Source organism: Hemicordylus capensis, chromosome 1, assembly GCF_027244095.1.
Source record: "Hemicordylus capensis ecotype Gifberg chromosome 1, rHemCap1.1.pri, whole genome shotgun sequence".
NCBI classification, from domain to species: Eukaryota; Metazoa; Chordata; class Lepidosauria; order Squamata; family Cordylidae; genus Hemicordylus; species Hemicordylus capensis.
The window spans coordinates 406,897,818-407,393,727 of NC_069657.1; the positions used below are offsets into that span (position 1 = coordinate 406,897,818).

The 495,910-nt window shown below is 44.8% G+C and overlaps 1 protein-coding gene and 2 long non-coding RNA genes across 3 annotated transcripts; 2 read left to right on the forward strand and 1 right to left on the reverse strand.

The window, feature by feature from the left end:
* The first annotated feature begins 45,146 nt into the window (after positions 1-45,146).
* Positions 45,147-54,485, forward strand: LOC128349819 (uncharacterized). The gene is made up of 3 exons (XR_008319012.1): positions 45,147-45,217; positions 52,758-52,856; positions 54,403-54,485. It is a non-coding gene; the product is annotated as an uncharacterized LOC128349819 (long non-coding RNA).
* A 1,513-nt stretch (positions 54,486-55,998) lies between these two features.
* On the reverse strand, positions 55,999-429,863 carry GALNT14 (polypeptide N-acetylgalactosaminyltransferase 14). Its single transcript, XM_053306849.1, has 15 exons — positions 429,172-429,863; positions 263,766-263,935; positions 196,371-196,469; positions 141,110-141,177; positions 140,688-140,753; positions 126,158-126,279; positions 101,444-101,531; positions 97,827-97,911; positions 90,770-90,873; positions 79,965-80,091; positions 75,472-75,564; positions 72,882-72,965; positions 72,251-72,395; positions 60,967-61,086; positions 55,999-58,260 (listed from the first exon to the last, which is right to left on the reverse strand). Exons 1-15 carry the CDS (start codon positions 429,292-429,294, stop codon positions 58,102-58,104), a joined length of 1,653 nt encoding a protein of 550 aa, XP_053162824.1. The 5' UTR covers positions 429,295-429,863; the 3' UTR covers positions 55,999-58,101.
* On the forward strand, positions 176,292-234,187 carry LOC128349815 (uncharacterized). Its single transcript, XR_008319011.1, has 3 exons — positions 176,292-176,517; positions 221,514-221,564; positions 233,873-234,187. It is a non-coding gene; the product is annotated as an uncharacterized LOC128349815 (long non-coding RNA).
* Positions 429,864-495,910: the final 66,047 nt, after the last annotated feature.

A 495,910-nucleotide genomic window follows, 5' to 3' on the forward strand; every position in this document is an offset into this window, starting at 1 on the left:
TTTCATGTAGATGTTAAACAACATCGGAGACAATATGGAGCCCTGAGGCACACCATACCGAAGTTCAGTTTTTGAAGAACAACAGCCCCTGAGGGACACCATCTGGAAACTGCCCGAGAGGTAGGAGTGGAACCACTACAAAGCAGTGACTCCCACTCTCAACCCTCTCAGATGCTCCAGAAGGCTACTATGGTCGATAGTATCAAAAGCCACCAAGAGGTCCAAAAAGACCAACAGAGTCACACTTCCTCTGTCGATTCCCAATTGGACATCATCCATCAGGCTGACCAAGGCAGTCTTCACCCCATAGCCTACCTGAAAGCCAGTCTGAAATGTGTCTAGATAATCAGTTTCCTCCAAGACTGTCTGGAGCTAGGAGGCCTCCACCCTCTTAATTACCTTGCCGAGCCATGGAAGGTTGGAGACAGGCCTGTAGTTACTCAGCTCTGAGGGATCCAAGGTAGACTTCTTCAGAAGTAGTCTAATAATTGCCTCCTTAAAACAAGGAAGCATCTTGCCTTGAAAATATAACATTTAAATCTCTCTCTCTCTCTCTCGGATAGGTACATGTGTTTAAAAAAAAGCTTGAAACCCCCCATTATAGGATAATTATGTAAAAGGGTGCAGAGAACTGGGTCAGTTCTCTTCACCATTTTTTACACAGATTATATGTACAATCATATACAAAATATATATCTCCCTGAAAAAATTATATATCTCTCTATAGCTAGCTAGCTAGTTATAGCACTTGGTATTATTGAGTCTCCAAAATTGAATGGAAGAGCATATTATTGATTGTACACACTTAGCAGGCATGGAGCAGCTTGCCTCTGCAGCAGCACTGAGCAGCTTTGGAGAGCTGCGTAGCAGTGAGGATGCCTCTCTCACCCGTCAGTATTTGTTCTCCTGTGAAGTCTGTGAGCAACCAGAAATACTTGTGTAAATTAATATTTGTAGCACACATGCAGAGGAGGTTCAGACACGTTACTCCTCCGTGCAATTACGGAGAGGCACACTGTGAGGCGATTCTCACGACAAGGAGAAATTGGGTTAAGGGAGCCTAGCCCGATCTCTCCTGGTCATCTGCTGCCACGGGAGCCATGCGGGCTCACAGCAGCAAACCACGCAAACTCCTCCTCCCCTTAAATGAGGTTAGTGGAGTGAGGGCTCCGCTAACCCCGTTTAGTTGATCGTGTGCTGCCGTGGCAGAGCGTCACACCTCAAAAACTCATGAGGAGACCCCCTCTGGGAGGCTAAAACAAGCCTCCCGGTCTCGGGAGTCTCTCCAGGATGCCCCGCTCAGTCACGCGGGGCATCCTGGGATTTCTGGGGGCTGGGTGGCCCCTGATCCCCACAACCCCCACCAACTCCATGATAGCAATAGCACTTACATTTATATACCGCTCTATAGCCGGAGCTCTCTAAGTGGTTTACAATGATTTAGCATATTGCCCCCAACATTCTGGGTACTCATTTTACCGACCTCGGAAGGATGGAAGGCTGAGTCAACCTTGAGCCCCTGGTCAGGATCGAACTTGTAACCTTCTGGTTACAGGGCAGCAGTTTTACCACTGCGCCACCAGGTGATGGAGCTGGTAGTCATGTGGGCAGCCGATTCAGTTGCCCAGGGCTTGTAGGCTGCTCGTGTGCGGGGAGAGCGGGCTAAGCCAGCTCTCCCCACACACACTCTCCTGGTGCTTCACATGGGTTGTGTGAAGCACCTCTGTGTGTCAGGAGGGGGGAAGAATACACACACACACACACACACACACACACACACACACACACACAGCAACCCAGTCCTTATTCTGTGTGTTGGACGGGATGGACAAAACATTGTTCAAACAGAGTGTTTAAGTTTCATAGTCGTTTTTGCTAGCTGCACTGCAGCAGATATGCATCCAGTTACAAATCTTAATCATGGCCAACAACTAAAACAATGCAATTGTTTGACTCAGCCTTCCATCCTTCCGAGGTCGGTAAAATGAGTACCCAGAATGTTGGGGGCAATATGCTAAATCATTGTAAACCGCTTAGAGAGCTCCGGCTATAAAGCGGTATATAAATGTAAGTGCTATTGCTATTGCTATTGCTATTATACTGACCTGCTCATTATAGTGCCATTAAAATGCATTTTAATCTGAACCACTATTTATGGGTATGGGCATTACCTGTCAAGAGAAATCTGATTAAACCAATTAAATTAATGACAAAAATAATAAACTGGTCATGTGAGGAGGAAAGAATATGCATTTTGAGCTCAGAGTTATTGATGGAACTACTTTCACATGCAGCACAGTCTTGTATTCATGCTTACTTGGAAGTAACTCCTACTGAGTTCAGTGAGACTTACTCCTTAGTAAATGTGTTTTGGATTTCATCCATAAGCTACATATGTGCTGCCCTGGGAGTCTTGTACTGAATGTCTGCCTATACATTTATTAAACAACTAAATAAATAAGCAAGCAAGCAAACAAACCTGGGAGTAAATCCCATTGAAATAACCTGGACGTATCTCCAAGTAAATATGGTTACGTTGTTTCAGTGTTTCCTCATTTAGCACAAAGATTGAATAAATTATATACCTTACATAATTCTGCATAAGTATATCAAAACTAGGGGAAATACAGTTTATGTGACATTCCATTTTTGTACATTGGTTCATGTTATGCAGGAGAACCTCAGTATTCACGTTCCCCATGGCAACCACGGAATCGGATATGGAAACTTCAAATATAAAGTCATTGGGACTACGGGGTCATGGGGGATAGATTCCATAGATTTTCCCGGAGGTTGGGGAAATTATTGGAAGTTGGCCAAATTTCAGGGGGAAATGTGGGGGGAAGCTGCCTACCATGCTTCACTGGTCCGCTTTAGTTGAGCTGTGCCCCCGAATGCCCCTGCTAACTTGGCAAAGAGGCACATTTTTAACATGGTGATTCTCTTTATTTAGCAGGGGGAGAGTAACTGGCCCTATCCACCCCCAGCACAGTACTTCCAGTGACTGTTGCTGGTGTCTATCTTATCTTTCTTTTTAGGGTGTGAGCCCTTTGGGGACAGGGATCCATCTTATTTATTTATTTCTCTGTGTAAACTGCTTTGGACACTTTGTTGAAAAGCGATATATAAATATGTTTTGTTGTTGTTGAATGGCTGAGAATCGACCGAGAATTGCATATATATATATATAGAGAGAGAGAGAGAGAGAGAGAGAGAGAGGGGGGGGGGAGAGAGATTTTGAGGCTCCTGAATACAAAATGGTGACTGGAAATGACCTCCAAGGTCATTCCCGACCTCTGACGTTATTCTCGACCCACAGATACTCAAAATTAATCCCTTATTTGCTGATTTTCCTCTGCATATTACTGAGATTGGGTGTCAATTACCTGAATACTCGACTAGGGATACATGAATCCACAGAAGTGGAGTCCACAGATATTGAGGTTCTCCTTTATAATGTTTTATTGAATTTTTAATTTGCCATTAAGGCTTCATTTTGTTTTTTTAAAGCAGTATTCTCTCATACAGTTATCCATCATTTGGTGAAGGATGTAAATAACCCACTGCTTCTACAATTACCACTTCATTAATACCTCAGGATATCAACAGCAATCTAAAGATGTTGTCTGCAGCTCCAGTGTGTGCTACTTCAAGCAGTTCATGGTCTTTAATCCTATTAGTTTACAAGGGATTTTCTTCTGATTTTATTCATTAGATGTTGATTGCTACATTGTATATGTAAAACAAGATATACACAGCCTCTTTCCCCACAACATTTAACTGGAAAATGCGACAATTAACATATAGCCTCCTTTTTCATTTTGGGTCACTATTACTATTTATTTTATTCATGAACCTTTATGTTACTTTTTGGGGTGTAATCTCAGGCTGAGGGTAGGAATGGAGAAAGAGTTTTCAGTGTGTGAAAGGCTGCAAGATTCAAAGACCTGCTCTTAAGATACATGCAAGATGACATTGGGGAAAAACACAGTGATGCTGTACTCACACGCAGCCAAGACTGGACTAAGAAAGCCAAGCCCAGTCTTGGCTGCTTATAACAACCACCAGTAGCCCTGGGGTTCCCAGGGGTGCCTCAGTGGTAAACCCGCCTCCGGAGCCCACCTCTTCAACAAGATTAAGGGAGCGAGTGTGCCTTTAGCCCCATTTTCCTGATCATCTGCCACAGCCAGCTGCTTGCAGCCGGGGCAGAGACTACAGGGCTCCTGCCCGGTGCCAGGGAGATCCCCACAATGTACCGCACACCCTCATGGTACATTATGTGATTTCCCTGACCCTCCATACTGCCTGGGTCAGTGGAAGATTGTTTGAGTGTGTGATGTGTGCAGCCAGCAACGGAGGGGAGGGCATCTGTGGGGAAGGTAAGTTTCAGCAGCCTTCCTCACCACCCACCCAGTAGCCTTCTCACTGATACGGATCATAAGAAATTGCTCAGTGTGCATTTTAAGAATGTATGCTGTGATTATTTTCATTTGTATACCCCATTTAAAGCAAAGTCATAGCCAGGGAAACAGCCATGTTGTTCAAAGTAGTGGGATTTTGTTTCTTTGGTATGCATACCTGGTAGCCAGGCACCTTATTCACACAGTAGTCCTCTTCAGACATTATAGAGCACAGTGGTGCTCATGATTACAGCTCATAAAGCAGGGAGAAAGTCCCACCCTGGGGCTGTCACTCATTGCTTCCAGCCGGCCACTCATGGTTACAGCCCCGTTTGTCTGAAGGGGGATGCGCCACGTAACTGTGATGGCCAGCTGGGTTGCTACTCCCAGAAGTGCTGGCCATCAATCATGGCACTTCCCCCTTCAGACAAACAGGGCCATGACCGTAAGCAGCCAGTTGCAGGGAGTTAGTGACAGCTCCAGGGTGGTATTTCGTCCCTGCTTTATGAGTGACAGTTCTGGGGTGGGATTTCCTCCACACTTTACAAGCTGTAACTGAGTGCCACAGCAATCTAAAATATCTGAAGAGGGCTATCATGTTCAACACTCTTCCAGTCTGTGTACAGTGTACATAGGTACAGTTCTGTGCAATGGTACAATTATTCACATGTTATGCTGTACCCTGGTACAGCAGTACACTTCATAAGAACATAAGAACAGCCCTGCTGGATCAGGCCCAAGGCCCATCTAGTCCAGCATTCTGTTTCGCACAGTGGCCCACCAGATGCCACTGGAAGCCACAGGCAGGAGTTGAGGGCATGCCCTCTCTCCTGCTGTTACTCCCCTGCAACTGGTACTCAGAGGCATCCTGCCGTTGAGGCTAGAGGTGGTCCACAGCCCTCCAACTAGTAGCCGATGATAGACCTCTCCTCCATGAAGCCTTGTCTTCTCTGTATCTTAAGAGCCCTGTCTCTCCTTCCATGAAGCCTTTCCTATCTGCATCATGCATTTGAGGGACCTGTACCCAGGGTCACTTTTTAAATGGATGCAGGTACAGTCATTCACACAAAATCTGACTGTACAGGCATCTGAATGTGGTACAGCATAATGTCTGAATAGGGGCTAGGGTGGTCACCTAATAGTTCCTAACAATACCCAGTGTATAAAAGCAGTGAATAATCCAGGCATATAAGCAGTCCTGAAGAGTGACCTGAAACAAAAAGTGGGGAGAGACTGATTACTTGTAGGTCAGTTGTTAGCCATGACACTTGGATAAATGCTGTCTCTACAGTCAAAGGCTATATACAATAGGGCAGTGGGCTGTTGTCTGAATGCCCTGCTTCTGAGCATCTCGGAGAGATCTGATTGGCCACTGTTGAAAACAAAATGCTGGAGTAGGTGGATGTTTGGCCTGATTCTTCAGGGCAGCTCATTTTCCCCACTACTCCCAAAATGGTGCCCTTTTCTTTCTCATTCAATGTTCAACGTACTTGATTGAATTGCTTCTGAAAACTTACCTTTTCACTGTGAGGTTCTTTACAGGAAAGTAGCCCCATCTGGATCCTTACAAGCCGCCGCTCTTTTCCGACTCAAAACATCTCCAAGCAACAAAACTCCCAACAGTTTGTCTCAGCAGTTTATATCATCTTTCAAAGCCAAACCCTTGCGATGTTTCTGTGAGGGCGTCTTTCCAATGTCAATGCCTCTATTTCTTCTGCTTTATCTCTTCAGACGCAGAAGGGCAAATTGATATTTTACCCGCAAAACCTCCAGTGAGGGAGTATTTTACCATCTAAATCCAGAAAGGTGTTGAATCAACTGACTTCAGTTTTCTTCGTGTGCTTTTTATGTATGTATGTATATATATCAGCCAATGTACCACTACCTTGAGTAAACACTACTGGAGTGAACAGTAAACTCAGGGGCAAGGCAATGTAAATAAATAAATGAATAAATACAGGAAGTTTTCTGCTTCTTCCACAGTGAGATTAGTCTCTTATGAGGGTTAATGTTTCACCACCAGCATTGTTTTGTGCATTTAATCCACGGACATTACTACCAGCTTGCAGAATGTGTTTTTCTTTCATTATCATACAATCTGTTTTCCTCAAAACTGAACCAGGAAATAGAAAAATGTTTCTGGGAACGTATGCCAAGGGATGGGCTCATTATATCATCAAAGAAAAGAACCCACTGACTTTTTTTCTTTGTAGCTTTTTCTTTGTCATATAGATATCTTTAGAAAACAAAATTACAAATGTCCAGGAGTGATGTGTGGCTCGAGCGTAACTTCTCTAAACTGACCCAACTCAGGTGATCCCAAGAAAAAAGAAGCCAGGTGTTAGGACTTTAATATTTCATAAGGCAATGGTTCCCAACCTTGGGTGCCCAGGTGTTGTTGGATTACAATTCCCATCATCCCTAGACACAATGTCCAACAGCCATTGTGGCCAGTGATGATGGGAGTTGTAGTCTAAGAACAACTAGGGACACAAGGCTTGAAAACTCTGCCATATGGGACAGAGTTTTCCTTCCTTTTAATAGTCCATTGAGGGGGGGAGAAAGAGAGAGAGAGAGAGAGAGAGAGAGAGAGAATGAATTTTGGTTAATGCATCTTCTCCCATCAGTACAGTGATTAGCAAAACTGCTCCTTTTTAAATCATCTCTTGTTATAGAGGTATATGAGCCTTGGCTTATACTAAATCTGCCAGCCCTTCCCTGGGCCCAGATTTATGGCACGTGCAATTACCTTTGGTGAGGTTTCTCCCTCTCAATGGTGCTGTCTGTTAAGTGTTTGCTTGGTTCTAGTGGGGCCCGTATCAGAGAGCAGATTTTGGCCCACAGGGTTCAGCCAGGTGGTTTTTCCTTTAAGAGCTGTTTCATGTGAATGCAACATAAATAAAAGCTGATTGCACCAGGAGCGTGAAGCGAGGCCTCCTTCATTCCAAGCAAGGAGCTCCGAGGTGATAAACACCAGCGCTGCCAGCTCATCTTGACAGCATGTGCGCTCCGTTAATCATTGGCTCTCTGGGGAAATGGCAGGTATATTCCCCTCCAGGTGCTGTGATTCATTGTCTGGAACCGATATCTCTGCTTAAATGGTGGATTAACATGATTTAAGAAATATTCATTGCAAAGTTGATTAGAAAGCCCCATCAGCAGCCTGGCAGGGGATTCACTTAGTGCAGCATGACACCATTTTGTGATTGTCAGCTTTTCTATAGATGGTTGTACTGATGTGTCCATTTACACAGTCGTTGCCACATACTAGGGCTGCAGCGGATATATATGCTTGGTTTGTAGTTTGGGGCAAAAGTAGGGCTTTCAGAGGCCTAAAATATATCTCCCCCACTAATCCCCGATGGTACAATATTTAATCTTTTTTTAGACCTGTTCATTGGCATTCAGCTGGCAAACCACCAAACACCAGCATCACCATCTTATCTGGATTGAGCTCCTGTTTATTGACCTTTATCTAGTCTATTACTGATCTCAGGCACCCAGAAGTTGATGTCTGAAAAAGCACACAAAGGGGGCATTTTTCTCCACTGTCAAAAATCATTATTAAAAGTGCCCTGTTGTATTCTATCCAGTAGTCTTTTGTATTTTGTTGTTTGGACATTTGTCCCCCTGGAGATCCTGTAGAGAGTGTGGGGGAGGAGTCAGAAAGAAAAGAGAGGGGGAAAGGCAGAAGTGGGGAAATAGAGTTGTTTTAAGTAAAATTAGTTAAACAAACATAAGATTGCTTTGCGTTTATGAGGAGAGCAGCTATAAAACATGCCCTCCTTTTTTAGCTCAGCCCTAACGAAAACTAATAGACAGCGAAAGCCAGGAAATATAGCCATGTTCAGACATTATGTTTTACATGCATACAGATGTCTGTGCATGTGTACATGTTTTTGTGTGAATGACTGTACATGTGTTCAGTTTAAGCAGGGCGATCCCTACTCTCTAGTGGGCCGTGAGGCTCAGAACAATGGGGACGGGTACAGGACCCCAGCAGCCTCTGAGCCCATGCCACTTCCTCCTGGCCCTGTGCCTGTGATGGAGGAGTTGGCATTCTGGGCAGAAGTGACCGTGGAGACAGTGATGACACTTGACTCTGGTGTTGAGTGGCAGTGGCAGCATTGGTCAAGTTAAGCAGGTGAAGCCGGTGGTGGCAGCATGCCAACGAGATGCAGGAGGGAAATGCTTGTCCTCAAGGAAGCACTGCAGATCCACAGATTCCCTCCATGGTTCGAGAGCAGCCAGCAAGGATGTGGCTCCACATTTATTTATTTATTAACATTTTCTTATATTCCACCTCCTCCAAAGACTCTAGGCAGTGAGCAACAAAACCAATAACAATTAATTAAAATAATAATTATTATTAAAGGGCAAACACCTGGCGAAACAGGTGGGTCTTAAGAAAGGCCTTAAGAGCAGCCAGGGAGGAGGCTGAATGAATCTGGGGTGGGGTGGGGAGAGAGTGTTCCAAAGAAGAGGGGCGGCCATAGAGAAGGCCCTCCTACTGGGCCCAGGCACCACGCACTACACCAGGGCATGGGACACTAAGGAGGGCCAGCTGAGAAGACCTCACAGGTTGGGATACAACTGGCTGAGAGAGGTGATCCTATATAGGTGCTAAGCCCATAAGGGTTAAACTCTTATATCTGCTCATTGACCCTAGAATTCAAAATTTCCAGGCCTTCTTGGCACTCATGTAAGTGACCTAAAGCCGCCCAGTCCTTCTGTGATATCAGAACTGCCATGCCAAAAGCAATCAGAGTATTAATGACTTCATAGGCCCACAGTGAACATGGAGCAAATTAGCTACTGATGCATTCAGTTCTGGGTGATCCTATCTCGCAGCAGAGTTTGGGCATGATGACCAACTAGTTTGCTTTGAGCTGGTTGAAAAGGTGAGATATAAATCTTTTAAAACAAAACAAAACAAAAGATTTCCCCCCCTTCCAATTATATCTTCTATAGCCACACATATGTGCCACATTTAGGCTATTGAATGCCCTGTTTCAGTACAGTCCTGCAGGGTGCTTCAGGGCCAGGGCTGAAAAGAGAGAACTCTTATGGCAAAAATTCTGGCCACCAATGAAAATTGACTCTCTTTTTGGAGGTTTTTCATGTATAGTATTGAATGTGGGATTAAGTTGTTCACTGATTTAGAATGCAGGCACAGAGGCATAGCTAGGGGAGATGGGGCCTGTGTCTGCCCCTCTTCCCAGCGGCCCCTCAGAATGAGGGATATAGTGAAGAAAATAGGGAAAGATGGAGCTGGGGGGGGGCATCAGGAGCTGGGGGCTCTGGGTTCTTTGAATCCATCCACTCAATTATAGCTACACCCCTGTGCAGGCAGTGTGTTACAGTAACATTGTCCTTGGTGGTCTTCATTGGTTTTGTTTCCACTCAGTGACATAGTGAAGCAGACAAATTTGCTAGGGATGGGCACAAAACCGGTTTGTCCGGTTTGGTTTGGATTCGAACTGGGTTCGAACCAGGAGGGGGTGGTTAGGTTTTGGTTTTGTTCGAACCACCCCCTGGTTCGGTTTGGATTTGAACTGGTTTGGACTGGTTCAGACACCCAAAAATTGGTAGGATGGTAGCTGGCACCCAGGGGTACCTGTCATCCAAACCCCAAAGCAATCGGACACTTGTATGATTTTTTATGAATTTTTGAAAATTATCTTTATTTTTTTCTCATAGCATATAATTGGACTTGAACCATGCCATTATACCTTATTGTGGAGCACCTATGGGTGCCAACAGCCACCCAAACCCTGAAGCAATAGGACAGTCCTATGATTTTTAATGAATATTTGAAATATTTTTAATTATTTTTCTCATAGAGTATAATGGGACCCGAACCAGTCCATATCCCCTATTGTGGAGTACCTAGGGGCACAAAAGCAGGGTGGGCGGTAGACAGACAGGGGTGTCTACCACCCACAAAACCCCAAGGCAATTGGACACTCCTCTGATTATTGGTGAATTGTTAAATATTTTTGGGTGTCCGAACCAGTCCAAACCAGTTCAAATCGAACCACCCCCTGGTTCGGTTCGAATTCGAACCTGAAGCTTGAACCTGATGGCTGGTTCGAGCTGGTTCGGATTCGAACTGGTTCGCACAGCACTAAAATTTGCTCAGTTATATAGCATGTGATGTCATCATATTTATGACATCATCCTTGATTGGCTGGGATTGCTCAAGGAGATGGGAGTAGGGAAAAGCAGTGAAGCAGTATCAGCACACTGAGGCAGCAATGCCTCTTAAAAGAACAGCCACAAAAAGCCATGGGGAAGGTAGGCCTAAGGGTTGTGGAGGGGAGAATCATGTTATCCCCCGAAATAACTACTTTCTCTTCAAAAGGTGAAACAGGCAAACATTTGGCATAGCTTTAATTTTAGCCCTGCTCTTCATTTGCACAGTTGTTGAACAACTAGTATAAATAGTGTGGAACCAGATCAAACTTCCTGTCATCATCAGCATAGGGTGTCCTAGAATGGGGGGAATAATTGGATGTCACAATACATAGGTACCCAAATAAGTACTTGGAGAGTTGTTATGTGAACTACGGGGATCCTCTGCCAGCATGTTGCCAGTTTATTTACATAAGTGCTATGCTGGCCACTGTGTGCCTGAGTCTAACTTTATTGATGGTGCTTCTTGGATGCAGTCCCCATAAGCCATTGGGCTCTTTCAAAGTTTTACAAGGAAGATCTGATAGATGAAGAGTCTGATCCAATGTAGAAATCCCTGGGCTAATCCAGGAACAACCCTAATCCAGGCTTGCCCAACCCGTGACCCACCAAGTTGGTGATTCTGCATTCAGCTAGGTGGGTCACATTGTGGGGGGCTGCCCTAACCACTGTTCTTGCTTACACTGATCACCACATATTACCCAATGTTTGCAAAAGGGGACCTGCTTAGAAAATATGTGTGAGAAAAACAATGTTATGCTGGGACCCGATCACACCTGCTCTTTTCTACAGAATACCTGGCTGAGGCTGCAGTCTTATGCACTCTTATTTGAGTGAGCAGCACTGACCTCAGTAGGATTTTACTTCTGAGTAAACACGCTGCATATTTGCATCCGCTTCTTGCCAATGTGCAAATATCCTTTCGATATGAGCTTCTTTTCCATGCACAAGTCCACTGCTCTTTATTGTAGGCTACAGCAGCAGCCGTCCAGCAGAGGAAGCTGTCATGTCGAAATGCTGTAAAACTATTATTTTTTGCTTCTGTTTCAAAAACAACATGGTTCCAGTCCTTGTGGATGCAGAGCAATGCTTGAAAAAAATCTGCTGAATACTAGAAGGGAGCTTTAGAATACTAGAAGGGAGCTGAATACTAGAACATTCCCTAGTTCCCAACTTTGGGTCCCCAAATGTTGCTGGACTACAACTCCCATGACCGTCAGCAACAATGATCTTTAGCAATTGCAGTTGGAGATGATGGGAGTGGCAGTCCAACATCTGGGGACTGAAGGTTGGGAACTCCTGGACTAATCCATGAACCATTCACCCTACTGCAGGGTAAGCCTACAGTAGGCTTACTTTTGCCCCTACCATGGCTTCTTAACAACCCAGGCCATGCCAACACATTCCAAAAAGTTGCCAGCGTTCAAAAGCCAGCATAGTGTAATGGTTAGAATGTTGAACTAGGACCGGGAAGACCCAAGTTCGACTCCCCATTCAACCATGAAACTCAGGTGGCTCTGGGCCAGTCATGTGTCTCTCAGCCTAACTTACCTCACAGGGTTGTTCTGAGGATAAAAATAACCTTGTATATCACTCTGAGCTCCTCAGAGGAAGAGCAGGATATAAATGCAAAAAATAAATAATAAAATAAAATAAAATAAGAAGTTGGAATCTTGTTCTAACTCATGTATTTTAGTGCCAATGGACTGCTGAGTTGGTGAATGGAACCTAGATTTGAAGTGATCTCTGCCAGAGGTGTCTAACTTACATTTAGATAGTCAACTAAGGGGTGAAGGGAGAGACTAACAATCAAGGGAAGAATTGGCAACCTTTTAGAAGCAGCATTCCAAGACTTCATTTATTCACTCTAATTTAAGGTTTCACACGCCTATAAAACCTGTTAATTTTTAGAAGTTCTATCTTTATATATAATTAAACTATGGTTGCATGTAAAATAAATAATGCTTTGAAATGCTTAATAAGCTTAATTTAAAATAAATTAAAATACAGCTCTTACCAGTGTCTTACCAGGGTAAAGAGCTGGTCTTCCGATAGCACACATGAATTGTCTCCTTTGTTAAACAGGGCCTGCATTTCAGATAGGCATCTACATATGTGCATTGTCTGCTGTAAGATATCCCCCTGAGGAGATGGGGCCATTGCTCAGTGGCAGAGTATCTGCTTGCATGTAGAAAGCCTCAGGTTCTGTTACTGGCATCTCCAGGTGGGACTGGAAATGACTCCTGCCTGAAATCTTGGAGAGCCACTGGTAGTCAGAGTAGACCAGTCTGAGCTAGATGGACCAGTGATCTGTCTAAGGCAGCTACCTATGTTTCTATGTTCCTGTCTTGTTAATTGGACTCAGGGCTGTCCCTAGGGGGTTGCGGGGCCGAGGGCAAATCAGGGTATGTGGGGGGACTCCCCGAGTCCAAAGTTCTGCCTTCCTGCTGCCAACAGAATGCAGGAAAGAAGGATGAGCTGAATCAAACTGAAGCGATGAAAGATGATGTTCTAAACTGTCTTGAAAAAATAAAAATTAAGAAATGGCCAGGGCCAAAGGGCATCTACCTGAGAGTTCTTAAAGAACTCAAATGTGAAATTGCTGATCTCCTAGCAAAGGAATGCAACTTATTTCTACAATCAGGTTCTGTACCAAAGGACTGGAAAATAGCCAATGTAACACTGATTTTTTAAAAAAAAAGGATCCGGGGGTCAGGGTGGGGATCCAGGAAATTACAAGCCAGTTGGCTTCTGTTCTAGGTAAATTGATGGAAAGCATGCTTAAGGATAAAACTGTTAAACATATAAAAATAACAGGGCTTCCTGAAGGAGAATCAGCATAGCTCCTGCAAGGGTAGGTCTTGCCTTACTCATCTCCTGGAATACTTTGAGAGTGTCAACATGTATGTTGATAAAGGTGATTCAGTTGACAGAGTATAACTGGACTTCCAAAAAGCTTTTGACAAAATTCATCATCAAGAGCTCTTGAGCAAACTTAGCAGTCATGGGATAAGGGGACAGGTTCATGTGTGGATTTAAAACTAGTTGAAGGACAGGAAATAAAGGGTGTACAGTTCTGGTCACTGTATTCAAAAAGGGACATTGTAGAACTAGAAAAGGTGCAGAAGAGGGCAACCAAGAAGATGATCAGGGGCCTAGAGCACCTTCCTTATGAGGCAAGACTACAACACCTGGGGCTTTTTAGTTTAGAAAAAAGATGACTGTGGGGAGACATGTAAAGGTCTATAAAATTATGCATGGTGTGGAGAGAGTGGACAGAGATAAATTTTTCTGCTTCTCTCACATCACTAGAACAAGGGGTTATATTCCATGAAATTGAAGGCCAGGAAATTTTTCACACTGTGCATAATTAATCTATGGAATTCTTGGCCATGGAAGTTGGTGATAGCCACCAGATTGGATAGCTTTAAAAGGGGCTTAGACAAATTCATGGAGGACAGGTCTATCAGTTGCTATAGAGTACCTCCAGGCTCAGAGGCAGGATGCCTCTAAGGACCACTTGCAGGGAAACAACAGCAGGAGAGGGGGCATGCCTTCACCTCTTGCCTGTGGGCTTCCCCAATGCATCTGGTGGGCCACTGTGTGAAAGAGGGTGCTGAACTAGATAGGCCTTTGTCCTGATTCAGCAGAACTGTTCTTATGGTGGCTGGAGGAGGGGCTCAATACTGCCTCCACTGTTGCTGCTATTGGAGAGTTAGAGCACATCAGCAGCAAAGGTGAAATGATTTTGAGTGGCACTCATAGTGCTAATCCAGTCTGGACTTGCAGTGTGAATGTCACTCAAAATCATTTTGTGTGCGACTTTTGACACACTTGCCATAGGTTTCTGACCATATGAATAGGAGGTAGGAAAGTGTCTGCTGGAAAGATGTAACATGGTGATCATTCAGAAAAGATGGGTGTTGACAAGAGACTGGGGGGAAAATTGTGGCTTGTCTGTCTTCTGTACAGTGGAAGGGTATTCCAGACAGAGGGAACAGCATGGCAGTAGAGGTCTGGGAGAAGATAGCGGCAGCAAATGAGATACTGTGGAACTGAGACAGCTAGAAGGCAATGCATGTATGTAAGAGAAGAGGATAGAATCAGGGGTGTAGATGCATGCTGCATTATTTATTCTGAGTGCCAATTCAGGATTTCTTGGATATAATTTACTTCCACAATTAGCTTCAGCAACCTCTGGGTTGCAGTCTAACAGCTGCTTAACAGTGCATAAGGAAGGCACACAACACATTTGAGCAGCCAGTAATGGATGTCATTGCAAGTTGCACAGGCAATCTGGTGTGTGAAACAGAGTCCTTTGAGGATGTGTCATATTATCCACTTTTAGATCCCAGTTGATTCTCAACCTCATCAAACTATTCTTAGCAACTAGGTGGTGAAGATGGTGGGCATCTCTCAGAATTTTACTTTGTCGGATGCTAAATTAGTGGCAACACTTTGTGGTGTGGAGGAAGATTATGACAACAGTCTCTTATTTTCACAAATATGTTTTCATTTCTAAAACAAAAATTTCAGGCTACCATTAACACAAAGACCTGTAACCTAGGTCAGTGCCTTTAACTTAAGACAGATGGCACCACTGCTTGTGTTGTGATTAACTGGTGATAGATGATTTATTCTACAAACACTTCTGCATTTGGGCTGCTTAAATACAAACTACAGCATTATCAGATTTCTTGTTCTAAAGTATCCCTGAATCAAAAATTAATTATTCACAGTAATGAAGAATACGACTTATTGGAAACATTGAAAGACATGCTTCTGAATAGATGGTTGTGTTGGCTAGATGATTTAACAACCGTGTTTTCTGTTTTCCAGTGTATAAACACAGAGAGTGACCTTTAAAATCTTATTATCCAAATGATCCTGGGGGAGTGGGGAAGTACCACACTAACAATCAAATATTCAGATAAATGAAAACACAGTTTAAATTGTCTTAAAACTGATGCATAGGCTATGGAGGTGGCACGCCATAAATTGAGACAGCTTGAAATTCCAGCTGACTGATGTTTGGGTAATGGGAGTTGTGCTCTGTGACAAGAGGGAGAGCAAATTTGAATCCCATGTCATCTCTTTGTTTCAGTCCAGTCATTCAAAACCTTCCTTTCTCAAACCAACTCTGGTAATTCTTGCCCTGCATGCCTGTGCATGCTATAATGCTATGTGAGAATTGCTACCATGCCGTGAGATTAATAACAGAAGACTATAAAGTCCTTTATGAGCCTAAATGTTTGTCCAGAAAGTACTCACCCACTGCATTTCTGCATGAATCAGTTGACATGGAGAAACGTACTGGGGCAGGGGCAGGCTTTTCATGAGGCAAGGTGACCTTTTCATGAGGCAAGGTGACCTCAGGCACCTTTTCATGAGGCAAGGTGACCTTTTTATGAGGCAAGGTGGCCTCAGGTGGTCACCTCAGGCAGCAGACTTTTGGGGCACCAGCAGGGTGGCAAGATAACCCCTGCCATTGGGCCAAACGTCTCTTGCAAGCTTTGCAAAGAGCACCTCTCTACACGAGGCTTCAGGTAACCTTCCCCTTCCCAACCCCATGCCAATTTAGGGAGCTGCCCCCCCCCCAGAGGGGTGTGGTGCAAGGCAGCATTTGGCATCTCACCTCAGGCATCTTGATTGATTGATTAATTGATTGATTGATTAAGTGCCGTCAAGTCGGTGTTGACTGTTAGCGACCACATAGGTAGATTCTCTCCAGGATGATCTGTCTTCAACTTGGCCTTTAAAGTCTCTCAGTGGTACATTCATTGCTGTCATGATCGAGTCCATCCACCTTGCTGCATCTTGGGTCACCCTTATTAGGGCCTCCCATTTGGATCGCCGCAGGGGGCAGGGAGGGTTAAAGCTTACACCTCACAATCTCAGCCTGAACGGTCCTCACACAAGTACTACTTACAGGGGAAAAGAGCAGGCATGCCCAGGGCCAATGTCAGGATTAATGTAAAGTCTAGTTTGCCCCTAAAATGATATAATAAAATCAAGTAAACTTAGTTAAGAGGAGCTACCTTAAGAAAAGAGTATGAATCATTCAGGAAACATTTGTAGCAAAACAACTTTGTGGTTCACCTAAGATGAAGTGTCAACTTATTATTAGTTTCGGAGAAGGCTGGCAAATGTTGTACATATTGTAGCAAATTGAACTGGAATGACCTCACAGTAAAGTCACTGTGGGGTTGAATGTCATAGCCATATTACGAAGAGATGAGGATGAAACTATTTTAAATTTCAAAAAGAGCATTGGAAAGAGGTGATTTGGAGCAGCTAATTTGTGGGCAGGAAAGAGGGGTGCTTCACCTTTTCTCTGCCGATCTCTTTTTCATTGAAACTCCACACACCTCTGCCATGTCCACCCTCTTTTTTACCCTCACAAAAAAAGAAAGAAAGAAAGAAAGAGAAAGAGAGAAAGAAAGAATGGGGTGGAGTTTCAGAGGAAAAGTGGTAGGAAGGGAAAGGGTTAAGTACCTTCTCCCACTGCGGCTTATCCACTCAAATTTGCCCCCACCTGAGACTATGACTATCAGGTTTCATTTCATTCATTTGCATGCATAGAGTGCTACCCTTGGCCTCAGCTAAAATGCTTTCATTATCATGTGGAAATCACTCAAGAAAGCCTGAAATTTGAATGCTTCCAAGATGGTCCTCATCCAAATGTCTCCCCATTTTGGTGCTCTAAATCCCCTTGTTTTGTTTCCAAAATGGAACTGATGCAATATGTGTTAGTGATTAGTTAAAATACAGCCCCTCCCAAAAAACCTTCACACCTCTCTTCCCAGACTGGGAAATTGGTTAATTTTTACTGTGTTGGGCATGTGTGAACAGGGATGAACTTAGATTTGGTGGTGATTGTATTATTTTTGTTTTTAATTGTATTTAAATATTTTTGAATTTCAATTGTGTGTAAATTGCCTTTAGAGCATACATTATTTGGTGGTGTACAAATATCCCACTGTTGGTAGGTACCATTATTCATCAGAGGAGTTCAACTTCCAACCCAGAAGATGGTGGTGTGAGGGCAGAAGGCATTGCTCACACAAATGACTGTACTAGGTAACTTGCACAGGGCATAAGACAGGTTCCCAACTTTAGATCTTCTGTTGTTGGACTACAACTCCTGTTATTTTATTATATTTTATTTGTTTGATTTATATACCACCTTTCCTAAAGTGGCTCAGGGAGGCTTACACTGAAATAAAAAATACATACCAATTAAAATTGAAAACCATATACAAACAGATTAAAATTAACCATAAAACTAAATACATGTGGATCTTGTTATCCATGAATTCCATATCCATGGATTCGCGTATCTGCAGTTGGGAAAAAGACAACTGACCTCAGCATACGCCCCACCCAAACCCACAATCATACCAACCTCGTGTATTAATGGGTCGGAGGTGGCCGGAAATGACAGTGGAGGTCATTTCCAGCTACCATTTTCTTCGACGGAGCCACAAAATGGCTTCTGTCTTTTAAAAAGGGTGGGGGTCGATTTTGGGCCGATTTGGGGCCGATTTGGGGCCACAGCACAACTCGGGGAACAGCAGAGCAAGGTAAGAACCCCCCCCCCACACCAAATTCAGCCGATTGGGGGGCATTTCCAGCTGACCGGGAACCTAACCCCTACAATCCCATAGGTTCCCTTAACTCCATATTTGTGGTTTCCATATCCGTGGCTGAAGTCCAGAATGAAAGCCCCACAAATATCGAGTTCCATCTGTATAATTAAAAGCCAAGCTAAAAAGATGGGTATTTAAGGGTTTTTAAATTGTTTTAAAAGTATTTTAATTGGTTTTAAAGGATTTTGAATTGTTTTAAAATTGTTTTTGTTGTTTTGAGCACTGTGTTTGGATGGCTTGTTGTACACTGCCCAGAGCCTTTGGATGGGGTGGTTTATAAATGTAATAAATAAATAAATAAATAAATAAATAAAAATAATAAAGGCTCTCCTGAAGGCCCCTGAGGAAGATAATCCCCTCATATCTGTGGGGAGCATGTTCCACAACCTAGGGGCGGCAAATGAGTAGGTCCTATCCCAGGTAGCCACTAGATGAACTGGTGGCACCCGAAAAAGGACCCCTCTTGATGGTCTCAATGAACAGTGGGGATCTTGTAGAGAAAGGCAATCTCTCAGATAACCCAGACCTAAGCCATTCGGGGATTTAAAGATAATAACCAACACTTTGTACTTTGCCTAGAAACAACGTTGTTGTGATGGGAGCTGAAGTCCAGCAAAATCTGAGGACCCGGGTTTAGGAGTCCCTGGTATAAGATACTTTAGTAGGCACCAGTAGGGTAGCTACCACTGAATTGGGGTGTGCACAAAACCGGAAAACCCGGTTCAGTTCGAGTAGAACCCTACTTGAACCGAACTGGGTCCGGTCTGGTTCTCTGCACACTAGAACCAGGCCCAGTCTGGCTCTAGTCCAAACCAGTACAGGCCCAGCACGGGGGAGGAATTTTTTTTTTAAAGGCAAATCTACCACCATTGCTGGGCTTTGGGTGTTCCTGTCGCAGACACTGGGGGGGAGGTCTCCTGATGCCCCCCTCTCCCCACCACCCCAGCCATTTTTGGCCCTTTATGGGTCATTTTAGGCCCATTTCAGTGTTATGGGCCTATTTGCGGTGGTGACGGCCATTTTGGAGGCCGCCACACATGCCCAATGGACCTCTGCATGGCCGAAAATGGCCCCAAAAGGACCAAGAATTACCAGGGGGCTGGTGCGGGGAGGGGGATATCAGGAAACCCCCCCCCCATGGCTGCAACAACACCCTCTGGAGCCCAGCAATGGTGATAAGTCTGCCTTTTTAAAAAAAAACTTTAAAAAAACAACAACCCTGAACTGGTCAGTGGACCTGTGAGGGAGCCCTCCTCCCACTAGCTAGCTGTGTGACGGCTTGCTCTTCACTTTCCCCCTTGTGCCTCTCTGAAGAAGGTTGTGGGAGGCATCTTCACTTTCTGTCCCTGGGCCCACTCCAACCATGCTTTACTCCTGATAGGCAACTTAATGTGCTTCCCACCTTGTGGAAGCATACCGCTGAATCCACCTTTACATCAAGGAGACAATATTTTCTACCATCCCCTGCTCCCCCTCTCCCGTACAGAGATTACAATGTGGTGTTATTGAAAAGGCACTTAAAACCTTATTTGCTTTCCTTCCTGAATGTAATTTACTACACTTTACATTGTACCGAAGCTGAGCTCCTGTAGCCATTAACCAACGAGCCAAGCTATAATGCGTTTTCCCCAATACATGCTTTAATGAGTGACAGGAAGTGCTATTGAGGAGGAAATACACCAGCCGGAGACAGATCAGGTTTCGGGAACAAAGAATTACCTTCCTCGTCTCCGACAGAGCTTTCTGCTTTCCTTATAGCCTGCTAGCAAAGCACAAAGACTCTTCTTATTAACTCAGGGCTATGAAGACCATGGTGAATTTACGTGAGACAGGCACCAGAATGGCTTTTCTGCAGAACAGCTTCTTCTTGGCTGTTTGGAGCCACAGAAGGGAAAAACAGAATACACACTGGATCAAACTGATAGTCCATCCTTTAAAGCAACCTGTCTCCAGCTGTGTCCAGAAAAAATTATTCAAGATGTTTCAACAGAACAGCACACTGACAGATGATTCTATTCCATGCCATTCTTTATGCAGTTAACACAGGAAGCTGCCTTATACTGAGTCAGACCATTGGTCCACTTAACTCACTACTCTGGCTGGCAGCATCTCCCCAAGGTTTCAGACAGGGGTCTTTCCCAGTCCTACCCCAAGATATCAAGGACTGAACCTGGGGCCTTCTGCATGCAATGTGGTTGCTGTGAGTTATGGTTCCATCCCAATTCTTTCCTGATTTCAGACAATTTGGCATATTCAGTTTGTCCTAAGCATTTAAAAGGATGCACTGTGCAAAAATCTTCCAATAGCAAAAATCTAGTGCAAAAATCTTCCAATAGCTGCAGCACTTCCTATTTACTACTGTATATATTGCTCTGTCCCTTTTAAACTTGGCTGCTCTACTCTTGTTATTTCAGCTGGTGGGAGTGAGTTTTGCATGCTTAGGTGCTATGTGGAAACATTCTTTTGTATGCTTCGAACTGGCTTCTTAATTGCATCAGATGCCTTATAATAGTATACAAACAAGTGCACACCTGTTTTATGCAAACAGGTAAACATCAGTAAGTAATTGTTTTATCTGCTCGACCTCTGATTTCCCCAGGAATAAGTGATGCATCTGCCCAGGCCTCTCCCCTGCCCATTTTAAGCAGATGCTGTTGCTGTATAGAGATCCCCACATAATCCTTTTACTCTGTATCTGTGCATATCTTTAACACATAAAGCAGGGGTGTAGCTATAATTGAGCAAAGGGGTTCAAAGAACCTGGGCTCCCCTGCTCCAGAGGGCCCCCAGCTCCACACCTCCCTATTTTCTTCATTGTCTCCCTCACTCCAAGGGGCCGCCAGAGAGAGAGAGAGAGAGAGAGAGAGAGGTAAACACAGGCCTCCACTCCCCTAGCTATGCCCCTGATATAAAGTGAAGGATGCTTGTGCTCCTGGTGTGAGAAAAGCTCACACGCCTCTCTCAGGGAAGATATGTGAAGATACCCCCCAACTTGAAGAGGTACAAAGCAACAGGGCTGTTCTTAGAGAGCCCTGGTGGAGTGCAGGAGCTGGGGCAAATCAGCCACTTCAGGGCCCCCTTCCAGTTAATTCAAATGGGGGTTAAAATATCGGGGCCCGGGGCAGTTGCCTGGCTTGCCATGCCTTAAGGACAGCCCTGAAAGGCAAAGACAAGGAGCACAATCTATTGCACTTCATTTTCCTCGCACATATAACTAATGTCTGAAACCATTACATGTCTGCCACAGAGCTGAGTGGTTTGATGAGGCAAATGGAAGGATGAGGCTGTTCTCATGAGCAGCCCGAAATGGGCTAGGGAAACTAAGCCCAGACTTGGCTGCCCATGGGAACTGCTGGGAACTGACTGGCTGCCTATGGTGCCTTGGTGGGAATACCGGCTAAGAAGCCGGGCTCTTAAACGAGGTTAAGGAAGCAAGTGCTCCCTTAACCCCACTGACCTGACCATGTGTAAGCGCCGGCTTCTTGTGAATTGTTTTCTCCACAAGAAAAACAACTCAACTGTAGTGAATTGCACTCTGAGAATTGTTTTTTTTAAAAATTGATTTTATTCTGTGAAAGTGTTCTAATTGTTTGGTTTTGTTTTTATATTGTAATTTGGATTGCGTACACCACCTAGAGATGTATATATCAGGCGGTATAGAAATATGATAAGGAAGGAAGGAAGGAAGGAAGGAAGGAAGGAGATAGATAGATAGATAGATAGATAGATAGATAGATAGATAGATAGATAGATAGATCCTGTAATGCAGCCCTACCAAGGGCATTTGTTCCATCCTAAATGAGGTGAAGACCGTTCAGGTTGGCTATGTGTATGTCTTCTTGAATTTCTCCTCTCAGCACTCCCACTGGCTCTCAACTGTGTCCACCACAGAGCCCATTTCATGGCTTGTAATTTTCAAAGAGGTTACAGTGTAATAAAAACAAAAACACCAGTGAAAGCAGATGGGAAAACAAAGCAAATGCACATAAAGTATGATATGCTTGAGCAAGAAGAGGGTCAACATTCTGAATGTGGAATAAAGAATGAAACTTCTCCAATAAGCCTCTTGTTATACATTATTCACCTGGGACTATGACCACAGAAAGAGGAAAAGGTGTTCCATCCCATTATCTCTTGCTCCATCCATGTATGACGCAATCTGGCTTTGTTCTAGAGGTCATTTCAATGAGGCTTCCTGGGGATAAAGAAAGCACATTGCACAGTGCACACCAATGCATGAAGACTACTTTCTTATAATCAAAATCTGTGAGCCCATTCACACATAATGCAAAACTGAAGTTGAAGGGGCCTCAGGTTGAAATTTTTGGACATCCAAATGCGTGTAACTGCGGTTTGGACTCAAAAGCAACCTAAGGTTTCCCTCGCAATACTCCAATTTGATCCTTTGGTTTGTAACGGGTTTCACCTGTGGCTTGATGGTGCCAGTGTTATGTCTGAATGCACCACCACAGTCCCACTCTGCCGCAACTGGAGTTGAGGGGGAAGCTCCTCCCTCGCTCTGGGTGTGATTGGCTGCCAGGGCTGTCCTTCAGTCCAGAAGGAAGCCCACACAGCCAGTTCCCCCGCCTCTCTGACGTCTCCCTGGCTGCAGAGAGCCTCCTGTCTGTTACGTCCAAATGCGGACAGGAGAGCATGGTGGGGGAAGCAGAACCGTGATTACATGGACCCATGGCTGCACATTACATGTGAATGTGGCCTATGTCTGTAAGTGCAATTAGAAATGCACTTGGGGAGTGCTACTTAACCCTTCCCCTGCCGACCATTTCCCCACTCCGGATCTCTCTCTCTCTCTCTCTCTCTCTCTCTCTCTCTCTCTCTCTCTCTCTCTCTCTCTCTCTCTCTCTCTCTCTCACACACACACACACACACACACACACACACACACACAGATTGGGTTGCAGATGTGCATTTGCAAGGACAAATATGCACCTGGAATCTTATGGGTGCAGAAAGGGGCTTGGGAGAAGTGACAAGGGATGATGTTCTAAACTGTCTGGAAAAACTGAAAGCTAACAAATCACCAGGGCCGGATGGCATCCATCCAAGAGTCCTCAAAGAACTCAAATGTGAAATTGCCGACCTCCTTGCTAAAATATTTAACTTATCCCTGAAATCGGGCTCTGTACCAGAGGACTGGAGAGTAGCAAATGTAACACCGATTTTCAAAAAGGGATCCAGGGGCGATCCGGGAAATTACAGGCCGGTTAGCCTAATGTCCGTTCCAGGCAAATTGATGGAAAGATCCTCAAGGATAAAATTGTAGAAGAACAGACCCTGCTGGGAGTGAGCCAGCATGGCTTCCGCAAAGGTAAATCTTGCCTCACCAAACCTTTGGACTTCTTTGAGAGTGTCAACGAGTGTGTGGATCAAGGTGATCCAGTTGACATAGTCTACCTGGACTTCCAAAAAGCTTTTGACAAAGTTCCTCATCAAAGACTCCTGAGGAAACTTAGCGGTCATGGAATAAAGGGACAAGTACATGTGTGGATTGCTAACTGGTTGAAAGACAGGAAACAGAGGATAGGTATAAATGGAGAGTTTTCACAATGGAGATAATTAAGAAGTGGGGTCCCCCAAGGATCTGTACTGGGACCGGTGCTTTTTAATCTATTCATAAATGATCTAGAAGCAGGGGTAAGCAGCGATGTGGCCAAATTTGCAGATGATACCAAACTCTTCCAGGTAGTGAAATCCAAAACAGATTGTGAGCAGCTCCAAAAGGATCTCTCCAAACTGGGGGAGTGGGTGACAAAATGGCAAATGCGGTTCAATGTTAGCAAGTGTAAAGTGATGCACATTGGGACAAAAAACCCCAACTTCAAGTATATGCTGATGGGATCCAAGCTGTCGGTGATGGACCAGGAGAGGGATCTTGGAGTCGTGGTGGACAGCTCGTTGAAAGTGTCGACTCAATGTGCGGCAGCTGTGGAAAAGGCCAATTCCATGCTAGGGATCATTAGGAAGGGGATTGAAAATAAAACGGCTAACATTATAATGCCCTTATACAAAACTATGGTGCGACCACACTTGGAGTACTGCGTACAATTCTGGTCACCACATCTTAAAAAGGACATTGTTGAACTGGAGAAGGTACAGAAGAGGGCAACAAGATGATCAGGGGCCTAGAGCACCTTTCTTACGAGGCAAGACTACAACACCTGGGGCTTTTTAGTTTGGAAAAGAGACGACTGCGGGGAGACATGATAGAGGTCTATAAAATCATGCATGGCGTGGAGAAAGTGGAGAGAGAGATATTCTTTTCCCTCTCACACAACACTAGAACCAGGGGTCACTCCATGAAATTGATTGCCAGGAGGTCTAGGACCAACAAACGGAAGTACTTTTTCACACAACACGTGATCCACTTGTGGAACTCTCTGCCACAGGATGTGGTGACAGCCAACAACCTGGATGGCTTTAAGAGGGGTTTGGATGACTTCATGCAGGAGAGGTCTATCAATGGCTACTAGGCGGAGCGCTGTGGGCCACCTCCAGCCTCAAAGGCAGGATGCCTCTGTGTACCAGTTGCAGGGGAGTAATGGCAGGAGAAAGGGCATGCCCTCAACTCCTGTCTGTGGCTTCCAGCGGCATCTGCTGGGCCACTGTGCGAAACAGGATGCTGGACAAGATGGTCCTTGGGCCTGATCCAGCAGGGCTGTTCTTATGTTCTTATGAGGAATCAGCAACAGAGAAAAACAGCCAGGAGGAAAATAGTTAAGTATCCCCTTCTGCTTCTCTGCTCAGAATTACTCACTTTCAAAGCTGTTTCTCTTTAAATGGAGTAGGGACTTAGTTGCATGCACCTCTGTGTAACATGTAATCTCCCCCTTTGCCTTCCCACCATGCAGGCCTCTGTCCTGGTGAAGTCAACACCTCCTGTCAGTCTGTTTTCACAGCAGAGCTAAGAAATACATAGATCTTTTCTAAAGGATATGTGTCACAGGGAAGTTGGCTAAAGATGGGGAACATTTCTGTGTGCTCACAGTACTCCTTGTCTGATTCTTATCTCCCTGCCTGCCTTAGCTGGAGGCAAACAGCCAAACCACCAACTTGTTTCAACATATCGCACAGAGCAGGGAAGGGAGCGAGATCTGGTGAAGATTTTTACAAAAGCTGTGGCCTTTTCTGTTGCTTAAACATCCGCTTTCAAGAGAAATGGGAGGCAAAAGCACTTTTCTAATGTACTCCTGCTGATTGCCCTTACTTGTGGTCTTTAAGCTCAATTTGTCAGTTGTTTGTGCATTAGGCAAGCAGCTGATATAATGCCTTTTGTTGCCTGATGGGCCTTCCTTAGTCTCTGTTGGGCTATCAGCCATCTCTCAGCATCTGCTCCCTTCCTTCATGAGTGTATGAGCAGGAGTCATCACAACATACCAGATTCTCTACAAATGCAAATGACACAAAGTCATCCTGTTCAGGAAGAAGGTGCCTCACTGTCCAGTGAGCTTTGGTTTTGAGGGTTTTTTAAAATTACCTCATATTATTATTGTTCCATTTTTATTGTACAGTTTTTATATCGCCTTTCGTAAAGCATCCCGAGGCAGTTTACAAAAGTTAAAATGCAATAAAATTCCATAGAAATTATTTTAAACCTGAAGATCAGTTAACAGTAAGAAGCATAAAGCACCCCAAACCAACAACCATATAAAAGACAACAGAAGCAGAAGAGCTGAGAGGCCTGGCAACCCCTAAGGGGTAAAAGCCTGAAAAAAATAAAAAGGCCTTTAGTTGTTTCTTAAAAGTAACCACAGATGTCAAAGAGCAGACATTCACTGGGAGAGCATTCTAGAGCCTGGGGGCAACAACCGAGAAGGCCCTGTCCCATGTGCACAACAATTAAGCCTCTTTTAACATCAGCACATGGAGCAAAGGTCTCCCTGATGTCTTTGCTGGTCATTATTGCGACCTGGTCTTGTTCAATGTAATGGTCTGCAGGTCTTGGTTCTTTTGCCTTCTTCATTGACTTTATCACTGGATCTTTAACCCATGGTGGGAAACAGGGTTGATTGGACCCCGTTCTTCTAAGTCACACTCAGCTGTAATGGGGTTAAGTGCCCTGTGCTATTTCAACCACAATTTCCTCGTAATATTGTCTACAAATGCCCTTTTTATTAATATGCATATTGGGGTATTGACAACCCCTATTGGAATTAAGACATGGAAGGAACTGGTTTTGGTCTAAGTATCTACAGACCTAAAATATGCACTAATGCAGATACAGGATTACGGCAGCATTTTAGAGGTCTTCTTGACCCCTAGCACCATAAATGCACAGTACTTTCATTTCCCTTTGAAATCCATTTGAGGCTGTTGATACCCCAATGCCTGTATTAATAAAAAGGGCACTTTTAGACAATATTAAGATGAAATGGTGGATGAAACACCATAGAGCACTTCACCTCATTGAGGTTAATCTTGACTTGGAAGATGGATCTGTATAACACTGAACACAGCAGTTTAAGAGTCTTCACATGTCTGGGAGGCAGGGAAGGCAGGCAGGGGGAAGGCTGTGCAAACCTTCCCTTCCCCCCCAGACCATCACTCAACGGTGGTGGAAGCAAGGACCTCGCTCCCACACAATCTATGCTTCTCAATGCAGTTCGGATCTCCGAAAATTAGGACAATGTGTGCTGGCCCTCGGGTATTCCACAATGCAGTGCATGATGAGCATGGTGAATTGGGAGATACCCCATGAGATGGGTGCTCTAGGTGTGTGTGCAGCCCGAGGAGACACACGATCCTGGCAGCCAGGTTAAAGGCATGCTCGTGCCCTTAACCGGGCTAAAAGATCAGCTTAAACGTAGAATTAGCCTGGGCTGGAGCACCAGGATCTTCACATGCACAGCCTAACCCAGGCTAGGCTGCCCTAGCCTGCATTAGGCTGCATGTGAGAACAACTTTTTCATGACACCCCCCCTTCTAAAATGGGGTACAATCCACCTCGATGCCTATCAAGAGTCAAAGGGATCGATTCACATCAACACATTATTTTGTCTTTTTATTTAAGAAATCTGTATCTCAATTTAAAAATTCAAAGAAACCACCCATTAGCATATTGAATGGAAGTTGAGTGAATTAATGTAGAGTTCAGCATAGACTGAAGCAGTAATGTAAATATGCATACTACATAATTCAACCTATATTTACTATGTCACTGGGAAACTGCCAAAGGCTATTTGAGAGATAGCACAAGCAGGTGTATTTGGCAAGCTGGATTTACGCTGAATCAAACATGCCCCATTTCAGCACATGAGTCCTTGCACAGATTTGTTGCTGACTGTATCTGTGACACAGGATCCTGCATCCTGCATACTTTCGCCATGAAGTTATAGGCATGAACCAAGCAAAAAGCGAGTCATGGCTGCTTGGGTAAAGCAAGCACCTATTGAACCAGCCAGGGGCTGTCCAAGCCATTTTGTTCCCTGAGGTAAAGGACATTATGATATCCGACCATTAGCAGGTAGGAATCTGCTTGCTTTCAAGCCAGTTTGCACTCGAGCCAACTCCGCTCAAAGGCTTGCCCTTGAGCCAAACGGGGGAAGTGGTCCAAGGGCGAGTCAAGCAAAGCCTTCCGCTCACGAGCCAGCTCAACAAGGGGAATCCAGCAGGGATTCCTTTTTAAAAGTGCCGCTGCTGTGCAGTGCAGAATGAAGAGCGGCTGGTGGCCGCAGTGGTAGCGAGGATGGTGGTGGAGGCAGGGACTCCTTCCCCCATCCCCCCCGCCCTCCCAAATGAGAGTGCAGGCTGGCTGCGGCCCATTGCAGAGGCGGAGGCAGCAGGGATTGGTGGAGATGGTGGCGGAGGTTGCAGCAGAAGCTCCAGTCGGCCACAAACTATTTGGGCCTTTCTCTATGTGTGTGTGTGCACAGAGAGGGCCGAAATGGGCTGCAGCCAGCCAGAACAACCATTTGGGTGGGCAGATGGATGGGAGAAAGGAGCTCCCACTGCCGCCTCCACCATCCCAGGATGGGACGGTCATTTGGGAGGCCAGAGAAATGGGAGAAGGAGCTTCTGCCACCGCCACCACTGTCTCCAGGCGTCCCAACTGCCTCTGCCTCTGAAATGGGCTGCAGCCAACCTGGACTCGGCAGGATGGGTGAAGGAGTCCTTGTAGGCTGCCTCCGCCTCCACAGCCATCCTTGCTTTACAAGTACAGCCGTTGAGCCCCTCAAGCTGACTCCACGGCCGGATTGGATCTGGTCTGGGTTTGAAACTGAACTGAGCTAGCCGGTTTTGTGCACATCCTTATCTGCAGGTGCATCCACCTGTAGTGGCAGGGGTGGCTGCCACTCCCTGCACCTCTCCTCATGTCTGTGTGACCACCCGCCCTGCCTCATGGATGAGCTGCCCTTGGAACCAGCCCTGACATCGTCTCAGGAATACCTATCCGCTCCTTTGTTTCTGGTTGCCATTTTGTCAAAAAGACCAAGAAAGCATACCTATTGGAAGCATACCAGCAGCCAGGTTGGTGTCCAGGACAACTCAAAGAGACCATATCATTCTTTTAAAAGCATTGAATAAGGGTGCTTTTACAGAGGAGCCCTGGTCTTGTGGTAGGAAGCATGAATTGTCTCCTTTACTAAGCAGGGTCTTCTGTAGTTTGCATTTGAATGGGTGACTACATGTGTATGCTGTCTGCTGTAAGATACTCCCCTCAGGGGATGGGGCCGTCGCTCAGTGGTAGAGCATCTGCTTGCGTGCAGGAGGTCACAGGTTCTCTTCCTTGTATGTCCAGGTATTGCTGGGAGAGACCCTGCTGCCAGTAAGTGTAGGCTACAGGTTCTCAACCTGTGCTACTCCAGATGTTGCTGAACTACGACTCCCATCACCCCCCAGTCACAATAAATTGTAGCTGGGGATTATGAGAGTCGTAGTTCAGCAACATCTGGAGATGGGAACCCCACAGGTTGGGAGCTCCTGGTGTGGACAGTATTGCGCTAGATCGACTAATGGTCTGACTTGGTATAAGGCAGCTTCTGATGTTCCTATGATATATTTCCAGGCAAAATTCGAAGTGTTGGTGAAAGCCCTAAACAGCTGAGGCTCTGGCTACCTAAGAAACGGCCGTCTTCTGTACAGGAACATAGGAAGCTGGCTTCTACTGAATCAGACCATTGGTCCATCTAGCTCAGTATTATTTGATTGAGCGATTATATTTCTATACCACCTGATATAGAAGTCTCCAGGTGGTGTACACAGACTGGCTGTGGCTTCTCCAAGGTTGCAGGCATGATCCCCATCGCTTATTAAGGTCAGCTATGGAGGCCCGCCTGCTGTTGCCATTGGCTTGCCTGACAGTGACTTGTGCTCAGGCCTTTTCTGTAGCTGCCTGTGAGCTTTGGAACACACTCCTTGAAGAAATACAAGGTCTAGCATCTCTGGTGGCAAGAAGAAGAAGAAGAAGAAAGGCCGGGGGAGGGGGAGTGTTTAAAAAAACACACCTTTCCCCAGGTTTTTTGGTGGATGTTCTTTATTGTTTTTGTTTGTGAACCATTTTAAGGTTTTATGACTTGTTGGTTTATAAATAGAATAATAAACAATAGACAAATAAATAGATAGACAGATTTAGAGAAGCAAATAAATAATTAAATAATTAAATTTAATTAAATAATTAAAAAAAAACCCTTTCATGTAATTTTCAGAGCACGTTTGACAGACATGCCTCCCTGGCAGACCTTAGTGCTACTCTATCTTTCCCACTCAGGGTTAATTAAGAAGTAAAGAACCCACACCAGTGGGATGAGGAGCCCAGAGAAGCAACAGTCCCTGACCCCAGCAATGCAATTCTGAGGCATCAGCCATCTCATCAGCAGAGCGTCTGTTTTGTTTGTTCCTTTCTTCCCTGTGTTGGCAGAGCGCTGCAGGGCTCCTGGGCATATAACTCATGTTATAGTCAGTGCATGTCACAGATGGAGTGTTTTCACTAGGGTTCAATGTAATTGCTAGCATTTATCACTTTAATAGCCTAATGAAGGTGAGATGTAATTAGAAAGGGTGTCAACCGGAATATGGAGTTTGTTCTGCAATTATCTGTACAGCGGGTAACCACTGTCACAGAACAATGGCAGTTATAAAGCTGGTAATGTGATGCATAAATGTTCAGCACTGGATGACTTAGTGGAATGACTTAAAGTCTGTAATTGCTGCTTTTCTTTAGAACCCCTTTCACCGCAAATGTACAAGAAGGAGCCCTTTCCCAGAATGCATTACAATATTCTGACTTGGTGCCTTCCTCACTTCCATGACATCATCACTCCAAATGGCACACTGATCAGCAGCAATGTTGCATGAAGGCGTGTTTGTGTAAGCAAGCTTCTAATGAATTTGACAATAGCAATAAGAAGAATTCTCAGCGGAACAATTGCTGGCATAAAGTCTTAATGCTTGTAGCTCTGTAATTTGCAAGCTGCAATTAAAATGTTTGCAAATGAAAGGAATATTCCATAGGTGCAGCCCTTTTCTTTAAAACAACTTGACATGTTTCTAAGCATCCTGAGATCCTCTCCAGACAGCTGGATGGTTGACCCTTATTTAAGAGATAATGGTAATGGAATTAAAAAAAAAAGATTGCCACTAGATAATGATCTCCCGCAGTTAGATAAATGCAAAGGCTTGTTGCCTGATGGATGCCGTGCAGGAAAATGGCAATAGTATTCCGAATGCCTTTGAAGAAAGGTTCAAACTGTGCCTTAACCAGTTTGCAAACAATTGATCCATACAAACTCATTTATTGAAAATGGACTATTTATGATAGGGTTGCCAACCTTAAAAAAACAAAAAAAACACAAACTGGCAATAGCTCCTGTTCCTATGCTTTAAACATCCTTTAAAAGTTCACCTGCTGATCTCTGCAGATCAAACAGCAGTTAAAAGCACAGGAGCACACCGGGCAAGTGCTTTTTTAAAAAAATTGAACTGGCACCCCCAGTCTATTGAAATACTTGAGTTACTGGTTGTCTGAATGCAACTCTGAGCTCTTTCAGATAAAACTGATCTTCCTTTGGAATAATACAAATGGAAGGTTAGGGTGAATTCTAGGGCTACGACCTTTTCATAGCTGTTTATAAGCTGCATTATAGCGGTTAGAAACATGATAGACCGAATCAAGCATTTCCTGCACAGAAATACAATGATGGGAAATATTTCATCAGTTAAATTTCTACTTGCAAACACAGTAGAATGGACAAAGTCCTGTCCATTGCTAAGATGGCAACTTCATCACCATCACCATCACCTTTATTTTTTAGCCACCCCATAACAAATTGTTCTCTGGGCAGCTCATATCACAACTCTAGAGATTGCAGTTCAGCTTTCTCTTTGCTATTGTCTTTCACTGCAACTACCAGGGAAATATTAAAGGCTGCCCCTACACTGGTTTCAGAGCACTTTAAACTCCTACTGAATTCTACTTGGCTTTGCCATCAAATTGTACAGTGATCTACATTTATGCTTCAAATGCCAGGACACAATTTTCCTTCCCTGCTCCTCAGGGGTCAGTAGCTTCTCTTTGCAATCCTATATGAATATTCATAGTAGTGCAGGAAATGTTCAGAATACCCCAAAAGACAACACTTCTAGTCACACCTCTAAGTTTCAGACCCAGACATCAAATTCAAGATCTTAGACGTCGCAATTCGCCCTCTATTAATGAAGTGCACTTGTGCACAAAGTTCAGTTGTGTGATTTCTGATGAAGACTGAAGTGCAAACAACTATCATGACATAGATCATGCCCCCTACTAACTGAGCAAAGAGACACCTTTTTAAAGAGGTGATTTAGCAGGAGGAGAGCAACCGGCACTATCCATCCCCAGCTCAGCATCCCTTCAGTGACTGTTGCTGGTGTCTATCTTATGCTTTAAAAAAAATAAAAAAATAAAAAAGATTGTGAGCCCTTTGGGAACAGGGAGCCATTTTATTGATATGAATGCGAATATGACAAATATTTATATACTGCTTTTTAACAAAAGTTCCAAAAGTGATTTACATAGATATAAATAAATGAATAAATAAAATGACTCCCTGTCCCCAAAGCTTTGGGAACTTTTGTTGAAAAACAGTATATAAATATTTGTCATATTTGTATTCAATATGAATTTCATAGGAATTCTGGAATCTGAGGTTTACGGAAATTATGTCTCTGGTCATCATCTTCCACCATCCACTTCCCTTTTCTTACCTGGCCAATGGCATAAGTGGTGGCAGTAGCAGCGGCAGCTCATAGAGGACAATGGCTATCCAAGAGAACTAATCTTCCTCTCCTCTCTTCATCCACTGCTGTTGCTTCTGCCACTGTTTCCATTTGCCAGGAACAGAGAGCTAAGGGGGGGGGGTGTTTAAAGGCCAACAGAGATGACTTTTGGGAAGAGGTGACAAAAAGATGGGGAGGAAAGTTTGAAATTATTTTATTCAAGCCAAAGAAGAATTTGGCAGCTTAAAAAGTTCCCCTCTCCTTTGAGGTGGTCATTTTGAATCCCTAAAGTTCTTCTTGAGCCTGTCTGAAATGTTTTACAAACATATATCGAGCCCACTCCTATGCATGTGAAGATTGTGAGACTGGTGACTATATGAGACAGACTTGATATAAGGAAAGGCAACCAACTTTGTTCAAGGAAAGGCTTTATAGAGATTTTGTGGTCATTCTCAGGCAAGAAGCAGTAGGTGTTGCTTTTAACTCGTTCCACTCAGAATGCATAATACAACCAGATTATACCTAGGGCTGCCCCCCCCCCCTGCACTATTGTTACACTATGTAAAAGTAAAGTGTGCCGTCAAGTCGATGTCAGCTCCTGGTGACCACAGAGCCCTGTGGTTTTCTTTGGTAGAATACAGGAGGGGTTTAGCATTGCCTCCTCCCGCGCAGTATGAGACAATGCCTTTCAGCATCTTCCTATATTGCTACTGTGTTTCCCATAGTCTGGGAAATATACCAGTGGGGATTTGAACTGGCAACCTCTAGCTTACTAAGTTAAGTCATTCCCCTGCTGTACCATGTTCTCAAAACAAAGTCTCACTTTGTTCTATGGGATTTACTCCCAAGTAAGAGTGCATAAGATTGCAGCCTTAGGCCAATACCTACTGCATGGGGCCATAGCTCAGTGGTAGAGCATTTTTGCTTTGCATGCAGAAGGTCCCATGTTTGATCCCTGACATATCCAGTAAGGCTGGGGCAAACCCCCTGCCTGAAACCTTGGAGAACCACTGTCAGCCAATGTAGCCAGTACGGAGCTAGATGGACCAATGGTCTGACTTGGTATAAGGCAGCTTCATATGTTCCTATGAAAATCTTTCTATTAATGTGCCAGATTATTTTCTTGCTATGGTTCCTTGCATTGATCATGTGAGAAAGTTGTGTAGCAGCATGACAATAGATAACGTGACAGACTGTTTGAAGAATAAATGTTTGTTTTGCAGGTGTGGATTTGTATCAGGGGGATAGGGAATACATTGCCATTGCTGGATGGTGAATTGGTGACATGAGTGATAGTGTTTACTTAAACTGGAAGGCCATGTAATGACAGTGATGGTTTCTGAGAAAGTGATGTGAATAGTAATTGCTACAATTAAACTGTAATGATATAATTAATGTAAAGATTATGCATGGCTCAACTCCAAGCTATCAAAGTGCAAGAGGTGTTGATCATGCCTAGACTACCATTATTCCTGTTGAGATAGCATCAGAGCTCCCTTTAGAACCTGATTGTGATGGAGGCTTTACAAGAAGTCTGGGAGTATTATAGAAACAAACACTCACAAGGGGTAATAAACAGACTGCTGGAGAGAGACAAGGAGGAAAGAAATCCAGCCAGCCTCTGAAGAGGAACAGACAATTCTCTCTGATCAGGTGAAAAAGAAGGCTGATGCACATGTTATGCAATTCCTCTACAGAAATCATTGGCATGAAACCTGCATGTAGAAATAACATATGATCACACTTTCCCCACACCCTCTGCCAGGCAATGAGCAGCCCTGGGAACCTGAAACCCCAGAGATGGTTCTCCCTGAGCCAGACTGTCCTGCTCATGGTGGGGATCAGTTAAAGTGCTCAAAAAATTAGTAGATGGCAAAGCGGATCAGGTCTTTTCTGGTTCTGTTGGTCAGGTCAGGTCAGGTCAGGTCAGGTCCAGCAAGGATCAAGACTGAAGGCAGGACTTCTAGCGATCTGAGTGATCTGAGCTCCCAGGCTGAAAGCTATGCATCCATTCAGGAGGATAGGATGCTACTTCAGCAACAGCTCCCTCAGACTGAGGCCTTAAATAGTACAGACCCAGGATTCCTGTCCCAGATTGCTCCCCTGTCTTCTGCAGAGGCTTAAAGGGGCCAGGACCTATTCCACTAGTGCACCTAAAGGGGCCAGGACCTATTCCACTAGCACACATGCTAATGCAGGGAACTTATAGAAACAAACACTCAAGTGACTGAGAGATAAAGGAGTGCTTGGCTCCAGGCCTGGGGGTGCTCCTTATGATCCACAGTTTGTAGAAGGGGATAATCAGGCCCAAGAGACATGGAGGAACTCAGTTGGAGATGGGATTCTGTTGGATCAACTTGCTTTCTTGGAGCTCTCCAAGGTCCTGCAGACCAGCCTTGCTGCTAGAGATGAGGTGGCAAGTACAAAGGACTGTGGCTGACATCTAGACTAAGTTATCTGATGCTGCTGTTTTATAGTCTTAAGTCAAGGACTGAGAATGTGTGTTTTCTTACATTTTAAGTTGTTTTAACTATTTACTGATAATATGGGGTTGTAGGTTACAGATACAGCACATGTGCATGCATATGGTTCCAGATACAATCCTTTGCATCTCCAAGTAAAGTTGGAAAAGATCCTTGTCTTGAACCTTGGAGAGCTCTTGTCAGGTGTGCGGGGGTGGGGGACTGGTCTTGTGGTAGGAAGCATGAATTTTTCTTGTGGTAGCAAGCATGAGAGTGGGTCCACCCTGGTTTGCATTTGAATGGGAAATGTGTGAATACTGTAAGATATTCCTCTTAGGGGATGGGGCCATTCTGGATAGAGGGCTTGCATGCAGAAGGTTCCAAGTTGTCTCCCTGGCATCTTCAAGATAGGGCTGATAGAGACTCCTGCTGGAAACCTTGGAGAAGCTGCTGCCAGTCTATGTAGACAATACTAAGCTTGATGGACCAATGTTCTGACTCAGTATAAGGCAGCTTCCTATGTTCCAGACATTGTAGGCAATACTGATCTGGATGGACCAATGGTCTAAGTTAGGCAGCTCCATATGTACAATGTTTGACAATTGTTTTGGAAGTCACTTTCAACAAACAAACAAAATAGGTTATAAATTGAATGAATGAATAATGTCACAATTTTTCTGGTGTAGTTCTCTTGTTAGCCACCTAATGGCTCAGCGGGGAAGTAACTTGCCTAGGGAGCAAGAGGTTGCTGGTTTGAATCCCCTCTGGTATGTTTCCCAGACTATGTGAAACACCTATATCAGGCAGCAGCAATACAGGAAGATGCTGAAAGGCATCATGTTATATTGCGTGGGAGATGGCAATGGTAAACCCCTCCTGTATTCTACCAAAGAAAACCACATGTCTCTGTGGTCACCAGGAGTCAACACAGACTTGATGGCACAACTTTCTTTTTCTTTCTTTCTTTCTTTCTTTCTTTGATTGTTAAATGTATACCTCGCCTTTCATTAAGAAACTCTCAAGGTGGCTCACAATAAAATTTAAAAACATGATTATTAAAAAGACACATTAAAATCTTGAGCTAAAAAGTATAAAAACAAATCTGATTAAAAATAATAATAATAATCAATTAAAACACAAGCATAAAAACATAAAAACTTTACCTTTTAGTTCTCCTGTATAGTTCTGAAGAAATGCTGGGCACCACCATTCTGTCCTGAATAAATGTGGTCTGGATGTCAGGAATACCTCTGGTTGCAAGAGCTCTCTCTGCCATACAATCATTTATTTGTATTTATTTTTACATTTTATATCCTGCTCTTCCTCCAAGGAGCCCAGAGCGGTGCACTACATACTTAAGTTTGTCCTCACAACAACCCTGCAAAGTAGTTTAGGCTGAGAGAGAAGTGACTGGCCCAGAGTCACCCAGCAAGTATAATGGCTGAATGGGGATTTGAACTCGGGTCTACCCAGTCCTAGGCCAGCACTCTAACCACTACACCACACTGGCACTCATTTTTGAGTGACTTAGGACAAATCATTATTGCATTGCCTTAATTTCACATGTACAATAGAGCAGGGATCCTCAACATTGGGCCCCCAGATGTTATTGGACTTCAACTCCCATAATCCCCAACCAAAGGCTACTGGGGCTTGGGATTATGGGAGTTGAAGTCCACTAACATCTGGGGGCCCAACATTGAGGATCCCTGCAATAGAGAACAACCTTTTGGAGTTGTTGTGAAGACAAAATGAAGTGAGGATGGCTGCTTGTGTTTCAGGAAACTTCCACCCTGGGTGAAAGAAGGCAGCACTGGAGGCCTGCTTAAGAAAGAGATCTGCTGCCCAAGAAATAAAGAATGCCATACCCTTTGCCAATAGGGCAGTGTTCCTCTTCATTTGAGCTGCTGTAGCTTGTCATGGGGCAGAGTGCAAAAAGCTCCATTTGGTGAAATTCCCTTTGGCTTCCAAGAAAGATGTAATAGTGGGCTTAAGAGAGTGGAGCCAAAGAGCAACTATGAGCCAAAGCAGGAGTGACTCTTTGAGCCTTGTCCTTCCTCCACTCTTCCATCGCTTTTGTACTCTGCCTCCCTCATTGGCAGTCGAGAACATGGAGAAACGTCAGGAGACCCATGTTCCTAATCGACAGCTGTGGCTAGGTAGGGACAAAGGAAACTTATACTGAGTCAGATCCAGCTCACTATTGTCTACACCGACTGGCAGCGGGTCTCCAAGGTTTCAGGTAGGAGTCTTTCCCAGCCCTACCTGGAGATGCCAGGGAATGAACCTGGATGCACTGAACTTTCTGCATGCAAGTAGTTGTGCCCAACCACTGAGGCACAGCACCACCACCCTGTTCTCAGGGACTGTGTGTCAGCCACTGGCCCTCCTAAGTTTGGAGAAAGGTTCAGGGGAAATGGAAGCAGGAAAAGGTTTGATGGGGAGAAGGCATGGAATGTAGGTGCAGGCATATGTGACTCTCCCCTCGGACTTTATATGTAAGGCTGCAAATAAAGGAGTGTCCTCCCTGGCTCTTCCAGCTGTGCCAGCCGCACTTAGCTCTCCGATTTTAACTTCAGAATGTTTGAAAACCAGCCAGCCATAATTCAAAACGTCTCCTGGCATCTCGCTCACGAAGACAGGTAGAACTGATGGCTCACAAGGCTTCATAGATCACCCAGGGAAGGGAATTGTCAGTGTCAAAAGCCAGTCCCGGCTGCCCATTTCATCAGAGAGCTCATGCATTTTGTCAGTCAGGGGTTATTCAGGCATCCTAACTAGTGAGATTCTGCCTGCTGTACAGAAGGTCAGCAAGCACGACCTCTGTTTGGCAGAATGAAGATGGATGATGGTTGTGTGTTCTCTTGGCTCCATTCAGATAGGAATCCAGAGGTTTTCTTTCTTTCAAGAGCTACTGCATATAGCAGACTCAGACCTTGTTTCAGATATCACTTGGGCAATGGGTGAACTCTGCCTTTTATGAGGCAGACACCATTGCTGCCATTAGGTATATAAGAAGGTGTTTTCCTACATTGTCAGGCCCTTGGAACATCTAGCTCTATATTGAGGTCATTCACACAACCAAGATCCCTGGGGCTAGAGCGGGCTGTGGGTGAGGCAGGAGCCTTCCTGCCTTCCCCAAAGTGACCATCACTGCTCCTGGTCTTTGCAGCACTGCCCGCCCACACAATTTGTGTGTGAGCAGTCTGGGAGCAGCAAGAGTGAGGGAGAAATGCAGGGTAGGCCATCCTGCATCCCACATGCACCGCACAATAAGTATGGTGCACCAAGGGATTGCCCTGCTGCTTTTACATCCATCGCTTTTAGCCCAGGTAAGAAACCTAGGCTACCCAGTTGAAGAGTGCTGGGATCAGGACCAATCCCAGTGCTCCACACCATCCTGTGCAAGCCCAGGTTGGGCTGACCATGGGAATGACCTTCTTGTCCACTCTAACTGGAAGTGGTTCAGACAGAAGTCTTTCCTAGCCCTAGCTGGAAGTGCCAGGGATTGAACGTGGGACCTTCTGCATGCAAAGTAGATGTTCCACCACAGTGCTACAACCCCATCCCTGGGTGGGAGAACACCATTGGTGTTCTCACCACAGAGATTTAGAGTGTGGGCAACATGTTCGCATCTTTAAGCATTGTGGATCCTTCTTCCGGTGTGAACCTGCTCAGTTGACAGGATCTGTTGATAGTGGTGGGCCCCGCATCATCTGAGGTGCAAGAGACGGCAATGCAAGTCGAGCCTTTTCGTCTGCAGCATCTACACTGTGGGTGCCTTCCCAAAACGGTTAGCTGTCCAGCACATGGTCAAGATCTGACTTTGGGTATCCAGAATGTGGGCTGCTTTTTTTTTTTTTTTCTGTTCTGGCTGTGTCTGGTTTTTTGTAAATTCTATGTTTTTGGTATTGTTTGGTTATATCATATTTAGTTAATGTAAGCCACCTTGAGAATTTTCTCATTGAAGGGCAGGGTATACACATTTGAATAAACACAGTCATCCTTCACCAACCACGAGGGTTCCATTCTGGGAAAATCTCACTGTTGGCGAATTCGTGGTTGGAGAGCCATTGAAATCAATGGCAAATGGCAACCCCTGCTAACTTGGCAAAGAGGCACCTTTTAACATGGTGATTCTCTTTACTTAACAGGGGGAGAGTAACTGGCCCTATCCACCCCCAGCACAGTACCTCCAGTGGCTCTTGCTGGTGTCTACCTTATGTTTCTATTTAGATTGTGAGCCCTTTGGGGACAGGGATCCAGCTTATTTATTTATTATTTCTCTGTGTAAACTGCCCTGAGCCATTTTTGGAAGGGCGGTATAGAAATCGAATGCATGAATGGATACACAAATAAATAAATAATAAATGGGGTTAGGGGAATCACAGTTGTGAAAGGACTGCAAAATACAGTAAAAAAGGGGGGGATCGCTCAAACCCCCCCCAATCACCAGGAGTCAGTAAGAGAAGGGGACCCCTAAAATGACTCCCTGACTCCCCAAAATGACCTCCTGAGCCCCCAATCACCCAACCCCCTCAAATCACAAAAATTGTGTGTGTGTGGGGGGGATTATCGAACTGCAGATACTCAGGTTGTGGTTGGCGAGAGACCAGCCACAATTTCCCAGTCGCAGATACTCAAAACCGTGATTGGGAAACCCACGGTTGGTGAGGGATGAGTGTACAATGAGTACCTGGATATTTGGACAGACATATTGGCCAAACTTTTGCGCTTTGGTATACCTTAGCAAAACCTTTTTGGAAACACCTCCAATTGTGTCTTGAGGTGTCCTGCATTCACCACAGAAAGGAGATGAACCATTTCCCTGGCTTCCATCAGAGTGATGCACACTGGCCTTCTGGTGTAGTCTACCTTCCTGTCTTTTAAGTGATGTATGCACAGGAGAGCCACCTAATGGCGCAGCAGGGAAATGACTAGACTAGCAAGCCAGAGGTTGCCAGTTTGAATCCCTGCTGGTATGTTTCCCAGACTATGGGAAACACCTACATTGGGCAGCAGCGATATAGGAAGATGCTGATAGGCATAATCTCATACTGTGTGCGAGGTGGCAATGATAAACCCCCTCCTGTATTCTACCAAAGACAACCACAGGGTTCTGTGGTTGCTAGGGAATGTGAACTGCACCGGGCTAGTTTGGTTTTGGCCCCCTTCAACACCCCCTCCCCGGTCTGGTCCAGGAGGGTTTGACAAGTCTTTAAAAAAATCTTTAACTTACCCCCTCTAGGGGGCTTCTCTAAAGTGTGCATGTGTGGGGTCCATGGAGGTTCCCCCTCCCACCGCTGGCGTTCCTTCCTTTAAAATTCACCCAGTTTGGTCATCTTTGGCTCTTTCTGGGCTATTCCCTGGTGCAGCAGCCATTTTGGAGGCTGCTGCACCTGGGCAGTGGGACCCTCCATGGACTGGGTCATGCCCCCTCGAGGGGGCAATTTTGATTTTTTTTAAGGCTTGCTGAATGCCCAAATGGGGGTGGGTGGGGGTGGGGTGTCCATTCAGGGTTGAGCCAAACCTTGGGGGGTTCAGCTTTACCCAAAGCCTTCAAACCAAACTGGTTTGACATCAAACTGGTTTGGTTTTGAACCTGTCTGCACATCCCTAGTGGTCACCAGGTGTTGATACCGACGTGATGGCACACTTTACCTTTATGCACAGTAGAAGGGCCAGAGTGACTTCTTGGCTCCATCTTTGTTCTCTTTTTGTGAAATGGGCTTCTTCTGTTGTCTCATGCAGAGCCTGAAGTGGATAACCACTAATTGGTAGCTATCTAGGGGGTGGGGAAAAGATAAAGCATAGGTGTCTGACTATCCATGAGCTCCAGCTTTCTGTATAGCCAAAGTCACTCTGCCTTGGGCTGCCTGCAATCCTTTGTGTACTTGCTTGGGAGTTCTACACAGAACTTTTGGATAGACATAGATAGGATTACACTGTTCAGAATTCACCAAAACTGATTGTAACCCTCCACACAAAGTTCTCGTGTTAGGTCAAAAATGCCCAGACACACTTGACTGTTGAGCTTCATTAGGCTTGTTTTCAAGCAACCATTTGAGCCACCAATGGCCGGCTCTATGTCTAGGGTGGGTTTTCTTTGCTTCTTTGTTTTATTTTCCTCAAGAAAATAATGAGCATCAGCATTTGCAATGCAAGTTGCAAGTATTTATCATATGAATTGGATTCATATATTTTTTCTTGTGTGGCCAAAAAAAAAAAGGAATTAAAAGAAAATTAGAAATTCAGCTCTTTGGATAGGACATTGTAATTTCTGGTGCTTTTTCAGCCTGAAATAATTGGAAACAAACTATGATTTAATTCATGGCTGTGCATATGGTTATGTTTTAAAATAATGTAATGCTGACACTTATTCTACTGTAGGCTCTCTCTGAAGCAAATAAAATAGTCCAATAGTCCAGCAAAGAGAGACCAAGATTTGTGTTCTTGTGACACAGTTTTCACTGCTTGGCTGCATAAACATACATTGTTCAACGTCGGAGGAGAAGTAATGACTTTCTATTTAAACTGTGGAGCATTCTGCTTAATAATAAATACATTCCTGACATTGCTAAATGATAGTTTGGTTCTAATAAACCCCATGTTGATCTCTGTGTTGGTTAGAGTGGGTGATTCATCTTCTGGAACTGCTGAAACTATAGCTTGGATTATAAAGACAACATGAATCTGGCATCCAAAATCAGCTTTCCTCCTGCTGGTTTGCTCATTTTCAAAACTATTAGAAAATATTGGCCACTTTACTTATTTAGCCATCACTTTCCATTATTAGTTAACTCACTGGCTCATATGGAAGGGGATTTTGAGATGTATTATTGGAAGAGTACCATGGCCGAATGGTTTTAGAAGTTCTTTCCTCCTTGTTCTTTCACACATCCAAATGGATCAAATATAAAGTTCTATTGCATTCCCATTTTATATAAGTATATATATAGAAAGGCCTGGCATCTTTCATGTTGCTGTGTAATGGGATGGAACAACCTGTACAGAAGAGTGTGACAGTGCAAATCGGGGTGAGGTGGGCTGAGCCTATGTTTCTGGGTCTGCCCCACTCCTCGCTTGGTGAGGTGGGCTGAGCCTAGGTTTCTGGGTGTGCCCCACTTTTCACGTTCTCTAGATCTATTCCATCCCCATCTTTCTCCCTGCAATGGTGCAACAGGAAAAGCAGGGGAGAAGAGCCTTTCCCTTTCCTTATCTGTATCCTGTTTCAGACTGAACTGGGGCTTCCATTGAGGCAGGGATGTGGGAGGAACAGGGACCTCAGACAGCTCCAAGGAAAAAGAGTGATCAGGACCTGGGATATCTCCAAGCAGGCAATCAAGACAGCTCAGTACAGCGGGCATGAGATGGATGTTGCTTCAGTAGAGGCTTGGAGCTGACGGTTGGTTTTTACAGCCACTACTTAAGGCATCATCTCAAACTGAGCAGGAGATGGCAATGGTAAACTCCTCCTGTATTCTACCAAAGAAAACCACATGGCCCTGTGGTCACCAGGAATCAACACTGACTTGATGGCGCAACTTCACTTTACTTCAGTAAAGTGGAAAGGCCTCATCCCTTCCATGGAAACCTCCCCCAGTTTTCTAAGCGCTGGTTCATGTGGTTCTGAGGGATCTCTGCTTAGACTGACAGATCCTTGAGGTCTTCCTCTGAGTCAGAAGATGAAAGCAGGGCCATGCCTTTGAGTTGTGGTGGGAATACTGGCTCTGGTTCCCCTGGCCCTTCTGCTATTAAGGGTCACCTGAGATTTGGGTCACAGGGTCTTTGCACCCCCCTCTCATCTCCTGAATGATCTGCCTTGTTCCCCAAGTGGGGAGTGTCCCACATCCAGGGTCATTACATTCTGTGCAAGCAATAAGGCACATTGCTTCCTTTCTCCAGTTCCTGACCTCTTGAATCTTTGTATTGGGTGGGAAGAGAGACTTCTCTCCTCACTCCTCCATAGTGAGTCCAACTAAGACATGTACAGCAAGTCATTAGCTCAAGCAACAGTGATTCCAGCAGCTTAAGTGAGAAGAGAGAAAAGGCTGCTTTGGTGTCCAGGCAGGTTGCCTCAGCAGTGGCCCACTCCGCACATTGAACATGTCTTGCTTCCTCACTTGGGTCATGGCAGGTTGCAGTGTATGGATTGGGGCTGATCAATGGAGTCACGTACCCAACTATCAGAGGCAGACTGCCAACCTTTGGTTTCAAAAATCTATTCCTGACTCCTGGGAGGGGCCAGAGGAACAGAGGCTGAGAAAGGTCAGGGAGGGGATTGATGGCAATCTGTATAGCAGTCACTGTCACATCGCCATGATGCTCTGCCCCCACTCAGCCTCCTTTCTTCTACTTAACAAATCCAATGTGAAGAACCACATGTATGCTCCCCGCACCTTCACATGCAGCAGTGGGTGAAATGGTCAACTCCTGGGGCTGGGCTTATTGGCAATACAGTTCAAGCAAGTGTAGTAAGTCAAAATAATGCTGGTGACCTATTCAAAAGAAAAAGGAGTTCAAAATAGAACGAATGGAGCCTACTTTCCGCTTCCTCAACATATGGGATAGGGCACAGCGGTGAGCATCTGTTGTCATGCAGAAGGTCCCAAGTTCAATCCCTGGCATCTCCAGGTAGAGCTGGGAAAGACTCCTGCCTCAACCCTTTGAGAGCTGCTGCCTGTCAGTGTAGACAATACTGACAGGGATGTGCATGAAGTGTTCTGTGCACATCTGGGGCAGCAGAGAGCAGGCACTTTAAAAGGAGGAAGGCAGGTCTTACCTGCCGCTCTGTTACAGCTCCGTTGCCCCCCACTGCCCCAGAGTGGCGCTGAATGCTGAACACTCAAGATGGCATTCGCACATGCTCAGACACAATTTCCTGCTGGGAACAGGGAACTTCCTGTTCCTAAGCAAATGCAACCAGCAAACAGAGAGCCTGGCTGCTTAATACTGATAGTGCCACTCTGGGGCGGTGGGGAGCAACGGAGCTGCAATGGAAGAACAGGGAGGACCTACCTTCCTCCTTTTAAAGTACCCACTTGCCCCCAGCCAAAACAGTTCAGCGGGGGCAGCTTGAAGCTTCAGCACCTGGAAATAGAAGTGCCGAAACTGTTTGAGCACATCCCTAGATACTGAGCTAGGTCGACCAATGGCCTGGCTCAATATAACGCAATTGCCTATGTTCCTACAACCTCTCCTGTTTCTCTTTTTAAGAAGACAAAACACAACCAAAAGAGGACCTCCTAGGACCCCCTCCCATGTACGGTAAGCTTGGTTTGAACTGGACTGTAAACAAATAAGTTCTACAGAGCTGTTGCTTATACGTGAGTTACTGCCATCTTGAAACAAGATGGCAGATAACAATAAAAAATATCCGCATCCAGTTCCCCTAGAACTCCCTCCTATCTACTGCAATTTTGGTTCCATCAGACTGTAAACACTGAAGCTATTAAAGGAACAAACACACACACAGAGATGTGGTTATTTCCTAAGCTTTCTTCTCTCTAGAAAATAGGCAAATAACCTGGCTTTCCTTAAATCGAGCAAATTGGAGCCTGAAAGCGAGATCTCCACTGACCAGTAGCATCCCTGCTGTCTTTTTTTACGCTTCAAAGGAGAGTAGGGAGGACCTATAGGTCCTGTCTTTAGGACCTATTGTGACCCCCCCACCCCACCCCATGGACTGTAGTAAGCAAGACAAATCTCTGTCATTTGTGCATACAGAATGTAGGAACTAGCCTGGAAGTATAAAACACCTATCTGGGCCTTTCCCGCTCCCTGGTCAATTGGCAATCCTAGTAGGAATCAGGGATGGGGTGGGTACAAATTACCCCCAACTTTATCACCTTGTGCTCTTGTGGTACATCCAACCCACTTGGTCATGTAAATGACTGATATCTTACTTATTCTGTATCCTGCCTTTCATTCAGGCGCGTAACAACGATCGGGCAAGGGGAGACGGTTGTCTGGGGGCCCCACTGCCTGGAGGGGCCCCCCAGGGGCACCTCACGTGACTCCCCATTGCCCCCTGCCCAGCCCCAAGGCCCCTCAGCCACTTGCCCTCTTCGCCGTCTCTCCTGCTTGTTCTGCTGGCCCGCAATGGAAGCAGCAGGCAAGCTGCAAAGAGCTCCTTTTCTCCCGCCTCTCAGCTGATCGGCGGGTGGGCGGGGCTTCCACGGAGGTCTGGTGTAGGCCTCTGTGAAGCCTGAACTCGAGTAGGGCCCAAGCCAGCCAGGAAGGAGGAGGCAGCCAGAGTGGTCACCACTGTTCTCTGCAGCAGAAGACCCCCTGCTGCCAGGTAGAGTGTGAACTCCTTTTTGTGGTTACCTTCCCCGCCCCCCCTGGATATATAGGCATCTGCTTGCCATAGGGCTTTGATATGGGGGGGGGGAGGGACTGAGAAGTCTCTGACTATTTATTTTTAAACAGCTTGGAAAATTTGCTGGCTTAAAAAAAACTATCTAAAAAGTCCTGTAAGTGGCTTGTTTCATGGCAGAAAATTACAAAAACTTCTGGAAGAAACAGTATTATATTTATTTTATTCGTTCATTTATAAATGCACTTATGTTCAAGTTGTTTTACAACCCAGAAGGTCTGAGTGAGAACTGTGAAGCATGTCTTGTGCTTTTATTTTATTTTTCTTGTGTGTGAACTGCTCCCCAATAACTTGCAGGGACTTCAGGGTAAATCTGACCAACATGTGAATGCAGCACCTCCATTCCAGAGGAGAGGTGTGTAAAAGGGCTTTAAAAGCCTCCTGTGAAAAACCTCCTGGAATCGAACTTGACTGAATTTGTTCAGAATTCTGAGAAAACAAACATAGGTTCACCCTGCATGGTTGAAAGTCTCCTTTGCTAATCTGCAGCGAGGGGGCCATTTTAATCATTCATCTTTCTAGTGTGTTCTAGGCATTAAAAGTAAAACAAATGTATAGTACTCAATGTATATCACTATATATTGTGACGTGTGCGTGTGTGTATTCAGTGAAATGTATTTCCAGGCAGCATACTTATTTTGGAATATCAGACTTAAATCCTTGGGGGCCTGGGGTGTGCGGAGGCCCTGGACTTTGAGGCGCTGGGGGCCCATTTTAAAATCTTGTCTCTGGGCCCACTCCAACCTTGCTACGCCCCTGCTTTCATTCAAATTCCAAGGCAGCATATACATGAAACAATAGAAACAGACAATAGAAAAAACAAAACAAAATAACAATATAAAACACCAGATTTTTTAAAAAGTTAAAACAATTTTCTGGGGAGCAGCAGTAGCAAGTATGAGACGAGTATGTTTTTAGCACATGCCAAGATGTCAGCAGTAAGGGGGCAAGCAGGATCTGCTGATGGACAGTCCACAGGGAATTTTTGCTAGGAATTATTTGAAAAACACTCTCAGTTAAACTGCTCCTCTGAATGCAATGAGTGCTCTAATCTGCCCTGCTTTGCAATGGAGTGTTGGGAGGGGGAAACCACACTATCTTAAAATCTAATTATAGTTCTTCCTGCTTTCATCAAGTTGATTATAAAAGTCATGCTCTTCACCCAGATCATTAAAACCTTTTGTCCACTGCCCCCACTCTGCCAGTAGTAACATCCTTTTCAGGAGTAGAGGGTGATTTCTCTCTGGCCTTTTCATTGTCAGAGATGAACCGTATGTTTTGGCAGGCCCACAATCATTCAAGGAGCGCTCTGTCAATGTTGCAAGCCAAAATATTAGAATTCAGGGTCATCTAGTGAAATGATTGGCAGCAAGCTTAGTGCAGAAAGAAGGCCGTAATTCATCACAAGACACCTAATTATCTCATGAAATTCATTGCTGCAACATTTTTGTGTGGCCGTTAACGTGAAACCATTATAAGGATTAGATTAATTCATAAAGGTTTATCAGTGGGCATTAGCCAAGACAGCTTAAAATGGGACATCCATGCAATACAGCCCTTAATTCCGGATTTTTGGCACAAACAAGATGGTGTGGTTGCCTCTGTCGTGCACTGTGAAGGGGAACAAGGCAGAAAAAGCTTTGAGCAGTGAGTGGAAAAGCTAGAATTATGACTTTTAAGAGTAACTATTTGGACAGGCCAGAAGAAAAATAAAGAAAAGGCAAAGAACAGGTGGTTACTGAAATCTTAGGAAGATATACATAAGGCAAACTCATCTCACCTTAATGAGAGTTGTGCCAGAGAGCAATTGTGCTGCATTCTCCTACTGTATGAGAAGTCTCATGCTAGCAAGCCAGTGGTCCATCTACCGTAATATAGGCACAGCTGCTCATGTGGAGCACCAGGATTTGTGTGGATCCTGGCACTCCCACCCAGCCTAACCCCTCTCCTAAGCTCCGTTCTTAGCCAAGGTTAAGGGAACAAGTGCTCCCTTAACCTGGCTGCCAGAATTGTGTGAGAGGTGGCCATCTAGAGTGCCTGTTTGATGGGTGATCCCAGCAGTGCATCATGTTCATGGCATAGCATGCTTGTGATGCAGCACGGATTGTCTGGGAGTGCGGTCCATGCTCCCAGCAGCATTTTTGTGCTCATCGGAGGGGAAGGTGATTTTGAGCAGCCGCCCTGCGCTGGTTGTATAAATGGCCCTGATGTGTTGGAATTAGCCCAGACTCAAACCAGGAGATTGCTGAGCCCTATTCAGACATTCTGTTGTACCTGAGGTCAGATGTCTGTACACACATACATACCTTTGTGTGCATGTCTGTACATGTGTTCACTGTAAAAATGAATCGGGGTACAGGGCCCCCCCCCAGATGTAGGGCACATCTAGGAAGTGTACAGCTGTACATGCATTGAACATCATGTGTGAATAACAGTATGTGCATGCGGATCTGTCCATGTGCATACTGCACACAGATTATAGGTGCATAGAACAGAATGGGTGAATAAGGCTAGTGCATTTGGGCATTCTTGTCCATAGCCCTGTTCAGCCATTTATATTGTATTTGTGTATAGATGTCTGTGCACATATACAAGTCATTTTTGTGTAAATGACTGTGCATGCATTCAGTTTATAAGTGAACCTGGGCACAGTCTGCTTTCCCATTACATACAGGAAATGTACTGCTGAATGTGCATTCAACATAATGTGTGAATAACTGTATGATGATGATGATTTTACATTTATATCCCGCTCTTCCTCCAAGTTGCCCAGAGCAGTGTACTACATACTCAAGTTCCTCCTCACAACAACCCTGTGAAGTAGGTTAGGCTGGGAGAGAAGTGACTGGCCCAGAGTCACCCAGCTAGTCTCATGACTGAATGGGGATTTGAACTCGGGTCTCCCTGGTCCTAGTCCAGCACTCTAACCACTACACCACACTGGTTCTCTGTGCATATCGATCTGAATGCATGTACAATGCACACAGATTGTACATGCGTTGGAATGTAACATGTGACTAGGGCTCTGGTCTGGGTACTCTTTGTTACAAACCACTTGAAGCTGCAGAGGCTTCACCCTTTTTCGCCTGGTTTCATGGGCTTCCCTGGGTTGCTTTCCTGTCCAAACAAAGCATTCCTTGATCCGAAGCACAATCTGAGTCTCACTCATCTGACTGCAAACAAGATTCTCTGAACTCCTGCTTGTTTCAGCTTCACCTCCCAGTTCATGCAGCACATCTCTGGGTCACACCACCAAGTATCCTGAGCATTATAACAAGATTATGAAATATGATACCCAAGTTCTGAGCTGGAGCAAATAAGCTCATTGAGTTATCTCATGGATGGGTAGAGATCAGATCGGCTGTAAGAATATCCCTTTATTGTGCCACTTGTTATTCATGGTAGGGCAAAAATGGTTTCAAAGGTGATACCAGGTATATCTCCTTGCATTGAATGTACTTTATACAGACCAAATTGGTTTTTGCTTCAGACAACTCTTGCAGAGGAAAATCAATTTTGGGTTACAATGGCTTTGATCTTTCAAGCTAAAGATCCATTGCAAATGTGCTAAGTGGCTAGGATAGACGGCTTCTGCATAGATGGGATGTGTAAAGCAGGCGTTCAGATCAAGGCTTAGCTTTGAATCCTTTTAATAAACAGCCACAAATCTTGTCAGCTGTTCTTAGTTCAAGCTCCCAAATGGATATTGTCCTGAATAAGCAGCTTGTTTCATGTGGTGACAGTAGCCATGGGGCTGGTTAAAGAAAAATGTAGCTTTCTGTTTACAAACTACTCTTGTTTTGGCATATATGATCTCCCATATATGAGCTTTATGGCTGAATGTTTCCATCCAGAGTGTTTTACAATGAAGCTATTCTCATGACCAGCAAAAACAGGGCTTGAGGTCTGAAGGCGGGGTTAGCACTCCCGTGTGAAACCTCGGCAAGCTCTCAAACAGGGCTCTTTCAAAAGAGGGTCACCCAGTTCCCAGCCCCTCCTCTAAAACCAGGTTTACCAAGCAGGGGAGGTTGCCTACCCCCTCCCAGTACTCGTGTGAAGCCACAGAACTTTCGGAGCTACCATAGAGCCTGCGTATCAGAGTGGGCTGCAAAGTAGCAGAAGTTTGCTTGGGGAAAGCCTGTCCAGCAAAGAACACTGAGCTTCCTTAAAGTGGCAGGCACCTTGCAAATGAGCCCAAGGGAAAATATGAACATAGGAAGCTGCCTTCCACTGAATCAGACCATTGGTCCATCCAGCTTAGCTGACCCTGCACAGAGCATCTGTGCAGTCTTGCACTGAGCCTGTGGCATCTCACCCCCACAACGCTCTCACTCACTCTCGCCGCCCCCACAATGCTCTTGCTTGCTCTCGCTGCCCCCACAATGCTGTCACTCTCTCTCACCACCCCCACAACTCTCTCACTTGCTTTTGCCGCCCCCCACAACTCTCTCGCTCGTTCTCACCACCCCCACAATGCTCTCACTCTCTCTCCCCCCCCCACTGAAACTCTTTTGCCCTCTCTCGCCGCCGCTGCAAGACTCTTGCCCGCTCTCTCCCCCCCGCAAGTCTCTCTCTCGCGCTCTCTGTCCTCCGTCTTTCTATCTCTGTCCCAAAGTCCTTGCTTCCCCCTGCCACTGCCAGGGACTGTCACCTGCTCGCCTGACAGCCTCCAAGCTCCCTGACGCTTCACGCCACAGCTCAGCCAACCGTCTGCCACCCACAGCCCCCAGAGCCAATTGTCCAGCTCCCTAAGCTGCCCCCAGCCTCCGAGCTCCCTGCTGCTTCACAGTGCCCCCGATCCAACTGTCAAACTGCTTTCCAGCCACCCCGCAGGGTGCAGGGCCCGTCTTGAAGAATTAATAATATAGAATATCCCTCTCTTCCTCCAAGGGGCCCAGAGCAGTGTACTACATACTCAAGTTCCTCCTCACAACAACCCTGTGAAGTAGGTCAGGCTGAGAGTGAAGTGACTGGCCCAGAGTCACCCAGCAAGTCTCATGGCTGAATGGGGATTTTTGTGTTCCTTCCTGTCCCCTGCAAGTCACTGGACGAGAGCATGAGTGTCCCTGCCCTTGCCTGCAGCTGCCCTTGCCTGCAGCATGGTGTAGTGGTTAGGGTGCTGGACTAGGGCTGGGGAGACCCGAGTTCCAATCCCCATTCAGCCATGAAACTTGCTGGGTGACTTGCTGGGTAAGAAGAAGCCTGCAGTAGGGCGGCAGCATCAAAGGAGAGAGCAGCTGCCATGTGGAGAATGGCTTCCATTAGCGGGGACCCACCAGTGCTCCCCTCCCAGAGGTAGCAGGGCCAGTGCACACAGCAAAGAGTGTTCCTTGCCTGTGGGTGACATTTTGGCACAAAAAGGCACAGGAGGAGCTCAATGCAGCAGCCGTGCAGGTGTTTGGCTTCAGGCACTGCTGTCTGCACACGCTCTGAAACACTGTAATCCATGTGAATTTCCCCTTCGAGGAAAGATGCTGGGTCCAATTTCTTGGAACATAGCCCCCCTTATTTGTGTTAGCCTGCCCAATGGGCACTCGTGCCTGAGGAGAGAGTTGTATGGACAGTGAAACCTCGGGTCCTTTGGTAGGGGGATAGGCATGACTGCAGGGTGTTGCAGGATGGCATGACAGGGTGAGCTTTGTGGAGAGATAAGGCTGCTTCTTCTCAAGGGAGGTGTAGATGGGTGGAGTGCAGAAGGATGGGTGCCAAGGGGCACCACTGATAGGGTGATGCGAGTGTGGAGGAACTGCTTGCTAACTTGCCTGCTCATTCACTTGCCTGTCTGCTCGTTTGCCCCCTCCCCACCACTTGCATGCTTGTGCGCCCCTCCCCGCCCACTTGTTCACTCTCTTGCCCCCTCTCAGCCCTCTCCCCAAGGCCCCAGCCCCAAACATGTGCCCCTCATTCTGGCAATGAAATGTTGGCAACCCCAATATGTATTTGCTTTCATGTGTAGAGTGCGTGTGCCTGCTCTGGTGTGACATGAGTCCTGCACACCAAGGGGAATGGTGGGGTGGGGTGGGGGGCTGGAGCCAGCTCCCGTGGTGGCAGGGTGGTGGTGGAACAGGAGTGACTGTGACCGCTAGATTGACAAACTCTCCACGCAAGGGTCACGGAGGTGGATGGTCAGCCCAGCAGCCGCTCCCGCTCTGCCCGCCACTGCCCTGGTGGAGGGGGGGGGGAGCAGTGTGCACATGGTGACTGGGATACTTGCAAAGTGTTTCGGCCTCATAGTGGCAATGGCAGCGGTGGCGGGGGGCTTGCAGTGGCTGCAGGTGGCTCAGCGGCGGGCAGAGCAGCTCCTACACCCACTCGCCTGGTAATGTGAGTGGCGTCTGTGCACGTGCAGAGGACCAAAATGGGTTGCAGATTAAATTCCCTGTTATTTGGGAGGCTGCCAGGGAGTGGCAGTGGCAGATTGATGTGGAGGCAGAGTCTCCACTTGGCTACAGTGGCAGTGGGGGAGCAAGGGGGGGTTCTTACCGTCTACACACACTATACAGTGGGATGGGGGGACCATGGAGGCCACAGCTGTGGGGCGGGTGGGGGCGGGGCAGGTTCCCCCTTCTGCCTTCCCAAACCATGCTGTTGTATGGTGGAATGGGGCGATGGGGGCTGCCACAGCAAGAGTGAAGGGGGTGGTGGCACATGTGGCAAGGAGGACAGGTGCACATTCCCCATTGCCTGCTTGTCTACCCATCCACTGTGATGGGGGGGGCAACTGGACAGGGGTGATAGGAGACACATCTCATCGCCCTTGCCCCCAGCTTAGTGCCTGGGCTAGTTGTGGGGCCCCGATTGTTCTCACCGGCATCTGGCAACTGCTCCAGGGGGCATCTGCTATGTTCCTCCTGGATCTGGGGTGTGTGTTGGGGTTTGTGTGTGTTCACGTTGGCTATTCCTTTGCTGGCAGCTGCAGCTGCTCTCTTCTCTCTCCTGCCTTGTTGTGAGCAGGGAGTTTTGGCCATGGGGACGGAGTTCAGTGCCTTTGACAGTGCTGCAGTTGCCAGGGGAGGGTTAACTGAGGCTGCCAATCAGGGAGCAGCAAAGACGGACTGCAGCTTGGAGCCCTCTGAGTGGTCTCCTTGGGTCCTGTGCTTGCCCCGTCCACTCAGGGAACTGCTGTTGCGAGGGGCAGGGTTGGAGGACCAACAATGCTACTTGTGGCTGGCAAACCTTAAAATGTTAATCATCTGTCGCTCACACTCCTTGCCGGGTCTGCAGCACATACCCGCCTGTTTGCTATGAGGTAAAAATAGGGTTCTATCTGCTTTCAGAAGGTAACCCTATTTTCTGCTCGTCTGAATAGCTTTATTGTCTTATTGGATGCTGAATGTTGGATGACATAAAGCTTTTTAGGATGCTTTATTTTGAAAGAAGATTGTTTCCCCCCTGCTTGCACTCAACTCTGAGTTCGTATTTATACATGGAGGGTGATTCACACAAGCATTTCTTTCTGTAGACAAATTCTCTCAGGTTGATCTTCCCAAGTAATTTTGGTGTCAAGATGTCTTCTGAATGTTCCAGTGTAAGTCAAGACTGGCACAGCTAAGATTTAAAAGTAAGTGGTCAAGGAGTCTGAGCAGCTACAAGACTGACTGCAAATGTGCTAAGTAGTTAGGAGAGGAGGCTTCTGCATATGCCTACATCTCCTAAAACAGAAACCTTCTAGTGACTTGTGAGATCATATGTGGTGACTAGAGCTTTTGGTCTTGGGAGAGTGGATTCAAATCCACACTCAGATGTGAAGCTTACTGGGTAATTCTGATCACCCAAATTTGGGCCTTAAACTGTAGGTTAAGAGAGAGAGAGTGCTCTTACCCTAAACCAGGGTTCTCAAACTTGGGTCCCTGGATGTTGTTGAACTACAATTCCCATAATTCCCAGGAAGCTCCAGCATGCCCTGCATGAGCGCGCAGGGCATGCTGGCAAGACCCCCTGGAGCTGGGAAGCGGCTTTTCGCCTCCCCTCTGGGGGTCTCCTTGTGAGTAGCCACGGAGCGGAGCAGCGCAGTGGCTACTCACGATAAAAAAAAACCCGGGTTTGTGGAGCACTTGCTCCGCAAACCCGGTTTTAGGGGAGGGGTACTTGAGCGGGTTACCTGCTCTAGAACCATCGGGCTCACAGCCGAGCCCGGTGGTTCTCACGATTTCAGAAATTGGGCTAGCGGAGGCTAGCCCGATTTTCTGCAATCGTGATAATAACCTCCATGTGTCTTTTAATGAAACATGCATGCAGTTGCTCAAGAGCGCTATTGCAGAAATGCACAAAATGGTGCAAATAAAGGTGGAAATAATGGCCATCCATAATGGACAGCAATTGGAAATAATGGCCACCCATCATGTAACTGTGCACGCACAATTTTTGCATTTGCACAAGAGAGCTCTTGCACAACTGTGCAACATTTCATTAGAAGACACACAGGATGTTGCATAGAATGTCAGCCACTGCCTTTAAATCCTTGGAAAACAGTTACAAAGCAAATATAATACATTGAAAAAACAGATTTAAAAAAAACAAAGTGGTTGCAAGCTACCGAACCTTAGTGATAGAGAAGAAAATAAATATAAATAATTCAAAAAATTAATAGCAGCGCTCATGCAGGACTGCCTTAAATCACAGTGGGGACTGATGGAAAACGAATAGCTTTGTGACAGATAAACAAACCACATTACAATATACAGTACTGTGTGTGCCATTTTCCTCTTTATATCTTTTACTTTTTTTCTCATTAGTGTACACATGATTTGGGTCCAGAATTCCAAGCACACTTCCTTTCAACTAAATTGCATTATGCCTGGGGCCTATATCATTAAAGTAATTTATCTACCGAAGCTCACTTTAAAGGCAGCATTAGCCTTTACCCTTCTATTCACATTTCTGGATGGTTTGCTTCCCAAGTTTGAACAGCACCAAGGATTCCATCTGAAATATATTTCAAACCAGAAGGCCAGAGCTAGCACGAATATTTAGACATGTGTAATTTGCACATCATTTCCATGAACCTGGTGGCCATGTTTAATTAACTCTTCTTATGTTAAACTGTTATGCTCAAATAAGACAAAATAAACAGCCTTTAAAGAATCTCAAAATATATGTTCCTCTAGGCTGATTCACACCACCATTTTTGATAAGGAAAAATACACCAGAAAGCAACTTTCCCTTTCAAACTTCATGTGGAAAAGCCCCGTGAAAGGCAAGTATATGGTAGAAAGGCACATTTTCATATTCTGACAATAAGTATAAAAACCCATTGTGATTTTAATTTCTCAAAAAAGAAAAGAAAGAAAGAAAATAAGTTTTGTTTTCCGTGTCTGTATTCTGTACAGTGGCCAACATCCTAACACTGCACTTGTGTGAGGACATCATTATGCAATCACAAGACAAATAAGCTTGTGAATATCACAAGACCGCCCTGAGACATTTTGGAAGGGCGGTATACAAATCAAATCAAATCAAATCATAAATAAATGCCCTAGCTAGTTGCAGGAAGTCTGGAGCTTCTGTGTTGCATGCCTCATATGCTTTGCTGGGAACTTTGAACAAGAGTGCAATTCTGAAAATCCCCATGACTTTGCACAGCTACATAATCTTCTTGCACTGTCACAACTTTGTGGTGCAAGCATGGCATTAAACTGGATGTCAGCCTGTATTTGCCATCATATATTTAGTTGTGTTGTTATCTTTGCACCATGAGGACTAGATGAATTTTTGAAAAAGAATGAAAGATGGGCTTCTCACAGCTGCGATAGAAGACTGGAAGCTGAGGAATAAATTGAGAATCCCCATTCACAGGAAAATATAGCCTTCAGCACCCACTGAATGGCCAGGAGGCTGAAGGAACAGGGTTAGGGAACCAATAAAGCATGTGTGTGTGTGTGTAGGAGGATGTGTTGCGCAAACTGTTTTGAGAGGGAAGTCTTCATGCTATTGGATGGGAAAGTGTCAATCCTTTGCATTGTGCTTAGCTTGAAGAGATAGCTTCCGTAAGCTGTCACCCCATACTTGGGAAAACCACATTTCCCAGGGTCCCTGGCATCTGAGATACAATTATTTCAGCTCTCCAGATTTTTCTTGTTGCTGTTGCTAAGTTTTTCATGAAAGGGAAGAGGAAGAGGTAGGAAAGGGCTCAGGGCCTCACATGGAAATTTGTGGGGAGATGTGGGGGTGAAGAAGGTGTTTGGTCCGCATTGCACTCCCAATGAATGCAAGAAGATTTCAGAATTTCAGAAAGGGATCGTGGGTGGGGGATATTTTCTGATTGGGCCAAAGTAGTTCATATTAGCTGAGACCATTCTGAACCAGGACAAATGAAGTTTGCTTGTCATTAACACTGAATGCTGCCATTTTAAAGAAAACTGATCTCCATTTTGCAAATGTGAAAGTTCCCTTAGAGATCTTCATATGCTACACCCAGAGCATGGCCCAGCACCTTGCCACTTTCAGGTCTCTGAAAATCAGTCTTGGGTTTCCAGTCATCTCAAGTGTTTAGTCATGTAACTGGAGGATGGGGAGATCAACAGACCTCTACAGCAGCACAACTGGTGTTATAATTAGCAAGGTGGGCCATTTGTCCATTATGAGTGAGGCTGCCAAAGATGTTTTAAATACATGTGCTCCCCTCTTCCACGTACCAGTGCAATATGCTAGCACAAGATTCTATATTATGACTACTGGAAGAAAGAAAACACAAGACAGTGGTCTTCAAATAGCAAAATATTACTTTTATGCTGTATGTCAAAATTCCCCCTATTCCAAGGTTTTTAAATAGTGAGAGTACACATTACAGTTACAGAAGATCACCAGGTGATTTTAGGTTCATCTGAGATCCCTTGAGACAGGGAAAGGAACAGTGTTATCAGCCCTCTCGTATAGTAATCATGACTGTCAATCTCGCACAACACACATGGGCTGGATCTCATTGATCAGTGAGTAGATCATGGTAGGATAAAGCTGGCATTGCCTACAGCAGTGAACCCAAGTCTGATTCATAATTGGGCTATTTCCCCAGACATCTGGTACTAGACGGATTTTAAATTGCGATATGGGTTTGGAATGCTGCTTACATATTTCAGACTGTTCAAGTCCATACTCCGGACCAGGAGACCAGGTAATGCCAGAATCAGATCTCTTCATTGATAGGTACAATACATTCATTTTTCTATGCTGCTATGGTGTCTGGGCAAACATTTGTACCATTTTTTGTGCTTCAAAAAGTTAACCAGAGACTACAATGGTACTGAAAAAATGGCCTAGAACTACAGGCAACACTAGCTCTACCTCGGCCATTTTCAATTATCTGGAAACCTGGTTCAAGTACTGCACAGTCCACCAATGGTCTAAGGGAGAGGGGAATCATGGGAGCTCTGCTTCACCGGCAATGATGAAGCCAGGAGCCTCGGAGGCTGCTGCACATGTGCAAGCAGCGGTGGTGTCTTTTTGACTAGAATGCCACTACAAGGACGCATCTCCCTTAGACTGATGGTGGGCTGCGCAGTAGGTGAGCCACTATATTTGGTACCCTGTCATAGTCACCTCATATCTTCAATCTTAATGGTGTAGTTGTAGGACAGAGAGTTCCAACAGGACAGCAACATAGTCAGTGCTATAAGTTGGCAAGTCAGGCTGCTTGCTAATGGGATCATCAAGTGGAGGGTGCTGCCATTCTTTCTTTGCACAGGGCAGTGGGAAAATCAGTGGCAGTGTAAGTATCCCCCCCCCCGCCAGATCCCCCTGCATCTCAACTCTAGAGGAGTGTGAGGGACAGTGCTCAAAGTGGGTGGGATATGATCCCACCTCTTCTCAGGCGGACTTAAAACCATTCTACTTATTTTCAATGGGCCTGACTGAGTCTGGCCTAGTTTGAAATCAAACCATTCCACTTCAAGCACTGGCAAGGAGGAGGACTGGGCATGGGGCTCTGTGCAAAGTGAGAGTGCCCCCTCTGTCCCTTGCCACCCATTATCAGCTGTGGGGGGACTAATGATCTCTGGCCCAGGGTTGTCCCGAATCCTGGAGGGACCTTGTGTATTAGACAGTGTGGTGTAAACATTTCCCTTTCTTGTACACACCCGTTATCAGAACTTGACCACACTTCTCAGACAGCAACACAGAGTCACTCTCTCTCTCTCTCTCTCTCTCACACACACACACACACACACACACACCACAGTCATTTTCTCACTTTCACCCTACAGTCATATACAGTATCTAGTACACAACTACATGGATCAATACAAATTATCATGTGCAATATAGCTTAGCTCCAGCATCCGTCCAGAGATGTGCTCAGTTACATAAATCAAAAGTGCAAGATTGGTTGGCCTTTGCTGCTCATTCCCAGCACGTCCCATTCTGTGCTCCTGTAAGACTTGGTTTCTCCCTTCCCCACCGTTCTCCTGCCTGAAGTTGCTCTCCCACTTATTTTACGACATTTTCCTCTCACCTTGGCAATGGGGACAATCACTTCCACATTTACCAACTTAAGCAGGCTCCATTCTCAAAAACGAGAAGAGGATCTTCTTCTGCTTCAATTACAGATGAGGGTTGCTGAAAGGTCTTCCCAGACTGAGTTGTGCAGTTCTTAACTATGGATGTATGGCCTTGCTGGGCATGATTACGGCTGTGGCTCTCAGAGCCAGCACTTATGTGCTTTTTTCAACCAAAGCACAGTTGTATGTCCTTATTCTTTGGCTTCTGCCCCACTCTGAGGCAAGCCCCACCCCACCCCAAGCTTGGAGAACAGCCTTGGCTGTTCCTGACAATGCTCCTCCTGGCTGAGTCGGTTAGCGCATTGCCAGATGTGGTCAAGACATCACCATCTCCCACCGCTGGCTCATGGCTGTGCTCTCGCAAGGATTAATAACGACCTCTCTCATGTTCTCGTTGGTGTCTCCCACCATTTCCGTGTCCAGGCAGTAACGGGTGGCCATGTGCTCAATGTGAGAACCAACTTTGTTCCATCGCTTTGGAGAGAGAAAGGAGAAATACAAAGAGATCAAATTCAGCCTGCCCTGAAAAACGTGCTCCACTGAGCTATTGTAATTGTACACTGTAAAAGGTGAGATGTGGAGCAATGGCATGGCCATTACGACATCCCTCTACTTTTGGTTCATGGTCAACAGCATGTTTATAGCTGGGTGAGCTGGAGGCAGCCTTAGAGTAGAATAGGCATTCCAAGCCTTGGGTCCACGGACGTTGTTGGGCTACAACTCCCATCATTCCCAGCCACAATGCCATTCTGGGGACCCACGGTAGGAAGCTCCTTAAGTTCACAACCTTCAGGACTGCAGTGAAGTACTCACACCAATAGAGACCAAGTCAAAATTAGCGTAAGAGTTAGTAATAACAGCAGCAATTCCTTTAGCTTAAAGCAGTCTGTTTTAAGCTAAATGAATGGCTCTTCCACGTTCATGAAGTAGGAAATGTTCAGGATGTTCTACAAAGTTAAACTACAGAAAAAGAGAGACATAAGTCCCATGGTGCTGTGAAATTGTTTATTGCAGCCCGATATGTATTGTCCGAAGCCTTCTACAGGGACAAACTAAAACACATAATAAAATATTTGAATGATTAAAATATGCAAATTCTGAATACTTAAACAATAACAACAATGGAACAACCTATTATAAAAATTATGATCATTATACACTTACATATATTCCAATGAAACCCTGTCATACAAAACCAACTTCTCCACAAACAGGTAAAAGCCTAAGGAGTAATTTGAAATAAAAACTTGGTTTAACAAAAACAAGAAGAATTGTTATTCTTGGAAATGTTGTTTCTGTGTATAATGATCATAATTTTTATAATAGGTTGTTCCATTGTTTTGTTTTTTTAAGTATTCAGAATTTGCATATTTTAATCATTCAAATATTTCATTATGTGTTTTAGTTCGCTCCAGAAGGCTTCGGCTGGTACGCGTTGGGCTATAAACAATTTCGCAGCATCGTGGGACTTTGGTCTCCCTTTTTCTGTATTTTGACTGTGTGCTTTTTGGTTTTTTTCATTTCTTCTTCTACAAAGTTAAGCCCCATCTTGGAAAGTATAAAGACCATGGCAGCAACTTCAGAGCAAAATTCATGCATCTCTGTGTAAAACATTCATCTCACATGAGTGAAAACTCCAAACATTATATAAGGAAAATCCATTTATTGTTATCCTGAGCAATGCCAAGGTTCTGACCGAATCAACTGCCACCCAGTTGCCTGCCTCCAAACTCCTTCTTTCCCTCCTGCTCTCCTCCCCTCCTCCAGCCTGCAGTAGTTCCTCCTTCCCCACGCTCACCCCTGCTTTCCGAGGGAGGAAAGTGTAATTGGCTGCTGCAACAATGGTACTGGCAGAGAAAGGACCGTCAGCAGCCCCTTCTTCATACTGGATCCTCACAGACTTTAGAAGGCGTGTGGGGCAAGGAGGGACAGCCCACTGCCTCCCCTCCTTTGTCTGCACCCCTTGCAAAAGAGACCCTCCTGTGAGAGTCAGATCCTTAGAAACATAAGTGTTTAACCAAACTTTTGCTTGAGGTTTTAATGGTTGTAATTGGTTTTGTCTTGACTGATTTAATTGGGTGGGGTTTTTTTTGGTGGACTGCCATGAGATGGCATAAATTGGTAGTGTAAAAATGCAATAACATAAGTAAACAAGTGTCTTGTCGCAGGTAAAGCCAATGTCTTATGACAGTCTCCTGATCATTATGTGTCAAAAGATGTCTTTCACAGACATCTTTGCCTCATGGCTGCAGTACTGACCAGAAAACAGGACTATGGGGTTGGTTTTGGTGATGACTCTCATATGTGCTTGAGACACTTTGGTGGGATAATACTGAGAAAACGAGGCTATTCCCATGATCAGGCGAAATCGGGCTAGGGGAGCCTAGCCCAATTTCGCTTGACCATGAGAATCACCGGGCTCGCAGGCGATGGTGGCCTCCAAGCCGTTAACACTCTTAAGTAACCCTCCCCTAAGTCCAGGTTAGCAGAGCGAGCGCTCCACTAACCCGGGCTCTACGATCGTGAGTTGCCGTAGACCACCGACCGGGAGGCTTAAAAGCAGCCTCCCGGCGCAGGGGTCTCTCCAGCATGCCCTGTGCGCTCGCGCAGGACATGCTGGAGCTTCTGGGGGCCACACGGCCCCCGATCCCTCCAGCCTCCGCTGGCTCCGTAATGGATCCGGCAGTCATGTGGGCAGCCAGTTCGGCCGCCCGGAGCAGACTGACTGCTCGTTTGCGGGGAGAGCAGGCTTAGCCCGTTCTCCCTGCAAACCCCATCCAGGCTCTTCTCACTGATCATGAGAAGAGCCTCAGTATGTCATCTCACTGACAGAAGAGTATATAGTAAGACAGGGGCTCATATACTGTGCAGGGAAAAGTGGGCAGGTTGAGCCTGTGCCCCTGCGCGCATGTAAGTAAGTGCCACTGATGGGGCTGCGCCACAGGGCAGAAGTGCTCTGCAAAAAGGACTCTGTGTGTGCAGTTACATGATGCCCATTACTTCCAATAGGCACTGAATTTCACAACTTATGGCGGATTGGGGCTGCCCCAGAGTGCAGTCCAATCAGCGGTGCTTACACATGCACAGGGGTGTTGGCTCAACCCGCCCACGTCCCCTTGTGCGGTGTGTGAGCCAGAGAGTTTTCATTCTCCAAATCTGTTAAAGAAAGAACAGCCTCACCTGCTTGCCATCCCCTTCTTTGCAAGGTAAGAGCACTACCTGGGAACCTGGGAAAAGGGTCTGTATGGACAAGCACAGCTTCTGGTGACGGACTTGCTGGTTGTAAGTATATGTCCATTCCTGAAACAAAGGAAAAGGCATCAAACACCAACCTCGTTATTCTGAATGCATCTCTTTCCTCATCCCTCTTATGTTACACAGCTGCCATCTCTCTGCATGCTCAGATCAACCCCCCCCCCAAAAAACACTTCTTCAACCCTTCCTTTCCATCTATTCATAATTTTTCTTCTACTAAATCCCTTTCCCTTTTGACCTCCCCTGATGTGGGCTTTGCTCAACTCATCCCGTTTATCCATGTCCCAGTGACCTTCTCTTTAGGCCAAATAACCTGAGCCACACTTAGGAAAGGTTCAGATAAGGAAAGCAGCCTAAGTCTGCATCCTGCTGTGTCCCCCCCACCCCCGCCTTACTGCTCTGTTCATGTCCATTGCCATTGTGGTGGATTTAAACCACGTCTTTGTGGGCTGTTCAAATCTAGAGATGGCTGGTGAATCACTATTCAACCAGCATTTGAAACCAAGATGCAGCTCTGGTTTCAAATGCTGGTTTCATCATGGGTTGAGTCAAAGCTGCGGCGTAAACAAATCAGGCTATTGACATCATAGCTAAGCAACAGAGCCAAGGAAGTAAAAAGAGGGGGAGGATGAAATGTACGGCTCAGGCAGCTTTATGACCAAATCAGCTATTGAGGCTATTCTCACGATGGGGGAGAACCGGGCGAAGGGAGCACAGCACGGTTCTCCCCCATCGTGAGAACCACTGGGCTTGAGGTTGAGCCTGTTGGTTCTACGGCAGGTAGCCTGCCTAAAAACTCATCCCCTTAAACCAGGTTAATGGAGCAAGCGCTCCGTTAACCTGATTTTTTTAGTTGTGAGACGCTGCGGTGCATTTTTGCACTGTAGCAACTCATGAGGAGACACCTGACCAGGAGGCTAAAACAAGCCTCCTAGCCTTGGGGATCTCCCCAGAATGCCTCGTGCACTTGTGCGGGATGTTCTGGGACTTCCAAGAAGTGGGCAGACCCAAATCACATAGCCCTTACTGGCTCTGTCACGGAGCCGGTAATCATGTGGGCAGCCGATCCGGCCATCTAGGGCTAAGAGCCTGCTTGTGTGCAGGGAGAGAGGGCTAAGCCTGTTCTCCCTGCAGAAGCCCTCATTGCACTTCACACTAATCATGTGAAGCACCTCATTGGTTATTTGGTTGCCTGAAACCACCCAATGGACCGGGTCTCACGATCAGTGAGACCCGGTTCCTAGTGGTGAGCGGGAAGAGTGGGCTAAGCCCGCTCTCCCCGCTCACGAGCGGGCAGGGAGCCCTGGGCAGCCCGATCGGCCACCCACACGATGGCTGCGAGCCCGGTGGTTCCGACGATCACAAAAATCGGGCTAGGATTTTCCTAGCCCGATTTTTGTGATCGTAAGAATAGCCCCACTATGTTTATTGTTAATCAAGGCTCATCGTGAATGTGCATGTGATGAACCAGCCATCTCAGCATATTTGAACTAGTCCCAATTCTTGGCTTGTCTGCCACCTAAGACACTTGGAAGTCATCACTTCGTCATCTATGCCCTTTCCACACTTCCATAATACTGCCTTCTTTTAATTCTCCTCCTGTCAGTTTAACCTCTATCTCTCAAGTACTGGTACTCTTCCTTCTCATTCCCCCTGCTCTAAAAGGGTCCTTGCAAGAGTCAGTCCTTAGTTTCCACATTTTTCTCTCATTCTTGTTACTCTACATGCTCTAATTAGTTTACATAATTCTTTATCTTGACAACTCCCAAATCTGTGACTTAGTTTCTTGCCTCTCCTTCTTGTCCAACCATTTCTCTATACTAGAGTTGACATTACGAATACAAATACAATATTTATATACCGCATTTCAACAGAAGTTCCCAAAGCGGTTTACATAGATATAAACAATCAATCAAACAAATACATAAAATGGCTCTCTGTCCCCAAAGGGCTCAAAATCTTAACCATCTAGTCTAGACATTTACTCCTGGAGTTCTACATTATTTATATTATTATATTGATATCCCACCTTCCATCGTAGAACTCAAGGTGGCTTGAATGAGGTTCCTAGACAATCACTCTTACAGGAACTGACCAGAGCTAGACCTACTTAGCTTTAACAAGCTGGCTGTATCACATGCTGTCTGATGCCCTGCATCTGGGCACTGTTTTGATTCAGTCAAGATGGAGGTACTGTTGGTTGAAGGGGTTACAACTTTTAGGAACATAGGAAGTTGCCATATACTGAGTCAGACCATAGGTCCATCTTGCTCAGTATTGTCCACACAGAGGTGGTTCTCACAATCAGTGGGAACTGCCAGAAGGGGTTAGGCGGGGAGAGCGGGCTTAGCCCACTCTTCCCACAGACAAGTGCCCACAGAGCCCTGGGTGGCCGGATCGGCTGCCCACACGACTGCTGGCTCAATCACGGAGCTGGAGGGGGCTGCGGGGATTGGGGGCCATGCGGCCCCTGGAAGTTCCAGCATGCCCTGCTGGAGAGACCCCCGAGCCGGGAGGCTGCTTTTTAGCCTCTCGGTTGGGGGTCTACGTGTGAGTTGCCGCAGCGTGGAGCTGCACCGCAGCAACACATGATCTGGAAGCCCGGGTTAGTGGAGAGCTCGCTCTGCTAACCTGGGCTTAGGGGAGGGTAACCTTAGCGGGTTTCCCGCTTTGGTGAGACCAGGCTCGGCTGCTAGCCCGGTGGTTCTCATGTGTGGGTGAAATCGGGCTAGGCTCCCTTAGCCCAATTTTGCCCAATCAGGAGAATCGTCTCACAGACTGGCAGTGGATTCTCCGAGGTTGCAAGCAGGAGTCTCTCTCAGACCTGTCTTGGAGATGCCAGGGAAGGAACTTGGAACCTAGATGCTCTTCCTGGAGCGGCTCCATCCCAAGGGGAATACCTTTCAGTGCTCACACTTCTAGTCTCCCTTTCATATGCAACCAGGGCAGACCCTGCTTAGCTTTAAGGGACAAGTCATGCTTGCTACCACAAGACCAGCTCTCTTCTCTGTTCTCATCTGTTGGATGGGGATGTACTCTCTGTAAGAGAACAGCTTTGCAGCATGGGGGTGTTCCTAGATCTGGCAGTTCTTCTGGGTGCTAAGATGGGAGCAGTGTCAAGGAGTGCTTTTCATCAACTCCATTCAGTAAGTCATTTATTATTTATTATTTAATACATTTATATACTACCCAAAACATAAGTTCTCTGGGCGGTTTACAGATTTAGGACTGGGTCTCACGATCAGTGAGACCCGGTTTCTACGGGTGAGTGGGAAGAGCGGGCTAAGCCCGTTCTCCCCGCTCATGAGCAGGCAGGGAGATCGGCCACCCACATGATGGCTGGCCCCGTGACGGAGCCGGCAGGGGGTGGGGGGAGTGGGGGCCGTGCGCCCCCCGCGCGCTCCAGTATGCCCTGAGTGAGCGCGCAGGGCATACGGGGGAGACCCCCGGCCGGGGGTCTACTCATGAGTAGGCACGGCGCAAAGGCCTGCTGCGGCTACTCATGATCGTAAAAAGCAGGTTTGCTGGAGCGCTTGCTCCGCAAACCTGCTTTTTACCAGTGGTTCTCGAGCGGGTTACCCGCTCAAGAACCACCAGGCTCAGCTGCGAGCCTGGTGGTTCTTACGACCAACAAAAACCGGGCTAGGCTCTGCTAGCCCGATTTTTGTTGATCGTGAGAAGCGCCCCTAAATGTTTTAATTGTTCTTTGTGTTTTAAAATTGCAATCCGCCCAGAGATCTATATATAAGGTGGTATAAAAATGCATTAAACAAAATAACTAACTAACTAAAATAAAGATGACAGCAGAGGAAACTGAGCAAGGGTGAAACAAGGTCACAGTGGAGGTGGCTGTCCCCCCCCCCTTTAGCAAACGACATCCATGTACAGTATATTTCCATATTTTTATCTGGGACTGCCATCTGGTTTTCATCTGATTAAATGGCAGGAGAGGGGATGGGTACATCGCCAGCCGAAGACAGCCATACGAAAGCCAGCCAAAGATGAGACTTTAAATTATTTCTTGAATTCATTATGATGCTGAGGAACAGTGACAGGTGTCACCTTGAATGATGTTAAAGCCATGAAAAATAGTCCCAAGCCTCTTTCGGCATTAATGTAGCTGTGTTTTCTATGGAAAACAGTTAGCATATGAAATGAGTCACTATTTGGAGCATGAACTGCTGAAGTGCACCCCCACCTCTATTTTCTCCATGGCCTTTCACACCACATACAGGATTTCAACACTTTTCAGGAGTCTTGTTTTCTGACAAGGTGCAACTGCATTTGCTGCTTCACTACCTGAATCCTTCCACTACACACATGAAAGGATGTCTCAGTGCCCCTTCGTGTGTCTGGTGCATTAAGAAGCCAGTGAAGAATCTTCATCGCCCTGAAGATGCATCAGCAAGAATTTGTGGTGGAGTGGGGGAGTCAGATGGAGAAATGGTTGGTTTGCATTGATATCTATTACTCTGGCTAACTGGGCACAGCAGCACCTTTCAAAGTGGGGCTCTCTTATATTTGGCAAAGGGGGAGCAACTATTCCTATTAATTCCAGGATAGGGCCTCTCCCACTGACTACTGCTGATTTCTCCCTTGTGTTTCCTCTTAGATTGTGTTCCTTTACGACAAGGACACACTGTGCTCCAACTGGAACCAGAAAATTCAGTTGGAACCTCTTGAAAGTGAGCCAGTCCCTATCTGCATAACACTAGCCACATTTGCATGTAACACCAAGCCGGACTTGAATGGGGCAGAGGTTGGAATCCATGCACGTCCGAATGCATGAAACCGCAATTTTGTGGCAAAGGTGACTTGCAGTTTTCCTCACCAGACTCCATCTTGAACTTTCAGTTTGTAGTGTGTTTTGCTGCTCCAACATGAGGTTTGGAGGTGGCAGTGTTATGTCTGAATGCAGACATGGACATAACTGGAGGTTCATTCAGTTTTTTGGAACTTAAATCATAGAGAGGGTGGCCCAGACCCACCCAGGAATGTGCCTGCTCCCTGCCTGCAATGATTCTCGCTGGCTGCTTCTCCGAGCACTTGCCCCACCCTGTCTCCATGCTTCTCAAGCTGTTGCCCAGCAACAGGGATGCCGCCTTGTCCCAGCCCAAGCGTCTAAGCTTGAGAGTGAGATGAGTTTGATCTGCCTGTTCTGGATGGGGTGTCACTCCCTGGAAGGAACAGGTATGCACAACAGAGTTGCCAGAACCTAAGGGGTATACTCGTGGGTCAAATGGGCTGTAAGCCAGAATTTGGCTTTTTAAAAGCCAAATCTGGCCACCTAGATGCACACTGGGGGTGCTTCTGGATCCAAGCCTCTCCCAGGTGTCCCAGGTTGAGGAAGTGGCCAGAAGTGCCTTCTATTAGCTTCAGCTGATATGCCAGCTGCGTCCATTTCTTGAGATAAATGACCTCAGAACAGTGGTACATATAATGGTAACCTCCAGAATGGATTTCTGCAATGCACTCTATGTGGGTCCGCCCTTGTGTGTAGTCCAGACACTACAATTGGTACAGAATGCGGCAGCCAGATTGGTCTCTGGGTCATCTTGGAGAGACCATATTACTCCTGTACTGAAAGATCTACACTGGCTGCCAATAGGTTTCCGGGCAAAATGCAAGGTGCTGGTTCTAACCTATAAAGCCCTAAACAGCTTGGGCCCTGGGTATTTAAGAGGAAAAAATGAGTCCTTTTAAAAGTTGTCAGAGATGGGGAGGCTCTTATCTCAGCAGGGAGTGCATTCCAGTGTCTTCGGACAGCAACAGAGAAGGCCCGTCCCTGTGTAGCCACCAGATGGGCTGATGGCAACTGCAGACAAACTTCTCCAGGTGATCTCAATGGGTGATGGGACTCATGGTGAAGAAGATGTTCTCTTACCCTGGGCCTAAGCTGTTTAGGGTTTTATAGGTTATAACCAGCCCAGAAACTTATTGGTCACCAGTGTAGTTCATATATTGCTGACTTAGGTTAGTCAGGAGTTTTCTTGCGCTGTGATGTACATTCTGATGCCTGAGCACTGCAATATGCATGAATTCTCCTTCATTTGCCTTTATATTCATACACCCTGAGGGCAAATGTCTTTTCCTGTAATTGAGTAGCAATCACCACTCCTTTATGAAAAGTAGTTCGAACTACATACCTATACTATTGGTTGGCAGTTAACTAAAGGTAAAGGTGAAGTGTGCCATCAAGTCAATTTCAACTCCTGGCTCCCATAGAGCCCTGTGGTTTTCTTTGGTAGAATACAGGAGAGGTTTACCATTGCCTCCTCCTGTGCAGTATGAGATGATGGCTTTCAGAATCTTCCTGTATCACTGCTGCCCGATCTAGTACCAGCCGGAATTCGAACTGGCAATCCTCTGCTTGTTAGTCAAGCATTTCCCCGCTGTGCCACTTAAGGTGAAAAACTGCTTCCTGAAACCCTGGAGAGGTGCTACTAGTTTGTGTTGGCTATATTGAGCTAGATAGACCAATGAACCAACTTGGTATAAGCTTAATATATATTATTTATAGCTTCATTTGTTCATATTATTTCAAATATTTATACAATATACTGTACCATTTTTAAGTTTTTTTAAAAATCCCATAGTAGTTTTCATAGCAGAAAGAAAGAAAGAAAGAAAGAAAGAAAGAAAGAAAGAAAGAAAGAAAGAAAGGTGGTTCCCTGTCCCTGTCTGAAAGGGGTTCACAATCTTTAAGAAGGAGAAAGAAGAAGACCTAAGGGAGCACCAGCATATGTTAACAAACAAGTTGGTTGCCCTGAACATCTAGTTTCACTTAAAGTTTGAGAATCCTCTGAGGATAAAGCCGCCACATGGCCCATATCAGAGCATCTGGCTGCATTTTCTCCACAACATCAAGACAAAAATAATGTATTAACTAGCTGGGATACTGGTGATTCACCCAGTGAAAAGATATTTTGAGAGGCAGACAGTGAGGCACAGTGGGGCGGAGTATGTGTGTGAATTCGAGACTGCAACCTTGCTGTCTGGTTCCCTTTTCTCACAGGAGAGTGACAGCTTCTCTCCTAGCAAAGACTCAGTTCAGGGTTGCTGCCGCTGTTGACGACGTGCTCAAGTGTATCCAGGCCTACGAGGCTTCTGATTTCTTTTCTAAAGCTTGTCAGGTTTCTTGGAACTGCTAATGATTAATGGGTTTATTAAATGAATCCCAGAGTCAGAAATCTATTCCAAGAAGGTTACTGCAAAGTTTAATATCAACTGATGCTCTGTTCTAACAGAAAGCCAATGCACCAGGCAAGCGGTGACATCTTCATTAGACAAAACCAGGGCAAAATTACGATCAATTATTTACCCTCAGATGCATTTCTCTGGTGAAGTGCTAAATCAATCAATTCCTTTAGCAAATGAGACATAAACAAGAGCAGATAATGCCAAGCTTCTGACGTGCAGCAGCATTGCAGAGACAGCAAGTTCAGTCCCAGAAGAGGAAGGAGGGGGTTGATTGACCACTCACCATGGCTGCTATAAGGATTGCATTGAATAGGCTTGAAAGGGAGTCACCCTAGCCTCTCTGTTTAGAACAAATTAGCATTATCCCAGCCTAGGGCAGTTCTGAAAGAAATTGGTTCCTCTGCTACTGATTCACGTTGCTGCCATGGGCAAATTGTAATCAAATGAGGTTTTGTGAAAATCCTATTCATCAGGCAACAGTTAATTTTCGTGCTTTTACAAATCTGTGCATTTATAAAATAGTTTTAGGGACTCAGAGGCAATGGATTGATTTGGAGTCCTTGAGGAAGATGTTTACCCACAGTATCTAGGATGCTTTGCAAAAGAGAAGAGACAAAAATATGCAAGCATGAGTTCTTGGCTGCAACTATTCACAGACACATGATCTGCAAGCCATGCAATCCCATTTACAGTTTGACCTGGGTCCCCACTTGTTGATAGGACAGGTATGGGGCGCCACAGGCTGCTCACTGGCTGATCTGTCACAAGTGGGAAGAAGCAACGATGCTTTGACAAACTTCAGACTACCTATCTCATGGAGTCTCCACAGCCATTATTTTTATGTTGAAAATACCAAACTGGTAGTGCAGGAAGCTATTAATACTTAATAAAGGTTTAAAACATCCTGTGACTTTACTGCAGGAGATGGAGAAAAGCAAATACTCAGTAATTCAAGCCATGGCTGTATAATACTCTTAACTGACATCCAGGCTGGTGAGAGCTAAGGGGAGTCAGGGGGTGATTGAAGAGTTGCTACAGCATATGCCGAAGTTTTCCTGTGCTCCTCTTTATCCTTTCCAATAGCTTTAACTATCAAGCCCCAAGTAACAAAAACAAGATGACTGTAATGCCATCAATTTGAGGCAAGAGAGAAACCCTCTCAGCAGTGGAGATGGTGGAATTTCCTTTCCTTGGAGGCTCACCAAAGCCAGAGCCTAGTCATCCTTCATCAGAAAAATTGCAAAGACCTTACAACAGGATGGCTTTTAATGATGGGCATAGGAACATGCAGATGCCTTATACTGAGTCAGACCACTGGTCCAATTAGCTCAGTATTGTCTACACAGACTGGCAGTGGCTTTCCAAGGATTCAGGCAGGAGTCTTTTCCAGTCTTACCTGGATATGCCAGTTTGAACCTGGAACTCTCTGCATGCAGAACAGATGCTTGGACACTGAGCTTCAGCTTTGATATTTAGTATTTTCACTTTTATTTTGTTAATTTGTTTGCTTATGTTTTAAAAATATATCCAGTGGTTCAGTGTCTCTATTGCCAGACTAAAAAAAATAATTCTAAGTATGTAAATTCCTTGATGTGAAATAACTGTTTTGCAGTTAATGCAATAACTCTTGGAATGAGTTATTTGTGGATTGCAACAGGAAAACACTTATAATCCTAGTTTACTGGAACTTCTGTTTACCATTAAACCTATTTTTCTCGAGTAAAATTTGCCATACAGGAAAATCAGTATACTTTCCTCCACACCCATGGATACATAAAAGATTAATTTACACCCACAGATTGAATTATCTGGAAATGAAAGACATCACTCCTTGAAATAATAGACATGAGGAGATAAGCATTGTGGCCCTGAGTATTTGCTGCTGTTATAAAGGTAAAGTTGTGCTATTGAGTTGGTGTCGACTCCTGGTGACCACAGAGCCCTGTGGTTGTCTTTGGTAGAATATAGAAGGGGTTTACCATTGCCTTCTCCCACGCAGTATGAGATGATGCCTTTCAGCATCTTCCTAAATCACTGCTGCCTGATATAGGTGTTTCCCATAGTCTGGGAAACATACCAGCGGGGATTCGAACCAGCAATCTCTTGCTCCCTAGGCAAGTTACTTCCCTGCTGAGCCACGCGGCAACTGAAAATCCAGTGTTGGCATTTTAAAATGATAAATCCAGCCTGTGGAGAGGAGAGAGCACCTTTTTTTAAAATGTTATAAGTGGCACCTAATTGTTAATCTAGTTCAGAGAATAGACTCTGATTGACACTGCATATTTTTCCCTTTAGTGATTGGGTGGGGGGAAATGAGGTCAGCCTCATTAAGCTCCTTCTGCTTTAACAGGCAATTTAATATTGAATGAATGCAGAGTATGAACTTAAATATATCACTGCAATTCAGTACCTTTTTTTTTTTTGAACTAGAGAAAAGAGTAAATAGGTCTGAAAGATGAGAGGAAATTATAGTTCTCATTTTCTTCCTGTGATCCTTGAAGAAGAATTGGGTGTCATCGTAGTTTGCATCCTGAGTACAGATGGAGCCAAGTGCAGCTCAGCTAAGCTAAAGGGGTGCTTTATATGCCCACAGTGTGGGGTTGTTTAGTGGAAGGGCTTGGGCCCTTTACAGCAGTGGTTCTCAACAGAGGGTACTAGCATAAATGCTAGTATAAATGCTTAATACCCATGATTCTGTGTTCTCAAAGCAATGACAGCAGATCTGCTGTTCACAAAAGTATATGGAACAGGGAGCAGGTTTGAGAAGGGTTGCTCACATACAGCATTATGCAACATGGGCAGCTGGCACTGCTGTGTGTGTGTTGTGTGTGTGTGTAAATACCGTTGATGGTATTGTGCCCCAGGGCAGCTCTGCAGGGGCGTAGCAAGGTTGGAGTGGGCCCAGAGACAAGATTTTAAAATGGCCCCCCCCTCACTGAAGCTCAGCTCTTGAAGTAAAGAAATCTTAAATGAGGCTGGATAGTGGTAACAAAAAGCATAGGAAAACCTATGTGCCACAATAGAACATCATCCTAAATTATTTTTAAAAGGTTTTGTAAATTGTAGACAATGCAAGTCATTTAATGGTACTAGAGAAAGACATGCTGTTCTGGTAGCTCCAGGTCTTAACACTCACATCAATTTCAGAGGATGAATACAACTGAAGGAAGCCCGGGCAGGTACGTGGCTGGGGGAGTCAGTCATGTGACTTGCCTCTGGGGGGCCCCCAAGGCAGTGGGCCCCCAGACAACTGTCTCCCCTTGCTCTATTATCCTTACGCCTCTGCGGCTCTGCTCTAGCACCGAGCTGTGCATAGGATGCCCATGATTTCCTATTTGCGCAACTTTATGCTAGAGCGGAGCTGCCCTGGGACACAACACCATCAGCAGTGTTTACACGTGTGCAGCAGTGCCGGTGGTGCTTCACCTGCCCACTTTGCCTTGTGTGGTATGTGAGCAAATATCACTGGCTGACATCCAGACTTGCAAAGCATGAGCCCTGCATGAGAGGCACTGGTGCTGCTGATAGTTTAGCACCAGCAATCACGTGAGGGGGGGCAAACATGCATTTTGACAGCCTTCCCTTCCCTATTGTTTCCATCTGAAAATATGAAAATGGGACATATTTTCGGGTGGCACAGAGTGCTTTGGGGAAAGGGTCACCTCCCTCCCCACGCAAGTGACTCTGGGTGACTCTGGGCCAGTCACTTCTCTCTCAGCCTAACCTACTTCACAGGGTTGTTGTGAGGAGAAATTTAAGTATGTAGTACACCGCTCTGGGCTCCTTGGAAGAAGAGTGGAAAATAAATGTAAAATAATAATAATACATACGTTTTACACACAAACAAACAAACAGCTCACCTTAGTCAGAAACTTACTCAGTGATCCTGGTCTAATCACTCATTTGGTCTCAGCTGGCCATTTGTAAAATGGGCTTACTTAGTGGTGTTGTAAAGACAAACCTTCATAATCACCTTAATGCTCCAGCTGCTTGGCCTTAGAGAAGTTACCTGTGCCACTGCTGCTGTGCCTTTGCTGGTGATGCAGGGATTTAAGATCACAATTGGGAATTCCTGTCTTTCGGACTTCTGGGTCTCTAGACATCTCTGTCTCTGTCGTATCATCCCAGTTTGGTAGAGTGATTCCTCAGGAATTCTAAGAAGCAAGACCCAGGATAAACATTATCAGCTGTTACCTGCCTTAAGCAGCGGTCATATTAATCATGTATAGAGTTGGAGAGCCAGTGTCAGGTAAGAATGTCAGATTGGGGAGATGGAGGTTCAACTTCCTGTTTAATCATGAAACTCATTGGGTGCTTTTGTTTTACTATCACTCAGCCTAACTTGACTTGTTACGATGATAAAGTGCAGAACAGCTAGCGCTCCGTGGAGAAGGAGCCAGACAAAAATGTAATAATGCTAGATATGAGAATGTTTTGGAATATAGTGACTTGTGGTTTGACTACATGAAAGTGCTTTTACTAGACTGTATTCCCATGTGGATATTGCAAGGGAAAGCCACCTCTTGAAGATTTATCTGTCTGGGAAAAGCAGAGACCGTTTCAAACTGATCTCAAAAAGGGAAGTTTTTGAAGTTCCATTCATATGGCAGGTAGCATACACAGCAACAAATTACTCATACCTAAGTTCTGGATAGACATTTTCCAGATACCACTTGAAGTTGTGACATTTCAAGGCCTTTCTCAGTTCCACTCTACTCTTGATGCTGTAGAAAATAAGATGGTTTCAAAATATAACTATGACAGTGCATATTGTTAAAACCTAAGAGTCACAAAGAACAGCTTCTACTCTCTATCTAGCCAGTGGCAATTAGAATCCTTTTCTCTGCCTTTGACTTGGTGTGTGTCTTTTGACAAGCCATTCTGAAGTAGATTGTCAAAGGTCAACAAATAATTGGACAATTTACTCCCACTACAGCTCCACTTGAGGTCTGGGGCCTAAATAGTATGTCTGCTATTAATATGATACGCGTTGATAGCATTCCTGCTGTGCACCTCCTTTTGCTACTCTGAAAATAAGAAAAGTTATATGAATCCACTTTTCTATGGCTGCTTTTTAAAAAGGATCTATATCAAAGCTCAAGAAAGAACAGTAATACTTATTTAAATGAAAATATGTAAACACACAATCATTCATATATATATATATATATATATATATATATATATATATATATATACACACACACACACACACACACGTGCGCGCACACACACACACACACACACACACACATGCATTGTTGGTTAACGACATAAATATGATGGGCAGGATGTTTTGGCTTCCATCTTCTTCAGCTGCTCTGATATTATGGGAAAGGTACAGTTGCTGTCAAACACCTCCCCCCCTCCCAACTCCACACACAAACCTTTCCTATAACATTAGAGCAGCTGAAGAAGCTGGAAGCTGGAACACCATGCCCATTATGTTTCCATTATGTTAATCAACAATAAATTTATACTACAGTAGAACCTCGTTACTCGTGGGGGTTCTGTTCCTTGCCTACTACTGAGAGTAATGGTACTGCCAGTAATGAGGCATTAGGGCAATGGGGAAAGGGGGGTTAGGTTCCAGGGTGGGGAAATCTTTTTAAATGTCCCCAAACACCCCCCAAATGGCCACCAAATGGCCCAGAACTTACTGTGGCATGCTCTGCAGGTCCCTCATATGCCCAGGAATGCCCCCAAAGGAAGAAATGCATCTGGAAATTGCATAAAATTGTGGGGCAAAGACCAATTTTTGACAGAAATGAGCCACAAAATGGCTCCTTGAGACAAAACAGAGGGCAGAAGAGACCTCCACAGTCACTTCCGGCCATCTAGGAACCACAGATACTGAGTTTTAACCATATTATGTCTGTGGATAGTGGAAATGGGAGTCTATTAGACAGGTGCGGAGCCAGCCAAACGGTTTCCTGGGTCCAGCCCCACTCGGCGCCCCCCTCCAAATATGCCCGTGCATGTGACATCATGCGCACGGGGGCATGGCTTGGGCTCCAGAGAAGCCCAGAGCGAACTCCCCCCCCAATTGTCTGGGCTGCCAAGAGCCCAGGCGAACTCTGCTGCCAGTTATTTCAGGCAGTGCGACTGCCCGATAGAATGTTTTTCCCTTCCTCTCCCTCTCTGGTGGGACAACGTTGCCTGAAATGACGAGCTCGTTTGGCCTCTCGGCAGCCCAGGCCACACCCCCTTTGTGAGTGACATTGCGTGATGATTGTGTGCTGTGCAAGAGGCTCCACAGAGCTAGCCCTGATCTGAACTGAGATTAAAAATCCAGGTCTGTGCCAACCACCGAGCCACACAATAGTTTCCGGAGGAGTTAACTGGCATTTTTGCAGACGTGCACATTGGAAGAGTGCCAGGTGATTAATCCTGGATAATTGGTGGGTTAGCACGGTTCTCAGTCGTGTGAACATGGCCTAGACACAGACACAGATGTTCCTAGCCCAATCTGACAAACAGGGCTGCAAGCAGAAAACCAGCGACAAGAGGAACTGGGAGCGGGCCTGAAATTAGTACCCTGGCTCCCTCCAAAGAGGAAATGGGCACTATTTTTTTTTTTAAAGAAAATGATATAAAGGAACTAAGCAAGCAATAAAAGCAAGCAATGATACAAATAAAGAACAACAAAAAGACAGGTGAAAAATGGAATAAATTTCCTCACACTTTCCAGAGCTCAGTTATGGCATAATTCTCTGCTGCCCCAGGACAAAAAATGGAAATGAGGATTTAGATTGCCTGGCTTGTAATCCTTATTTGGTGCTTTGCCCTGGGGCAGAGTCCATTTACGCTGCTAGCTCATCTGAGTAAAGAGAGAAAGAGTCTCCCTCCTTTGACCCAACAGGGCTTTCGTTAAAGGGAGAAACTATCTTGGATGTCGACCCTGGACAGTGGACAGTTTCCAGTATGAGATAAGATGAGGACACTCGTCCCTTGGTTTTCATCCAAGAACGAGCCAGAATTTCCAATGAGATCAGCCAACATGGTTTCATATAAGCTAGCTTTTTATATACCAAGCATCAAGGACTTTATTTCTCTGTACCAGCAGCATCTGTTTACTATTAACATCTAATTAACTGTTCCCAGAGAAAGAAAATGCAAGCTTCCAACAGCTGGACAATGCTCCTATAAAGCCCTAATGAGGTTCCACTGCATCAAACAATTGAGTATCTCTCTTTGTGTTTTCCTTCACCGCCAGAGGGGGACACTTACTCTCCATATGGCCTCCCTTGAGCCGCAGGCCGGGCAGCATAATAGTACTGCTTATATTCATCCATCCACACTTCAGCTGTGCGCTTGGTGTTTCTAAGGAGAGACATTAAAAATGAGGGAGAAAGCAAAGGAGCATGCATGAAAGAGCTTTAATTTGATGCCTCAAATAAAAAAAAGCCTATAGGGCTAAAGGGGGGAGAAAAAAATCCTTCCCCCCTGCTTTTTCTCTGAAGCAACTAGGTAGCAAAAACAATAGAAAAGATGCTAAACAGATGAGCAGATTGCCTCCCCCAATTCTCAAGGTCTGAAGACATCTTATTTCAAGGAGGCAGAAAACATGGAGTCTGAGTTCCTGCTCAGGGTTTAAGAGCTGCTTTACAACTTTTTAAAGCTGTGTAGCTAAGATTCTTAGGTGTGCAATTTAGAATGTAATTTGGGATGTGAATGGAAAAACGTAGAGCATCCATGTGCACTTAGAAGGAAAGAGCCAAGACTAGCTTTCTGGGCAAGTGTACCTTTGGTCACACATCCCATTTGCTGCTAAACAACATATAGAATGGCTCTCTCAACTCAGTGGCTGACATCTGCATAAGGAGGGGCAGTCACTGGGGACATGCTGGGAGCCCTCGTGCAACTCCCCCAGTCCCCCTGTCCACATGCTGTTGTTGCACAAAAGCCTTTAGTGTTTTGGGCAGGAGAGCTCCAGAAGATCAGAAACATGTCACAGAGGGGTAACAATGAGCTTCTGATCCTGCAGAGCCCTCCTGAAGTGTGAAAGGACTCCAGAAGAACGGAAGCATGTTGCTGAGGGTCAGCAGCATGCTTCCAGTCCTGCAGAGCCTTTCTGGAGTGCGGGGAGCATCTGGAATACACAAGAGCCTCTAAGGGCTCTTGTGCAATTTCATGTGTGCAGCGGGACTCGGGGACGTTGCACATCCCTGCAGTCCTTCCTTATGCGTACGGCATAAGGAAGGATATTAGCCAGTGTAACTAGACGTAACGGTGGTGTTTTTGGCCAATCCATTCCTTGATCCAGGTCAGGTTTTGAATGAGGCGTTAGTTACTTTTAGTTCAGTCCTGGAGTAGAGGCTAACAAGCAGCCAGCAGCAATTGCATGGAAGCGCAGTCTATACTTGCCTCTAAATCAGTTCAAAACTGGTTCAAAGTGTCTGGACATTGGTACAATGTGGTGTGCTACTGTAAGTGTTTTTGATTAATCCATTCCTTGATCCAGGCCAGCTTTTGAATGGGGCTTTACTTGTATTCCAGTCCTGGAGTAGAGGCAGGGCTAACAAACAGCCAGCAGCAAGAGCAGGGAAAAACACTCTGTACTTGCCTCTCTGTACGTAATATCTATTTCATTAAACTATTAATATTCTGGATCCCACTCCACTGCCTTGTCCTTGCATACCACAACTCTTTTCCTTGCATTCTACAGTAAGGAAGGAATCTGTTTCCCAGCTTAGATTAGTGATGATGAGCAGGCAGTAGATCACCTTTCTTAGGATCATGTGATATTGCTTACTTGCCTGAGGAACCCATTTGTTTATTGAAGCTATTTCTAATCTTGCAGCAACTATAAAAGACATGCCTACAGTCTATATAGCCCATAGAGGTGGATTCATTGCACACAATGGGCATATTGGTGGGCAGATTTACATGCATCATGTCCCAGGTTTGACCCCGGCATTTCCAGTTACAATATTTTGGGTAGCAGGGCTGAGAGTGAATCCTTCCCCTCCCTGCTTTTAGATGTGGGGTGAAAACCTCCTTGTTCTGCAAGGCTTGTAGTTAAAACCTCTGCACAGATTCTGTCTGCTATGCTGACTTTTTACTGTTGCTGCTCCTGTTTTTTTAAATTGTGGTGCTATTGTTTTCTTGCAATTGCATTCTTATTAAATTATTATTGTATTGTTTTAAAATGTGTTGTTAGCTGCCTTGTGAGGCTTTTTTAGCTTGGAAGGCAAGCTATACAGGCTTTGGATAAACAAATACAATGTCTCTTGGCTGAAGATGTTGGGGAGCTGCTGCTAATAAGAGCAGAGGGCTTGATCTATCCATACTCTGACTGAGTGAAGGCAGCTTTAGAACTTCACGTGTTAACTGTCACCGTTGTGATATTCCCTCCTGCTCTTTGTTTCTGCTGCTCTGTGTTCTATGTAATCATAGACTATATCCTACTATTATAGGGGCTAATCTTACAGGCGGCTTGGCCAAAGAGCTTGCCAAGGCTGATCTTCATGTCCTGTCTAGACCTATGATCATTCAAGACATTTCCTCCTTTCCCAACACTCAAAACAGGGCAAAAGCAGTATTTTTCCCTGGCACACATCATAAAGACAAAGGCATGTATCTGGGTCTCTCTGTCTGCTGTCACTTGTATGCCCCTTTCCCCTCCTTCCCCATGAATGCTCCATTCTTGGCTTGGTTACTTCCCAGGAGCTTTTCCAGACAGCAGGCTTTACCGGTGGGTTTCCCCCCCCCCAAGACTTTTCTGCGAGTTTGAAGTTGCCCCAAAAACCCGATGCAAAAAGTGGATTTTTTAAAACCTTGGATATAAATCAGGCTACACTCTAACACACGATGGAAAACCTGAACTGTGTGTGAAGTGCCCCTTGATGGCTTGCAGGGACTTCGGGGTAAATTTGGCCAATGTGTGAACACACACCTCCATTCTGGAGGAGATGCGAGCCTAAAACTGGGTGTGAATAACTTCCCGGATCCACGGTGCCAGTCTCTTACAAGAGGATCAGTGGGTTATGTGTGCCTTTTGCATTCAGAAACACAGCCATTGCTCCTCAGAAGAGAAGCCCAATTTCTGACATGCTTGAATTTGTGCCTAGCCACTGATGTGCATCTGTCATTCAGCAGTGTGAGCTATAGGTCTTTAAAGAAAAGTCTTCCTAATTCAGTCTCTCCTTCTTCTTTGCTTCTCCCCCTGCCCCTTCTGTTTCTGCAGGCTAATTTTTTAAATGTAATGTTTGAACAAACTCTGTTTATGGGGACTGTAGTTTCTTTCCCTTTCTAAAGTATCCTTTCATTGATTCTGATATTTTATGTCTCACATTCCTGGATGTGCAGCGAATCAGTGGAACGGCTAATTCCTGTACCCCTTATGATGCTCAAGCCAGTGATTTCTTATAGTTCAGATGCACAGATGGACCATCCCCATTCCCTGCAATTTCTGCCCCATTCATTGCAATCAGGACAGTAGTTCTGCCTCTTGCTCCTGCAGTTTGCTCCCTGTGGCATGGAGAAAAGATTAACATTTTCTTACATGAATTCTGCACGATGGCTAATTAATATCAATGTTGCTCAATAAATGTTTCTGGGGTAGCAGCAGGAGCAGCAGCAGATGTTTTGAGCATGCAGTCTTTGATCACAGTCGCACTGCATAATGGCTTTTTAAGTGGACATTAGATTGAAATGTGCATGTGTGAAAGCATCTGAGCTCTCAATGACAGGAAACACAGCAAGGATGGCAGCACAAACAAGAGAAATTGGATATGGTCGAGCCAGGCATATTTTCATGAAAAAGGTGCATACATCTCACAGTGGCATTCCTCCTGAAGGGTTTGCACATGCCTAATTCTATAACGCAAGCCATGCTTTTCTCCTGCCATGGATTTGATTGGCTCATTGGACTGACTTTGTTTCCACAGCACTAAATCGTGCTGGACAGGTGTTTGCTGGGGAATGGCAAACTGTGCGTATGGGAGAAAGGAGTGGGAGGGCACACTTCCCTTCTGATTCTTTTTAAGAAGGTAGGAAAAATCCATTCTGCAGCCGCCCATGATAGTGAGTTTGGAAAGATGGGGGATGTTTCAGAGTAACTGGTTTAGCAGGTGGCCTTTCGCATAATTTTTTGGGGGAGGCAAGGAGGGCGTTCCATTCAGCAATATGTGAAAAAATGCGAGTGAGAAGGACCTATTGTCGGGCCCTCCTGCCAACTCCCGATGGGGTGAGGCACTTACCCAGTCAAGCAACAGAGGAAACAATGGCTGGGTTGAGCCCAACCCTGCACAGAGGTGGTGTCAACCATTCATGGAGGCCAGGGAGGGCAAGGAAGCCTGGAGGCTGGCTGTCCATGGCTGGGCCAAAGTGGCCCAATGGACCGTCACCTGGCTGCAGTGAGGTGAGTGTAGTTCCTGCTCCTCTGCAACGTCCCTGCATGATGATGCGGGGAGGGGGGGGCATGGAGCGCAGCCAGATTACAGGCTGTCAGTGGGAGTGACAGGAGGGCCAAACAGAGACCAGGGGAGGCAGCTAATTGTCCCTACTGCAGGAGCTCTTTAAAGGGCTCTTGGCCAGTGACGAGGAGGCCAGTGGAGATGGAGGGTGGAGGCCCGTCTGGGCTCTTGGTGAGGAACAGGGCATTCCCTCTCCCTGGCAGGTGGAGCAGGACCAGGGTGTTTGAAACCCCCTTCCCACGCTTCTGAGGCCTGTTTGCCCTTGATGGTGAGAGGGCTGCTGCGGAGAGGCATCACACCTACTTTATATAAGTGTTGGCATTTCCCTCTGGGAAGACATAGGGGTGCTTCTTCCGGAAGACATGCCCAACCCGACTGCAGGGGATGATTTCCAAGCTTCCGCCACACATCCACACCCGGAATGAGATTTCTGAAAGAGAGTCTTAGCTTCAGCCCTTTGAAGTCATAGAGTAGGCTAGATTTTGGATTTATCCTTCATTCCCCTTTGCCGTACTGAATCAGGCAAACTCATTACTAGATGGAACATTCCTGGACTCTGCTTTTCTCAACTGCATTTCAAAGCTTCTTAGCATCAGCATGGCATTAGCCCAGCTGAAATCTTGTAGCATTATGGGTAATAATATCAGAATGGAAAGAGCGAGCTTGTAAGCAGGTCCCTTTATATATAGCACAGCTTACATTTCAGGGAGAATCTTATTATTGCTTACTCTTGTAATTATTTTTGCAATGCATTATGCAGCACCATTTCTCTCCACAGCAAAACCAGAGTTTACTATAACAAAGTGGGGGGACAGAATCTGGGCTGGTCACCCGATTTCAATGTTTTTATTTTAAATAAATCTGGAGTATTCTGAGTAAAGATCACCAGTGTCATTTTCACTTAGTGCACATGTCTGAACTGTGTGTAGCCCAAAATCATATGCTAGGGAGCAAAGTTGTCCAGCTCAGCCCCAACTCAACATTTCACATGCTGCTGCAGGAGAGACTGCAGGCTGCATGATGAGTGTACTTCCTCTAGAGCAGGGGTCTCAAACTTCTGCTGCTATTGGACAACTGGTATTGGACCCTCCAGCTGTTACTGGACTACAGGAGGACCTCAGTATTTGCTGGGGTTCCGTTCTGAGCTACTGCCGCGGATACCAAAACCATGAATCCTGAAACTGTGAATACGGAGGCATTCAGTCAATGAGATCATGGGGGTTAGGTTCTGAAGGGCATGGGGAATTGATAAAAACAGGCAAAACCCCCATGAAAAAACCCCATATGAAGTGTCCTACCATTCTCCACAGGTCTCCAGCAGTCCAGTTAAATCTGCCATTTGGGGGAGGAAGATTTGTGGGGTTTGGTTTTTGTTTTTTTTTAAAAGAAATTCTTTATTTCAGAAATTCTGAAATAAAGAGTAACTACAGTGGGTATAGGAAAGAATCACCCCCTTTGATAGACCTTAAATTCTGGTTCCCTTACATCCTGAAATGAAAACACAAAGAAAATTCCCTTCACCAGCTGTACTTATCCAATGCAACCTATAACATCCAACTGAAAAAATCACAATTACAGTCCAGAAAAAGTGTCAGAAATAAAAAACAAGAATTACTGAGATTGAAAAAGGATCACCCCCCCCATGTCAATATTTTGTTGAACCACCTTTTGCTTTAATAACAGCCTTGAGTCTGTTGGGATACTTCTCTATCAACCTTGCACATCTAGACGGAGCAATATTTGCCCATTCCTCCATACAGAACTGTTCAGGTTCGGTCACATTGGATGGTAGGTGTTGGTGGACTGCTATCTTCAAATCTCTCCACAGATTTTCTATGGGATTTAGGTCTGGGCTCTGACTGGGCCACATGAGGACGTTCACTTTTTTCTCCTTCAGCCACTGTGTGATCAATTTTGCTGTGTGCTTCGGATCGTTGTCATGTTGAAAGGTGAATCTTCTGCCCATCCTCAACTGTCTGGCAGAGGGTAGCAGGTTTTCTTCCAGAATCTGACGGTATTTTGCCCCATCCATTTTTCCTTCTACCCTAACGAGAGCCCCAGTCCCTGAGGCAGAGAAACACCCCCACAACAGGATGCTGCCACCTCCATTCTTCACTGTAGGTATGGTGTGTTGTGGATGGTGAGCTGCGTTGGATTTATGCCAGGTGTACTGTTTGGTGTTGAGGCCAAATAGTTCAATCTTGGTCTCATCTGACCATAAGCCCTTTTTCCATTTGGCATCAGAATCTTCAAGGTGCCTTCTGGCAAAGCTCAAACGAGCTTTAATGTGGCCTTTCTTGAGAAGCGGCTTTCTCCTTGCGACCCTCCCGAACAAGCCACATCTGTGGAGCGCTCGTGAAATTGTTGTCACATGCACTGAACAACCACTCTTTGCCATGAAGTCCTTTAACTCCTTCAGAGTGGCTATTGGCCTCTTGGTAACCTCTCTTACCAGTTTCCTCCTTGTTCTTCCATCCAGTTTGGAGGGCCGACCGGATCCAGGGAGGATAGCAGTCCACCAACACCTACCATCCAATGTGACCAAACTTGAACAGTTCTGTATGGAGGAGTGGGCAAATATTGCTCCGTCTAGATGTGCAAGGTTGATAGAGAAGTATCCCAACAGACTCAAGCCTGTTATTAAAGCAAAAGGTGGTTCAACAAAATATTGACATTGGGGGGGGGTGATTCTTTTTCAATCTCAGTAATTCTTGTTTTTTATTTCTGACACTTTTTCTGGACTGTAATTGTGATGTTTTTCAGTTGGATGTTATAGGTTGCATTGGATAAGTACAGCTGGTGAAGGGAATTTTCTTTGTGTTTTCATTTCAGGATGTAAGGGAGCCAGAATTTAAGGTCTATCAAAGGGGGTGATTCTTTCCTATACCCACTGTATTTGGGGGAAAATTTTGCTTTCCCCTGCAATGTGTGCCTCGGCTTGCTAATACAAAAGTCTGAGAACCACCCACAATTCCTTTCATAAGGATTCCCCTATCATGCACAGCCCATTTGCTAGATCTTCCTATGGTAACTAAAATGAATTTTGCACCAAACTACCACCAGGGAAGTGTGAAGCCCACAATTGTACAGGGACTACTGGTTCTTGCTTAACACAGCAAGGTAGTAAAATGCTGTTAGTGCCTGGCAACACAACAGGAGCAAAGTAATTTGTTTCCACCTGAACAATAGGTAAGTCAGAAACTGGCTCTGTTTCAAACAGACAAAAACCCAAGGTGAAAAAAGTGGGATCTGCCGTTCCATTATAGGCGATCAGTTCTGTTCCCCATATGCTTCTTGAATTCTGTCCAGCGCTGCAGGCTTAAACTCTTCCTTGTTCTCAGGCAGGCTCCGGGGCCAGACGAAAACCCCTCCTGGGCAGGAATGAGTGGGTAGCAAGGGGTAGTGAGCACTCCACCCCAAATATTTACCACCACCCCTTTCACCCCACCCCATCCACCAGACTGGAATTTTACAGAAAAAGACAATATCATCATAGTATATTATGGACCTATAGTGTGAGTTACTTATTTTCAAAAGGCCTCTACTAATTAAAAGAGTCTCATTCACTCACTCCTCTTCCCCGAAACCAGTGCAGCTAGACAGGGGACTCTTCCAACTTCCTAGGAGCCAGGCCAACCCCTTAGCTTCCTTTCAGGCCAGAAATGGGGCTGGGTGAGACCATATGCAGTGGGGTGCAGGGTCATCACCCCTGTAGATTTCAGCTGCCCTGAGACTGACCTCTCTCCCCACCTTACATGGTCTTGAACAGGAAGAGAAAATTAGTCTGTAAAGCAGACTGAAAGGTCTGACCGAATCAAAAAAGACAATGGGGCCATTCACAAGACTGGGAAGACAGGTGGGGGGAAGGCTGCACGAGTCTTACCTTCCCCCCAGATGAACAATGGAACATTACTAGGAGTGCAAATCATGCTCCAAGGAGATCTGCTGCTGTGCCAGAGTCCAGGACAACATGTCCCAGTCTCTGGGTATCCCACAATGCACCACACACTGAGCATTGTAGATTGGGGGTTTCCCCCAGGAGATGGATGCTCTAGGTGCCTATTTCTGTGTCTCCTCTGGCTAAACACAGCCCAAAGAGACCCCAAATCCTGGAGCCTGGGTTAATGGATTGCTGGTGCCGTTAACCAAGGCTAAAAAGCCGGGCTAGGTGGCACTACCCTGACGGGATTGTGCCCAATCCCGGCAGTTCTCACACACAGCCTCACCCAGGCTGGGCTTTCGTAGCCTCGGTTATGCTGCACACAAGAACAGTCTTAATATTTTCTAAGAGGAATCTGGCTCTGTAGAGGATTTAACCCAGCCTTTGTCTTCGAGCCAGCCCATGTGAGGGGAAGAAAAATGCGGAATCATCCCATCTCTATGCTTTCACCCCAAAAGGCTGTTCCTTTAAACTTTCCTGTTTCTCCAGTAGCTTATTCACTGCCACCACACTCTATTTTTTTTAACAGAGCTTATGCCCCCAGGGAGTGTCCAGGGAGACCCTCTTTCTCCTCCTATGAGAAGAGTACAAATACCCTGCATGTGCAGCATACCCATGGGGAGAAACCTTTTAAAGGAACAGACTTTGTGGGTGAAAGCATAGAGTGGGGATGATTCAGCATTTTTCTTCCCCTCATGTGGGCTGGCTCTAAGACAAAGGCTGGGTTAAACCCACTACTGGCTCACTTCTGAATAAGTCTGAAAAAGTCAAGCAGGCATCATTAATAAGGTAAATAAATTAACATGTGAATGGTTACCATACCCCTATAAGTATTTCATGTATAACAAACTCATCACTCTCCTGATAATGTTCATTTCCACTTCTTTGCTTCCTCAAGCTAGTTGTTCTAGAGTTGCCCCTGCTCCTGGGCCAGTTCAGCTTTATTTATTATTAATTAGAGTTTTAAAATCTCGCCCTTCCTCCAAAAAGCTCAGGGTGGCATAGAAGCACATATTTTGCACCTTTACACCTTCAATGTTTATGCTTCCTGATCTACTTAATTGCATTTCTTAGTTTCAGGGTGGGAGCAGGTCTCAGGGGGAGAAAGTATGTTCAGCAAGAAGAAACAGGACTAGGCCATTTGAAAAAGAAAAGTCTTGTGTACTAAGAGGCAAAACACACACATGTACAAACGCACAGAGATGAAACTGTGTCATACAATGGGTAGGATTATTGTAAAGCAGGAGCATCTGTTTCTATGGATCACTGACAGAGCAGCTACATCAGCTAAGACGCAGGATTATTTTTCCTTGCTAGCCATACTCCCTAGAGGTGTTGAAGAATTAAACCAGGCTTAAGATCTGTCTCCCTGACACCCCAGTGCCTCCCCTGCTCTTTCAAGGCTGCAGTTGACTTCCTCTGATCTGTAGCATTGTTGCAGCCAGAAATAATTACAAAAGTGGGGAAAAGGAAGAAAGAGAGCCCAGTTTAATCAACCCTTTCAGGCATAACAAAAAGGAATAACATCACTTCTTTCAGCACCTCTGAGGCAGTCCAAGAGCTACACAGAGAACAGAGGCTACATACCGGTACATAAAGCCTCTGTTGCCCCTATCTTCAGTCCGTTTTTAATGCAGAATTCCCAGAACACATCAAGGTCAGCCATTGGAATGAAGGAAGCTGCCTTATACTGAGTCAGACCACTGGTCCATCTAGCTCAGTATTGTCTACCTTGACTGGCAGAGGCTCTCCATGATTTCAGGCAGGAGTCTCTCCCAGCCCTACCTGGAGATGCCAGAAATTGAATTTGGGACGTTCTGCATACAAAGCAGACGCTTTTATTTCTGAGCTATGGCCCCATCTCCTAAGGTGAATTCCTTACATTGCTCACATGTAGTCACCATCCAAATGCCAGCCAAGGTGCATCCTGCTTAGCAAGGGGACAATTCACGTACGATACGGCAAGACCAGCTCTCCACTCCAATATATGAAACGTATATGAAGCCGCCTACCCCCCAAGTCAAACCAATGGTCTACCTAGTTCATTACTGGCTACATCAGCTAGCATCAGCTCTCCAGGGTTTCATGCCAGAGGTCTTTGTCAGCCTAAACTAGAAATGCCATATACACAATCAACAAAATCCTGGTGATAAATGGATGACAGATGACTTTAAGCTGTCCTACTGACCCAGGTATAATGCAGAGCTGAATTGCTCTGCAATGAATTTCTATTTGACATGAAACTGGTCCAGAATCTGCATAGCACAAAGTCTTCCACACAGGGGTTTACCTAGCTGCTGCTGTGGCTACTGCAATTTTTGAAAGTTTAAATCTTATTCACAAGCAATGCTCAGTCAGGGAGGCAAGCTGGTCTGGTGGCAGCAAGCACGAATTCTTCCCCTTCCTAAGCAGGGTCTACCCTAGTTTGCATTTGAGTGGGAGACTACATATGTGAACACTATAAGATATTCCCCTTAGCGGATGGGGCCAGGTCTGTGTAGACAATACTGAGCTAGATGGACCAAGGGTCTGACAGCTTCCTATATGGTCGCCTAGATATACTGTTTCTACAAATTAGTTTACTGATTTAGATTTTAAATACTCCACATGGATAACTAGTGGTTAAACATACACACAAAATATCTGCTTAAAGTCAGCATATAACACCGAGGAAACCACAAGAGATGCTAAAACTCTCCTCATGTAATAGGCTCTCCCATGACCTCCATAAACACCATCCCTAGATGAAGAGCCCATTCTCTCTGTTTGGTAACACGTTCGTAAAGCACATTGCAATAATTAGAGAGGTCCCATAGGAAATCCCTAGCAGACCTTTGGAATTAACTCTGATACGGCCCATTTCTTTCTTTTATAAAGCCTCCAGTGGCTGATGTTATGTCGGATCTATGCATACCAGATTTCCTTCACACAGAGATTGTCTTCTTGCCAAGAGGTTGCCTGCCTGCCCTTCTTGTTCCATTAGATGGTGTGAAGCTGATGATGGCATCAGGAGATGATAGAATATGTCTACTCTATGCATTATGAAGGGAAGGTTGGCACGGGTGGAAAAGACAGGAAAAGCCTTTGGAATGCTAGTGGCACACTGATAAAACAGTTTGGGCCCTGGGTATTTAAGAGAACGCCTTCTTCGGCATGAACCCCACAGCCCACTGAGATCTGCTGGAAAGGTCCGTCTGCAGCTGCCTCTGGCTCGTCTGGTGGCCATTCAGGGACGGGCCTTCTCTGCTGCTGCCCCGAGGCTTTGGAATGTGCTCCCTAGTGAAATAAGAGCCTCCCCATCTCTGACAGCGTGGTGTAGTGGTTAGAGTGCTGGACTAGGACCTGGGAGACCCGAGTTCAAATCCCCATTCAGCCATGATACTAGCTGGGTGACTCTGTGTCAGTCACTTCTCTCTCAGCCTAACCTACTTCACAGGGTTGTTGTGAGGAGAAACTTAAGTATGTAGTACACCGCTCTGGGCTCCTTGGAGGAAGAGCGGGATATAAATGTAAATAAATAAATAAATAAATAAATAAATAAAATAACACATCTCTTCACCCAGGCTTTTAATTAATGTTGTTTTAATGGTTTTAATGCTGTTTTAAAATATTATTTAATAATAATAATAATAATAATAATAATAATAATAATCTTTATTACGGTCGTTGACCAGCACAAAAATATTATTTAAAAAATTTAAAATTGTTGTAATGTGTCCCCACCCCCCATTTTTGTCTTAACGAATGTTTTACTTTGTTTTTATTCTGTTGTAAACCGCCCAGAGACGTACGTTTTGGGTGGTATTAAAATGTTTTAATAAATAAATAATAATAAATAAAAGCATTGAAAGAGTCATTTTTTTTTGCTAGGATTTCTAGCAAATGGGACTTTTGAAGTGATAGCTACCTAGAAATATCCAGACACCCTGCCTCTAAAAAAACAAATGTTCAAAGCAAAGATGTGGCTGCAGAGTGACAGAGGCCGCAATTGGATGTAACGTGAAACCGGAGTTAATTGGGGCAGAGGTTGGAACTCCGTTACATCTGAATGCATGCAAACATGGTTTCAGGGCAAAGGCAACCTGCGGTTTGCCTCACTAAACTCCAATTTGAACCTTTGGTTTGCACAAAGGAAACCAGAGGTCTGGCTGCTGCAGCATTAGCAAACATAGACAGCGCCATAACTGTGGTTCCATGCTGTTTCTGGAATGACAATCATAGAGACGATGGCACAGACATGCCCGGGATCGTGCCCACTCCATGCCTGCAGCTCTTCTTGCTGGCCATCTCTCCGAGCATTCGCCCCACCCCTCCTGTCTTCGATCCAACAAAGCAGTTGCCTTGCAACAGGGCTGCTGCTGCATTCCAGCCCATGCTTGTCAGCCTGTCAAATGGCAAGGTCACACAGGGGTATGCCCTCTTCTCACTCTGTCCCTTGCTCCGCCCTCCTGGCAAGCAGGAGGGAAAGGGACGGGATGACAGGATGGAAACCAACTGATTTGTTCCCCCCAAATGAAGTGACAAAGATGTACGTCCCAAGCACATGCACTCCAGGTGGCAACATAAGTAGGACACTCCATTAGAGCACTGCGATGGAACCAAACGGCTGGGTGGGGATACCCGAGGTTGGGTTTAATGGGCAGCCCCAACCAGGGGTTCTTGAATGGCTAAGGTCTACTTTTTCTACAATTATGTTGGGGAAGGGTGGCCCAGCCCCTTCCCCTTGGGAGTACCTGTGTGGTCCCTAGGTTTACTCATGAGACGGGCTGGGCAGCAGGAATAGCACTGCCAGCACTGAGAGAGGAGATTCCTCCTCTGTGATAATGATGGATGCTGATCCTGAAGGGACCGCAAACTCATGAGAATGTATGGCCATGGAGACACCCCTCACAACTCATGACAAGAACCACCTGAGGGGGGAGTGTGGAGCCAAATCGCTAATAATGTGTTATGACATCCCCTTCTCCCTTGAACCGTTTTCTCATGAGAGTGTCAGGCCATGTGGGCCAGACAGCAGATGATGCCCAGCCTGGTTTCTCTATATAGGAAAGTTGTGGGGATGGTTACCCCACCAACTACTCTCCCTGTCTTGGTGCCTGCCGCTAAGAATCTGTCAAAGCGTGCCCGCTGCCTCTCATCCACCCATTTGGACAGGTCCACCCCTGCTTATGCCCTGAAATGGCAACCCCACCCTCCTGGGATTGCTGGAAATTGGGGCACCCCTCTCCTGTAATTCTCCAGAGCAGCAGATCTGCATCCAGCACAACACCAGTCTGAACCCGGGAATTCTGAATGAGAGCAAAGATCCATCCCTGCACCCGATGTTTTTCCCTGTCCGCACATGCAGTGAGGCTCTCACACATGGATTGTCACTTCAATTCAATATTTCGCCACAACCACAAGGACACCTCCGAGCCTCTAAGGGAAGGTGTTGAAATTTCCCAGAGAATAGGGCAGAAGGAAGAGCATTCACTCTACCTCTCGTGAATGCCCAACAAAATTTATGAAAAGCTCTCTTGTGCTGCACCTTTGCAGTGTGTTTTCTTTCTAAATATGAGGCAGGGGAAAGGCCCACCCTAATCTTTATTACTTTATAAAACTCAGGTAAACATGCCCAATCATTTTGAGTCTCAGTATCTTCTAACCACTGGCGTGTTACTTTTTTTTGCATTCACTAGACCCATTTCCAATAATAGTCCAGGAGATAAACCTATAGAGCAAAGCTTATTGATCACTGTTAAGCTCCATGCCAGCTGTGGGTCTACCATGAGAAGCATGGGGATAAGTCTAACTGGACACAGATGTATTTTTAACCAATAATAAATAATTAAAAGCCATGCCCATGTCTCTGTCTTTAAAAGGCCTGCCTCCATGCATAAGACCACATTGGGTGTACATCTCGGCGTACCAATCAAAGCTCTCAAAAAACCGGACTGAATCCTCTCTAGCATTACAGAATTGATATATGGGCCTAATTGGACACCGTACAAGAGCTGAGGAATTATTTTAGCTGAATACGGTTACAAAGCTGCAGGGATGAAGCCACCACCTTGGGCATTATGAAATCTCTGTATTGCTGCTGCGCTGTGTCTCGCCGTTTCAGAAACCATTTTTGTATGTGCAGATTTCCCACCATTTTGCTGAGAGATCCACACCAAGATATTTAATTTGCTTCACTCACTTGCTCTATTAGTTGTCCATTCAGAGACCAAGTGGATTTTCTTGCTCTACTACTAAAACACAGGATTTTCGATTTGGAATAATTAATCACTAGCTGTTCCTCCTTGCAATGCAGAGCAAAGATTGTCACTATCTCTTTCGGGTCCATGCAAGGCTTCCCAGGGGAGGAGGGGGACGCATTGCAAAAGTTCTGTCTTTAACCAGAGAGAGTAGGGGCCCACACAAGTGGGGGCTCCTTTGTTGGCTTTGCTCACCTCAAGAGCACAGAGTCCAATAGGTGTTTTATCCTAAGGTTCTCCCCAGTAGACTGATCCTCTCATGGGAGTGCAAGTCCACTGGAAGCAATCTGCCAAGGGAACATGAGTGTGGTTTGGTCTGCATGGACTGCTTTGCTGGGTAAGCCCTCAAACGAGCATCTTAGATCATAACAGGCCAGAGCCCAGGGTCATTTCCCCCCCACATATACATATGCCCTCCTAGGAAGTCATCATGTTCCCTTCCCTTCTCTTCCCTTTCCTGAGTAACAGGAAAAATAGTGCCCCTCAACATCACCACCACCCCCTGCCAGAAACTGTGCTTGTGTGAGATAGTTTTGTTTCAGGGCTCTTAGGATGGCGGTGGTGCTATGACTGTCAGAAGAAGCACGGGCATGGCATGGCATGGCATGGCATTTAAAGGGATTTAAATGCCCTTTCCATGCTGAAGGAGTGTGGACTGTTCCAAAAAGGAATGATCACACTTGGCACACACTCTTTAAGATCATGGCAAATGGCAGCTGTTCCTGTGATGTGCTGATGCCTTGTCCACGGACTGGCAATGCCAACGCTATGGAGCTTTCTGGGATGTGGCCTCAGTGGACCAGGAAGAGGGAGGGGCTCCTGAAACTGGAAGTTGATGTTGGATGAACGTCTGCGATGTGATTCACAGATTGAAAAATTAACCACTGGTCCGCTGTCCACATTACGTGCAAATGCGGCCAGTGACTCACCAAAGTTCTCTCCACCCCAGATGTCCATAGCAGGGTCATATTTCCCAAGATGATTGAACCAGGTCTTGTCAATCACAAAAAGACCCCCTGCAATTATAGGAGTTCTGCATGATTGGGAAAGAAAGAAAGGAAGAAAGAAAGGAAGGAGAATCTCTTACTTGGGCACATGTGCATGAGATACACAAACAAGCATGTACATTTGCGTTACATTTCCTGGCACACACATATTGCTGACAGATTTGTTTCTATTTAATTCCCAGACATAAGGCTGACAACACTCTTGTAAGCTTAGCCTGTGGTTTATTGTAATTTTCTGTAGCAGCTATAGTAGCAGTAGCTATAGTAGCAGTAGTATGATTCTCCCACAAGAAGCATATCAAGACAATACAGTATTCTGTTCTCCCAGGACTTTTCTAATTTGCTGAGATTTTAATGTAGCATCTCCCCCCCCCCCACCACATCCACTGTCTTTCCCTATGCCCCTCTTCTTTTCTTTTCCTTATGTGTCTGTCTGCTTGTAAGCTTCTGGGCAGGATCTTCCTATCATTGTTAATTTGGTATACTGCCTTGATTTTTAGGTGCTGAAGAAATCATGAAAATGGCTCACATGTCCACAGTGTAACACGGGCATTGCAGAACTGCCTATGCCACTGTTGGGGTTCTAACCCCAGCACAGCATCCCTCCAGTGGCTGTTGCTGGTGTCTTTTTAGATTTTGAGCCCTTTGGGGACAGGGGACCATCTTATTTATGTATTATTTATTTCTGAATGTAAACTGCTTTGAGAACTTTGGTTGAAGGGCGGTATATAAATATCCATATTAGCAGTAGTAGTAGTAGTAAAACACACAGCAAAGGTGCAGCACAAGAGAGCTTATTGCCCATGTCATGTGCTACTTCCATTGGGAATAACAGAAAGAGTCCACAATGTGTGACTGCACAAGAAGTTCTGGTACTGCTTTCTTGCGCAACAGTGCCACTAGGGTGTGTTAGAGTCCTGAAGTGGTGTGTGGAGTTCTGCAATGCCTGCATTAAGCTGAGGGACATGTAAGCCACCCACCACCACCACCACCACCACCACCACCACCACCACCACCACCACCATAATCTCAGCATAATCTTGAGGGAGGCTAAAGGAGGGCCAAAGTGTTAGCTATGGTTCCTCAATGAGAATGTGAGCTAGAGCAGGGATTCCCAACATTGGGTCCCCAGATGTTCTTGGACTTCAACTCCCATAATCCCCAGACTCAGTAGCCTTGGGTTGGGGATTATGGGAGTTGAAGTCCAATAACATCTGGGGACCCAATGTTGAGAACCCCTGAGCTAGAGAGCAGTCCACCTGGATGGGCGATAAAGAAAGTGATGTGAAATGATGGTTCTCTGGCTTCTGAGGAGTGGGAAGAGGTGGCACCAGGGGCTGCCAAGGTTAGGCACGAGCCTGAAGACCCCACCCAGCCAACCCATACCCCAGTGCCCATCTTTGTGTGAGCAGCTGCACCAGACTTGTCTTCATTTTAAATTGCCATGTCCCATCCCTTCATGCTGCATGGCACGATGGGAAATCTAAAATGGCAGAGCAGAAGAAGAAGAAGCACCCACTGCTGTTCACTATTGCCCAGAAAGCTTGCCAGGGGCAATGAGGAGCTTACCAGGTAGTAGTGGGCAGCAATGAGAGCAGGGACACATCTTCTTCAGTGCCACCACCCATAGCTAGGGTGCCACTGCTCTAGCTATAAGTAGTGGCGCAGATGGAGGAACACCCACTGTCTTTGCCAGGCACTGGAGGAATCCAGCCCACTTCTGCCACTGGACAGGGGTCCAGCATGTGTGCCCATGTGCACTATTGGAGTTAGGGGCTCAGTTCACCATCAGGGGGCAAGTGAAGGGATTTGCCCAAGTGCCCCCTGCAAGATGGTGCAAGGAGGAAAAATGGGCAACTTTAAACAAGGATTTTTGCAGTTATATTTTTGCAGTTTTTAGCTCAAATAGTTTAGACTTTGATATGGCATTATGTATGTCAATGCTGCTTTGGAAATCTGCTTTTATGCTGCAAGCTGTCCAAAGTGTTAAGAACAGAGAGGGAAATGATAACAAATAACCTCATAAATAATCAATAATTTCTTTTTATGCATGCTAAGAAGGTGCACAAACTTTAAACCACTGCCTAAAGCATGTGTCACAAGAATGATTTAGGAGGAGCTTCCTGAAAGGCAGGGCTGCTGCTTCAAGTATTATGGCGCGGCAGACCTCTTTGCAATGTTTATGTACATATGATGGTGAAGTGCAGTCTGTCTTCATCTCTCTACAAAAGTCAGAGTTGCAAACATATCTTGGTCACATGGAAGCACCGCATTTTAAACTATAGATTCAAAATTTGTACATATAGAGGTGACAAGAGGCCAATAATATGTTTAACGCAGTTTATGCACAATCTGTGTACAGTGCACACATATACAGATTTGAACACATGTACAATTATTCTCACATTATGTTGCATGTATGTACAGTAGTACACTTCCTATCTGAACCTCTCTGCATTTGAAGGAGCCTATACCCATGTTAACTTTTAAAAGGAACACATCTACAGTTATTCATCCATACATGCATATGAGTACAGACACATGTATGCATGTACAACATAATGAGCCTTTTCTCACAATCTGTGAGAAAGGCTCGTGGGCAGGCTGCGGGGAAGGCGGGTTTAACCTACCTTCCCTGCAGACGATCTCCTCTTCTTCCCTGAGCGGGTCGATCGCCCACCCAGACAAGCAAAAGCTCCCTCTGCAGCTCTGGGGGTCAGGGTGCCAGGGAACGCTGCCCCCGGAGTTCCAATAATGCACTGCGTAAGTGCATTAAGTCCACAAGTGTGCGGTGCATTATGGGAATCTCCCCTCCCCAAGCGTGCCAGCCGCGGCTGCAAGCAGCCACGGCTGACATAAGCACAAAAATGAGGCTAAGGGAGCACTCTCTCCCTTATCCTCATTTAGATCGTGGCTAAATAGGCGGGTTTGCTGCCGTGTAGCCTCCAGGATCGGCCCTATTCCAGCAGCTCACACATATGGCAAAAACAGACTGGGCTCCCTTAGACCAGTTTTGCACGCGTGTGTGAACAGCCTCAATGTCTGAACAAGGCTCTGCTATCCAAGTAATCTAATATTCAGAACTCCCCTATAAGACACATACCAAAAGGGGAGACAAAGACAAAGATTGCTGAGAATATTGTTATGCATTCCAACTTCCCTGAATAATGAGAGATCCAGGGGAAATACTATAAGACCATAAGACTGTTCTCACAAGCAGCTTAACACAGGCTAGGGCAGCCCAGCCTAGGCTATGCTGCTCATGTGGAGTGCCAAGATCCAAGCTGATCCAAGCACTGGGATCCAAGCAGCGTGGATTATGTGGGCAGGCAGCAGCGTTCCCGAAGAGGAGGCACACCATCGTTGGGGGGGGGGAGGTGAGTTGGACCCTGTCTTTCCGTCCACCCACCTGCAAGTCGTGTGAATACCCTTTTAGTTTTCTTTGGAGAGAGAGATTTAGGGAGGTCATTCACACAATCAAAAACTGTCTTCTACCTGGGTTTGGGAGCTGTGTGTGCTGCCAATTTTCGGTTGTGTGGAAGCAAGGTAGGAGGAAAAGCTACCCAGGTTTTCCTCTTACCTTGCTTCCACACAATCATTTTTTTGCTCCTACCTTACTTCTACACAACTGAAAATTGGGGGCACACATAGCTCCCAAACCTGGATAGAACACAGTTTTTGATTGTTTGAATGACCTCATGGTCTCTTTTTTGCAAATATACAAGCAGAACACAGCGGAAGACAAAGGATTCCAGCTGCAGATAGCACAACTGCAACTCCTGTGCCAGATTCCAAAAGAGCAATTGCTGCAACACCCTACCCTAAAACATGCTAGTATGCACCCCATTAGTTGATTTCTGCTAAAAAATATCCTGAGCCGGGTCTCACAATCAGTGAGACCTGGTTTAGAACCGTGACCGGGGAGAGTGGGCTAAGCCCGCTGTCCCCGCACACGAGTGGGGAGGGAGCCCTGGGCAGCTGGATCGGCCGCCCACACAATTGCCGGCTCTGTGATGGAGCTGGCGGGGGCTGGGGAGCTCGGGGGCCAGGCGGCCCCCGGAAGCTCCAGTATGCCCTGTGTGAGTGCGCAAGGCATACTGGGGAGACCCCCGGAACCGAGAGGCGGCTTTTCACCTCCCTTCCAGGGGTCTACTTGTGAGTAACTGCGCCGCGGCTACTTACAATCAGATAGCCCGGGTTTGCGGAGCACTCGCTCCGCAAACCCGAGCTGAGGGGAGGGCTACAGAAGCGGGTGACCCGCTTGTAAACCACCAGGCTTGCCTGCGAGCCCGGTGGTTTACACGATCGGCAAAAATCGGGCTAGGCGCTCCTAGCCCGATTTTTCCCGTTTGTGAGAATAGCCCCCCTGTGCGCGCTCTCTCTCTTTCTCCCTCTCTCTCCCTCTCCACACTGCAAAACCTCCTTCTGGCTTAATAACATACAGAGGCTATTCCCACGATCAATGGAAAGTGGGCTCAAGGAGCTTAACCCACTTTCTGTGGAGCGTGGGAACCACCGGGCTCATGGGGTGGCATCCTGGAACTTCTGGGGTCTGCGCAGCCCCCTATCCCCGCAGCCCCCACTGGCTCCGTGACGGAGCTGGCAGTCGTGTGGGCGGCCGATCCAGCTGCCCAGCTATGAGCGGCTGCTCATCTGCGGGGAGAGCGGGCTAAGGCTGCTCTCCCCGCAGAACCCCATCAGGCGCTTTGCACGTGTCGTGCGAAGTGCCTCACAATTCTGCAGGATCAGACCCGAGGCCTATCTAGTGTAGCACCTTATTTCCCACAGTGGCCCACAGATGCCTCTGGGAAGCCCACAACCGGGAGATGCAGGCATGCCCACACCCTGCCTCTGAATCTGGAGGTAGCCTATAGCCATCAAGGCACAAGAGTCTAACAGTTTCATCTCTGTCTCTCTCCCAAACTCTGATGGGTATTACCTTGCAAAGGCTAGAGCCATCAATGAATATTTAGCTCATCTGCCAGGTTCCTGATCACCTCTCAATTTTGTCAGACAAAAGCAAAGCAATCGGCACTTTCATGCTAATCAAGTCAGCTAAACTCGTGACACTATTTTTCAGAGAAAGAAAAGGTGATTAAGAGGATTCCTTCTATTCTGTCTAATACTTGCATACAGAAAAGGTCTCTCTGTCTCTGGGCAAGCAACGCTTCAAAGTACCCTTAGTATTTTTCTGCCAGTCATCGCTCCCCCTCCCCCACCGCAGCAGCATGTAACGAGTGGCTAATGCACTCATCAGCACAACTCCTACAAGCCCTAAGTTCACAGCCCTGATTGCAGGCTTCCCAACCAAAAATGCATTTAGCGCTTAAGGGGGTATTTCCATTTCATTATTTAGCCAGGGCTCTGTATTTAGCTTTATCCTGCTAGGAGCACTATCTCAAGAGGAAGGGGGAAGTCATACCTATTTAGGAGGACAAAGAAAGAGCTTTTAAGAAGCCTTTTGAAACCAGCTGGATCTTGATTTCAAATCAGAAGTATTGTTGTTGGGTGCCCCCCCCATCCTCTTCATTTCCCTCCAGATTAGCTGAGAACAAATGTAAAGAAGTGGCACTGAGTGGGATGAGATGCATAGCAGATGGTGTTGCAAATCCCACCATTCATGGGGCATGGGTCCATTCTCAGCAGCTCTGTTCATGCCTTGCAGAAGATTTTGCCTTAGGTCATTCTGATGATGTGCTATGGTGTGGCTGAAAAGGGGTGTGTGTGTGTGGTGGTGGTGGTGGTGGTGGGGTTCTGCCTTGGAGCAATTCCAGAAATGGAAAGAAAATACCCTTGGTTAGCAAAAGCAACTGATATGCACAAGGTGGGCTGGGTTCACAACACAGGGCGGCAAGTAAGTATGGGAGAACTGCCGGCTCTCTCTAGCCATGCTATCCCACTGCTGCAGCTGCTTCTATTGGGGAAATGTGAGCTGGTTCGAGGTTGAGTTGGCCATTTGTGTGACCTGGTGTCTGGTGGAGAATATCTAGTGCCCACCTCAGCTTGACTTTGTCAAGCCAACTTCAAATGTTGGGGCCAGATGGGTGAATGTCAGGCTGAGGTAGGTACTGGAGCTTGCTCAACCTCGAACCGGCTCAGCATGAAGGCTCACCCACGAGATGAACCAGGCCCGGTTTGGGTCGAAGTTGAGCTGAATCAGCCAGACGGGTCTGAGCTTGGCTTGAGGGGTTCAGCCTTGGGGGTGCTGCGGCGGCCATGTGGGGTGTCCAGTGGCTCTCCTCCCCCTGCTGGTCTCCCCAGGGTGTTTTGGGCCACTGTCTGTGTGCAGTGGCCATTTGGGGGCCTGCCACACATGCACACTGGCCATTTGTGTGACCTGGTGTCTGGTGGAGAATATCTAGTGCCCACCTCAGCCTGACTTTGTCAAGCCAACTTCAAATGTTGGGGCTAGATGGGTGAATGTCAGGCTGAGGTAGGTACTGGATATTCTCCACCAGACATTTCTGGGTTCCAGTGATGCAGAAGCAGCAGCAGCAGCAGCAGGAGCACATGCCTGTCAGGAACTGACAGTTCTCCTGTACTTGAGTACCACTATGTTGTGTGAACCTGGGCCTGGGTCTGAGTTCTGAGAATGGACTAGTTGTGGGGATAGATTTCTGTCCTGGGGTTGGAGGGGCTGAACTTTTGAAGTGATTCTCAACATATAACAACTGTTGCCCTATACACACATATCTTCATCATCATCATGACCACCACCACCATTGCCGCGTGGAAGCGAAGGCAACCTAGTCCTTATTATAAAAACTTTAGAACAACGGTTTGATGTGTGCATTTAGAATGCAATCAAGTTAAGTCTTTGAAAAAATTTCCAGTGGCTTAGCAGGCTTTGGGTCAAAGTGTCATTGAGTACTTTTCCCTCTGTGTATTAAAGTGACAAACCTATTTGGCTCTCTTTCACAGTTCTTTCAAGAAACCTCCCTATCACCTCTGTTTTCCTTTCCTCAGTCCTGTCACTTACTTGATGGGCTCTGTGGGGTTTGTTCGCTTTGCCTTGTGCTCTGCAGAAAGTTGTTCCCATTTAAAATGGAGGCTCCAGTCAAACCCTAAATACAAAATAATTAGCAGGTGTAGAAGGATTAGAGACAGCTCTTATGATCATATTTCCATAACTGCAGAAGATGCTTCACATCATATAATCTTGGTTTCAAACAACCCAATCCATATGACTCTTAGTCTGTTAGGAGGAGTCCAAATCTCATTATTATCTAAGATTAAGAATTAGTAGCTGACATGATCTGCAGCCCTCCAGTGATGTCTGCAGCCCTCCAGTGATGGAAGCAGGGCTTTGGAGGACCGTAGAGAGCCAAGGGCCTGCCAGGAATCCTCAGCATCCCTGTACTGAAGGCTGTACTGAAGGCTCCAAGTGCAAAGGAGGACTGTGGATCATGTCAACCACCATCTTAAAATCTAGTTTTTTGCATCCTCGCAGTCATTCATGTTTATATAATATGGAATACATGTGACTTCTGTGTCACCTCACAAACAGTAATTGACTTAATCCATGTTATAGTTTTGTTTTCTCCTCAACTCCTCACAGCCTCACTAGCATTATGCAACAGGGGGTGGGGTACAATTTTTGCTAATCTCCCTTTCCCTCTCCACCCCATTGTGTGAGGGTCACAGGAACCCCATGGACATATTATCCGGTGGTTGAGTGGGCTGCAGAAGGAAGGAACAAAAATCACCCCTCCCCTGCGCATATGCAGAATATATCTTTGCACATACAACTTTAGTCTGAATGCTAGCCATTATTGTTTTTATTGGCCTACATGATGAGAAAGATTACTCAAAGTAGCCCCAGGACAGCCACATCAATGGGACTACTTTGAGTAATCTTCCTCATCCTGACAGTCTATATTATTATTAATACATATTTATATAGCAATTTTCAACAAAAAGTTCTCAAGGTGGTTTATATCACAAAGGGCATGAGAAAATGGTTCCCTATCCCAAAAGGGCCCACAGTCTAAAACAGAAATCCTTAACAGCAGTCCCAACACAATGATGGAGTCCAAGAGGAGCTTAATAAATTAGCAATGGAATTGATTTTTCAGTGTTCTGAAAAAGGATGTTCTAAGCACCGTTCCCTCTAAGGTGTGTGGCTGCGTGTGCACACACACTCCCCAAGCCTCCCGCGCAGCGATCTATAACTGCTGCTCACTTCCTCTGCAGCTGCTGCTCCCCCCGCCAACTTTCCCCATCGCCTCTCCCCACCCACTGCTCGATCCCATGTGGGATCAGCAGCAGCCAATGGGACTCAGAGGGAGATGATTCCCTCCTTCCCTAGAGTCTGAGTGGTGGATGGGGAGGTAGAGGCTCTCCGCCCACCACTCGGGCTCTTGTTAAGGAGGGAATCGTCTCCCTCAGAGTTCCGTTCACTGCTGCCGATCCCACGTGGTGGAGGCAGTAAACGGACTCGGAGGGAAACTATTCCCTCCTTCACAACAGCCTGAGCAGTGGGCGGAGATTGGTGGAGGCGTGGGCTCTGGGCAAGATCCCTCGCCTCCCGCCTCCCGGGCTCTAATGAAGGAGGGAGTCGTCTTCCTCTGAGTCCATTCACTGCTGCCACTATGTGGGATCGAGCGGTGGTGCGGAGAGGTGCAGGGGTGGTGGGTGGGAAAAGAAGCATCTGGGAGCCAGCCTTAGAGGGAATGGTGCATGTAAGTCCATATTTCAGTTATTCAGGTTTCTCACTTTTTATTATCCGTTGCTAATCCATTTGAAGTATTTTCCAGGAAGCCTGAAATTTACTTTATGGGTAGGACTCAAAATCATGTTAACCAAAAATATGAGGTGCATTTTTAATATAAAGAAAGGGTAACAGGGAGTTTCACACGTTGAGCACTATTCAACCCACATTGGTCATGAAAGCAATGGAATGGGATTATAGACACAACTAAATTCTGCTGGGTTGTGCCCGCTCTCTTTCTTTTCCTCCCCCACTCTCCCTCTGTTATCCTGTTATTTTAAAAGATTAAACAAAAAATAGAAACCTCAACTGGAAGTTGAAAGCCTGTACACCAAAGCAGGCTGTGAATTGAAGACCTGGTGTAATTAGATTACTGTAACTACAATAAGATGGTCACCCCGGTGGTCTGTGGGTGGCATAGGGCACTAAGGTATTGTGCTGCAGGATTTGGGACATTTTGACTGAAAGCAAAGGGGGGAAAAACCAAAAACCCTTAAATCCGTCTAATCTTTTTGGTGTGGTTTTTTGGGGGGGAGGCAGTTCTTTGGAGATTTATTTGCCATCAAATAACACTTCAAAAGATGAAAAGCATATAAAATAGTGTTCAGACACACAAGTCTTCTTATACATTAATTTACTGCTGGAAAAAGCTCAAATTGGGATGAAATTTTAAACTGTGGTGTAATTTTAAAGAAAGAAAGAAAGAAAGCAAGAAAGCAAGAAAGAAAAAGAAAAGACACTCATGGGCTTCCCAATGATTTTCTCTCTCTTCAAATCAGCAATTCCAATATATTATATTATATTATATTATATTATATTATATTATATTATATTATATTATATTATATTATATTATATTATATATTCCAATAATAATAATATTGTATTATTATTATTATTATTATTATTAACATTTTATATCCCGCTCCTCCTCCAAGGAGCCCAGAGCAGTGTACTACATACTTAAGTTTCTCCTCGCAACAACCTTGTGAAGTTGGTTAGGCTGAGAGAGAAGTGACTAGTCTAGAGTCACCCAGCAAGTCTCGTGGCTGAATGGGGATTTGAACTTGGGTCTCCGCAGTCCTAATCCAGCACTCTAACGACTACACCATGCGGGCTTCCTTCCCAAATTGCTGTGGACTGTTGCTATGTGTCTGGACTCAACATGTTTAAACTTTGCTTGGCCCATGCTAAACTAATTTGAGTCAATTTGTCTACATCACCTCAACGTTCGCCCTACGCATTATGAATTGTGCCAAGACAAGAGGCCTGAAAGTAGGGTTGTGTTAACACAACCCTACTTTCTGGTCTCTCCATAGCCCTGTTGCACTATAGTGCTATCTGCCCCCAATCCAGCTCAAGCAGAGAAGAGCAATTTTTTATTTTAAAAAAATACCAAGTGTGCTTCATCAAACATGGCAGCACTGGTAAAACTACCAAGAAAATCCACAGGAATGCAATGGGCTAGCAGCAAAGTCATCTGCACAGAAAATGAGTGGACAGATTGTGGGAGCACACTTTGCTTGGCACATTAATTCTTTCCGTGTGTGTGTGTGTGTGTGTGAGAGAGAGAGAGAGAGAGAGAGAGAGAGAGAGAGAGAGAGAGAGAGAGTTAGAGAGAGAGTTATGTGCATACAGTGCCTTGAGACTGCTGCCCAGAACAAAACTCTTTCCACTCACTGATGATAAAAATTAGAGGGAACAATGGTTCTACGAAATCCATACACATATTAGGTAAACCAAACTGTTGTACATTATTGTAAATAGTCCTCATAGTAACATGCTTCAACTCTGTACTTCCCTCTGAGTTTCCCATTCCCCTTGGCTGACTTTGCTGATATCTTGTCTGAACATGCGAGTTGTACGCGAGTTGTATTCATACTTACCTCCTCTCAGGTCTGAAGAAGCTGCCACATAAGCAAACGTGTCCAAGTTGATGATATCAATAACTGGACTCACCACATGGGTTGGATCCTGGTAACAATGCAGAAAAATATTTAGGTTTTTGGGGATCCTTCTGTTATCAGCACAATAAATGTGTTTTACTCATTCCTTGGGGCGATTCTCAGGAGAGCCTAGCCCGATTTTTGTTGGCCGTAAGAACCCCCAGGCTCGCAGCCAAGCCCGGTGGTTCTTGAGTGGGTAACCCACTCGAGAACCCCTGCGAAAAAGCAGGTTTGCGGAGCGAGCGCTCCAGCAAACCTGCTTTTTAGGCTTGTGAGTAGCCACGGTGTGGCTTCGCGCCGCGCCTACTGACGAGCAGATCCCCGGCTGGGAGGCAAAAAGCCGCCTCCTGGCTTGGGGGTCTCCCCAGTATGCCCTGTGTGCTCGCACAGGGCATACTGGGGCTTGTGGGGGCCGCGTGGCTCCGTCACGGAGTCGGCCATCGTGTGGGCGGCCGACTTGGCTGCCCAGGGCTCCCTGCCCACTTGTCTGTGGGGAGAGCGGGCTTAGCCCACTCTCCCCGCAGTTTTAACAAAAGCGGGTCTCACGGGTCGTGAGACCCAGCTCCTTGTGGGAGGCCCCCATGTCTTTCCTTCATCTGGTTACATTGCAGGAGAAGGATATTTTACTAGTACTGGAAGTGATGTGTTTTGTACCTGGGAAAATGTGCTACTCCTCTCAAATGTGCATCCAGAAAGTATCTAATATTATTTCCCACCTCCATTTACAGTGGAAAGGTAACATATACATTGAGGCTCTTCTCACGATCAGTGAGAAGAGCCTGGATGGGGATTGTGAGGAGAGTGGGCTAAGCCCACTCTCCCCACAGACGAGTAGTCAGTCTGCTTCGGGCGGCTGAACCGGGCACCCACACAACTGCTGACTCTGTTACAGAGCCGGCGGGGGCTCGGGGGCTGCATGGGGGGGATTGCGGGCTGCGTGTCCCCCAGAAGCTCCAGCATGCCCTGCGCAAGCACACAGGGCATGCTGGAGAGACCCCCGAGCCAAGAGGCTGCTTTTAAGCCTCCGGTTGGGGGCCTACTCGTGAGTTGCAGTGGTGCGGAGCCATGCCGCAGGAACTCACGATCATAGAGCCCAGGTTAGAGGAGTGCTTGCTCCACTAACCTGGGCTTAGGGGAGGGTTATTTAAGCGGGTGACCCGCTTTCGTGAGACCAGGCTCAGCTGCGAGCCCGGTGGTTTTCACAGGCATACGAAATTGGGCTAGGCTCCCAGTGTGAGCCTAGGAGCCAGCGTGGTGTAGTGGTTAGAGTGCTGGACTAGGACCGGGGAAACCCGAGTTCAAATCCCCATTCAGCCAAGACACTAGCTGGGTGACTCTGGGCCAGTCACTTCTTTCTCAGCCTCACCTACTGCACAGGGTTGTTGTGAGGAGAAACACAAGTATGTAGTACACCGCTCTGGACTCCTATCATCATCATCATCATCATCATCGTATGACCATGAGAATAGTCTCATTGATTACAGCAAGTGACAGGATTATTGGGGCTAATGCTTTCTGCTGACTTTTGTGCTAAACACTTTTCACTGGAATTGCCACGATTTGTTCACTCACTGAGCACAAGAAATCCAAATTACATCACTGTCAAATTGTTGCAGTCCTGTCTTGTCTTCCCATGGTTTTTTTAAGATCTTACTCCCCACCGCCTTGCAATAAAGCAGAATTTCAACACCAGCATGTTCAGTGTAGAGAAGCAAGGTTTGACTGAAGCCTCTTTCCCCGCCCCACCTGCCGTGCCCAATTAAAAAATGCTGGGTGACTCTGAGCCAGTCACTTCTCTCTCAGCCTAACCTACTTCACAGGGTTGTTGTGAGGTGAATCTTAACTATGTACACCACTCTGGGCTCCTTGGAGAAAGAGCGGAACATAAAGGTAGAAAACAAATTAAATAAACAAATAAATAAAAATCTCCAGGTACGGCTGGAGAAGACCCTTGTCTGAAACCTTGCAGAACTGCTGCCAGTCAGTATAGACTAGGGTTTCCCCAAAAGGGGTACTTTAAGTACCCTAGGGGTCCTTGAAGGGCCTCCAGTCAGTACTCAGAGCCCACCCACCTCTCCACACTGCAGCCCCACTATCTGTTCCCCAATCGAGGATCATCAGCTTGAAGCAAAGGCATCCTCCATAGAAGGGGAGAGAAGAGGGTGAAGACTCCCTTCCTCTGTACCTAATTGGCTAGATACATGCTGAAGCTCAGCGTATCCCTCCTGTCTCTCTGCCTGATTGTCTTCAGAAAATCAGCACCCAGTACTCCCACTGAAATTAATAGGATGAATTACTTTCCCCATTAATTTCAATAAGACTGTTTATGAGTAACTTAGTGTGGATGTCTTTACTGGTCAATGACCGAAATAAACTTATCTATCTTTAATACTTAAGTTTGCTTTTTTAAAAAGTGTGTGTGTGCACACGCGTCCATACGCATGAGCATGCGCATGCACATGTGCAAACACACTTAAATGTTACAATTATGAGATGGGCTACTCCAGTCACCTGCTTACATACAGATTAAGTTACTTGTAAGCAGACTTACTGAACATTAATTTCAGTGGGAGTACCGTAAGTGGCGCAGTGGGGAAATGCTTGACTAACAAGCAGAAGGTTGCCGGTTCAAATCCCCGCTGGGCAGCAGTGATATAGGAAGATGCTGAAAGGCATCATTTCATACTGCGCGGGAGGAGGCAATGGTAAACCCCACCTGTATGCCACCAAAAGAAAACCACAGGGCTTTGTGGGCGCCAGGAGTCGAAATCGACTCGATGGCACACTTTACTTGTCTCATAAGTAACTTGGTCTGGATAATATTTAAGCATGTGTGTTTAATTTTGTTTGTGTGTGTGTACAGACAGAGACAGAATTTCTTTACCTGACCTGAAGGTTTGTGATGGAAGAGGTACCCTTGTTTAAAAAGGAAAAAAAAGGTTGGGAAACCCCCCTTCCCCCCCAGTGTAGACCCTACTGCGTTAGATGGAACAATGACTGAACTCACTATAAGGCAACCTCCTATGTTCCTAGATCAGTGATGAATAACTGCTTAATCTACTTAATACTACCCTTGCATAGTCTTTCTTAATTGCCCTAATGTCAGTTTCTGTTCCAATGGCAGTGGAAGTCTTTAATTACTCATTTCTTTTCATTTCCCTCCACTTTTCATTTCTAAAATGGTAAATTAGTGCTATAAACATGAAAAGAAAATGTGAATGGAAACTAGCAATGCTTTCAATTTTAGTAAACCAACGTTCCAAAAATATTCAACTATAAGTTGTATCAGAATGAGAAAGAGCGTAAAATATGTAAAATATCACAGACCATGGGCACAATAACCTATTGTAGCTCTTCATAACCAGTGTTTCTGCTTAAATCAACAATTAATATTAGGCCACGCTAAATAAACAATATTGTTTAATGTCAATATTATGCTGTTCTTTCATAGATGTTATGAAGGGAGACAAAGACTCTTAAAAGGTCTCAATATGCTTCCTTAGCTGCATACGCTCTGTCATTTTAGCCGTTTCTGCTGCTTTCCACACCAAGCTTTCCACACCAACATGAGTGTCAAAGGCACTTCCTGGATATTGTTTGTGACACCATTAATAAAAAGCAATACTTCCTTCATCTTTGTACTGGGAGGGTTCTCCAGCAAGGGCGATCCATCATTAATAAAAAGCAATATCTCCTTCAGTTTTGCACTTGGAGGGTTATGCAGCAAGAAGGTAATCCTCCTCCATCAACCACCTTGGGATTATTTTAATGAAAGGTGGTATATAAATTTAACAATAGATAAACAAATAAAAAATAAATAAAATCAGGGGCAGTAGGGAATTCCATGATATGGGATCAGGACTTTTTAGAGCACCATGTTAGGTCCTGATGAAATTAGATCTGTACATGGCCGAAGATGCTGGATTACAAGACCCAACAGTAGTACAGTCAGGAAGGGCCATGTCAGTGGGGTGCTTCTCACGATAAACAAAAATTGGGCTAGCAGAGGCTAGCCTGATTTTTGTTGACCATCAGAACCACTGGGCTTGCAGCCGAGCCCTGTGGTTCTGGAGCGGCAAACCCGCTCGAGAACCCCTCGTAAAAAGCAGGTTTGTGGAGCAAGCATTCCTGCAAGCCTGCTTTTTACGATCGTGAGTAGCTGCAGTGTGCCTTCACGCCGCGCCTACTCAGGAGTAGAACCCCAGCCGGGAGGCTTAAAAGCAGCCTCCCGGCTCAGGGGTCTCTCCCAGTATGCCCTGCGCGCTTGCACAGGGCATACTGGGGCTTCTGGGGGCCACGCGGGCCACGCTCCCCCCACGGGCTCCGTCTCGGAGCTGGCCATCGTGTGGGTGGCCGATCCGGCCGCCCAGGGCTCCCTGCGCACTCGTCTGCGGGGAGAGGGGACTTAGCCCGCTCTCCCTGCAGTTCTGTCAAAACCAGGTCTCACAGATCGTGAGACCCGGCTCAACATGTTGTTATCACAGCAGGGATTTCTATCAGGAAGTCAAACAAAGGTTTGGCTCGCATTCACCAGTATTTCTTGACTCTCTGGCTCCATTCCAGTTCAGACACTGAGGCTATTCACACGATGGGGTGAAATCGGGCTAGCGGAGGCTAGCCCGATTTCGCCCCATCATGTGAACCACCGGGCTCGGCTGCGAGCCTGGTGGTTCCCAGGCGGGTAACCTGCCTAACTACCCCTGCCCTAAAACCAGGTTTGCAGAGCAAGCGCTCCGCAAACCTGGTTTTAAAGATTGCGAGTAGCCGCGGCACGGCTCCACGCTGCAGTTACTCACTAGTAGACCCCCGGAGGGGAGGCAAAAAGTCGCCTCTCGGTTCCGGGGGTCTCCCCAGTATGCCCTGCGCACTCACACAGGGCATACTGGAGCTTCCGGGGGCTGCATGGCCCCCGAGCTCCCCAGCCTCTGACAGCTCCGTCAGGGAGCCGGCAATTGTGAGGGCTCCTGATTCGACCGCCCAGGGCTCCCACTCTGATCGTGAGCGGGGAGAGCAGGCTTAGCCCACTCTCCCCGCTCACTCTTACGGACCGGGTCTCACTGATCGTAAGACCCAGCTCACTAATTCTAAGAAGTGGTTTGGTAAGTGGTTTGTAGTATCCCAGGGAAAGAGTTGTGGTATGCAAGGACAAGGCAGTGGAGTAGAATCAGGAGTATTAATAGCTTAATGAAATAGGGATGTACAGAGAGTGAGGCAAGTGCAGACTTCTTGTCTTGAGCTCTTGCTGCTGGCTGTTTGTTAGCCCCGCCGGACTGGGTAGGAAGGCTAGTGCTGTGTGGGTACTTTGGTTAGAAATGTGTGCATTGTTATAGTAAGGATGTGGGTCACTGGTAACTATTTGACTTGAGAAAAATATTAGTTTCAAAAACTTGATTTTGAATGTTTAAAAGCTTTTACAAACAAAACAAATGCAACAGGACCAAAATGGTTGTAATCCATGGCAAGATGACATGAAGAAAAGAAGCAGCAGGTGTAAGCAGAAGGTATAATATATGAATAAGTTTTTAATCACTTTTCGTAGGAAAGGGACACAATATTTTGAGTTAATCAACTTTTCAACAACTCTACATTCATTCCTGAGCAACAACTCAGTGTAGAAAGTGTCTGCTATTTTTATTGCTGGGTGAGTTACAAATATTTTGTTGAATAATTTAAGGTCACATCTCTAAGCAAATGCATCAGTCTGCTCCCCTTATAGTTGTTGCAGAACGTCAGTGGTAATGCAACAATAAAGCAGCCAAAGACAGAACAAAATGCAATTCACAAAGATCAGCCATAAGCAAAGGAAGATTAAATCAAATAGCATAACATCGCACATTCAAAAACGCTGGCTGTGATGTTTTTCAGCAGGAAGAAAAAGGTTAAAAAGAGCTACCGGTATATAGCATTCACTATTTGGTTATTCTGGCTCAATTAATTTCTTGTCATGGGTTGAAAGACTATACAAACAGTGAGAGCCCAAAGTATCTACTGGGGAAGGGGAAAGCTTTTGACAGTTCTGAATGGTCTTTTATCTTTCTTTCCCTTTTTTGCTTAAAAACAACAACAACCACCCCAAACCCTTAACTCCAATTATAGCTCCAACCTCAAACTTTCCCCCTCACCAGATAAAATTGCTTTTCACAAGCATGTGGAGAGAAGCAACTCTGTGCATTTAGTCCTACTCTTGCAAGTCAGCTCTGACAAAGACAACCTGTGTCCTTATGCAGAGGCAGCATAAAATCTTGGAATGTACCAATAGGGCTGTACTGGACATTCTCTAAATTTCCCAGGAGTGAACAAAGCCATGTACACTAATGGTGTGGGCTGCTGCACTGCTACTACTATGAATATTTATATACTGCTTTTCAACAAAAGTTCCCAAAGCAGTTTACAAAGAGCGAGCGAGACCCCTTTCCCCAAAGGGCTCACAATCTAATGAGAAACTTGAAGGAAGCTGAGCTGGGGTTGGTTAGGGCCAGTTGCTCTCCCCATGCGCGATACAGAAAAAACACCTCTTTTAAAAGGTGCCTCTTTCCTGCAGATGGCAGGAATCTGATTAAAGTTAGGCAATGCCAGCTGAAAGGAAAGCTGGAAGGAAGTGGAGAAAAAGACCACAGGGCTCTGTGGTCGGCAGGAGTCAACACTGACTTGAAGGCACACTTTACCTTTATCTTTAGAATTACTGGACTGAAATACATCTAAGGATCATCTGGTTCACAAAACATAGGTGTAATGCTGATCTTCCAACAGGTATAGCATCCTTGCTAACTGGGCAAAAACAATAAGTACGTGCACAACCTCGAAAAGTCAATTCCAACATGACACAATACTTGACAGTGGCACTGTAAGCTCTTCCCAACTATTGTGTCAGGATGGTGATCTGACCGCTCTGTTAACTGCTTGCTGTCCATCTCTCGTCTTCCTCCTTTTGTATCTGTGACCAGACGAGGGGCAGGGAACATGCTGTATAGATTTGGCTTCACTCTGGAGGGAGCACACATATGACACACAGGGAGCTGCCTCCTGTGGATTGGTTTAAGAGGCACTCCGTCTCCCCCCCCCAACCTGAGTATAATTGGTGTAGCTGGGACTGGTAGTTTTTTCTAAGGCTGCAGCCTTGGCTATCAATCTCAGAAGCACCTGTGTCACTCACAGGACATAGAAACAAAGCTAAAGTAAAGAAGTAAACGTTGCTTTTAAAGCAAACCTATGGAAGGAAGTTCTCTGTGGGCCATGTGCATGCTCCCTCCAGAGTGAAGAGGAGGCAACACGGCCTGCCCCCTGTCCCCATCTAGTCATAGGTAAGGGAGGAGGAGGAGGAGAGGCCAGCAGGGGAGGCAGTGTTGTCAGGTCTCCACTGGAGTTCCTCTACAAGAGCAGGAAGGCTCCCAACAATTCCAACCGTGCTGCAACTCCCTCCGACAATTTCTGACAGAGGACATGTCAGGCCCAATGTGTCTGTTGGACCTGAGATGATACACAGTCCTAGCAAACAGGGATTATTTAAATTGGTAGCTCTCAACTATCCCTTTTCAACCCAGCATAGGAGTCCCTCCCTATGGCTGTTGGTGGTATCTCCTTTGTGCTCCTTATTAGATTGTTCCTCTTTAGGACAAGGAACCATCTTCTAATTTCTTTTGAAAAACAGTGTATTCAGAGGTGGTCTTACCCCTGGACTTCCAGACCGAAGTCCAGGGCCTCCACACAAATCCTCTTTAGTCTGTCCCGGGTGGTGTGGTCACCACGCCACCAGTGTGACTGTGACCTGTGCCGGGCAGCTGAGTGTGACCAATGCTTTAGAGACAGAGTGGGGAAAGAAATATATGGGATGGGAATATGTTAAGTTGCACACTGAAATGTTTCTGCTAAAGCATGCTTGCATAAATATACCTCTTACATTTTTGTGAATTCAGTTGCTGTTTGTGCCCTCAAGAACCCAAGGGTTAAAAATATTGTGTGTGTCACGGTGTGTGTGTGTGTGTGTGTGTGTGTGTGTGTGTAGGGGGATGATGCTTAACTTGCAGTGGGTGGGTGGGTGGGTGAGGGGCTCCAAAGGCTTTTAGGTCCAGGCTCCAAAATCACCTAGGTTCACCTCTGAGTATGCTGTTGTTGTTGTTATCATCAGAATGGGTTGGATTCAAAATGGAGATTAAAATATAGGGCTCAGTTCCTGAGTCAAAAGCGATTGCACTGGAATAGTCTTAAAAGAGGCTAAAGTCCCCCCACCTACAATTAATTCAAATAATGCAAACATACATGCGACAAAATATACCCACATCATTGAATCTATAAAGCAGGTCCATATATCAGAAAGAAAAGGTAATTAAAAATGCTGTCCAATGAATATAAAATAAACAGGATGAAAATGATAAAGTTTCCACAATCCTCACCATGGTTGTATAATCCACAAAGGAGTGTGTGTATGTATGCGTGTGTATATATATGTGTGTGTGTATATATAAATTCCAAGTCTTGACCTGAGCTGATAATAATGTTTACAGCCAATTGTTATTGTGGGATAGATTCAGGCCAGCAGCAGGTTTATACCTAAACAGCGAAAAGCTTTTAAGTTGATCTTCATCTCGACCCTGAGAATGTATAGAGTTGCTTATTCAAAAAACAAACAAGAAAAAATCCCCTTGCTGGCCACACTGGATAAGCTGAGGGTATTCCTCAGACTTCAGAGGCATTCATATTTTACTCAGGTAAACCTCCATCACACACAGCCTGCAACTTGATTGGCCCTCAAGCTATGGAATTGAATCTCACGAATCATTTTCACAGAAAAACCTTTTGCAGATGCTATTCTTGCATTCAACATGAACATGGGGAGAGAAGGACAGGAACACACTGGCTAGATACATAGAGAAAGAATAAAGTACATCCTCTGAGCCCCTCCCCTTTGATAGTTTGCTTGCAAGCTGTTTACAGAGTCTTATGTGGGTATCATTTCAATGGCAGTAAGCTGAGCCATGGGTGATATTTTCCTGGTTGGCAGGCAAAGGCTGCAACCCTATACCATTTACCTGGAAGTAAGACCCATTGGATTTAATGCGACTGTCTCAATCTGGTGGAGGTGTGTGTGACTGCTCTCTGGCCCAGAGTCACCCAGTGAGCTCAGAGAGGTGTACATGGTTATTTTTATCCTCACAACAACCCTGTGAAGTAGGGTTGCTTCACAGCCCTACTGTGAAGTAGGGCTGAGAGGCACATGACTGACCCAGAGTCACCCAGTGAGTTTCATGGTTGAATGGGGATTCAAACTTGGGTCTTCCCAGTCCTAGTCCAACACTCTAACCACTATGCTTGATTTACAGTTGCAATGTGACCAGGGCCCAGTCTACAATAAACAGTTTCAAGTAGACATTTATCATCCAGCTTTATTTGTTGAGTGTTTCCCCGGGATTCAAGTAAGCTACAATGGAACACTGCGGGTTAGCGGGAAGGAAAAGCAATGAAGACAGGGAAGAGAGGGCTTACATCTTTCAACGTGCCCTTGTAGTGGAGTGATGTTTGAGTTTTACATCCAAGAGCATTATGGATTGAGTAGTTACACTGTTAACAGTTCTACTCTACAGTTTGCCTTCTACGCTTTTACATTGACTACTCTAAATGTGCTACTAATTTTGAGGGGTGGAGTGCTGCAGGGACTTGTGGTTGCAGTCCAGATACATTTTTTTCCTCCAGGGTCTCAGCAGGACCACTGTTCTCTAAAGCTCAGGTTGGTCCACTTTTGAGCTGTTGTACTTAAAGCTACACCTGTAATTTGTTTAACCTATTAATGAATATAAAGCAGCAGCTACTTACTTTCCCATTCACTGATCTGAATGTTTAGAGTAGGCCCATTGAAGCGATAGTCTTTAAATTACAGTGCACACCTATGCATGTCTACTCAGAAGTATATCCCACTGAATCTCATGGGGCTTACTCCCAGGTAAGTGGATATAGGATTGCATATCCTTGACTTCTTGTAACTGGAACCCTCCCCCAAATTTAAGTGGCGTGTGTGGCCATGGGTGGGTATAGCTATGGGGTGTGGCTGTCGGTGGGGATACGACTATGAGGGCAGTCATAGAGAGCACCTGCACTTCTGAATTTGTGATGACACCACTGCTAATAGTTAACTCTTACCCTGAAGGTCATTGTCTATTCCTTCCCACTTTTGTACTGGGACCATCTTTTGTCCTCCCCTCTCCTCTGTCATTTCTGTTCTGCAGGTCTTTTCCTCCTCCAGATGTCCTTCTCTCAGCTCCTTCTTTTGAAGTCCTCTCCTAACCTTGTTCTATTTAAATGTTCACCCCCAAGGGACTCTGCTTTCCCTCAAGTGGTTCCCCATCCAATTGTCCTCAGATTTCTGTTTGGAATCACCTCAGAACCTCTCTTACTCCATTCAGCTACTCTTCCTCTGGATTCTGCATCTTTTACTTCCCTACCTTCTGGGCCCTGTTTCCTCTCAGCTTTCCGGACAATACTGTATAACATTAAGATTGCTAACAGGTTTATTTAATCCTCAAATGATTTGAATTAAAATTACTTTTAAGAAATTCTATTAACCCCTTTATAAGATCTAGGTCATATATCTAACTGTTTCTAAAACCAACGCTTGAGTGCACCCTTGAAATTAAATTATGTTTCAAAATGAACATCCACATTTATTCCACATTATAAACTGTAATGGTCAGGGAAAGGAAATGGAGACTTTCTCCTTCAGGCTGGATTCCCACAAAACTAACTTAATATTTTACCTCCATCTCTCCTCAAACAGGAAGAGAGCAAAAATCTGTCGGATGGAAGTGGAACATCACATCCGTTGGCTCATTACCATGGCATTAACAAACGCCTGTTTTCAGGTGATGAAGATTGATTCTTTCTGTGAAATGCCTTGGGCTTGATAATTACATTTTAAGGAAAGTTATTTGGTTGAAACAAATTGGTAGATGCATCAACTCTCTATGTAAAAACAAGACAGCATGCGGACGCACTCACCCGTTCATGCATTGAGCAAACTGGTATTTCTTTGTGAGTGACACACTGTTGCTTTCTGATTTTTTAAAAAAATGTATTGATACTGCATGCTCCCTCATCTTCAGTAAGACAGTTCAGGGAGATATTTTCAGTAAAATCTACTCCTTTCCACACACGAATGTGCTCTACAAGATACACATGCCTCCTCAGATATGGACATGGCCCTGCCTCTCCTATGGTAGACATATTTAATTATGATGAGACATCCATACAAAATATTGCCTACCCCTGCTAAGGGAGGGGGGGGGAGTCTCTTGTCTTGAGAGGGAAGGAGATTGCATGTTTTTTTTGGGCATTCCCAGAATTCCTTCTAACTTTAGTGATGAAAGTCTAAAATTCCAAAGTATCTCAAACTCCCTCCATCACCACCAAACGTTGCCTCTGGGCTCTACAAATGGGGTGTATGGAGGGGACAGTGGTTTATCATGTGCAAATGCATCAGGACGAGTGAGATCCTGGACTTGTATTTGCTCTGGATATCTCCCAACAATTGTTGGGGAAGATATCTTTGCCTGATCATTTTCCTTGACATATTAACAGTAGCAATAGAGCAGAAAAATGCACAGCTTTTCAGTTAAGGCTGCAATTCTGTTTCTGTATATGCTTACTTGAGAGAAGATCTGGCTGAAACCAACAGTGCTTACTTCTAAGTAGGCATGCATAGAAAGTAAAGTCTAAGTCCTTAAACATTACAATGCACAGCCTGGGAGGCAGCAGTGATTTACATTAAAAGCAAGCTATCCTCTCAACTGCCCGATAGAGATCCCCTGCTGATAAAAAAACAAAGGCAATATTCCTCAGGGGGTTACTGTACTTGTGAACCCCTCCCAGCTAGCCTCCTGTTCTCTACCTGCCTTAATCCAAGTCCAGCGGTTGATCAGAATAATGACCGCACGTTTTGCTCCATAACTCCACTTCTACATGGGCTAGAGCTTAGCTTAAAAAAAAAGAGAAAGAAATCTGAAATCTGGGGGAATCCAGGTGGGCCAAGCAATCTAGGTGACATGCTTATAATCTGGGTACTACCCAGAAAATCAGGGGAGATGGCAACCATACCCATAGTGCTTAGATGCTGCTAGTATGGTGTGCAGGGAAGCAGACCGATGCATGTATTCCTATCTGGATGAGGAATCATGTGCACAAACAGATGCTGGGGGTGCAATCCCGGCCTGCTCTGGTAGTCATGGCTACACATGTTTAGCAGAGTTGGAATCCTGTCGGATCTTGAATCAGCTCCTAAATCTTTTTTAAATCTGAGCTCTCTCCCCCACCACCCCGTCCCACACTCTGTTGGATGGTGGCTGGAGTTTTTAACTTGGGCCGGGGAGGGAAAGGTTTAAACTTCTACTCAATCATGAAGTTCATTGACTAGCCTTGAGCAAGTCTCTATGTCTCAGCGTAACCTGCTTCAGAGGGTTATTATGAGGATAAAACGCACTGCTCTGAGCTCCTGGGAGAAAGAATGGATAGAAATGCAATAAATATTTAATCCTCTTTTATCAAGTCCTTTCTCCAAGGAGCTAAATGTGCCATACACAGTTCCCCACTTTTATCCTCACAACAATCCCGTGGGGTAGGTTAAGCTGCAAGTTGGTAACTGGCTCAAACTTACTACCCAGAGAGTTTCATGGCTGAGTAGGAAATTGAACCCAGGTCTCTCAGCAACTCCAACGCTATACCACATCACACTTGTACAGAAATACCTGTATGAACTTGCATAAGAACATAAGAACAGCCCTGCTGGATCAGGCCCAAGGCCCATCTAGTCCAGCATCCTGTTTCGCACAGTGGCCCACCAGATACCGCTGGAAGCCACAGGGAGGAGTTGAGGGCATGCCCTCTCTCCTGCTGTTACTCCCCTGCAACTGGTACTCAGAGGCATCCTGCCTTTGAGGCTGGAGGTGGCCCACAGCCCTCCGACTAGTAGCCGTTGATAGACCTCACAACTTTCACAATTGCTTGGAACTCTTACAGTCTTCAAAATAATCTTTAAAATGAAGCCACCCTTTAAATAGTGTGATGCAGCCATGATTTCAGGTGGCAAAAGTCCTTAGGAGAACCATCATCTATCAGGGGGCTTGGAACACTCTTCATTTATTCATTCATTCATTTTTGTTTAAAGCATGTGTATATACCTCTTTTCTAAACATATTTCACACAAAGCAATTTCTATTAAAAAGCAGAACATAAAGACAAGGGCTGACATACAGATGCATTGGTGCAGCAAGATCACAGGTTAACCGCACTTCTCAATGAACTGCACCGGTGTACTGGGGAAAGGTCAGTTTTTTAAAACTTTCTCCTCTTCCTTAGGAAGCCCTCTGTGTCACCCAAAAATATGCCCTGAGGATTGTGCAGCCCTTGGGGACATATTTTCAGGTAGCACTTAGGGCTTCCTGGAGAAGGGGAGGGCCTAAAAAAATTGCTGCTTCCCTGCTGCAACCCTCCTGTTAGATGAGAAGTTCTGTTTGGCTGCTCTTTCATTGCACTCTTGCATCCTTGCTCAGCCAACAACTACTATGTTAAGCAAAGAAAACCAACCAAACACAAAAGGCATAAGCAGCAGGCTATAACACCATGAAACCAGCATGGATATTTTCCAAATGTCAGCCTAAATAGGTGGGTTGTAAGGGTTTATTTAAAAGTCGTAACTGTGGGAGTCTGTTGGATCCCCTTGGGGAAGGGATGGAGGCACCACAAATGAAAAGGCTCTAACGCTGGACCCTACAAGTTGGATCTTCATTGACAATAGACCAGAGCTGAGATGAAGATAAACTCCATAAACCTCACTCTATTCATACATTGTTAATTTCACTCACAGGGATGCATAAGAGGTATAATATTTTACAGTGAATAAATTATCAGAGGAAGCTCACACATCTTGGTTTGGCTGCTACAGGGACCAGCTGGAGCTCCAACACCTCTCTTTTAAGACGCCAACGACTGCTTTTCTCCTGAGCATTGCAAAACTATCCCTCGCTCTGCTCTCTCACACATGTACAAAACTACATTAACACACACACTTCATGACTGCTTTGTTCAGAGGCTTGCGGTGATAGGCACACACACAAAAAGTAACACCATCACAAAGAGATGGCTGAGCTGAATAACAATAACACATTTTTGTCAAGGTGGACCAAATGAATTGTTTTCGATGGAGGATTATCCACAGTGGGGTTCCAGTGCTGAAGCTTCTAATGGGGCTCTGGGGATGTGTAGAAACTGCCTTACACAATTCACTGGTTTTATAGAAACGAGTTGGGACATAGGAAGCAGCCTTATACTGAGTCAGACCATTGGTTCATCTAGCTCAGTACTGTCTACACTGACTGGCAGCAGCTTTCCAAGGTTTCAGGCAGGAGTCTCTCCCAGCCCTACCTGGAAATGCCAGGGAGTGAAACTGGGACCTTGTGCATGCAAACAGCTGCCCTTCCACTGAGCCATGGCCCCATTAATATCTCACAGAGCTCACATGTAGTCTCCCATCCAAGTGCAAACCAAATGCTGACCCTGCTTAGCAAAGGGGACAATTCATGCTTGCTGCTTTACGGCCAGCTTGTGCTGCCACAAGACCCTAAAAAGATTCTTAGACATTTCTCATTCAGAGGTATCCATATTTTCCTTTTTTTTGAAATTGAGGTGCCAGCCCTAAAATTAATGTCAAGGATTTAGACTATAAACAGTCCTCATTCGAGATACTGTTTTAATAATCAGTCATTAGATACTGGTTTAATAGTTTGACTATTTTTAATAGTTTGGGTGTTTTACATTTTAAATTGTTGTAATGTTTTAACCTTTTTATTTGTGGTTTTTATTGTTTTGTTGGAAACTGCCCAGAGACTTGCGTTTTGGGCAGTATACAAATATGTTAAATAAATAAAGTAAATAAATAGAAATAAATAATAAAGTTCCATCTCTACAAGAGAAGAAGCTGAATGCAAAGGCAGCAAGATACTCAGTACAGTATTATCAAAGCATAAAGGAGACTGTCACTTCATGTATCCATCAGAGAAATATGCATCTATCACGTGCACTCTGCCTGGGAGAAAGCTTTCATTTAGACTGTCTTTGGGGTTTGATGCCCCGTGTTAATTTACCATTCCATTACACCCTCCCTTGCTTACACACACAAAGACACCAATAAATACACTTTGTTTCTTGGAAGCTTGCCATGCTTTAGAAATCTAGCTAAACAGCTGTTTTGCTGAGTGAAAAATGGAAAGTGACATGTAGGGTGTGGTGGTGGGATTTTGCTGATTCAGATGCATCTTGGTTTCTGAATCTCTTTGAAATGTATATGTTTATTAAAGTAAAGTGCACATTTCCAGGGAGCAACAAATTAAGAGAAGACAATTAATCTTTGGATGGGGAAGTAAAAGAACATGGCAGAATAAAACAGGTGCCCTTCCAACACCAGCCTGAAGGTGGCAGCATTAACATTTCATACAGTTCAGTGAACACTATTTGACAGTTGACACTGGTAGGAATGATGGGTGATATGAACGTGAATGGCTCTAGGTGAGAGACTTTCAATATGTGAAATGTGGGTGTCGGAAAGAAAAGAAGCCTTAAAAGGAAGGTTTTTAAAAACTTTTTCAAAAAAGAAGGTAAAATAAATTTTACTCATTTAAAAAAAGACCCTGTGTCCTTTCAATTAAGTTTGGTTCCATGACATTCCTGCCACCCACACCCCCAAAGTGTATATGGCAAAGTGTAAGGATACAACAACATCACAATTCAGGGTGTGTGTGTGTGTGCATCTGATATATGTGGGAGCCCCACAATCTGTATGTCTCCTTGACGATTCTATTCTCTCCAGACCACACCACAGGTAGAGGCAATTGCCGAAAACATGGAGAGGGAAAACAAGAATTCTGAAATGACCCACAAAGCAATACTATCACAGTCACCTGCCATCAACAGAGGGAGGGGATGACAAAAAAGAGATAACTTCAAAAGGGTTTTAAGCAGACATTTTGGCTTCCACTTCAAGGAACACAGTTGCGCACTGAGTGCCGTGTGTGTGTGTGTGTGTTTAATTCTCTTGCATATGCCATTATGGGCTGTTTTGGACAAGATGCCCACACTGGCACACAATGATGGAGCCATGCTAAAGAGCGTATACATTGTGACGTCGGTGAAGGACATTCCAACATGTTCTAGGAGCATCCCTTTATCATATGAGAGGACTGTTCATCTGAATTGTCCCTCTACACATGCTCCCAAGATAGGGGCGTAGCAAGATTGGAGTGGACCCAGAGACAAGATTTTAAAATGGGCCCCGCCCTCACTGGAGCTCAGCTCATGAAGTAAAGAAATCTTAAATGAGGCTGAATAGTGGTAACAAAAAGCATAGTAAAGTGTGTGTGTGTGTGTGTGTGTGTGTGTGTGTGTGTGTGGACGATGCAAGTCATTTAATGGTACTAGAGAAAGACATGCTGTTCTGGTAGCTCAAGGTCTTAATACTTACATCAATTTCGGAGGATGACTACAACTGAAGGAAGCCCAGGCAGGTGCACGGCTGGAGGAGTCAGTCATGTGACTTGCCTCTGGAGGCCCGCATCCCCAAGGCAGTGGGCCCCCAGACAACTGTCTCCCCTTGCCCTATTATAGTTACGCCCCTGTCCCAAGACCTGTTTAAACCAGTTTGGGGAGCAAATGAACAGTCCCCTCCTGTGATAAAGGAGTGGGCCGAGAATGCATCAGGGTGTATTTTGCCAACATCATGCCAGTGTGCGCATGGCGCAACCCCATCCTTATTGCGTGTGCCAGTGGGCAGCTCCTTTGCTGAGAATTCCACCACTCTTAACACTCTTTCAACCATCGCCTTAGCCCTCTTCAGGCGTTATGTAATGCATGGATGCTGTACCCACATATCAGTGCTCTACAGCCTCGCCTCCTGCTGGCACCTTTTTATAGTGGTGACTCTCTTCTATTTAGCAGCAGGAGAGCGACTAGCCCTATCTCTCCCCAGCAGAGCCTATCTATCTATCTATCTATCTATCTATCTATCTATCTATCTATCTATCTATCTACATCTATGTAAACTGCTTTGGGCACTTTTGTTGAAAAGTGGTATATAAATACTTGTCACATTCATATTCGTCAAGGGGTACACTGCTTATCTGTAGAGACAAACACTGTCTCCAGGAAAGATCCTGCCCTCCTCTGTATTCCCAACTACAAGGAAGATCTCTCCCAGGTATAGCATGTCTCTTTAGGCAGCTGTAGTTGTGGTCAGTGAGGGGAAAGGCTAAGGAGTGTGTCAGCACGAGTGGCAGAGATTGCCTGCACACTTTCACGAGTGTTGTACCTGGAACAGCTTCTACGCTTTTCATCATATCCGAAGGGGCTGAAGGTGATGGTTTTAAGAATGCTGTGGGTGGGGGAATTATCAGCAGAGTGGCACACGGAAGAACATTAAACACACACACACACACACACACACACACACACACACACACTCACTCACTCACTCACTCACTCTCTATTATATTCAGGATTTAAGCCATGGCGTGCGAGGGTCATGTCTAAAAATCTAGGTGTTCTCTTTCTTCTAGAATCCTTGGATTAGATGGTTTCTTTGTAACAGAGGTGCACAACTCAAATGCCCAGGTGGGCCAGAAGCAACCATGACTTGGTGTGTGCGGGGGCTGAGGTTAGGTATCAGCACGTTAATTATTAAATTGGGCTACACTCTTAACATGCAATGAAAAGCCCAAATCATGTGTGAAGTACTCCCTGATAGCTCGCAGGGATTTCAGGGTAAATCTGGCCGATATGTGAATACACACCCTCCATTCCGGAGCAGATGTGAGTTAAAAGCCCTGTGTAAAAAACTCCCAGGAAGTTTTTCACACAGGGCTTTAAAGCAATTTAACTCGCATCTCCTCTGGAATGGAAGGGGTGCATTCACATATCTGCCAGGTTTACCCCAAAGTCCCTGCGAGCTACTGGGGAGACGTTCACACACATTTTGGGTTTTTCATTGCATGTTAGGGTGTAGCCCGATTTATATCCGGGGTAAAAAAAGCAACTATTTGTGTCGGTTTTGGGGGACAACGTCAAGTTCGCAGTGAAGCCTCCCAGTAAACTCACAGTAAAGCCTGCAGTGTGTAAAAGTCTAAGGAGAGGCCGAGAGCTCTTCATAGCTCCTGCTGTTACTACAGTTATTCTGTCCTGAGAGTGAGGAAAAAGTTCCACACGGACTGGATCCAGCCCCTGGTAGGGATGTGCACAGAACCGCAGCGGGGAGGCTCGAAGGCGGTGGGGGGTGTCTAGCTTTAAGAGTGGGGGAGGATGCACTAACCCCTCCCGCCGCTTTTCCCACGGCAGCGTCTGTTTTTTTAAAAGCCCATCGGGACGGCAGCATACTTCCCTGCTGCCCCGTTCCCTGGATATGACCGGAAGTCCCCGACATGCCTGCATGCGCTGGCACATGCGCGGGCAGGCGCGTTGGGGACTTCTGGTCATATCTGGACAACGGGAGCAATGAGGCCGCAGAGAGGTATGCTACCGCCCTGATGGGCTTTTTAAAGAACGGACGCCAGCAGAGGGAAAGCACCCGGAGGGGTAAGTACACCCTCCTCCGCTCTTAAAGCTAGACACCGCCCGCCGTCAAACACATCCCCAGCCCCCGAGCCTTATGTTGTGCAGGCCCACTCTTTAAGAAATATTCCAAGCCAGAAGAACTGTGGTCATCAGAAGTAAACATTTCCCACCGGTTTTTCAAGCTTCTTTGTTGTGAATGCTAACTTGTGCTTCTAAATTCTGCACGAAATGTTCAGGGTATACTTGAATAATCTGATGGTAGGTTTCTTTGAAGTGCAGCAGCTCCGCTGTTCCAGCCCAACAGAGATACAAAGAAAAGTGCAGTCATATAATTGGGCAGTCACCTGCTCACTTGAGTGAGTACTAACAGTCCCTGGGTGAACAGCAAACTGGACCACTTAATTCTTTCCTTGTTCTCCTCCCACAATTGCTGCAGTAGCAGTGCTGGCTTCTGCAGTGGGTGGGGGCCATGTTCTGGCCATCAGTGGTGGGAATGGGGAGATCCCAGGCAGGGCCCCACGCTGGAGCTTCCCGCTGGGGCCCCGTACCCCCTCCCATTGTCCTGAGCTCTGCATCCCCCTAAGGCTGGCCCTGGGGGCAGCCATGGCAAGGCAGGCAGCTTTGTTGCTGTAGTGCAGGCAGCGAGAAGCACAGAAACAGAGCCAGCTCCTACTCCAAGCAGCCGTGCATGCTTCATCTGGATTGTTTTTCTTAAAGAACAGGAAAAGAGAAATTACGACGGCGATAAGCTAGCAGAAGTGACATTCTGCTTCATTCAGAGCATGCTACTGAGGCTGCCGCCGCCACTGCAACCATGTAATGAAATTCCTACGGCGCTGCTGCATATGGCATCCACATTCATCCATCATATCAGCTCTGAGCATGAGCTTCATTCCCCAGCGCTGCAAGGGAAATACAGCCTGAGCTGCCATCCTGCTGGCTGCAGCTCATCAAACATCTCATGCGGGGAAGGCACTGTCACCACCGAGAGAGAGATCGAGATCTGGAAGAGGGCGAGGGAGCAGGTGAGGGGGCAGAAATGGAGTCAAGGAGGCGGAAAGGCCATCCCAAAGAGGATCTACTCCACTCACACTCCGCTCTCCTAAGCACAAGTAAGTTTGGCTGACCTTAACAGAAGTTGCTTCCAAGCAAATATGCTTCGCATCTGGGAGTAAGAATCAATGCATCAATGCAAAAAGCAGATAGTGAGGCTGGTCGCACGGACAAGCTAAGCTGGGCTAGGCCGTGTGTGAGAACCATGCCCAGTCCCACCTAGCCCTGCTGTTTACTCGGGCTGTTAGCCGAGGTTAAGGGAGCAAGTTTTCCCTGACCCTCCAGGCTAATTGCTTGTGTGCTCGCTGGCACTACCTTTAGCCCCAGCAGACACAGAGATGGGTGCCTAGTGCACCCGTCTCTTGGGGGAATCCCCTAAGGCAACATGCAGGTCACGCATTGCATTCTGGGATTCATGGAGGGCCGGAACTTGTTCCCTCTGCCCTGCTCCATGTTTCACAGAGCAGGGCTGCTCGTGTGGGAGTGGGGAGCATGCTGCCACCACCGACCCCTCAATCGTCTGTGGGGAAGGCGAGCTTTTTGGAGAAGCTCACTCCGCCCCCGCCCACCTGCTCTCGGCAACTGAGAGGCTCGCCCCAGTGACTACATAATTTATGCCATGTAATGTGATGTGAAAAAGCAGCCATACAATAAACATTTCCCTGGTTGGAAGGAGGACTGAGACCCCTAATGCATGTAATGCAGGAGAAACATGACTGGATTTCCTAACATCTTTTTATTTTCCTAAAAGAAACAATGAGAAAGTCTAATTGGGATTGAGGCTGTGGTGCGGGGTGTGTGGGGTGTGTGTGTGTGCGTGTGTGTGTGTGTGTGATTTCCTGATGCAAATTCCAGCCTGAAACTGCCACCATCCATGAAGTGAAAAATATACATGCATTGCAAGAAGCTATGTATTTCCCCGCTTTGTAACTAATAGCAGCTTCAGGGCCAATTCACTTTGAGAAGTCAGTAGAACAATGGGGCTATAGTTCAGTGGCAAAGCATCTGCTTCACATGCAGAAGATCCCAGGTTCAATCCCTGGCATCTCCAGATAGGGCTGAGCAAGACTCCTGCCTGAAACCTTGGAGAGCTGCTACCAGTCAGTGTAGACAATATTGAGCTAGATGGACCAATGATGTGACTGAGCTGAAGGCAGCTTCATATGGAGAAAAACATGTTGCAATCACATGTAGCATGGCCCTCAGTGCTCGGTTTGGACAAAATAAGACCCTAGCTTCATATGCCTGGTCAATAAAACTACTTGGATGGTTTTGGATAAGTCACTGTCTCACTAGTGGAATACGGAAAAGAACTAATCCTGTGATACAGTGTTTGGTACACTGTGGGTTGCCTTCAGACCTTGCCCCTGAAAAGTTGAGAGTTAGGAGACCTGATGGAAGAGGGTGGGATGTGGTGTGGAGGGCTGCAGAAGAAAGAATAATTGCCAAAATAAAAAAATGGATGGAGGCAACTTCCATGAGCAGAAGGCGCCTCCATCCAATTTGAAAGGTACCTCCATCTGATTTTTCCGACAATCCCTTCCTTCCTCTACAGCTTCCGAAACACCATCCCACCATGCTCCCCTGACACACAGAGGCACAGGGAGGAGGTATTGTAGGGAGCAGAGACAGGGAGGTTCCCTTGTGTGAGCTTCTTTCTGTTCACACAGATCTGAGTGCAAACCTGAGATGGGCTATGGAAATTCAAATAATAATAACTCTCTTGCACTCCCAGGTTGTACTACTAAGGTTTCAGTCTCATATGAGCCCCTGGTGGCGCAGTGGTAAAACTGCTGCCCTGTAACCAGAAGGTTACAAGTTCAATCCTGACCAGGGGCTCATGGTTGACTCAGCCTTCCATCTTTCCGAGGTCGGTAAAATGAGTACCCAGAATGTTGGGGGCAATATGCTAAATCATTGTAAACCGCTTAGAGAGCTCCGGCTATAGAGCGGTATATAAATGTAAGTGCTATTGCTATTGCTATATGCACTAGTGGAAGAAAACATTCACGGGAAATGTAGCGCACAATAAGAAAACCTCTGGTTATATTGACATGATTTAATTTTTGAGTCCCTTGTTTGTTTTGACTGTACAGTTGTGCCTTGTCAACCATGCGGGTTCCGTTCCTGGAATCCCTCGCAGTTGGTGAATTCGCGGTAGATGAGCCATTGGTTTCAATGGCAAACAGGCGGTTAGGGGAATCATGGTCGCAAAGCGAACGGAAAAAAAGTAAAACATTGAAAGAATCATCTTCTGACCCCCGAAAATGACCCCTGACCCCAGAAATGTCCCCCTGATCTCCACAAATGACCTCTGAACTGCCAAAAATCACATTGACCCCTGAAAATCACCCCCAAATCCCCGAAAACCCCTGACCCTCAGAAATGACCCTCTGACCTCAGAAATGACCCCTGACCCCCCAATTTTTTTAAAAAAAACACCCCCAATTTTTTTTTTGGTTTAATTGCCAAACTGTGGATACTCAGGTTGTGGTTGGTGAGAGCAGTCACATTTCTCAGTTGCAGATACTCAAATCAGTGATTGGGAAAACTGTGATAGGCGAGTGATGACTGTATTGGGGTGAATCAATCATATTTCATTTCACAATATTTGTTATTGCTACAATCAGTGGCTGATGCAATTGATAAACTAAACTGAGTGTTTAATGCACTTATTTCTGAGCTCTGTCTTCTTTCCTTGCACATACCTAACTAGAACAAGTCATTATAGTAGGAACAGGAAGCTGCCTTATGCTGAATCAGGCCATTGGTCCATCAAGCTCAGTGCTTGATGGACTGAGCAGACAGTGCTCACATCTAGTTATTCATTCAAATGCAAGCCAGGAAAAAACCCTGCTTAGCAAAGGGGACAATTCATGCTCACTACAGCAAGACCAGTGTAGGATAACATTTATGCTCCCATTTCTCAGAATGCAAAATTCAATCAAGAGAGACAAAGTGAGTCTCATGACTCCTTGAAGTCACGAGATTCATAGTCACCAACAAGTTTTCAAATGTTCTCTGTCTTCTGGAGAGGCAACGAGGACACGATACTAGGGGGGTTATCTCACTGTGAAGGACAATATTGGAGTTTTGATCTCATGTTTCCGTCTGTGCTAGAAAGAGAACGCCATTGTCTGCTCTGAAAAAACCAGCAGGATTTAATTCCCATTAAATCAATTTATTAAAGCTTAATTTGCATGAAATTAAATTCAGCCCCTATTCAAAGAGCCATCACTCCCCTAAATCATTCAGCACTGGGAAATGAACAGAGGCCTAATTAAAAACTTGGCTGGAGTCATGCCCGCCTATTCCCCTTGCACCACTCAGCAATTCTTGACAGGAGCCTTGGGGCTCTGCTAACTTAATTTGCATACACAAGGGAACCATCCCTTGCTCTCTCTCTGCAGTATTGGTCGTTCACTTCGGGAGCTGATCGTCCATTTTGCTCCTAGCATAACTGGGATGAGGGATCCATTTGTTCAGTCACCATTTTGAGATGGGTCTATGCGGATCTGTTCCCAGGACTTCAGACACATGCTTCTTTGAAATATATGACACCATTTGTTCAGAGCAGCAGCAGTAGTGGCAAAGGAGACACCTGGTGGGTTAGGTAAAGGATGCTGAAGGACATCTTCCTCCTGCCTCAGGACCTCCCCGCTTTGCCACCATCATCTTTCAGGGGAGCAGACCCAGGAGTCATACAAAAACCACTGTCTGGACCATTGAGAGCACCTAGTATTCTGGATCTGCCATCGTGAGGGCGATACTGTATTTCCATGCCTAGTACCCACGCGTAATCCTGTTTTTTGCAAATGGAAGGTGCGGTGCGGTGTGGTGCGGTGACATAATGAGACGTGGGCTTTCCAGCAAGTCATCAACACAGACTGTTTCTATCTCTTCCTGCCACCCTGTTTCTCTCCCTGTCTCCCCCACCGCCCTGTTTTTCTCCCCACTGCCCCCGCCACAGCATTCCTTCTGCTTGCTGATGCTTTGTTCTGCCAGGCACACCGGTCTGCCTCTGCAGCAGAAGAAGATGCAGAGTGCAGCTGTGTGGGGACTTTCCCATTGATTTACGACAAGGACGTCGTCACAAATGAACTGAGGGCTCTAGGCAGGTGTGTGCAACTGCCCTGGGCTATGCATGAAAATGCAGTATATATCATCGGCATATCAATCTGATTTTATTATTGTGGTAGCTGGTCTTGTGGCAGCGAGCATGAATTGTCCCCGTTGCTAAGAAGGGTCTGCTTTGGTTTGTATCTAGATGGGTGACTACATGTGAGACGTTCCCCTTAGGGAATGGGGCCATCGCTCAGAGGCAGAGGTTCCAGGTTCATCTCCAGGTAGGGCTGAGAAGGACTCCTGCCTGAAACCTTGGGGAGCCATTGTCAGTTAGTGTGGCCAGTAGCTAGCTAGATGGACCAATAGTCTGACTTGGTATAAGGCAGCTTCCTGTGTTCCATATTGTGGACCATTCTGAGAACCATTCTGCTTGAAAAGTGGTAGAGAAATGTTGTAAAATAAATAAATACACTGAAGGCCTATAGAAGGTAGTTTTCTGACCATCACTGTCAAGAAAGTGAGCAGAATGAATTGCTTTATTTTATTGTAACCAACACATCCCTTGTAAGAAAGTACACCTCAAAGTGTGCTAGCAATAAACACCACCGTTCCCCTCCGCTGCCCCACTCCACAACAGTGTTTTCTGCCTTTGCTGGTTTTTCCTTACAACGGTTTGATTTATTTTGTTGTTTCTGACTCTGAATCCACAAACCTGTTCAGGAATTCAGACAGAAGGTTCAGTTTGGGCCACTGTACATCTTAGGCTCGGTGGAGAGTGTTCTTCCAAGGTGAAGCTATTTCTATTGTGGTGTTCATCCTCTAAGGACTAGCTTCAGCATGACTTTCTGGGGCTTCTAATACATAGCTCCCATACTGAAAAGCTCCATATGAGCCAGGCTGACGCACATTACTGCCTCTGAGAAAAATGGGATCGTGCTGAGCTCCTTACAGAACACTTACCTCTTTGATCCTTTGTAGGAGCGGCAGCAACCAATCCTTGTTCACCTCACAGTGACTGTCTAGGAAGGTCAGGACTCCTGCCTGAGCCACATCTGCTCCACGAATGCGAGACCGGATCAAACCTGTTAAGATGTACAGACTCAAATGCTCCCTTCTTGGATTTCTAAGCAAGAAATTAGTTGCTAACCAGGCATGCATACATCACCACTCTACTTCCTGAGCACATATGCTCCTTCCATTACATTCCCTGTAGTAGTCCCCTGCTAAATGAATGCAACACTACATTCCTCAGTAAGTTAGTCCCCTGCTAACTGAGCTGAGGCATCTTTTTAATGGTGATTCTCTTATATTTAGCAGGGAGAGAGCGACTGGCCCTATCCATCCCCAGCACAGCATCTTTCCAGTGGCTGTTGCTGGTGTCTATCTTATGTTTCTTTTTTAGATTGTGAGCCCTTTGAGGACAGGGAGCCATTTAATTAATTAATATCTATGTAAACTGCTTTGGGGACTTTTGTTGAAAAGCGGTATATAAATATTTGTTGTATTTGTATTGTTGCATTTATATCAACATGCCATGCCATGTTACATTTGAAAGTGAATGAGCAAGAAGCACTTCTGCCTTCTAGGTGAATAACAGCATCTCTTTTGTTTTGCATAGTCACAAATGCAGATTTAAAAGAGCTTCTTTAAAGGGAAGATTTGAAGTTATGAAGCCCATTTGCAATTCATGAAATCTTTTGGGGTGTCACTGGGAAAGGAAAAGAGGACAGTTTGGGAAGGTTTAGGCAACTTTTGGAGAGCAAAATAATCTAATGCAGAGGTTCTCAACCTTGGATTCCCCCATTGTTGTAGTACTATAACTCCATCATCCCCAGCCACAATGGCCAAAGGAATTATGGGAGTTGTAGTCCAACAACATCTGAGACCCAAGGCTGAGAGCCCCTGATCTAACACAATGAGGTTTGTTACTAAAAAATTCACTGGAAGCAACAGCAGAAACAAATGGAGGGGATTCCCTGTTAAGGGAAACATCTGAGGAATGTTGAGGGAAGGCAGAAGGGTTTTGATACAATTGTGACATTCCTTAACCATAACTTCTTCAAGACACTGAGGCATTTTCTTGAGGAAGGAGAAACCAAATCAAACTCGTGTTACTGTGCCCAGCTCACAACAGCTTCTGCAAACAGTGGGACATTTTCACAATGCATAAAATCCTTGTCCTGCTATGGCTTGTGGCTGTATTTCTCCTTGGAGTCAACTGAAGCTGCATGGCAGCAGCAAAGGGAGTAGGGCAATAGAGATGCAAATATTAATTGGTTGAATACTCTGCTAAAGGCAAAGCCGATTAATCAGTGAGGAATAATTTTAATCGGTGAAAGCAAATTATAATCAGGGGAGATGAGAGTAAAGGCCATACTTGTTTATTTTTAGAAACTATGTTGGTTCCAATGTTTTACTGTAATAGGGAATGGGGGAGATATTAAAGAGCCCTCTCCTTCTAACAATAGGTAGCAATTTTGGTTAATGAAATATAGAGGTCATTCACACAATCAAAAACTGTGTTCTACCCAGGTTTGGGAGCTGTGTGTGCTCCTAATTTTTGGCTGTGTGGAAGCAAGTTTGGAGGAAAACCTGGGTAGAAGTGATTGTATGGAAGCAAGGTAGGAGGAAAACCTGGATAGCTTTTCCTCCTGCCTTGCTTCCACACAATCACTTCTACCCAGGTTTTCCTCTTAGCTTGTCCCCACACAACCATAAATTGGAAGCACACACAGCTCGCAAACCCAGGTAGAACACAGTTTTTGATAGTGTGAATGACCTCTTTGAGTGTGTGAATGACCTCAGTGTTTGCTGTTGACTCAGCCACTTTGGAATTGTGTTGATGCTGCAGATATGTAAACATGAATTGGCCTTTATACTTGCCACGTATGAAGTACTATGTCCCTATGTAATTGGCTTTTATACTTGCCATGTGTTAAGAGTGACAAAAGGTAAAAACAATTAGGGATGTGCATGAACCTGTCTAGAGGCCTTTTTACGGGCCTCTGAACCAGTTCAAACGACTGGCGGTTCGGCTGGTTTGAAGGCGGGGGGACAGCTTTAAGGGCAAGGGAGAGTGCTCTTACCCCTCCCACCACGTTTTCCCCGCTGGTGCTACTCTTTAAAAGGGTCTGCCGGGGCGGCAGCATACCTACCTGCCACCCCGTTGCCTCACTGGACCGGAAGTGACAGGAAGTACCCGATGCATGTGCGCACTTTAGGCGCACGTATGCCAAATGTGCACACGTGCGTCGGGTACTTCTGGTCACTTCCTGCCACTTTCCCTGCCCTTAAAGGTATCCCCCTAGCCTTCGAACCACCCCACGCCGGTTCCATGCACATCCCTAACATAGGGGCATTGAGGACAGCAATCCATGTTAGCATTGTGAGAATAGGAACACAGGAAGCTCCCTTATATTGAGTCAGACCATTTGTCCATCTAGCTCAGTACTGTCTACACAGACTGGCAGCGGCTTCTTTAAGGTTGCAGGCCGGAGTCTCTCTCAGCTCTTTCTGGAGATGCCAGTGAGGGAACTTGGGATGTTCGACATGCAAACATCCAGATACTTTATTGTGTTTTACAATAAAGCTAACTGAGCAAAGAGACACCTGTTAAAGTGGTGGTTCTCTTATATTTAGCATGGGGAGAGCAACTGGCTCCATCCAACCCCAGCACACCATCCCTCCAGTGGCTGTCGCTGGTGTTTATCTTATGTTTCTGTTTAGATTGTGAGACCTTTGAGGTCAGGGGACCATCTTATTTATGTGTTTGTTTTTTCTATGCAAACCGCTTGGAGAACTTTGGTTGAAGAGCGATCTATAATATCAGTAGTAGTAGTAGTAGTAGTAGTAGTAGTAGTAGTAGTAGTAGTAGTTTTAAATTGTAAACTGCCCAGAGATTTGTATATGGGGCAGTAAAGGAATGTGCTTACATACATACATACACACAAATAGTTGATCTGTACCCATTCAAACATTATGTTGAGTGCATGTAGAGCAGTACACACAATTTGTACTCTACATTTAAGGGAGTCAGTCTCCATGTACATTTTAAAAATGAAAACATGTATAGAGAACTGTATGCAAGTACAATGTAATGTGTGAATAGTTCCTAAGTTAGAATCTTGACCAGAGGAGGTGGAGGGAGAAGCCAAGCCACTTCTACCATTACCTTAGGATGCACACTCACAAATGTCTACGTACTGTACTTCCGATGCACTTAGTAAACACTTTCCCTTTATTTATTATTCCTGCAAACCAGGTTAGAAAATATTAATTTAAACGGTGGTTTGGGGAGGGAAGATGTGCAGAGAGGTTGCCAGTAATAGCCCCTAGAGCCTGCTGTGGTGATATTCATTCTCTGTATGTATCTACTTAATCTTTAAAATACAATTTAATTAAATGTATTTAAAAAAAATCCCAGAGAAGCAGCAGGAGCTGATCTCGTCTGTTTCGTTAGAACAAACAGCTTTAAAAAGAAGACCCCAGGCTTTGTTTTTCCTGTTCTAATTTTCTGGCTAATAAGCTGCAGCTGAGACTCACTGGATATACTAATAGAGCAATCTTTTAAGGGGGGGTCTACTTTAGTTCAGAGCCCTTTTGAACATCTTTACTAAGATCCACTCCCCTAGAGCCAGTTTGAACTCACAGTCATGGGCCTTGGGTGAATTAGAACCTATTCATACAGAAATCTGTATGCATGTTGAGTAGGTCTTGTGAATCCCCACCCCACATAGCAAAGCAGTCACCTTATCCAGTTCATCTATAAGTGTTTGAGCTCAGGAATGATGGTAGGCATGCTGTCACCTGGTATGCATGCTATTTTCTCACATTTGTATCCCGTTCTTTGTCCAAGGAGCTCATGTAAAGTACAGGGGTTTCTCTCCATTTTATCTTCACAACTTGGTGAGGTAGGTAAGGCTGGCATCCTTATGACATCCTTATGTCAGTGGGTGACATCCTAACAAAGCACTGATGCAACAGGAGAAGTACCTCTGCTTCTGGGAAGTTCAGCTAACTCAGATCCACTGCTGGATCAGTGGTGGGGACAAACTTCCAAATTCAATTTTTATTAATTTTAGCAATAATATCCATAACAAACATAATAGACAAGTTGTGGGGACAAACTTCAATGACCTTCCCTTCCGCAGGAAGCACTCTGTCCCACCTGAAAATACGTCCTTGAGAGTCACAGAGCCTTCAGGGGCATAATTTTTGGGTGACAAAGAAGGCTTCTGGGGGAAGGGGAAGTCATGAAATTCCACCCTCCTCTCCCACTCCAAACACACACAAGAACTGGTGGTTTGTCTAGAACTCTTCAGAGACACTGGTGCTAGACTAGTGTTTCTTCCACTGCACCAGTGCTTCATTAGTCAGGATGGCAGCTAATGATTGGTCCAAGGCCACTAAACAGGATTTGTGGCTGAGAAGGACTCTGAACGCCTGGTCTCCTCAACCCTACCTCTTATTAGGCCTGTGAGTGTTCAGAAAATTCGGATTTGGATTTAACCTGATCTGACTTCAACAATTTTGGATTTGGATTCTATGGGCTCTGGTGATGTTGGATATCCACCTAAATTCAGATTTTCCCCCATAGTGGTGATTGAGGAAATTGAAATAAAATCACCAGTTGGTCCTAGAGTACTGAAAATGGCCAACATGTGGGGAAGGAGGCCAGGGCCCTCTATAGAGAATTTGAAGAAAATTGGTCAATTCCTTTATTTTTGGTGAATTTTTGAAATCTTTGTTAAAATAAAATTTAATAAAAATTAATAAAATTTGAAGTACTTTCACTTTTACTGACTGTGCTTCTGCAATGGGGAAGACAAAAATTAATATAAAATCAAAGAAATGTCCTTTTTCTTCCACATGAGGATGGGATGATGGTCCTAGGGCCCTCTGGATCTTCAGATCCAGAAAGTTTTGTAAATGTCTGGCTTGGAAAAAGCCAGATTTTACCATTTTAGCACCACCCCCCCCAATTCTCCAAAAATCAGAGGAGTAGCCCATAGCTTTGTGGAGGAGAACAGTCTTGCCAATGTGGAATCCATTTGTGCCTCATTTCATAACTGTATGTCAATCTATTCTAGAAATATAAAAGGGAGCAAAAGGGGCATGCTGTTACCCCTTTTCATGAAGGCAAAGGGCAGATTCCTTCACATGCTGGTGGAATGATGGTCTAAGGAAGGTGTTCAGTTTCAGAAGTTCTAAAATTCTGGCTTGAAACAAGCCAGATTTCTCATTTTTAGCCATTGTAAAACAAAAATTCCAAAAATCCCCCCCAAATCCTGGAATTAACCAAGTATCTTCATATTTATGACAGGAGGCTCTGACATCCTTCCCCACATGTGTGGTAAATTTCAAGGCTTTAGAAACAAATGACAAGTTGTGTGTGTGTGTGTGTGTTTTAAATTGCTTATTCACCACTGGGGGGAAATGGCACCATTTTGCAAACTGAATTTGATATTTCAGAATTAATTCCAACTTTATCAATCTGATTGTGGGGGAGGTTGGATTTGGATTTTATCCATTTTTACTGATTTGTGGCAATTTTGGAATAGAATCAGAATTTTCAAATCTGAATTTGCATAGACCTAACCTCTACTACAACCCACTGGCCCCAGAATTAACTATAGAATGATCAAACAATTGTTTAGTTTACACAACTAGCTGGAGGAATTGTCTACTCTAGCCAGTTCTGAGTAAATCTAGAGTATCATGGGAATTGCTCTCTGTCCATGGTCCTAACCATATTTTCATTTATTTCTGTTCTACTAAAATAAATGGGGATTTAGGGCCAAACTAGATATGAGGCAGGAGATCTGAATATGAATAAATCTCCCAAAGTCCTCTTATATTGCTAACTCAGCCCTATGGATCAGTCCATAGCTCTGGAGAGCAGATGGTCTAACCCTGGGCTGCTCAACTTAGGCTCTCCTGCAGATATTGGCCTACAATTCCCATAATCCCTGGCTACTGGCCACTGTGGCTGGTGATTATGGGAGTTGTAGACCAAAACAGCTGGGGGGGGGCAGTTGAGCAGGCCTGGCCTAACCCTTTCCCTCCACACTTTCCCCCCTTACTTAAATAGACCCATTTAAGCTGTTAATAGCAGAGGGAGAAAAATACAGGCACAATACTTTAAATTGACTCCCATTCCCCTGCTTTATAGAAAATTTCAAATCAGCATTACCCACATTCTGACATACAGGATATGCATCTAGTTTGTCCCTTAGGATCAATAAATTTTTTTTTTCCAATATCAGGTACAAAAAAAAGTGTGTTTGATGATAAAATATATACAGGTCACAGTCAATTGTGAATTATTCAAGCAGATTTAGATGCCCATTTTCCATACAAACGGGGCCCCCAATCCTTTTCTGATTGCTGCTGCTGTATTTTCTGTGGGCAAAGCCATTAAAATGCACAGGCTCTGTTCACAACTGACAGTGCCTCTTGTGTACTTTGCTTACGAAACTTGAGCACATTTTGTAGCCAAGTTCAAAAGGTAAAAGCATGAATTGGCTTTTACTGCCAAGTCATTGCATTAAGGATATGGGGAATGTCTGGACACCATGGTCCACCAAGCAGTCTGTAAGGGGCAGTGTTGGGTAAGTTTTAATAATGCTCCATTTCAGTTTCCCTGATATGAGGTAGACCAGACTGGCAGAATTTGGTTACTGGTGAATGTTGATTTCACAGTACACTAACCTACGGAAATGAATTTCCAGCTGCCGTAATAGAAATTTCAGGTAGGCAAATTAATAAATGCAGCATGAAAACTAGGAATGTCAACAGATTAAAAGTTTTCCTTTAAAAGAAAACTCATTTAACTGTCTAATGTTTAACTAATTAACAACTAAAATCAATATTACAGTTTCTGCTAAAGCTAAACAAGATAATTTTCCCTTAACTAATGTCACAAGCAATATATATTTTAAAAAACCACCTCAAACAAATTCTATGCTGAGAGATTTCTGTTTAAACAGCAATTATGGTTAGCAGCAGAACAAAATGAAGGGAGACTGAGGAATGGAGGACCAAGTGCCCTCCCAATGCTCTCCTAGGAAGCTCAGCTCAAGCTCAGTTGTGAGCCACCCAGAGAACAATTTGTTATGGAGCGGCTAACAAATAAAGTTCATTTATCATCACCACCACCACCACCACCATCACCACCCATATCTATGACTTCCCCTTTTGTGCTGCCTGAATTGGGGTATATCAGTTAGGAGATATTGCCTCATGTCATTATCATGCCTCTCTCAGTTTCCCTTGTCACCTGGCTTCCACGAAAGCATGGTGGGAAAAGACAGGCTGGAGAGCATTATTGAGGGGAGGAAGCCCCATGTTCTGCCCAGGCCTGAAAGGGCTACTGAGCTGATAAACCAACCATGATACCGCTGGGTAAACTAACTGGGAGTGGGAATGGGGCAGAAGCGGGGAGGGAGAGAACTGAAGACTCCTCTCCTACGATGCTATTTATCATAGGGCCAGCCGGGCCAGCAGCAGAGAAACCATTGTAGCACAATTATTTTCACTCCCACATGAGAGGAATCCATAATGTAGTTCATACCCATGGAAGAATCAACTTTTTGGGAAACTGGAGTAATGCTAGGATGAGGGGGAGTTGCAGTATGGCTCCTCCCATATGCAACATTGCCCCAGCAACAGACTAAAAAGCAGCACTGCCTCAGCTCATGTGATTGATATCAGAAGAAGGTGATGACCACGCCTTGGTCCCTTCTTTAGTCTGGTTACCCAGAAGGAGGATGGTAGGAGAGGAAAGGTCAAAAGACAGCAAAGAGGGAATCCTTGCTTTCTCTGGTGCAGCCTGGTTTGAATATCCATTCCTGCCTCGCATCTCCAGAAGAAAGGAGAGCCTAAAGCGGAAGCAGTTACTGGGCCAGCATTCCTCTGTTCTCTGGTGCCCTCAAGTCTCTGTCTCTCTGAGCAATTTTAAGAAGCTTAGAAGATTAAAAAAAGAAAGAAACAAGAGGTGGGGACTTGTAAACTGTTTTGAGGGGCAGGCAATGCCTTGGTTGCCAGCAGTTATTGACCATGAGCTTACAGGAATATAATACACACATTCCATTTCATAAGAAATGTCTCCAATTAAAACCAGATTAAAATCTGCAATCAATATGTTCCCCCAATAAATGGGGATTTCAGCGGAAACAGAATGACCACACTGAAGAGTCAAGTTATACAAGAATATAGTTCTAACCTCAAATTAGTAGAGAACAATTATTTAAAAACCTTTCATTAATGCAAATCAGAACGGAACTAGGAAAAAAGCTCATTTAGGTTACGGTTTCAGAGCAAGAGGTTAGCTTAGGGGTTCTCGAATTTTGATCCCCAAATGTTGTGGGACTGCAAGTCTCATCATCCTCAGCCACAGAGGTCAAACTGGCTGAGAGCCCCTATGGCTGGGGATAATGAGAGTTGTAGTCCAGCAATTCTGATAAGGCACTGACCTTTGATCATACTTCCAATTTAGCCACTTCTACCAGACTCACTTTCACCCAGAAAGCCCACTTACACCTAGACCTACATTAGAAACCTTGGCTTCTACCCAAAGAACTACGAGCACAAGGAAACACAGGCAGTGACTTCCCTCATCCTCCTCTCTACAGTAACCCCCTTGACTGACTGACTGATTGAGTGCCGTCAAGTTGGTGTCGACTCTTAGCGACCACATAGATAGATTCTTTCCAGGATGATCTGTCTTCAAATTGGCCTTTAAGGTCTCAGTGGTGCATCCATCGCTGTCGTAATTGAGTCCATCCACCTTGCTGCTGGGCATCCTCTTCTTTCCTTTCCTTCATCTTTTCCTAGCATTATGGACTTCTCAAGGGAGCTGGGTCTTCACATAATGTGCCCAAAGTGTGATAGTTTGAGCCTGGTCATTTGTGCCTCTAGTGAACATTCTGGATTGATTTGTTTGTTTTCCTGGCTGTCCATGGTATTGTCAAAAGTCTTCTCCAGCACCAAAGTTCAAAAGCGTCAATACTTTTTCTATCTTGCTTCTTCAAAGTCCAGCTTTCACATCCATAGAGTGTCATTGGAAAAAGAACCCCCTGTTCCCCCATAAAACTTCTCCTGAGGGTAAAGGGATCCTCAGAACTGAGTGGGATGGAAGATGGGGGCTGCAAAGGGAGGAGACATTTCTGAACATTGAGTGAAGGCACCAGTCATGGCATATCTACCTTCTGGAGGGCACACAGTGCTTTCAGGGGGACACAAAAGGGACTGCAGTGGGGAGGTGCAAGGTGCCTTCCATAAGTGTCCTTATGCATGTGAGATTTTCTGGATCAAAGCCACTGCAACCATGTTAAGATATCAGGGAGGGATTTTTAAATACATGCTACATTTGTCTAGACTTGTCCATCTCATTCAAGCGCTGGTAAAGTGTACAAAGGGAGCCCTGTTGCTTTAAGCTTGCTACCTACCATAGAGGTCCACTATTGAAAACAAAAGTAAGTGGCTTGTAAAATGAAGTCCTGTTAAACTTGATGCTACATTCAGGCTCAGGTTTTGTTTCGAGAACTACACTAATGTATTGGCAAAGTGATATGCAGCTCCCTGGTAGGGCTCCTAACCCAGGTGTGCAGCAGGATTGAAGAGAAGAGAGGAAGTGGGGGAGTCTGGAGGCTGGGTTGTTGTAATGGAGCAGTGCATCATTAATGTCCCTGGATACAGCAAAGAAGAGGTCTGGTTTGGAATGAACCCTGAAAGAGCCTCTAGGAAGGATATGATTAGGGCTGAGCCAAAAGCAGGGAGTGTTTGCAAAAAGCTTGCCCTGGCAAAACACAAACTCTGTTTCAGAGATTCTTCAAGGAAAGTGCCTACAGCAGGGTTTCTCTTAGTTCAAAGAAAGAACCTGCAAAAGGAGCCAAAATTTTTACTAGTACGGTAGCGCCAATATAGTTAAGATAAGAAGTTGTTTCATGTTGGAGCTAGGACCCTGGCAGCATCAGCTCTCAGCTGCAATGTCTCATAATGACCTCTGGCCGGGGTGGGGGTGGGTGGGTGTGGGTGTTAGGGTCATGGATAAAAGTGCTGGACTCCTCCCCTCTTTGTTCTCCCAGTGTTAGTCTCCATTTTTGTCTCTCCAGAGATGGCTGTTTGTTTAGTCTCTCTCCCCTTTCAGTCTTAAGATCAGCTTTCTGATCCTGTCACAGACTTCTTGGTTGGCTGAATTCTCCCCAAACTGGCTTTGCTCATCTAATGGGAGTTGAATTGCCATTCTTCCGCTACAGTTTCAACATTCTGCCATTATAAGCCCTGAACATTCTATTGGTCATAGATATTCATTTGCAGTGAGGGCAGCAAGCAATCACTCTGATTTGACTTTGTGATGTCACTATACAGCCAAATCTAATTGTCTATGTGGTACCATGATGTCATCATGGTAGCCATGTGGTCTCCAATTGGCTGGAACAAGAAGCCAGCAAGAAGAAGAGTCCTGTTCAAAATATAACTGGTGTGGAAGTCGTTGCCAAAAGGGGTTGCAAGCAGGAGAATCAGCATGGGAAAGTTAGCTTTGGAGGATCTCCTGAAAGCCCCTTTTCATGCTACAAATGTTCACCTATTATAATTCACTGGAGTCTCACATATGACACCTACAAACTGGCGTCTTCTGAAGGGTCATAGGTTTCACATAGTAGACCAGTAGGTCATTCACACAATCAAAAACTGTGTTCTACCCAGGTTTGGGAGTTGTGTGTGTTCCTAATTTTCGATTGTGTGGAAGCAAGATAGGACAAAAAGCTACCCAGGTTTCCCTCCTACCTTACTTCCACACAATCACTTCTACCCTGGTTTTCCTCTTACCTTGCTTCCACACAACCGAAAACTGGGAGCACATACAGCTCCCAAACCTGGGTAGAACACAGTTTTTGATAGTGAGGCTATTCCCACAACCAGAAGACACTGGGCTAAGGGAGCCTAGCCCAGTTTTTCCTGGTCATGTGCTGCAACAGGAGGTGCACAGCTCCCGGCAGCAAACCTCCCTAAGTGCCCTTCCCCTTAAACGAGGTTAGCGGAGCATGCATTTTTTCCGATCATGAGTTGCCACAGTGCGGCTCCGCACTGTGGCGACTCACGAGGAGACCCTGGACCGGGAGGCTGCAACAAGCCTCCCAGCACGGGGGTCTCTCCAGGATGCTCCGCTCACTCACATGGGGCATGCTGGAACTTCCAGGGGCCGTGCAGCCCCTGATCCGCGCCACCCCTACTGGCTCCGTGATGGAGCTGGTAATCATGTGAGCGACCGATCTGGCCACCCAGGGTGGGCTAGCCGCTTGTGTGCAGGCAGAGCATGCTTGACCCACTCCTAGTGCCAAACCCTCCTTGGTTCTCCACACTGCTCATGTGGAGAGCCTCTATGTGAATGACCTCCAGGCTTCCAGCAATGCTTCTGGTACTGAGGGTTGTACATATGGCTGTCATGACTCTCCTCATTGTGGCTCACCTATGATCAGCCACATAAATTTTACTCCTCCAAATATTGCCCTGACTCACAGTGAGATCAACAGTGGCTAGCGGTACGCTGTGCCTCAATTTACCTTTGCCTAAACTAGGAGAGGGGAATTCTCTCTGCCACAGAGAGTCTGCTAGACTCGATAATTAGTCATATCTGAGGCTGGTTCATTTTGAATGGGGCCCTCTTTATTGGTTATTTTATAATTTTAAACTGCCTCCATAAAAATAAACAAGCATTACACATCTACAATTGGGTGTTTATTGATTATTTAATTCAAGGCGAGCTTTACAGTGACATTTATATCCTTCAATGGGCTCCTCTTGCTATTAGCAAATTAGGATTGTGATAGAGTGTTACTTTACTACTGGTTCCAACTGGCTCAGAGGCTATCCAACAGGCAAGTAAGATGGACTGCCCTCAACCAAAAATATTGCAATTGACCTGAAAAACTTGCTTACTCAGCTCTCTGCATTTAGTTAATTTCTGCTATGAGAAGCATTGAGTTCCTCCTCACAACAGCATTGCGACATTATTCTTAGCCTCATGCATTGATGTGGGGATCAGGCTGAGGGAGGGAGAAATCTGACCATGAATAAGCTACTAATCTTTGACAATGGTGTTATTCCAACCCAGGCTCCTTAGATATACATGCACATCTGTTGATTGCATTTCCCTGTCCACAAAGAGAAGCATAGACAGCAGCCTGAGAGAGAGCTGGGAGAGTCAGTAAGTGTAGTTACCAGGCAGTTGGGGGGAGTCAAAAAGGGGGAGTCAAGAGAGTGGGAGGCTATGATTATGGTGGTGGGGGAGAAGGACAGAGGCAGAAAGAAGCTTGGCTAGCATTATTGACAAGGTTGTTAAGGACATTCACTTTGTGTTGTTTCACTTGTGGCATTAACCACTGAAATTGCCCATCAGCTCAGCCTTTCTCCTTGGAAATGAAACAGTCTACTTTGTAGTCCACTATGAAGAAGAAAATGGTGAGGAGATCAAACTGCTATGGAACTGGGCAAAATGCATGTATTAAGACAGGGCTGCACAACTTTGGCCCTCCAGCTATTGCTGGGCTACAGTTCCCATCATCCCCAGCTATAGTGGCCAATAGTCAAGGATGGGGGATTATGGAAGTTGTAGTCCAACATCTGCAGGAGAGCTGGTGTTGTGAAGCCCCAAATTAAGACATAATAATTTTACATCAACTCCAACACAAAATGAAACTGCATTTTAGTTTGCATCCTTTGTGCCAGCGCCAGCCCTTCTATGTGGCCTGGTGGGGTGGTTGCTTTAGGGGAAAGGTGCAGGGGGCCGGTGGACTTCCCTCCCCCACTGGGAAGCACCAGCTGTCAGCCAGTCATCGCTACTGCAATGGCTCCCCTTTCTCCACTCTCTCTTCTCCTTACAGAAGGAGAAGAAGAGTAAAGATGGTCGCTGCAGCAGTGGTAGCCTCCTCACCATGCCCCTTGTCTCTTTCAAAGGCTGCAGACTTTCAAAGGGGTGAAGAATATGAAGATATAAATATGACAAATATTTATATTCCACTTTTCAACAAAAGTTCCCAAAGCAGTTTATGTGCCATCAAGTTGATGTGGTCTTAGTGACCACATAGATAGTATCTCTTGAGCATGATCCATCTTCAACTTGGCCTTTAACGTCTCTTAGTGGTGCATTCGTTGCTGTCATAATCGAGTCCATCCACCTTGCTGCTGGCCGTCCTCTTCTTCTCTTTCCTTCAACTTTCCCCAGCATTATGGACTTCTGAAGGGAGCTGGATCTTTGCAGAATGTGTCCAAAGTATGATAATTTGAGCCTGGTCATTTGTGTCTCGAGTCAAAATTCTGGATTGATTTGATCAATGATCCATTTGTTTGTTTATGTAAAGCAGTTTACATAGATATAAATTAATAAATTAAATAAAATGGCTCCCCGTCCCCAAAGGGCTCGCAATCTAAAAAAGAAACGTAGGATAGACACCAGCAACAGTCACTGGCGGGGAGCTGTGCTGGGGATGGATAGTGCCAGTTGCTCTCCCCCTGCTCAATAAAGAGAATCACCACTTTAAAAAGGTGCCTCTTTTGTTCAGTTAGCAGGGGCTAGCAGGGAATGAGAGGAAGGGGCTGCCGTGCCAACAGTCTCCTCTCGTTGCCTGTACATTTCCCAGTCCTGCAAGGGTCAGATCCAACCCTTACAGTTTTTAAGCATGGGGCAAGGAGAAGAGGTGCTGGCAAAATCCCCTCCTCGCCCTGCACTCATTCCAAAGCTCAAAGAAATGGAGGGCTGTTCGGTCCCCATCAGGCTTTCAAGGATAAACTGGGTGAGAAGAGAAGAGGTGCTGTCAGACTCCACCTCCCTTTTAAAGTGTGTAAGCGTCAGTGAGACGGAATACTCACCCTGGAGTGGAGCTCACAATCTGGCCCGTGTAGGCTTTGAAAGGAGTGCAGAGCAAGAAGTGGTGTAGATGTTAGCAGAAGGGAATACCAGTAGCCACCCCTACTTGCCCACTCCCTTAAAGACTAAAAGGAGGAGGGGGCGCCCTGGTGGGGCAGGGCAAGGTGGCATATGACGCATTTCCTCAGGCACCCCAAAATCTTGGGCAGTCCCTGCTTCATGCTGACAAGTAAGGGATGTCAAGAAGGGGCTGTGAGGCAGCCTGGAAATTTCTGTCACATGACTCTTCACTTTTATCATTTGATGCTATAGTGTTTGTTTTGTTTATCTGTGAAGAAGCTGAGAGAATGAGTTTTTTTACTAAGATAACTTTCAAACTTTTTAAAATAAAAGGATAGCAGGGGCTCAGCATTCACTGTTTTGCAATGTTGTCCTGGACACACTGGGCCTGAATTGCCTATTATCGGAGAAATGCTTCCTTCTGAAGGCACAGACCACCAAGCAACCCAGAACTCTACCTCAGGAAGGAGTACAAAGGAGCATGTGAGCTAAGCATGCTACAAGCACAAGACCCAAACACAGGCACATTCCCCCCCCCTATTATTTTGCTTGTTCTCTTACCTTCTCTTTGTCTGTTGCGTAAGCATTTCACCTTGGGCAGCTTGATCAGCAAACGGCAATCATCCGCTTTGGAAACACAAACAGAGAGACATGTAATTGTTTTAAATATTCACAGGCTTTCAGGATAGTTAAGCAACAGGAGGGCAGTGAGTAAGCACTAAGGATCTAACATGCACACTTAACTCCAGGTAACATATCTGAAAATAAGTATGTGGTGGCCCATCACTTTATGGAAGCCACTTTATCACTTTATGGAAGCCGAGGAAGCCGGGTAATAAGAGACAGAGGAGAACATCTATGAGGCATCAGCAATCTCAGCTTTTCATTCTTGCAAAACTATCCCCCAGCGCACAGCCCTTTCCACTCCTTCCCGTTTTCAAGCTGAAGGGAGCCACATTTTCAAGCTCAAGGGAGCCACTTACGATCATCACTGAAGTCGTCCACCAATATGATTTCATGGACAAGATGCACAGGAGTACGATTCAGAACACTGAGGAATCACAAGAGAAAACACATGACAGAGTTTCAGAAAAACAAATCCATGCAATGTACACATTTTGCCTAAAGAAGAGACAATCTGTGGGTGGCAACAGGAGAAGGAGACTGATACAATAATTCATGTACATCAAAAAGATGTGGGAGAATAATTCTCACAATAAGCACATTTGACAAGTGTTGGTCTTAAATCATGATAGGGGTGTACACAGACTTATTTTAGTTGTTTACTTTGAATTCAAAGCAAATTTGAACTGAACCGCTGGTCTGCGAACTGGTTTGTTCGAACCGACCGGCTGGTATGGTCTGCTTGATCGAACCAGTTCGGGCTGATTCGAACTAGTTCGACGGTTCAAGGGGTATGCTTGTAAAAGGAAATCTGATGAGGATTCCCTTTACAAGCAATGGGGGATCCTGGCTTTAATAAGGCTTCTAAAGGGCAGCCGAGGCGGCGGCAAGGGGGCACCTTTAAAAGTAGATGGAAGATGCTTACTGGGCTGGTGCTCCCCCTAGCAGCCTGCCTGCATGGTGCGGATCTGAAATTGATCTGGTCTCCACGCATGCCTTATTTAAGCCAAGATTCCCCTTTGTTTGTAAAGGATTCCCCTTTACAAGCATAGCCTCTTGAACCACCAAACTGGTTTGCTCTGGTCTGCCGCAGATCAGGCTCGGTTCAATCATGGCCAGCCGACTCTCCTGGAAGCTGTCTGGTTTGCGATCGAACCATCGATGTTCATGGCAGACTGGTCCGTGATCGAACAGTTTGTGCACACTCTTAAATCCTGAGAGTATAGATTAATGTTAAAGTAGCAAATGTCTGTCATTATGGGGTGTGTTTGTGGGTATATGTGGAGGGAAGACCTGTCGAGGGATTCTAGGGATGGGGTTGGGAGGATTCAATATTTCCTTGCATGCTCAATGCAAGAGACATCTTGCATCCCCCACAGGGTTTTTGGCAGTGCTGGCTGAACCTTCTACACTGCAATTTATAGTGTGTACTTGGCATGTTGAATCATGCTGTGAAGCAAACGGGCAGCCAGTGCAGCTGAACTAGCACAATATCTGCTTCCTAACCCCAGCACTACCCAAAAGTAGTTCAGCACCAGGTGCATCTCCAAGCAGTCTCCAAGGGCAGCTGCACATTGAGAGCATTGCAGTAATCAATCTGCATGGTAACCAAGGCATGGACTGAAGCAGCAGGCTCCCCATCTCCTAGAAGGGCACACAGTGGGTAAATCAGATGAAAGTAATAACAAGATGGCTCCTAGCTATAGCTGCCACCTGAGCATCCAGGAGGAAATCTGGATGCAGCAGCATCAACTTACTATTGGAACAGAGCAATAGCAATAGTCACAGTCTGAAGCTCCCTCATAAACCAAAGGGGAATCAAAGACTGTCTTGATCTAAGACAGGCCTTGACACATTTTTGTTAGATTTAGGATTGGATTTAGCCCAAATATTTAGGAGCAAAACTAAGAGGCTATTCACACACACATGCAAAACCAGGCTGGGGGAGCCCAGTCCAGTTTTGCACTTGCAGTGTATCATTGTAATTCTGGGGGCTGGGACAACACATCCCAGCTCTTGACCCTCCCCGCTGCTCACCATGTGGGGAATTGTCTAGGCGCGCAGGGATTGTGGCCAGCAATGCCGGCTGGATTGTCTGCGGGGAAGGGAACCTTAACCTGCCTTCCCCATAGACTGCCCTCTAGCCCTTCTCACTGATCGCGAGAAGAGGCTCAATGGATCCTTGACAAAATAGTGGGACTTCATGAAGGACACTGTGGAGGGAAAGAATAAATGGGCTTCCCTTTGCCCTCTTCACAAGTAACGTACTCAGAACAGGAACAAGGGTGCCCGGGTCAAATAAAGATTTTATTAAGTAACTCCAAATATCTTAATCTAAGTCACACAGTTAAATTTTTAGGTACCATGACTCCCTGGTGCCTGAGATTTGTCAAGCCCTGATCTAGGAGTATTATTTATTTATTTACTATTCCACGTCTCCAAGGCATTCAGGGTAGCATACGTGGTTCTTTCTTCCCCTGTTTTATCCTCACAACAAATCTGAAGGGTATGTTAAGCTGAATGGCTGACTGAAGGTCACTCAGTTGGCAATGTGACTGAGTAGGGATAAGGGATATGAGAACCGGTTCAATCATGAACTGGTCTGCTGTGAACCAGGCTGGTTTGAGTGGTTCAATCGCAAACTGGATTGCCCTTCAGAAAAGGGGGCTGGTCTGAGATCAAACAGAATCAAACCTGGTTTGAAGTGAACCAGTTTGATGGTGCGAGCTGGGTGGCCAGTGAGGGCACCATTGGGGGTGTGGGCGGTGAGAGGCACCTTTAAAAGTAAATGAGAAGGTGCTTACCGGTGGTACTGAAGCTGTCTAGAAGCTGTTGGAGGAGCAGCACTCCCCCGGCAGCCTGCACAGCTCCAGCACTCACATGGCCTCTACGTATGCCAGTCGGTTTGACCAAAATGGTTTGGGACCCGCAGTTGAGTTCAAATTCAGACCAAACCACAGTAAACGGTCTGTGCACACCACAAGTAGGGATTTGGATCTGGGATTCCTAGTATTATATCCTAAACACTGCACTATGCTGTCTGTCTGCAGGGTACTGTGCATGTCATTAGCATTTTACAAAAGAACTAGCTGACCCTGCACAGAGCATCTGTGCGGTCGTGCACTGAGCCTGTGGCATCCCCCCCAACTCTCTCGCTTGCTCTCACCACCCCCACAACTCTCTCGCCACACCCCACAACTCCCCCCCAACTCTCTCGCTTGCTCTCGCCACCCCCACAACGCTCTCACAGCACCCCACAACTCTCGCCACCTCCACAACGCTCTGGCCCTCAAAAACTCTCTCTTGTGCTCTCACCACCCCCAACAACTCTCTCGCTTGCTCTCGCCACCCCCGCAATTCTCTCGCTCGCTCTCGCCACCCCCGCAAATCTCTCGCTTGCTCTCGCCACCCCCGAAACTCTCTCGCTCACTCTCGCTGCCCCTGCAACTCTCTCGCTCGGTCTCCCCACAGCTCCCGTAACTCTCTCGTTTGCTCTCCCCACAGCTCCCTCTCTCTCTCTCTCTCTCTCTGTGTCCTCTCTCTTTCTATCTCTGAATTGCAGTCCTTGTTTCCACCTGCCACTGCCAGGGACTGTCACCTGACAGCCTCCGAGCTCCCGGCACAGCTCAGCCAACCATTTGCTGCCCGCAGCCCCCAGAGCCAACTGTCCAGCCCCCGAAGCTGCCCCCAGCCTCCGAGCTCCCTGCCGCTTCATGGCACCCCCAAGCCAACTGCCAAACTGCTTTTCAGCCGCCCCACAAAACTTCCTGCTACTCCTGAACTATCTCCCCCTCTGTCAGCCAATCGCCTCCTTTCTGCCACGTCCGCACGCATGGCCCGTCTTGGAGAATTAATAATATAGATAGAAGTGCCTATGGTAAAACAGTGTAAATAGTTTCAAAGAAGTATAGAGAATGCAGACAAAACCATAATAAAACTATACAAGCATCACATTCATGTTCTTGAGGCTAATCAACACCAAGAGTTAGAAATGTTATTGAAAAGTTTTTTTAAAAGTGTAACTCTGAGTTTATGTAGCCCTATGTTGGATGTGGTGTGCATTGAATTACTTTTGGCCCTTGTGTGTTGTCCTAGGGAAGAATCTATGAGGAAAAGAATTCTGACTTCATGAGGAAAAAAGGAGATCTTTAGCAGGAGTGAGATTAAGAAGGAGGAGAGTTTGCTACAAGAAGAGGAAAGACAGACTGAACTGTCAAATCAGAGAATTGAGAAATAGCTTTCTGCTCTCCAGCATCAATCAGTCAGAAAGTCAGCACCAGGAGCCAGAGAGACTGGGGGCCCCTAATTACAGAGAAGCTTGAGGTGGCTGCTTCATTGATCCTGTGTGGATTACAAAATTATTTGAGATTCCAGTGGTCTGTTTTACTACTACTACTACTACTACTACTACTACTACTACTACTACTACTACCACTACTTACATATCGCTTTTCAGTCCTTAAAGTGGTTTACATAGAAAACAAAACAAACAAAGAAACAAAGATGCTTTCCTGTTCCAAAAGAAAATCATAATCTAATAAGGAACACAAGGCAGACGCCATCAACTGGAAGGATGCTGTGCTGGGTTTGAATAGGGACAGTTAATGCTCTCCCACTGCTTCGTATAAGAGATCCACCACTTTAAAAGGTGCCTCTTTGCTCAGTTAGCAGGGGTTTTGTTTGTTTCCTCTTCCCTTCTGAGCAAGGGATTGAGTTTTTTGTTTTTGCTATGTATATGTGTAAAATGTGTATTTGTTTAAGTTGATTACTTTAAATCTTGTTAGTAATTTAATTTGCCTCTAAATTTTTTTCAGTATTGGAGTGTGGACTCTGGGAGAAATAGGAGAAGATTACGTAAGCACAAACATATTGTTACTTAGGATAAAGATCTTTTTGCAACTTTATCCTAAAGTTGGTGGGAATATCAGCACTGGGAACTGGCAGACTGTGGAGAGCAAAGTTTTGTGCATGTCTTTAATTATAGGTTATAATTTGTGTATGTCTTTAATTATGACAACCATTCTCAACATGATTACATGATAACTGAAATGAGGACTGGTTTGTTTTTACTACTATAAATATTTATATATTGCTTTCAACAAATTCTTAAAATAATTTACGTCAAAAAAACAACAACCAGTGAGTCGCTCAACAATGGCTGCGTTCTCATGATCATGTTGAGCATGCTTAAAGACTTAACCAGGACTGCTGAGTGCTCCGACAGAGCGGTCATTCACACAATCAAAAACTGAGGCTTTTCTCACGATTACAGAGAAGAGCCTCTATGGGGTTTGCGGGGAGAGCGGACTGCCGGCTCCGTCACGGAGCTGTTGGGGGCTGGGGAGTTCAGGGGCCTGCTTTTCAGCCTCCCGGTTGGGGGTCTACTCATGAGTAGCCATGGTGTGGAGCTGCGCCGTGGCAACACACGAGTAAGGGCAGGGGTTCCTTGGCGGGTTACCTGCTTAGGAACCACCGGGCTCACATCCGGGCTCACATCGCCTCCGCTAGCCCGATTTCCTCCCATAGAGTGAATAGTCTCACTGTGTTCTACCTGGGTTTGGGAGTTTTGTGCTCCCAGTTTTCAGTTGTGTGGAAGCAAGGTAAGAGGAAACCCTGGGTAGAAGTGATTGTGTGGAAGCAAGGTAGGACAAGAAGCTACCCAGGTTTTCCTCCTACCTTGCTTCCACACAACCAAAAACCGGGAGCATACACAGCTCCCAAATCTGGGTAGAACAGTTTTGGATTGTGTGAATGAGCTCAGAGTTTGATGTGAGAATCTGGAATTTCCGGGCAATCCTGGTCAAACTGCTGTAGTTAAACTGCATTTAACCAGGATAGATAACTAGGGTCAGATCCTAGATATCTATACCAGCCAATGCAGTTTAACTGCAGATATCTGACTGGGATTGCGTGGAAAAACTGTGTCCTCATGTCACATTCCACAGCAATGCTTGGTGATCACGGTGAATGCAGCCCATGTAAAAGAAAATGTGGCGGTATGGGTGCTTTTTTGAAGATATTTATGATTATCTTTTTTCTTTAAACAGCATAGCTCAGCTGTTTCCAATCTTGGGTCCCCAGAGATTGTCGGACTACAAATTCCATACTCTCCAACCATAATGGTGGTCATTATGCCCAGGGATTATGGGTGTTGCAATTCAACAACTTCTAGGGAGCCAAGGCTGGGGATTCCTGACATAGACAAATCGTTCATTTTCTGGAAAGAAAATCATCTTCAGTTTATTGTTCAAAAATGAGAAAGATAAAGAGGCAATTCTCACTATCAGTGGAAAGCGGGCTAAGGAAGCTTAGCCCGCTTTCCACAGACCATGGGAACAACCAGGCTTGCAGGTGAGCCCAGTTTCCCCAAAGTGGATAACCCACTTAACGGGTTTTCTGATCGTTTATTGTCGTGATGCAGTTCCACGCCACAGCAACACACAAGGAAACCCCCGTTGGGAGGTTGCAAGCAGCCTCCTGGGCTTGTGGATCTCTTCAGCATGCTCTGTGCACTCACCTGGGGCATCCTGGAACTTCCGGAGGCCACGCAGCCCCCGATCCCTGCAGCCCCCGCCAGCTCCGTGACGGAGCCAGCAGTTGTGTGGGCGGCCGATCTGGCCCCCCAGGGCTGTAGTCTTGAGTGTCTGCAGGCAACGTTTAAGACCGCTCTCACCGCAGAACCCTTTCCAGCGGGTCTCACTGATCGTGAGACTCACCTCACAGATTATCATAAACTCTGATCAAGGGACAGATACAATTAAAAGAATAATAAAATGTTCATTTCTATTGGTCTTTAATGAATGTATTGATAAATAATGTTAGTTAATTAATGTTTTCAGACCAAATTAAGTATTTGAACTTATTCATTGTTGAAATCCTTCCTTAAATTTGCTTCACTGCAAGATAATTGAGGCATTAGAGATCTTCTTATGATCAGTGAGAAGAGCTCGCAGGCTGTCTGTGGGGAAGGAGGGTTAAGCTTCCCTTCCCTTCAGACGATCTACTGTCAGTCCCTGGGAATGCAGATTGCCCACCCAGACAAGCAGCGGCTTGCCTGTGGCTTGCCTGCAGCTTGCCCGATAGCTCCAGGGGTTGGGGTGCTGGGACGTGCCACACCGTGCCGCCCCGCTCTGCCACCAGGAGTCTTAATAATGCACTGTGTGAGTGTGCGCTGCATACTTGGGATTCCTCCCCCCCACACACACACATACTAGTGTGCGGCTAACACACAATCAACAAAATGCAGTTAAGGCAGCACTTGCTCCCTTAACCTCATTTTAGAAGGTGGCTACGTAGGCGCGTTTGCCATTGTGTAGCCAACAGGATCAGACACGATCCCAGTGGTTCGCAAGAGCATGCAAAACCAGGCTGGGCTCCCTTAGCCTAGTTTTGCATGCTTGTTTGAATAGCCTCACAATCTATCCAACCAAATTCAGATGTCATCTAAGAAATGTTATCTCAGAGTTCTTATCCACAGACGGCATCCCTTTTATCCAGAAGCAAGGCACTTCATAGTGTTTCAGACACACATACATCGCTTAAATTGGTTCACATATCCAAGATGGTCGCTTCTGTTCTTTGGTGATTCCTCCAGTCCCATGTGCGGGAATACATGGCAAAACCACATGTGAAGCAGGCTATACAGACAGATCTTGTGGAACCAAAGTGTTGGTGCTGACCTTGAAAGTCTTACATGGCTTAGGTCCAATCTACCTGTCCAAGTTCCTTCTCAAATATGTCCCTGCCCATTCTTTAAGGTAATCTTTGCAGGCTCTCCTCTAAGAGCCTTTTCAGTAATGGCCCCCTCTCTGGGGAATGCCCTCCCTGTGGAGTTCCACCTGGCAAATTCTTTGCATACATTTAGGCACCAGGCTAAAGTTGTCTTCTTCTGACAAGCATTTAACATGTAATTTCTGGTTTCTTAATCTTTGCTGGCTCTGTATAAGCTTTACTGGTTGTTTTTTATTGTTTTAGAGTTGTATGTATTTGTTTTTATTCCTCTACAGTTTGGTTATTTATTGTTTATTGTATTTGTAAATTGATTTGAGGGCTTTGGTCAGTTGAGTGGTATATAAATTTATAAACAAATGCAACCAACAAACAGGCACCTGAGGGAAATTTGCCAGGCAACCTTCCTTATCCATTACAATTGATGAGTAAATATATGAAGAACTATAAGTAAATATGCAAGGAATTGAAGGCCTTTTCTATGAGTTGAGAGTGAGTCTACTGGGGAACTGGAATTTATTTATTTATTGTTCAATTTTTATATTGCCTTTCATAAAACACCCCAAGGCGGCTTTACAAAAGTTAAAATAAAATAAAATGCCATAAAAATCACATGTAAAACCTTAAAATCAGTTAAACAACCATAAAAAGACAAACAGAAGCAGGAAAACTGAGAAACTGAAAACTGCTGCTGTTTATACATATTTCTAATGGCTGGAATCCAAACTAAGTTACTCAATAGTACTACTCAGGAGTAGTGAGTGGGAAGGGAGCCCTGGGTGGCCAGATTGGCCGCCCACACGATGTCCGGCTCCGAGATGGAGCCGGCGGGGGCTGGGGAGCTTGGGGGCCGCATGCCCCCCGGAAGCCGCCGTATACCCTGCGCGAGCGCGCAGTGCATACTGGGGAGACCGCCGAGCGGGGAGGCAGATTTTAAGCCTCCCAGCCGGGGGACTACTCGCGAGTAGCCGCGGCTACTCACGAGCAGATAGCCTGCATTTGCGGAGCACTCACTCCACAAACCCGGGCTACGGGGCGGGCTACAGGAGCAGGTTAGCCGCTCCAGAACCACCGGGCTCGGCTGTGAGCCCGGTGGTTCTTACGATCACAAAAATCGGGCTAGGATTTTCCTAGCCCGATTTTTGTGATCATAAGAATAGCCCCAGGATGTCAGACTAGGAGCCGGGTCTCATGACTGATGAGACCCGGTTTGGGAAACACAGTTGGAAGAGTGGGCTAAGCCTGCTCTCCCTGTAGACGATCCGGGCAGGAGGCCTGGGTGGCCAGATTGGCCACCCACACGATTGCTGGCTCCGTAACGGAGCCAGCGGGGGCTGGAGGGAGCAGGGGCAAATTGGCCCCAGGAAGCTCCAGCATGCCCTGCGCAAGTGCGCAGGGCATGCTGGTGAGACCCCCGGAGCTGGGAAGTGGCTTTTTGCCTCCCCTCCAGGGGTCTACTCGTGAGTAGCCATGGAATGGAGCTGCGCCACAGCTACTCAAAATAAAAAAACCCCGGGTTTGTCGAGCACTCGCCCTGCAAACACGGTTTTAGGGGAGGGGTATTTAGGTGGGTTAACCACCGGGAGGCAACAGGGCTCGCTTGTGAGCCCGGTGGCTCCCACAATCTGCCAAAATCGGGCTAAGCTCCCCTAGCCCAATTTTGGCTGATCGTGGGAATAGCCTCAGTGATTTTGTGCTTTCCAGGTAGTTTCTATTTTGGGGTATTTCATTGTCATTTAAGACTAAAATGCTTTTCTTGAATATTTTTGTTTTTTGAAAGTATTGTAAACTGCTCTCACCATTTTTAGTAGAAAAGCAACAAGGAACAAACCAAAGGTTCATGAAGAGCATGGGTTACAAAGGGATATAGGAAGCTGCCGTATCCTGAGGCTATTCACACGATGGGACGAAGATTTTGTCCACTGCGGGAACCACTGGGCTTGGCTACGAGCCCGGTAGTTCCTGAGCGGGTAACCCGCTCAAGTAGCTCACCCCTTAAACCAGGTTTGCGGAGTGAGCACTCCACAAACTCGGTTTTGGGGATCGTGAGTAGTTGCGGTGTGGCTCCGCGGCTACTCATGAGTAACCCCCCGGCGGGAGGCTGAAAAGCAGCCTCCCAGCTTGGGGGTCTCTCCAGTATGCCCTGCACGCTCGCGCAGGGCATACTGGAGCTTCCAGGGGCCGCAGGGCCCTCAAACTCCCCAGGCCCTGCCGGCTCTTTCATGGAGCCAGCAGTTATGTGGGCGGCCGATCCGGCCGCCCAGGCAGGTCTGCCTTATCATGTACCGGGAGAGTGGGCTTAGTCTGCTCTCACTGCAAACCCGGCAAAAGCGGGTCTCACTGATCATGAGACCTGCTTCACTGATTAAGATCATAGGTCCATCTAGCCCAGTATTGTCTACAGAGACTGGTAGTGGCGTCTCCAGGGTTGCAGGCAGGAATCTCTCTCAGCCCTATCTTGGAGATGCCAGGAAGGGAACTTGGAACCTTCTGCTCTTCCCAGCATGGCTCCATCCCCTGAGGGGAATATCTTGCAGTGCTCAAACATCTAGAGGCGAGTCTTACGATCAGTGAGACTCGACTGAATGGAGCTAGCAGGGAGAGCGGGCTGATCCCAGCAATTCATGTACACGTGCAAAACCGTGCAGAACATGCCCGGTTCTGCACATGAGTGTGAATAGCCTTGTAGTATGCACCCCAGGGCAGACAGTGAGGCTTTTCTCATGATCAGCCTAACCTTGCCTGGGCTACCCCAAGCAGGATTATGCTGGTCGTGAGAAGTGGTGGGATCCTTGTGGATCCCATCTAACCCACTTAACAGATCTGGCTTTTATCAGAGGTTAAGGGTGCTCTTGCACCCTTAACCCAGCTACCACGTGTGATTACTCAGGCTGAGTGCAGCCTGAGGAATCACGGAGACAGGCGCATAGAGTGTCCATCTGAAGGGAAAAATGCCCTATGCAATGTCTGTGCCGCGCACTGCATTGAGGTATGCCTGGAGGCCGGAACAACAAGTTCTGGCCCCAGATCTCCCCACCCTGCTCCATGCTTCATGGAGCTGCACAGAGCAGGCTGTCCATTTGGGTGCATGGGAGGAGCACTGAAGCCGACCCGCTTGGATGTCTGGGGGAAGGAAAGTGGAAAGCAGCCTTCCCCCAGTGCCCTCCCCACCTGCCCCAGATGATTGTGAGAATTGCCCCAGTACTTATGGCAAAACAACTTCAAATCTTGGTTACACATCTGTTTGACAATCTTTGTGACCTTGTTCTGATCTTGGCATGGATTCAGATGGTCATGGACAAGTTGGTCACTGACTTTGCAAGTAGGTTCTACATTATGTGTGAACCCAGCTTCTGTATTGGATTGCAGTCTAGGTTTGACATCTAGAAATTCAATGAAGCTCTTCTCACGATCCATGAGAAGAGCTTCTTCTGGGTCCACAGGGAGAGTGGGCTTAGCCCATCTCTCCCCACAGATGAGCAGCTGCTCGTAGCTGGGCGGGCAGCTCTGACATGGAACCGGCAGGGGCTGTGGGAATCGAGGGCCACGCCACCCACAGAAGTTCCAGGATGCCCCGCGCAAGCACGCGGGGTATCCTGGAGAGACCCCCGAGCCCAGGAGGCTGCTTGTAGCCTACCAGTTGGGGGTCTACTCATGTGTCACCACGTGCTGCAGCGGCACACAAGCAAAAAAATGAGTGAGGTTAAAAAAAAAAGAGGTTAATGAAGCAAGCGCTCCATTAACCTCATTTAAGAGGAGGGGGAATTAGGTGGGCTAGCCGCCTTGAGAGCGGAGGTTCCCACGATCCCTGGAAAGTGGGCTAAGCTCCCCTAAGCTCCAGGGATCGTTGGAATAGCCTCAATGTGTTATGCAGCCTTAACATACTCAACCCATCTTCATACAGCTGGACAGTTTTTAAAAGAATGGCCCAATCTAAAGGTGAGATAATACTGATTTCTAGACCATTTTAGCCTTCTTCTTTAAACAAAAAAGTTTACGATGAAGGTTGGCTTATTGTTGCTCCAAATACCAGCAGTTTATTAACAAATAACAGCTAAGATTGCTTGCTTCCTCTTTGTTCATACAAGGTTTACATTCTCCCTCCCTCCTTCACACACACACACACACACACACACACACACACACACACACCACACACACACACACACACACACTCTTAGATGTGCTGTTCCCACTTGTCAAGTTCTCTTTTAATTATTATTATTAATAGGTTTGTTGGTTCTGAGGGCTTTTTTTAAAAAAGGAAGCCAAGCACAGGAGCTGAGTTCAGCAAATTACTGCAAGTGAGTATGTCAGTATAGGGAGACAGGAGAGCAATATCATGCTTGGTGGAATATTTAACAGGCGCCGATTGCCTGGAAACCAAAATGGGTAAAAATGGAAGGAAAGCAAAATTTTAAAAGGAACTTTAATGAACCAGTAGAATTAATTTAGGAACAAAAACCTTGTGATTGTGTGATTCTTTATTGGGCCTGCATCTTTGGGTGTGTATATAAATAAATAAATAAATAAATAAATAAATAAATAAATAAATAAATAAATGTTGTGCACATGCACATTGTAGACTGGAGCAGGGTTGTGCGTTTTTTCCCCCTGTTTTGCTTTTGACCCAAATCTGAAAAAACCCCATTTTGTTCTTTGTTCGAAATCAGCCAATCCAAAACACCCCAATTTTGTTCTTTGTTCAAAATTGCAAAATTCAAATCTGAAATGTTTTTGGATTTTAAAAAATGGCCCCAGGGAAAAACTAATGGGTGGGGTGGTAGTTCCCAATGGGTGGAAACTACCACCCAAATTTCAGAGGAATTGGGCAACGGGCTGATTTTTGGTGAATTTTTGAAGTATACGGTTTTTCCCATAGGGAAGAATGGAGGTTTCAGCAAAAGTATAGCTTCATGTTGGGGGGAAAGGGGTGGCCCAGAGCAGAGTAGGGTGGGTGGTAGTGCTCAGTGGGGGCAAGGAAGCTGCCAGAATTATTTCAAAGGAATTGGGCAGAGGGCTGATTTTTAAAGATGTAATGGAGTTTGCGTGTCCGTAAAGTTCTTCCCCATAGGGAATGATAGACCTCCATAATTCCTGCCCCATAACTGCACTTGAGGGTCACCAGGGTGGCCCAGAGCGAGTGTTGGTGTAGAGCACATAGGGTGCCAACCACCCCCATGGGTTGCTAGCCCATGGGGTACTGGGTTCTGTTGTTTCTGAGATGTTTTGAGTGTAGATTCAGATTCTCTGGTAGCATATGAGAGTGGATTCATGGTTTGTCGTTGAAAATCTCATATGCTATCAGAGAATCTACACTCAGAACACCTCAGAAACAACAGAACCCACACCCCATGGGTTAGCAACCCATGGGGGTGGTTGGCACCCTATATGCACTACACCACCACTCGCTCCCACCCCCCCAGGTGGAGTTATGGGTCTGCTGAAACTTCCATTATTCCCTGGGGCGGGGGGAACCTTAAAGAAGCGTAAACTTCAACAATTCCTAAGAAATCAGCCCTTTGCCCTATTCCTTTGGAATAAGGGTTGTAACAGGCACCCCTTGGGGCACTACCACCTGAACCACTCTTCTGCCCCCAAAGCCCCCTTTCTGCCCTGAATCCACCCCAATAACATCAATATCACACATCAACAACAGCAGAGCTTTGGGAAAAATCTGGCAGATTTCCAAAGGTCATGCACATGCACATCCCCCCCCCATCTGAAATGCAATTGATCTACACTCAACAGTGTGAAACAACAACAATGAAATGCATACTGCCCCACTGGCCAATTAGGGTAAACGCACACTGCCCCACTAGCGAATGAGGGTAAAATTTACCCTTAAATTTGCTTAAAAGGAATAAGGAGGCAATTGCCAGCAGATCAGCCCGTGCTTTTGCTGGCCAATCTGCGGGCTGGAAGGGCTGGAAACTCAAACAGATGTCAAAACTCAAAATGGAGACTGAAGGAGAAACACTTTTTGTGATTGCAAAATGGAGTTCCAAAACAGCTGAAACAACAAAACATTTTGTATCTGAAACTGGGACATTTTGTTTTGGCTACAAAATTTTCTGTTTTGAGCATTGGGTGTTTTGTTTTGGCTACAAAACAGCCGAAATGGCCTGTTTTGCACACAAAACGTTTTGTATCCGAAACAAAACGCACATCCCTAGACTGGAGTGATCTGGTAGCTAACTAGGGGCCAAACTGGATGAGATGGGGCTAAGAGACAAGATCTCCTCCTGTCTCTTTAAATTTTCTTGAAAAGTAGCCATGAGTGGGCATAAACTGGACTGGGGCAAGGCATGGAGGGAAGAGCAGTATTTAACCCTTTTCTCACACACCACTAGTGTAAATCTTATATATCCTTAGTTGCTGCTATTTGTCTGAAAAGGAAAAGCATATGTGTAATGATGCAAACAACAGCCTGTAGGGCTGATTCACATCAAGGAAATGGAAACAGAAGAAAAGCATTAAGCCCTCCCTCCACTGTGTTCCCAATCACATTTGAACCCATTCCCAGAGATGGACAAAATACTTCTAAAAAGTATTTTAGATATAAAATATAAAACATCCGAACAAACGTATTTTAGACACAAAATACAAAATACTTCCCTGAAAAGTATTTTGAAGACAAAATACAAAAGTATTGAAAATACGTATTTTAAAAACTCGTATTTTAGATACTGCCCGTCTCTGCTTATCCCATGGCTGCTTTTGAAAGAAATGTAAAGATGCAGGAGATCCAGTCATGGATTGCCAGTGCCTCATCTAGTTTAACCTTAAGTATCAGCAGTATCCTTACTTGGCGGTACTGGAGAGGTGTCAAAACCCTGACACAGAGAGCATGCTTGCTGAGGCCCAACTTCATGGGTTGGTTGGATAGCTCTATTATCCAGATGGTGTATTACTTACTGTACACAAACAACTGTGCTCTACTGTCAACTGAGCATGGGAGCTTATTCTAGACCAGCCCTTCCTTGGATATAAAGCAAGCATGATAATATCAAAGCTTGGTAGTTTATTGCATTGGACAGACTTCAGCAGAGTGGTCTCTGCCATGAGGCCTTAACTGCATTTGAAGAGCAACATTTGCAGTCTGTACAGGATAACAGAGCATGCGATGAAGCCACTATGAACTCCATTCCTCGCACTAACACCACCACATGTGGTGGTACCCAAATATTCTGCCAGTTGGACTTATCGCTCATGTAAAACACCATAAAAACAAAATATTCCAGGTGACAATAGCTGCACACCCATCCATCAATATGACAGAGGAGAGGGCAACATCAGTAGATTCTCCCTGTGCCTTGGGAACAGGTGTTGGGATCCAAAGCTCCTCAGGGCATATGCACATGGTACTGAAGAGCAGCTGCTATCCTGTTCTTGTCACCATCTCCTTCTGTATTGTGAAGGAAAGCACCAACGAGAATGGTGAACAACCTCTAATTGCAGGGACTCTGAATACATTCTGCAACCATTAGACTGGGCTGAATGGGGCAAAACTGCATCATTCTCCCATAATAATATATTGAAATTATTTTTAAATTGGATCCTAACCTCAGTGTAACTTTTATACTAGGGATGTGCAAAACGATTCGGGTACAAAATGATTTGTACCCAAATCCGGCCAATTTGGGTGATATGTGTACAAAACAAATCACCCCTGTTCTCAGTTGCCCAGGTTTAGGTACAAAACAAATCACCCCAGATTCAGACCTGAAAAATTAGGAGAGTCAGACCACCATTTTGTGGCCAAAGTGGGTTGAGTGGTAGTGCCCAATGGGTGGAAGCTACAACCCAAATTTCAAAGAAATTAGGCAAAGGGGTGATTTTAAAAGAATTTTTGAAGTTGGTGCATCTTCAAGCCTTTCCCCATAGGGAATAATAGGGATTTCAGCAGCCTTATAGCTCCACATGGGGGGCACCAGGATGGCCCAGAGCGGGTTGTGATGGTTGGTAGTGCCCAATGGGTGCAAGGAAGCTACCATCCAGATTTCAAAGAAACTGGGCAAAGGAGTGATTTTAAAAGAATTTTTGAAGTTTGCGCGTCTTTAAGCTTTTCCCCATAGGGAATAATGGGTATTTCAGCTGCCTTAGTTATAACTCCCCCTGGGGGTGGGCACCAGGGTGGCCCAGAGTGGGTTGTGGTAGGTGGTAGTGCCCAATAGGTGCAAGGAAGCTACCACCCAGATTTCAAAGGAATTGGGCAAAGGAGTGATTTTAAAAGAATTTTTGAGGTTTATTATTTATTTATTTAATACATTTCTATACCGCCCCAAACCAAAGCATGTCTTTGGGGCAGATTTGGGGCAGAAAAGGGGTTTCGGGGGCAGAAGAGTGGGTCAGCTGGTACTGCCCTAATGCGTGCCTGCTAGCACCCAGATTTCAAAGAAATTGGCGAAAGGGGTGATTTTAAAAGAATTGTTTGTGTGTCTTTAAGCTTTCCCCCCATAGGGAATAATGGGGAATTTCAGCAGCTCCACTTGGGGGGCACCAGGGTGGCCCAGAGTGGGGTGTGGTGTAGTGCATATAGGGTGCCAACCACCCCCAAAATGACAAGCCCATGTGGCACTGGGTTTTGTTATTTCTGAGGTGTTCTTCTGTGAGTAGATACTCTGGTAGGAAATGAGAGTGGATTCAATGACAAACATTGAATCCACTCTCATTTCCTACCAAGAATCTACTCTCAGAACACCTCAGAAAAAACAAAATCCAGTGCCCCATGGGCTTGTAAGTTTGGGGGTGGTTGGCACCCTATATGCACTACACCACACCCCACTCTGGGCCACCCTGGTGCCCCCCAAGTGGAGTTATGGGGCTGCTGAAATCCCCATTTCTTTGATATTGTGGTGGTAGCGGGCACCCATTAAGGCATTACCACCTGACCCACTCTTCTGCCCCTGAAATCCCTTTTCTGCCCCAAATCTGCCCCAAAGACATGCTTTGGTTTGGGGCGGTATATAAATGCTTGGGATTGGCACAATCCTGGCGGTTCACATGCATGTGCAAAACCAGGCTGGGCTCCCTTAGCCTGATTTTGCATGTGTGTGTGTGAATAGCCTCACTGTATTCAATTGACTGACTGACTGACTGATTGACTGACTGAGGCTCTTCACACGATCAGTGTGAAGAGCCATAAGGGGGTTTGTGGGGAGGGCGGGCTTAGCTGCAGACAATCAAACTTTGAGCCCTGGGCGGCCAGATTGGCCACCTACATGATTGCCAGCTCTGTCATGGAGCTGGAAGGGCCTGTGGGGATTGGGGACCGCATGGCCCCGGAAGTTCCAGGATGCCCCGCGCAAGTTGCAGCCTTCTGGTTGGGGGTCTACTCATGTGTCGCCACATGCTGCGGTGACACACAATAAAAAAGATGAGGTTAATGGAGCACTCGCTCCGTTAAACTCATCTAAGGGGAAGGGTACTTTGGGAGGTTTGCTTCCCTTTGCAGCACACGAATGCCCAAAAGCGGGCTAGGCTCCCTTAGTGCACTTTTGGCTGATTGTGAGAATAGCCTCATAGACTGAATTGTGAGAATAGCCTCATTGTGATTGTGAGAATAGCCTGATTGTGAGAATAGCCTGATTGTGAGAATAGCCTCATAGACTGAAGAGACGATATAAATATATCTAAAATGAATGTATGGAACATCAGAAAGCAATGAAAATATTTGCCAAACTGCTGATAATTCCACTCATCCCCAATACTGCAACTTATACAAGTTCTAGATTTTGAGTAAACTCCCCAGTGTGGAGAGGGAGGATAGATGAGGATATGGGAGTTGTGAACAACTCCCCCATTCTTGGGCCTGCACTGAACAGCGACGGAGGGAAACAGGATTTATGGAGATCCCTCTGTGTATGCTTGCTATGCCCTAACATGAGAAAGAATTAAACCCCTCATATTTACCTGACCATGAGTCGCAGGTTTTGGGTGGTACAGAAATATTTTAAATAAAAAAATAAATATTCTAATATTGTGGTGTTATGGTTCTCTCAGATAGTCTATAAAACCTTCTTTAAAATAATCTGTTCCAACTTTCCAATTATGCAGATTTTTTTATCTGCTTTGATTTTGTTTGTGTGTGGGTAGGCTCCTTCATTTGGGCTTTGATACACCTAAAATTCTTGATGTTGCAGCTCTTTGAAGTGCCTCAACTTTAAAAAATAAATTACAAGTGCCTCTATCAGAAGGAATATTAAAGAGCTGAGAATAAAGATCTGTCAGAAGAACCCTTATGGGCAGCTGCTTCCGTTTGGATCAACTCTCCATCAGTATGCTCTATAATAGCTTGAGGTCTCCAAATCTGTGGAGCATGTGGACACTTAGATTTCTGAGAAGGGGTGGTGGGCAACACTACAAAATGGTCACTGAAGGAGGTAGGCCAATCACAGAATGCTACATAATGGGGCCTTTCTCATGATTAAGCATAAGGGTAGGCGGGTGAGTGGGGAGGAAGCATTGGAAAGATTACATCCCCCACAGATGATCATCCTGTTGGTGCTGGGAGCTCGGGTAGTGTGCCCAGACGCTCTGCCTGGCAGCACGGAGGCATGGGGGCCGGGATGCATCATCCTGGCCCTCAGAAATCCCACAATGCACTGTGCCAGTGCATGGTGCATTCTTGGGATCCCCCCAGTGACAAGCAAGTGCCCATCAGTGTTACAGCAACAGCTGAAAGCAGCTAGCATTGACACATAGTCAGGTAAACAAGGTTAAGGGAGTGCTCACTCCCTTGACCTCATTTAAGAGGCCGGCTCTCTAGGTGGGTTAGCTGCCGAGGTTGTGCCAGGAGCTGGTCAGTTCCTAGCAGTTTCCATGGGCAGCCAAGCCCGGAATTAGCTGCCCTAGCCCAGTCTTAGCTGTTCATGAGAACAGTCTCAATATATATCTATAGAAGTGGTTATAACTTACTGCAGTCAATGTTTTTGTGACATGTTCAACATAACCTACGTATCACTCAATGCAGTTTCACCTGAACTGGCTCCCAGTCCACTTCTGGAATTATATTGGCACTCAGTGTAGGTATGCAGGGTGACAAACCTCATTCACTTATTCCTTGAGCTTTAATTTCTCTGCCAAGTATTATTTATTTATTTAAAATATGTATATCCCGCTCCTCCAGTACACTACTGCTCGGGACAGCTCACAAGAATAAAATAGATACAATACACAATAAATGCAATAAAATTAACCAAATTAAGTAAACAAGTTAAAAGTCAGGTTAAAAACCACAATCAGTATCAAGTTGCAAATTAAAAGTTATTTTAAAAACTAAACATTGAGAATTATAAAAACTAAAAGCTAAAGTAACTTTTTCATTCTCTCAGATATCTATCCTTAGTAATGGTACGCGTACCACTGGAGGAACTAAACAGATTGTATGTGTTGCCAGCACTAATAAATCCATAGCATACTTCCAAGGTTTGATTTTTGAGCAAAAAGCCCAGTGATAGGCGCTCACCACAAACAGAAAAGTCAGTTTAGGACAAATCTTGCCAAACTTCGCTGCAGTCTTTTGCACGCAAATGCCACTGAACACAGTGAGACTGACTTGTAAGTAAACCTGTACAGGATTGCACTTTTGAGAAAAACAGTCAAATGTGACTGCAGTTACACATGGAGGCTCTTCTCATGACCACTAAAAAGCAGAGCCCAGCCCACTTTTGAGTGGTTATGAGAACCACCAGGCTTGCAGGCGAGCCCAGTGGTTCAGCAGTGGCTAGCCTGCCTAAATACCTCTCGGCTAAAATGAGGTTAGTGGAGTGAGTACTCCATTAACCCCATTTCTGTGATCGTGAGTTGCCATGGTGTGGCTCCATGCATGGTGCAGCTTCACAAGGAGACCCCCGATCAGGAGGCTAAAACAAGCGTCCTGGCATTGGGGGTCTCCCCGGAATTCCCCACGCACTTGTGCGGGGCATTCTGGGATTCCAGGGGTTGGGTGGCCCCCGATCTCTGCAGCCCCAACCGGCTCCATGATGGAGCCAGTAATCGTGTGGGAGACCGATACGGCCACACAGGTCCAGCCCCTTGACCATCTGCGGGGAGAGTGGGCTTGACCAGTTCTCCCCACAGTACCCCATTAGGCTCTACACACTGATCGTGTATAGAGCCTCATGGCCTTCAATGAAAAATTAATCTAGGAGTCAGGGAAAGTTTGGTAAAGAAAGGCTTCACTTGGTTATCTGCAGAGTTAATAGCTGTAAACAAGAATGTACTGGGTGAAGGAGGAGGACAAATGAAAACAAACCTCAAAAAGCCACCTTGCCTCCATTTAAATATAAGATGTTGCAGGCAGGGCTGCAAAGGAGCAGGTGGGTTGAGGCATCCCCCTAGGAGTTAACTTCAGAAATAAAGTCAGCCCACCTCCCTAAGCTGGGCTATGTGCAGCCAGAAATAATATCAAGGCAAGCCTGGGCTATATTGTTCTGATATAACCATAGTGAGGCTCTTCTCACGCGCACCCTAACCCAGGCTAGGGAAGCCCAGCCTGGGTTAGGCTCCACGTGAGAACCGTCAGGATCTGGCTGCCTAGCCCAGCTTTGAAACCTGGCTCTTAGCTGGGGTTTAAGGGCTCAAACGAGCCATCACCCGGGCTCCAGGATTGTATGTTGCTGGGCCCCAGTGGACATAGAGACATGTGCATGTCACATGGTGCATTGTGGGATATCTGGAGACAGGGACATTTCATCCTGGCCTCCGGAGCTCCATTCTGTGCCATGCTGTGCAGATCGTCTGGGAACCCAGTCCGCGCTCCCAGCAACAATAAGCACTTGTCTGGGGGAAAGGTGAGTTCAATCAGCCTCCCCTATCCCCCACCCCACCTGCCCGGTCATGTGAATGACCTCAGTTTCTTCTATATCTTCCTTGGAGGCCTTCAGAAGAGCCTTAAAAACCTATCTCTTTAGCCTGACTTTCAATATTTCATTTTCATCTGGTTTAAATGCTTTTTAAAAATTTATTTTAATTGATTTTAATGTAAACCACCCTGATTTAAAAAAAAAAATTCATTGTAAACCACCCTGAGCCACTTTAGGAAGGATGGTATATACATTGAATGAACCAACGGACAAATGAATAAATGATTAAAATATTTCCTAATTTTGCCTCTTCACACATGGATCTCCCTTCACTAGGCTTGTTCACATGAAGATAAGCTCCCAGAATGGATAGGAGAGTGAGGCACCATCCTGATTTTTGGTCATGTGCTTGCAAACATTAAGGTAGAGGAGAATGATGGTGTGTGAGGCAGCAGCTGGGTAGGACAAGAATCTATCCAGATTCTATCCAGATTCCTATCCCCAGATTCCTATCCAGAGTCTGTCAACAGCTTTTTACTAAGTTAGAAGGAAAAGCCATGCTACCTAGCTGCCGTCTTGCACATGGTCATTCTCCCCGCCTCTTACTTTAATGTTTGCAAGCAAACAACTGAAAATCTGTAGTGTGCCGGACTCTCCTACACAGGCTGAGAACTTCTCCTACCTGGTCATGTGAACAAGCCTACTGTCTAAGAAGGGATGGTATTCGTCTCCAGAAATCCACACTATGCCTGCCTCAGTTCATGGGTAATCTCTCTCTCTCCCTCTCCTTCCTAAGTTCTGTGGGGGAAGGAGGGCAGGTGTTCGTCACCCCTGTGGAAGCAGCTGCCATAGTCAGCTCATTTCCCTCCACCAACTCGCAGCAACAGCTGGGCCGCTCCACGCATCCTACTACGGTCACAAAAGCTATGTCTACCTCCTCATATGACTCCATAGGGTGGCCCATGGGTCTGTCACCATGACAGAAAAGTCAAAGAAGCTAACAAAGTGGTGGGTGCAGACAGCAGGGCTTTTGAAAAGGTGTGGAAAGAGGGGGAGGCTATTCACATGTGCATGCAAAACCAGGCTAAGGGAGCCCAGCCCAGTTTTGCACGAACGTGTGAACCTCCAGGACTAGGCCAATCCTGGCGACACCACAGTGGCAAACCCATCAATAACTTTAACCGCCCTCCTAACCCCATTTTTGATTCATCTGTCAGCCATAGCTGCTTGCAGCCACAGCTGCCAGACTGAGGGGAGACAGGGAGGGGGGATCCCCATAATGCACTGCACAGTCACGCAGTGCATTATTGTATTTCTGGGGGACTGTCATGGCTCAGACTTCTGATTCAGAAGAGTCAGAGCAGGAACAGGAGGATTCGCCTGCTAGTGAGGGCTCAGAGGCACAGCAACAGGATTTGGCAGGGAGACCCGACTCTGGAGCTGAGGATTCGCAACAGCTGCCAGACATGATTTCTGATGAGGAGGAGCCTGGGATTTCACCTGTCTTGAGAAGATGTCTCAAGAGGCAAGCTCAGATGGAGTCACGCAGGCACAGGTGATAACAAGAGAGGAAGCAGAAGTGCTGACACAGGGAAGCCTGACTGGCTGCTGGTTCTCTTGAGCCATATATATTTAGCAGTCTGTCAATTGTTCAGATGCTGTTAGCAACGTCGTTGACCGCAGTCCGTGTGCTATTCTGAATTTCTAACTTTTCCGAATTCCATTTTGCCCTTGTTTATGCTTTCCTGCTTTGTTCCATTAATTCCTTGTTTCTGGTGTCCTTCGCTCTTTCATTTTTCGCTCTGTGTTTTCTTTTCAGTTATTACTCAGTTATTGTTAGAGGGGGGTACCTAGTTCAGTTCAGGGGGACTTAATTCATTTACTATTTTCTTTGTGAGCCTTTTATTTCCTTCCTGTAGTTTCGCTGCTGCTTTCTGTTAACTCACAGGGGGATTGCTGAAGGGGGCTGTAAATCCTGTTGGGTGAGTCAAGCTAACAGATTTACGACAGGGACAGGGTGACACGACCCAGTACCCTGACTCCCAAAGCCACTGGTAGTAGCCGGTGCTTGTCTGGGTGGGCAATCTGCCCGCCCTGGGAAGCCTGGTGGATCATCTGCGGGGAGGTGAGTTTTCTGGGCTGCCTCCCTGCAGACAGGGTAGCCCTTTCTCACTAGCCATGAGAAAGGGCTCAGGGAAATGCAGCCAAAGGAAATCCAGGTGCTTCTCGGGTCCCCATTCACTTAGTACAGCCCTGACTGGCATTGTTATTGTTGTCGTGTGACTGCTTTCCTTCCTCCATGGCTCAAAATATTGTTGGGGGACAGGGAACACCTCTGTGGGAGCCCTGTTGCCCACAATTTTTATTTATTTAACATATTTTGTACCACCCAAAAGTTGTATCTCTGGGCAGTTTACAACAAAATAAAAACAGAAAGTAAAACATTAGTTTAAACGAAAACAAAAAGTTTAACACAACAAAAAATTTCTTAAACAATATTTTAAAACAGCATTAAAACCATTAAAATTTACATTAATTAAAAGCCTAAGTGAACAGATGCGTCTTTAAAGACTTTAAAAAATTTGTCAGAGATGGGGAGGCTCTTATTTCACTAGGAACGCATTCCAAAGCCTTGGGCAACAGCAGAGAAGGCCTGTCCCTGAGTGGCCACCAGATGAGCCGGTGGCAAGTACAGATGGACCTCTCGATTATCTCAGTGGGCGGTGGAGTTCATGATGAAGAAGATGTTCTCTTAAATACCCAGGGCCCAAGCTGTTTAGGGCCTTATAGGTTAAAACCAACCTGTATTACAGGAGTTGCACTGGCTGCCAATAAGTTTCCGGGCAAAATACAAAGTGCTGGTTATAACCTATAAAGCCCTAAACAGCTTAGGTCTATGGTACTTAAGAGAGTGTCTTCTTCTGCATGATCCCCATCATCCACTGCATACATCAGGGGAGGCTTGTCTGTGGCTACCTTCATCTCGCCTGGGGCCACCCAGGGACGGGGCTTCTCTGTTGTTGCCCCAAGACTTTGGAACATGCTTCCTGTGGGAATAAGAATCTTCCCCGTCTCTAGTGGCTTTTAAAAAGTGTCTGAAGACTCATCTTTTTACCCAGGCTTTTTAACTTTAAATTTTAGACTATTTATTGATTTGTTTTAAACTGTTTTTAGAATTTTAATTGATTTTAATGTTTTGTTTATTGCTTTGTTGTGAACCACCCTAAGACTTTGGTTTGGGGTGGTATATAGGGATGTGTGTGTGTGTGTGTGTGTGTGTGTATGGGAGAATCTAGAAACACCACTAGAATTAAGGGAGAATCTAGAAACACCACTATGCTACAAAAGAAATGGGGACACAGGGAACTGTCTTATGCTGTCTTACACACACACACACACACACACCTCTTATAGGTTATGACGAACACAATCACTTGTTGGGGAAAACTGCTCCAAAAACAACAACAACAAACCACCATGAAAGTTTGATTCACAGGATTTAATTAAACTTTGGCAGAGGCATCGCTGAAAGTCTCTTGGAGAACTATATATTCTATCTCTACCCTGATGGGTTTACTGTGGACCTCTGTCTTTCAACAGTCAAAAGCTAGTAAACATTTGCCATGTACAATCACTGGCAGCTGAGCAGAGGAGGCTGGTGCTGCAGCTGCAGCATGAGCCTAGTAGGTCATCCAGCTCAGATCCATTTGCCAGTGAACATTTTTACTTTTCTCCTGATTAAGGGGGAATCTAGAAACGCCACTATGCTACAAAAGAAATGGGGACACAGGGAACTGTCTTATACTGTCTTATAGCAATAGCAATAGCACTTACATTTATATACCGCTCTATAGCTGGAAGCTCTCTAAGCGGTTTACAATGATTTAGCATATTGTCCCCCAACATTCTGGGTATTATACTGAGGCTCTTCTCACAATCCGTGAGAAGAGCCTCTAGGAGGTTAGTGGGGAGAGCGGGCTTAGCCCACTCTCCCCGCACACGAGCAGGGTGGCAGCCCTGGGCAGCCGGATCGGCCACCTACATGACTGCTGGCTCAGTTACGGATCCGGTGGGGGCTTGGAGGATTGGGGGCCGTGTGGCCCCCAGAAGCTCCAGCATGCCCTGGAGAGACCTCTTTTCAGCCTCCCGGTCGGGGGGGTCTACTCATGAGTTGCCGTGGTGCATAGCCGCACCGCTGCAACTCACAATTACAAACATTGGTTTTGTGGAGCACTTGCTCCGCACACTCAGTTTAAGGGGAGGTGTAGTTTGGCAGGTGACCCGCTTACGAACCACCAGGCTCACAGCCGAGCCCGGTGGTTCACACGATGGGAGAAAACTGGGCTAGCCTGTGCTAGCCTGGTTTTCTCCCATTGTGTGAATCACCTCACTGAGTCATACCATTGACTCATTTAGCTCAGTATTGTCTACACTGACTGGCAGTGGCTCTCAAAGGATTTAAGCAAGAGCCTTCCCCAGCCCTACCTAGAGATGCCAGAGGGTGAACCTGGGACCTTTTTCATGCAAGTTTGTAGATGCATTTCCATTGAACTATGGCCCAGTCCCCTAAAGGGAATATCTTACAGCGCTCACATGTAGTCACCCATCCAACTGAAAACCAAGGTAGATCCTGCTTAGCAAAGGGGACAATTCATGTTCACTACCATAAAAGCAGCTCTGCTCCTTATGTTCAACCAATGGCTTCTTGAAGCCTAAAAAAGGGTTGAGTATCAGCCCTGCCCAGGGAGAGCATTATATGGAGGAAAGGAATGCAGCACACTAAGCTCCCTTCAAACCATTCATCCTTTGCACCCAGGATGTTTATTCTGACTGGCAGTGGCTCTCCACGGTTTTCCTAGACCTACTACCTGAGATACTTTCAACCAGTGATGCCAAGGATGGCACCCTGTGCATACTAAATATTGCTCTACATAGGCGGAACTGGGGGGCAGGCAGGGCACGTGCCCTAGGCGCCACTGAGGTGGGGGTGCCACACCAGTTCCTGCCACCCCCACCCCACTGCCCACCTGCCCAGCCCCAGGGCCCCTCAGCCACTTGCCTCCAGCTCCGGCTGATCAGCGAGGCCTAGGATCGGCAAGGCCTGCAAACTGCAGAGCTCTTCTCTCCCCACCTCTCAGCTGATCGGCGGGTGGGTGGGGCTTCCAGAGAGGCCTCAGAGTAGGCCTCCCTGAAGCCTGTACTTGGCAGGCCAAGCAAGCCAGGAAGGAGGAAGCAGGCAGAGTTCTCGGCAGCAGCAGCAGACCCTCTGCCCAGACCATCCAGCACAGCTTCTGCCAGGTAGGCTGTGAACTCCTTTTTGTGGTCCCCCCCCATAGGAATCTGCTTGCCATAGGGCTTTGATGGGGTGGGGTGGGGCGAGACTGAGAAGTCTCTGAATATTTAATTTAAAACAGACTTAAAAATGTGCTGGCTTTAAAAACAAAAACTATCTAAAAGGCCTATAAGTGGCTTGTTTCAGGGCAGAAAATTACAAAAACTTCTGGAACAAGTATATTTTATTTATTTTTATTCATTCATTCATAAATGCACTTATGTTCAAGTTGTTTTGCAACCCAGAAGGTCTGAGTGAGAACTGTGAAGAATGTGTTGTGCTTTTATTTTATTTTATTTTTCTTGTGTGTGAACTGCTCCCCAATACCTTGCAGGGACTTCAGGGTAAATCTGGCCAACATATGAATGCAGCACCTCCATTCCAGAGGAGATGTGTGTTAAAGGGCTTTAAAAGCTTCGTGTGAAAAACCTCCTGGAATCAAACTTTACTGAATTTGTTCAGAATTCTGAGAAAACAAACATAGGCTCACCCTGCATGGTTGAAAGTCTCCTTTGCTAATCTGCAGCGAGGGGGCCATTTTAATAATTAGCGTTGCTAGTGTGTTCTAGGCATTAAAAGTAGCACAAATATCACTATATACTGTGAAGTGTGCATGTGTGTATTCAGTGAAATGTATTTCCAGGCAGCATACTTATTTTGAAATATCAGACTTAAATCCTTGGGGGCCTGGGGTGTGTGGAGGCCCTGGACTTTGAGGGGCTGGGGGCCCATTTTAAAATCTCATCTTGGCCCATTCCAACCTTGCTATGCCCCTGGCGGGCATAGCATGGGTTTCTACACAACTACACATGGGTTTCTGCACAACACCTGCACAGAAGAAACTTCCATGTAGAAAATGTGTCTCTTGTAAATTGACCCTGAATTTTCCATCCATGACTGGGATATTTGAGAGTTAGAGTCAATAATAAAAGAACAGCACACTGCTTGTGACAGGAAGGGGCAAATTACAATGATTTCTTAGTCTGGCAGGGGCTGGTTTTGGCCCTGGCAGAACTTGGCTGTCTGCTCCTGTTGCAGATTCCTCTGTCTAGTGTGGCAAACGAATGTATCCTCCTCCCTCTTGGTGTCAAAGTAAGCACTAGTGGGGGGAATGCACATAACCCCCATCATGAGCCAACAGTCATCATAAGACAAAGGCTGGCAGGAATCATTCACTGGTTTATAGACACACACACACACACGCACACACACACACACACACACCACCACCACCACCACCCCCACCCCCCACCACCACCTTCTTCTTCCCCTATTTTGCTAGTGGCTATTTGGGCAGGTGATCCTCTAGGACAAAGTCATATTTTTTAAAGAATGAGATGAGACAATGACACTTGGAATCCTCGCATAACTGCTGACTGTTGTTCTAAGTCTTTTGCAGAGATGGCTCATGTTTTCAGGTTTTGATCAACAACCATGTCGCTATTTTCCCTAGTTACGCCTCTGTTGCTCCACTATTGAGTGATTAGCTCTCCTCATAGATTCTAAGGGGGGCACATTTTCTCACCTGCAGTGTCCCTCACTGGCTCCCAGTCCACTTCTGGTTTTATCTTTAAAAGCTATAACTGACTTGGAATCAGGTTACTTGAGAGAGAGCCTTGCCCCATATGTCCCTACCTGGACCTTGAGATCTTCTTTGGAGACCCTGCTTTCAGCACCCCGTCAAATGAGGCAAGGTGGGTGGCTATTAGAGAGAGGGCCTTTTCGGTGGTGGCATCCCATTTATGGAACAGCCTCTCCAGTGTGGCTTGCCTGGCACCATCACTTTGCTCTTTTAGGCATCAGGTGAGGACCTTTCTGTTCACCTGCTTTTAAAGAAAAGTTTTAGAAATCTTTTAAATGTCTTTAAAATGCATTTTGTAATTATTTGTTATCGCAATGTATCATAATTATGTATTGTAATTTTAGTTTGGCTTTGTTTTAATGTGCTCTTAATTGTATATTTTATTCAATTGCTGTTTTAGTGTTTCACTCTGTGAGCTGCCAAGAGAACTGTGGTTGTGGTTGCTGCTGCTGCTGTTATTATTATTAATTAACAAAATGAGTAGAGAGGGTATGACTCTGATTTTTCATTCCACATGTGGGAAAATGTCTAAGGCTGGAACTGCCACTCTTTCTGCCTTTGTCCTTCACCCTCCTTGCCCTGGAAAATCTCTTTAAGCAACTCAGTGAAGCTCTGCAAAAGCTGGGCTGGGTTAGGTATTTACCTAGGTTTATAGACCACAGTATTCCAAGAGCTCAGGAAAGGTTATAGAGGTATATGTCCCCAAAAGAGCTCCTATTTACTTCTCAGAGCTGTTTCAAATATCCAGATGAAGCATGCAATACAGACTTCCTGGAATAGTATCACTTCAAAATACAGGTAGAGGATTGCATGTCTGAAGGCTGCCCCATATCAAGAACCCTGAATATGGGAAACGGATGAGCAGGTAAGAGAGTCAGGGGTTTAGCCCAGCCTTCTCCTTGCTCTGCTATGCTGAAATCCCTTGAGAAATGACATGTATCTTATAAAAACTCTTTTGGCTTCCCTCAAAAAGTACATGGTGCAGTTGCTGAGCTCTGTTCCTGATAATGCAGGCAGGGTGGTTGTATGTTTAGGTGGGATGAGGAAGACACCTTGGTATTACTGGTGTATTAATAGACACTGTATTACTGGTATTAATAGACACTGCTATTACTATTAGTGTTTAAATGAACTTTCCCATGTCAAAGGTTCTGAGCATCAGGGGTGGAGCCACCATTGAGCGGTTGGGTTCAAAGAACATGGGCCACCAATGAAAAGGGCCTCTGGAGCTCTCCTTGCATGTGATGTCACACACAAAGGGGGTGTGGCCCAACTGCTGGAGGGCCGCCCCAGCCCTTCGATTGCATTTCCAATTTACCAGCCAGCCAGCATTTGCTGGCTGGGTGCATTTGTTTCCCTTTCTCTCCCTCACCAGAGAGGGAAATAAACGCAGCCAGTCAACAAGTGCTGGCTGGAAATGAGGTCTGAAGAACACGCTTGGGCTCTCTGGAGGCCAGGTCACTCCCCCTTTACAGATGATGTCACGCACAAAGGGGGTGTGGCCTGGGTTCAGAGAGCCCGAGCCCATTCTCCAGAGCTCATTTCCAGCCAACGCTTGCTGGCTGGCTGAGTTTATTTCCCTCTCCAGTGAGGGAGAAAAGGGGAAATAAATGCACCCAGCCAGCAAATGCTGGCTGGCTGGCAAATTGGAAATGTGACCGAAGGGTTAGGATGGGCCCTGCGGCAACTGGGCCACACACCCATTGCGTATGACATCACACACACAGGCTACTGTTCTATGCCACTGCTGTGTATATGGAAATCTAGGACTGGCGATGCTGACATTTCTTTAAAAAGTGAAATTCAGAACAGCTGAAATGTTTCAAAATGTTTCAGTCCAGTTCAAAGTGGTGCCAGGAAATTTAGGACAGAAAAATGGAAGTACTTTTTCACATAGTGCATAATTAATCTATGGAATTTTCTGCCATGGGATATGGTGATGGCCACCAACTCGAATGGTTTTAAAAGAGGCTTAGACAAATTCATGGAGGGAAGCTCTAACAAGGCTTACTGATCTTTATGGCTTTTGGCTACCTCCAAGTTCAGAGGCAATATGCCTCTGAATGCCATTTGCAGGGGAGCAACAGCAGGAGAAGGGGAATGCCCTCAGCTCTTTCCTGTGGGCTTCTCAGAGTCATCTGGTGGGCCAGTGGGGGAAACAGAATGCTAGACTAAGTGACCTTGGGCCTGATCCAGCAAAGTTATGTTCTTATGTTTAAATCCACAAATGGCCAGGGTCCTTTGTACCTTAGGCATCCTATCCATCCATAGGAACATAGGAAGCTGCCTTATAAAGAGTCAGACTATTGGACCATCTAGCTCAGTATTGTCTACACAAACTGGCAGTGGCTTCTCCAAGGCTGCAAGCAGGAGTCTCTCTCAGCCATGTCATGGAGATGCCAAGGAGGGAACTTGGAACCTTCTTCATGCAAACATGCAGGTGCTCTTCCCAGAACAGCCCCATCCCCTGAGGGGAATATTTTAAAGGGCTCCTGCTAAGCAAAGTGGACAATTCATGCTTGCCACCACAAGACCAGAGGCCTATCTAGGGAAAATAGCAACTAGGGCAAGCACTGAAATTGCGCCCCCTGTCCAAACATCTGACACCCATCTTTCAGATAACTTTACCATAATATCAGCTGAAAAATACAAGTCAAGCTCATTAATCTTTTAATATTTCAAAAACTATTTAGCAGTTGATGTAGCCAGACCAAAAAATGCTGGAAAACGACAAATTTCAGTATGCTGGGGCTCATGAAATACCCAAGTACTATGTGAAGGTGTACTTGGAAAACTAAACAGAAGTGCTTGTCTAATTCTCTACTATGCATTGTAGCATCACTATTACATAAGTTTTAAAAATAAGTGGAGAATTTGACTTTTCCCAGATACTCTGAAAATAATTAAATGATATGCAGAGTAAACTATGTCACTGCTTGGAATATATTCTAGTATTTTAGAAAAACAGTTAAAATGAGAGAAAGAGAGCAAGAAACTCCCAGTGGGCCTTAATACTAAGGATTTCACACTGATTCAAAGACAAACTCACCATTAATATTATTAAGACATCACATTTAACTTACTTATTACAAGAAGTAAAGTAAGAGCAAATGAATACAATCCTAGCTCATAAGCTGCAGCTCAGTATTCACAAGCCCTGATTCTCTGTACATAGTGCCAATCTGAATGTGTACAGTGACTTATATTAAATTTAAAAAAATACCTGTAGCCCCTTCGGGGGGCTTCCTAAAGGCCATGGGAGGGGGTCTGCAAAGGTTCCCCCTCCCCCAGCTGGCCTCACAGGGACCATATGAGCATGTGTGGTGGCCATTTTTAAAAATATATTTTTAAAAACAAATGGCGGCTGAAAACAAAATGGCCACTGTGCATGCTCAAATGGCCTCACAGAGACCATTTGAGCATGTGTGGTGGCCATTTTGTTTTCAGTGGCCATTTTAAAATTGTTTAATTTTAAAAAATGGCGTCCCCCTTCAAGTGGCGCCCAGGGCATGTGCCCTGCCTGCCCCACCATAGATATGCCCTTGCACAAGACCAGCTCTCTACCACAAGACCACCACTGAGTCAAATCCTCCTTCTAGGAGAGGGAGGAGTGGAGTTTTTGAGAAGGCTCTTAACTTATGGAATTTGATCCTGTGGAAGTCGCATCCAAGGATGTGAAGAAACTCCCTTTGAAAGTCCACTTGTATGATAAAAACTTGTTCAGCTTTTCTAGAAAATTCTCAGACGTTTTACCTTAGGAGGAACCCTGAAATTCACTCAAATTTAACCTTGTTGAAATTCTTGCACCATTCCTAGTCTCACCTGGTTACTTCCTTTATTAAGAAGGTTGGTTTTTTAAAAAACGAAATGTGAAAACCTTCCTCAACAAGAAAGCATTCCTTGCATGGTGTGAGAATACTTCTGGAGGCTTACTGCTGCTTTTACGGAGATTGTAATGATATTTTGAGTGGTTTTGATTGAACTGGTTATTTTATTCTATTGCTTTAATTTTAATTGTTGCTATTTCTGTTTTATACTATGCATTGCTTTGGGTAAGTTTTAGCAGAACGTGGTTACTAAGTGCAAGGAATAATTATAATAAAAGTAAGCTCAATTGTCATGGGAGGAGGCCTTGAGAGTGGAAAGCAGGCAAAGACATCATCTGTGTGTCTGCTGGTGGATCCTTTGAAAATGGCTCCTTGTGATTTCCTCCCCATTCCTCCCTCCCCCAGAGTGGAATATACATTGTTCTTGTATTCTAAGCATTTTGTTCTTTTTATTCTTGAATGAGAGGGTGCATGTCTGGGTCCCTGTCCAGCAGATCAATTCAATCTTACCTTGGGGAAGGGGACACTAGGGATGTGCTCGAAATGTTATCTGGCATTCGAAACACAGCGTAATCCCTTTAAAACTGAGGGCTTACACATCCATAAGAACATAAACACATAAGAACAGCCCTGCTGGATCAGGCACAAGGCCCATCTAGTCCAGCATCCTGTTTCACACAGTGGCCTACCAGATGCCACTAGAAGCCTACAAGCAGGAGTTGAGGGCATGCCCTTGCTCCTGCTGTTACTCCCCTGCAACTGGTACTAAGAGACATCATGACTTTGAGGCTTGAAGTGGCCTATAGCCCTCCGATTAGTAGCCATTGATAGACCTCTCCTCCATGGAGTTATCCAAACCCCACTTAAAGCCATCCAGGTTGTTGGCTGTCACCACATTTTGTGGCAGAGAATTCCTCAAGTGGATTATGCAAAGTACTTCCGTTTGCTGGTCCTAAATTTCCTGGCAATCAATATCATGGGATGACCCCTGGTTCTAGTGTAATGTGAGAGGGAGAAGAATTTCTCTCTATCCACTTTTTCCACACCATGCATGATCTATCATATAGATGCCTCAGTCGTCTTTTTTCTAAACTAAAATGCCCCAGGTGTTGCAGTTTTGCCTCATAAGAAAGGTGCTCTAGCCCCCTGATCATCTTGGTTGCCCTCTTCTGCACCTTTTTCAGTTCTACACTGTCCTTTTTTAGATGTGGTGACCAGAATTGTACACAGTAGTCCAGGTGTGGCCACACCATAGTTTTGTATAAGGGCATTATAATATTAGCAGTTTTATTTTCAATTCCCTTCCTATTGATCCCTAGCATGGAATTGGCCTTTTTTCACAGCTGATGCACATTGACTTGTAGGGGTGTGCACAAAACCGGAAAACCCGGTTCAGTTCTAGTCGAACTGGACTCGAACCAAACCAGGTCCAGTCCAGTTTTGTGCACACTGGAGCCAGGCACAGTGTGGCTCAAGTCCAAACCAGTTCAGGTTTGGCTCGGGGAGTGGGCATTTTTTCTTAACAAACATGACAGGCTTACTGCCATTGCAAGGCCTGCTGCTGCTGCTGCTACTGCTGCTATGGGGGGTGGTTCCTAGTCTCCCTGCTGGCCTCCTTCGGTCTCAAATGGGCAGTTTTGGCCCATTTCTGCCATTATGGAGGGTGCTGCCATTTGTATGGATGGGGCCTGGCCCTGGTTCCTTTAACATGGAGGAGAAGAGGTTCATACCTGCTCCTCCTCCACTTGCCACCACTCCCATAATTCCGGTGCTCTCCCCAGCAATGATTGCACGTCAGCAGAGCATGTCCCAGCTGCCCCTGCGCGACACAGGCACACATATGGCCACTGCACATGTAAGCCCTCGGTTTTGAAGGGATTGTGCTGTGTGATTCGGATGACAAATCGCATTTTGTGCACATCCCTAGGGGACAGCATAGAGGGCTCCAATGAACAGTAGAGGCATGGCAGACATTTCCTCTTATGTCAAATGACACCCTTTGCGTCTTTTGCCATGGTGGTTAACAGGAGTCTGATTACAAGCCCCATAATACCTGGCAGGAAATTGATGCAAGAACCTGTCAGAATTGGCCAGCAAAATCCAATCTGAGGTGGACCTACTCACAGGGAGTAGGTCCTCGAACTGCCTTGAACTGAGACTGCTGCAATTCGAGCAGAGCTGTCCTCATATTTGAGCAGAGATGATTTCAAATTATCATTCACTTCTGCTTGAAACCTTGTTAGCCATTTTACCGTTCAACACGTTTAGACATTAAAAGAACAAAATTATTCAGAAGGATAGAGATGGCTCAAGATATTTTGCTGAGGAGAAAAATACAAATGGTGCTCTTCATATAATTATAAGCCAAATAATTGACAACTATACCTTAAAATCTCCTACTTGACAGAATTATACACACCTGCCACCTCACCCCACCCCGCCTAATGGTAGGGCCAGCTTTAATGCCTCGCCAACCATGAATTTGCCAACTGCTAGCTTTTGCTGGAATGGAACCCTTGCTGTTGGCAAGGGATGACTATACCCATATAGTTCCCCAAGAATGAGATCTTGGCAGATCATGTTCTGTGCCTTAAAGAAATTTCATTATCCCTTCTTGTTTGCTGGCATTGACAAGCAATTTCAGATCTAGGACTGTGTTTGTTTATGAAACTCATTTCTCTCCATGGCAACATATTAGGACCCTTGGAGGGGAAAAAAGTCAGCGCTAACCCAAAATGCCAACAGAGTCAGAGGTTACAGATACTGAAATCAAATAGAGAGCAAGAGAAATTGGGGCTAGGGAGCCTGAAGAAATGAAGTGCTCCAGCAGTATCCCAGAATAACTAATTATGTAGGGGGGAGGGAGGGAGGGAGGGAAGAGATCGATCGCACCAAGAATAATCACAAATGAGCACTGATTACACGGCAGCTTCCACGTTTTTCTCTCAAATATCCACCAGCTCTTTGAAATTCAAGAGTTCTCTTATGTGAACATCAAAAAGGTAAAAGCCTGTGCAGGGTTATATGCTTCCTCAATCTGAGAGATGATTAGCCAAAAAAAGAAAAAAGTCTAAATAATGTGGCCATGGGTTGGAAGAAGAAGAAATAAAATAAAGGCAAGTAGTCAGCACAAAGCACTAATTACACAGTTTCCAAGTAACACCTGGCTTATTTTTGCTCTTTTAATCAGAGTTATTTAAGCTGCAGAGCAGTACAGTTCCTATGAAGTTCTTGACTGCCTGAAGACTCAACATACACAGGAACATTGCTTCCTCCTTTCAGCAAGGCACACTTAGAAGCAGGGCTCCTACAGTGCCTTCAATTGGTTTAATCAGCTTGAGCTATTTAAAAAAAAAAAAAACAATTTTAAAAATGTGCATTCCACTTTTCACAGGTTCCAAAGTGACCAAATTAATGAAAGGTGACCAGTATTAATACCTGCCTGTGAAAGACAGGTTGGTTTATTTTTCAAGGCTGTTTTGGTTCTGGTGTGTTATTGTTGGTTAGGAATACAAGATAAAGGGGCTATTCTTATGATCACAAAAATCGGGCTAGGAAAATCCTAGCCCGATTTTTGTGATCGTAAGAACCACCGGGCTCGCAGCCGAGCCCGGTGGTTGCGGAGCATCTAACCCGCTCCTGTAGCCCGCCCCTTAGCCCGGGTTTGCGGAGCAAGCACTCCGCAAATCCGGGCTATCTGCTCGCAAGTAGCTGCGGCTATTCATGAGTAGACCCCTGGCCGGGAGGCTTAAAAGCAGCCTCCCGGCTCGGGGGTCTCCCCAGTATGCCCTGCGCACTTGCGCAGGGCATACTGGGGCTTCCGGGGGCCGCTTGGCCCCCGAGCTCCCCAGGCCCCGCCGGCTCCGTCTCGGAGCTGGCCATCGTGTGGGCGGCCAATCTGGACACCCAGGGCTCCCTGACCGCTCACGGCTAGGAACCGGGTCTCACTGATCGTGAGACCTGGTCCAAAATGTTAAAGATCTCATTTCCTTCTAAAAATGGCCCAATTTGGATGTAAAATCCCTCATTCTACTTGCCCTAACTAAGTTTGTTGGGAGGGAGGAAGAATGCTCTCTAAAACCTTTCTCCTCCTCCTCCTTCTTTCTTCTCCTTCTAAAATTTTACTAGGAGCTCTGAGAACCTTGTTGCTTGTCACTGAAAGAGGCAGTCTAGTAATGTTAAGGCTCCTCCTCTTCCAGAGGAGGACTTGGAGCAAGGAGGATGGGGAAACCCAATCAGCAGACTGCTCTATGGCCACGCAGGGAAAGAACCCTTAAATGCTGTCCATGGTTAGGAAAGGCTGCCCGTGGTTACGGAAATATAAACAATGTCAAAGTTCTGAAACCGCAATGAATCTGGCTCAGGAAATGGGAGAGAAATGCAAGGAAGCCCAGTCTATCCAAAAGGAAGAAAAATGCTTTTTGACAACATCATAGAGGGGCAGAATGTAATGATTGAGGAAATATGTGGCCGAGAAGAGTTGAAAAGGGTGAGTTTTTGTTCTTATGTTTCCATTTATGTTTCCATTTATGTGACTGTCTTCTTTTTTTGCTTTTCATAAAATACATACAGCTTAATGTATGGAGGGAAAGTGTGCTTCTACCTACGCTATAATTACTTTCAAAAATGTGATTGGAGCCTTAAGTATCTATCCACTCTGTCACTGTAAACAAGGATACGAGGATGAACAAAACTATTAGAAACACTGCAGATATTTCATGCAAGTCTGGATAAAAGGGTAAGAGCCCTATTATAGGCTCCTGATCAGCCCGCTCCTGATCAGCAGTTGTGCAAACCCAAACATCAAGGCAGGAGGGGAGAGGAAGAGAGCTGGTCTGGTAGCAAGCATGAATTGCCCCCTTTGCTAAGCAGCGACTGCCCTCATTTGCATTTGACTGGGAGACTACGGGGCTTTTCTCACGATCAGGCAAAATCCGGCAAGGAGAGCCTAACCCGATTTTGCCTGATCGTGGGAGCCCACGATCACAGAGCCCACGATCAGGGAGCCCTGATTGTGGGTTAAACCGCCTAAGTACCCCTCCCCTAAAACCGGGTTTGCGGAGTGAGCACTCCACAAACCCAGTTTTTTTAATCGTGAGTAGCCACTGTGCGGCTACTCATGAGGAGATCCCCGGAGGGGAGTCTCACCAACATGCCCTGCGCGCTCGTGCAGGGCATGCTGGATCTTCCAGGGGCCGATTGGCCCCTGCTCCTCCCAGCCCCCGCCGGCTCCATCATGGAGCCGGCAATCATGTGGGTGGCCGATCCGGCTGCCCAGGGCTCCCTCCCTGTTTGTGTGTGGGGAGAGTGGGCTTAGCCCGCTCTCTCCGCTCACCTGTAAAAACCAGGTCTCATTGATTGTGAGACTCAGCTCTACATGTGTGAGCACTCTAAGATACAGAGCCTTTTCTCATGATCTGTGAGAAGGGCTAGAGGGTGGTCTGCGGGGAAGGCAGGTTAAACTTACCTTCCAGGTAAGTTGCAGACAATTGAGCCGATACTGCTGGGCGTGGTCCCCGTGCACCCAGATGATTAACCGCACACCAGGGCAGCAGGGAGAGTCAGGGGACAGGATGTGTTGCCCCAGCCCCCGGAACTACCATGTTTGCAGTGCAAGTGTGCGGTTCATCATGAGGATCCCCCTCCCCGGGCTCCCCGCAGTGTGGCAGCTGTGGCGGCAAGCAGCCGCAGCTGCCACACAATCCAAAAAACAAAGTTAAGGGAGCGCTTGCTCCCTTAACCTTGTTTTATAGGGTGGTTATTTAGGCGGGTTTTCTACCATGGAGCTGCCAGGATTGGCCCAATCCCGGGGTTTCACACACACATGCAAAACCAGGCTGGGCTCCCTTAGCCCGGTTTTGCATGCGCATTTGAATAGTATTCCCTTTAGGGGATAGGGATGTACAACAGTGATAGAGCATCTTATTTCCCATGCAAAAAGTTCCATGTTCACACCCTGGCATCTCCAGGTAGGGATGGGAGATAATCTTAGAGATTATCTTGGAAAGAGCTGCTGCCAGTCAGTGTAGACAATACTGAGCTAGATGGATCAACTGCCCGACTCAGTATAAGGCAGCTTCCTGGTCTACAGGGAAATGAGTGAATATCTTGGTCATCATGCACCTTGTCTCACCTTCCCACAATGCCATGTAAGCAATGCCATCCAGCATTACATATGTGGGAATGTACATGTAGCCTGAAGAAGACTGATGAAGCTGTAAATCACTTCTGCAGCTCACAGCTCTCATTACAGGTACGACCTGCAAGTTCCACTTTAGATATGCTGCAGCAGAAGACTGTGAATCCCTTTCTGTTCCTTCTCTGTATAGTTTTTGGACTGGTTCTCACTGGGTGGCCTCGGAAAGACGCTGGCCCTCAGCGTACCCTACCTCATAGGATTATGGAGGTGACACGTGAAATAGGAATGGCAAAGCTCTTTTATATAAGTGGAAGGGATTCTAAAATCATTACAATACAGTTGAAATGATCCTTTTGGTGGTATTAGACACACTCCAGATCATCCTTTGTTCTGTCATTAATTGTGCTAATGCTTTCATCTTCTTCCTTGCTTTAGGCTCCATGCTGGCAAGCAAGGCCTCTGCTTCTTTGTTCCCTGCTGCCCAGCTTGGCATCAGCCCTCACTATAGCCCTGCAGCCAGTAATCCAATGGGGACTTGGGCAATTTGCCTGCAGTATCATACACAACAGCTTTTCCTAGCCTGGATGACTGCCAGTCAATGAGTCTTTTGAAGCTTCCGTTCTTGTTGATCATTTAAAAAAAAAAAAAAAACCAGCACCAGGCTGTTCCTAGAACTTCCTAAAGCATCCCAAAGTGAAAATAAAGAAGAGCACTTGGTCTTTTGCAGTCGACAAAAGACTTCTTGTGGTGCATTTTGCAGGCAAAGGGTATTCTGAGCAAAGGTCTGTCCATTAGGCCTGTGCTCCAGCATAGCCAAATCCAAATAAGTTGCAGCTCCCTCTCAGGACTGGGAGGAGGTGGCCGCTGCAAGTGTGGCCAACGATTGTTTGACGGGGCCCAACGACCATGTGATGGGAAGCTGAGCCCTGGTGTGGCATGGCAAATCTCCATGGGGAATGCTGAGAGGAGTAGTCAAGTGCTTTGGTCATGAGGGAAGGGCTTGCTCTCAGCCTTCCCTAGGCATAAAACCCCACATTGCTGGGTGGTAGGGGGCTTGGCTTTTTGTAAAGGAGTCCTCACCCTGGAACTAGTCAATGGTGTCTGGAGGTGGCCACTTCTCCTGGTAAAAGGTGAGGATGGAAAAGGTGTGCAATTTTCCTACTTTGCACAGTAAACAGAGGAAGCACTAGGCACTTGTCCTCCCTCTCCCCTCTTCTTGTCTGTACGCCCTTAGAGCCCCCACAGTGGACACAGGCAATTGTCTGTCCTACTTAGGGAAGGCAGGGATAAATAAAATAAATTGAGAAATTGCCCTCACTTGATCTTCATATTAAGCGTGTAGACAGAATGTTTCTCACCAGTCATTTTGGCTGGGGATAGTAGACAGAACATATTGCAGCATGCCGACTTGTTTTATAACTTCCCCCTGAGATTCAGGCCAAAGTTTGTCACTTTAAGTAACCTTAAGTGGTGCAGCAGGGAAATGCTTGACTCACAAACAGAAGTTTGCCAGTTCAAATCCCTGCTGGTACTATATCGGGCAGCAGTGATATAGGAAGATGCTGAAAGGCATCATCTTATACTGCATGGGAGGAGGCAATAGTAAACTCCTCCTGTATTTTACCAAAGAAAACCACAGGGCTCTGTGGGTGCCAGGAGTCGAAATCGACTTGACAGCACACTTTACTTTACTTAAGTAGTATATTACTTCGCATTCATTCTCAAACATTGCAGATGCCCTGGCACCAATGTCATGGGTACCCCAGTCCTCTTACAGAACTTGTCTGTTTTGCACTGGATTGCCTCCATTTGCTTTTCAACAGAGCCTGTCCTACTGGAGGACATTAATTGTCATGACACACTGAGACAGTGCCTGCCATGGATGCTATGCACCGAGTCATGCTGCACAAACCACAAGAGCCTTATTGACTGCCGCCTACAAACTGTACAGAAGCTAGATTAGGGGAAAAAACCCAAACCCCTGCTAGATACATCCATGTAGTAGAGCCATTGCTTGGGACAGAAAGTAGAAACATCATGTATGTATTCTGTAGTGTATTTGGCATGGTTGCCTGGTTTTTGCCTCTGTACTGGAAAGTAACCTAGTTAGAACATCTGCTAACCGAGCAAAGAGGCACCTTTTAAAGGTGGCGATTCTCATTATTTAGCAGGGGGAGGGCTACTGGCCCTACTGATCCCCAGCGCAGCATCCCTCCAGTGGCTGTTTCTGGTGTCTATCTTATGTTTCCTTTTTAGATTGTGAGCCCTTTGGGGACAGGGAGCCTCTCTCTCTCTCTCTCCACTTTGGGAACTTTTGTGGAAAAGCAGAATATAAATATTATTCTTATTAGTATTCATATTTGTAATTTTACCCCTCATTCCTTCCCTTCTCTGGAATCCCAATTGGTGTCATAAAGCCCAGATGCCAGGAAGGGAGCAATACACAATTGACAGGCTTCCCCTTATCAATCAAGGCCGGGAATATCAATCCAAAGCAGGGAATAGAGGCAAAGGCCGGTAGAATAACAAGAAGCCTTGCTTTCTAAACCTTGCGTGCAGAACAAGATGCCCCAGCCAGGGTGAAAAGGTAAAGACTGAGAAAACGTCTTCTTCTTCTGAGACAGATCCCTGAGATGACACCAAAGACCTTACAGGGTATAAGAATTGGAGATCCAGTCCAGAAAAAGGACAAAGGCTGACCCCAAAGAGGTCTTTCCTCCTCAACCAGTTGCTAACCACCTCTCTCACCCCTATTTCTACGTACTTTAATCTCGTCACACTTCAGCTACACCCTGGGAAAGCAAAAGAGTTTTATTTTATTTATTTAACAAATTTTTATACCACCTAAAACTTACATCTCTGGGCGGTTTACAACAGAGTTGGCCATCTGTTTGCTTTCTTGCTCCATTTGGTAACTATAACCCCCTTTCCACTCTCCCCTTCTCCCTTCCTTCAGCTTAGCATTTGGTCTGTAAGTTAGGTAGCTCTATTCCCTGTGCTTACCAGTAGACCCAGGCTTGCTGTACTTGCTTTCATCTGATTCTAAGAAAATTACAAAAGTAATTAACTTAATAATTAAATTGTCTAATTAAATTAGACAAATCCATGGAGGACAGGTCTATCAATGGCTACTAGCCTGAGAGCTATAGGCTACCTCCAGACTCAGAGGCAAGATGCCTCTCAATACCAGTTGCAGGGGAGCAGCAGCAGGAAAGAGGGCATGCCCTAACCTCTTGCCTGTGGGCTTCTCAGAGGCATCTGGTGGGCCACTGTGTGAAACAGGTTGCTGGACTAGATAGGCCTTGGGCCTGATTCAGCAATGCTGTTATTACATTCTTACATTCTTGGCCTGGTTCCTTGTTTCCCTCTTCACACACCTCTAGGCCAGAATCCCAGAGTTGGGCATACTACCCCCATAGCAATTAAGGCTTACAAGCCCCCGTGATAGTTGGGTGTTAAAAACCCTGTGGCTCCTGAAATTGGATATACCATCCCTGAGGCAGCTGGGTTTATAAGCCCCTGTGGCTGTGAGGTGTAGAATTTCTGTGACTTTTGAGCTGGGAATAGTCCTCATGGTTCATAACACCAGTTTGGCTCAGTCCTTCCCTTCTACTCTTGACCTTCTATTATTTAGTGATATTTGTGCAGGCTGCTTTTTCTCCCTTCGAACATTTCTGGAGAGAGGTAGAGCCTCACTGGATTTGAGAACAGTAAAATATATACAGCCACCTAATGGAGCAGTGGGGAAGCAACCTGCCTGGAGATCAGGAGGCTGTTGGTTTGAATCCCTGCTGCTGTGTTTCCTAGATTATAGGCATCTCCTGTATTGGGCAGCAGCGATATAGGAAGGTGCTGAATGGCATCATCTCATACTGCACGGGAGAAGGCAATGGTAAACCCCTCCTGTATTCTACCAAGCAAACCACATGGATCTGTGGTCACCAGAAGCTGACACTGACTCGATGGCACAACCTTTCCTTTCCTAAAATATATATATGAAAGGCAGCTTGGGATATTTATTTTGATGCCTCAGTGGTTAGTCATTTGGCATCTGGAAGGATTTAAATCCACACTCCATTCATCTTGCCTTTTCTCTGGGGTAGCAGAATCTGTCAGAACTAGGGTGGATTGGTGCGACAACAATGTTTTATTGAGGGAAGGTTGCATTTCGTACTTGAGCCCTGACTGATTGCCACATTTGCAGCTGGAGGAAATTATACTAACATTTATTTCTATAGTATCTCACTTCCCCTCTAAGGAAAAGAATGATGCACACGGTGTTTCCAGGTGGTCCCCCAGGTGTGTGCCTTCAGATAAGGAGATATTATATCTTCAGATAAGGAGATATTATATCTGAATATCTTCAGAGTAGGAGATATAAGCTGAGGCACTTGATAATATGGGACATTTCCTGTTAATCTTTCTCATTAGGTGACCCTATGGTGGCAGTTAGGGGTTGCCTTTGCCCATAGTGCTGGTGTGGCCTCACTCGCCTGAGCACCCAGAACTATGTGTATATCTGCAGTGACTGGGGTACACTGCACCTTGCTTACCCCAGGGTTTTTTTACGGCATCCTCAGTCTATCTACTACGCCTGTGCAAAGATTAGGCCACCTCACTCCTGGTCCCACAAGTGCTTATAGAGTGGTCCTCTGCATAGCACTGAGGAAGGTCATTAAAGGGATGAGGAGTTTCAGGAAGCCCCAGTAACATTTTGGGAGCCACATGAAGACTTCAGAGAAGAAGTCCTTTCCCCATAGAGCTCTATGGGGAAAGTGGTACATGGGAAGGACATTTCTCTGTAGTCCTTCCTCAGCTTCCCATGTGGTGTTGCACAGAGGACAACACTACACAGAAACAGCCACTTCCTTGCAGGACCAGGGGCAAGGCGCAAATGATTCAGCTTCAACACTTTGAAGTTGAATCTTTGCAAAGCCTTACTCTCTACATCATACCCAAGTTGGCTTACCAAAAAATAAAAAATAAAATTAACAACAAAAGAATAAAATTAACACTCTAGCACAACAATTATCCATCAAATCCAGAAATAACACATTTATTGTAAGATTAAAACTAGCATATCAGAGCCAGCTTTTAGAAAAACTGGCAACAGGGACAGTTTAAAGGAAGGCTTGTTGAAAAAAGTAGAACTTTATCTCCTTCCTGCAAGTTAAGAAATGAGACTGATGGGTCTTTTTTGAGAGAGAGAAAGTCAACAGCGTTGGCACCACAAGAGAATGGTCTTGCCTCAAGCAGCATTTGAGCAGACCTCCTGTACTTTTTATAGGAGGGGACATACTCCAGTGGTACAGTATAATCTTTGAAGGTTTAAGGTCCTGGTTCTATCCCGGGCATCTCCAAGGATATTGAGGAGCAGAGGGCCTGAGACCCTGGAGAGCCATTTCCTGTTCTGGCAAAGATGCAGACAGTGTGGGAAGATCCAATGACCTAGATCCTGGGCAACTTGGTATCACCAGGAATCCCTACATCAGGGGAACTGGGAGATACTGCTCCAGGACTTCCATCATGGCCGAAGAACACTGCACTGCCTTCATCCTCAGAGAAGTCCTCGGGGGACCTGCCAGTCCAAATAGAAGTCCCCTAGTGCCACCAGAGTCAGCACTTAACAGAATCAGGAAAGGCCCTGTTAAATTTCAGAGCCTTCTCAGGGAAAGGGAGGGGTCAATCCACTTTACTTGGGTAGAGTAGCAGCCATATAAACCAGAAGCCAGTTCCAAGCACTTGCTGGAGCAACATCTCTCTTCCTCTGTTATTGTCTTTTTGTTCTTCTACTTGTAGCTATTTTGAGGTCCTGATCCCCTTTACTGCAGTTCCCCCAGGCTGAGAGCTGTCGAAGATCTGTGGCCCTTCCAAACCCCTTACCTCCAGGACCTTACCACAGCAAAAGCCAGGCTACTGACTTTTGCCTGGAAGAGGATACTTTCCAAATGCTCAAGCACTGTTCCTAACAATAAGTTACCAGGAATTTAAAAGGGCAGTGTCCTGTCTTGGATCCTGGCACTCCAGTAACAATAACAATAATAACAAATATTTATATACCGCTTTTCAACAAAAGTGTCCAAAGCAGTTTACATACAACTGCATTCCAACATCATGTGAGCGGTACTCTGTCTTCTGTACCAGAGTTTACAGGTAATTGGAGATATTATTTCTTATTTGGAGAGTCTGAAATTCTACCTCAAAGAAGTCATCAGCTGTCAAATCTTCTTGCAGATGGGACCTCATACTAGCTTGTAGTATGTGGGATTCCTGAGGCAGAGTCTTGCTGACCCACTTCTCCTGCATCACTACCCCCAGCTTCCAGAGTCTGGGAGATGACACTGCTAATCAGAGTAGACAATGCTGGCCTTGATGGACCACTGGTCTTCATCAGTATGACAGGGTACATATTCATTCATATGGAGCAGGGTCTCCTCTCCAAATCTGCAGCTATGTAGTGGCCTCTATGGGGGAGGAGTGCCTGTTGTTTAGGAGTTACTTGGTGATCTGTAGTCTTTCATAGGTGTATGATCCCTATGCCTGGGCATTTCTGTAGCTTTAGGGAATATCTGTGGTTTTGCAAGGATCTCATGTAATGAGTGAGCTTCATTACCTTATGTTGCCGCATAATTATGAAGGACAATTAGCTATGAAGCTCTCTTGGTTTTCATGGAGATTATGTTTTCAAGGACAACCTCTGAGTTCCTCTGGATGAGCCATGGAGAGGTCTGGGCACATGGCCATTTTTTCATTTGCTAGTTCACTCTTGGCTAAGCTTTCCTACAGGGGATTGAGGAGATGCCTAATTTTCACTGCAGGCTTTCTAAAAGTAGCATTTAATCCCTATGTGTGTCTCGAATCTACAAAGTACTGATTGTAAAGCTTCTTCCTGTAAAAAAAAGAGAGAATTCGACACAGAGCACCTCTCCACTCTATGTGTGCAATTGTACAAATTGAACTGGCATGTGTCTGTGTGTACATGAGTCCACTTAAAAAAGAACACCCTAATAATAACTGAACAGCTTCAAGTGCTATGCGGGAATTTATTTTTGTTTAGTTTACAGCAACCTGCAATAAACTGTTCTTAAACCAAAATTGGAATGACTTGCATCAATTTATCCTTCCTGTTTTATGCTGTATCTTTGTGATTTTCTTTTAATGGTGTGAACTGCTTTGGGGGCCAATTCTGGCTGAAAACCAGAGTATAATAAATAAAAATAATAACTTAGACACATTGGTTTCCACATCAGAGATGATAATAGTTGTGGGTTGTAGTTATGGGAAGGATTTGAGGGAGGACTAGGCCTCACTTATTTATTCTATTTTATTTTATTTTATTTTATTTATACCCTGCCCCTCCAGTGCACTACTGCTTGGGGCGGCTCCCAACAATAAGACAGACACAAGATACAATAAAAGTAGTAAAATAAAATAAAAGTAGTAAAAAAAATAAATTAAACAAAAAAGTTGTCAGATTAAAAACCACAATCATTATTAGGTTCAAATGAAAGGTTATTTTAAAAGCTAAAAACTGAAAATTATAAAAAGCTAAAGAACCTACCAGTTATAACAAAAAAAAAAAGGAGCATTAAAATGCCTCCTTAAAAAGGTGCATTTTAAGATTTTTTAAAAAAATACTCAGGGAGGGAGCATGGCGAAGCTCTTCAGGGAGGGCGTTTCAAAGCCGTGCCACAACCGAAAAGGCCCTGTCTCTAGTCCCCGCCAACTGGATCTCTGTTAGTGGCGGGGTCATGAGCAGGGCCTGAGATGATGAACGGAGGACCCTGGCAGATTCATATGGGTGAATGAGGTCCGACAGGTACCCCGGCCCCAAGCTGTGTAGGGCTTTAAAGGTCAATACCAGGACCTTGAATCTAGCCTGGAAGTGGACTGATAGCCAATGAAACTGATGCAGGATGGGTGTAATACTCGTGAAGCGACCTGTACGCATGAGCATACTTGTGGAAGCATTCTGAACCAGCTGAAGCGTCATGCCCCTGTCTTCAGACAGTGAAGGGTAGGAGGATGCTGTCAGTCCTCCAGCCAATACAGGGGTTTCTGAAGGGTAGAGTCCGGCTGTTGGTCCACAAGAAACAGCTGAAGCAGGACCGGTTGCAGTTCCAGGACAAGCAGTGCAGTCAGAGGCAGCAGAGACGGGGAGTGGAGAGCAGGACCCTGAGTTAAACAGGGAGCCCCCTCTGACTCCACTAAAAAGGAAAGTTACAAGATGCCAATACCAGCTGGAGATTATCAGAAGGAGCAGTCGTCTCCTTAATAGGGCTGATAGATCCTGAATCGGTGCCAGCTGAGAGCCATCAAGCCTGGCTATAAAATCAAGTCTGCAGCTTGCAGCCAGCCACTGGGAAACAACACATGTCATTGTGAAACATCTACCAGCCCCCAGCCTGAGCCGAGGAGTTTCCAGACGTGTGTTTTGGCCTCTGCAACCCAGATTGGCTTCCTGCCTTGAACCCTGTTTCCCTGCCATTCCCTGCTTTGCACGTTGCCAGCTAGACTCCATGCTGGATGGACCAGCTGCTGACATGAAGTTTTCGAACAGCCTTCAAGAGCAGCCCCACGTAGAGCACATTGTTTTGTTCTTTGTTTTGTCCCAAGAGTGCCCTGAGTAAGCAGCTGGCTGAGAAGCTGCTGGGGAAATGGGAAGGCCACAGCTGGGAGACTGGAAACAGTTGGAAGATCCCTGCCTATGAGTAGGACCAGTTCAGTTAGACGCATGAGGAAAGTTATTTTCCTTCACTGTATTGCTTGAATCTGAGTTGCCAGGTCAATGAAAACTCTCTTACAATCTGCTTTATGAAGAGACAATTGTTCTTATTGTAAATTATTGTTTATTATTGTTTTTCTTTTAATTGAATAATAAACCCCTTGCTGTTGAAGTGTGCTACTCTTCAATTTGGGTCTGCCTTAGTCACACACTAGAGGCTCAGCCCGTCTAGGGAGGATTTTGCCACTTTGACCTCCCCAGGAATCTTATATGGAGAGAGTGGTTTGTCCCACATTAAAATAAAGTGGATGGTGGCAGACTACTGTGAATCCCTTGGAGTCAAGGATTCACCCCAGTTAACTCCCCCCTCCCTCTGGCTCTGGTAGGAGCTATGACATGGGTCAATAGTATTAAAGAAAGTACTTGTACAAACACAGAAAGAACTATAGGCATTTGAACCCACTGAGATAATATCCAGAGAGGGAGACATGTTAAACCAGTCATCTTCACTATTTTTCAAGGAGGGTCCACTTTGGCCTAAAACCCCACCTAAAAAACCCCCAAGCTGAGAGCCATCTCCCACTGCATCACACTGCACTTTTCTAAGTGCTAGGAGGGTCCTTTAAGAGATATGGCGCCTTCTCTTAAGAGCTCTAGGAGGAAAGCACTGGGAAGGGCTGCACTTCCTAGTACTCTATGCATGCCTTTCAAGATGGTGCAGAGGCTCAAGATGGCTCAGTTGCCATTAAAGGTGTCCCCTGGTGCTGGGTAAGGTGCAGCACTGCACGGTGATAATGGTTGCCTCTGCTTTCCCAGGAGCTTTCCCAGATAGTAGGCTTCACCATACATTTTCTGCAAGGCTTTACTGCAAGTTCAAAGTTGCCTCAAAAAAACGACGTAAAAAGTGGAATCCCCCCACCCCCGCTATAAATCAGGCTACACTCTAACACAGAGAGAAAAACACAAATTGTGCGTGAAGTGCTCCCTGATAGCTCACAGGGACTTTGGGGTAAATTTGGCCGATATGTAAATGCACACCTCCAATCTGGAGGAGATGCAAACTAAAAGCTGGGCATGAAAAACTTCCAGGTGGATTGTGCAGAGTATTCAGCTTTGGCTGAACAGGCCCAATAAACAATTAGTCACACTTAGGGTTGATGGGGGCCGCCACTTGCTCCTGGGTCTTACAATGAAGAATATTGTGTTAAACCAAGAACAAAATACACCCTGGAGTAACAAAGGCCCTGTTCCCATTCACCATGAAGTGAAAGGAGCTGATAAACCAAGAGAACCAGAAAACGTTAGGAAGGCTGAAGTGGACTAGCTCTACTCAGATTTTCAGAGCACGTCTAGGTGGCTCCGATTTTGGTTGATGCTTCTGAATGATACTAGTCCAGACATATAGATTATTTCTATTGATATAAACTGGCACTGAGATCCACTGACAGCAGTGTAACAATGTTGACTTATAGCAAGCACAATATAATCAATAGCAAGAGCTATAGTGCGCTACAATGACTGCTGAGTCCTTTATCCTTGAGTATGCAGGTTCCGGACCAGGAATGGAAAAGAACTCTGCTCAGCTTTCTCCTTGTTATATTTCACCTTTGCAATCAACCTGACTGAAGAAGGATTTGAAAGTCAACTTTAAGCATGTTTGCTTGAAAGTCCCTTTGAGTTCAATAGGGCTTGATTCCTATTAGGTAGGGATGTGCACAAAACCGGTTTGCCCAGTTCGGTTCGAAATTGAACCAGTTTCGAACCAGGAGGGGGTGGTTCAGTTTTGGTTTTGCTCGAATCTCCCCCTGGTTTGGTTCTAATTCAAACTGGTTCGAACCGGTTCAGAAACCCAAAAATTGGTAGGATGGTAGCTGGCACCCAGGGGTACCTGCCACCCAAACCCCAAAGCAATCGGACACTCGTACGATATTTTATGAATTTTTGAAAATTATTTCATTTTTTTTCTCATAGGATATAATTCCTCATAAGATATAATTTCTCATAGGATATAATTCCATTATTCCTTATTGTGGAGCACCCATGGGTGCCAACAACAATGCAAACCCCAAAGCAATCAGACACCCCTATGATTTTTTTATGAATATTTGAAATATTTTAAGTTATTTTTCTCATAGGGTATAATAGGACCCGAACCAGCCCATATCCCCTATTGTGGAGCACCAAAGGACACAAAAATGGGGTAGGTGGTAGACAACCAGGGGTTCCTACTATCCACAAAGTTCCAAGACAATCGGACACTCCTCTGATTATTGGTGAATTTTAAAATTATTTTGGACTTCCTCATAGAGAATAATGAGGATTGCAGCAAATTTATAGCTTCACGTCGGGGAGAAAGGGGTGTCCTAGAGAGGAGTGTGGTGGGTGATAGTTCCCAAGGTGGGCAAGGAAGCTATCAGAATTATTTGAAAGGAATTGGGCAAAAGGGGCAAATTGGGCAAAATTGGGCAAAAAAAAATGGGCAAAAAATTGGGCAAAAAAAATTGGGCAAAAAACCCCTTAAAGTCGTGTAAAAAAATCACTTTAAAATCAGCCCTTTGCCCAATTCCTTTCAAATAATTCTGATAGCTTCCTTGCCCACCCTAGGAACTACCACCCACCACACTCCGCTCTACAACACCCCTTTTCCCCCGACATGAAGCTATACATTTGCTGCAATCCTAATTATTCCCTATGAGGAATTCAAAAATACTTTAACAATTCACCAATAATCAGAGGAGTGTCCAATTGCCTTGGGGTTTTGTGGGTGGTAGGCACCCCTGTCTGTCTACCACCCACCCCACTTTTGTGCCCCTTGGTGCTCCACAATAGGGGATATGGGCTGGTTCGGGTCCCATTATACTCTATGAGAAAAATAATTGAAAATATTTCAAATATTCATAAAAATCATAGTACTGTCCGATTGCTTCGGGGTTTGGGTGGTTGTTGGCACCCATGGGTGCTCCACAATAAGGTATAATCGCCTGGTTTGAGTCCCATTATACCCTATGAGGGGAAAAATAATTTTCAAAAATTCATTAAAAATCATACGACTGTCTGATTGCTTTGAGGTTTGGGTGGCAGGTACCCCTGAGTGCCAGCTACCATCCTACCAATTTTTGGATGTCCAAACTGGTTCGAACTGGTTCAAACAGGTTCAAATCGAACAACCCCCTCGTTCGGTTCGAATTCGAACCTGCAGCTCGAACCTGATGGCTGGTTTGGTTCGAATTCGAACCTTCGAACCACCCTGGTTTTAATTCGAACCGGTTCGCACATCCCTACTATTAGGCATGCTGCTTCATTGCATGCTGCTTCACAAGACATATGCAAAGTTGACATTTCCAGAGCTGGCTTCCTTTCTCTTTGTGAGATATTATTCCCTGCACCATCTCCTTCATGTCTTTTTGCCACTTCGTTTCTTATTGTCATTCCAGTAGCACATGGGGATACAAGGATGTTACCAACTCCTTCTCCTGTTTTGAATCCCTTTCTATATTCTTCTGTCGGTCTTTAATAAGTGCAATACGCAAAATTTTACAGATAGTCTCACCTGACAAGTGGTTTCCCACAACATAGCACTATGATTTCCTGGCCTTCAGGATCACAAGAGATTGTAGCAATAGCAATATAGCAATAGCACTTACATTTATATACTGCTTTATAGCCGGAGCTCTCTAAGCGGTTTACAATGATTTAGCATATTGCCCCCAACATTCTGGGTACTCATTTTACCGACCTCGGAAGGATGGAAGGCTGAGACAACCAAGGATGGAAGGCTATTCTCACAGCAGTCTAACCCAGACTTGGGTTAGGCTGCTCATGCGCAGCGCTGGCATCAAGGCCAATCCTAGTACTGCTGCTAACCTAACCCTACTTTTAACCCTGGCCCTTAGCCCTTAGCCAGGGTTAAGGGCACAAGCATGCCCTTAACCCCAGTTCTGGGGTTGTGTGTATACTAAGGAAAATAAGTCCCAGCCTCCAACTATCTGTGCTACATGGAGCAGCAGGGATCTTGTTGGCATGCAGCGGTGGACTGAAGATCCAACAACGCCGAAGATGCAACAATCACTTGGGGGGGAAGGTAGGTGAAGCCCTGCCTCCCCCCCACCCCACCACTAGTATGGTTGTGTGCACAACCTTTGTGTCTAAGATACTGAGGCTATTCTCACGATCGACTAAAATCGGGCTAGGGGAGCCTAGCCCGATTTTAGCAAACCATGAGAACCACTGGGCTCGCAGGTGAGCCCGGTTGCCTCAAAGCGAGTAACCCGCTTCTGCAGCCCTCCCCTTAGCCCAGGTTAGCGGAGCAAGCGCTCAGCTAACTGGAGTTTCTGGATCATGTGTTGCTGCAGCGCAGCTCTGCGCTGCAGCAACTCATGAGGAGACCCCCAACCGGGAGGTTAAAAAGCAGCCTCCTGGCTCAGGGGTCTCTCCAGCATGCTCTGTGCACTCACACAGAGCATGTTGGAACTTCCAGGGGCCGTGCTACATGACAGAGCTGGCAGTTGTGTGGGTGGCCGATCCAGCCACCCAAGGCTGCAGCCTGCTCGTGTGCCAGGCCCTCTCGAGGTGGGTCTCACTGATCGTGAGACCCGCCTCACTGTCTTAATACTTCTAAAACTTAGGAGTTGGGCTGCAGCCAGTTTCAGTGTGTGAAGTGGGAGGCATAAGACTAGACTATGGGAGGCAGGCAAGCAGACCAGAGAATCAGGCACCATTTTACCTGGTTTCTATAGCCAGTGATCCACAGATTCGGGCTCATCTCACTAGCCAGTCATCATGTGTGGTCACCACCAATACCTCTCTTCCCTCAGACACTTTTGTGGCATACAAGCAGTGGTCTTAGGAGAAAAGCAGGTCTTCTGTCATTTGCTTTGGAATGCGAGATGGTAAGAAACCGTGGGAGCCCTCTCCTACTGCTCAGAGAGGATTCCTATTGTTCCTTGCCCTCTCAAAAAGGGCAGTGGAAATGAGACCTCTGCTGTGGAACTCTGTGTGGTGCTGGGTGTCCTGCTTGCCAGATGGCTAGGGGCATTTGCCGCTGACAAGCTAGCAAGTGGATTTGTATATGCCTGTCTAGAGATCGGGAGAAGCCAATGAGCTGCTTGGGTAGACTTGGGTAGACAAGCTGCTTGGGTGAACCCTGAGGCTTTAACAGGCTTGGAGAAATTTGATTGTATAAGAAATGCTTTTCTACTTTTGTCCTGTACTAATGGGAACCAGCCCCTGAGGAAGCTTTGGGCGAAACAGCTCCTTATCCTGGGGTGGCTGTCGTGGTTTTTCCCTGGTGTGCTTTGTCTTCCATCACCAATTTTTATCAGTCAATACAGAGCATGTTGCTTGCTTTCCTCAAATGAAGGATTCATGCCTTGAACTACATGCATTCACAACATCTTACTGAGTACATCATTTCCTTCTTCTGGATTTGAGGACTCATTACCTGTACTGTTTGTACTCTTCAATTTCTCATTTTGAAGACATCTCGGACTCTGTTTGGACACCTGTATATACTGGTTTCTCATTCTTTCATTGCATTTTGAAATTCTACTTGGTATTATGCCATTGTATTTTTATATGTGTTATACAGATGTGTTTGATTATTTTCACATGTGTTGAGAGCTGGTTATTTATCTATTTATTATTCATTATTTTTCATTCATCATTTACTTTGGGTTTTTTTGTTCACGGATTTTGCATTTATCCCCCTCCTCCATTCTGTGGACCCCGGTTTTTTCCTTGGCTCCTAAAGTTAAGAGCATCCTGTGTTAATAGGCAATATCCTGGCATTTCCAATTTAGCAATTACAAAATTATCTAAAGAGTATTACTTTTGTGAACTTAGTTGACAACAACTGGAGCTGATCTCACATGACAAGGGATGAAGCAACGATAGTCCAAAAATGTAACCCTTCAAATTTTGTGACTGGTGCTTTAGAAATTCATGGTGCTACAGAAGGGAGTCTATAATTATGATTACATTAGAGATGCACATATTTCATCTCCCTGTTACCTTGTCACTTGTTCTCCTTAAGACTTTTTCGACTTCATGATAATTCTGAATGCTATTCATTGGTCTAAAAACAACTCTGAGGAGGAACATGCCCTTCCCAACACTGAAGACTCGCCAAGCTATCATAAAGCTGCAATTCTCTGCATACTAACCTAGGGATAAGCCTTACTAAGGCCTGTAGGACTTACTTCAGAGGAAATATGCATAGAACAGGGCTACAAAACTCATTCAATACCTCTCAGTTTTATCCGGTAAAAAGGTAAAAGGACTGAGGTTCATTTCACAAATGATCAGTTGAAAGAGATTATTCTAAATCTCTCTCTGTCTCTCTCTTTCACACACACATGCACCATCACACCTGTTTTTGAACTCACCCCAGACCCCATCTGCTTAAGTCTCTCTAGGTTAATTTGTCCTCTCCTTCGACTGATCTTTTTTCCCCTGCACTCAGCAAACGTTTGGCCTAATTAGATCTTACAAATCTCTAATCATCACATCCATAACAACTTGGATCCCATTTTGTGTGTGGTAAAGAATGAAAACGTGTTTCCATGGGCTCTACAAGTGCTACATATAAATGATGGAAATGAACATCCCAAAATTGCTGTGATATTAACAAACATTACTCTCTGCTTATTAGAAGTGAGCAGGAAAAGAAAGTATGGTGGTAATTGCTTGACTTCCTCAACAGCAATACATAAAGAGAAAGAGAAGCCAGCATCTCAGTTCCAGGCCAGGCTGCCTCTTGGTTCATTGGCTGACATCCGGACTAAATTACTTGATAGAAGTCCTACTGAAATTAAGTAGTACTGTTGAGTAACTCCCAACTTAGTCTGGATGTCAGCCATAGTCTCCTGTGGATTCCAATTCCACCTCAAGGTTATTCAAGAGTATGAACCTTTAGCTAACAGCTAAGAGTTCCAAGCACTTCCTGTACTCTGCAAGATCGAAAGCATGTCACTAACATGTCACTGAAATTGCCAGACTTTAGACAGTGAAGCAAGCTCTTCTCACGACTGGTGAGAAGAGCTTCCAGAGGGTCTGCATGGAGAGCAGGTTAACTTACCCCTCCCCACAGACGATTGCTGAGCCGTCCCTGGACGGCCAATTGGCCGCCCATACGATTTCCAGCTCTGTCATGGAACCGATTGGGGCAGTAGGGATCGGGAGCCACCCCGCGCCCGAAAGTCCCAGGATGCCTCGTGTGAGTGTGTGGGGCATCCTGGGGAGACCCCTGGGAACAGGAGGCTTGTTTCAGCCTCCCGGCGGGGGTTTCCTCATGTGTCGCTGTGGTACAGAGCCGTGCCAGCACACAACCAGAAAACCTGGGTTAGTGGAGCGCTCGCTTCACTATCCTGGGTTAAGGGGAGGGCTACTTTGGTGCGTTAGCCACCAGAGAACCACCGGGCTTGCCCACAAGCCTTGTGTTTTTCACAATGGGGGGAAATTGGGCTGGGCTCCATTTTCCTCCCATTGTGAGAATAGCTTCAGTGAAGATAAGTAGAGATATAGTTGAGACACAGACATTAATAACACACACGTTCAAATCCTGGCTGTCTCTTACCACAACTACACCTGTGCCCCACCCAGCCCAAAACAGCTTGTGATTTTCACATTTGGATTATTAAAAATGAATAATTTGTGAACAATCTGCATTTCTGCAATTCACTGATCTAGAAAGTGGTGGGATCATTTTGAATAATGAATGAGCTCAGTAACTGCATGATCTGTTCATAGAGGACTTACCAATATAAAAAGGCAGGGAAAAAGAGCTAAATAGCCACAAAATAAGGCTGTTTCATGAGCAGCCAAGGGCTAGGTTGCCCATGGGAACCGCCAGGAGCTGTGCAGTTCCCATCGGTGCCTTGGTGGCAAACCCGGCTAAGAAGCCGGGCTGTTAAATGAGGTTAAAGGAGCAGGCGTTCCCTTAACCCCACTTAACTGACCATATGTCAGCACCAGCTGCTTTTCAGCCAGTGCTGAAACACTGATGGGCACCCACCCATCACTTGGAAAATCCCACAATGCACCGTGCACTAATTTGGTGCACTGTGGGATTTCCCATTTTTGGGTTGACACTTTCCGATATCTGCAACTCCATGCTGCCTGTGGCAGCCACGGACTGCCTGGGTGCACCATTCACATGCCCAGCAACCCCATATGGATCATCTGCGAGCTTCTGCTGCCTTCCCCACTGCCCTCCCTCAAGCCCTCTCACTCAGTCAGAAAGGGCTCAATCAGTCACTGAATCTGGAAAAATGACTGTATCAGAATTCATGTAAAGTCATGCCTGACAAAATGACCAGTGGAGATTAAATAGAATTCTAGATAAGCAAGAGTACTCTTTGTGTAGCTGAAGAGGATGTGAGGAAGACTGGAACAGCTGTTGCATATCATGATGGACAAAACTGTCAAGAAATATAGGTCCATTATCTAGCCTTGACAGTGACGCCGAACACTGACTGTCTTCATGTGCACCCGCAACAGCACTAAAGTGACTTCTCCCTGTATTGCAATTCCACACCAACAATAAGCAAATGAAGCCACCATATGGATGAGGGCAATCACATGGTTCTTGCCTACTTAATCATTGTCTTTCCTTCCATCTGGACCATAGGGAAGTGCCCCTGTTGCTATGGGTGCATATCAAGGAGGCCTCATTTTTATATCACTTAGCATGTATAAAATGTTTTCTGTGTTTAAAGTGCTTCAGTTATACTATCAAGTAATCCTTACAGCAATCCTAAAAGGCAGGGGTCTTATCCCTATTATTCCTATATTGCAGATACGGAGTTGTAACTGAGAGGCAATCTCTTGTCTTTGATAAATACAACCTAATGAGCTTGCTTTTGAGACAAGATTTGGATCAGAACTTCAGAGCTCACATTCTTGGCTAATGCATCAGCTGCTACACAAAACACAAGGCAAAAAATGACCACAAATTGACCTGGTTCACATAATAATTCAAATCTAGACTTAATGTGGGTTACCGAGATTAGTTTGATTGTGTGAACCCATGTCTAAGTGATTTATGGCCCAAGATGAATCTGAGATTCTCACCTTGGCATGGGTTCACACAATCATGCTAATGTTGGTTATCTACAATAAACCTATACTCAAATGATTGTGTGAACCACACCAGAGTATATTAGTATAGGTTGACTCCTTAAGTCAGCTTCCCAACATGGCTGTTTTTTTGCCACATATTATGCCTGCAACCTTATCTGAAAAGCAAAACAGAGCAGTTATTCTATTTCCTCACAGTATGATAAGCATAAAGATACTATTTTTCACAAATCTCATCAGATGACTTACTTATGTCCTTGACTGGTAGATATGCATTGTCAAAATGCAACTGTCAGTTTTATTCATAGACAGTTTCAGTCCTTTTTCAAGTGACATTGGCTAGGAAGTAACATACTGGAAGCCATTTGACTCTCAACTGTATCACTATGGGAGTCAGTCTTACCTTCTTATTGTCCTTAGTAGTGTGGACCTGGCTTCATTATGAAAAGTGATGATGATGCTGGTTGCTGGCAGATCCGTACGATAGTGCAAGGTAGTGCATCTGAAAGAAGAGAGAAAGAGAAAAACAATGACTAAAGTTATTGAATCATATGACTGACATTTAATAGATTCTGTTCCTAATAGGAAGATATTAAGGCTATTCACACACGAGTGCAAAACCGAGCTAAGGGAGCCCAGCCCGGTTTTGCATGAACGTGTGAACCCCTGGGATTGGGCTGATCCCAGCAGCACCATGGCGGCAAACCCGCCTATGGAGCCTCCCTCTAAAACAAGATTAGGAAAGCGAGCCCTCTCCTAACACCATTTTTTAAATTGTCTGTCAGCTGCGGCTACCAGACTGTGGGGAACCCGGAGGGGAGGAGAGATCTCCATAATGCACTGTGCACTCATGCTATGCAGTAAGGTATTTCTGGGGGTGGGGTGACATGTCCCAGCACCCCAACCCCTGGAGCTACCAGCAGCAGTTGGTGCTCATCTGGGCGGGTGATCCACCCACCCAGGGAAGCCTGGAGGATCATCTGCAGGGAGGTAAGCTTTTCTGGGCTTCCTCCCCACAGACAGGGTAGCCCTTTATCACTAGTCATGAGAAAAGGCTCACTGGATAGCAAGTAAAAGTTGTCTGTGGCATTGTAAAATAAAACCATTTATCAGATGAGGTGTGTAATAGTATCTATTCTATTCAAGTCTTTATTAAGACTATGTTATCTGCACATAGGTCTAATGAACTGAAATAGGACTTAGTGGTTGACATCCAGACTAGTATTGTGCTGGTGCAACAGTGCTGACATCCAAACTAATGGTGTGTTGTTGAATGAGGTGGGGAGGGGAGGGGAGGGGCAATTTCCCCTGCCCTCTGAAGCCCACTGTGCCTCCCAAAAAGATGTCCCTGTGGGCTGTACAGCCCTCAGGGACATATCTCAAGGAGTCACTAGAGAGTCTGCTGCAGAGGGAAGAGCAAGTTGATAAAAACTATCACTCTTTCATTGTATGTGGGTAATGTTAGTCTGGATGTCAATAGGGATGTGCACAAACCAAAAATTGTGGTTCAGTTCAAATTCGGACTGAATTAGACTTCGTTCAAACCAACCATCCAGTCTGTTCAACTAAACCAGTTTGGAGGTTTGAGGGGCTATACTTGTAAAGGGGAATCCGGTGAAGATTCCCCTTTACAAGCAAAGGGAATCCTTGAAAAGTGCTCTAAAGGGTGGCTGCAGGGGGCAAGAGAGAAGTAGATTAAGGATCTTACCAGCCAGGAGGTGGCAGCTGGTGCTGCCGCTCACCCCGGCGCAGAACAAGTATTTGGCACTCCCTCTTCAGAAACCTCCCCATGCGGCGGTGGCATGGTTCCGGCCTCTGTGGAAGCACATCCACGGAAGTCAAAACCGCAATGCCGCTGCACAGGTGGGGTGCTGGAGAGGAAGCGCCACATACTTGGTTGAGCCAGGGGGATGGGCGGTGGTACTGGTGGCCACGGCCGGGCTGGTAAGATTATTCTATGTCTCATACCACCGTCCCAGCCGCCCTTAGAACACTTTTCAAGGATTTACGTACCCCTTTGCTTGTAAAGGGGAATCCTCACTGGATTTCCCTTTACAAGCATAGCCCCTCGATCCTGAACCGGTCCACCATGGACCGGGCTTGGTTTGGTTTGATAGCAGACTGGACCGCCTCTGGTCCAGTTCATGATCAAACTATCGAACCAGCCTGATTCAAGGCAAACCAGTTCATGATCTTCCTTATTTTGTTTTTATTCAGCTTTGGTGCAAGTCTTAGGTTGGTTGGATGGAGAAGTGGGGGAAAGGGAGAGCTGGATATCACCAGTATGTTGACAGCACCTCACTCCCAATCTGCACATGTTTTTTTCCCTGTGAAAAAAACATGTGCAGATGCAAGCTGAAGAGAGATAGGGCTATGAAGTACAATGCAAGCTGTACTTCAATGTACAATGCTAGCTGAAGAGAGATAGGGCTATGAAGTACCCTGCAAAACCCCAAGGAATATTCTACAGTCACAATAACTGAAGCATCTTGAGTCACTATCTTGCTAGGAAAGAACTAAAGGATCACAAACAGTGAGGACATATTTGGTTTTTATTATGGAAATTGTTTCAGTGTTCTAGAGCACTGCTCAGTTTGGATTTTCTTTTGAGGATAGGAATAGGAAGTTGGTGTGGGTAAGGTTAGGAATTATGAAACACTGCTGTAATGATTGGTTTCATTGGCTCTTTCATGGTATTGCATTGTGATTTTAATATTTGTAAGCTGCCATGAATCCACACATGAAAAACAGAGTATGTAAAATAAATAAACGAACACCAACGAACAGCACTTCAGCACTCAGCTTCTGTTTATTTATTTATTTTATTTTATTTATTGTTAAATGTGTATACCGCCCTTCATTAAAACAATCTCAAGGCGGTTCACACAGAAAAAATAAAACAAGATGATAAAAATTACACAATTAAAATATTAAGCTAGAATATGAAAACATAGATCTGACAAAAAACATTTAAAATACATGCACAATATAATAATACAAAATACAAAGCAGCAGCAGTAGAGACAATCATATAAAAGTCTGGGCAAAAAGTCAATATTTCACAAGCTTTCTAAAAACTATGATGGAGACAGAGGAGCTAATAGCCACTAGGAGAGCATTCTAGAGTCTGGAGGCAGAGACAGAGAAGGCCCTGTCCCGCATGCATGACAGCCAAGCCTCCCTCATTGTCGGCACCCGGAGCAGAGCCCCTCAGATGACCATGTCAAGCGGGCAGCAACCTTTGGGAGCAGGAGGTCCCTCAGGTATTCAGGGTCCAAACCATTGAGGGCTTGAATGGTCAAAATAGCACCTTGAATTGGACCCGAAAACAAATTGGCAGCCAGTACAGCTCTTTCAAAATGGATGTGATGTGATCCCAGCGGGCAGCTCCAGATAAAATCCTATCTGCCGCATTTTGCACTAGCTGCAGTTTCCAAATATTCTTCAAGGGGAGCACCACATAGAGTGCATTATAGTAATCCAGCCATGACGTGACTAAGCCGTGGGTAACTGTGGCCAGATCTGCCTTCTCAAGAAAGGGATGCAGCTGGCACACTAGTCAAAGCTGTGCAAAGACACCCCTGGCCACCGCCTCCACCTGAGCTTCCAAAAGCAGAGCTGGGTCCAGCAATACCCCTAAGCTGCGTACTTGCTCCTTCAAGGGGAGTGCAACCCCATCCAGAACCAGTAGAATCTCCTCATCCTGATTGGCTCTCCTACTGACCATCATTACCTCCGTCTTGTCCAGATTATTTGCCCTCATCCATCCTGTTACTGATCTCAGACACCTGGAATAATGTGAATTCTCTGTTTTGTTTCACTTCCCCTTCTTTCTCTTCATAGTACTTTTCCTTCTGTCACTGACTGGCACTGCCTTGCCTGTGACTCCAACCAACCTAATCAAATGCTTCTGTATCCAGGCGGCCAGTTTGGACAATACTTTGAGCCCTTTCTCATAAGCAGAGAAAGGGCTCAGACGGGGCGAGGGGAGTAAGCCTCAAAAAGCTTACCTCACCCACAGGCGAGCAGGTCCTGGATCGCCTGCCCAGTTGATCACTGGCTACTGCCGGTTGCTCCGAGGGTCAGGGTGTTGGGATGTGTTGCCCCACATTGCTCCGCGTCACCCCGCCCTCTGGAGCTCCAATAATGCACCGCGCAACTGTGCAGGGCATTATGGGGATCCCTCCTCCCCTTCCTGAGTCTGCTAGCCACGGCTGCTTGCAACCACGGCTGACAGACGAACAAAAAATCAAGGTTAAGGGAGCATCTTGTTTTAAAGGGAGGCGCTGTAGGTGGTTTTGCTTCCAAGGTGCCGCCGGGATTGGGCCCAATTCCAGCGGTTCACATGTGCGTGCAAAACTGGGATGGGCTCCCTTAGCCCAGTTTTTCATGTGCATGGGAATAGCCTCTTTGTCTGCCAGTCCTCAGCTTTTCCTCCTACCTTTGTTCCACACAGTCACTTCTCCTTCCTCCTACCTAGTTGTTTGCTGCTACACAACCAAAAAATGGGAGCATACACAGCTCCCAAACCTGGGTAGGACACAGTTTTCAGTTGCATGAATGACCTCATGACCTTCAATTTTTAGGTGATTCCTTTTCTTGGACTAAGGCAAGCCTCCACCCTACAATCTCCTTTAATACCACGTTTCAGGCTTAGACTATAGGAGAGCCTCTGAGCATGTAAAGGGTTTCCCCAGTAACTACGACCACTGCACACACATCTGGGATCATGAGGAGGGCTTCAGTGTGTAGTTTGCATCTTCTAAATAGGTTTGACTACTGACACCCTTTAATTTACAAAGCTAACCCTTGCTCTCTTTTTAGCAGTCTTGCATTCTTTATGCAAATTAGAGAGGAGCTATCTTATTTGCAAAGCTATCAAGCCTACGCAAAGCCTATTTTTTAAAAAATAAAATAAAGCTAGAATTTCAGTGTATGCTTGGAGATATAATGAAGTTGAAATGGATTCATATATAGGCTGCCAGGCTTTGGACCCCACCCACTATGCAAACAAACACTCTCCCAATCACACCTTACATTTTCCCACCCACAGCTAGACCAAACCAAAAAAATAATTGGCTCATGCCATCCCATTGTTTCTGTATCCAATTTAGCCTCTTGATTGCTAACTCTTTGATGTTAATGCCTTCTTGCAAAAGGTGAATAAATTTCCTACTGTTTTGTAGAACTAACAGCATAGATGAAAGCAACCTTTGCTTGAAACTTTGAATGTAGATGCTGCGTTTCCCTGCTTTCCTTCTGCCATGATATGCGCAGACCTGTGGCATCCCATACAATAGGCCAGAGGACCTTTGTAGTCAGATCTTTAGGCTTTTGCTTTTCATCACACAAAAAGGATTCACTTCATAGCCTTGCAGACTAATTGGTTCCCTTTACAAAAGAGCATTTTGTAAAAGCTCTTGGAATACATTTTATTGGCTCATAACAGTTTCCCAAATTATGGGCAATGAAGGGTTAAAATTCCCTTTCTGTGTTAGCATTTGTTCTGTCACCCCCAAATTCCTCTCTAGTCACTGTCTCTCCTATTTCCGGGACTCGGAAGGCAGAGATAGAAACATCACTGAACATGCCAGGGTGGGGGGAACACTCATGAACAACCTTTATCCCCCCCCTCCCTTTTTCATATACCTCAGTGAAGTCATACCTGCCAACATGTCCCTTTTTTACCACTCAGGTGAATGGGAAAATACGGACATATCGGCAGGTATGTGAAGTTCACCAAAGAACAGAGGACTATCGCTGGGGGACCCTAGGGATGTAAGAAACCCTTAGAAGACCAGGGGGAGGCCAGTGTGGGGAGAGGGAAACAGGGGGGTTGGGGTGGGAGACACCACTCCCCCCCCCACGCAGCCACAAAAGCACTCCCTGAGGCCACTGGACTTGGCAGTGGATGTTTAAAATATTTTTAAAATAAAATACTTTAGAACCCCCGAACTGGCTCAAATTCAAGCCAAGCTGGGGAGTTGTTCAGGGGCACAAAACCAAACTTGTCTGGTTAAGTTCAAATCTGGTTCAGAGTCGAACTGAACCAGGCAAATCGGTTTTTGCACACCCCTAGGGGACTCCAAGGAGAGACATTAGTTAAACCATGCGTGTGATTTGGAGTACAGATGGCATGTAAGGCTTTAGAAAGAATCTTCAAACAGCACACTTAAAGGGATGAGTGGTCTCCATGCAGATTTAAGGGTCATTTCAAAAACCTGATGCCACAATAAAGTGCAACAATTTTAGGATTTAGATCAGGATTCCCAGTTCAGGGAGAGCCTCAACATTTGCTCAGGTGCTATGTTAAACAGCAGAGGATCCAATGATAGTATTCCCAACACATGAGGTACAGCAAGCAGGAGCAACAGACAAGGTATATCTATATCTATATCTATATCCTGCCCCTCCAGTACAATACTGCTCAGGGCGGCTCACAACATTAAAACAGCAAAAATAATATAAAATTTAACACAAAAAACAAATTAAACACAATATAAAATAAAAACAATTAAAACAATCCCAATTAAATTTAAAGTACAAAACAAAAAACAATTCCTCACTGGGCTATAATAAAACACATTAAAAAGTCTCTCTGAGCAAGTAGGTTTTAAGATCTTCTTTTTTTAAAAAAAACCCAAGGGAGGGAGCATGATAGGGCAGAGGAATCACACTCTGCCCTATCTTGGAGATGCCAGGGAAGGAACTTGGAAACTTCTGCAAAGTGGCCCCATCCCCTGAGGGGAATATCTTACAGTACAGTGCCCATTCAAATGCAAACCAGGGGTAAACCATGATTAGTAAAGGGGACACTTCATGCTTGCTCCCCAATGTCCAGCTCTCCTCCCAACTATAGCCCTGAGACTATAGGTGAGTGCCCCTAGATTAAAAGCAGAAGAATTTCAGACCAAAGGCTCATCTAGTCTAGAATTTTGCCTCCAGACTAACCAACCAGGTGCCTCTGAATTGCACAGAAGGAGGTATGATACTACTACTATGGAAATTTATATACTGCTTTTCAACCAATGTTCTCAAAATGGTTTACATAGAAAAATAAATAATACAGAAATAAGATGGTCCCCTATCCCCAAAGGACTCACAATCAAATCTGATAGAGTCTATCCCCAGCATCTAGTCATTAGAGGTATACTATTCTGAATATGGACGTGCCATTGTTAGCTATCATGGCTAATAGCCATTGGTAGGCCTGTCTTCTTTTTTTTCCATAAGGGAAAGAGACCTGTCTTCTTCTTCCATAAGGGAAGGAGGTTCATAGGCCAGTCTTCTATGCATGAAACAGATTGTTTCAAGCGAAATGTCTGCAGCGATGGCAAACAGGTAGAAGCTTCCTGGGAAATCTCTTTGAGAAAGTAAGGGGTGGCTGGTGAACATCCCTCAGTGCCTACTTAAAATAGTCTCACAACTCAAGTTTGTAAGATCTGAAAAATCAAGCATGCTTCTTCATGTACATACAGGAGCCTGGAGAAGGTTGTGATAACTCAGCTGACTTCCAGTTCTATGAGCTCTCTACTGGTGGCTTTCTAGATCTCTGTATGGAATTCTAGATGTTCTTTCGACAGGGGCATAGCTAGGGGAGAGGAGGCCCCTCTTTCTGGCGGCCCCCCAGAGGGAGGGAGATAATGAAGAAAATAGGGAGGGGTGGATCTGGAGGGCCCTCAGGAGCTGGGGGCCCGTGCTCTTTGAACCCTTTCGCTCAATTATAGCTACGCCCCTGTCTCGGAAATTGAACAGCTTTCGGAGCATCAGACTCAAAGATTCTTTTTAATTGAGCCCGCCTGTTCTGTCAATATTGACTCCAGTAGGGCATAAGGAATCGCTCAGAGTTTATTCTCATGTTTGATTTATGTTGTACACATAGCTTTAAAAATTTGTAAAACAGGAGAAAGAAAAGCAGAAATCTCAGAGGAAACCTCTAATTGTTTTGGTGGTCCGTGTGGTTATAATCCAGCATAACGATGCACAGACTGGCAGCACAATATGAGGGGTGGGGAAGCGGGAAGAACCAAGCAAATTATGGCAGGAGCCTTAAAGTGTAGGCACTGGCTGAAGCAAACCCTCCCCATGTGTAAGGAATAGCAACGGTGGACATTGCTCAGACGTATTTATGGAAGGGGGAAACATGTCAGTCTAACACCAATAGCCATGTGAACAATACTAATTAATCGGCTTTTTAATCTCTCATTTTGCCGCCAGCAATAGCGACTCTTTAATACTTCAGGGGAAGACTTCAGTGGGATTTGAGCAGCGTAACTGTGAGCAGGACTGTAACTAGAAGTCATCAAGTTTGGTTGGGATATGAGGATTTGAGATCAGTGGCTCAAATCACCTTGATCTTGGCTCTTCATTAGAAGTTACAGTTGCACTACTTTTAATACAGCTGCAGCCATTCACACCAGCTAAGCACATTGGAAGACAATCAGACACACTGCAGTTATCTGTCACATTTCTATTCTGCCTTTCTTCCATGGTGGAAAACAAAGTGGGATACCTGGGGTTCCCTGGTGATCTCCTACATAGGCACCAGATCTAGGCTAAACTGCCCTGAGCCTTTCTGGAAGGGCAGTATAAAAATTGAATAGATAGATAGATAGATAGATAGATAGATAGATAGATAGATAGATAGATAGATAGATAGATCTACTTAACTTCAATAAGGTGTCAGCGTTCTTATCAGTTCCAGAACACCCAATGATATATGGACCAGTTCTTTGAATGCTGTTAATGTGCACACAACAAATCTGACACATGCTCAGATGGCCTTCATTCAGGACATACAACTCAACCCAAGTAGAATGCCAGCACTCAGTTAACATTTAACACACAAAACTGTCTAAGCTGTTCAAAGCACAAGAAAATATTGTGCATTAAAAGTGGATTGAGTTGAGTGCACACTGAAGCAATCACAGTTACTTCACTTTATGTTAAATGCTTCATTCATTATTGAGCAGGGTGAGATAAACTGGTCCTATCCATCCCCAGCAGAGCATCCCTCCAATGACTGTTGCTGGTGTCTACCTTATGTTTCTTTTTTAGATTGCGAGGCCTTTGGGGACAGGGAACCACTTTATTTGTTTGTTGTGTAAACCATGTTGTGGGAACTTCTGTTGAAAAGCAGTATATAAATATTCATTGTATTCCTATTCCTATTCATTCATGTACTCAACTTATGATCACTACTGCATCTCATCCAAATGGGTCCCTCTGTTTTTGATGACCTATTCACAGGAAAAAATAGGGGGACCTGTTCAGTAATATTTTTATGGGTTTTTTAAAAAGGGAAGCTTTTTGCAATTTAGCAAGGGCAGCACTGGTGACTGAGTTTTTAATAACTATCTTACATAGTGGCGCTGTGGGCAGTGATGACTATAGCAGCACTTGAGGCACTCATAGATAATCTTCCCAAATGTCAGCTCCTGAGAGCTGTGATTTTTTTTTTTTAAGACTCAAATGTGCCAGGAAATTGTATTTATTAATTAAACATACTGCCAGACTCCAAAAGCTCTAGGCAGTTGCAGCATGACATAGTTGTTCTCAGTGCATTCTGGGTAAAAATATAGCAATTCCGTTTGTGCCACATGGTGGTGGGGACATGTTTTTCTTGGAATGCACAAGAAATTATTTTAAATCACATCGTACTAGGGATGTGTTAATTGATTTAGGGATGTGTGAATCTAGCTGATTTGGGCAATTTGAAGACAGAACAAATCACCCCTGTGGTCCATTGGCTAGATTTGGGTCCAAATTGAATCACACCAGATTCAATTCAAATTGATTCGAGATTCAGATTCCTCCTATTAATTCCTGCAGATGCCCAGCTTTCTTTAAAGGGAAAAAAAAAAAAAAGCTAAGCTCTAGCTCTAGGCAGTGGGGCACTTGGTTGATTTTTAATGATTTACCTTTTTAGTTTTTACTGATTTTGTAGATTTCCATATAGGAAATAATGGGGATTCGGAGTCGCCCCATCCTAACCCTAACATGGACCCCCAGCTTTCTTTAAAAAAAAAAAAAAAAGCTAAGCTCTAGCTCTTGTAGAAGTGGAGTCATGGAGCAAAATGTGTGGTCACTATTTTTCAAGTGTTTGGATTCTTTGGTGTATAATGACTTTTCCTCAATGAATCCATATGAGGATTCATTACACACCTTAATTTCTTCTATTCATTTTGACTGACTTTGGACAGTGCCAACTGTCAGCTGCCATGTGCCAACTACATCTCCTTCCCACCCGCAAGGCAGTAGGGTACTACTCAGTTTATGTTCTAGGAATTTTTTCAAGTGTTTAGACTCTTTGGTGTCTAATAACCTTTCCTCATAATAAATCCCTATGAGGATTCATTACACACCAAAGAGTCTAAACACCTTAAAAATTCCTAAAATATAAACTGAGTACCCAGTGGCTTGCGGGTTGGGGAGTAGTTGGCACATGGGATGCCACTAATTCTCCACCCCCACCCTCAAAGCAGTGGGGTCAAAATGAACAGAAGAAATGAAGATGTGTAATGAAGACACGGAAGAATCTAAACACTTAAAAAATTCCTAAAAAATAAACTGAGTACTCCAGTGTGTTGGTGGGTAGGGGTGTGTGTGTAAATAAGACACATGGCAGTTGATAGTTGGCACTGTAAAATGCAGTCAAGATGAACAGAAGAAATGAAGGTGTGCAATGACTCCTCATAAGGATTCATTATGAGGAAAAGTTATTATACGCCAAAGAATCCAAACATTTGAAAAATAGTGACCACACATATTGCTCCATAACTCCACTTCTACAAGGGCTAGAGCTTAGCTTTTTTTTTTTTTTAAAAGAAAGATGGGGGTCCATGTTAGGGTTAGGATAGGGTGCTTCCAAATCCCCATTATTTCCTATGGTGGAAATCTACAAAATCAGTAAAAACTAAAAAAGTAAAGCATTAAAAATCAACCAAGTGCCCCACTGCCTCGAGGTTTGGTTGGTAGGTGGCACCCATGGGGACATACCCACCAACCAAATCTGGTGCCCTAAGGCCTTTATAAATGGTCCAAATAAATCTGAATCCAAATCAAATCAAATCAAATCCAAATTTAATCTGGGGTGATTTGGGGGGACAGATTCGGACACACAACAAATCAGGGGTGATTTGATTTGGGCACAAATCAAATTTAAAAAATCAATTCGTGAACATCCCTACATTGTGCCATTTTGTCCTGGTGCATTCAATTTTAAAAGAAGATTTCCAGCTTTTCAAGCGTTGCTGCCACAGAGGCACAGCATAAAATGGAATAGAAAGGAAATTGCTACCACCACAACTGAATTGCAGTAAGTCATCTGAAATTCATTAGAAATTTGCCAGGGGTAATTACTTTTCTTCATTCCTTCCTGCACAAACTCTCCAACACCAAATTGTTGAAAGAATCTCCTAAAACTTAATATTTGCCAAAAGTGTGAATTTATGCACATTCAGATCAACACTAATTACAATAGAGCAGTCTGTATCTTGACTCTCACATTGCTACATTTTTGTGGACACAGTAGGCAGAACTGGCTCACAATGAACTAGAACCCACCCCTCCCTGCCAGTCTCCATAGTTTTTCAAGCAAATGTATCCTTACAAAGTTGGGGGAGGAACCACCTGTGAAGAACACTGAATGATGACAGCAGAAGTCTTACAGGATAAAGGTTCATTCATGAGGCTTGGATGCTCCTAGGCCAGGCTTCCCCAACTGCGGCCCTCCAGATGTTGCTGAACTACAACTCCCAGCATCCCTAGCCACAATAGATTGTGGCTAGGGATGCTGGGAGTTGTAGTTCAGCAACATCTGGAGGGCCGCAGTTTGGGGAAGCCTGTCCTAGGCATTCTCAGCCTCAGCACCCTTTCCCACTGGGATACCTGGGAATTGCCATTTCCAATGTCTCCGCAGTTAAAATCACTGGGCCCCAAGGCAGCAGAAACTGCGGTTCCCATGCATATCAATTGCAAAGGACATCCAGGCTTTGATGAGGATTCTGCGGTCACCAACCAGGCTTCCTCACTACCACCATCTCCCCTTGTTTGCAAGTGTAAGTTTGCTTGGGAAATGGAAAATTGCTGGCATGCAGGCTGGGATTGAGTGCTCCTGGAGCTTCCTCAGACAGCAGGCTTTACCGCAGGATTAAGAGGGGTGAAGTACTGCAAGTTATGGATATTTCAAATTTGTCTTTAAAAAACTGACGCAAAAAGTGAGTCCACTTTTTAACCCCAGACATAAATTAGGCTAAGCCCCAATGAGCGACGAAAAACCCGAATGCTCCTCAGTAGCTCTCAGGGACTAAAAGCTGGATGATATGTGAATGCACACTTGCCCTTCTGTGATCAATCAAAGTAAAATTGCCATCTGGGAACGCTCCTGGACTTTGTGTTTCTTTCTCTGGGAACCCTCAGAAAGATTCCAAGTTTTCTCCTAGAACACTTTGTGGAAGTTTGGGGAAAATGAGCTAAATACATGGCAAGTCAGGTGTAGCTTCTCCATCACTGACTTGCACCCATAAATAATCACAATAATAGTACTTTGCTTTGTTTTTTCAAAGTTTCCTGGGAAATCAGAAGACATATATACCATAACAAAAATGCATGGCTTCCCCCTGAGATACAATTCATCTGTATCTCCTTTGTGCAACAGGCACAACTTTCATTTCATAGCTAAAGCAGATCAGAGGCAGTTTCTCAGGTTCTATTTACAGACTTAATCAGTTTTTATACCACTTTAATTGTCACGGCTTTCCCCTTCTGCCAGTCCTGGCAATTGTAGTCCAATGAGGTGCTGAGAATTTCCTGTTAGCAATTCCTAGACTACCATCCCTGATTTTGGGGATTACAGTTCCTGAGAAGAGGGAATAGCTTCTAAACCAATGTAAGTCTGTAGTGTTCATATGTCCCCAAATGTAATAAATAAACGCATAAACTATGCTGAATCTCTTTCAATGTTTGTAAAGAGGCAGACTAAGATAAATAAAAGGAGCAAACTAGTTTCCCAGATCGAAGAATGAAAGTTGCAACCTAGGCCATCACAACCTTTTTCTGGACCTTTCCCCTTATCTGTTTTATTAAGTATTTTCATACTTTATAAATATACAAGCCAACCCCGCACAGGGCATCTGTGCGCTCTTTGGGGCCGGCTACCTCTCTCTCTCTCCACCCCCCATCTCCGGCGGGGCCAAGTGTGGCCGCCGCCGCCAGCGGGCCGAGTGTCGCCTTACATCCGCGGCCTGGCCGGGCCCGCCAGCCGCCGCCTCGCATCCGCAGCCTGGCCGGGCCCGCCAGCCGCCGCCTCGCATCCGCAGCCGGGCCAGGCCAGTCCCGCCGCCGCCTCGCATCTGCCCAGCCAGTCAATTCTCCTGGGTGAGCCTGCCAATCAGGCGCCTCTGCAGCCCAGCCAACCAGCTGGGCTGCCAGGACGCATTTTTCCCTGGAACACCCAGGAGAATTATTTATATAGATTGAGGGAAAGGTGCTGTAGAGAAAAAAAAAACAATGCAAGGAAAGGGAATGGGAAATTATCTGGACACATTTCAGACTGGCTTTCGGACAGGCTATCGGGTTGAGATGACATTGGTCGGCCTGCTGGATGATCTCCAAATAGGAATTAACGGGGGAATTTGACTCTGTTGGTCCTCTTGGATCTCTCAGCAGCTTTTGATACCATCAATCATGGAATCCTTCTGGAGCACCTTAGGGGTTGAGAGTGGGAGGCACTACTTTGCAGTGATTCCACTCCTACTTCTCAGGTAGATTCCAGATGGTGTCACTTGCAGACTGTTGCTCTTCAAAACAAGAGCTATATAGGCTCCATTCTATCTCCAATGCTTTTTAACATTTACGTGAAACTGCTAGGCGAGATCTTCAGGGGATTTGGTGCAGGGTGTTATCAATATGTCGATGGCACCCAATCTATTTCTCCATGTCAACTTCATCAGGAAATTGCCTAACTTCCCTACATGCCTGCCTAGAGTTGGTAATGGGCTGGGTTTGGGAGAAGAAACTGACGCTGAATCCAAGCAAGTCGAATGTGGGAGGATGGAATTTTGGAAGTGGTTTAGAACCCCACCACCTATTAATATCAACAGGGAAGGTCTGGTTGTGGTTGCCATGAGCTTGTTTGGTGGCGAGTTCTAGAGTTGCCTCAGGACTTTGGAATGTGCTCCCAAACAAAATTAGAGCTTCCCCATCTCTGGATATTTTAAAGAAAATTTTGAAAACATATCTGTTTAATCATGCTTTTAGTCCATAGTTTTAAAGACTTAAATTCTAACATTATTTTAATCTATATTTTAACTGTTTTAATTGATTTAATGTTTTAATTCTTGTTTTGTGTTTTAAAATTGTAAGCCACCCAGAGATTTGTATATGGGGCAATATAAAAATATGTTAAACAAACAAATATATAACATTGAGAAAAGAGGGATAAAAGGCATTAAGGAGAAGTCCTGCAATAATGCACCTATAATGCACTTCATCTCTGTATGAGAAATGAAGCTAGAGAGGAAAAGACAATCTCTGCTTTAAATGTGTCTTGCTTTATATAGACTCAGCCATAAACTTTAAGCAACTGCTCGCTCACAGCTTTTTTTGGTACAGTTATATCCTAACTAATCTCAGATGTGTGCCCTTCCATCCTCTTCACACTCGGCATTATAAGCTAGCCCCACTCAGATGTTATCAGAGGATGCTGTACTTACATGCGGTCTCTGAAAATGAGGCGGAAGTCAATAATTCTCCCTGCCCAGGAGGGTCAGTCACTCTTACAGCCATTGTCTGAAGAAGCGAAGGCTGTAAGCATGATAGCAGGTGCTTCTGTGATTGGAAGGCTTAGGCACCCGAGCTTGCAATGCATTGCTTTACAATGAATATAAAGGTAAAGTGTGCCGTCAAGTTGATTTCGACTCCTGGTGCCCACAGAGCACTGTGGTTTTCTTTGGTAGAATGCAGGAGGGATTTACTATTGCCTCCTCCTGCGCAGTATGAGATGATGCCTTTCAGCATCTTCCTATATCGCTGCTACCCGATATAGTACCAGCAGGGATTCGAACCGGCAACCTTCTGCTTGTTAGTCAAGCATTTCCCCGCTGTGCCACTTAAGATGACGACAGTGAATATAATAAGAACTATTTCCTGCCAGAAACCTTGGAGAGCCATTGCCAGTCTGTGTAGACAATACTAGGCTAGATGGACACAGGAACATAGGAAGCTGCCATATACTGAGTCAGACCATTGGTCTATCTAGCTCAGTATTGTCTTCACAGACTGGCAGCAGCTTCTCCAAGGTTGCAGGCAGGAATCTCTCTCGGCCCTATCTTGGAGAAGCCAGGGAGAGAACTTGGAACCCTCTGCTCTTCCCAGAGCAGTTCCATCCCCTGAGGGCAATATCTTGCAGTGCTCACACTTCTAGTCCCACATTCATATGCAACCAGGGCAGACCCTAGCTAAGGGCACAAGTCATGCTTGCTACCACAAGACCAACTCTCAACGGTCTGACTCTCTCAATGGTCTGACTTGGTATAAGCAGCTTCCCATGTTCCTATCTATATTCTGCACTGCCTCTGAAATACAGTAGTGCACAATAGTGTCCTGACTTGAAAACCAGGTGTCATGAGAACAAAAGAGAATATTCTGTGTTCACAGCAGTTCCCAACGTTGCTTGACACAAACATCTGTGAGAGCATGAGCTGCGAGACAGTTCAAAGTTGAACACTACAGAAATTTAAGGTGGGTCTAGTACAGTTGAAATGTGGGGTATCATTTGCAGTCTAAGGACCACACCCAGAGGAATATAGGAGCACAGAAAGTTGCCTTATATTGAGTCAGATCATTGGTCCATCTAGTTCAGCACTGTCTACACCAGGGTGGACAAACTTTGCTCGAAAGCTGTTGCTGAACTACAATTCCCATCACCATAGGAAAATAGGAACATGGGAAGCTGCCTTATAACAAGCCAGACCCTTAGTCCATCTAGCTCAGTATTGTCTACCCAGGCTGGCAGCAGCTTCTCCAAGGTTGCAGGCAGGAATCTCTCTCAGCCCTATCTTGGAGATGCCAGGGAGGGAACCTGGAACCTTCTGCATGCAAGCATGCAAGTGCTCTTCCCAGAACTGCCCCATCCCCTAATATCTCACAGTACTCACAAGGAGTCTCCCATTCAAATGCAAACCACAGTGGACCCTGCTTAGCAAAGGGGACAATTCATGCTTGTGACTAGCTCTCCACAATAAATTGTGGGCTGGGGATGATGGGAGTTGTTGTTCCGCAGCAGCTGGAGAGCCATGTTTGCCCACCCCTGGTCTACACCCAGTAGCAGAGGCTCTCCCAGGTTTCAGGCAGGGGTCTTTTCCCGAGGCCAGGGACTGAACCTGGGACATTCTGCATTCAACGCGGATGCTCCGCCACTGAGCAATGGCCCCATCCTGTAGCTTCCCAGAGGAAATCCTTGAAAACTGGGAAATCATATAAGGGCCATTTGGCAACACGAGTCAAGCTTGTTTGAGCCATACAGTTATCGCTGTAAAAAATGAGGCCAAAACACTCCTTTATACTTCTCCCAAACAACTGCCTCTATTAAACATCCTGCCACTTGAAGAGGCAGATTTCAGCATAAGCTGTTGACAAGTGTGTTTTTGGCACTCAGTTGGATAATAAAACCACAGCTTGGAAAACATTAAATTCAGCATGTCCAGAATTATTCTGTGTGACAATTACATCTGGGGTAATTTCAATTTAATACCTCACTGCGAGTGAAAATTGCAGCATGCAGCCCTAAAATTGCTGTAATAATGAAAATAAACCCACTAAGAGCTGCCTGTGCTACCTCGGGCTGTCACTGGATAAATGTTTTCTGCTGCTTATGGTATTTCATAGGTCACCAAATTGCCAACACCATTTTTTTTAAACAAAACCAATAAAAATCCTACCTCCCTCTCTCCCCTCCCTTTCTCAGTCCCAAATAGTCTTTTTTTAAAAAAAAAGGTAATTTCAGTGCACAATTCTTTGGAATATCTTTTGAGCTCCATGCTTCGAGATCCTACACCAGTACAAGGAAGAAACACTGCTAAGATTTTCATATTCTTGGATCTCAGTCTGGAAAAGGGGGCAGATTTCTTTTAGCAATGGCAGGCAGGGATCTAGAGACCAGCAATATACTATATATTAGTCGGTAACACAGCGTGCCAGTGCCAATGCCAGAGACGATTCTTCAAGAGACCACTTACGGTTCATTCACACAATCATTTGACATGTTCTGAAATCACCGCCAGGTTACCTTTTCAGGGGATTTATGGGTTTAATATTAGTCTTATGAACAGTTAGGCATGGGAACCAGATTGCAAAAATATCTTCAATATTCTTTGAACACACACATATTAAGTCTAGACAATTTGAAACGGGAAGTACTAACTCAGACCCAGCATATTTAATCCTCCTGTTGGAAAGTGATTTCATTCCTGACAAAGGTCCATTTGAGATTGTATTCTTGTCAGTCATGTGAGCCCTTCCAAATGACCCTAGCAGGAGTGTAGTGTGTGTGTGTGTGGGGGGGGGGATGTACAGGGATGGAGCACCAATGCTTCTCAGCTTCTCTGGCTGTTGAGGTGGGCATAGCCAAGGGGGCTGTCATGGAGAGCGCCTGCGCTTCTGAATTTACAATGACATCCCTGGACCCTGGGCATGAAAACATGTGTTGTGTACTAGCTCAAAGTATGCACCAAGATCTCACGGATCTTGGTCATGGCAACCTGGGATAGCTTGGAGAGGAGAACATGTGCCTTTACAGCTACAGAGGTTTCCAGAAGCCCAGAGTCATGCAATAGACGCAGGCTGCTCCGGGTGCCGCCAGGGGGAAGAGGTAGGTGAGAGGCACCTTTAAGTGTAAATTAATAGGTGCTTACATCTAATGCCGCACCTGAATGCTGCTTTGAGCAGCAGCTGGCCACCCACCACCCTCTGGGGCAGGGGATAATCTCCACCACTCATCTGGTCACTGGCAGGGGATCGGCCATGCGGAGGCCAGTTGAGTAGCGGAGGCAATTCCCCACTGCGGGGGGTGCTGGGTGGCATGCTGCTGTTCAAAGCAGCATTCAGGTGTGGCAGTAGTGGAGGTAAGCACGTATTAATTTACACTTAAAGGTGCTTCTCGCTGCCACCCCCTGCCAGCAGCGCCCGCTACTGACTCAGGGTTGATATGACAGAAGGCTCAGGAATGAGTGGAAGGGGCATGCAGCTGTCCACAGGTTTCCAATTTAAGTTCTGGAGTCCTCCACCTGGTATTCATGAATGTGCTATCATGAGCAAGAATAGACAACCACAAGGCATCAGTACTATAAGGGCGCAGTGGGGAAGTAACTGGCCTAGCGGACAAGAGGTTGCTAGTTTGAATCCACGCTGGTATCTTTCCCAGACTATGCCTCTATCGGGCAGCAGCAATATAGGAAAATGCTGAAAGGCATCATTTCATACTGCGTGGGAGATGGCAATGGCAAACTCCTCCTGTATTCTACCAAAGACAACCACAGGGCTCTGTGGTCGCCTGGAGGAGTCGACACCGACTCGACGGCACAACTATAAGATCATGACCAGCTTTTCTGTTCTGCACATTTCCCTTGAGATTAATCTAGCAGATTGTGTGGTCCATTTTACCTCAAGAGATGAAACTCTTGTTTGTCTCTATTTAGTTCACAGAGTTTCCAAAATACAAAGTACTGAAAAGTGCAAGAGGGCTTATTGCTGGACTCTAGGGAGAGAGGTAGGAATCTGGTAAATTAGAGTGCAGCACCAGCATCGTCTGCTCTGAGCAGACATTTCATGAAAAAATATTTACAATCTCCAATAATTTTTTTTTAAGAGATAAAATTATTCCCCAAGTAGATGAAAGTTTATACAACTCCCCTTATTTCAAGTACACCTCTCATTTAGTAATAAAAACAATACTTTAACTCAGATGGAGGCACGGACTGTGGGAGGCCAAGACCCAAAAGACTGTTTAGATCTGCCTGTTCGGGACGGAGTTACACTCCCCCTGAAAGATCAGGTACATAGCTTGGGAGTGCTCCTGAACCCAAAGCTCTCCCTGATTTCTCAGGTTGAGGCCGTGGCCAGGAGCGCCTCTTATCAGCTTTGGCTGATATGTCAGATACATCCATTTCTAGAGGTGAATGACCTTAAAACAGTGGTACGTATGCTGGTAACCTCCAGGCTTGACTACTGTAATGCACTCTATGTGGGGCTTCCTTTGTACATAGTCCAGAAACTACAATTGGTACAGAATGCAGCAGCCAGATAGGTCTTGGGGACAACATGAAGGGACCACATAACACCTGTTTTGAAAGAACTGCACTGGCTGCCGATATGTTTCCAGGTGAAATACAAAGTGCTTGTTATTACCTATAAAGCCCTTAATGGCTTTCATCCAGGCTATTTAAGAGAGTGCCTCCTTTGTCATGAACCCTGTAGCCTTTTGCTATCTTCTGGAGAGGTCCCGTTAGAGTTGCCACCAGCTCGTTTGGTGGCAACCCAGGACCGGGTTTTCTCTGTGGCTGCTCCAGGGCTTTGGAATAAGCTTCCTGTAGAAATAAGAGCATCTCCTTCTCTGTTTGTTTTCAGGAAGACCCTCAAGACTTTCCTGTTCTCGCAAGCTTTAAATTAGAATTAATTTTAATAATTTTAATTGTTTTAATAATTGTTTTATAATATTGTTTTTATTGTGTCGTGTATTTTAATCTGTGTTGACTTTTAAGTATTTTAAATTTTGTAGAAGATGCTGAAACTGTGTAGAAGATGGCAATGGTAAACCCCTCCTGTATTTTACCAAAGAAAACCATAGGCTCTGTGGTCGCCAGGAGTTGACACCGACTCGATGACACAACTTTGCTTTTATACCACCTAGAGATGTACATATCAGGCGGTATAAAAATATGATAGATAGATAGATAGATAGATAGATAGATAGATAGATAGACAGACAAATAAACTGCTATGTAAGATGTTAAACAGTATTTAAACTGTATTACAGGTTGATTGTCCTGGGCGCAAATCACCACTTTGAAAGGTGTCCCTATGCTTAGTTAGCAATTTAGTATCAAATGAGGGACTCGTTTATTTTAGTTGCTTTGAATCTAACTTATTATATGTAACTCATTTCTAGATTTTGGCAGAATCCCAAAGTACAAGATGCCTGATTAGTTGCAAGTGAGGGATGCATAGTTCATTCATCCTGTATGCATGCATACCATTTAAGTGTACCCATGCGCCAATGTCCTCATTATTACATGATTGTTTTAATTCTTTGGTGGGTGGTTTGGTTTCGGAGACAGTCAATTGCAGTTGTCTAATTACATGTTTCTCCCCCACCCCCTTCTCTACTGCACATCTCCAGACTCTGGAGAGTCTGGATAGTACCGCATCTCCAGACTCTGGTACACAATGAATTGCCTCCCCCTCTCTCCCTCTCTGTGCCTTGTTAACTTTCTTTAAGAGATTATTATCATCCTCCCTCTCTCTCCCCCTCCTCCACTCGTTTCATTCCTGCTCATTATTCCTTTCTGCTTCAACAACGCTTGCTTGCCAGAAGCTCTGCTTTGAATTTTTAGCATTCTCTGTGCATGCCCAACTCTCCTTCATCCAGCCAGAATCACACAGAGTGTTCAATACAAATTCATTCCAAATAGGCAGTCCCGTCTGCAGAACCACACCAGCAACGCCCCTCCCTGCTCCCACAAGAATTTCAAATGGACAAAAGAAAGCTTTCCCCACCTATGGATCAAGTCAAAGCTCTCAGCTTTGCCCACCCAAAGGTCATTGAAGTGTCAGCAGCAGGTAAAACTGGTAAATAGGGGAAGCAAGCTGATCTTGTGGTAACAAGCATGAAATGTCCCCTTTGCTAAGCAGGTTCACATTTGAATGGGAGACCACCCATGTGTGAACACTGTAGAAAATTCCCCTTGGGGGATGGGGCTGCTCTGGGAAGAACATCCACAAGCTTGCATGAAGAAGGTTCCAAGTTCCCTCCCTCCCACTCCTGCCTGCAACCTTGGAAACGCCGCTGTCAGTCTGTGAAGACAACACTGAGGTAGATAGACCAATGTTCTGACTCAGTATATGGAAGCTTCCTATGTTCCCGTGTTCCTATAAATGCACTTATGTAATACATCAATAATACTCATCCTAAGCAAACAATGGACAATTTCAGGGTTAAAGCACACTTCAGATAACACAACTATCAATTGTCAGTGAGGATTGTTGCACTTCTTTCAATAGGTATCAGTGCTGGGCAAAACGATTTGACATCAGCATATCCCAGAATGACACAACGTTGTGATAAGGTGTCATTCCCTAGTGCCTTTGCTGGGGGGGGGTGGAGCAGGCTGCTGGGGAGATAAATGGTGCTTCTAGCACTGCTACCCACAGAGGTGGCAGCCTTTTTAGTCCTAAGAAAGAAAAATGCTGCTCCTGCTGCCTTAGTTAAGCCCTCATTCTTGATAATACATGAAAGTGGGGGGTGAAAACCCTCCCTGATTTTTGCTTCTCACAAATAAATGGAATAAACTTCCTGAGCACACATATAATTTGAAACTAGAATACATTTGGGTTTATTCTGAAACAATATGTTGATTTCAGAGGAAAAGTATCAGAAAAAGCCTGATGCACAGCACCATTGAAATAAAGTACTAGAATGAACATCAAACTTGTAGTGATAGTTTGTGACTTTCCTGATTAAAGCCCATTTTGCTTTGCACAAAAAACATGTGCATGTTTGAATGTTGTGTGTACCTACACTTTATTCCACACTTTATTCCAACCATGCTTACACTTTCTTTCACTACTGTATATGTTGTGTAAATCCCACAACTGGCCCTGGAGTCATAACTGCCCCTGGAAGCACAATGAGACCAAGAGAAACACACACTGAACTGGCATTTTTACATGTTTTCTTCATGCACAAGATTTCCTTGGAGCTGATAATGAGTCTGATATGCAGATGACTGTGTATTATGATGTGTTCAAAAGTTTGAAAAGAATCATCATTCTGGAATTCATTCGCTGTATTTGTTTTATTGTTGTGAAAAATAAATTCCTAAAAGCATGATACTCAGTCCAAAGAGAAGTAAACACGATTGGATAGGAACATAGGAACTTGCCTTATAACTAGTCAGACCATTGGTCCATCTAGCTCTGTATTGCCTATTGGTAGTAGTTCTCTGAGGTTTCAGGAAGCATGATCTCCCAGCCCTACCTGTATATGCCAAGGAGTGAACCAGGGACTTCCTGTGTGGGAAACTCATGCTCTACCACCAAGTTATGGCCTCATCCCCTAAGGACAATATCTTACAGCAGACAGTGCTCACATGTACTCCCCCATCCAAATGCAAACCAGGGTAGACCCTGCTTAGCAAAAGGACAATTCATGCTCACTCCCACAAGACCAGCTTTCCTCCACACAACACAGATATATTCTAGTTCAATTATAACCCCTGCTAACTCAGCAAAGAGGCATCTTTTTAAAGTGGTGGTTCTGTTTATTTAGCAGGGGGAGAGCAACTGGCCCTATCCAACCCCAACACAGCATCCCTCCGGTGGCTGTTGCTGATGTCAACCCTATGTTTCTTTTTAGATTGTGAGCCCTTTGGGGACAGGGGACCATCTTATTTATGTATTATTTATTTTTCTATGCTTTGAGAACTTTGGTTGAAGGGCAGGATATACATATCTATAGTAGTAGTAGTAGTATCAGCAACATACTGAAAACAATGGTAAAATATGATAGACTACATTGTTTTAAGAAAGAATACTATCTGTACACTTCAGGAGTTTCAGGGACCCACTAAGAACCCAGAAAATTAAATTAAATTTATTTAAATTAAATGCATCTGCTTGGGGGTGGGGCACCTTATTATCCTGACAGTAGCCCAAAAGCCAGAAGTACAGTTGGTCACACAAAATGATCCTGCAGGGTCAGTGCTACCCTGAAGCAAGGTGAAGCACACCGCTTCAGGCATCAGATTGCAGGCCAGTTCTCAGAGTTGGCATGACAGCCCACCCAGAAATCCTCCGCAGAGGAAGAAAGGCAAAATGGCATTGTGTTGTTTTCCTTCTTCCTTTCCTAATAGAAGAGGAAGGGGGAGAGAACTGGAAGGAAGGAAGGAAGGAAGGAAGCAAGGAAGGAAGGAAGGAAGGAAGGAAGGAAGGAAGGAAGGAAGGAAGGAACTTTACTAGGAAAAAAAAAGAGAGAGGGGAATAACTGTAATTGGACGGAGGTGCTCTAAGAACTCAGCACCGCACCCAGTGGCCCTCAGAAGAGGAGTCACTGAGGACCCCTCACCTGTTGCTCCATGTTCACCTGCTGCCTCTGCAGAGGCCCCATGAAAGCCACAGTCCCCAGGCATGGCGTGGCTTGCTAAGCTGATGCCGGCTTAGTATGGCACAGTATAATGGCGTCACGGCCCAGCAACAGGCACCAAGCCAAGCCACTACTATAACACACCATGGCCAGCAACAGCTTAGCAAGTCGGGCCCTGCGCAGGGACTGTGAGCTTTGTGGGGTTGCTGTGGAGGCCGGCAGAAGCAGCAGGTGAACGGCAGGGAGGGGGGACAGTTGAGCAGGGGTGCTGTGGTAGCAGTGGCTGTGGTGACAATGGCATATCCGCCAACTGCCCCAGCTGGAAACCAGCACGGGTGGGACCAAAGGAAACTCTTTAGGAAGTGAGTTGCAGAATCTAAGGACAACTACAGAGAAGGCTCGATCAAATACATAATCAAACGACGGCCCTTGTAGAACTCTATTCTGAAAGTCTAATATTGTGCACTAGCCAACTGTGGATGGACTGGGCAGAGTGGGCTAGGATTATAAATATGCAAGTATCAAAAGAGCACTGGAGTGTCACATTTTGCACTTCACAGCGCAATCCTCGGGGTTTCTAGAAGGTGACATGCTGTCCTGCTACATAAATCTCTAGCGTCAACACAAAGCAGCTGCACAATGCTGATTGGCAGGATGAACTATGCCACAGCCTGGCTCGCATTTTATCTAGCAGTCTGCAAGTCCCATGCTCAAGGTCAAACATGGCTTCTGACCTTCCTTTGTAGACTTGGCTTGCCATGGGAGGTCTTAGTAACCAAAGGTCTGGGCAGCAGAAAACGGCCCCATACCTCTATAACTGTTTGGGCTGCACCACATATTCCTTTTTTTAAAAAGTGTGCAATTTAGTGAGTCACAGTATTACTGCCATTTAACACCTAAGATATGTGGAAAGCCAATGCAGAAGTTTATGATGTGAATAAAATCTAGAACCAGCTCTGGTGCCTAACTATATACAAGACTACACTATGGAGTGGAGATAGACAATAGTACTTTTTCACAGCAGAAGGTGGTGTGATTGTGAACCTCACAGTCACTCTCTTTCTGCTTTCACTGAGATATCTTTTTGCAGCCTTTGCAAGTTTCAGAACCTTACAAAATCTGTTCAACCAGAGATAACATAAAGACAAAGGAAATTAAAACATATACTCCTTGTAAATTATCGTTTTAAAAATATGAAAAGGAAAAACAATGGTGAAGGAAATCAGCAATTAAAGCCTCCCTGCTGAATAGACACTGACAAGGGGGCAATTCAGAGAGGCTATTGGAGGAGCAATTAAGGGACATTCATCAATAATTCCCCCTCCCACCTCAATCAACAAGAAGCAATAGAACGGGCAGGACTTGCAAAGAAGACAAAGAAAAAAATTCCCCTAAGAAGTCTCAGTTGCACTTGGCTTGCCATACTGGTGATGCAATTGTATTTTATTGCAAGCAAAGCAAAGCAAACAGAACTCAGGGCAAAACAGGTAGGAGAATGACACAGACCATCTGAACTGATGAAAGGAGAGTTGGTCTTGTGGTAGCAAGCATGACTTGTCCCCTTAGCTAAGCAGGGTCTGCCCTGGTTGCATATGAATGGGAGACTTGATGTGTGAGCACTGTAAGATATTCCCCTCAGGGGATGGAGCCGCTCTGGGAAGAGCAGAATGTTCCAAGCTCCCTCCCTGGCATCTCCAAGAAAGGGCTGAGAGAGCTTCCTGCCTGCAACCTTGGAGAAGAAGCTCCCAGCCTGTGAAGACAAAACTGAGCTAGATAGACCAATGGTCTGACTCAGTATATGGAAGCTTCCTATGTTCCTCTCCCTACCTACTACCACTGGACAATTACATTGTCTGAATGCTCTGTAAAATGGGAGTAAAGAAAAGATGCCAAATCTTCTTTTTATTTAATTTAAGTATTTTAATTGGTTTTAAATGGTTTTGAATGGTTTTAGAATTGTTTTTTTGTTTTAAATGGTGCTTGTTTTTATGTATTTTTAAACTTGTTGTGCACCACCCAGAGCCTTTGGATGGGGCAGTCTATAAATGTAATAGATAGATAGATAGATAGATAATGAATAGAGCAAGAACAAATGTGGTAGTTTTAGCCAGTTCTCCTAAAGATGATTGCCTGTCTTCAGCTTTAGAGACAGACAGGTATGACTCACAGGACTTTCTCTTGTTTCTCTAGACATGGGTGTGAATGAGAATTGATCCTCACTGGTCTCCAGATGGTTGCCAGGTAAGACTATGTGCCACAAATAACAGATGTGCACTTCAAAGGCTGCTTTCATCAGATCCTTAAATTGGGTTTTGAATTTTCCATCCCTTCATGTGGAAACTCTTTTTTAAACAGTAATATTCTGTCCTTCTACCAAAAAGCTCAGAGCAATGCATGGGGCTTTTCTCCATTTTATCCTTGCAAAAATCCCATGAAGTAGGATCTAGAGATGAGTGGACCAAGCAAACTTCAAGGACCAGCAGGAATTAGAACCTAGGTTTCTCTGAAGTTAAGTTAGACCAGGGTGGAGAGCTGATCTTGCAGTAGCAACCATGAATGGACCATTTGGTAAGCAGGGTTCACCTTGGTTTACATTTGGCTGAGAGATGATGAGGCTATTCTCACGATGGAGAGAAACCAGAGCTCAGCCTGGTTTCCCTCCATTGTGAGAACCACCGGGCAAGCCCGGTGATCCAATGGCGGCTAACCCACCTAGGAACCCCTCTCCTAAAATGAGGTTAGCGGAGTGCTCGCAGCTCCATGCTGCAGTGACACAAGAGTCACTGACACAAGTGACACAAGAGTCACCCAACCAGGAGGCTACAACAAGCCTCCCATCCTCGGGGATCTCCCCAGAATGCCCCGTGCACTTGCGTGGGGTGTTCTGGGGATTCCAGGGGCCAGGTGGCCACTGATCCCGCTGCCCCTACCAGCTCTGTGATGGTGCTGGTAGTTGTGTGGGTGGCCGATTTGGCCACCCAGGGATGGCTCTCTGCTCACGTGTGGGGAACCCTCCTCAGCTCTACATCTTGATCATGTGTAGCCTCTATATGTGAACACTGTGCTGTAAGGTATTCCCTTTAGGGGATGAGGCTGTGCCTCAGAGGTAGAAGATTCCAGGTTCAATCCCTGGCATCTTCAAGTACAGCTGAGAAAGACTCCTGCCAGAAACCATAGAGAGCTGCTTCCATACAGTGTAGACAATACTGAGCTAGATGGACCAATGGCCTGACATGGTATAAGGCAGCTTCCCATGTTCCTATGACTGTAGTATAGGTATAAACACCATATCCCACTTGCTCTTCTCCTAGATCAGTGCGGCACAACGTTGGCCCTCCTGTAGTTGTTGTCCTAATACTCCCATAATCCTTGACTGCTGCCCACTGTGGCTGGGGATTATGGGAATTTTACTCCCAAAAAGAAAGCTGGAGGACTGAAGCTGCACGGCCCTGCACTAGAATATTATGCTTCTGTTCACTTAGAAATACCACACTTCCTGTTCTCCATTTGGGGAGAGGCCATGTCACAGTGAGAAGATCAAGAATGTTGCTGTTATGATAAGATGGAGATTAGTGACCTATAAAATGTATCTCTGAGATTGTTCACAGAAAGAGAACACCGTATCCTTAGCATTAAATAGCTACAAATTCTATAGGCTATCATTTGAATTGTTAACCACTTTTCCCACATTACATGCCACATTAACCACATTCACAAGTTTTAATATGTGTTTCAGATTTTTTTTTAAGTGGTCTTAGCACCACTTAGAATGAAGCCAAAGAGCTACAACTTCACCTACCAAAGAGTGATGATGTAGCTGAAGGCAGGTAAGAGAATCCAGTGGGGCTATTCTCACAATCAGCCAAAATCGGGCTAGGAGAGCCTGGCCAGATTTTGGCTGATCGTGTAAACCACCAGGCTTGCAGGCAAGCCCGGTGGCTTACAAGCGGCTAGCCTGCTTTTTTAGCCCTCCCCTTAGCCGCGTGGCCCCCTGAGCTCCCCAGCCCCCACCGGCTCCATCACAGAGCCGGCAATCGTGTGGGCAGCCAATCCGGCCGCCCAGGGCCCCTGCCGGGAACGTGTGTGAGGAGAGCAAGCTTAGCCTGCTCTCCTCGCAAAAGCGGGTTTCACTGATCATGAGACCCGCCTCCCTGTTTATCATATGGACAAGGTAAGCAATGGTACACATTTGCATGAAAATGTTTATGGGTGTGGGGCTTTCAGTCCTTTTCCAGTGAGTACCACTGCTTCTAGGGATGGCTGAAGGGGTGACTTGCCCGAAAGTTGTTCCTGTTGCAAGGAGGGAAAGACTTTTCCCGTTGCTGCTGCCCCATGGCTGGGGATGATGGGAACTGTAGTCCAAAACATCTGAGTTGGGAACCTCTGCTTTAAGCTATGCACATACACACCCTTTCCCATAATATGGCTAACAAACAAAACAACAATCAAACTATTAATTGGGGCGAATAAAGAAATCTAGAAGGAAAGCCAGCCCCCTGCCTGTGTTGATTTGAGGTGCTGACTGCAAATCTCAGGATGTGTCAAGAGACAAATCATGTATATATTAAAGATTAACAGGATTCCCCCCACCCCTTGGAAAAAGAAAAAAAGAGGGGGAGGGAATGAAGAAGTGGGAGAGAGAATAGCAGGGCTGCATTTAAGAAGAAGATTAACTGGATTGTGTGCCTTGATTGTCAAAAGGGGCTCATGAATAATTCAGAAGTCTCGGGCCATTCCCAAGGATGGAGGGGCTGCTTTCGGCTGCTTCTCCCTTCCTTCCACTGCCAGTGGAGGGAGAGGGGAGGAGTATTTCATTTTCTCCTGATTCTCATCAGAACAAACTACTTTGATCAGATCCTGCTGATGTCAGTTTCACCAGTGTAAATGTAAAGGCGCGATCATTCTTTTGGTACAGTTCCTGAAAATTTAAGCTAACCAAGAGAGAGAGGGAGGGAGGGAGAGAGAGAGAATGAACAGAACTTGGAACTGTTCCTCTACCTGTCAGTCCTCCCTTGAAAGCCATTGGGATTACCACTTAGGAGGTTTGGAAACCTTCAGTGCAAAGAGGAGAACAGATGATTTGGCAGGGATGCTGGTCCCCAGCTGGGCTTTGGCAGTTTCCAAATGATCGGTCGAGGGAAGAGAAGTCCAGCACATCTGTCCAGCCAGCCATTTGCTAAAAGCCAAAATCAAAACACCAAGTATGCAGGCAAAGCAAGGCAAATATCTAAAGTAACAGGTTTGCTTGTAGCATTGTGCACAACAATATGGCCCGGTCAAAAGGGCACTAGTTCAGTAGGTAATGCAGAAAGTCTCAGGTTTACAGTATTCCCTGGCATCTTCAAGTAGGGCTCTGTTTGGAACTCTGGAGAGCTGTTGCCAGTCAGAGTAGACAATGCAGAGCTAGATGGTATAAGGCAGCTGCTGCCAGAGTAGGAAATATTGAGCTAGATGGACCAATATTGGTCAGCATAGTGTAGTGGTTAGAGTGTTAGACTAGGACTGGGAAGACCCGAGTTTGAATCCCCATTCAACTCACTGGGTGACTCTGGGCCAGTCATGTATCTCTCAGCCTAACCTACCTCACAGGGTTGTTGTGAGGATAAAAATAACCATGAGGTTGTTGTGAGGATAAAAATAACCAATAACTCTGAGCTCCTTGGAAGAAGAGCGGGATACTGTTTGTTTACATACTCACAAACCTATCCTAGACTCAATGCCCTATGTGAACTGAATCTTGTATCAGTTGTTTTGTATCAGTTGTTTTCTTACTTACAGAAAGAGAACTGGATCAACCAACAAAAAAAATCACAAATGCCCCCGAACTGTTGGGGGCGGGGTTGGTTTGACCCCGGAACCGTCGAACCAGTTTGATGTAGAACTGAACCCCCTTCGAACTGTTCGCACATCCCTAGTGGAGATGCTGAAAGCAAATTTAGGCTAGACATTAGGAAGAATTTCCTAACTGTAAGAGCTATTTGACAGTGAAACTGTCTGCCTTGTGCAATGGTGGGCTCTTTTCTCTAGAGGTTTTCAGAGGTTAGTAACTGTGGCATAGTCTGGGAAACATACCAGCGGGAATTCAAACTGAGAGCCTCTTGTTCCCTAGGCAAGTTGCTTCCCCGAAGACCTTAAAGGTACTTTCCAACTCCAAAAGTCTATGATTCTATGAAAAAATGCACACACAAAACCTCCAGCGCTCTGTGAGTGGGGCTTCTATATCGTGAAATTCTTTATGGCCCCTATTCACATATAGACTGGAGACTATCCCTGAATCATGCACATCTATTCCCAGTTATTTGGCCTTGTATACCAGGGGTGTATACCAGGTGAGGCAGCTGCCTTAGGAGGCAGATTATTGGGGCATCAGCAGGGCAGCAAGATCCCTCCTGCCGCAAACCACAACCACTTCCGCCACCATCAGAGCAACGATCTGACTCTTGCAAGTTTCTCAAGGAATGCCTCTCCTCACACTCCTCGAAAAGCTTACAAGAAGCACAAGGAGAAAAGAGGGGGCTGCTGGCAACCTTCCCTCCTCTCTACTCCCCATCCCATTTTCAAAGCTTGCAAGGATCTGGCACTTCACTTCAGACCCCACAATAACTTGGGCTGTCCCTGAAAAATATAAACACCAGATTTTACAACAGTTCAAAATGCTAGTGACAGTACATTGGACCCTCTTGCGCTGGGTACAGCTGATCCAAATACTTTCAGTACCATCTTTTATATACCCTTAACTTTGGCGATGTTTAAAACCATAAACTTGGTAAAAGGCTAGCTGTGAGTGTGTTGTTGAATCCCCAGAAGGAGGGATCATAAACGCAACATGGGGTAGGATAATCAAACCTGCATCTCTGCCAAGGGAATGCAATGAGCCAGGTCAAGAACTTAGGGGTGTCCCATTGCTCAGTGGGAAAAAGACACACATTTTGTGAGTTTAGGATTCCCAAGCCCAATATTTGACATCTCCAGTTAAAGAATCTTTGGTGTCAGAAATGGGAAAGGCCCCCTAGCTGAAAATCTGGAGATATGCTGCCAGTCAGAGTACTGCCTGTCAGACCAAAGACTGACTCAGCATGCAGCAACTTCATAGGTGCACTTTTGCTGCTGCCATAGCACATAATACTGTAAATTGGCTTAAAGTGTTGACAATATCTATATCCAGATGTCTTTATTAAAGTAGGTAGGGAAGACCCATTTATACTAACAACAGAAACTTGCAGCACTCTGTGAATTAATGTGATGATTCGTTATTAATGCATAGAGTTGATTTCACTTTAGGCTGATAGACCGTTATCTGACATGAAAGCTAAGACAAAAGCAAACCTTAAGTAAACAATTTCATTCTCACAGAATTACTCGAGTCATGTTATTAAAGCAATCGAAGATGCATAATAACTCTGAGACAAATGATCGATATGGCGAAGCAATCAGACCTGGAGTAATTCTGTGGGGGGAAAATGATCAATAGCACCAGAACAACTGAAATGTGCATTGCGATAAGGTAATAGAAATGCTACTAAACAATCAAAAGGTATTAAGAGAGTTTAGTTACCCCACTCAGTGAGTTCTCCTGCCTTTGGTGAAGGGCATCAGGACACATAACTTTAGTCTCATCCCCAAATGAAGATATCACTCTTCACTATGGACTGTCAGCTCAAGCACCAGGTCAGGTCTTGAAAAAAGGAGGCCATAAATGTGAACTTGAGAGCATTTTTACCCCACATCTAGTCAAATCCGGACGCCATTGAAGTGCAGGCTCAGACCAACATGGACTTGCTGTGGTGACCCTGCTGTGAGTCAGTCCTCAGCAATAACACCCTTCTCCCTTAGCGGGAGGAGAGCTGGTCTTGTGGTATGAAGCATGAATTGTCCTTTTGTCCACCTTGGTTTGTATTTGGATGGGGGACTACATGTTAGCCCTGTAAGATATTCCCCCGTAGAGGATGCGGCCATCACTCCGTGGAAGAGCATCCGCGTGCTTGCAAGCAGAAGGTCCCAGGTTCAATTCCTGGCATCTCCAGGTACAGTAGGTCTGAGAGAGATTCCTGCCCGATACCATGGAGAGCCACTGCCGGTCAGTGTACACAATACTGCACTAGATGGACCAATGGTCTGACTCGGTATAAAGGCCATTTCCTATGCCCAGCAGTGACAAGTATCCTATATCCTAGACCGGGGTTCTCAGACTTGGGCCCCCAAATGTTATTAGACTATAGACACAATCCTCAGACCTGTGGTGCATCATGATGGGAGTTGTAGTCCAACATCATCCAAGGCCCCAAAGTTGACAACCCCATTCCTGAACAGCTGCAAGCATGGGAAATACAGTCAAAGCATTTCCTGGCAGCTCTGGATGCTGCTGTGCATGCTTACAATCCTGTCTAGGACAGGGCTGCAAAATGTTGGGCCTCCAGTTGTTACTGGACTACAACTCCCATAATCCCTAGCTATTGGCCACCATGCCTGGGGACAATGGGAGCTGTTGTCCTACATCAACTGAGGACCAAACTTGTACACCCCTGGTCTAGGACTTAGCAGGGCCCCACTGCTACTAGGTAAGTTTGGGACAGGAAAGAGGCTGCATTCACACATAACATGGAACTATGGGTCCATGGAACTTTGGTCCCATGGTTCCACTCTCCACCCCACCCCACTCCTCGCTCTCCTGTCCGAATTCAGACATAATGGAGAGCAGGCTTTCTGCAGTCAGGGAGACTGCAGAGAGGGAGGGGGAACTGGGTGTGAGGGCTTCCTTCTTGCACGAATGACAGCCTGTACAGCCAATCACAGCCAGAGAAAGGAAGAAGTTTCCTCCTTCAACTCCAGTTCCAGACAGCCGAGCCTGCAATTCTGCATTCACACAGAGAATTACTGGGTGCTTTGTGACAGGGGTTGAGAAGCTATCAGGCACTGTCATGCTCCTGATTGTATTAGTGGGAGCATGTCAAGCTGGATTGGCATGAACTGAAAAATGAGTATATTTTTCATTGTTTTTGAAAATTATTCACTTTATTCAAGCCCAAACTGAATCAGACCCAGGCTCTTAACAGACTGGTACTCATTCTTCAGTTGCCAGAATTTCTTTAAAGAACACTTGGCAGGAATATCATAAATTCCTGAACATGTTAAAGCACTGGTCTTTGTGGACTTTATGCATACATTTCCAAACTAATCTGAGCCAAAGTGGTCCAGTAGCTACAATGTTTGAAAATCCATTCCCAAATCCCTGCTCAGTAATAAAATGGAGGTGGGCAAATCTCTGCCTCTCAGCTAAACCTACTTCACAGGACTGCTGCAAAACAGAAATGCTGACCTGGGCTCTTCAGAGGGCTTTCAAGAAACAAATATAATCAATAAACCTCTCCTCCTCTTGGTATTAGGTATGAGATTACTGCCAACTAAAATACTGAATGCTATCAGTATGCAATTCTATGCTACCAGTGTGGCCAATTCACTGAGCCCTTTCTCACCATTGGAGAGAAGGGGCTCGAGGGAGAATGGGGAGAAAATCTTGAAAAGCTTACCTCCTCGCAGACGATGATCTGGTCTGGGCGTGGAGATTGCACATCCAGACATGCAGCTGCCTTCTCTGGCAGTGCAGAGGGCCGTGTGTGTGTGTGTGTGTGTGCACATGTGGCCCCACCCCCCAGAACTCCCATAATGCATCACACAAGTGTGCAGTGCATTATGAGGATTCCCACAACACCAACCGGGAGACCTGAAGTTTCTTAGCCCCAGCTGCAAGCAGACAGGGCTGGCAGACAATTAAAAAAAAATGGGGCTAAGGGAGCACTAGGTCCCTTAACCCCATTTAAGAGGGTGGCTGGCTTGGCGGGTTTGCCACCAAGGTGCTGCCGGGATCAGGTGTCATCCCGTTGGTTCTCACATGGGGGCAAGACCAGGCTTGGCTTCGTTAGCCCAGTTTTGCCTGTGCGTGATAACAGCCTCATTATCTCAAACTGATCCTTTGAAATCATATCTTCAGACACCTGGCAGGATGGAGCTTGTTGCTCCATTTGTTCCTCTACAATTTCAGCCCTCCTGCAGATGTTGGCCTACAACTCCCACAATCCTTGGCTATTGGCCACTGTGGCTGGGGATTATGGGAGTTGTAGTCCAAAAACAGCTGGGGGGCCTAAGTTGAGCAGGCCTGCTCTACAGCATCCTCTGGCCTTTAAGTCGTCAACAGTTAACTGTGGTGGTTGTGGTGTTTTTGGTTAATCCATTCCTTGATCCAGGCCAGCTTTTGAATGGGCTTGTATTCCACTCCTAGAGTGGAGGTGGAGCTAACAAACAGCTAGCAGCAAGAGCACAGAAAAGCAGGCTGCACTTGCCTCTCTGTACATACTATCTGTTTCATTAAACTGTTAACGTTCCTGATTCAACTCCACTGCTTTATACTTGCATACCACAATTCTTTCCCTTGGATTCTACAGTGGTGAGCAGTTGGGTTGATGCTTAGATGCTTTTTGGAGTACAGTACTGTGTGTGGGTCCTTTCCTTCAGACACACTGCCACTCCCAGATTATCACTGTTCTGGAGTAATGGTCATATGGAGATATGAAGGTTCCTTATATGGTCCATCTTGTCCAATGTTGAAGCTATTCTCACGATGGGGGGAAACTGGGCTAAAGAAGCCCAACCCGGTTTTCCCCCATCGTGAGAACAAGTGGGCTCGTGGGTGAGCCCAGTGGTTCTCTGGCGGCTAGCCCACCAAAGTAGCCCTCCCCTTAGCCCAGGTTAGCAGAGCAAGCATTCCGCTAACCCGGGTTTTCTGATTGTGTGCTGCCACGATGCAGCTCCATGCCATGGCGACACATGAGGAGTCCCCCCCTGTTTGGAGGTCTCTCCAGGATGCCCTGCGTGCTCACAAGGGGCATCCTGGAATGTCCGGGGGTCGCACAGCCCCTGATCCCCACTGCCCCTGTCACCTCTGTGACGGAGCCAGCAGTCGTGTGGGCAGCCAATCCGGCCAGCCAGCTATGAGCGGCTGCTTGTCTACAGAGAGAGCGGGCTAAGTCCGCTCTCCCCGCAAAACCCCCTCAGGTGCTTCACACCGATCATGTGAAGTGCCTCGTTGTCTGCTTTGGCTGGCAATGCTCTTAATCATATAGTCAAATCAGCTGTCAATAGAAGCGGCCATACAGAGTCAGAGCATTGCTCCATCTGCCTCAGTATTGTCTGACTGGCAGCAGCTCAACAAACTCTCTGGCAGGAGTCTCTCCCAGTCCCAGGCCCAGCTGGAGATGCCAAGGGAGTTAACCTGAAACCTTCTGCATGCAAAGCAGATGTTCTACCACGGAGCTATGGCCCCATCCCTTAAGGGGAATATCTTATAGCAGACAGTGCTCACATGTTGTCACCCATCCAAATGCAAACCAGAGTGGACCCTGATCAGCAAAGGGGACAATTAATGTTTGCTACCACAAGAACAGCTGAACTGATGTCATTCTGTTCAGAGATCTTTAGGTGGGTGGCATTCCATATGTGATTAATCCAGGGATATGGCTCAAGGCAATCTGGAGAATTTCACATTTTCCCCCCTTTGAGGTTTTTTTAATCATAGTATATTCTTCCACTTTTCTTTAAAACATTTCAATAACATTTTCCCCAATAATATATATTTGTAGCTTTGCAAGGGAATTCACAATCATTTCCCGTACCCTAGAAGAATGAACCTGAGGGTTCCCATATTGTTTGCCCTCAGAAAAGCCCTTTCCTTCACCTTGCTAATCCAGTTCTTTTCACGCTGCAATCTTCCTTAGTGCTGGTCTAATTTGGGCACCACTACTCAAATTAGATTCAATTATTAGTGAAGCAATTCATTCAGAAGACAGAATTAGTGACGGGTTACTGTCCTTTTCTTTATTTTTAAATCTTGCATTCTTTATTTCTCCCCTTGACATGGGCATGTACTAAGATCATTGTGTTGCAACTCAAACAGATTTTTAGCGTGAACTTGCTCTGTAGGTGACTGTGTCACAGAAATGAAGCTAATTAACTGGAGCCCCAGGTTTTAAAAAAAGTGTGTGTGTGTGTGTGTGTGTACATACTGTATATATATAATCCCATGCAACCATCTAGGAAAATAATCAGCTTTGGCTCATCTCACACAGGATCAAGTGAGGGATTTGATGGTAAAAAGACATTTGCTCTATGCAAATATTATACATAGGAACATAGGAAGCTGCCATATACTGAGTCAGACCATTGGTCTATCTAGCTCAGTGTTGTCTACACAGACTCCCAGTGGCTTCCCCAAGGTTGCAGACAGGAATCTCTCTCAGCCCTATCTTGGAGAAGCCAGGGAGGGAACTTGGAACCTTCTGCTCTTCCCAGAGCAGCTTCATCCCCTGAGGGGAATATCTGACAGTGCTCACACTTCTAGTCTCCCGTTCATGTGCAACCAGGGCAGACCTTGCTTAGCTAAGGGGACAAGTCATGCTTGCTACCACAATAGGGATGCTGTACTTGTGTGCAGCACAGGAATTTAGGAAGCTGCCTAATACTGAGTCAGTCAATTGGTCCATCAAGCTGATTATTTTCTACTCTTATTTATGTATTACTTTCTTTTTCTATGTAAACTACTTTGAGAACTTTGTTTGAAGAGTGGTATATAAATATTATTATTATTATTATTAGTAGTAGTAGTAGTAGTAGTACTCTGACTGGCAGTGGCCAAAGCATGTTTGGAAATAGAGAGTGAACAGAGAGAAATTTTTCTCCGTCTCTCATAATACTAGAGCCACCTAATGGCGCAGTGGAGAAGCAACTTGCCTAGAGAGCAGGAGGCTGTTGGTTCTAATCCCCACTGGTGTGTTTCCCAGAATATGGGGAACTCCTATATTAAGCAGCAGCGATACAGGAAGGTGCTGAAAGGCATCACTTCATACTGTGCAGGAGAAGGCAACCTGAGCGGGATCTGTATGTTTATTGCAGTCACTGACCAGATTAACAAACAATAACAAGTAACAGTATTAATAAGAAAATTCAAAAATTTCAAAAGGTGAGCAGGATCTAAAATTAACTCAGTTGTCATCAGAAAACTTGTGAGTGCGCGCATGTGCGCACGCCTTAGAGGGAACACTGGTTTGATCATAAACAGCCCTGGCCAATTTATTTTAGGTGTGGTCATCTAAAGCTAACAACTGCTTGATCAAAGTGTTAATTTTCACCTCCCTGTGTCATTTTTTAAAAGCAACTATACAGTTTTACACTGCATTCACAGTTTCTGATTATATACCTTACAGGCAACAGGTTATAAAGTGTTCATTTTGTATATCTCCCTATTTCAAGCTATAAAGGAAATAATCAGAATTCCATTTTATTCTATTCTATTCTATGTGCAAGAGCCTATATGCTTAATTTGTTTCTTTCTGTGCAACACTTTGGACCAATTGAACTACAACCTCTCTGCTTGGTATGTTCTAACTATGGAAGGTGGGCCATAGGGCAGCGTACACGTATTTTGCATGCATAAAGTCCAGGGTTCAATCTCTAGTATCTTCAGGTAAAGTTGGTAAAGATCTGGGTAGTTGGTGTCAGTCAGTGTAGACAATCTTAGCTAGATGGACCAATGTTCTGGCTCAGGCAACTTCATATATGTTCATAACTAACTCAGCAGCATTAGAAAACTATTTTTCTTGTAACATGTAATTAAATAACTTTCTCCACTCAGAGTAGACTCTGAAGTGCTACATGGACCAATGATCTCACAGCATATCATGAGTATAGTTTAGCCTCTGGCAATTCTAGAATATAGCTGTGCAATTGCTCCTTTGCCTACAGTAGGATGTGCAAATGAGCGATCACGGGGGACATCCAGCTCCAGAACATTGTTAGGGTCTTCTCAGACTTCACAGGCTGGTTCAGGTGATACTTCATATGCTGGTCCACAATCGTCTGTGGAGAACTTCGCCTTCCCCACAGACGATCCAGCTGCCAGGTCTGGGAGGTTCAGAGCACATTATCCTGTGTGCCCAGACGGTCTGCTGCTTCCCCCAGCAGAGTGGAGGGGCGGGTGTCGGGATGCATAATTCCAGGCCCTGGAGCTCCCACAATGCACCACGCAAGTGCAGGGTGCATTGTGGGGATACTCCCAGCAATGAGCGGGCACCCACCAGTGTTGCATCAGCAGCTGAAAGCAGCAGGTGCTGCACACGGTCACGAAAATTGGGCAATGGAGTGCCCCTCCTCGTTTAGGAGGTGGGCTCCATAGGCAGGTTTGCTGCCAAACCGCCACCAGGATTGGATGCGATCCTGGTGGATCTCACGGGCAGCCAAGCTGGGCTTAGCTGCATGTGAGAACAGCCTTTTTGTCTGAACTGGCACAAGGCAGCTTTTTATACAGGGACAGTTAATAAGATGGCACTTTTGATACGGACTACATTATTTTGAGAAGTAAATTATTTTAGGCCTTCCCAGACCAATAGTTCTCGTATGGGAAGACAGGGCATGAGGTCTACCCAAAATATCAGGAACTATAAGCAAAAACAAGTGTAAACAATGGTGTGTGGCACATTTTAGTTTCTGTTTCTGCCCAGCAGGTTTTGGTGGGAATGCTTCCTAGCATCAGAACACAGCAAGATTGCCCTGGTGAGCTGCTGAACTTTCACATAGATTAATAATCTGAATTGCTGGAGTGATCTAGAATATGACACCACTGTCATGAAAGGAGATGATGATGATGATGATGATGATGATGATGGCAACAGCAGTTCACTAAAAATCTCATTGGGAAAAGTAATCATGGACATATTTAGATGCAAAAGTGTTGGGTCTTGGTCTCTCTCTCTCTCTCTCTTTGTTGGCAACTTTCCAGGAAATGGAGAGGTTATGTGATGCAATCTTGGCTAACCATTTTCAGCTGCTAAAGTGAAGACTGGTCTTTTGAATAAATAGCTAAAAGTGTGTATAGTATTTTCTGAATGTTACTTTTCGATGCAAGCAATTGCAGGGCTTTGCTGGAGAAATCTTATGAGATTGCATATGGGAGGCCTGGTGTCTCTGGAATAATAGGCCTGCATCATCACTAAGCTACTGCAGTCTAGCTGAACGAAATTGAGGCAGCAGCGCAGGAATATTGGACAAAGCACCTCTATTAAGGCCTACTCTAGGAGAGAAAATAGTTTTATGGAAAAAAAGGTCAAGCAGAAGAAATAATAATTTATTTGTTTTTTACTTTGACCTAATTTATTGACCAAACACATGTGGTTTCCATAAGCACAGAGTGCATCTCACTGGGATTTGCTATCAGTGTTGGGCAGAATCTACACTTCATAGACAAAACTAAGGATTAGCTGAATTCATAAAGTAACACAGACATGTCAGTTCAAGAAATTATACAACTGTCCATACCTGCTGAAATGGGCTGCATGCTGTTCTGGAAATGGGTCATGGTTGTAGACTGAGGTCAGAGTTGGGGCTAAGCAAGAGCAAGGAGATGGGGGTGGCAGGTTGGAGCTGAAGGGGCAGGACAACAGGGCTGTCATGAGAAGCAGGAGCAGAGACCTGGGAGCTGGCCCTAGAAGAGCTCTTGTCATAGAGCTATCACACCAGCAAAGATCTAGCTGTAAATGCAAAGCTTACACAGGAGCCAGAAGCCCCACCTCTACCTGGAGCTCAGTCAGGCCCTGAACATGTCAAGCAAGTACCTGAACTGGCTCCTCCCTCCTCTCAAATAAGCCCAATGGGTGGGAGACCTTGAGCAGCCAAGTAGTAGAGCTCATTCCTGGCTCAGTGGTGCCTCTGTTCCTGGGATCTCAGGGGAGATGGGGGTAGGATTTCAGGAATGGTTAAGGGATCCGAAGCACTAGATCCTCAGTATTTCCATTTTCCTCCAAAAGAGTTTCTATACTCCTTTGAGGTGAGCTTTGATTGCTCAGGGGTAGTGGGTGGGTGGGGGGTCCCAAAGGGGGTTTGCTGCTCCTTCTTTTCCTCTTCCTCCTCTGAGGAAGCCTTGTCAGGGTCTGGATATGGCATATGGCTAGGGTCCGACGGTGACATATCCTTTAACATGAAAAATTTGGACATCTCAGAATTTCCTGCTATTTTGTGGGGTAGGGAAAGGCAGCTGTTTTAATTCCAAACAACATAATACCCTGTTTCTTTTTGCTATGTTTTTCCATTCTCACCACTTTCTATAGGCGTCTGCAGGCTTTTTTCTGGGGCGGGGGGGGGATATACACAAAGTATGTCAATAGAAATAAAAACATAACAGGATGTTGTGTTTTGATTTCTATTGACATACTTTGTGTATATCCTGCCCCCTGCCCCAAGAAAAGCCTGATTGAGAAACATAGCAAACAAAGCAAAAAGAAACAGGGTATTATGTTGTGATTTAATCTTTGGAAAACTTGTATTGCTTAAAGGAAGTGGAAACAAGTTTGGATAAGTAATGAACATCTCAAAATGATTTCCTTTTTTTCAGGCATTGTATTTTGTATTTTGCTATTCTTGAAGCACTGAGAGCAGTTGAGGGGAGAGGGCTTTTCAGGAGTGACTCAGAAGGATTCCTCTAACCCCAAGATCACTAAGAACTCAGTAAGAAAGCTAAAGGAAGCTTCTGGTCTATATACAAATCAAAAAGATTTATTGTATACCCTCCTACAGATCAGAAAATAAAGAAGATTCTAACTGCCTCATAAGCCAATGTGGTATAGCGATTAGGTTGTTGGATGAAGACTGGGAGACCCAGATTGAAGCCCTCACTCAGTCAAGAAGCCCTCACTCAGTCAGATCACTGGATGATCACTTGGCCACTCACTATTTTTCAGCCTAGCCTACCTCAAAGGATTGTTGTGAGGATAAAATGGGGGTAAACAAAACTTGAGACACTGCACATGGAGATATCTGTTCTGTCCACCATCTCTCTCTCTCTCTCTCTCTCTCTCTCTCTCTCTCTCTCTCTCTCTCTCTCTGACCAACTTTACAGGCTGTTGTGAGGGAAAAGATGGCTTTTAAAACTCTAGAGGCTTTTAATCCAGTCTAGAGGTTTTTAATCCAGCAAGCATGGCTGCTTGATTTCCTGCATTGCTCTGTGCGTCCCATAGTGATACTGGATCTCATGACCAGCCTAATATAGGCTAGGGCAGCTGAGCCTGGGTTAGGCTGCTCGTGAAGCGTCGGGATCCTCGTGGATCCCGGTGCTCCCATGCAGCCTGACCCCTTTACTAAACCTGGCTGTTCACATGCAAGAGCACCCTTAATCCAACTGCATGCAGCCCGAAGAGACACAGAGATGGGGGAATCCCCCAATGCACCATGCACGATGCATTGTGGGATATGTGGCAGCTAGAACTATGAGTTCTGGTCACACATCCCATGGACTGCTGCTCATCTGGGTGCATGGGAGGCGTACCGAAGACCTGGGGCTTGGTTGTTTAAGGTGAGCTAAAAGCAGTCTCCCTCTCCCGCATCCTCGGCAATCATGAGAATTGCCTCAATGTCTCCTACCACAGACAGCTAACCTAGAAAGACAGCTAAACACTCTGCACGTCCTCCAGCAATCTGAACACAAAACTCTCTAAAGGTAAACTTTCTCTGTCTGGAGAGTATGCTGATGCTTTGTTTCACAGAGAGTAAAGAAATTGACGTTTGCTACCATTAGTCAGCCACAGTAAACAATAGGGGACACAGACAGGGAGATATTTGTAACCTTGCAAAACAAACTGCCTATGCCTTAGGCAAGTTGCAAATTTACCCAGAGACTGGACCAGAAGAACTTCAGCCTTTTCAGGTCAGGTCAGGTTTCTAGTTTCAATGTTGCAGCTAGAGGAACAGAAGAACTTTAAAGCAAACAAGCTGTGAGGTAGGGAGTTATCTTGCATACAAAATCTGGGGCGGGGGCAGGGAGCTTCTCCCTCTTGCCCCCCATGGACTTCCATGGGGGGAGTCCACCCTCACCCCTCACTTCTCATTTTACTCATTTTACTCATTTACTCTCCCCCCCCCTTAGATTTTCAAACTTGGCTGGCCATTCAGCAGCAGAGTTAAACTATTCGAACTTCAGGGGGCAGAGAGGGAGGATGCTTGGAAGCCAACGGGCTGCCTGCTTGCAATAAAAAGGCAGCTCCTGAAGCAAGAAAGCAAAGCAATGATTGGCTGAAATGTATTTTGGTTTCAGCAATTTATTTTAAAAATACAAAATACCTGAGCAAATGTATTTTAGATACAAAATACAAAATACTTTCCTGAAATGTATCTTAGATACCAAATGCAAAAGTAATAAAAAGACGTATTTTAAATACTTGTATTTTCGATACTGCCCATCTCTGCCTGTAGGGTTTTTGTTTTTGAAACTGCCCCCCCCCTTTTTTTTGGTGGCTTTGTAAATTTCTACCTACTCCTGCCTCTCAACACTTGTACTAAGTTTACTGAATTTTTATTCATTCATTCCTTCTCCTGCATACACACACACACACACACACACTACTGTCTATATATCACCCAGGAATGCACCTGAAGATGTGGGGCATATAAAAGGTGTGCAGTGGTGTCTCCAAAAGGTCATCTTTTCTCTGTCTCCCACAAACCCCTGCTAACTTGGCAAAGAGACTCCTTTTAACATGGTGATTCTCTATTTAGCAGGGGGAGAGTAACTGGCCCTATCCACCCCCAGCACAGTACCTCCAGTGACTGTTGCTGGTGTCTATCTAATGTGTCTTTTTAGATTGTGAGCCCTTTGGGGACAGGGATCCATCTCATTTATTTATTATTTCTCTGTGTAAACTGCCCTGAGCCATTTTTGGAAGGGCGGTATAGAAATCAAATAAATAAATAAATAAATAAATAAAATAATAAATAAATAAATAAAAACTTCATGAACTCCACAAGAAACACTGATTTTGACATCTGAGGAGTTTAATCCATGAGTAAATATCATTTTCTATCCCACACAACAGTTGTCTCATGCAAATGGATATGTATCACATTGATATGCCTTGAAGGTAGGACACATTATACCAAACCTTATTTATACAATGGAGTTGTGAAATCTCTCGAGTGCCCAGAGAACACTCAGACAGCTGGGATTACAGATTAAGAGAGGGAGAACAATAGGAGAATACTGTCAGCTGAATATTCTTGTTTTGGGCTTGCAGAAAACAGCAGCTTATAACAAAAATGTGAAAGGAAGCAGCTCAAAACCCCCTGTGCACAACAGTGTAATCAAAGAAGGCCTTGCTCTGTATGGGCCAATCATTATTACCAGAGATACAATTCCCAAAAGGCTCATTCCAGAATATGCACACAGACTTCCATGAGATGACTTCAGTGCTGTTCCAGGAGAAGCATTCCAAGACAAAGCAGAGAGTAGCAAAACAGATACTGGCCCTGAGTTCACTGGATAGCACATTGTGTTGGCTGAGCAAGAAATCTGCAAGTCCACTTTCCATTCAGTCAGCGCAAGGAGCTGTTGCGTGTGGACAATATGGGATACTTCTCATCCCATTTCCCTGCAAATGGACTTGTTATATCCACAAAAAATACCCTCAAAACAAACAAGACAAGCCTTGATGGTTTGAGTCAAGCATGAGTGCAGAAGCAGGCATGATGCAACAACTGATGCAGTGCTCATTGGCACCAACATCAATAAAAAGTACTATAGTAGATCACTGATTAAGCTTATTTCAGCCAAAAAGAAGAAGTTGTTTAGATCAGCGCTTGACAAATCGCAGGCTCCAGAGAGCTGTATCACCTAGAAATTTAACAGTGCCATGCGTAGACTAGGATATTCAGAATTAGAGTTATTTAATAAAACCTTTATTTGTCCTAGACAGCCCTGTTTACATTTGTTTGTTTTTATCACCTAAGGCCCCTTGGTGGTGATTTGTAAAGCGGACACAGAGAAGCACATTTACCACCATGCTCCTCCACAATGCCCATCACTAAGTGCAGAAATTTTGTCAAGTGTCCGTTGTCTGGATCCCAACATTTGGGGCTGTCTCCAAGATTAGAGTAAATTTGTCAAGGGTTGGCTTAGATAGCAAATTCTTGAAGTGTGGAATCTCTGACAATGACTGATGATGAAGATAAAATGCACTACAAGCCAACTTGAAACATCTACATTGGCTTCGCCCCTCAATTACTACTTCCTTCATGAAGTACAAAGGCAGATTAACCTGGTTCTGTCAACATGTGCAAATCTCTCTTTCTGCCATGTTATGTTCAGTTATATTCCTGCAGTTTGAGCCCTCTCAAAATATTATGAAGCATGGACTTCCAGAGCCATCATAGTGGCTATAGATATAGATATAGATAGTTCCTTAGACCTCTGGAAGTCTAAGGAAGCTCTAACAACAGAAGACATATTTATGGATAAAAAGCAAATTAATCCATATACAAAAGTTCACATAATTTTTAAGACTAGGTTCTCAAGTGAGTACCAGCAGAAATGGTTTGGTACTCACAGATATCAGACATCTCACTAGCTCCTCCTCCTCCATCTCCATTACCACCACCTCGGTGGCACCTCCCTTTGCTCACCATGGCCAGCGCTCGCCATCCTCACCGCCACTCGTATCACCCTCAGTGCTCCTGCTGCCCTCGCCATTGCTTGCCAGTGGCTCTCTGGGCCTCTCAGAAGTGAAAAGGCCCTCATTCCTTTCTGCAGACAAGAACAGGGCCTCTTTTGCTTCTGAGAGGCCCGGAGAGAAGCTGGCAAGCAGCAGTGAGTGAATGGTGATGAGGGTGGCAGCAGCCACAGTGAGGGCGGCCGGCAGGAGGAGTGGGCAGGCTAGCAAGGCGGCCCCAGATGGTACACATTTGAGCATTTTTTTGGAACATTTGGGGTACTCTTTTACAAATTTTTGGTACTCATGAGTAAGCATACATATTCCTGCCCATGCCCATATAGCTGATTCAAAAGCCCAGATGACTATGATCAGTTCTCCAAGAAATCTTTGGAACTATTTGAGTAAGAGACCAAAGGATCTACACTGAAGCCTTGGGCTACCCACGGAGCTAGTTGCCTGTCTCTCAAGGAAACAAATAAATTGTTGAGAGGGAGGGATGTGGACCAGTGGCTCAAGTCTACAAGAAAAACTCCTATCTGTCTTTGGCAACAATGGAAGAAATTTCAGCGATTCCTTCTAACAGCAAAGTGAACCTGGAGTTCTGCCTAATACATGCTAGGCAAAATAAGTTCTGCTGTTTAACTGGCACCCAGTGAGGTCCCTGTCCCCAAAGGGCTCACAATCTAAAAATGAAACATAAGACAGACACCAGCAACAGCCACTGGAGGGGTGCTGTTATGGGGATGGAAATTGGAAGTCAGGTTAGAATCCTTTACTCCCCCTCTCTAAAGGAAATTGGAAAACTCAGGTGATGCAAACAGCCACCTGTAACCCCCAAAGTATCTGCTGAGTAAGCCTCTGTGTTTCATTCTTCTCTCTATGTGTTTATGGGGTACCAATTAAACTAACAGCATAATCCTCCCAAGACATTGTGCTCCATTCTGCGATTTCCTTCCTAAAGACAGCAGAGACAGCTCACCGACTAACAGGGGATAAATGAGTTCAGGATTAATATGCAGGAGCTTTATTTGTATGACTGGCAGTCATGCATGAGCCAAAATGAAACTAGTTTGAGCCCTGGACTGAAGGAAGCATTTGCAGGGCTGACAGTCTGAACAGCTGCAAAAGTGAGGGGGGTGGGGGAGACACTTCCACATTTCAAAGCAGAATTACATTATAAAACTCTTGCATTTTCATTGTCGTCCTTCCTGTGACTGACCCTTCAACATTTTCTCCTCTTTGAGGAGCAAGTGGAAACAATTAGATTTCAACGTCAGCCTTTGCCAATAAATTCTCTTCTTTTCCTCTTATTGCCTTGTCTTCTTCCTCCAAATCAAGTTACCTTTCCAGTGCCTGCTAGACAAAACCCACTTAGAGAGGAATCAAAATGAACAATCAGCCTTGCGAATGTGAAACCAGCACTACACTGCAATATGTTTTATCGTCAAAGGGATGCCAGCTTTGTTCCTTCTCCTTGTGAACGTTTTTGCTAATGTTATCTGCTCTGCCTCAAGAGGATGCCATAGAATTATCGGCTTCTGGGTGGGGAAATGACCTTTGGTAGAATGATTCCTGCAGCCCTCTGTTCGGTTCACAGATCTTACTTGCCAGCACACACACACACACACACACACACACACACACACACACACACACACAGAGCCTTATTGTGACCCAATCCTGCATCTTTATGCAGGTTTATTCTAACAGATATTAGGAAGTTAACTGAATATGGAGGAAGAAAACAAGGCAGTCTCAGAAATCAACAGGGATTGTGTAGACAGTACAAAGCAAAGGCTCATTGTGTTTCAATCTAATTGCTTTCACTTATCTCCAGAGCAGCCGTCATCTGAGATTGTTTTTGTGGCCATAAGGGAGGCCTATAAAATCCATCACTGGCCACAGGGTTATGTTTGTGTCTTAACAATAACTTCTTTTTAAACGTATAAGCAATAGAGCCCTGAGTGAAGGCTTAGGAGACCAAGTGCCAGGTGGCAGCAGAAGATTCAACCACTCAGCCAACATGGAAACCCTAATTAAAGAACATTCTTAAGTTACTGCATTGCATGACCAACCACCCAAGCCCTGACTGGCTCCCAGCCTGGCCCACTGGCTGGCTTGCTTACCTGTATAAACCATCCTAGGTTAGACAGCCAGTGCTAGGAATTGTGTTGTACCCTCTAAATCATGATTTCCTGTGCAGAACTACAGTACTTGACTCTTTCTGTTATTGACTCTTGTTTCTTCATTGCTTTCTTTAGCCTGCCACAGAACTCTGAACATTTCCCTATGCTTTAGCTTGTGATCACAGAACTTGCCTAATCCCAAAAGCTGGTTCAGGTTCTGGGACCACCAACCCAACTCCACTACCATTCTCAGGGCCATCAAAGCTCTGTTTTGGATTCCAACCTATCAACTAAGCTCTATACCAGCAATTTATTGCAGCTGGGGATGATGGGAATTGTAGTCTAGCAACAGCTGGAGAGCCTTAGGTTGGCCATGCCTGCTCTAGACTTCTGGGTCAGGATGCACAGAACTGGTTCGCGATCGAACCAGTCTGCCCAACCAGGCTGGTTCGAGCAGTTCAACTGCGAACCACTCTAAACTGGTTTGAGCTGGTTTGTCAGCTCAACCAGCCCAGCCAGTGGGTTCAACAGAACTAGTTCGTGGAGTGGTGGTTTGTTTCAAATTCAGTTCTAACCAAACCCCACTACCAGTCCATGCACAATTCTGCTTTTGAGCACAAGTCATTCCTCAGCTAAAGACCTACTAAATGGTGTTAGACAAATACTGATGCCTCACTCTCAACTCCTTACATGTAATGTGGGATGTATAGTTGACCAATAAACTAGCTTTGAGAAAGAACAGAAAAATGATTATACAATGCTGTTGATTTGGGCGCATGACTTGCATTCAAGAGGTCATACAATGCCATACAATGTGAGGACAGCAGTACCTTTAACACCAGTGAGACAGTAATAAGACTGTACTGCAGTGGTAGAACATCTGCTTTGCATGCAGGCTCAATCCCTGGCATTTCCAAGGTAGGGCTGGGAAGGAATCCTTCCTGAAACCTTGGACAGCCACTGTCAGTCAGTGTGGATGGTACTGACCAATGGTAGGACTCAGTAAGTCAGCTCTCCGTGTATGTTAAGCCTACTAGTTCAGTAGTCGCACACATACTTTGGTCCCTAGTTTGCTCCCTGAATTTCTTGTCATGATCTAGGCCCTAAAGGGGCAGTCCAGTGTTGTACAAGACTGGTATCATCATGACCAAGAACCATGCAGACAGCTCTCTGGGTTTCCAACACTTTAATGCTATATGTGTGAGGTTATATCATACATATATTTTTCCTCCGGCTGGGACACCAGCTCATTCCTTCACTGATGGGCTTTCCTTCCCCCTGGTAGCCAATATCTCATGAGGATGCCTTAGCCAGTGTTTGGGGTGTAATCCTTCTGTGATATCCTCCTGAGTGAATGGGTAATTGCCCATTGCAGTCCCTCCATAGGCCCCTTTGGCCCTGCCACCTCCCAGGGCCTCCGCCTATATAGGTAAGCCGGGCCCTTCCTCCCAATTGCAGCCCTGCCCCTCTCATGCTTGCCACATTGCAGAAGTCTTGCTAGAGCACAAGCTGGCCTGGTGCCTTTCCAGGGTCCTAGGGCCTGCCATGTCCTGTGGTGCTCTCTGTGCCCAGCCAAGGCAAATGGGTTGCTGCACAGTGATTTCCACAGGGCTCACATCTCCAATTATAGGATCTCTGGCAGCAGATCTGAGATGGACCACTGCTTCAGACTACGGAGAGCCCTTGATAATCAGCATAGATTATATTAGGTTAGATGGACTAATACTGGGGTAACTACTTGGCTTCATATTGTAAATTACACTGTATAAATACGAATATGACAAATTTGCCACCGGCTCGTCTGGTGGCTACTCAGGGACGGGCCTTCTCTGTTGCTGACCCAAGGCTTTGGAATGAACTCACTAGTGAAATAAGAGCCTCCCCATCTCTTGACAATTTTTAAAAAGTCTTTAAAGATGCACCTGTTCACCCAGGCTTTTAAATGATACTGTTTTGATTGTTTTTAATGTTATTTTAGAAAATTGTTTTAAAAATTTTAAATTGTCATATTTTTAATTTCTTGTTTTTGTTTTTAACTAATGTTTTAATGTTGTTTTTATTTTGTTGTAAACCGCCCAGAGACGTAAGTTTTGGGTGGTATAAAAATATGTTAAATAAATAAATAAATAAATAAATCGCTTTTCAGCCAAAGCTCCCAAAGCGGTTCACATAGATATAAATAATGAATATGGCTCCCTGTCCCCAAAGGGCTCACAATATAAAAAACCATAAAAACAGAAGATAGACACCAGCAACAGCCACTGGAGGGATGCAGTGCTGGGGATGGATAGGGCCAGTTGCTCTCCCCCTGCTAAATAAATAGAATCACCACTTATTATTTATTATTTATTTATTATTTATTTGCTTTCTATACCGCCCTTCCAAAAATGGCTCAGGGCGGTCTACACAGAGAAATAACAAATAAATAATAAATAAGATGGATCCCTGTCCCCAAAGGGCTCACTTTAAAAAAATGCCTCTTTGCTCACTTAGCAGGGGACTCTCTGTACACAATGTTGCAGAGAAATCAGAGGAAGCAACTATAACTGAGAAACAAGAGTTCGATATTTATTGCTAAATAAACATAGGCTAAGAAAACAATAAACTGTCTCATATGCATAGAGAGGGAACCTCTCAGTCTGAAATTCAAGAAAGCAAGCAAAACCCCAAGCCAGTACATGGAGACAAAACATACAGGCAACCATGTCTAGTATAAGAACTGAGACAAACGCTATGGCAAAATCCCAATACACAAGATAGTGCTAGAAACTATAAAGAATTGGAAAGATCAGCTTTTTAGTGAGCAGTCCCCAAAATTCGCAGATTTCATTTTTCTATTTAGCTCCTTCCCCCCCCCCCCACCGTACTCTTTGCATTTCTCCCTCATTTATAATCACTGCCAAGCCAAGACAAGCATGTCACCAGCAGAAACTAGCAATAGTGGCAGCAACTGTGTATCTATAAAATCAATGGGCCATTTGGAAGGTGGAGGTCAGCAGGGCTAGCATATGGAGCAACAAAACTGTGGAACGCTGGCATGTCTGAACTCATTGGGAGGTGTCTGCTACAGATGGCAGAAACCCAGAAGCAATCACGAAGAATTCTTTTGGCTTTGGGCAATGTATCCCACTCACTGCTAGATTCCCAGCTTGCCAAGCTGGAGTACATGACTTTATTCCAGGAAACACACACACACACACACACACACACACACACCCACCCACCCACCCATATAGGGCATACAATGTGAATGATTTACAGTGTAATTTTGTCTCCACAGTATTGTTGCTTTTGCTAGCGTTTATTTATTAGAACAGAATTCAAAAGGCAGTATGTCATTTTTTTTTCTGCACTGGTAAGAGAGCAAGAAGCTCCATGGAAGAAACACTTGGAAAGAACCCAAGAGATATTGGGTATCCTTGAGCAGGATAAATATCTGGATATTTATTTTGGGATGGCTTTTTGCATGGCAAACCAATCTAGATGGTATCTATAGAATATGAAAGGCTTGCACTGGTCTGTGGGAGGAGAGCTGGTCTTGTGGTAGCAAGCACAAATTGTCCCCTTTGCTAAGCAGGGTCCACCCTGATTTGCACTTGAATGGCACACTACATGTGAGCCCTGTAAGATATTCCCCTTAGGGGCTGTGACTGCTCTGAGGAAGAGCACCTGCAAGCTTGCATGCAGAAGGTTCAAAGTTCCCTTCCCAGCATCTCCAGATAGAGGTGAGAGACTCCTGCCTGTGTAAACAATATTAAACTAGATGGACCAATAAGGGAGAAGAGCTGGTCTTGTGGTAGCAAGCATGGCTTGTCCCTTTAGCTAAGCAGGGTCCACCCTGGTTGCATATGAATGGGAGACTTGATGTGTGAACACTGTAAGATATTCCCCTCAGGGGATGGAGCCGCTCTGGGAAGAGCAGAAGGTTCCAAGTTCCCTCCCTGGCTTCTCTAAGACAGGGCTGAGAGAGATTCCTGCCTGCAACCTTGGAGAAGCCGCTGCTAGTCTGTGTAGACAATACTGAGCTAGATGGACCTATGGTCTGACTCAGTATATGGCAGCTTCCTATGTTCTTATGATATAGCTCTCTAAAGAGTCTAAAAGCAGGCACAAGCAGGCAGTAGTGCCAACAGTAGTGCCAACAGGGCAGTCTCTTCTTGAACTGCAGTGACTGCAAGAACTGGGCCAATTCTGTGTATTTCCTACAAGGATTCAGGCACATGAAAGCAGGTACATGAAAGACATGTATGTGGCATGCAAGTCCAAATATGACTGCATGAAGGAAATTGGGGCGGGGGTGTGCTACAAAATGTGTGAGGCAGCTTTAAAGACACGGCAAAGGGAAACTGAGGAAGAAACTATGCTCCCCACAACCTTTCTTCAAATCATCTTTCAACATTCCTTGTTCCAGCATAAGCAAATGTAAAGCCGTAGAGTGTTACGATGCTGGTTCAGACAATTACCCATAAAATCTCGGTATAGAATCATGGAATTATGGGATTTTAGGTCATCTAGTCCAACGCTCTGCTCAGTGCAGGAAATTCGGAGCTGGAGCCAGGGCCAGATTAAGCTAGTGTGGGGCCTGTAGCATATGTTATAAAGGTGCCCTAAAAATTTTTTTTAAAAATTCACATAAATATTAAAACATAAATTATTTACTTGCATAGTAAAGTAACTCAATTTTTTCATTTGCTGTACAGCCAGATAATACAACAAATGTCTGACACTTCAGTAATACTGTTACTTAGGTGTCAAAATACTATTATGTAGGTATCAATTTCAAATGTCAAAAGTAAGAAAACTACAATTTAAAAGTTACATTTTCTAGATTTAGCATGAGCAAATGTGTTGATGATACTGGAAATTTCTATTTCACACAGAAGTTCATGTTCAATGCTCATTAGAGTGAGATTGTTCAATCTGTTTTGACCCATGGTGCCCCTTGGTTCATTTCCTTTTCAGATTTGAAAATAAGTGTTCTCCACTGCAGTTGGTAACCATGAGTGGCAAATAGATGCACAAGGCATTTTCTACTTTTGGAACGCATGCACTCAGCAACCAACTTGAACTAGGAATAGTGTTCTGAAAATTATCTGTTTAGTTGCTTACTGAAACTCATTTCAATTGGGAAATACAGGTTGAACCTCACAGTCTAATCCGAACTTGTATGTTCCTGAGCTGGTTCGGACTACCAAAAATCAGGGGGTGGGGGATGAGGAATCATGAACTGAGTCATGCCACATAAAACTGTTGAAACATCCACCACATCTTTTCATCACTAACCACATCCACACCACTCTCTCACATCACACCACACTTTTACATAACACTTATCAGTCTAAACATATACTTAACTAATTCAATAAAGTTGCACATCAGTCTAAACATATACTTAACTAATTCAGCCCTGGAGTCGCACATCCCTTGTCGCAGGCTCACCGTGGTGGTGCACCCTCCAGCGGCATAACAGAGCACGCTACAGCAGCTTGGGAGATAGCACAAAGGACACCATGGCTGCACACGACACAGCAACTGCGGTGAGCCTGCACACGACACAGATCTGCACACAACCCAAAATCTGTTTCACAATACAGCCACTGTGGTGAGCCTGCACACAACACAGCAAGGAGCCAGCCAATACATGCCTGCACACACACACAGAACCCACAACATGTACCATGCAGCATTCAGCTCCCCTGACATGTAAACAACAGCATTGCCAGAGCATGAGAATACGGTGAGATGCCAATTTCACCAGACAGCTTGCAAGCTTTTAGTGTGGGGCCCTCGAAAATGTGGGGCCCATAGCATATGCTACTTTTGCTAATAGGTTAATTAATAGGTTAATCCGGCACTGGCTAGAGCATCACCAACAGATGACTGCCTCACCCAGAGGTAGCAAACCTTTGGCACTCCAGCTACTGTTGAACTATGTGCAGCTTGTCACTGACTACAATCCCAAGATCTGTTTCACATTAACTACCTCCAAGCCAGGTAGCCCCCTTCTGAGTCTGTGCATTTGATTTGTTTAGGCCTGAGTTCAGAACCTAGCATTCATCTCTGTTGAGTTTAATTCTGTTAGCTTCAGCCCAGATGACACATTAGAAGGGATAGCTATCACCTCAGAATATGGGGATAAACATTCAGAATGTCCTTGACAGAATGGGAAACTGAAAATTTGATGAGGATTCCTCCCACCCCTTCATCTAAGTCCATTCCTAGTTCTGAACTTCCTCACAGTTTAAAAGAGTTATGTTTTAAATTGATTAGTTCAGAAGACATAATAGGAACACATGCAGTCCAATCCAATTTTACAACAATTCCTCTTCAACTTGATTATTTCCTACGCCCACCCAAACCCTTGGACTTGTAACCCAGGGTGCTGTAGTGGTTAGAGTGCTGGACTAGGATGCAGGACTAGGATGCAGACTAGGATGCAGAAATAGGATGCAGGACTAGGATGCAGAAATAGACATAGTGGGCATAACAGAAACATGGTGGAACAGTGAGAACCGGTGGGACACTGTTATCCCTGGGTATAAACTCTATAGGAAGGACAGGGAGGGGCGCCTTGGAGGAGGGGTAGCACTGTATGTTAAAGAAGGGATAGAATCTAACAAGCTAGAAAACCTAGGTGGACTGGAGTCCTCCACAGAAACCCTGTGGGTGACTATACAAGGCCGGAAAGGAATCGTGCTACTGGGGACATGCTATCGCCCTCCGGATCAAAATGCCGACAGTGACTGGGAGTTGCAGGAGGAAATCAGGGAGGCATCAAGGAGAGGCAGGGCTGTAATTATGGGTGATTTCAACTACCCACACATAGACTGGGTAAATTCACATTCAAGTCAGGACAAAGAGGTCAAATTTCTAGATACGCTAAATGACTGTGCCTTAGAACAGTTGGTCATGGAACCGACCAGAGAGAAGGCGACCTTGGATCTAATGCTGAGTGACACCCAGGACCTGGTGCGTGATGTCAGTGTCATCGACCCTTTAGGGAACAGTGACCACAGTGCCATCAAATTCAGCATACATGCGGGGAGAGAATCACCAAGGATCTCAAACACAGACATTTTAAATTTCAAAAGAAGAAACTTCTCCAAAATGAGGAGTATGGTAAAAAGAAAGCTGAGGGGGAAAATCAGGAGAGTCACTTCGCTCCAGAGTGCATGGCGTTTACTCAAAACCACAATACTAGAAGCCCAGTTAGATTATATACCCAAAAGAAGGAAAGGTACCACTAAGTCCAGGAGGATGCCAGCATGGCTAACGGGTACCGTCAAGGAAGCCATAAAAGGGAAGAAGACTTCCTTCCGAAATTGGAAGGCCTGTCCAAATGAAAAGAACAGAAAGGAACACAAACTCTGGCAAAAGAAATACAAGGTGACAATAAGGGGGGCAAAAGGAGAGTTTGAGGAACATTTAGCCAAAAGTATCAAGGGGAATAACAAAAACTTCTTTAAGTACATCAGAAGCAGGAAACCTGCCAGGGAGGTTGTTGGGCCATTAGACAATGAGGGAGTGAAAGGGGTTATTAAGGAGGATATGGAGGTTGCAGAGAAACTGAATGAGTTCTTTGCGTCTGTCTTCACGGCAGAGGATACTGAGCATATACCTGTTCCTGAACCAAGCTTTTTAGCAATAGCACTTACATTTATATACCGCTCTATAGCCGAAGCTCTCTAAGTGGTTTACAATGATTTAGCATATTGCCCCCAACATTCTGGGTACTCATTTTACCGACCTCGGAAGGATGGAAGGCTGAGTCAACCTTGAGCCCCTGGTCAGGATCAAACTTGTAACCTTCTGGTTACAGGGCGGCAGTTTTACCAATGCGCCACCAGGGGCTTTTTAGGGATGGAGGCTAGAGAGCTGAGTCTGATAGAAGTGACAAGGGATGATGTTCTAAACTGTCTGGAAAAACTGAAAGCTAACAAATCACCAGGGCCGGATGGCATCCATCCAAGAGTCTTCAAAGAACTCAAATGTGAAATTGCCGACCTCCTTGCTAAAATATTTAACTTATCCCTGAAATCGGGTTCTGTACCAGAGGACTGGAGAGTAGCAAATGTAACACCGATTTTCAAAAAGGGATCCAGGGGCGATCCGGGAAATTACAGGCCGGTTAGCCTAACGTCCGTTCCAGGCAAATTGATGGAAAGCATCCTCAAGGATAAAATTGGAAAGCACCTAGAAGAACAGGCCCTGCTGGGAGTGAGCCAGCATGGCTTCCGCAAAGGTAAATCTTGTCTCACCAACCTTTTGGACTTCTTTGAGAGTGTCAACATGTATGTGGATAAAGGTGATCCAGTTGACATGGTCTACCTGGACTTCCAAAAAGCTTCTGACAAAGTTCCTCATCAAAGACTCCTGAGGAAACTTAGCTGTCATGGAATAAAGGGACAAGTACATGTGTGGATTGCTAACTGGTTGAAAAACAGAAAACAGAGGGTAGGTATAAATGGAGAGTTTTCACAATGGAGGGAAGTAAGAAGTGGGGTCCCCCAGGGATCTGTACTGGGACCGGTGCTTTTTAATTTATTCATAAATGATCTAGAAGCAGGGGTAAGCAGCGATGTGGCCAAATTTGCAGATGATACCAAACTCTTCCGGGTAGTGAAATCCAAAACGGATTGTGAGCAGCTCCAAAAGGATCTCTCCAAACTGGGGGAGTGGGCGACAAAATGGCAAATGCAGTTCAATGTTAGCAAGTGTAAAGTGATGCACATTGGGACGAAAAACCCCAACTTCAAGTATATGCTGATGGGATCTGAGCTGTCGGTGACGGACCAGGAAAGGGATCTTGGGGTTGTGGTTGACAGCTCGTTGAAAGTGTCTATTCAATGTGCAGCAGCTGTGAAAAAGGCCAATTCCATGCTAGGGATCATTAGGAAGGGGATTGAAAATAAAACGGCTAACATTATAATGGCCTTATACAAAACTATGGTGCGACCACAGTTGGAGTACTGCGTACAATTCTGGTCACCACATCTTAAAAAGGACATTGTTGAACTGGAGAAGGTACAGAAGAGGACAACCAAGATGATCAGGGGCCTAGAGCACCTTTCTTATGAGGCAAGACTACAACACCTGGGGCTTTTTAGTTTGGAAAAGAGATGACTGTGGGGAGACATGATAGAGGTCTATAAAATCATGCATGGCATGGAGAAAGTGGAGAGAGAGAGATTCTTTTCCCTCTCACACAACACTAGAACCAGGGGTCACTCCATGAAATTGATTGCCAGGAGGTCTAGGACCAACAAACGGAAGTACTTTTTCACACAACGCATGATCCACTTGTGGAACTCTCTGCCACAGGATGTGGTGACGGCCAACAACCTGGATGGCTTTAAGAGGGGTTTGGATGACTTCATGGAGGAGAGGTCTATCAATGGCTACTAGTCAGAGGGCTGTGGGCCACCTCCAGCCTCAAGGGTGTGCCTCTGAGTACCAGTTGCAGGGGAGTAATGGCAGGAGAGAGGGCACGCCCTCAGCTCCTGCCTGTTGCTTCCAGCGGCATCTGGTGGGCCACTGTGCGAAACAGGATGCTGGACTAGATGGGCCTTGGGCCTGATCCAGCAGGGCTGTTCTTATGTTCTTATGTTCTTAGGACCGGGGAGACCCGAGTTCAAATCCCCATTCAGCCATGGTACTTACTGCATGACTCTGGGCCAGTCACTTCTCTCTCAGCCTAACCTACTTCACAGGGTGGTTGTGAGGAGGAACTTAAGTATGTAGTACACTGCTCTGGGCTCCTTGGAGGAAGACCGGGATATACAATGTAAATAAATAAATACAGTTCTGATTGCCAGCTTTCTGTGTTTCTCTGAGGGGCATGGAGCAGGGAAGAAAAGACTAGCTTGGGTAGAAACACCAACAGATTAGGTTCAGTCTCAAGGCATTTTCCCCTTGTCTGTCCCAGGAGTCTGAACTGACAGATATTCCAGGCAGTCAGGACAATTGCATCCATTCTCTCATGTATATTAATGAACTGAAGCCTGAAAGATCAAGTTCCTCAGCCAACCAGAAACTGGATCCAAAAAGGAGTTGCATTCCAAAAAGACAGCTAACCCTCCTATGTATGGGAGTAACTATAGTGCAGCAGCTGGAAGAGCATTGTAGTGTACAGCTGATTCAAGGGGGCCTCATGCTTTTTGAGTTATTGGCCAATGCTGAGGCTACCATCATTACAGTTGCTTGGGAATTGTGACCCTAGTTTCTCCTCTGTTCTTCATGCCTCTGTTCTCTTAAAACTGATTTTTATTATTGCCCTTATTTTTATTCTACCTGGCAAACGTTTGTTCAGTCATTGTTATTTATTACGAAGGAAATTTAATTTTGTAATATTCTGAGGGTAGCCCTTTAAATAGACACTTTTACTTTTCCATTTAGTATTTTTGCTAGGCTTAAGGGGGTTACCCAGGTGGCTAAAGGGCCAGACAGCCCCCATCCTACCAGGATCCAAAGAACCCTCTGGGGAGAATGTGCAACTTCCAAGCATCCAATAGGAGTTATGCATTGAATCATGAGTGGCTGCAGCTGGGAATGAGAAAAAGAGGCTGACTCTTGTCCCTTACCCAATTTGAGCTCCATTGTAGCTAGAAGCAGTGCAAAGCCTCCACAACTATTTCTAAAACTTCTCCATTGCCCCCTTCCTCCAGATGATGTATTTGTAGGAAACCTGGCAGGCTCTAAGGAATCCATCCTCATAAGAATTTCCATTTCCATTCCAGATTTTCCCTGAGCACATATTCTGTGAATGTCCTGGGAGGTCTGCTGTATTTCCTTATTCAGCGTATTTTCAGAAATACTTTTTCGCCTCTGGTGTGCCAAATGTCACATTGATAAGCTTATTTAAAAAGTCCACTGTGGGCATACTGTCCTCCCTGTCTGCATAGATCCATATGTTTGATTGTGTGATCACAGTAAGATATAGAATTAACATCTTTTTAAAAAAAAAGATACATCTGTGCTGGATGAACATATTGTGAAAACATTCCTTGCTCAGCAAAATTTTGCCAAAGTGCTGAAAATGAAGAAACATTAGGGTGTATGTGTGTGAATGTCACTGACATGCAATTGCTTTTAATCAATCAGATGCAGGTGTGGAAGTGGTCTCAAACAACATGAAAACAGAATGCAAGAACACTGGAGGGACAGCCTATTAGGTCATTGTATCTCTTTCCAGCCAAGTCAGTTTTTCTGTGACTTGTTGACTTAAAAACTGTAGCTTCCATCACTTCTCCTGGAAGAATAATCAATTGAGGTCTAATAAATCTCACACTTAGGTCATTTTCCCTAAAAGACAGCTTCAGCTTTACTTTGCTTCGTTTCTCATTCTTTATCCGCCCTTCCAGACCATATTAAACCTGGGGATGGGGCTGTAGCTCAGTGGTAGAGCATAGGCTTAGCATGCAGAAGGTCCTAGGTTCAAACCTGGCATCTCCAGGCAAGGCTGGGAAAGACTTCTGCCTGAAACCTTGGCATGCTGCTGTCACTCTGTGTGGACAATACCGATTGGACAATACCAGAGATAGCTGGTGTGGGCGCAGCTTGGGGGGGAGGCACCTTTAAGTGTAAATAAGTAGGTGCTTACCTCCAAACTGCCACACCTGAAACTCTCCCCAGCAGCAGCCCATGGCCCAGCACCCACTGCGGTGGAGGATCAGGTCAGTGGCCTCTGCACATGCATGGAGGCCATTTGTTGGCTACTAATTTATACTTAAAGGTGCCTCCCACTGTCCCCACCCCTGGCGGCACCTGCACCAGCCGCCACTGGACAATAGTGACCTAGATGGTGTATGAACATATCTGATGGACCAATGATCTGGCTCAGTATAAGGCAGCTTTCTATGTTCCTATTCCCATTGGAGCCCTAAGCCCTTCAATATTTGTAGATGTCCTTTCTCTCCCTCTCTCTTTTCACATTCCAGTTCTATAATGACATTCTTTTTAGGGGTTTGCATAATATGATCTGCCAGGCTTTTCTGCTATGCAATTTTCAGCCTTTTGACTGGGTATCCTATGCACAATCCACTGAAACTAATGAGTGGCTGCATGGCTGCAGTGCCTGGTAGATTGCTTCTTACTACTGTTCAAGTACTGGCAGTAAAGGTATAGCAAAGACATTGGCTTTTATATTATCTAGCTTTTTCTTGAACACCTTGAATTCTGCCTGGTGTTTTTACAACTGAGCTGCTTAGGAACAAAGGAAGCTGCCTTATATTGAGTCAGACTCTAGAGATCCATCTAGCACATTATTGTCTACACTGACTGGCAGTGGCTCTCCAGGACTTCAGGTAGAAGCCTTTCCTGGTCCAACCTGGAGATGCCAGGGATTGAACCTGGGACTTTCTGCATGCAAAGCAGATATTTTACCACTGATATCCTACACCCCCACCCCCATCCCCATCCCATTTGCTTGATGCAATGAGCTGATGTGTTCAGCAAATGGGACACAGTCAACTCAAGATCAAGAGTTAGCAGTTCCTGAGAGGCAGCAACTAACTTAGAGCCCCCTCAGTTTAAATTATTGAGCTCCGCCATCTTTTCTCACATTTAATTTATGCCATTGCAATGCTACTCTTTCCAAGGCTATGGCATTCTTTTGTATCTTTGCAGTCTGCTGTAGACAATTATCTTGAATTATTCTGTCTCATCTGTGGATTTTGTCGCTTGACTGTCCATATTCCTTTGCAGTCATTAATGAATATGTTAAACATTGCAGTTCCCAAGCTAGAGCATTAGGGCAACTTGCTATTTAGCTTTCGCTGGTTTTTTTTTTTTCTTTTTTCAAAATGGATCACTCACTTGCTGACGATCTTTCATCCAGTTGCTGATCCATGAAAGGACCTTTCATCTCTTGATTTATGACTGATTTGCTTCTTTAGTAAGCAGTTGCCGCAATTTTATTCTAAATCAGGGGAATCGCAAGGCAGTGTGGTTTTTCCCCAATGTCGGTATGCAAGTTGTTGGAAAAATAACTGCACTTATTTTTTGCTTCTTGCTTTTCTAAGCACTTCTGGTGAAGGGGTATGTCAGGTGCGAACCTTACTGAAATTAATGGGAGATGTGCTATAACTTTATTTTACTTCTTTGAGATATACATTGGAAACATTGTGTACTTGTGTACATAATTTCTGAACTCTAGTTTCTATCAGTGGACATAATCCAGCCAAAGTTAAACATTTTAAACAAGATATTGCCCTGTACTTCTGGCAGTGAACTCTAGCTGGACTGTCATGATAGCTTAGAAAGTGTTAGGGATCTGAATAGTTTGGACTCCAACTTCATTGAGAGAAGAAAAATTGTCAGTTTGGCTTGAATTTAAATATCACACAGGGGGATGAGTGAAGGCTGAGAAGAAGTAGTAGGTAGGGAAGCTAAAGGGCAAGTAATTCAGAGGCAAGGAGGCTGAAGGAAAGATGCAGAGTAAAATGAGAAATAATATATTTCTTGAATGAAAGGCAGCTGGAGAATGAGGCTTCAGCAAAGTGGAAGAGGAAACAAGCTGACACAAGAAGGGGTTAGCAGAGAGGGGCTGCCATTCTTCACAGTAGCTCAGCTCAGGAGGGGCTGTTGGGAGAGAGGAGTGCTGTACTAGGGAGGCTGAAAGGAGAGAGATTGACTACTGAAAGTGGAGCAAAGTAGGCAGTGATCTGAAAAGTAGGAAATGGGAAAAACCACGAAGACCTGAAGGAAAGAGGATCCAACTGGGGTGAATGCAACACTTCACACTTGGCCAGCAGCATCCAGATTTGATTCTAGAAACATCTTAAAACTTGGCCACATTGGCTAACTATTAATCTGATGCTATAAATGCCAAGATCTGTGACTCAACATTCAGCAGTTCAAAAACCAAATATTATTATTATTTACTTTATTCATCTGTAACCAACCTTCCTCCACAGACACCTCATATCAGGTCAGTTCATTGATTTTAACATCTATCAAGCCAGCAACATTTGCCCATGCATTCTTGATCACATCCACAAATTAAATGGCAAGATAGCCAATTATGAGAAGATCAGTCTCCTTAGACTGTATTTCAGGTCAAAGAACGATGCCACTTAAGCAAAGCAATCAGATGCAAGTCCTGAGAAAATGAGCTAATAAGGTACAGGGACAAGAAACAAGAGCAAATAACGAATTCTTTTTTGTTTTGGCTAGAAGACACTGAAGCCTGAACACTGGCTGTAGTGGCCAGTCTCTGCAGCAAGTCCTAACTACAGTCATCCTCACCAACTGCGAGGGTTCCATTCTGGGAAAACCTCATGGTTGGCCAATTTGCAGTTGGAGAGCCATTAAAATCAATCAAACAGGGGGTATGGGGAATTGTGGTTGCGAAAGGACCACAAAATACAGTTAAATCCCTCCAAATCCCACCAAATCACCATGAGGAAGTGGAGTGAAGGGGAACCCCAAAAATCACCCTGCCCTCCCAAATCACTCCCAATCCTCTGAAAATCACCCCTGAGCCCCCCAACTTACCCCTGAACCCTGAAAATCACCCCAAGCCTCAAAAATGGGGGGGGGGCACAAATTGCCAAAAATCTCACCAAAACATGAATACTCGGGTTGCGGTTGGTGAGATCTTCCACAATTTCCCAGTTGCAGATACTTAAAACTGCAGTTGGGAAACCCGCAGTTGGAGAAAGATGACTGTATTAGATAGTAGGCTGGTTCTTACGATGGTAAAGTGGGTAGGGCAAGTCTACTTTGGGAGCCATGTGAGCTCCCGATTGTTGGTCATCTGTCAGCAAAATCCTAAGTAGCGGTAGGGGAAAATGATAGTGTGGAAGGTGGGTGCAGGCGCCAAAGGTATTTCCTCCAAATCCCACCAAAATCCAAATCCATTGGAAGCTGCCTTCTACGGAGTCAGACCACTGGTCCATTTAACTCAGTATTATCTACACAGAGTGGCAGCAGCTTCTCCAAGGTTACAGGCAGGAGTCTTTCTCAGCCCTATGGAGATGCCAGGAAGGGAACTTGGAACTAGGGGTGTGCACAAACCGACTGACATTGAACCGGTCCACAATGAACTGGGCCAGTTCAACAGTTTGTTTTTGAACTGAACTGGCCTCCAGGAAAGTCAGACTGGTCCACGATCAAACCAAACCAAGCCCAGTCTGTTGTAGACCAGTTTGACCCAGTTCAACAGTTTGAGGGGCTGTGCTTCTAAAGGGGAATCTGGTATTTGAGGGAATACAATCAATGGTGAATCCTGACTTGAAAAGGCTTCTAAGGGCGGCCAGGGTGGTAGTGAAAGGGCACCTTTAAAAGTAGGTGCTTACTGAAGGTGGCAGCCACTCCTCAAAACCCTGGTGTTACCCCCAGCAGCCTGGCAGTGTGGAGGCCATTTGCGTGACCACGTGGCCTCACTGGATTCCCCTTTAAAAGTATAGCCCCTCAGATCGTCAAACCAGGTCAAACCAGTTCACAGACTGATGGCTCAGTCTGAATTTGGTCTGAATTAGAACCGAACTGCAAAAGACAGTCTGTGCACACCCCTATTTGGAACCTTCTGTATGCAAGCATGCAGTTGCTCTTCCCAGAGCAGCCCCATCCCCTAAGGGGATATCATGAGGGGAATATCTTGAGGGGAATATCTAAAAGGAATATCACATTTAGTCTCCTATTCAAATGCAAAACAAGGTGGACCCTGCTTTTAGCAAAGGGGACAATTCATGCTTTCGACCACCATTGGAGCCTGCACCCACCTCTCCATGATAACTTCCTCCCACTCCACCCCAGCTAGGTTTTTGCTGACAGGTGACCAGCCATTAGGAGTGCACACAGCTCCTGAAGCTGGGTAGGATACTTGTCCTGCCCAGTTTATGGTCATGAGGACTACCTTAGTGTCACTGTAATGTGCAATTCAGCACATGGCAGGGGAGGACCATAGCTCAGTAAAAAGGCATTTGTTTTGCATGCAGAAGGCCCCAAATTCAACCCCTTGCATCATCCAGGTAGATCTGAGAAATATTCATCTGCAACCCTGGAGGGCTGCTTCAGTCAGCATAAACAATGCTGAGCTAGATAATGCTGAGCTAGATGGTAATTTCTGATCTGTCTTATATGATTTTTAAGACACCGACTTGACAGCACAAATTTACTTTATATGATTTTTAGGTTTTAGCTGCTGTTTGTGTAAATTGTAAACTGCCCTGAGATTTTATATGGGGCAGTATATAAATGCATAAATGGATGGATGGATGGATGGATGGATGATCTGACTCAGTATAAGGCCAAAACAAAAGCAACGCAAAACAAAACAAAAGCTTCCTATTTAACTATATGGAGCCCACAATACCTAGATGTGATTTTGCATTTAGTCTACTGGGCTGGGGAGCAGGCAGGAATTCAGCCCTAGATTCCAGGCAACTTTCCAGCACCAGCACCATTTGTGGCAAGGGGGCCACAAATGCCTGCTGCTTTTGCCACCTTGTGGCATCCAAGCTGTAGAATGGCCATCAAAGGGCTGTGTGGTACGAGAGATGGATGCCCCCATCACAGTTCCAAAATGTAACATCCAATTAAAACAGGGTTTACCAACTTGTGGCACTCCAGACGCCACAACTCCCATCATCCCCAGGCACAATAAACTGTAGCTGGGGGTGATGGGAGTTGTATTTCAGCAACATCTGGAGTACTCCAGGTTGGGAATCCCTGAGTTAAAACATTAGGATGAATATAGTTAGGGTAAAACTGACTGATACCCATGGCATCAAAACTGAAAGGGTTTTGCATTGCTCACCACATTTATGGCTGCAAAGTGAGAGCCGGCACTAGCAGTCTCCAAAAGGTTGAGAGGCTGCTTCCATATCTGTGCTGACAGTTTGCATTAGCCCACCAGACAGTCCTGTGCAATCAAACGCACTGTCCCCACACCCGCCTTCCAATGAGACGTGCTGGCGCAGTCTTCTTGTAAAGTGCACTGTGGTGCCAGAACATATCTGTAGAATCTCCCCAAACAGCTCTCTGACAGAACATTTTTTCCACTGGGAGTTCCTCCACTCCTCCTCACTGCCTGTGTCTTCCTCCATTTTACCTCCTCCATCCCATCCTCCCAGATGCCTGGTGTTTTTGCCTTTCAAGGTGCTCCTCCTTCCATGGTGGCTGCTCAAGTGCTTGGCAAATGGTGCATCCTCCATAGTATTGTTCTGACATTGTCAATAAAATCAGAACCCAATTATGGCATGAAGGAAACAGATATAATTAGCCCTTTCTGCACTGATATTCTGTGCCGTCTCTTTCTCTGTCAATGAGAATTCCGCTTTCCAAAACCGACACCTGACTTCTCTCTCTCTCTCTCTCTCTCTCTCACACACACACTCACACACACACACACACACACACACACACCACCACCACCACCACAACGTGCCCCTGGAGCCCAGACTTCAGACCAAGGGAGAGGATGAAATGAGGGCTAGCTAAACCTACATTAGTCTTCAGTGAGGCAGATGGTAAATATTCATTTTGTTATTTCTCCCCAGGAATGACATACTCTCTGCTTAGCAATTAACTGACACCCATCAGGGCTGTCAACTTCCCTCCGGAGGAAAGAGCATCTGGTTACAAGAAGCAAGTGAGTGAAAATCTCAGCAGTACTTGCCGTTAAGCATTAATGCAATATCATCTGACATAGATGGGCTCCGCCATGAAATTCACGTGAAGGTTTTGGAAAAGGGAAGGGACTGGATCTAGATCACACATTTAGTTTTAGACGCAAGCAGTTTAGGCATTTCTTAACAATGTTCAAGACTTAAATTCAAGCCTGTTCAGAGCTGTTTCAGAGCTGTGGCAACATGAGTCTTTTAGGGCACTATTCTTTCTGCTGGTGCAAGAAGAAAGTTCCAAGTTTCCTTCCTGGCATCTCCAAGATAGGGCTGAAAGAAACTCCTGCCTGTAACCTTGGAGAAGCTGCTGCCAGTCTGTGTAGACAATACTGAGCTAGATGGACCAATGGTCTGCCTTGGGCAGCTTCCTATGTTCCTATGAGAGTGGAGGCAGCCATTTTTTACAACTTTACTCAGACCCTCTTCTAGGAGAAGGAACTTACAAGTTCCAAGGGAGGAGACCACCTCCTCTCTGGTTTACACTTATGGATGGCTTTAAGTTGGGCTCAGACAAATTCATGGAGGACAGGTCAATCTCCCCATGGAGGAAAGCTGTGGCAGCAAGCATGAATTGTCCCCTTTGCTAAGAAAATCAGACATCACCAAGACTTGGCAATGGCTTAAGAATGGCAACTTGAAGAAAGAAACAGAGGGTTTAATACTGGCTGCACAAGAACAGGCACTAAGAACAAATGCAATCAGAGCAAAAGTCGAAATGTCCACAACAAACAGCAAGTACCACCTTTGCAAAGAAGAAGATGAAACTGTGGACCACAATATTGACAATAAAATTCAGACATCCCAGGTCCTTGGGAAGGACTTGATGTCTGGATAAAATAAACCAGTCAATAACACCTGTCTGACTGTGTAAATAAATAATAATAATAATATTAAACCAACAGTATTGATGATAAAATTCAGCCATCCCAGGTCCTTGGGAAGGACTCGATGTCTGGATAAAACAAACCAGTTAATAACACCTGTCTGATTGTGTAAACAAGAAATAATAATAATAAATGTATTTTTGATAGTAATATTACTTTAACCATATAATTCTCTTTTCTGTACCCCCTCATACAATAAATACCTTCCTTTTATTTTGAAACTTGACTCCAAACCTTTGCACAAATTAAAATTGATGTGGAGCTGACCCCCTTTAAGAGCCAATTCCCCCACAAAGCCCAAACATTGGAGTGTTGACCAAACACACCAGGGCAGTTCTATTAACACCTCGTAAGGAAGGTGCGCTAGGGCCCTGATCATCTTGGCTGCCCTCTTCTGCACCTTCTCCAGTTCTATAATCTCCTTTTGGAGGCAATTTTATTTTCAATCCCTTTCCTAATGTTTCCAAGCATGGAACTGGCCTTTTCCACAGCTGCTGAACATTAAGTCAACACTTTCAACAAAAAGTGTAATCATGTAGGCAGGGCCTTAAGTGAAAGCCTGAGGAGGAACTCCTCACCTTATGTTTTCATGTGAGGGGGAGAGGAAAAACGCTTCAAAAATGTTTCCAGGACTGAAGATGGCTCATTAATTTGGGTGGTGGTGGGAATTCAGTAAAATGAGGTGGGGGCTCAAATACTGGGGGTAGGTAAAATCTGCACCTCTGGATGTAGGGAGGGGGCACTGCTAGGTGCTTAGTAAAACACTGAGGGAGTTTTAAGATGCCAGAAGGCAGGATTCCACTTTTCCAGAGAATTTTCAGCAAGCAACATTTCCCCATCCTACGAGAGTGAGCGATGGAGAGCCTGCTGGAGCCAGAGAGGCTTTTCTACTCCATGGGTTCCTCAAGCATCCTGAAGAACAGCAAATCTAGCTTCCTTCCCCGCCTCACCGCTTGCCCACAACAGGCCTCTGCTGCTCACAGCAAGGTTCTCTGGCTGGCACTTTGCAGCTGTTTCTATAGTGATACTGCCGGTTTTGAAGCACAGGCAACCACAGTGCTTCGAGTAGCCAGAGCCTGACATCAAGAATCAGCAGAACAAGGAGCACAGAATGACCCACCTTGGCCCTCCTGCCAGGAGACAGAGGAGAGGCTGGCAGTTGCCATTTGGGGTGGAGGGGGAGTGGGCTTCTAAGCGTTTCCAGTTATCAGCAGTTTGAGGTTCAGCCTGCAAATGTGGCTATGAAGTTGAGACACATCAGAAGTGATGTCGTTAAATGTGGGCAGCCTTGTTAATGTTAGCTTCACTTTGGAATGAAATCACTCTGAAGTGGTAAAGCACAGACATGACTGCAATTTAGTTTTCTGGGTTCTATCAGTTTTCCTGCTTCTGTTTGTCTTTTTATGGTTGTTTTTTGGTGTTTCATGGTTTTTACTGATTAACTGATTTTAAGGTTTTAAATGTGATTTTTAGGGAGTTTTGTTGTATTTTAACTTTTTCGAACTGCCTTGGGATGTGTTATGAAAGGTGGTATACAAATTGAACAATAAATAATAAATTAATTAATTAAAGTTTGTGCACTATGAAACAGAAGTCAGATAAACAGAATTGTAAAGTATACTTCGTTCCTTCCAGATTAATGGGGTGTGTATGTGTGTTGTATCTATAGTGGCACATAATAATGCACATGTGTACACACTGCATTTACATTACTGCCCAGAACAAAACTCATTCTGCACACTGATGAAAAAAAATAGAGGGAACACTGTTGCTAATGCTGAACCACATCTGCCATTTGGTCACCCACTCACCCAGTTTAGAGAGATCCTTTTGGAGCTCTTCGCAATCTCTTTTGGATTTCACTACCATGAATAGTTTGGTGTCATCTGCAAATTTGGCCACCTCACTGCTTACCCCAACTTCTTGATTATTTATGAATAAATTAAAAAGCACTGGTCCCAGTACAAATCCCTGGAGGACCTTACGTCTTACTTCCCTCCATTTAGAGAACTGTCCATTTATATCTACCCTCTCTTTCCTGTCCTTCAACCAGTTACCAATCCACACATGAACCTGTCCCCTTAACCCATTACTGCTGTTTTCAAAAGTGATGAGGAACTTTGTCGAAAGTTTTTTTGAAGTCCAAGTATACTGAGTCAACTGGATCACCTTTATCCACACACCTGTTGACATTCTCAAAGAACTCCAAAAGGTTCATGAAGCAAGATTTACCTTTGCAGAAACCATGCTGGTTCTCCTTCAGTAGGGCCTGTCTTATATACGCTTTACATTTTTATCTTTGGGAATGCTTTCCATCAATTTGCCGGGCACAGATGTTAAGCTAACTGGCCTATACTTTCCTGGATCCCTTTTTGAAAATTGGTGTTACATTGGCTACTTTCCAGTCCTCCTGTACAGAGCCTGGTTGTAGGGAACAGATATATTTTTGCAAGAAGGTCGGCAATTTCACATTTGAGTTCTTTAAGGACTCTCAGGTGGATGCCCTCTGGCCCTGGTGATCTGTTAATTTTTTATTTTTCCAGACAGTTTCGAATGTCATTTCTCATAACGTCTTTCTGACTCTGTTCTTTAGCCTCTGTTCCTGAGAAGCTCGGATCAGGCACCGGTATATGCTCAGTATTTTCTGCTGTGAAGACAGAGTCACTTGTCTACCAATGCTGACAGATTAGCAACTCTTTCATTGTGTTGTGCATCATGTCAGCCATCATAGCCCTGGGTACGTTAGGTACCATCTGCTCCCAACTGAATCTACCCACCTGACTACCCACCAGAGCACAGCTGGGAGGGCTCTGCTCTGCAGGCTGACACCTGCTGAGGCTCGTTAATCAAGCACACAGGACAAGACCTTCTCAATTGTTGCCCCCAGGCTGGAGAACTTGCTCTTGGCTGATACCTGCATTGATCCCTCTTTCCTTCCTTTAGGAGGAAAGTGAAGACTGCCCTTTATATTCAGGCTTTTGGCCAATGAGCTGTCCTTGCTTAAAAAAAAAGTTTTAACTGCATTTGTTCTCTTTTTATTGAATTGTTTTTCTCTTGTTGTTAACTGCCATGGGATCTTAGGACAAAGTGTTACATAAATATTGTATACAGATTTGAATAAATAATCACATCTCTGGAAGTCCAACTCAATGTTATGCTGCTATAGACTGTAGAACCTGGAATGCTTTAATCACACTAGGCTTGTTATGAACAGTAGTGTCCTTTTGGCACCACTGCTGTATATTCCATATTTTACACCTGACAAAAAGAAGAAGAAAAAGAAATCTGGAACCTGTGGTGCCGAGTGTCACGGATGGCACGGTCACTGGGAATCCTCTCACTCTCCCGCTGGTTGAAGGCATAGAGTCGATATGGGTCCTCTCCACCCTTCCACTTGCGGGCACTCAGGTACTTTCTTTCTTCAAACTGATCCCAGAGGTCATCCCAATCAATGTCAGAGCCCTGTTCATACACAACATAGATGCCCATTAGAACAATAACTACAGGGTATTACTTACAGTACATAGCACTCTAGCAGATTAGATATTTATATGCAGTGCAACATGGCAGCAGTAAAATTATAGAGTTCTAAGTTAGCAGAGTGCACTATAGGGGTGTGCAAGCCTGCTTGAAATCAAGCCGGCTCGACTTTGAACTGGCTCAGCAAAAAGACATGACCTCAAGCTAAACCAGAACCGGTTTGGTTTGAGTTCGTACCAAACCAGCTGGTCCAGAACTGGCTTGAAGCCAGCTCGAAGACCTACAAGCAAAGGGGGATCTGGCAAGGGGTGGGGGGCACTTCCTTAACAGTTTTGTAAAGTCAAACTGAAGTACTTACAAGTTGCTCTGGCGGTTCTGGTGGGGCTCCCCCAACCCCCGCCAGCCTCCCCTGGAGTTTCCCGAACTGGTGGTGGCTGAGTTCAGGCCCGGTTCAGGCCATTTGAGGCCTCTGCACTGGGGCAGAAGCTTTTTTAAAAAAACAAAACAAAAAACCTTTGCACACGTGCACAAGCCATTTACATCACTACTTGACACAAGTGGTGATGCAAATGGCCCATGGGCATGTGTGGTTAAACAATGGTTACAAAGTGTTTTTAAAAGGTTAAAAAATGGCCTCCAAGCCAGCGCAGAGGCCCCAAATGGGCCCAGGAGACTCCAGGGGAAGCCAGCATTGGTCGGGGGAGCTGCTGCCCCCACATGGGGACACCACTGCCACAGCCACTGCCAGCACTGCCAGAGGAACTTGCAAATACTCAGTTTCAATTTGACGTAATGATTAGGGAAGGCCCCCCTTTATTACTTCACACTAATCATTACTTTACACTAATCATTACTTTACACTAATCATTAGTGTAAAGGGGGGTCTTCTCCGGATCCCCCTTTGCCAGTAGGGCTTCAAGTCAGTTCCAGTCTGTTTGAGATCAAACTGAACCAGGAGCTGGCTCAAAGATGTAAAACCGAGCCAGCCCAGTCTGGTTTGAATCCGGTTTGGATTCAAACCGAACCAGGAAAACTGGTTTTGTGCACATCCCTACTGCACTACCACTTCAGACTGCAGGTGAGAGACAAAAATTTTTAATGTGCCCTTGCCTTAAAAAATCCCTACAAGCAGAAAAGTAGCAGAGAACAAGCTGAATTCAAATATTTCTTGTTGTCCTAGTTTTCTGCTTGCAAGAAGTTCTTGTTATAGAGGAGCATAAAAAATAGTATCATTCACCTGCAGACTGAAATGGTACATTCATAGGAACATAGGAAGCTGCCATCTACTGAGTCAGTAGATGAATCTAACTCAGTATTGTCTTCACAGACTGGCAGCGGCTTCTCCAAGGTTGCAGACAGGAATCTCTCTCAGCCCTATCTTGGAGAAGCCAGGGAGGGAACTTGAAACCTTCTGCTCTTCCCAGAGCGGCTTCATCCCCTGAGGGGAATATCTTGCAGTGCTCACACATCAAGTCTCCCATTCATATGTAACCAGGGCAGACCCTGCTTAGCTATGGGGACAAGTCATGCTTGCTACCACAAGACCAGCTTTCCTCTCTGCAGTAGAATTCCATCTACTGCTTCCAGATTCTATCATTTTATTCTGATTTTTGTGTAGATCTGGGCTCAGAGGCAACCGGCAAAGAGCCAGCAACTAATTAGCATTTGCTTTCTTAGAGTATCATCCTCACTGCTGTTTTCAATGGAGCTGGGTGCACATCGGATGCTCTTTTGAACACTCCAACAAACAAGTGCCTGTCCTCTCTAGTTTCCTCTCTGCTATCCCAGAGAGTCAATTGCAGGATCAACATAATGAGGTCACGCACAGGACCTCTGTTCTCGGAGGCGGGGGAGGAACGGGGGAAGGCAAGTTCATTCCTGCCTTTCCCCACACGAGCAACGCTCACTGCACTGCACTCCAAAACTAGGACCACTGTGGCAAGCAGTGTGGCAGCCGGGAGGGTGGGGGAAGGTCTCCCAGCCTCTAGGAATCGCACAAGGCAGCGCGCAATGAGCATGGTGTCTTGGAGAATTCCCCTGGGAGTCAGGCATTCTTGGCGTCCAATTCTGTGCATGCTTGACCCAAGCACCCATATGACCCCAGCACCATGGTTAAGAGCGCACCTTCCCCAGTCTGGGTTAGGTTGCTCGTGTAAATAGCCTTAATATCTACACTATACACACAGTCTGCAAGACCCAATTTTCAATTACTCAGTGCAGGTAACCTCTGGAAGAAAACATGATATGCTTTTTAAAAGTGTATTGTGCTCTCACTCCAAACACATACATCATACTGACGTTTCAAGTCAACATAACTCAGACCTATGTCAGTTGAAGACTGAATGCACATAACTCCGGCTGAAACCATTCAGGAGACCCTGTATATGCACATAGACAGTCACTGTGTGAGGAAGTTTGTCTATAACTTATCTTGTAAAGAAAATAACAGGCCCAATTGTAATATCCTACCTGATAAGTCATTAAAAGTGCTGTCCCTCATGGCAGCCTGCAGGGTTTTTATTCCCAAGGCTCCAGGCAAGCCCCATTCCATGGGACCCCTCTGTAGCAAGACATATAAAAGGCTTCCTGGCTGAGTCAGGTCTTGCCTCAGTATCAAGGTCCTCTTGTGTTTGTTTGTTTGTTTGTTTGCTTGCTTGCTTGCTTACTGCTTCTCCTGATGGTCTACTCGGTGTGATACTTGGCTTGTTCCTTGTTCCTGTTGTGACTGACTAGCTCATGACTAGGGACCTGCACAAAATGGATTTTGTGTTCCGTTCTGAGATTGGAACTGAACACAAAATCACAAGGAAGTTCCGTTGGAACAACTGGCCATGCTGGTTGTTCCAACAGAATTATTATAATAATTAACGACCCTGTTCCGAGTTGGAATGTTCCGAGTGCCAAATTGGAATCGACTATCTGGTTTTGCTAGATCTCAGATTGACAAAGGCAGAACTTGGATGCCTTCCTTCCTTGAGTTGTGGTTTGTTTTGTTTGTGAGATGGTGTTGTGGTGATAAATGGACAGTGGCAGCTCTCTCTGTATGTGTACAATATTTCTTGGTGATTGTCGTGATGAGCTCCATGTCTGGTCTTGAGAGTAACTTGTGCTTCGCTGAGTGCTCTAGTCTACTCTGCAATCTGCTTTGCAAGGTGTAATGTGGCCAAAGCTGCTCTAGTTGATTGTATGGTTATGCATGCTCTGTGGCAGCTGTTGCAATGCTAGGAAGTAAGGAGTCATAAGTGTGTGTCAGAGAGCAACTTGTGCCAATGATTTTACTGCAGTGCAGGCACTGTGGCTGGCAGTGGATTCTGAGTCAGTGATTCTTTTTTGGCCATTTGGATTGGGTTGAAATGTGTGTTCTTCAGGGAAAGATTCTTTTTTTACTGTGTGCTTCAGCAGTGTTTTTTCAAGGCAGGGTTGCAAAATGCATTACAAATTGCAATGCCAAACATGTGTGCTGTGCACTCTGTGAGTGCAGCTTGTTCCGGCCATAGGGAACAATGAAGCAACTTGAAATACCCCATTGTTCTCAATTGTTCTCTTAGGGACACCAAAGTGGGTTGTGTGGTAGGGCATGATGGGTGCAACCTAAACCCAAGCCACAAAAGAAAGAGGCAAGCAGGCAATTTTTAACAAATATTTGACCTTTCCCCCCAAACCCCCATAGGCTCCTACCACACAACCAACATTTGTGTCCCTAGGAGCTACCCATGGGGAACAATGGGGTGTTTCAAGTTGCTCCATTCTTCTCTATGCCCAAAATTCTCTAAACGATTCGAGTTGTTTTGTCGAAACAGCCAGCTCAACACATTTTGAGGAAACATTCCAGATGTTTTGCATTTTGTTTTGAGCTCAAAACAAAACACAAAATCCATTTTGTGCTAATTTGGCAAAGAGGTACCTTTTAAAGTGGTGATTCTCTTTATTGAGCAGTGGGAGAGTAACTGGCCCTATCCACCCCCAGCACAGTATCTCCCCAGTGAGTGTTGCTGGTGTCTATCTTAGGTTTATTTTAGATTGTGAGCCCTTTGGGGACAGAGGTCCATCTTATTTATTTATTATTTCTCTGTGTAAACCACCCTGAGCCATTTCTGGAAGGGCGGTATAGAAATTGAATTAATTAATCATCATCATCATCATCCCTAGTTACTGGCTGTCATCTACTGTCTTGTTCCTCTGACTCCTAACTGCCAACTTTGCTTGACCTCTGGCATGATCCTGGCTCTTGGTTCCTAAACTGACCCTCTGACTTCGGACTGTGGACCTGGCCTGACCTCTTGGCGCATTCCTGGTTCTCAGTTCCTTTCTTAACCCAATGGCTCCAGACTGTCTGTGAAACAGAATATACTACTGGCCCACAGACCACTGTATTTGCAAAGTGGTCATCACTGGTGTGGAATCAGGGGATGAATGATAGTTGCACTGGAGAAAATAATAAAAAACAAAAGGACACAGTCTTAGAACTGCAGCCTTAGTCACACCGTCTGCTTTGATCATCCACCCAAGCCCCAGCCACATGTCCACAATCTGGAGCGGCCACATTTGATGCTCCTTCCCACTCTCTCATTCGGTAAAGAGTCAACCTGTCCTTTCATTCAGCTGCACACAATGGCTTTGTCCCTGCCCTGTGGAAACTAACACAATGAGTCCCTGATAAAATCACATCATTACAGACCTCTTTGATCTCAACCTGCGTGTAGTACAGAGAGATTCAAAACATGTACAGTCATTCTGACACCCGCCCAAATTGTGATCTTATCTGGTAATTGATCTTTTTTTTATTATTGTTAACTTTGTATCTAAGTCCCTTTTGCCTGCTAATGGCACAAAATGAAGCTTTCGAAACAGGCAGTTTTATCCTATAATTGATTTTATTCACATCTGACAGCACATTTTAAGTAATAATAGGAAGGGAGTGGGGAAATGATGGCTCCAGCAAATGAATGGGCGATGTCCCACACGTCCGCTCCACTGATGGGCCTGGTTCAGAACACCCCTATAATGGCCGCCATTATATTCTACATTGACTCTAAAGGAACCATAGGCCTGCTCCAGAAAGTCAGCTCCTATTACAACTACGATAATTTTTTCCATTCTTTTAAAAGCACCTCTAGTGAGAGACTTTGTCAAAACCATTCTGGAAATTTAAATGAATACAATAAGAACAGGCTCACCCTTATCTATATGCTTGCAGACTTAATTTTAAAAAAACCCAAAAAACACCAATATATTTGTGTGACATGATTCATTATATGCTACCAAAGCCATGCTGCTTATCAAAACCACGATCCATTTAAAACTTCGCCTGCATAAGCATCATTGAAACAAATGGAAGCTGCACAATTCTGCCCTGTTTCTAACTCCCATTCACTTCAATGGGCTAGATAGATAGATAGATACACACACACACAGAGGAAGCATTTCCAGCAGCTTATGACCAATGTATGTATGTATGTATGTATGTATGTATGTATATACCGCCCTTCCATTCATTTCTAAAATGTTGTAAATACAAATGCCTCCAAGCCCATTGATGCTGTGATACCTAGATGTCTGAAAAGTCCAATTTTCTGAACCTTTTGGCCATACTATGTAGGACATTACTGAGCCCCAAGGACTCCTCTCTTTCCTCTCTCTATGGGCATTCCTTGGAGTTCTGCTCTTGGTCCTCCTCTTTCTCCTGCTAACTTTAATATCGTTATTATCATCTCCTTAACACTCATCCCTCTGCCTCTTTACCATTTTTTTATTATCCTGTATCAATTATTTTGGTCTCCATTACTGTCTTTATGCCAACAACATCCACATCTCCTTTTCTGCCCTTCTCTTTTTCATCAAATGATTGCTTCTCAGAAGCAAATTCAATTTGGATTATCCATAGGGGCCTTTTAAACTCAATGTTGGCAAAACTAAACTAAGGAGACAGCCCAGCCAAGGTAAGTGTTTGTAATTCCCACTGATTTCATTGTACTCACGAAGCACATGCAAACAGGTGAGTGCATAAAAAGTGTGCAACTTTGACTGGATTTATGCACTTATCCTGTTTCAATGACAACCTTCCCATCCACACAATAATGTTTAATGAATAATGATGGTTTTCTGTGCCTCTGACCATTTATGCAGACTTGGCATTATTTTATTTTTTATGATTGCAATTGAAGCCTGGGTAGCAATCTCGGTTAAATGCTATTTAACTGCAGTGATTTAATTGGGATTGCCCAGAATTTCCAGGTTGTGAGAATGCAGCCTATGTTTTTCTTTCTCAACAAACTGACCCTGCTGAGGGATCCTGAATTATTTTCCTCTGCTAAAATCCCCTCCTTTCATTCTATTTATTGATATCCTGCCCAGGCCTGCACTTGCAGGGTGTGCTTGCATAAGACCGTTGCGCTCGCTAGCTGCACTAACTGAGCTAGCATTCCAGACTAGTGTTGTGCTAGCATAAAACAGGCTTGCGCCTACACAACAAGATATGCAACCTGTGGCACACTTCATCTGTTGTGCAGTGATGAACTGTTGTGCAATTGCAAGCATTCCCGTGATTTCACACAGCTATGTGTGAACTTCCTGTATTAGCACAACTTTTTTCATTGCACAAGTGTTGTGCAAGGATGTCAGCCAATGCAGGAGGACTGGTTCAAGCCTTGGTTGCTTTTTATTTGGATTAGTAACACTTGTTTTCTGGTTGTTTTCTCTCCTCCCTCAAGCCTTTAATCACTGTGCAGAATTCTGCTGGGCTCTCTATCTTCTTTTGAATCTCATTTGTATTTTTGCTTCTTAGTTTTAAAACTTTGAATTCTCTGTCCCCTGTGTATTTGCCATCTGTGATCTTTCCTTATGGTGCAGCTCACTTGTTTCATTCTCCCCTCTGTCTGCTTGTGAGGGCTTGAATCCCTCACTATTTCTCTTCTACATCCTTTTCTTTGGAAAGCTTATTCCACTAATATCCAGCATACTACCTCAACTTTTAAAAGACAAATATTTTCCCTTCTGTTTTCCTCCATTTACTCTTTTTTTTGTTTTCTTCTTCTTCTTTACTTTTATTCTTCTTAAATATGAGATAAGGAAATCAGATGTGCTTCTTTTCTAAGACCTGTGGATGACTCTCTGTGTGTGCGCATATTTCCTGCTCCTTATTTTCTTCTTTCCTCCTCTCTTATGTTTCTTGCCTGGTTAGATTGTGAGCCTTCTGGACAGGGATTGATATTTACTTTTCAAAGGCGCTCAGTACATATCTTAAACTAACTAACAATCCTATATATATAACTAACAATCTAATATATATGCAAGTTATTTCCTGTCCTTTGTCACACTCTACCATGACCATGAATCGGATCCCAGGATGGCTGTGTAAGAGGGCCTGACTTGGTTCTCAATATTTTCATCTGAATTTTATGGGACAAAGTCAATGGGCTTCAATTTATTTATTTATTGTTTATAATAAAATGTGCATCCTGCCTTTCACTGCAAAGCAGACACAGTCTAAGAAATAGCTAATAAATATAAAGTATAATTTTTCAAAACACACAAACAGGACACAAACAGAATGAGACCATAAAAGCTTTAACTAAAAAAAAAATGCCCACTGAAACAAAACTATTTTAAGTCTTCGCTTAAAATCTGGCGACGCATGTGGGTAAACATGTCTCTTTGGGAAGGTCAGGCACCACAGTTGAAAAGACCATGTCTCTCAGGCCTTTCCCCACCAATCAAACTCCTATAAGTGGGAAGCAAACTGAAGGAGGGCCTCAGAAGATGAGCAAAGTTTCCAAACATGTACATATTGGGAGAAGACAATTCCTCAAGTACCTCGATACCATGCCATAAAGGGCCATGGCCTTTAATTGATTCTGGAAAGAATATGGTAGCCAATGAAGCTAGCATGAAACTGACATAATATGGTCTGACCTGTTATCCCCAGACAGTGCTCTGGCTGCCACAGAGCCAATTTGGAAGATCGTTTCTGAAGGGCTCCATTTCCATGTGATTAACTTACATGCCTGTTGTAAGCATGCATATCCCCTATGCCATGTGTCATCCCTTAAACAGATATGGGGGCAGTTCGGACAAGTCTCACACATCCACCCAAGCAATTGAGAAATAGCGTGCTGGAGAGGAGCCTGCAACTCACATCGTAGTAAAGGTAAAGTGTGCCGTCAAGTCTATTTCGACTCCTGGCGCCCACAGAGCCCTGTGGTTTTCTTTGGTAGAATAAAGGAGGGGTTTACCATTGCCTCCTCCTGTGCAGTATGAGATGATGCCTTTCAGCATCTTCCTATATCTCTGCTCCCTGATATAGTACCAGCAGGGATTTGAACTGGCAACCTTCTGCATATTAGTCAAGCATTTCCCCACTGTGCCACTTAAGGTGACAACTTACATCATACTCGTGTGGAAATGGGTCAGTCAGAAAGATTTGATCCCACATTCTAGACTGCAGTTTCCAGACTTCCTTCAAGGGCAGACCCACATAGCATTGCAGTTATCCAACCAAAAGGTAACCAGAACATGAATTATTGTGTCCTGGTCCAACTAAGGTGTGCAAGTTGAAATTCAAAGGATGCTAGGCAAAACCTGCTTCTCATTACAAGCACTGAGCACATTTGAGTAGGCCACCATGAGCGGGTTTGGCTGCCACTGCATTGATACCCCCCAAGAAGTAGCCCTTTACATACTGTCCGAGTGTGTCATGCCCCTACCCGAGGACATTGGAGAGGAGTGGGGGGTAGGGGACTTACTACAAAGTGGGGAGGCACCTGGGGAGGAACTCGCCGGTGATTTGAATGGGTAGGTAGTTGAGACAGGCCAGGGCGAGTGTTTGTTGCAGAAGGGGTCAGCAGGGCCAGGTGATCTTTGGAGAGAAGGGTCAGGATCTGAGCCAGAGAATGAATGGCTACTATCTCCTTAAGGATGCGGGGGGAGGGGGGGCAACAGAAGGTGAGGGAATTACGGAGAAGTAGTCGACTGACAAGAAGGCAACAGGAGCCGGATTGAATCTATAGCAGCTGGCGGGGGTGGAGTGTTGATTAAGTGCATGTGGCTGCTGACTATAAATTTGGCAACTAAATTTGTGCCTTAAACAAACTGCCTGAAACAAATAGTCTAATCTGCTTGGAGCTTGTATCGGAGAATTTTGTGACTCTGGAGTTTGGGCTTCTTAAGTTTACTGGAAAGCCTGGGTTATCAGATATGTACTGGGTCTTTGGTACTTTGACTCTTTGTTCCTGTATTCATTGTGAGACTGTTAAAACTTACCATTTATCAATAAAGCTGAAACTTGAGCTACAATTCCAGCTGGCTATTGTGTCATAAATCTCTGGTCAGCTTCTTCAGTAGAGTGAGCTCCTGACAGAGCGAGGGGCTGCCATTGACTCCTCAAAGGAAGAGTGCTGATTTGGGGAGCGAGCAAAACTTGGTCACTATCCTTGAACAGTAGAGTGTAGGTAGCCTAGCCTTAACTGACAGGGCTCCCATGGTGGAGTTAAATGTGCCTCCATACGGCAGGGCTAGTTACAAGTGCAATCCAAACGCAAGAGCTGTGCACATTCCCAATTTTTGATCGTGTAGGAACAAACAACAAGGTAGGAGGAGGGGGAGTGATCATCTGTGAGAGAGAAGATGGGTAGGCTGACTTTTCCTCCTGCCTTGTTAAAATCCTGGGTACTGGGTAGGATGGCACCATCCTACCAAGCTCCTTTCCAAACCACAGTTCACTCCCACCTCCTCCTACCTAGTTTGCTCACACATGATTGAAAATCAGAGTCATGCATAGCTCCTGAAGCTGGATAGGACACTTGTCCTTTCAATCGTGTGAACTGCCTTAATGTACAGGCCCTATACTCTCATATATGCATAACCTAACCATCATAATAGGCATTTAACTAATAAGAAATAGCAATAATATTTATTCATCATTGTTAGTCATAAGATATCTTCTGCAGTCCCATTTATATGAAGACACAGTCATAAGAAAACAAGGGTGATTTGATCTAGCCTCTGTGTTGATAACCTCAGTCCAGCTTTGATTGCATAACTTTATTGACAGCAATTCTGCAAAAGTAAGAGAAGCTCTGACTTATTATCATATCCTAAGGCAAGTCTGCAGTAGCTGGCAATTGGAAAAATCATCTTTTGACGTGTAAATGGAGCACATTTGACAGGGAGAATAAATATGGACACTCACAATGTCATTTTTCCTCATCTCTTCATTGCTTATAGCTTCCCTTGATGCCCATGGTACAGTTGGAGTAGAAAAGAATCCTTGCATTTTGAACAATAGCTGAGCATTGAGGAGATAAAGTATTAAAGGATGTTCTTAAAACCATTCATTCTTCAGGCCACTCCAGCCCATCAGGCTATTTACAAGCAGAAGGATATATGTAACGTGTTTGTAAGCTTTTGGCAGGAGTCCAATATATTGTGTAATCAATATAGTTGATTTCTTTAAGGCATCTTGTATAACATGATTTATCATTGCGTAAAATATCAGGAAAAGCTGCATCCAGTGGATCCTGGAATCACTGAGGATTCAGAGATTTATACGATTAGGCAGATCTCAGAATCCAGACTTTCTCAAAGTGACTGCAAAACAAAGCAAACAATTGCTGACATCCTAACGAAGCACCTGACTAATGGTGCAACGAGAGAAGCACCAGTGCTTCCCTTCCCTTCCCAGTATTTCAGTGCCAAGGTTAAGAAGGTGCTGGCCTCTCTCACCTATTAAAACAAATGCTCTTAAAAGTGCTTAATTTTGGCCGAATTGGGTTCAGTGGTGGGGCATAAGTATTTGAACGTGTTAGGAGAAAGGAATGTGTCAAGTTCATTATGCCATCTGAAAGAACAAAATCAAACCAAGCAAAATATTCATCTTTAGTTAAACGAAGGTTTGCAATCCTCTTCTGTATAAACATACATTAGTTTAGTCTATAAGCAAAATACATGGGATAGGGCCAGTTGCTCTGCCCCTGCCAAATAAAGAGAACCGCCACAAAGGTGCCACTCTGCTCTTTTAACAGGAGTCACTTTTGCATGCAAGCAGATGCCCTTCCACTGAGCTATGGCCCCGATATCTTATATGCAGTCACCCATCCAAATGCAAACCAGTGCAGACTCTACTTAACAAAGGGGACAATTCATGCTCCCTACAGCAAGGCCAGCAGTTCTCCCTTGGCCAATGGTACCAAGAAAAACTGCAGCATATGATTCTCTGTATGTATCTGTCCACTGCCAGTCCCTCAAGTTGACTATACAGGCAAATCTTTTAGGAAGAGGTTTAGAGCAGAAGGCCCTGCCTCAGTGCAGGAGTTTAGATGACCTGGCTTTCAAGTCATACAACTCTACAATTTTATGATTGGCTTGCACGAGTAATTATCATTCAAGCCAACTGATAGCTTACCTGTTCCTTGATTACCAATTAGGGAAAGGTAGGAACATTATAAACCGAAGCAGGGAGACCCTTTCACTCATCCAGGACAGCACATCAGTTATGGATTATTGGATAAGATCTTCATTACAACATTTCCACCATGTATTATCTCTTCTTCTTCTCAAGTAGAATTCTGTCTGGGGAGTTATTTAACTGATGTGCAGAAATCTAAAGTTAATTTATTATGATCTAACTCACTTTAGGTTCCAAATTAGCCGGCACTAGAGAAGGATCAAGTCAATACTGCACTTGCCTTTCTATTTATCTTCCGCAAGGCTCCTCTCTCCATGCCTCATATTCATTTTCTCTCGTGTACTGGTAATAAATTTAATTTTTTTCCTAAGAAATTAGGCCGTTTTTCTTTCAATGCTGCAGCTTAATAGCTGATATTAATTATATGAAGTACAGTGAGTTAATAAAGAATTTCAAAGACCGAAAGAAGCTGGGGGGGTGAGGAGGGAAGAAGGAACTTTAGCTATTCCATGACAAAATAAAAAAGCCCTAGCAGTCGTTAAAATAAAAATATCTATCTCTGAAATAACCCTCATCCCCTTGAAAGTTCATGCTGCAAGTATCTATGGAATTATTTGCCATACAATGTGGTAACAGCCACTAACTTGGATGGCTTTAAAAAGGGCTTGGACAAATTCAGGGAGGACAGGTCTATGAATGGCTACTAGTTTGGTGGCTATAGGCCACCACCGGCCTCAGAGACAAGATGCCTCGCTCTAAATGCCATTTGCAGGGGAGCAACAGCAGGAGAGAGGGCATGCCTTTACCTCTTGCCTGTGGGCTTCTCAGAGGCATTAGGTGGGCTACTGCATGAAACAGGATGCTGGATTAGATAGGCCTTGGGCCTGATCCAACAGCGCTGTTCTCATGTTACCATTAAAAGGCAAATGAACTCTGGCATTGACAATTGAAACAAATGGTTTTGGTCTTTGGTGTTTTTGGTCAAACACAATACTATGTTTGTGCCCGGACACTGATCATTGTGCAGTGATCCAATTTGCCCACAGGAGCTTGACATGCTCCGAGGGCTAAGAGCAAGCAAGAGCTCTTCCCATTTTCTTCAATACAGCCTTTAAATAAATTAGGAGTGCTCCTGCTGGTGAGAACACCCCTGTTACATATGGAGCCCCTCAGAGTTCTGAACAGGGGCTTTTACCAAAGTGTGTGTGTGTATGTGTGTGTGTGAAAGAGAGAAAGAGAGAGAGAGAGCGCGCGCGCAGGGGTAGGCAACATGTGGCTGTTTCACGTTGCTGAACTACAACTCCCATCACTCCCAACCACAATTTATTACAGTTGAGGATGATGGGAGTTGTTGTTCAGCAACATCTGGATAGCCACATGTTGCCTACTCCTTCTATAGCACATAGAACATAGGAACATTAGGAAGTTGCCATATACTGAGTCAGACCATTGGTCTATCTAGCTCAGTATTGTCTACACAGACTGGCAGCAGCTTCTCCAAGGTTGCAGGCAGGAATCTCTCTCAGCCCTATCTTGGAGAACTTGAACTTGAAACTTTCTGCTCTTCCCAGAGCGGCTCCATCCCCTTACATCTTATCTTACAGTGCTCACATGTAGTCTCCCATTCAAATGCAAGCAGGGTGGACCCTGCTTAGCTAGGGGGACAAGTCATGCTTGCTACTACAAGACCAGCTCTCCTCACTTATAATTAGTCAGACCATTAGTTCATCTACTCAGTACTATCTATCCTGACTGGATCCTTCCCAGCCATACCCAGAGATGCCAACTATTGAACCTGGGACCTTCTGTATGCCCACAGTAACACCCACATCCAGCAGGAGACAAGGGCTATCACAAAGCGCATTATGCTACCCACCAGTCACCACTATGTGTGGAAAGATCTGTTTGCATGATCTTCCAACATCTTCTCTTTAAAGAACATTCTTTGGCACAGTGCCTAATTGTAAGTAAACATCTTTTGCATTTTTCATGTTGTTTCCCATCACAAAGACAGTAAAGAAACATGTGATATATCTGTAGCAGGGAACCAGCATGGGGCTATCTCAATGAACATATGTCCTGAGCTCGTCCCGTGAGTTTTAAAAAAAAAAGTTCTATTCCAACACACACACGCACAGCTGAAATAAATAAATGGTACCCTCTTAAAACTAGCATATCTTCCAACCAGGCAAGATTATGCTGCACTGCACCCATCCATTCCCAGATGTTGTCAGCAGAGACAACACATGTCAGATGCACATTACGTATACCTCAAAGTGACAGTAAAACCCAAAGCCAGCAAGACTTTAGACAAGAAACTGACTACAAAGCTCTGCTTCCTCCAGCTTTAAATAAGCAAATACAATAAAAGAAGCTAAGAATCCCTTCCCCACCCCCGACCATCCCTGTCTTGTAAGGGCCAATTCACATAAAACATTATTTTTGTGCATGAGCACAGTCTCAGTTTTATCTGGTAGGCGTTCATGTTAGGAAATGTAATGTAGGAACTGGGCAATTATGGATGCAGCTAGCTGCAATTTCCATGATTATGAGCATGCTCCAGAGAAGGCAAGACTATTTAATATGCACCCAAAATGTATAATGTGAATTGAACCGAATATAGATTGAAGTCTTCTGGGTAATGATCATGTTATGTGCATATTTTGCCCGGTGCCAAAGTTAGTATTAATGGGAGCAGTAGTATATGTCCTGCCTTGGCTGGTTGAAGCCCACCATGCAAAGACGGGTTTAGGGGCTGGGTGGCATTACACATAAGCCCGTTGCAAGCTACAAAACAAAGTTCCAAGCTGGAGCGGGTGGAGACCCAGTGCCTATCTTATGTTATGAAACGTAAGGAAGACACCAGCATCAGCCACTGGAAGGATGCTGTGCTGAGGATGGATAGGACCTCAGTATGTGGTCCCAGGGAACCTGAAGCCCCATCTGAAGGTGAGCAGAAGATCTCCAGTGCAACACAAGACCCCGATCAGATGGGAAATTAGGTACCAGAAGACTAGGTCACTGGAGCAGCAAATGGAAGCCCTCCAAGGAGCCACCCTTCTTATAATTTGACCACATCCATTCCCTCTTTCCTGGTATACCAAGAGATCCAAGAGAAAGCAGGGTGCCAAAGGAGTGCTGGATTTCAGAACAGAGAACACCCTTTAACAGATCCCTTCCTAAACCAAGAGGTGAGGCTCAAAGAAGTCTTCAAAGGTTATTCCACCATATAGAGCTTCAGGTTCCCTGGGACCATAAACTGAGGTCCTATCCATCCCCAGCACAGCATCCCTCCAGGGGCTGTTGCTGGTCACAATTTAAATAAGAAGTCTTATGTTTCTTATTTAGATTGTGAGCCCTTTGAGGATAGGGAGCCATTTTATTAGTTAGTTAGTTAGTCAGTTAGTAGTTAGTTAGTTAGTTATTCGATTTATATACTGCCCTTCCAAAATGGCTCAGGGCGGTTTACAACAGGATAAAACCAATTAAAACCAGTTAACAATTAAAATCAAAACTATAAGAAAAGAACAAAACCAATTAAACATTCAAACAACTAAAAACCCTGGAAAACCAGGACAACCATTTAAAACAATTTAAAACAGTTTACAACAGGTTAAAAACCCTGGAAGGCCAGGCCAAACAGATAGGTTTTAAGGGCCCTCCTGAAAGACAGTAATGAACTCAGATTACGGATTTCTGCCAGGAGTGCCTTCCACAGCCCAGGAGCAGCTACAGAGAAGGCCCGCCTCTGAGTTGCCACCAGATGAACCAGTGGTTAACTGGAAACGGACCTCCTCAGACGACCTTAATGTGCGGTGGGGATCATGCGGAAGAAGGTACTGTCTAAGGTAACTTGGACCTAAGCCATTCAGAGCTTTAAAAGTAATAACCAGCACTTTGTATTTTGCCTGGAAACATATTGGCAGCCAGTGTAACTGTTTCAAGCCAGGCATAATATGGTATCTCTGGTTTGCCACAGAGACCAATCTAGCTGCCGCATTTTGAACTAACTGAAGTTTCCGAACTACGTACAAAGGCAGCCCCACGTAGAGCGCATTGCAATAGTCAAGCCGGGAGGTTACCAGCTGATACACCACTGTTTTGAGGTCATCCTCTTCAAGAAATGGGCACAGCTGTTGTATCAGCCGGAGCTGATAGAAAGCACTCCTGGCCATGGCCTCCACCTGAGATACCAGGGTGAGGCCTGGGTCCAGTAGTACTCCCAAGCTACACAACTGCTCCTTCTGGGGGAGTGTAACCTCATCCAGCACAGGAAGATCTAACTCACCCCTCAGATTCTGAGCCCCCATAATGAGCACCTCCGTCTTGCTTGGATTCAGCTTCAATTTGTTCTCCCGCATCCAGCCCATTACTGCCTGTAGGCAGGCATTTAGAGAATGAGTGCCATTTCTTATGCCATTTATTGACCCACATATTCATATAAACCGCTTTGGGAACTTTTTTGAAAAGCGGTATATAAATATTCATCATATTCAAATTCATCAACCACCGAACTGAAAATTGGGTTTGGGAACTGTGTGCATACTCAATTTTCAGTTGCGTGGGTGCAAAAAACTAGGTACAAGGAGAGAGAAGTGATTGTGTGCAAGTAAGGTAGGAGGATAAGCTGGGTAGGATGGCACTGTCCTACCCAGCTTTCATACTCAGCATTTGACCAAGGTAGGAGGAAAAATCTATCCTACTCAGCTTTTCCTCCTACCTTGCTTCCACACAATCACTCCCTCCTCCTACCTAGTTGTTTGCTACCACACAACCAAAACTTGGGAGCACACACAGTTCCCAAACCTAGGTAGGACACTTGTCCTGCCCAGTTTTTGGTTGCGTGAATGACCTCAATCTCTCCCCTGAGCCATTTTTGGAAGGGCAGTATATAAATCAAATAAATAAATAATAAATCTGACCCACAGACCCTCCAGATTAGTCAGTGTCTGGGGCACTAGTTGGAGCCATGGCAATATGAAAAGGAAGATTTTTCATAACACAAGCAAGTTGTCAGGACTGGTTCATAAGCTGGAATCTCAAGAGCATGTGTAGAACTTTTCCAGTGCAAACAGTATTCCTATGTATGGCTAACGATTTGTCTCAAATCTGAAAAACATATTTTAGCAGATATGCTACCTGATTTGAATCACAAATGAAAAAATGGCATGGACGCACATTAAAGTGTTCACATTTACAGGGAAAGAAAAAAATGAAATAACAGTATACCAGTTTTAGTCAAAGCAGCTAGGCTCTTAAGTTTCACCTGATAGTGACACCTGCACTTCACCTGAGGACAGAGTGATGTTCTATTTTATCATTTCTTCAATGAAATGATAAATTTCAGCAATAAAACACTTGTAATAAAAAAACAGTTTCTAACTGGAATGCTTAGTGAAAGCAAACAAAAAGAAATACCAGTTCAGTACCAGCTCAAGGGATATCTCAAACTGTTCCTCATACTGCACAGAAGCGTGTGAACTATCATTGAGAAGCAGAGTCAACATGCTGTGAAATAACACACCTGGGTCCCTTAGGAATCAATTAGTCAAGACCTCATGGGGACAGTGTGGAATTTTAAAAGAACAGGCTTCATTAATTCACAATAGAAGCTAATGTTGCTCTATCACAGATTAATTTGGAGGAGTAAGTCAAGTCCCCTTCTCTCTGACCCCTTTCCCCTCTTCTGTTAATTATAATGCAGAGATGCCATCTCTCCGGGGAGATAGGTACCTAGAGGAATTAAAATACACAGCCTAATTTTACCTCCTGTGCATAAGACTGGAAGCCCAACACTTCTCAAAAGAGGCTCTCCCTTATTACATGAGATACCTGACATCTTCCCCCAGCTGAGAACACACTCAGGTAACACCTGCCTCCTCCTTTACCAACTCACTAAGTAGCTTCCTCAGAAACACCTGTGGCTTAAAATAAAAACAAGAAAGGAAAGGAAAGTCTCTTACTGTGACAACACATTAAAAATTGAAACTCTCTAAGCTCGGAGACATACTTCTGCATCTGCCTCTTAAATCAAGACTCGGAAAAAGAAGAAAAGGGGGGAGGGGGGAGAGCAGGTCATTAGCAGTAAAGACTACAATTTTCCGGCAATTGTTAATGCTTTGTTTATGTGGGTTTCTATGAATATGACATTTTAATGGCACAATAATTGTGTGATTACAGTGCAACAAGGATTGCTAGAGCAAGAAAAGAGCAGCTCAGACCGATGCCTGCTGTGGGTTCTTCAGTTCCCCCTGAAGACAGCAGACAGATAACTACAGGATTTCCATTCAGAGCTGTCATGCCAGCATATACCCACACTGATGGGACCCCACATTTGCACCACAATGCTGCTGTAAACTTGTTCAGTAACAGGTGATGCAGGCAACAGGTTGACCCCTTTTATTTTCTCACATTTTCATTTCAATGGCCTAATGAAGCACAGAAAACAATGTAGCTGTTATTAATCGATGTGAATTTTCCTCATGCTGCTGAGAAGTTGTGGTTTGTTTGTTTTTAACACCTCATATGTTTGGTGTTTTGTTTTGTTTTGGGTATTTCTGAATATATGACAGCTTGAACAGATAAGAAGTACTAATACTGTTACATATTTCATTGGTATACCACTTTTCTATCATGCAACTCAAAATGACATTGTCGGGATTTCCCACCCTCCTCCATGTTTACCCAGTCAAATGGTAGGATGCCAGGAGAAACAGAGGGTTCCAGATGTCAGGATAAGCCCAGTAATTACCTTTCAGGAGTCAGGAAGGGCTGAGAGAGAGGTGCAACAGCTGCTGGCGGATGGGCGGGTGCAGCCCAAGACACAGCTGAATGGTGGAGAAGGAATAGCAAGGTTATCAGCTCCACAGCTGAAAATGGGTGCAGAAAGGCTCATGAAGGGGTGGAGTTGGAGAACAACTCTCCTTTGGAAACCAGGGACTGGGTGACCAATTCACTTGCCTGGCCAGGGAAGAAGGAGCTGGTGGAGGGGGGGGAGGAGTGTCCTAAATGTAGGGCTTTATTTAAGGCAGGGGCTGCCAAAGATGAGAGGATCAGCAGGGATGGGGTTTGTTGGTCTAATGGACTCCCGGAGAGGAACTCAGACCTTTGCTCCTGCTGATAGGCAAAGGAGTGGAGTGACTATACTTCTCTCCTCCTCCAACTCTGAGGCCCATGCCTGTAAGTCAAGGGCAAGAGGGTGGAAAGTTATCTAGATAATTCCTCCTCCCTAAACATGGACAGACATATTTAGGGTTCCCAGGCATTCTCCCATCCCAGCAATGACTGGCTTAGATTCAATAAGGTGGTTGCATCAGGTGCTTTCAGACCATGTACTGGGTCTGGTTGTGACCAGTATTTTGGGGGAAAGGAAGATTCAGGTCAAATACTGTGTGGTTCTCCATAATCACAAATACAGGAAAGATCATGCTGACATCCTAACAAAGCACCAGTGCAACAGCAGAAGCACTGGTGCATCTGAAGAGTTCAACTAACTCAGCTCCACTGTTGGCCTTGTGGTGGGGCCAAGTTTTGATAATCTCCCCTTTCCCAGGAAGTACTCATTCCTACCCAAAAATATGTCCCTCAGGGTTCTTCAGCCCTCAGGGACATATTTTTGAATGACATAGAGGACTTTCAGGGGAAGGGGAGGTTGTTGCAATTCACACACACACACACACACACACGTACATGTACTGGTGCAGAATTAAGACTTAATTTTTCACTCACGTTTTTAAACTGCACTGTGGTTTTATATGTATGTATATGTGTGTGTGTGTGTGTGTGTGTGTGTGTGTGTGTGTGTGTGTGTGTATCACACACTATCATTTACATCTCTTTTATCTTGCTCTTTTCCAAAGAGATCAGAGCAGTGTACAGGCTTCTTCTCTCCATTACATCCTCACAACAACCTGTGAGATAGCCGAGAATGTGTCTGGCCCAAGGTCATCCTGTGAACTTCATGGCTAAGTGACTATTGGAACCCAGATCTCCCTGGGCCTAACTAAACACTCTAACCGTTGCACCACACTTAGTGATGCTAACCACTTAATGATGATGAAAGAAAATTCTGAGCATATTCCAGGGTGATCTCTTTGTAGTATTACTTAGCAGGTGCCAGGAATTATCCAGGCACTTAAATTAGGTCCAAATGCTTCTCAGGCTCACTGAGTGAATGCACACAATGTTTTCCCAAGCACCTTGTCAGTATTTTTAGAAGGAGAATGAACATTGACTAGTTTTCTCCACTGGAGGACAGGCCAGTCTCAGTTTTGTAAGGCTACCAGAGGTCTACTGAACCCCTTGCTAAATCAAAAGCACACAAACACAAGTGTGAACAGCAGCTCTTTGTACTGATGGGCAACATGTGGGTTAGAGGCACTATAATGTAAAGTGTTTCAAGAGACCAGGATTGGCATAGCCACAGGATTGTACCATTGATCACAATCCTGTAGTCCCCGTGTGAAAGAAAAGTAAGGGAAGGCCAAAGAAAACAAAACAACAGTGCCTGAAAATACGTGAAGCCAACCCAAATGGCTGTATCCAACCAGGACATAGCAAAAGAAGTCAGATGTAAATCACCCAATTCCTCAGCAAACATAACCTAAGGCAAACTTTTAGAGAAAATTACTCTTGAGTGCTCTCCCTTTTGCTGCGTTCTAATGGAACCATAAATTCCAGTTAAGCCCTGCATTACTGGCTTTTTGGGCCAGTTCTACATTTTGGGTGACTGCCTGTTGTAGATCCTTTGCTTAAGGAGCAGGTTTTTAACTCTTACTTTGTAACTCTTACTTTGCCAGCTTTAGAGTAAGCGCTAGTCCAGCTATGTGCTTGCATAATTCACTCATCTGAAGGCTAGCATAATAAAGTCATGTGGGATGAAAGAACAATGAACACGTTCCTAGAAAACAGCCTCCAGGAGTTAACAACATAATAAAGAAGGGGAGAACTATATAATTAAAACAATCAAAAGCCCCTATAGACAACAATAAACTGAAATTCAGAAAATCCAGTTTCGCCAGGCCCAGAAGGCAGAGTACGTTTCAAAGAGAAACCTGAAGAGAATTTCAGAAAATGTTACAAATGTTATAGTTCAAGTATAATTTTGAACTGTCAGGAATCCAGTGTCATTTGCTTCAGTGCCGCCACAGGATTTGTCAGCATCAGGAGAGGAGAGGAAATGAAGGACATTGTGGAATATCTCTGCCACCAGCACTGACAAATTTATTTATTTATTTGCTTGCTTGCTTGCTTGTTTGTCATTAAGTTTTTATACAGCCTTTCATTAAAACAATCTCAAGGCGGTTTACAAAACATTTAAAACAATACGAGACTGCAAAAGTTACATCATCAGCATATGTAAAATGTAAAAATACAAATCTCTGCTGCACTGGACTCTGACACACTGAATACAGTTAATGAATTTGGCTTTATGAGGAAATTTGACTTTATGAGGAAAATTACTCAAAGCAGTCTCATTGAAACTAAAAGGACAAGTTAGGCAATGCCTAACTTGTCATTTTAATTTCAATGAGGTATCTGAGTAATTTTCCTCATCATGGAAGCCATTACTATGTGAACATTCTGAAACTTAGACTTCTAGTAGGAGGTATGCAAAATTAAGACAAAACGCCACCATTGGGCACTGTGGATTTTGCTCATGAGTGTCAACGTACCCTAGGCTGTGGTGTGAATGCCAACTGTCTGAAGATTTACTGCTGCCAGTCACCAGTAAAGGGTATTGAAATTCTGCCTCTGCCAAAAGTATCCAGGAAGGCAAACTGCTTGTCTTCCTTTAGAGAAACTAATTACCAAGGAAAATGCAATCCTGCAAATCTGTAATGTGCCACATCCTTACCTCTAGCCGCCTACACTCCTCAATTTACTCTTTCAAAGGGAAAAAGTGAGAGATAGCCCATCTCTCATCACCTCATGCTCAAGGGTTTATCAGCATTCTCCATTTCTAAGGGCTTGTCAGAAGATACTGACACACACACTTTATTTTGTTTGTCATGCTACTGAAAGATACCAGATTAATGCATTTGTAGTGCTTTCTTTCAAGTGTTGTGTGTGTGTGGGGGGGAGAATAATTAATACAAGGGGAGGGTTTCAAGCTGTTGAACATATGCACTCTATCTAGCTGAGAGGAATGTGATGATACTCATTTCCCACTCAAAACAACTTCTATGCGTTCTTTGTATCCAGCTTTCAACAAGCCTGTCCATTGTGTTAACTTTAATGGCAGCACAGACATGTGACCTTCAGAGAATGGACAATCAAGTCACTTTTTCTATGATGAAATATCCATTGGTAGAATTAGTCACTGAGGGGAATAACTGAGCCCCTGGCTGTATTCTATTGCCAGCAGAGAAGCTGTCCAGAATACCAGGTGGCCGCACACTGTGCTATTCACCATCCTACTCCAGAAGTTGCCAGAAGAAAAAAATGTTACATTTTTGACAATAAATGCTATGCCAGAGAGAAAAGTCTCATCTGGCATAGCACTTATTTGACAATAAGTTCTATGCCAGAGAGAAAAGTCTCAACAATAAGTGCTATGCTCAGAGAGAAAAGAGTGATACAAAAATGTGTGATGTTGTGCATGTGAAAGTGAGAGTGTGCACAAGGGGAGCAAAGATGACTACCTGTCATGTAGAAAATGGAGAGTGTAAAAACTGTGACACACTAAAGTGGGGCGGCTCTAGAACAACTAGTTTGGGGCAGCAAAGGGGTGGCAAGAATGTTATTTTACTATACATTAAATACTGAGGACTTTACTATACATTAAATATTTATAGTGGTAAGGTAATTAAATGTGTGATTATGTTGGAGAGGAGAGCTAGTCTTGTGGTAGCAAGCATGACTTCTCCCGTTAGATAAGCAGGGTCTGCCCTGGTTGCATATGAATGGGAGACTTGATGTGTGAGCACTATGAGATATTCCCCTCTAGGCGTGTGCACGGAACCGCCACACTGCGGTCCGGCACTGGGGTGGGGGGTTGCTTTATGAGCGGTGGGAGGGTTTACTTACCCCTCCCGCAGCTTTCCGCTGTGGCGCCGTAATTTGTAGAGTAATTGGGGCAGCAGGATACCTCCCTGCCGCCCCTTCCCCGCTGCGGCTCTGCAAAACTCCCAGTAATGCTTTGCGCGCACGTTGTGCGCGCGCTTCATGTCACTGACGTGCGCGCACGCAAAGCATTATTACTGGGAGCTTTGCAGAACCGCAGCGGGGAAGGGGCGGCAGGGAGGTATCCTGGCGCCCCAATTACTCTACAAATTACGGTGCCACAGCGGAAAGTGGCGGGAGGGGTAAGTAAACCCTCCCACCGCTCTTAAAGAGACCCCCCACCCCCAATCTGAACCACCCAGCTCTGGAACGGTCTGGACCGGTCCGGAGGCCTTTTCAATGGCCTCTGGAACGGTCCGGGCCCATCCCTATTCCCCTCAGGGGATGGAGCCGCTCTGGAAGGAGCAGAAGGTTTCAAGTTCCCTCCCTGGCTTCTCCAAGATAGTGCTGAGAGAGACTCCTGCCTGCAGCCTTGGAGAAGCCGCTGCCAGTCTGTGCAGACAATAGTGAGCTAGATGGACCTATGGCCTGACTCAGTATATGGCAACTTCCTATGTTCCTAATGTTGTTTGTTTGTTTGTTTTATGAATGAAACTTGCTTGATGTTTTGAATTTATTCAGAAAATGGACCCAAATTCCAGTATCTTATTTTCTAAAAGAACTATCTTTTTGGATTAGGCTAAACCTTCCAGTCTGCTTTTCAGGCTAGTTTTCTCTTCCTCTCAGTACCAGGCCAGCTGAAATATGCAGGGGAGATGACTCTGCAGCCCGCTGTACACATGGTCTCCCTCAGCCCATTTGTCTCCCTCAGCCCATTTGACCTTTTTTTCCTGGTCAAAAAGGAAGCTAGAGATATCACCTGGCTCCTAGGAGGCTGGAGGAATCTCTTCCCTATCTGGCTGCACTGGCTCCTGCTGCTTGTTCTGGGGTAGAGAAGTGAGTGAATGAGGCTTCTTTAAACAATTGAGACCTTTTAAAATAATTAATTCAAGAACATAATATACTATGACTGCATTGTGTGATGCTTTGCTTTAAAATTCCAGTCTGGTAGATGGCAAAGATATTTTAGGGGAAGAACCCAATACCCATTGGAGGCATCCTTGTACTAAAGGCAACTAGTTTTGCCACAAAACCATTTTCAAAGAGAATGGCAATGGCAGGTCAAGGACATTCTCTTCCCCTAATTTCCTCAGTGGCTTATTCACCAATCCCATTCTTACAGCTATCAATCCCTCCATATCACCCCTTTTCCTCAGTTGGCCAATTTTACACCCCAAGGGGCTAGATTTTTATGAGTGAAATGTCATATTTAATCTAAAACTCTGTAATCTGACAGAAAAATAGCTTCCAGGGCCGACACAGGAAGAAGTCGCTGCAGTTAAGAGCTATTCACTGTGTGTGTGTGTGTGTGTGTGTGTGTGTGTGTGTGTGTGTGTGTGTGTGTATGAATGAAGGAGGACACTAGATGTTATAGTCGCAGACTGCCCCTAATAGATACCTTCATGCCCTCTGTCCAAAAGTGAAAAATTAGGGTGCCTGAAAAAGAAACAGCACAAAGACTGTAAGTGGGCTTTGAAACAGGCTGTAAGAATAGCCTCTGTGTGTGATTGCCTGTTATTCCTATCCAGCAATTGAACTCATACAGAACAAGAAGCTTCCAGGCTCCCAAGTGCTTTCCCTTCTCAATAATGTACTATATTATGTCAGCTGCACTGACAGAAACCAAGTGTTGGATTCTAAATCATGCTGATCAGGCCCAAGAGGGAGACATGAAGCTCAGTCAACCAATGAAAGCAAAGAGAGCTGTCACATGGAGGTAAGGAAGACAAAAGCTCTATAAGAATAGGTCAATGTATAGGTCTTACAGGAGCCTGTTGGAATCTGGACCTGTGCAAAGATAAGAGAATTGGTGCCACCAAGAAAAGGCTAGATTTCTCATTCACATACTGTTCTTCTCTGAGCTAAGCATTGAAATAGCTCAGCTGTCATTTACCTATCATGCTCAGTGCAGTACAAAGTTGCATATGGCCTGTTATCTCTCCCTTATGTGCCTTTAAAAAGCTCCCACAAAAACACACTCTATTCTGCCTTTGTAGCATGATTCCTAATTGGTATGACCGAGGCATAGCAAAATGACCATAAACATCATATCAGCAAAGCAACAGCATCCTCAACCACCATGTATTCTGGCCATCTGGCACAGACCCTCTCTGGGGACTAAGGTTTCCTGAGGTGTTTTATTACCTTGCTGCACTTTCACAGGCAAGCACTTTCCCTCTCTTTTGTTTATAGTCTGTTTGTGGGTTGTCTGTAGGATGGTTCCACCCCCTCCCCCTATTCAAAAATGCCAGAAGGCAGATGATAATCTTTCAGCAAGAATTGTAAACAGGCAATTTATACAAATGAGATTTAAATATCTTCCGGTGCTGGCCTTGATTATAGAGCTGTTGCACTTGCTGTCCAGAGCAAGTGCACTCACGCCATTTGAAAGGTTCGTATAGCTTCAAACAGAGAAGATTCAGCCCACCTTCTCCCCAGGTGCCAGGATATTCATGAAATGGAGGAAGCAGCCAAACAGGCATCTAATTTGAGACTATCAGCTGACTCTCACATGGACTCCATGGTCAACAAGATACATAACTATATGAGGGCTCTTTGTTCCATAGACAAGGATCAGCACAGAGATATTATTATCTAGTGAAGTGCCTGTCAGTTTGATAGGCTGTACTGGGATGCCTGAGTTGAACTGGAGGGTCTCTTTCCTGCAGGGCAAATTCCCTGCAGGGCAAAAAAACATCAACAGCTGCAGAGTTGAAGCTGACACAAAGCCTGAAGGAACGGAAGGAGCCTCCCTCCCCCTCCTGCAAAGACCCTGGGAGCTGTGATGCTGCCTCCAGCACCATAATGTGAGTAAAAGAAATGAAAAGCTAACATTTGGGGGTGAGAGAGGGCTGGGGCAGAAGTCCAATTCTTCCCTGTGCCAAGACAGCAGCAGCCTAAGATAGAAAGAGTCCCCTGCTCCTACAATGCCCTTTTCAGCCACAGCACTACCACAAGGAAGGACCTTCTGACTGACTGACTGACTGAAACCTGGTTCATTCCATAAGGAAGGAAGTCAACTGAACTAATTGACTTCTCTAATTTCTCCTGTTATTTTCAGTGGCCTGGTTCACACCATCATTCAAATCTAGGTTCAGCGTGGGTAACTGATATTAGTGTGATTGTGCGAATACTCGCCAAAGTGGTTTATGGCCTGGGATGAACCCGGGATTCCCACCTTGACATGGAATCATGCTAATGCTGGTAACCCACATTAAACCTAGATTCAAACAAATGTGTGAACTGGACCAGTACACGAAACACCTTACAGTGCTTAGCTCATCCACAACCCTGTGAGGTAGTCTGTTAGGTTGACTTTCCAAAGACTACCCAGTGAACTTCACAGCTGAGCAAAGATTCCAACCTGAATCTCCCCTGTCGAAACATAATGCATCCCACTGGCTTTCACAATGGCGAATAGTTTTGAAGACATCTCTTGAATAACTGTAATCAGACTGTTAAGGAATCTCTAGGCCTGTAATAATATTAGATAATACTGGATGAGGTCTGCTGGGAGCAGACTATAAGTGTAGCCCAAACAGGCCAGGTCTTTTACTAAGTCAGGTGACCTTCAGAATTCAACTGCTCATTGAATGTTGTCCTTTTATAACTGCCATTTCTACTATACCATCTTGTAGATGGTACCTTACCATCTCCCCCACCCCCAATTTTCATCATCATCATCATCATCATCATTATTATTATTATTGATATAAACAATGCATTGGTGGTATATCAAAATAAAAGAAATAATTAAATTAAAAAAATTAAAATTAAACATTTACAATATGTACAGTTGATATAACCATATTTAGCAGGTATATCAATCACAATTACATATTTTTGATATTTCAATCCAACATCTTCCTGATCATTTCAACCAAAATCCTACTCGGGTTATAATAAACCCTGCTTACCTCAGCAGTATCTATAACAGGGGTACCTTACCATCTTGTCTGCTTCTAAGAGTCTTCAAATATCCATGTACAATAGGTTAAAGAAAAACTCCATTTCTAGTCACAAGACCTTTTTGTACAGTGAGGAGACATTTATCATTTACAAAGAGTTGGCTTAATCAGTGGCTAAGAGATAAAACCTCCTAATGAATAAACTTCACTTTATGATCCAGTTCCCACATATGAATCTATACTCATATGCTGTAATGGCAATATTAAAAAAAAACATCTAAGGGAAGATTACTGTGGAACAAAATTGAGCACAACTCATTTCAATCCACCTGAACATACAATGTTGCCCTATACCGAGTCAGACTATCTAGCTCAGGCCTGCTCAATTTAGCCCCCCACCCCCCAGCTGTTTTTGAACTACCATAATCCCCAGTCACAGTGGCCAATAGCCAGGGATTATGGGAACTGTAGATCAATATTTGCAGAAGGGCCAAAACTGAGCATCCCTGATCTAGCTCAATACTAGGGCTGTTCTCACAATTATTATTAGGTTAGGAGAAGGCTCCAGGAGTTGCACATGCTCCCTATATTTGATTGTGTGGTAGATAAAAACAAGGACAAAGGCGGGAAGCTTGCTAATTTGTCAAGTCCCAGCTGGGTAGGAGGGTTTTCCCTCCTGCCTCATTCTGAAGCTGGGGACAGAATCTGAGTAGGGTGTGTTCATCCTAGTCAGCTGGGGCTTGACAGACAAGCAAACTCCTCACCTCCAACTTGGTTTGTATCTACCACACAATCAAATAGCAGGAACACATGCAGCTCCCAAACTAGGATAGGAGGCTTCTAGTTCCTATCATGAAGACAGCCCTACTGTCTATGCTGACTGGCAGGGGCTTGCCAGCATTTCAGAAAGGGGTCTTTCCCAGCACTACTGGAGATGCCAGGGATTGGACCTGGGATCTTCTGTGTGTAAAGTTAGCATCAACCACTGAGCTACAGAGCCCATCTAATACAAATGCAGACAAAAGCAGAAATATTTCAGTTTTCAGGATAGAAAAAAGAACTTGTCTCTAGATCTCAGTTATAGGCAAAAGCTTGAAGGAATAATGGATGCACCACATCTGTTCTTTGCCCATTATTCTTAGATGAATCTAGTGCCTCTATGGTTAATACACTACTTTTCAGGATGCTTTTTTCCAGCAATGGGCCAGAAGGGTCACCAGGGTAGAAAGTTCTCTTTTCTGTGTCCATTTCTGCCCTTTTGTTGTGAAGCACTTAATCATGAGGCATATCAAACAAGCTGTTTGAAGTCACAAGGAGCATTCATGTTGAGAACAGGCGTCAAATGCTTTTCTAGGGAAGGCATTCGGCTGTCTCTTCTGAGGTTGCCAGTATCTCTCTCCAGCTCCAACTGATATTTGGGTGGCAAATGAGAGAAGCTGGGCACAGAATACTTAAGGTTGGCTTCTACTCTCCTTTTACCATGGTCCTTTTGCTCTGATAGCTTGACATTTTCCAAATGAACCTAACTCTAGGTTACTGGTTTCTCTTGATAGTGATTAGCCATTTAAGCCTTAAGGGATTTTATTTATAATCTCTGTCTTGGAGAACCACACAGGGCTGCATATGGTGCCCATATAACAGCCTCAGGATTGGCAAAGCAAGCTGTGAAGCAAATTAGCACAAAAATCAAACTAACAGCAAGGTAATGGGTGCCAGAGATATCACTAACATGTCACCGTATGGGAGAACTGGCATCATCCTTCAGCTTGGGGAAGGTTTATAGGCACACACAAAAACTGCACATTAGAAATCACTCTTGACCTTGACTTTGTGATGCATCAGAGAAAGCTTTTTCCAAGATGAAATATTAATGCCAACAATGAATTAAAGCAAGCTGCTAGCCTACAAAGTCTTTCCTGTGTTACTGGGTCCTACAAAGAACATATAAAGAAATATATATATTTAATGTGGGAGGTTTTGACAGCTACCTCTTTTGTAAATTAAGATCAGAAAAACCACAAGAAGAACCATTACTGCTTGTAACAGTAGTAGCAATAATAATAGTAGTAGTGGCACTTTATGTTTGTAAATAGCATGCACCTCATTATCTCTGATGGGCAACAATCCACTCCAGGTACCAAGCATGGAAGTTTTATAAAAGTTAGCTCTTTTATTTAATTTTTTAGCCACAAATTGCTAACATAGCTGAGTACATGAACAGGCAAAAATATTATGGACTAAAAACTTTTGTGACCTTTATCTGCAAGGTTTACTACTCTGTGCTAACTATCCAGGGTATCAGCTGGAAAACCTTTGAAGTTTAGCCCATTATTATCCACCATTTGTATCTGTGGTCGAGACAGAAATACTAACTGCTACTCCAGTGTGCCACAGGAGTCACAGCCAGAAAGAGAATTTAGAATAAATTAATTCAATATTACTACTGATTGATTAAGTGCCGTCAAGTCAGTGTCGACTCTTAGCGACCACATAGATAGATTCTCTCCAGGATGATCTGTCTTCAACTTGGCCTTCAAGATCTCTCAGTGGTGCATTCATTGCTGTCATAATCAAGTCCATCCACCTTGCTGCTGGTCGTCCTCTTCTTCTCTTTCCTTCAACTTTCCCCAGCATTATGGACTTCTCAAGGGAGCTGAGTCTTCACATAATATGTCCAAAGTATGATAGTTTGAGCCTGGTCATTTGTGCCTTGAGTGAAAATTCTGGATTGATTTGTTCCATTTGTTTGTTTTCCTGGCTGTCAATAGTATCCTCAAAAATCTTCTCCAGCATCAACGTTCAAAAGCGTCAATGCTTTTTCTATTTTGCTTCTTCAAAGTCCAGCTTTCGCATCCATAGAGTGTCATGGGGAAAACCATGGTCCGAACGATTCTAATCTTTGTAGGTGTAGACACGCCACGGCATCTAAATATCCTTTCCAAAGCCTTCATTGCAACCCTACTAAGGTCGATCCTAAAAGGCAGAAGCTATACACCACTTCAGTGTCTTCATTATCAATTCTGAGGCCGGTTTCTGTACCTGCTGTCATTAGTTTAGTCTTCTTTACATTTAATTGTAGTCCCATTTTTTCACTGTGTTCCTTGACTTTCATTACTAGAGCTTGCAGATCATCCGCATTCTCAGCTATCAGAGTGGTGTCATCAGCATAGCGCAGGTTATTGATGTTTCTTCCTCCATCTTTAAAACCACACTCATCTTCTTCCAATCCAGCTTCTCTCAGTATATGTTCAGCATATAAATTGAATAAAGGAGGAGAAAGTATACAGCCTTGTCTTACTCCATTGCCAATCTGGAACCAGTCTGTTTCACTGTGTTCTGTCTGGACTGTGGCTTCCTGTCCTGTGTATAAGTGTCTCATGAGAACAATGAGATGTTCTGAGATATCCATTTTCCTAAGGATATTCCACAGCTTGACATGGTCAACATAATTGAAGGCTTTTCTGTAGTCAATAAAGCACATATTGACTTCTTTCTGGTGTTCTTTGTCTTTCTCAATTATCCAGCGTACATCAGCAATGATGTCTCTTGTTCCTCAGCCTTTTCTGAAACCAGCTTGATCATCCGGTATTTCTCTCTCCATGTACGACTCTAATCTGCGTTGGATGATCCTGAGCATTATTTTGCTAGCATGTGAATATAAGGATATTGTGCGATGGTTTGCCCAATCTGTTAAGTCTCCTGTCTTTGGTATGGGTACGTAGACTGACCTCTTCCAATCTGTTGGCCACTGTGTTGTTTTCCAAGTTTTCTGGCATAGTTTGGTTAGAGCAGGGGTGGGGAACCTTAGTCCTCCAGCTGTTTTTGAACTACAACTCCCACCATCCCCAGCCACAATGAAGGGAAGGGAACCTTGAGAAAGAGAGTAGGGAATAGTCATGATCTCAACTTGCAACTACTGAGTAACTTTTAGCCACTGCGTAATTATGCCACTGAATCTTATTGCCACAGCTTCCACTTCCTCGGCACTCCTCTTTTACCATTGGGTTGACAATGGGGAGAAGTGATGGCAGCCTTTAAGAAGCCAGATTTCATCCAGGGGTTTCCATTTGCTGATCCCTAGCACAGAACTTCATAGTAATTTGACTGCCATTCCTCATCTGTACAATGAATGATCACACATTGGTACAATGTTGAAATACAATGGTTTGCATTTGGATGGCTGACTACATGTGAGCACTGTGTGCTGTAAGATATTACCCTTAGAGGATGGAGCCGCAACACACTGGCAGAGCATCTGCTTGCATGCAGAAGGTCCCAGGTTTAATTCCTGGCATCTCCTGGTAGGGCTGGGAGAGACTCCTACCCGAAACCTTGGAGAGCGGCTGTCAGTCAGTTTAGACAATACTGAGCTAAATGGACCAATGGTCTGACTCGGCATAAGGCAGCTTACTATGTTCCTATGCAGCTTACTACAGTATGTTCCTATGTAATCAGTAATTTGCTGTCAAACATGCTTGCTTGATAGTGGACTGCTTCTCACAACCAGGCCATCATAGTTATGCCACGAAATCTCAGGCAGTAGAGAGATCGTCGTCCATGCAGTGAAAATGACCAGGAAGTGATTGTGTGCAAGGGCTCCATCATGGGTGCTCCGAGCAATCTGAAGTAGGGTGGTCAGTCAGTTGCCACACCATGCAAATACAATGTTACTTCTGCACGTGATTACTTGCCAGCTGCTTTCACTGCATGCGCAACTGGGAATTGGGAATGTGTGTGCTTCCTCCTTTCTCCACCACCATTCAGTGGCATAACTACCATGGCTGGATTGCGAGAAACAGCCCAGTGTTGGGAACTACAAACTAAGCACTAAGCTACAAAGCAGGCCTTCAGTCCAAGAAGTCTATCTCTCTAGTATGATTCCTGCATCCTTTTGGCTCTTGTGAAAAAACTAAAGAAGATTCTCTCCTTTCATTGAGCCAGCAAGGACTGTGCTAAACTGAGCTTGGCAGCAACCTGCTCTTTGCATATCTTCTATCAGCACCTGCAGTAAACAATATATAGCATCTGAAGTCCTCTCCAATTTTATAAATATGCAAAGCTCCCAGTGGCAGTATGAAGAAATGAAAAAAGGCCCTTGGGGATTATTGATGCTCCTGCAGCAAGGGCAGGAAAGCTTTAATTTTTTAATGGATGGCCAAGGCTAGCCATCAAAATGGGGGGATTTATATGCAATCTGGAGCAGGAGAAGCTGCAGCCCGAGGAAGTAAAGATGACAAATTCTTTCCTTTGACAAAAGGCTGCATTTCATTTTCCAGAGTTTCCTCAAGGGGGGAAAGCAAGGCAGCACTAAGCTTATAATGGGCTAAACAGCAATCACCAGGAACCAGGATGAATGCCACTTCAAGAGTCCCAATTTTCACAGGGTCAGTCCGAGGTCAAGACATTAATTTCCATGCTTAGGATCGAAGTTCACAATATCCCTTACTGTTTCTTCTAGGCAATGTGTTGTCAAATGGGTGAAATGGGCAGAAAAGGAAACAGGCGATGCTTTTTCAATTGGAGCTGCTTGCCCTTTCTCTATTCCCAGTATTCCTTATTGTGGCATCCAGGTGATAACTTGTAAATTATATCTCTTCCTGCCACAGTTTTGTAGACCTCTTGCATTGCTTGTACCTAGAGGTCTACCGTTCTGCCCCTAAAACATGTATCCTACAAGCTAAGAAACTGGTGCTGCCTCCTTTACATAGGCCATATTCACACATAATAAGGAACTGGAGTTGCATGGGGCAAAGGTTGCCATACCGTTACATCCGAATGTGTGAAGCTCTGGTCCCATTTCAAGTTACCTGAGGTTGTACTCCACAGACTACAATATGAACACTCAGTTTGTAGTGAGTTCATAACCAGGGTTCGTGTCTTGGAGTATGTTGTCCAAATGCAGCACTGAAGGCTGCATTTGCTCAAACCGGAGTTGAGGGAGGAAGCTCCTTCCTCTCTGGCCATGATTGGCTGTGCAGGCTGTCCTTAAAGCAAGAAGGAAGTCCATACAGCCAGGTCCCCCTCTTCTCTTCAGTCTCTTCAGTCTCCCTGAGACTACAGAAAGCCTGCTCTCCATTTCATCCTAATGTGGACAGGAGAATGGGGTGTGGGGGTGTGGAGAGGAATGCATTACATGAGAATTCTGCATTACATGAGAATCCTGCCATACTCTCCTTGATCCATATCTAGAAGTGACTGATGACCACTTCTTTACCTCAAAATGGAAAGTCTCCTCTCAACAACTTTCCCTTTCCCAACCAATCAGGGAGACAAATCTATTTGTGATGTTCATGTACCTTATATGAAAATCAGAGGTAGATTTTGTTATTTCTGTCCATTAGTCTCCTCTACCCCATTCTGTTCCTCTCTACCCCACTCTGTCCTCTGTACACCCACCCTGGTGTACAAATGGCTTGAGAATATATAATCCACATAGATACATACATTCACCTAGGGTCAGACAATGCTATTTCTCCTCTCAACACAGACTGGCCTGGTAACCCATTTTGGGGCTATTCTCACTCTATTCTCCTAGCCCAATTTTGCCTGATCGTGTAAACCACCGGGCTCACAGGCGGCCCGGTGGCTTACAAGCAGCTAGCCCGCTTTAGTAGCCCTCCCTGAAGTCTGGGTTTGCGGAGTGAGCACTCCGCATACCTAGGCTTCCCGATCGTGAGTAGCCACGGTGCAGCTCCGTGCCATGGCTACTCACGAGTAGACCCCTGGAGGGGAGGTGAAAAGCTGCCTCCCAGCTCCGGGGGTCTCCCCAGTATGCCCTGCGCACTCACACAGGACATACTGGAGCTTCCGAGGGCCATGCAGCCCCCGAGCTCCCCAGCCCCCTCCGGCTCTGTCACAGAGCCAGTGATCATGTGGGCGGCTGATCTGGCCACCCAAGGCTCTCTCCCCACTCAGCTCCTGAAACCGGGTCTCACTGATCGTGAGACCCAGCTCAATCTCTCAATATATTTCAAAATGGCAATTCTTAGAAGTTAAAAGTTTAAAAAAAAAAGGCTGGACTGCTCTAAGCTCCAAACTGCACAGTATGGAGACAGTAAGACAATTCACACAACTTATAATTAGGGTAAGACAAGTGACCTACCCTAGTTCAGGAGCTGTGCGCTCCTGTTTTGTGGTCATGTGCAAGGAAAACAGCAAGATCAGAGGAGGAGGAAGTGATCATCTGGGAGAGCGTACCTGGGTCAGACAGTGATTCCTTCTACCTGGGTAAAGGGCTGCGTATGAGAGCTGAGTAGGAGAGCACCATGTGTTGTGTCTACAGAAACAGAGGGTTGTGTTCAGGAGAGACCTATCAGTCCCCTCATTAGGGATCTAGATTTATATAGTTCTCAGCACCAGTCATTTTTATTTTTTAAAAAAAAGATGTTTGGGACCGGGTAGACTGAGTAAATTGGTAGAGGATGGCTGTGTCATTCAGCGGAATTCAAAGTTCTACGAGACAGGGAATTGAAACATTAAACATTTGGGCTCAATTTCAATGCCAGGTCACCAATATCCTCCAGTTCAGTTCCAATTCGAGTACTAACTTTAAAAGGGTAACAAGTTCAGACATTTCAAACCAATTTTGAGCCAGTTTAGCAACATGCAGTATATCATCAAACTTGTTTGCTTGCAGTCTAACTCTACAATGTGAACACAATTATAATTATTTAATGTGAGAAAAGGTACTGGCCCACATGTTGGGCATCACAACCAAGGTGGTATGCTCCACCTGCGTAGCTGTGGGCTCCCAGACAAGTGCCAGCACTCTTGCACTTGTGCACAATAGTGCTAATACTTCAAGTAGCATGCCCACATTCCAGAAGCACTAATTAGATCAGGAACCATCCAACCACTGCTTGACCATCAGCAAAGTGTTTCTGATATAAGTAGTAAGAACGTAAGAACAGCCCTGCTGGATTAAGCCCAAGGCCGATCTAGTACAGCAACCCATTTCACACACTGGCCCACCATATGCCTCTGAGAAGCCCTCAGGCAAGAAGTGAATGCATGCCCTCTCTCTTGCTGTTGCTCCCCAGCAAATGGTATTGAGAGGCACCTTGCCTGTGAGGCTGGTGGTGGCCTATAGAACCACTGACTGACCTGTCCTCCATGAATGTGTCAAAAGCCCAAAGTCTTTTAAAGTCATCCAAAATAGTGGCTATCACCACATCCCATGGCAAAGAATTCCATAGATTAATTATGCACTGTGTGGAAAAGTACTTCCTTTTGTTGGTCTTAAATTTCCTGGCCCTTAGTTTCATGAGATGACCCTTGATTCTAGTGGCGTGAGATAGGCATGTGCCCGAAACGTTTCGGAGGCCATTGTAAAGGCCTCTGAAACGTTTCAGCGCTGGGGGGGTATTCAGCATTTTGGCACCAGCAGAGGTAGTACTTTAAGGGTGGGGGAGAGCATACTCAACCCCCCCCCCCGCTGCATTTCTCCCTCCAGTGCTCTGTAAACTTTAAGCCCCTCGGGGAAGCAGCATTCCTCCCTGCCACCTCATTCCCCCTGTCAGCAGGAAGTTGCCGGAAGTGAATGGAAGTTGTGAGCGTGCGTGCGCCCATCTACCGTGCACGTGCGCACGACAGGCACACACGCACTCACAACTTCCGTCTACTTCCGGTTGATGGGGGGAACAGGGCAGCAGGGAGGAACGCTGACGCCCCAAGGGGCTTAAAGTTTACAGAGTGCCGGTGGGGGAAATGTGGCAGGGGGGTGAGTACACCCTCCCCCGCCTTTAAAGTACTACCCCCGCCAGTGCCGAAGTACCTTCGGGCACATCCCTATCATGAGAGACACCCCACAAAAAAAAAAATCTCTCTCTACTCCATGCATAATTTTATACACCTCCCCATACAGTAGTTGCCTTTTTTCCAAACTAAAAAGCCCCAGATGCTGTAGTCTTGTCTCATCCAGGCCCCTGATCATCTTGGTTGCCCTCTTCTGCACCTTGAAAAGGGAATTCTACAATTTCCTTCCTAAGATATGCTGACCAGAACTGTATGCTGTACTCCAAATGTGGCCACACCATAGATTTGTATAAGGACATGATAATATTAACATTCTTCTTTTCAATCCCCTTCCTAATGACCCCTAGCGTAGAATTGGCCTTTTTCACAGCTGCTGCAAACTAAGTTGATATGACACTTGCTTAAATTGAACTGCATTTGCCATTTTGTTACCCACTCCTCCAGTTTGGAGAGATCTTTTTGGAACTCCTCACAATCTGTTTTGGATTTCACTATCCTAAATAGTTTATTGACATCAGCAAATCTGGCCACTTTGCTGTTTACCCCAATTTCTAGACTTGTTCATATTTTATGAACAAATTAAAAAGCATTGGTCCCAGTACAGATCCCTAGGGGACACCACTTCTTACTTCCCTCCATTGTGAAAACTATCCATTTATTTATACTCTCCGTTTCCTGTCCTTCATCCAGTTACCAATCCACACATGACCCTGTCCCCTTATCCCATGGCTACTAAGTTTACTCAAAAGCCTTTGCTGGGGAACTTTATCATAAGCTTTTTGGAAGTCCAAGCATACTATGTCAAAGTATACCTTTATCCACATGCCTGCTCTCAAAGAACCCCAAAAGTTTAATGAGGCAAGACTTGCCCTTGCAGAAGCCATTCTGGTTCTCCTTCAGCAAGGCCTGTTCTTCTATATGTTTAACAATTTTGTCTTTATGTATGTTTTCCTTCAATTTACCCAGCACAGAAGTTAAGCTAACCAGTCTGTTGTTTCCTGGATCCCCTTGGATCCCTTCTTGAAAACTGGAGTGACATTAGCTACTTTCCAGTTCTCTGGTACAGAGCCTGACTGTATGGACAAGTTGCATATTTTTGCTAGGAGATCAACAATTTCACATTTTAATTCCTTCAGAACTCTTTGGGGATTCCATCTGGCCCTGGCGATTTTTTAATTTTTAGCTTTTCAAGACAGGCTATTAGAACATCCTCTCTTGTCATCTCAGATTTTAGACTCCAAGCCTGAGAAGCTCAGTTCCAGAGCGGTTATATGGTCAGTATCCTCTGCTGTGAAGACCAATGAAAAGAACCTATTCAGCTTCTCTACAATCTCCTTATCCTCCTTAATAATCCCTTTCATGCTTACAGCATCTAATGGTCCAACTGCCTCCCTTACAGGTTTTCTGCTTCTCATATGTTTACAGTAGTTTTTGTTATTCCCCTTGACGCTTCTAGCTATATGCTCCTCAAACTCTTCTATTGCATCCCTTATTGTCCACTTTGCATCCCTTATTGTCCAGTGACTGTTGCTGGTGACTATCTTAGGTTTATTTTTTAGATTGTGAGCCTTTTGGGGACAGGGAGCCATTAATTTAATTTGATTTCATTTCATTTCATTTGATTTAAAATTTGTTTGTTTGTTTGTTTATATCTATGTAAACCCTTGGGAACCTTTTGTTGACACGTGGTATATAAATATTCGTATTTGTAGTAACTGAGGGGGGAAAACCTTGCTGTGCCAATTTTGGGGTTCAGGTTTGGTTCAATTCCTTGCTCAAGAGCATTAGGTATACCATTTTGTCCTAAAATATTCCATTACGTCTGTTATGCTGCTTTGAATCACAGAAACACCCTTGTACATACAGTGCCCAACGTCTAGTTCTATTTAAAAAAAAAAATTAGCCCGTAATGTTGCTTCTTGACAAATGAAGACAAATCCTGTATAATTAAAAAGGAAAGGAAACAGATTATTATATTCTCCTGGAGAATACAGCTGCCTGTTTCTGTTTTATTTATATATTATACTGTTTAATGAGCTGAATATTTAGAGGTCAGCATAAACCAAGCTGCTGACAGGAGAAAACTAAAATACCAGGAATTGTGCATATTGGGAATCAGGCACAGGGGATATTATTATTTTTATTATCGTGGGCATTTTCTACACATATTAGATTCTTGCTTGCTTCACACCTGGAAAAGGCCTATAAGGTCACATCTTCTCACAGCCTAATCAGTCAGACTACGGAGGTCTATTCCCCCTATTATGTTTCTCCATTTACTTCTAAATGACCCATGTAACAGGAAACTATGCCATGCATTTTCCTTCTGTCTGCTTCTCCCAACCTTTTTTTTTTTTTGTAATATGCAAAATATTAGCTCTTTCACTGGTTATCATTCCATGGATTTGATTCTGCACTGTTTCTTTATGTACTGAAATCTGCTCGCTCTCTCGCTCTCACTCACACACACACACACACACACACACACACACAACACACATACTCACACCCCTCCCTTCAGTGGGATTACATCTTTGTTGATGACATTTGTGGACAAAATTCTTTTCGCTTATTCCAATGCATTAATTGAACCATCCTTTCTTCTCTGAAACTTTCCTTATATGTGCCATGTCCCACCAACTCGTAAAGCCTGACTTGGAGGGGACTTCCTTCCAAGTCTGATATTTTTAGGGGGGGCCCATTAACGTGTCGACTCCCTGCACCTATTTTCACTCCAACAAACACATCAGCAAAAAGGGGGAGAGCCTTTTAATCTCAGCTCCACATGCCATCTGAACTGGCCCAATGAATTAGGGATCTGGGGAAACTGTTTCATATGTTTAAAAAAATCTTTAACCTTGCAGAGTCAACTTGACACACTGGATTGTGTTCCAAGTGCTTAAGTCTAGGGCAAGTATCTAGACCACTGATTAAGGGTAGAGAACTTCCCAAAACATATGTACTTTCACATACTTATGTGTCAATATGTATTCTATAGATATGTATTCTATCTCCCCTACAGGGACCTCAAGGAAGCATACATGGAGCTCTCTTTCATTCTATAAGATAAGGTCAGTTAGGCTAAAAGAAAATGATATGTCAAAGGCCACTCAATGAGCTTTGTAACTGAGTAGAAATTCCAGCCTGGGGTTCCCACCCTTGTACCTGAAATATGAACCACTTCACGATCCACAAAGCAGCTGTAGTTCCCATTTCTTAAACACCATCCTTTGATATTATGATCCCACTGGTTTGAATATTTCAGCTAATGCCTTGTTTTTGATGGTATAATGCAGCATCCTACTTAAATTGTTCTGTATAACATGGCAACATTGAAGCAGCAGAAAAAAATATGGAGGAAAATGGTCGCCTTTGTAGATGTTGCTCTTTTGATCTGCCTGTTTCCTTTTAGTTCCTTATTTCCAATGTCAACCATAACATTCCTGGTGAATAGTACATCCTGAACTCTGTTTCATCAGTTGCCTTGGATATCCCTCAAGCATCACCCTGGGGAGCAGAGTTCCTCTTCTGTTAGTTTGTCCCAGTGAGTTTTAGTCTCTGCCTAGGTGGGTTCCCTGAAGTTTGAGGAGATGGCAGAGTGCATGTTAGCTGCTGTCGATTGCCTCATTAACTGGAGCACCGCAGGCAGATCCTCCACTGCCTAATTCAAGAGCTTAACGCCATCTTCAGATGGCTCACTGCACTCCTGTGAGGCAACTGAACAGCAGGCAGGCAAGCCAGCCCAAAAGATATTACCCTGAGGGCTAGAAGCAATTAAAAAGGCTCTGTAATTGGAATCAGGAAGCTACTGCTTACCTGAGACCACTCCAGCCAGCTTTGCCTGTTCTGAAATATCTTCAGAGGACAAACACATTTGTGCCTCTGTGAAGTTTCCAAAGCAGTAGCTTCCTGAACACCACTATACATTATTTATTGTTTTTTTTATAAGCTTCCCCCTTCCCCCAAAAGGAAACACTTGAGGTACAGGCAGCAAGGTCAAACCAACCTTCCCAGTGTATGTCAGTAAGAATTCAAGATGCCTCCCCCCACCCCCGTGTTTAGGAAGCTGGTGCACTCAAATCTCCAGCTGAGATTTGCATTCTTTCTCTTTGAAAGCCAAAAGCCTTATAGCTTTTTAAAAAAATGGCTCAGCAGGTGTAGTGATGGAGAAAGTTATGTCTTTCTACTGTCAAAAGAGCTCTCACGATGAATAGGGCCAACGAATGAGCTGGATTTAGGAGGATTAAGGCACGGGGAAATGGAAAGAAGAGGGGAGCGTAAGGTAGGAAAAGACAAGAAAATTCAGAAGGTATGCCTACATTTGCACACTCTGTTGTATAACTTTAGATTCTGATGCAGCCCTTGATGTCCATAGTCCAACCAGAAGGACTCCTGTGCACACGTCACTAAAATGAATGGAAACCCGCAGCTCCCATTAATTTCAACAATTTACACAAGAGAACGTCCCAGTGAATATGCTCTGATGCTGTTCTTCACTTACGCTCCATGTAAACATCTTTCTTCGCTTGGGATTATGGGCTGGTCATTTAAGTTGGTTTAACTGTTTTTAAGTAATGAATATGCTCAAAGACAATCATACAACCAGCCATTAAGAAATGCATAAAATAAGGGGGGAAAGCCCTCACACTGGAGAAACAACAGGAATAAGGCTGTGATTATGGACACACCATTATGTCTCTCCAGACCACATGAAACACATCATAGGAAGGTTAGCAGCTTCTAACTCAGGTACTAACTTTCACATCAGGAAACCTGCAAGTGGAGTTCTAAAAACAGACAGAACTCAGATATAGTATGGGCTGCACCATCTAGTCAGGGCACAATTCCCCACCCGCCACAGAAATATAATGCAAGAGAGGAAATAATTAAACTAGTGCAGACATACCTAAGGATAATTTTATTTTTTTTTTAAGGAGCAGATAATAAGATCCACACTTCTGGATACCCCAGATGCAAGTTCACGAGGAAGGGATCTTGATGTTAATGTTCTTTGCATCTTTGTCAATGTGATGTAGCCTTTTCCACTACGGGTGTGCGTGGAGAGTTTTCTGAAGTACGGTCTGAATTTGGACCACATTCTGGCCAACCCACCCATCTGTGAACCGGTTTGGTCAAATGGACAATCATAGTAAAGTGCATGTGTGGAGGCCAGGTGAGTGAGTGGCAGTCCAGCAGCCATTCCACCACTGCATGACGGGGCTGCTGGGGGAAAATGCAGCTTCGAGGAGTGGTACCAGACTGGTAAACAGCCAGCACATTCTCATTTACTCTTAAAGGTGTCTCGCTCTCACCGTCACCGCCCACCCCACCCGGTGCCACCTGCCTCGCCGGCCATCCCAAGCTTTTTATCCCCTTTATTACAACTTCTAACATACAAATAGCCGCTTAAACTGGCAAACTGGTCTGCCGCAAACTAGGCCAGATTCAGTTTGATCTTGGCACACCTTTTCTGAAGGCCCACCTTTTCTGAAGGCTGGTCCGGTTTGGGATTAAACTGTCGAACTGGCCTGGTTTGCGGAGGACCAGTTCGCTATTGAACCATTTATGCACATTCCCATTTTTCACAGCACTCCAGGCTATGGTAATCCATCTGGTAATTGCTTCCATAGGGGATCTTTACCCAGCTTTGGAATTTAATGCAGCTATCATTTCCCATGTTGGCTGCCCTACCAAACCAACCAAGAAGAAGGGAGCAACTGTTAACAGCTGCATATTAACTTGACACATCATTGACAGCACAGCCAACAGTCAGATGCTTTGCTATTCTATGCCTTTACTTTCTATGTATGGCCAGTATCTGGAAAATGAGCAGAAAGAGCTGGAATGCACCCTTGGTCCTTCCCATGCAAGTCATAATACCTGCTCTCTTGCCCTTAACAGCTTATACCCTGGACACACTGCACACTGTTCTTTTTGGCAATCGCCACAAAGTGGAGATCAAAAAGAAGCTCCACTTCCCTTCACCTATCAGCCCAACTATGAAGCAAGTACTTAGGTGTTGGCAGTGGGTTGACATGACCAGTCTTCAGGAGCCTGAGCAAGCTGATTACACCACTGGGTCATGAACATCCCACCGCAGAATCAAAAAGAATGCATTCATTTAATATGTGTAAATGGTAGAATTATTTGAAAGTTTTTGGCATATAATTCTGTTTTGGTTTTGGTTTTTTTGGAGGGACAGAACATGTCATTCATCTTCTGTAATACCTTTTATCTTCCTATCTGTCCTGTAGTGCAAAAAAAACAAAAAACAAAAAAAACACACACACACACCAAAAAACACAATAACAAGGGTGCTCATGTCAATTTTTTAGTTCCTTTGAGACTTTCCAAAGGGAAACTGCATATGTTGCAGGACTGGTCCTCTCCTGAACGAACTAGAAAGCTGGTGAAAATGAAGCCAGGATCATCAATGCTATTTCTGCTATTAAACATTCTACAAGCACTGAACTGCCGCCAGTGCATTCTCCTATGAACTAAATTTTCAAGAGAAGAAATTAGATGTAAAATGACAGTGACAGCAGGAACTGATCTAAACCTTTGATCTTTTGCAAGCTACTGACGTCACTTTCCAAAGTTCCAGGTCTGAAAGGATTGTGACTGACAGCTCAGAAGATACAGCAGGCATAATTGGGTGTGTGAATGGGGTGGTGATAGCCTGTACCTTTTCCTATCGCTGTTCAGTAATGAAAAATAAAGTCAGGTTGAGTAAGAAACATATTATAGCCCTGGACCAAGCAACAAGGCCATATAATTCCCAATCATGCATTACTAGTCCCATTAAATTCATAGTGAAAGTCATAACATTTAACTCAATGGCACTGTCTCCTAGGAAGCATTCCATTGGGAAAGATGAGGAGAATATTTTATTGATTGATTGATTTGATTTGATTTCTATACCGCCCCTCCAAAAATGGCTCAGGGTGGTTTACACAGATAAATAACAAATAAATAAGATAAATAAAATGGATCCCTGTCCCCAAAGGGCTGACAATCTAAAAAGAAACTAAATATCACCTGAGATTTAGGGCTGGGCACCCCAGCGAAAGAAAAAGTCATAGGTAATCTGCTATAAGCCACCTAATGTTGCAGCGGGGAAGTAACTTGCCTAGGGAGCAAGCGGTCGCCAGTTCGAATCCCCACTGGTATGTTTTCCAGACTATGGGAAACACCTATAGGAAGATGCTGAAAGGCATCATCTCATACTGTCTGGGAGATGGCAATGGTAAACCCCTCCTGTATTCTACCAAAGACAACCACAGGGTTCTGTGGTCACCAGGAGTCGACACCAACTCGATGGCACAACTTTACCTTTAATCTGCTATAAGGCCTGACTGGCCTGCCTCATGTGATAAAGATGTGACCAAGCTGTTGCTAGAGTTCACCAGAGTTCAGGCTTGAGGCTGACTCTGCTTACCACTGCGCCTTGTAGTGAATTGCTCTGCTGCTGCAGCTTTTGAATCCTCAAGTCCTAGGCTGACCCCGGCTGATAGTGGCTGTCATTGGCTCTCCCTCCACCTTGCCTCAGTTTTGAGGTCTCCTTGGTCCTGGTGTATTGATTGCATCTGCTTTTCCTGATCTATTTGGCTTCCTGATCCTTGGCTGTGTTTCCAATCTCCAGCTTGCGGCTTGACCCTTATGGTTTCCGATTCATCTGCTTGGCTTGACCTTTGGCTCTGCTCCTGGCCTCGGGCTTGTTTCATAATTCTGGTCAGTCTACCTAGTTTCTGACCTCCAGTGTGACTCCAGCTCTCACATTATCTCAAGTCCCTGTTTTCTGGCTAGCTCCCTACACCACCTAGAGGCTGCTGCCCACAATTCAGCTTGACAGCTGTGAGTGCACATGTCTCCTCTTCCAGCACACTGTTACTTAATCTCATGGTGGTGATCTGTCTGAACCGTTCCTCTACATGTGGTCCAAACAGTACTGTAAAGTAGTATTTGCAGTCATGGCTGCAGCCTCAGAAAAAACTACCAATCCCAGGGATACCCAGGCAGTGTTCCCTGTAACAGGGATTCCCAGATGTTGTTGTCTACAACTCCCAGCATCCTCAGCTGCAATGGTCTTTGGCTAGGGATTAGGAGAGTTGTAGTTCACAACATCGGGGAATCCCTGTTACAGGGAACACTGTACCCAGGCCATGCATGGACCCAGAAGGAAAGAGTCCCTTTTAAACTGAAGGTTGCAATACAGTTTATTAAAGAGTAGATTCTGACACATTTTGAGTAAAATTAAGCTGTTTAGAAGTCAAGTATTGTGCCCTGTAAACCACTTCCCCTGAAAAAGAGTTTTAGACTCTTGTCCTACCCAGTTTTCAACTGCCTTACTATGCAATTCCTAAAGTAGACCAAGTAAAGCAAATTAAATACTTTGGGATAGTGTTTCAGTTCAACAGCCACAAAATGGCCCATATTAGATTGGTAGTAGATACTAAACATAGTATTAAGGACATTCTGAAATTCTTTTGGTCCCAGGGAGGGAATTACATTCCCACAGCCATTAAGCTTTATAAGGCTAAAGTGATTCCCCAACTCCTTTACGGGACACAATTGGGACCGTACACCAACTTTAAAGATTTGGGGAAAAATTCAAACCAGTTTTTAAAGAACTATATTTGGTGTACCCAACTGCGTTTCCAATTTGGTGATCCACATGGAGGCGGGCATACTTAAATTGGAAACCAGGGCTTGGCTCCTAAGGATATTTTATTGGATTAAACTTCATCTGCATCCATTAGGGCTAATTCCAAAGCTTCTTGCGGCTGAGCCTCAGGCATCTTGGTCTCGCAAAACGATAGATAAACTTTGCCAATGCGGACTATCACCTGCTCTATTGCTAGAGAGTGATGAGAATACAGCCCACAGTTTAGTACGACAGAGATTGGTTGACATAGGCATTCAGGAAGAGAAGGCTTGTTTACCACCTTTTTATAAACAAGTATATGCTAAGACGGATCTTGCCCCAGCAACATATTTATTTACGATCACTTTGCGTAAATTCAGATGGGCCTTCTCCAGGGCCAGGTTCAACGCTTTCCCATCTGCAATGCTTTATGGGAAATATTTGAAACTATTATATGAAGAACGGAAATGCCCCTGTGGAAAGGCGATTGAAAGCATGGCTCGCATACTTTTAAAGTGTTCAATATATCAAAATTTGAGGTTTCAATTAGTCCACTGATAAAAGATATGAGGGGACAACCTAAGGATCTTGTTGCAGCATATTTATCAGCAGATAAAGATGCAACTATTTCATATCTTGTAGCTAAATTTTGTTATGTGGTCACCAGATTACGAACTTCAAAAGAATAGAATATAGTTTTGGGTCCCTTAGTGTTAACTTTAAATTATGTATATACACTTATGCCTTTCCAAAGCCATTGTTTTTTTATGTGAAATTATTCCAAAGCCGTTATTCATGTATGTGTAATTGATTTTCTATTTATATTTTTCTTTTTAACTATGTAAATTTTTTTCCTTTTGGTCAAAGACCATTAATAATGTATGTATGTATGTACATACTATGCAATTCCTGATTGGACCAATGTGACTCATTTAGGAAAGTGAGAGAAGTACTAATTAGGGGGAAATCAAACAATGCGAGAGAACTGTATTTGTTTCAGAGGGTTTCCGGTGAATACACTGTATGTACAATCTATGTGTTTTCCGGGGTGGGGGGGATCTGCCCTGCTAAAATCTCTGATTTCAATTTCAAATTAAGCTGGTGAATATTCAACACAGCTCTAGCTATGAGTTATCAAAAAATATGTATCAACTATATAATGTAAATTGGCAACACTCTATTAATTTTACACCCAATGAGGTTGTTTCTCAGTGTTTACATCAGAGTCTGAATTGCTTTTCTCTCACTATGTGTCACATCAATTCCTTTAAATGACCCTCCCTGACCTGAGAGATGCTTTTATCCAGTGTCTTCAGCCTACTCTTGGAACAATTCCTCACCCGCTGAAATGACATAATTCACTGCAGAAATGTGAAGGAACTTGCCAAGTGAGAGAATGTCACCAGGTGACCTAAAGACACTTGGCTACATTACACCATTCTGTACAAGTGTAGAATCATCCCTGCGGGGAGATAAGAGATCACGCTGGGAAAATCATAGCATCTGCCATAGCACAGACTCACACTTCGGGAAGCGCCACTTTTCTTCCTGGGGAGACAGAATTAAAACATGTCTTCCTTCCTCAAAAGAACAAGGCGACACCCCCCCACTCATTCCACCCTCACATTAAGGAACCAAACAACACATCTCTGAGTATTTCTAGGAAGGTTGCAGTGAAAGAAAAATGTGTTCTTTTTAAAGGAATTGGCAACCATTTATTTAATTGGCAACACAGCAAATCAAAACATTCAATCCATTCTGTTTTTCAGAGCTTTGGTGACTCCATTGGATGGAAGGCCTTGGTCCTGCCAGGTCACTAGCTGACTAAGTTCTTCAGCATCAATTAAATGACAGAGGAACAGGAAGTTACAAGACACTGCACATTTCTCTTGGCAACATTTGGTGATGCCAAACACATCGGTCCTTTCAGACATTATGTTGAACACTCATATAATGAGTATACAGTGTACACAGGTAAAGTTATTCACTCATTATATGGAACACAGGTCCTGCAGTATTGTAAACTTCCTATGTGAACCATGCATTTGAGGAAATCATGTCTGTGCCATGCATTTGAGGGGCCTATACCCAGCTTCATTTTTAAAATGAATGCAAGGAAAGTCATTCACAGAAACACACATAAAAGTATACAACAATGAGAGTGTTGTATGCTCTCACAATATAATAGGCTTGTTCACACAATCGCCATGTGGGTAGGAGGTGTAAGGGTGTGCACAAACCATTCTGTGCCAAACCAGAAGTGTTTTGGTCTGCGATCGAACCCAACCAAGCCCGGTTCAGGCACTGAATCAGTAGCCGGGGGTGGGCAAGAGAAGTAGTTTAAGGGTCTTACCCAGCTGGCATGGCTGTCGGCGCCGGCACCACTACTCACCCCCCACCCCTTGCTAATGAGGCATCACGCATGCTTGGGCTTCGCTGGGGTGTGTGAGCGGCTGTGCTGGAGAGGAGGTGAGCAGCGGTGCTGGCCATTGCACCAGCTGGATAAGACCCTTAAACTACTCCTCTTGCCACCCCACTTCCAGCCATCCCTTAGAGGATTCCCCGGACCCTCACTCCTTTACTTATAAAAAGAGAATCCTCACAGGTTTACCCTTGACAAGTAATAATCATTCAAACCGCCAAACCAGTTAGATTGAATGGACTGAACCAGCTGGTCGGTTCGACCGAACTGTTTAGCAACATGCACTTGGGTTCCAATCTGATCCAAATTCAAACCGAACCGCCAACAGCCCTAAGGAGAAACACCTAACCAGGATAAGAGAGATGGACAACTCCCAATTGGCAGCCATGTAAACCCAAACAGCAAGTTAGTAGGAGAGGTGTGTGATTGTGTGGGAGCTGGGTAGAATGGGTGCACACAATCCACATTTTGTCCCAGCATTTTACCAAGGGCGGATGAAAAGCTGTCAAACCCAGCTCCTGGCTACCACACAATCACTCTCCCCTCCTCCTGCCTTGATGTTTGGGTTCACATGACCACCAATCAGGCGTGTGCACAGCTCTCCTACCCTGGCTGGCTGCTCCTCTGACCCTGTTTAGGGTCACATGAACAAGCCTAATGTCTCAATAGGATTCTGCTATCTCTTCTTCATTTGCTTCTCCACCCCTGAAACTAGCTTAGAAAGACAACATGCATCCAATGTCTATACAAACCATTTCAACTACTTTTTAATATGTATGCCTGTCTTTACCCTTATTCTTCCCTATGTGCTGCAAGGACTGACTGTTTATGAGCCGGACTGGCTGTAAAGCAGCTGGCTGTTCTTTGAATGTACACTAAGCCGGGTTTAGGAGTAGCCATTGCCTCACGATTTCCCACCCTTGGGAACCAACAGCAGACAACCAAATCGGGGCGGGATGTGAAGTCTGGAGAAATATTGCAATGTTGAAGGAAACTATCACACAATTTTTCCATTGGCAGACAGAGCAAAAAGAAAAGAAAAATCAAGCCCCAGAGTGTGCTTGGAAGTTTGTTTTTGTTGATGGTGACAGCAACATCATTTAGCATTTTAAATCTCACATCAATCAGCACCCACATTCTCCATATCATTATCCATTTCTTTTTAATTATTTAATGGCTGTCAGGAGCAAGATTTCAAACCAGGCTTTTTGGATGTGCACAGCTCATTTGTCTCAGTATTTCATCACACGAACACATGGAGTTGCCTTAGACTGAGTCAGATTGTTGGTCCAGAACTATCTCCTCCATTAGGCAACAGCTCTCCAAGGTTTCAGCCAGAGGTCCACCTGAGGCCCTGGAGATGGCAGGGAAATGCAAGTTCACATCAGACATTAATTAATTAGAATGCTGCAGTCCAAACCAATTGCAGGCTACTTGGCCAGTGTCCAAGCACATGTAATCTCAGAGAGAAAGTAAGTATCCTTGAAACACGGAGGTTAAAAAGCCTCAGCTCTGAAATGCTTCCAGGTATCTCAGTGCTTGCATTACAACAGGAGTCAGTCAAACAAAGGCGTCTCCTCTCTTTTGCCAGTTGTTTCCTTGCCAGCTACACTATCCCTTCCATTTGGAGCAGAGAGAGACTAAAGAGCCAGTGACTCAGTGGTGGTGCCAATATGGATCGCCTGCATTTAGCTCGATTCTCAAACTTGCTGCACCAGACTGGGTGAGGTGACTGGCGGATTATGCCTGCCACCTCCAGCTGCCTCACCTGGCCCGCTGCCCCTCTCAAACATCATCTGGCAGCAATGCTGCATGTGTGTGCCAGTTACCACCACCACCCATGCCCTCCTCCACCCTCCTGCCCACGCTACTCTGCCTTTTTAAAAGCCAGAGGGCAATACAGAGTGATCTGTATTTCTTGGGAAAGGCAAGGTGGGACAAGGAATGGCAGAGATTGGCAAGGGTGGGGGATTGGCAGGGAGATTTGGAGAACTGGCGGTGGAGGAAGACTGAGCAAGGGGGAATTGGCAGATGGCATGCTCTGTGCATCACAAAGGTAAGAAGAGCAATCAGGCAGGGTGGAGAATATATTGGATGGGGCAGGAGGAATCAGTGTGGGGGACACTGGGTAGGGAGAATTGGCATGCGGCATTTCCTGCCTGCTATGGGGGAAAGGGGAATGGAAATTCTGGGGGAGATCAGGCAGGAGGAACTGGAGGGAGGAATTAGCACACAGAGTACTCCACAACCCAGAGAGCTGAGGTAGCAGCTCACCACACCGAGTGCCAGGAGGACTTGGGCTGGGCCTGGCACCAGAACATAAATGTTGGCAATTTCTAAAGCAAAATACCACCCCAAAATCTTGCCTCAATGTGTGGCATTCAGACAAATCGCTCTCCTACTGCCTCAGCTTCCCATCAATACAATGGGAATAATGGTGGCCCACCACACCAGATGATGAAGTCATAGAATTGGTAAAGCACATGGCAAATGGTAGGTGCTATACAGTGGTCTGGTTCACACAATTGTGCAAATCTAGGTTTAATGTGGGTTACCTACATTCATGTAATTATGTAAACCCACAACAAGGTGGTTTATAGCTTGAAATGAATCTGAGATTCTCACCTTGGTGTGGATTTATACAATCATACAAATGCTGGTAACTCACATTATACCTAGATTCAAACAACTGTGTGAACCAGGCCTTTGTTTCCCCCAGCGCTGAGGTCCTGTGTATGCTTGGGCTGCATGCAGAGTCGGGAGAGTCACAAGGTGCATTTTGGGATTCCTGGAGGCCAGGACTCATTGTCCCAACCTCCAGTGATCCGTGCTGCCAGGAGCAGCGCAGATCATGTAGGCATGCAGCGGTGTACCCAAAGGAGAAATGGGGGCAAGGGAGGTCTATTCTTACCTTCCCCCATGGCCACCTGCCATCCCTGTTGGTCATGTGAATAACCTTAATGACAGCTGTAGATGTAGCTATAGCTATACATACACACATACATATATACATACATACAAAATTTACATGGATATACATATCAAATCACAAGAAAAATTCAAATTAGTCCCCTGCTAACTGGGCAAAGAGGCACCTTTTACTGTGGTGATTCTCTTTATTTAGCAGGGGAAGAGTAACTGTCCCTATCCACCCCCAGCACAGTACTTCCAGTGACTGTTGCTGATGTCTATCTTATGTTTCTTTTAGATCGTGAGCCCTTTGGGGACAGGGATCCATCTTATTTATTTGTTATTTCTCTGTGTAAACTGCCCTGAGCCATTTTTGGAAGGGCAGTAGAGAAATCAAATCAAATCAAATCAAATCAAATCAAATCAATCAATGTACAAATCACACGTACCTCCATTCCTTTTTTTTTTTTTTTTTTAAGAGCTGGTAATCCTAATCGGAGTAGATTATCAGTATGGCATGTTAACTGCAGTTTCTTCACCAAAGCCCATTTGCTAGGGTGGCCATACTATGTGACTGGGATTTTAAGGACCTTCTTTGGGAGACTACAAATATCAACCAAAGCTAAGCCTTGAAACCCCTTCTATGCTGTGGTTTAATGATATGTCCTCAGAGAGGCAGAAACATAGTCCAGAAAATTCATGGCTTAATATATGAAGGACTTCTGAGGGACTTGGTAATTTGAGATTCAGAGATTTTCACCTTAGAAAAACCACAGCTGACATTTTGCGATGGAAATTCTTTTAACTGGGCCAGACTAGTGGAAAAATAAAGAAAGTATTAGCAAAAATTAAACCACATTCTCTACACAGGAACAACCCCTGGTCCTGGCTTGGTACTTTCCAAAAATGTTTGGGAAGTGTTTCCCCGCCAAAAAAAAAAGAAAAGGATGTATTACAGGAGGACACTGCAATAACACTTCAAACATGAGGATAATGGTACCCATGGTGCTGACTATGTTCCCTGCACAATGTGCAAACAAGAAAGATGGAGCACCAGCCATTTGACTAGGTGCATGCCATCCCTTAAAATTTAAAAAAAACGCCCTGTGCAGACACACCCAAGTAATGCACAGCTGGGTCACATGTCACATGGTCACCAGTCACCAATAGCAATGAACCACATGAAGCAAATAAGCACAAATAGTCTATAGCTGTTGAACAGAGGTATATAACTACTGAGTACAATTTCAGAAAGATACCAAGAAACTTCAAGGGGCGTGAAAACTGAGATAAGATCTCACAACATGAGTTGGCCCCATCCCCATGGCCAAGGCTTGGTGGACTGACCAGCTGAACAGCATGGACAAGCAGGTAGCAATGTTGCTTTTCCGTGTACAACTTCTGTAGGTTACGAGATGTCTTCAATCTTCACGGTTGTCAAACCAGCGCATTTAACAAGACATTTTGCAGTAGTGTGTTGTTGGAATGGTTCCCAGCACAATTGATTAACAACACAACTGCCAACAGGTGCAGCTCAAGAAGGTGTCCAGTCTGACCCTTCCAAAATGATAATTTAACACGAGGTGTTTAAAATCCGCTTTGGAATAGCACACTGTTGACCTTGAGCCTCCTGAATGGAATCATTTGCCTAAAGACTTCAGCACCCCTAATAAAAGCCTCTGTCGGGTCCTGGCCAAGCTCTGAGAGAGGCAGGGTAGGACATAGAAAGGAGGGTCTGATTCTGATTCAGGCAGAGGAGGATCAAAGGGGATCAGTGGCAGATGATCCAGAAGTGAGAGGCTGGAGGCAGGCTAGGCAAATTGTGCTGCGACATGGTAAAGTATGTAGGGGGATGGGTCTGTAGCTCAGTGGGAGAGCATCTGTTTGCATGCAGAAGGTCCCAGGTTCAATCCCCAGCATCTCTTGAAACTTTGGAGAACCACTGCCAGTCAGTATAGACAATACAGACCAATGGTCTGAGTCAGCATAAGGCAGCTTCCTATGTTCCTATGTAAACATTTGCTCAGACTGATTTGGACGCAAAGGTTCTGCGAGTCCAGGTGCATTACAGTTGAACATTGGGGTCAGCTGACTATATTCAGGCCAGCACTGCAGCCTAGAGGGTGCCTTGACCCAGAGAGCCAACTCTGTCTGGCTTGCTGAGGAACCAGAGAAGTGGTGGTGCAGGAGATAAAGCGCTGGAGAATGGATACTGGAAGCCCCTGTTCAAGACAGTGCCTTGTCTCCACAACACAAGGACAACTATCTGGGGTCATAGCTTGCTCCCTCTTGTGAAGGCAGCTCCCTGTGACAACTCAGCTGCTACACTGCCACCTGAAGAGTCCAGCTAGAAGGAGTGAGCGGTCTTGCTGCCAAGTGGGCATGGGATGAAGCTCACTACATAGGGAGGGTGGGGGGAGAATGCCAAAGAACAGACGAAGAGAAGAACAAATGAAGAACAGACCCAAGTGAGGAGCAAGCTGAGGGAGCTGTCAGGGAGGAAGAGAACTCAGGTGTTTATAAATTCCTTCTCCATCAAGGCACTACAGGAGCCAGAGATTCTTGAGATAGCCCTTGGGCAGAGGTCAAAGCAGATAGGTGTCACTGGAAAAGCAACCACTCACATAAACCACTCCCCAGTTCTACCATACAACAATGACACTGAAACCAAAACTAGAATAGTTACATTCAGCAAGAACAACATAAGACTTCAATGAAAACTGGGTCCAGGACACCCTTCCCAGTTGAGGGGCAGTGTTCCCTCTAAGGCATGCACATCACTGTTCCCTCTAAGGCATGTGCACACCTTCAAGTTTTCTGTTGTCCACTCAGTTGATTTTAGATCCCACTCAGGTTGAATCAGGAAGGTCCCACTCTGAATACTGAATACACACCACCTTGATACTGCTGCCCAGAACAAAACTCATCTGACATACAGATGAAAAAGATGAGAGAGAACACTGTTCAGGGGATGTGACAGGGTGAGGAGAACCCGTGACCAAGACCCCAGGTGTCACTGGGATCCCCTGCACCATGAGAATCAAGGAAACCCAAGTCAGTACCACCCCACACAGTCTAAGCACACTGCCCTGCCTTTATCCTCTGACTCAAAGGAGACCTCTGAGGACTTACCAATATTAGGAGAACCACACCGGTCCCCCCCACTGCAGTATTGCTGTGGTCAGTGCTTACAAAACCAGGCAAATCCCCTTTAAGGAACAGATCCTCCCAAGGGAAGGGCATGGCTAAGGTATTCTGCCTAAGCAGCAACCTTAAAGGCCAGCAGCCCACTCTGAGACACTTCTGGAGCAACATTCCACTGATTGGTGTCCCGAAGGGCTCCATACTGTCTCCAATGCTTTTTAACATCTACATGAAACTGCTGGGAGAGATCATCAGGAGATTTGGTGCACAGTGTTATCAGTATGCTGATGACACCCAAATCTAGTTCTCCATGTCAACATCATCAGGAGAAGGCATAACCTCCCTAAATCCCTGCCTGGAGGAGGTGATGGGCTGGATGAAGGATAACAAACAGAGACTGAATCCAAATAAGACGGAGGTACTTATTGTGCAAGGTTGGACCTCGGGAGAAGATTTTGATCTGCCGGTTCTAGATGGGATCACACTTCCCCAGAAGGAGTAGGTACACAGTCTAGGGGTGCTTCTGGATACAAACCTCTCCCTGTTCCAGGCTGAGGCAGTGGCCAGAGGTGCTATCAGCTTCGGCTGATACGCCAGCTGCATCCGTTTCTTGAGATAAACAATCTCAGAACAGTAGTGCATATGCTGGTAACCTCTAGACATGACTATTGCAATGTGCTCTATTTGGGGCTGCCTTTGTATGTGGTCTGGAACCTGCATTTGATACACAATGCAGCAGCCAGGTTGGTCTCTGGATCATCTTGGAGAGACCATATTAAATGAGCTACACTGGCTCTCAGTAAGTTTCTGGGCAAAGTTCAAGGTGCTGATTCCTAACTTTTTTGGGAATCTTACACACCTTTAATGATATCAACCTCTACCATTAAAGCTTTTGAAAATATGAATAGTGTGGAGAGACTGAAAGGATTCTATTTTTAAAAAAACCTGTAGAACTTGGGTTCATCCACTGACATTTCATGGAAATAGGCTCAGAACAAACAAAAAGAAGTGTTTAGTGCAGCATATATTTGAACTGTGGTATTCATTAACACAGGATCTTGCAATGGTCTTTGGCATAGGTTTTTATTTTATTTTAATGATTTAGATTAGAGCTGTGCAATTTCAGCCTTCCAGCTGGTTTCGGACTACAACTTCCATAATTCTCAGCCACAGTGACCAATAGTCAGGGATGATGGGAGTTGTAGTCCAACATCTGCAGGAGGGCTGAAGTTCTGCATCCTGATTTAGACAAATGTATAGAAGATAGGCTCATCATTGGGTGTTAGCTATGATAACTAAATATAGAGCCTCCATGTTCAGCAGCAGTGTACTGAATGCTGGAACAAACAAAAAGGATATATGTCTCTACCATGAGTAGAAGAAATGGAAGAATAGCACCAGAAGGTTAGAAAAAGAGAAGGAGCAGCAAAGCCTGAGACTGGTGCTGTAAGAGCATTTAAATTTCTCTTACCCTTTACAGAGACAAACTGCATTGGGCATACATGTCAAATGCATATTTATTTTTTGAGCATGCATCTGAAGCTTTGAGTCTCCGTTTGTTTTCTTTGCCCCATGCTGTGCTTGTGAGTGTCCCAGGAACATCTCCATCAGTGCAGTTGGAGAAAGAGTGCTGGACTCTCCCTTTGGTCTGATCCGGCATGACAGTTCGTAGGTCCTGGCACTCAGCTTGTTACTGAGTGCTTTGAAACTCATTGGCCTACATTTTGTGCAGCCAGCTCTCCACTGCCGTAAGGGAGCTGTGTCTCTGCTCAGCAAAGCTGCTTCAAGCTCAGCCAACATCTTGTCAAGCAGGAGAGAGCAGGTGGGTGAGGACAGAGCGATATTTGCTGACTCCCTGTGCTTCTGTTAATGCTCCTTGGGGTCCAGAAAGAGCTGCCCAAGGGCTGAACAACCCTCAGGGACATGTGGGCCAGTTGAGTTGGTTTTTATCCTGTTGGGCGCCAAGCCGGAGTCTTTATGAGGGCCGGGATGCCAGAGTGCCTTGGACCTTGGACAGTTCCATGTGCAGGAAGTCAGCACTTCAGTTAGAGTCAAGCAGGCTTACGGAGCTGGGTAATACACTCTCTGTCAAATTTTTAGACGGCCCCAAACTTCCGTCTCTTAGAGTTTTACAACATAAAACAAATTAAAATGAAAACTATTAAACAATTTAAAACCACAGTCAAATTAAAATGCTTGGGTGACAGAAGTGAGTCTTTAGAGACTTTTTAAAAGTTGTCAGAGATGGGGAGGCTCTTATTTCAGCAGGGAGCACATTCCAGAGTCTCGGGGCAACAACAGAGAAGGCCCAATCCTGCGTAGCCACCAGATTAGCTGATGGCAACTGCAGATGAAGAACTCTAGATGATCTCAATGGGCAATGGGGCTTATGAAGAAAAAGTAGTTCACTTAAATACCCAGGGCCGAAGCTGTTTAGGGCTTTATAGGTAATAATAATAATAATAATAATAATAATAATAATAATAATAATAATTCAATTTCTATACCGCCCTTCCAAAAATGGCTCAGGGCGGTTTAGAAAGAGAAATAACAAATAAGATGGCTCCCTGTCCCCAAAGGGCTCACATTCTTAAAAGAAACATAAGACACACACCAGCAACAGTCACTGGAAGTACTGTGCTGGGGGTGGATAGGGCCAGTTACTCTTCCCCTGCTAAATAAAGAGAATCACCATGGTAAAAGGTGCCTCTTTGCCCAGTTAGCAGGGGTGATTATAATCATAGGAATCCTATTATAATCATAGGAACATAAGTAGCTGCCATACACTGAGTCAGACCATTGGTCTACCTAGCTCAGAATTGTCTTCACAGACCAGCAGAGGCTTTTCCGAGGTTGCAGGCAGAAATCTCTCTCAGCCCTATCTTGGAGAAGCCATGGAGGGAACCTGAAACTTTCTGCTCTTCCCAGAGTGGCTCCATCCCCTGAAGGGTATATCTTACAGTGCTCACACTTCTAGTCTCCCATTCATATGCAACCAGGGCAGACCCTGCTTAGCTAAGGGTCTTGTCAGTCATGCCTGCTACCACAAGACCAGCTCTCCTCTCCCTTGGTTGTTTTAAAGGTCTTGGTTGTTTTAAAGATTCCATGGGAGCCAGAAGATTTGGCCCTTGATAAGATTTTTGCAGCATTGACAAGCCAGCAGATTCCCAGGGTTTATCCTATTCCTCCCCTGAAACTTGCAACAGTTATGCAATGGAGATACATACTGTAGTCCACAGTGCATCCAAAAGGTTTGCAACATACTCCCCCAAGGCAGTGCTTCTCCACCTGGCAGCTAGTCACCTCTATTGCCCCCAGCATGTGCTGCACGGATTGAAAAAAGAAGCCATTAAAACTCTCCACTCCCTCTAAATCTGAAGAGGACATTGCTGGTTACAGTTTCTCTAACTAATGTTTTTTATCCTCTTTCTTTCAGAGCAAACAGCATGTTGTTTCCATTAGCAGCTGTAAAATATTTACTGAGAACTAAGCATTCTGCTCTGCCAATGCTCTTTGGGAATGAGAGGCAGGTCCATGGTGCAAATAGCAAAAGGTGAACTTTGGCTTTAATCAGTCATGCTGCACACTTGGTTTGCAGTGCTTCTCTGTACATACTTGATCCACCTGCGTCCTCAGAGGGATGAGTTCACCTTGCTAACAGTCTGGAGCATCAAGGAGAAAAGGATCACATGCACAGAGTTCTTACAGGTCAAAGGGCTCTACTGACCATGGCAGTGAAGAGGCACTTACCTGCTCTCCCAGCTTGCTTGACATTTGCTGGGAAACCAGGAAACTTCATTTGCATTAAAACAAGAGAGGCTACTCTCAATGACAACTTTGTTTTCAGTGGGAGATTTTCTGCAAGCCAAAATGCTGGGCGCAGAGGAGACACTTCAGAGGTGTTGCAACTGAAAATGTACAAAATATCCAGAAGCAGAAAAAAGGACCTTGAAGGTCTTCTACTCAGCACTGGGTCCCTTGTAGAGACTTGTTCATACGGCCATAAACTGGGTAGGACAAGCATCCTAACCAGTTTTGGGAGCTGTGTATGCTTCCAATTTGTGGTCATGTGCAAGTGAAAATTGTGGGGGGGAGCATGATAGTTTGCTGTGCCCCAGCTGGGTAGAACCATTTTTCTTCCTACCTTATTCAGAAACTGGGGATGGAATCTGGGTAGGGCATGCTTGTCCTACCCAACTCGGGCTTAGTAAGGATGTGCACGGAACCAGCTCCCTTCAAGCCAATGGTGGGCAGGGTGGCTTTAATGACTCCCCACCCCAGCCATGCTTCCCCCTCTGGTGCTCAGTGAAACAACGGGGCAGCAAGGAGGTACACTGCCTCTCCGCACCCTCCCCCATCTTTAAAGCCATGCCATCCCCACATTCGAACCAGTTCAAATGTGGGGGTTCCGAACCTGTTCACCATTCTAAGAACAGAACGCCGAACAGGTTCATGCTGAACCCTAGGGCTTAGCATATGATCATACTCCCCACCTCCAGGAAGGAAGGAAGGAAGGAAGGAAGGAAGGACGGACTTTATTATACTCAAAGACCAGCAACAATACGAACTACATAAACAGCTTTAAGTAAAGGGAAAATACAGAAGAAAAAGAAACCACACACACACACACACACTATACAGACAGACAGATATACTGTAGATATACATATAGAGAGAAACCAACATATTAAGAACTATTATCTTTGGCCTTTCCGCCACTAGAGGAACCCACCATAATCTAGTGTTGTAATCTACAAACTGGCACACAGTATTTGGCTACATTATGAGAGATAGCAAGCTGCTTATCTGATTTAAAAAAGAGATGTGTAAAATTCATTTGATTGACCTGGAAATATATTTTAAAAGTTTAATTAACTTATTATTTAAATTGCTGTAAAAGGCATAGTAAAGTGGGACATGACAAACCATTTCAATTGCTGCTGATCTGCACAGGCAAGTACATTTTTCATAAAAGGCATCACCTACTTTGTTTTTCACTTACACACGGCCAAAAATTGGGAGCATGCACAGCTCCTGAAACTTGTCCTACACAGTTCGTGGTTGTGTGAACAAGCCTTATATCTTATAAAGAAGCTCCTCCTCCAGGTGAGCATTCATCCATTCATTTCCTGCTTATTTATTCATTCATAACCTGCTTAAACGGTGGTACATATGCTGGTAACCTCTAGGCTGGATTACTGCAATGTGCTCTATGTGGGGCTGCCTTTGTACATAGTCCAGAAACTGCACTTGGTCCAGAATGCAGTGGCCAGGTTATCTAGGAGAGACCATATTACTCCTATGCTGAAAGAACTACACTGGCTGCTGATATGTTTCCAGGCAAAGTACAAGGTGCTGGTTATTACCTATGAAGCCCTAAACAGCTTAGGCCCTGGGTATTTAAGAGAACATCTTCTACATCATGAGCCCACCACCCCGCTTGTTGCGGTTAATCTGCATTTGCCGCTAACTCATTTGGCAGCTACTCGGAAATGGGCCTTCTCTGGACTTTGAAATGCACTCCCTGTTGAAATAAAAGCCTCCCCATCTCTGGCAACTTTTAAAAAGGCACTGAAGATACAGTTGCTCACCCAGGCTTTTAATTAGATTTATGGTTTTAATTTTTAATGTTGGTTTTAAATGATTTTAATGTTAATGATTTTAATGTTTAAATGATTTGAATTGTAAACCGCCCAGAGAAGCAAGTTTTGGGCAGTATAAAAATGTTACATACATACATACATACATACATACATACATACATACATACATACTTATTCATCCACCTATCTATCTAATCTGTATTTATTGTTTTAAAATACTTTATCCCCTACACAGCCCAAAGACATCACAAATACATGTTTTGAATAATGCACCTTCTAGTGCGTATGTTCCTAATTGGTTATGGTTAGTGTCATTCTCCTACTCAAGTTTCTCAGCCTGCAGACCTTACCTGTCTGATTTACGCTTTAATGCAAAAAGTACTGTTTCTTATTATGAAATCATTCTTTCTGTATGATTTCCCTCTTCCCAAATTTAGATGTATTTTTTTAACTGCTTGTTTTCTCTTTAGCTATAATTGTTTATCGTGTTTTTGGAAAATGAAAATTTGTTTACTAAAATTCAAGATGCACACAGGACAATTTAGCCCTGTCTTCATCCAGCCTGACAGATGATATGAATGGCATGATTCCTTGCCTCATGCACTCTTGATACTGTTCCAGAACTTTCCACTCCAATAAGGAGGAGCAACTGAGCCCACATGGCTATAAACATAAACAACCTTGGACATCTCCCTGCAGTGCTCAATCATTGATCCCTTCTTTCCATCTGTCCACTTGGTTCACTGACTCTCCTGTGCCCTAGCCTCATATGAATGCACCTTTTATCAGCCTGTCAAAAGTTGTTTGGGTCCAATATTTCTAACCTTTTGCACAATTTTTGGCAACGTTTTGAATACTGAGCAATGGTCACCAAATGCTCAGGACATTGGGTGAAAACTTAACAAGCAAACAAAGGGTTTGTCTGTATGACCATCTTGCCAAACATTAATCTCAGTTTAATGTGAATTTAACGGGCATCTTATCGACAGCACCTGCATGGGGCACAGCAAGATACTGGTGTCATACTTTGTCAAGCGCAGTGAAAAAACACTCTGACATCAACTAGCCATCCAAATAGGTACCTTGGATAGCCAGATGGTACTGATGAAATGCTATGAAGTTCTCTTTGTTGGTGTAAGGACCCAAGCTTCTTGCAGGCCCTGATTTGAGACCCTGGAGGGTGTAAGGCAAGGATTTATGTATGCAATGATCAAGTTCCAATCAAACAAGGACACTGCAGGGAAACTAGCCAAACCAGCAAGGAATAGCAATCGGACAGACAGGGTAGTGCAATACTACATGATGCCTCTAAAGGTTTCAAGGCCAGACTTAGTTACTGGTCTCGGCAACAAGGGGATCCTGCTGCTATTCCCTAAAATCAGGGCTGCACAACTTTGGCCCTCCTGTAGCTGTTGGACTACAACTCCCATCATCCCTGGCTATTGACCTTGTGACTGAGGATGCCAATAGCTCAGCCTAAGATAGGCCACCTCCCCTTGGCTTTGCTCTGCTTTGCTCCCTTGACCAAAGCTGGATCTGACAGACACTGGAAAATGACAACATCTGAAAACACCTGAAGTTCATGAAGCATTTTAAGAACACAAAACACAGGAATCATCGACGAAGTTTTGTCTGGTTTAGCAGGCCACATTTAAAGTCCAATATATCTCATCTCTGACACTACCAACTATACAGAAAGAGGCAATTCAAAATTCTTCCCTCCATATACTCCAGTTAGAAGAAACTGAGGCTATTCTCACAAGCAGCCTAACCCAGGATAGGAAAGCCCAGCCTGGGTTAGGATCCCATTGGGGCAGCACGGCCCAGCCTGGCTTTCTAATCCAGCTTTTAGTTGGGGTTAAGGGAGCGAGCAGGCTCCGGGATTATGTGTCTCCTCAGGCTGCAAGCAGCTTGAGAAGAAACAGAGACAGGCACCTAGAGCAGCCGTCTCCTGGGGGAATCCCCCAATGCACCACGCTCAGTGCATGGTGCATTGGGAGATTCCCAGAGGCCGGGACGCATCATCCTGGCCCTCCAGAGCTCTATTGTCTGGGAGTACAATCTGCGCTCCCAGCACACTTTTACTCATTGTCTGGAGGGGAAGGTTGGATTTGTGCAGCCTTCCCCCTGCCTACCTCATAGGCCATGTGAATAGCTCCACTAGGTCCATCCTAGCTAGAGATACTGCTGAACGACATAAATTCCAGGCTTGGAATATGAGCTCTAGCAGGTTCCAATGCATGCCTCCAAAATGAGCATGGACATTACAGCCCTTCAGTTCTTCAGCTCAGATGCTAATGTGCATTGGAGAATTCCTTCCATCTCCACCCATTCACCTTGCTGCTGATTCAACAGTGGTGCTATGCAGCGGAGGTCTCATCAGCAGTTGCTTAATGGGTCACTTCCTCCTCCTCTTATCCCCAAGCATCCTGTTTCACACAGTGGCCAGCCAACCAGATTCCAACTGGAACCTACAGGCAGGAGTTGAGGCAGGAGTTGAGGGCATACCCTCTCTCCCGCTGTTGCTCTCCTGCAACTAGTATTGAGAGGCATCGTGCCTCTGAGGCTGGAGGTGACCCACACAGCCACTAGACGTAGCCACTGATAGACCTGTCCTCCATGAATTTGTCTAAGCACCTTTTAAAGCCATCCAAGCTGGTGGCCATCACCACATCTCATGGCAAAGAAATACATAGATTAATTATGAGCTGTGTGAAAAAGTACTTCCTCTTGTTGGTCCTAAATTTTCCCACCTTTAGTTTCATGGGGTGACCCCTGGTTCTAGTGTTGTGTGTGTGAGAGAGAAATTTCTCTCTGTCCATTCTCCACTCCATGCATAATTGTATACACCTCAATCATGTGTTCCCTTAGTAACCTCTTTTCCAAGGTAAAGAGTCCCCAGATGCTGTAGCCTAGCCTCAAAAGGAAGGTGCTCCAGGCCCCTGATCATTTTGATTGCCCTCTTCGGCACCTTTTCCAGTTCTACAATATTCTTCTTAAGATATGGTGACCAAAGTTGTAAGCAGTACTCCAGATGTTAATATTATTATTATTATTTTCAATCCCCTTCCTAATGACTCCTAGCATGGTATTAGACTTTTTCACAGCTGGCGCACACTGAGTCGACACTTTACATGAACTCTCCACCATGACCCCAAGATCTCTCTCCCGGTCAGTCACTGACAGCTCAGATCCCATCAGCATATATGTGAATTTGGGGTTCTTTGCCCCAATATGCATCACTTTACACTTGCTTACATTGAACCGCATTTGTCATTTTGTAGTCCACTCCTCCAGTTTGGAGAGATCTTTTTGGAGTTCCTCACAATCTGTTCTGGATTTCACTACCCTAAATAGTGTCATCTGCAAATTTGGCCATTTGGTTGCTTACCCCAACTTCTAGATCTTTTATGAACAAGAAAGAGCACTGGTCCTAGTACCGATCCCTGGGGGACCCTACTTCCTACCTACCTCCATTGTGAAAAATCTCCATTTATTCCTACCCTCTGTTTCCTGTCCTTCAACCAGTTACCGATCCACACATGAACCTGTCTCCTTATCCCAGGTATACTATGTCAGCACGATCATCACCTTTATCCACATTCCTGTTGACACTCTCAAAGAACTCCAAAAGGTTAGTGAGGCAAGACTTGCCCTTGCAGAAGCCATTCTGGTTCTCCCTCAGCAAGGCCTTTTCCTCTATATGTATAACAATTTTGTCCTTAAGTACGCTTTCCATCAATTTACCCAGCACCGAAGTTAAGCTGACCGGCCTATAATTTCACGGATCACCCCTTGATCTCTTTTTTTAAATCTGAGTTACAATGGCTACTTTCCAGTCCTCTGGCACAGAGCCTGATTGTAGGGCCAAGCTATATATTTTTGCTAGATCAACAATTTCACATTTGAGTTCCTTCAGAACTCTTGGGTGGATGCCATCTGGCTATCGCGATTTGTTAATTTTTAGTTTTTCGAGACAGTTTAGAACATCTTCCGTTGTCACCTCAAATTGGCCCAGTTCTTCAGCCACTAAGCTCAATTCCAGAAAGGGTATATGGTCAGTATTCTCCGCCATGTAGACAGATGCAAAGAACTCATTCAGCTTCTCTACAATCTCCTTATCCTCCTTAATAATCCCTTTCACGCCCTCATCATCTAAGGGGCCAACTCCCTCCCTGGCAGGCTTTCTACTTCTGATATATTTAAATATGTTTTGTTATTCCCCTTGACACTTCTAGGTATATGCTCCTAATTTAATAAATACTAGACCTCCAGGAAAGTCATATCTAGGAACTGTAACTCCTCTTAGATTAGATGGTGATCCCAAATTGATTAGCCAAAGTAGTGCCAGACAACAGGGATATTTGGTAGCTTCTCAGAATGATGAGCACATCGGTAATTGGTCAATGTACCCTGATTTTTAAAGCAATTAAATGTTATAGGAAGTTTTTAATCAAACAAGTATACCTCAACCTATTCAAACCCCGACACAGTTGTATAGTCCTATGGATAATCTTTTATCTGATAACGAAAAGTTTACAGATATGTTTAAGTTTCTTCAGGATCAGTGCTTTCTTTCAGTACAGGTCTATAAGAAGATATTCAACACAGTGGATCCGTTAGAAAAGGAAATATCAAGTCTTAAGGTGATATAAAGTCTTAAAGTGAAGATGATGCTGGCTCTTATTGAAGCAGAAATACTTACAGTAGCTCCTCTACCAAAACCTTTGATAATGACCTAAATAACCTCCCTTTGGATCCTGGACATCAACATGCTAATAGTCCAACCCTTAACCTACAGATACCAAGAGGACAATTAAATGAAATTACATCAGACTGGGAGATGCATATTACATATCAAACTGCTCTGTTTGCAGAAGCAGCTAACTCTATTTGTATTGCAATTTTGGAAAATATTGCTGTAAATTGTAAAGGAAGCCTTTTAACCTGAGAACATTTTAGCTCATTTTATTTTCTGTTTTGAAATATGTATTTTTGGGGATGGAGTATGATGGGAGGTCTTTTTCAACTATGCTTGGTTTCTGCTTATTTTAGTTTTTATTGTGCATTTATTGCTGTTTTATTGAATTGGTTTGAATTATGCTGTCAGCTGCTTTGAGACTGGATGGCAGGTGTTCCTCATCAGCCCACGCGGCTGCAGGCATCTAAGTAAACAGTGGTTTTAGGCAAGAGTGCTCGTCTGCAAATACTTAAGCTGGGTCATAGTTCTGTTGGTGGCAGCAAAGTTCAGGTGAATACACGCCACACCCTTTCTCCACAAAACTCAGAGGAAGCATTTTATGAGGCACTCTTATTCCAGCTGCACACCTACACACTATTTACCTATTGACATCAATTACTTCCCTTAACACCACAGGGTTGGGAACTGGGTGTTTAGAGACACCCCAAAACAACCCTCTACTGATGCTAAAATAAGTTCATCCAAATTCTTCTAAAAGCCTTCTTTTTTACCCTCTCTGTGAACACTTGGTGTGCTCCTTGGTTTTCTGTCCTTTGGGATACAATGATCTCACAGACCCTGGTGTGATCAACAGAACAGGAAACAGCAGCTGCTGCTAGAGAACGGTTTGAAACATCTCCTTCTGAACACTTCTAAACAAGAAACTGGAACCAGAAGGACAGAATGGAAACCAGCATTCAAACACCAAGGCATCTCATCTCCAAAGATTTTTGGCCTTGGCCTAGCCTTTCCTTCTCTCCACACAACATTCTCATGGACGATTACTGTTCATTTCCAGAACAGTCAGTCTTTGGCTTTTCACTCATTTCAACACTGTATTAATGCTCCCCACAGGCCCTCCACCCATCCGAATGTTGCCTTAAAAGAGTTTTAAAATAACTTTTTGAGGCTGTTCTCACGACCAACTGCAGCAGGGCAGGAGCATGAAAACCTGGGTTACAAGGCTCATGTGGAGCCTCGGAACTCAGTCCTGCCCCACTGATTCAGAGTAGAGCTACCCTGTTTTTAAGCCTACACTCTAACAAAGGCCTTATCTAACCTTAGTAGCCCCAATCGTGTGTGCAGTCAGGGCTGTGCACAGAAGATCCCGGTAGCCCAGGCGTATCTAGGGAAAATAGCGCCTAGGGCAAGCATTGAAATTGCGCCCCCTGTCCAAACATCTGACACCCATCTTTCAGATAACTTTACCATAATATCAGCTGAAAAATACAAGTCTGAAGGTCACATACAAGTCACATATCTGAATATGTTTACAGTGACTTATATTAATTTTTTTTTAAAAAAAATTACCTGTAGCCCCTTTGGGGGGCTTCCTAAAGGCCGTGGGGGGGGAGGGTCTGCAAAGGTTACCCCCCCCCCCCGCTGGCCTCTAGGGCCTCACAGGGACCATTTGAGCATGTGCGGTGGCCATTTTTAAAAATAATCTTTTTTTTAAAAAAAAAGGCAGCTGAAAACAAAATGGCTGCCACGCATGCTCAAATGGCCTCTGTGAAGCCTGGTATGGCCTAGGGCCTCACAGAGGCTATTTGAGCATGCACAGTGGCCATTCTGTTTTTGGCAGCCATTAAAAAAAATTTTTTAATTTTAAGAAATGGCACCCCCCCTTTAAGCGGCACCCGGGGCACGTGCCCTGCCTGCCCTACCCTAGATACACCCCTGGCCCAGCTTCCTGTAGATCACAGAGTGCTGCTTAAAGAGCAGCCAGGAACTGTAGTATTATCACAGGCAGCCTCTCAGCTTCCTGGGCAATGCATTGTGGGATACTGGTGGACTTCTTCCTCTAGATTTCTGATACTATAAACTCCGCCGCATCAGTCCTGATGGCACACAGAGCTCTAGCAACCATCTGCTCATGTGGGGGAGGCAGAAAGGCTCTTGCCTTCCACCCAGCCCTCCCTACCTCCTTGGTTCAGAGTTTATAGGCAACAACAGTCATCTTTAGAACTTTTCCACAACCTGGTGGTTTTTTGTTTACCCTTTTCTGTTGTTGTGTTGTGTTGTGGCAGAATGCATTTGTTGCATCAAGAGTTGTATGGGATCTGTAAGGGAAACTTGTTTCTATTCTTACAATTAAAGAGTGGCTGCTCAAGGTCTGGATATAGGGGAAACGGCCAAATGGACTGATACTCTATAGCAGGAGTTCCTAACCTTGTGTCCCCAGATGTTGTTGGACCACAACTCCCATCATCCCCAACCACAATGGCCTTGTAGTCCAACAATATCTGGGGACCCAAGGTTAGGAACTCCTGCTGTACAGTAAAACAATGGGCTGTGCGATCAGATTGTCTTTACTGAACAAATGGGCTAAACGTATTGAAGCTATTCCCACGATCACTGAAAAGCAGGCTTAGCCCACTTTCCAGTGTTCATGGGAACCACCGGGTTTGCAGGCAAGCCTGGTGCTCCCAGGCTGGCTAGCCCACCAATTCCCCCTCCCCTTAAATGAGATTAACCGAGTGAGCACTCCGTTAACCTCACAGTTTTGCTCATGTGTCGCTGTGGCATGCAGTGACACACGAGTAGACCCCCAGCCAGGAGGCTGCAGCCAGCCTCCCAGGCTCGGGGGGTCTCTCCACGATGCCCTGCACACTCACACAGGGCATCCTGGGACTTCCAAGGGCCGCACAGCCCCCGATCCCCACAGCCCCCACTGGCTCTGTGACGGAGCCAGCAGTCGTGTGAGTGGCTGATCCAGCCACCCAGGGCTTCACTTCGATCATCTGCGAGGAGAGTGGGCTAAGCCCCCGATCCCCACAGACCTGACAGAAGCTCTTCTCGTGGATCATGAGAAGACCATCACTGTTTATTGGAATCTCTTATGCATATGAACAACTGGAGCAACATTTGTTTTTAGAGCTATTTCTTGATTTCTTGATAATAATAATAAGACTAAAAAGAAAAACACTTGCCCAGCCAGCCAAGCAGTACTACTGATCCTCTATGTTTAAAATAATAGAGAGAGCCATGCTGATGTCCATTATTCAGCCTGGAGTACCACAGGAGATCCACTAAGCTTCTCTAGCCTCTCCATCCCATGCTGCTCATCACAGTTACCGGCTCTTTGAATGGCAGGGAATTACCACCATCAGTACAGACTGAAAAATGCTGCCAGTGCCCTCAACAGTTACTGGAGATGAGTTAGAATTTGGCTAATAAAGGATGCATGTGTTTGGACCCCTCCTTACCATGACCCCTTTTATTTCTGTTCTAACAAGCTTAAAGCTCCGCTCCACAAAACAGATCTGTTGGGTTGCCTCCACAGCAAGAGGCCATTTCTTTCGAGCAGCCTTCTTTCTAACACAACTCTGCTTCTTGCTTGATTGCTCTCTGTTGCTGCATTCAACAGAACTGACTGTTGGTTACAGCCATTAAGTAGAAGCAGACTCACAAATGATAATGTGGGGGGTTTAGTCCCACCTACTTGTTATGTTTGCAGTTGGTTACTTTTGACAACTCAGTGCTAATGAGGAGAGGAGAGGCAAGGAGAGATGAGATGAGAAAGGAACCTCAATTGTGAGCCACTCAGATAACAATTTGTTATGAGGCGGCTAACAAATAACATTGTTTATTAATTATTATTATTATTATTATTATTATTATTATTATTATTATTACTATTATTATTATTATTATTACTATTGTTATTAAATCTTTAATCGAGAGAGCCTCCACAAGCAGCAAGCTAGAATTCATGCATATCTGACTTGGGAGATGTGCCTTAACATCCCTATTATCTGTCTCACTAATTGACCACCCCCAAGCCAAGAAGTGTTTTTCAGCAGAAGTCTTATTACTCTAAAAGGGTGGGGGGAAGCCCAGCTCAGGTTACTTAGTTCTTACCAAAGCTGCTGCAGCAGGAGAATCAGAACAAGTTGTTCTGCCGAGCGGAGATCGGAAGCAAAGCCACAAGATGTGCAGCAGGGGATATATTATTTCCAGCAAGGCTCAGTTGTTCTATTTTAAAACGACTGGTGTGGTTTTGCACTGGATATGCAGCAGAAACGCCTGATCTTGCTGCTAGACATATGGGTATTTCTTAACATATTTATCTTCAGAAATTGGGGCGTTAGTGCGGAGGAAAGCAGGGAAGCATTTACATCCAAGAAGCTAACAGCCCTGTAAAGCAGTGCTAATACAGCTTCTGTGTCATATTATCGGGTTCTTGGTATTTGTCATGGTTTTATTTGCTTTTAATTGGCCTGCTTTAGATGTCTGTAATTACTGCTCCATGCTCCAAGCAACTGGGATAGGACTGGACTACATATTTTCTTTTAAAAAAGAGAGTCCTCATACCTCTTCACACAGCTCCACAAAAACTATTCCATAATACATCAACTTCCATGACTCTGCCCAGTGCCCTTCTGCATGCTGCAGGGGGAAAGTGGTTTCTAAACAACTCGCCAATGGCCTTTTGTTGTTCCACAGGATAAAACTATTCTTCTGGCCTCCTGAGCCAGAGGCTCTGCTCATTCATCCCATTTACTAGGGCTGCATGACATCCACAGCTGGACCTACCCATGAGGGACTGGAAGAGGCCAGCTGGTCTCGTGGTAGCAAGAATGAAGTGTTCCCTTTGCTAAGCAGGGTCCACTCTGGTTTGCATTTGAATGGGAGGATGCATTGTAATGGGGAATATCTTACATGTGAGCAGTGTAAGATATTCCTCTTAGGGGATGGGGCAGTTCTGGCAAGAGCACTTGCATGCTTGCATGCAGAAGGTTCCATGTTCCCTCCCTGGCATCTCCAAGATAGGGCTGAGAGAGACTCCTGCCTGTAACTTTAGATAAGCTGCTGCCAGTCTGTGTAAAAAATACTGAGCTAGATGGACCAATGGTCTGGCTCAGTAGAAGGCAGTTTCCTATCTTCCTACTTTCCTATCCATAAGATTATGTGTAATCCAATAAGTTCATCTAACTTGATATTCAGATAAAATTGTATTTAATGCAATAGCATAGGTTCTGATATACTATACAGCCTCCTTGCTTTCAACAGCCCTATATTTTATACCATACTTCCACATCCGCAATGCCTATAATTTCTACTGCCCCATCTGCCTCTCATGGATATCTGTCCATGGAATGGAACTTCCACAGATGAACGTTTGAGATTTCTGCTGATTGGTACTGAAATGAATATACATCATGGCCCATACTGACCAACACTGAAGTCATTCACACAATCAAAAACTGTGTTCTACCTGGGTTTGGGAGCTGTGTGTGCTCCCAATTTTTGGTTGTGTGGAAACAAGATAGGAGGAAAACCTTGGCAGAAGTGATTATGTGGAGGCAAGGTAGGAGGAAAACCTAGGCAGCTTTTCCCCCTACCTTGATTCCACACAATCACTTCTACCCAAGATTCCCTTTCATCTTGCTTGCACATGAAAATTGGGAGCACATGCAGCTCCCAAACCTGGGTAGAACACAGTTTTTGCATGTGTGAATAACCTCACTGTCTATATAATAGCTAATTTATGTTTTGTATCCTCTTATCATAATCTAAATCTTGATCACTGCAATTGGGCATGTCTAACTGGGCTCTATCTTGCTTGGATTCAGCCTCAGTTCTCTCTCAACCAGCCCATTACTGCCCAATGTTGGGCAAATGCCCAATTACGTTGTGCAACACTACTTATTTGAGAGAAATAACGCTTCTCACTATTAGCTGCAGAAATTGGTAAAGCACAAGAACAGGCATGGCCTGCAGAAGAGAGGAGTGACTTGCCCAGCGCCATCCAGCAAGTATCATGGCTGAATGGGGATTTGAACTCGGGTCTCCCCGGTCCTAGTCCAGCAGTCTAGCCACTACACCACGCTGGCTCTCTTTTCACTAGCATAATTATGTGAACCCATGCCAAGGTGGGAATCTCAGATTCATCTTGGGACACAAACGAACTTCAGTAATCTTGGTATGGGTTCATATAATTACACTAATGTTGCTTACTGACTTTAAATCTCGATTTCAACAATATTGTGAGTCAGGCCAATTAATTTCACAAGTACGAAGATTAGGAGGTCATTCACACAATGAAAAACTGTGTACTACCCAGGTTTGGGAGCTGTGTGTACTCCCAATTTTTGATTGTGTGGAAGCAAGGTTAGAGGAAAACCTGAGTAGAACTGATTGTGTGGAAGCAAGGTTAGAGGAAAACCTGGGTAGCTTTTTCTCCTACCTTGCTTCCACACAATCACTTCTACCCAGGTTTTCCTCTAACCTTGCTTCCACACAATCTAAAATCGGGAGTACACACAGCTCCCAAACCTGGGTAGAACACAGTTTTTCATTGTGTGAATGACCTCTAGGTCTGTTCACACAATCATTTGAATCAAGGTTTAATGTCAGTTACCAACATTAGTGTGATTGTGTGAACCCATTCCAAGGTGGAAATATCGGGCCATAAACCACCTTGGCATGGGTTGACACAATTACTTTGATGTAACATTAAACTTGATGTGACATTAAACTTAGATTCACTTTGATGTGACATTAAACTTAGATTCAAATGACTGTGTGAACAAGTCTAACCCTACGTTTCTTGCATGAAGAACTAAGGCATGCATCTGGCTCCTCAACAGCCACACAACATGCCAACCAGCCAGAAGCAACATAATTCAGGGTTCCGTTGAGGGCTGACAGCTGTATCATTTATCCCCTCCAGTCATTAGTGCATGTTGTGCAGCAGAAGAGTGTCCCTTGTGCTGGAGCAAACTAATGCATGACTGAACCTTCTAGCCATGAAAGTCAACTGCATTTGAACTGCTCCGGGAAAATATATGTAGAAAGTCTGGACTGAAGTTGTGATTAGGGTTAGTTCATGAGCTGAAATACAGTCCAAGTTATTTAAAAGGCACTCTTTCTCTCAAATGTTTCCTCTGCTAATGATGAGTCAATATTTGACCAGAATTTTTTAAACTAAAAATTCAATTGGCTCATAAAGAAAGAAGCGTGCTGGAGAGGAAAAATAAATGTAATTATTATGATGTGAAATACTGCCTCCTTCTACTCTGATTGCACTGTAAATCTCAAATTAACAATGGAGGTGCTCAGATATCCCTGTTGCCTACTGGACTGATACAATACGATATGAATTTTTTTTTTTTAATTGGCAAACATGCAACTTTGAGAAAACAGAGGCAGGGGAATACACGGGATGCCAGAACATCTCTACTGTTAGAATGTCCCAAGGACAGTTCTAGTCTGACAGAGGAATAGGAGAAGGCAACAGGCTATGATATTGCTTCTTTGCACCATCTGGATTATCTATCACCAGCCGGGCTGCAGCAACATTATCACCCTATTCACACATTAAGGTCATGCACACAACCAAGGGTGCAGGCTGGTGGGGAGGCACGATCCTGCCTGCCTCCCCACACACAATCAGGTTTCGTTTGCAGACTCTGCCGCTCCCATGGCCCATGAGCCTCACTGCAGCAAGTGGCAGAGCAGGGAGCTAGAGGAGGAAGTCCTGTGGCACCCCTCAGCGCACTGTGCCAGGACTGCAGGGCACTGAGGGATCCTTCCTCAGCCGGGTGCAACTCTGTGTATGTTCGGGCAGCTTGCATACGACCCCAGGCCTGAAATGTGATGTCCAGTTCATGAAATGATATAAGACATAAGAACATAAGAACTGCCCTGCTGGATCAGGCCCAAGGCCCATCTAGGCCAGCATCCTGTGTCGCACAGCGGCCCATCAGATGCCGCTGGAAGCCACAGGCAGGAGTTGAGGGCATGCTCTCTCTTCTGCTGTTATTCCCTTACTGACCTATGCAGACATTATGTTGTACTTGCGTCCGGATGCTTGGACTCATGTGTGTGTTTTTGTGCGAATAACTATACCTGCACCCTTTATCCCAGGTTTGGGGTCGGGACAGGGTGATTCAACCGGATCTGGATGGAGTTGTACTCTCCTTGAAAGAGCAAGTGCACAGCTTGTGGGTACTACTGGACCGAGCTCTGCTTTTGGAGGCTCAGGTGGAGGCGGTGGCCAGGGGTGCCTTTGCACCGCTTCGACTAGTGTGCCAGCTGCATCCCTTTCTCAAGAAGGCAGATCTGGCCACCGTTACCCATGCCTTAGTCACGTTGCAGTGGGATTACTGCAATGCACTCTACATGGGGCTGCCCTTGGAGGATATTTGGAAACTTCAGTTGGAATACAGTTCAGAATACAGCTGCCAGGGTTATCTCTGAAACTGCTTGTGCAGAGCATATTACACCTATTCTGAAAGAGCTGCACTGGTTGCCAATTTGTTTCCAAATCCAATTCAGGGCGCTGGTTATTCCCTTTAAAACCCTTAATGGTTTGGGCCCTGCATACCTGAAGGACCACCTGCTGCCAAGGGTTTCTGACTGCCCAACAAGATTGTCCAAGGGGCTTTTGCTCCGTGTGCCAACACTGAGAGAGGCTAAATTGTCATGCACACGGGACAGAGACTTCTCAGTTGTTGCCCACAGGCTCTGGAATGCTCTCCCAGTGAATGTCTGCTCCTTGACATCTGTGGCTGTTTTGAAAAAAACTACTAAAGACCCTTTCATTTGTTCAGGCTTTTACCCCTTAGGGGCTGCTGGCTCTCTCAGCTTCCCTATTTCTGTTTATCTTTTTAATGGTTGTTATTTGCTGTTTTATGGTTTTACTGTTTTCACTGATTGTAAGGTTTTAGATGCAACAGCTATGGAACTTTATCATATTTTAACTTTTGTAAACCACCTTGAGATGCATTTTGAAAGGCAGTATAAATATTGAACAATAAATAAAATAAATAATAATATAAACGCCCATCACCTCTAGCCATAATGGCGAAAAGTCACTGTGCAAATAAAAGGCATGGGCTGAAATCCTGTGCACAGTGAATTCACTTAATACTGTAATACAATGGGATTGAAGCAGCCTGCTTGTGTACAAGATGGCAGCCCCATAGTTTAATAAAATCATGAGAACATTCTCTTAGCAAAAGGCATACCCAATATTTCCACCCTTTTAGTGTTTTAACTAGAGCTGAGGCAGAAGTTCTCACCTGATCATTTTTGCCTTGAAATGTGAGGGGCGGGGGGTGGTGGTAAAGGAGGGGTTCATCCAGCCTTTGGTTTTGGGGGGGAAGAAGGACCACAGCAGTGCTCCTCCTGGCAACTGGCAGAGCTGAGAGCCACCCTTTTTAAACCCAGAATCCCCTACCAGAGTGATGCTACATCACCATGTAGTGTCATTCTGGACAATTTGTGGTTAAAAACATGACAGCAGTCAGCCAGTGGCTGCTGCGAAAAATGCAGCTGCAACGCCAGTCTATTTTGCCCTGTAATGTCCTCTCTCAAAGACCCCTCTCCATTTTGTCACCTGCAATGATGAAGTCGAGGGTCCATTTTAGGGCTGCCCTAGTTTTAACAATGCTGATTGTTTGAACAAAGAGTATTTAAAGTGTTCAGCCATTTAATCCAATCTGCATGAGTGATTTTAAGAACATTCCCTAATAATAACTGAGCTTTTAGCAGAGACTGCTCATAGGAGCACTTCACCCAATGATATGCATTGTGTATTGGTTAACTCTTCCTTCCCGGGTTCACTTCAAGGTTTGGTGACCATCTTCAAAGCCTGAAACAGCTTGAGACCTGGAACCTTGAGGGTCATCTTCACCCACATGTGCCTCTATACAAGCATCTGAGGACCAGTGCTGGTACCATCACAGGGCACAATGGGCATCCACTAGTCTTTTTGATGTAAGCTCCAGCCTCAGCCCTATTCACGTGTAATGTTCAACTGATGTACAATCTGAATGCAGTGCACACATGTACAGATCTGAACCCATATACAGTTAATCACATGTTATGTTGAACACGTGTACACCTCCTATCTGTTCTACCATTTAAGGTGAATGCATACCCTAGTCATCCACATAGATACCTGAACACATAATAATGAATAAATGTAATGCCCTCTCCACAAAAGCCCATTGACTCCAAACCTATACTCCTCCAGGTGCTATCTTAAAGCCTACATATTCACTGTGACTTTGGTAGTGGTTGAATACTCTGGCTGATGTTTGAGCAAATACATGGTGGGGCAATAAGTGATGGGTGGGGATTAACTGTGGTAAGGTTTAGAATGGGCATTTCTTGGCTGAGTCTTTTAGCCCTCACCATACATGAGCTTATGCCAAGAGTGTGGGATGGAAATTCCAACCTGAGTGCACATTTAAAACTACATGCTCAACTTGTTTGCTGATCTGGCCATGTGGCAAGATTCTTGCCGACTGTGACAACAGAATCAGAGTCTATTATTTTATTCTGGACTAATTAATCTGGGATAAAAGATAGATATTACAAACAAATATTTCCAGTCCAATTATCCCATTTTTGGCCTACTTTCCAGTAGGCTTATGAGATCACCCGGCTCTGTGTGTGTGTGTCTGTATGTCTGTCCGTGTGTCGTCCCCCCACCCCATCAACTTCGCAATGCCTGGACCAATATGAACCAAATCGGGTACAGTTGTAGGGACACATAGGGACACCCCTATGTGTCCCTACAATTGTAGTTTGTGATGATGTCATCCACCCCAATCCAAGATGGCAGACGCATGAACTTCTGAAGAGCAAGTGGGCTAACTTGTGAACTGCTGAACCGATCTGAACCATATTTGCTACAGCTGTAGGGACACATAGGGATGTCTCTTATATTCAGCACGGGGAGAGCAACTGGCCCTGTTCATCCCCAGCACAGCATCCCTCCAGTGGCTGTTGTTGGTGTCTACCTTATGTTTCTCTGTAGCTCGTGAGCCTTTTGGGACAGGGGACCATTTTATTTATTATTTATGTATCTATCTATGTACTGTAAACCACTTTGCAAACCTTTGTTGAATAGCACTATATAAATGTTGTTGTTGTTGTTGTTCTTGGTGGTGGTAGTAGTTACCTTTCAGCCCTCAAAAGGGCCAAGGTGGCTTACAAAATACAAAATAATTAGAATATAAAATAATATAAAATCACTGTGATGATTTCATATTATATTGGTATTATAAATAGGATGGATTTTTGGTCTGGAGGACCTTTCTTATGCTCTTTTCCAATCCTATACAAAGGAATCATAGAGTTGAGGCATCTTGTAGGCCATCTAGTCAAAGCCCTGCTTGATGCAAAACATCTAGAGCTAGAGCATCCCCAACACATGGCTGCCCAGCCTCTGCTTCAAGACCTCCCACTGAAAGGTATTTGGTTCAACTGTCAAACAGTTCTTTCCATCTAGACGTTTCTCCTAATGTTCAACCTAAATCTGAAACTCAGGCCCATTAAGTCTAGTCTTGCCCTCTGGGGCAGCAGAGAACAAGTCTTTGCCCTCTTCTATGTGACAGCCCTTCGGGTATTTGAAGAGTGCTGTCATAGCCCTTCCCTGCAGTCTTCTCTTTTCCAAGTTACACATACCCAGTTCCTTCAACCTTTCCCCATAAAGCTTATTTTCAAGACCCCTAATTATCTGTGCCACCTTACGACGCAACAAGGAAGTAACTTGCCTAGGGAGCAAGAGATTGCTGGATCAAATCCCTGCTGATATGTTTCCCAGACTATGGGAAAAACATACCCAGTTTCCCAGACTATGGGAAACACCCAGAAGCTATATAGGAAGATGCTGAAAGGCATCATCTCATACTATGTGGGAGATGGCAATGGTAAACCCCTCCTGTTTTCTACAAAAGACAACCACAAGGCTCTGTGGTCGCCAGGAGTTGACACCAACTTGACAGCACAACTTTTTTGTTGTCCTCCTTGAACCCATTCCAATTCATCTACATCCTTATACAAATAAAAATAATTAAATACCACTTTTTTTAAAAAAAAGTTCCCAAAGTGGTTTACATAGATATAAATAAATAAAATGGCTCCATGTCCCTAAAGGGCTCACAATCTAAAAAAGAAACATAAGACAGATACCAGCAGCAGCCTGTGTCACAACAGGGTGCTGCGCTGGGGGTGGATAGGGTCAATTGCTCTCCCCCTCCTAAATAAAGAGAATCACCACTTTTAACGGGTGCCTCTTTTGATCAGTTAACAGTTACCTTCTGCAAATGCAGCACCCAGAACTGGATAGTAATTCAGATGAGGTCTGACTAGTACAGAATAAAGTGAAATTATTACTTCTCATGACTTGGAAACTATGGTTCTCCTCATAAAGCCTAAAATCATATTAGACCCTTTTTACAGCTGCATCGGACTGCTGATTCATGTTCGGATTGTGATCCACTCTAATCCTGAGATCTTTTTCACACATACTACTGCTAAGCCTGGTTTCTCCCATCCTCTTTCTGTGCAATTGACCTTTTTGCCTAAGTCCAGAACATTGCATTTCTCTCTGTTGAATTTCATGTTTTCAGCTCTATTTCCCATTCCTTCAAGGCCATTTGTTACTGTATTCCTGTCTTCTGAGATGTTAGCGATCCCTCCCAGTTTTGTATCTAGAATTTTGAGAAGAATTCCCTCCACCCGTTCATCAAAATCATCAAAATGTTGAAGATTACTGAGACTAGGACAGAGCTCCGTGGCACTCTCCTTGAAACCTCCCTGCAGTTTGATGAGAAGCCACTCTTTGAGGCTATTCCCACGATCAGCCGAAATCGGGCTAGGCTCCCCTAGCCTGATTTCGGCTGATCGTGGGAGCCACCGGGCGCGCAGGTGAGCCCGGTTGCCTCCCGGCAGTTAACCCACCTAAGTACCCCTCCCCTTAAACCGGGTTTGCGGAGCGAGAGCTCTGAAAACCTGATTTTTTAAATCGTGAGTAGCCGCAGCGTGGCTCCGCGCCGCAGCTACTCATGAGTAGACCCCTGGAGGGGAGGCGAAAATCCGCCTCCCAGCTCCAGGGGTCTCTCCAGCATGCCCTGTGCGCTCACGCGGAGCATGCTGGAACTTCTGGGGGCTCCCCCCAGCACCCGCTGGCTCCGTTACAGAGCCGGCAGTCATATGGGCGGCCGGTTCGGCCTCCCAGAACAGACTGTCTGCTCGTGTGCGGGGAGAGCGGGCTAAGCTCGCTCTCTCCACTCACCCTTACAAACTGGGTCTCACTGATCGTGAGACCCAGCTCTTTGAGTATTCGCCAGTTGCAAATCTCCCCGCCAATATTCTCATTCTGCCTGCATTTGATCATATTGCTAACCAAAATATCATGTTAATTCCTGAAATTAAGACAGTTTATGTCCACAGCAGTCCCACCACAATCCACTAAGTAGCAATTTGGTTTTTAAAAGAGAGAGAGAAAATTAGTCTGGCAGGATCTATTACTGACAAATTCATACTCAAGTCATTCACACAATCAAAAACTGTTCTACCCAGGTTTAGAAGATGTGTGTGCTCCCAATTTTTGGTTGTGTGGAAGCAAGGTAGGAGGAAAATCTGGGTGGAGGTGATTGTGTGGAACAAGGTAGGAGGAAAACTTGGGTAACTTTTCCTCCTACCTTGTTTCCACACAATCACTTCTTCTAAGGTTTTCCTCCTGTCTTGCTTCCACACAAATGAAAATTGGGAGCATACACAGCTCCCAAACCTGGGTAGAACACAGTTTTTGATTGTGTGAATGACCTCATTGTGTTCTACTAATTTTTGAATTTTAGCAAGATGCCTATAGACTGACTGCTTTATCCTCTCTTCTAGCACTCTTTATCCTCTCTTCTATTATGTCAGAACTTGGGTTCATGTTTGAGGTTCAACATAATTATTAATTTACTCAGTGTATTCTGATGCCATCACAGAGGAAAATCACCACCACTGGGGAGAAAGACATTGCTTTTAATATTGGTAGAACGCTAGAATTAGCACGTGGCAGGCTGTTGGCACGAAAACACTGTGAAAGCAAAGTACTGGAAGAGTCTCCTTCCTTCCAATGAAAAGAGATTCTCTTCAAGATTAGCTTGCTAATGCATTCACTGGAACATGAATGGTGATGATAGGATTGTAAAGGTTTTATCAGAGAATCTGTCACTTTCTCTTACTCAGCAAATCTCAGAGAGAAGCAAATTGCAAGCAAGGTGGTTTTTATTTATTTAACACAAGCAGAGAAAGGGGAATCAAAAACACAGCATATGGTTCTGTTATAGTCTTGCAAGCACTCAGAAGAAAAGTGTTGTAAGTGGGAGAAAACACTGTAAATAGCATATAAAGCTTCTTGGATGCATCACATTTAATGATTCTCTCTCATTCCACTGGATTGTAAAGAGTGTTCTGTTCTTTTCTAGCCATGGATATACATCAGCTATGTGGCTGAATACATGGCTGAAGGAATCATATTTTGGGGGGGAAATGCACAAGCTGCATAACTATATGGATGAAAAGAATCAGAAGGCTACCCTGTCCAAATTTTTGCCCGAAATAAATTCATGCAATCCAGATCAGTCTGCTGCATACAATAGTTGGCACAAATATAATGAAAGATACCACTAAATTCTACTAAAACTAAAATTTAGCAGTCAAAACCAAGTTTTCTCAGACCACTACTAGTGTGGTGTAATGATGGGGATACTCACAATGGCTACAGGATAAAAGCTCATAAATACTACAGCAGTGTGTGTGTGTGTGTGTGTAGTGGCATACTCATCAAAAGTACAGAGTCAAAATGGACCAAGGACCTCTTGGTCTGATTGAACAACAGCCCTGCCACAACACATGGATTTGCTTGTAGAGAGAAGATGCAATGAAGAAAGATGTTGATGATGGAGCAAATACTTTTCACCAAGCCACATACTGCAGGAGAACAAAAAACCATCAATCAGAGGGCTTACACACTCACCAAAACATCAATGCTCTGAATGCAAAGGAGCACTAGCACTGTACTTCCACATGTAAGGCATCCCTCGTGACCTTAAGCTGTGTGCACACGGAGGATGCATTCGAATGTAACATGGAATTGTGGGTCCAATGGACCTGCGATTCCGTTCCCCCTCCCCTCACTCTCCTCTCCAAATTCGGATGTAACAGCGATCTCTCTGCAGTCAGTGAGACTACAAAGAGATAGAACTGGCTGCATGGGCTTCCTTTTTTATTGGAGGACAGCCCCGGCAGCCAATAGCAGAGAGAAGAAGGAGTTTCCTCCCTCAACTCTGGTTGCCGAAGGGAGAGACTGCAGTGCCGCATTTGGACATAACACTGGAACCGCAGTACCAGAGTTATAGGTGGTGAAACTCACTACAAACTGAAGGTACAAATCAAAGTCTGGAGAGGGAAACCACAGGTCTATTTTTCGTCCAAACTGTGGCTGTACACACTCGGATGTACACATATTTCAACTGGAGGCCCCTTTAACTCCAGTTCTGTGTTGTGTCTGAATGCGGCCACTCTGTTTTGGAAGCTTTCCCATGCTTGGTCTGACCAACTCTGCTGTGAAATCTGGGAGTTTCCTTGGCACAATTCCTTGGAACCAGAACTAGCACAGACACTGCACAATTCCTTAGAACCTTAGAAATTAGCCCCCAGTCAGTCTTTGGGGATTCTGCAAAGCTCCATTTGAACTGTGCTTAGTGCCCTTCATTTGGATGAAATTTTCATCAATTTGCTTTGTTTGATGAAGGGTCACCTTCATCAGACATGAACATTTAATGATGACAATTGAAACTACAAAAACTTCAGCTCAGCCCTAATGACAAGTAGAGAATTGGCTGATTTCTGACTATGTGAAGTGGCCCCTGTTCTCTGAGCCTCCTGACTCCCAGTATGACAATCTGTTGGCCTCTAAGCCTGAGCAAGACTCATCAACCAAGTTATCCCAAGAGGAATGTAACTGAGTGCATCTCCATGGCACTAAATGAATCTGTACACCGCCTATAGATTTCTATATTAGATGGTATAGAGCTGCAATAAATAAATAAATAAATAAGCACGCACACAAGCAAGCAAGCATTCTGTCTCTAGCTAAGATAATCCTTAAAGTCCTAGAAGTGAGTCAGGAGTACCAAATATATATGCATGGGAGAAAAATTCCTTCCCTGCCTCCAGTGAGCCACACCTGAGGCATTAGAACATCACAAGTTATCCTTTATATATTTCTCAAAAAAGGGGGCATCAATCAAGTCTTCTATCATAATATTTCTGATAGTTTCTCCATAGTTTCAGCAGCCCTACAAAACATTAGTAAGAAAAGATGACATGACCACATAAAGTTAATTGAAGCAAATCTGGACTTTTATTCATCTTATGCATATTATCCAAATCATATTTTCCCCATTTTAAAGTGGCTGAAATGTAGAATTACACATTTAAGGCTGATGTCCCATAAAAGGTGCAGGGGGAAAGTGACAAGTGTGCACTCAGGTAGCTGCCATTAGTAATCCTTAATAACAGTTGTATAGTTAATGGCTGGCAAATGTTTTACGCCCTGTTAAAATTTCTCTCAGTGAAAGCTGATTCAATTTGCTCTGAACGGATTTGCCATCCCCTGTTAAAGTCAAAGGTGTGTAATCTGTCCCCTGCTTTTACTGATGTCACTTTAAATATATACGTGGAAATGAACAAGTAAGTGCAGGGTTTCACTGAGGCAAGGAATAAAGTAAAGTGTGCCGTCGAGTCGATGTCGACTCCTGGCGACCACAGAGCCCTGTGGTTGTTTTGGGTAGAATATAGTATGTGTGTGTGGGGGGGTGGAATTTAGAGCATCAATTTAAAGGAAAGTATTAGATAAAAATGGAGCCAGTTAACAACAAACAACTGATACTTGGATCTGCAAGTATTCAGTTTTTCTACTTATTGATCAGGGATTCAAAGTTTGATGTGTCTGTAGTAGTGTAGTTACAGACATTTTTAATTAAAGGGTTATCACATTTTTGAGACATCTGGCTCATGATGTGAGATTCAACTTTTAGATTATCACAGGAGTTTCCATCCTTGGGTCCCCAGATCCTGTTGGACTACAACTTCTATTGTCCTCAGCCACAATGGGTCAGCCAGTGTACAGTTGCAGTATGCCCAAGCATGATAAAACTCAATAAAGAATAACCCCATTATTTGTGGGGGTTCCATTCCAGGGGAGGTGTGGATAGAGAATCCATGGCCGCTGGAGTATTAGAGCTATGGAAATGTGGGGGTTAGGTTCCAAAATTGCTGTCCCCTCCCAGTTTTCTACCCAAATCACCCCCAATTATCCCCAAATGACCCCCAGAAGTGCCCTACCATGCCCACAAGCAAAAGCAGTAATCAAAATCGGCCAAAAACTGGCCAAAAATCACAGGTTTTGCCCCAATTTTTTCAGGAACCAAGCCACAAAGTAGCTCCAGTGCTCAAAATGGCAGAAAGAAATGACCTCACAGACCACCCCCAACACATGGATACATGGGTTTAACCCCTTTTCCCCTATTTCCTCCCCCCCACGTATGCTGAGGTTGGGTGCAAATTATCCAGCCATGCATATGTGAACCACGTGTGCCGGACCCATGATTAACGAGGTCCTCCTGTAAAATAAAATAAAATAAAATAAAATAAAATAAAATAAAATAAAATAAAATAAAATAAAATAAAATATTAAACAGCCAGGGACAAAACCAGCATTGTACGTACGGGTCCAAAGAACCTGGCCATCACTCCCTGTGGAGCTGCTCCATCCAACCTAGCCACACTCACTGCATCTGACATCCGATGCAGGGCATGTGGCCATATGCAGAAATTGAGCCATGTGACCCTGTTGCAAGGTGCTTCAGCCAGCACTGGGTTTCCAGCCTGGCTGGGAGTGTCTTTCCCTGCCTCGAAAAGGCAGAGAGACATATTCTAGCCAGGTTGGAAACCCAGCACTGGCTGAAGCGCCTTGCGAACAGGGCCACACAGCACCATTTCTGCATATGGCCATGCACCCGGCATCTGACATCAGATGCAGGAGGTGTGGCTAAAGCACCTAGGGGCCGGTGGTGGCAGGTTGTACCCACACTGCTGGCGGCTTCCTACATGCCTGTAAACAGGGGGTTCCACCCTTGGGGTACCCCAGATGCTGTTGTACTACAACTTCCATCAGCCACAATGGGTCAGCCACTGTACAACCGTAATATGCCCAAGATGGCCAGCTACATTATAAAACTCAATAAGCCACAATTCAATAGGCATATTTTAACACAGGGTTTTTCAAACGTGGGTATCCAGATGTTGTTGGACTATAATTCCCATCCTTCCTAGCCACAATGGCCCAACAGCATGTGGGGACTCAAGGCTGGAAAGATTTGATAGTGCAACAGAAAAGCTTTGTGAGCATGTAGTGGGAGCTGCGAATTCAGCTTCTAAGAACAGAGGACCTGAAATTTTCATTCACAGCAATTAATGGATCCACTCTGTTCCATGTCTTGCTCAAAATAAAAGGCAAACCATGAAGCCATCAATCTGAGGAAATACTGACCGAACCTGACCAAAGCTGTGCACATGCAGCCATGAACACATGTGGTCTTTCTTGGCTGCACTCCCACTTCCAAAGCATGGGAGCTTCCACACGGAAGGCTGGTTTTCACCAATCTCCCCTTCCCCCTGGGAGTGCTCTTAAAGGAAAAAGGAAAGGTTGTGCTGTTGAGTCAGTGTCGACTCCTGGAGACCACAGAGCCATGCAACACAAAAATATGTCTCTGAGGGTCGTGCAACTTGAAATGTGGTACATAGGCCAAGATGCCTTAATAATCAGGAAAAACAAATCATGGAACCGTGTGTATATCTCTCCCTGAAAACAGGGGACTCAAAAGGTACACTAAAAACAAGGTACCCCATACTACCCAGTGAGTTTAAATGTCGACAAATGTAACATTTGTATTTGTTTCCCCCCCCTCAAAGCAAGAAACATAAAGTTTGGCTATGAACAGACAAGCCACACAATTCAGGAAGAATCCCTAAGTTAGACCTGGAGTGTGTGTGTGAGTGAGTGAGATGTATTTTATTAATTTATTTTTAAACTTATATCCTGCTCTTCCTCCACAGAGCCCAGAGCAGTGTACATGGCTATGTTTACCACCACAACAACCCTATGAGGCAGGTTAGGCTGAGAATTAATGACTGGGCCAGAGTCACTCAGTGAGGGGATTCTCACGATTGGGCAAAAGCGGGCTAAGGGAGCCTAGCCCACTTTTGCCCGATCGTCTGCTGCCACAGGAGCCACGCGGCTCCTGGCAGAATCCCTCCTAATCCCCCCCCTCCTTGGATGAGGTTAGTGGAGCAAGCGCTCCGCTAACCCCGTCTTTTTGATCGTGTGTTGCCGCAGTGCAGCTCCGTGCATGAGGAGATCCCCGCTGGGAGGCTGGAACAAGACTCCTGACCCTGGGAGTCTTTCCAGGATGCCCCGCGCACTCACGCAGGGCATCCTGGAACTTCCGGGGGCTGCACAGCCCCCGATCCCCACAGCCCCCGCAAGCTCCTTGACAGAGCCAGCAGTCATGTGGGCGGCCGATCCAGCTGCCCTGGGCTGTCTGGGGATTGTCTGCAGGGAGAGCGGTCCCTGCAAACCCTCTGAAGGCAGGCCTCACCGATCATGAAACTCGCCTCAGTGAGTTTCATGGCCGAATGGGGATTTGAGCTCAAGTCCAGCCAGTCCTTAGTGCAACACTCTAATCACTACACCACACTAGCTATAGTGTATAGATGTGTGTATGTGTGTATGTGTAGAGTGAGTGTGTGTGTGTGTATGAGTGTATATAATTATAAAATATATAATTTTTTGAGAGAGAGAGAACTACACACACACTCTACACACACACACACACACACACACACACACACAAACATTTTTCTGTGTTAAGTTCTTCCAAGGTAAGCTATTAATTGGCCACTTTCCTTTCTTTCTGCCTCAAAGCTACAAGCCCCTTGTCTGATTCTCCTTTCAATATGCATCACCATGGGCGTACCCCATCACAACCTTTCATCAATAACCTCCTAGGATGCTGCAAGGAGAAGGGCAGGAAAGAGATTCAGGTCAAACTATGAGCACAAAGCAGTGGCAGGAGACTCGCTGTCTTAAAATACGGCCTGGCAAATAAAAGCAGGGAGATATTCAGTGTCACACACATTAGTGTGATTGATTAGACCACATCAAGGTCTTGCTAGAATAGCTTCTAAGGGGGTGTTCTCCACAAGACTGGGAATGCAGAAAATGTCAATACCCGCAGCTTCGGCGCTTGCAGCCTGACTGTAGATAGATATGCTTGAAGCATACTGGCCTGACATTTCGTGTACTGTTTCTCAAAATTGATCACCAGTAGGGATGTGAATGAACCAAGGTCCGTGCACTGGTTCAGTGCCGAACTGGTTTGGACAAGAGCTGAACTGATTTGGGGCCACAGGGAGGGGAGGGGCAAGTGGGATCTTTTTAAAAAGAGGAGAGCAGGTCCTTACCTGCCCTCCGCTGCCGCATGCAACTTCCTGCTGTGACAATGCTGCCCCCAAGAACCCACATGCATGGGTGCCATGTGTGTGTCGGTGCTGTGCCCAGGTTCTTGGAGACAGCAGCCTCACATGCAGCGATGGAGAGCAGGAAAGGACCTGCCCTCCTCTTTTTAAAAGATCCCGCTCCCCACTCTCATCTCCGTAGCATCAAACTGGTTTGGACCTTGTTTGAACTGGTCCAGTGCCAAACCAGTGCACGAACCTTGCTTAGTGCGCATCGCTAATCACCAGAGCCAGGGAACAGAGTATGAAAAGCTGGTCTGAGGTATAAAAAAGTTAGGTATTAAAAAAGAAAGCCAGAGGAGTGGAGCAACTAGAGTGTTGGAACTGGTGTACAAAGAGGCAGGTTCAAATTTCCGCTCAGCCATGAGCCAGTCATTATCTCTTAAGGCTACATCACAGGGTTGTTGTAAGGATAAGGAAGGGCAACCACATACAGTGCCCTAAGCTCCTTAGAGGAAGGGTGGAATAGAAATTAAACTAGTAATAACATTTTAATTTCACCTTCCTGGCCAGGGACAGGGTCTTCTAACTGACAACATGAATGTGTATAAGAAAGGTTGTGAGGGTTCAGTATTGAAGGAGAAGGCCAGAATAAGATCCTGTACGAAACAATTGTTGTTCATCCCTTGTGAGTTTCCAAACGCAGGGCAGCTTGCAGTCCTCTCTGTTTAGGCAGGGTACTTGAAATGTCCCACTGCAACAGCCTGTCTGGCACTTAGAAAATTCAGCCATTCCAAATAAAATACTTGAGTTCAACACAGTTCCGCCCTCAGAGAAATTTGTGATGTCTGCCTGTGCCTATCTCAAAACATAAAGGTAACAGAAGGAGGGGGACGAGAGAGACAGAAATCCCAATGTGCCCTCTGCACATCTCGTTGTGATTTATCTCCTTTGTGGAAAATTAAATATGTCAAGGCTTCAGTCAGATGCAGCTTCGGCTGCAGCAAAAAAAGTCTTGTCCACTCTTGGGTATTAGAGGTCTCCAGCACTAGATTAAAAGTGTCAGGCAATCTCAAAAATGGGACTGTGGAGTCAGTCACTGATTTTCTTGTCAATGCTGTGTGTCGTTCCCTTTTCTTCCTGAAAAGCTCAGCCCTCTATTCAGAGGCTGCTGCAGGGGCGGGCCTTGCATGAGGCAACATGAGTCAGTCACCTAAGTGATGGATTATCAGGGTGCTTGCAATCATCTTGCAAGCTGGCAAGAACATGGATCATCTTGCAAACTGGCCAGATTCCTCCATGACACCCTGCTTGCCTCCCCCTGCTGCCTTCACAAGAGCGCGATCACAAGAGCTCTTCATAGAGTGGTGGCATAGGCCTCAGTGAAGAGCCACTCCAAGGTGGCCCTCTGCTGCCGCCTCCTTCATACTGGCAACATACTTCGCACTGCCTGACTTGGTGCCTCAAACCTTCACACACTGCTGCCAGCCTAGTAATGAAAAAGTGAAGGAAACAGAAGAGGAAATGATAAAAGGGCAGTAGAATACTGAGACACTCTACAAAGCCTCTCCAATACTCTATGGAAAGGGCAGTAGAGTTCTATAGAGAATTGTCACTACTCTAATGCCATTTCCACATTTCTTCTGCTTCCTATCCCTTTTCATTAGTAGCCCAGCAATGCAGAGGAGGAGGAGGAGGAGGAGGAGGAGGAGGGGGATAGTGTGCATGCATGCCCAGTGAAGGAGGCGCACACAATGCAGGGAGGCAGCATTTGGTGCCCTGCCTCTGACACACTGAGGTCTTAGGCTACCGCGGGGCTACTGAGCTCTTCCCCTATTAACCTCAGAGCCAGTTCTGCCTCACTCACCTTCACATCAGACCAGACTATCACACATGTGTATTCCTTCCTTGATGCATGTGCACGATGTGAATGGGCTTGTATGTGTGAATGGGCCTTCACAGATACAACACCTCAGACAGAATCTGCATATAAATACATAATAATAAATATCATGATAGGAGCTTATAAAATTATGCATGGTGCACTGAAAGTGGTGTAGTGGTTAGAGTGCTGGACTAGGACCAGGGAGACCCGAGTTCAAATCCCCATTCAGCCATAAGACTTGCTGGGTGACTCTGGGCCAGTCACTTCTCTCTCAGCCTAACCTACTTCACAGGGTGGTTGTGAGGAGAAACTTAAGTATGTAGAACACCACGCTGAGCTCCTTGGAGGAAGAGCGGGATATGTATGTATGTATGTATGTATGTATGTAAGTATAAATAAATAACTTAAACATGGGGTCACCCAATGAACTGATGGGCAGGATTGACAGCACCTCACCTGCATGCCCTTATCACATGTATCAGCCCAGCTGGCCCTCTGAGGCCTCTCTAGTCAGGATCTACCTGCAGTCAGCAAAGAATCTAATTCCTCCACCACCACCACCTTCCTTTTGAGAAAAAAGCTTCCCTCAGGTCAGGTAGGAAGCCCACTGGCAGGACAGCCGGGGGAAGCGCACCCTGTCAGTCAGCGTCCTCTCTGTAACTTAATAGAATGTCTGTAATGCTCTCTGGCTCCCAGACCTTCGCCAGCACTGAATTCACTTACAAAATCATTGCAAAACCCAGCTAAGCCAGTCAGCAAATGGAGAGGTGGTAACCCCAGGAGCCACAGAAGCAGCTGAACAATGGTATCTCATATCAGTCTCTCTCAGTAGTCACTGTGAATTGGGAAGTGATTGAGCGCCATTTAGCACCCTCTCTTTGGTCTCTCATTTTGTCATGCACTATGGGTAAAGACTAAACTCCTGCATTTGTTGCTTCAGAATTGAAAGGTGTGTGTGTGTGTGTGTGTGTGTGTGTGTGTGTGTGTGCGTGTGTGTGTGTTCCTTCAATAGCACAGGTTTTTCTGTGAAGCGGTGTTTGTGTGAGAAAGGAAGAGAGGTAGGGAGAGGGAGCTGGGGAGAGAAAGAACACAAAGAAGCATGAAGCAGTGTAAGAGTCATTCTGCATGGAAGCTTATTATACTGATTTCTGGAGGATCCACAATGCAATTGTATGCATGCTTACTTGGGAGTAAGTCCCAGTAAGTTCAGTGATGCCCACTCCCAAGTAGCATGCACAGAACTGCAGCCTAAGCGTGTGTTACTGTATGTGTGCGATAAATTTTTAGCTTCTTTGGCTTTGAAGAAGGGTGGTTTTTATTACATTTGAAAAACAGCTCTTGGGCATGTTTCTTGAGCTTATGTGAAAATCCCAAGTTGCCCAGTCGCCATTCACATGGCCTGCACGGACCTCATTGTGCATGCTTCACTGGGTACACAACGCAAGTGCCACAGCTAGTGCACAAAACACTGAGTTGTTGTACCTCTTCCTTTAGGTACTGCTTTTCACATTTTAGTTTTTTAATACTCAAGTCCCAAAACAGCAGCACAGGAAACTCTTACGTAAAAGCATTCCAATGGCAGCCAGTACAGGTGGGTCAGGGGAGGTAAATGGGGGGGCCTCCAGCGAAGCTCATTCTTACTCCTTCTCACTCTGTCCAGGCAGCTTCACTCTTCTTACCTTTGCCCAGCTGCAACATTAACCCTTTGAGTGCAGGCTGGTCATTTACCCAGTTTCCCACCCTGGTGTACAATCAGCCTGTGAGCAAGAGGTTAACACCACAACTGGGCACAGCGAGGGAGAGTGAGGCAGATAGGGCGAGAGAAGTGAGAACATGACTCACCTGAGGCTTGTTTACCCCCCCCCCCGCATACCACTTCCACTGAAGTATTCGAAGTGTGCCCAATTATGCCTAGGCACCTTTAGAATTTGCTTTTCACCAATTATCCAACTTGGGCCTGGTTCACACACACACACACACACACACACAACTTGATGACTGTGCTATCAAGTCATGATTGGCATATGTGAATGAGTCAGTTGTAACCACTGAGATGCAACTTTGCATGTCATCTCACCTCAAAACCCAATTAACGTCAATGGCATCAGTTCACCTACTATACAGTAATCAAGGTTAAAGAAATCAAAACCCCTGCCCTACACAAGTCTCAGTTGCTTCCTGCTCTGCCTTGAGGCTCTTGAACAAGATGGATTTTTTGTTTTAAAACCCATCCTCTGTTCGGCACAATATTTCTTGGGGTTTTATCTGATCTCCCTCAGTTCACATTACAGCTACCGTTTGTCTCTCTACTGCCAATGGGTTGATTTACAGCTTCTATCAGCACAGTGCCAGCACAAGCAGCTGGCGGCGGGGGGGGGGAGATACATCAGCTTCAGCCCAAAACAAAGAGAAGGGGAAACAGGGTTAAAAAGGCGAGAAGCAGTCACACAGGGCAATCCACAGGAAATTCTTTAATAAACAGATAACAAGAGATTGATTTTCTTCCTATTTTATCCATAAATTTAGCTCACTCCCTCCAGGTTAAAAAACAAACAGGGAAAACACATTAAAAACACCAACGGTTCCCAGTCCTGTATACATACACACAGACAAATCCGCAACAGTTCTTCCGAGAGGATTATTTTATTTCAAGGTATTCTTTCTCTCTCCCTCTCTTCCTTGCTCTCGGTGTCTTTCTACCCACAGGATTAAAGCTCCACTGATGAGTGGCATCTTATTTGTAGGGACATCCTGTCATAAGACAACATCAACCACACTTTTTTAAAAAGCACAAACTAAAAGGATTCTAGGGAATGGGAAGAAAAAGCAACTTTAGCTTTTGTGTAGTCCATGCATCAGACACACACACACAAAATGTCTGTTTGCGGCGATAACAGTCCTGACAGCATACTGCCAGGGGACAGGACAGACTTCATGCCATCAACTGAGCAATATAGGTGGATACACTTTGACAACTGGCCAGATCTTTTAAAATCTGTATAATTAAGAGAATAATATTTGTGAATTTCTGATGTTAATAGTTGTTTGTTTTTTCTCTTCCTTCTCTCTCACATTCCCTCCCCCTCATTTCCCCCCACCAGCTCTCTATTTGTAGTTTGGATTTTGAACTGCCCTGAGATTCTATATGGGGAGATATATAAATGCGACAAAAAACCCCACAATATTTGGTTCTTTTTAAAGAGCTGATCCATGGATCACTTCCTACACTATTTCATCTTATTACCATTTAGCAAACAGAGAAACTGAGACCAGAAGGTACAATTTGAAGAGGATAGATCCACCAACAGTTGCCAGAAGCCATGTAGGGAGGAGAAGGCTTTAACATCTGCTTCCCAGAGACAGCGGCCGCCCAGTGGTGAGAGCCTGTGTGGTTGCTGTCTGCTGTTGTCAGCCAGCCTGTGTGCCCCCTAACGTGTGGGGCTGTGGCTGCTGCCCTGCGGGCGAGTCTGTGTGGGATCAGCACCAGAGGGAGGGAGTCAGCAGCTCCTGAGGGTCAGCTGCCCTGATTAGCCATCTTTCTGGGCTTATAAAAGGGCTGCTGCCCAGTGATGGCAGGCCCACCACTGGCGGGCTTGCCACTAAAGGGGCGACACCAAAGGGGGTTGCCCCCTGGGGGAGCCACTTTGGGAGAGCCACTTTGGGAGAGCCACTTTGGGAGGCAATGAGGGTGAGGGCCTGGTCAGTGTGTCATTACAGGGGAAGGGAAGTAAGAAATCTATTAGCTGTTTCCCCTTCCGGCTGCCCTACCAGCACTTTGACCTTGGGGAGCAGTACAAACCTCCCACAGACTCTCACCTTGCTCCTCTGTAAAGCTAGGTCTGTCCAGAATAAGTCAGAAACCATCCATGATCTGATTCTGGATAGGGGGCAGACCTGGTATATTACAGAGACTTGGTTGGGGGAGGCTGGTGGCCCAGTCTGGTCCCAGCGTCTCCCTCCAGGGTACTCTGTTGAGGAGTAGGTGCAGGGACATGGGTGGGGAGGTGGAGTGGTTGTGGTCTATAAGAATAACTTCTCCCTGACCAGGATCCCTGTGGAAGTGTCTGACCATATTGAATGTGTGTACCTAAGTCTGGGGACCAGGGATAGACTGGGACTTCTCTTGGTGTATCGATCACCCTGCTGCCCGATGGAGTCCCTAACTGAGGTGACGACTTGGTCTCGTGTTTGGTGTTGGAGTATCCCAGGATTGTGGTGCTGGGGGACTTCAATGTCCACTTTGGGACTGATTTGTCTGGGGCGGCTCAGGAGTTCATAGCGGCCATGACAACTATGGGCCTATCCGAAAGGGTCTCTGGACCAACGCACATTGCAGGTCACATGCTTGATCTGGTTTTTCACTCTGATCAGGGTGGTGTTCCATGGGTGGGGAATCCTGTGATTTCCCCATTGTCATGGACAGACCACCATCTGGTTAAGGTTGGACTCACAGTCACACCCCACTTTCGCAGGGGCGAGGGGCTCATTAGAATGGTCCGCCCAAGAAGGTTATTGGATCCAATACGGTTCCAAGAAGCCTTGGAGGGATTTAATGTTGGAGGGATTTAATTGTGATCCTGTTGATGCCCTAGTGGAGAACTGGAACAGCAAGCTCACCAGGGCAGTAGACATGATTGCACCTAAGCATCCTCTCTGACCCACTTCAAAATTGGCCCCTTGGTATACGGAAGAACTATAGGGGCTGAAGCGGTGAGGTAGATTATTAGATTGGAGTGCAAGTGGAAGAAGACTCAACTCGAATCCGACAGACTGCAATATAGAGCACATTTGAAGATCTATGCTCTGGCAATACGGGTGGCAAAGAAGCTATTCTTTTTGGCCCGTATTGCATCTGCAAGCTCACGTCCAACGGAGTTGTTCAGGGTTGTGAGAGGGCTAGTGAGTGCCCCTCCTCCCTTGAATCAGAATTTGGAACCATCTATTACCTGCTGTGATGTGTTTAATTTTTTTCTGGATAAAATCTCTCATATTTGGTCCGACTAGGATTTAGACCCCATAATTACTGCATTGTCTGAATCAGAGGCATCCAGCAACTCCTCTTATGTGGTTACGCTGAATCAATTTCAGTTTTTGACTCGTAAGGATGTGGACAAGCTGCTTAGAGCAATGCGGCCTACCACCTGTTCTCTTGACCCTTACCCAACATGGCTAATACTATCTGGCAGGGAGGTTGTTGTAGAAGGCCTAGTAGAGATCATAAATGCTTCTCTGAGGGAGGGCAGGATACCTCTTTGCCTTAAGGAGGCAATTATTAGACCACTTCTAAAGAAGCCTGCCTTGGATTCTTCAGAGTTGAGCAACTATAGGCCTGTCTCCAATCTTCCGTGGCTGGGCAAAGTAATTGAGTGGGTGGTGGCGTCCCAACTACAGGCAGTCTTGGAGGAAACTGGTTACCTAGACCTGTTTCAGACCGGCTTTTGGGTGGGCTATGGGGTGGAGACTGCCTTGGTCGGCCTGATGGATGATCTCCAATTGAGAATTGACAGAGGAAGTGTGACCCTTTTGGTCCTTTTGGACCTCTCAGCCGCTTTCAATACTATCAACAATAGTCTGCTTCTGAGAGGTCCAGATGGTGTCCCTTGGAGACTGTTGTTCTTCAAAATCTGAACTTCAGTATGGTGCGCCTCAGGGCTCCATATTGTCTCCAATGTTGTTTAACATCTACATGAAATCGCCGGGAGAGATCATCAGGAGATTTGGTGCAGGGTGCTATCAGTATGCTGATGACATCCAGATCTTTTTCTCCATGTCGACATCATCAGGAGAAGGCATAACCTCCCTAAATACCTGCCTGGAGGCAGTGATGGGCTGGATAAGATGTAACAGGCTGAGGCTGAATCCAGATAAGACGGAGGTACTTATTGTTCAGGGTCGGAACTCAGGAGATGACTCTGATCTGCCAGTTCTGGATGGGGTCACACTTCCCCAGAAGGAACAGGTATGCATTCTGGGGGTGCGTCCGGACACAAAACTCTCCCTGGTGTCCCAGATTGAGGCAGTGGCCAGAGGTGCCTTTTATCAGCTTTGGCTGATACTCCAGCTACGTCAATTTCTTGAGATAAATGACCTCAGAACAGTAGTACATCTGCTGGTAATCTCCAGACTTGATTACTGCATTGTGCTCTATGTAGGGCTGCCTTTGTACATAGTCCAGAAACTGCATTTGGTCCAGAATGCGGCAGCCAAGTTGGTCTCTGGGTCATCTCGGAGAGACCATATCACTCCTGTCTTAAAGGATCTACACTGGTTGCCGATAAGTTTCCAGGCAACGTACAAGGTTTTGGTTATAACCTATAAAGCCCTAAACAGATTGTGCCCTGGGTATTTAGGAGAATGTCTTCTTTGCTATGAACCACACTGCCCATTGAGATAATCTGGAGAGGTTAATCTGCAGTTGCCACCAGCTCATCTGGTGGCTACTCGGGGACGGGCCTTCTCCATTGCTGCCCTGAGGCTTTGAATCACACTTTCTGCTGAAATAAGAGCCTCCCCATCTCTTACAACTTTTTAAAAGGCAGTCAAGACGCATTTGTTCACCCAGGCTTTTAATTAGGTATTGTTTTAATTGTGTTTTGTGTGTTAATCATTTTAATGTTTTAAATTTTAATTGTTGAAATGTGTTAATCTTTTTATTGGTTGTTTTTATTGTCTTGTAAACCGCCCAGAGAACTTGCGTTTTGGGCGGTATAAAAATGTGTTAAATAAATAAAATAAATAAACAGCTGTTAGGCCTAGTTCTCATCACACTAGATAAGGCAATGTCTGGATTGTACCACTGCGGACAACAAATGAGGATTCACACAACTGAGTGTCCCTTCAAATGAAAGAAATTGTGGCACACATCCCTGCTAACTACACAAAGAGGTACCTTGTAAAGTGGCAATTATTTTAATTAGAATTTTATTAATTTGAAATTTTTGTTTTAATAATTATTTTATTCTATTATTTTATTGACATGTATTTTAATTTGTGACTTTTAAATGTTATACATTTTGTACACTGCCTAGAGATGTACATATCAGTATAAAAATATCATAAATAATTTTCTGTCTAGAGTCTGTCCCTATCCAACCCCAGCCCATCAGTTCTCCAGTGGTTGCTGCTGATGCCTACAATATGTGTGTGTGTGTGTGTGTGTGTGTGTGTGTGTGTGTGTGTGTGTGTGTGTGTGTGTGTGTTTTAACTGTGAGCCCTTTGGGGGACAGAGAGCTGGGCTTATTTATTATCTATGTGAATCTATTTGGAAACACTTTTTTCAGAAGTGGTATATAAGTATTTGTTGTCGTCATCGTCATAATAGTAAAGTATCAGTGTGAAGGCCAGGCATAGAAGCCCTTCCTGATCTCTTTTCAGTGGCTGACATCCTGATGAACAAAGCACTAATGCTTTGTTAGCAAGCAGGCAAAGTCATGATGCAGCAAGCTCTGGACCAAAAGCTTGGGTGAGATAAATGCCTGTGTTTTCTTGAACAAATAGTGTACGGAGTATACCTGGCTGGTTGGTTTGCTGGCTGGCTGGCTGTTTGTCTGTTGCTTTAAGAACTCCAACCAGCTTCCCAGGCCTTCTGTCATGGAAATCCTCCCCACCGGGGGTGGGGCAACAGAATGAACCCTTCAACATATGAAGGGAGCAGCAGAAGGGAGCAACCCTTCAACATATGGTGGTGGCGGCAGCAGTTCTTCCTCTATCCCACCCTTGGAGAGGAGGAGGAGGAGCTATCACCATGTCCCCCCCCCCACCAAGGGGAAGGAGCCAGCACTGAGTCCTTCAATAGGAGCTCCTCCTTCTCCCTCCTCATTGGCAAATGGGTTTTTCTCCCAGAAGCCTGTGCAGGGGAGAGCAAGAAGAGGCTGCAGCACCAAGAATCTCTCCTGTTGCTGCTGTCATCTCCCACCTATGGCCTCCCTCTACCTCTTCATTCCCAAATGGGAATATCCCCCATATTCCCCCAGTTCCCATATGCAGATTGGGAGGCAGGTGAGAGAAGGCAGAGGCAGAACAAGGAACTCACAGCAATGTTGCCTCCTCCCCTCAACCTCCATGAGAGCTCTGGAGTCTTGTAGATCGGCCATCACCCTCAGTTACCATTTTGGCCAGCCAATAATGCTGCTCCTGAACTCTATGGAATATCTTTCAATATTTTCTCTATTTGGGGTTTGTAACCTTTTCTTATTTGTAATCAGCGACTACATATTATCAGATGGGTTTTCTCTCTCCACCAGTTCAGTACTTTGACCACAAAAGCAGACGTTCAGAAAAAGTGACCCCATAAACCAGGTATGAGGGGTAACACAACACAGGTATCATACCTTGACTAATGGTCAGCTTGCAATTGAGGCTGGATTAGATGGGGCAACATCCCTAGACAACTCATTCTGAGCACAAATTAAAGCACTTCCATCCTTCTCCCAGAACTAGGTGGCAATTTACTCTTTGACTTTCCAGTAGACAAATACCTGCTTCTCTCATCTACTTGGAGCCCGTTCACTACCAACCTAATTCAGCCTCAATATACTAATGAATACCATGACAGGACGATGAGCTGAAGATCAATTGAAATTCAGTGAACCTTGAGAAGAGCCTTCTGGTGTAGTCTAAAAGTGTGACTCCCCCACAACTCCCACCGCAGTGTTCTTACTAACAGGAACTGACGGGGGAATGATTAACTGACAAGTTCATTAATGTTCACCTATTTTGGATTCCCTCCCTGAAATTCTTCAGGGGAAGAAAACAAACAGAGTGAAGCAAGAATTTCAAGGAGGCCTAAACAAGGAGGAGACCCATTTAATATTTATCTAACATCACCCAACAGCTATAAGGATGCTCTACAGAACACAAAGGTAAGAGCTACTGTGCCTAGAAGTCTTACAATTCTGTCAGGTATGGCTCCTCTGCAGTTCAGGGTGGGGATGATGCAGAGATGGGAGACCAGGCACAGGCAGTCTATAGCCAGCAAGATCAGGTCCCTTGGTTGTTCAGACCAGCAGCCAAGCCTAACCTGTAAGCCTCTATTGAGGGTTAAAGAGTCACCTGATTCGTGCTGGCCTATTGGTGCATAGAAATTATGTGGTAAGTCCCCTGCCATGACCTTATTTGACCAAGAACGGAGTGGTGGAATAGAGGCTGATCTCTGTCCATCACCCCTCAAGTCCCCCATTCAAGACCCACGGTGGCTTGAATTCCTGGCATCTCCAAGAAACAGGAAGGAGATCTGGTCTTGCAGTAGTGCTAAACAGGATCTGCCCTGGTTTGCATTTGGATGGGTGACTACATATAATCACTGTCTGCTGTCCCTTAGGTTGATGGGGCCATAGCTCAGTGACAGAGCATCTGCTTTAATGCAGAATGTCCCAGGTTCAACCCCTGACATCTCCAGGTAGGACTGGGAGAGACTCTTGCTAGTCAGTGTAGACAATACTGTGCTAGATAGAACAAGGGTCTGACTCAATATAAGGCGGCTTCCTACATTCCTAAATGGAGCACACTGCTAACATGGCCCTACACTTGCCCAAATGAATCCACCAGGGCCCTCAAGAGAAAGCAAATCACTTGACAGAAGCAGAACCACAGAAGATGTTATTAGCAAGGATACAATGGCTGCCCTTAGCTCACCAGATCTGGAATAGTCATAGTCAACAGAACCCTACTTTCCACTCCTTGCTTTCTGAATCTATAGCATACAACTACATGCAGCAACATGCATGTACCTACAGGCATGTATCTTTCAAGGGAGCCAGACCACATGAGGAAGTGTAGACTTGAAGAATGCAACAAATAGGACCCAAACATGTTTAAATGGTGCACTGCATTGGGCTAACTCTGTTGGTGTGGCGTGCTTTATGCCTGTAAACAAAACTCTTCTTCCTGCCAAGATGTATCATCTGAACCATTCTGGCTTGGGATTTCTTTGTGAGCAATACACCTGGAACCAAACAGGAGAAATTCATATCGCAAGTGGGCAATCAGAGGCCACCCAGGATTTACAATTCAGATGACTGGAGCCAATTTACATATTTCATTTATATATAATTAATGTGATTTGCATAAAACATTATGAACGTGGTAGAGACGGGGGCACAGCTGGTGAATGCAAAGCACTTGCTCTGATGTCATTTGTGCCATTTCCAGGCAAATTTCAACATGTTTTGTGGACAATTCTAAGTAAATTGAGATCTCAATTTGCTACCAAATGAAGCAGCAACTAGATCGTGTGGTATATCTGTCACTTGGGGAAGACCATTTTTAACAGCAAGCAAATGGAACACAGCTTGGTGTGACAATAGCACTGGCCTAGGATAGCTCAGAGCACACAGCCCTGGTGCGATGGAACACTCAGGTGCCCTGAATCTCTAGTCCCCACTGCCTATGAGAGGAGAGCTGCTCGTGCGGTAGCAAGCATGAATTGTCTCCTTTGCTAAGCAGGATCCACTCTGGCTTGCATATGAATGGGAGATTACATGTGTGAGCACTGTAAGATATTCCCCCTAAGGGGATGGAGCCAGGTTGGAGCTGGGAAGAGCACCTGCATGCTTGCATGCAGAAGGTCCCAAATTCCCTCCCTGGTATCTCCAAGATAGGGCTGAGAGAGACTCCTGCCTGCAACCTTGGATAAGCCACTGACCAAACCTCCTCAACTTTGGTCTGACTCGATATAAGGCAGCTTCCTTAAACATCCTATGGTGCAGCTTGTAGGGGGATCTTGTGTCATCAGGGATCCAAACAGAAGCAAAGCTTGAGGAGCAACTCCTCACAATTACTGGGGGGGAGGGAGAGTAAAAACACTTTTTCAAGGGAGATCAGAAAAATATAGCGGGAATTCCTCAAATTCTTGGAGAAAGGTCTACACCCCTGTACATCATCTTAAGTGGGTGGAGTGTAAGGGCTCTACCAGGTCTGCTATATTGTGCTGTCTCTGTCCTACTTTTGCTTACAAGGAATGCCTTAAGGAAGGGTGAGTGACATCCCTATCCCCAGTGCTCTCCCGGTATATGCCTTCTCAGAAGATGCTACTTGTGTGGATGTCCGTGTCCAGGCTTCTGTTGCTAGAAATATGAGTGTTGGCAACTACATTAGCCTAGGATCAGGGATTGCTCAGCCTCTTCGGTGTCATGCAGCTCCTAGTGCTTGCTCCCCTGATTGCTCCTCCCAGAGGAGGAGCCAGGGCTCATTCTTCCCAGTATGGCAGCAGATGCCTGTTGTACACACCTGTTCCTTTTTCTGTCCCACCTCACTCTTTGGCCAAACCATTTCTGCACATTTTTGATGCACTTAAGTTCTCTCCTAGGTCAATGAAGGTTGATTCCACAACATTCACTGAAGCTGTTGTGAACGCCGATTGGCTAGTGCTGTCGCCTTCACTGAAGCTGTTGTGAACGCTGATTGGCTAGTGCTGTCGCCTTCACTAGAGCCAAGTTGCACTCTTCCTTCCCTGCTTCCCATTCCAGATGACAAACTATTTCCCCTTCCCCTGCCCGATTCTTCTTGCATCTTCCGGTTTTTGGGAACAAGCAAACAAATAATCAATCAATAAAATATTAATAATTGTCAAAAGTGTTTACAATAAAGTGAAGAATGCATACATATCCACAGAAAGGCACATGTGGCTTTCTTAACAAGAAAAAAAAATGCAACTACCGCCCCCCCCAACACACACACACACACACACACACACACACCCCGTAACACTAGATCCAACATCTCTTTCATTTTTTTAAAAAAGAGGAGACAGGCTGTTTCCCCATGAAGCAAAGCTCCCACTTCCCTTTATTACATTTGTGTGGTTAGCCAAGATTGAGGGCTAGAGGCACATCAGCGATACATGGGAATTTGTTCCCCTTGATCCAACAAAGACCATCATCTGTCCACAGCTTCAGGCATCCATCCTTTGCAATGATCAGGCCCCAGCTCCCCAAATATATCCTCAACGGCCTCCTTTCTAGCCTTTGTGCCATTTTATGACTCTTCCTTCAGTTTGTCTCCTTAAAAATCATAGCTCTATAAAGATCCTTAGGTGTGACTAGTCTTGCCTGCTATTTGATTAGAGTGTTTAAGGTAATTTCCAAATTTCCTAGATCAGAAGGAGGCTGGTGGGGAGGGAAGGGGAGGCTCTACATGAAATTCCAGCATATTACTGGCAATTTAATAATCAATTTAACCATGTGTCAGGCGGCAGCAGAGCTTGGAGGAGTAAATAGGCTCTCTATCAGCATGAATATTAGAAGCTCTTAATAGCCCTTGTAATCACACTGTAGCTCCTAAGCACAGCCAGGCGTAGCTTCGGCTGGCACTAAACTGTGATGCCAGCTTACAGAACTGGGCACAGGCTGCTCATACAGCCTCATCAAACATCCCATTTGCAGAAAAATAAATGGACTAAGAGCAATGTGCATCTCATGGTACAGGGAGCGTTTGAAGCTCCGATTCAACAAAACACTTAAAAGCACATTTTGAACTCTGAGTGACTCCCTGCTACCCCATGCAGGATGACAAACATAAGTAGGGCAAATTCTGTTTTCTGCACTTAATAGAACAAAAGGAATGCTGTATTGCTAATCATGTGTTAGTCTCAAAGAAAATGAATCAAATTAATTTTTCCCTAAAGCCAAAAGGTGCCGTTCCCTTCTCTCCCCCCCCCCCGTGTTTACTGATGCAGATAACGCAGGACTTCCGATAAGCAAGCCCCCCATCTTTTCCTTTCCCCATCATAAATTAACTGGAGGAAGGGGAAACAGGAACCCTATCAGGCAAAGTTCATTCAGCTTCAGGAGAGAAAACTCACAGCTCGTGGAAGCACTAATTAGAGCCAATTAGAGCCCTGATTAACCTTCTCTGACATATAAGTGACTGGCACAGTTCACATTGTCCTTGCAAGGTAGCATAGGAACATAGGAAGCTGCCATGTACTGAGTCAGACCACTGGTCTATCTAGCTCAGAATTGTCTTCACAGACTGGCAGCAGCCTGTTCAAGGTTGCCGGCAGGAATCTCTCTCAGCCCTATCTTGGAGAAGTCAGGGAGGGAACTTGAAACCTTCTTCTCTTCCCAGAGCAGCTCCGTCTCCCTAAGTGCATTATCTTACAGTGCTCACATTTCTAGTCTCCAATTCATATGCAACCAAGGCAGACGCTGCTTAGGTAAGGGGACAAGTCATGCTTGCTACAAGACCAGTTCTCCTCTCAAGTTTTAATATGGGGCAAATATTTATTTATTTATCCATTGACAACATTTGTGTGACCCAATATATGACGAGATCTTTATACTTGCCCATTTTAACAGTCTTTAAGAAATCTACAAAAGAAACCAGGATGGTTCCAGTAGTGGTATTGAACATGGGCAACGAAGGAACATAGTAAACTGCCTTATATTGAGTCAGAAGATTGTTCCATCTAGCTCAGTACTGTCTACACTGACTGGCAGCAGCTCTCCAAGGTTTCTGGAAGGAGTTTTTCCCAGCCCTACCTGGAGCGGTCAGGGCTTGAACTTGGGACCTTCTACAGGCAAAGCAGGTGCTCCACCCCTGAGCTTTTGTCCACCCCCAAAGGTGGCATTCATGGGTCTCCCATCCAGCCACTGCCACACCAAGATCTGCTTATCTTCAGCAAGGTGACTGTACCGTGTGCCCGTAGACCACACCGGAAGAGCCAGACAAGAAGTTTAAATCTATCTGATCCGAATGTTCTTCATTTTCTTCAATCAATCATCTTTATTACGGTCATAGACCAGCATAAGATGCAGGAGATGATTACAATGGAAAGTGATACATAGTAATACATTAAAAGACATATGGAGACCATTAAAAGGTGTGAAATAGGACATCAAAATAGTATTAATAGGCCTAACTGGACATAAAAAGACATAAAAAGGCATAGTAGATATAAAAAGGGTACAAGGGAATAAAAGACATAATTGCCTAATTCAATATAGCAGTAAAACATGCAACAAGAGGTAATCGTGACTATAAGCATTAATGTTTTTAAAAAACACGAACATAATATATGTATAAAATGAGGTGTCTAAAACAAGATAAACAAAAAAGGCTTTCTAATTGGGAAGACTGAGCAAGCAGGAAAAACAGTCAATAGATAAAAACAATACAAAGCTGATACATGGTTATGGACTGGGAGTCGGAGCCCAGCAGATCTTACAAGTGGCCACACAGAACTTGGCAGTGTTATATGTACTTTAGGAGTAGCAGAAGTATAAGCTTGGCACGACTGTCTCTATAAAAAGGGGCACAAGAGGAGAGTATGTGCTCTGTAGTTTCAAACTCCCCAGTGTCACAGGGACAAAGTCTCTCCGTGATTGGAATCTTTCTGTATCTGCCTTCTAAAACAGAGGAGGGGAGGGCATGCCAACGGGCAAAAGTGAAAGCCCTTCTGTGGCTTGGGATTTCCAACTGTGTCAGGTATGCAGCAAGAGTGGCAGAGTATCTAATACTTTCTGGGGACAGGAAGCCTGGAGCCCTTACTAGGTCGGCCTGGCACTCAGTGTCCAATATCCTTTTTTTGATGGCCATTTTCGCATTGCCACAGCCTATAGCAAGTAGGAGAGGAGGGGAAAAGCCCAGTAGAGTCACTTTAGTCCAGACAGCCCATTTGGAATGGAAATTGTCCTGCAGGGTCAAAGGGGCCAGGCTCCGAAGGCTGAAGGACAGTTTAAGCCATAGGTTGAGAACAGTCATCCACATTCTGACCTCGCCTTTTACCGTACTAGTTTCCAATCATAGGGCAGCATTAGAGACACAGCATGGTACTTGTAGGGCTGCTCTTAGAAATTTGGACTGAACTCGTTCTAGTGAAGCAAAATTGGAGGGGGGTCCTGGGTGGGCACCATACAGTAATTGCTCCAGAAGCTTGGCCTCAAATAATTTGAGCACAGAGGGCATGTATTGGCCACCTCTATTCTGTAGAAACTTCAGGATGGAAGTTGAGCTCCTCTGCGCAGCAAGAGCAACATGATCACAGTGGACATTTCTTGAACCAGAGGTGTGGAGGACCACCCCCAGGTATGTAAAACAAGCGACCTGCTCAACCCTGTGGCCATCAATACTCCAGGAGCAGATCTTGGGTCTTCTAGAGAAGGACATGATTTTAGGTTTTTAGTAATTGATTTCAAGTTGTTTGCTCTTGCAATACTGAGCTAGCATCACCAACACCCATCCGAGGCCTATAGGGGTCCTTGAGGCAATAGTGGAAATGCTTCTTTTGGTCAGCTTGGGGGATGGAAATCTGGGCTACTAAGGTGACTCACCATATAATTGATGCAGAAATTGAAAAGACGTGGGGCCAAGATGCATTCCTGTTTGATTCCCTTCTGCACTGGGACAGGGTTCATGAAGTGTCCCTGAGGGCTACACCTTACCTTCAGGGACGTGTCTGTGTGGAGGCTGCAGATTAGATACTGCAGACAACGATTGGTTGAGGGAGATTCCAACTTCTCCCAAAGCTTAACTCAAGAGATTGAGTCAAATGCTGCCTTAAGATCTATGAAGGCAGCATAGAGGGAGGAAGAATTGTTGGAGAAATAGTTTTTGATGAGGTGTTGGAGCACCAGGCATTGGTCAGTTGTGGCTCTACCTTCCCTAAAGCGGGCTTGCTCATCTGCAAGCAGATTTTTTTGCTCTAACCAGTCCTTCAGTTTCCCATGTAGATGCCTAGCATAGAACTTGCTGATAATGTTGAGCAAACTGATGGGCCTGTAGTTGGCAGGGTCATCCTTTCTTCCCTTCTTGAATATGGGGCTATGGTCACCATCCCCCAGTCCCTGGGAATGCTACAATAGGAGTCAATACAGGTAAATAGTGAGGCCAGAACTGGGCCCCACCAGTCTGGGTTATTTTTTATAAGATCCATAGGGATAAGGTCTTCCTTAGGGGCCTTCCACACTCTAAATTGGGAGACTAGAGACTCATCATCAGGCTACCAAGCTACCTTAGAGAGCGCCTTCTTCCGTATGATCCCCATCACTCATTGAGGTCATCTGGAGATGTTCATCTCCAGTTGCCACTGGTACGTCTGGTGGTGACTCGGAACCAGGCCTTTTCTGTAGATGCTCCTGGCCTATGGAATGCACTCCCAGGAAATATCTGCAGTTTAGGCTCGTTGGCCTTTAAGAGAGCCCTAAAAACTTGTTTGTTTGGCCTGTCCGTCCAAGGTCTGTAAACTGTTTTTTTTAAAGTATTTTAATTAGTTTTAAATTGTTTTTTAGTTGTTTTTATATAGTTTTTAGCACTGTGTTTTAAATGGTGTGTGTTTTTAAGTCTTTTTAAATTTGTTGTACACTGCCCAGAGCCTTTGGATGGGGCAGTTTATAAATGTAATAAATAATAACAACAACAAAACATCAGCTGTAGTGACTGGTGGCCAACCTGGTGTGAGCGCACACCTGGGACTTCTGGCCATTTCCGGCCGAGGAGGGGGAAGGGGCGGCAGGGAGGTACGCTGCTGCCCTGAAGGTTTTTACCGGTAACGAGCGCCGGCAGGGGAGAAGAGGCGGGAGGGGCAAGTGCACCCTCCCCTGCCCTTAAAGCAGCACCGCCCTGCCTGGCATCGAACTTTGAATTGGCCCCTTGTTTGAACCTGTTCGGAGGCCCGTAAAAGGCCCTCCGAACAGGTTCGTGCACATCCCTACAGGCAGCTTTGTGGTGGAATCAACCTTTCTGATTAGATGCTTTTGTAGCTTGAGCACTAGGTCTTCAGTGGGGCACAAGTAGATGTCATGGATATGAGATCTCATCAGTAGCTCTGGGGAGATTCCAGGGCGAGCAGCTCCTTTAAATTTGATCAAGCTGAGGGGTCATGGCATGACACCTGCCTTGACCAACAGGCAGAATGTTGGGAGTGTAGCAGGTCTCCAGGGGGCTAAAGGACACTAACTGAAGGGAAATCGGAAAGTGATCACTATCTAGGTAAAGTATGACCTTAATGTTCTTGACAAAAGGGAGTAAGTTCCTAAAAATAGAGATATAATAGATGGTGTTGTTTTGGAGTCGAAAAGATAGGTAAATTCCGCTGGATGATCAACTGGAAATGAGCCATTTAGAATTAGGAAGTTAAGTCTGGCAGTTGCTTGTGCCAGGCAAAGACCCGCATAATTGGATCTCAGGTACTTTGAAGAGTGGGTAAGGGGTAGAGGCTCAGTCTCCGAGAAGGGCTGGGGAGTTGATATCAAAAGAATAGGGTGTGGTCACCAGGCCCCAGCCAAGCACCAAAGTTAACCCCCAACACCACCAGCGCTTCAGGTCTGGCAAGAAGAAGGTGATTTGTATAGTGTTCCAATTTAGCTCAAACAGAGCTAATTTTGTGTTTCTGTTGCTGCGGAGGGAGATACATGTTTATTATTAATAGCAGGCTGGGACCAAGGTGGATTAAAATTGCCAGGGCATAATGTTTGAGTGAGGTAAGGGGTGTCGATGTTACCCGCAGAGTGGTGGGACTAATATCGCCAGTCCTCCTTTGAGCCTCCTATGGCCTGTTCCAGGTACCGCCCTCACTGAAAATGAGTAGTAGCCATTGAGCATAAGGTCATCCGCTGTCCAGGTCTCCTGCACCAGGATTATGTAGAATTGGGAGAGAAAGCTGTTAGAGTCTGCGTCTCTGTAACGGCACCACCCTGCCGTTCCATTCTCAACATCCTCATAGAAGTTGAGATGGGACAGCTGCTGTTCTGAATGTTAGGAAAAGATGTTTACAGCTAGCTCTGCTTGGAAGAAAATGAAAGTCTTTCAGGTCTATGCTTTCAATCTGGCACTTTAGGATCCCAGACAATGAGGTCAGAATAGCTTTTCAGCTTGACCATATTTGGGAGTCCATTCCGGGTAGTTCAATAAGAATTTGGTCAGACTGCAGAACTCTACGGAAGTTGTCAGTTCTGTTTCCAGTTGATGTGGTGTTCTTGGAGGGAGGGGCTGGTTGAGAGTTATTGAAGACATGAGTCATTGCACTTTTAACCCCCTGATGTTCCCAGGGAGGAGAGCATTTCCCTTGGGTGCTCTGAGAAATAAATTGTTCAAAGGCAAGCCTGAGACTTTCAACTTTTGCTGAGATTTCATTTAACATTCCAATTATCACGATCATGGATTCTGCAGACAACAAACAGGCATCTCCTAGATATTGGGTGAGGAGCTTGTGGGGGAGTTGTGTTGGTATGCCTGGAAGATATAGGGGCCCTATTGCTCAGTCCTGAAGGGTAACTCCGGCCATGCCCCTTGGATGATTTGGGAGTAGTTTGGCTTGACAGTGGCTCCCCTGAGGCACACTCCTTAATTTTGGGGGGGGGGGCGCTCTCCAAATCATTGGTGCACAAGGCCATAAATCTGTTCTTAATGAAGGGAGTCTTGTTACTCACAGTTTCCCTTTGCCTTGCTGGAGGCAAGAAAGAATCGAGCTTCAACTGCTTCTCTTTCCTCCTGCTTCCGGATTGACGCTGGACATAGTTTTCATTATCAAGGCTTTCTCTGTTGTCACTGCTTCACTTTTTCCCTTTCATTGACATGACTGATTAGGAGAAAAGGCGCCCTGGAGGGGGGTTGTGTCCAGTCCACCTCAGCAAGGTGCTGCTAACTGGCCATCTTGGCCCATCCTCCTCTTCATTTTATTTTGTTTACATCAATACTGATCCACCTCACAGAGTAATAATGTGAGGCACAGAGTGCTAATGAAAAGGCAAAGGCTAACAAAGCAAAGAGTGCTAATGAAAACATAGTTACAGTGGGTGTAACGGAAACATGGTGGAACATTGAGAACTCTGTTGTTCCTGGAAATAAACTCTATAGATTAGAAAGGGATGGGTGATCTGGGGGTAGAGTGTTTATTAATTATAACTATAGTTATTATCATTATTATATTTATTTACTTTTTATTTTTTATTTATTTAATTTATATACTTCCTGATTCCAAAGGCTCTAGGTGGTTCACAACCATAAATACAATAAAAACACAACTTAACAGACTATTAAAACATTTTTTTCTGCCAGTTTTCTTATATTTTTATTCAAGAACTGAAGGCAAAACACAGATGTTTAAAATACAGGAAAGTCACCTAAATTTTGTCAACTTTAAGTTTCTTGTCTAGAAGTTCCTTTTCTCTATTATTGCCAAAGCATTATTACAAGTCCTAGCAGTGCTACAAAAATGGCAAACTTCATCTAATCAGTACTACAGAAAGCTACATAATATTTGTGTGGAAAATAGCACTTATATAGGCACATTATGGTAGCAGAAATAGGAATACATTTCAAATTGTGCATCTTTTAAATTATCCAGAGAGGTATTTCTTACACAATACCAAGATCAGCAGGAACTGTCTTTTACTTGAACTGCAACCAATTATTTAAAAGTCTTAATCCTCCCAGAAACCTGAAGGCAAATGCTAGCAAAGTCAGTGGACACCGCAGGTCAGATTAACCAATGTACAAGAGGGACTCTGGCTCTGAAAACAAACGTGATCTGGAGTTTGAAAGCCAGTGCTCTGGGAGTCATCAATAGCTCTTGCTGCAGCCTGAGATACTATAACAAGCAAGTCTTATGGCAGTGAGGATACAATTTTCACTAAGGCTGTAATCCTAAAAATGTACTAGGGAGTATGTCCCAATGAACATGCTTAGTTAGGATCATGCTTTAAGACAACCCATCCATTTATCCAGCTATCTAGAAGGCTGATTCAGAATGTTTTTCCCCTCCCCAAGACTGGTCAAAAAGGTAGAATCCAACCTTTACTACTTGCTTGCTAGTAAGCAAGATGCATTTGTAATATGTCAACGAAGGGATAGAATCCATAAAACCAAGGAAGACCAGAGTCCTCCACAGAAACTCTAGGGGTGACAATATGAGGCCTGAAAGGAAATGTGCTACTAGGTACTTGCTATCACCCTCCTGATTAAAACACTGCCAAAACACTGACAGTGACTGAAGTTGCAGAAGGAATTCAGGGAGGTGTCGAAGAGAGAAAGATCTGTAATAACAGGTGAATTCAATTACCCACACATAGACTGGGTAAATCCACATTCAGGCAATGAAAAAGAGACCACATTTCTAGATATGCTGAACAACTGTGCCCAAGAACAGTTGGTCATGGAACCAAACAAAGAAGAGGCGACATTGGATTTAATCCTGAAGTGTTGCACAGGGCCTGGTGCAAGATATCTGTGTGGTGGAACCTTCAGGGAACAGTGACCATAGTGCGATCAAATTCAGCATATATGCGAGGAGAGAATAGCCAAGGATGTCTAACACAGACACTTTGAACTTCAGAAGAGATAACTTCTCTAAAATGAGGAGTTTGGTTAAAAGAAAATTGAAAGGGAAAATCAAGGGAGTCACTTCACTCCAGAATGCATGGAGTTTACTCAAAACCACAATAATAGAAGCCCGCGGAAGAAGAATTCCTTCAGAAATTGGAAGGCTTGCCCAAATGAAGAGAATAAAAAAAACACAAAACTCTGGCAAAAGAAATGCAAGGAGACAATAAGGGAGGCAAAAAGAGAGTTTGAGGAACATTTAGCCAAAAGTATCAAGGAGAATAACAAAAACTTCTTTAAATACATCAGAAGCAGGAAACTTGCCAGGGAGGTGGTTGGACCATTAGACAATGAGGGAGTGAAAGGGATTATTAAGGAGGATATGGAGGTTGCAGAGAAGCTAAATGAGTTCTTTGGTCCATCTTCACGGCAGAGGATACTGAGGATACTGAGAATAGGATACCTATTCCTGAACCAGGCTTTTCGGGGATGTAGGCTAAAGAACTGAGTCAGATAGACGTAACAAGAGATGATGTTCTAAACTGTCTGGAAAAACTGAAAACTAACAAATCACCATGGCCAGAGGGCATCCATCCAAGCGTCCTCAAAGAACTCAAATGTGAAGCCACAAGATGTGGTGACAGCCAGCAACCCGGATGGCTTTAAGAGGTAACTGGTTGAAGGACAGGAAACAGAGGGTAGGTATGAATGGACAGTTCTTTAAATTGAGGGAAATAAGAAGTGGGGTCTCCCAGAGATCTGTACTGGGACCAGTGCTTTTTAATGTATTATACTGCCGCAGTCATGCCAGTATAGTTAAGATGAACCAATGAACCTTACCTTATGTTATAGTTCTGTTAATATAATTAAGATGCAGGAGTTGTTTCAGCATTCTAACACTATAAGCCCTGAACATTCTCTTGGTAATAAAATCTAAATTGCCTGCCCTATCTGCCTCAAAGTTTGCAGGCATCAACTAGGGGACACCACCCATTCAGATCTGGTGGAGAAAGTAGCTAAGATACAAAAGTTTAAAACTGACCCTTAAACTCTGGAAAACAAGAGGGTTACTAGGGCTGTTCATTGGACTCTGCAATCCCAACACATCTGTAGCATCCCCTTGGTGCTGTTTCCACCATGGCCATCCATGGTGCAGTTCATTACATTCCTGGTGATGGGAGGGCCTCTTCTGCAGGAAGCAGAGCCCATGGGGCTGAGGGTTCACACAGGGACATTGGGAAAGTACAAGGGGACATCTGGGAAATGTACTTCTTCCCAGCGCTATTTCCATGGCTGCAGTGGAATGGTGTATGAACTTGAGAGGGAATGCAAGGAAGTGGCAAAAGGCTGTGGAAGAGAACTCAAGGTAGGGTGAATGCATATGAGGAAGCACAAGCTGGTGGCGAGGTAACAGGGGTCCTTACAAGTAATATGAGGCAGTGGGGGCAGGGTGATGAATGGACTTGTGAAGGTATGTATTACAGCAATGAGGTAGCAGTTGTACTTACCAGGTAATTCATAGTGGAGGCGAGATGACCAGAACCTTGTGGTGGCATATAAGGTGGTTTGAACATACCGGTTTTACATCAGAGGTATACTGCCTAAGAATAGGAAGACTCCACTTAAACCAGCATGTTAGTTTCCCCATAGTGTCTAATCAGATTTTCCTTTTTAAAATGCCTGGAAATTTAGTCCAAAAAAACTTTGTACAGACTGGTATGTGATAATGGCTTTAGAAATGAGGCTCCATGGACCCACACTTTGCCTTGATCTTTCAGCTGGACATTGGACTGCATCCAGGCAGACATTTATTAATTAATTCATTTTATTTTATTTATACACGGCCTCACTCCAAAGGCTCCAGCCTCTAGGCAATTCACAAAAATAAACCCAAACAAAACCAGCTATTAAAACGAATTAAAAATTTAAAACATTCAGAGATTACTAAAAGCCTGGCTTAAAAATGTGTCTTAAGGGCTTTTTTGAAGGCTGACAAAGATATTACACCACAAATGTCTAGGGAATACATTCCACAGCCTAGGAGCGACTATAGAGAAGGCCCGCTCCTGAGTCACTGTCAGATGAGTTCACGGTATATAGAGGTGGACCTCTCTCAATGATCTTAATGTGCAGTTGGGATCATGCAGAAGGAGGCGTTCTCCCAGGTAACCTGGTCCAAAGCTGTTTAGGGTTTTAAAACTAATTACCAGCACTTCTTCTTTTGCCCGGAAACCTATTGGCAGCCAATGCAATTGCTTTAAAACAGGCTCTCCGAGACACCCTGGAGACCTATCTAGCCACTGCATTTTGAACCAACTGAAGTTTGCGAACTACATACAAAGGCAGCCCCACATAGAACACATTGCAGTAGTCAAGCCTAGAGGTTACCAGAGAGTGCACCACAGTTCTGAGATCATTATCTTCAAGGAACAGATGCAGCTGTCATATCAACAGAAGCTGATAGAACACACTCCTGGCCATAGCCTCAACCTGAGAAACCAGAGTGAGGCCTGAGTCCATAAGCACTCCCAAGCTACGTACCTGTTCCTTTGTGGGGAGTGAAACCACATCTAATCTTAGATCTTTTAGACACAATTAATATTATTGTATTCTTTTTACGTTTTTTAATGGACTAGATCTTGTATGTAAACACGTGTGGTTTTGTTGTACTCCCAGAGATGTAACCTTTCTGTTTTTACTTATAGTACTAATAAAAGCATTAAAAAACTTTAAAATAAAACCACTATGGTCAATATTCCTCAATGGTTCTACAACTCTGACATCTTGCACCAGGTCCTGGGCACCACTCAGGATTAAATCCTGAGTTTAATCCTCAGGATTAAATCCTGAGTGGTATTTATAAATCATGGGTCATCCCATGAAACTGATTGCCAAGAAATTTAGGAATGACAGAAGGAAGTGCTTTTTCACACAATACATAATTAACCTATGGAATTATCTGCCAAAAGATGTGGTGACAGCCACTAGCCTGGATGGCTTTTTAAAAGGCTTATATAAATTAATGGAGGGCAAGTCTATCAATGGCTACTTGTCTGAGGGCTACAGGCCACCTCCTGCCTAAGAGGCAAGATGCCTCTAAATACCAATTGCAGGGGTTCAACAGCAGGAGAAGGCATGCCCTCAGTTCTTCGCTGTGGGTTTCCCAGAGGCATCTGGTGGCCCACCGTGAAAGAGGATGCTGGACTAGATAGGCCTTGGGGTTACAAGTTTCTTTGTAACAGTTATGTCCTTCCGCTGTAACTGCAATTCATGACTCCAGTCACCCCTTTGACTTCCTGCAGTCCATTTCCATGATGTGCAAAAGTGTAAGCAAACATTCATAAAAGACATCTAAGCCAGGAATCTGTGCACCAGAACACCATGTTACAAAGCATGACATAATACCAGTATTTCTTAAAGTGGGCCATCTACAGCCTGCATTTCGCACTCATCGTTTGTCCTTCATGTTTAATGGAGCCACATCCTCTGCATAGACTGCACTACCATGAGCTCCTAAAATGAATGCCAAGGAGATTAAGCTGAAACACCAACGGTGCCCTTACCCCTCTCATAATTATAGCTTGCAAAATTTCCACTTCCCTTCTTACTTATTTTGACTTTCTGGCTTGTGTGCCAAAATAGCAATCCACATTATACTTTTGGGTCCCAGTGCTGTCCACTGAGCTCGAAAGAAATGTTTTTTCTTCCTGCAGTCCTTGTAGGCACAGGCCTAGAAATTGCAATCTATTCCCAAACTAGGCCTCAGAGCCAATAAAACCACCACCATAAATATCAACGCAAGGTAATTTAGCTGGCAGAACAGAACGCAGATTCTTTAAAAAGTGGCTTCACTGCCAAGGACTTCAGGCACAATCTACCACAGAATTCACTAGCACAAGCCCTATTGACATGAACAGATGCTGCCCGAGAACACAGCAGTTTCAACCGTCCTCTTCCAGCTAACATATCTCCCTTCCTTTTGCCCCATCCATGATGTGACAGTCATTTGAATTGTGGGGAAAGGGCAAACCTCAAAATAATCATAACAAATAATTTCTGGTTTTATTTTATCTATCTATCAAATTTGTACACCGCTCCAAACTTCCATCTCTGTGCAGTTTACAACATAATGCAAATTAAGACAAAAACTGAAATAGTAAAAACAACGTAAAACCACCATCAAGTTGAAAAGCTTGGGTGAAAAAATAAGTCTTTAAGGACTTTTAAAGATTTGTCCAAGATGGAGGCTCTTATTTCAACAGGGAGCACATTCCAGAGTCTCGGGGCAGCAACAGACAGAAGAGCTGGTGGCAACTGCAGACGAACCTCTCTGGGTGATCTCAATAGGCAATGGCACTCATGGCGAAGAAGACATTCCCACGATCGGGGGAAATTGGGTTAGGAAAGCCTAGCCTGATTTTTCCCGATCATGGGACCCACCGGGCTCAGCTGCGAGCCCGGTGGTTCCTAGGCGAGTAACCCGCCTACGTGCCCCTGCCTTTAGCCCGGGTTTGCGGAGCGAGCACTCTGCAAAACCGGGATCCCTAGTCGTGAGTAGCCACGGCGTGGCTCCGCACCATGGCTACTCGCAAGTAGACCCCCGGAGGGGAGGCAAAAAGCTGCCTCCCGGTTCCAGGGGTATCCCCAGTATGCCCTGCACATTTGCGCAGGGCATACTGGGGCTTCCGGGGGCTGTGCGGCCCCCGAGCTCCCCAGCCCCCACCGGCTCCATCAAGGTAATAGTGTGGGTAGCCGATCCGGCCGCCCAGGGCTACTGCCCCAATCGTCTGCGGGGAGAGCGGGCCTAGCCCACTCTCCCTGCAGTTTTTGCAAAAGCGGGTCTCACGGATCGTGAGACCCGCCTCATTCTCTTAAATACACCAGGACTAAGCTAAAACCTAATAGGGTTTTGTTAGGTTATAACCAGCATCTTGTATTTTGCCCGGAAACTTATTGGGAGCCGGTACAGTTCTTTTTGTATATGGTCTATCTGAGATGACCCAGAGACCAGCCTGGTTGCTGCATTGTGTACCAACTCCAGTTTCTGGACTATGTACAATGGCAGACCCACATAGGGTGCATGGCAGTTGTCAAGTCTGGAGGTTACCAGCATATGGACTACTGTTCTCAGGTCATTTATCTCACGAAATGGATGCAGCTGACATATCAGCTGAAGCTGATAGAAAGCACCTCTGGCCACCGCCTCAACCTGGGACAGCAGGGAGAGGCTGGGATTCAGAAGCCCTCCCAGACTGCGTACTTGCTCCTTCTGGGGAGCTGTGACCCCATCCAGAACCAGCCGATCAAAATGTCACACAGTAGAGAAAGCAGGCAAAGGTGGTGGGGGCTGGCTCTGTCCCCTGCCACCAGAGTCAAGTGGCTGCAGTTTGTAGGGGCAGTGGGCTGGGAGCAAGCGCTGGGCCCACGCACACACACTCTCTCCCCCATCCCAACCAAGTGTGCTCTCTCTGAGTCCTGCCCGAGCCCAGCAGCTGCTGCTGCACAGAGACATGCGGGCTTTGAGGAGACGTGCAAATTCTCTTCCCCACCACCAGTGTCTGTGGCTGCCCACTTTCTCTGGCACGGACTCTCTACCATACCACCATCTGTGGCTGCACACTCTCCTGGCCTGAGGTCTCACATGCACGGCAGTTCTGTGTACTAGAAATCGTTATCTGGCTGCGCTACTGCTGCTGCTTGTTCCAGTGTCCATTCTTCCACCATCCATCCGTCCAGATTTGCTCCCAATCCATCTCATCCATTTCTTTGTTCATCCGTCTGTCTTTGCTTTATTCGCTCCAGGGACGTAACAAGGCTGGAGTGGGCCCAGAGACAAAATTTTAAAATGGGCCCCTCGCTGATACATACACACACACACTTCACAATATACAGTCATGTGACTTGCCTCTGGGGGGGCCCTCGAGGCGTGGGGGCCCCCAAGCAGCCGCCTCCCCTTGCCTAATAATAGTTACGCCTGATTCGCTCCTCCTGTGTGGTTGTTGCTACCTGCTGCTTGCTTGTGTTAGGACGGAGGCCCAGGTGAGCATGCACACAAGATCAGCAGCTTGGAAGGAGGCAGGGTAGGGAGAGTTGTTCAGATCCCGTTCAGGTCGGATCAGGAAGGCTGAACTCTGAATAAACATGCGCACAGACTGCCTTGGTGCCCCCCCCCCCCCCGAACAAAACACATTCTACACACATATGAAAAAAAAGTAGAAGGAACACTGAAAGGAGGAGAGTTGTTTGCTTGCTTCTTGTTCTTGATTGTTTCTGTAGTCTAAGCTTAGCTAAGGCCAGTGTGCCTCTGATTAGTATCAGCAGCTTGTAAGGAGGGAAGGTGGTGAATGGTGGGGGGCAGGGAGTTGCTTGCTTGCTTTTTGCTCTTTGCTTGCTTGCTTCTTAAGCTTAGCCTGCCATGGCCAGCCTGCCTCTGAAGGAGGTAGTTGTGATGATGGGCAGAAATCTGATTATTTCTGCCCATCACCACCACCCTGTAAGTGAAGATAAGCACTCTAAAGTAGAGGCCCCATCTTCACTCTTTGTTCACCCAAAGGGCAATCTGCTGCAGAGTTGTTTCCTCCAGTCCCTTAAGGAGGGAGGGAGGATTGCATTAATTGTGCCTCCATGCGAAAGTATGGAGTGCCTTATTCAAATAATACCTGCCCCTTGCAATAAATGTACAGTCATGTTGGGCATCCAAGTGTCTTTCAAAATAAAATTTTTATTGAGAGAAAATTAGTTTTGGAATGAAAGTTATGCAAATGTGTAAAATAAAGAAGTTGTGTGTGTCTCTCTCTCTGTGTGTGTGTCTGTGTGTTACATATAATACATATTATATTGAAATGTTAAGGTACTGATTCACCCCCAGCCCTGCACCCTACTAGGGACAGTCCTGAGAATAGGAGTAATATGGGCATCACAGAGACAAACCTAGCATGGCATTCTGCACCAACTGCAGTTTCCAGACTACTTGCAAAGGCAACCCAACATAGAGGACATTGCAGTAGTCAAGCCTGAAGGTTACCTGCATGTGCACCACTGTTTTAAGGTCACTCTCTTCCAGGAAAGGGCACAACCATATCAGCCAAAGTTGATAAATACTCCTGGCCACCATCTCCACTTGAGGTATAAGAGAGAGGGTTGGATCCAGAAGTATGCAAATGCAGAACTATCCCAAACTGGATCCAGAAGTATCCCAAACTGTGTGTACCTGTTCCTTCTAGGGGAGTGTAACCCCATCTAGAACCAGCAGATCTATCCCATCTCCTAAATAACATGAACTTGCACATAACTGGATTTCTATGGGTCTGATATACCTTAAAAGTAATGGTGAACAAACACTTATGGACTGTACCAACGGTGCTATCTCAAATGGTTTACTTTAGGAATATGCAGAAACATTGAGGGAGCAGTTTTGCAATGGTCAGATTATTTTTCATTATAGCATTAAATCAACTACAGATAACAGCATGACGCATTAACATAATTTGAACTTTCCTTTACTACCTCTGATTTTAAATAGAGTTCAAGTAAATTAATCCCACAGAAGCTGAGTTAGTGAACATAAAAGAGTTCTGCAAGAGAACCTCAAAAAATGTGCCTATTTGAAAATACCCACCAGGGTTCTATTCCTGTTGATGTCCATTTGGGCAAACAAGCTCTGATCTTTAACCCTGCTAGATATCTAAATTTGATAACTGTACCAAAATATTGCAGAGCGTTGACACAGGCACGATGCAGTGCCTTGCAAACAGCAGTCTTGGAAGGGAGATATCAAAAAATCCCCTACAAAGAACGTACTTGTCCCTGCAACTCGGGAGAGATTGAAACAACGACACATATGCTCTTTTATTGTCAATTTTAATGAGATATGCAGCATAAATATATAACTCCTTTTGTTAGCTTTCATCAAGGTTGTACAGATTCTTTTTATCTCTGTTATCTTTCAACCAAACAGAATGATTCAAGATCTTATAATGTGGCTAAATTCTGTTTAATAGCCAGTAAAATTCGCCAGGAACTCATTAAGAATAATTTCTAGTTGATCTCTGTGTTTAACCACTGTATCATAACCTTGTTGGTTTATTTTGTTGGGCTTCTGTCTGTAAACTGTACTGGTCTGTGACTGTAATAAAGGATTGATTGATTGAAAATACACATAGCACAATGTGAATAGTAGAACTGTCTATTGCAGAGGTTCTCACATTTTGATCCCCAGATGTTGTTGGACTACATTTTCCATCCTTTGACCACTGTGGCTGGGAATGATGGGAATTATAACCCAACAACATCTGGGGACCCACGCTTGAGAATCCCTGGTCTGTTGTGTTTCCAAACATGGTTTCTCCACTATGATTTTAGTAAACTTTGGATATGTTCATCATGATTCCTTTATGAGTATCCAAAACTGCATATGATTTTTGGAACAATTACTTTCAAGTAAAACTATAAAATGATGAGCTGTAGGCCAGACGTCAAACTGCGGGGACTTTGGACTATCGAGCAAAGGCTAAAATGATTTCAGGTGCACATGTATTTATTTATTTTATCAGTTTATATCCCAAGGAGCACATGGTGACTTTTATCCTCACAACACTGTGAGTTGGGCTAGGCTGAGGGAGAAGCAACTGGTCCTGAGTCCCCCAGTGAGTTTCATGGCCGAACAGGTATTCGAACTGGGCCCTCCCTGATCATAGTCCAACACTCTACACTATGCTGGCTATGAACAACTTATTAACTGGAAAGACTCTAAATCACATATTACTGAAATGATTTTTTTTTTTTTAAGAAAACGGGGGGGGGGATCTATAAGCTAAAAATGGCAGAAAGGGTAATTTACAACCACCGCCTGTATTTGCATAAAAATGGCAGAAAGGGTAATTTACAACCACCACCTGTATTTGCATCCCAACAGCAGTGTCTACATTCTCCAAAGACAAGGAGGTATAATGCCTTCTCATATGCTGGAACTGAATGTCTGACACTGAAAAAAGTGCATGTAAAGTATCTTTTCCTTTTTTAAAAAAAATGGTTTAAATTGATAGCTTAACAAACTTGCCAAGGAATTTTAAAAACCTTTACAAAAGCAAAAAACAAAAACAAAAACCACAAGTTGTTCTAGTAAGAACTAATCTGCCTTCTTTCCTTTCACTAACCCTACAACTGGACCTACAACTGGTTCAAATTGGTTAGGTGGTTCACAAGTTAGACCTCTTGCGCCTCAAAAGTGCTCGTGTCTGCCATCTTGAATCATGGTGGATGACATCATCACAAACTACACCATTGGGCATCCCTATATGTTCCTACAGAGAGCCAGCGTGGTGTAGTGGTTAGAGTGCTGGACTAGGACCGGGGAGACCCGAGTTCAAATTCCCATTCAGCCATGAAACTAGCTGGGTGACTCTGGGCCAGTCACTTCTCTCTCAGCCTAACCTACTTCACAGGGTTGTTGTGAAAGAGAAACTCAAGTATGTAGTACACCGCTCTGGGCTGCTTGGAGGAAGAGCGGGATATAAATGTAAATAATAATAATAATAATAATAATAATAATAATAATAATAATACAGCTGTAGCAAATTTGGTTCAAATCGGTTAGGCAGTTCATAAGCTAGCCCACCAGCGCCTCAAAGGTTTATGTATCCACCATCTTGAATGAGGGTAGATTATATCATCACATACTATGCTGCTGAGGTACACCTATGTGTCCTACGACTATACCCAATTTGGTTCATATTGTTCCAGGCGTTATGAAGTTGATACACATACGGACACATGGAGAGCCAGGTGATCTCATAAGCCTTCTGGAAAGCAAACTAAAAATGAGCTCACATTTCATCACACAATATAAATTTGCATGTGTATAATACAGGGTTCCCCTTGCAAATGTTCAGAAAGCCAAATTCTGACTCTGTCAACCCGGTCATGCTGACAAAGAGATTTAATTAATTTGGCCACCCCCCGCACCCCCACCCAAAAAAGCTAGAAGCCATAAGAGTATTATCTATGCTATGTTCTCAACACAACAGTAGCACAATAAGACATTTTTTAAAATCCTTAAGAATAGGGATGCCTGAGGCCTCAATCCTTCCACACTTGAGATAACTAAGCTCCATATTGCCAATAAGAATTTTTAAAAATAAAGGAAATGTGCTCAGTCAGTGTGCAGATATTTTAACATGTATCCAACACACGTAAGTTACCTATGTCCTATCATGATCTGTTATACCAGCAAAACCTGGTATTCCTTGGACCAGCATATAAGATTCATTATTGAAAGGTGGGGTATAAATGGCAATAAATATATTCCCTTGAAAATATCATCAGCACACCAAGTTAGGTGTACAGATAATATTGAGGATATCATAATTATATACATTGGGCGTGGGTCTGTAACTCAGTGGTGGAGCATCTGCTTTGCATGCAGAAGGTCCCAAGTTCAATCTCCCGACCTCCAGGTAGGGCCAAGAAAGTTTTTAAAATCCTCCAAAGCCCAAATTAAAAGCAACTGCTAGACTCCTTAATGAAATCTACCAATCTTCCAACAGACTCGCCTGCATTTTACACTATACCAAGACATTTTTTTCAAGACAAATCAAGGTGTGAAAAGTGATTTACAACCCAATCCTCTGTGTTGGCCTGGAACTATGTGTGTGCATCTGTATGTCTGTATGTGCGAGAGAGGGCACAGTGGTCATGTGTGCCTTATGCATATGAACTGATGGCAGTGCTATATGAGCAGGGCCGGATTAAGGGCAACTGATGCCCTAAGCACAGCCCAACAATGGTGCCCACCCCCTCTTTAGCACCTTCCATTGCTTAACTGACAAGACATTAAGACTCAAGCAAATTATTTACTTATACCTTAATATTTATTTAAATTTTTAAATTTTTCTTCTAGATTTTTTAAGGTAAAACAAAACAGTTCCACTGCCTATAATTTCATATATATAGCCGCAAAAGAAGGAACGAGTGAGAAAAATATTTCTTCTTCAAGGTCAGACATCATAACAGATGACCATCTTTTACGTGAATATTTTGTACTGCTCTTTACAGTAATCTTTCGCATATCACTTTTTACTTCAGATACATAGTTTAGTAGTTTCTCGAAACTTTAGTCGCTCACCGAGTGAAAGAAAACGTTTTTAGCAATGCAGAGTAAAGTTGAACATGGCAGATAAAAACAATTACAAAAAATTGACTAAAGTTGTGGCAGTGAAATGCAAGGGGCCAAAAGAAATGCAAGGTGACAATAAGGGAGGTGAAAAGAGAGTTTGAGGAACATTTAGCTAAAATAATAATAATAAAAACTTCTTTAAATACATCAGAAGCAGAAAACCTGCCAGGGAGGCTGTTGGACCATTAGACAATGAGCCAGGTCTCACAATCAGTGAGGCCCAGTTTGGGAGGGTATGTGGGGAGAGCGGGCTAAGCCCGCTCTCCCCGCACACAAGCAGGGAGGGAGCCCTGGGCGGCCAGATCGGCCGCCCACATGATTGCCGGCTCCGTGAAGGAGCTGGCGCGGGCTGGGGAGCTCGGGGGCCATGCGGCCCCCGGAAGCTCCAGTATGCCCTACACAAGCGCTCAGGGCATACTGGGGAGCCCCCGGAGACGGGAGGTGGCTTTTCGCCTCCCCTCCAGGGGTCTACTCATGAGTAACCAGGGCGCGGAGCCACACCGCAGCTATTCACAATCTGTAAATCCAGGTTTGCGGAGCGCTCGCTCCACAACCCTGGTTTTAAGGCAGGGGTACTTAGGCGGGTTACCCACCTAGGAACCACCGGGCTCGCAGCCGAGCCCGGTGGTTCACACGATGGGGCGAAATCGGGCTATTCTCCACTAGCCCAATTTCGCCCCATCGTGTGAACAGCCTCAAAGAGGGAGTGAAAGGGATTTTTAAGGATATGCAGAGATCAATGAGTTCTTTGTGTCCATCTTCACGGCAGAGGATATAGAGCATATACTTGTTCCTGAATGGAATTCAGGAACTATAATGCCCTTATACAAAATGATGGTGTGGCTACACCTGGAGTACTGCTTACAATTCTGGTCACCACATCTAAAAAAGGACATTGTAGAACTGGAAAAGGTGCAGAAAAGGGCAACCAAGATGATCGGGGGCCTAGAGCACCTTTCTTATGAGGCAAGACTACAAGACCTGGGGCTTTTTAGTTTAGAAAAAAGATTACTGTAGGGAGACATGATAGAGGACTATAAAAGCATGCATGGTGTGGACAAAGTAGATAGAGAGAAATTCTTTTCCCTCTCACATAACACTAGAACCAGGGGTCGTCCCATGAAATTGATTGCCAGGAAATCAACAAACGGAAGTACTTTTTCACACAACGCATAATCAACTTGTGGAATTCTCTGCCATGAGATGTGGTGACAGCCAACAACCTGGATGGCTTTAAGAGGGGTTTGGATAACTTCATGGAGGAGAGGTCTATCATTGGCTACTAGTTGGAGGGCTGTAGGCCACCTCCAGCCTCAAAGGCAGGATGCCTCTGAGTACTAGTTGGAGGGGAGTAACAGCAGGAGGGAGGGCATGCCCTCAACTCCTGCCTGTGGCTCCCAGCGGCATCTGGTGGGCCACTGTGTGAAACAGGCTGCTGGACTAGATGGGCCTTGGGCCTAATCCAGAAGGGCTATTCTTATGTTCAGTGAAAGAGTTTAGGGCATGATAGCTAGGGGGGAAACTCTGTGGTGCCCCCCTTCCCTTGATGCCCTAAGCACGTGCTTGTTTTACCTTATGGTTAATCCAGGGCTGTATATGAGCCTCTTCTCTTTCATCGATATGGTGGAAAGGGGAAAGGGTGATATATATTTATATACCACTTTTCAACAAGAACAATGTTCTCAAGGACATTTACATAGCAAAAGGGATGAGAAACTGGATCCCTATCCCAGAAGGGCTCACAATTTAAAGCGGACACACAAAAGAGAGCCCAGAAACAGCCATTTGGAGGGACCGCCATGCTTGGCTGAATAGGGACAGTTGCTCACTCGCTCGCTCACTCTCTACTAAACGTAAGAGAGCCACTACTTTAAAATATGCCACTTTGCCCAGTTAGCAAGAGAGTTGGCACCTGAGACATGTAGGCGCTGACACTGCTTCCTTTCTGATACAAATAAGAATACGAATTCGATGAACATTTGCATGTGAACTGGGGCGTAGCAAGGTTGGAGTGGGCCCAGAGACAAGATTTTAAAATGGCCCCCGCTCACTGAAGCTCAACTCATGAAGTAAATAAACCTAAATGAGGCTGAGCAGTGGTAACAAAAAGCATAGTTATATCTATCTATCCATCCATCCATCCTATGTGCCACAATAGAACATCATCCTAAATTATTTTTTTAAAGGTTTTGTAAATTGTGGATGAAGCAAGTCATTTAATGGCACTAGAGAAAGACATGCTGTTCTGGTAGCTCCAGGTCTTAACACTCACATCAATTTCGGTGTATGAATACAACTGAAGGAAGCCCGGGCGGGTGCGCGGCTGGGGGAGTCAGTCATGTGACTTGCCTCTGCTGGGGGGGCCCCAAGGCAGTGGGCCTCCAGACAACTGTCTCCCCTTGCCCTGTTATAGTTACGCCCCTGTGAAGTATCCGTATCCTTTCTGATATAACAGCTGCCTGTACTGTCATTTCCCATCCAAGGCGAGTCCCTTGCTCAATCATACTTTGCAGGCTGAGGATGAATATCGGTTGCAGTATTAATGCCTCCCATCATTCATCAATAGAGATATCGGGCTGCTAATGATGCAATATGTTAATATGTACAGCAATTGTATTCATGACTTGTCTAGCAATTTCAAGGATTATTCAAGAATGGCTTTTTTTTTTTTTTTGGCTCATTCCATGACTGAAATATGAATGAAGGAATATGGAGAGTCAGTTGCTCCTCCAAAGGTTTAGAATAACACCAGTCCCTACCTGAGTGATCAATACAAGAGGTTTAAGTTCTGGCAATGAATATATGTATTTAAGTTGTCTAAAATTACATAGGCTTGTATGCAAATGACCACAAGTGCAACCAAGTTCAGAAAAGGGGTACCTACCCCTTCCCCAACAACAGCCCTCTGCAGCCCGGAAAAGCTTCTCATGACAGCTGGGGACTCCTCTGGAAGGGGGTGAATTGAGCAGGGAGGGAGAAATTTTGGAAAACTGGGCAGAGGCACCTTTTGAAAACAGAAGCATTATTCCTTAGCATTTAGGGCGGGATAGAAGATTGATAAGCTACTTTTTTTAAAAAAAGGCAAATCCAGCTCTGGAGGGGATTTTGGATATGCGTACAGCAGCAGAGAAGGAGGGCCTGACCCTTCCCTCCAGACTGCACATAAGAAGAGTCTTGCAGGATCAGATCCAACTTAGACCCCTCTAGTCCAGCATCCTGTTTCCCACAGTGGCCCACCGGGTATCTCTGGGAAGCCCACAGGCCAGAGGTTAAGGCATGCCCTCTCTCCTGCTGTTGCTCCCCTGCAACTGGTATTCAGAGGCATCCTGCCTCTGAGCCTGGAGGCAGTCTATAGGCTCTGGACTAGCAGCCATCAAGACTAGTAGCCTCTACAGATTCATCTTAGCCCCTTTTAAAGCTAGCCAAATTGGCGGCCATCACCACATCCCATGGCAGAGAATTCCATAAATTAATTGTGCGCTGTGTGAAAAAGTACTTTCTTCCTAAATTTCCTGGCAGTCAGTTTTGCTGTTTTCCCCCAATCTGAATCACTTCCCACAAGTGCTGCTATTTGCCTCACAGGGCAAAACAAACAGATCCGCATATACAGTCCTTTTGGCGTGTGCAGCACAATGCACATGGCATGATCTCAGTGATCCTTACAACAAGCCTATAAGGTAGGTCAGTATTATCTCCATATTGTCAGCACGAAAGGACAGAAGGTCAGAGAGTCGCAGCTAAAGATGCTGTGAGCAGGCAATTAACAGTGCTATGCACCACAAGCACTGCTTCTCCCTCTCTCTCCCTCCCTCTCTCTCTGGCAGTTGTATTTGCAGGCTATGTGTTTCAATAATGCGTTATGAGGTGTGTTTGTAATTGTCTGATGTGAACACCGGTCCTTGAAAAGGAAATGGTGTGTGTCTAAGTGCTGGCAAAGCTATTTAGAGCCAGGACAATGTGCTGCTGCTGTTGTTGGGATCAAATTAGATCTTTTAGACTTGTGTGATTTTAAGAGGAAAGATTAAGAATAATCCATCTCAATTTCCCTGGCTCTGAAACAGTATTTAGAGAATAGAAGGCGATTTCAAAGCTCGTTTTCTGTTTTTAAAGCTCAACACATCCCCCCCCACACACATCACCACCACATTCTCTTCAAATCACTTTTCAATCAGTTTTATTGTTGACAACCCTAACAATAAAACTGAAGAGGAATTGTGAAAGACAAAATCTTCACTTCCATTCACAATAGCAAAAATAACAACCACCATTCGGTCCCGTCCCCCCCCCCCACGGGTTTGGTGGGAATTTAAGATGAAACGCTTTCATTTCCAAAGCATTACAACACTGAACTTCTTCCTATTGTTGCAATTCCTTTTGGCTACCAAAAGAAGTCTCTGCTCAGAGCAGTGGCAGCTGGCATGTCAGATCAGGCCTTCAATGCAATTTTATCTGGTCCCCAACAGGCCTCCCTAGGCCAGGTTCCCACAACACAGCAGCAAGTTAGTGGAGAACACCAATTCCCACAGGACATGCCCTCCTCTTTCCACCACTTCTCTATTGCCAGAACCCATCTCAACCCTACATTCACCCAATATCCAACACTGATATTTTATTTTATTTATTGACAGTGTTGGGCTGAGGTGGGTACCAGGCATTCCTCATCTGAGATTTCCAAGTTGTGATGACACAAAAGCAGCAGCGGGAGCACACTTCCAGGAGGAACTGGTGGTTCTCCCACACAGCCTCTGTGTCATGGGAACACTGCACTAATTTCAGTCAAGTTGTGGTTTGTTTTTTAAAAGCATTACTCACTGTTTCATTTGTAATGAAAAGAAGCAATTCAGACGCAATGTGGCTTCCAGTCCTGGTTTGCAGGCAAACTATGGTTTGCACAAGCCACAGTTTGCTGGGTTTGGACAAAGTGACCAACTATGGTTTGCCACCAACCAAAAACAGAAACTTCTAATCACTGAGAGGGGAATTAGAAGAGGGAGAAGGGAGGGAAGTGCACTCCTTAGCCTAAACCATGGTTTAGCATTATGTGTGAATGTAGCTGATGTCTTCACAGAACTTTTACTGCACTGCTGCCTCATATGTATTTTTCTTATCCAAGGTATATTGGTTCCTCAGCCTTTCCTCACCTCAATTTATGATCCCAGGCCATCTGAGTGCTTGCTCTCTGTATGAAGCCACTTCCTGCTAGATGATGTCAACTATAGCACAAAGCTGATCACACACGAGAGGATTTTGGAACCAGTGCTTGGAGCACAGAGCAGCTCCTGAGAATAGAGAAGCTGGTCATTAGAAAAAGTGTACCATAGTAACTAAGAGATTGATCTACCAATCAGGAAGTCATGTTTGAATTTTTTCTCTGCCACAAACTCACTAGGTGGCCTTAGGCAAGCCACTCAGCAGGTGCATGCACACTCAAACAATATGGCGATAATATTAATTGACCTTACAGGATTGTTGGATTACATAAAAAAAGAAAGAAAATGATGCACTGTACAAATGCTGGCCAACATCTGGACTAACAAAGCGCTTGTTGCTGCTAACACTGCACTGGTGCCACAGGGGAGGGCTGATTTTTGTCCATCTCTCCTTTCCTCTGAAGCCTACTGTGACTCCCAAAATATATGTCTCTGAAAGCTACTCAGTTCTCAGAGACATATTTCCTGGCTTGCAATCTCCTCGCTTCTTGTGCGACTTATCATACAGATCAAGTGTTGTCATGGGCAACTGTGCCCCCATTTGCTGGGGGGAGGGAGGAGAGAGGGGGAACACAAAAGGAGGGAATTTCAAAATGTTTTCAAAAGGACTGGGAAACAGAGAGAACCCTTATAGTGTGCCTTTCTTGAAGAGAATACATCAGGAGGAGAGGAGGAAGGCATCAAGGAAGGTTTGATTTTGTAGTTTTCTTTTCTCAGTACTGAGTATAATATGCTTGCTGAGCTATTGCTGCTGTAACTATCTGGACCTCACATTGACAAAGGCAGAACTTTGGTGCCTGCCTGCCTTGAGGTGTAGTTTGGTTTGTTTGTGAGATGGTTGTGGCAAGAAATGGGCAATGGCAGCTCTCTCTCTCTTTCTGTGCAAGTTTTCTTGGTGATTGCTGTGATGATCTCCATGTCTGGCCTTGAGACTAACTTGTGCTTCACTTACTGCTCTGGTATGCTCTGCAATCTGCATTGCAAGGTGTACTCACTCAAAATGTGGCTGAAGTTGCTCTAGTTGAGCTTATGGCTATGCTTGCTGCCAAGGGTGCTGCTGTGGCAGCTGTTGCAATGCTAGGAATATAAGGAGTCATGAGAGAGAGAGCAGCTTGTGTCAATGATGTTTATGCAGCACAGCACTGTGGCCAACAGTGGATTCTGGGTCAACAAATTCTTTTTGGCCATTTTTGGACTGTGTTTGAAATTTGTTCTGTGTTGGGAGGGACAGACTCCCTTTCTTTTACTGTGTACTTCTGCAGTGTTTTTCAAGGCATGGTTGCAAAATGCACTGCAAACTGCAATGCAAAATTGTGATGCAAAATTGTGTGCATATACTCTGTGAGTGCAGCTTGTTCCGGCCATAGGGAACAATGGGGAACTCGAAACACTCCAACTCCTAGGGACACCAAAGTGGGTTGGGTGGTACAGCATGATGGGTGCTATCTACCACCCAACGCACAAAAGAAATGGGCAAATAGGTGGTATTATTTTTTAATTAAGCTTCCCCCCCAACCCCCCTAAGGATCCTATGGGGATCTGGGGGAAAGGTTAAAAATTTGTTTAAAATTGCCTGCTTGCCCATTTCTTTTGTGGGTTGGGTGGTAGGTATCACCCATCACACTGTACCACCCAACCACTGTTCCCTCTAAGACGTGCACACGTGTGCACGTTCACAAGTTTTCTGATGTCCACTCAGTTAATTTTAGATCCCACTCAGGTTCACTTAGGAAGGCCCCAGTCTGAATGCACGTGCGCACACAGTGCCTTGATACTGCCACCCAGAACCAAACTCATTCCGCACAGAGATGAAAAAAATTAGAGGGACCACTGCACCAAACCCACTTTGGTGTCCCTAGGAGCTCTACCCATGGGGAACAATAGGGTGTTTTGAGTTCCCCATTGTTTCCTATGGTAAAGACACTCAAAATACTTTGAGTCTGTTTCCTCGAAAGAGCCAGTTAGACCACTATTTCAACAAAATGTTTTGGCCGTTTTGTTTGAGCTTGAACAAGATGCAAAATCTGTTCCATGCCCATCCCTAACTACAAGCATAAATTATTCAAGGAACACTTAAGACCCCACCATTCACCATCCGCATTGCAATTTTTCTACATTGCAAAGAAATATAAATACAACGTTAAGCATATTCATATTCAAAGTAAGAAATACGTTTATATTGCAACATTTACATTTACTGTTTTTTCATGTCATACATGTTTAATGTATTTTGCATATTTTATATAGGGGAGACTATTATTGTACTGAAATTTAGATTATACATAAAATACAGTGAGTATAGTTTATGCAGTGTCCATCAGGCTCTGTTTGGTTGTTAGTTTTCCTTCCTCGGGCAAGGAGTAGACTTTTTTTCAGCCTTATATAGCACTTGGAGCAGGAAGAAAGCAAGCATGCAGAATGATGCACGATCACCATGAAACCTTACCCAGCAGACCATCATTATTCCCATTGTATTTTCCCATTGTAAAATAGTACTTGCTCATGCATCAGGAAGCAAGGCACTGAAAGTCTTGGTATAATCTGGACCTTAATATGAGACCCAGGATCAGAACTATTGCACAAACTCAACATTCAACACTCTCTTTTATTAATGTGTGATTATAACTACATGATTCTACAAGCCTGTTGTTTCATTTGTGAATCTCTGTGCAATATAATTATCTGCAGCCACCCATCAGTAAAAGGCATGTGGGAAAAGAGCTCATATACCAACAGAGCAGTATTTCCTCATCAGGTATTGACAGCTCCTACGTCATTAATCTTGCAATTGACAGAATTCTTTGGGGCACTATCACCCTGCCCTGTGCTTCGGCACTTCTGTCACCAAGTTTCTTTGAACTAGAAAACTTGTAGTGGCCCTGTTTAACCAGCAGTCAGCCATATGATCACTCCTGTTGAATGATTATATTCACACAATCAAGACCTACAGATCCACATATTGTATGGCACAGTTTAGAGAGGCCAAAAGGTAATATTGTATTGCACTTTGTGGCCAGAATGGCAGCAAGGTTGGAGTGGGCCCTGGGGCAAGTGGAAATGCCCCCTTGCCATTTCTCCTTCCCCCTTCCCATGTCTTTAGCATGTAGCAGCCAAAACCTGTGACCCGCTTACACACACACACACACACACACACACACACACACACAGAAGAGAGCTGGTCTTGGGGCAGCAAGCATGACTTGTCCCCTTAAGCTAAGCATGGTCTGCCCTGGTTGCATACGAAAGGGAGACCAGTAGTGTGAGCACTGTAAGATATTCCCCTTAGGGGATGGAGCTACTCTGGCAAGAGCATCTAGGCTCCAAGTTCCTTCCCTGGCATCTACAAGACAGGGTTGAGAGAGATTCCTGCCTGCAACCTTGGAGAAGCCACTGTCAATCCATGTAGACAATACTGAGTGAGATGGACCTATGGTCGGACTCAGTATATGGCAGCTTCCTATGTTCCTAGACAAGTAAATCTTGCCAATGCTGTCAGCAAGAAACTACAAGCCAAATGAATCTGCTATAAACTGGGCCAATCCCACCCACCCAACCCCCAAAAACCCAACACATCTATATCCCGTGGATTCCTCCCAAGTTCTGGAGTTTCATGGCCAGGGTTACACAGTTTGCCCATGACCTGGCCCCACCCATCCCTTATCTTTTCTTTGTGACTGACTATGTGCTCAGACTCAGCCCACCCCTACCTCAGCCTGACTGACAAGCGTAGCAGCCAGGGAAATGCTGGCTGATGTTCACTGAAAACATTTTCCTGGCTGCTGAGCCTGTCAATCAGGCTGAGGGAGGGTTGGGCTGAGGAGGAGTGCACAAATTGGATTTTGTGATCCAATTTGAGCTTGAATCAAATCGCGAAATCCTCTAATCAATTCATTGAAACAGCAGCCAAGCCGGATGTTTTGACAAATCAACTTTGAATCTATTCAAGTGATTTGGCCATAGGGAGCAATGGGGAATTCAAATTACCCTATTGTTCCCCATGGGTAGGTCTTAGGGACATCAAAGTGGGTTGGGTAGTAGGGCATGATGGGTGCTACCTACCACCCAACCAACCCACGAAAGAAATGGGCAAGCAGGTGATGTAAAAAGAAAATATAACCTTTCGCCCAAACCCCCATAGGATCCTTTCCCCTTCCTCCTTCCTCCCCCCAGCCAGTGGAGGCACAGTTGCCTCATGACAACACTTGATTTGTATGTTAACAAGCCAACCAAGAAGCAAGGATATCTCAAGCCAATTGGAAGCCAATGCCAGGAAACTAATCAGCAAGAGCAGGGAGCCATCCAGAATGGTGTTCACATCACTCAAATCTATTCAAGCTCAAATTGTAGTCATTTTGATTCAAACTTGAATCAGGCCCTTTATTTTAAGGGCATTATCGCTTGAAACAGCCCGATTCAAACTCGAATCAATTTGAACTTGAATTGATTTGCACACCTCTATTGGCATGAAGCTGAGTCCTGGTGTTCCAGTGGGTCAGGGAGGTAGAAGAGGGAGAGTGAAGATCAAGATGTCAGCCAGCTGGCAACCCACTCCTTCAAGAGACATGTTACCAAGATAGCTTGTTGGGGAGGAGGGGCTCCCAGGAACTTCCCTATACCTGTTTTGGAGGTACAGACTTGTAGTTTCCACTTTTACCTTTCAGAACTCATGGGCTCACCATGACTCACATGAGCTAACCTTTGGGGTATGTCACCTGGCAAGTAGCCTGGGAAAAGGTGTCTCTAGGTCAAACCTGAGACTGCAGGAGGACTATCCCTGTGCTCACCTCCCTGACTGCATTTCAAGTAGGGAAGCCGGAGTAGACATGAGTTAATTAAGTGTTATTCTTCTCAAGAAGAAGCCAAATACTTGCCCCCTATGCTGGCACATCAGTCAGTTCAAACCTAACACCTTTGCAAAAATGAATAGATAAGAGGTAATGAGCTCATCTCCTTCTCTAACAAAGTGCTAATGGCTGGCTCTGATCATGGGAAGCTTGTTAAAACATTCCTAGACACCTCCAAGGTCTCCTGAAAACAGAGATAAGCTCTGATGCGCTCATCTCATTTCACCCCACACAGGTTTCTCAAACCTATCCACCTACTGTGCTGAAAGAGCACACCAAGCAAAGTTGCATAGGACAAGGATTAACTCCTTTGTCCATCCCTATTGTCATTTTTGTCAACAGAAAGGTGTGGTCAGCATGCTGCCTCAGGGCAAGATGCTATCTATTTCTAGTCAAGACACAATCAAATAGTGTCTCTTTGTTGGATTCACCAGTTGCGTGAACACACGGTGTTCCTCTGTTTGGGCATTGGCCACTCCATCTTGCCTTGCCTGGACTCTTGCCCCCATTCTGCTTGTCATTGCTGGATTGGCCCTTTTTCCAAGCCCCAGCACACTTGGCTACACAATACTGGTCTCCTGATATCAGGTCTCCTTTGGATTTTGCCTGGATCCTGGCCTCCTGCTTGGCCCTTGGGTCCCCATTCCTGCCTTTTGCCCTCCCTGTCTGTCCCGGAGGAGAGAGGTCCCTCAGCATTGGCTGAGTTAAAAGGGTCCATTCACACCACCAGATGGATTTAGGTAGTATAACTAATCTCTGCTCCAAAACCTTTTGCTCCTCTCCTTTCTCATTCCTTCTAAAATCCAAAGCTGTTCTCTCAGACCATTTCTCTGGTCAGCCTTGAGTGAACTTAATTTGGAATCTCAAGTCAAACTGCCTCTTCATTAGCCACAACTTAGTCCTATTGATTTGTTAGTCTTATTAGTTTTGCTAGTTAATATTGTATTGCCTATTAATCATATTTCATTTCCTGTACCCCTTAACCCTAAAATAAACCAGATTCTATTTTTGAACTTCACCTCCTCTGTCAGTTCTTTCCGAGACCAAAGCTTTGCACAAATTTATTCTGAGGTGGGCTGCTCCATTCACACTTGCTAGCTCCCCACACAAGCCCACAAAGTAGTCGGGGGTGCCAATTCCCCAGGAACTGTACCATTAACAGACAAATGCCCCACCTTGTTCTATTGTAATTACACTCCTGATTGTGACAGTGAAGCTTTTAGCACTCTGACTGGCTGGGCAGGTATGGTGGCATGGAATGTTCAGATGCTCAGAGAACAAAGTTTGCTGTCAAATATCTATGAGGGAAGGGAGCTGGGTCCTCCAAGGATCAGAGGAGGTATCCCAGAATGCACTCCAGTAGACAGGCAACCCTCAGTGAACCAGTAGCTCTCCTCTGCTTGGCCCCTCTACCTGCAGCACTATATGATGGCCAGCAGCTGGGAGCTGGTGAAAAAGGGAAATGCTGACACACGAGCAAACACTGAGGTAAACTCCTCTTTTCGTCCTACCTCAGTAAAAACTCAGATACAAGATCTGAGCTACCCACATTTCAGTGGGCTGAGTTGGATGGCTTCCTGTGGGTTCTCACCAGGCAATACTAGCTGGGTTTTCTGCCTTCTATCCTTCAATACTTTATTGTATAAATGGGCTCCATATTTAAGATGGCCTATATTAGAGACATGTGAATCGATTCATGGCCAAATTGATTTGATTCAAATCTGGGCAATTCGAATGATTCGACCTCAAATTGAATCACCCTTGAGGATGCTTACCAGATTCAAGGTCAAATAGAATCACCTTCAATTTGAGCTTGAATCGATTCAGCTATTCAAGCCTCCATTTTGTCCCAGTGATTTTCATCTTGTCCCCTCCGAGCTTCTGCCATCACTGCCAGAGGTGAATTTTTAGGAATTTTTATGTGTGAAGAAGTCATTTTACAACTGAGAATCCACAACACATAATTCACCCCTTTGCCCAATTCCTTTGGGGGTTGGGTGGCAGTTGGCACCCATGGGATCCTACCACCCAACCTGCTTCGGTGCCCCCCAGACCTTACAAATTTGGCCAAATCGATTCAAATTCAAATCAAATCAAATTCAATTTGACCCAGATTCGAGGGCAGCAGATTCAAGCTTGAATCAAATGGAAAAAAATTGATTCATTCACATCCCTAGCCCGTAGGTGTGACAGACAGGAAAGCTGGGTTCTAGGAATCAAGAGACAGGCTGGAGAAAGGGGTAATAAGGGGACAAGAGGCAGGGTGACTAAAGGAAATTGGATTAAATCAGGCACTGGCCCAAGAAGTGGGGATCTGAGGAGACAATGGGTGGCAGAGACATCAAATTCAGGAAACGCTGGAGCATATAAAACAAAGCAAAACTACACCTAGGGAAAGGGCTATAGGTTGTGGTTGAGCACATTTTGTATGCTATAGGTTCAATTCCTAGCATCTCTAGGTAAAGCTGGGGGGGAAATCCTTTCTGCAACCCTGGAATGATGCTGTCAGTGGTTGATATCCAAGCAAATCTGTGCTAAGGCAATGAGAGGAGTTGCACGTGCTTTGGTGTGTGGAAGTGCACAAACTTACGTTGTTCTGCAACGCTGCACAACCACTAACAAAATAGCTTGCCCGGGACATATACAAGGTTGTGTGACTTGTGCAACACAAAGTAATTAACATAGTCAGAACTTTTTTAATGTACTAAGAAGTGGGTTTTTTTTAATGTACTAATTAAACACCATTATCAAATTCAAAAACAAAAAGGCAGAGAAGACACTTTGCAATAACACAGCTAGGTTGTGGATGAGCAAACATGAGGCATGCTGGGACGAAACAGATGCCAAGTAAAATGGTTCCATCCTGGTATGGTTTTGCCCTAGTCAATGCCTAATATTTGCTTTGCCCCGCTGTAGATGGAGCTGCGGCCACAGCTCGGTGGTCGAGCATCTGCTTTGCATGCAAAAGGTTTCAGGTTCAATAATCCCTAGCATTTCTAGGTAGGGCTAGGAAAAATTCCTGCCTGAAATCTTGAAGAGCTGCTGTCAATCATGCTGTGCTAGAAGGACCAATAGTCTGGCTCAGCATAAGGCGACTTGCTATGTCCATGTGTCCCACTCCAGCTTCATTATATCCCACCAGCTACACCTCTGATGGCAGTAGAACATGGCGCAGCAGCCTCCCCTGATGACCTGAATGACAGACAGGATCAGAGAGGAGAGCTGGTCTTGTGGCAGCAAGCATGACTTGTCCCCCTAGCTAAGCAGAGTCTACCCTGGTTGCATATGAATGGGAGACTAGAAGTGTGAGCACTGTAAGATATCTCTTGGGGGATGGAGCCGCTCCGGAAAAAGCAGAAGGTTTCAAGTTACCTCCCTGGCTTCACCAAGATAGGACAAGATTTTTTATTTTTTTTATATAGGACAAGATTTTTTTATTGAACCAACAAACTACCAAAGCATACAGTATGTTGCCAAAGCACAATTATATACAAAGTGGTTGATTGTACATGATATATCTACAAAGATTTACACGCAAGGATTTGGAAACCCACAAGGTTATGAAGTATATGCAGGTAGTACTGTAACTCAGGGGTGGGGGATTTCAAGGCACATCAGGTAATGGGGGGGTTATGTCCAATGTCCATTTCCACAATTTGTCCCCTTGTTGTTTAGAAGAGATACTCTTGTCTTTTTACACATAACCATACAAACTTTCCCAGAAGAGATTTACTGTCTCATCTGTGTGAACCTCTTGGTCGCGTCTTCCCTCCCTATTCCTATGCACGAGCATTACATAAATGACATACAGGTTTTCTAACCTGATTACGAGAAGGGGAACATTCCAATTCCCTAGTAGGAGGGCACCCGTTCCATCCCGTTTCCTTGAAGGTTTCTTTCTGGGACCTCGAAAGGAGGTTCTATCGCTCAAACCCGAGGTTAGTTCTTCCCAAGTCAGTTTTTCCAAATCAGGCCACTCTAACAGCTTGCTTACTCACTGCCACACTCTTTTGGCTACCACATACTCTTTTAAGAAATGTGAGTGGGTTTCCCTGAATGTTTTACCCAGCTTACTAGCTTTCTGTTTGCAAGTGATTTTAGGGCACTCTTGCTGGTCCTCTGGGAGCCATGGCTTAGCCGCACTAAGTGATAGTACTTGATGGTATAAGCGCCACCTTGTTTCCCATTAATGGAAAGGGACTTTTTTCTCCTTAAAGAGAGCGATAGGGTGATCGGGTTGCAACAAGTACTGTGAAGTGCGGTGTCTGTAGCGTTTATGTTCTAAATCAGGTTTTAAGAAACCCACTTCTAGAATCTCTCCATAAATTGTTTTCCTTAGCTGCTTAACTGAGGAGGATCCTTTAAATAGATCCGGTTCAACCTTCCATTTTTTAAGTGTGAATAACAAATCTCTCAAGTAGTCCGGGTGTTCTCTTTTTAATACTTGTGTGATATTACCATTGAAAGATCCTTTCCCCCACCATGCTATGCCCTATGCTGACTTGCGCCAACGCAGAGCAAAAAGCGAGACCCAGGTATTTTGCAGGAGGTTGGACATATTATGGACATTCACGAAAATCCAGTTTCCAAAATTGTAGGGCATGAATTCAGTTACAAAATAGGGTTGCAGGGCAGGTAGGGCTAGGCCTCCCCGTTCAACCTCTTTAAATGCTACCGCACGGGCCAAAGGGAAGGACGCTGTATACCATACTAGACGGAAGATCTGGCTTTCAACTCTCCGAAGGAGATCGAGTGGGGGAGGATAGACTACCGCCAGGTTATGCACCAGGGGTATCAGGTAAGTCCGGATGTAAACTGCTTTCTGGTACATGGCAAGGCTCCCTTTTTTCCACATGGTGATTTTAAGCATTACTTTTTCTTCCCAATCTGTCCAATTTCCCCCCCAGACTTTTTCCTTAATCCCATATTCAATCCCCAAAATGTTTACTGTATCTACCCACTTCAGTTTGGACTCTGGGGCCCCTTCGCTTTTACATTCAGAGATGAGTAGGCACGAGAGTTGCTGGCGTCCGGGGTCCATTTTAACAAATACACTTTTGTCAGCATTTAATTCTGAGCCCGAGATCTTGCCATATTTCCAGAAGAGGTATTACAGAGATTTCATTTTCATTCGATAACAGTAATGTAACATCATCGGCATGAGCTACAAATTTTACCCTAAACTCAGTATGCGGTTCTGAGTGGACAGGTGGTTCAGCTATCTCATCACTCTCCCTCCTCCTCCCTCCCAGGAAGATCTTGCTGGGCGGAGGGATAGAGACCGAGAGTCCTTGCAGATGGGGTTCTCTCTGAATCCTGATCTGGATCGGATCCAGGGCCAAAACATAAAGTAATGGGCTCAGTGGGCATCCTTGGTGGACACCCGAATGCAAAATGATCGGGTCGCCCCGCCATCCATTAATCTGTGGTGTCACCTTTGCATTCGTATAGAGCAGCTGTATCCCAGTAACGAATAGGGGTGGTATACCTTTAGCTTTCAACAATGTCCAAGAAGAGGAGGTGACCTTTCCAACTTTCATTCTGTATACAGTAAAAACGTTCTCTCAGCAGACACAATGAGTCTGTCATCTTTCTTTCCGAGATAGCGCTTGTCTGCAAGCTGTGGACCAATTTAGGGGCCACTTTCGCCAATCTATTATTTAGGATTTTGGCAAAGATTCTGTAATTGATATTTGTGAGGATTATCAGTCTCCAGTTTCGTGGTAAAGTGGTGTCACCTTTCTTGGGGGGGGGGGGAATTAAGAGGCCGTCCCCAAAGGACCTATTTAAATGCCCATTGTCTAGGACAAAATTAAATAATTTTACTAAAACTGGTAGTAGCTGGTCTGCGTAAACCTTATAGAAAAGCCATGTCAGACCATCAGGCCCCGGGGCCGATGTGTTCTTTCCCGCTGAGATAACTGCTCTGACCTCTTCTATCGTTACAGGATGGGTCAAAGAGCTTCTTCCCCCCTCAGTGAGGGAATAGCCGAGACCACCAAGATAGGGCTAAGAGAGATTCCTGCCTGCAACCTTGGAGAAGCCGCTGCCAGTCTGTGTAGACAATACTGAGCTAGACAGGCTAATGGTCTGACTCAGTATACAGCAGCTTCCTATGTTCGCATATATGAGAGGAGACAGACCTTTAAGTACCCAGGTCCTGAACCATTTAAAATGGGTACTTCTCCTCTGTGAGAAGCAGAATGTGTGTCTGAATAGAAATTGGCAACTTCTCTGTGTGGAATGAGCACAACAGAGGAAGAATGTCTTCCCTGCATGCCCAACAGCACGATCAGACAGATGTGGGCCCTCACTATGTGGCCGGCCATCAACTCACACCGCCTTTAAACAGGCACTGCTATTTTTGTTCTATCCGTGTGGCATTTCTTTTTGCTCAGCAACCTCCTGCAGTGCATTGGCTCCCAGCGCAGCTTTGGAACCCAAAGTGGGGTGGTTGGGGAAGAAAAATCAATTTAATTGCAGCTTAGTAAGCAAATGTGCTAAGTGCTTCTGGCAAAATGAAAGCACTTTGCTGTGAGGGGAAGGAGGAGGGGGAAATGGTCTCTCTCACTGCACGGGGAAATGGACTGATAGCAAAGCCTCCAGAGCAGCATATGGCTGTCATCCTCCACCCCCAGCATCAGCCCTTTAAGGTAGGAAGAGGCTCACAAGAAACGCACAACACTTCGGGGATATTTTGTGCTGCACCCATTTCAGCTAATGCTCAATGCATCGCACTCTCTATGGTTCCACTTGCACCGTAAGTTACAATCCATGCACAATATTTCTTTCTTCCTCCACTCCCTTCTGCGTAGTTACAGCCCCTAATTGGTTTTACTGCACGAAATGCTACAATGCCCTACTGCAAGGGGGGAAATCTTTAAACACACATACACACCACTGCAGTACTTTGCTTCAGCATTTCTTTTATCATTTATTTCATATTTTCTATCAACAAAGAAAGTGAAATTAACAAAGAAAAGCCAAGGAGAGGCAAAATTGGCATCCTCAAGGGTCTTACGGAGAGCCCCACATGTCAAGCCAAATGTAACACTGCCAAGGAAAACGCAAACTACCAATTTAAGGAACTTGTGTGCTTTCCAGAAAAGTCTATTGAATATGAAGTTAAAACCATGCGTGTGCTCTATATTTTGCACTGTGCTGGATTTATGGATTTTCCCCATGCTGAATGGCAGTACAGCATCTAGTTGCTTATGAAGTGGACTATGAAAAGATGTAAGTGCTGTTACTGGAGTCTTCAGATTCTCAGATGAAGCCCAGTACATGCTGTAATAAAAGGGTTTTGAGCAGCATCTGTCCTTAGAGCCAGAACTTTCACCTTTTCCTTTTAAAACTGAGTTTATTAGTATACTAGTATTTTTAAGCCCGTTATAATAACGGAGGAGCCAGAGGAGCCAGACGAAGAGTGCCTCTCCCATCAACAATATGGTGAGACGTAACTTTCATAAATCTATACCAGATCGGTCATCGCCCAGGTCAACAAGGACCGCACCAGGTGCGGGAGTCCCTGGACATCTGGTGGCAAGTGGGCTACAGCACTCAGGATCTTCAGTTGAGCAACCAGGGCTGGAGACTGCAAGGTTACTGGAAGAAACGTCGCTTAACTGGAAAAAATGTACGAAAAATGCCAACAAGGAAATAATGATCTGCTATTACAAGTTTAGTCCAACTAGAAGAGGTTATTTAAAAAGAATGTACCAAATTTGGAAAGAGAGGCATCCAGATACAGATATAACAGAACAAAGGCTAGCAGACCAGAGAAGATTCATAATAAGAAAAAGTATTCACAGAAGTTGAGCTGGAAGAACTGCAAAGAGCAACACAGGCTCAAGATATGGAAGAAGAATTGCCATCAACTGAAGAAGTTGCTCAGGCGCAGGTGGAGGTGGTGTTGGAAATAGAGGATGCCACTGTTGCTGAACTGTTTCAAAATCAAAACCAGGCAACTTTCCCTTTGCCTTCACCACAAAAACCCAAATGCCGTTTAACAGAAAAGCAACAAGAACTAAAGCAAAAAATAACAGCACATGAACCAAACAACCACCAGGGTTCGACTTCCAACTCTAAAAACAGTTGCCAAAAAACAACTTGCTCAGGCATTAAACGATATAAATGCTGCACTTGCAGAAATAACAACCAATAATTTGCAAGAAACTAACCAACTAATGTACAGTGCAGCAACAGTAACAACACAAGAGCTCGGATATAAGATCAGTGGACCTGTAAAAAAAGAAAGTAGTACATCATCTAAATGGAAGATTAGAAAATAAAATCACCAGGCTTAGATCAGATGTAAGTAAACTGAAAGATATGAAAGACAAGAAGCTGAAGAATGAAAACACCAAACAGTATCTGATCCAAAAATACCATCTAGATTCTAGGAAAATTAGAGAAGTCCTGGAAATAATAAAGCAGCAAATAACAGCAGTGTCAAAGAAGATTAGCAGATATGAAGCTAGAATTACACAACACAGGCAGAATCTCCAGTTTCAGTCGAATCAGAGACGTTTCTACCAAAGCATAGAAGGAGAAACTCAAGAAACATAGAAACACCAAACAAAGAAGAAACAGTGCAATTCTGGGGGAAATTATGGGACAAGCCAATAGATTATAATTAAAAAGCAGGCTGGGTGAAAGAGGTCAAAAAATGTAACCAACAATTGCAAGATCTAATAATAACACCAGAGCAAAGAAAATTAAAAATTGGACTACGCCAGGCGATGATCAACCGCATGGCTTTTGGCTTAAACACCTAACAAGCATTCATAAACAACTATCAAAACAGTTCAATCACATTTTGCAAGGAGGTGATATTGAACAATGGCTAACAACTGGGAAAACTCATCTCATCATGAAAGACCCAGCAAAATGTGCAGTTCCAAGTAATTATAGACCGATAACCTGCCTGCCAACCCTGTTCAAATTATTAACTGGAATAATAGCAGATGAAGAGATGCAACCCTTATTAACTAACAAACAGCTTCCAGTTGAACAGAAAGGAAATTGCCCGAACACCAGAGGCACAAAAGACCAGCTGCTGATTGACAAAATGATTTTAGAAAACTGCAAGAGAAGAAAAACAATTCCAAGTGTTGCATGGATTGACTACAAGAAAGCCTTCGACTCATTGCCTCACACATGGATACTAAAATGTTTAGAAACAACTGGTGTCAGCAAAAACATTCAGATATTTATTTAAAAAAGCAATGAGCATATGGAGTACACAGTTAACAATCAATGGTGAGACAGTTGGACAGGTTAGCATTAGAAGAGGCATTTTCCAAGGGGACTCACTATCCCCTCTGTTGTTTGTAATCGCCATGACTCCACTTTCACAAATACTAAACAAAACAGACCTCGGATACCAAACATCTAAAACATCAAGTAAAATAAACCATCTGCTGTACATGGATGATCTGAAGTTGTATGGAAAGTCCCAATCAGAAATCGAATCACTGCTAAACACTGTCCGTATATTCAGTAGTGATATAGCAATGGAGATTGGACTAGACAAGTGTGCTGCATTAATAATGAACAGAGGAAAAATAAGAAAAACAGAAGGAATAGAACTGCCCAACGGAAGCAACATCAAGAACCTGGAAGAGAAATAAAATTACAAATACTTGGGCATTCTCCAGGCTGATCACATGGCACACACTGAAGTTAAAAGAAAAATTGGAAGTGAATACATCAGGAGAGTTAGAAAAATCCTAACGTCCAAACTCAATGGCGGAAACACCATACAAGCCATAAACACCTGGGCTATACCTGTTATCAGATACACTGCAGGAATAATAGACTGGACCCAGGCAGAGCTAGAGACGCTAGATCGTAAGACCAGGAAAATCATGACCATCAATCATGCTCTGCACCCCCACAGCAATGTAGATAGGCTATACCTCCCTTGCAGCTCAGGTGGAAGAGGAATGCTGCAAGTCCATAAAACAGTAAAGGAGGAGAAAGGAGGCCTTGAAGAATATATCAAGGACAGTGAAGAAGATGCACTTAAAATAGTCAAGAACGAGAAACTATCAAACACCAATGAAACAAAGCAGGCCTACAAGAAAGAACAAGTAAAGAACCGAGCAGAAAAATGGAGAAATAAGCCCCTGCATGGTCAATATTTGCACAATATAACTGGAAAATCAGACATCACCAAGACCTGGCAATGGCTTAAGAATGGCAACTTGAAGAAAGAAACAAAGGGTTTAATACTGGCTGCACAAGAACAGGCACTAAGAACAAATGCAATAAGAGCAAAAGTAAAAAAATCAACAACATACAGCAAGTGCCGCCTTTGTAAAGAAGCAGATGAAACAGTGGATCACCTAATCAGCTGTTGTAAAAAGTAGGGATGTGCACAAACTGGTCCGGAGGCCATGTTGGAGGCCTCCGAACCGGTTCAGAACCAGGCCGGTCCGGCGGTCCAGCACTGAGGGGGGTCAAACTTTAAGGGCGGGGGGGTAGTACTTACCCCTCCCACCGCTCTTACCCCTCCGGCGCTGTATTTAGAAGTGAAGTTTGGGGGGCGGCAGCGTTCCTCCCTGCCACCCCTGCCCCCGTCGTTGCCAGGAAGTAGTGTAAATAGCAGCACGCATGCACCCGTCGCGGAACGTGAAAAATGGAGGGAACTTTGTGTTATAGGGATTGGATTGTTTAAAAAGTAATGTTGGGACAATTTGTGTATATATAGGAGACTGCTTTAGCAGAGAGTTAGTCAGTGTTGGAGAGTACTGGAAGAAGTCAGAGGCAGAGTCAAGCAGTCAAGAAGGCAGAGTTGGTGCAGTGGAGTGCTGAGCAGGCTGTGATTCAGAAGAAGAAGAATCCATGTGGTTCAAAGTCTGAAGTCACAAGCAATAGATGAAAATCACTAGAGAGAGAGTGAGACTCCCAAAGGGGATGAAATCACAGAATAACCAGTATGGGTTGAATCTCCAGGACTGTAAAAGTGACTAAGAACTGAAGCTGAAGAAGGAACAAACCAAGTTGCTGACAAAAGAAGGTAACTGCAGAGGCCTCTATGTTAGGGACCAGTTTAGATCAGATTTTATTGGATGTGTTTTTTCTAACCATTGCTTTTCTCCTTTATGCTCTTTAGGTTGATTGGTTTTGTTGTTTTTTTTTTTTTTTTGTACTGAACTTGTGTAACAACTTTACATTTAAATTGAACTAACTGAAAAGTAAAATTACTTGTTTATCTTTAAAAGAAAAAATTGTAGCTTCTGTGTGCTCCACCCCATGCCTATAGGCCTTACCACTCTACCAATTTTTTATTTAATTTTATTTATTTATTTATTTTGCACAACAGAAGTTTGAAAGGCTGCTGTAGTAGACTGCCAAAAGCCTAAAAGTCTACTTGGTGGCAGCAGGTAATCTTGTAATTTTCAGGGAGGCCAGGGGTGTACTGTAGCTATAATTGAGCAAAAGGGTTCAAAGAACCCGGGCCCCCAGCTTCTGAGTGTCCCCCAGCTCCACCTCTCCCTATTTTCTTCAATATCTCCCTCACTTTGAGGGGCCACCAGTGAGAGGGGTGAACACAGGCCCCCCTCTCCCCCAGCTACACCCCAGGGAGATCTGTCTTGTGTTAGCAGTAGGGCAAATCCTCCACATGTTGTGACAATGGTGGGAGAGACAGCTATTCCTCCACAACTTGTACAACACTTACTTATTATTTATTTATTTATGATTTCTATACCGCCCTTCCAAAATGGCTCAGGGTGGTGATTAATTAATATAAAGATGGGCTGTGATTAATTAATTAAATCAAACCAGAATTGTAGTAAATAACACACACTCATTTTGGCTGATATCCAGACTAATAAAGAACATGTGCAGTGACACTGCATGCTCACTTGGGAGAAGGGCAATTTTCGTTGAGCTCCCCTTTCCACTGAAGCTGCCTGTGACTCTCAAAAATACATTCCTGAGGGTTGAGCAGCACTCAGGGAGAAATTTTTCCAGAGTCACAGTCAACTTCAGAGGGAAGAGGAGGCTGATGAAAATTGCCTTCCCCTGGATCACACACTGTGCCTTTGCTGCACACACGCTTCATTGGTCTGGAGGTAGATTAGGCTGACTGGCCCAAGGTTAGCTAATGAGTAAGGCTGCAGAAATCTACTAGTCTACTAGTCTGTGACGAGTGAAAAATGATGCTGGACAAGTGAAAAAAGTCCTGATGAGCAATGTAGCAGCATAGCTTGACAAGTAAAATATTTTATCTGGCTGATAAACTGAGCCAGCATTTCTTCACCCCTACTAATGAGTGTTGTGATTGAGCAGAGATTCGATCCCCATATGTCCACAGTCTTGGCCCAATACCCTAGCCATTACACCATATCAGTTCTCTGTTATTATATTTCTTCTTGCTCTCACTGTACAAATAAAGGTAAAAAGAAACGTAGTTCCTGCCACTGAAAAATGGCTTTGCTCCCTTCTTTCGCTATATATATATATATATATATATATATATATATATATATATATATATAAATTTAATCAGCAAGTAGCTTTACATGTACATTTCAAAGCTGAGGGCTTTGCAGACTTTTTTTATTCCTAATTAGTTTATTCTCCGATGGAAAAGCAAAGAACTTTTTCCTCCATTCCTCCTGAAGGTGGCAAATGACAGGAAGTCCCAGCTGTTGCCAAGATTTATAGGGTCTCATTTGAGCAACATGCTGTTCTCTACCCTCCCCTTTAATTTTTTTTTTTTAAGTACAAAACAATGCCTGGTCCCTGAATGCCCCATGTTCATCATTTGCGAATGCAACCCGGCCTTGTTCAATCAATATTTATGACCCTATCACTCACTGCTGCAACACGGAGTCATAATGAAGCATAATGGGGGTAAAATTCATTCCTTGTAATTACCAATGAAAAATTAAGACTTTTCATTTATAGCCTATTGTTTTTTCAGATGTCACAAAGAGATAGTTGATGCGCAATCAATAGATTAATTAAATAACCCAGGTAGTGCAGGCTGTACACAATTTGTCTTAAGTGTTTCATTAGCCCAGCAGGCCAAGTATTGCTTGACCAAACTGGATTGCTGAAAAGGGAAGGAATTGGGGGGGGGGCAATTATTCTACAAAAGCAACAATATTGTGCATCGGGACTGGACTCTGGCAAGGAAGGCTACTGCTAAAGTTTAGCTATGTTCATGAACATAGGAGCATGCAGTGCTTTACATATGCTGGGAGGAAAGCTTGTCTTGTGGTACCAAGAATGAATGGTCCCCTTTGCTAAGCAGAGCCCAACCTGGCTTGCATTTGAACGGGAGACATGTGTGAGCACTGTAAGATATTCCCCTTAGGAGGTGGGGCCGCTCTAGGAAGAACATCAAGGTTCCGTGTTGCCTCCTTGACATCTCCAAGATAGGGCTGAGAAAGACTCCTGCAAAGCTACTACCAAACTGGGTAGACAATATGGAGCTAGATGGACCAATGGTCTGACTCGGTAGAAGGAAGCTTCCTATGTTCCTATACGAGCATGCAGTGCTTTACTCAACAGAACTTCACTGTGTGTACATGAGTCAGAAGTTTCATAGTTTACACCAGGGCGGCTCAACTTCAGCCCTCCTGCAAATGTTGGCATACAACTCCCATAATCCCTGGCCACTGTGCCTGGGGATTATGGGATCTGTAGTCCAAAAGCAGCTGAGGGGGCCTATTTTGAGCAGGCCTGGTTTACACAAACATGATTTTAACATAGTTAAATACACAACTCAGTTAAGAACCAGATCTTAGATTTGCCTGCACATCATCATTTTGTTAATGTTCCAAGTGCATTCCAGAGCCAGTATTTCCCCGCAGGCATTAAGGTGAGAAAATGTATCAGTGAGCAAAGAAAGAGAAGTAGCTTCGGAAGTCTGATTGCACAGTCAACAAAAACGCTTCCTCTGCCTTTAATGAGCATAGGATCAGGCTTCCTATTAACCAGCAAAGTAGTGTTGATATTGGAATCGGCAGCTCAATTAATTAATGTTCTGAGGAATTAATTTTCAGAGCCCATACTGCTGGCTTAATCTGTGTTAAATGCCTATGCTAGACTGGTTGCTATGAAAACTACAGGAATTGAAATAAGTAAAAGATCACCATTCAAATTCTGATTATATTACAGAAACTTTTGTGCTGTTAAAAGTATTTGAAGCAAAGTGCATACTTTGTGAGTTTCAGACACAAGTGAAGCTTGTGTATGAGCCTGGAAGGAAAGCCCTGGAAAGATCTGAATTTGAGAACCTAATCTGAATCAAAACAGACACAAAAGGAAGCCTGCATATTTTCTGTGGTTAGCCCAAACCAGAGAATCATATGGGCATAGCCAATCTTAAAAGCAACCCACACAGTCAGAAATAGGGTAGAGCAAGCATCCTACCCAGTTTGGAAGCTGTGCATGCTCCCATTTTCTTTTCATGTGTGAGTTAAAAACAAGGTAGGAGGTGCTGGAAGTGTTTGTCTGCTACACAGCAGCTAGGTAGGAGGCACTGTTCCCTCTAAGGCATGCAAATGTGCCTGCGCTCAAATGTTTTTTCATGCCTACTCAGTTAATTTTAGATCCCTCTCAGGTTGAATCGGGAAGGCCCCAGTCTGAATGCATGTGCATGCACACTGCCTTGATACTGCCGCCCAGAACAAAACTCATTCCACACACAGATGGAAAAAATTAGAGAGAACACTGGTAGGAGGGCTTCTCTTCCTACCTGGATAGAAATCAAGCCTTCCTATCCAGCTGCCACACGGCAGGTCACATCAGTGCCTCCTACCTTGTTTTTTTACTTGCACACAATCAGAAAATGGGACAGCTCCCGAAACTGGGTAGGACACTAGTCCTTCTGATTGTGTGAACTGCCTTTCTAGCTAGCCATGGCTGACTCACATCCACCTCCCCAGCATCTGAGATGGCACATGAGTTGGCACTACCCACCCCCACCAGCTTTCCACTGGTTCTTCACACCATCTTCCCAGCAGCATGCAAAGTGCACTGCTCTTCCTGCCACCAGCTCTTCCCTCGACCCCTGAGCTGCACAGAGAACACTGCTCTTCCCTTTCTCCTGGGCTTCCCTACCCCAGCAGGGTTTCTGGGCTCCCTCCACCTTACCTCACCCAGCAGTGGCATGTCAGCCCTCATGTTTTTCTCCTCTCCCTCTTCCATTCCCATGGAGGTGGAAATAAGCAGTGATGGAGGAAGAAGACTGGGGTTAGTGGGAACATTATTATGGGAAGGGGGGTGGAATTCACTGTTGGCAACCAGGCCAAGATGTATTTATTCCACCAAGCTTTTGATATCTAGAAATATATTTTATCTTTCCATGCTGCTACTTGGGACTGGCTTTTGTTTTGTTTTACTGCAGCTCTGATTATGTACGTTTATCATCATTCATAGATTTCTGTTTTAATACAGGGATTCTCAGACTTGGATCCCCAGATGTAGCTGGACTACAACTCCCATGATCCCCATCCACAATGGCTGCAGGCCATTGTGACTGGGAAAGATGGGAGTTGTAGTCCAACAACATTTGGGAATCCAAGTTTGAGAACCCCTTGTTTTAATATACATTTATTGTATTGTGATTTATTGAGGCTGTTCTCATGCACAGCTAAGACTGGGCTAAAGCAGCCAAGCCTGGTCTTGGCTGCATGTGAGAATTGCTGGGAGCCATGCAGCTCCCACCAGGAACATAGCAGCAAACCAGCTTAGGGAGCCCACTACTTAGCCAGGATTAAGGGCACAAACACATCCTTAACCTGGGAGAAATGCTTGTGTGTTGGACAGTGCCAGGGAGATCCTCAAAATGTACCGCACACTCACACGGTGCATTATGGGGTTTCTGGGGCCCAGGACCGCACATCCCAGCCCCCAAATCTCTGTGCTTCCTGGAGAAGCTGTCAACCATCTAGGCACACAATCAGAGTGCCCAGCAAGGACGGAGGAATCATCTGCGGGGAAGGTAAGTTTTAGCAGCTTTCCCCACTGTCCACCCCATAGCCATCTCATGTAATTGTGAGAAAGGGCTCATTGAGTGGCATAATGATGTTGGCCACTTTGGGTATACTTCTGTTTGAAAGATGAGACACAAACATTTATCATTAAATAATGATAAAATGATTTAATGATTAAATGTTTCGTGTTTAGGGGTTCTGTTCCAATTCAGATTCAAGGCAAACAAGATATTTATGTTTGGGTGCCATTCCAGTTCACTGGGGTGGGGGGCGGGAACGTCTCTAAACTGATTTTGGGTTCAGGTTCTTTTGGCTTCTTGGGTAAGAAAAATAGTTGAAAGACAACATAACATCAGCAGAGAGAAAGATTTTGCACAGAGCTGTGAAAAGACCAGCTGTTCTAAGCAGTTCTTTTTAATTGGCTGGCTGTGCCATCCGAACTCTGCCCAACTTAGCCTGGTCTGACCTAGCACAAATCTGAGAGTAACCAATGTCAACGATGTAGTTTATGAGCACTTGGGTCATGTGCAGTGGGGATTTCCTATATGAATAGGGTAAAGTGCTCCAAAACATTGAGAAAAGATCTGGATGTGTATGCTCATGGAGTGCACATTCCCTAATCATGTGTGCTGAGTTAGCCAAATTATCATCTGTACCAGCCCTTACAGTCCAGGGTTTATTGTCCAGGGTTGCTGCAAGGGAGTAAGGGACAGACTAGTTATCTGGCATCCTGATCTTATGGATCATCTCAAAATGCAATCATGCAAGTACAAGAGGCTTTGTATCAGGAGGCGCTGAAATGCCCTTTTCACAAGAAACAGTGGAAGGTTTGAACTAGCCTGCTTGACACTTAAGGACCAAATGACTCCACCATGCCACATGGAAAGGCCAGGAGGAGGTTCTGAATCCTCCTAACCTCCTTCCAGCTGGAAGGGGGATACAGCTGCAACATTCAAGGGCAGGGTGGGAAGCTGCTCCACAGTTCCATTATGTGTCAGCCAACATAATGGGACACTCCTGTGGTGAATTCTATAAGATCAGCCACTAGACACCTTTGTCAATAAACAGCCAAGATAGAAGACCAAGACAATCCAACGGAATGAGAGAGTGCTGAGAGCTCAACTGGGTGAGTGGAGTCATTCAGCTCTGACCATGCAGATGAAAAATACAATATTACCCTACATGGTTTGAACAACTTGTGAATCAGCAATCTGAATACTGCCAACACCAGCCATGTATGGTGGCCCACCGGGGCTTGCTTGGTCCAACTTTTCATTTTGCTCCCTGAAAAAACAGGGGAGTTGTCTGTTTAGCAGGTCACAGCATGATTTGGTGGAGCACAAGTGATGGAAGCCTGATGCTGGAGAAAAACAGCCAGTGGGAGGCTGATTCAGTGGAAAGAACCCAAACACCCTGTGCAGTTTGTGAAACTGGGTTCCCAGAGACTGAAGACCGAAAATTCAGCAGACATCCTGCCAATTATGTACTGCCTTTGGGTCTGGTTGCACCCAGTTTCTCGTGACAAGTACTGAAGGCACTTTTTAACTTTCAAGGACTCTATAGAAGATCATCTGTCACAGCCTTTTAATGTTAACAAGTTCTTTTTTAACTTAAGCAGAGCTAACACAATAGCCAAAGGACATGGCAAGAACATTTCTTTCTGTACTTTCACTTTAAACATACACACACCCCTACAGAAATCTTCCTTTGCAACATTTGCCAAAGTTTTGTTCTATGCTTCTTAGCTGGAATTAGTAACACAGCTTGGGTGCACTCCTGGTCTCCATGAAGCTCCAGCCACTGTGGTAGAGTGAAGTCTAGCAACTCAGTTTTTAAAAAGGGAAAGAGAAGAGACCTGTTGCTGGCTATTAGATATGATAGTTATGTGGAAACCTCCGTGTTCGAAAGCAGTGTCTCTCTGAATACCAGTTGCTGGGACTACTGCTTGCATGGCCTACTTGTGGGCTTCCCAGAGGCGTCTGGATGGCGACTGTAAGAAACAGAATGCTGGACTAGATGGGCCTTTGGTCTGATCCAGCAGGGCTCTTCTTATGCTCAGCCATGCTAGGTACACAGAAATACACTAGACTGCAACCAGAGATATGGGATTTTCTGGAAAATTTTGAAATGAAAAATTTACCGTACAAATTCCTCCTTATTTGCATAAAAATTGCATTATTTTTCTATTATACTAATTTGCCTGATGCCCTAAATATATCATAATCTGATCTGGCATGTAATTTGACCTATTTATACAGGTGTTTGTTGTTGTTTTTTAAAAAATGTATCCACCATATGAATTTCCCCTCACTATCTCTCTAAACTGTTTCAAGTAGCCATGTAGGTAACTTAGCAAAAGAAACTTAAAGGATGGGAATTTTTTCTATCCCCCACCCCACCCCCCGTCTCTGGCTGCAACACAACAACCTAAAAATGGTCCACCACTGGGGCACTTAGCAGCCCCAGCCCTTCTACACTCTTCTTCTGCCAGGAGCAGGAGGAAGCAGCACATGCAGAGTGGATTTCTGTATACCTAGCAGTTACATAGGAAGCTGCCTTCTTCTACCAGGTTAGACCATCACCAGTGACTGGGTTTTAAATGGGTATTCCCCAACCCTATCTGGAGATCCCAGAAACCTGGGATCTTCATGCAAAATCGATGCTCCTCCACTGAACTATGGTCCTTTTCTCTCAGGGGACTTGTGCTGCTCACAGCTTCAGAAACTGCAGCTGGGAAACAGCGCATCCAGAGGAGAAAAGGGAGCTCAGCTGGCCTCCGCCTCCCTGTTCCCATCCCCTGATCTCACCTGCCACTGTCATCACTTACAAGGTGATGGGGCAGGAAGAGAAAGAGAAGGCTGGCTCACCTCCTTCTTCCTCCCTGCTACCTCCACTCAACCATTCATGAAACCTCCACATCCTGCCATCCAGAAATGAAGGACAGGACAGCACCTCCTTCAAGGAAAAGACTCCGAATTCTTCTGATCTTGCTTTTGACATTGCCTTTGACAGATATAGAAGGCTGACAGTCAGGAATTCCATGTCTTGCCATTAAAAAATCTTACATGACCAGAGCTTAAAACAAATAAACCAAATATTTGGTAGCAAAGAAATGTCTTGCTAGAGCCTAAGTACTGGAGAACCCCTAAACCAAAGGTTCTCTGACTTGGGTCCTTGGATGTTGTTGAACTGCAACTCCCATCATGGTCTGCAGCAACTTTGGCTGGGGATGATGCGAGTTGTAGTTTGACAGCATCTGGGGCCCCAAGTTTGAGAACCCCTCAACATTTCTTGCTTGCTTCTAAGAAATGGTTACTGGCATCTAAGCATTCCTACACTATTTCTAGTCTTGCTTATGAGACTTGCCCTGCTAACTGGGCAAAGAGGCATCTTTTGAACGTGGTGATTCTCTTTATTTAGCAGGGGGAGAGTAATTGGCCCTATCCACCTCCAACATGGTACCTCCAGTGACTGTTGTTGGAGTCTATCTTATGTTTCTTTTTAGATTGTGAGCCCTTTAGGGACAGGGATCAATTTTTTTTTAAATTTACTTACTTACTTATTTTTGTTCTATGTAAGCCACTTTGGAAACGTTTGTTAAAAAGTAGTATATAAATATCTGTTGTTGATATGAGAAAGATTATGCAGCCTGGCTCCTGCATGGACCCATAAACTAAAGAATTCTACAGCCCAACTGGCTGTTCACAGATCTTCTAAGTGTCAGTTATGAATACAACCCATTCATTCAAACCAGCTGAACATATATGCAGATGCCTATCTTCTAGTATTCACTAGGTTATGATTCTACCAGCTCTCAGAGTTTTTAGAAGGTTCTTTTCTGCCACTTCACCAATACTATGAAACTCCACCCTGACACAGAGAGCAAGAGACCAGGTCAGACAGCTATAAATATGACCTTGTTACCTATGAACCTGAGGCCACAGGCATGATCTGAATCCATATGCAACAACAGCACTGTCCACCATAAAGGCAAGCCCAGTTTGTAGCCTCTGTCTCTCCTGCTCTTTCCCTTGCCCGTGAATGCAGAACCACCAGTGACAGGCTTAGCTCAGGCTTGGGGAATTGGATTTGTCAGCTAAACACTACCTGCAGAGCCAACTGCGTACATTCCTAACAAACTAATCTGGGAATTTACTTGTAATTAATCCTGCATATCATTATTTCCTCAATGTAATTAAGTTACTAATTTCACTGTGTTTTGTTTTCTTAATTGAGAAGGAAGGAAAACTCCTGGCAAATATATTGTCCAGTCCTACAAACAATCAGAACTGGGGTGTAGAGTCCAGACCCCTGAATTTTGTTGCAGGATTTGACCCTCCTAATTAGTGTTTCCTCTAAGGCGTGTGCACACTCACAATTTTTTTTTGGGGGGGAGGGGGTTGTGTATTTATTTTTTATTTAAAGAAATATTAAAGAACAGCCAATAAATAACAACAAAGAAAAGGAAGGGGGGAACATATATGACATCTCACAATTATCTAATACATCAACTTGGATTCCACTTCCCCATCATATCTCCTCCTGTCATTTCGTTCTAGCCCAATGGCAGCTGAGTAATATATACGGATCGATACAAACATCAAAATTAAAGACATAAAATTTATAGCCATGTTTACAAAGAAAATCCCAATCTTGGATTAAACCATGAACCAAATTATAATTAGAACCAAAGTATAAACGGTTCCCACATTGAAACAAATTTATCCTCTGAATTGCTATTTACGTATGAAGTAAACTTAGCCATTGATGCATATTCCCAAAGTTTTAAGTTGCCACTCTTCTAATGATGGAATTAAATTAACTTAAATTAACGTGCTCACAAGTTTTTTTTATGTCCACTCAATTAATTTTAGATCCCGCTCAGGATGCATGTGTGCTCACAGTGCCTTGATACTGCTGCCCAGAACACAACTCATTCCACACTCAGATGAAAAAGATTAGAGAGAACACTGCTCCTAATGAGATTTGAGGGCATATCCTTGTGTCAGAGTGAACCTAATTAACACAGGAGCCTCATCACAGTATCCTATATGCATATGTATTTACATTATTGCTGCAACCATTTCTCTATTCACAAATTACACCGGTAAGCAATGGGCAAATGTTAACACAAATGGGCTAGATATGATATGAGAGAAGGGCATTTTTCCCCAGCACTTGCCCATGTAATGTGTGAACAAGCCCTTAGGCAAGCAAGCTATTGATTGGTTTCCAGAGGTGCAGAGGAATTTAGCTCTTTGTATCAATGAGAGCTGCAGACACTGTGAAAAACACTAATCTCCCTTTGCCTCCTTCATGCTCCTAAAATAGTGGGTGGGGGTGGGGGAGAGCAGGAGGGTGTTTGTGTTTGAATCTGAAAGCAAGTAATGCTTGCAAAGTGCTTTGAAATCAGCAGATGAAAGCTCAAGCAGAATATTACCAGAAGCCCAGTTGATCAGGCTCACAAAACTGTTATATGGTTGCAGTCCCTCATAAGCTATCCAGCAGACAGGATTAATTTGACTTCATGCTAATCCCTTGTCGGCTAACTGGCTCACCTGATTAGGTGCGTGCTTGACACCAACAACCACACTGTTCCAGGAGATTTGTTCCCTGACAGGTCTCGAGGATTCCAAAAAAGAAAAAGGAAATCACACCACGAGGACTCCGGGAAAGTTTTCCCAGCTGCACAATTAGGATTCAATCTGTCCTTTGAAAATGCAAGTGGCTGCAGCAATAGCTGTCTGGACGACAACATCAGACAGGCTGGGGAATTCATTATATAAACAACCAGCCTAAGCAAATCTTAGAACACTGAGTGGAGAGGTAGGCAGAGTACATTTTATGGTCAGTGGCATCTAGGCCACACAGTACATGGTGTTTCGAGCAGCTGTCTCCAACTTTCTCTTGACTTCATACATAAAACATGCTTCTGTCAACTACCAGGTCCCATTTGTGCCCAAGGTCTTTGTTTGTTTGTTTTTAAAGACACCAGCCAATTGTTTTTTTAAAAAATGTGAAGAAAGTCAACAATTTATGTCTTCATCCAGAAATGAAGCTAAACCCACATGGAACAGATAGAGGCACAGAAAAGTTTGGTAAGCAGTTGAAAAATGTGGGCACTTACATGAACATATTGAATGATTATTTTTGAGGGGTTTTCAAACCCACCTTTTGGCTTTACACACTCTCAAGGCAGCTTACAAAACAAAAATTACATAAAACCTGGATCACTACTTCAGTCATCCACCTCAAATGAAAATGGTGAAGTTGTCATATATATTTAATTAATTAACGTATTTCTATACCACCCAAAATATGTCTCTGGGTGGTTTTCAACAAAACAAAATAAACGTGGGTGGTTTTCAACAAAACAAAATAAACGGCAACAGAAAAGTTAAAACATGAGTTAAAACAAATAAATGACAACACAAAAAATATATCCCGAAGCTGTTCACATGACACGAGCTGCCTGCGGTCACCCAGGAAGCTTGTGTCATCTGGGAGCCCTCTGGTCCCGCTGATCCAGACCCGAGTAGCCCAGCTCCTGTACCCAGGTCTTTACCAAGGTAGAATGAACCTACCATTCATTCTATCTCAGTAAGTTCGCGATGGCAGTTGGACTCCTGACCAGCTGGCCACCATTTTAGGCAGTGAGCCAGGGGGAAGGAGCAATCACACAGAATGGAGCAGCTGCAATACTGAGAGCAGCCACTCCACTGCTGGCATTTTGCATCATGGGCTCCCAGATGACCCAGCTCGTGCTTTCCCACTTCCGCCAGCACTCGCATGGGTGCATGAGTTTAGAGGAACCACCTACTCACCTACAGAGAGGCAGGTAGAAACCTGCTTCCCCACCAGCCCTCCTCAAGTCCAGGTAAATTGGTCATGTGAATGACCTTATCGAGTCAAAACATTGCTCCATCTAGCACAGTATAGTCTACTCTGGTTGACAGCAGGGGCCCAGCAAAGATCTTTTCCATAACCTGATCCCCAATCTTTTAAACTGGAGATGCCAGTGATTGAATGTGGGGCCTTCTACAAAACAATGTATGATGAACTCCACCATGAAGCAGTGGTCAGTCCCCTCTACCCAAAACCTCTCCTTCAAGCAACACTGCCAGGAACAAATGGCACACTGATGGGGCCTCTCCCTTCAACATGTACTGGTGAGTACAAATCTAATGTCCAATTCTTAGCCTACAATTTCCTACCTGTGGTTCTCAAAGAATGCATTTGACCATGATCTCCATGTGGGATATTCCCTTTCTATACACACACACACACACACACACACACACACACACACACACACACCATTTATGCTCAGATCAAACCAATGTGATTATTGTTTAAAATGACAAACTCAGCAAGAAGTCCCACGCCCATATGAGGCAGCCCTTGACAGAGATGTTACACAGCAGCACCAGACTACAATAACAAATTTGCTGACTGGGTGACAAGAATTAGGAGAAAAGAAAATGAGGGCAAGAAGAGGGGAAAACAACAAGAGAAACAGGTGAGTGAAACTGAAGAAAGAAATGAAGCTCAGAAAGTAGTGAAGATGATGGATTAGGTAATTGGAAGAGAGACAGAAGCCAAGATTAAGAAAAGATTCAGAGTCAAGAAGATTAGATTAAAGAGTAGCGAGGAGGTGAGTTCAGGTTAAAAAGCAAACAAGCAACCTTTTTTAACCTTGGTATCCAGCTCACAGAAGCTACTGGGTTCATATTATTGAGGATCTCCAACTGCTGCACTACAATTTAGGGATGTGCTCGAATCGTTTTGCTGCCTATTTGAAGAGGTGCCAAAACGATTCGGCCTCCTGCAGCCGAAACGTTTCAGAGCAGGGCAAGGGATACCTTTAAAAGGAGGCAGGCAGGTTGTATCTGCTCCTTTGGTGAGCTGCCGCCGCCGCCTCATCATGGCACTGTCATTCTTTAAATCTAACTTGAAAGCAGTAGCTGCACGGCTGTCCCCTTTAAACTGCTGCCCCACGCCGAAGGGATGCTGCTCTCAGCAGCCCTTGCACGGCCCTGGCACACAAATGGTATCGGCACATGTTAGATTTAAAGAATGACAGCGCTGTGAAGGGGTGGTGGCAGCTCACCAGAGGAGCAGATACGACATACCTGCCTCCTTTTAAACACACCCCTTCCCAGCTCCTAGGATATGCACAAAGCATTTTGTGCACATCCCTACTACAATTCCCATCATCCCTAATCACAATTTATTTTGGCTGCGGGTTACAGGAGTTGTAGTTTAACAACGGCTGGAAAGCCAGCATTGCCCAACCCTGAGCTAGAGAACCTCAGGTTAGCCACCGGGTTTAAATGACCTTTGTGGGGGGGATTACTCTGCATTTATAACTGCTATTATCAAGTAGAACAACATGCTGATAATACAACCACTTTGCTTGTGGCAAGACTCAATAACGTTGCAACAGCCTCTTTACCAGCAGTATGTGTATCATTTATACTTATAGTCAAGAAAATACTTTTGACTACAGTACCAGAAATGACTAAGATCCTAGCCCTATTCAGCAAACACATGTGGGAGGAACTGTAGTACTGAATATTTATTTATCATATTTATATACTGCCTGATATGTGTATCTCTAGGTAGTGTACACAATTTAAAGCACAACAAATATAAAACAGAGTAAAAATAATTAAGACAATTGTATAGGATAAAAACAATTAAAACAATTTCAAGAAATAAAAGCAATTAATTTAAAATTAATTTCAATTTTAAAAAAACAGGTGTGTCTTGAGGGTCTTTTAAAAAGTGATCAGAGATGATGCTCATATTTTGACAGAGAGAGTATTTCAAAGCTCTGGAGCAGCCACAGAGAAAACCTGGTTCCAAGTTGCAACCAAATGAGTCAGTGGCAACCATAACCAGACCTCCTCAGATAATCTTAATAGGAGCAGGGTTCCTGACAAAGGAGGTGCTCTCTTAAGTACCCTGGACCAAGCAGTTAAGGACTTTGTAGGTAATAACCAGCACTTTGTATTTCACTCAGAAACATAGCAGCAGCCAATGCAGTTCTTTTAAAATTGGTGTTATATGGTCCCTTCGGGTTGTCTCAGAGACCAATCTGGCTGCTGCATTCTGTACCAACTGTAGTTTCCAGACTAAGTACAAAGGCAGACCCACGTAAAGTGTATTACAGTTGTCAGGCCTGGAAGTTACCAGCATATGCACTACTGTTTTACGATCATTTGCCTCCAGAAATGGACATAGCTGACAAATCAGCCAAAGCTAATAAAAAGCACTCCTGGTCACTGCCACAACCTGAGAAACCAGAGAGAGCATTGGATCCAGAAGCACTCCCAAACTATGAATTTGATCTGGGGGGAGTGTAACCCCATCCAGATCAGGCAGATCTCAATCATCTCTGAGATCCTGATGCCCCACAATTAGTACTTCCATCTTATCCAGATTCAACTTCAGTTTGTTATCCCTCTTCCAGCCCATTACCACCTCCAGGCCGACATTTAGGTAAGTTATGCCATTTCCTGATGAAGCTGATGTGGAGAAATAGATTTGGGTCTCATCAACATATTGACAACACCCTGCACCAAATTTCCCGATGATCTATCCCAGCAGTTTCATGTAGATATTAAAGAGCATTGGAGAATATGCAGAGGGTTCCTCCATATCATTTGGACCCTGAGCCAACCAGAGTTCAAACCAGGGGCATATCTAGGGGTAGGGCAGGCAGGGCATGTGCCCTGGGCACCACTTGAAGGGGGCGCCATTTTGTAAAATTAATTTTTTTAAATGGCTGCCAAAAACAAAATGGCCACCGTGCATGCTCAAATGGCCTCTGTGAGGCCCTAGGTCATGCCAGGCCTTGCAGAGGCCATTTGAGCATGCACGGTGCCCATTTTGTTTTCAGTGGCCATTTTTTAAAAAAGATTTTTTAAAATGGCCACTGCACATGCTCAAATGGTCCCTGCGAGGCCCTAGAGGCCAGTGGCGGGGGGGGGGGAAGGAACCTTTGCAACCCCCCCCAGCCTTTAGGAAGCCCCCCAAAGGGGCTACAGGTAAAATAATAATAATATATAATATAAGTCACTGTTCACATATTCAGATTGGCACTATGTACAGAGAATCAGGGCTTGTAAATACTGAGCTGATGCTTATGAGCTAGGATTGTATTCATTTGCTCTTACTTTGCTTCTTGTGATAAGTGAGTTAACTGTGATGTCTTGCTAATATGGCTATTAATGGTGAATTTGTCTTTGAATCAGTGTGAAATCCTTAATATTAAGGCCCACTGGGAGTTTCTTGCTCTCTTTCTCTCATTTTAACTGTCTTTCTGAAAGACTAGAATATATTCCAAGCAGTGACACAGTTTACTCTGCATATCCTTTAATTATTTACTGAGTATCTGGGAAAAGTCAAATTCTCCATTTATTTTTAAAACTTATGTAATGGTGATGCTACAATGCATAGTAGAGAATTAGACAGGCACTTCTGTTTAGTACACCTCCACATAGTATTTGGGTATTTCATCAGCCCCAGCATACTGAAATGTGCAGTCTTCCAGCATTTTTTGGTCTGGCTAAGTCCACTGCTAAAATAGTTTTTGAAATATTAAAAGATTAACGAGTCTGACTTGTATTTTTCATCTGATATTATGGTAAAGTTATCTCAAAGATGGGTGTCAGATGCTTGGACAGGGGGCGCAATTTCAGTGTTTGCCCTAGGCACTATTTTCCCTAGATACGCCTCTGGTTCCAACCACATTAAGGAATTGATCGACCAGCACGTCAAGCAACTAGTGATTGGCGGTAGTTTGAAGGCTACTCTGAGAACAGCAGAAGCAGATTCAGGGAGGTAAGCAAGGTTTTCTATATAAAACAACAAGCCTTTTCTTTCAAACAAACTAATGGGAGGAGGGGAGATTTTGTGGGGCTGGTTTCTCTTTAAGGGAGAAGACCCAGTGTGAGTGTCTCTGTTTGTTTCTTGTCAGGCTAGCATTTGCCAGGGCTTGCTTTGGGGCCTCTGTGGGGGACAGAGGGAGGAGTCAGCTAGGGCTGTAATGAGTCATACCTGGTGGGAGGGGCCACATTTCTGTGAGTCACATTCCTGTCTCAGTTTGAAGCCTACTCTCTATATAAGAGGTGAAGTCCCGAGAACTTAGCAAACAGAGCTTAGCCAACAGGGATAGCAAACAGGGCACTGGAGTTTTGCATGGAGTTTAGCGGGCAAATGTGTGGAGTAGCCTGAAATGGTCATGGAACCAACCAGAGAGAAGGTGTTCTTGGACTTAATCCTGAGTGGCACCCAGGACCTGGTGCGTGATGTCAGTGTCATCGGCCCTTTAGGAAACAGTGACCATAGTTTGATCATAGTTTGATCAGCATACATGTGGGGAGAGAATCACCAAGGAAGTCTAAGACAGACATTTGAATTTCAGAAGAAGAAACTTCTCTAAAATGAGGAGTTTTGTGAAAAGAAAACTGAACGGAAAAAATCAGGAGAGTCACTTCGCTCCAGGATGCATGGAGTTTACTCAAAATCACAATACTAGAAGCCCAGTTAGATTGTATACCCAAAAGGAGGAAAGGTACCACTAAGTCCAGGAGGACGCCAGCATGGCTAACAGGTACCGTCAAGGAAGCCATAAAAGGGAAGACGACTTCCTTCCAAAATTGGAAGGCTTGTCCAAATGAACAGAACAGAAAGGAACACAAACTCTGGCAAAAGAAATGCAAGGTGACAATAAGGGAGGCAAAAAGAGAGTTTGAGGAACATTTAGCTAAAAGTATTAAGGGGAATAACAAAAACTTTAAATACATCAGAAGCAGGAAACCTGCCAGGGAGGCAGTTGGATGGTTAGACAATGAGGGTGTGAAAGGGATTATCAAGAAGGATATGGAGGCTGCAGAGAAGCTAAATGAGTTATTTGCATCTGTCTTCACGGCAGATGATACTGAAAGTATGACTGAACAGGTTCTCAGAGATGGAGGCTAAAGAACGGAGTCAGACAGAGACATGGGAGTGCATGCATTCCCATTTACACTGAACACATAGGGGAACATCTGAATTTGCTATATATCTGGCAATATAATTAGCTTTGGGGGGGGGGACACTGGTTTTCACACTGAATTAAGGCTGAGCAGTAATGAGTGGCTGACTTGACAAAACCATTCCCCTCTTGTGAAAAAGTCCACCCATGGTGTTCATTAGCATGAGTACTATCATACTTTGAACATTAAATGAATGGGGAGCATTGCTTCATCCATTCTGTGCAGTAATGAAATTAATCTGCTTCTAGGTTTTTTAGAATTTACAAGCTATGCGTTGCAATCCTGTGCATAGTTACTTGGAACTAATTCCCACTGTGTTCAATGGGGATCACTCGCAAGGAAGTATACACAGGTAAGCTGCTCACTGAACTACCTACCTGACCAATATCATAAGTTATCCTATGAACATACAAAGTTGTTGATTCACGAAGAAATGTGAGCGGGAAGTCCACCTTTTATGTGTGTATTTTTAATGAATGATAATATTGCTATTGTTAAAATCAATAAAAATTGAATTTGCAAAAAAAAAGAACATACAAAGTTGTCTTGTACTGAATCAGACCATATTGTCTATAGTGGCAATGGAGACGTCAGGAACTGAACCTAGAATCTTATGCATGCATGCAAAGCATGCAAAATGCACAGGTGCTCCCAACTCAATTCCACCTCTTCCCCACTTCTATCCATGACCAGACAGGGCCCTTTCTCACAAGCAGTGAGGAAGGGCCAGAGGGCTAGTGGGGAGGAAAAGCTTACCTCCCCGCAGAGGACTGAGGGCTCCCTTTTCAGCAGGCGGATCACCTGCCCAGATGATTACCAGCTCCTGCCAGTAGCTCAGAGGGTCGGGGTGCTGGGGCATGTCACCCCCCCCGCCCGAGGTCCCATAATGCACTGTGCAAGTGCACAGTGCATTATAGGGATCCCCCTCCCTGAAGCTGGCTGGGAGCCCCACAATCTGCCAGCCTTTGCTGCAAGCAGCCACAAGTGGCCAACGATCACAAAAACGGGGTGAGGAGAGCGCTCACTCTCCTAACCTCATTTTAGAGGGTGGCTACGGAGGCGGTTTGCTGCCGAGGCACTGCCAGGATTGGGCCGGATCCCGGTGGCACACACATACAGGCAAACGGGGCTGGGCTTCCTTAGCTGGTTTCGCCTGCTCATGTGAATAGCTCCAGGGTGTTTTGGGCCATTAGGTCCCATATTTGGAGTGCCTTCCCCAGAAAAGCTCACCTGGCACCTTTCGGTAAATGTACATAACAGCTGGTTTTTAATGGGTATGTTATAATTCCGCTTTAATTAATAATCTGTGGATAGCCATTGCTTCTGTGATTTTATGATGTGATTTTGCATTTTCAAATTGATTTTATTGTATCGCCTTATTTTTATCTTCTGTTAAAAAACACCCTGGGAGTTTTATGCTAAATGCTTATACTAACAAATGTTATAAGTAAGTAAGCAAATAAATAAATAAATGGATTCTAGCAGATTCCTTCATTCTCAGGCAACTATAAAAATCAGACTGTGATTCTGCAAGAAGAATTAATGAATGTGACACCACTCCCCTGCTGCCAATGATGAGCACATAATTTATTTATTTTTTTCTTTAAGCTTCCAAAGTCAAGAATTGAATGTATATATATATTTTTTCTAAAAACCAAAAACCTCAGAAATATAGATTCTATGGATCTCAGGGGAATGAGACTGTTTTGATGGAAAACTCAGGGTAAATGAAAGAGAAGCTATTTTAAGCAGGCAGATTGATGGAGTTGACAGTAACATGGCTTGTGAATCTTAGACGTGGAGGGCTTGATCTCCCATCTCTTGGAGGAAGAGCTTGTTGATTTGACTGAGTGCTGAACCAGGCCTGTAATGAGTTCAGTAGGAAGAAGGAGATCAGGGGGAAACGACATCTCTAACTGTTCAGTAGATGTTCTAAGGGACTATAAAATGAAGAATCAATTCTAAAGCAACTGTTAAGGGGGAAACAAGGTTCATCTGAAGGAGAAAACAGTATATCATGCCCTCAAAAATGAGTTTTATTTTGTAATTTTGAAGAGTACATTTCCAGCACATCCCTACTTACACAGAAGGATTGTTATGGCGACAAAGGCCATTTCATTCTAAACCCATTTTCAGTGACGTCTTCTGCAAAAATATGACTTGAAATTGCACCTGCTTGTCTAACAGTGGGCAATAATTCAAAGGGGGGGGGCGGGATCAACCTTTGCATTTACTAACCACATAAGCGACAACAAAGACTTTTATGGCAGGAGACTAAGATACATACATACATACATACTTCCACAAGCAATTAGCTTACTAACTACATTTTGCATGGCACCTTTCCGCCATAGCACTCAAAGTGGTTCACATTTTATAGCAATGGCTGAAAAACTGAGAGACATTGATACCAACGGGAAAAGGAATATGGAGGAAAAATGGACACGGGCAAATGCAGGTACTGGCTCTTCTATACTGTCACAGGGTGAAATTATATTATATGACCAATTGGAACGGACACGGAGGGAGACAGTTCTTGGAGGGGAGCTGCCAAAGAGCAATTTGCCAACAGAGGGGCTGTTGCTGTGTCACTGCTGAAACACCATCTGACTCTTTCCTGGCAAATGCAAATACTCTGTATGAAGGTTTCAGACCTGACAAAAATCATGAAGCATATTCTAAATCAGTATTTCCCAACCAGTGCACCATAGCACACTAGTGTGCCTAGGGATGCTATGCTGGCTGCTGTGCAGAGGCTGACTAGGTCTGAGTCAGCTCTAAAAGCAGGGAGTTTGAACTCTTTTTTGAGGCTATAACATACGCATTAAAAACCATTATGGAGTGGGAAGGGACATGTCCTTCCCAGGGCATAAGGGAGTGAGGTCCCCCCTTTTGAAGCTGGCTTGCTCCTTTATACACCAGGAGTGACACATGCTTCCTGGTGCATTATTGCGCAAGTGGCTCCAAGTAGGAAGGAAGGAATGGCTATGAATGAGGGTAATATAAGAATAAAGAGGAGGAAGAAAACAAGAACAGATTTTAAAATGTGCAGCAGAGTTGCTGGCACGTACAAAAGGGTGTGTGTGTTGCAGGGAGTGTGCCCCAATATAGTCTTTAAATATAAGTGTGGCCCAGGATGAAAAAGGCTAGGAAACACTGTTCTCACATTCTGAATTCACCGAATACAGTGGGTGGGCTACTGTAACGGCTGGACAGGAGACTGATACAGAAAACCCTCTTGAAGAACCTTCTCTAAAGCTGACAGACAACCAACAAGCATCTTAGCTCAAATTCCAGTGGAATTTACACCCAACCAAAATCTGGCTCCATTCATTTTATAAGATGCAATGCCAGCACTGAGGATAGTAAGCAACCCCCTCTTCTTTATTTTGAATATGTGAAAGTGCCTTAGTATAAAAAGGCATAGGTCTACCTAGCTCAGGATTGTCTGCACTGCGGACAGGAGGTCTCCAGGATTTCAGACAGGATCCCAGCCCTAACAGGGGAAGCCAAGGATTGAACTGGGGACATTCTGCATGCAAGGCAGGTGCTTGATCTCTGAACTACGGGGTCCCTCCACTACTTTACTTTAGCTCTGCTCAATGATATCCGCTTTGCCAAAAAATACATAAGCTGTTAATGTTGTGAGAATTAACCATAACTGCTGTTAAAATTGAACCAAGAAAATAATACCATCTACTCATCTATGTTTGCTTTGCTCCCCATTTCTGAGTATCTGTAAGATGCAATATTTTCACTGCTCACAGAGGGGCCCATTTATTTATTTATTTATTTAAGAATATTTTTATACTGCCTGATATACACTTCTCTGGGTGCTTTACACATGGAAACCAATTTTTAAAACCAACAATAATAAAACATTAAAAGGATTAAAACCATTTAAAATGGCAATATAAACATTGAAACTTAACTAAAAGGCCCAATTAAAAAGGTACATCTTCACCGAGTGCCATGAGGTGCTTTTCCATGGGCTCAAACCACAGCATGACTATTACACACAAAGGCCCACAACTAAACCAATGGGACAATCAGTTCTCTCCTAGGAATCAATGCTTAGCAGAAATCACAGGAAAAGGCCTCATACAGCACTAGTGTAGTCTTCCACTTCAGGGATCAATATGACTACAGGCTGTGCTAAGCAGTTCCCATCTGTAGAGTTCATCCTGATGGTTAAAAGCAACAGACTCCCATTTTTCTCATTGGAAAGGTGACTCTTTCAGAATCTACTACTGGATCATGAAAGTGATCTAGCACACACTAAAACCACAGGTCTATTCCATAAACTAGTTTTTGAAACTTTCCAGACTCAGGAAGGATCCCAAGCATGCTTTTTCTTTTCACCTCCCAAATGTGCATCATGGTCCTAAAATGGTCTTGCAACTCCAGGCTGTCTTGTATTAAGGGATGGAAAGCGACATTCTCTCCTTTCTCAGCTATCAAATAGCACCTTGCCCTTTCAATGAGGAAATGCATAATTTAACCCTGAGACATTTCACACCTTAATGATATCCTATCTAAAAGTCACTTGGGTGGAGGAAATGGCAAGATTTCTAAGTGTCGGATGTCACATAAGATGACCCAACACACATGTAAATTACTATGAACATATTAAATAGACACATGCTGGGAATCCACGGCTGACCATCCAGAACAGTGCTTTACTTTGCCTCATGGGAGTGAGTAGCAACTATATAGGAGAAATTAAAAGAGGCTAGAATTGTCCCCTGTTCTGAGCCCCCAGGAAGTGAACCCAGCCACTGAGAATTAAACCTGCTGTTATCTGCATAGTGACTGCTATAATTTAAAGATATTTTAACAGGGAACATAGAAGACGAGAGTTTGTAGAGGATCCCTGGAAGCTGAGGTGGGGAAAAGAAAATGCTTCACCAGAAGTTACAGATAAGCAGTATCTGTGTGGAAAAATTACATTTACTTTTTTCATCCGTGTGGCCATAATGTGATTGAACCTCAGGGCAGCCCAAGACTATCAGGCACATGAGGCAGGGCACCAACCCACTGCCCGCACCCCAAGTGCCTCCCTCCCGGCCAGGAGCAGAGCTATTAATTAAGCATGGGAGAGAGAACAAATGTCCCTGAGCCCCTGCAGGAGGGGAGGCCCACCAGCTGAGCAACAGCTTGCTCTTTACTTTCTCTCCCTTCTCCCTTTCCGAAGAAGGTGGCAGGGGAGAGGAGGGGTTCGTCTTCACTTTTTCCTCCCAGAGTTCATGGCAGCCTTGCTACGGCCCTGCTTCCAGCCTGAGCGGTGGCAGTGCAAAGAGTCCTTCCTCCTTCTCCTCTCCAGCATTCTTGTTTTTGAAAAGGAAGGGCGCAGAGTGGAAGTGGAGGAGAGAGCGGCGGAAGACACTCTAGCTCAGCATTCTCTTCTCCTCTCTACTTCCTCTTCCACTCTATCCCTTTTCTCCTTTTCAAACCCAGCATGCTGAGCAGAGGGTGGAAGGGCTGGCAGGATGGATGGATGACCACCATCTATAGATGACCACCATCCCCTGGGACTTTTACACACAGCAGGTTTCACCATGAGCTTACGGGGAAGCTTTACTACAAATGCAAAGTTGTCCCGAAAAACTGAAACAAATAGTGAATTGTTTTACCCCGGATATAAATTGGATTACACTCTAATGCACAGTGAAAAACCTGCAATGTGTGTGAACTGCTCCCCAATAACTCGCAGGGACTTTGGGGTAAATCTAGCCGATATGTGAATGCACCCCCTCCATTCCGGAGGAGATGCGAGTTAAAGCGCTTCAAAAGCCCCATATGAAAAGCTTCCTGATGATCCGCCACCTGAGGGGAACATCTCCATTCACTTCATAATGAGACCAGTCCAGCTGATCACAATCTGCACAGCCCCGTGTCAGGTTTTGCTCTTAGTCACACGAGAAGGTGACAGAATCTTGGAAGCTGGCTTTTATGCATTTAGATTCCCGTGTGATTTTTTTCTCCCCCAGACACAAGAGAGTCGACTTGTATGGGAACACTCCCATGTCTTTCCGTTGTAACATGGGCAGAAACCCTGAGTGTGTTACATCTTGTCTGGCTGGAAGGAATATGCGAGGGTGAGGCAGGTGGAGCTTTTCCTGGCTGAGATTAAAAGGAAAGTGGGACCACAGCACTACAGTGAATGGGCTCTCATTCAGAAGCCCATCCTTTTCCCCTCAAGCACACATTTCTTCTTTCTGTTTTCTTAACAATAAGCATAATATTAGGCATGTTCCTTCAGGGGGTTGGCACAAACAAGGAAAAAACCCACTTTAGGCTTCAGTGCTGAAAACATGCTTTAGACTTGTCAGCACGTCCGGCTTCTGACTGTAACCAGGCTCTCCCCAGAGCTGAACGGGCCACTGCCCTCCAAGTTGCTGAGAGATGGGCTTTGGACTGAAAAGCTGGTTCTGTTCCAAGGAGGACAGCATCACATCAGAAGTCATTACGAATTTTATTGTCAATTCTTCTGCCTCATAATAAACCAAGAAGGGGTGGGGGGGATCTGAAATGCAGGGGCGTTGCTATAATTGAACAAGGAGGAACCCATGTCCCTGGACCCTTGAGGGGAAAGGGGTTGGGAAACAACCTGTCCCTTGCTTTCCCCTCCTGTCTCCCCTCCTGTCTCCTGAACAGAGTGCAGTGAGTGTGTGATACTACAGGTTGAGCATCCCTTATTCCAAACTGCTTGGGACCAGAAGTGTTCTGGATTTCGGACTTTTCCAGGTTTTGGAATAATTGCACCTTGAGCATGGGATCCAAGTCTAAGCACAAAAGGTTACTGTACACTGTATTTTATTTGTTTAGGTTTTATTTAAAGTCTCTAGAGCCAAAGCGAGCGAGTGAACTGCCCCCAGTCCCCCTGCCCCCAGACTGAGCCAATCCCATTGAAGCAAGTGGGTACAGGATTTCAGCCTTTATCCTCCACTCTGAAAAAGTCCTGAGGACACTTATGTCCTGTAGCAATGAGGTACATAGCCCCATCCCTTGACCACAAGTACAGCATCTGTCTGAAGAGATATACCCAGGGAGAGTTCCTCTGCCTGATTATGAACAATGGGCACCAAAATATCTCCCTAAGTCTCTTTCAGCCAAATATCAAGCCCCTGGACAGCAAAGAGGTGGAACTAGGGAGGAAATTGGTACAGAGGCAGGGTTTGCTATCTTGCTCCCCCTGTACTTGGACACAATTTACTTCGATACAATAATGAGTAAATGAGACTAAGGAAAGCTAAACACCCATGTTTTTGTCAAAGTAAACAGAGTTCAAGTGGCTTGCCATTTGTCCAGCAGGGGTGGGGATGAGAAGAGCCATTATCTCCTGCAGGGAGTGAGAAAGGCCCAATAAGAACAGCCTCTGCTTCCTGCCCAGGAAATTCCCAGCCACTGACACTAATGCAAAGCTTGACCAAAGCAATGTCCATCTGTGTTGTTATTCATTTAGGCCTGCACTAAAGTAACAGATATTCATTAATCGATAGAAAGTCAGAATGTAAATTAGTGTAAAGATTACATTGCCTCCCAAAACAGGTAAAGTGTGTGGCAATCATGGAGCCAATTTGATAGGTAGGCAGGCAGGCAGGAAGCAGACAGACAGACGCGGTATATGATAGTTGGCAGACAACATAAATAAAAAGAAAACAGAATTGTCTGTGTTGTATAGAAATAAGTAGGGTTATCTTTAGAACACCGAGTGCAATTTATGGGGGAATGATCTATATAAGGGTAATATAGAGCATGTGTGCATGGAAATGTCTCCTAGTTTCTGGGCTGATTCACACTTGCAGGCTCACTGCAACATCCAGTGTTCCCTCTAAGGCATGCGTACGTGTGCCCACTCACAAGTTTTTTGATGTCCACTCAGTTAATTTTCTATCCTACTCAGGTTGAATCAAGAACGCCCCATTCCAAATGCACATGGGCACACTGCCTCAATACTGCTGCCCAGAACAAAACTCATTCCGCACACAGATGAAAAAAATTAGGGAGAACACTGGCAACATCCTGCAGTGATCTGCTTGTGTGAATGATCCATCACAGATATAGTACTGCAGACAGAATTCACATCATCCAAAGTCATCTTGAACATAATATATTTCAGCACAGTCATTTCAAACATTCTGCTGCCACTCGTCAATTGTGCAATAAACAAGTGCAAAGAAGACAAGTAATGTATACATTATGTGTGAATCTTCAGTATGGTGCTTTAGCACCAAAAAGATTAGTTAGCTGCCAATGCAGGTTTAGTTTTGGATGAGAAAGTCCTGCTCTATCACACTTTGTGGCCTCATTTTGCCATGCATGCAGAATGCATGCATGTACCAGCAGGGGTGCAGACCCCTTCCCCAAAGCATTTGAGGAGTTCCAACCCCTCATTTTACTGAACTCCTTTCTTCCAAACCTAAAAACCTACCTCTCTCTCCAAAAAGCATCCTTCCTCCTCAATTTAAGTGAGGAGCTGTTCCTCAGACTCCCCCTCTGTCTACAACCCTGAGTACAGGCAGCCTCAGCTCAATGTGTGTGATTTATGAGATTTAACTCTATTGACTGGGGGTGGAAATCCATCATGAATCTATACAGGATCAACCAGAAGAAGCTTGGTAAGTGCCACGGGTCACAGAAATACAAACTAGTTTTTTGAAGTGTGTTTGTCAGTAATACTTTACATCCAAAGAGTGCCACAACACGGCTTCCAGATTATGCCAAACAGAGAGAAAGAGAGCGGGAATGCCTTTAGTACAGTCTGTGTCTAATCCAATCTAGACTGGCATCAATCAGTAATAACTTCACTAAATGGGTTTACACTAGAGAGAACAACGCCGGAAGAGATGCATAGAAGACAAGGAATGGAACAACTTATTTCTCTCTCTCTTCATGTGCCTTCTCTGATTTGGGGGTTTGCAGCCAGCAAAAGCCTTATTTCGCAATCCCCAAAAGTGAGAAGTGCTCTTAGAGAAAGGCTGTAACCTCTTGCCTGAGAATAAGCCCAAATTAACAAATTGAGACTTGCTGAGTAAGCATGTATAGAATTGTACTGTTAGGTTGCAATCCCACACATGCGTTCCTGGGAGTAGGCTCAATTGAATTTGGGGAGACAGTTCTGAAGTGGGCTATGTGGGTACCTGAGGCTACCTACCTCTGTGGGCTTCTTGAGAGTAAGCCCCACTGAACACAGCCAGACTCGCTTTCCACTGACTTTAATGAAGTTATGCTAGGAATCATTTTAAGACATAGAGGTTGTTTTCATACATGAAACTACATATTTGTGTGCATGTGTGAATGCTGGTAATGTCAAACAGAAGAAAGAAGAAAACTGTTTTAAACTCAGCATATACAGTCTGGAATGTGTCGCTTGCAAACATTTTACTGTGCGAAAGAAAATGGAAGAGTGACAATTTTAAATCAAAACTGCATTCTCACCAGTCTGGGTTTTACATTCAAATTACAGATCTGGGAAATGCAAAAACCAATTTAAACTTCACTCATTTAACCATCCAAGACAACAATAGATGCTATTAGAGTGAAGCACTTTAGTGGCATTAAGGCTGTTTTCACAAGTGACACTTAAATTTGTTTTTTGCATTTCCCTCCTCTGTAAGCTGATAGATTAAACGTAGATTCGATTTAATTTAATTTTCTATCCCACAATAACAGAGTTTACAAGTGATTCCAATCCAGACTATGAAAGCTTTAGAAGCAGCACTCATGAAAAACATCCTAAAGTTGAGAGGAAGTGAAAATACAATCTTCATATAATATGCTTCAAACAAGTGCTACACTTCAAGGAACAGAATGCAGGATGCTTGGATGAGTTTTCTGGTTTCCGTCCATTCCAAACGCTCCTTACTACTCTTTCAAGGTGCCAGAACTATAACTTGGGAGTCCAGTTCTGCAGGGTACTTATGTGCTTGCCTGCTTGCTTGTTTGTTTTTGCTCAGCTCAAAGTACCTCAGAGCTTTTGCAAGGAAATCAACCTTCTGCATAAGGCTGAGATTTGTGAGGTGGCCAAATAAATAAATAAATCGGTCAGGCAGAATCAGCCAGTCCACTTTTCAAGTCTTTTCTACCTTAACTTTTTTTTTTTTTAATCGCCCTTTCTGGAGATGGTGTCAGCTGCGTGCCTGCAACACCCGGAATAAGTCAGCAGCAGCAGTTGGTCTTGCAAGATCCTCTCCCTCTCTCTCTCTCTGCTTTTACACTTGGCTTTGAGAGACCTCTTCTTTCTCTTTTATGGGAAGCTGAGCAAGGAGGCGCACTTCGCGCCTGAAAGTGTTGCAAAGAAGTTGGAACCCCCAGCTCGAGGCCGGAGGCAAGCAGGTGTCTGTCTGTCACCACGTGGGCTCTGCAAAAGGTGAAGTTGCCGCATCCCAGCCAACTGGCCCGCTTGGACTTGGGGCGCGTGCGTCAGTTTCGCTTGTCTGTCTTGCTGTCTCATCAATCCCGGACAACTTTGAAACTACCCCACAAGAAGCCAGCAATTGCATAGTTTTGGGTGTACATACGTGTGTACAAACACACACACACACACACGTGACACAAACCACCATCGCCTTCCATTCCAGTCAACATCAAAGAAGCGGGGAGGGCCATCAACTTACCTTTGGTGTCTGCCCTTCGGGTCCCGCTTCCAACTTCTTTCTGGTCCCGAAGAAAAGGAGGAGAGCCGCGATCCACAGGATCCCCAAAATAGACAAAACCAGCCTTCGACTCAGTCGTCTCATCGTTAATTTGAAGAAAGCGGGCGGCAGCGGGAGAGGGGAGTCCTTTCCGGCTTTCGAAAAGAAGCAGCAGCCAGCCAGCCGGCCGGCCGTAGAAGCTGGCAGGCACCTTTTTCCTGCCACTCTGAAGCGGGGAAGCGCGCTACCGGAGGGATGAGTCCCAGAGAGCCCCCGCTAGGGGCATGGCTAAAGTACCCAGCCTCCTGGCAGCCCAGCGGAGGGGAAAGGAGGAGGAGGCGGCGGCGGCGGCGATGGGAGTCCCGGGCCGCCCTCCCTGCATGGGGCGAGGAGGAGGAAGCAAGAGTGGGAGGGGCCGAGGGTGGGGGAAAAGAGCGGGTGGATCTTCCTGGCACGGACTCGTGGAGAAGAGAAGAGGCGACAGCGAGAGGTCCTGTCTGGCGCCGGAGCGGCCGGACCCCGCGCATTCAAGGGAGGAGGTCCCTCCGTGTGGATCCGCCGAAAAGATAAACGGAGGGAGAGGCAGGGAGGCTCTACGCGCCCGCTCGACACCGATTCCTGGCGAGATCTAGCAGATCCCTCCCTCCTCACCTCCTCCCAAGCGGCTGCCGCCGCTCTGCACCCTCTTCCCCTCCCTCCCGCCCTGGGGAATAGGAGCACCCCCGCGGCAGAGAGGCAGGCAGGCTGGACGCCGCGTGCCCGCCAGGGTCAAGCGGCCCCGCCCGCCCTGCAAGGGCTCTCTGGCAAGCCGCTTCTTCTCAGCCCTCCGCTTTGCTGCTGCTACCACCGCGCTCTGCTCGGCGGCTCCCCGCGAGGCCGCGATCAAGGGACTGGGGGAGGCTCCGGCAGGGATTGGAGGCGAACGAGGCAGGCAGCGGAAGAGTTCGAATGAGGGCGCGCTGCGATCCGGAGTTCGGACGCTGAACCTGCTCGGGGTCTGGCTTGTTGAGTTTCGGCAATTCCTACCGGGAAGCAGCGGGGAGACACGGGGCCCCCGCGACTTAGGAGCGTTTCTGAGTTTAGAGGGAAATGTTTAGGTTCATCAGTGCCTAAAGGGAGGGTGAAGGAGAAAGAGCGATGTTTGAGGAAGGCGGGAGTGTTTCTAGGATGCAGTTGGCTGGTTTGCAAGTGTAGGGCTTCAGAGAGAGAGAGAGAGAGATACACATAGATATAGAGATAGAGATATACACACATACACGCACACTTATTTGGAGGAAGCAAGTCCCACACTTCTTTCAGTGGGACTCACTGCCAAGTAAGTGTACCTAGAATTGAAGCCCTAGACCAACAGCATCCTAGAAGCATCGGAAAACTTCCTGAGCAAACTGCGCATCGGGTTGCGTGTTTACGCGTGACGGGAACAACCCGATCCTATGTGTGCACTGTTTGCCCATAGTGTTCATTGGGGCTCGTGCCCAAGAAACCGTGCAGAGGATTGCACTTTAAATCCTCTACCCACTTACTTGGGAATAAGCCTCTTTGAAGTCTTGCGCTGGCGTTTTTCCTACTTCCCCTCGTTGGGGTCTGCGTTGTGCAGGAACATTGGCTGGGCTGAACATTCTGTTCACGAGAAAGAGCATTCTTCTATCGCTTATCCCGCATGACCAATACGCCGAGAGCTTTTCACACGTGGCTCTCGACGCCCCAAGCCCCGCAAATACGAGGTTGTGTGTGGAGCACTGGTTCACACATAAGAGTCTCGCTTTTATTCCCCTGATCTCGGTGGCAGTTATTCTGGAGAAGCTGCAGGAGCAGATCTTGCAGTGGACTAGAGTGTTTGTTTCTTCACATAGCATACTTCGACTTAAGATTTTTGCATCCTGGGATAGTTGGGAGGGATCCTTTTGCACCTCTAAACCAGATGGAACCTGGGGTCCATAGAGTAGGTCCAAGCAGACTTTGCTGCACTGAATTAAATTTTCTTGCAGGTGAGCCAAAATTAAGTTTTTGAAAATAACTGCCTGAGTACTTTTTTTCATCTAATTTTTACTGGAGCCTTATGGAAATATATAACCAGAGTGGGAGTCTGTAGTGCAAAAGGGTTAAGAATTCTTGTTTCCATAATATTTCACAAGTTTGCTGTATTTTCCTATTCTGATACACATGATATTCATAACCACTCATTTTGTAGCTTAGAAGTCCATGAAAAGTATGAGCCCAGAGACATAATGCTCCACCTGTCCACACAAACTGGTGCAAGTTATTTGTGACACATCCACAGCTTTAAAAATGTAGGGAGGTTCTCTCTTCCAAATTACAAACACTTCCCTGCCTGCTAGCCTGAAGTGAAGGTAATTCTAACTTTACAAGCCTAAACATCAATATCTTCTCAGAGCAATAAAGTTTCTCTCTTTCTCTCTTTAAAAATAAATAAATAAATGTTACCAGAAAGTCCAGAAGAATGAAAGAATATTATAGTGAAATTGCAACATTTTTTCATATTTATTTATTATTATTATTATTTATTTGATTTCTATACCGCCCTTCCAAAAATGGCTCCGGGCGGTTTACACAGAGGAATAACAAATAAGATGGATTCCTGTCCCCAAAGGGCTCACAATCTAAGAAGCATAAGATAGACACCAGCAACAGTCACTGGAGGTACTGTGCTGGGGGTGGATAGGGCCAGTTACTCTCCCCCTGCTCAATAAAAGAGAATCACCACATTAAAAGGTGCCTCTTTGCCAAGTTAGCAGCAGCAGACAATTGATGTTGGGATCTAACTGCTTATCATTTTATGGGTCAGGAGAGAATTATTCTTCCAGAGCCACTTAACCTAGCATTGAGGAATAAAATTCACCTTTTCCAGCTCTGCTTGTGGCATTTGAGTCTGTTTTCACTAATCTCATATTTGAGATTTTTTTCCCCCTTCACATCGCCAGATGCTCATAGGCATCAACCATGCAGGTGCACATTTCAAGAAAATTTAGACATGGAGCATCCTTTGTGGGTGATATTGAGTGATCCTACCCTGTCCCACAGTTCTGTGAATAGGATAGAATATTACTGCTTCAATCTTTCAGTTCTGGAGTTATGTGAGGCATGCATATAGTGCTTCTTTGCAAGGCTACTGTAGAGCACCATGATGTTTACGGGGCTTTCTGAGTACACTGAGGATTGTTAATAGGGACTCCTTTGTGTTAGAAAGTTGAGGTAGCTACTATCTTTGAATTTACAACAGAAAGGTCAACAGCACTGAAGCTGAAAGAGAGCATGTTTCTGAAAAGCACAATGCATAGGCACTAGGCAGACCAGGGGTGAAGTGATTCAGACTATTTGTGTGGAACTGTCAAAAGTTAGAGCGTAGCTTTTTGCCCAAGATGAGGGGAGGGGATAAGTTACCCTGCTCTGATGCATGTTTAGAGTTTGTAAATTAACTGACAGAAAGCAATAAACTTCCAAACTAAAGGAAACTTTGCTTTCTGAGACCATTGAAGACTGTAAAAGCACTTTCACTACATCAAGTCAGAGTATAGCTAATTTATTGCTAATTATTAATAAAAAATATTAATAATTTATTGCTAACGTGGCATAGCACCTTTTTTTTTTTACTAGTTAGGGTTACTTTTACATCCCAGTTCTTGGTTGAAAAGAGGCACAACTGCTTAATGCTTCAGATCGCAAAGGCATGGTATGAAGATTAATTTGTCCGACTGAAACAGCAGGGGGAAATTCAGGTAGGTGGAATTTAATTACTGGATTTGGAAGAGAAGATGTGAGCTTCTAGTGCTGTCATGAGCACTTAGAAATAAAATTATAATCTCCAGCACAGAGCAGATCTGTTACTGGCAAATTAAGTTCTTTATCAAAATATGTTAATAATGCTGGATGGGGGACTTAGAATGCAGGGATTTGTTCTTGCAACTTATACCATGTGGATGGCAAACCTTCACACATGATGTGAATTAATAGCAGGTGCATGCCTGCATACTGTGTTCTCTCTGCAGCATGTGATTAAGCTACAGTGTATCTATTTCTCTTACTATGTGGACATTGCATGTACATGCTGCAGGAAAATGAAATTAGACTTGCGTTACTGTTGCATATATAGATAGTGTGCATGCAGTTTTTTAAAAAGACAAGTATTAATCTCCCATGTTAGGGAGAACAGCCTGCCTACCTGGCATGCAGATGTGTACCCATTTATTTGTGTATTGTGTGAAGCATCTCAGTTTCAAGAGGGAACCTAAGACACTGGCAAGCTAAGTGTCTTGCTTGGAGGTAAAGTCTGTGGCAAAGATTAAAACTGGTCCTTATGTCCATAGTAACAAATGACCACTTTGCCACTGGACCTTTGTTCCATACTTCCAGCATCTGAAATATTAAATTATTCCAGCACAAAATTTGCAATCCTGCTTCATTAAAATCAATGGGGGGGGGTTGCTATTGACTTCAGTAAGGACAGGAGTGAGCCCTAAAACTCTACCTCATTAAATGTACACTCTCTCCTAACAGGAAATAGAACAATGGTGGGGGGATGGCGATGACAAATACTTCATATTTCAGGACCCATCCTAGTTTTCATCTCACAACTACTCCATGCATCTAAGTAAAACCTTCCCTCGCAGGAGAAAACATTTGTGAATAAATTAGGAATTGGAGCAGATGTGAGTCATTTGTGCTAGTACGAAAACTAGAGAACAAAAGTCCATAAAAATGGAAGCCAGTGCATAAAATCACACATTGAGAAAAATGTAAGCTAAGATGTCAGAGAGTGCTAAAGTCCAATGCACAAACCAAAACCAAAACTCTCCTATGCATTTTTTGTTATTATTTCCTCCAGTAGGGTCTTTTTGGTTTTATTTTTTGTTTATGTATTTTGCCACTTGTTCATTAACTAACTTCATTTTTTCCCTTTCTTAGTCTTCTTTTTCATTTATTTCCTAGGCTTACTCATACTTCTGCTTTTCTAGCACAATCCATGTCTCTTGGGCTGAATGTGCTGAGAAAGAAAGCCCAGCTCTCCTAAAAAGTTCATTATCAAACATAAAAATAGACATTCTTTTTTCCCCTTCATTGTATCGAAGTGAGTTTGTCACAGGAGTAAATCTGGATCAAGTGGACATCTTGATAACATTCAGAAAAATAACAAGAGTGATCAGAATGTTACCACAGAAAGTTGTATTTGCACAGTGGTGCAAGCTCAGCGTGTACATGAGACCACTTAAATCCCAGGAGTTGTATCAAGTAAAAAATTGATTGCTTTGCTCTTCTAAGCCACTAAAGAGCCATTGCAACAGCACTGTGTGGGAAAGGGCCATTGCAATCTGACTACTACTACTTGAAACATGACAACTTTGTTGAATTGTTGATGCAGGTATATCATGATAGGATAGCATTGTTGGTTTTAAATCAACATCCTAAGTTCACATGCAAAATCCCCTAGAAATGTGTGATAGCTCTGTGGGATGGGGCTATAGCACAGCAATAGAGCATGCAGAAGGTCCCAGGTTCAATCCGTGGCATCTTGAGGTAGGGCTGGGAGAGACTCCTGCCTGAAACATTGGCAAGCAACTGCCAGTCCGTGTAGACAATATTAAGCTAAGTAAAGTGGACCAATGGTCTGACTTGGTATAAGGCCTTATGAGGCTAAGCTACAGCATTTGGGGCTTTTTACCTTGGAAAAGAGGCGACTAAGGGGAGACATGATGGAAGTGTATACAATTATGCATGGAGTACAGAGAGTGGACAGAGATAAATTTTTCTCCATCTCTCACAGCACTAGAACCAGGGGTCATCCCATGAAACTGAAGGTCGGGAAATGTAGGACCGACAAAAGGAAGTACTTTTTCACACAGCACATAATTAATCTATGGAATTCTTTGCTATGGGATGTAGTGATGGCCACTAGCTTGGATGCCTTTAAAAGGGGCTTAGACAGATTCATGGTGGACAGGTGGCTATCGGACTGGTGGCTATGGGCCACCTCCAGCCTCAGAGGCATGATGCCTCTGAATACCAGTTGTAGGGGAGCAACAGCAGGAGAGAGGACATGCCCTCACTTCTTGCCCGTGGGCTCCCCAGAGGCATCTGGTGGGCCACTATGTGAACCAGGATGCTGGACTAGATCGGCCTTGGGCCTGATCCAGAAGGACTGTTCTTAGGTAAGGCAGCTACTTATGTTCCTGTGTCCCTTGCCTCTGCTGCAGGACACAATATATAATGCCAGCCATCACATTCTAATGTCTGGTACAGATGTTTTATACCAGTATAATGACCAGAGAACTGGCTGGTTGAATCTTTCTATGACAAGTACCAGGAGGATATGGTGGCCATTGCTACACACTGCAGCCTTGTGGGTGGGATGTGAGGCTGTTTCTGCATCTTGCAAAAATGTGTGCTCCAGCTTTCAATTTCAAAGGGTATTTTTCAGTTTGCATTATTTTAACTCAATTAATATATGCCAGTGAGATGTTTTAGCATGGTAACTGACTGTGCTGGCATATAATTTTTAAAATTCCCCTAGAAATCAATAGGTATCTTTTCTTTTGGGTCATACACTGACCATTCTGTTCATTTTTGCCAATATCACAGTATTATGAATAGACAGCTGCAAACAGCACAGATCCACCACATGATGGTCAGTCATGTCTTTGAAAATTCCATTTGGGAATATGAGAGGTTGAGAGATGTAATCTGTGATTAGATACATTGTGCTAGATCAATTGTCCAGCTAAGTAAAGGCTGCTTTCTAAAAGGATTAATATACTGAGGTCAAGCAGAGCCTGTGATTCATTTCTAACATCTGTATTTATTTAAACATTTGTATCCTACTTCTTCCACCCCAAAAGGTGTCCCAAGAAGCTCATAACAAGATAAAAATGCATATCCACAGATAAAAGGCATGAAGATACAATAGAGAGAAGTATAGAACTAGCTTAGCTCCACATTCCCTCCAGAAGCTGAAAAAGGAGCAGTGTTTGCTTTTGCTTGTCTTCAAAAAGAGAGGAAGTAAGAGAGATTGAGCCTTCCTTGTGAAGGAGTTCAGAAATCTGAGGCTGACCTATGCAAGGATGCTGCGTGGCTAACATCTCTAGCTGAGCCAGAACATGAAGCAGGATCTCAGATCTCAGGCCAGGGTCAGCTTCATATTTCAGGGGGCCCTGGAAAACTGCCCTCCATCGACCCCTTTTATCTAGGTGGTCCTAGATAATTGTTCAGCCACAAAGACCACAGCAGAGCAGTGGTCTCACAGATCAGCAGTGGGGCCTTGACAGATGCCAGGTTTGGCCCAATGATGCCTTCCGATGGAGAAAGACAGTGGAAGTGTATCTGTGTTGCATGCAGAAGGAAGGTCCCAGATTCAACCCCTGGCATCTCCAGAAATTTTATTTATTATTTAAAATATTTATACCCTGCCCCTCCAGTACAATATTTTATTGGGCGGCTCACAACATTTATAAAATAGTTACAATATAAAATCAGACTAATAAAATTCAGGGATGTACTGTACAAATCAATTCAGCTACAAAACAATTTGTACTCAAATCTACCTGTTTTGAGTAATTTGTGGACAAAACAAATCACCCCTGTCCTAGCTGGCCAGATTTAGGTCCAAAACAAAATGGCTGGATTTCAGACCAGAAAAATTCATAGATTCAGATCTCCCATTTTGTGTTGATCTCTCTTGCTGTCTCCATTTTGTGTCAATAAATTTTTTTGAAAATCCTGCCTTCCCAAGTGTCAGATTGGTGACTTACTGTGTACAACAATTGGCTGGCAATTCCCCCCTAGTTCCAGATTGGCTCATTTCCATTCAAATCTTGTGTTGCCAGGGGTGAATGACACAGAATTGGCTAGGGGAAAGGTCAAAGAAGGGACAAGGGTGGGGGGAGTTTGAAGGAGGCAGCCAGCCACCATTCTGCCTTTCTCCCTCAGAGAAAGAGAGAGGGAGGAGCTTAGTAGGGATGTGCACGGAACCAATGCAGGGAAGTTCGAAGGTGGAGGGGATGACCTTAAGGGTGAGGGAGTGTGCAGTTACCCCTCCCAGTGCTCCATTGTAAACTGGTCCAGCAGGACAGCAGCATACCTCCCTGCTGCCCCATCTCCTTGTCACACCAGAAGTAAGCAGGAGTACCCAGTACATGTCAGGCATGCACAAAAAATGATAGTGGATTCTCTGGTCATTCATCATTCATTTTGCATCAAAGAATCAACTCAGAACACCTCAAATTTGAAAATAATAACAGAACCTAGTACCCCAATAGGCTTGTGGTTTGGGAATAGTTAGCACCCCATGTGCACTACACCACAATCCACTCTGGCCCAACCTGGTGCCAAATCTGGGATGAATCGGGGGTAGATGCTGGCCCAAATCAAATTGGGGGTGATTAGATTTGGGTACAAATCAGATTTTAAAAATTGATTTGTGCCCCTACCTAATAAAATTAACCAAATTAAACAAGTTAAAAATCCAAGAAAGGATAGGGAAATATCAAACTGAAACCTCGGCGGGCCACATAGCAGTAGGGGCAATGATTTCTCAGTATAAGGCACAGGGGCGTAACTATAATAGGGCAAGGGGGGACAGTTGTCTGGGGGCCCACTGCCTTGGGGGACCCCCAGAGGCAAGACACATGACTGACTCCCCCAGCCGCGCACCCGCCCAGGCTTCCTTCAGTTGTATTCATCCCCCAAAACTGATGTGAGTGTTAAGACCTGGAGCTACCAGAACAGCATGTCTTTCTCTAGTACCATTAAATGACTTGCATCATTCACAATTTATAAAACCTTTTATAAAATAATTTGATGTTCTCTTGGGCCCACTCCAACCTTGCTACGCCCCTGATAAGGCAGATTCTCATGTAAGTATTAGGCAAAATACTGTACCTCAGTGGAAGAGCATCTGCTTTGCATGCAGAAGGTGCCAGGTTCAATCTGTGGCACCTCTATGTAGGGCAGGGAAATACTTATTTGGAACACTTGAGGGCTGTTGCCAATCAGCGTAGACAGTAGAGAGCTAGATGGCCAATGGTTTGACTCAATATAATGCCAACTCTGACCTGACTGAGGTCATGGGCAAATCCATATGATATGGGTTCTTAACAAACAATAAATATAAGAAGAAAGACAGAACATTTTAATTGACATGGTTAATCTCATCATCTGAGAATGACCCATCCATCTCTGGTCAAGAAGAAATCTAATGATCAGGCTCACCAATCATTTGTCTATTGCAGAAACCTTTTAAACTCAATTCCATTTAAGAGCCCCAATTCACCTTTGCTCTGATAACTCAAGTAACCTGTGCAGGATTCTTTAGTGAGAGCTTGCAGTGTTTCTGGCTGTTCCAACAAAGAAATATTGTATGCCTCTCTAACTGGATGCAAGGCAAAGGACTTTCCCAGTCTTGCACCTTGCAGTTCTTTAATGTCAAGAAATGACCTGTCGTATGTGAGGAATATGTGCCTCATCTGTAAGCCATAACACATAATCAGAAAAAGCATCTGTCTTTTCCACAACTTTGACAAGGGTTGGTGCTACATGGTTTGGGGCCAGCCACTTGAAAGTGTAAAGTGTTTCCAAAAGAATAACTTTAAAGAAAGGGCTTAGGGGCCACATCTTCCACAATCTGTTTGTGTTGTTTCCTTTCCCTGCTGATGACCAGCAATCTCATCCAACGTGCTAGAACTCTGATAATATAATGGTTACAGCTGCAGCTGCCACTCTGAAGGAGCTACGGACCCATGATGAACCTCACTTTGAAATGGTGTGTTTGTTTATTTATTTGTTTTATTTGTACACCACTCCACTTCCATCTCTGATGATGTGGATCTGGCAGCATCACCATATGCTATAAGGTTTCACAGTGGGGAGCTTCAGTTGATTGGTTTTCCTTCATGTTCAGTTATGTATGATCGTCATGTCTGAGGGAGAGAAGGGCTTTTTCTCCAAGCTTCCTTAGCTGGTAACTGTGATTATTTACTACTTTTTCCTGTTCCCCGTGTGTGTGTTTTAGCTCATTTATTTAAATCATAGGGACAATTTTATTTTATTTTATTCATTCATTCATTCATATTATATTATATTTGTACCCGGCTCCAAACTTCTGTCTCTGGGCAGTTTACAACAACATACACAAATAGGGATGTGTGAGCTGGCTTGAGGTCCAGCTGGCTCATACTCAAATGGGCCCAGCTCGTGAGCTCGCCAGTTTGAAATGGGTCTAGATAATCAGTTTCTTTCAAGACTCTGTCACTGGGAGGCCACTACCCTCTCAGTTACCTTGCCCAACCACAGAAGGTTAGAGACAGGCCTGTAGTTGCTTAAGTCTGAGGGATCCAAGGCAGGCATCTTCAGAAGAAGTCTAATGATTGCCTCCTCAAGACAGGAAGGCATCCTGCTCTTCCTCAGAGAAGCATTTATAATCTCTTCCAGGCCTTCTACAACATCCCCCCCGGCTGGATAGTATAAGCCACGTCAGACAAGGGTCAAGAGAACAGGTAGGCCACACCATTCCAAGCAGCTAATCCACATCATCAGGCATCACAAACCTAAACTGATCCAGCCTAACCACAGAAGAGGAATTGCTGGACATCTCTGCATAGACTCTGCAATAATTGTGGGGTCTGGGTCTAAGTCGGACCAAATACTAGAGATTTTATCCACAAAGAAATTATTTAAAATGTCACAGTGGGTAATTGATGGTTCCAAATTCTGATTCCAGGGAGGAGGGCATATTCTCACAAAACCCTAAACAACTCCACTGGATGTGAACTTGCAGATGCAATACAGGCAGAAAAGAATTGCTTCTTTGCTGCGCAGTATTGCCTGAGCATAGGTCTTCAAATGCACTCTATGTTGTAATTTGTTGAATTTGGAGTCACATCTTTCTCTGCTTGCTCTCCAGTCGTATACGTTGCTGCTTCAGCTCCTGTAGTTCTTCCATATACCAAGGAGCCAATTCTGAAGCAGGTCAGAGAAGACGCTTAGGAGTGATCATGTCTACTGCCCTGGTAAGTTTGCTGTTGCAGTTCTCCACCAGGGCATCTACAGAATCACCAGCAGAGCCAACACTTAATCCTTACAAGGCTTCTTGGAATCCTATTGGATGCAATAACCTTCTCAGGCAGACAAGCCTAATAGACCCTTCATCCCTGAAGAGGTGGGGCATGATTGTGAATACAACCTTAACCAGATGGTGGTCCATCCATGACAATGGGGAAATCACAGGAGTCCCCACCCATGGAACACCACCCTGATCAGATGAAGTGTGAGTGCATCTGTCCCGCGACAGCTTGGGATAGGCCCATAGTTGTCTTGGCAGCGATGAATTCCTGAGCCATCCTGGAAAAATTGGCCTCAAAGTGAACATTGAAGTCCCCCAATTTTGCTTTGTCATTCCTTTAACAGTGCATCCACCTCTAGCAAAAGTTGTCACATTTTTTCCTAACAGGGCTTCTGTGACTTTGAAAGCTGACAGAAATTGAATGGATGCTGCATGGAGCTGCAATCATAAAGCTTCGCCTGTTCTGTTTCTGTCATGCAGCTGTTCACAGCACACGAGCTTTCACATGGAAAAGAAGTAGCAACTCTGTTTGCATCTGTACTTTTGTGCTGCTTTAATCTGGATTATGTGGCAATCAGAAAGAAAGTTAATATATTGTGAGGATCTGTCACTGTCAGCATGTATGCTGCACTTTGGCCATACCTGTCTTCTAAGAACAGCCGTTTACCACATTGCATAGCATTCAGATGTTTTTGCCCTGAGGTAATCTATCTGTCTTTGAATCAGAAAGTACTTCATTTTGGAGATAAAATTGTTTTCAGAATACCAGAGCTATATGCATTTAGCATTACCCCATTGTAAAGTACCTAAGGAGATTTTTTCAGTCTTGTGCAAAACCAGTTGGAATTAGCTCATGTGAAAATACTTTTAGTAAGAAAATAGTATAATCATTACAATCTGCTATTATAACAAGGACATCAGATATAATCTCAGTGGAGGAACTTTGATGATGCCTTCCCCATCCTCAGGACCTTCTGGATCCTCAAATTAATCTCCCATTTTCTAGCTATAGGTTTGCAGGGGTGTTTTTTTCCTTAAGATTCGCTCACTTCATGATACCTTCAAAACACTGACAGTGCTTAGGTAATATAAGGAAAAGCTATTGCTCAGCAGTAGGTCAAATGCTTTGTCTACCAAAGATCTCAGGTTGGATTCCTAGCATCTCTAGTTAAAAAGATCATTTTAGCAGGAAGACTGGGAAAGATTTCAGCCTGGAGAGCTGTTGCAAGTCATTTCTGAACTAGATGGACCAATAACCTAATTTAGAATAAGGTTAGTCCATAAAATTTCATGCTCTAACAGCCAAGTATATTTAGTCACATATATTTTGAACTCCCCAAGACTGCTTACTGTAGCTGTTTGCTGTTGTCACTTATATTTTAGCCCCTCATCCTCCAAATAGCTCCATTCATTTCAGCTTTACAGTCTTTTAATAGATTTAGCCAATAACAGGACATAAATGTGCCTGTTTAAGCACATGAGAAATCATAGTGGGCATCGTTTAGGTCTAAGGTTATATCTGTAGTACAACCTGAAGATGTGTACCAAATAAGTATTATTATGGTATGCATCATTATCTTGCATGCTTTATTTGTGATGTGGTTGACTGTGGTCATATTTTGTTCCAAAGTCAGACTTCACTGAGATTGCTAACAGCCTTAGCTTGTGCAACCAAAATCTCACTGAACTCAACTGGACTACAATGCTATGCTTTTGAAAGAAAAAACAATGTTGAATTAAATGGGGCTTACTTCCAATATAGCATTCATTGAATCAAGCTTTACAGGTCAAAAGGTAAGAAAGCAGAAGAAAATAGAAAGGGCTTGTAACTTGTATATTACTTGTATACTACTCAAGCTTGGATTAAAATCTTGTTCCCTTTAGAGAACAAACTTTTATTGAAAGTGATAAAATACAAGAAAAAAAATAGAAAACAGCAAGGTGACTACAGTAGAAATTAAATTACAAGTGCAATAATAAATACAGCTTCTCTGACAAAAATGCAATCAAAGCATGCTGCTTTGCTACTTTGTGAAATAACTCCCTCTGCTGTGAAAAGGAGATATTGACAAGGTCCCAGCAATTCCAATAAATATCCAGTGATTTGTTTCTTATGGTAAGGAATGGGCTTATGTCCTCCGCTAATTTGTATATGGGCATTTAAATCTATGTGGAACTAGAACCTGAATCCTGATTGGCTGGAGGGATTTTTGTAATGAGGTGCAGAAATAAGAGGGTAGCGGCACACAACTACAATTCCCCAATGAATTTCCACAGGAGTTTTCCCTACAGCAAGATCTGAAGCAAATCTGGAGGTTCCTCCTCAGGTGAACAAGACAGACAATCCGAGGCAAGTAGAAAGCATTTCAGTAAGGCTAATAACATTTCTCAGGGTCTCGCACTTCCTTTGTTATAAATAATTGCTTTTAAGTAGGCAGGTTTGCATATAATGCAGCGCCTGAGGTTTGCATGAACTCCTGCAGTGCCAGGAGCATGTGCACCACCTCCCATCCCTGCATGCATGCCTACTGTATTTGTAGGTTAGGATATGCAGAGATTAGTCATGACGTACAAACTCACCAATCTAATCTCAGCATATTTAAGATACCGAGATCTGGAACTAACTTCAGATCTCAGTTTCAGATCACGGATTCCCTGAAGCAAGGAGCTCAGGATCAGTGTTCCCTTTAACAGGGCATTCTAGATATTGTTGACTACAACTCCCAGCCAAAAGCCATTGCAGCTGGGTATGCTGGGAGTTGTAGTCAACAACACCTGGAATTATAGGGAACACTGCTTAGGATATGCAGAGATTGGTGGGTTCATACATCACAATTAATCTTGGTATATCTTAACTTACAAATGTAGTAGGGAATGTGTGTGGGGAGAGAAGGTAGAGCACAGGCTCCTGGCACTGGGGGCAGTCACACAAATATTGGGTACAACATTACATGTTAACCTGCCCACCAGGGGTGTAACTAGGGGAGGGAGGTCCATGTTCACCCCTCTCCCCAGCGGGGAGATAAGGAAGAAAATAGGGAGGAGTGGAGCTGGGGGGCCTGGGTTCTTTGAACCCATCTGCTCAATTATAGCTACACCCCTGCTGCCCATTGTGGGTAATCCGCAGCTTAAAACAAGACTGAGACATTTGTTTTCATTTTCCTTCATCTAGAAAACAACTTCGCATGCCTATCATATTCTAGTGATTCCCATAATGAGGTTGGTTCTGAATGGCTCCCGATGGCAAGATCAGCTATTAGTTTCCTTTTGGCTCAGTCTTCCTTTCCCTATAGATTGTTTCCCTTTCCCTGTGGCTTGGCTTACTTGTTTGAGTCACCTGGAGCTGATGGTTTCATTGCTGGGCATTGCACTTCTCTTTTTGTGGCACACTGTGATCTGGATTGTATAGACTAACATCAAATTACACATTACATGGGGGTTCTGTTGCAGGAGATCCTATCTGGTTCAGAGCCATGGGGGAGGGAGGTCCCTGGTCCAGAGTTGCTATTAGTAACTGGAAGGAAAACCTATGGTCATAGGTTTGTGCCCATAAATTTCCCCCTCCACACACGTTATTCATTCATTCGATTTCTATACCACCTTTCCAAAAATGGCTCAGGGCAGTTTACACAGAGAAATAATAAATAAATAAGATGGATCTCTGTCCCCAAAGGGCTCACTATCTAAACAGAAACGTAAGATAGATACCAGCAACAGTCACTGGCGGTACTGTGCTGGGGGTGGATAGTTACTCTCCCCTTGCTAAATAAAGAGAATCACCACGTAAAGAGAATCACCAGCCCAAAAAATTGGTAGCCAGACAGGCATTATGGAGGGGCAGAGAAAATGGGCTTCTCTTTATCCCTTTTACAAGTAACACAGTTAGAACAGAAAAAACAGCAGATCATGTTTTTATTAAATAATTTAATCTCTGAGTATCCTAGTCTAGGTTAAATTTCTAGGCACCATGGCTCCCGGGGGCCTGGGATTTATCAAGCCCTGCATTAACACCTTCTGAGGGGACAATTTAGGCCGGGGAACTAGTGTGGAGGACCAAGATTAGATTCCCTGCCCCTATTAGGATAATCCTTATCTTAATAGGCCTCCCATGCCTGCTTTTTGAGAAACAAGAAAATGTCATCAGGCATTTCATGGAGAAGAGCTGGTCTTGTGGTAGCAAGCATGACTTGTCCCCTTAGCTAAGCAGGGTCCACCCTGGTTACATATGAATGGGAGATGAAACGAGTGACCCTCAGGGAATGGAGCTGCTCTGGGAAGAGCATCTAGGTTCCAAGTTCCCTCCCTGGCATCTCCAAGATAGGGCTGAGAGAGATTCCTGCCTGCAACCTTGAAGAAGCCGCTGCCAGTCTGTGTAGACAATACTGAGCTAGATGGACCAAGGGTCAGACTCAGTATATGACAGCTTCCTATGTTCCTATGTACAGAACTCCTGCATAGTATCTAGTCTGGCTCTGATGTGATGAGGAGTCTAGTGTATGGATGGCATCTTTCATCTACAGCAATGAAGAGAATGGCAACTTTTTTTCTCCTGAGCCTTCACAGCTGCCTGACAAGAGGAAACTCAGCAAGTGAAGCTTTTCTCTTTATGCAAACAAAGTGATGTGAAAGGCATCACCTGCTTATCACCCAAACGTTAAAGGCACAGGTGCCTTGCCGGAAAAGCTAGCACCCATTACAGAGGGCTGGACACAACACAGACCTTTCTTCCCTTTTATTTCTATGATTCCATTATTACTTAATGGGAAACACATTGAACTATTATTCTGTAAAATGAGAGGAACAACTTTTTTTAGTGCAGACTAAAACAGCTCGCGAATATATTTAGCAAATGGTCATGTAAGCTGCTACAGAGATAGGAGGAGGAAAATCCATTAACGCACTGGCTGCCAGCTAATTATATTTTGAGCAAGGCAGACTGAATACTGTGAAGGCAGAGATCAAATTCCCTTCAGCCACCTTAGCATAACCTCACTGACTCCCAGTAATTTGCCTCAGTAGAACTGAGGAGAATTTGGTCCATTGTCACTAGGCTGAAAAACAACAACAGTGAGGAGTAGTTCTGAAGAAGTTTGGTGCATCATGGTGCAATCCTTGCAGGACTGAGGCCCAGGGAGGAGGGTGACTTGGCAGTTTCCTGGTTTCCATCTGCCTAGAGCTGCCTGCTCAGGGCTATATAAGGTGCTGCCAGTGACTTCAGCCCCCCAGAAGCCTGCAGGAGAGAGTAGAGGAGGGACAACATCTGCTCCTAGGTAGACCCCAGGGTGAGAGGCTGGGTGCCTACCTGTTTGCTTCTCCTGCTGCCCACCATCTGTTATATGTCCCCCAGGACTGGCTGCTGTGCTGAGATGAGGCCTTGCAGGATTGGGGCCTGGGGAGGAGGGTGACTTGGCAGTTTCCTGCATTCCATCTGTCTAGAGCTGCCTGCTCAGGGCTATATAGGGTGCTGCCAGTGGCGGTGAGGTTGCCCCTTTGGGAGAGCCACTTCGGGGGACAGTCAGGGCCAGCTCTCCTAGCCCAGGTATTTGTATGGGGGGGCATTTAATAGTGGGGCTTCTGTTTTAATTAGTCCAGGGAGAGATAGTTTTAGAATGTGTCTGGGCTTACCTGGAGATGGGGAGACGGGTGTGTGTCCATTGACTGTGGGTTGACCATTCCAGTGGTGGTGGGGTACAGAAGAAGTTACATTGGCAGGTCAGCGGGCCATTACAGGGGAAGGGGACTTGGAAATCTAATAGCTGTTTCCCCTTCCGGCTGTCCTGCCAGCTCTTTGACCTTGGGGAGCAGTACCGACCACCCTTGGAACCAGGGCTGGCTCTAGGGGATCTGGCGCCCAGATGCAACACTCTGTTGAGCGCCATTAGTTATCGTGAAAAATAAAAATCTGAAATACAATTAGTGTGTATTCAAAATTTAATACACAAAGATTTTATGTAATTATGTACATAACATTGTATATAATATAATTAATTATTATTATTATTATTATTATTATTAATATGCATTTATATCCCACTCTTCCTCCAAGGAGCCCAGAGTGGTGTACTACATACTTAGGTTTCTCCTCACAACAACCCTGTGAAATAGGTTAGGCTGAGAGAGAAGTGACTGGCCCAGAGTCACCCAGCTAGTATCATGGCTGAATGGGGATTTGAACTCGGGTCTCCCCGGTCCTAGTCCAGCACTCTAACCACTGCACCACACTGGCTCTGTTACTTATAGGTTACTATAAATACTTCAAATGAAATATCACTTGTAACTATCAAGAAAGCACAATTCTATGCTAATAAAATAGTTTGGATATATGTGTTCCTGTGTAGCCCAGTTCCTGCAGGATAGTTAGAAACTGAAGTGGGTGGCATCTTAATTCACTCAATAAGTCGCTTGATAATCTTCCCTTCAGTCTTACAATAGCACTGTTTTAAGTTCTCTCTCCCCACCAGTTTCTATGAGATGCCTGCCCTCCTACCAGCGTTCCCTCTAATTCTTACCATCAGTGAGCAGAAAGAGTTTTGTTCTGGGCAGCACAGCACTATCAAGGCAGTGTGTGCACATCACTTTCTTTCTCTCTCACACACATATTTAAGGGCCTGTGATGGGGGTTTCAGGCAGATTGGGTGGAAGATACTGCATGGGACGGAAGTCTTAGGAAGAAGGCTGAAGGAGGAAGGGCAGGCAAAGAGCTATGGTGCCTGTTCCCTTTCAGGAAGTCAGTTTACCAGGGAAGAGAGTCCTTGCTGGCTAGACACTGATGACCTGGGGAATGGCTACCCAGTTTTAATAGTTTGATTTTAATTGTTAATTTGTTTTAATTGTTTATCATGTTGTGAACCACCCTGAGCCATTTTGAAAGGGCGGTATATAAATCTAAGAATGAATGAATGAATGAGAGACCAGATTGAGGACTGCAAGAATTCAAGCAAGCCATCAGGGAACAGCAGCCAAGCCTGTTTGAAAAATTCAAGGCTGAAGAATCCATCCCAGCTGTCAGAAGGCAGGCCTGGCTTAGAGCCACCAAGACCTGTGGCATTTAAAGGGATAGCACACCTTTGTCATCAGCTTCTGTGATTTTTTGCCACTTGAAAGGACAATTAGGGGGAACTGATGGGAAGGTCAGTTACAGATTCAAACTGATACAATAGGAGGAGAGCTGGTCTTGTGTCCCCTTAGCTAAGCAAGCTCTGCCCTGGTTGCATATGAATGGGACACTTGATGTTTGAGCACTGGAAGAGATTCCCCTCAGGGGATGAAGCTGCTCTGGGAAAAGCAGAAGGTTTCAAGTTCCCTCCCTGGCTTCTCCAAAGATAGGGCTGAGAGAGATTCCTGCCTGCAACCTTGGAGAAGCTGCTGCCAGTCTGTGAAGACAATACTGAGCTAGATAGATCAATGGTCTGACTCAGTATATGGCAGCTGCCTATCTTCCTATGTTCCTACACGCAAATAATGCACCATGTACAGTGTGGCACACAAAAACATATCTCACCTCCAGCCCCTCACCTCTGGCTCTGACTTTACAAGAAGTAAGGTCTCCAGGATAGCTGAGAAGAGATAAGTATCTGCCTCTCAAGCTATATTATTTATGGCATATAGAAGAACAGGTTCATTTCTCATGGGGTTATGAAATCTCATGGCTCCTCTGTCTCTTACAGATTATTATTACATTTATATCCTGCTCTTCCTCCAAGGAGCCCAGAGTGGTGTACTACATACTTAAGTTTCTCTTTCACAACAACCCTGTGAAGTAGGTTAGGCTGAGAGAGAAGTGACTGGCCCAGAGTCACCCAGCTAGTTTCATGGCTGAATGGGGATTTGAACTCAGGTATCCCCAGCCCTATTCCAGCACTCTAACCACTAAACCACATTTATACACATGCTACATGGAAGATGCTGAAAGGCATCATCTCATACTGCGCGGGAGATGGCAATGGTAAACCCCTCCTGTATTCTACCTGAGACAACCACATGGCTCTGTGGTCACCAGGGGTAGACACCAACTCAATAGAACACTTTACCTTTACATGTCCAGAACTGAATGAGGAGAGAGAGAGAGAGAGTGTGTGTGTGTGTGTGTGTGTGTGTGTGAGTGTGAGTGTGAGAGAGAGATCCGTATGTATATTCTTTAAACTAAGGTGTAACATATAAGTTAGGTATTCATTTCACAGCAATTCACTGGCCAGCATGAACAACCACCTTCACAAAATCCTTCTTACTCCCCTCTATCTCATCATTGAAACTTACACAAGATCACACACAGGCTTTTTTCTTTGTGCCAATTAATCTCAACTTTGTGCATACATTCATGATTAAGCAGGCAAAACACTCAAGTAGTCCTTGCTCCTTATTTTCACCCTTTAAAAAATAGTCCCTACCTATGCCTGTAAATTCTACTCAATTAACTCAAAATAATCGTACTGAAAATTAAATTGAACATTATACTGCATTAAGCAACTAAAACATACTGCATTTTTGCCCTGGATTCTACAGGCACTGCATGTTTTGCATTCAATACTCTGCCATCCCCAGAATCACAGACACAGAGTGATTTCATGCCTGGTATCTCCCCATTTCACAAAACATCCCCCATATGCACCCCTCCATTTTTGCTTAGTGTTTTTGAAATATGAGTGATAAAGGATGCTTCCTCTTTGAAATGAGACTGTGCCTGTGGTCTTGCTCCCCATGTCTCCTTTCTCCTCACTCTGATCTGAAGAACCTCACACATGAGGTGAGGAGTGACTATGTGCATGTACAGAGAATCTAGCCCAGAGATAAAGCAAGGGGAGGAGGAGAGCCTCTTTCTATGTAGCTCTGGTCAAGTTTGTTTGAGAGCCCATTGCAAAACAAAGAGAGTCCCTTTGTTTTGACTTGTTGACTCAGACTGAGCAGAGGGCACTGGCAGCTGGGAGGAGTCCAACCCCCATCTCTGCGAGTCTGTCTGTCTTTGCATTGCAATCCACTTTGGAATACACTTGGCTGCAGAGAAGAAAGAGACAGAAAAGCTTGTTGCTTTTCTTCAAGTTCCATCAGCACCTTCCCAGACTCCAGTGGGTGGCGCTCTGCACCCACAGCAAGCTGTGCTCCGATTCAATGCATCTCTTGCTTCCTCAGAAGAGCCGGCCCTGCTTGGAACCTCACCTTGCTCTTCTGTAATGCCAAGTTGGTTCAGAACAAATCAGAAACCATACATGATTTGATTCTGGATGAAGGTGCCGACCTGGTATGTATTACAAAGACCTAGTTGGGGGAGGATCCCTGTTAGACTGTCGAACCATACTGAATGTGTGTACTTAAGTCTGGGGACCAGGGATAGACTGAGACTTCTGTTGGTGTACCAATTGCCCCACTGCTCAACAGAGTCCCTAACTGAGCTGACGGACTTGGTCTCGGACTTGGTGTTGGTGTCCCCCAGGCTTGTGGTGATGGGGGACTTCAATGTTCACTTTGGGACCGATTTGTCTGGGGCAGCTCAGGAGTTCATAGCAGCCATGACAACTATGGGCCTATCTCAAGTGGTCTCGGGGCCGATGCACATTGCTGGTCACATGCTTGATTTGGTCTTTCACTCTGATCAGGGTGGTGTTCCATGGGTGGGGAATCCTGTGATTTCCCCATTGTCATGGACAGACCACCATCTGGTTAAGGCTGGATTCACAATCACTTCCCACCTTTGCAGGGATGAGGGACCTATTAGGATGGTCTGCCCGAGAAGGTTACTGGATCCAATAGGATTTCAAAAAGCCTTGGAGGGATTTAGTGTTGGCTCTGCCGGTGATCCTGTTGATGCCTTGGTGGAGAATTGGAACAGCAAACTCACTGGGGCAGTAGACATGATTGCTTCTAAGTGTCCTCTCTGACCCGCTTCAAAATTGGCCCCTTGGTATACGGAAGAACTACGGGGGCTGAAGCAGTGAGGTAGATGACTGGAGCGCAAGTGGGAAAAGACTTGGCTTGAATCCGACAGATTGCAACATAGAGCTCATTTGAAGACCTATGCTCAGGCGATATGTGCAGCAAAGAAGCAATTCTTTTCTGCCCATATTGCATCCACAAGTGCATGTCACATTGTTCAGGGTTGTGAGAGGACTAGTATGTGCCCCTCCTCCCTTGAATCAGAATCTGGAACCATCGATTACCCACTGTGATGTGTTTAATGAATTCTTTGTGGAAAAGATTGCTTGTATTAGGGCCGTCTTAAATTCCATCTCCATAATTACTTCAGTGTCTGATGTGGAGGTGTCCAGTGACTCCTCTTGTGTGATTAGGTTGGATCGGTTCCAGTTTGTGACTCCTGAAGATGTGGACAAGCTGATTGGAACGATGCGGCCTACCACCTGTCCTCTTGACCCTTGCCCTACATGGCTTATATTATATGGCAGGGGAGTTGTTGTAGAGGGCCTGGTAGAGATTATAAATGCGTCTCTGAGGGAAGGTAGGATGCCTCCTTGTCTTGAGGAGGGAATTATTAGACTTCTGAAGAAGAAGTCTTCTGAAGAAGCCTACCTTGGATCCCCCAGAGTTGAGCAACCACAGGCCTGTCTCCAACCTTCCGTGACTGGGCAAGGTAATTGAGAGGGTGGTGGCCTCCCAGCTCCAGACAGTCTTGGAGGAAACTGATTATCTTGATCCATTTCAAACTGGCTTTCAGGCTGGCTATGGAGTGGAGACTGCCTTGGTCGGCCTGATGGATGATCTCCAATTGGGAATGGACAGAGGAAGTGTGACTCTATTGGTCCTTCTGGACCTCTCGGCGGCTTTTGATACTATCGACCATAGTATCCTTCTGGAGCGTCTGAGGGGGTTGGGAGTTGGAGGCACTGCTTTGCGGTGGTTCCGCTCCTACCTCTCAGGCAGGTTCCAGATGATGTCTCTTTGAGACTGCTGTTCTTCAAAATCTGAACTTTTGTATGGTGTCCCTCAGAGCTCCATATTGTCTCCAATGTTGTTTAACATCTACATGAAACTGCTGGGAGAGATCATCAGGAGATTTGGTGCAGGGTGCTATCAGTATGCTGATGATACACAGATCTATTTCCCCATGTCAGCATCATCAGGAGAAGGCATAACCTCCCTAAATGTCTGCCTGGAGTAGGTGATGGGCTGGATGAGGGATAAGAAATTAAGACTGAATCCAGATAAGACGGAGGTACTCATTGTGCGGGGTCGCAACTCGAGGGACAATTTTGATCTACCTGTTCTGGATGGGGTCACACTTCCCCAGAAGGAACAGGTATGCACTCTGGGGGTGCTTCTGGATCCAAGCCTCTCCCAGGTTGAGGCAGTGGCCAGAAGTGCCTTCTATCAGCTTTGGCTGATACGCCAGCTGTGTCTGTTTCTTGAGATGAACGACCTCAAAACAGTGGTACATCTGCTGGTAACCTCCAGACTGGATTACTTCAATGCGCTCTATGTGGGGCTGCCCTTGTATGTAGTCCGGAAACTACAGTTGGTCCAGAATGTGACAGCCAGGTTGGTCTCTGGGTCATCTCAGAGAGACTATATAACTCCTGTATTGAAGGAGCTACACTGGCTGCCGATATGTTTCTGGGCAAAATACAAGGTATTGGTTACAACCTACGGTATAAAGCCCTAAAGAGCTTGGGCCCTGGGTATTTAAGAGAACGTCTTCTTCATCATGAACCTCACTGCCCACTGAGATCATCTGGAGACGTCCGTCTGCATTTGCCACTGGCTCATCTAGTGGCCACTCAGGGACAGGCCTTCTGCATTGCTACCCTGAGGCTTTGGAATGTGCTCCCTAGTTAAATAAGAGCCTCCCCATCTCTGACAACTTTTTAAAAGCCTTTAAAGATGCATCTGTTCACCCAGGCTTTTGATTAATATTGTTTTAATGGCTTTAATGCTGTTTTAAAATATTGTTTTACAAATTTTAAATTGTTGTAATGTTTTAAACTTTTTGTTTTAACTAATGTTTTACTTTCTGTTTTTATTTTGTTGTAAACCACCCAGAGACGTAAGTTTTGGCTGGTATGTATAAGTAAATAAATATTCAGACCCCGTAATGTTTTTTGACTTGAGCTTTTTCAATTTCAGAGCCTGTTTCCCATCACTAGGATACTGATTGGCCCTCAAAGCTGCTTTCTGTGATCCGGGGCCAAAGCAGGGCGGGGAAAGGGGATGCTTTTGTCCTTCTTCACTAGACATTTCCCTGCTGCAAATTAGTCCCTGTGGTTCCCCTACACACAGGATACTGATGTGTGTCTCCTCACATTTGAAACTCCATGGGGGCAGCTGCCCAGGTGGTGATTTGGAGTAAGGAAATGGCAGATAAGGGAAGGATTAAGTGTCCCCTCCAGGCTCCTGATTGCCTCAATGGAAAGTGAGTTGGAGGGCCTGCTGAAATACTATTACGTGCATTTGAATATAATGTTTAGTGTGGGCCTTAAATAACCGCTTCTTTTGCCAAGAAGAGCACTGTACCAGCGCGCCAGGTATAAAAAGAATTTAACATTCCATTAAAGATTTGGAAAGAGGTGACACAGCAACATATTTCATCTGTCTGTCCAAGCTTCTCTTTCTGGAAGTAATCTCCTCCAGTAATGCTGAGCAAAACTTACAAAAAAGTAATTTGACAAAAGAAATATCTTCCCAAAAAGATCAGTTTGGCAACATAACTAAACTTGAGGATAAGATTTCATGTTGTTGGTCCCTGGACTGCTAACAACTGTGCAGAAACAGCAGAGTGCCCTGGCACTGGGGAGGGGGAGGGAGGGATAGAGATCAAATTGCACTTGAGCAACCTGTTCTGGCACATGCCCTGCATTGGCAGGCAGCAAAATAATCCAGCCTTCTTTTGCCAACAGAGCAGGAGAGACAAAAGAGCTGGTGTTAAGACGTGAGTTTGAACATGTCATTTGGCCCTGTAGGGATGGTGGTAAAAAGTAGCTGTGGTGATTGGGGCCATGGTGACTTGCTCTAGTTCTTCAAGTTAAGGCAGGACAGCAATTTGTTGGGGGTGTTTAGCCCTGAATTTCCTGCACCAAACAGAGGTTGGACTAAAGGGCCTTCAAGAGTTCATCCAACTTTACAGTCCTATGGATTTTATTCTGTTCCATAGAATCACGGAGGCAGTCAACAGGATGCTTTCTTTATGGGTTTTTGTACACCAGAATTTCCCCAGCTCCACCCACCTTTGGTGCTGTCTCTGCTTCACACATTAAGTTGTTGCCCTGCTGTTTGCAGAGCTAGTTTTTCTTCACTTTCTTTATGGCAATGTGTTTAGCGTTTTTCAAATTGCTTGCTGCTACCTGGTAGGATCACTACCGTGTTGGGTTTGGGGGGGGGGGTACTAGCCCTGTTCTGTGCTTTTAATCAGCGGAAGCTTCTCCTGGCATGGAGAAAAGTGGTGGGAAATGCTTCACCAGCTATTTTTTGGTGTGTAAAAGAAGTCACAAGGTCATTGGAAAAAAATGACAGCCCTACTACTTTAACTCTGGCTTGCATACCGTGCAGTGTCTAGTGGGCAACAGAGGAATGCTGCATGCTTATTAGGCATGTGCGAAACGTTTCGGGTACAGAACGATCTGTACCTGAAACAGCCAATTTCAGGTGATTCGGACCCGAACCGAATCACCCTTCTGGCCCTCCAAAATTTTTCACAGCCAAAATGAATCACCTCCGTTTCGGCTCTGAATATTGGTTGTTTCGGATTTTGACGTCTATTTGAATTTCCCGCCTTTTTGCCTCCCATTGACTTCAATGCAAAAAGGTTTGAAATTCTTCTACTCAAATTTCAGGTCTCAGGGGCAAAATAGTGGGGTGGGGTGGTACTGCCTAATGGGTGGAGGCTGCCACCCCAATTGCAGAGGGATTGGGCAAAGGGCTGATTTTTGGTGAATTTTTGAAGTTTTAGTGTCTTTGGGGCAGATTGGGGGCATAACGTGGGATCTGGGCCAAAAGAGTGGAGTGGGGTGGTAGTGACTAATGGGTGGAGGCTACCACCCCAATTGCAGAGTGATTGGTCAAAGGGCTGATTTTTGGTGAATTGTTGAAGTTTATGTGTCTTTAAGGTTTCCCCCCATTAGGTACTGTATATTGGAGGGTGTATCGCTTCACGTCAGGGGAAAGGGGTGGCCTAGAGCAGTGTGGGGTTGGTGGTAGTGCCAGGTAGGGGCAAGGAAGCTACCTGAATTTTTTCAAAGGATTTGTGCAGAGGGCTGATTTTTGGTGAATTGTTGAAATTTACGCGTCTTTAAGGTTTTTCCTCATAAGGTTTAATAATGGAGCTTTCAGCAGCCCCATAAGTGCACTTGGGGGGTGCTGGGGTGGCCCAGAGTGAGTGGTGGTGTAGTGCACATAGGGTTCCAACCACCCCCATGGGTTTCTAACCCATGGGGTACTTGGTTCTGTTGTTTCTGAGGTGTTCTGAGTGTGGATTCTATGATAGCAAATAAGAGTGGATTCATGGTGTCTCATTGAAAATCTCATTTTCTATCATAGAATCCACACTCAGAATACCTCAGAAACAACAGGACCAAGTACCCCATGGGTTAGAAACCCATGGGGGTGGTTGGCACCCTATGTGCACTACACCACCACTTGCTCTGACGTGTTGTGAGCATGCAGCAGTTCCTGCAATGCCTACAACACCCGTGGGACACTGTGTATTATGTAAGCCATTGAATTTGCATTCTTTTCACGGAACTAAAGATATCCAGTTCCTTCTGACTTTCTATCATTAGTTTAGTGCTTTCATTCTTTCTGTCATTTAATACAGGGGTTCCCAACCTGTGGCACTTCAGATGTTGCCAAACTACAACTCTCATCATTCCCAGCTACAATTTGTACAACAGCATCTGGAGTGCCACAGGTTGGGAAACCCTGATTTAATTCATCCATTTTCAAACTGTACCTAGGAATTCTGGGATTCCTCAGACATTTCTCAAGAGTTCCTCAATAATAATGGCAGACAAGGGGTATGTTTATCCACCATTACTAATCTTCCCTGGCAATGCACAGTCACACAGGTGCATTTCAGGGTTCATTCTCAGATTATGACAGCTAGGCCTATGAAACCTGATCAGTCTACTTTGTGGACTGAGAATGCACCTTAACATATGTCCCAGGGGGAGAAGAGCTGGTCTGGCAGTAGCAAGCATTAACAACAACAGCAACAACCTTTGTTAGCCACCCCATAACAAATTGTTCTCTGGGTGGCTCATAGCACAGCATTAATAAAATATCAAGTAAAAACACAGAACACATGCAATCACAACACACCAAACAATTAAAAAAATTTAGAAGTCAATTTTAAAAATCAAAGGTAAAAATAAAAATTTAAAAGGCCTGAGTGAACAAAAAGGTATTTACCTGGTGTCTAAAAGAGCAAAGTGATTAAGCCAGGCAGACCTCACTGGAGAGGCTATTCCATAAAGGGGGTGCAACCACCAAAAAGGCCAGGCAAACCTCACTAGGGAGACTATTTCATAAAGGGGGTGCAACCACCAAAAAGGCTCTCTCAGTAGTAGCCACCCGCCTCACCTTCTTTAGTGAGGGGCACTCAGAGCAGGACCTCTGAAGAAGATCTTAAGGTCCAAGTCAGGACATATGGGGCAAGGGGGTCTCTCAGGTATCCCAGTCCCAAGCGATTTAGAGCTTTAAAAGTTAATCCCAGCTATTTGAATTGAGCCCGGAAATGGACTGGGAGCCAGTGCATCTGACAAAGCACTGGCATAACATGATCTAAACCATCCGGTCCTGGTTAATAATCTTGTGGCCCTATTTTGTACTAGCGGCAGTTTCTGGACTGTTTCCAAAGGCAGCCCCACATACAATGCATTGTAGTAATCTAAGCGAGAGGTTACCAGAGTATGAGTACCTGTGGCCAAGCTATCTCTATCCAGGTAAGGTCGCAGTTGGCATATCAGCCAAAACAGATAAAAGGGAATGATCCCCTTTGCTAAGCAGGGTCTACCCCAGCTTGCATTGGATGATGGGTGACTACATGCGAGCACCGTAAGATATTCTTCTTAGGGGAATGGGGATGTACCTCAGTGGTAGAGCTTATGCTTATCTGCAGAAGGTCCCAGGTCCACTCCCTGGCATCTCCAGGTAGGGCTGGGGAAGGCTCCTGCCTGAAGCCTGGGAGAGTCGCTGCCAGTCACTGTAGACAATATTGAGCCAAATGGAGCAATGGTCTGACTTGATGTAAGGCAAATCAGTATATTTGCAAAGCAGTATTTAAAATACAACTGTAATGAATATTGGGCTATGCATTTGTTTTGCAGCAAAGGAAAAATTGGTATGAATTAGGTCCAACTAGTAAAAAAAACCACAAATGCCTGAGGCATGAGAGGGTTCAGAATGGTACATTTACTTCATTCATTTTCCCCTAAAAGCCCAGCCAGACTAGGTCAGATGGAGGTTACAGGGAGGGGCTATGTGAGAGTGCAGAGAGAGGAAGATTAACACTATAAAACTTTCCAGTCTTCACTGCAAATACATTTTAGCAAAAGTGTCCAACATGATTATAGTTCGTTCCACACAGTCACAGTGGCAAGGGAAGAGATTTGGACATCTATTAAAGAGGGTGCTGAATGCTTGTTTTTTGCCTGTGTGAGTTCTGTCTCTTTGGAGACCAGGCATTTACAGGTTTCCCTGTTGGTCTGTGCTGCAAAAACATTACTCAGTCAGCCATCTCTTACAGTTCCTATGCATTTTCAATCAATTCCACACTATGTTTCTCTACTTTCCCATCCCCTCGTGCTTACTTAGTTCACTTATTTGTAGTCTGCAGTTTGTTTGTTTAACAAATTTCTGTACTGCACAAAACTCACGCCTTGGGGAGTTTACAGTTAAAAAAATACAACAAAACAAAACATTAAAACAATCTAAAATGTAAGGCATATTAAAAATGTTATAAACTATTAAAACTGTACATCTAATTAAAAGCCTGAGTGAACAGATGCATCTTGACTGACCTTTTAAAAGTTATCAGAGATGGGGAGGATTTTATTTCAACAGGGAGTGCATTCCAAAACCTCGGGGCAGCAACAGAGAAGGCCCGTCCCTGAGTAGACACCAGATGGGCTGGTGGCAACTGTAGATGAATGTATGTGTGTGTGTGTGTATATATATATATATATATATATATATAGAGAGAGAGAGAGAGAGAGAGAGAGAGAGAGAGAGAGAGAGATCTGTGAGCCTGTCTGTGTGCCTTTTAAGTTGCCTCCACAACTTAATTTTTGTGATTTTTGTTGAAGCTAGGACCCTGGCAGCATCAGGTCTCAGCTGTGATGTCTCATAGTGACCACTGGGGTTTTTTTTATGGTCATCGATAAAAGTGCTGGACTCCTCCCCTCTCATTCCTCCAGTGTTGGTCTCCATTTTGTTTCTCCAGAGATGGCTTTCTGTTTTGGTCTCTCTCCCCTTTCAGCCTTAAGCTCAGCTTTCCTATTTGTTTGTAACTTCCAAATAAATCCTTGTAGTTCTTCAATACTAAAAAACTGTCTCAAGACCTCTTGCTTTGCTGCTTTCTCACCAAACTGGTTTTGTTCTGCAGTTTGGATACTGAATTGCCATTCTTTATTTTATTTATGTATCACATTTATATACCACCCAAACTTTCATCGCTGGGTGGTATATAAATTCTTCCCCTACAAAGGGTTATGAGGCCCAGAAGCCAGTAAATAAAAGAAAAAAGCCTTGAGAGTTAAATAGAAAGCAAAGAGAAAAGCTCTGAAAATGAAGACAGCACAAGGATTCCAGACAATTGAAAAGTTACAAGGTCCTGAGTATGAGCTTTGGTCTTTCAAGATGGAGATGCTCCTCAAGAGTCCATCTCCTCAGGTCCATCTCCATGGACTCGGCAGTGTTCTGCATACCCAGCATCCTGCAGATGCAGGAAAGGAGAGAAAGAATGGTACAGAAAGGTTGAAAAGGCATCCGGAATTATTTGCTTGGCAGTGAGTGACGAATTTTACTGCATCTAAGAGACAAAGAAAATGCAAAGAATATGTGGGGAACTCTGAAGGGGAAAAGTAAGTCTGTGGTTTCCAAAGTGCATCTAATAAGAAAACTGAGCAATAAAAGACTTAGAGAAGGAGAAGGTCTGTCCAAGCACATAAATGAAATGTTGGAAATATCTAGGCAACTGCAAGCCCAAGAACTTGAATATGCCAGATGCAGTTTTGATAAGATTGCTGTTGAATAGTTTGCCACATTACTTTGATAGTGTGACTAGTGCCTTGGAAGTCAAGAAGGATGCAGACTTACAATTTGTAAGTAACCATCTAGAGGACTTTAATTTGCACAGAAGGGATGATAGGCAATCAAAGGAGAGTGAAGAAAATGCATTTAGAACTTTGCAAAGAAATAAGAAATGCTTTATTTGTGGAAGCCCCAAACCCTTCCTGAATAAGTGTCCCAAGAATTGCAGACAAAAGGCAAGCAAAACAAAGTTGCAAAGAGAGTGAGTCATCTGAGAACACAGAGTATAGAACTTACAAGCAATTGGGGACTACAGCTAATAAGCAAAGGATATATCTTGCAAGAACAGATAAAGTTTTGCAAGAACAGATAAAGGAAGCTAAGTCTGAGAAATGCAGCAGTGGCATTTGCTATGACTCAGGTGCTACAAGGAACCTGATTAGAGAAAGGGAGAGATTTATAAACCTAGATACAAGTTGTAAAATCCCAATATATTAGGCAGATGGAAAACTGATGTATGCAGAAAGGAAAGGATATGCCCAATTGTGCTGCAAATTGGAGAAAGGAGAAATCATTAGATTAACAATTGAAGAAGCTTTGTAAGTGCCTACTGTAGAAACAAGTCTGATGTCTGTAAAATATGCTACAGAAAGAGCCTACAAAGTAAAATTTAAAGGAAGGCACTGTTTCATTACTCATAAACAGGAATAAGGAATTCCTTATGAAAGCAGTTTTACAAGAGAATGGATTGTTTAAAGTAGAATGTGCAACTGAAAAGGCCCAAATTGCGAAGGAATGCACACACAAAGGATGTCTGAATTTGTAGCACAGAAAGTTAGGCCATAGAGATGCCAAAATGATATTTCAGGCTGAAAAGTTGCATTTGGCAAGGGGTCTAAAAATAGCCCCCTGAAGCACTGAATCAAAGTATGCATGCTGTATAAGAGAAAGGCAAGATGGCCTGCTTTTCTTTCATGCAAAGAAAGAGAAGCATAGCATCCTTTGGATCTGATTCATAGTGATGTTTGTGGACCTATACACGTTAATCCATCAGGAGGGAATAAATATGTTCTTACTTTCATTGATGACTATTCTAGATACACATATACATACCTGTTAAGTGAAAAGGAAAAAGTACTAGAAAAACTAAAATAATATGTTTCTAGAGTGAGCAACAGGTTTGGGAGATAGCTACAGATCCTCTGCACTGACAATGGTGGTGAATTATGTCATAAGATTCCTAAAGGGGCAGGGCACTGAACACCAAAAGACTGTTCCTTATACTCTGGAGGAAAATGGAATGTTGGAAAGAAAGAAAGAACCGTTCTCTTATGGAAATGATGAGATGCAGGCTTATAGATGCTGGGTTGGCTACTAAATTTTAGGGAGAGGCAGTGATGACTGCTACTTACCTGCAAAACAGGTTGCCAACAAAGGCCACAGGAGCAACACCGCATGAGTTATGGCATGGTAACAAGCCCACTTTGAGTCATATAAGAGTGTTTGACTCTAAAGCATACACCTATATGCCAAAAGGACCAAACTCAACTGTAGGTCTGAGGAAGGAATACTTTGTTAGCTATTCCATAGGATGTAAAGGATATAGGATTTTATATCTTGCCACAGAAACAGTTAAAATATGCAATGTAGCATACTTCAGTGAAAATGAAAAACCAACCACTAATGAACTGCCAAACGTAGAGCCCAATTTTCAGTTGGAGAAAGAATCAAGGCAATATGACCAAAAGGAAGGATCCACTGTAAGTCTTACACCTGTCGGTGATTCAGTAGAAGAGGTTGCTGATGACAAACAAAGGATGTGGTTTCAACATGACAAAATAAAGTTTCAAGAACCAAGTATGTGGGGGGGAAATTGCAACCTGCAACTGAAGCACAAAACTGGAAGGAAGCTGTGGAAGAAGAAATGGAATCATTGCACAAAAATAACACTTGTACACTCACAGAGCTACCTGAGGGAAGAAAGACTGGGGGGAAGGGGGAATGGATTTTAGGTTTAAACAGAATGCAGAAGGAGATGTCCAGTGTTACAAAGCAAGTGAACAAATGATAGCAGTTGTGCTAATTAAGCCATTGCCCAGGGATCGTTGCAAAACCTTGAGAGAGATGTTGGGACTTATAGACAGCAGCACGAGCTGATGAGGAGTGGGAGCTAGGACCCTGGCAGCATCAGCTCTCAGCTGCAATGTCTCATAGTGAACCCTGGCGGGTGGGGAGTTAGGGTCATGGATAAAAGTGCTGGACTCCTCCCTACTTTGTTCTTTTAGTGTTGGTCTCCATTTTGTCTCTCCAGAGATAGTTTTGGGTCTCTCTCCCCTTTCAAGAATTAGTTTTTAAAACTCCTCAAAACCTAACCATGAAGCTGGATTGGCAGTTCCTGATTCAAGTTCCGTAAAAGAAGCTGGCTAACAGCCAATCTAAGTTTCTCATGAGTAGTGCCATTGAAATTAATGAAGTTAGTCATGACTAACTTGTCTCATTCATTCCGGTGGGACTACTCATGAGTAATTCAGTCTGGATGCCAGCCACTGGCTTCTGTTGACTTGTGTGTGAGAAAACAGCATCAGCCATCAGTGACGCCATTAAGGTAGGGGCATGAACCACCCCCGGCAAAGTTCTGGAATTGCCTGTGTCTGGGATAGGGGTCAGTGTTTGTCCCCCACTCCCAGCTCAATGATATCCCATTAATGTTGCCATTAACTTCCATGGTATAAAGTAAAGGAGTTGTACTTCAGAAGGAGTTAGTTTTGTTCTTATTGCAGCAGTCCTCCCATAATACTTCCCATAGTATTTAATCAAAACTTTTGAATTTCATGAGAGAAAGGCACTTTATATGAAGAGACATTTTCAGGTGGACATTTTCACAGAGACCCCGCTGCCTTGCCTTCTCCATCCCCAACCCCTTGCTAGAGCTATGGGGTCCTCGGATATATGCTCTGAACCAGATGCTACCACTACTACCACCATCACTACTACTACCACCACCTAGGGATGTGCAAACTGGCTCAAGGTCAAGCCACTCACCATCAAACCAGGCCTGTTTGATGGCTCGCCCTCAAGCCAAACAGGGCCCAGTTCAGTTCAGTTCGGCCTGACTTTAAGCCGAACCCCCCTCCCCCCGCCAGCTCAAGAGGTTTTTAAGAAAAATATTTATTTTTTTACATACCTCCCAGTCCGGCAGTCTTTTTTGGGGGGTACTGCAGCTGCAGGGGGTCTCCAAGAATCCCCACTCCCCCGCCAGCCTCCCCTGGTCTTTTTAGGGCCGGTATGGCCCATTTATGGGCCTTTTCGGCCCTCTATCTGCTTGTGGCAGCCATTTTGAAGGCCGCCATGCATGTGCATTGGCAATTTGTATACCTGAGTCATGACTGGGGCCCGGCCCAATATGCACAGAACCGAACCAGGCCCAAACTTCCCAGTTCTGTGCATGCCCCTACTACCACCTCCACCACTACAAATAGTTATATACCACTCTTCAACAAAAGTTCCCAGAGCGGTTTAGGTAGAAAAATAATAATTAATAAATCATCTGAACCAGCCCATATATATGCTGCTCACTAGTGAATAGTGAGTATTCACTGTATTGGTGTACCATATGAAAAGAGGACAGGTCTCCTGTGCCTTTAAGAGATGCAAAGAAGAGGAAATTTCAGCAATTGCAGCCTTTCTTTCCCCTGCATGACAAACTGCAGCTGCTGCAATTTCCTCTTCTGTGCATTTCTTAAAGGTACCGGAGATCTGTCTTTTCAATATGGTAGCCCTGCCCTGTCACTGCCTAGTGACCATGATTCATAAGGGGGATAAACCTGGATGGCTTTATCTCAAGCATAAGGAAGAAATATATCTATTTAAATAACTGCCCCTGGGTCAAGAAGAAGTTCCAGAAATGTAATTTATCCATATGAATGTTTTCATTCATCCATATGGAATAAACTTAAAGATAATTTCATGATTTGCAGTTCAGGCCTTTGCACATTTACTTAGAAGTAATCCCAATATGGGGCTTACTCCTAAGTAAGTTTACATGGGACGGCAGTCTATATCTTATTACAGAGAAAAATTTTCAGGATGTATCCAGTATAACCTCAGTGAAACAATAATGATTTCAAGAGGGACACTGCAGAATGAAATGTATCAGATCTATGATCAGCAGTGTGTCTATTTTGTTCTCAATACAGATGTGGAGTTAGGACAGGTTTCACCTCCTTAAAACACAAATCTGTAGCAAAAATCAAACTACCATCGAGTCACTGAATACCACATACAGGTGGACCTCTGTATCTGAGAGGGTTCCATTCTCTGCTACTACTGTGAATACCAAAACCGCATTAAGTCAATGGGAAGGGTTTAGGTTCTAGGAAGGTGGAGAAAGGGCAAAAATTGACAAAAGATATCCAAAATAGGGGGACTACCCCACCATCCTCCGCAGGTCTCCAGCTGTCAAGGAATGACGCCTGCCAAAGTCCCAATTCCCCAATTTTTCTGTGAAAAATCACAGGAGGGAAATGTGCTTTTTTCTATTGCTCCCTTAAGATGGTAGCTAGAAATGACCACCAAGGCCATTTCCAGCCTCTCTAAACCCGCTGATACATGAAATCAACCCATTTTTAACTGCCCCCCCCCCACGCATGTATGCTGAAGTCAAGTGTCAATTACCTAACCATGGATACACAAATACACAAATGTCAAATCTGCAGATAGTGGGGTTCTGCTGTATACTCATGCTGGAGATAAGTAAGGAAAAGGAGCATTTTTCAATGCTTAGACATATTTCATGGCTGCTAAATATGGTCATACACCCCCAAGTCCTGCTATGCTGCCTCATCATGGTGGTGGGGGTGGGGGTGTTCCTGGGAGGGATGAGCAAAGTACACCAGGAGGTATACTCCCAGTAGGGTCATCCAAAGCGTGAAGGTCATCCCAGCTGCCCAGCTAAAGCAAGCAGGCACCTATATTGGGAAGCAGCAATATAGGAAGGTGCTGGAGGCAGACAATCACTTCAGTGACAACAACAAAGGCATCATTTCATACTGCGAGGGAGAAGGCAATGGTAAACCACTCTTGTATTTTACTAAGAAAACCACATGGATAGACAAAATCGAATGATTGTTGATGTAGTGCTGGATGATGGGCCCCTCAGGACGGATGGTACTCAACATGCTACTGAGGGATAGCTGAGGATCTCTCAGAGTACCAATGGTGTTTATGACGTGGTTAGACTAAAGCCTTTTGGATGTCTAGCAGCTGATGTTGCCGTGCGGGAAAAGAAAATCTGAAGCTGCAAAGACCGAATTACAATGGGAACGTGGAAAGAAAGAAGCATGAATATAGGAAACAGTGAAAATGAAATGAATTGACTACAGATTGACATCTTGGGCATCAGTGAATTAAAATGGACTAGAACGGGACACATTCAGTCAGAAAATCATACCGTTTACTCAGGATACGATAAACAAAGGAGGAATGGTGTTGCTTTCATAGTCAGGAAGGAAATAGCAATGACAGTACTTGGGTACAATGCGGTCAGTGACCGACTAATATCAATTAGATTTCATGGACAACCCTTTAACATGACAGTTCTTCAAGTCTATGCCCCAACAACTGACACAGAAGAAGCAGAAGTTGATGAGTTTTATGCTCAAGTTCAGTCTGAAATTGACAGAACATGCAAGCAAGATGTGATGCTGGTGGTTGGAGACCGGAATGCCAAAGCTGGAAAAGGTAAGGAGGAAAACACAGTTGGCCTATATGGCCTAGGAAAGAAAAACAAAGCAGGAGAATGACTTCTTAGTTTCTTAGTTTCTGCCAGACCAATGATCTCTTCATTGCTAACTCATTCTTTAAACAACCAAAGCGGTGCCTATACACATGGACATCTCCAGACAGAGTACACAGAAATCAAATTGATTACATTATTGGTGCAAGTCAGTTATAACAGCAAAGACGTGGCTGGGGGCCAACTGTGGAACAGATCACGAACTGCTCATGTGCAAGTTCTTAGTAAAGCTTAGTAAAGCTAAAATGGAAAAGCAAAGCTATCCAGCTTCCACGATATGATCTTGAGAATGTACCCACCGCTTTCAAGAAGAACATCAGGAACCGCTTTGAAGTTCTGAACCTCATTGTTAGGGAATCAGAAGAACTGTGGAATGAAATCAAATAAGTTGATGATGAATGTGAAAAGAGACTGCCAAAGACCAAAAAACAAAAGAAAGCAAAATGGATGTCAGAACAGATGGTGGAAATTGCCAAGAAGAGGAGAGAAGCCAAAGTCATGAAAGATAAAGATCTCAGGAAGGAACTTAATAGGGAATTTCAGAAAGCAGTTAGAAGAGACAAGGAGCAGTACTACAATGACATCTGTAAAGACCTTGAGGATGGAAATAGACATGGAAAAACAAGGCAAATTTTCCAAAAGATCTCTGAAATCAGAGGGCGCTTCCAACCTCAAATTGGTATGTTAAGGAATGCCAAAGGACAGATAGTAACTGATTCAGAGAAGATCAAACAGAGATGGAACAAGTATACTGGAAATCTGTACAGCAGGGACGTCAACATCCAAGATACTCTAGAAAATATTCCCTATTTGCAAGAACCTCTAGTATGGGAAGATGAAGTTAGATCAGCACTCCGGTCATTACCAAGTCAGAAGGCTCCAGGAATTGATGGAATAGCTACAGAAATATGGCAGGCATCAGAAGAAGAATCAGTCAAGGCTCTAACCAAACTATGCCAGCAAATTTGGAGAACACAGTGGCCAACAGATTGGAAGAGGTCAGTCTACATACCCATACCTAAGAAAGGAGATTTAACGATTGCGCAAACCATCGCACAATATCCTTAATTTCACATGATAGCAAAATAATGCTCAGGATTGTCCTACACAGATTAGAGTCCTATGTGGAAAGGGAAATGCCAGATGTTCAAGCTGGTTTCAGAAAAGGCAGAGAGACATCATTGCTGGATAATTGAGAATGCCAAAGAATACCAGAAAGAAGTCAATATGTGCTTTATTGACTACAGAAAAACCTTCGATTGCGTCAACCATGTCAAGTTGTGGAATATCCTTAGGAAAATGGGCATCCCAGAACATCTCATTGTTCTCATGAGAAACCTATACACAGGACAGGAAGCCACAGTCATAGGAACATAGGAAACTGCCATATACTGAGTCAGACCATTGGTCTATCTAGCTCAGTGTTGTCTTCACAGACTGGCAGCGGCTTCTCCAAGGTTGCAGGCAGGAATCTCTCTCAGCCCTATCTTGGAGAAGCCAGGGAGGGAACTTGAAACCTTCTGCTCTTCCCAGAGCAGCTTCATCCCCTGAGGGGAATATCTTGCAGTGCTCACACATCAAGTCTCCCATTCATATGTAACCAGGGCAGACCCTGCTTAGCTATGGGGACAAGTCATGCTTGCTACCACAAGACCAGCTCTCCTCTCCAGACAGAACATTGTGAAACAGAGTGGTTCCAGAATGGCAAAGGAGTAAGACAAGGCTGTATACTTTCTCCTTCTTTATTCAATTTATATGCTGAACATATACGGAGAGAAGCTAAACTGAAGAAGATGAACGTGGTTTTAAAGTTGGAGGAAAAAACATCAATAACCTGCGCTAATCTAATGACACCACTCTGATAGCTGAGAATAAGGATGATCTGCAAGCTCTAGTAATGAAAGTCAAGGAGCACAGTGAAAAAATGGGACTACAACTAAATGTAAAGAAGACTAAACTAATGACAACGGGTACAGCAACCAGCCTCAGAATTGACAATTTATTTATTTATTTTTATTTATTTTTATTTATTTTTGCATTTATATACCGCCTTTCGTTAAAAAGATAACCCCAAGGCGGTTTACAAAAGTTAAAAACATACAATAAAAAGACAATAAAAACATCATGTTAAAAATATAAAAACATATAAAAACAGGCATAAAAACAATGAAGTAATGGATAGCTTCTGCCTTTTAGGATCGGCTGTCAACAGTAAAGGATCCAGCAGTCAAGAAATACGCCACAGATTAGCACTTGGTAGGGTTGCAATGAAGGCCTTAGAAAGGATATTTAGATGCCGTGGCGTGTCTACACCTACAAAGATTAGAATCATTCAGACAATGGTTTTCCCCGTGACACTCTATGGATGTGAAAGCTGAACTTTGAAGAAGCAAGATAGAAAAAGCATTGATGCTTTTGAACTTTGGTGCTGGAGAAGACTTTTGAGGACACCATGGACAGCCAGGAAAACAAACAAATGGATCATAGAACAAATCAATCCAGAATTTTCACTCGAGGCACAAATGACCAGGCTCAAACTATCATACTTTGGACACATTACGTGAAGACCCAGCTCCCTTGAGAAGTCCCTAATGCTGGGGAAAGTTGAATGAAAGAGAAGAGGACGACCAGCAGCAAGGTGGATGGATTTGATTATGACAGCAATGAATGCACCACTGAGATACCTTAAAGGCCATGTTGAAGACAGATCATCCTGGAGAAAATCTATCGCTAAGGGTTGACACTGACTTGAAGTCACTTAATCAAATATGGTCACAGGATCATAGGCAGTGCAAGATTTAGGCACAAGCTAAGTAAGCAACAGCTTAGGGCCGTACAATATGAAGAGCCTTTAAATACAAAAAAAGACATTTCAAGTTTTACCTAATGCATTTTCATTCTAAAGTATTTCTAATACATATAGGCTTATTGCAAGATAACTGTTTTGTTACTTTTTCACTGCATCTATGCCAAGTAAAAATAAAGCTTTATTTCTGTTTTCATTGTCTTTTTTTTTTTTTTTTAATAGTAATGCATTTTTGGTAATGCTATGGAGCCTTTAAAGCTTGACATAGTTTAGGATCTCAGCATGTCATAATCCAGCCCTGATTGTAAGACCTAGGAATGTGGCAGTCAAATATGGGGAATTTATTGCACATTTGCACATAATCAAACACCAAAATACTCAAAACAACAATATGATATGAAACAACTTATATTGTTTTAATATTGTCTTAATATTATCTTAAGCATTACATTAAAAAAAAAAGGCATGGCACAACAGGACATAACCCGAAGACAATACAATGTAACTGAAACGAAGGATTGGTTTGAACGATACCATATGCTAATTTTGCCCCCCACGTGATGAGAAGTGAGAGCTAAGGATGTGCATGGAACCGGCTCGGAGGTCCTTTATGGACCTCCGAACTGGTTCGAAGAACCGGCAATTCCGCTGGTTCAAAGGTGGCAGGAATGCCACTTTAAGAACAGGGGAGGGTTCACTTACCCCTCCCTCCGCTTTCCCGCTTGGTGCCGTAATCTTCAAAGTAATTGGGGCGGCAGGACAACTCCCTGCCGCCCCTTACCCAACGTTGCTTGCAAAAAAACCCCAGCAGTCCTTTGCGCACTGCTGGGGTTTTTTGCAAGCAACGTCGGGGAAGGGGCGGCAAGGAGTTGTCCTGCCGCCCCAATTACTTTGAAGATTACGGCACCAAGCGGGAAAGTGGCGGGAGGGGTAAGTAAACCCTCCCGCTGCTCTTAAAGGTACCCCCCACCCCCGGACTGAACCACCCAGCTCCGGACCGCTCCGGACCGGTCCGGAGGCTTTTTTAATGGCCTCCGGACTGGTCTGGGCCCATTCCTATCGGACAATGGGGGCAACAGGGCAGCAGGGAGGTATGCTGCTGCCCCAATTAGCTGTTATAGAAACAGACGCCGGAGGGGGAAAAGCAGCAGGAGGGATAAGTGTACCCTCCCCCAGTCTCCCTGCAGATGATCAAAGGGCAGCCCTGGGCAGCTGGATTAGCCACCCACACGACTGCTGGCTTCGCCATAGAGCCAGTGGGGGCTGCAGGGATTGGAGGCCATGTGGCCCCCGGAAGTCCCAGGATGTCCCGGGCGAGTGTGCAAGACATCCTGGAGAGACCCCCGAGCCTGCAGCCTCCCGGTCGGGGGTCTACTCATGTGTCGCCATGTGCCACAGCGACACATGAGCAAAAATATGAGGTTAATAGAGCACTCACACAGTGAACCTCATTTAAAGAGAGGGGGATTAGGTGGGCTAGCCACCTTGGGAGCACCGGGTTCACCTCCCTTAGCCCGCTTTCCAGTGATTGTGGGAATAGCCTCTATATGTGTGAGCACTGTGAGATATTCCCCTTAGGGGATGGGGCCACTCTGAGAAGAGTAGAATGTTCCAAGTTCCCTCCCTGACATCTCCAAGATGGGGCTGCGATTCTTGCCTACAACCTTGGAGAAGCCGCTGCCAGTCTGTGTGGACAATACCAAGCTAGATGGACCAGTGACTTGGTACAAGGCAACTTCCTATGTAATTGTCATTTCCTAACAAGCTTTTTAAAAAACAATTTCTTGACTTCTACACATAGAATACTACAGGGAGAAGAGTCGATCCTGTGGAAGCAAGTATGAATTGTCTTTACTAGGTAGGGTCTGCCTCAGTTTGCATTTGAATGGATGGCTTCATGTGAGTACTGTAAGATATTCCCCTTAGGGGATAGAGCCATTGCTCAGTGGAAGACGTCCCAGTTTCACTCCCTGGCATCTCTAGGTGGGCTAGGAGAGGCTTCTGCTTTGGAGAACCACTGCCATCAGCACAGACAACTCTGAGCTTGATGGACAAGTTGTCTTACTCAGTATAAGGCAGCTTCCTATGTTCCTGTGTTTCACAACTACACCCTTACTAGACTCCAAGCCTCTATCTGGGTTCAGTGGGTCACATTCCAGCCACAAGAAATATGCATATTCTTTCCAGGCACTGTTATCCTTCATATTTTGATGCCTAAGAGGGACCATTCCTCTGTGGTAGTGTATATGCTTTGCCTGCAATCTATCTATCTATAAGCTTTTACTTTTGTGTTTTAGCTTGTTTTCTGTTGTTGTAACCCCCAGTCCAGAGAGGAAATTTGGGGCTGTATACAAACAAACAAACAAACAAACAAACAAATAGGGCAAGTCTTCACTGGGGAACTGCTGTCAGTAAAAGTACATACTAGGGTGGTTCACACAATAATCAAAGTCAGGGTAGGAGTTGGGCTACTCACGTTTGCATATGAACTCACAAAAATCCCTCCCGTCCAGGTTGTTCAAAGCAGGGTAATCCAGCTTTCCTACTCTGCTTTTAACTGAGGGTGGAGAAGAGAAAATCTCTCCTACCTTGATTCTCTAGTTGTTTGAATCCACATGCCTCTTCTCCTCAGCCACCAGGACCCAGCAAGCCCTTCCTCACATGGAAACAATAGAGAGCTTTGACTACAGGGGCTGCTGTCCATGGATGTACTAGTCTGCAAAGCACTCCATGGTCCTGAAGCTGGAGCAGCATTGGCAGGACTGTGTCTGCCTCCTGCTCCTTCATTGTCCAATGGACGAGCAGGTGTTGATGTCATGAGGCTTTTCCAGTCTGTTGACAGTGCAAAACATGCTGGGAAGGCATCCAAGGCCTCAGAAGGCTTTCCAAGGAGGAGCAGAGCTTACAGCTCCCAATTTTAACAACGGGTGTCTGGCTTAATTGTGCATTTTCTCAGTTCGCTGACCTAAGCAGAAGTTCTGGTCATGTGTTGCTAATGGGATAGGTGCTCTCCAACCCACCCCCAAATGGTCATGTGAACAAGCCCATTACCTGGTTAGATGGACCCAAGGCAGCTTTATATATCCAGCCTTGTTCTCACATCAGTTATGGCAGTTACTTATCACCCCCAGATGACTCAAATCTACAACCGTTGTTTTCTACTAATAGTCTTCTCTACACTGATTTTGTAAATGCCAACTTCTGCTTCTCTGTAAGTACTTTCAGGCATAGTTCAAAGCTGACAAATGAGACATAATCCCATACCTTTTGATTAATTCCATTTTTGGCCCGAGGGAGCCCGAGCTTGACTAAACCTTGGTGATGTGTTGTGTTAGTAGGCACCTTTCAAAATGCCGCCCTGTCATGTAATGTCAGGTGGCAGAGAGAAAGAGATGACTCAAACAGCCTGGAAACATCCAAGCCTTCTCTAGAAGGAGATTCTTACAAAGAAGGGTTGAACATTCAAAATATATTTCCAAGTTTTGCATTCATGAGGCAATTTTGACAGATTTTATTTTCCTTTCCACATGGTAAGGTTAACTGAACTTCAGCCTGCCTCACAACTGAAGCTCAGAATTGCAGCCGGAATCAGAAATTCAAATGTGGTGTGTTTGAAAGCACTTTTCTATTTCCACTAGAGCTGTCATGTTGCTTCTGCTCATCCTGCGTTAGTGTTAAAAAATCATCAAAGAGAAAAACGGAAGAATTCCTGTGGGGCTTTTTCCTCCCCCCACCCTTCACAGCTATAGAAAGGGAATTCTGAATAGATTTCTTCAGTAACTATCAGGGGTCTTCTTTAATTAAATCACTACCCCCCCTTTTCCTCAGCAGACTTTCCTTGATGATGGCTTTGGTTAATTAATGGCCAAAACTGTGAGGAAATGCAATTCCCTTTTTAAAAAAGAAAAGAAAAGAAAGGAGTTTAGGAAGAGCTTCTCTAATAGTTTCCATTAACTGGAGAGTGGTGCTGTTATTCCCCGAGTGTATAATGATAAGGACCTAACTGCACTCAAGGGTTAATGAACTGGATTTCCCCCCTCAAAGTTTGCTCTTACTTTCTTTCTAGCTCATGTATTACTAATTAAAGATTTGGTGTAGCAAAACCCCTACTGTGGAGAGCCTCTGCAAACCACTTAAACATTATTGATGCTCTCTGTTAAGGGCTTAAGTGGTGTTGAAGGCCTTCTGCAATGGTGAGGAAATCCCACCCTTGATCATTTAAGAGCCCATTTCTATCTTTACTGGCTCTGATCTAATCATTTATGGCATTTACACAAAGAACCTTTCATTCCTAAATCCCCACAGATTGTGTCACAGGATTTTGCCAGCCATGTTTCAGCTGTTGACATTTTGCCACTTGTCATCTTGTCATTCTCAAAGCATTTCCAGATGTCCTAGGAATAGAAAAGTCTTTAGAACCAAAGAACATCAGGAGAGGCCTGATAGAGCAGTCTGAAGGTCCATGTAATCCAGCACTGTTTCCATCAGTGTTCAGACAGGTGCTTTGGGGAGGTTCCCAAGCAGGCCAGAGGAATGCAGACAGAAAGAAAGCTTGAAGAGCAACTCCTCACCTGAATTTTTTGGGTGGAAAGGAAAGACACTTTTTGTAGGGGAGGAAAATATATTTGGGGGAATGCACTGAATGAAGGGGGAACCCCTCAAATGTTTAGTGGGGGAGGAGATCTGGTCCTGTAGTCGTAAGCATTAATTTCCCCCTCTGCTAAGTAGGATCCACCCTGGTTTGCATTTAGATGGGTGTCTACACGTGAGTGCTGTAAGATATTCCCCTAAGGGAATGGCACCATAGCTCAGTGGGAGAGCATCTGCTTACATAATCGTGATCATCATCATCATCAATTTGTTTGTTTAATTTATATACCACTTGATTCCAGAGGCTCTAGGCAGTTCACAAAATTAAATACAATAAAGGCAAAATAAAACAACCACTAAAACAACTTAAAACATTCACAGATTACTAAAAGCCAGACTTTTAGTAATCTAAAAGCTCCCAGGTTTACTCCTTGGCATCTGCAGGTAGGGCTGGGAAATATCCTGCCTGAAATATTGGAGGGGCACCGTCAGTCATTATAGACAATGCTGGGCTAGATGGACAAATGGTCTGACTTGGTATAAAAGCAGCTTTATACCAAGATGGTCCCTACAATCTGCATTTCTGCGGTCAAAGCTCCCTTGCTGTTTCCCCCTGTGTGTTGTCTGTTGAACCTGTGTTGAACCCCTGCTAACTGAGCAAAGAAGCAACTTTTAAAAGTGGTGATTCTCTTTATTTAGCAGGAGGAGAAAAACTAGCCCTATTCATCCCCAGCACAGCATCCCTCCAGTGGCTGTTGCTGGTGTCTATCCTATGTTTCTTTTTTAGATTGTGAAGAATATAAATATAAAAAAATTAAATACATACATACATATATACTGCTTTGGGAACCTTTTGATGGAAAGCTGTATATAAATATCCGTTGTATTTGTATTCGTGAATAATGGAATACACACTCCACATGGGTGTTACTAGCTTCACTAGTGACATGTCCTCTTCCTGGGCAACCTACTGACCATCCTTGTAGGCACCCCTTCTCCGGCTCAACACCTCCGATTAGCAGGAAGTGGGCTTAGCATCACACAATGTCTCCTCCACTACAGACTCACTTTTCCCGTTACAGGCTTTGCCGGGAATCACAGCTGTCACAGAAGCTGCTCTTTCCTCTTAGGAAAATAGGAACATAGGGAGCTGCCTTATACCGAGTCAGACCATGTGTGGATCTAGCTCAGTATTACCAGACAGAGTGGCAGTGGCTTCTCCGAGGTTACAGGCAGGAATCTCTCTCAGCCCTGTTTGGAGATGCCAGGGAAGGAACTTGGAACCTTCTTCATGAAAGCCTGTATGTGCTCTTCCCAGAGTGGCCCCATCCCCTAAGGGGAATATCTTACAGTGCTCAAACATATTATCTCTCATTCAAATATAAACCAGGGCAGACCCTGCTTAGCAAAGGGGGTGCAGTGGGGAAGTAACTTGCCTAGGGAGCAAGAGGTTGCTGGTTCAAATCTCTGCTGGTTTATTTCCCAGATGGTGGGAAACTCCTATATTGGGTAGTAGCAATATAGGAAGATGCTAAAAGGCATCATCTCATACTGCGTGGGCGATGCCAGTGGTAAACCCCTCCTGTAGTCTACCAAAGAAAACTACAGGGCTCTGTGGTTTACAGGAGTCGACAATGACTTGCAGAACAACAAGACCTGCTGTCTTCCCCAAAGACCAGCTCTCCTCCCCTTCTCCATGGTACTTTCCTCTTGGGCTCTCAATAAACAGCTGCAGCCCTTGCAATTTTGTCAGAGGTCACCACCTCCTTCTGGGAGGGCATCAACTTCTCATGAAGGTGCTTTGTGGTGAAACCACCATGCCCCACCCATCGTCTCTTCAAATGCTATACTGCTGAGCCCCATGGCAACTGGACTGCTATGATGCCCCAACTCCTGTTTTCCCATATATCCCTGGTTTGACTTGTCACTCAGCCCCTCGCCCACCCCCTGATAAGTGCTCCCCTGCATCACCACCTCAGTGGGCACTGTCCTGGAGCCCCCAGTTTATTAGCACAACAGGTTTATTAGCACGGTTCAATACAGCTTTTCAATAGGGCTCTTCAAGCAAATCTGCTTTCTTCTTCCTTGGCTAAGGAAAGAGAGAAATGGGGCATTCTGGGTATGGATTGTACATAAAGAGGTTGTGTACTGTTAATTCACTACGCTGGAATATTCTCCAACACATTCTCCGTATGATATGCAGATATGCTGAGTATGGAGATTGATTCTGCTCTGCCAACCCACGGATGCCTCCAAGAGATTGCAGAGTGTTTCCAAAAAGTGAGTCACTGGAGCTTTGTGGGTGGGCTACCAGGCTGCCAACAGCAAGAATTGCAGGTGGTGTACCAGAAAACCCGGGGGAAAGGTATTTCTAGTGACAGCACTAGGAACCAGTCTGGTAGTTTTATTGTATGCATGTATGTATGTATGTACAGTATGTATGGATGTATGTAGATTAATAGTCTGTCCTGTTATGAAGTTTAAAGTAGGAAGAGGTGGGTAGAAAAAGATGTTTCTGCCCTTGGATAGCATCTAATCTCATTTAGCATCTAAAGGAGAAAAGAAAAAAAACACAGGGAAAGTAGCATTATCTCCCACTTATTCTCAGTGTTTTTCACTTGCCCAAGAATATGCCTTGAAAGCCATCCTTTCCATTTCTTCTATGTCCCAAACCAAAAACCACAGGGAAACTCCTTAGAAAAGTAATGCTAAGGGTTCTGAAGACAAAGAGATTGCTCTGAAGCAATGTGATAAAATATTATGGTAAGCTGAAAACCTCGAGATGATCTACCCATTTAGTCAAATCCAATGGTACACACTGCTCTCTTAGGATTGCACTATTTAATAGAAGTTAGAGTGAGGGTCATTCTACACATTCAGAAAAGCATGTGGTATGGTCCTCCTCTGGATGTGTACTTCTTCAGAATTAAAGTGGGAAATTGCACATAGAATGCAGGTAGGATAAAGCTTCATATTTAAAATCTCTTTCATCTGATAACTCCATGAACACAGAAAGCTCACATGCCAGGGAGAAAGTGGGGTTACAATCCATTTCCCTGGTTGCTATTCTCATACATCAAAAATGTGTTAGAATTTACTGCATAAGCATTGTCTCTGCTTTTGTCTAGTGGCATGCTTGTCTGTAAATGTTTGTGACTATGTTGGGGTGTGGAGTGGAGACTAAGCTCCTCCCTCTTTCTAGCTTCTTACTTGCTGTCCTGAATTCAAAATGAGAGGTTCTCCCTCTCACTGCATAAGAGACAGTTAGTCTGTTTATTGTTTTCTTAGCCTATGTTTCAGTTAGTAATAAATGTCAAACTCTTGTTTCTCAGTTAAAGTTGCTTCCTGTACAATTACTGATGGATGATAAGTAATTTCTCTACAACAAGATGTGCTGCCCATGGAAACCAACGTATCAACCAAAAGAGTTCTAGCTGCACCACACACTTGTTCTGAATGTGTCGATCAGCTCTTAGGAGTAAGCAGCAATTGCTCTGTGCAGGTGTTCAGCTAGTATGGACACTGTACCTGGGTACAATGACCATGAGAGTGCACCAGCAAGCCATCAGTCACTCCCCCCTCCTCCTACTTAGGTTTTTACTTGCACATGATCAAAAATTGGGAGTGTGCACAGCTCCCAAAGCTAGAGATGTGCATGGAACTGGTTCAGAGGCCCTTTATGGGCCTCCGAACTATTTTGAACAACCAGCGGTTCTGCCGGGTTGAAGGTGGGGTTTGACTTTAAGGGTGGGGGAGAGTGCACTTGCTCCTCCCTCTGCTTCCCCCCTGCCAGTGCTCCATTGCAAACTGGTCCAGTGGGGCAGCAGCGTATCTCCCTGCCACCCCGTCCACTCCTCGGACTGGAAGTAAGCGGAAGTACCTGGCACGCCTGCGCACGTTGTACTTGCTCATGTGCACATTGGGTGCATGCTCGATGTGCACGTGCATGTACCCAACATGCATGTACTTCTGCTTACTTCCAGACTGAGGAGCGGATGGGGTGGCAGGGAGGTATGCTGCCGCCCTGCCAGACCAATTTGCAATGGAGCATTGGTGGTGGGCGGGAGGAAGTGCACCCTCCACTGCCATTAAAGTCAACCCCCCCGCCTTCGAACTTCCCGCACCTGGTTCCGTGCACATCCCTACCCAAAGCTGGGCAGGATGCTTGTCCTACCCAGGTTATGGTCATGAGAACAAGTCTATTTTCTGATTAGTTCAAAAATCACCTTCTTGTCAACTGGATTAATATGATCAGGCTCTAGAGAGTGGGATGCATTGAAAGCCTAAGAATATTTATTTATTTTATTTATTTATTGTTAAATGTATACCCCACCTTTCATTAAGAAAATCCCAAGGCAGCTAACTGCCCCAAATCACGTTTCACTGTGATGTACAGAAAACAGTACAAATTGGCTGGTTCCAGTGCAGTTATTTCTCTAAACCAGATGGATCAACAGATGCAAACAAAGCAGGTAAGAACAGGCAATCAGAATTCTGGCAATGCCCATTAGGACAGTGTAATAATTTCCACTGAATAAGCAATAATCCTCTGGCTAGGAACAATCCAGGCAGGGTGTGAGCAGAAAGCAGGTGGATTTCTCTTAATTGTGTTGGGAGAAAGCTGTGAAGTTCATTCTAGCCAAAGAAGATTATCCCATTTAAGAGCGAGGCGGAGGCAGTGAGTTTTTCACCTGGATGTTTTCTTTCCAAGATAGCACAGCAGAAGGAAGCACTCTGTAAAGCTGGCTCTCGTGATCTCTTTGCATTGAATGAGCATGCAGGTGGCGAATGCATATGCATGAGGATGTAATTAGGAATAGTGAGACCTAGAAGGATTTCAGGCTCCCATAGTAATTTCCAAATCACAAATGGTCTTAAAATTACCTTCCTTTGAGTGAAGGGGGCCTTTATATAAAACAAGAGAAGCTCTACCTGGAGATGCCAGAAAGTAAAACTGTGAGTCCTAGCATGTGTCCTAGCATGTGCTCTACCACTGAATTATGAGCCTCCCCTAATGTTCCAAACATGTTCCAAAATTGGGTCAGGAGCATACTAAACAATAACAGACCTTTCATCATAGTTGAGTGTTCATCTAAGAAGTGATTTGTTTATGCAGCCTGACGATGACAAAACTCATGTATTTTGTAAGTCACAAGCACGCATTCATTCATTCATTCATTCATTCAATTTATATACCACTCAACTCCAAAGGCTCTAGGCAGTTCACAAAAAGAAACACAACAAAAACAAAATAATACAAGCTGTTAAAATAATTTAAAACCTTCAAAGATTACTAAAAGCCTGGCTAAAAAAATGTGTCTTCAGGGCTCTTTTAAAGGTGGGTAAAGAGGTTAAATTATGAATGTACTTACAAAGTACCCATGAATGAGAAGAACACTTATGCTGCTTGGTGGCTACCCATAATATGACGAGACTGGCAGTGCAATATACATGTATATTGGGATGTTGCATTACCTGTTTTCCTACATAGCCCCATAGCATCCAAAGGGGAACGTGGGGAACACAATGTCCCTCCTTTGGGGCTTCTGTCTTCCCCCAAGGGGAGGCAGGGGTGAGATGATTCCAGGCCTGTCGCGTCCCAGTGGGATTGAGCAGGCGAGGGAGGGAGAGCTGCAGGGAACTGTTCCAGTGGGGCCGCCATGTTGGAAGAGGCAGGAAGTGAGACCAGGGAGGGGGTGGGGCTTGGAGTAGGCTTTAAACTCTGCCAGCTCTGTACTAGGACATTTAAAGCCAAGGCAGCCAATAATGAGGACTGCTCTTGAGTGTGGGACCTGGAGTTCCCCTGGAGAGGCAACCAGCTGGATGTAGCAAAACAGGAGGAGGACTAAGATGATGAAGTAACCTCCTCCCCTGGCTTACTCTGAGGCTGACCTTGGCAGTTCTCACCCTAAGATTCTGGAGTCGAAAAGGGCCAGGAACACACTTCCTCCCCCTTGGAGCATGACAATGCACAAAAACATCCTAAGCCTTCATGGGAAGCAAGTGATTGATAGTACTGAGCTTTAAATGCAGATTCACGTTCAGGAGCCGAACCCCACCACCACCACGTCTGCAATCTTTTGGGGAGTAATTGAAGTGGGCAAGTATTCACCTCTACCAAACGACAACGGTAATATAGCCATCTGTACTGCACACCCTCCAACATTTTTACAATGGAAATAGGAACATGCTTGTACTCCATTAGTAGAACACACTTGGTGTACTCTATTAGTACACCATGGATCACATCATGAGTCATACCCGCTCCATTATTACACAATCGACAGAATCATATCTAGTAGTTCCATGACTGGAAAATGTTTCACTCATGCAAGGAGAAAGAAGTTCTCTCCTTGCCTGAATTCTCAGATGAATAGAATTCTCATCTATTCCCCTTTCCCTTTACTGCCCCGTGGGAGCAGCCTCACCCACAAAATTATCTCCTTTAAGTCCTCCTAACACGTAGAGACATATTTCCAGGAGGCACGGGGCTAAAGAGAGGTCAGCCCAAATCTTACTCCTTGTATAAATGGAGCATCTTTTGTTCATGGATCTACTAGTCAAGCTGTTCTTCACTGCCTGTTGTATGATGTACTCCGTAGCATCCTATCCCCGTCTGACTTTAATGCCAAAAGGGTGATTGTTCTTTTGGCAAAGATATACTAGAAGAGCATAATTATCCTACAATTCATCAACAAATGCAATATATATACCACCTTATGATGCGAGTCTAACGATCAGTGAGACTCGCCATAAGGGGGTTAGTGGGGAGAGTGGGCTTAGCCCGCTCTCCCCGCAGACCATCAAGGCAGCAGCCCTGGGTGGCTGGATCGGCTGCCCACACGACTGCTGGCTCTGACATGGAGCCGGTGGGGCTGCGGGGACTGGGGGCCGCACAGCCCCCAGAAGTTTCAGGATGCCCCGCATGAGTGCACGGGGCATGCTGGAGAGACCCCTGAGCACGGGAGGCTGCTTGCAGACTCCCGGCGGGGGTCTCCTTGTGTGTTGCCGCGGCAATACATGATTTTAAAAATGTGGTTAACGGAGCGCTCACTCCGTTAAACTTGTTTTATGTGAGGGCTACATCAGCGGGTTACCTGCTTTGAAGAAACCGGGCTCACCTGCGAGCCTGGTGCTTCTCACGCTCGCCCCAAAGCAGCCTAGGCTCCCTTAGCCCGCTTTTGGCCTCAATGTGCAGTGTGTGAAATGCCAGGCTATGCACAATTTGGCACCTTAGTGTCCATGTGCATGAATGTACATGCATGTGTGACTCACACATTTTGACAATGTATTCCCCAAAATGCAAGAGTAGAGACAAATAAGACCAGAACAGTGGCCAGAACAACTTACCACTGATGGAGCAAGCAAATTTTCATTGGCACAAGACATTAGCTTTGATGCATTAAAAATGGAGATTTGCAGAATTGCACTACAGCCCCTTTGTTGCATTAAAGACATTAGCTTTGTTGCATTAAAAATTGGGATTTGCAGAACTGAACTATTGCAGTACAGCACTTTAACACTCTTGTGCAAATGTTCCCATTAAAATAAATGTGTGTGTCACAGTTACGTAACCGGCACAATTACAAGCCTGTTTGCATTAGTGCAATATTAGTCTGAAGTGGCCACTGCAGCCTCTTTAAAGGAGGTGATCTGTCTACTCACTGCCAAGTGCCCAGTGTTGTCTGCCCGCTGCCAAGAGAGGGGGAAGGAATCCAAATGTCATAGTGGCTGCATTCACACATAATGGAAAACTGTGGGTCCAATGGACCTGCAGTTTTCCTCCCCGCACTCCCTGCATACTTCACAGACATTCAAAATTGCACTCTCAGAGACAGAGAGAGGAGTGGGAACTTGCTGTGAAGGCAGGGGAACTGGCTGCAGGGGCTTCCTCCTGGCATGAAGGACAGCCCCCGCAGCCAATCACAGGCAGAGTGAGGGAGGAGCTTCCTCCCTCAACTCCAGTTACAGCTAGCTGTAACTCCAATTTTGCCTTTTGATGTAATGCTGCCGAATGCAAACCACGGGTAAAGTAAAGTATGCTGTTGAGTCGGTGTCAACTCCTGGCGACCACAGAGCCGTGTGGTTGCCTTTGGAGGAATACAGGAGTGGTTTACAATTGCCTCCTCCCGCGCACTATGAGATAATGCCTTTCAGCATCTTCCTATAGCACTGCTGCCCAATATAGGCATTTCCCATAGTCTGGGAAACATACCAGCGGGGATTTGAACCAGCAACCTCTGGCTTAATAATGAAGTCCTTTCCCCACTGCAGTGAAACTCACTACAACCCGAGGCTTCAAAATGGAGTTTGGGAAGGGAAATCTTGGGTCATTTTTCTGATGGAACTGCAGTTGCACATACAAGAAATTCAACCTCAGGCTGCTTCACCTCCAGTTTCCTGTTATGTGCAAATGCAGCCAGTGAAAGGAGATTTATTTCTAAGGGAGTGCTGTTCTTTTGCAACAAATATCAGGCTTCCCAAAGGCCTTTTTGCTGCAGAAAATGAAACTTATGAGACTCAGTCACAGCAACTGATAATCATGCAGGACTGGCAATAGCTTAAATACAGCTCAGTGCACGAACCATAAAAGAGTGGGGCATGTGCACTGGTTCAAAGCCTGGTACCACTGAGAGCAAACACAAAGAGCCTCCATGGCTCCAAAGGATTGTTTCTGCACTGAAGGACGCTTCTCCTATTGGGAATTATGGGAGAAGCATCTTACAGCAGTTATGCAATCCTTAGGAGCCATAGAGACTCTCTGCATTTGCTAGCAGTGTTGATGGGCTTTGCAGACTCACAGAACCAGCGTATTCACCCCACTCTTCCATGGGTGGCACACTGCACTGTATGTAAGCCAGTATAACCAGGAACAGCCAATATATTTCAGGATGAATGGGTTTTCTGCAGATATCATGTCTTAGGCATGGTCAGCATACAGTACTTTACAACATAATTTCTTTTTGGATAGTCACACAATTTGCATTCATGTACAAAGGGGGGATTCCAAATCATTTTTTTTCATAAACATTTCTCCATTTACTGTATACAATACTTCCCAGCACAAATGAAGCTTTCTACTAGTGTGGTATACTGAACTATATTACTATTCAGATATTGGCATCTCCCTTCATATATATGTCTCTTGGTGCAGTGGAGAACCTGAGAGAGAGAAAATAAATCCTTAAAATATGTCCAATGCTGTCTGGAGTCACAGAAGCTGCAAGCCTGTTTAGCAAAAGATTTTTATGGACTGCAAGCTACTCTGGGTAAATGTATTTGGTAAATACGTCTGGTAATTATACAGAATATTATTCTCTGTAGAGCACCACTAGAGAAGATATTTGCATTGGAAATGTGGACTATTCATGGAAATGAATGTGTTATTTGTTTATAAAAACAGATTAAGACTTGTCTAAAGACCTAGAGATAAGCCATACTAAAAACAGAGAGACAGTTCCTCACATCTTCAATGCGCTCTGCATGCATTTTTTCTAATTAAGCTGTGTTTGTTTAGGAGGAAGAAAGGGAAAGGGACCCTCACATTGCCTATCAAATCTGCATCTTGCTGTTGGAGAATCTCAACTCTTTTCACAGTTCTCCAACCCTGGTGTAGCTTTCAACTTTTAAAAAATGAGCTCCACTGCTTCATCTCCCATGAAATTTTCAGCAGAATATCTTTGAAATATAAGTAGAGTAGACCTTTTCAGGGATGAGTGCTGATATCTTTGAGGTCCAGTTTCACCCTATCTCATGGCTGCTTCTTTTCAGGGGTTTATAATAACATGATTGAAATTACCATGGCTGTTGAGGGCACTTGCACATACACAATTAACCACATAAAGCTGCACCCACCTATTTGCAGCAACCATTATTGGAGCTAGGCCAGGACTGGCAGTGGTTAATCTGAATCGAGACATGTATACTCCAGCCCAGGGTGACTGAGGTCAATACCAAGAGTTGTGGGGTGAAGGAATGAGACATAAACCTCTTCTCCATTGTAAATATGTATAGAATGTTGGCTGGTCAAACGTTCATTCTTGTTTTTCTGTTTCACATTTGGTTTAGCATTTTGAAAGTTGATGGTGGGGAGGAGATTTCAAGAAATGGACAGAGTTTTTTGTTTGTTCTGATTGGCTGGTCTGAGGAACTGATGGGCCAGAGAAACTGTATATAATGGGAGTGTTTAGAGAGTGAAGTCAAGAAAGTCCTGGAAAGAGAAGTCAAGTGAGCTGGCTGGAGAGAGGCTCGGAAGAAGTCAAGTCTGCTGGAGAGAATCAGAGCTGAAAGTTGAAGGAGAAAGAGAGTCCTAGACAGAGGACTATCTAGGAGAAATAGCGCCTAGGGCAAGTACAGAAATTGCACCCCCTGTCCAAACATCTGACACCCATCTTTCAGATAACGTTACCATAATATCAGCTGAAAAATACCAGTCAAGCTCGTTAATCTTTTAATATTTCAAAAACTATTTAGCAGTGGACGTAGCCAGACCAAAAAATGCTGGAAAACTACAAATTTCAGTATGCTGAAGCTCATGAAATACACAAATACTATGTGGAGGTGTACTTGGAAAACTAAACAGAAGTGCCTGTCTAATTCTCTACTATGCATTGTAGCATCACTATTACGTAAGTTTTAAAAATAAATGGAGAATTTAGCTTTTCACAGATACTCTGAAAATAATTAAAGGATATGAAGAGTAAACTGTGTCACTGCTTGGAATATATTCTAGTATTTCAGAAAGACAGTTAAAATGAGAGAAAGAGAGCAAGAAACTCCCAATGGCCTTAATACTAAGGATTTCACACAGATTCAAAGACAAACTCTCCCTTAAATAGCCATATTATTAAGGCATCACATTTAACTCACTTATCACAAGAAGCAAATGAATACAATCCTAGCTCATAAGCTTCAGCTCAGTATTCACAAGCCCTGATTCTCTGTACATAGTTCCAAACTAAATATGTGTACAGTGACTTATATTATAGTATATTTTTTATTTTTTCTTGTAGCCCCTTTGGGGGGCTTCCTAAAGGCTGGGGGGGGGTCTGCAAAGGTTCCTCCTCTCCGTGCTGGCCTCTAGGGCCTCACAGGGACCATTTGAGCATGGCCGCTAAAAACAAAATGGCTGCCGTGCATGCTCAAATGGCCTCTGCGAGGCCTGGCCTGGCATAGGGCCTCACAGAGGCCATTTGAGCATGTGCAGTGGCCATTTTGTTTTTGGTGGCCATTTTTTAAATTTTTTTAATTTTAGAAAGTGGTGCCCCCCTTCAAGTGGCGCCCGGGGCATGTGCCCTGCCTGCCCCACCCTAGATACGCCCCTGGTCCTAGAAGTAAGTCTGCTGGAGGGGAAAACTCAGCTGAAATCACTAAGAAGGAAAATAAGAGCTAGGCTGAATTGAGTTCCAGACCTGTGCTGTAATCAGAACCACCCAGCACCCAGAAGCTGACAAGAAAGCATAGAGGACTCTGAGAAGGGACCATGTAAAACATATTACAGTACATGCATTTTCCCAGTTTTTATTTTCCCTGACCAGCTCTGTTAATAATTGTTTTGAGCTGGTATTTTTTTTCTGCTAAAATTTTACATTTAAGGGAAAAAATGTGCAGTTAAGACATTTTTTCTTAAACGTAAAATTTCTTGTTATAAAGAATTTTAGAAGCTTGTTTATTGTCTCCACTCCACGCCTATAAGCCTTTCCACACTAATGTGGTTGTTTTTGGTTTTTTGAAATGTGAAGGGCTATTGTAGTGGACCCAGCCATACCAAAAGTCCACTTGGTGGCAGTGGTAAAAAGATCAGGAGGAATAGAGGGCTGTTCCTCCACATGTGGTGTTAGCGGTGGGATCTGTCACCCATGGTAGCGCGGTGGGATAGCTCTTCCTCCACACGGGGCCTGAAATGAAGTATGCAGAAAGTATTGCTTGGTTGGCCATACAAAAGAAGGTGGCCAGGCTCCTGATATTTACAGCAGGCCTAGCCAACCTGGAGGCTTCACAAGTCCCTCTCCTCACTTAATCTGCAACATATTTAGTAGAGGGCTAAATATGTGGTAGAGGGAAACCCTGCTGGCTGACCCCAGCTGCTAATGCCAGAGCTCTTGTGGGCCATACCTTCTGGCCGCAGATCCCCCTTTTATGAGGATGGGGTGAGGCTGTGAATGTACTTTTTGTCAGGGTGGGCCTTAGGTAGCTCAGGAGCTACTGGTAAGCTCCCAGGTTCATCTGAAGTAGATCTCCAGGCATGTAGGCCTCCTTCTCCCTCATGATTTTGCAACCAATACTTATCAACCTTTTTCACCATCTGGACCTGGCAATGCTCGTCTGCCCACTCCTTTTCTATCTGAGTGGGAGCCTGGACTACAACCCTACCCTAGTACTATAATGGGCAGTAGCTCTCCAGGAATTCAAAAGCAGGCCCTTACAGCCTTGCCAGGAAAGATACCAAGATGATTTAACTGGAGATGCCAGGGATGGAGCTTGCGCCTTTTACATGCTAAGCATGTGCCCTTAATCAGCCAAACTAACTATGAGATGGAAGGCAAAATAAAGCAGTATTTCATATCCAATGAGGGCCATTTATTGCATTTTGGAAGAGCAGGCATAAAACTGATATTAATATTTTTATATATTTTATAGCTATATGATAGTGAATAATATTAAAGTGTGTCAGAGTGTAAAAGTTAATCATGCTGTATGAGTAGTTTAAAATATTTATTGTCCATAGAAAATTAGATACGATTTTTACATACTCAGGATGGTTTTGAAGAATGTGGTCATTTAGGTATAGGAATATGGTGTTATTAATAGTGTTAACTCATGAATAATCATTTTGAATGAAGGTTGTTTTCCCTGGCTTACATCCAGACTAATGTTGTACTTGATGAATAACATTGTGTGCACACAACAGAAGAGAATTGAGTTTTGCTGATCTCCCATTCACTCTGCAACCTAAAATATATCCCTGAGAGCTGTGGGACCCTCAGGGACATATCTTTAGGAGACACAGAGGTCTGCAGAAAGAAGGGGAAATAAGTGGAAATTGCCCATCCTCAATTGCATGCATAGAATGTTATTCAGCATGCACAATGTTAGTCTGGATTATTGCACTTGTTAGTCCACTATTTTTGTACTTTGTATGAACTTTGATGAATATCTTGATAAATGATATCTGTTATAGACTGATTATTGTATATTTACACAAGTGTCATTGTACAACGATAAAAACTTCTCTCTCTCTCTCCCTCCGTATTTTAACATTCCTTTTAGACAATGGAAAGGTCACAGCAACTTGTTAGTCTGTGTGTTAGTGCAAATGCTACCATGCATTGTTTTACATTCATTTAAAGGCACAGACACCATTTTTAAAAATGGAAGTGAATCAGTGCACATAATTAAGAAGGGAAGCACACCAAGCATGTACCCATCATTCCCAGCCTTGGTACATCCCTTTATTGTGGCTGCATTGGGGAGCGGTTCATCTGAACTGTTACTTTACACATGGTCCAAATAATCACTTAAACTTGTATTTCGACCACATGTATTTGGACTGGCAGTTTGGGCTCACTGTCCCCCTTGCAATAAAGGCATACCCGGGGAGGATGTTAGAGTAGCCAAGGAAAGATACCAGGATGGGTGACCACTTGGCACATCCCCCTTCTTTTATTAAACACATCACCCAGTTTAGGAGGCAGAGTCATTGTACAACGATATGGGTTCACTCATGTGATGAAATTTCGTGTTAAAAGAAGCTAATATACAATGGGACTTCTTTACATGCTAAAAAGCAACAAATCCTTTTGTCTCAGAGACCATAGTGTCAGACTCCCAGGGGACAGGGTGGGCTCCTAGCCCTTCTTGAAATCCAGAATGACTGGGTAAGCACACACACAAAAAGGTCAGCCTTAGGAACAGCCAGGGGAGGAGGTTAGTTTGTCACTTGAGTCCTCCTCCTGGCTTTCTGCATTCAGCCAGTTCCCTCTCCTGCAGAACTCCTGTCTCCCATACTCAGAAGCAGCTCCTCCTCATCAGCTGCCTTGTCTTTAAATGCCTCAGTGCAGAGCTGTCAAGGCTTAAAGCCTATTTCCAGCCCCGCCCCCTTCCTGACCTTGCTTCCTGTTTCCTGCCCCACTCAACCTAGCTGTCTCCCTGAAGCTGTTTCCTGCATCTCTCCCTGCCTTGTTCTCTCAACCCCACTGGGATCCAACCAGCCTGGACCCTTCTCATCCCTACCACCCCCTGAATGGAATGAAAACCACACAGAAAGGATGCCACACTTCCCCCCAGACTCCACAGGGCCACACAACAAATTTTACAAATCCCTTTATAAAAAAAGAAAACAGGATAGAGTAAACTCATGTACCAGAAACATAACTATCATTGTTTTATAGGGATGTGCACAAGCCATTCGATCCTGAACCGGTTCACCTTGAACCGGGCCGGTTCGACCGTTTGATCCCAAACCAGATCAGAGATGGTTCGGTCCACTATCGAACCAAATCAAGCCCAGTTTGAGCAGACCAATTTGGGATTGTGGGGCAATAATTGTAAAGGGGAATCCAGTGAGGATTCCCTTTTACAAGCAAAGGGGTAGAGAATCCTTGAAAGTGTTCTAAAGGGTGGCTGGGGCATCAGCGAGAGAAGTAGAATACATTTCTTACTGGCCTGGCAGTGGCCGCCCTTTAGAACACCTTTCAAGAATCCCCCCACCCCTTTGCTTGTAAAGAGGGACGGTCACTGGATTATCTTTTACAAGTATAGCCCTGTCTGGCTGACCCACCTGCTGTTCTGACTTTCCCTGGAAAGGGAGAAAACAGGAGCATGCGGGGGGCAGGAGGAAAGCCAAATGGGAGGTCGTGTGGAGCGGGTGGTGTCCTTGGGGTGGGCCGGGTGGCCAGAGTGTAGGAGAAGCTCGATTGGCTGGCGGCACCTGCAGACAATGTCAGCAGTGTGACCCAGCTGATGGAGGTGGGGGTTTCCAAGGACCATGAACAGGGGAGAGGAGGGGAAAGGGATGATTTGGATACCTTAATACAGGCTATGGGGGTGGAAATGGGAAGGGAGGGGCTGGAATACTCAGCCTGTGAAGCAGCCTTAAAGACAGCCAACCTATGCTGAGGGGAGGTGGTGGTGAAGAGTAGGCTTTAGTTTGCCAGTGAGGGGCCAGCCTTTGATAGAATTAGCCACAGGAGGACACGGCTGCTGCTAACCCCTTCCCCTTTCCTCTGAGGCTCGGCTGGGCTCTATGGCTGATACCCAGGGACAGGCACAGTGGAAGCCCTGTTAGACAAGCTCCTTGAACCGCTGAACCAGTGTGGTTGAACGGACCGGACCAGCCGAGTCAGTTCACCCAAAGCAGTTTTGGGACAAGTGGTTCAGTTCTCATTCAGTCCGAATTTGAACCGAACCGCACTTTGCATTTTGTGCACACTTCTATTGTTTCACACAATTAATACAAATATAGAACTAGGGTTTCTATTTACAGAATTTTGACTCCTCTAAATAATCTCCTCTAAGTAATCCTCTTAATGCATTCTTCTGCACTTTTCATTTTTCTATCACAGATAGAGTGTGCTCCATAGTCAATCCAGAGATAATGCACCCACAGCGTCTTTCAAGCAAAGTAGAAAGGAAAATAGTTCAAATGGTTTAATGTCCACTTCTTCACTCAGGGGGCCCAGTCACTACAGAACTGTTGCAAATACTAGGCATACTAGGAGTTGAGTGCAATGCTGCATTTCAGGGAAGAGCATTCATTTTCTGAGTTATTTTAGGGAAGACACCTATTATCTTCTCTAGAATAAATGAGCAATGGCTAGAGGCTTCTCCTTCCTTACCTGTCAAGTCCCTGAGGCAAAGAGGGCTCTTGTTTCTGAAGGCCTCATTCTGTCTTAATGTGAGTTACAGCCATCTTTCTGAATGCTCAATATAAGGGTCAATTCCAAAAAAACCCAGTTTCTTATCAGTCTGAGGCTGAATGTACAGTATAACTGAGCTGCAGAATCATACCAAGTTCACAACAAATTTTAATGAGGGTTGTATTTTTGTGGATCGTGGTGCAGTCTCCAGCATCTCAAGGAACTTAATTTTTAATTTAATGGTATTTCATTTCCATGTCATACCAATTAATAAAACAATTGACAATTCAATTCTATATATTAACATAATTGTTTTTAAGGAGTTGTAATAAGTTACATAATGAAGAATCTATAGATAATCCACAAACTGGCTCTGTCCCTAAAGAATGTTTCCCATTCCCTCTGAAAGTCATTAATTGTTTTCTTTAATTGCTGCCATAGTACAAAATAGGTATTTTTGTCATTTCAACGCCAGACCATATTTAAACAATCACTATGGTTTTAGGTATTTGATGGTCTTTCCATGTGTGTGCAATTCTCATCAATAGAATATTCAATTTGATATCCAGACACTTATTCTTGATTACATTACATCTATCACTTTAAATACCTTTTCTATAAAAATTGAACCTTGAGGCACAGCCACCAGAATTAAAAATAGCCTCTATTTTTAATACATTTCCAGTGTCTAATATTCTTACTGCTGAATTGACGTAGCCATACCAGAATTAAGTACCATCTGAACTACAAGTTATAATTTGTTTCCCACATTTTCAGCAATTGTAATGTGAGGATCATAGTAATATATATGAATGCCCACTGAGATTCCAGTACTTGACAACCTATATAATTTGACCATCTTTCTTTAAGCTTTTCCCACGAAAAAAATGATTTTTTTTCTAATGCCACTTTGAATGCTGATAATCATTATACAGTTGCTCAAACATTGTCAGATCTTTTGTAAGCACTGCTTAACTTTCACCACCTGCATTGGTCTAATTTGCAATATTTGATAGAATAGTGGCATCAGTCCATGCTGGCATATGCGCCAGTATTTATTTTATTCCTAAAAAACATTGTCTGTAAGGCTCGAGAAATTTTCTTTAGCTCTAGGAACCAACCCAAAAATTGAGCAGCCTTTTTCATGAGCGGGGCATACTCAAGACTGATAAACTGTGCAAAGCTCCATGTGTGTTGTAACAAGTGGGTGCACTCTTGTGCAAATTCAAAAATTGCACAAGTGCAGTTGCAAAATAGAATGACCATTATTTCCAGTGGCTCTACATTTGTACAACCCTGTGGGATTTCTGCATTTGCACAGTTGCATGCACATTATGTTATATGGAACATTGCATGCAACACTGCATGTCAGCAGAGCTTGCTCCCACTCTGTTTGCCGCTCACCCCCAGCAATGTCCTCCACTCCATTGGGGAGTGGGCTGGGCTTGCCAGCTTGCTTGTTCCTGCCTTTTTGCTCATTCCATCTGTGTCCATCTGCCTCAGGCAGGTTATGTGATTAGGAGGAAGAGGAAGCAGTCTGCCTTCACTTTGGTTGCTCACTCCTCCACCTGCCGTGGTTGTGTCCATATATCTCCTGGCTCTAGCACAGTGGCGGCCCGTGAACACGCAACTAGGGGGGCAGCGGGAGGCACCTTTAAAAGTAAATGAATTTGGGGCTTACCTCCGCTCCCACCACACCTGAACGCTGTTCAGTGAAGCAGCCTGCTGCCCAGCAGCCCCTGCGGCGGGGAATCGCCTCCGCCACTCACCTGGCTTCCATGGAGCTGCGCCCCCACCAGCGGCCAGGTGAGTGGTGGAGCCGATTCCTCGCCGCAGGGGCTGCTGGGAGGCATGCTGCTTCACTGAACAGCGTTCAGGTGCGGCGGAAGAGGAGGTAAGCACCGAATTCATTCACTCTTAAAGGTGTTTCCCGCTGCCCCCCACAGTGGCACGTTCATGCATCATCACTGCCACTGCTCTAGCATCATCATGCCCAAAATTCCAGGTGCCATGGTGAGCTGGTGCCAGGGAATGGTTGAGCCTTGTCCATACCACCTTTCTGCCTTCAAAAGGAAGCCAAAGTGTTGCATAACATAACATAGTAATATGAACAATAATAGCAACAAAATCAGCTAAAACCAACACAAATAACAGAATCAAAAGCTGGAAAACCACTGCCATTAATAATTAGTCACAGCAGGAAATAGTACCAACCCACCCCCCAACCCAAACCCAATGGCCCTTCACTACTACTACTACTACTACTACTACTACTACTACTACTACCGCTTTTCACCAGAAGTTCTTAAAGTGGTTTACACAGAAAAATAAACAAGTGATGGTTCCCTTTCCCTAAAGGGCTTACCATCAAAAAAGAAAGTTAAGGTAGACACCAGCAACTGCCACTGGAGGGATGCTGTGCTGTGGTTAGATAGGGCCAAACTACAGCCTTGGCGAAAAGCTATGGATTTTACCACCTTCCTGAAGATGGTGATGGAAAGGGTGAAATGGGCTTCACAGGGGAGTGAGTTCCACAGCCTGAATACAGACTAGGAAAAGACTCTGTCCTGCATTCCTGGCAACCTCACTTCAGGAACCCCAGGCAGAGTCTCCCCACGTGATTTTAGAGAATGGCCAGATTCAAAGAGAATAAAGTGTTCCTTCATTATAGCTTATGAAATTTCAGCCACCAAATAAATCATAGGTAAGTGGAAACTCTTTCCTAATTTTCTTTTCTTTTTAAAAAGCATCTAACACTTATGGCTGTAGAAAAAAAGCTGGACTCCTATTGTCTTCTGAAATCTCAGATGCCAGGGTAGCACTGAGATGCCAAACTATGCCTGCCTTTGGACATCATGGGAAACCTGAGGCAAACTCACCTCAGGTTCACTCCCTGTGATGTCCAAACAGTCAGAGCCGGGACTGAACCACAGCTCCGATTTCCACCCCCAGCCTCTGATGGAACCCTCAGCTGTAAGTAAGGTTCATCTACCTAACAGAGAGTCCGGAGACTGGAGCATGTTGTCTGATTTGGGCAAATTGCCCAAATTGGAGTTAAGAGAGAAGCTCCTCCCGCCACTTGAATTCCATTGGCTGGCACAGCTTTCCTTCCTGGATCGGAGGAAGCCTGCACAGCCAGTTCCACCCTTTTGCAGTCTTCCAGACTGCAGATTGTCATCATGTATGTACCTATCAGGCAGTAGAGATGTATATATCAGGCTGTAGTGACCAGGCTTCCCTCCCTCTAAAGAGTTAACTGGAAGCGAACCCTTGTCTTGACTGACAGTCTGGTGACCTACAGAGATCACCCAATTGGTCCACATAGGCACCTAGAGAGCTATTGCTGGGAATTCTGGAAACAAGAGAGGAAGTTCTGTGCTGGAGAAGCAAGGGGACATGTGGCAATGGAGTTTGCTGCAACAGGATGACTACAGCTCTTGGAAGATAGAACTGCCGGGGCTTGATTCTCAATTTGAGTTTGGTGAGTTCAAGGAAAGGAAGCCTGGGCTTTGGCTGTGGGAATATTAATTTAGGGAAATGTTTGTTTAGTCATACTTTGTGTTAGAAACGTATATTTCTTTGTGTGTGTGTTTTGTTTATCCCTGATACTGTTTTAGTATTGTTTACCTGCAACATAATTAAAATAAGAAACACTAGCCTACGCCCAACCCACCTAGGGCATTGCAAAAAATTCGATAAACATTTAAGTATGCCTAAGACAAGCTATTTTTGTATCCTACTAAGTATTCTTAACGGTATCTAAAAGCTGGAAGATTTTTGTACTTGTCCAAGAGCCAAATTAAGAGAGGGTTTTTTTCTGGGTTATCCCATCCCCAGCCCAGAGAGTTTCTTTTGACAAAGGGGGTGGTGGCGGCAGCATTTTGAACCTATCGATAATACAGAATAGTTTTAGGAGAAGCCTAGCCAGGCAGCTTAGCAGGGATGATTCAGCATTTCTCTCCCTCATGTGAGCTTGTTCTGAGACTGTAATCTCAGGCTGTAATCCCGTACACAGGTGGTATTAAAATGATTGCTTGATTGATAAAATAACTGTGGGTCTGTTGAACCCGCAGTTAAAAGGTACGTCTAAAGGTAGCCAGTATGTAGTCAGAGACTTCAGTACCCTGGACAGATCCTTTGTGCTTTCCCATAGCTACTATTCCCTGCAAATCTGATTTCCACATCCATCCATCCTTCCACTCCAGAATCCTTGAACCCTCCCCCATACATAAGGGGGGGGGGCTGCCTGGCCATTGAGGAGAATAAATGATGCAAGATGATATTATTTTGTATGATTTTTGTTTGTCTACAAACAAAATTCTGTTTACAGAATTTATACAATGAGCAGAATTTGGGTTGTATTGCAGAATTCAGGATTTTTCCTCATCACAAAGTGCTCATGGATTTGCACATAGGTTGCGATCATATGAACTAATGTACCAACAGTATCTGAGTATGAAGGATCCATTTACATTCCAAGGATCCAAGGATGTCAGTGATCAACCTTTCTACAAAAGGGACCGAAATCATATCATCCTTTTCATTCCTAGGGCAATAATTGCTACTTCATTTATAAAACGAGTGGCCAACCTGAGGCTCTCCTACTGTTGTTGGACTACAATTCCCATCATCCCCAGCTGAAGTTGTGGCTAGGGATTATGGGAGTTGTAGCCCTACAACAGCAGAAGAGCAACCTACAACTGCAGGTTGGTTATCCCTGATTTATAGGTTAAAATATATGGGTCTGAAAGAGAACATGGGGGCTTAAATGTCCTGCAGCACCTGACAGAAGCCTTCAGTGCTCCAGCCACTTTCTTCTTCACCAGCGCATGCTGTGTGGTGAAATCTTTTCTTTGGTCTGGCCTGAATCTATAGCCAATCACCATCTTTGGGTGAAATGTCAGAATGCTGGCATTTCTTTTTGTGAGACTTTTTACACAGAGACTTGTTTTGGTGATGAAAACAGGCGTTAGCTACTGACATTTGGTACTGCCATACATCCCTTCGAAAGGTGCATATGCAGTCTTTAAAATTTTGCACTTCAACTGTGAGGAAAGAATGTCCTAATGCAGATGTTTATACCTGCTTTAGTTCAGATATTGTCCTCTGAATTAGTTTTTTTTCCTTTTTTCTTCTTGGCTGGCCATATCAAGCCACTACAGTTGCTATGTTGCCAGGCACATGTGGTATTAGGGCTTTGATTTACATTCCAACCAGCATTAATTTCTGGTACTGTCTTTGCTGGATAGAACCAGTTAATTTGTATTTTGCAGAAGTGTCCCCCCACCCCTTTATCTGAGGAATGTCAGCTTCTTACATTACACAGGTGACCAGAGGAAAACAACAACCTGCCAGGATTGGATGGGAGTAGAATGGAGACATTCATTTCCCCAGCATAGCTGATGCAACAAATCAATCTTGACTGTGCTGATAAATTGAATTTCAAGCTTGGCAAGGTTCCTTTTCAGGTGCAATCCAGTGTGAGACACAGCTGGAAGCCAAGGCAAAGGGAGCCATCATTTCTTTGCATTTCATTTTGCAAAAAGCTGCTCAGTAGGAAAATCAGTTCTTCCCTCTGCATGGCACATGGAATGTAAAAAATAGCTCCAAAAAGTAAAGGCAGAATATGGAGAGGAGAGAATCAGGTATAGAACCCCTGCTAACTTGGCAAAGAGGCACCTTTTAATGTGGTGATTCTCTTTATTCAGCGGGGTGAGAGTAACTGGCCCTATCCACCCCTAGCACAGGACCTCCAGTGACTGTTGCTGGTGTCTATCGTATGTTTCTTTTTAGAATGTGAGCCCTTTGGGGACAGGGTTCCATCTTATTTGTTTGTTATTTCTCTGTGTAAACCACCCTGAGCCATTTTTGGAAGGGCGGTATAGAAATCAAATAAAGAAGGAAGAAGAAGAAAGAAGAAGCAGAAGAAAGAAAGAGGAGGAAAAAGGAAGGAAGGGGAAGGGGAAGAAGAAGAAGAAGAAGAAGAAGAAGAAGAAGAAGAAGAAGAAGAAGAAGAAGAAGAAGAAGAAGAAGAAGAAGCAGCTTCTCTGAAAAGCCTCCTGACAGGAGTTTATTTTGTCTGAAATTAATTTTTTAAAATTTAAAAAAACCTTCCTTCCTGCAGTGCAAGTTTAGACACACCAGTGTAAAAATATTCCCACAACAGAGCAAACAACCCCAAAGCAGGAGAATCTCTTTGCATGGTTATTGGAAAGGGTAAGTTCCCAATCACCATCTCCACATTATGGATAGGGCAGGGCTGAGACAATCATGATGCCTCAGGCTAACTAGCAAGTTTATGGCTGAGATGGCTTAAAGAAACAACAACTAGGGACAGATCAATAGAAGAACAGGTGTTTTGCATGCAGAGGGCCACAGGTTCAACCCTTGGCATCTTCAGGTAGAGTTGGGAAATATCCCTGCCTGAGGCTGTGGAGAGCAGCTGCCAGTCAGAAGCAGATAACACTGAGCTAGGTTAACCAAGAGTTCGATTCAGTATGAGGCAGTTTCTTGAATCCTGCAGAAACAAGACTGCCCCACCTCCCATCCCCAGATTATGTGCAGATGAAATATTGTGCCCCTGGTGTGGGATTAAAGCTGGCAGAAGTAATAACTATCATCATCATCATCATCTTTATTGGTTAGCCGCCCCATAACAAATTTTTCTCTCATGCTATTGTATACATATAATATCATGCTATTGCATACATTGTGACTGGAGCACATTTTTTCTTGCATTTGCTACATTTAAAGTATGTAATAAAATACCAACCTGTGGCAATGTATTTAAAAAAATATGTTTTTCTTAACATTAACACATTAGCTAATATAGCACATTAACTGATTTTTCTATCAATTTGCCTCTTAGATTTTTTTAAAAAAAGTCAGGTTGCTTACCTTTAACAGTAGTTCTTGTAGTGGTCCATTGTCCTTCACACTAAAGATGGCTGTGCCTGCATAGACAAACCCCAAGGGAATCTTCTAGAGCTATCAGAGCCTTCTGGTAGACGCCCTGCCCCCTAAGTGACATAAGCATCCCCTTACATACCTCCCTCAGTCCCTGACCACCGTGATAAAAATAACAGGTAAATGACCACTACAATGGGGAGGAGGGAAGGTTGTGTGAAGGACAATGGACCACTACAAGAACTACTGTTACAGGTAAGCAGCCTGACTTGCTTGGTACTGGTCCTATTGTCCTCCACACTAAGGAGATTAACTAGCTACTCAACAGGATGGCGGGAAAAGCAGCAGCAGACATCTTCTGGAGGATGGAACCCAGGACTGCTGTCCCAAATTGTGAATGCACCCTTGACCTGGTTACCTGATAATGGCAAATGAAGGACAACAACCCTTTCCAAGTTGCAGCTCTACTGATGGTGTCGAATAGAATTCCATGGAGGTATGCTGTAGATGTGGCCATAGTCCTTGTGGAGTGTGTTTTCATGAAGGGCGGTGGAGATTTTTGAGCTAAGACATATGCCTGCTTGACAGCACCCGTCATCCAAGCAGACAATCTCTGTGTGGAAACTTGTTTCCCTTTGTTAGGACACACACAGCAGAGAAACGGAGTGTGATTGCCGAAATAGACGTGTATGATGTAGGTAAAAGGAAAGGGTACACTTAACATCTAATGTATGCCAAGCACGTTCTTCTTGTGAAGACGGTGACGGGAAGAATATTGGCAGACAGATGTCTTGGGAGACATGATACTGAGATACAACTTTAGGTAAGTAATCAAGTGGAGCTCTAGGGCCCATATACATATACTCCCAGGGAGTTTGGCCATACTCACAGTCATAGTAGCCACTATGACTACTATGACATAGTAGGGAGGTAGGGCTGGTGCCAGTCAGTAGCATAATGCCGCCTCTCCTTGGCCCAGCGCCTGAAGGAGTGCTCCCTCCTAGCCTGCTCTTTCCGTTCCTGGTACCTAGAAACCTCATCTGACTTGGTACCAGAGCTGTCGGCCCTGAGATCCCAGTCTGGGTTACTTCCCTCCTCCTCAATGGGATTGTCATGCTCATCCTCCAGATCTCGCTCCCGCGGTAACGGGGAGGTGGCTACCGAGATGGTCGGCAGTTTCCAGGGCTCTGTATGCTTTTTCTTCTTGTGTGTCTTCACGCCATTGTCCTCTGGTGCCGCCGGACTCTTTGGAGCCTTCAAACCCAACAAAGAAGGCTTCGGGTTTGGGGCTGCCTCTCTTTCCACTGAGGCGGGCCATCCCTGGGCATCGCCAGAGGCACGGAGACCTCCTGTAAGGGTGAAGGAAGCTCTCCTGAAGAGGACATCCTGCAGCTAGTATTGCACTGATGGGATGGCTCCGAAAGAGCAGGAGATTGAGGGACTGAGGTGGCAGTGAAAGCCCTTTCCCACAACAATGCCCGTAGACGTGAGGCCCTATTCCTCTTGGCCTGCCT

Coding starts and splice junctions, on each gene's coding strand:
- GALNT14 (XM_053306849.1), bottom strand. CDS start 429,294: ATGAGACGACTGAGTCGAAGGCTGGTTTTGTCTATTTTGGGGATCCTG. Junction 126,280..140,687: donor ACGCAACAGACAAAGAGAAG/GTAAGAGAACAA, acceptor ACATCTTAACAG/GTTTGATCCGGTCTCGCATT. Junction 90,874..97,826: donor AACCCCACAGAGCCCATCAA/GTAAGTGACAGG, acceptor CCAATCATGCAG/AACTCCTATAATTGCAGGGG.